This window comes from Colius striatus, chromosome 11 (assembly GCF_028858725.1).
Source record: "Colius striatus isolate bColStr4 chromosome 11, bColStr4.1.hap1, whole genome shotgun sequence".
Classification (NCBI taxonomy): Eukaryota; Metazoa; Chordata; class Aves; order Coliiformes; family Coliidae; genus Colius; species Colius striatus.
Window position 1 is genome coordinate 9,001,628 of NC_084769.1, and position 576,716 is coordinate 9,578,343.

The window sequence follows — 576,716 nt, forward strand, 5'->3', positions numbered from 1 at the left end:
ACTATTTAACAAAAATATTTGGAACAACTAGTAATACAGAGTAAGGAAATTAGATCAAAACTAAAAGTCTTTTATCAGTAATTTCCATGATCAGCCTTTATGTAATGTTTCTCCTTTCTTCTACAAGGTAAGAAAAAACAAACCAAAACACAGGTAAATCCTTTAGAAGTTATTGGGACATCCGTAGCAATACGTCTTTCCTGGTCCTTTTTCTTAACTTTGGCTTTTCTGTAGAGCTGTTGACTGAGGAAAAAGATATACTTCTATCAGACTTAATTCCAACAGAGTGTTCATTACAGGATTGAAATAATTTGAGTTCAGTTTTACATGACCTGATGATTTTGCATCCACAGGAAATGCCTTCTGTGAGCGCTCGTGATGTGCACATGGAGAGACACTGTATTGGCCCTATGCACAATCATCTATCAATTAGTTTGGAATCGGCATATTTTTAAATGCATTACATTGGAGCTGATAGTGAAGTTGTCTGCTACAGGAAATCTCACCTTCTGTAGTATCATGGGTTCTTTGCAGACCTTTTGTTAGAGGTGAAGGTCACCTAACAGAAGAACAGCTGTGAAATATAGCAGCTGAATTGTTGGTGTTAACACTCACATAGTGACTAAAACGAGTAGCAGTTTGTCCACTTTTTGTCTGCTACAGAATTAAAAAATAGCTATTTAATATCCCCATTCTGCTTTTGTTGACATGACACTGACTTTCTGTGCTTTGAGTTCACTCTGGTCTGGGATAACTCTTGACATTTTTCTTGAAAACCCAAAACCAAACCAAACCAACCCCAAAACACCCACTCTCAAATTAGATTGAAAGTGATTTCACAAAATCCAATCAATTCAGTGGTATATGACTGAAATATGATTTTCTCTGTTATAAGCTAGCTGAGGACAACAGGTGTGAATTAAGACTCAATGCAGAGCACAAGTGAAACAGGTTCAGCCGGTGGCAGCCAGAAATCATTTTGTATTGTGCATTTTGGGGCCACCTCCTGCTCCCAGGAGCTCTCAGCACAGCTGCCACTGCAGCAAGGGTAAGGAGGCAGGGCTGCAGCTTGGGGTACAAGGAAAGGAAAAAACCAGTAGGGTTTTAAGAAAGATTAAATTAAGAAGATTAAGTCTGTTTTAGTCCAGTTATACTTGTTCAGCGTCAATTCTGGATGCTGGGGGGATGGTGGGAAAAAGCAAGAGAGGGAAACATGCTCAAGTAATAAAATTTGAGGTGAAGTAATAATGATTTTTGGTAGACTTTGTTGAACACCCTGGGACAGGGATACAAGGATGGCAGAGTCTGTTACCTAGCAACTGCTGGAAGGTGATTAACTCTTTGGTACCCATCCTTTCTGCCTTTCCAATAAACTGAGTGTAGAACCTAAATTTCTACAGAGGAAAGATACTATTTGCAGTGTAATATTTTATAGAAGGCATAATTAAAGTGTTAATAAACAAAAATAAAATAGTACTGAAATGTAGATTCTGTTTAAACTGCTATAACTATTTTGGGGTTTATTAGTAGGTTGTTTATAACCATGATTGATAGGTCTGTTACTAGTTATAACAGTCCTACATTTCTGTAACATGCATATCATGTCGGTTATTTACTGACCTGCAAATATTAATATCTTGAAGATCAGAGATTTTTTTTATTTGCTACAAATAAATAGTATATAATACAACATCTCTGTATTGTAGATCAGACTCCCAGCAAGATTCAAGATTCTTTGGTCAAGAACTACTTTGTTCCAGTTAAGTCTAGGTACCTAAACCAGTTGAGGATGTAACTCATAGTATGTTTTTTTTTCTGGAGAAGAGAGCTGATGTTGAAATGAAAACTCCTTTTAAATGCTATGATTTTAGACAGGTTGCTAAGTAAAATTCTGTAAAATGTGTGGAAAAAAGAAGGGTATTTAGAAGGCAGTAGAGAATAATAGATGACTTAATTATGAGTATTGTAAACAAACAAACAAAAAGTTGATTTTAAATTACCACTAGTCTAGTTTTTTGTTACCTAGTCTGCATAGCAATAAATATCAGAGTGCTTATGGCCATAGGGTATTTTTTAGATATTCCAATTGCCAATATCAATATTCCAATTCTAATATTTGCAAAGAGATACCAGACAGGACAGTCCAATGATTTGCCTGTCAATAACAGGGGAAGGAGTTCCACTCTCTAATGGGTAAATTGGTATATATTTTTAAACATTGATGTATAAAGGTGAAATAAGAGTGTGTTGTTCAAAAAGGAACACAAAAATATTTCCTAGTAGCATTCCAACATTACTTTATCAGCTGCAAATGTACAGCATAGAGTTGCAGGCAGCATGTTTTGGTAGTCTGCTACTAGTGGACAGTCATTAGTGCTCTTGGGTTTTGAGCCTACATCCTTTTAAAAGTTGTCGTGAAAACTGAGATGTAGGAAGTGAAATGATTTCTCTTGGGGTTGTTTTTTAACTTGCTTTTTAAAAAAATTGTTTAATCTCCTATAGTTTTCTTACATCATTTAGGCAGCAGAGACTTAATAATAGCAGATTTTATTATGCAAAAGTTGAAACAAAGATGAGAACTCCAGAGAGTAACAGGAATACAATGAGCTAATACCTACACAGACTACTTTAAATTACAACAGATCATAGTGTTGTTGCTGTCTGTGTAGCTGAATATTGAATTTGCTTTGGATTGTCTGAGCTCATATTTTAACTGAAATTGTAACTTCTAATACGTCAAGCATTATTCACATGTTAGGTGTTGGTTTAGGAACCTCATATAAGAATACTTTTCCTACTTTTCTTTGTTAATATTTATGATTCTGTCTGACCTGACTGGATCTGCAGTGAAGCAGAGTAAAAGCATTCACCTGAAACCTCAATTACAGTTTACTGTGTCTATAATGGAGATAGTCTAGTCTTTCATCTTGGCACAGGTTCTTTCAATTGATCTGAAAAAGTTCTGAGAGAGAATAAGAGCAAAAAGAACCTTATGTTCATCTTGTGCTTGTAGTAGCTGATGATGACAAGGAAACTATGGGGTGGTCATTCAGATAATTGCTCCTGTTTTTCACTTTAATTTAGAACATAAATATAAAGCTTTGAAATGTGTAATTTTCCTTTCATGGTAGTGTTAACAGGGAGCTGTTTTCAAGGAATATAAGCCTGTGAAGGGATGGTCCTAGCAGTTCTATGAGTGTTTCAGAAACTGAAAGCTAGAGCACTGGAGACACCAAAGAAATCTATTTCGCGTCCAGTTACATTATGTGAGCCATAGAGAAACATAAACCTAGTAGTTGGCCATGATTTTTATCTGAAGCATAACATAATAAGATGTATGGCCACCTGGGAAAGGGTGGAGCAGTTGCAGTGCTGGCCATAACATGTCCACTTTCAAACCATATTTCTTCAAATATGTTAATTTGTCTAAGCAATTTGACTGTGGAAGAAGAGAACCACAATGCAAAACATTGTAATCCATTCCTTTGCCATCTTATGAGACTGACATCTTCTCTTCATGACTCTTTTTTACTCATATGAGCATCTTGGAAGCCTTTTCACTGTTAGTCCCCACTCCATAGAGTGACCAGAGACCTACTTCACCAAGCAGTTGTGCAAACACTGCCATTCTTTGTTTTGAATGGGTTTCATTACAGCGTGACTGCTTTCAGTAGCAAAATCGTTGCAGAAATAATTTCAACACAAGAAAGCGAAAGCAAGTTTCCATCTTCACATCCACCAGTACAGCCTTTGTGTCGCTGTGAATATATAGTATTTCTAGTTGCTTTCTCTCATGTTTGACAACTCACTCTCTCTTTTACCACAAGTAGAAAGCTGCAGATGAATTTTAAGTGGAATATGTATCTATAGATGAATTTTTGAAATGACTCACATTCAGAGATTGTCTAAATGTCTGTGTATGCCATCCTTTCTGTTTTCAAGAGCATTTCTTGGAAACAACTGCTAGAACTAGAGATGGTATACCAAAAACTGACATTCTAGGAGAGTCTCACAAATGATTTTACTGAATATTTTATAATTTTAAATTAGAAAGTATGGGGTTTTGTGATGAGTTATTTCATAAAGATCTACTTACTGTCACAATATGGATTTCTAAAAATAAGTAAGACTAAGTCTCAAAGTTTGAAAGGCATTGGGGTTACTGAAGACACAGAGACAGATTTCAGTTTTTAGATGATGTAAAGAAACTTGTCTCAAATTGAATCATTTTTTGTTTAAATACACTAAAAATTTAGTTTTTAAAAATTTACCAATAAAGTGGAATCACTGTTGTTCATGTTTTTCCTTCTTTCTCCTGTTTCAGAGATTCATAAACAAGATTCATAGTGACAAAGCTGATATTAATTGCTCCTGTTTAGGAGTCATTTTGGATGGCTGCAAACAAATGCAACTATCCAGAGAACATCATTCATTCCCTAAGTTGAAAATAGTCAGGAAAGATGTGTCCACTAACCTGATCTTAAGCTGTTTCATCTTCCAGTACAGGCAATAGGACTTTAAAGACAAATTATAAATTTCAGATCCTTCTATAAAGCAGCATTCTTCCAGGGGAGCAAACCCTGCATTTATATGATTTCTTTGAATCAGTCATCTCGGTGGAAGACTGGAGGCTGAGGTAAAAAAAAGTGTTTTATTTCTCCCTTTATTTGCTCTGCATTGGCTGTGTTTAGACAGGATAGGAATTGCCAATGAAAGTGATCAGTGGTTAGTTTTAAAGTTGTGACTTGTTGGCTTTTGGGATACTATGATGCATCCTTATGCTCCTGAAGGCAAACAGTAGGAATTTCACACTTGACCTGTGCCTGGCAGCTGAGTGCTCTGAGTGGACAGCATATATCCTTGCTGTTGGCTTTGCTCCAGATTCCTGGAGGGTTCACCCTTTTAATCCTACACTGACTGCTACAATAAGACCAAGGCAGTGGCCCTCAAACAGAGCAATCAATCAGATAAATACTCCTAATAATTTGCTAAAAGGCATTTGACAATAAAAGTCTTGCTTCTCAATTCAGTCCTGTGGAGTTCATACCTTTGTGTCTATGGCCATACCTATGATCTCAAATCTCACACTGGAAATGTACTAAATGACATTTTTTTCAAGAGATAATCTAGATAACTGGTGTATAGGTAATGACCAAAAGGGAAATACGTGTTTTTCCCTGTACAATAAGGTTTGGTTGCATGGTTAGTTTGAGATAACTGTAAATTTTCATAAATTTTAATAGTAATTTGCTCACCTCTAGACTAAATTGTTTGCTTTGTGTTTCATATAATTCACATTTAGAGACATGCTTTGGAGTTGACCAGGAACAATATGGACAGATGTGACAAAGCTATCTTTGTACATGCACCTCTGTGCTATATGCTGCTCTTCTACAGACACAGATCTCCCTTTTATTTTCCTGTGTCTTTTCAGTATTTGTTCCAGGTATAGTGCTCTTGTTAATGTAAAATGTTCAAAATAAGATATAATTTTCACAAGTGTAATGTCCATTAACTACCGTGTGAGATCAGACTAAAGACTGCGTTTTCCATTTATATCCTTACAGTGTCAGTTAAATGATAATTACTGATGTTTCTGTCAACATCCTACCAATTAACTATTGCATTTCACAAGACACATCGCAATGCAGAATGTTAAATTGTAATAGGACCACAGCAAATGTTTTTCTCTGACTATTTGAAATGCTAAGCTACACAGATTTATTTCCTTTCTGATTTTTCTCATTGTCCTTTCACAGACATTAAGACAACTCAGCCTTAGAATATAACATGACATGAGGCAACAGCAATATAAAAGAGGTCTTTGAAGCTGTTTCTTTTTATCATGCTTTACCCTTAACAGGGGTTTCTCTGGTCTAATTCCTTTGCAGTTCCTTTGCAGGGAATTGCATTTCAAGTTCTATAATTGCACCAGGGAATTGAAACCTTGTTTGGGAGAAAAAAACCCCAAACTTCTGTCCAAGATTGATTTCATTATCAACATGCTGATGCTGATGTATCAAAAGAAAATGTTTTGAGTGTTATAAAAAATCCTGCTTATTATGAATGTCCATGAAAAGTACAAGAGACATTAATTTAACTACTTTTGATACACGCTTTTTGACCTTTTTGCAATGTATTTGAAGTTGTTGGGTAGTACAACCACCAAAAACTTATAATCCTATTTTTTTTTACTGAAACTGTACTGACATTCATTGCTTGTAATCTAAAATGTAATATCTGTGACATGTCTATTTTAATAGTATTTATGCACATATTGGTTTGCATTTACTACTAAGTTAGCTTTTTAAGTATAGATGGATGGTGTATTCACATGTTTTGTGAACCTCGTGCTGGGTTGAGCACGACTCTACAGTAATACATATTTCAATAAAATTACCTGTTTTTTTTTTCCTAAACAACTGATCAACATGATTGCATCTCTATGTGCCTTTTGGAGTATTTAGGAGAAAATACTGAAATGGGCTTGCCTTATTTAGATTCCCAGAGAGGGTACGGGGTGTGCAATTCCTCACAGTCCTTAGCTGATGCAGCCTCCTTCTTTTGATTGTCCTCAAAAGGAGACTTGGTTTGGCAGTGCTCTACTTAGTCAATATGCATATGTAGCTGATTTACAGATATTGGAGGTTGTCTTTATCTCTCTTGAAAGTATGCAAATAATGTTGGAGATGTTTTTATAATAACTGGAAAAACTTTTATGTAGGTCAATCCAAATATAAGTTTTTGAGAAAATGAAAAACATTTCCTGCAGCTGAAGGATATGGCATAATGGAGCTACATTTGAAGGTGTTTTTGAAGAGGAGAGGTTTTTTTGTAATCTCCTGAGTAACAAGTGTGCAACTGAAATTTATCTATAGTGATAAAAATGTATGTGTTCATTTTTTGCTTATTTTATCATATAATAGGCATCAAATCTTTATTTTTGTTAAGGAATGAAATAGAAATGATATTACAGTCTGTAATATCAGTTTTCAAAACTAATTGAAAACTGGCCAAAGAGAAACTTGACAAATTATTGTGCTCTGCCAGCAAACAGGTGCACAAGGAGCTGTGAGAGAACATGTCTGGGAGAGCTGACAAGACTAGCCAAAGAGCTATTCCATACCACAGGATTTCATTCCTAGTATATAAACTGGGATGAGTTGGAAGTTGAGATGCACGGGGATCAGTCAGTGAGTGGTGAGCAATTGCATTGTGCATCTCTCACCTTGTCTCAGTTTTTATTTGTCTTTCCTTTTTCTTCATCTTCATTATTACTATTATGGTTTAATTTTATTTCAGTTACCAAACCATTCTTATCTCAATCCGTGTTAAGGTGTTTTTTCTGATTCTCCTCCCTATCCCACCAAGAGTGGGGAGTGAGTGAGTGGTGGCATGGTGCTGACTGAGGTTAAAGCATGACGGGATATTTATGTGTGAAGGAGTAATGTGGGCTTGGAGTTTGTGAAGAAACAGGCAGCCTGGGTTTTGAGACCCTACTCGAAAACTCATTCATTGTAGCAAGCTTTGCATCAACAGATCAGATGCGTTTGTATGTTTGTTTCTTTGGTTCTGAAAAGATCAAATGCATGTATGTTGCACATTTGACTAACGTGTCCAGGAGAAGTCAGACATGGGCATGCTTGTCTCCTTGTGAATGTGCAGTAATCTGTTCAAATCATATGCACAATAAATCTAATATTGAGCAGGGAACTTGCTAACTATTGGCTCAATAACTTTATTCTTGGTTGTCAAACATTGAAATCGAATTGAATTCCTGTCATGTAAATGTCATTTAAAGAGAAAGCAAATCTGTTAAGAGGAAATATCACCGAAAGAGGAATATGTCTGTCATTATTACTAATCCTTTATTTCTGAGAATAGTAATCTCCACAGACAGAAAAAAAACTATATGCAAAAGTTGTACTTAATTTTAAAATTATGAAATTGTTTTTACAGCATTTCTACAATTTACCAAATATCTGAGCCCTTGGGAATCATAGAGATGCTTGGTAGATAACAAACATGCAGTGCTGTAAGCATTTTATCCTTCTTGAGAAAGAAGATGCTGCTTGTAGTTTTTAACAGTGGTGGCAAGAGTCCATTTTAAATTACAAGAAACTTGGTTGACTAATTCACCACAAAAATAAACCCAATGGCTGGAAAGAAAAGTACTCTTGTGAATAATACCAAGTAATCGGGTTCAGCCTGGTGTAAATAACTGTAGCATTTCTTGTAGAGAGTGCAAGTGAGAATATGAAGTTATACTTCAAAGTGTTTTTAATAGATGTGTTTGTTAAACAACATAAGATCAGATTCAATATTAATGAATTAGAAATTAAATCTTTTCATAATTTTGTCAAAGAGAAAGACCTAGTGGATTAATGAGGTAAACTTTCCTAAATTGGCTGTTTCAGTGAAGTGTGTGTATGCATAATGCAGTTTTGCTCTTCAGTTCACAACTCGCTGTCCACCATGTTATTGACAATACATAGGGACTCAATGAATGCAAATAGAAATGCAGACTTAATAGATAAATCCCACAACGTGACAGATGGTGACTGTGTAGTACTCTGCTGTCAGCACATTGCATATAGGTGTAAGAGTCGTTGCTCTTTATCTGTTGCTTCATGTTGACTAGAGGTAGGAAACTTAAAATGTGACGAGTAAGAGATTGGCACTGTATGTTACTTTGTTCTGTTCTTATGAACAGTTCTTATCATGATAGTATTTCTTTCTGTAATTAGATCTAGGTAGTTCCACAATAGTGATGGAAAGACTGACTTGGCTAGTTACAGGCAAGCAGCATTTTGATCACGGGTATCGGTGTTAACTGTCAGCTCCTTGATAAGAGACTCCATTCTATATGCACACACTTCTAAAAAAAGCTATACAAGTGCTGAAACCATTTGTACAAGTTGATAAATTTGTATTTTAAAAGGAATTAGATACTCATAATTGGACTAAAGGCTTTTTTTTTAAAGTACTGGTGCATTATCTGTGTTTGTGTTCTCTTTTGAGATTGGAAGTGGTTTGAGGGGCTTGTCCTAAATTAACACCTTTTAACACTGAATTAGTACATGATATTCATTCCATAGATATTTAATCTGCATCCTGTAAAAATCACGAAAGACAGTTTTTATTTACCTAAAAACATTCATTGTCTGATAAAATACTGCATTTAGGAGATGGTAATGAAATTACACCGCTCTCAGTGTTAATTTTCTATGTCTGAATTCCCTACAACATCTCTATTATTTGTGCCAGCTCCAAAAATATCCCACACATCCTGACTGCTTCTGGAGCATCTTTTTAATACACTATGGGGTGACAAGGGGTGCTTATGCTTCACCTGCTAAGGAAACAGTTCCACTTCAGTGTATTCGGGCCATGAAATGATCAGTTCAGCCTACTTTGAATCTTTTTCATGAATCTTTATTGTCTGTATAAGACTAAAAATTATTGATCTATTTTAACAAATAAAACCTTTACATTTTCCAGACTGGATACAAGGGAAACAGACTTTGTCTACACCAGCATAATTCAAGATTAAGTTCTAGGGAGCATTGTAGCAGCCAAAGAAATCTTACACTGATGTTTTTCTGCATGGTTAACTATAAGTAAATACCCATCTCAGGAGAAAAAAAACCTCTGTTTTGACTTTCAATGTTGTGTAGGAACTTTGGCTAATAAGTTACCTTTAGGTTTTCCTTTTTCTTTGTTTTCCTACTACACAAAATGAAGGTGGTTTCTGACTCACAAACTAAGGACTCATTATCAGTGACATGCTTTAGATTAGAATCCTTTGAGGTGATGAATATGGTTGCCAATTAAAAGACTATGGCAGGAAATGAAACAATTTAGTCATGGAGGAGGATAAGGAAAAAGTGTAGTGGTGCAGTTCAAAGAAAGGAGGAAAAAAAAAAGATAATGATGAAATAGCTAGCTTGAAACTAGCTTCAGATTTTAAGAATGCCGAGCAAATCCCTTTTTCTGCTCAAATTCCCGGGGAGGAAATTGAAGGCAGCCCTCTGAAATAGGGGAAATAGGCTGTGCTAATAGAAAAAATTCAACATGGATATCAGCCAGCAATAAAGTGGAAAAATGGTTTTGTGCCAAAAATTCGGGCTAGAGATATTGACTAAAAAATGCAACTTCAGTGGTGCATGTGTCCAGCTTGTGTGTCCTGATACAATCTGCTTCTAAATATGTTTTTTACAAATACGTTATGATTTGATGTTGCTTGTTATTTACTTTGTTAAAAGCATAATAGCTTCAGGAATAGCTATGATGAAGGTAGAAAACCTAAAAAAAGAGATTGATTAGACACTACTTATTGCTTCCAGTTTATTAAATAGGTATTATTACATACTACATATGTAGTTGGGATTGGACTAGATGATCTCTAAAGGTCTCTTCCAACCCCTACCATTCTACGATTCTATGATTGTGTAATATGATCTATCTGGGTACATGAAATATTTCCATTACATGAGTGAAATCTTACTCCAAAGAAAGAGTCTGTTCAAAAGCATTGCTGCTGCACCAAGCCAGTACTCTGTTAATATTCTGGATACCACTTTTAAGTTAAATCCGCAAAGTCCTCACTTCAGAATTGATACAGCTAAATAGGACTTTCTGGGAGCTGATATGCACAACAGGATAAGTGGTCAAGTATTGGTTCCGGAGCTGAAACTGTTGCTTGCTTTCTGCATGCTTATGTTGAAGTGTTTAATTTTCTAAAGATAGCAGCATTTTGAGGAAGAATTAAAAAAAATAGTTAAGATAAAAGTAGCAAAACTTGAAAAAAAAATCAGCAAGTAAATGGTAAGTATACCCTACTGGTAATATGATGAGCTAAATGTTATAGTAGTTTTTCAAGTCTAATTTCTGATTGCATATGAGTAATCACTCTGCAGATTTTACCAGATTTAGGATATCATAGAATAGTAGGGCTTGGAAGGGATCTTTAGAGATCATCCAGTCCAATGTCATGTAAAATTGTTATAAGCAAAACAAACTTTTATGGTTTGTTTGTTAGAACCATGATTGGTTTGGGTCTTTCTGAACTGTAGGTTGTGATTACCTAGTACATAGTGCTCCATAGAGATGTGATCCTGAAGATAACTGTGGAATATAATCTGATCTGATAAACAATTATAGTCAGGTGAGAACTAGATGAGTTGTGCTGAAGGCTACAGGACTAGTTATGTCAGTAAATCTTTGGAACATGATGATGAGATGTGTGCGAATCAACACAGATAAATACAATTGCCTTCAACTGAGGTCAATAATGCTTAATGTTGATGGCCTTTTTGCTTCGTTAGATTTTTTTTTTCCCGTTTCCTCTACTCTTTTCAAAACTGCTTTAAGAGCCCTGTAATAAAGCCTTGTCCACTACTGTATTGGTTCCTAAACAGGAAAGTGTGGTTCAGTGGTGTGATTTTTGTCCTGAACTTAACAAAATACTTTCATAGCCCAGTATTAATTTTTACTTTTTCCCTGTTTGGACATATGTGTTTGAGAACTGATTGGAAAATTTATAATTAGATGCTTCTTGGAATACATCAGTTTGTTACAATAAATGTTATATTGGAAGGGCCAAGCATGATTTTGTCAAAAAAGGTTTTTTGTGTCTTGGCTGGCCTTCCTGGTTAAAATGTGAGATCCACCTGTATTAGCCAACAATCTGACAGGTCAGATGGATAAGAGATATAGACCCTAATAAATCTCTCCTACAGTAGCTGTCTTGTTTAGTGAAACCATTTTTTTTTTAATTGAAACAGTGACTTGAAATCTGGTTATGTACGTTTGCCACATTGCTAATCACTGAAGAGTCTCTCTTCTTTTTTTTTTCATTCTCTCTGCTTTCATGTGTATATAATTTACCTGAAAAACTGGAGGAGAAATTGCAGAACAGACACAGCAATTTCTGACTGTCACTTGGAGAGTTCTGGTGACCTTTAAGATCCCATCTCTATACAGCATGTTGCTGCTTCTGGATAATCCAAATTTTTCAAAACAAAAAGGGAAAGTTTTATGCTTGTTACATTGCAAAATGGAAAACTTTAATGCTTTGAAAGCTAAGGAATACTGTTTATGTCTAGATGAGAAATGCTAGTGGTAGCTTTTAGGAGCAAATGTGTTATGCTTCAAATTGACCCCAGCAGAAGGAGTGGTCTATGTGGTAAAGTGACTTCATGTGAAGATATAACTTATTGTGTAGTTTAGATGATATCAATGTCGATGAAACAAGGTGTAGAGAATGGGAAGAAATTACACCATAAAGAAAGAAAACGTTTTAGAATGGCAGAAATAAAGTCAACATACTAGAAAAACAGATTTCAAAAAGCTAACAGCAAATGGCTGAGTCATTGACCATTAAGTTCTAGAAAGCTTTAACATCACTTAGACGAAATGTAACGATGTATTTTGTTATATGCAGCTGAAGATCAGGAGATGGCAGTAGTGCTTGCTGAATTGCAAAAGAAGAATAATGGGGAGAAACCCCATGAAATTAAAATAAGCCATTTGGTAAGTTTGCCAAAGCAGATCACAGTATTCTAATTTATTAGAAATGTATACAGTTACCCTATTTTAATTGCAAGTTTTATTGATGGTTTGATATGTTTTTAGTATTTAATTTATTGTTTATTAATTTTCAATGTAAAAGCATTGAAAACTCTCATGTATGTTTATTGATAATATTTTAATATCAGGATTTTGAAAGAATTTCTAGAACAAATGTCTTATTTTGTCCTTGAACAAGTTTATCATTTATGTCTCTGGAAAGGTTAAAACATCAGTCTTATTCAGGATAGCAACTTTGAACAGGTACTATATAAAATAGTAATTGCTTCTTCCTAGGCAGAAAACTATACTGTTTTACATGCAGTCATTTAATTTTACTGAGTATGTAGGTGACTCAGAAATATGTACTAGAACTCATTCTATAAAATAATGAAAAGGAAAGCTCTTTTTTTGTGTATGTATGCAAGGTTTCTGCATGTGATCTTTGCATTGTAAAATACCTTTGGTTTCCTTCAGCATATATCTGATACTTAAAATTTATTTTGGAGGCTAATCACAGTTTAAATGGTTTGAAATGCCCCAAAGGGGGAAAAAAACCCTTTTAATGAAGTTAAAGGGAGCAAATTTCAGAGGAAGTGGAGTTATGTTTCATTAGTGAAATATAATTCAACAATAAATGTTGAACAGTAGCATATAATGTGTAGCTAATGAATAAATGAGGCTATGTGGGCTTTTTTGCATTTATGGAAGAGAAAAATAGTTAAATGCAGGGTAATGTGAATCTATATGGAGGAAGTATTTTTGTAATTGCTTGTTAATCTAAGAATATTATCTTTTTCCCTAAGAACATGAACAGCCTTGGATTTTTAAAGAAAAACATCCACTCAGTAAAAAGTTAGCATTATTAAATATCAGTCCCCATAAAATCTACCTTGCTATTACTGAGCAGGGGGATTGCACACCAAAAGTCCTTTAGTAGACCATGTGTACCAGTCTACTGCAGAGCCACCAGCAGAAGTTGTTCAAGCTGCCACGCTGTCAGGTCAAACCTGTCTATGCTTGATCCTGCAGCTGCACAGCAATCCAGACCAGGCATATGGATTATTTAAAAGTGAGTGAAAAGTAATTGGGATTATTCATTTTCCCTCCTCCTTGGGTAGGATGTGTAGACAAGGGTTGGATCTTCTCTTTTGAATGCAGACTGGCTAAAGTCCATCAACAAGGTTCACACATCTATAGCAGATCTTAAAACTTATGGACCGAGCCCTTTGCGCTGTTGCTGCATTCCAGAACTGAAGCTGGTTGCTCTTCCAGTAGTGAAGATTCAGCTATTGAGAGACCATACCTGAAACTGTATTGTGTTCAAAGTTCACCAGTTAGAAAGGAATATGAGAAAAAAATAGCAGTCAAAATGCAAAGTATGAGATGGCCTTTTGCAGGTGGCAGTGCAAGGACATCCTAAATGGAGGAAGTTTACATTAATCACTTATAAATTTCTGTAATCAACTTTTACATCCATCTTCATCGTTGGCTGCAGAAATCAATTTATTTATTTTACATTTGTGTGAAAAAGATTTTCCCTTTGTTCTAAACCTACTGCTTGAAAAATTCATTTGACGTCCATTAGTTCCTATTTTATGAGAAGTAGTGACTAATCCTTCCCTATTCATCCTTCCTCACTTGGCATTTTTCCTCAGCCAAGAAGTCTGACTCTATTTCAACTCTCCTCATATCTCTGATGATACTTGTTTCTCTTTCCTTTTGTCTTTTTCTTCCTGAGATGGAACAATCTCAGGAACAATCACAACATGTGTTGCTCAGGATGCAGTAACAACATCAATTTATGTTGTGGAATAATGGTGGTTTTTTTGTCCTTTTCTCTATTCCTTTGCTAAGAATTCATGGAATTCTGGTTGTCATGTTGCTGGCTTCTGAACCATGGGCTGTTGTTTCATGGAACTATGTATGAGATACCCTTCCTGAGTAATATGACCCAAATACCATGTGGGTGTAGTATGGTTACTTTTTTCTCCATTTACAATGTTTTGTGTTTGTCAACACTAGATTTTGTTTGGTATTTTGTCATCCAGTCTCTCAATATAATGAAATCCTCTTGCAATTCTTTGTGCTCTAGTTTAGATTTTACTACCCTGAATAATTTTGTGTCATCATCAGATATTATCACCTCTCTATTCATCCTCTTTCCAGAGCACTTATGTGTGTCTCAAATAGCACTGGTTCCTCTACAAAACTGTGGATGTGACCTCCTGCTATTTCTCTACAGCTCCCTTGTTTATCTCTTTCAGCTTTTGGGGTGGATAATGAAGTAGGAAAAAGGCTTTTAAAGTCACAGCTGTTAAAGTAGCTTGTTTCTCTGTTGTGATTCAGTTGACAATATGTTAGTCTTTTGACTATTTGTGATTTTGTTTGGTGAGTTTTGACACTGTCATGCACTTTCTGTTTTGGAATGAAACATTTTAGTAGTTGGATTAGATTCTTTTTTCCTCTTTTAATTCCAAGGATGTTGAATTTGAATATCATGAAAAAGTATAGTATGGGTGGTTACACTGTGAGACGGGTCTTGCACAAGATTTATCAAGAGCTCTTGGGATTTTTCTGACTAATTGCTTCAAAATAATGTGGATTTGTGGTTTTATATGTTTTCTTTTTTTAAGAATATATTTAAAGATGTTTAAAGATTTGTGATCTCACTTAACATTTCATACTCAGTGTATTAGTTGGTTGGATTTCACTTGCACATTCCTTCTTTTTCTTTATGCAGGTAACAAAAATCCATGGAGATCTGCAGTGTTACAATGAGTTTATTGTACTTTGCTGTAGGCTTTTTTCACAATAAGACATTTCTCTGGCAAAAACAATTTTGTCATTCCTACCAAGTCAGTTTTGAAATATTAGTGTTCCAGTTCTTTTCAGAGAAAAAAAATCTTGGAGTATTTTTTGTCATCAGATTAGTAACAGTTTCAGCAACTATGTTATAATTTTGTAGAGCGATGACCTGACATCGTGTCAATAATGTCTCTCTATAACTGGACATTTGAGAAGATAGATGGTGTGACTGAAAGCTGTTATAGCTTTCCACTCTAGGCTTCTCTGTCAGAGGTGTTTTTTTTCCCTAGACTTAGCTCTTTCTAATGTAGATGTAGCTGTAAGAGCTTGAAGAATGTCTGGTAAAATGATTTGGGCTGTGTTTGACAGTGCAGCTAATGAAGGCAGTCAACAGGTGTGGCAATTTGATCTATACATAGTGAGTGGGGGGAGGAAAATCTTCGACAAGGACACTGTACACGTACACATGCTCAGCACTGCTGACATGTCAGAAGTCTTGACTCAATGAGCTACTGATCTGTCCTATCGAGGATGCCGATTCTTAGACTGAGTAGCAGAGAGCACCTGGGGCCTGTCACTGAGCTGGGGCAGCTGGTCTTCTCATCTGCTTCCAATGTTGGGAAATGGAAAAGTCCTGTGACAGTGAAGGCTGGAAGCTGGTGTTTTCTTGAAGCAGGAGGAAGTCTGAGCCTCTGCCAGTAGATAGGCAGTTACAGAATGGGTTCAGTGCCAAAACAGCAGGTGGGGGCCATCAAAGTGTCTATGCTGGCTTAGCCTGAGTCATGCAGGAGGATGTCTGTGAGGAAGAGATGAGTTATTCTGGGAGACTTTCTTCTGTATGGGTCAGAGGAACCCCATCTGTTGTCCTGATCAACTGTCTTGGGACGTTTGTGGCTTGCCCCAGGGATTTGGATCTGGGATGTTGTGGAAAGACTGTGGAGAATTTTCTGGCCTTTACACTGTTATCCCATGCCATTCTTCCATGTGGGCACCAACAGCACTTTCAGAGGAGATGTGAAGCATATCACCTGTGACTGAATGGTTCCAGAGATGGTGGTCACACATAGGGGCCCAGCTGGGTTTTTCCTCAGTCCTTCTGAGGAGGAGGAAAGGTTTGAGCAGGAATGGATGGATTCTGCATACCAACAAATAGTTGCACAGCTGATGTCAACAATAGAGATTAGTTTTTTATTAACAAAAGACACTCTTTGAGGATCAAGGTCAGCTAGGCAGTGGAACAGGATCCATCTGACAAAGTGGATCCACTCTGCTAAGGAGTAAAATAAAATCTTTTCATGCCTCAGGTATCTATAAAATCATATCTTGGTATGAGAAGCATGATCAGAGCTTATGAATTTTTTTTACCTACTTAATGGAATGGCCTGCTCAGGTTTGGGAGTGTTTGCTCACTAGAAGCAAACTTGACAAGTTTAGTACATAAGTGGATCTCCGGTAGTGCAAAGCTTTCACCTTTGTAGATTACTAGAGTATATGACAATGTTACCAATCAATGAGTCAATGAGTCACTGTTTTTTTTAATGCCTTTTGTAGAAATTTAGAGTAAAATTCCTTGGAATGAGTGCTCGTTTTCTTTCAAGGAACATGGAGAATAGAATAGAATCATTTAAGCTGGAAGAGACCTTTAAGATCGAGTCCAGCCTTTGTTCCAGCCCTATCAATGAGTAGCCCATTTCCCTAAGTGCAACATCCACCCATCTCTTAAACCCTCCAGGGACAGTAACTCCAGCACCTCCCTGGGCAGCCTGTTCCAATGCCTGACAACCCTTTCAGGAAACAAATTCCTCCTCAGATCCAACCTGAACCTCCCCTGGCACAACTTGAGGCCGTTTCCTATTGTTGTATTCCTTGTTACTAATGGAGAGTAGACTCACCCGCCGCCTAGCTCCAACTTCCTTTCAGGTAGTTATAGAGAGTGATAAGGTCTTCCCTGAGCCTTCTTTTTTCCAGGCTAAACAGCCCCAGATCCCTCGGCCATTCCTTGTAGGAGACATGCTCCAAATCCTTTGCTAGCTTGGCAGCCCATCTCTGGATCTTCTCCAGCACCTCAATGTCCTTTTTGTAGAGAGGGGCCTGAAACTAGATGTAATATTTCATAGAATCATAGAATGGTTTGAGGTATGGTCTCACCAAAGCCAAGTGTAGAGGAATGATCACCTCTCTGCTGCTGCTGACATCACTGTTCCTGATCCAGGTCAGGATGCTCTTGACCTTCTTGGCCACCTGGGCATACTGCTGGCTCATGTTCAGCCACTGTCAATCCACACTCCCAGGTCCCTCTGTGCCTGGAAGCTTTCCAGCCACTCCTCCCCAAGCCTGTAGTGCTGCTGGGGGTTGTTATGGTCCGAATGCAGCACCCAGCACTTGGCCTTATTGAGACTAGGCCCAGTGATCCATGACTTGAAGCAATCATGGCCAAATGTTATATAGAAGCCTGATTTCCTGGAGTCCCTTAACTTTTAGTCTAATTTTTGATTGTGACAAGATTTGGATCTGTTTAAGCATTGCATTGCTCAATGATCTTCTCAAGGCAATGATGTATAATGTTAGATATTCCTGCTGAGTTGTATTATTGGACATGTTCCCCTACCAGTAAACATATTGCTCAGCTAAACTAATTAAAATGCTGCCTTAATGTGGAGGGCTTCTAACACAACAGTCATTAACTAATGGTTCTGCAACTAAGTTACAATCCAGTAACCTGAATATTGAAAAAGTGTTTTCATTAATGTATTTGGGCTCTCTTAAAACCTAGATAAAAATTGTTTGTCCAAGTAGAAAATATATCTTTAGCAGGCTTTTGTTTCTTCTTTTCTGATTTCATTGCACAATTGCTTATCAGTCTGACGCTTACGTATGTTTCTCTTGTTCTCCCAGTCCACAGTATTGTGTATCTGATGTAAATTTTGGTACAGAAAGTGAAGTGAGTTGGGTACGTGCTCTCCTTGCTGAGATTCGAAACCTCTCAACAGAGATCATTAACATTGCAGTTTTCCTTTCTTTTCTGTATTACCACAAGAGATGACATGCTGAAAGTCCTTTTTAAGTCTGCTGCTTTTAACCCTGTGGTCTGTAGCTGCCATGTCCTGCCATAGGAGTGTCTGATGGCGTGCTGTCATCTACCCTGTTCAGTCTGTTACCTTCTCTTTTTGCACTTTGAGCCATAATGAAGAAATGGCAAATGATCTATAGATTAATGCTTTTGGAATGTGGTAGCAGTAGTATGCTGTTGCTCCAATACTTGCTTACATCAGCATTAATTCCCTGAAAAAGTGATACATATAGTTATGGCAACACATTTTCTTAATAGATGTCACAGAAAGTAGTGAGAATTTCATTTATATAGCTAGACAAATCAGAGTCTACATAATCTCCATTAGTGCCAGGAGCCTTTGGAGTGGTCATTTTGTTTCTCTGACCTGACTGGGAGACTTTCTCTTGGTAGAGATGAATCCTTTAGTCGTATACTCCATAATAGAGCTTACATTGATGCATAAAGGAACACTTTCTGGGCAGTGACAGAAGTGTTTAATTATACAATATGTCACTATAGGCAGGTAAGAAAAATTACACCACTAGTAATAGTTTAATAAAGATTGCTCAATGCTTTCTTATGTATCCTTTTCTGTACAGTTCAGCTTTGATTGAGTGAAATCTTTAAAGCTCTAATACCTTTCTCATGAATATGAAAATGTGGAATGCATTTCAAATGAGGAATAAGAGCGAAACTACTAAGAACAATAGTGTGACTGCATTGAATGTGCAGGGATGTTGTCAAGGTGAGTAAAATCTATTTTAGTATATTCACTTGATTGGCAACTAACCGTGGTTTGTACCTTGCTCCTGCTCTCCACACTCTTTCATTTGCTGGATAAATACCTCGGACTAGAGGAAAGATATTTTTTTTACACTATGAGGAAAGAGAATCAAAGCAAATTTTTCCCAGAGACTGAAAGAATGTGTGAATCATGAAAGAGTTGCAAAAAATACTGTATAATTATTTTAAGGAGTTATTGTCATAGCTGATTGGAGTGACATTACAAACAGCAAGACTGGTAAGCACATAGTCTTCTGTCATTAAAATAATGCCAGAAAGCTAAAGCTTTAAATTTCAAAGTTGAGCTTTAGGCCAACTATCAAGGGCTACATGTATGCCCCAGAGGCAGCTATCACTGAAAACTCTTTTCTGATTTTTTGTTGAAATGTGGTTAGTGAAAAGAGAAGTTTTGCTTTTTTATTTCTGAATAAAACAACAATGATCTGAGTAGTAAATCTCTAAGTCATATGTTAAACAACAAAGCTTTGTGTTACTAGGTGCTGATTTTTCATTTCTACCTACTCTATTTCATGGCATAATACATATTGATCGGTTATTTTTTTTATGTAATGTCTACTAGTTTTCCCCTTTTTTTAACTGTAGTAGACAAAGTCATTATTGGTTTCATCTGAGTCCTTCATCATAACAATTATTAATATTAGAAAATTGTAATAGCTGTCTCAATAGCAAAGCTGGACTTTTCAATCAGTAATTAAAATTGATCTGATTAACATTCATTTTAAGTTCTGATTTTCACAATAGAAATAATGGGCTGCATTTACTATTCTTTTTTAGATAGTAGCCTTTGAGATGTCAGTTGAAGTAATCTAAACATTCAGAACTTTAAAGTTGGTTCTTTCAACAAGATAAAGAAAAGATCTGGCATCTAGAAAGAATCATTTCTTTGGGGTATAGTGTCTCAAACCTCTTGAAAATGTTAATTAGCAGCAAATAAAGAACAATGAAAAATGTCTGCAATCTTCCTTGGAGACAAAGATTTGGGACAAGTAATTTTGCACGTGAGTTGAATATGCAAGTGTAAAGAGATTTAAATATCTGATTTTAATAGGTTTCATCCCACTGGGAAAGACACTTTTGATTATCTATGACCTATACCAATTATTGTGGTTCTCCCTGTAGGCTAGCCATAATTTTAATAACTAATCAAACTAAGCCTGAAGGTTCTGTAAAATGCCAAATATGTACTTGCACTCTTGCTCGTTACAGAGCTCACACTTGCTACCTGACCTTGTTTCAGCTTTTTAAATTACTCCTTCTCAATTCATTAAAAAATTTACTTTTCAAGCAAGATCTCTTGGAAAGCAAAATACTGTTGCTAACAAATAGTCACTACTCTGGTTTTGGTTTTAGATCGAGCATCATCATAAAATGATATTACATTCTCAGTTTAGGTTACAGTTGACTTGATGGATGCAGAGGCATAAAGTGTGTCAGAAGTACAAAGGTATAAACTGAGTAAAATTCTAAAGCAATAATCCTGGTAAAATTGGTATACAGTACTGTACTGACCTCACCTTGCTTTTTAGTTTGATAGCAAGTTCTCATCCATTTGTATATTCACTAAGAGTAGTTTCTTCTGGAAAGCAGGGTTTGGTAAGGTCTCTAGAATCAGAACTGAAAATAGTGCTCTGCTGTGGTTTGCTGAGGGCTGCTCTTCTAAAAATACATTGAGATGAAAGAAGAAATTTTACATTAATTCCTCACAGTGCTAAATTCAGGAAGAATTATTGGGAAGCTTTAGACAGCCTGTTTCTGTTCATTTCCTATGGCCCTGTATCTTGGTAGTATGAATTGGAAGACATTCTAACACTGCCCTGTAAGAGGTAGTGTGTTGAGCTTATGCTGGTGTAGGTCAGGGTAAATGTATAAAAGCTACGTATAGTATACAATTTTGGCTGTGTATACAGTGTTGCATATGAATCCTGGAGTCAAACCCATTTCTTGAGGTGAAATCTTTTCAGAAAGTCCCTGTTGATGCTGTTCCCAGCTGTAAATAAGGCAAATGCTTGTCAAAGCTCTTTGCAGAAGTTAGTAGAGATTTATGTAGCAAAAAATAGCATTAAAATGAAAAGAAATATTGTCCTTATTCTGCTAAGCATTGTGCCTACAAAAGAGTACCTAAAATATATGTATTTATAAGCATGTGTAAATGTAGAGATGAAATGTAGAGAGGAAAATTCTAGGCTAACAGAAATAACAGGAAAAAAAGACCATTGAAGGAAAAGAAATAATTTCCTTGATTTTGATGTCATCTGTGTCCTGTATGGCCAAAAATACCAATTCTGTACATTTCATATATCTGAGCTCCAGATTCACCTGATGGATGAACTCAATGTGAAGATTACACATTACACATAGTAAAAATGGAACTAAACTGTACCTGACACTATGTCTGACACCCTAATAGTGCTGTTGCAACTATGGAGCAGGAAAATCGGGAAGACCTGTTACTTACTGTCATTTGCTCAAGGTACTCCTCATACTTTTCTATTTCCTGTATCCATTTTTACTTTTGTATCCCCTATATAGAGGGTTCACAGCTCAGATATGTTTACTAGTGCTCTTTTCTCCAGCCTGGCTGTACAACACTGTGTTGCCAAGTGTTTTGCCAAATGACTAGGGGGCAGCTGAAAAAGACACACACCAATTAGTTTCACTTTACTGTCTACTTCTAAATGTTACAGGAAAAAATAGAATAAGCCAAAATATAGGATAAACCATTCAATTCCAAATATAAACTAATTCTAATTTCTAATTAGAATTAAAACATTCCAATTTCTAAACATCAAAAAGCATAAGCAAGGTAATGCACCTAATCATTGCTACAGGAGAACAGAGATAGTGATTAAGAAAGATACATCACCAATTGCCCTATTGATATTTTACCATCATCCAGATCTGCAGTGGCTGAGGAGCCCAGGTTGCAGTGAGGATTTGGAGAGCCTGTCCTGGCAATTGGGAGCTCCTACACAGTACAGCCACTTGTAGGTGAGGTTGAAGTCCCTGAAAGAGAGTCCAGCTTTTGATATTATTGAATAAACAATACATAATTGGTGGAATATCTGACATCATTCTCCATTGTGATACCAACTGAAACTTGGCCAAGTCTTCAGGAGGAATCAAAGGAGTTTCCTTATCTTCTGGGCTTTTTCATTCATGTAACTTTCAGCTGAGGCTGACCATCTGCTTTCCCAGCCTTGAACAGTGGCCCCCTACACACACAAGAATAAATATATTGGAAAAACCACCATGAATACATTCTTATATACATTTTAGCTGCATCCTTCACTAATACTTAGAGACTTTCTCATCAACAATTATAGTTTGTCTAAGCTACCTCTTTTTCTAATACTTATGAATATTTCCTTAATGCAACTATTGTCCATAAATAAACTATTGTCTGTATAGATGTAGCAAGTACAATTATGCAGGGTCCATCTAGAGGCCAACTATTACCTGAGGCCTTTTTCCCAGGCCTTGACATATCAAACACAAATTGTAGAGACCTTCTGATTTTAAATTATCTTCAAGTCCTGGTATTTGACCATGGCAGTGGCCATTACTTTCGTATTCTTTATCCAGAAATGAAAAAGGAATTGGTTTGGGTTTCCCCTGACTGTTAGAATTTCTGCAACAGCCCCACAGAGAGGAATTTCTAAACCTAGAAGCTTGCTTGTGTGTGCACTTCTCTTCATCTCTTTCTTGTGCAGGCTGTATGGTGATTGGATGTGACGGAAGAAGAAAGGAGCCATTTCTGGACAGTTGTATATTCTGTGTCATTTCTGGACAGTTGTATATTCAGTTTGATTGGAAAATGCACTAAATTGAGTGCTGGAGGGCTAATGATATACCCCTCATCTTTTACACCCAGTGCCTCTTGCTGTAGAAGACTACACCATCCGTAGTAATTAATGTCTTTGTAGGAATTACATAATCACAGGGTGGTTTTTTTTCCCCCAATGAAACTTCCTCCATGTTCGTAGTTTTTTTTTCCTGTGTCATTAATCTTCTTTCCTTGATTAGGCTACAGGATTTTTTATATAAATTAGATCATTCTTTTTTCTATCCCTCTGTTGCTGTCTCTTCACAGGTTTGTGTTCCTTTCATTTCTTCTCTACTCACGTCACAAGAGCCTGTTGTCTCATCACTGTGTTGCTACAGACCATACTTATGGCTGTAATCACTAATGAGTCATGATTACCTTTTGGCCTCTTTTAATTGGTCTTTTCTAGATAGACATTTTCATGACACATTCTCCATGCTATTCTATTGTGCTATGCATGGCTACAGCAGCACCAGACTGTGTCCTGTTGTGATACACTTCATACCAAAATTCATAGTTACTGCACTCAAGGAATGCAAACCTTGAGAGAAGGTTTAGCTCCATAAAAATAAAAATCAAGCTCATAAAATTTTACAGGTTTCAAATTCCCTTTCATTCATGCTCCCATCCATAAAAAAGTAACACTTCTATCTCAAAACAATTAGAGGTGTTTAGGAGTGTAGCATTTTGAAGTGTTATTATTTCAAGCTGTAAAGTGACACTAGCTACTTTCTGTTAGTCTGTGGTAGATTTCAACACATTCTATCCTGACTGTCAAGGCTAATATGAACATTTTCAAGGGATCTCTGAGACTTTTTGGTTTTTTCCCTTTATATAGGGATGCTCAACATTTCAAAATGCAATCCATGTCCTTTTCTATCCAATGCATGTCTTCTGCTTGATCTGGGGCTCATGAATAACTATTAGTTTTTAAGACTTGCTTCTGAGGAAGAGTAAGGACTATCAGTGCTGGAGTGAATAATATAACTTAACTTTGTTTTTAAGTTTCCAGGACTTAGGATGAGTGCTTTAGGTTTGGATTTAGTGTTCTTTGGGGGTGTTGTTTTCTGGCAGATAAAGTGGCTTGAAACTCATTCCTTTTTTATTTTCCTGTTGAAATAATGTTGTTGGTTACTCATATTCTGTGCATATCTATGTATAGTTACTCATCTGAACAGCAACTTTGATAAAATCCAGCACATCTTGCAGTAAAACCAGTGAAAGCCAACTTAATAGATGCATTTTCAGAACACTAACCTAAAAAGTGCTCCAATGCTGTTAAAGCATTTCTGTATTCCTGCTGATGAGCTTGGACTACAGGCAGAGGAGCTCCAACCTTTCTGCCTGTCCTTGTATATGTACTACTGAAAAGTCCATATTAATTACTACATTCTACAGTTCAAAACATTTGCATATGATGCCTTATAAAATACTATCCTAAAATCAAGGGAGGTTATATCCACGGTATACTTTTTATCAAGTAAATCAATTATCCTTCAAAGAAGATATCAATTTTATCTGTCAAATCTACATTTGTGAAATCTGCCTTGGCTTTTATCTCATTTTCTGTTGTTTTTCTTGTCTTCCATTGCACATCCCTTTAAGATGTTCTCTAAATTCCATATGTTAATGAAGTTTGACTAATGGATGTGCAGCTGGATGATCATCCCATCCTCTTTTGTAAATTGAGGTACTTATTCCCTGTACAACGTTTACCTGCTTTAGTTGCAGCTACTTGGTCAACTCCCTTTAGTGTCAGACTGCTTCAAGGTCATAAATGAGAGTTTCTCAGCTTTTTTGCTGTTATGCCTCAAGCCTCAGTATCCAGTCTCAGAGACAGAATTGTGTATCAGTAAAGCAAAATGTTTAAGTTGTTGAATAATGGTATTTCATCCTTCCAAGAGAAGCTTAAAAATGTTTATTCCTGAATGCCATACAGAAAATAGTGGGTTTTGGGTTCTCGTCCCATCCTGGAGGTGTTCCCGATTAATAGAAAATGCAAAGAATCACTGACTGAGAAGCTGTGATTTTTCTCAAACTGTTGCAGACAATAGAATGGTTATCATAAGTTAATTTCATCCAGAATTTGAATTGTTGTGGCCCAATGATGCTTGTGCACAAGTTCACTTTGAACAAAGTAAGTATATAGCCTATTAGTGGGGAAGCAATCTCACTCTTAATGGAAATAAACATCTGCTAATTAGAAAACTTTGGCTATACTATCACATGCTTTTGGGCTGCTGCTATTTGATTTGCTTTGCTGTGTGTCAGCCAAGGCAGCACCTATAAAAATTACTTCATGTCTCCACTGTTAATTTATAAATGTAAATGCACATAAAGATTTTACTAAACAGGATTGGTGGGTTATTAAATCACTTATCCAAAGCTTGAAGTCTTCATTGCTTCCTGAATCATGATTTCTGAATTCAGCCCATTGATTGGCAGATTTAATCAACATTTGAAGAATAGGAACAATGATACAGTAGAGGTTTAAGTTTTCATCATCTTTTCTTACGTTAGTGCACATCAGTTTTTCTTTTAAGAATAATTTAAGATGCTCTTTCTAATTATGATTTTGTTTCAATTAATAATGCCAGTTTTGCATACATTTTGTGTAGCATTTCATATTAACTTAGTTTTGTTTGAACTTAGGGCATTCGTGTTTACATGATAGTTCTCCAAATGTCTTAGATAAGCTTTTTTCTAAAAAACAATCAATATGCCATATTTTGGTAAAATGGAATGAAAAGAAAAATATTTTAGGCTATGTGGAAGGGACAGAATAGATTTTACTAGACTAGCTAGGGTAATTGGAAAAGACTTGATGCCATTGAGAGTCAAGCCGACATTTTGAGAACAATTCACAATGAATTTATTGCTTAGTTACTCATTATCGTGATGTTCTTCACTCTTTTTTTTTTTTACAGTTAGATATAGTTTTGACTATCAAGAATAACTTACATTGTTTCAATGCTATGAACATGACTCCTAACCCATTGATCCAAGGGAAGGTCTCTGCTCCTATCCTGATTTACCTGGTTTACTTTCTTCAGAAATGTAGGACAGGCTTTCCCAAAAGATCTCAACAATCCGTAATATTTACATTTAAACATAAGAGAATTAATTTAAAATAGTAGAGTGAACAGGGAAAAGAGTAAAAGGAATTCCCAAAAGCAAAGCTGAATGTCCAGCTGAGCATCTCACTTCTGAAGTGGTTTGAGAGAAGTATATAGCTAAGACCAATACTAGTATCACTTAATCTGGAAGGAAAACAAAATTTTTAATGCCTATAAACCAATTTGGTTTGAAAATCCAAGAAAGCATAAGTTACTTGTTTTAAAACTGTTATTAACTTCTGACTGTTATTGGAATTACTCCAAATATTTGATCACAGGCTGAGCATTACATTGCTGTTACCTGTATAATCAGCTTCAAAGTCAGCATGAAGTAGAATTCTCTGGTATCTATAAATTCATTAAGTAGATTTTCAATATATTTCGCTGCTTATGTCTTTTAATCCTGCTCATAAGCAAGAGTTTTAGCTCTATAACTAACCTAACAGAACCCATAACAATGTCATGATTACAGTAAATGGGGGGTGCTGATGGTTATAAATTGAATACTACTTAACAGAAATTTTATAGGGGTTTTGGAATGATTTGGCTACACATCATTCATAATGATACTAATTTTTCACTAAGCCTTGTAGCTACAATGCAGTGGGATGCTGAAATGCTGTTCCTTAGTGAGAATGTATTGAGCAGGATATTTCTGAATCTAAGTCACCAAAACTGAACAGGAGCCAGTATCAGAGCCATCACTCCATGAAGCCAATCAATAGCCTCACTGCTTATCTTCATTTTACCAGACAGTCAGAAACAAAAATGTATCAGTTCAGTTCTTCATTGCTCCTGAGCAGACCTGTTTCAGTAATGTAGAATAAAATGATATGTAGAGCTGTAGCAGGGGGTTGATTTGATATCATGTTGTCAGTGTCATGTTATCTGGGATTCAGGCATAATATTGGCTTTTTCTGTGTAAGGCTCCATTCCCTTTAACAAGTCTCTTCTGCTCTCTTTTGCTACATTTGTACTGGAAGACAACAGGGGATTGAAGTGGCATAACCTTTAGTTTAGGTCTACACCCCTTTGGAGCAGATTTGTGTTGAAAAGAGAGAACTGGAGCTGCTAAAATGTAATTAGTGAGTAAACTAAGAATTAAACAGAGTGGATGATCAGAGATCCAGTGTTTAAAGTTTGTTGACAGAAATCTTTTTTGTTTATCAGTGTAGATGTAGCTTATGGGGTCACCTGACTATTAAGTAAACAGTAAATCTATTTAATCCAGTAATCATAGTCATGTTTTCATAATCTTGATTTGGAGACTAATTAGTAATGAGCTGGTCATGCTCTGGAGTTGTCAGCTGCTTAATATTTTTGGCAAGGGCTTGCTTTGTGTCTTAGTTGTGTCTGATAATGACCCTTTCTCTTTGTGTGTGTGTGTAAATATAACAGGAGACAGGGCTGTAGGTGCAGCCTACCATGCTGCTGTCACATATGCTGCTCTCCAAGCCCTTTTTAGAGCTCTTCGGTCAATAATTCCATCCTATCAAGGACACCTGATCAGATGCCTTAAGTTGTTCAATACACTGAATTACAGACCTGCCAGAAATCTATAAATTGTGCTGTTCAGAGCTTATGAAATCCAGTTATTTTCACAAAAACATGTCTCAAGGTGAAACATAGGTCAATACTGGTATGACCAGGTTTCAAACTGCCCCAAATATCCCATTTTTTGCCACAGAACGCACCATTGATTTTAGATGGTAGCTCAGGAAAATAAACAACGGTCTTCTCAGGAACCAAGAGCAAAGTATCACTGTTTAAGTTGCTGTACTTGACATTATCAGCCAGGGATTCTTGGGACTGATGATAGTTTACCAGATGGTCTTCCTACTCAAGAATATACCTGTATACCAACAGAGATAATCCTACAGTAAATAAAGATAGTATATCTCAAGCAAATCATAGCCTCACATAGGAATAGTTGACTCCCTGTGTAATTAGCTCAGTGCAGTTATGACTGTTAAATGTGTGATCTGACATTGAAATAGACAATGCTGAGTTAGGGCTACACCTGACAACAAAAGGTAGATTCCAGAGTTTTTGTATTGTCATGACCATTATCATTGGGTGCAAACAGGACACCTGGAACAGAAATCAGTAAATCTTTTAGTATCAGCAAGGAACAGTGAAATTCTTTCATAACTAATTTTTACCTAAAATATGATAATTAATAATTTTAAAAGGCTATCTGTTGACTGTTCCTTTTAAGTGAGGATTTGAGTTTTTCCCTAGAGAAAAGAAGAGAAGTTCTAATTCTTGTGATGCTAATTGTAACGTTAACTTGGAGGGGGGAGGGTGTGTATGTGTAAATTAGGTATTTTCCAAAACAAAACAGTGTTTGCAATAATCACTGTAATACCAATAGACTTGAATTTATGCTCAAAAACTGACCCTGCAAAACAAACCTTGCTGCATAATTGGAGGAAAAAAAATGTTTTTCCTGGTTACTAAGGCTGTTCATGATGCTTTATGTGAGAGGCAAAGGTCTGCTCTTTATGCAGACTGTTTTCTTGAATGCTATTAGAAATTATTTTCTCTGAGATGTCTCCTTAAGTCTTTTGCAGTAAAAACATAAATTGAGAATGTACTTCATTTACATTAAAAAGATTTCCACATAATTGTCACTATAGTTCTTGAAATGTCTGACCGTTGTTGGTTTTGGTTTTAATTTCCTTCCAAGCTCTTAAAAATGTATGTCCCTGGAATGTGTTTTCAAATTTTAAGATAACTGCTAGTGCTGTTCTGGCCTTTTAATCCTTGTCACTGTGAGTCTTTCCATTGAATAATACAGATTTTTATTTTCATTGCTTAAAGGAGGAGAGAGAATCTCTCAACTCATTTGCAACCTTGTAATTGGTAACAGATTGAATATCTCTGTGTACCATAGGTGTGGCTCTATGGTGAGGTCAATGCTGCCCAAGAGGATATAAAGCAAAATCTCAATCTAGTAATTGAGAATTGAAGAACCATGTTCACAGTCTCACAGTTAAATATTTATTTTGCTTTTAATTACTTGGGATTGAAATAAATGCCCAAAAAGTTGCCTTTTGCTGCCCCAAATTCAGTAATTAATCATAGTAGGAAATAAATAGTGAATTACACAGTGGTTGGTATTTCTACATTAGAAATAAAAACAGTAATTTGTCCAATATATGGGCCGAAGAAGCAATTTAGTTATTCTGACCCCAAATTAGCCAATTTCCATCATTTCAGCATCAGTATGAATTGAGAAATCTTGTTGCTCTGAGGACATGGGACACTTCCCATGGGACAGCTCGTGTAAGACATGTCACCAGAGGATGAGTGAGATGAATTTCTGAGCTGTCTCTCAGAGGTCTGTGTGTCTGTATCTCATGTATAAGGAAGCTCCTAACTTGGGTACCAGAACCAAAAGCCTAAAGTGGGCATCTGTTTTAAGCTTAAATCATTATCCATATTCTATTTTGTTCTGTGTCTATTTACTATGTATGATAAATAGAAATAATAAGCTCATACATATTCTACAGCTGTTTATTTTCAGTACAGAAAGAGAATGTCAAGCAACTTTTTTCTTTTCTTACGTGGCCTTGTTGTTGATGAGTTGCATTTGTTCACAATGTCAAGCTAACTCACTGTATGCTAGCAATCTTGGAGCAGAATGGTAAATGTGCCTTAAATTGTATGAAATGATAGATACCTGCCACTGTATGGTAAATTCAATTTGAAATTACATTGTGGATAGTGTATGCACACTATTTTGAACTTAGTAATGCACAAAGCCTCTGTGTCTCCTGTGTCACCTGTTGTAATAAATGTAACTAGATTCTGCTGTAGTAGAATGGCATAAATTTAAAGTAATTGTCCTCACTTTGGTGGAGTTGCTCCACAGTATAACTGCATTGCAGTTTTGGTGTAAAGTTATTGTTCCCCTCTGCTGCTTAAATTAGAATGACCATTCTTTTTTAAGTTACTCTATTCACATAATGTCATCTAGAAAACTCCACTTCCTGATTAGGAATTTATTAGTGCTGTTGAATATAATGGAAAGTGTTTGTCTCTGTGCTAATGGGCAGTGGTATAGAATTATATGTTCAATTAAAAAACCCCAACCCTCTTCTTGGGCTATTCAGGTCTAATTAATTCTTTTTTTTTTCTTCTCTGATGACTTACCATGTAATTCATCTCTTAGCAAAACCCAAAAGTTTCTTAGTGAATTCTAATTAAAAAAGCTGCATGGTTGCATTAAATGCGGATGTTCTAACTTTGATTTCTCAGCAATTCTGCTATCTGAGTCAAGATCCAGCTACTTCATGGCTGTCTTGGGCAATCAGATAATAAATCCCTAACTCGCCATGTTTCCCCCAAAACACATGATGAGAAACAGAGTGAGGCACTTAGTATTCCACGATGTGCAAGGCAATTTAGGTTGAATGGGACAAAATCCATTTGTGCATTTTGGAACAGATTGGAGTGGACAGTCCCAAAGGAGTTTCTACTTAAGAAACTTGTTTACTTTGTTGGCAGTTAAAACTGATGCTATGTCCTTGAATTTGTGGTTTGTTTTTTTATATGTAGGCTTAATAGCCGCAAACCCTTAGCCCTCTGCGGTGAATGACAGTATTTCACAGTGACAAGTTTGTTCTATAAAACTTGGTATACCTGGTGAATATGTAGGACCACCTGAAGCAAGATAGAACTTGTGAATTAGCACATGCTATTATATTGAGTACATATAAGTAGACTTGCTACAGATCAAGTAAGCCTGTCATTTAAGTACAGATCAGTAACATATCTGAGTAACGTACAGGTATCATATCAAAATGAAAATGTGTTAAAGTTAGCTTCAGTGATTAAACACCTGTGGCTCCAGTCTTCTCCTGCAGTTCAGAAAGGAGGATATTTATGAAGACATGCATTTAGCTGATGCTTCAATGAAAACTGTGAGCAGAAAAGACAAGGGCATGGGAACTTTCAGAGATTACCATGCTTTGAAGCAAAATGTGGATTTTGAATGCACACAGGAGACATACCTGCCTAGCTGGAATCCTTTATTTTAGTGGAAAATAGTAGGGCTTTGTCCTTCTGTGTTCAATATGAACTATAGAGAGTGAGGATGATATCTCAGTATTGCCACAAATGTCTCAGAATGTAGACACGTAGTCAAAGATTTCAATAGTATCTGTGTATGTTTCTATAGTGAACTTGTGTTGGTACTGGTTAAAAAATGTACATTTTCTACAGTCTACAGATCTCACATATTTATACTGCAGAAGGCTATATCATGTATGCATTTTTAGGAATAGTTCCTCAAAAAAAGTTCCTTCAGTTCTCTCTAGGATTGTATAGAGACTCTGTGCAAACTCCCCGTGGTAAAATTTACTTCTCAACTTCTCTCTTGTACTTAGGGGAATTATCCTCAACATACCAATTAGAATTTTGTTGCTCTACTACTACTACTGCACTACTGTACTGCTGCATGAAAAAATACAAAACTTTGCATATTCCTCAGCCCCACATCATGACTGTGTTCAGCACTAAAGTATAAAATGAAAATACATGACTGCAGAGGAAAACTTTTATAGCATTTCAGATATACCAAATTGTCCAGATAAGTAAAACATGGACTTTTTGCCCAAATGCTTGCTAAATGTACTATAATTGTAGTTAGGAAATGTCACTTGCCAGCTCCTTTTGCTTAGAAAAATTCAAAAAAAGAATTAGAAAGGCAATGAGGATTCCTAACTGCTGAACTTTATAAAAAGATGAACTGTATGTGCAATGAATGTAAACAACTGATCACTGGAAATTTGGAATAAGCTTGTTATGTCAGTTAAGATGATAATAACATATGAAATAAATATGAACACTTATGATAGCCTGTTTGATTTATGCTATATTCAGGTGGTGCTCATCAGTCACTTCTGGCATGTAGATGAAGGCTTGTTTCTGGGGATTTCTGTGGCAGAGAAAGATGTCTGACTATAGCTCATTGTTTTGCTCATCAGGTTTCTGTCACTGCTTTTGAATTCACTTACAGGAATCCTCTCAGGATGGCCCATCCCCGTAATAACAACTGACTTGATAAAGATGACTGATTGTTTGTAGCATCATTCTCTATTGCAAGACAAGATTTAAAATTTAAAAGCTGTTTCAGTAAGTGAAATAGCATTACATTACACTGTATGTGATGTCATCTATACCTCAGTGCAGATATGAGCAACTGACATAAATTTTAAAAATCTAAACTTGATACAGTGTGATCACACAAAGGTGAAAAAAAATATAAAAATCTCAGTTTCTTTGGCAAACGTTATAGCAACACGAATACTGAATGTTGTCTTTTGACTGTGGTCTTTTCAGTGTTATATATGAGAGAGAAGTATCATGAAGGAGTTGAACCTCTCTCTTTCCTTGGTCTCATGAGCTACTTAAAACTCCTAAAATAAATTATTCAACAGATTCAAGTATTTTTGGATTTCAGTATAGAATATTTATTTACTACTTCAGTAGGCATTGGGTATCAAGGCTAGTAGATCCCCAATGGGACTTACTCAAAGTTGCAGCACTGAGCTCTCGGGTGTCTTTGATCTAAGTTTCCTCATTTTCAGTAAAATACTCAAGAAGAGTTAGCCTAAGAATGAGACTTGCAAAGGATTGAATGTTTTGTAGGGAATCAGCAAACGAAGGGGGAAGAACAAACTCAACTTGGGGAGAAAAAGTTTGATTTGTTAATGGACAATCAAAACAAGGAGATGACAAATAAAACCAAATCTTAAATCATCTCCCCCCACCCCTCCTTGCCAGGACTCTCCTACTCAGTGGTGCAGGTCAGTTCATTACAGATGGACTTTGCTGCTGCTTCTTCTCAGGGGGAGGCCTCCTCACATTTCCCACTGCTACACTGTGGGGTCCCTCCCACAAGAGACAGTCCCTCACAAGCTTCTCCAGCATGGGTCCTTCCCATGGGCTACAGTTCCTCATGAGCTGCTCCAGCATGGAGCCTGCCACGGGGGCAGCTCTTCAGACCCTGCCCCAACGTGGATCATCTGGGAGAACAGATGGGAGTCCCAACACATGGGTCTGGGAGAACTGTCCTTCCAGTACCGACTGCTCCAGCCTTAGGCCCTCACGGGATCACAACTCCTGACAGCAAAGCTGCTCTGGCATGGGCTCCTCTCTCCACAGGCTCCTAGGTCCTGCCAGGAACTTGCTCCAAGGCAAGCTTCCCGAGGAGCCACAGCCTCCTTCAGGCATCCACCTGCTCTGGCGTGGGGGCCTCCATGGGCTGCAAGTGGATCTCTGCTCCCTGCTGGCCTCCATGTCTGCAGGGGCAGGCCCTCACCATGAGCTTCATCACAGGTCACAGGGGAATCTTTCTTCCACTGCATAAGCACTCTCCTCCCCCTCATTCTCCACTGACATTTTCACTCCCTAGTCCTGCTGCAGTTTAGCAACTGTGCAGCAACTTCTTCCCCTTTTCAAATAAGTTAATCACAGAGGTGTTATCTCAATCAGTAATTGGCTTGGCCTTGGTCAGCTGCAGAGTCTGTCTTAGAATTGACTGACAGTGGCTGTGTCAGCTGCAGGAAAAGCTTCTGGCAACTCTTTGTTTAAAGAATCCACCCCTGTAGCTGCCCCCTCCCCGCCCAACCTGGCCCAGGCAAAACCACCAGATTGGGTAATTTCATAGCTGTGAATAAAATCCAGTGTTTTAAAACGTAGTTTCATTGTGTTAGGCTTTGTGGTAGTAATAAACAGGAAGCCAAGAAGAGTAAATATTTGACTTGTCTATATCAAATGAATATGGAGATTTTGCTGTGTGGTATAATATTTCCAGAGATGTTATTGAGTTTTCTTTTTAGTGAGAAGTTTTTATGTTAAATTTCTGAGAAGTTTCAATACTGGATTTTTAATATCCACTTAAGCAAAATGTTCCTTTCAGTGAAAAACACAGTAAATCAAGAAAGCTTGGTTCAAATGCTTAAGTATGCTATAAGCACAGTAATCAAAGAAATAAGGAGGTAATATTTCTTGTCCTAACTGTAATATTTTTTTGGAAACAGATAGGATTACAATACAGGGCAGTATTTCTGCTTTTCCATATTTCAAATATACTGGTAGCCCTCATTAGTGAGCTTCTTCCAAGAAGGAGTTTTCAGAGCTGTTGAATGTTATGGGGAAGAAAACATTTCTTTTAGCATCGGTTTTGTTTCTGAATATGGTTGGCTTGGCCAAAATGTCTTCCTACAACCTGCAGTTTGATATGCTGTGTAATGCTGTAGTTTGATTATAGCATCAAAGAGATGAAACTCCTATACTTTCCTAGAACTGTAAAGACTTTTTTTTGTATTGAGACTTCGTCAACCTGAAATGGCATATATTTATACAGTAATGATTGATATTACTAAAGATGGGGTACTGAGATAAATCACTGTTACTTATGTCTGTATTAAACCTACCTGTGTTATGTTTTATTTCTTTAAAAATTAGAATTAAAAGTTTCCAGAACTTAACATCTATAAAAATAATTCATTAAAACCTAGTGGATTTTGTTGTCTGGCGAGCCATGACTAGTCCAGTACCAATTTCCAGAGGAAGCATGAGTAATGAAAGCTTAACAAAGGGAAAATCGTATTTGTGAAGGGACTAATGAAAGAATTCTGCGTGTAGCTCAGATATCTGACTGTATTATGCAATCATGGTTGGAATCACTGACCATCCCTTTAATAACCTCTGATGCCAAGGCAAACAAATGGGGCTTATTATTAGAAAAATCCAAAAGGATTTAACCTGATTCAGATCTCTGACTTGTAGAAAAAAAGATTTCTGTAATTAACTTTAAATTTGTGTGATGGGGAACTAATATCTATTCTTTTGAAGGAAAAAAGATTATGTTATGAAACATCAGTTTGTTGAAGATGTGGGGGTAAAATCCTATGAGTCTTCTCTGGGAGACTTGTTAATTTTCCTAACCTCATCCTTTAAGAGTTGGATGTTTTGTAATATAAGATACCTTTGAAGAATGTAAGCTAAAACAAAACACTACTTGATCACTAATGCAAAAAAGAATCTAAACTAACTTTACAATGGAAATATTCTGTCTTCATCCTCATTTACGTAGTGAAAATAAAGGCCGGCTTTGAATTTAGCTTTTGAATACTTGAGACTCACTTCTGAAACAGTGTACATGAGAAATTAGAAAAATTTAGCTTAAGAGGTGTTACCGCCTTGCTCTTCCACTAAGAAGCTTGAAGGTTAGTTTAATTGCTTAAATTATGGTAACCTTAAAAATTCCAAAAGTTAAATGAATTTTTCCTACATCCCCTGGAGATCTGAAGACAATTCTTAGGTAGGTTTAACAAAAAGGAATGGTATTTGATTACCATTACATGTCATGCTTGTAATGGTGCACTAATATATGAAATATTCTGCTACATAACACTCCTGAGGAGATAATGGGGTAAGACTCATTAACTCTACTTAGTGATACACAATGCCTGATAAAGGCACTGAACAATAAAATGTACTAGGTGCATGCAAACTGTGAACCTTAGATGCTGGAGTAAAATAAGGTTGCTACATGCAAAAATTCAGATATTAAAAGCATGAAGATACTAAATATTGCCTGTATCTTTTGTAGCTGTTTGGCACGTTAATAGCTAGAACATAGATCTCTTTTTTGCATTAGTTATCAAATTAGAACCAGTAGTGTTCTCCGAATCAGAAGAGACTAAATACTCTGTTTTAGATTTAGGAAGATCACAGTTCATACACAGTCAACTTGCTGTATAGTCTTAGTCACTTTGTTCCAAACTCTCGACCGATCAGTTCCCTTCCAACAGTTGCTAGGTGTTGGCTAGCTTCATGTTATTAAAAAAATGGCACTTATGGTATTTTATTTTCTTGAATTACTGTTCATATTATGATCTATAAAGCAAAACAAAAATGTGGAAAACAACAAATACAAATAAAACCACATTAGCATAGAATTTATGAGAATCCTAAGTAGAAGCCTCATGGGAATTGATGTTGAGTTAATTAGGAACTCCAAATGAATCTTTTGTTGTTGTTCCCTATAAGACACTTAATATTTGTTTTCATGTCACCTTAGGCACTTACCTCAGATATTGAAGTTAAGAGGTTGTTCAGTTTTGATAAGAAAGACAGGAGGAGGATCTCCTTACTTATCTGTCATTCTTCACAGACTAGAAGTGGGGTCAAAGATGTCTAAGACAGTGTTTGGACTATTAGATTACACAGGACTTCCTGCACTTTCAGAGCCCATTGTGTACTTGCAGTCATTATATTATGCTCTGTGTATTTAACTCTACGCTTGTTCAGGTTTTTTTGTTTGTTTTTCCCCTGTAGAACTGTGATGAACATGTGGTTCATGGAAGGAAACAGCATTTACACAGATCTCTTGATTCAGAGCTGGCCTGTGAGGTGCAAACTTGGGAAGCATTTCCAATTTCCAGTTTACAATTGTCTATTTTTTTTTTTTCACCTAAAGTTCTTTGCTTGCTTTGTTTTTTTAGATTGTTGTGGTAAAATTAGAGGTGACCAAATATTTTTCATGGACAGCTTCAAATTTATGTGTAATGAAGTAGAAGGAAGCTTAATTAAAAAATGATTAATTGCTAAAGATGAAAGGAAAAAACCTAAAAATATATGAACACTAAATACGTGGATTGCTTCAGATGTACGTGAAATTCCCTTTTACAGGCTTCTCATTCTGTATTCCTAATTTAAAAAGAGAAATGTATCTTGGAACCTGTGTTAGTTGTACTTGAAAAACGTGCGTTGACTAAAATTTGATCATATAAAAACCTGCTGCATTACAGCAAATTCCTAAAAGAAGTTGGAAATATTTTTCATGATGGAAGTGTATCTTTATTTTCTGTAGCCCAATTCACATGAGTTTACAACGGGTGAGATTAACAGAGAATGCCATCCCTGGTGAACACCTCTGTGTATTCTTAGTAGCAGAATCACGTGTTGAACTATATAAATGTATAGGATCTCAGGAGCTGTCAATATAGTTATACTACTCTCATGTTTGATTTCAGTGCATTTTCAAAAAGTTTAAACACTTTGTTATGTAAAATCCCATTCCATCCCTCAAATTACCTTAATTCATTACCTTCTTGCTGTGATAATTTAATTGAGGGAAGGGGTGTAAAGCTAATTTACTTTTCTTTTGCCATCCTAATAGTTCTCACTTTCTTTATTGAAAAAGTAATTACTGACTTTTGATACAATAACTGAGAAATTACTTTTTCTAATAACTCAGGTTATTGTATCATCATCACAGTAAAAATCATTGATGCACCAAAAAAAGATAGTTTTGCGACTTCAAATTAGTTTTAAATAGCTGATATTCCTATAAAAAGTTGTATTTCTATGATTACCATTTAACCTTCTGCAACAGATTTCACTCCTCTGTACAGAAGGTCATAATCTGGGAAAACGTTTACAAGTTTACTTTTCTGATATTTCACCTACTGCTTTTATGTGTTAAGGAGTGTCTTTAACTCTTTTAGACTAAATTTGTTGGTTTAAAAGAATTTATCTCTCCATTAAACATCTCTGAATGAAAAAAAAAAATAAAGAAACAAAGATTTAATGATCTAAAAGCAGATCTCTTCTGCAATTACATAGATATATGCCATAAAACAAGGTTTAAGTGTTAAAAAAAGAACAATGCGGTGTTGATAACAGCTTAAGATGATTACGAGAGGTCTATGTTAACTACTTTAAAAAATGAGAAAACTGGCACTTTAAAATGAGCATCAGAAGAATTACTATATAAGCACTAGCACACTGAATAGGGGAGCAATTAAAGCTGATGCAAGGAGTTTTGGATTGCTCATATTACAGGCTGAAGGCACAATAAGAGGTACAGAAAATTGTGACTTCTGGTGTATATAGAATAAACAATTGAATTTCCCTCTTGTGTTTGCCTAATTAAGTAATTCAGTGTAAATGCATTTTTATTGACATGGTCATCAAGCAAAATAAGCTATAAATTGAAATGTTTTTCCTCCCTTTGATTCTATTGTCAATAATTTATTTTGCATGTAATAATTAAATGTCCTCTTTAGAGGCCTGTATGTCTCAGGGTAAGTTAGAAGGAGTCATTGCACAGCCAAATGAGGAATGGATGTGTGGTAGTATGACAGGCTCCAAGTGTCAGATCCGGGGAACTTTGAAGCAAGGTATATTCAATGTAGGAAAGCAGGTGATGATGGAAAAAGAGAAAATTCCATCATCTATTTTTAGGACTCACTGCCTGATCTAGTGTTGTGTCTTTCCATGACTTCAGTGGGCCAGAGTCCAAAGCACTTGGCGTTTTAGTTGTGTGTGGCACAATATACAAGAACACATTCCTGCACCTGACGTTGTGTCAAAAGTCTTCTCCAAAATGACAGACAGGATTTTTGAAGGGAAAACTGTGTAATACGGTATCATTCCATCTGATAATTATAGAACATTACCAAGCTTGCTTTATTAATGATTATGACTGTAATTTGGCAAGATGAGAGCACCTTAGTAGTATTTAGGTAGTATTTTATTAATCTATGTATTAATAATAGCAAGAGTACTGCTTCATCAGGGAGCTTGAATACGTTTAGGATTTCATTATTGAAATGAGTCATTATCTGAAGTTAACAACAAAATAACTAAACCTGAAACCTTCTGGATGGTAAAACGTGGTCATCGGTATTTTTTCTATTCAGAAAGATAACTGATCAGATTTTCTTTCATTCTAAATTAGCTTCAGTCATGAAACTTGTTCCTCTTAGGGATAGTTTCTAGTACTAGTTTTAGGTGTACTGTGCTATTGTTGAGCCTCTGTAAATCTTAAGCTTAACGTTTGTATCTTAAGGTTCTGTTATCCAAGTAGTTTTTCCAATGTGTGTGTAGTCTAATGGTCCCACTGAACGTGTTGAGGAGGAAGTTTCCAAATAACATGTAGCATGTGTGTTGCCTTAGTCATTGCAGTTCACATAAATGACATCATCCTTCAGTGTGCATTGGACTTGGATTTCCATGACAGTATTAGCCACTCTTTCAATCATGCTCTCTCAACACAGTCCAGAAACATGGTTCTTGGTGCTTTTTATCAAGGATCTCTCCACATCTTTTCCACAAGTCTTGACTTGATCTTGTGTCCTTTATTGCCATTTATACTTTGATACCCAGTGTGAGATGCATCTATGTTAAAACCTGTGACTCAGTACTGAGTGCGCTCTGTGTCTCTCGTGGATGTATATGTTGACTTCCTATGAAATCCATTTCATAGTAAAACTCAGGCCAGATGCAGTGTGAACACAGACCATGTTTCCTGCTGGTCTGAGCTCTGAAACCTGTAGTCTCTGTCACCCTTGATTGGCCTCAACATAAAGGATCCTCTATGGCAGGAATGGAGGAGTCGGAAGAGAGGTCTTTGGCTTGAGGTTGCCCCATGCTGGTTCCCAGGATCCAGCTGTGGCTGCTAATGCTCAGTCAAAACCATGTGTCTGTTAATGTGTTAGGAGACACAGTTTGAGATACAACAGTGCTGGGACAGTAGTTTTAAGGCTGCGTTATGGCATTGATATAGCCTCATGCAATTGGTATTTTGTACCAGAAATGAGTGGACTTCTGCAGGAAGGAACTGATCTATTTAAAGCATGTTAGGTTGGGATGTAAATAGGAACCTTCAGGAGCTTTTGTAAAACATGATGTACCTTGGATGTTGCTTTGTATCAAGATCTCTAAATTATACTGTCTTTGGCAAGATTACTAGAATTGAGAAAAAGATTGCAGAGGAGTTTTATTGTCTTATGTCCACCTAAGACCAAAATTTTCTCTGTATTGTATCTCTTACAAAATACCAAAAGAAAATAGAGTCACAATATGTATCTCTTCTTTCTGGTAGAATTTAATCTCTTTGGAGATGTAAACTGAGTGATGTGTTCTTTACTTGCAGTATGGCTTCTCGAGACTTAAATTCATCATAATCAATGACTTGCACAGAACAGTGTACAATAATCCATTAATGTTTTTTTTATACAATTTAAAATAATATGGTGCACGTGTAATTGCTTATCCTCATCTTTTTTATCTTTGTTCTTAAATCCTAGCCTTTCTTTTTTTTTTCTACCCTTCTCTACAGTGGTGCACACATCAATACTAGGGGTGGAAAAGAAATTATGATGCACCACGTGCTTCCCAGGAGCTTTGGCTTAGTTAATGCTTGAAGTGTTATTTCTCTTCTATTGTGCAAGGTCATTCTCTCTTCTTTATGTGGTAAAAGACACCAAATGCTATATGTTGCTTTTTGCCTCACATATTGTTTAAGAAATATGACATGTCTCAGCTCATGGATTTCCCAGTAATAAACTATATGTTTTCAGTGCTTCCTAAGTGGACAAGATGGTAATATCTTTGAATCAAAGGTATCGCAAATAGAGAGGTCTATCCCTGAAGACATATGTATCAAATGTTTAAAATGGAATAGGAAAAGACAGTAAAGAGACTCCCATCTGAAACATTTTACAATGAACACAGTTCACTTCTCTAAAGAACATTGCACTGTGTTTCACTGAGACAAGCTAAAGCTTGTGCTGTAATGATTTCAAATTGTAAAATATCACCAGGGTAGTTTATCCATGGCATAACTCTTTTGACTTCAATAGCCTTATGTATTTTGCACCAAAGCTCTGATTTGGCAGAAAGAAAGTAGTATATATTGTGACAGTTATGTTATCCCAGTGTAGTGCTGGCTTCAAAATGTGAAGAATAATGGCAGGGATGAAGGAGAGAAGCTTTGATGCCATTCGTTACATGTGACAGCAAGAGAAAACAGTTGACTTGCTTGAGCAATGTAGTCCTTATGGTGAAATTTAGCCAGTAAGAACATTTATAACTTTATTAGGCACCTTTAATAACAAGCATACAAAGGTGTGTGGTCTCTGCACGTTTGTTTCAGTAGTGCTTCAGCACCAAGGAGAGTTTGTGTATCAACAACCTCCATGCAGAGCTCTGAGTGAGCAGTTTTCAGATCTCTTGACAGCATTGCTTTATCAGTATTCTTAATAATGTGCAATGTAGTTGCTCTAGATACACTAATCAAGCTTCAGCTTCTGGTACGCAAAATGGGAAACAGATTTGTGACCAGCATTTTTAACCAGCTAAGGTAGCTTTGGAGGTTGACTTACCATCTGAAAAAAACATGAAAGATCCATCAGGCCAGAGAGAACATAACAGGGATCTGAAGACCGTAGCCTAATATGTAGCTGAAAATTTGAAGTCCTGGGTAGTACCTATGTATATTTCATTCAAGTCCTCAGCAACTGCACTTACCTCTGAAATTCACCTTGATTTGAGTAGGAGGTTGGACTAGATGACCTCTCGAGGTCCCTTCTAATCTAAATGTTTTTTCCATGATTTTATGATTTTATATTTAAATGATTGTTAAATTAGATTATTCTCTGATCCATTTCTTTGGTGCTCTGACCTGAGTTAGTGGAGTATGCTGTGCAGCTAATACTGTTAATGACTGGGGATGCAAGCTGGAGGAGTAGAACAAATTACTTTGATGTATTTCTAACAAAGGTTCCCAGTCTCTCTTGCATGTTCTACATAAGCAAGAAGGCTTTAAATGTTTTAAAATTGTAAAAATCTGAAAACCTCTTTAAATATTGAACCTGAAACGATAATTATGTGATACTACAGTAATACATCCTTTTAAAGGCCAAGTCACAGTTCAGTATTTAGCAGAGTGTATCTTTGAAGCTGCGAGCCCAAACATTTGAGCTATGGTGCAGGTTCATTTGGCTCTGAAGTACAAAAGAGGATGACAAAAAATAAGGGAAAATAAGTCTCTGGGCTAAGTGGAAAGTCTGGAACAAGAAATCCTGCCTCTGAGATTTGGCTGCAAAACACACAGATAGCTATTTCGTCTGCTGTGTCTCTATAGACAAGAAAAAAAGTGATAAAGCTGTCATGTTACATCATCAAATGCAGCATTCTTTATGGTTACATATGTGACTTTTTTCCCCTATAGGAAAGTTTTCATGACGTAAGGACATGAACTCAAACCACCTGGAAAGTGTATATCCTATATGTACACACTGACCTTTAATCACCAAAGATAATAGAATATAAAATCTACATTTGTATTAGGATTGTCATTCTGACAGGAAAGAGGAGTTCCTTTGTAGCTTATGGCCTTTCTGACTTAAAATTTCATAACCAACTTTAATGCTACTGCTGTGCCAAAAGTGAAAGTACATGGTTTAACATTAATGAAACTTAGACTTTAGGTATTCTCCAGAAAACTATTCTGAGAATTTTAACAGTGTTAAAAAATAGTCATTTCAGTAAATTCATTAATGATTCTCACTATTTCCTTCAGTTCTAAATTTTAAAGAATTTACCTTATGTAAAATATTTTCCATATTTGCCTCAAAGTGGACTTACAATATGTGTTGCTCCTGCAAATGTCTTTTCCACAGTGTACTGCAACCATTCATCTTTTTTCTCTAATGGTTTTGCAAGACATTCTTCTGTTGTGACATACAAGCAATGTGCTGAATGGCCATGACTGGGGTGAGCCATGGTTTGGTGTCATTGCTGTTCTTCATTTAGTGAACTACAAAAATAAAAACTATAAATGATGTGAAAATAATTGGAGTGATCAAAGGCTTGATATGATGCCCATTCAAGCAGTGGGAATCTTCCTGCTGATTTCTGTCTGTTTTTGACCTCTCACTAGCTGATGGAACCTTGAATATATGCTGTATTTACAGTTGTTGTGGCCATCTGTTCCACTTGATTCCCATGACATTTTTAACATTAGATCTTGTAAGCCCTTAGGTTGAAGTTGACCATGTCTCGCTTTGCTTTTCCTATAGGAAATATGATGGTTCTTTAATCTTGACTAACAAATTTAGACCCTACAAATAATAATAAATTAATTAACATGACTTTATATATTCAAATTGGCTTGTTCACATATGCTAAATGTACTTTACACTTATATTTCTATGTTAGGTCTTGTACAGGGCACATGCAATTGCCTGTTGAAACAGGATGCTCTGATACAATGAAATTGTGCATATCCTTGGAAATATAACTCATGTCATTCAACTTCATCACCTCACCTAGTTCCATTAAAAATAAGCAGAACTTGTTGACAGAGATTCAATATGTAGTATCTGAAGTTAAGCCATGCAACTAGTCTTAACAAAGACTTAAATAGTCTGCAGTTGTACATTTTCCAGTTGGGTACAAATGTTGTCATGGGAATGGATTAATGACCTGCCATTTTCTGTCCTGGTTATAATTTTTTTTTCTTCCCAAAGAATGTCATATCAGAATTTTAATGTCTTGTATAATCTGTGAATTATATCATTGTGCTCTACTGCTTTGACCTTTTCTACATGCTGTAATTTGATTGAGTAGCCATTCCACTGCTCTCTTTTAAACTGCTTTATTAGCCCGTAGGGAACATGCGGACTGGGCAGACATTCAGAATGCACTCCACCCTCATTTTAACATCAACTGTCAGGCTTTTCATTACTTTACAGGGCTGTTACTCAGGTTTCATATTCATTAATTGGTATCTAAAAAGGAAGTAGCTTTATCAAGGAACATTATAATAAGAGGAGCTTTGAAGGAATGAAGTGAATCAGAATAGCAAAAAGTCAAAGTAGTGTTGCATAGGTAACATTTCTTAAAGTAGTGTAACTATATGTTCCCAAATGACAGAGAATTAATCTCTGCTATGACAAAGGTGATATCAAAGTGGAAAAAGAAATAATTTTTCACCAGTTCTTGTAACGTTCTGGAGAATAGTACACTTGTGGTCTTAATGCTGTAATAATAGCAAAAGGTATGATGAATGTGAGATAGCACCAGACACTACATTTTGAAAGGATATGGAAATAATGTTACAATGTTATCAATGCCACATCTGCGGCTGAATGACATCTGAGCATTAAAACTGTAAGAACAATGATTCGATTTCATAGTGCTCCTCATGAGACTAAATTAATTCACTTCCTCTCATGCCTTTAGAGAGTGATGTCAGGAATCCGTGCAAGCACTTGTTCTTCTGGCATGTGCCAAGAGTGCTTTAGGTGCATTTTGTCCATCTATTTTAATCAACTTTAGCTTTTTTACTGTACAAATGAGCTCCATGAGCTCTTGTACTTACTGTGCACTTTGAAACTGAAAAAAATCATAGAATGCACTGTGTCACTATGTCTGTGAAAGGTGGTTTGAAAAGAAGAATCAGTCGTGGCCAAGGAGAATCTAGTTTTGAAAAACAGCACTAGATTACGAGCACAAATTATTTGCAATGTAAACATAAATGTTTAGTTCTGGAGTTGACTCAGAGTCCTAATTCATAACTATTACAGCAACTGTCCTTTTATCACTTAAAATTGGAAACAATTTTTAAGTCATAAGTGAAAGTGTGTGTATATCACTGAAATCAAGAAAAAATATTTTAAAATGTTGGAGCATATTTCTGACTCTTGACCCTGCTTGTGAACAGAAAATACTTTTAATTGCCAGCAACAAAAATATTCATCATGCAGAGAAACATCTGCCTTTTAAAGTCCATTAGTGAGAGACTTTAGAAAACTCTCAGCCTTTAGGCTTTTTCTTCCATTTGTGCTTTGTACCATTCCTTTCTTACCTTGGTAGTCCTTGAGTGCAATGTTGTCTTGTCTGAAAGGGAGAGTATAAAGAGATTCTGTTTTAGGTGTGCATTTAGGCTGTACCATAACACATATAATTAATCTTTAAAGGAGGAGTTTTGTTTGGTTGATGAGGACTGGGTTAAAGATCAGTTGAGCAGTCTGGATGTACATAAATCCACGGGCCCTGATGGGATCCACTCACAGATGCTGACAGAGCTGATGGAATTCATTGCTAAACACTCTCCATCATCTTCAGTAAGTTGTGGAGAACAGGAGAGGTGCCTGAGGACTAGAGGAAAGCAAATGTCACTCCAGTCTTCAAAAAGGGCAAGGAGGAGGAGCCAGGTAACTACAGACCTGTCAGCCTCACGTCATTAATGTTTACAAATACATAAAGGGCAGGTGTCAGGAGAATGGAGACAGGCTGTTCACAGTCCTGTGAAAAAACAGAGTGGGCCGAGTGTAGGGTGGGCAAGGTGTCACAGAATCACAGAACATAAGAAGTTCCAAAGAAACACAAGGAAGAATTTCTTCACTGTAAGGATGAGGGAGCACTGGAAGGGGCTGCCCAGATGGGTTGTGGAGTCTTCTTCTCTGCAGCTGTTCAAAACCCACCTGGACGAGTTCCTGTGTGACGTACTCTAGGTTGTCCTGCTCTTTTGAGACCCCTTCCAACCCTTAAAATTCTGTGATTCTCTGTGAAAAGAACTTTGATTTGGAAGTTTTTTGTGTTTTTTTTTTTTAAAGAATTGTTATATCACAATATGTTCAGATGCAATAATGTTCAAATACATTGAGGCTATGGTCATACAGCCTATCATGTACATCCCATAAACTAGTTACTTTTCTGTAACTAGCCATACAAAAGTTACAAAAGTTTGCTGTGTTACATAATACTTCATGATTAAACATATTTGATAACATTATATTCTGCTGAAGTTTGCCAGGTGCTGCTATCCTTATTGTTCTAATTAATATCCAATTTTTTGTGAAAACACAATTGCTACTCTGAAAATTTTGCAAATTAAATAAATATACAAGGAAAAAAAAAGAGCAAACCTGATCAGGTTACTGAGGTTTATTTTTAGGTAATCAGTTAAAAAAAAGCAAGCAGGACAATTGGAAAATAAAGCTTCTGTTTCGAAATTCAGTCTGTTTTAAGAGATTATGTCCTTCTGATCATACTGTTCTTGCTGTAATGAAACTTGCATGGGCTCTGTGTGAGCCAGAAGCCAGTTAAGTTCAGATTAAGTTGATTAAAATTAATCTCTTGTTAAATTCCCGTTAGAATCCTATGATGGAAAGACCATGACAAAGCTATACATTAGTAAATCAAAATGTGATCTGTGATGATGCAAAGAGGGATTTGAAAAGAGATGAAGACAGTAAAAATGAATGGGAGGTTCAATAAAGGAATATAAATGATAGAGAATGCTTACAATTAAGGAACCATCCATCTTACCTCCTCCCATCAAACCTGAAAGATTTTCAGCTACTTTTCGACAAATATATTGGTAGCAGTCCTTTTGCAAATAAGAAACGGTCATAAGGGTTACAGAGCTGCTGTTATCTGTATATACTGGCACTGTAAAAGAATTGATTTCTGCCTCCTAGGCAGCCATGGCATTAAGCTGGAGCATCTACAGACCCCATTCTGTCTTGCTGTTTAGTCATATGCAAAGGAAGCTGAAAGCCTGTGTAGAAACCAGGCCTAAGGCTGAGCTGCCTACACATTGTGTCAAAGTGTGCTGCACCATAGAGATGCTGTGACCTGGCTTTGTGAGAATTAATCAGCCTTCAATTACTCTGTAGTACGTCTGCACTCTGGACACAGACTATAATTCCCATGTTTACATGTTTCCATGGGATTGATGGTTACAGACACAGAAAGTTTGAAAAAGAGACAACCTACTTTGATAGATGCACAAGTATGTTCCCTGCAGTCCCTGGGACTCTTTGCATTCATTTGACTGGAAGTTCTGTTCAGCTCTAGTGTTTGCAGAGACTAAATCAGGGGAGAACGAAAGATTGGGTTTTTACTTATAACTACAAAACAAAAATATCTGTTCTAAGAAGAAAATCTTGCAGTTTCTTTCACTTCTTAGGATTTACATTAAAAGAAACCTTAGTAGCTTCTTTGTCTGATTTTAGTTTATTCTTTTTTTAGTATATTCCCTCTCTTTATTGCTATTCATTTTCTGTCTTTTCTTCATCTTGTGTACACTTACTAACCAATCAATGTCTCTCCAAAACTTCCCTAGAAGATTGTCTTTTACAATAATTTGCTATAATCACCTGCCTTAGTGATACACTGCAGAAGGCACAATAGCTCCAAAACCAGACAGACAATTGGTACTTATTTTCAGACCATTTTCATTTATATGATTTTTCTTGTTTTCCCCCCCTTCTTTCAAATGCCCATAAGTAGCTACTTGGCTCTTCCAAGGTCTCTTCTGTGTGACTCTGCCTTAGGAAGATGAATCACTGTTCTGACCTTCAGTTCTTTCTCCTCATTGTGATGAGGTAACTTTCCATTTTCTAAAACAGAAAGCTGTTTTCACTTGCAAAATCATTTTATTGTGTCAGTCAAATTGCACGAGTCATAGCAGACTGAATCTCTCTGATTTTCCATGAAGCCTAAGGGAACATTTAAAGAATCTTGCTTTGTGTGTGTGTGTATCAGGCTTTTCTTGTTTGCTTTTTGAGAGCTAACTCAAAGTATTTGCAACATAAATGCCTTTTTTGATTTGGTTTGGTTTTGTATGTTTCCATTAACTAGTTGAGTAATTTTGCAGCAGGTAGTTCATAGGGAGCTATTTAAAGTCATGAATATGCACAGTCATTTGCCTTTGGTAAGAATTAGGTATTCTGACAGTTAGACATGTAAGAATTTCTTATTTAAGAGCAAGGGAAAACATAGTTAATGTTTAAAAAAATGATCCTCTTTTTGGAGCCTACTAGAAAGCACATTTGACAGAGAGAGTTCTGTAACATTGCTAATGTTAACTGTATGTGTTTATTGCACTGAACTTCTAAAGGTAAAAAGGAAGGAAAATACTTATTAGAGTAAACTTCAGATCAAATTGGAGGAAAGAAATTTCTTTCCTCCCTTGTAGTTCAAGCAGTATTTCAAGAACAGTTTCTTATAGATGTCTGCTGCCTAATGCCTTTATGTATTCATATATTAATCTGTGCGTTGTAAGATTTTTAGTTACGTATTTAAGCCTCCATTGCTATTTTAAACTTTACATAAACAAAGAAGTTTGGTTACTTGGATCCTTTTAACCTTTCCATAATTACAGTCTTAGAGCTGTCTCACAGAAAAAGTCTGAAATATCAAATTTTAAACAGTGATTGTTATTGCCAGTACCACTGTGTTTTGCTTGTTATAGTGCTAACAAGTTTCATGCTTATCAGAGAGATGTCTCTGTCAGTTTACAAATGCATATAGGTAAATGAACTTGACTTGATTTTTTTGGCCATCTTTAGCTGAGAAACACATGAATTATGCTGAATTGTTTGAGCAGTTATTTTTCGATCTGGGAGAAAGACGGAAAAGAGTAAGAATATGTAACATATGGCCACTGATGTGACTCGAAGCCAGAATAACAGTATTGCAAATCAATTTTATTTGAGGATTTTTATAAGACTTTTTCCACTTTGGTGCAGTTTCCATGTAAAGCAGTATCAGTTGCATTTTTTTCTTTGTGACAAGAGCAAAGCAAAGTATTGATCTGGCAATGTTACATGACAGAAACCTAGAATGGTTTCAAGGTGAGTTATAATGAGGAATTAAGTTTTTTCCATATAGAGAATATTACATTAAGTGTGTGTGTTGAGTCTCATCATCTATGTGTGCACACTCTAGTTCCTGGGGGTTGTCTCAGCCTGACAGATTGGGTGTACAGGGCCCAGCAGGAACATGTGTGCTGTGGGTTGCTGCAGTATCAGAAATACAGGGATATTTCTGTATGCATGTCCTAATGGTGATGACACAAGAACAACATGGGGAGACAAGAGATTGCCGTTGAGACTGTCTTCTCAGATGACATTCTCAGTGACCACTTGTAGGACATTGTCATGACTTCTGTGATAATTTGTGCTTTTCGTGAAGTCCTTTTTGACTGTACAGAGTTCCAAATATGAATCTGGGGTTTACTCACTTGAAATCCAAAATGAATGAATCACAAGTTAGCATTAAACGTGAACAATTTTAACTCATTTTCATGTTCTTTTGAAGTCTGCTTCTTGATATTTTGAATTATCATTACAGTAAATTGTGTTATAAGTTTTGTTTCTGCTGAACCTCCTGTTCCTCTGCAGATTATTTCTCACCTTCAGAAGTGAGAAACTACTCATCTTTTCTTTGCACTGGTTTTCTCACTTCTTCCTTCTCTCCTCTCTTCTTTTGAAGAGGAATGTTAATTTCTTTAATTAGGGTATAATACTGAGGAGAGACAGACATTATTAGCAAATTGTATTTTATTAAATCATCATTACTGGTCTTTTCATTGCAGTGGGCCCAAGTCATTTGCTGTTGAAAACTACCACCCTCATTTATTACAAAGATCTCCAATAGTGACTTCTTTCCCATGTTATTTTTTTTTCTTCATTTTCCTCATAAGGAGTTGTTTAGAGTATGTTTCATTAGCTGTATTATAAGTAATAAACACAATTGCAGGTACTATTCTTTGTCATATGCAGAGTATTCCAGTATTTCAAATTTTTGAAACTGATTTTAAACTGACTGCTCTAATTTGTAGTTCAAGACATACGTAATAGGCACATAGTGTGAAGAAACTGTACTCCTCAGAACCCTGTAGAGCAACTCACATTTTCAGAGAATTCTTCTCATATGCTTAGTTTTAATTGTTGGCCCCATGTTCTGGGTATGAACAACACTGCTGTTATTTGAGTACCTTTTATAATTTTTCAAATTGGGTAAAAAACTCTGGAAAATTATAAGGAACAGGAAATGTGTTAGTTACTCTGTGTGTATGCAGTCTCCAACAACATTTATTCTAGAGGAGATGAGACTGAGGGGGGAATCTCATTAATATTTAAAAATATATAAATGGTGGGTGTCAGGAGGTTGGGGCATCCCTTTTTTATATTGTAGCTACCAACAGGACAAGGGGTAATGGGATGAAGCTGGAACACAACAAGTTCCATTTAAAGATAAGAAAAAATTATTTTACTGCGAGACTGAGGGAGCCCTGGCACAGGCTGCCCAGAGGAGTTGTGGAATCTCCCTCCTTGGAGGTCTTCAAGACCTGCCTGGACGTGTTCCTGTGTGACCTGATATAGGTGAACCTGTTTCTGCAGGGGGGATGGACTAGATGATCTCTAAAGGTCCCTTCCAATCCCTACCATTCTGTGATTCTATGAAGGTAGAGGATTTCATCAAAGAACAAAATCAGATTGCTACTTAATGAAGGAGGAAATTAAGTTAGAGAGAAATACAAAGTCACTAAAATACTAAATAACACTTCAAATAATTTAATAGAGAAAACTCTGAAATTGGGCTAATGATGTATCTTGATAGATTAGAATAATGCATCATTCATATCTTATAGAAAACTTGAATAACAAAGTTTATGTGTCCTTTATGGCTTTCCTGTGCTTATTGCTTCTCATTGTCTATTGTCTATTTGTTTTGAAAGAACAGCTGTATGAGAAACTAATTTTAGATGCCTTTCTAGTTTAAAAATATTTCTGTGCTATTCTTTAATAATTATTGATTGTAATTTATTTGCTATTTGCACATAGACCCTCTGGGTTTGGTAGTTTAGGAATGTTTTAAAAGTTAAATGGATCATTTGTGTATTTTTTCATTATTTTAATTAGATTACATGAACTCCTTTCCTCTATGTACCATAATCTCCACACATGCTGGGTTTTTTCTGCTTTTTTTTAGTTTGGGAGTATAAATCCAGATGCTACCATACACCACATCATTAAAAACTGACTTAATGATCATTGCCTTTCAGACCCAGATGACAGGCCATTAAGAGAAGATGAAGCATGTTACTACTTAAAGCCCTTCCTTCCCCTTCAAACACTTCAGCTGATGGAATAACAGTCACCACATCCTGGAAAGAGATTGTGGCTCCCTTGTTTTATCTGCCAGTAACATCACTATACCTGATGCCAATCTAATATCAAGGAAAGAATCAGACCTGTTGCATTGTCTATCCTGACTGTAGCTACTTCTTTGGGCAGATGCTGAATATGCTAGGCTCTTGAACTGATATTAGGAATCCCAGTACCTTTGAAATGTAGATTAGAAGTGAACATGCACAATACTTTAATTGCCTAAACAATATATTGTAACACCTTGCAAGGCAGTTATCTGTGTTTGAAGCTTACACTGAGGAGTTGTTAGAGCTCGGTGTGAAAGGAGCTACATCACTAGGTTTGAGAGAGAAACAGCCTTTCTCCACTCCCTCATGTGTTTTGGGGGGGAAGGCTTTTCTTACATGTTGGAGTGTCAGCTGTGCAGCCACTCTCTTTCCTTCTCTGGTGTATATATGAATGCTTACTAAATGGGAAAGTAATAATGTGGAATGTTAAATTGTTAAACTGGTTTGTCCTGGTACAACATACCATATTTAGTGTACCATCTCTTACTAGCTCGGAAACAGGGCATTTTTCTATTCTTGCAGTGGATTTTATTGGTTATCAATTTCCACAGTATCCTTAGCATGGTTTTCTAAGGACCAAAGACATGTATGGTTGCTCTCTGTGTCCTATACCCCCAAAGCTTTTAAACCTGTTGACTAATTCCATCTGAATTTGGCAGAAGTTTTGATGATACTCAGTCCCCTTATGTTCTGTGAAAAAATCAGTGGTTGGTCAGAGACTGAATAAGTGCTGTGGTGGGAAAGACAGGCAGAGCTCAGCTGGTGTAGGGGCTGGAAGTGTGGGATGGCAGCCAACATGTCCACAGCCCTTTCTGCCATGTAGGGTGCCTGCTGTGTCTTCAACTTGTAGCTATATCTGTGGAAATGTTAATTAATTAAGAGCCTTCACAAATCAGGTGATAACTTCAAGTTTTTAGAAGAATGTGTTTTTTTGAGTGTTCAAGTCTGTATTTTAATTGTGGACCTGTCTCAAGTGTGTGTAATGAAAGGGGATTTTTTTTCAGTTACCTAGATTGCTAATTTTCTTCCAGATTCATCAGCTAATCCACTCATTTTATTTACTTGGAGGCATAGATGCACAGATAGTTAGATGTATCTCAACCTGTGCCATTACAGGGCAGTAAGCTAACAGTATCCCCTCTTGGAGACGATGTGATCCTTGCAGTAAGTTTAGACTTTTCCTGTTAGAGTTTCTGCCTGAGATAATAGTTATCGTGAGCTGAATTCTTACCTCCTTCTAAAATACACCCTGAAAAACTGTAAGGACAAAATCTGTAGGAGTATGTCTTTTCTTTCTTTAGCCCACATTATGTCAGGGAAGGGGATTTCCTCAGGATTTAGATGTAGTCAAACCAACAGTCTTGCGAGGAACTCTTGATACTTGGCTATCTCATTAGGTGATCCTTACCTGCCACATGAGATTTGCTTCCAATTTCTCTTTTCTTCTGGAATTCATGAATGTCTTTGATTGCCATTGGTTTTGGGCAGGAGCAGGGTTCCAACATTTTCTTTTTAAAAAATTAACATAACAAAAGTATAGAAAGTTGTGCAAAGCTAAAGAAAGACTGTTGGAAAATGTTGGGATGTTCTTACATCTGTTGCCATGACTGCCTTCGTGAAAACTACTTATGTACAGTCAAAACCTCAAAATCTGTGCACGTGGATCTGTGCTAGTGTCCTGTCATAGTGATGTTCCTGTGCTAAACTTTTCACCCAGAACCCTGAAAAATCCCATGAGAAGTTAGGTATAGAACACTCAATGTTTGTGGGTTTTTTTTCCTGGTAAATTGCTGTCTGTCTACTATCTTATTTTTTATTAATCTACATTTTTCATTCTCCCCACTGTGAAACTTACCCTTTTATAATCTGGAGGGAAGGAGAGGAACTGTAGCAGATGGTAGCTAATGTTGAAGAGAATAAAACCTCTTTCATTTCTCCTGAATTACTTAACCATCCATCATTAGATGTGTTCTGTTTGGATTTAGGAAATAGAGATTTTTATTAAATAATTACTTGATTATAGCCCAGGGACCTAACTTTTATGTTCCATTTGGTGCAATTCCAGTTGAAAAGGGGGTAACTTGTTTCAAGTGGAAGATGAGAGGTTAGAGATAATAATTACTGAATGACAGTAATTACTGGAAACTGCTCTTTTCCTGCAACAACATTGAAAGTTAGTCTGAGTATACAAAACAAGTTTTCAAAAATGTGGTGCATCTAATACATTGCAATGTTCCTGTTCTGGGTACTGATCCAAAAGAGACCTGTCAGCTAGGTTGCGTAGATACTTACAGGATGTACATTGCTGCGTGAGCTATGACTAATTTGCATCTAGGAATCTTTGTGAAAAAATGACAGATTTTTATTTGGCACTGGATGACTCATCATTTCTAGGATTCTCACCACTAGCACAGGTTGCTAATCTTACACTCATTTTCTATCAAAAGCAATGTAAAAGTAGCTAAAAAAGGGTAATTCACAGGATCCTAGAATGGTAGAGATTGGAAGGGACCTTTAGAGATCGTCCAGTCCAAACCCTTGCTAAAGCAGGTCCATCTAGATCAGGTCACACAGGAACGTGTCCAGATGGGTTTTGAAAATCTCCAGACAAGGAGCCTCCACACCCTCCCTGGGAAGCCTGTGCCAGGGCCCCCTCAACCTTTACAGTACAGTAGTTTTTCCTTACATTTAAGAGGAACTTTTTGCGTTCCAGCTTTTGTCCATTATCTGTTGCCCTATTACCTCTTGGACACTACAGGAAAAAAAGGCTGCCCTATCATCTTAACATCCACCTTTTAAATACTTGTATTAATAAGATTCGCCCTCAGTCTCCTCTTGTCCAGGCTGAACAGCCCCAGTTCCTGCAATTCCTCATAAGGAAGACGCTCCATTCCCCTGATCATCTTTGTAGCCCTGCACTGGCCTCACTCCAGAAGTTCCCTGTCCCTGTTAAGATAGGGAGCCCAGAACTGGACCCAGGACTCCAGATGAGGCCTCACCAGGGCAGAGTAGAGGGGGAGAAGAACTTCCCTCAACCTGCTGGCCACACTCTTCTTGCACCCCAGAATGCCATTGGCCTTCTTGGCCACAAGGGCACATTGCAGGCTCACGAGTAGTTTGCTGCCCACTAGGACTCCAAGGTCCCTCTCCTGGAGCTGCTCTCCAGCAGGTCACCTGCAGCCTATACTGGTGCATGGGGTTTTTCCTCCCGAGGTGCAGGACTCTGCACTTGCCCTTGTTTAACCTTATGAGATTCCTCTTTACCCTACTCTCAAGCCAGTTGAGATCCTGCTGAATGGCAGCACAGCCTTCTGGTAAATCAGCCAGTCCTCCCAGTTCTAGTTCAAATCACATTTGCTTAGGTAAGAGAGAGTACCATTTGCATTGACAGAAAGTCCAACTTCTAGTGAAGTTGGGTTGTTGGGCTACTTGTAGCCTTTTAGAAAAGATATTCTAAAAAGAAGTATGACTTATTGGGGAGCATCCTTATCTTCTTAAGGCATTGACCTGCTGATAGGACATCTGGATACAGTGTCTAACCTTGGAGAGTTTTGGAGATGATGTAACATGCTTAAGATCACTGTCTGACCTTCTCTATCAAACTTTTTACCTTCTTCAGGAAGGTCTCCAAAATAGTGCTATTTATAGAATGCCTAATTTATTTGAAGAATACCTTACCTGATGGGCTAATATATGTATTAACATTTGCAGCTTAATAAAAGTAGCAATATAAGTCAAATAGCAAACCATAAGAAGATTTGAGCTATATGGATGGAACAGTTTCCTCCTGTGTAATTGAAATTCAGAGTCTATAAAGTCAGTAGCAATGGACCTTATTTGCAGAACTGTGATTTCACCTAACTGTATTGCCATACTTATAATTTGAATTAATCATATGCTTCCTTACTTGCAGTTTATTTCTATCTCAGTCTGTTAAAAAGCCTTGATTTTTTTCTTCTCTGAGCAGAGAACTGAAAACAGTTTAGAAAGTAAAACCAAAATTCTATAGGTGTGGTATGGAATTGAGTATCTTGTACAGTTCCTTTTCACAATTCTTTTATGTGTTAAAGACTGTTGCATGTCTGCTGTGAGTCTGATGTCTCATCTGGAGTCCTGTGTCCAGTTCTGGGTTCCTCAGCTCAAGAGGGACAGAGAACTTCTGGAGAGAGTCCAGTGCAGGGACACCAAGATCATCAGGAGACTGGAGCATCTTCCTTATGAGGAAAGGATGCAGGAACTGAGGCTGCTTAGTCTGGAGGAGACTGAGGGAGGATGTCATTAATAAGTATATAAAGAGTGGGTGGCAGGAGGTTGGGACATCCTTTTTCTTTTTACGGGGTGATGGGATGAAGCTGGAACACAAAAAGTTCCATTTAAAGATAAGAAAAAACTATTTTACTGCGAGGGTGAGGGAGCCCTGGCACAGGCTGCCCAGGGAGGGTGTAGAGGCTCCTTCCTTGGAGATGTTCAAGACCCGCCTGGACACATTCCTGTGTGACCTGATCTAGGTGACCCTGCTTCTGCAGGGAGGTTGGACTAGATGATCTCGAAAGATCCCTTCCAACCCCGACCATTCTATGATTCTATGATGTAAGGAAAAAGATTCATTACTACTTTGTGGAGCCTCACCAAACAAATTCTGCCTTTTCTTCTCATGGTGTGTGTCTAAAAAAGAAAGTGTAAAATGGTTGTAGTTTGAGGTAGTGAAGACCATCTTTTGCTCAGGTACCATGCTGATGGGGCTGTGGAAGTATCTCATGGATATTTAGATAGCTTTGAGTGTTACAATGTGTTGGGAAAAAATGTATCAGAACACATCTCAGACTTAATGTTGCTTTTATTTAAAGTCTTACAGAAGAACTGAATGTAACTAATGAAATTCTAATGAGGATAAACTCCTCCCTCTGTATAACAGACACAGCACCATTGAGCTCATGTCTGGTAGCAGTGTCTTTTAGAAGAAGCATACTTCGTAGCCTGTGCTGGGACCTTCACTCTTGGCTATGTGGAAATAAATTACTAACTTACTTTGAATCTGTTAGCTTCTTGAAAGTTGTTTTGCAAAGTGCTTAATATGGAGAACTACATTTTCTGTAGTACACTCCAAGAGCCAGTCAAACCGAGGTGGGTGCTGTCGTGATTCTGTTGAGGCACACGACTGTGTTCCTAGGTGACTTACTAGCTAAGAAGGGAAGTGAACACCCATGAGGTGTTTATGTAATGAACACTTCAAGTTAAACATGTTCTTTCATTCTGACTTTTCATGTACTTTAGTTTATTAGGAAAAGTACTGGAAAAGCTGTGCGATGCCATGCATAAAATGTGGATGTGTATTTGCCATGATGATGTGCTGGACCTTCCTGGGGTATGCATGAATTTGGTGCACAACTGAGCATGAATTTTTGATGTTCCTCTAAGCAGTGGTTTTAATTTTTACTCTTTTAAACTGCTGCTTACATTAGCAACATTTGGTGGAAATGTCTTAACAATAGGTTGAAGATTAAATCAGCCCTCTTGAGCATTCTGTCTAGTTTGGATACTGGCTTACTGTGTGAACTTTCAAACTGCTTAATGTTATATATTCATTTTTTCTAATTCTAAAGTGAGAGATCCAATAATCTCCTCTTTGGAGGAGCTGTACTTCTCTAATGATAACAGTTATTATAGGCTTTTGGTATACTCTGAATGTTTTTGTGCCTACTTAAATGCCCAAGTGTTGACTGATTTCTCTCATTATTTTTACAAATTAAAAATTCTCACTCAAAAATACCATGTGTTCTCCTCCACACAAAATATTAGCTATGTGAAGAAGTGGTACAGAACAAAACTGTAAAAGGTACATAATAGTTTTGCAACACATTTCTTAATGACATCAGGCTGCAGCTTATGTAGGACACTGTACTAATCCTGAGTTTCACTTGCTTCTCTCTTTGTGAACTTGGTCTTTCAGATATTGTGGTAACACTTAAAGAATGTACTAAAGCAAATTGTTAAAGCAAACTGATGGCAGAGCCTTATCTTTTTTTCATATGTTCCTGAAATTTGTTGGCTCAGGTTAAAAAGGAGAATCTGGAAGAACATTAGAGGCTTGGGAAGAAATATGTTGGCTAATTTAAGCCTATTTTTTCCCCCTGCTTTAAATGTAGGAAGTTTTTTGTTGGTTTGGGTTTTGGGCTGTTTGTTTTGTTTTGTTTTTGGGGGTTCATGATCTTTTTTTTTTCCCTTTAGTATTAAAAATCCATAGCAGAAGAAAAACCAGAAACTAATTTGTCACTTTTGGGGCCAGATGTTCACGTGAATTTGAAGCACTTCATACATTGCCTGCAAATGTTAGTTAAGACAGATGATTACTTTGATTAAACGTGTTTTCAGACTGCTTGTGTTGGTAGCCCTGGTGATGATAAATGATGGGAACAGTGTCTGATAGAAATACCAAAGTGCTAATTTATGGATTTCTGCTATATTCAGATAAGGTATGGAGATGTGCAGACTTGGTGGGAATAATACAATCAGGCCTTCATTTGTTCACAAACAGTGACTAGAAGATCAGACCTTGAGGACTTAGGGATACTATTCCTTGAGCAACAGCTGTAGTGAAAATAATGTGTATGCTTGTAATAATACAGAAGAATTTTACTATTTCAGAAACCTTCCTTTGGTTAAGATGCATGAAAGTCCATATTATCATAAGTAAACCCAGCTCTTGAAAATCCTAGGAACCTGAGTCTACTTTAGAGAGGAAAGAAGAATTAATTTTTCTCTTGTAGGTCCAAGTACTTATGGTCTCATCAGATACACTGCATGTTTCTCAAAGGACTGCTGTGTAGTTGCATAACATTGCAAAACATTTAAGTCACCTTTACAGCAGAAAGGAATAGAAGAGCATGCCAGAGAAGTGCCAAAGCCTCTTTTGTGGTACATTTGCCCGTATCTAGGAGGGTTGCTGCATCAGGGCTGGGCAATATCATCCTATTCCACTTCCTAAGAGCCAATGCTGTTACTTTGTGCAGAATTAAGGCCAGGAAAGAATAAAAGTAAATTAGAATAGGAAGGAATGCATGTTCATTTAAATCCAAAATATCCCTTTTCTATATCCTTGTTAAACATTTTTAATTACCCAATGCAGGTTTATGAGCAGTCCAATGACTAGCAGAGGCAATCTAGATCAGGATTTTTAAGGCAACTGCTCCATGAATGTTTACTTTGTTCCTTTCCTTCCATGGAACTCCAGCTACTTCATTTACTGACTCTTGCCAGGTATTCTCCAAGAAATTATCTTTATTTCATAGAATCATAGAATGGTAGGGGTTGGAAGGGACCTTTAGAGATCATCTAGTCCAACCTCCCTGCAGAAGCAGGCCTACCTAGATCAGATCACACAGGAACGTGTCCAGGCAGGTCTTGAACCTCCAAGGAAGGAGACTACACTGTCCCCAGGCAGCCTGTGCCAGGGCTCCCTCACCCTCACGGTAAAATAGTTTTTCTTATCTTTAAATGGAACTTTTTGTGTTCCAGCTTCATCCCATTACCCCTTGTCCTGTTGGTAGATACCGTAAAAAGAAAAGGATGTCCCGACCTCCTGACACCCACTCTTTATATACTTATTAATGAGATCCTCCCTCAGTCTCCTCCAGACTAAACAGCCCCAATTCCTGCAGCCTTTCCTCATAAGGAAAATGCTCCAGTCTCCTGATCATCTTGGTGTCCCTGCACTGGACTCTCTCCAGAAGTTCTCTGTACCTCTTGACCTGGGAAGCCCAAAACTGGACCCAGGACTCCAGATGAGACCTCATTAGGGCAGAGTAGAGGGGGAGCAGAACCTCCCTTGTCCTGCTGGCCTCATTCTTCTTGATGCATCCTGGGATGCTGTTGGCTTTCTTGGCCGAGAGGACACATTGCTGGTTTATGTTTAGTTTATTGTCAACCAGGACTCCCTCTGCAGAGCTGCTCTCTAGTAAGTCAATCCCCAACCTGTCCTGGTGCATGGGGTTTCAAGTGGTTGATACTTGCATTTGTAGATGATGATTTACATTCCATCTTTGATATTTTAGTGAAATTCAAAGTGGCCGTAATGTAACAACTGTAAAAATCTTGTGTGTCCATGGCTGTCACAGTCCTGAAAATATCACACACCCTGAAAACTTACAGTGTACTGAGCAGTTGTGGAGTGTGCAGGTGTTTGCAAAAATACAGCAATTGCACCAAAGTCAATTCAAGATAGTTAATTTTAAATAAGCTTTACATGGTGGCATTGATTGGTTACATTCATCTAATTCAGATAGTTACAAGATAGCTACAGTTGACATTTTATGCTCAACTAAAATAAATATTAATTTTATTTAGAGTGTCTAATGTTCTTCAGTGTAAAGAAAAATTGTCTCCCAAGAGATCAATCAAATGAAGACAGGACTCCAGTGTAAGAACATAAAATTATCAGGCCAGTATGAGTTTTATCCTGGATACCTTTTGCTTTTCCTGACTCTCTAGGTTTACAGTTAATCTATGGAAGTATAACTTTTTGCATTAATTAGGTTACTGTCTAGAGCTGTGTCCTGAAATTTGCAGAGCAATTGAAGTTAATGAGTTTTCTCACAAACGCAGCTGTGTCCTCTTCACTACCATGGACATGTAAAGTCTAGCCACAAGCAGGCACTGGAAGCAGAAGCCAAGGGAATTGCTTCCTTTGTAGTAAGAAAAGGCAGGTGCTTATGTAGAAAACATATGGTATGTATGTGTGTATATATACATGGATATATGTATGCAATGTGTCTGTGTACACATGCATTTATATATACACTGAAACTACTATTTTTATACATATAAAGAAATATATCTATATTTTGAGCATTTGCCAGTACTGATTTTTATATAAATATGTATACCTGCACAGTGAATCAGAGAGAAGGACATGTTATTCATTCAGTAGCTGCAATCAAGTAATAACACAATTTTGTAGGTCAAGAGCATTATTATGTAGAAACCGATTTTGCCTTCTAGCCCCATCACTATTGTCATCAGTTAAAACTACAGAACTGGTAATTTTGGCAAAAACCGGCTTAGCAAATTGTTTCTGAAGATTCCACATTAGAATTGCAACTTTTCTAGCCACTTCTAACAATAGTGTGTAAAATTAAACATATAAATTTTTAAGTACTAGGCTCTACATTTTCAAGGAAAAGTATGTCACATGAGATTGTATTAAAAATACTAGCTATTTCTATAAGAAGAGAGGTAAAAGATATTTTAAACATTGCAGGCATTCTAATAATCATGTGAAATCACTGCATTTCTGTTATTACCTTAACCTATTGATTGGAAAACTAATAACATTGAAACAATAAAAAAAAGGAAATAAGAGTATAAAACAAAGGACAGGAAACTTATTTTAAAAGCTCAGATCCACATAAAGCAACTAAAATTCAAGAACATGCAACTGAAAGGTAAGAACACAGGTTTAATTATGGAATTAGCTGTCTCTGGAAGTAGTTCACTTTGGAATATATCAGCATATTACAAAAATATCTTGTAGTACTTGAAAAATGGCAAGAGTGGTAATTACCCTGATCCCAGGTTTTAAAAAGGAAAAAGGAGGTGTGTGTTATGGAGGCTAGAAAATGTAGTCAGTTTAGGAAAGCTCAGTAAAATTATATGACATCTTAAACATTATAGGTAATGTCTTTTCAAGTTATTGTTTCCAGCCTAATGCAGATAATAGGATAATGGGGCATTTATGGAAATTATATTCTAAAAGTTACAAGTGTGCTACTTTCTAGTCAGCAGGATTGCACGCAAAAACAGTGGGATCATTGAGGAAATAGAGTTGTTCACAGTGTAGAAGAGGATAAATTGAACTTTGCTGGGCTTGGTGGCTTTCCTGTGTGCCCTAAGGGCTTCTTATTTATTTTGTAAAAATAGTTCTCCCTTCTGTAATGCAGTTACACTGTGGTTTTCAAATGTGTTCTTCATCTCTTCTACAAGAAAGACATTGAGGTGGTGGAGTGTGTCCAGATGGGCAGTGAAGCTGCTGAAGGGTCTGGAGAGCAAGCCTGATGAGAAGCATCTGAGGCATTTAGTCTGGAGGAGTCTGAGGGGAGATATGACCACTCTGTACAACTACCTGAAAAGAGATTGTAGTGAGGTGGGAATTTCTTCACAGGAGTTAGAGTGATAGGACAAGAGGAAATGGCCTCAAGCTGTGCCAGGGGAGGTTTAGATTGGATATTTTTCACTGAGAGGGTTGTTAGACACTGTCACAGGCTACCTAGGGAGATGGTGGAGTCCTCATCCCTGGAGATATTTAAAAGATGAAGTCATTAGGGACATGGTTTACTGATGGGCTTGGCAGTTTGAGGCTAATGGTTGGACTTGATGATCTTAAAGGTCTTTTCCAACCAAAATGATTCTGTGATTCTATCTTCTTGGTCACAGGGACCAAAAATTCACATGTTTTCAAATCTTCCTTAGTCAGAGAATCACAGAATGGTAGGGGTTGGAAGGGACCTTTAGAAAACATCTAGTCCAACCCCCCCTGTAGGTCCTTTTGAAAGATGTAGTTATTTGATAACAAAGAAGCAAAGGTTGCCAGGTAAGATGGCCATCAGCTAGTACCTCAAATGGTGTAATCTGGCATGAAGCTCTTGATGTGTGGGAGCCCCACCTTGTTAAACTCATCTGTTCCTCTGACTTGTTTACATAGCTCTTCAAATACGGGATGCAGTTTTCCCTTCAGAAAGTTATTGCATGACTTAAAAAACTGAATTTCTTTCAGATAAAACAAAGAGGTCAGAGTTAGAAAACCTCGTTAGGAGACTGTTACTACTACAACTATTACATTTCACTCTGTTTTAACTGAATTTCTCCAAATTTCTCCCCTGCTCTTCCATCATTATGTTACACGTGTTTGTGGTTGAATATATAGCCAGGTGAATTTTTACCTAGGTCCTGAAATGTATAACATCCTGACCTATTTGAAAACAAATTTCCTCTTTATCTTTTATGGTTTATGTCACAAAAAGACACTCAATTTAGGCTCACAATATCCTAGAGGCTTTCTTGCTCACTTGCTGTTTGACTTTTAAAAATGTGTGTTCATTTTCCAAGATGCTTTTAGCTGTATATATCTTGCTATCACAGTTTCTCTAATACATTCTATCATTTGGAAATAAGGACATATTCCCTGACACCATGTACCAGGGGAAGTTTAGACAGATATTAGGAAAAATTTCTTCTCTGAAAGGGTTGTCAAGTATTGGCCAAGGGTAGTGGTGGACTCACCATCCCTGGCAGTATTTAAAAGATGTGTAGCTGTGGTGCTGAGGGACAAAGATTAGAGGTGTACCATGCAGTGTTAGGTTTACAATTGGACTCAATGATCTTAAAGATTTTTTTCCAACCTAAATAATTATGTGATTCTGTTCTAAGCTCTGTGAAAAACTCCTACACGAACTTCAGAAGTGGAATAGTACAGTAATGACTGTATGATCAGATACTTAAACCATGCACTTGAAAAAACAAAACTGGCAAAAAAAATATGTTCTTCTAGCAAATCCATACTGATACTAAGAAACAGTCTCTAATTGTTAAAGCAACGGAATTGTGCATTCCTGGCAGTCTACAGCAAGATATAGGAATTAAATGCTGAATTTATCTTGTATGTTTTCTCTCTGAAGAACAAATATTAAGACATTTAAGAAGATAGCTGCAGCTTTAAAATTGTTTTCTGTGATGACTTCATTTCAAATGTGTTATTTTACATTTTAAAACTCACTACTGATGGTGCACTGACATTAATGTTCAGAATATCATTAGGATTGTGTTGTTAGAATAATATATTAAGTGTAATATGTTACCAACAGAGCGTTCTTATGATTGTACATAAATGAATTAATCATTACTCTGAATTATTTGATGTATCAACAAAATGCATCATTACCTTGAACCATCTGAATTTTTTGCAGTGTAATATGGGACCATAATGATGAACTAGCATGCAACCAGGCTTCATTATGTTAAATTATCTAAACCGAGATTCTTTAGCTTGATAAATATATCATGTAAGCCCTCTCATCAGCTAGGAGGCTGAGAGATAGAAAAGACTGGTGAATTAGCATATGTCTGAGTGTAACAGGAGAGCAAACAGCACAATTTGATGTGTTTTGGAAACAGAATATAAGCCTAACATGGCTGTGGAAATAATTGGATAAACCCACACTTCAGTCATGAAACTTGTCACTCTGTAATTACCTCTTGAGTTTAGCATTATCAGGTTGGTCTGTCAAGTAAGAAATGTGGAATAGAAACTGAAAATGCATATCTGAAAAAGTGTTTCTGTATGTAGACATGATCATTAAGAAAGGCGAAGGCTTCTTCTGTGCTTGCAAGGAAACAGATGACATTTTAGAGAAAAGAGAAATTCATTTCTTTACATCAAACCATAATATAATATATTTACTTCCCTCCCAGATAATCTCCAGTAGCTGAAAGTGGCCAAGTTCCATACAGATTCAAATATTACCTGATTGATATGGAAAATAAACCATGTCCATGTGCCTGTAACTTTGATATATTTTAAAATGATACCATGAATTATGACATTTCTAACATCAAAACTGTAACTCCATTTTTCAATGAGTTTAGAAAATCTCAGATGGTGCTAAGAAGTAGCCAATTGAAATAGTTGCAGATAGAAGACTCTTTAGAGAGGGACAATTAAGTATTTTAATCATGTATTTAAAGAAAAGGGATTGCTTATCCAAATAGAGCAAAAATTTTCCCATTAAAACATGTTTTAATAGAAAATGTAGTTTTTCACACAAAAGATGATTTAAAATGTTTTTGTGGGAAATGACATTCGTATTTTTCACATCAATTTTTGATTAAAGAGACCAGAAGACAGAAGATTTCAATCAGAACAAAATGCTAACTGGTCATTAGTTTTTATTTCAAAATTCCATTGTGAAGAATTTAAATTTTTAATTTAAATAAAATATTTTCCTTTCCATTTTTTTTAGAATAAGGAAGTATTTTTTGAGTTGTCCCTAAACAAAAATAGTTAAGAAATTTTGTTTTCATAAATCTGTTAGAATATGATAAGGTCAGGACCACTCAGGTTACAGAATCATAAAATCATAAAATCACAGAATGATGGGAGATGGAAGGGAGCTTTAGAGTTCATCCAGTCCAACCCTCTGCTAAAGCAGGTTTCCCTTGATCAGGAGGCACAGGAATTCGTTCAGGTGAGTTTGGAAACCTCCAGAGAAGGAGGCTCCTGTGCCAGGGCTCCCTCATCTCAACACCAAACAAGTTTTTCTTTGTGTTCAAGTGGAACTTCTTGTGAACCATTGCCTTGTCACTGGCCTCCTCCTCTCAACAACCCACCCTTTGGGTATTTCTAAGCATTGATAAGGCCTCTCCTCAGTCTTCCCCAGGCTAAATAGCCCCAGGTCCTGCAGTGATTCCTCATAAGAAGTATGCTCCAGTCCCCTGATCACCTTGGTGACCTTGTGCTGGACTCTCTCCAGCAGTTCTCTGTCCCTCTTGAGCTGGGGAGCCCAGAACTGGACACAGGACGCCAGGTGAGGCCTCACTAGGGCAGAGTAGAAGGGGAGGAGAACCTCCTTTGATCTACTGGCCACACTCTTCTTGATGCAACCCAGGATGCCATTGGCCTTCTTGGCCATAAAGGCACATTGCTGGCCCACGTTTTCTGTACTGTCCACCAGAACTCCCAGGACTCTCTCCTGGAACTACTCTTCAGCCAGTTGACTCCCAGCCTGTACTGGTGCATGGGATTTTTCATCCCCAGGTACAGGACTCTGCACTTGTCCTTGTTGAACCTCATGAGGTTCCTCTCTGCCCAACTCTGCTCAAGCCAGTCAAGATCCTGCTGAATGATGGTACAGCCTCTGGTGAATCAGCCAGTCCTCCAGTTTGGTGTCATCAGTGAACTTGCTGAGGGTACACTGTCCTAATTGCTGTTTGGGATTGACCGATTCCTGATGAAATGTATTCTCTCCCAAAACTGGAAACATCTTCTTTATGTCTGTTTAATTGTTTTCAGATAAGCATTTTTCAGATTACATGAAATAGCATTGTGATCTTGGAGAGGTAAGCACAGTTAAGTTCAGTGGGACTTATCTACAAGGCAGTGGATCTATTTGCAAAGGGAAAACTTCATTCTAAAGATTGAGTTCATGCTTGCTTGCAAACATTCTCTGAGACTTCAAAATGTTTCTTGAAACAGATAAAGCATGCAAGTAATCATATGGAAGATCAGTAATCAATACACTGCTCATTATGTGAGAAGGTGAAAAATCTGGCCTTTTAGCAAGAAGGATTTCCTGAACTTTAAGTTAAAAACTTTGCAAAAAAACATACATTCAGTGGTGTGCTGTATGGACCTACCATACAGAGTTTTCCTTTCTAAGTTCACTTTTGTTAGGTGGATTGGAAAAACATCTCTCATTTGCTTATGTAAGAATATCTCAAATAGCCTTTTGTGATATTTATGGATTTAAAAATCAATATGTGTCCTTTAGAAAGGGCTGAATGGCAAAGTAGCATCAAACAAAATGCATCATTTTGAGTTAGTATCTTTATTCACTTCCTGAATTTCAATTTGAATATTAATAAAGTTTTCTGAAAGTAGTTAACTAAAAAAATAAGCTCTGATTTAAAAATTCATGGGCTACATAAGTGAAACGTTTTGTGGAATATAGTTAAAGATTCAAACCTAATTAAAAATACTATACTACATTAAAAATGAGGGAAATGTTTCCGTGATAACTATATTCCTGCAAATAAATTAGCTTTCTCATTAATAGTATTTGTTTAATGTTCCCCATTAAGCTAATGAAATGCTGAGAGATAATTTGGGATTCATAGTTTTGTGAATTTTTATTTTTAGCCTAATCCTATGTGTGTTTTAAAGTCCCACATTGATTATTTTTCAGTATGCTCTGAGGCTTATATCCAGTAAAAAACCCCACAAAAGATCATTTAAATCAGCTATGTAAATGTAGTTGAAATTTAGCTCTGTTAAAAAAATGGGTCTCAACAATGACTTTTGGTAGTAATTTCTGCAATATTTCTACAGATACAAGCAAACAAAACAAGTTATCATCCAGAACTGATAAGCAAAGCCTGTGTGTGTGTGTGCTTGTGTTGTGTCTCTACATGTTGCTGGGTCCCGATGTTTCTCTTAGACTTCAGGTTACTGCCAATGAGAACAAAAAGATAGTTGATGGAAAGGATCACACTTGAAACCTGGTTCCACAAATACCCAGACAATTAAATATACAAACCTCATTCTTTTCTATATTTTCAATTACTATTTATTTACAATAGGATTCAGAAACTTCAAGCACAGATCAGTATTTGTTTTAGACTGGCATAGGCAGGATTTGTTATGAAAGTGACCTGTGCCTCATGCCACATCCATCTCCTACCTTTGCCATCTTCTAAAGAAAAAAACCAAACAATCAGTTCAGTGGCTCAGGCCTGAAGAGACGAATCCAGGACTTTGACCAGTCATAATGATATACCTTTTCTTCTTAAGAGGATGATTGTCTTAAACATCAAAATCCCAGTACAAAGAAGCCACACATTTTTTTAGCTATATATCTCACATTAAATTAGGGTTGTTAGGCATCAATTTAATTACAAATATGTAAACTATGATTTGAACTATCAAGCAAATAAGCATTAGAAACATTAGACAAATTCAGTGATCACAAGCTATGTAAGCTGTTGGTTGGGTGGTTAACATTAAGCTGAAAGAGGCAGCCAGATAATTGTTTTGACACTTTTTTTTACCCCCTTTCTATCTCTGATTTATAAAGTTTCCGAATAAAAGGGGTTGACACTCTCCAAAAAAGATCCAAGACTCTGTTTTAAAAACCTACAAATCCTATAAAAAGCCCACATTTCTGGGGTCACAGAACATCTCTAGCAAGTGAGAAATGTCCTCTTTTAGTGCAATAGATTAGTAGTACTAAATAACTCTTTTAAACATCAACAGTCTAAAAATCTACATATTAAAAAAAAATCAATAGAGCAGAAAGTTATAGCACCTGATGTCTGTGGCATCATTCCTCTTTGGTTGTTTTGCCAGTATTTGAAAATGTGAAAGAATGAAAGGTGGAGACCGAATGAAGTGGTACAAAGGTTTTGTCTCTATAAATGATACATGGCTATGTATGGCTGTATACACACAGTCAGTACGCACTGTGGAGAAGAGCATTTGTGCTTAAATTGCATCATTGTGTTTTTCTTTTCAATGCCATTTTGCCCTTTAATTTCTTTCTTTTCTCTCTGGAATTTCATCAAGAAAGCAATCAACAGAGTAAAAGAGCATTGGCTTAGAGTACCTTTCATACAGCTATTTTAATCAATCTTCAGTAGTGTATATGGATTCATATAAGACCTTCAATTAACTTGCACACTGACACTGGTAAAACAATTTTAGATCCTTAACTTATCAGGAATGCTGTATGCAAGGGATTTGAATATCTGAGCAGAATTTGTCATTAGACGTATTTCTTCACTGAGCTCACGTGACGGTGGCCATCAAACAAAAAAAAGGAAACAAATTAATTGAGGCTGTTGCTTTTCTGAGATTTTGTGTACTTTAAACATAAGTGCTATCTGCATATTACCGTCACACAAGTTTGAGCAGGTTTTCTGCAGGGAGAAGTACTTGCCGTTCCTGTTGACCTCATTCAGAATTGAGGATATTCTCCATGTAAAGAAGCTCATCTCATTTGATTTTGTAGTGATTTGTAACGTTTGAATTCCTCTTCGTATTTCACATTATCATATCTCTTACTAGTAGTTATCAGGAAACTTCAGTTCTTCTAGAACTGTTTTACAGTGCTTAACTTTCCCCATTTGAACAGTGTTAAAGTCAATGGAACGACTCAAACAGAAAACCTCTACCCACTTTGAGCCACTTGCTCACTTGGGAGTAGAAGTTGTTACATAGACATGCACATAAAGTGCTAATGCATCTCATCTAGGTTTTTGCAACAGCTGATTAGATTAGATGTGTTGATTGCTATTCAGCATTTAGGCATTTATTTGAAAATTGTATAAATATTAGAAAAATCTACTAGGAAAAATGAGCTATTTTTGTGCTTTCCTACTTAATGATTGGATGAAAGATATTTATATGTTATATGCTCGTTTCTGGGGCCTGCTAAGAAACAGGAACCTACTATATTATAGATAGTAAAAATGCAAAATACCCACTCAGGAAGGACCTGGATTATTTTACAATCAAATTCAGCCTTTTGAACTCAGATACTGCTCTCAACAACTACAAGGTAAATCAAAATCCCATGAATGAAAAGTATTTCACTGCACTGAATATGAGCTAATGCTTCTAATTATTCAAAGGTGCCTATGGTATTTTAACCTGTAGTGAGCTAATTTCTCCAAATCATTTTATATCTGGTATAAAATGATATAGTAGTCATCCTCTTAGTCAGACAACAATAAGATTCAAATCTAATTATTCTGTCATCTGCTCAAAATTTCTAGTGACTCTATGACATTATTATGTAAGTTTGCTAGGATATCTATTAGGAATGCTGTTGTTGCAATGAAAGATAACTGTCTGTTATTAAAGATCTTCATTTAATACTTGTTGGTGACACTATTGATTTTGAAACTAATTTACCTCTAAGCAGATGTGATGAGGTCCACTCAAGTCAAGTGTGTTAGACAAGGGTTTGCATCCTGAGGTTGGAGCAAATATTTTATTCATTTAACTTACTGGAGTTATTCTGTGATAAAAAAGCCAAACACTTGTACAATAAAGACCAATGAACAGTAAGTTTATAAACTTATGCGAGAACTGCACAGCACTAGGAAACACCTCTGTCTGAAACTGTGTGTGAGATCTATTTCTTGATTATACTCTTTATAGAACTCAGGAAATATGAGCTTGATAACAATATTTTTGCACTGGTTTGCTGGTGTTTTTCAGTCAGGTATGAAGAACTACATATCAAACTGAATCCCTGTCATATGTGTGACTCTAGGAGGCTTGGAAACTCTATGCAATTACCAGATACAAAAAGAAGGCAATTAAGGTAGTGCATTCTCAACACAGAAATGCGTAATGTGCTAGAGACTAATTAAAGATGTGAGCACACACATCACTAGGAATTGCCCAAGAATAGAAGTTCACTTGAAAATAAGGTAATTAAGTTAATCTTCTGATAGTGGAATTTTGCAGTAAATGCATATATCAAATATGAAAGTAAGGAAGATAAGAGGTAATTAAAAGTAATTCAGGCATTAAATTAAGCTTCTAGCTATATGAAGTGGTAGTAATTACAGACATCAAAATTAGAACCATATTGTAATCAGTGTAACTACAGAGTAATTAATGTACCTACATCACAAATATCTACAAAAGTAAAATACAGGGTGTTGATTTTACAGCAAATGTTACTGTTTTAACTGGAGAGCAAAACAGTCAAAACTTGGAGCAGACATCAGTACCCAAAATGTAAACAAAGCTGTTTGCACTGAGGATATGTACCATTTTCTAAGTGCTGAACCAAAACTCTGACCTTTTATTTCCAGGAAGTCTATGAAAGATTGCCATCCTAACTGGATTTTACTGTTTGGAAGTGTTCTTATATGCAAACTTTGCAGTGTATTTGGCAACTGAGGAGTTACAACTCAGTCTCAGGCAGGCAAAGCCTCCACAGTTGCTTTCTGCAATTAGGCTTGTCAACATCTCTCTCAGGAAAGTACTACTGTCTCATTAAGGCTAATTGCTGGCAGACACCTGGTTCCCTTAGAGGACAAAGAGAGGAGCCAGGCTGCAGGGAGGGCTGTGATGGGTGAGGTTAGGAGCTCCTACTAGGCAGGTGGATGTACCTTTAATCATTCCTACAATTGACTTAGAGCTACAGGAAACTTGACCTTTTCTTTGATTAGAATCTGAGCTGATGAAATTCCCCATCTTCTCTGCAATCAGTTGCCATATGAGTTAGGCCATTAGATAATGTGTATCTACCTATCTGCTCTAGGCATGTTGTTAGAGCTGCTGTGATTAAAGTAATTTATTACAAGTCATTGGGTGTGAAAAGGGATCTGGTACTATCAAGTAACATTTTAAGACGACAATCTAAAAGGTACAGTCAGTCTCATGCTTTGTTCTCTAATACTTACGTGGCAATGTTGATGTTTTTGTCTCTAGTGCAAACAGATTATCTGCTACAGGTTTTATGTTATAGGACAACTGGTACATAATGAGTAAAGCAAATGTGACAAAAAGAGAAAGTATGAGATTTCATCTTAGTCTTATCAGAATCCTGTGCTGTAAAAGCAGTTTAAGCACTATGAAGTTTGATTTCTACATATTCATTTACTCTGGAGTTAAGTATAAACCATTTTGCATTTCAGGAAAGGTTTCTTGGATCTTATTCCTTTCTTTTCCTCTCTTTCTTCCATGTCTTAATTTATTTAGTATATTATTTTGTATGTCTGCCTGGAAAATAGTCAAGTTTTGTTTTAACATTGTATGCTTAGCCATGTCTATTTACATGTCAGGCAAGAAGTCCACTGCTTGTCTCACCATATTCATTTCAGGGATTTTAACTGTACTGTTGGCAAATTTTTGGCTTGAGGCTGTTATCATGCAACTAGACACACTGAAAGCACTAGGATGGTGCAGGTATCTGGGTCTTCATAGCATCAGTCAAACATGTGAAGGTTAATGTTTTGAATGGTTTGGATATTTCTATGGATGTGTTGAGGTGTACCCTTGTTCAGTTCTGCATAGAGGGTCAAAGATACTGCAGCCCACATTAATGCCTTTGTGTGTCTAGGACTTTACTCCACATTTTGTTATTGACTGTAGCTGAAAAGATGTGAATTGCTTTGTGTAATTACCCAGTTGAACTACTGGAATTGCCTGAAGGATGATAGATTGTATATCACACGGTATTTATTTCTTCTTCATCTGAGTGAAAAAAGCAGCAGATTTCTGTATAAATCTGATCAAAACAAGCATCAAATATATCAGCATTCAGGAGTTAGCACATAACATCAAAAAGGTTAACTGAAAAGTTTGTATTTCACCTTAAAACTTGTTTACTGCATTGTGATCTGTCAATGAAATAGTACTATCTTTTTTATAATTGGGGATTAAATTTCATTATAATTAAGGATAATGAACATAAGAACAAAGAATCAAAGAAGAAAGAAAATATATCTTTGATTTAAAGCTGCAGTAAAATGTGTCTCTTAAGTGTTTTCCAAAAGAAAGCTAGTTTTGTACTTGGACTCTAAGTAGCCTTTATGAGTTGGACACTTGTCCAACAGAACTGGAAAGAACCTATTAACTCTTCTCCTAATTCCTGAAAATTCTTAAAAACACCTTAAAAATTCTTGAATACATCTTAAAAACCAATTTATTGTGTTCTTTCTTGATGATTTAGAGTGCCGTTTTTGGTGCAAATGAAAATAAGAAATAATATAGGCTTATAATTATTAGTTTTTATGCTTTGATCATAGGGACTGATAATATTTTCTGTTTCTCATATTAAAATATATATTTCTCATAGAGGGATGCTATATTTTAATTTCACCTCTCTGTACAATTTTGTTGGTCCAGAGAATGTAGAAAAGCAGGTTGAAGACTATGGAAAATGTGTTACTAGCTACAGGTGTCACATGGAAAAGGAACTAAGATTTGTGGATGGTCATATTGTCTCTGTGGTGGACTAGTGCTGTTTAGGGTTTTGGAAATGCCACTATATGTTTCACTCTTAGGTTTTATTATGTATATCTGGGAAACTGCAAGAGGTTAGGGATAATTTGCTGCTTGTCCTATTCTCATTGCTTTGTTTTTTTCAGGGAGTTTGTTCCAAAAAATATTGGAAGCGTAGTTCTGTTTGTTGGTGTTCTAGAGTTTACTAAGCAAGCACTTAAAGCTTTAGGAAAACTAGTCCTTTTCATCTGATTCTAGAGAGTCTAATATGCTGTACAGAAGTCTTCAACATCTTAAATGGGAGCAGATAATGTAACTTGTTTCCAAATGAGCATAAGCAGTGGCTTAGTCTTATTACAATCGTAAAGGAAACCTTAGTGCGTCTGTGTGCTGTTATCTGGAGTGACAAATACTAGATTTTTGAGAAACTTCATTTTTGCATGGGAGGTAACACAATTAGACACTCCAGCCCATGCTTTTCTGAGGAATGTTTTCTGATCTAGGTGGACCTGCTTAAGCAGGACTAGATGATCTTTAGACGTTCCTTCCAACCCCTACCATTCTATGATTCTTTGAACAACTGCTCCCATTAGGAATTTGGTTATTTCCTGGATGTTCATGGAAACACTGGTGGGTGGCTGGAAAAGCTGTGGAGGCAGGAGGTGAATTGTCTGACAAGGGCATCTGAGTGTGCCTGTTGTTATACACTGTACAGAAGACAGTTCTGGTAAAGAATTTATAGTTGACTTCTTGGAGTTGATTTATGAACAACAGGAAAACAAGATTTGTGTTTTCTCATTTTTAGGGACTTTAAGGCCCTCGTTTTAAACTTTTTTTTAATCAACTATTTCAGTTGATACCATGAACCAGGTTTACATTTTCAGAATGAGAAATACTGCATAAGGCTTTTCATTTCTATCTTATATTTACCTGATGCAGTAGGACTCCAGCTGTAGGACCACACACTGCATCCAATGTGTGGTGCAGGAATGGCTGTGAAGTCAGACTCAGAGCCAAATTTGCTAATTGTCTACTCAAGGTCCTTTAATATTTTTCTACTCTGGGTCCTTAATAGTATCTTTAAACCAGTACTTCAGAGCTTGTCCTGGAGCATATTCATCTTCAGTATGGGCAGCCTCTCATGTAACCCATCTCAGTCTTGTGGTGATGGCCTGTGAAGGGTATTGGGCAGAAGATACTACAAAGCCCCCGTGGGTCCACAAAGAACCCCCAAATCACCTGCCATGAGGAACAATGACATTTATGAACAGTCTGACTGATGCTCTGAGTTTAGACTGCTGAGATGGACAATGTGGATACAGAGGAACAAATTTTAAGACTGCTCTGGGCTAGTGGCCAGATCAGGGCCAATCCAGTTCAATCTTGATTCTCTCTCTCTTGTGCCTGACTCGGATGCCTCAGCCTTAGCTGGAACACAGTGCAGTAGGGTAGCTGGAGATACTTTTTGCCTGATAGGTGAAATTGAGTTGAATACCTTCTCTTAATACAGTAATGAATAGTATTTTCCTTCCTAAATATTTTTACATGTATGTTTGATCGGTGAGCTCTGCTGATACAAATAAGATAGCAATCACGTATCAACCCCCAATCTCTTTCATTTTGATGTTATACCATATGATTTAAAGTGTCTCTTGAGGAAGAGCTTTGGATGCCACGCTAGACTACTGTCAAGTTTCTTTTCTGCTTCCCATTCCAGCCTGAAAAGCTGGCTCTTGTACAGCATGACCTCGTCACCAGGACAGGTCAGCCAGGATAGAACTTCAAATTGGGTTGGATGTATCTTGAATTTAATTAACTCCTGCTGTTTAGGCCACTTAGACCTCACTTTCTGAGCTGAATGGTTTACTCTTGCACTTTCATCTCTTTAGGATGAGAAGCTGGATCCAAAGACCTAGTGAACTGAAAGAACTTCAGGAAACTTTGTAGCCTATTAGAATAATAAGCAGGGGAGGGACAGAAGAAACTACCTTTTGAGCAGCTATGTACCAGGTGAGAGCAAAGTCTCTAAAGCAGAGGTCAAGGCTACTGGCGTGTGCCATTCCTTACCTCTGTTCCTGGAGCTGGAGGTGAATAAGGCCAGCTTCTGCTCTATGTGCAGCTGAGACTTTCGAGTAGGGACTGAAGTGAATGACAGGCTTCCAGATTGGTTAAGATCCTCTTGATTCATCTTTGTTTTGTTCCTTACTAGAGTCATGACTTAACAAATCTGTGTAACCAGTGGTGCTTTTAAGGTCTCAAACAGTAGAAGGCTGTTCTCCTGACCCCAAATAAAAGGCTGTGTTGGATTGTTTGAACGAGTATTCTTATATATCTGGAGGATGATGCTTGCAGTTCATGCTTTCATTGACCTGGCATTTGTAATGCTATCAGCTACATTTTGAGGGTGACCATGACATTGCACTTGCAAGACATTAGGGGCCACACTGTTGTGGAGAGAAGAGAGGACCATGTGTAGGATGTATGGAGCTATTTTGTTTCCCACACTGAGCTGTTACCTTTAGGTAATGTGTTATCTTTGTTAATAAGCACAGTTAAACTCACAGCATTGTCTCCCTGGGTTCTAAGGAGCTACTCTGTGCTTGAGGTGATGATTCAGTGGCTCTGCAGCAGATGAGGCTTCTGATTCCTGTACAACTATGCACGTTCATAAAATGAATCAGACCAGGAACAGCCTATTTCCCTTCATAATTCAAGGTTGCTTTGAAGGGTTCATTCAATATTTTCCTCTTCCAAACCTAATTTTCAGTATCCATATTTCCCAACAGGAAGAGGTTTAGGCTTGGATAAGGCCTGAATCCTCTCAGCTGCCCAGAGGGGCGGTCCCATGATTGACTGAGCTGTGTAAAGCTGATAATTCATTGTAAAGGATGGTGTTTCTTCCCAGTCAATGTCTATACCTTCACAGTTATGTGAGGTGTCTTGCTTTCTCATACATCTTTTAGTATATTTTGTGTGATTTTTTTTCTGTGCCATGTCTGTAATGAGGAATAATATCATTTTATCATTACTTCAGACTGTTTCAATAGTCACATGAAAGTACACAAAGTTAGTGTCTGCAGCTGAGCTTTCAAGGACAGTAATCTCATAACAAATGTGGGCATGAAAGGGAAAAAGAGACTTGATTATGCGTTTATAAACCATTAAGACAGACAACAAGAGTGAGGGAATGTTTTTAACCTATGAAAATTAATTAAATTTTATCTCCAACTATTAAATACTCTGGCCATGATCCAAGAAGAACTTGAGCACAAATGCCTCCTTCCTGATTCCCTGGCTTCTCAGATGGGTTGCATAACCCTGTGTTAAGCAGTTTGGTTCCCTAAGCACAGCATGTCAAGGGCTTAGAAGAATCAGGCTATAAATTGAATGCTGCTTTCAAATGTTGTGCTGGTTTAAGCAGCCCTGTTGATGCTGTTTGCTCCTTCCTCTCTCCCTATCATCTTTAATCTGCATCAGGTCCATGATATGGCTATATGCAGTGTTGTACACTTGCATTTCAGTGAGATGACATGGGCATGAACACAGAAGGGACAGAGAGCAAAGGGCTATTGAAACCAGTTATGCCTTTTGAAGACAACCTTAAGCAGGGCTTTCTCCTTGCTTTTATATGGAACTGGAGAAGAAGACAAGATGCTCTTCCTCATGAAAAGGGCCTTCTAGCCATTTAAAAAATATTTTACATAAAGTACATAATTCACTTTGAACCATCATTAAATAAAACATGCAAGTGTTCTTGAAGGGGGCCTAGACTGCCCTTCCCAGCTGTCAGGGAGAGCTCCCTCTGTGCTGCTGTGGCATTTAGTATCTTTTTCACTACATAGGACAGCTTAAGGATGACTCATAAGGATATTGAAGCTAAAAAATAAAGTATCATAGAATTTGAGTAAAGTAGAAGCTGACATTGTAGCTTTACAGTTTTAGTGTTAGGTCCCCATGTTCTACCAAACTCTGGCTGTAGATATGCACTTTATTTGTTAAATGATTGCCTGTTGGGGTTGTTTTTTGCTGTTAAAACACAATTCTAAGCTTCTTTTGTCAGGAGTATTTTTCTAGTCAGTGGTGGTCTTTGCAGAGAAATCATGAATTTTTAGAACTAAAAGCCTTTGATTCAAACTTCGATCTGAGTGTCCTTTTGGTGAAACATTGCATATGATGATGGACTATTTATATGATTTGGGGGCCAAATGTCCTCCTCTTTGTATTTGTTGCTTTGAAATTCTCTATTAGTAAAAAGCAATTTATTAAAATCTTCCATGTATGAGTGTGTAATGTATATGTAGTTCCCACACCTTTCACATGTTTTGCATTTGACCGATGGGGTCTGTTTCTAATGATTTCATAGCAACACAGATATGAGTAGTATCAGGAAAAAAAATAATGATAACATTATTCTGTTGAAATTCCCATGGCACAGCAGGTGTGGGTAGGGAACCAAAAGGATGGATGAGGAGTATTTCAGACTTAATGGAAGGAGATTGTTAAGTTATCCTCCTGATAGCCAACGTTACATTGGAGCACTGAATAGAGGGAAAAGAAGCCTTTGGAAATGCTTTATTTTATAATGCAGCATTATAAACCATTTAAATTGTTTTTCTAGTTGTTATATGATCATTGAAGCTTTTTAATGACAATATGCTTATGGAGGCATAGTATCTCAAAGGATTAGGCATAGTAAATTTTATCTGTCAGTTCTATTATTTAGGCAGTGAGTGAGAAACCTGTTAAACATTCTTGCAGGATGCTCAGAGAAAAATGTTTGATACTTGCTGTATGTTACCTCATACTATAGTAGAAGAACCTGAATGGTGTCCATCATTGAAAAGATGTGTAGGAAATCTACTCACAACATACTAACCCTGCATTTTCTTGACTTTTGGGATGATAAGCTTTTTAAAAGTGTCTTCCTATACAAAATTCCATTTTCCACAAAATACTACGTGTTCATTTTTTCCTCCTGTGGGAGATGAGATATGAGACAAGACAGTGAAAATGTAAATAAAATAATAATGTATCAATTGTATTGTGATTTTTAAAGTACATTTAAAGGATTACCTCTTTCATTTGAATTTAGTATCACTGCAAAATCCCAGCCAAGTACATTGCCAGCCACAATTTTTAATATGTTCTCTGATTTGTGGGTAAGTACTGGTATCCTCAGTTTATATCCATGCCCTAAAGAGGAGCTGAATTTAATATTATACAGTGAGTCAGTAGTAGAACCAGATCCAGAATATAGGTTTTGTGCATTTAAGTTCCTCACTTGACACATCAGCTAAAGCTTTTCCAAAGCTCTGAGAGTTCTACCATTAGTGCTGTTGCAAACATGCTGCTAAGACGATCTCTGCGATACAGAGTATTGTGCTTTACAGGTAATTTAACTGCTGAGTGACAGCAGTGTTTTTGTAGAGAAGCAAGAATTTGAAGAAATTAATAATTGCTAAATGTGGAACTTTCTGAGCCCTGCTGAAGTACTGAGCCCCAGTGAAACACTGCCATGTATGTGCAGGGCACCTAGCAGTTAAAGGAATTTTATGTCTGACAAAAGTAGGTTCTGAAGTACATTCCCAAAGCAAGTTCAGGGAAAGGGAGAATGACATGAAAACTGGATTATAAAAATTTGAGGCAAATTCTGTCATCATTAGAATGAAATATCTAATGCATGTTTGTAATGTTAGCGTGTAAGTGGAAGTCTAAACTGCAGCAGAAGTTTTGACAGGTCAAACATGGAGAAGCCCAGCTTTTGCCATTAGGAGAAACTTTTTCTGCAAAGCCAGGATTTAATAAACAACTTGCAAGAGTTGTTGCTACAGCAATTGGAAATCACATCATAGAAGGCCTAGCAGAGCAAGTGAACACGTGTGTGTCTCTGATTTGCAGGATAAAATACATGTAAGTATAATGTTGTTTCTCATATAGGGGACGAAATAGAGAAGGCTGTCTGATGCTAAACATGTTTATTTAATGCCAAATACTTGCCCATACATCTTTCATACAAGGAAAGGCTATGGGAACTGAGGCTGTTTAGTCTAGAGAAGAGAAGACTGAGGGGAGATCATATTAACATTTATAAATATCTAAAGGGTGGGTGTCAGGAGATTGGGACAGCCCTTTTTTCTATAGTAGCTAGCAACAGGACAAGGGGTAATGGGATGAAGCTGGAACACAGAAAGTTCCACTTAAATATAAGAAAAAACTGTTTCACTGTTGAGGTGAGGGAGCCCTGGCACAGGCTGCCCAGAGGGGTGTGGAGTCTCCTTTCTTGGAAGTCTTCAAGACCCGCCTGGACATGTTCCTGTGTGACCTGATCTAGGTGAACCTGCTTCTTCAGGGGAGTTGGACTAGATGATCTCTAAAAGTCCCTTCCAACCCCTACCATTCTATGATTCTATGATGCTAGGAGCCCCAAAATTAATTGTCAGAACTCTTAGAAGAAAAAGCATTGCTGGTTTGTGCATTTGTATTCCTTTGGGAAACTTGTGCAGAGTATTACTTTGGTTGCATATAACATAAGTAGTATCAACAAAATGAAATGTGATTTTAGTGATTCAAAGAGTTACTGAGGTTTCTATGTACAATCATTCCATCTGAGATAGAAAAGTGTAGGTGTGTAATGAAATTTTCCATGCAGTTTTAGAAAGAGTGTATAGTGGGTAGAGCAAACCGAAACTGTTTGGTTCAAAGGCTTAGATGTCACAACCACTAACAATATACTGGTCTGTGAATTCAAATGGAGATGAGGACTTGGATAAAGGATAATTGGGCTCAACATGAAGTGTGAAATTTTTCCTTTTTGCTGTTTCTCTTTCCTAAGCTAAGTGTATTGCTTATCTTGGCTATGCTCTTCTGGAAATGATCTCCCAAGAATGCTAGGAACATTTTTCTTTTCAGGTTAGGGAGATGTAGATTGTAACTCTGTAACAAACTCAGAAGCAATTTGATAGCAGTAGGTACATTTTAAAGCATACTTTAACTTCCAACAAGTTTTGTTTAGCGTTAGGTAGTCAGCTAAAGGTGGAACAAGAATATATTAGATTTAATTTAATAGCTCAGTTGCTGAATTGAAAGATTCAGAAAAGGTTTTAGATGAAATAGAGTTGTCTGTTCTTTAGGGTTTGCTTTTGACTCTCATCAAACAGTACCAAATTTTATTGTTGCTTATTTTAGAGACAGGATAGCTACACATATTTTTGTCTTCAAGGAAAAGCTTGTGTTTTGCACAAACTGATTGAACTTCATAAAACCTGCAAATAATCTATTTTTATAGGTCTGCTGTTGATGCACTGAAGTTCAGTCTCAGTGAGCTAAGTTGTGCTGCATAAGGCATGGCAAGAGCACAGAAAATAAATGCAACAAGCAGTGGAGGAACAGCTGTTGCAGAAGATGGATGTTTTGCTGTAATGATGTTGCTAAGATTATTAATTTATTTAATAGAATTCAGAAAGGATTCATCTGTTAGCTGTCAGGATTTTATCACTGGGAGTCTGCGGGTTGCCATAGGCAATGGGCATGCTGCTTGCCTGTTAACAACATCCAAGGGGGGTCAACTGACAAATAGCTTTGTTTATTACTGTTTGGTTTATAGTTCAGGATTCATTTGGAATGTCCCAGCTAACATTTGGTCCCTCAGTTTCCTAATATTCTTGATACCAGCTGTAACAGCAGCCTTTCTCTCCTGGAAAATCTTTCTTCCTTTGATGAGCTTGTTCTCATAAACGGTTTGGTTGCTTTTTTCCCCCCCCCTAGATTTTAGTAATGCTGGTGTTGCAGGGGTACCTACAGGCCATGACCTTGGTGTTCTAACCACATCTGTACACATCAGAAAAGCACATGCTGTTTTTCAAATGTCTTGCAGTCTATGTTTAAGGTGAGACAATAGGTGGATAAAAACAGCAGATGCAAGAGGCACAGGTAACAGTGAGAAGAGAGCAATTAACCTAATAAGCTCTTTGCCTTTAGTGACTATGAAGCAGTTTAATAAGAAATTCTTATCAAACATTTTGAGGAAAAAATGTAAGATTTTTTTCTTAGTTATTAGGTGAAATTTATAGAATACCATAGTTTTGTTCATTGCTCCTTTGCTTTTATTTTGGTGTTTGGTCTTTTTTGTCGACCTTTCAATGTCATGTAGTAATCTGAACTTTTTCCACCACCTTAGTGACAACTGCCTTAAAGTATATCAGAGGCAGAGAGGTCAAGGTCATGGTGGTTAATCCTGATATGTGTACTCATGGCATCCAGATAACCTCAGTCACCAGCAGTTATTGATTGTAATCCGGGGCTGTGGTATGATTGAATTCAAGGAGTGACACTTGTTCTTGTTTTTACTATGAAGAAAAAAATGCCAGCAAGTATTCTGGTTCTCTCCTCATCTGAAGATTGTGTGAACCAACACTCTCTGATTTGATTTCTGAGAAGCTAATGAAAGAAATGGTGATAATTTTGTGTTCTTTATTTCTTGATTCCCTCTTTATCCCTTGTTCTATTTCTTTTTTAATCTAGGAGCCTTAAATGTCCATTCTTTACCTATTGTATAAAAAAATCTGACCTAGCTTTAGAAAATACTTTTAATTTCAAGTGTTTTCTTTGTAAACTAAGGAGGAATTTAAATAACATACCAATTTGAACCTTATCATAAGCATCGATTTATTGCACTCAGACAGAAAACCCAGTTAAAGTCTCTCTATGTTTGTTGAAACAAATTACAGGAATAACACACAAATAAGGAAGAGAATAAGAACCAAAGTTCATGGAAAAAAAAAAAATGATGTGGGAGTGCCAGAAAACACCCCAAATGAACAGTTTCATATTTTGAAAAGGAAACATTTTAGGTAATGTTTTTAAATCTCATATCCATGGTCTTACACGATTCAAACACAGAGGCAGCAGCCCCAGGACCAGGCTGAATAATGCAAGCTAATGCTCCTCTGCTAACGTCCTGTCCTTCTCATTGCTCACCTTGTCTTCCATCTTCCCACATTTCCTGCCAAGCAAATAGCACAAAACTATGACAAAGGAATTTATGACTTCTGTGCCTTACATATTGCAAACAAGTGGAAGGAATGTAGCAGAATTTTAAAAGTACTGTGAAGTGACAAGTACTGTGTCAACCTGAAAAATAGCTGTACCCACAAAGACTAATCAGAACTCAAATGACCTCTTATCACTGTGCCTTGAACAGTGGAGCAGGAACTGTCAGTCTTTCTTTGAAACTCATCTAAGGTGGCTGGCAAATCAGATGGTCCAGTGATTAAAATGGTACTCACCAGATTATCCAGATAATTATTATCTGGATAGTTATTAATTCAAAGTACAGTTTGTTATTGATTCATGCTGCTCTTCTGAGATATGAGTCAAGAACTTCAAGTTTTTGGTCTTTCCTCACCAAGAGCTGTGTGCTTAATGCCAAGAAATGAATGCATACAAGCAATGATTCCATATATTACAATGTATTTTGATTCTTGCCAATTTATTAAGTGGATTTTCCTTATAAGAATTGCAGAGCTAAAATACAACTTGCTGTGGTGGGTTAACCCTGCCTGGATGCCAAGTGCCCATCAAAGCCTCCGTCTCAGTCCCCTCTTCTGGACAGGGTAGAGAAAATATAATAGAAGGTTGATGAGTTGAGGTAAGGACAGGGAAGGGTCACTCACAAGTTACCATCTTGGGCAAAACAGACTTGGAGAAATTAGTTTAATTTCTTACCAATCAGAGTACAGTAATGAGAAACAAAAACAAATCTTAAAAACATTTTCCTTCTGCCCTTCCTTTCTCCCCAGGCTCAACTTCATTCCCTATTTCTCTGTCTCCTCTCCTTTTCTCCTCCACTGGTGCAGGGAGACAGATAAAGGGGATTGTGGTCGGTTCATCACACATTGTTTCTGCTGTTCCTTCCTCCTCAGGAGGAGCACTCCTCACACTCTTCCCCTGCTCCAGCCTGGAGTCCCTCCTACAGGAGATACTCTTCCACAATATTCTTCAAGGTGGGTCCTTCCCATGAGCAGCAGTTTTTTTATGAACTACTCCAGTGTGGGTCCTTTCCACAGAATGAAGTACTGAAGGAAGTGGCTGCTCTAGCATGGGCTTCTCTCTCCCTTGGTCTCGGAGCCAGTTGGCATTGGCTCTGTTGGACATGAGACAGCCCCTGACAGCTTCTCACAGAAGCCACCTCTGTACCCTCTCCCTCCTCCCCCCTCAAACCTTGCCATGACAACCCAAGACACCTGTATATTCAGACTCATATACTTTTATTCTGGTGATGCAGTGGCCCTTCCAGAGCAGATGTGAGGAAATGTGACTGACTAGGCTGATACTTTTTTTTCATCTCCTTCATCTCTTCTAAGGCATTTCTTAAGTAACTTAGTACACTCTTTTTTCTCTTCTTAAAAAATGAAAATTGAAACAAAATATTAAAATGAATTACTTGAAATGATTGGAGAAAAATCCACACATTGATGGAGTAAGAAACAGGGCACGTGTTTGGACATAAATTGTATTTTATAGGACTTTAATAAGATGTTTCCTTTAAGTGAATAGTCTTATCTTTATATATGTATGCATAAACACCTGAAAATGTGGACACATATTTCACTATTATGTCTTTTTTTGGTGAAGTAGCAGTATTCTGTACAAGTGATGGAGAATACTCTACAGTTATGATATTAATAGATATTGTATTTCTAAGAATTTCTAGTGGATATATGAAACTTAGAAGAGCTGAAACGTAAAGGTTTGAGAGGCAATATATTCTGCTTTCTGTGTATTTTTAAAAGGGAGATTTAGAGACACCTTTGAAAATACTGAGTATCATGGTATATTTCAGAAGAACAGTGGGAGAAAATGTAGCTCTTATGATGCTGACATAGGATTGTACTTAAGCCTGGCGTGGTGGAGATAGACACAATTGACTCCACACATGGATTTCTAGTGGTGCCCCTCAGGCCTGACCTGTGAAATCTCAGTCTTTTTGAATAGGAGAAATGTCTCCTATTTTTAAATGTATTCAATACAGTAGCTTAAATATTTTAAGTAATTAAATCCTGCTCTGAATTTGTCAGAACATCATGGATGCTCAGGTTACGTGTTTAAGTTTGGGCTTGTTTCTACTTGTGATGTACAAGAATATCTGGCTAACTTTCTGGAGAGAGGACAGGGAAAAAAAACATGAGGGAATGCTTAATGAAAAATTGGGGATGGAGAGAGGAAAAATCTATGTTGTCAATCCAGGGCATCATTAGTATAATCTATTTTTTACTTGTTTTGTCTTCAAGATCTGTACCTTGATTAACAAAATGATAGTATCTGAAGAAGGTTTTTGTGAAGGATGAGGGAAAAGAACACATCTGCACAAATTTCATCTTTCATGTAATACAGCACAGCCTAATTTAAGTGTTAATCATGTTTTCATATTATTTGTAAAATTTTATCCGAGTCAAAATAAAGAATATTGTCTCATTAAGAAATCTGGCACTATTACTGTGACAGTAATCACATTTTCATTCTATTTTCATAACCAAAGCTTCAAGGCAGCTTGAGAAATATTCATTACTGATTCAGGCTTGAACATGCAAGTGAATAGCTTTATCAGCATCGTCATATATAATTTCAGTAACGCTATCAACCACAAGAGAAGTTCAGCTAACTGCAGGATAAAAACAATGGACTATTGGATACGATTAATGCAAATGCTCCTTTGAAGAAAATAAACATCTTAAAAACAACAAAACAAAGCAAATTGTATTTTTTTTATTGAAGTAGCAAATGCTGCCATTTCATTGTTTGCTGTTGATAAATTATTTCCTCAAGCAATGTGGGCTCTTAGATTTTAAAGATATATGTTTATATATTTTTTTTCTCTGAGAGGAAACGATGCAAAGAAAGCAAAAATTCAATAATCTGGTTACACCTTCTACATTTAAAATAAAATATGGATTTTATATTTATTTGTCATGCTTGTAGTGTTTTTTATCATTATCAGGTGAAAAACTTGAACTCTTCTAAAACCTTTGTTCACAGTAGAATGTCCTTAGTGAGAGTCTTTTTTTGTGGAGCTTCCACCCCTTGCTCTTTATACTTTAAATTTCATACTCTGCAACATCTTTGTTTCCTGGCTTTGTGCCCTCAGCTTGAGAAATAAACAAGAATTTTTTATCTTGTCTGAGTTTACTTTTTTCCCCCTCCATATATTCTGTATATACTTATTTTTTTTCATTCTGACTCATTAATTACATAAAAACAACCTGATTACAAAATGTTTCCTTTAAAGTTCCCTATCTGAAAAGTCTTTGATGTGAAATGAAAACTGAGTGTGCAGTAGGTTGATATCACTCTATTTGTAAGGCATAGTTGGTTGCTCACATCCTTTTATATTGTTTCTACTAACTATGGTAAGCTTTAAGAGATAGGACCAGAGAATAATTTTCTTCAGTTTAGAAATGGAAATTGATGAATAGTTTCTTTGTATGTATATTTATAATTACTATGTCATCTTGGTTCCGGGCTGTGTTTGAAAATAATCCTGACTACTTATAAATGGAAAAGGCCATTACACGGGAGCTCTGGAAAGTCAGCCTTGTTTTGTTTCTGCTGAGTCAAGATTTTCAGCTTTGAGACATACATCTATGTGTGTATATATATGTTTTTTTCTTGAGTGCAACAGAGCATGATCCTTACAAAATTTTGTTGGCTTTGGCTACACAATCAGTGCTTTTGAAGTAACTTATGTTTCTTTTTGATCCGCTTTCATTGATTTAAGTTCCTTTGTTCACCTTCCCCTCATCATCCCTGTTGTTTAGACAGGATTGACAAGTAGGTTATGAGCAGTTGGTTAAACATGTGACAAAGTCTGCCTTTTCCTTGTGTTAATTAGGGAAAAGAAGGCAGAAACTACAGCCCCATCTGTAAAAATCCATTTTTATCCACTAGTGAAGGGCAAACTTCAAAAGGGTTAGAGGTTTTGCCAATTCAAGAAAAGCAGCGTGATGCTCCACAATACTAAACCTCTGTCGTGCAATCTATGGCAAAGAGACAGAATGACACAACAATTCAAACTAAGCAGCATAATGCAGGGCTTACCCAGGTCCCCTTTGAGAGACTGGGGAAGCACACAGCTGCCCTGGGAGTACTTGGACATTCTGAGACATGCTAATAGAAGTTGGTGAGATGTGATGGTGGTGAATGGCAATGGGAAAGGTCAAGGAAGAGTTTGTCTTTCCTCTACCCATTCAGGGCTGAATAGCTGTAGTTAGACAAATCTATTACTAAAACTGATGGTGGTGTAAAACTATGATTTAAATCACATTTGCCTCTGTGCTTGCCTATCGACTTAAGTTAAAACAAATTTAACTGCTGCTGTAACCAACATTTAACTCTATGCAGCTAACAAAGGATTTTAAGAAAAGAATAGTATCTGAAAACCAGCAACATTTTGACTGTGGCTCTAGTAGTCTTCCTCTTCTTGAATCTATGATGGGGAAGGTGGGAAGTAATGTGGAAATGGTGCAGCTACAGGAGCTCATTTGCACGTGATGCATCCTAAAGTGTCCTGTCACTGTGACATGTTATTCCACCTTTTCAGGGATATTTTTTCACAAGGTAGAATTTGACCTTAAATTACAGGGTTGAAATCCTCTAAACTACTTGAAAGGGGGAAAACCAGTACATTTGTTCTTTTTTTTTTTCTGCTGGAATAACTAAAGAAAGGAGTTGGAATTCATAGTCCTATATTTTTAAAACCTGAGACTAAATATACCTTCCTAAAAAGTAATTCAGAAAATTTTTAACTAAGTCCTTTTTCCTGGTATTGTTCCAAGTAAAGCTTTGCTGTCACTTCAAACATCTGCAGCAATGCAAAGCAACGTACAGCACTGGGAACGGGAATGAGAGGAGTCATGTTTCCTAAGTTGTGAAACATGATCATGAGTAGTGTAGCTATCCCCATTTCTGTAAATGTGCTATACAAGCTAAAACTGCAGCTCTGATTTACTAACTTTGGGGTCAATGTGTTTTCCTTTGGAATGCAGTCAATTTTAGTGATTTTTTTAAAACACATCACTACAGTATGTCCTGATCGCAACCTTGTCTGCAAAAAGCAGTTACTACACATTCTTGCTTTTTGTTCTGCATTTGTCACCACAATCTGATGTAATGTTGTGTCATTAGCAGCCGATTGTGCAGCCTGAAGACCTGGTGGTTTTCCAGCAGAGCATGCATAAATTTCTTAGGACACTCCATTTCTTTGCTGTTTTCCCTCTGGGATCTTAGCCTTCTGTGGTCTGTGGTTTCAAGTTTTCTGTCCTCTTAATATTTAAGGATAGTTCTAGCAAATGGGGAAACAAATTCATGGCACTCATACTTGTCACTGAAGGGACAGTTACAGATTTACAACAGTGTATGTTTAAGGGTATCTAGTGAGATGGTGTTTAGAGCTGCTTATAAGGATTTATCTGCTTTTGTCCTTTAAATCAATTTTACATGGTGACTGCAGTTCTGCTTCTATTACAAATATTTAAAGAAGTCAAATTAAACAGGTGGAGTGGGAAGCAGAGACGTGGTCTTAACAAAACCCAGCCTTGACATACTGGAGATTTCATAAATCATATCATATGCTTTCCACTCAGCTGTTCACAGTAGCAGAGTTGTCCTGGGCTAAAATAGATACTGCAGGGCTCTGTAAAACAATGAAATGTAAGAAACTGTTAGAAGCAGTTTTCTCAGAGTGACCCTGAATAAATTGGGTTCCTATATACAGATTGTATTGAGAAAGGTATGAAGAAAAAGGGAGGAAGCATTACAAGTGAAAAATTAATTGGAGTGTTTTTTGCATGAAAGCTTCCCTTCTTTGAGTTAGATTATTTTACTTTTAGCACCAGCTTATTTGTCAGACATATCATCGTAGCAAGTACCAGACTCTGTGAAGCAGCAGTTTTTATCTACTGTTCATGAATCAGAGATTGCTGGTGGTCACACAAACTGCCATCTCACATTTTTCATTGCTTCCCAGCTCATTGCTAACAGATACCACAAATGCTTTTCCAATTCTTTAATCTTGTGGAAGTTCTTGTATCTATTGCACAGGAATGTGCAAACAGGATTCAAATGCTGTACATGATCATGACTTGGAGGTATGAAATAATTAAGAGCCTAAATTCACTTGCAGATGTACTGCAGCTCTCGGGATGGGTTGCTGTGTAGGAAAAGACTTTCCACTAGTGTAGGAGATAATGAAAATCCTTTCTTTTGGAACAAGGCTGGAAACTGCATGTTGTGTGACTTCTGCTAAAAGAAGTAATTGAAACCTCATTTATTCTACAGCAGCTGTGCTGAGTGTTGCTGAATGTTTTTCTTTGGATCTTCAGATATTTTTACTTCTTTTTAAGTTCTTCCTTCAACATTTGTCAGAATCCCCCTGAGCAGGGTCTCTTGCTGAGCACCCGTGGCCTGTGCTGTGCTCGGGTGAGTGAGGAGGACAGAGCTGCACGTGCTCATCTGTGCTGCTGTGAAGGGCTTTGTGTCCTGACCTGCCAAAAATGAGCACAGTACAAACTACTTTAATAAATGCCATACTTTGGGCATTAGCATGCATAGTTTCCTGAATAAATAATCAGATGTTTTATTTTCCTGTTGTATTAGTGTTGCCTTCCCTGGAGCTGGAAACAGTTATTTCTGTGCTTGAAAACTCTTTTCTTTTTTTTCTTTCTAAATTTAATTCACTCGTCTCAGTTCTCTGAGAGCCTGTGTTGTACTATTTCTGTACCTTGACTGTAGCAATGTTTCTCTGTGTCTATCAGTTACTGAGATACTTTTGTTTTGAAGCTGACCTGGAGCAATGAATGAGTCCTGCTACATCCCTTAGGGAAGAGTGAGCATTGTTTTTCATCCTTCTGAGTCTCCTGCCACGTTTTACTACTGCCAGTCACACCCAGGTTTTCTTGCTTGTAATTTCTTTCCTTTCCTCAAAACTGGGCTTTTCAAAACACTGAAGAATTCATGGTGTTTCCCAGAACTATTTTTTAAGGAAGTGTCTAAGGTATGATGACTGTTTAGGGTTGACTTGAACTTCCAGGGTTTACTGGAAAACATTTGTAGAGAAAGGCTGCCCAGAGGGGGTGTGGAGGCTCCTTCCTTGGAGGTCTTCAAGACCTGCCTGGACATGTTCCTATGTGACCTGATCTAGGTGAAGCTGCTTCTGCAGGGAGGTTGGACTGGATGATCTCTAAAGGTCCTTTCCAACCCCTACCATTCTATGATTCTATGAAAAGGTGTTCTGACTGTTAGCTGTTTCCAAAGAAAGCCCCGTTTGACTTGTGTTTTAACCTGCCATCTTGTGTTTAACATGCAGGACATTTAAGACTTTATCTGCAAAATATTATATAATCTTGTCATAAGAGAAAAAGAAAGGGTTAAACAAAATTAAGTAGGATCTTAGTTAAGATTAGAACAGCAAAATATCAAAACAAGTGAATTCTAATCTAGCTGAGTTTTAACTGCACAGGAGAACAGATGCATGGTTGGTGTGCGTGTGTACATATAGATGTTTCTAATACATTTGTCACTGGTACTGAAAATCAAACGTTGCTCAAAAGGAAGCAGACTCATTTAGTAAAGAAAGAAAGATAGATGAGACTAACGTGGTTTTCAAGCAGCTGTATGAATAAATTGCAACAAAAATATAGGAAAGAGACACTGGTGATTCTAGAGTAATGCTGGAAAAACTGAGAAACCAAAATGTGTGTGTTTGCAGGTAAACGTAATGGCAGTAAAGCTAAGAGGATAGGGACTAATTGCAAATTATCTAGCTGTGGTGTTGATTTGGTTTTTTATTTTGGTAATTCTGTTTCTAATATTGGGAGGTATTTAAATGCCCATACATTTGGTTAAATGGAGGAAAAAAAGAAGGTGAAGCTAGCTAGAAAGGAATCATAATAAGATCCTATGTTAAGTATTAAGAATGTGAAATGCCTATCAGAAAATAAGATCTGAAATAATGTTGGAAAAAATACACACATGAGGAACAGTTTGAGTCTAGTGATTTGTGCTCCCATGTCCTATTAAGCATAACATAATACTAGGCATACTCAACAACTGTCTTGGCTAGTATAGCTGTTGCTGACTACACCGACAATATTTAATATGAGCCAGAGAAATGAATCTTTTTATCACTTTCTTGTGTATTCCCAGCCTCCTCCTGTCTTTTTAAACTAATCTAGACACTTGTCACGGGGTGTAGCTCAGTTCCAAAAGCAATGGAAGAAGGCCTAGGTGGCTTAAATATGCCTATTGTATCTCAAACTTTTATAATTCCATTAAAAGTGCTTTTCTCTCCATGACTGAGCAATATAGAGATGCCTCTAATCTGCGTCCCTCCATCTTGTCCTGAATGAAGTCTAGATCCTATCTGGGAAGTAACTACCCAGGCAGTTTTGCTCCCTCACTGTAGTTCTATTTCTGGGACCCCCAGTTAGTTTTTCCCAATATCATTTGTTGAAACACGACATTTGTGTGCTATCTCCAGAGCCCAGCTTTCACATTTACAGAGAGTTTAGCACTAAGGACTAAGCCAAGGCTCCTATCATTCTGATTTTGTGCTTATCAACACAGTCCATCCCTTTTCCATGAATGTAAACTATTGCAGACGTCGGGCACAAACTTGAAATATTACCAGGGAAAGGTAGTTTTATCTGCTTGCTTTATACATTTTCAGATAGACAGGATTTGTTACTTTATTATTTTATCTAATTATACTGTATTTTTATTAGGAAGTACAGTTATGCATTGGAGAGTGAATACTGTATATCATTACAAATAATTTATGCTACATATTCAACATATGGAATGCTACATTTCCTCAGATTTACCGGTGAACTTATTCACCTTCTGATTTTATCTGATTATTCTGACTAATGCTTTTATCAGAACTTCACTATTAGTCAACTTTCTGGCATCCTGTTCTCTGGATTTTCTTTTTAAATTCAGTAACCCTGCAGTTCTAGTTACAGCAATAAATGCAGCACACAATTTAAACTTGATAAATGTGCGGGTAGGCAGGGCAGAATTTTGTCCAAACTGACCAGTTTTCATTTCAAGTGTCACGCTTCTTCACACTTTGTCATAACAAAAGTCCAAAATTTTCTCAGTTGCTGTGGCCACAATGACCTTAATGTTCATTATTGATGCAATAATTATTGACTTCTCCGAGGTGCAGGTTAAATGCTATAAACAGTAGAAATATGAGTCAATATTAGCATTAACACATGTTTATTTTAGCATTGATTTTGCCTTTCCTCAGCTGGGCTTGCAATATATTTGCAGAGTAGTTAACTTGGCAAGGCATAAGTATTTCTTTTTAGCCATGACATTGAAATAAAATGTTAGTGAGAAATTCACTGAAAAGCTTCTCTTTTTGTCTGACTTCCCTACCTCATTTTCCTCCTTTCCTTTCTAATCTGCAGTCTGTTTCTTTCACTGCCTACTTCTTCCCTGCGGACTCTGAGTACAGGCACACTGGAACAGACTAATGGGCCATCAAGTCTATTATCTGTCTCTGGTGCTGACCTGTACCTTGGATCTTGTGTACTTTGGGATATTTTTGTTTTGTTTTTGGCCTTGATGTATAACAGAGAATCATCTTGTTACAAAAATGCTCTAAGAAATCTTAGCTTTCAATTAAACAAAAGGAGTTTGGACCTTTGAATTATGTAGAAATCATTTTGAATACCAACTGAAGGTGAATTACAGCAGCTCTGCATGCATGAGTCTTGCTGGTATTGTAAAGCAACAAAAACCTCTTTACACTTCAGGGTGATTTGACTTCAAAATTTAATGGTTATATTATAAATATCCCCATCACCACAGCATCCAACTTTTTCCTTTGAGTTTAATACCTAATTTCTCCTGTTCAAGAATCTCAAACCTAATCTAGCAATGGTGGTCAGGAGACAGGAATTCCTTGACATATTTGTCTCACCTGCAAATAATATGTGTGCAGGTACCTTGCAAGCTCTTGCTGACAAGCCTTTCTGCTTCCCTATTGTATGTGCCTGTTGTATTGCATCCCACAGATTAAAAGGGAGCTAAACTTGGAGAACTTTGTAAGTTTTATTGAGGTTTCTCATGTTATGATCTTGTGTCTGTTGAGGGCAGATGTCTTTGTCACCACAAGGACTTTCTAAAGAACATCATCTATGGGTATGAAATTAATAAATACAAATTGACTCCTTCATTCCTTTACAATGTAATGATTATAAAGAACAATGTCTCTTGTTCTTCTGTGAGGAACTTCATGTAGATACTGAGATCTTGAGAAGCACTTCAATACAGCTCTTTAGTTCTATATGACATTTCTGTCTTGCTTGAAAGCCTATTCTCCCTGAAAGACACGTTCCATTAAATGAGATCTGGTTGTTAGCCAGGAGTGTACCAGGAGATCTGTCCTACAGGTTGCATAATTTTACCCAAAGGTGCAGAGAATGAAACCTGCTAATGGGAGCAGTTGGGAGTGTTGATGTGGACTGTGAAGGTGATTTCTTTTCTAGAGGTATGAAAAAGTAGTAGTTTTTGCTGTTCTCCAAAGAGAATAAGTTGAGTGTGCTTGTTTGAGAGTTATGTATATCAAGGGGCAAAAAAATAATGCTTTTTATGCTTTTCCACAACATACTTTTGTGTCAAAGCAAAGGGCAGTCTGCTTACAGCACACAGAGTCAATCACTTCACTGCCATTTACTGCAAGGTATTTCTTTCTGCTTAGGATGATGTATGCTGAGTCCTGAATGGATTGTCCCTTTTCTTGATGAAACAAATAGAGATTGTCAATAAGTGAATCAGAGATAAGATAGATAGTAGCTTGTTAGTGATTTGGGAGTGAGGTGATATGGCATAGTAGATTAATGCTTTGCCTTCATTTGTTGACATTTAATCTCTAGGCTTTGGTTTGTATTCAGTACACAAAGTAACTGAAAATCTATCCCATTTGATGCTTGTGAAGTTGACTTGCAGCCAGGTTGCCTGCTCTTCAGTATTTCCTTTTTTAAATAAGTGGTTTTATCTGTGTTTCTAAAAACTGACATAATGTCACCATTTTCTCCTCAGGGGATTCAGTAATTATGATTCCATAATATACCTTCTCTTTTTTGACCTTCTTCCTCCTTTCTCCCCCTAGCCTGGTCAGAGGCTTGTAGTGTTGCTGATTACTCAGTGCACTGCCTGCATTTCCCTTGTATCCACTCATCTTTCCTTGCAGCATTCCTGCATTAGTGAGCCAAGGACCCTAGGGCAGAGGAGGCTGCTCCATTTCTGGACAAAGAATGGATGACAGTGCCAGTCTACTGCCTTTCCATCTGGGTGGTGCAAAACTTCAAGGCATTGTTTGCTGTCTTGTATCATCCTGAAGCCTTCCTTCAGAGAAATAGTCTTATTATTTATCGATATCTTGCTATGTGTGTCGAGTCTGGGGACTTTGTTGTTTCCAGGTGCCCACATGAAGGACTGAGGAAAGGTCCTTTGAAAAGAACAGACCCTTTCTGTACAAAGGTCTCTGCCTGCTCCCAGCTCTGAAAGACACAGGAACATGCATAAAAGTAAAATAATTGTGTCTGTTTATACGAATCTCATGATGATACAGGATTGTACTGTTTTTTTCTGAAATGTTATTAGTAGCAGTGTTAGCTGTTCATGAAATCAAACTGGGAGACACAGGACCTCTACTTAGAATTGCTGGAAGCATGTGTGGCACCCTTTTTGTAAAAGATGGCTATTACAGGTGCATTTGAGAGAGAAACCATCCTAACATCTGTGGTGATCAAAGTTGTGTTTTACTCAAAGACTCTGCACAATCTGGGCAGCAATAACCATAGGAGTGTGGTCTCTTCATTCTCATACCAACAAGCTTCATCAAGCTCTGGAGAGTTTACATCAAATACTGAACTAGAGAGAGCAATTAATTCCGCAGGTCTGGTGAAGGCTGCCAGCCCTGTTGATGCATTTGATGATGACTCTCCTCTTATGGGAACTGCCCCTGCTGTGAAGAGATTTACTACTTGGCAGTAGCTGGGTGACCTGTTCCACCACAGGAGAGACTGGAGAGCAGAGAGCAAGGCTGAGAAGGGGCTCTGTGACAGTATGCAAAGAGGAAGGGCCAGCCGTGTAGTGCTGCTTCTTCCCGTAATCTTTTCCTCGCACAAATTCTGATGATAGTCACAACTGTCCCTATCCAGCACACAACTGTCTGTACCATTTTACAGATCCCTAAGAAAAGAAATGGAGTGGCAAAATCAGGAAAAGTGTTTTCTGTGCTGGCACAGAAGAGCCTTGTGCAGCATGCTGCTTCAATGTGTCTTGCTTAGACCTAATGTTCTTACTCATTCAGAAAATACCAGCTGAGGCAAAAAGTGAGTTTATTCATATATTTGCTAAGGAAGAAACAAACCCTCAGATTTAATCTTGTTTTAGTACAAGATAAATGAATAAAGATCACATGTGCTGTATCAAAATAAAAATAACATTTTGCAAGGATGACCCCTTTCCCTTGAAAACAACTAGTCCTTGACACTCTATTTTAACCACACTTTCTCAACTCTGTCTGAACTTTCTATGGCAGATTTTTCTGTAGTTAATATGCATTACCATATTTGATTGTTAATTCATCTAGCTTCTCCTAAATAACCTTTTGTGTGCAGAAGAATGCTAATAAATGTTGCTTCTAAATCTTCTAATGTATCATTAAAAAAGCCTGCTATATGGTTGACTTTTGCCTCTTAAATATTTATATTAGTGTACTTTTGTCTGTACAACTGATTTGCATGACCGCTGTGTGAATATGTAGCTACATGGCTATCATAAATACTGCAAAGTCCCATAATCACCAGAAAGAGCCTGTAAAATCCCTGAAGAGACTAGTTAGAATAAAACTTCATGAGTTTTCCACTCAGTTCTGTTTGACCTGTTTTTAAAAAGCATAGGTCACATTCTTTTTTTGTTCATATGAGAATGTATCTACCATATCCTTAGTGGCCTCAGGTTTATCTTGACTTCCCTGAGAACAAAATCTATTCCAGTTCTCCAAGACAGACTTCTAGTTTCTAGGAAGATCAGTTAGGATACTTATTTCCATATATCAGCCTACAGGACTTTGTTAGGATTTAAGTTCAGCACCATTTCTTCCATTCCTAGCCTTAATTGTAATGATGATTTCCACAGAGTATATTGAAAAATTATGCAGGGAGCAGTTTTCTCTTTCCTAAGCTGCTTGCTTTTATATGCTGTACTCTTTCTTTTCCAGCCTCTTGTAGATTCCCACCAAGCCTTAGGTGCTTTTCTGTGGAGAGATTGCGTAAGAGTGGCTCTGACATCTTCCTGCCACCTTCTTGATAGTTTCTTCAAGTTAATGAATATGATTGCCACATTGGTAGTGATAGTATTCCCTAGTACCTGCTATTATGAGGAAAGTGAAGAGCACCACTTCCTTACTAAGTCCTCCTCTTTTCCTCTGCACTACCCTGACCCAGCATCAAGATTTGATCTGAGTTGATGGAATCAGTTACCTTTTTGTAGTCCCCAAACATTTTTGCCTTTGACATGTTCCTATGTAACCTGATCTGGGTGAACCTCCTTCTGCAGTGGATTGGACTAGATCTCTAAAGGTCCCTTCCAACCCCTACCATTCTGTGATTCTGGTTTACTTATAGTGGTCAATAAACAATATGTTAAGTAATGACATTACAGGGATTGTGTCTAGCTGCTCAAACTCTCCAGTAACAAAATCACCAGCTCATCATTAGACGTGGGCACTTTGAGGTGTTATGTGCTTTGGTCCTATTCCAAAAGTATTTATGAAACCTTAAGCAATATGATTTAACAGTATGTGTTTAACATCCTGACAAGGATCCTGCTTTCAGACTTCCTTTCTCTGTTAGCCACAGTACAATCTGGAAAGCTGGATAAGAAGAGCTGTAGTGCTCTTCATGTATTCTACATCATCATTTTCATTTCTATTCTATCTTTTTTAAACAGCACTATCTGCAAAAATTCCACATGAAATACTTTTATGTAGAAGTTCTGTAATTTGGTTTTAGCTTCTGTGTTCTATTGGGTATTGCTCTCAGTATATTTTCATTCCATTCCATAAATCAGGGGTTTTGGTTTTTACTTTTCTTTTTTCCTCCGTTCCCTGCCCCAGTCTGATTAGATGCACTAACTTGGGTCAGGTGACCATATACAGTTTGAATCAGAGCACACAGCTATTGCAATCTAGACACCTACAACACTATTGCATTTCCTGTAGAAGAGCCAAAATAGGAAGAAAACAGCAATCTGAAATAGATTGTGCTCCAGTGCAGATTTGATAAACTCTGCCAAAATATTTGTGATGCTGGTTACAGGAAGGCTTGCAAAACTGAACAAAAAAGGTCACTTGCTGCCTTCTTGTGACATCCATGACTCATTAATCAGGATGCAGAGTTTGCATTTATAATTTCTCTAACTAGACAGTGAAGTCTTGAAGGAGCAGGGGGCACTGGAGTGTGTAACAGATTTAATACTGAAATGGCTAAACACATGTCAATTCAGTGTAAATCAGAGATTTGTGGAGGTCACGCTTTCCTCTAGCTGGGTAGAAAGGCAGTACTCCCATACACTTCCTAGCAGTTGATTTTGAAGTTGAATTACTGCTTTAGCAAAAACCGTTAGTCCTTTGACCTTTGAGGTCAGTGCTGAGAAGCAGCGGAATATAGATAAGGAAGAGAGGAAATACTTAAAGGAACATTGGGTGTTCTTCTAAAGTCTCAAATTGTCCTTTCTGCAAAAAAAAGGTAATTTCCATGCAGATGATGTTTTTTATTTAAAGACTTAGTTCAATAATTGAGTCTGTGGAAATCCCTTAGGTGATGTTTTTCAGGAGTAGTGAAGAAGTAGTTGGCTATGGTGTGCTTTTGGACATGCAGAGACTAGATATGTAAACCTAAGTATATATTAAGGTTTGGTTTGTGGTTTTAGTTTCTCCCATGTCTACGTTGATTGTGTTGACTTCTTAGCCTATCAAGTCCCTGAACAACCTTCAGAGCTTCATGTAAATCAAACGATTCTGTGATAATATTTTTATTTCACCTTAAAAGTGGGGCAAGAGTTTTAGGAAAAGAAAGAGGGAGTTATGAACTGTGAATTGGTTAAGGATTCATGTTTGAACAAAAGACATTTTTAGAGACTGAACACTTGACCTTTTAACATAAGCCTTCTGTTCCCTACAGTGGGTTCACAGTGTACTTTTTGTAGGCTATATGTCTCTAATGTGGTTCAGTAATCATACAGCTGCATGGACAAAACAGCACTGATAATGAGAATCTTTGTGATGACCAACTTAATATGTTTGCTGCCAATTTAAATTTATATCATACATTCTGTTGTATATACTGGTACAAATATAGATTTACTTTTTATTGCTCCTGGTTATTTTGAATAGAATATCCTCCTGGTTTTCATAATGAGGAAAGTCCATGAGGACCTGCTGGACTTGATGAGAAGATGGTCTGAGTAGCTGTTAATGAAGATGCCATTGTGTATTGACGTTTGTGCATGATTTCTCATCTTGGTTTGCCTGTTCCTTTGATTTTGCTGCTTGCTGTCTGAAAGATTTTTCTTGACTGTTTGCACCATCCTTTAAAAAAATATTTAAATCCAACTAGATTAGAGCCAATGATGGCAAAAGCCAGCAGCTATTCCAGTAGATTTGCTTCAGCATGATAGGAATAAGGTAAATAATGCAGTGAGTATGTTAAACTGATTTTTACATCATGAACATCTACGTACACGCTCTGAATAAAGAAATCACAGAACCATAGAATGTTAAAGATTGGAAGGGACATTGGAAGATCATCCAGTCCAACTCCCCTGACAGAGCAGGATCACCTAGATTAGGTCACATAGAACTCGTCCAGGTGGGTTTGGAATGTCGCCAGAGAAGGAGACTCCACAACCAATCTGGGCAGCATATTCCAGTGTTCCCTCACCTGAACAGTGAAGAAGTTTTTCCTTATGTTTCTTTGGAACCTCTTATGTTCCAGCTTATACCTGTTGCCCCTTGTCTTAGCATTGGACATCACTGAGAACAGCCTGGCTTCATCCTCCTAACACCTACCCTTTATGTGTTTGTAAACAGTAATGAGAAAATCTAGGTAGAAAGAAAGGTGTCACTATGTTTCTCTTCTTTTACCTTGCCTACCACTGTAGATTTCATGAGTAGTATACAGTGAACTTTGCTGACCATGGAGGGGAGGCTGATAATTCCCTAGGGAGAAGCTCATTGCTTGCCCACTTCCCAGCTCCTTTTTGAACAGCAGATAATGTGTGAATGTGCACAGCTGCTGTTGTCCTCCCTTTCTGACACTGGAGTGAGTGAGGACAAATTTTCTGATGAAACCCAGATAACTGGGAACTTTGCAGCTGTGAAGTCTGTGAATGGAGGTAGAGCTCCCAGTATCAGGCCACCTCGAAGTCCAGAGCCTGGTGTTCATATTTCCCTCACTGAGTGCAGGGAGTATGGTTTGCTCACAGATCCCATCTTGCAACTGGCAGTATCAGATGCAATTTTTAGGATTTGTTTAAAACAGAGGGGAAGACCTAACAAATCTTTGAAGCTTCTGATAACTTCAAAGCTTCTGATGGCATGCAACCTTTCCACCAACAATTGACAAGCTACTGTAGCCATTACATGTGTAATTGTAACCCAGTATTGTTTGTACCTAGTAGATAAATCCAGCATTTCATGATAATAACTATTTAGAGTATCTGCTCTATGTGGTTTATGAGAGATTTTTTTTAAAAAGTTTATACTACTTCCTGGGAATGGATAATATTTTCAAGAGCAATTACTAAACCTAGCACTTTGTGTCAAAGAATTTATGGAAATCAATTTAATAAGACATTTGGAACTAATTTTAAAAATCAACTTTTGCTCTATCGTACTGATTCTGATCTCAGATTCCATCATAGCTGTCTCTTCACTTGTAGAAATAATTATGCACAATCCTATAGAGTACATAACTGATTACATAAAGTACATCTGAAGCATTAGGCAAAAACAAATTGCCAGTCTGAAATCTAAGTCGTTTTCTCAGGATCAAGTAGTAATAGTTCTTTTCTGGTATAGGTATATCTAGCTATTCAGATAGTCCAAGCAGTATTTTAAGTACTTTTGAAATGTGTGGAGTTTTTTTCCAAGTTCACCAGGAATGCCCAACCCAGTGCACTGTGTTGGTGGCTATTCTGAGCAATAACTTTCTGAGAAGGATCCCTGGCATGAGCATGGCAGGATGTTGTGCTGTACGGCCATGATCTTGGAAGAAATCTGTGTGATGAAGAGCCACTCATGTGCAGGTTGACTTAGTGCCCTTTATATAGTTGTTGCAAAGACTTTTTTGTTTTTTTAATATTGTAAGTATAGTACTTTTACATTTCTTTGTATGTTTAAGAACCAATTCTTTGTTGAGGTAACAGAAATAATTTAGACAAGCTCAGATGGTGAACTTTTGACATAGATAAAGCATAAGAATTTCATAGACAGAGATTCATATCCGGACCACTTACAGCAATTATGCAAACCTCAAGGCATTAACAACCTCCTCCAGCTCCATCTTTCTGCAGTTTTTGAGGCTTTAACAAATCAAATTCATTTCACAAAGCTGCTTAATGTTCGCTTTGATGTGCAAACCTTTGGAAACAGTGAATATCTTGTTACGTTCTCATTGATGCACTAATCAGCCAAAGGACAGACACATGTTTTATTATAAGAACAAACAAAGTGCATCTGCTTGAGGGATCAGAGAGAAAGATACAAGGCTTGACAGCTGTACACTAGTAAAACAGGCTGGACTAAAGGGGAATTTCATGGAAAAGGAGCTGTCACTGTTTTCATGTAAATAACATTTGCATTAAAGACATCTCTGAAACAGTGACGTTTTAATAAGATATCTGCATGTTGACATTTGTGCAGTAACATAGCTACAAATGCTCTATCAAGATGTTGTATGTCAGGAGACTATAAATGAGAGAAAAAGAAATTAAAATGGCAAGGTTAAATATTAAAAAATAATCAGAGGAAGTGTGGTGAAAAAGTGGTGAGAAAGCCTTCTTAGTATCATAGTTACCTTACATTGACCTGAGTTAAGCTCCGCAAGGTTTAAATGTTAATCTTGTCCAGATGTTCCAGTAAATTTATTAAACCTCTTTTTTCAGGAAACATGATTTTTACAGTAAATATGATCTTCAAAGTAATTAACTTTTTCTTATTCAGTAAGATTCTTATTCCTGAGGTAGTTAACTCTACCTTTAATGCAAGTTTGGCAGTGGTTCACAGAGATGTTGAGTTTTAGCAAATACCGAGTCCAGCATTTGGACAGAAATGCTATATGGCAACTGTGTTTTTTGAGAAAAAGAACAAAACATTTATTCTTTTGTTGTGTCAAAAACTCTTTATAGTGTGTGAGAATTGGGATTTCTGATGGAATCTGTCAGAACTGTGAATAAACTCTTGCATTTCTATAGAGTGTACTCATTCAACTGAAGTAGAATATGGCATTTTGGTTTTTTTTTCTGCCCAAAAGAATGAGATAGAATATATTGTGCTTCAGTATGAAATTTTAAAAAACATCCTATGTATTTCTGATGTGTGCCATCAATCACCTCATGCACATCCAGAAAAAGAGAGACCTAATAAAAAGTGACAGTTGAAAACTCATATTCTAAACTGTCACCAACTAATTAATTTTCTCATTCGTATTCTAACTACGCTCCCAGCTCACATGGACTGCTGCCAGGGAACTTAACAATAAAATGTTCATTTAAATTTCCTAACAATAAAATAATATTGAAAGACTGGGAATAAACAGACTAACCTTGAGGGAAACAGTCTTAATGAAACAGTATTTGCAAGTATACGAGAGACTGGCCAACACTTTGAGATAATTATACCAAAAAAGTTAAAGTATACCAACTGAGATTGCCTTATGTTGGAGGACAAATGGAGTTGCCCTTTGCACCATATTAGCATAATTTTAGACTTTCAGAATTTGCTGGAGGTTTTTTCCCATGTCTTTAAAAATATCAGAAAAAAACAGTCATTTACTGTGCTCTTAAAATTGAATGTTGCTTATGTTAAATGATTTATACAGAGACTGATCTAGAAACTTGGTATCTATCTACAAGTCATTATTTTTTTCTGCAGATACTGAGTTCAGTAACAAGGAGGAGTTTTATATACTCATGTACTTAAAGGTGCAACTAATGAGATGTATCCGAAAACATCTAAGGACCTAATTCCCTAAATACTGAAGTACTTTAGAAACTCCTTGAGACATTGCCTGCATCACTAAATATCTGTAAAATTCCAGTGCTGCAACCCATATAACTGTAGACTGCTGGAGCCTGACTGTGTTCTTACTTTCTCCTGTGAAATCCCTTTCACTTAATTATGCAGTGTATAAAATTTATACTCATTTATATACATAATACCTGGAATTATGCACTGATGTTCATCAGGAAACCTGTCTGTAGAATTTCTGCATTGGTAACTTCTGCATAGTGGTTGGCTCATGTTGTTTTGCTGTCTGGTTAAACAGTGTATTTGTGGGAGCAGCATTGTGCTGGAGTCTCTTGTGACACCATAAAAATATACCAACAAACAATATATTTTCTGACACAGCAAGGAAAAAAAATCACCTAACTTTTTCTAAGATGCTACTTGGTTTGGAAAGTGAAAAATTGCTTGAAACTGTGCTAAGAATTGAAAGTAAATGAAATGGAAATACAATATATTATAATGAGACAGATGTGAGCTCATTTTCCCTGGTGCAGGTTCACGGACTGTGCATTCACTTGGTCCGCCTGACATTTAAATTTGAGTAAATTCAGTGGTTTATAAGAAAAGCATCTGTTGTTGGAATGACAATAGCAAGATACAATACCAAGGAAAAAGAATCTAATTGTTATTAGATATAACACCAGAATGTCAATGAAGGGACTTTCATTGTGTTGAGATTCTGGCATCAGCCTGGATATTAAATTGGCCAGCTCATCAGGGAACATAGCACATTAGTGAGTGATTCAGCTGTGACTGAGTGCGTGCATTAAAACGCGAGACTTAGAAAGTTTCTAATGCCATAAATCAAGAAAAGTCGTAATACACCACACTTTCATGAAGGGAATATAATATAAATTAGTGTGCTTTACTTCTCCTAAGTTTACCCTTTAATCACATTGGGCTCAACATTAAATTTTTTATAACGATCTTCATTTTATTGTCATGTTTGCTGTCCATTCTACAGCACAGATTAGAAATAAAACATTGAATTTTGCCATATATTCAAGCCGATCGAGCTGTAAAACCCTCAGCTTATAGCCTCTGGTTTAAGATCTCTGTTTGGGCATGTTCAGCAACTGAATAGTGGGGGTTGCTGTTAATGACTTTTAATTAAATCAAAAAGCGCTGAGATCGTAAACCTGCTGACTTCATTTCCTTTTTCCAGTGCACTTCAAAAAAGTAATTACTGTACTGCACTTACAGGCAAATCTTGTAAAATGCCCTGAAGATGCAACTCAAAATTAAGACTTCTGGTAATGAACAAAGTCAGTAATGTTTTTCAGTAAAGAAGTGAACCAAAAGTTAGTATATTCCTCATAGCACATTTGGGAATGATTTTATTTCTCTTCTATTTTTAAGCAAAAATTCACAAGAGCCTGCATTTTCAGGCTTAGAAGAAGGTTAGATGTAAATCTAATTTTTTTTTTTCATTACTTTCTTATCACTGCAGTAAATGTAGGGTCTGAAGTGCTCTTCGAATCTTTACATTTGATATTCTCTTCTTCGTCATTAAAATGAGAATGAAGTGAATATAAACAGAGCTTTGGTTATGAGGTGTTACAAGAGTGAAAGTTGTCCTTCTTTCAGCTGGAACAGGGTTAATTTTATTCCTAGTAGGTGTTATAGTGCTGTGTTTCGAGTTTAGGATGAGGAATGTTGGTAACATACTGATGTTTTAGTTGTTGCTGAGCAAAGAGTGAAGGACTTTTCAGCTTCTCACCTCACCCCACCAGTGAGGAGGCTGGAAGGAGGCACAAGAATCTGAGAAGGGACATAGCTGGGACAGGCAACCCCAATTGGGATAATCTAGACCATATGACATCATGATCAGTATGTAAACTGGGGGAAAAGCTGTCTGGGCATGGGTTGGTTGCTGGGGAACAACTGTTGTGCATCACTTGTTTTGTTAAGTGATATTTCATAGAATCATAGAATGTAAGGAGTTGGAAGGGACCTTTAGAGATCATCTAGTCCAACTCCCCTGCAGAAGCACGTTTACCTATATCAGGTGCATAGGAACATGTCCAGGTGGGTCTTGAAGACTTCCAAGGAAGGAGACTCCACAATCCCTCTGGGCAGCCTGTGCCAGGGCTCCCTCACCCTCACGGTGAAAGAGTTTTTTCTTATATTTAAGTGGAACTTTTTGTGTTACAGCTTCATCCCATCACCCTTTGTCCTGTTACTATCTACTGTAGAAAAAAGGGATGTCCCAACCTCCTGACACCCACCCTTTAGATATTTGTAAATGTTAATAAGATCACTCCTCAATCTCCGTTTCTCCAGACTAAACAGCCCCAGTTCCCACAATCTTTCCTCGTATGAAAGATGTTCTATACCCTTGATCATCTTGGTGGCCCTGCACTGGACTCTCTCCAGCACTTCCCTGTCCCTCTTGAGCTGAGGAGCCCAGAACTGGACACAGTACTCCAGATGAGGCCTCACCAGGGCAGAGAAAAGGGGAGAAGAACCTCCCTCGACCTGCTGGCCACATTCTTCTTGATGCATCCCAGGATGCCATTGGCCTTCTTGGTCATGAGGGTACGTTGCTGGCTCATATTTAGTTTATTATCAATCAGGACTCCCAGGTCTCTCTCTGCAGAGCTGCTTGATTTTTAATTATTTTTTTTTCCTTTTATGTTCTATTTAACTATCTTTATCTATACCCATAAATTAGGTCTTTTCCATCCCTAATTCTCTCTGCCCATCCCACTGGGTAGGGCTAGTAAGCAAGCAGCTGCATAGTGTTTAGCTGCCTGATATGTTAAACCATGTCAAAGACCATAAAGGCAAAGAACAAACAAACAACAAATAAAAAATACTGTATTTTCCCCCAAATATTTAAAACTAGTTTTTGTGAAACTTAATATCATCTTTATAATCTTGTGTATCTCTTCCTCCTCAACATTTATTTTAAAGAAAACTTTTTGGGCCAAAAGGTCATTTTGAAGTAAAACATATGAAACTTTAAAATACCAAACCAATTTTCTTTTCTGAGTAAAATCTTGTGCTGATGATGCTATTTTCCAAATTTGGGAAGTAGATGCATCCATTGAAAGCCTGCTTTTTTGATCAGGGAAATATTCATTGCAAAAAAAATCCCAGATTTGTGTTTTCTTGTTGAATAATTCTTAGTACAAATTGCTGCCTGTGCCCTACACTTTCTGGCATGCCTCCATTTTTCTTTCATATTGAAGTGAGGGGTCAGGGCATAAGGCAGTGCCCTGTCAGTCTGGTTCAGCTTATGCACTTTTCTGTCTCATGCACAGAATTCTTATTTTTAGGAAGATCTATATTTTTATTTTAAAAAAATCCTTTTTTTTTCATTACTTCATCTGCTTTTCAGCATCATTTCTTGTGGTCTTTATTCCTCTGGTATAAGCAACAAGCACATGCCCATATTTTTTCGATAACCTTCTTAAGAACAGACAAGCTGATACCTTATACTTTCCTGTTCTCTTGCACCGATGTTTTGTGCCAAATCTCATACAGAATGTAGAAACTGGATGTTTTCTTTTGAATTGTAAGAACACAACAAAGTGTTTAATCCATGAAGTTAAGGTACAAGTAAATCTGATAACTGAATATCCACTCAAAATATATATTAGTCATCTAAAAGATAAAATTATCTTTGTGGTTGAAAAATGTGTCTCAATTGTTTTAATCCACATCTATGAAAATTCAGAAAGTACTATATAACTAGCACATCTTTTAACATTAATTTGAATTGGAGGAAGAGGCTTGTGTGTGGTTACTTTTGAAGTAAGACTACACAATTTTGGAGGCAGAAGTGTGAAACACTTTTTTAGTACATAGCAGCTAAAAAAATGATGTCTGTACAAGGTCAGGAAGCAGGGCAGTTGTTGTTGGAAAGACTATTTTTTTACTCCTATGCTTTTTAAAATCATTTGTATTTTTACAAGTAGCCCAGTGCAAGTGTGTTAAAAACCATAAAAACTGCAATACTGACTGCTGCTCCCCAGATCTCTCAGCCTCTAACTTTGGTGCCTTCCTGAGGCAGGGGTTGCATTTATGTCTTTAGAAACTTCAGAAGATTTCTCTTCCCTGACCTGACGACCTTTTCTATGAACCACTATAAAACATCACCACCTACAGTATCCTGTGGCAAGGACTTCCACAGCCAAACTGTGTCTGCTTGAAGGACAGAACTTCCTTTTATTTGTTTCTGGCCTTCCCCTCACCTGTGTATTGGAAGAAGCAGTGAACAGGAGCCATTTGACCTCTCCCTCCTGCTCATGAAGGGCTCCATGCAATATTTCTAGGCTGCATCTACATCTGAGATACAGACACTTAAGAGCAAGACATGTCTGGTAGACAAATATATGAGGGCAAGACTGACAGGATGTGCTCTGATGAGCACAGCCCACTCATGAGAAATCTGGTCAGGAGTCTTACAACAGCCAGAGGCTGTCCTTTGGAAACATTACCCAAAGCCCCAGCTTCACTATGTATACCCTCCCTGAATGGGGTGGTTTTTTTTGTGGGAATCAGGATAGCAAGTCTTGAAAGAAAACCAGTTCTTTGCAGATAGTTTCAAGGTCAGCATTATGGATCCCTTCAAGTTGATAATTTCATGCATAGGAAGTAGCACTGAGGAATGCTCAAAGGCTGTTTTTTTTTCACAGTGCAGACAGTTTTCCTAACCCCTAGACTATGCTATCTGCTCACACCAGTAAGATGCAGTATCTTTAGCTGTAAGAAATTCTGCACCGTGTAGAAGAAATTCTGTTTGCTTCATTGCAATTCCAAAATACAATTATCTGGAAAGAACAGCCACAGTGTCCCAGCATTATACCTTCCATTTGCACAGATGAATATAAATGTGAACGTCTGGTACTTGCAGTACCCTGCTAAGTTTGGCAACCGCTTGAGGTTTGATTTTGTTTTGGTTTTTTTCAGTGTTTTTTCTTGAGAGTTGCATTAGTTATTCATCTGAAATGCAAGTGAGGAGGTAAAACATACATCTATGCAGTTGATATTCATTTTATAATATCAGACAGTTTGTGAGGAGATTAATAATTTGATTGGTATTTGAAAGACACTGTAACATCCAGAAGTGCAAACAAAGTTTAGAAAAGCAACAACATAGATAGATTGTAGTGATATTATTTATGTTCTTGTTACTTCAATTCTTACTCTTTAAATCAACTGAAAATGTGTATCCTCACATGAAGCAGTCACCTGTGAGCTCGTCCTGTTGCAGTGCATCGCAGTGTAACCTACTACCATGGAGGAACTGGGAAATGTATTTTACTTCTAAGAAAGTAAAATGCCTTCATTTTATTCTAATAACTGACACTGTCAGTTGCACATGTCAGTGATGAAGCCCATGGAGATAACCCACAGGATCTCTCTGCTGTGGGATTGCATGCTACTGGATGTCAGGGGTGCTGATCCATAGTTGGGGATGAGGGAAATGAATATCACTTATTGCAATTGCTACTTGAGTAGTCCAGCTAACTTCTAAGGCTACCTTTTGTCTTTTCCTCAGCAGTAGTGCTGATAGCTACACTTCATTTGCCATCCCAGTCTTGATTTATTGAAAATATTCAGATGGTATTGGACTTCTGTTAGGCAGTAATTACTGGAAGAATACCGATCCCATTTAAGAGACACTTAAATACAAGAATTTTGTATTAGGTTACTAATCATTACCTTTTGAACTGAACAGTAAGCAAACCTGAAGACCTCTACTTTACTAGACCAGACCAGGAAGGATTATCTGAAAAGTTAAATGTGCTGATTAACAAAACTATATATTGTATGTTTTTAAATTCTGGTGATGTTTCAATTTGTTGCTCAGACTCAGACTCTTGCTTGCTCATGCTCTATGGAAATTATTTCTTTCCTGGGATTTTCCAATTTTTTAGTAAAAAAATTATTTTAATATATGGTTTTGGTGCTGTTGCCAAGGTGTACTTTTTCCTTTTGCAGCCTTTCCTTTCTGTGTCAGCCCCATCCCAAGAAATCGCAGAGAGCCTGGAGAGGCTACAAAAATGACATTTGCTTTCTGTATAGTTTGTGGGAATTTTTGCCTAATAAAAATAGTTCAGTGGAAATATTTTAGTGAAGATATTCAGATCCTCTTATCTCCCTGTGCTTAGAACATTTTGCTCATCTGGACTTTATACTTATATGTAGCAATCATATATAGATTATGCATGCTACTCTAGTAATACTTAAGGAATAAATACATCATCATCAACTATTTGAAAGCAGTAGTAATAGTAAAGTTATATAAACATCTTTGAAGGAACACTGGAGTAGCTAGGACCAGTGTTAGAAAGTGGAGTCTTACCTTTCCAATAGTGTCATAGACCAAAAGTCATCTATGTAAATGTCACACCTTAGCAGGCATTTAAATTGACTTCTATAATATAAACCACCGGATTAGTCTGCTCAGTTGTGCCATCAGCCTGAAACAAGTGTGACCAACAGATAACAAAGAATGGGGTTTATACATGAATAGCTATTTATGCATTTGGCCCATAACCTTTGCATATTGAGGTTTTCTATGAATTATTCCCAAACATATGTAATTCACTATTTCCAAGTAAACTGTGTGGCTCTTAATCTCATTAACTACTCACTTGCTCCCTGCTTTGCTTCCATGGAAAGCAAACTCTGTTAGACACTTAATGGTGTTCACAGGAAGCAGAGGTAAAAACAGGCTGATAGAAGGTGTTCTTTTCTTAACTGCCCAAACCAGGTTAGGTTCAATGCATGTAATAAAGTTGGTTAGGTTCAGATTAAAAAAAAATAAATCTATTTGCTCTCTCTGTGTTTTAAGCAATGACTTTATGGTGCTATTCAGTAAGAAACAAATATCTATAATATGCCACTTATTTATCTGCATGTAGCTGTGAGATAAGGGTGTAATTACTAGAGAAGTTGGATCACATGTCTTATAGCATCATTTTCTAGTTTTATATGCAGTGAGAGAGACGCAATATTTATATCTATCCTGTCTTTAAGAAAATGAAACAGTCGCAAGTGAGTAGTCAGGTACAGCATTAATTGGGATGTTAAGGTACCACATAATGTTATATTCTTTCAACTGTGTTTTAAAGGGATTTATAAATGGGTCAAAGACTATAACTCTAAATTTCAAAATACTTTGCTGAAATGAAAAGGCATGGTTTAGCAGTGATATAATAGCCAAACTGTATTACTGATATGTTCCAAGAGCAAGCTGGGAGAGGAGATACTTAGGAAAGTGTGCTAGGTTTGAAACAGTGAACTATTCTGATTTTGAAGTAATTAGAAAAGACAATAATGATTGCAATAATAATTGCAAACAAAATTCTACTGGGTATGGGGTTGTTTTGAGGAGGGTTTTTTTTGAAAAGGTAACAACTTGGATAGATAATTGGCCAAATAAGAACATTTGCAGCTTGAAGTGTAAAATGTGAATTTCAGATCAATAAAGGGAAAAACCCACCCCAAGCCATAGACATCACAACATTTTACTGGCATGGTTATTCCACACAGCAGCAAGCTCTTAAATCTAGTGTCTTCAGCCAAGCAATAGACTGGACCTAAGAGAAGATCTCATTGTCCTTTGCTGGAAGTATAACTGAGTACAACTGAAAATCACTGAATCAGAGAAACTTGACTTGATAGCTATTAACTAGCCTGACAAGGAATGTGGCCTTTCATACTCTGTGATCCTTGAAACACTCATAAAATGGGACAGTATTTGTCACTAGTGAAAGCTGAGAACAAAACAATAATACAAGCAGGGCATTTTCAGGTGGTGAAGACAGAGAACAAAGGGAAGTGCCTGCTTGGACTCTCTCTGGTTGCTGAATGTCTGAGGATCAGGTGAAAATAGCTGAATCTTTCCCTCCATTGCTCATTTGGGTGAAATGGACACCTCTACACTCTGCCTAGGCAGCATGAAGGTGTGCAGCGATGCATGCTTGGCTACAACCAGAGCTCAGGGGGGAAAGTATATAGGGAAGAAGGTAAGAGAATAGGACATCAGAAAAAAACCCCTGAGTTTACAAATTTAAACAGCAGGGAAAATAGCATAATGGAGGACAGAGAGAAGCTGGAGATGGCTGATGGTGAGACTGGAGAATATCTGGGTTCAGATAAAGAGAAAAGCACATGAGTAGAGAGTTGGATTTGTGAGACTGTTACATTAAGCTAGTTCTGTAAATAAAAGCCTGTGTGTGAATAAAGTTACCAAGTGAATGGGGAGGGATGAAGTACGAAAAAAATGAGCACTGAAGAACATTAGAACAGACTTGACTCTAGGAAAGGTGGGAGACATTAATAAACATAAAAGGACTGTTAAGATAGGAGAGAAGAGGAACAGATAATGAGATGTTAGCCAGACCAAGGGAAGTTTGAATAGTGAGGACTCTCCAGAAAAAGGTCAATTCTTGAGACACACAGAAGAGTGAACCCAGAAAAAAGCTTGATTGCACCAAACTCTAATTATGGCTAGGAGATTGTGTTCAAGTGATACTTCATGTGCTATTTCTAGTGAATGAGGCATGATTGCACAGCCTGCAGTAAGTTACCAGTATTTGCATTATACCATGTTCTTTAGTTATCTACCTGAGGGTGTCTGGGCACCTAAAAGAAATAGAAAAGCAGCTGACCTTATGTCTCTCCCTCTCCCTGCTCTGTGCTCCACTTACACAAACTTGTACAGAAGATGAATTCACTGCATTATACTTGTTGTTTGTTATAGGATCCAATTGTTCATTTCACCAAAGGAATGTTTAAATTCCCATCAGTTACTAATACAGAAAGTATTTCATAGTCCTGATTATACAAACATGTAGCTTAATTTGCATCTGGATTACCTTGTCCACAGAGTGATTAATCTCACAAGTGCTTTCTTATTATTTTGTAAAATTAATAAAATAAAAAATGAAATAAAATTACACCATTCCTCCCTTTAGTTTCAGCAGCATAATCAAAGGTCAGTAAAGACTATAAAAACTATTTCACTGTGAGAGTGAGGGAGCCCTGGCACAGGCTGCCCAGAGGGGTTGTGGAGTCTCCTTCCTTGGACATGTTCCTATGCGACCTGATCTAGGTGAACCTGCTTCTGCAGGGGGGTTGGACTAGATAATCTCTAAAAGTCCCTTACAATCCCAACCATTCTATGATCTCTGACACAGTTTTTATATGTTTGATAGTAAAGATTAGATGTTGCATCATGAAGGATCTTCTGTTGTAGACCTCGTCTGCTATAATGAGATTTCAAAATTAATTTACAGAAACTAATGCTAACCAGGCTGTTGAATACTCTTAACATTCCAAAATATAAACAATTCTCATGAGAACACTTGTGTTGTCATAATATTAATTAATTTTTCAGCAATATACAACGTGTTGTTATAAAGAACATAAAGAGAGGCTTGAAACACATTTTATCTTCTATATTTTAAGTAACTTGGCTCTTTTTCAAATGGCACGTTTGGGTTGTGGTGTTTGTCATTGAAACAAACTCTGATTCAGCAGGTGGCCACAATGCAATTAAAATGGGGAAACAGATTTTTAAGTAAATGGTAGCATTTGGAGGTGATTGGGAAGTTGACACTTAATCTGGAAGCCCTGATCCTTATTGTCAGATCAGTTGAAGAGATACTGTATGAAGTGGCTGTCAAATTACATGCTTTAGCAGTCTTTGTAATTGAAATGGTTGCACATAATAACTGTGTCATGTCTGGATACTCTGTATCTAATTCAGTACTGGAATGAATTTTGATTTTTTCCAGTATATTTCTTGTTCTTTGCTTGAACTCCAGAGAAATAGCAAAGTGGAACATTACACCTCCAGTAAGTGTCAGAAACTTTTGTTGTTACTGTTTGCTTGGCTTTGGGGTTTTTTTTAGATATTCATTTTCAAGTCTTGAGAAATTTATTCCAAAATACCAAATGAAAGACTATTGAGGTAGATCTGAGGCAGCTGTGATAAACAGCTCAAAGAAATAGTTTCTTCTGGGTAGTCCTTGATCTGTACTGGGAAATGAAATAGTGTAGTACAATGTAAATTTTAAAATGACTTAAGCAGTCCCTGTAGCTTCAGTAGGGTCTCCAGTGCTGGGCTGTTTCAGATTTTGTGGACAGAGGGAACCCTCTGACCTGCCACATGGGAAAAGATTTGAGGCAGAACAAGAAGAGGAAGAGATGGGCTTCATTCATCTGTGTGATGTAGGTTTTCTGTGCATATTTTAACCTGTTCATCCATATCTCTGATTCTATCCTAGTGCCTTGGTTTTGTACAACATATTAGTAAGATGTTAATCATGAGCATCAGCAACAAGGTAAAGTCTCCCTTTTCAGCTTGGTAGAGCTACAGGCTGATGCAGCAGCTTATCAGGCTATATGGTGCTCAGATTTCCATAAACCCAGTTTATATTATGAAAAAGAGTCAGCCTATTCCATAGATGCTGCAGTCTGAGTTTCATTCTCAGCTTGAATCTTATCTTTTTATATTCTCCCTTTATTCTTATTTCTACTGATTGTACCTTGCTGTTTTACACTTTACTTGCTTCTTGTTTCTTTCCCATGTCTACTTTTTTTTTTCAATCGACATTAGTGATCTTGAAACTAACTCTTCCCATCCTTCTGTATCACTGCAAAACAGAAAAATGAAGCAAAACAGAGAACACGTGCAGGGCTTTATTTTCACTTAATTTGAGTGCTACAGCACTAAATAGTTGGTACGTACGTCTTGGAATATAGTAGTTCCTGGAGGCTGATTTGCCCTTCCAGCTGTCAGAGAGTAAAGTAATGGCACACAACTACGAAAACTTTCCTGTGAAATTGTGTCCTGGAGACTGTGAAACCTCCCATGTTCTACATTATTTGTTGACCTCATAATCCCAGCATTAGTTATTATATTTGTATGAACAGCAAAGGCAGAGATCAGCATCACTATACTGAAACTCTGCTTGTCATGGGTTTGTGTGGAGCTTTTTCTGGTAAGGGGGGAGGGGCTGTAAAGATGGCTCCTGTAAGAAATTGTTCAAAATTTTCCCTGGCTCCGAGTCAGACTCACTTCTGGGGCTGAGCAAATTGGGTGCCTCCATGATCACTTTTTAAGAAGCAGCTAGAAAATGAGGGTTCTTCCTGTTCCTTTTTGCGGTTATTCCTTCTCTTCCGGCTGGTGGTGGTGCAAAGAGTTGGAGGAGAGAGAAGTGACGATGTGGACTCCAAGGTCAGTGAGGGAAGAGAGGAGGAAGTGTGCTGGAGCATCCTGTGTAGAGGACTGGTGAAGCAGAGATTTGTTGGCAGTTCACAGAGGACCTCAACACCAGGGGTGGTGACTGTGCCTAGAGGAGACATGAATTTGTGGGAAGGTGGTGTTGCAGCAGAAAGTGCCTGGAATGCTGCTGGCCTCAGAGGAGTCCCATGCTGGAGGAGTTTTTGAGAAGAAGCTGTAGCTGCTGGGAAGAACCCACACCAAAGAAGTTCGTTAAGGACTGTGTCCCAGGGGAAGAATGCAAGGAGTCATCCTCATCTGACAAGAGAAGCAGCAGAGACCATCTGTGAGAGACTGACCACATGCCCTATTCCCTACCCCTCCAAGTGATTGAGGGAGGAGGAGTTAGAGATATCAGGAGCAGTGAACCCGGGCCTGGGAAGAAAGGAAGGATGGGGGAGGGAAATCTTAAAGTGCTGGCTACTCCCTTTTTGCTTTTTGTTCTCTTCTGTTTCTTGTAGGTAGTAGAATAAACTTTCCTACTTTCCTCTCTGAGTTGAGTAGTTGAGTCTGTCTTGCCCAGAACCATAATTGGCAGTGAGCCCTCCCTGTCCTTGTCTCGATTCACAACGTCCTTGGTTAGCCTTTTTTCCTCCCATCTTGCTGGGGCCTCCACCATCCTTAAGGAGGGTGGGGGTGGATGGGGGACAGTGAGCAAGAGATGGTTGTGGTGCTTTGTTGCCAGCTGGGCAACATTGACATTGGTATAGCCATGCATCAACCTTTTGAGAGTCTTTCTAGTATTGCATTTCTGTCCCTAAATTATTTTTGCAATTTTCTAGGACATTTTTCCCTGCTAAAATAATTTCTAACCTACTACTGTGGATATGTATTCCATGTTAGTCCATCTGACTGTAGTGGATTATTTACCAGTGCTTGGGGAGAATGAATGTTAACATGAGAGTGACAAAGGAGAAACTATGTCTAGGCACATGCCATTCACCATGTCATATTGACTCATAGATTAGAGGGTGAAGCAAATAGAAGATGAAGGATCATGCTTTTTATTTTCCCTACACTCTGAAGTTGTAATTGTTGGGTGTTGTAATCTGATCAAGTCATGAGAGCTCTTTAATAATGAAGACCTGTAAGATGTCAGTAGTGGCATCACCTGTCTCACCAGCATAGTTAGAATGGGAGATATGAATGAACTATTATAACCTCCTATACGTATCTGTGATAATAACATGATCTCTGCTATGTTTTTACAAATATCTTAAGTATTTTTTCTGCATATAGAGAAACCCTGAAGAAAACAATGTTGTTCTGAAATTTCTTTGCAAGTAGCTATAATTTTATGTGTTAATTCCTTTCATCTGTAGTTGTTCTGTTTATATGTATATATAAATATGAATGGAATGTAAATTAAATTACTCAAAATATAAGCTGAAAGGGCACTTTTCTGCCTTCTTCAGTGGAAAAGATCCAAATTTTTCATTTTCTACATTTCCACTGCAAGGTGGATTTGATTTGATCGGGCTGCATTCTTTTATGGAAGTTTATGGAAGTTTTGTTTTGAATGGTTGAGAAAGAATATGATAGAAAATACGACAGGCAAGAATGTGACAGGTAAAGCTCTTCCAAATCAGAACGTAATACACAATTCAGCTGAATACCATGAAGTTAAGGTTAATTTAGATTTATTGTCATGTAATGTAGTTAGGGTTATTGTGCAATGTGTGTGTTTCTTTGGTATGTTCATTTCATGAATACACATTTCCTCAGGTCACCCATTGAGAATGAATTCAGAAATTCAGGACAGAGGCATATATTTTATTTCTTGAACAAAAAGAGCAACTTCATAAGCCAATAACACTAGTTAATTGTTATCTTCTTAGTCTAGGGTATAGACACTTATTTTCATATATTTTGGAATGTTTTGTTTTACTAGACCATTGGGGTTTTTTATAAGTAGTTCTGTGCTCAGCTTTGGGGAAATATGTACATAACACGATCTTTGACTTGATTAATGCTGGTTAGGAACTTCTGGAATAAGCTCTTTCCACTGGAAAATAAAGATTTACTGAGTAATTTCCAAGTTCCAGAGAATAATTTGTGGTCAAGGAGAAAAAAGCCTCTCAGAATGACAGATAATTCAATAGTTACAGACAGAGAACCGGTCATCCTCCGTTTGCTCAACTGGATAATCTTTCACTTTTAAAACATACATGCCATTTCATTTTGCCTGGTTTAGTTTCCAAGCATGGGTTATTACTCTGTCTTTAGAATTGGATTAAGCAGCTTTTTAGTACCAACAGTTTTTCTTCTGGAGCAGTACACATGCTATCTAATCAAGTGTCCTACCAGTCATCTTTCTGACAAACTTAATAAGCTCTGCTTTCAACTGTAAGGCATTCTTTCTTGCCTATGCTGTAATCTACAGTTTCTAATATTTTTAATGAAAAATTATAGGTAATAGATCTATACTCAGTTTCACCAGAGTCAAACACACATCCCTATTAATGTAGATTTAGTAATTATAATTTTTCACTACATTAGCATGGTGGTAGCTCACTCATTAACACCCTGTAAGCCCTCCCCCTTTCATGGACATTGTCCTTCATTTTGTGAGGATGTTCAGGTACCATGACACAATTTTGCTCTTGGCTCTGTTAATATACATCTGACTTGGATACTGCAGCTTATCAAGCACTCTGTACTTACTCCTATGGCTGTTGTGCCCATGATGTTTATCACTTGGTCGTTCTTTACATTATTTGTGGATTTTTTCAGCATTGACTTTATATTTTGTTTCTAAATCATTTAAGAATACCTTGATTAGGACCATTTACTGCCTTTTATTACAGAACCTCTTCACGGTTCCCTCCAGATCTGCTTCTGGTAGGTAACTTCTTTTTGAGTTTTATCAGATAGCCAGCTAGTTCTTTGGGTTATTTTCTAGTAAGAATATTTTGGTTGAATACTTTAGAAGATGCTATTACAATTACACGATTTTCCAGCCTTCTGGAGCATATTTGAAGCTCCAAGATTTATTAAACTACAAATCTTGGGTACAGGTGGCTTGCAAGTCATCCCGAATAGACGTCTGCCATGGAATTTGATTACTAATGAAAAGGAAGGTATGCACATCTTCTTTCCAAATATAGACAGGAAACAATTACTGAACCCTTCTGTGTCTTTGATACTACTGTTACCATCCTGCCTCATCATGGACCTTTAATGAGTTCAGAAAATAAACAAAAGCAAGTCCCAGACTCTCTCACTGCATTGCCCTACTGTGGTATGATGTCTGTCTCTTCTCTCGTCTATCCCCACCCCTCGCTGGTGTCTTTACTTTCTTTTCTCTTACTAGTCTTTCTGCATTTACTAATTTCCATTTCCTATTGATTGTTACTTCTTTTTGTCTTAAAAAGCTCCTCTTTCAAAAATACGTTACTTGCTTTGCATCAATCCAGTGGTAATGGAAGATTTTGATCCTGCCTTTGTGCATTGTGACTGAACAAATAACGTCAAAGGCAACTCAGCCCAGAACAAAATCTGATTCTCAGGCAGACCTTTTTTTTCAACCATGCACAAGGGTGAAGATGGAAGGGAAAATTGCTTTGTTTACTTCCTTACTTTCACACTCCTTCCTTCAAAGTTTGTCTGCGGGTTCATTTAAAGGGAAGTATAAAAAAGCCCCAACAAAAAACCCTTGTGTGGAAAGAATCTGTTGCATTTTCAAATTACTGCTGGGCAACAGTACTGCCCTTTTTGTACACACAAGAGTAGATCCATCTAGCATGTAATTCCCAGGATATAAAAGTTTTTGTATAATGGCTAAGACAAAAGTATTGCTTATGATATTCCTGTCTTCTGTAAAAAACCACAAAGTGTTCCCTAAGATAAAAGTGTATTTTTTCTCTTCATACTATGTTAAAGTAATTTCTGCTTCTGGTGTGTGTGTAGAAATCAATCAATCAATAAATAACCGTCCAAACAAATTTTAAAGGCCCAAATCCACAGAAACCATCATTTCGATTTATGAGGTTTCTTGCAGTTCTAATATCTTCCATTCATTTTTTTCTTTTCCCAATGATAATGATGTAGAAATGTTGTGGGAAAAGTATTTACAAAGGCTGTTTTCTCAAATGACAAAAGTATGCTATCAGTAATACGTATGAACACATTTCTTAAACTTTACTGCTTACGGATTACTTCCGTCCTGCTTTACACATACAGTCTGTGGAGTCTGATAGAAGTGACCTGCTGCAAACTGGTGTTGGCATGTGGCCCTGTCTGAGGGTCTGGGGAGGTGCTACCTTTGTGGTAAAGTTATAATCATGGCTGGAGGGATCTTTTCCTTTTTCTGTTTGTGAGTATGAATATCAGTGGCTTGGTAAGAGAATTGATGTTCACAACAGGTTTGTGTCAACTGTTGCACTTCAGGCAACATATTATGTAGTTGGAAGCAAAACTTTCCAAAAGTTCAGATGAAAGGCCAAATTACCAAAGGAATTGACTTAGGCATGTGGCTTTTGGTCCTACCTTGGGATTGTGACCTGCAATATCAGGTCTTGAACCATCATATCTTGTTTATGTTCCCATCACACACAACACTTGGAGGCTATCTTATGAGATGTGGGGTTATCTACTCTGTACCTTTTTTCAACATTCCCATCTCGGCAGGCCCTGAAAGCTGGTGGCTTGTTTCATTGGCTTGCTCTCTTATGAGATCTCACTCACATTTTGATCCATCTAGTTAATAAAGAAATGACTTGGGGTTACCTCTGGAGCCTGTTCCTCACCATATCTTGATCACCTCTTTTAGACAATGGTGTCTCACAAAACAGGTTTCTGCAGAAAGAGGTTTTCTCATTGGTAGGGATGATTGTAAAGGAGCATTTTCCATCATCTATATCAACCATTCTAGGGGGGAAAAAAGACATTTTCAAGATGAGTAGTAGTAGTAGTTCAAGACTTTGGTGGTGGTCCAACTGACAGGACAAGGATGATTCAGAAGGGTTTCCTTTCTGGGAATGTTGGTCAAATTTCTTTTGCTGTGTGTCCACAGTCTTGCTAAGCCAGTGTTTACAGAGTGTGGCCTTTAATATTGGCATACCAGTCCTGCTCACACAGGGCAGCTCTCAGACCTAAGATGTCATAGAACCAAAATAAGCAGCCCAGGCTGTAACAAAGAGGTCTTCTTGCTGTCATCATGCTTCTCTCTGGACCATACAGACTCTGTGCTTGGGCAATGGTTGGCACAAAATCCACAAATAATCAACCATTCTAAGTGATTATTTGACTGGGGCGTAGGCTGTACTTGGAAATGCTTTCACACATTAATGCTGACAGGCTGAATTATGCTATAGATAGCACTAAATGCCTTTTTTTTCTTTGTCTTTTTGGAGAGAAAATGGTAGGAGAAGGCAATATATGATTGTAATGTTTTCAGCCTCTGAGAAAACTGTGTGGGAGGACCCCAGCATGTGCCAGCAGCTGGAGGGGGCAGAAAGACCCCATGCATATAAGACTGTGGGTTTCCATGTCTCACACATGGAAGAGCAGGATCTTTTATTCATCTCTGGTTATTTTACTCCTGATGAAAGAGAAAGAGAGCGAGCCCTGATGTACTTGCTGCCCTCCCTGTGGGTGAGTTGTTTCATATGCTCTCCTTTCCTAAACTTTTGTTAATCACGTCAGATGTCCTCATGACCTCTAACAGATGGCTATGCACAAACTGTGCCTCCTGGGCTCTAATGCACTTTCTTCAATATCTGAAATGCATTTCTTAAGATGCTGTGTCATAATTTTGGAGTTGCTTTTTTCTTTCCCTTCTAAAACTAGAAAACAAGTGCATTTAACCATGAAAGCAAGTACAAATGTATTCCTGTTAGTGGATAATAATGAAAAGTCAGAGAGATTAATGTGCTGTTACTGTTTATTCAGTACTGCATTGCTTGTGACTAACTACGATGGATGAAACCTTCTTTCTGCCTCATTAAATAAGTTAATCATGTAAATCAGGAGAAAAAACATTTTGGATAGTGTGAGTACAGGTTGAGCATCAGATAAGCATTTTTTTACCACCATGTATTAAAGGCGATTTGACAACGTACAGGTGTCCCAGCTACAAAACATTAACATCAGTCTTCTGTTATCTCTAAAGTAAATGAAAACAAAATTAGAAGGTCAAACTGTTGCATGTTTCAATCAGGACTGCATGGCCAGTGACTGGAATTTCTTTCAGCGAAACAGAGGAACTGTAAAAGGAATGGAAATTCTTGAAAAAGACAAATTATAAGGGACATTCCAATACATTCAGAAAAAACCCCTCCCCTTTTATAGCTTTTAAACTGTAAATCAAAAGTCTATTTTGTTTTCTATAAAGTGAGATTTACTAAAACATCTAGGTATTGCTTTCTTGGTTTACCAAAAAGCATGCACAGATATCTACTGTAAGTTTGAAGGCAAAAGAATTAAACTAGGATGTAATATTGACAACCTGGGAAGGAATAGGAGTAAAAGTTTTTAGAGGAAACTAGCAGCATAGTGATAAAGAAATGTAATTCTCAGGATTACAAGACAGAATTAGGAAAAAAAGCACCTTATCTGAACATTTGTCCAAAACACTGTTTAAGCCAAAGCTGTGCTGATGAGACTCAAGAAACTTTGGGTTCTGATATAGGATTTTTTAATACGACTCAGCGCTTGCATTTTGTGATTGCAGATGGAATGAAAGAAAAGATTCCAAACATTACTTTTTTTCAACTCAAGAACTGCTAAAATTCGGGATTTTGTCATCATAGGACTTTTAATGCAGAGACTTCAGAAAAATAAATCCTAATGAACCGGAGATTTCAACACAAGAGTGAAATGGCCATGTAGATAATTGTCAGAAGTTGGAGTAAAGGATACAGAAGTATCGCTTTCTTTCCTTTGTTTTCAATTAAAAAATAAAGTAAAATCCATTATCTTTAGAGATGGTTGCAATCACAGGGGAAGAAAAGAAGGAAGCTTGCAAAAGGATATTGAGAAAATGCCGACACTTTATTGGTTGGAAGGAAATGAGTATGGATCTAATGCAAAACTTACTGAAATCGATGGAAGATATTCATTAGTTTCAGTGATATTTGGATATGTCTCCATGTGAGCTTGAAGTAATATTATATAATTAGGCTCCTGGCTGGTTTTTAACTCAACAAGTTGTATTTAGGCTTAATTATTGCAACAAACCAAAGATTTAAAACAAAGTATTAAGTTAAAAACTAGATTATGCCTTTGTAATAGACTAAATCTACATTTCAAACCAGAAATACCAATTTTTAGGATAAAAACCCATTCTTCTGCTTCTTAGTGATACTGTGGCAGCTAGTGTTTGGCATTTTTTTTCCCATTTAAATCAAATTCTTGTACAAGTTTGATATTAAAACCTTACATATATTAATTGTAATTTATTTTTATATCCCATTTTTATGCATTTCCATTTCTTAATTATTATACATCTAAATGATTTGTACCAGTGAGTAATAATAAGAAAATTATAATTGTTTTAAAGCTGCTTCTTAGATTCAATTTGGTAAAGCCCTGGAGGCTTTGTTTTAACTGTCACAGTCTGGCCTGGATGCTTTGGGTTTGGGGAGGTTTTTGTTTTGTAGCATTCACCTACAATGTGGGAAAAGTCAGAAGTAGCATTTGGACAACCGAGAATCAGCTCACTTTCTGGTTTAGCTGTGATCAGATATATCTTCTTAATCTAACTTTTATGGGGTTTGAATTTGTCCTAGAAGAGGACCTAGAACCAAAATAAATATGAGATGAATGACAGAACCCAGAGGGTGGTGATCAGTAGTGCTGTGGCCAGTGTAGTTTTACAGGGGTCAGTTCTGGGGCCAGTCCTGTTCAACATCTTCATCAATGACCCAGATGAGAGGACAGAGTGTACCCTCACCAAGATCCCTGATGACACCAAACTGGGAGCACTGGCTGATTCCCCAGAGGCTGTGCTGCCATTCAGTGGGATCTCAACTGGCTTGAGAGTTGGGCAGAGAGGAACCTCATGAGATTCAACAAGGGCAAGTGCAGAGTCCTGCATCAGGGAAGGAACAATCCCATGCACCAGGACAGGCTGGGGATTGACCTGCTGGAGAGCAGCTGTGGGGAGAGAAACCTGGGAGTTCTGCTTGACAGCAAATTAAAATTAGCCAGCAATGTGCCCTCATGGCCAAGAAGGCCAATGGCATCCTGAATCGTATTAGAAAAGTGTGGCCAGCAGGTCAAAGGAGGTTCTTCTCCCCCTCTACTCTACCCTAGTGAGGTCTCCTGTGGAGTCCTGTGTCCAGTTCTGGGCTCCCCAGCTCAAGAGTAATAGAGAACTTCTGGAGAGAGTCCGATGAAGGTCTAAAAATTCATCAGGAGATTGGAACATATCATCTGGAAAGACTGTGACATCAGGGACTGTTTAGCCTGGAGAAGACTGAGGGGGAAACTTATCAACGCTTATAAACATCTTAAGCGTGGATGTTGAGAGGATGGGGATAGTCTTTTTCTTTTCTGTAGCACACAGTGACAGGCAAGGGGTAATGGGAAGAAGCTGGAACACAGGAAATTCCACTTGAGGAGAAATTTTGCTATTGAGGTGAGGGAGCCCTGGCACAGGCTGCCCAGGGAGGGTGTGGAGTCCCCTTCTCTGGAGGTTTCCAAACCTGTCTGGACACGTTCCTGTGTGACCTGATCAAGGGGAAGCTGCTTTAGCAGGATTGGACGGAATGATCTCTAGAGGCCCCTTCCAACCCCCACCATTCTATGATTCTGTGAGACTGAGTGAGAACTGCTGTCCTGATGAAATTTCTATTCAAGGTGACAGAAAACTGTTGAGAATGCCTGAACTTATGACATTTATACTGTTGTATGCAGAAATATTTTCAGAACAGTTACTGACATTTTGACATCCCTGAAACTAATCCTTAGCTTTATTTCATCCCTAGTGACATTCATTTTAGCAATAATTGCAATAACATGCAACTTTATTTTTTACAGTAAAAATAGGTACAGATTTGATTTTTTTTTCTATTGCTATCCTGTAGCAGTGCAAGCTGTAATACATTATATAGCTTACAGTGACAAAAAATTATGTTTTCAATTTGGTAAGTCGTTTTCAATTGAAAATATAATGCATTCCTGCATAAGACATATTGCAGTGTGGCAGACTGTAAGTATTAGGGAAGACCTACTATATTTGAAATAACATAATTAACACTCTTTGTTCATGATAGACAAATAAACAACCAAGGCAGGTCTTTTTCAGTGATGGATAGGATCTTTATTAAAGAATTAATCTAGATCTCAAACCAGGATCTATCTAGTTCATAAATCAGGGTCTTGTGGTTCCATTTATGGTTTCTTTTACAACCTAAGTGTTAAGTTTATTGCCATATAGCCCAATAATTCATTGTTGAGGGATGCCAAGCCCTGTTCTTCCTTCTCTCCATTCTCATTGCAAATGAAGACATGTTTAGTTCACAATACCATTGCTGATTTGTTCTATTCCGAGCAACTATCTGAAGTTCTGACAGTCTTATGTTAATGACAGGCTTTTAAGAATGTTCAAGTTATGCTGATAAAATGATTTATATATGCTAAGTGTTTAGTTTATTGAACTCATGCAAAGTCTAAGTTGCACTGCCAGAGAGCTGCTATTCCAGGGATCTCAGCACTTACTCTCCTCAGATGGTCAAGTTTGGAATAAGAGAGGGACTGCATAAAAGCCTTAGTGATTTATTAGCTCATGTTTGGATATGATGGGCCTAAATAACCTATTACTGCTATTTGGTCAGTGTCATGATCTGTGAAAACTTCCCTGGGCACCTGTGGCCACAATCTTTTTGTTTTTTTCCTAGTCAGTAGTTCCCTGTGTGAGAACTGCAAAGGCCTTTTCCTTACCCAACTCAATTGCTAGATGAACAGTTAACACAGGGTATGTATATTCAAGGTTATACTTCACCTTCGTTGATTAATAGCAGACCAGACTAGGGGACTGTGCCAGACTATTGTGTACATGCATGTATGGTGAAGGATAATCAGTAGGTAGCTTGCAAAATCCTTTAAGGCACTCATAAAAGCTATCAGATGCCTCACTTTCTATTTTAGAATGTTGCCTGGGATAGGGTTTGTAAGTTGTTGGGATTTTATTTATTATATTTGTCTGTGAGCAGGTTATTGGATTAATTACTTAAGAATGCAATGATTTTTTTTTAAATGCTTTGATGTGCAATGGATTAGCTGATGATGATCAGGTGACTGGAACTTATGCTTTCCTTTCTTATGCTTTCCTTTCCTTTCTTATGCTGAAAGGCTATGGGAACTGGGGCTGTTTAGTCTGGAGAAGAAAGGACTGAAGGGGGAGCTCATCAATATTTACAAATATCTAAGTGGTGGGTGTCAGGAGGTTGGGGCAGCACTTTTTTCAGTGGTATCTAGCAGCAGGACAAGGGGTAATGGGATGAAACTGGAACAGAAAAAGTTCCATTTAAACATAAGAAAAAACTACTTCACTGTTCAGGTGAGGGAGCCCTGGCACAGGCTGCCCAGGGAGCGTGTGGAGGCTCCTTCTCTGGAGGTCTTCAAGACCCTTCTGCAGGGGATTGGACTGGATGATCTCTAAAGGTCCCTTCCAATCCCTCCCATTCTATGATTCTATTATGTTCTTTAAAGAATCATAAGAGATATGGAGATAGCTGCTAATGAAAGGTCACATCAGCTGTCATTTCAGATTTTCAGCCACTGCACGTAGATACATCTGCAGGGATTCCACTCCTCAGGTTGGAAAATGTCCAGGACCAACATTTAGTAGTAGTAGTATATTAGTGAAAACTGAGATTTTAGAAAACGTTTGAGAAGCTTGATTACAAGATATAGAAGTTCTTTGACTTACTGGTCTATAAAGATTGCAGATATATTAAGGAGAAGGAAATGGATGATGTAAGTATTAACAGCAGAGAAAGATTTGAAGTCTGCATAATCTCTTCAAAATACAAACCTTCTTCCTCTTCTCATTCTCTCTGAGACCTTAAAAGTAGTAAGGTCTAAGAAAAATATTAAATCCTTCTTATGAAGAAATATTTTGTTTATATTTCTTTTCAGGAAGGCTGTGAACTACTGAATAGTGTAACTGATCTGGCAACTTTGAAGTCAATTGTAAAATGAGGTGTTTTTCAGCAGCGATAAGGGAACAAGAATTTGATTCTATATAGCCAAACTATGTTACTTTTGAAGAACACAGACATAAACTACTGTTAACATTTTTAATTTGAAAAGGCTTGTGGTTCTCAAAGATCAATGTTTTTATGCTCTTATATAGTGACATCAAGCAAAATGAGGCACAGATTTCTGAAATGATGAAGTTGAAGATTGTTTTTTCTCCAAGTAAAGATGTGCAGCAATATGTTATTTTAAACTAGACCTTTCTAGTATTTACACAGCTTTCAAGGATAAAGCTTGGCCAAATTTCTTGCACCTCAGAGACATTTCTGTGGTCCTTTTCTCATCTTGTGAATCATCTTACAACTTCTTCAGGAGTTATAAAACTACAGTGACCCAAGTTGTCTGGCAGACAAGGCAACTCCTGTTGCCCTGATACTGGATTTGACTTTCAACAGGGCATATCATAGTCTTGATACATCTCAGGTCTTAAGTAACACAAGTTTCTGTGGGCTAATTTTGTAGCTCAGCATGGTAAAACAAACTCACAATCATGCATTTTTCCTTATGCACTGCCATTTTTTCCCATTGCTATGTATAAAGTAGCTTGTATGTGTCCCTTGTAATTATTGTAATAATATGTTGGTTCTGTGATTATGGGGCTGTTCATGACATCATGTAGCACTGTATAAAGCTGTGATGGTGTAGATGTAGGGATAAATCCTCTAATGACGATGATGGTGAAGCACTGGAAGAGATTGCCTGAAGAAATCTAGAGGATTCCTTTCTGGAGATAAGATTAGGCAGGAATTATGTGCATATAGTTGATTATGCTGCATCTCTGAGGTGTGTCCTGGATCAGTGTTTTCTGCTTTTAATCTGTGGTTTTATTTTTTCTACAGATTTTTTTATTTGTCTATAAAAAATTTATTATGTTTTAATAATTTTCTCTAATCAGCTTATCTATTTAAAGAAATATTATTAAAAATGACGATTTTAGTATATGTTTTTAAGCTTTGAGAGCTCAGCTATAATAATTCATTTGAGAATGGATGTTGATGGAGTTTTAAGGGGAATGTCACCACTGCTAATGTTCCCAGCAGCTGCTTGCAGATTCAGTCATCAAAGCACCTTCTTGAGTGGAAAAATTCTGCCCTGGAAAGGAGGAATGCAACTAGAAAACAAAGTATAAAAACAAAGAGAAAAAAAGAAAAAAACCCTACTGATAAGACCTCAAACTTGATGTCTTGAGGGTGGGAAGACTCTAAAGAGGGACCTGGACAGGCTGGATCAATGGGTCAAGGCCAACCATATGAGGTCCAACAGGGCCAAGTGCCAAGACCTGCACTTGGGCCAAAACAGCCCCCAGCAGTGCTACAGGCTTGGGAACGGGTGGCTGGAAAACTGTGAAGTGGAAAAAGACCTGGGGGCTTGTTTGTCAAAGGCCACTTGAACATGAGCCAGCAGTGTGCCCAAGTGGCCAAAAAGGCCAATGGCATCTTGGCTTATATCAGAAATAGTGTGGCCAGAAGGACCAGGGGAGGAATTGTCTCTCTGTACTCAGCACTGGTGAGGCTATACCTCAAATACTGTGTCCAGTTTTGGACACTCACTACAAGAAGGACATTGAAGTGCTGGAGCATGTCCAGAGACAGGCAACAAAACTGATGAAGGGTCTGAAGCACAAGTCTGATAGGAGCAGCTGAGGGAGCTTGGGGTGTTTAATCTGGAGAAGAGGAGACCTTCTTGCTCTCTATAACTACTTGAAAACAGGTTGTAGCGAGGTGGATGTCAGTCTCTTCTCCCAAGTAACAAATGATAAGACAAGAGGAATTGGAAATTTCTTTGCCTAAAGAGTTGTCAGACATTGGAACAGGCTGCCCAGGGAGGTGGTGGAGTCACCACCCCTGGAAGTATTTAAAAGCTGTGTAGATGTTGTGCTGAGGGACACGATTTTAATGGTGGACGTGGCAGTGTTGAGTTAACGGTTGGACTCGATGTTAAAGGTGTTTTCCAACATTAACAATTCTGTGATTCTGAATTAGGGCAGCATTGTGGCAGAACTGGAAAAATTAAAGTGCTATAATAACCGCATCTTCTGTAGAGATCATCTCTGGAAGAGAATAGCTTTCTCCTTTTCCTTAATCAGAGACTTTATAAATCTAGAGGGAAAGTGAGTGAGAGATTGAACACATGGACCGGCTTGCTGGAATACAGGAGCAGTGGCTAAATATTACACATCTCTGGCTGATGAAAGAAAACCAAAGAGCTGTGGGAGGCAGCTATTGAAATGATACACTGCACCTCTACTATGCAAGTCTTGGTTTACAAGATTCTTCTGATGTAAGATCTCTCTGCAGTGACAGCTAGTTTCACTGAAGTTAATTACAGAGTAAATAGATGCTACTTTTATAACTAATCTCTTGATAGAATATGCAAATTTCATAATTTCTGGGAACATGCTGTGAGAGTGTTCTGAACTCCAGAGTATCCGACTTTCCTGATAGATAACCTAGAAAATCCAGAAGTTTTTAAAAAGCATGATACTTCTGTGCATATTTTTTCCCTCCAAATTAGTTGTCACAGGACCCTTCTTGCAGCATGATGATGAAAAGCAATAGGGAGAAGAACAAAGGAAAAGAACACCAGGTATAGCATAACACGACATTAATATTTGAATGGCTGTATTTTCCTCTGCTGCTCCATCCATCTTAATGCAAAGGAAGGAGACTTGGTTATTTGGGGAGCTGCCATGTTTCCCTGGCTGCCATCAGTGAGCTGAGTGTGCTCATCAAGGCTAATTGGCATGGTGAGAAGCACACTTTATCATTAGTTCTTCCTTGAACTCAATCTGGAGTAAGTGCCTCTGTGGCAGTGGGGCTGGATACCTGAGAACAGCTAAAAAAGGCAGAAGAAACTCCTATAAAACAAAACGTTAGAGAAGCTATCCAGTCCTACAGAGCACCTAAACTCTGGACACAGACTTTCATTGTGCTTTGTGGTCAGGGAGCTGCCAGATTTGAGCATCTGTCGTGCTGCTCCTCAGTCACAGCACTGTCTGCAGAATTAGTCGCAGTTTTTGGTGTGGTGTCACTCCTAGGGCCATCACCTGCAGGAAAAAGAATTATGTGCAGTGTAAGTGATTACACTTACTTTGGGAAGTAAATGGGATATTGTCTGTTGTGAGCTAATTTGTTTCCTTTGGCTGTTGTTTCCTGAAACCATTAAATCTTTTCCCATCGTGCTTCTATACCACTGGGTGCACAAAATTACCTTGTTGATTTACTTTGGAGATTATTCCTCAAAACGAGGTCCTGTTTGGGACCTCTTTGGGTCTTTGTGTCATTTATTTTTTTTAAATCCTTTTTCTCCCTGAGAGCACATGTAGGTAACTTTTAAATTCACATCTAGGATGTCATAGTTCTTCTGAGCTTGCATCTGCTGAGTGAGCATCAGGAGATTTTGTACTTCACTGTGATTTTGTAATAGCACTGACCAAATTCAGTGGACTTCTGTTTCAAATGCCTTACCTGGATGAGGTATTGCCTTTACTCAGTGAGTACTTGTATGGTAACTCCTGTACTTCCTGGTGATAAATGACTTCAGCCTATTGAAATATGGGTTAATTTGAAAAATAATGAATCTCCTTTTTTCTGAGAACTTGGAATTTTAATGAAAGACTGTATGGTACAATAGTGATATGCTGTAAAACCTTGCTGTACTGAAACTAGAGAGCACTGAAGCTGGAATAAGATTACCCACATGGGTATTTTTAATAAGTTTAATAGTGTGTTTCCTTGCCTGCTTGAGAAAATAAATCTCTTGCTTTCAGTGCACCTTGCTTATATTGCTTGGAAAAAGGTACGTCATAGCTCAAGCAACATTATCTTCAATCGAGGAAGCAATAGCCTTTTTTTCCTCTAAATTTGAAAAAATTACTAATGTAAAAGCATTCCTGATGAAAACTGGTGCAGCTAAACCAAAATCAGCAAATCACACCTGTCTGAAGTGGTGGTTAAAATGTTATATGCCCAAATTTTGGCTCACCCAGATCATCATTCTGCAACAGGTTTTTTTTCTGATTCAACCTGGCGTGCAAGCAATGTCCCTTCTCTGTTGCAACAGGGTTTTACAGAAGCACAGGATCCATCTGCTTGAGACTTGCTGTAGCAGCAAGGCCATACTTAATGTTAGAGCAAAATGTAAATAATACATTAGCATGCAACATAACAGGCATTAATGGTGGAACTGGACAAGCCAGGTGGCGTAAAGTCCAAAGGAGAAAGGATACTTTAGTAGTGATGAAGGTTAGCAAATTATAGTTTCCTCCAGATTAGCATTTTAAAAAGCACATTACGTTCTTTGGATTAAATAAAATCACTATATTCTTTTGTAGAAAGCTGCTTTAATCTCTACTTGATTTCTATAAGTCACTGCATAAATTACATCTTCTCTATAAATTGTCTTTGTTTTTTGGCTTTGCCTCCTGGGGATTTAATTTATCAGACTTGTCATCTCTTGAATATTATCACAGATTGAAATGTACAGTAGACACCTGGAGGCTTTTACTTTTTTCCATCCTTGGGCTTTGTAGAAATAGGACCATCTGGCCTGTAGGTCTGGAAGCATCAACATTCACTCATTAAATGAGTCTGAAGCCCTCACTTTCAATCTGCCTCATTTAGCTACCTTAGGACGGTAGTTAGATGCTCTGTTGTTTTCACCTGTTGTTTACAAGCAGTTTAAATGTGTGCTCCAAACTAGAGATAAACATCTCCTACATCCACCTCCATCTTTGTGTTTTGCTACTGCTTGGCTATTCCTGGAATAAGAACCTGGGGGTAAAAAATGCTGATATTTTCAAACTTTATGTAACCACTTCTGAATTGGTTATCAAACATGAAGCTGAAAGAAGACCTTGCTGCATTATCTCATAATGGATGGTGCTTCTCATAATGCAAACAGCAGTGAACTGTCTGCTTCTAGTAACAATTGCTGCTAAAAATCCCTGAGCAATGAGTAGTGCAAACCGTTGCCATGTCAAACAGGGCTGAGGTGCCCCTGCGTCACCTGTCAGACTTGGAAAGTGGAGTTCAAAGGAGAGAGCTCAGCTCTCTGATTGTTTCTGATTTGACATTAGAAAGGAAAACGTGCTGTAATTGTGTACTAACTGAAGACTGTCATCTTGCAGACTATGCCTGTGAGAAGTTAGACTGCAGAAAGGAGCCTTGCTTTGATTATTAGCAGCAACTTACATGCTTGTCAGGAGATGATGACAGGCAATAAAACTCTCCTCTGTTTTGCACATGCTGGAAGAGTTGATAGCAGCTTATTGTGAACTCAGCAATGATGTAATTGCACTATCTTGATAACCTAGTTTTTATTCTCTCTATAGTTAAAAAATACTTTTAAAAACTTCTAAGAACAATGGAGAGGATAAAATTCCAAACAGATTACCAAAATAAGTAGTTTTGTCGTGTGAATGTATCTCCTCATGTGAATGACTTTATGTTCATTGAGGCTAGTTACAAGAGTAATCACTACAGACATTTGGAGTGAACTTGCTTCTAATGAAGATAGTAAAAAAAGCCTCCTATAGAAAAAAGAAGCTTGAAAATGTGCTGCTGTGATTTAAGTTTGAATAGGGGTTTAGCTTAATCTGGATACCCTCAAGTTCAGTGAGAAGTTTCAGTAGGAGCTTCTCTAGAACACAGATCAGAGCTCATTTGATGAGGTAAGGTTCATATCTTCAAGGCAGTTAGACTGCTGAAGATCCCAAGTGCTGCATCTTGAGTCCAACCTGTATGCTAGATGCTGGGGTGTGAGGAGACACGCAGAACTGCATGCAGATGAAGTCAGATGTGTGGATGTGCCTATGAAGGACTGAGCTGCTCATTTCCAATTAGCATTTGCGACTTTTTTTAACCTTCATTTTTACTACCAATGATTAAAAGTCATGCTCAGCCTGCACAGATTGCTTTCCACAGTGACTGCAGCAGCTCATTGGCTCCTTTCTGTATCAATCCACCTTATTGGTGCCTTTGAGGTTTAGTTTATCATAGCTAGGGTGGATTTATAAATTTAAATTTACACAAATAAGATTTGAATGCTGTGATTCACAGACACAGAAGGAACTTTAATAACCAAGAATACTTAGAGAGTCAAAATAAATATTGATGTTCTCTTCCTTCCCTCATTTTGCCTGAAATATATGCAGATCTATCATTTACTCAGAATGAAAGTAGATCTGCCAGAGCTTTAGAATGTACAAACCATTCCTGTCTGTTTGCATATTTCAGGTCTGTTTTGATATAATTTCTCATTGATTATCTCGTTTTCCCCACAGGGAGATAGCTCTCAAAATTAGCATTCCATGAGGTGGTTCCAGCAGAAGAAGAAAAGCACCATGACTGTATATAATAAGTATTATTGGTTTTATTTTTTTAAGTTGTTAGCAAGTATGGACTCAATTCCATACTTTTGCTATAAAACTCAGGGGAAGTGGGGGAGAACATAAAGCTGTGGAGTTTTATCTCCATCTCCAGATACCCCCACAGCAATAGCATGAAGTGCCCTTTGGGTTAGCTCATAGGCTCTGCCCAGACAGGTCCTCAAGAGAATGTACTGCACCAGCCATTCTCAAGATGGTGTGGAGTGCACATTAACCCCTGTGAAAATGACTGTGCCCTCTACAGAGAGATCTGACTTCTCCATCCTCTGAAGAAGGCCACAAACAGAGAAGATGCCATGCTCTCCAGCCTCACACAATCAGACTGTCAATCTTGCCAGTTTTTATGTGAGCAGAGAAAGTAAGACTGTGTGATGGGCAAGTTTATCAGTTTACCTAGAAATATTACTCAGAAGTAAATTGTGCAGCCTGAACCAACAGTCTCTTCCTCATCCTTCTGCCTTTTGCTGTTGCTATACACCTACTGTTTTTCTCTGCTGTAACCTGTTTCCATTGCAAGGATGTGTAGGACACCTCACATGCATTTGCTTGATGGAGAGGTCACTGGAGGATGTCTAGGGGAGGGTGGTGGTGAAAAGATGTCTTTCCTCTTGGTGCACCAGATGTCAAAAGCCTCTGTCCTTTACTTTCAGCTTCAGTGAAATCTTTCTTTAAGCTGCCTTGAACTCCAGCAGGCATCTTTGTACAAGAAATATCCGTACTGACTGCCAAATTCCATTTTTTTAATCCTCCTTCTCTAGTGAGCCATACTAAAACTTGCTCTGGGGTGGGAAGACACAAGTGCTTCTGCAGACGGAGGATTCCTTCTGGTGTAGCAGTCACAGCAGCTCACAAAACTTGACTCTGCTCTGACTCCCTAATTTGGGATTAGCAATTATAAAGGCTCAGCTGGTAGAGTGTGGGGTTATTTCTTTTCCTCTTCTCCTATCATTAGTATTTTCTTTCTGTCATCCCCAGCAGGATGAAACGCTGGTGCTTTCTTCCAGTCAGTAGGTCAGCCACTCCATGAGATGTGCATCACCAACTGCCAGAGTCCATGGGAAGGTCCCCAGCAGATCAAAGCAATGAGCTGAACAAAAACAATCATTTAACCCCTGCACTGTCCTTGAGGGCTTCCTGGCTTCATAACATGGATTTTGATCTCTGTTATGATTATTTGGTACCTGAATGGTTTATGTGCCTCAGGCAGCAACAGTGAGGTAAAATGACTGAAACAAAAACCAGGGGCAAAAACCTTTATTGGCTTAAAAGTGTCAAACAAATCTCTCCAACTGTTTGACTGGAGTTTTAAAATGAAGGGATAAAAATAGTTTACTGAATTCTGAATTTCTGATAGTTATAAGTTTCTGTGAAGTAATGAATGAATGGATATTTATATGGTTCCATCTAAAAGAAAGGTTTGTAGTTGGTTAGAGATAAAGCATTATCATTAGTCTCAAAACAGGAGTTTGCACTGAATCTGCCTTATGAATGATAAAACTGAGACATAGAATGATGCACATGTCTGGAAACTTCCACCAGCCATAACCCTTGTGACTGAGAAATACAGAGCTTGTTGTGCTCTCACCGTGCAGCTGAACTGCACAAGTGCTATGTCTGAAGTGTTCAGGATGTGATAGACTGGGGTAAACTCAGTGCTGAGTCAATTTGCACATGAGCAGTCACATTTGCAAATACCCCAAATCTGCCAGATCAACACTAAAATAACAAGCTTGCTTTGTAGGGCCTGTGAGGTTGGAGATTCAGATGGAAATCCTTAAAAAAAATATTAACCACTTGAATTTTACACTCTCTTTTTCTGTATCAGACTTGAATGTATTGTCTCATAGTTATTGCAGGAAAGACTGTACCAAAGTCATTTTAATTACCCAGTGTGCAACTGGTGTGAAAACAGAAATGGTATTCTTTGAAAGAAAACACTGTTTTAGCTTTAAATCAATTCAAAATCAACAGTAATTCACAATCCATCTTTTATTGTAGCTTGTTACTGTAAATGTGCATGAGTTTAGTGTGTGCTTTTAGCAGCTGCTTAGACTATTATCTATAAGTAAACAAGGTTAAATCAGTACAAACACTATCTGAACTTCTGTACTTACTCTAGAAAATATCTGAAACACAGTAAACAACTGTAGTGGGCTCATCTAGTCTTCCGGGCAGTAATGAAGGCTGATTGCTGAACCCATTCATTATATTGCAGACTGGTTTGTGTATACTTCACCCAGCTTCAGCTGAGAAAAATCCCACAACTTGGTACCCTACTTCCAGTACAAAAGGGTAAGTTAGAAGTTACTGTACTAGTGCCAAGTTACACCAGCCTGAACCTGTTGAGGGGGGACAGAATAGAGCCCTCTCTGTTCACTTGTGCTGAATGTGAGCAAGCATCTTCCTTTGTTTTCAAACAGATCAAGAGAAATGCACTGTTCACTGTTAGTCTGCAAAACAGTATGAAATGAAAACTGCCAGTTTCTATTTGCAGTATCAGATGAGATAAAACTCCAATGAATGTAAGCATCAGAATTCAAGTAATAATAGCATGACTACTCATTGTTATAGAGGAAAAACTAAGCCAAAGTATAACATTAATTAGCATTAATCACAGATGAATTATTCTGTCTGATACAAATGTGAGTAGCAACTAGCAAATATCAAAAGCTCTCATTAAAATGAAGTCTTCTCACAGTGGTTTTGGACTATACTTTGCAGTGTAAAGGTAAAGATACTGCAGGGTTAGACACCTGTTAGCCTTCCTGACTATGAGCAGGTGTAGACTTAATAGCACCTACTCATGCTAGCATTTCAAATTTCAGATCAACCTTTTTCATACTATACAAAGTTTATGCCATACACTCTTCAAAATGGTACATGCCTTATTGTACTGACAGCACTGATTTATATCCTATGCCATCTGAAATGAGATTAACATTTTAAGCTAATATCCAAGTCGTTATTTTTATAACCTATCAAATGAAAATTATGAGACTCTTAAAAGCCCCTCAACAACAGATTTCGAAGGGGGATAATGAGAGAGACATTAGCTGTTTATAAAAGAGATGATCTTATGCAAATTTGACATTACATGTCTTACTACATGTTCATTGGCTCTGCAAATATTAACTTCTTGTAAATGTCTGCTCTTCAGTCAACATAAGGAAACGTGCTTTTTCAATGACAATATGAAACAGCCAGACTCTTGTCTTTGATCAATTATTAGAATAAAAGGACAATATTAATCCTTATTTCCAGTGTACTTCTTTAAGGTGGCAGTTGTTGACACCCACTAGACTATAGAAAATGCTTTAAGTGATAATAAGAATGTATGACAAGGTTGGTTCAAAATTGATAAAATTGTTATCTACTCATAGTAATAGCACAAATTTAGCTGAAACTTGAAGTACCTGTAGATCGTCCTGAGGAAGACCTAGAGTTGACATCTCTCCTTTAGTGAGATTTAACAAGACAATGCATTTAAGGGTAGCTTTCAATAGTATTTTTCAGCTGTAATAACTATAGTGTCGCATTCTTTTTACATGAAAATTGACATGGCTAGACAGTGTGGTCTGGGAGAGAATCAAACATGAACTTTCTTATAGACCTTGCTTAAGTTTAAGTCCTGATTTAAAATATAGTATAGGAGAGGCAGGACTCCCTGAGCTTCTGGCTCATTAAAAGCAGTCTTCTGCTGTAGTGTGCGAATATATCATATAATCCTTTTATTAACTAAATAAATCTCATCAGAAAACTGTTCTGTTTTTTTTTTTCCTCATCTATTCCCGTAGGAGGCTCTTCTAGGACCTCTCTCTTATTATCAAAATCATCCTCTAATGTCCTGCCTAAATATGTTCAAGGCAATTTATGCCCATTTGTTCCTGTGCCAGTATTATTCTTTAGCTTTAAAAGTGTCTTTTTCCTTCCTGTGTGTCCCTGAAGTGTTTTCTAAGATCACTCATACTTCTTCCCAACCCTTGTTTAGTTTGGCTAAACAAGTCAGGCTGTTGCCTTTTCTCTTAGGATTTAAGACTTTCCCCTGGTTGTAATGTTTCTCTACTCTCTTCAGATATTAATTCCTCTTTATGTTTTAATACAGGTAATCAAAATTGTTCAGAGGCTTTAGAACAAGGACTAGCACCTTATACAATTCTGGTTAGTACTTGCGTATAACTCGCGTATCTTCTTGGCAATCTCTCTCTGCCCACACAAGAAATTGCTTTTTTGTCTCCTTTTCCCTACTTCCTCCACACCTGACAAGTGCTTGATCCCTTCCCTCCTATGCAGTTTCTAACTTTAGGATCCTCAGTTTAACTGAAGGTCTTGCTAGTCACTAAACGTGTGGCCTTGTACTCAGTAGTATAAAATTACCTCGAGTACCAGTCATACTGTTCTTTGAAGTGTGATCACAGAATCACAGAATGGTAGGGGTTGATCCAGAGATCATCCAGTCCAACCTTCTGCTAAAGCAGGTCCACCTAGGTGGGTTTTGAAAACCTCCAGAGCAGGAGACTCCACACCCTCCCTTGGGAAGCCTGTGCCAGGGCTCCCTCACACACACAGTAAAGTTCTTTTGTGTTTAAGTGCAATTTTTTGTGTTCCAACTTATGCCCATTAGCCCTTGACCTGTCACTTGAAACAACAGAAAAAACTGCAGCCCCATCCTCTTGACAGACACCTTTTAAATACTTGTAAGTATTAATAAGACCCCTCTCAGTCTCCTCCAGACTAAACAGCCCCAGTTCCCTCAGCCTTTCCTCATAAGGAAGATGCTCCAGTCCCCTGATCATCTTGGTGGCCCTGCACTGGATTCTCTCCAGCAGTTCTCTGTCCCTCTTGAGCTGGGGAGCCCAGAACTGGACACAGGACTCCAGATGAGGCCTCACCAGAGCAGAGGGGGAAGAGAACCTCCCTCAACCTGCTGGACACACTCTTGATGCATCCAAGGATGTCTTTGGCATTCACATATCAACAGCATTGCAAAGTTAGTGTTACCAGCAGACAACATGAAGACTTTTCTGCCTATGCACACACCTGTGCTATTGCTGTGGGCTCTGCCATCCATAGCCACACTCCAGTAGCTCCACTGCCCCTTTGAAAGCTGATTTTAAATGAGTCCATTGTTTTGTGTTTGTCTCCGAGCACAAAGAAACTGATAATCAGAATGCTCTCAAGCTGTTCCTCCAGAAATAAAAGAATGATGCAAACACTGAAGCGTTACTCTTGGGGTAAATTAGTGTGGTGGTGTAACACAGGACAATGTCGATGGTCTTGGTGAAGTTGGAGAGCACTGGAAATCTGCGTGCGAGTTTGGGCTGGGGCCTGTCACCCACGCATGTATCTTGCCAGCCTGCTTCCAGGAGGGGGGCTGTGGCTAGAGCCAGGCTTTTGTAAATCCAGTGATCCTGTGGTTCCAGTGACACCTCACCCAGGCAGTACACTTTAAATGCCCTTAATCTGCACAGTAGCTACACTGAGCAAGACACAATTAACTGAAAGAAAAGCAAATGTGTTAAATAGCACAGAATTTAGGCTGTGCCCAATCACCAGCCATTTCAGCCCAGAGCACTAGACAGTTCCCTTTCTTTAAGAAACAGCCTTGTATTATATTTTACTCATAGAGATATTCCCTACACCATCTCCTTGCATGATTCCTGCTGCGTACAGATGTAAATATAGTGGCTTTAAATTCACCTGACTGCTGCATATGTCCTTGAATCAGCAGTCTGCAGTGCACTTAGCAGCGTTACGTTAGCTATTATTTTCCTGCTTCCCAGTGGGCTACCATTCATTCCAATCCTGTCAAAGCCTCCAAGTGCCAAATCCAGAAATTTAACATTCAATTAACACTCTGTTTTATTCAGGAAGCATTCTACAATATGCTGCTTGTGTATCATTATAAGATAGTAGTCCTTTGCTAACACCTTGCTGTAATCTGTGTCACAAAGGACAGCTAAAATGGAGCTGTAATTACATATATCTTAATAAAGCCCAACCCTCTTGGTAGTTTATCTTAAATGTCAGCATTTCACAATTTAAAGCAATCTATCTCTTGAAACATTGTTTTTCTTAGCCAGTATTTATATACGAGATCATTTCTTCTTTGCGTTGTTGTTGTTGTGGGTAAGAGAGTTGCTATTCCGAACTGCTCATGAGTTTGCATGATTTGTATTGGCCTTTGCAACCACTATTTTTTGTGGCAAACTCCTTCTTCCAGTAGGAGGATTTAGGATACCTACTATATATGTCTAAAATATAAGGGATGTTGATGTCTTTGAGCTAAAAAGAGTTTCAGGAAGTCTCAGAGAAAAACTTCAGCAGCTGTCTGAATTGCAGCTGTCTGAATTACAGCCTATATGAGGCTCATAGATATTAAAAACAAGCATAAGTTTCAAGGTAAAGGATTAATTTGGTCTTATTCAGAGTGAATAACTCTGAGCAGAACAGTTCAAGACAAAAATCTCTTTCAACTAGATGGAGTTGCATTGTTTATTTTCCAGCACTTGATTTGCATTTCCTCAACCTGATTCAGTTGCAAAGTCTAGAAGATGCCAGATAAGTTATTTGAGGAAGATGCAGTTCTCAGCTGGGAAGAGCAAATGAGGAGAGAAAGCAGGTAATTAACAGGTCTGTGAAAGTGTGGGACTACCAAATTGTTTTCCTGTCTAGTCTTGCACGAAAGAGTGGATATGCAAAACTGCTGCAGTGCCACAGGGGCTGGTGTAGACTGAGGGAATTTATTATCTCTTCAACACAGCTGATTGGGCTGTGGGTGTAGGAGAAAAAGGGCTTCAGAAAACAATCCCAGCACCTCACCTGAGATTTTATATTTGCTAGAAACTTAAATTCAACTCTGTTAAAAACATTACCATTTTTTCACCTATTCAGTCAGAATCTGTCAGTGCCTGTGCAGGCTTTTACTGTTTTCTGTCCCCTAGCTAGGTAGTCAGACAAGAAGATGACTGAAGTATATTACCTGGCACTGGCAAAATAAATAGGAAGAGCATGTAGTAAAGAACGTGGTAAGTATTGTGAGCTGTACAAGAGTAGTTGGTAGGAAAATGCCCTGAAAGTCCATCAATTTTTATTTCCTCACCACTTCTCATCTGTCACTGGATCCTACAAGCAGATAAATGGACCCAGAATGCCCAAATATCTTTCTGAAGTCTTTGCAAAGGAGTAGGATTTACTTTACTTCTTAGGATAGCAGTGACTCACCAAAAATGTTCTCATTTGAAAAGTCTCTCTTTCTCCTACACCTTGTCTCATACTTGAAAAGGGAAAACGTTCCTTCCCCATTGAAATACTGCAGCTCAAATGGTGTGTTTGAAGATATTTTGCTCAGTATTCTTGTGTCTTTCAAATGCTATCTCATATTTCTCTCTAAAATTGAGTAACTGAGCATTTTTATTATTCAATGTTCCTTATATCAGATAGTGGATATAACATAAAAATCGTTTTTCTGCCATTTTTCAGTACATTTGTGTGCAACTGTTAGACTTTGGGAAGTTGAGAGATATGTGTGCTTCCTGGCAGATGACAGGAGTTTGGGAAAGAGATATTAGGGGATTTCAGTAAAGGAGAAGAGCAGGAATGGCTACTCTGCTTCTAAATTTGGAAGGAGGCTTTCCCTCCCTCTGCCTTAGGTTTCTGTTGATTTTCTCTCTTTTTCACTGATTGTCCTGTTGTGGATAAAAAAAGATATAGGTATGACAAATGTTAAAAGATACTAATAGTCTTCCTAAATCTGAATGCTATAGGCTAAGTAAGATAACATTGAACTGAATTGTTTAGCGTCCAAAGTACTTTGGGATCAGCTGATGGCAATTCCTCATTTGTTACATGCTGACATTTGACTTTCAAATGAGTTACCAATTTTCAGGAGCCGAGCACATTAGCCAGTGAAAGTTTGTGGTCAAAACCCATCTCTAGTGAGAAAGTGAGCAGTAAGATTTCTTGGTGGCCAGGAACATAGGGAAAGAGAATAATTATAATAAACATGCAAACCAAACCCCTACAGAATGAGAAACTGGATTGAATATGTACTCACTCTGGGCTTAATGATTCTTCCAGATAGGACCAATATGTTTCCCCATGGAAGACACTGCCAGCACAAGTGTGCAAACATTAAAGCTATAGAGGCCCAATGAGATACATCTTTATCTTTGTTTTAAAACAATATTAAAAAAGCCTCACTTCTGTAGTACCCTGGAATATTGTGAAACTTCTGTGGGTGCCCATGAGGGTGCTGTTCTACAAAGCATGTGCACACCTAATAGATTTTCCAAATGCACATCTCTGTACAATGGCAAACATTTCACTAAATGAAAGATGTGTATATAAATACATATAATTAGGAAAAACCTTTTATTACTGCAAAGATCTGCATTGTGTTACCTGCATACTGGACCTCTGAAAACACAAGTCCATATTGTAATCAAATAAGGCTGTTAATATAATGAAACTGAGAGGAATTAACAGTAATGGAGATCTTGAATAATGAAATCACACATGAAGTAGATTTTTTTTTTCCTTTTGAGTTTTATTTCCAATAACAAGCTTTATTGTAATTTTCAGTTAACCCTGTCTATTAGCAAATGCAACAAAGCAAGTAGTTATTGACTGGATTCCAGTTATAGCTCGAACATGTCATGGAAATATATCTTCACTACATAATTTAACTGATGTATGACGAACTATTTTGGATTAATGACAAAGAGTGATTCCAGTTACGATTGAATTTGTCCAAATTCTAATATTTCATTAGTCTTTGAGAGAAAATCAACTTGCAGCTGTAAATCATTTTAACAGGTAAATATATTAAGGTACTGTCTATGAAATTTGCTGAATTGTAAAATGGAACAAAGAAACTAGGAAAAGTTCAAAGTACTAGAACAACGAAGAGAAACTTAAAGCTGTTTTTACTAGAAACAGATGTAATTCTAATGTAAGTTTTTAAACATTTTAAAAAATTAAGCATGAAGGACAGAAAGTTCAAGGTAAGAAAATAGAAGAATGGTCCTCAGGGACTCTGAAAAATATTCTCATCCAGTGGGGAGGACTGAATATTGCTTTATTCTCAACAAGAAGGCTGAGATTCTTTATCTCCTGCGTGCATGTCCCATGAGAAGCAGTCCAAGAACATGCTCACTCACCCAAATGAGCATTGATAGGCTGTAGCAGTGAAAAGGCATGCAAGTGCTGGGGGATTTAGCCCATTTAGGAGGATATCAGTAACGAAGATCTGCTGGTGCAGATTTCATCTCTGTCTCTATAGGTGGCTGGAGCTTCTAGAATTCAGCAATCAGTGCCAGAAGGTTGTTGAGGTGTCTTGATACAGGAGCTACCAGTGAACCTGCATTTCTGTGGGTGGATACATGGTGGATGTTTAGTATCCACCTGGGTTTTATTATAGTCATTTACAGTCAGGTTAATCTATTACTATGGGTTGTTTAAAATAAGGAGAATAGATGAGGGAAGGATGTGGAGTAGTTCTAGAAAGGAATATTAAAGCAGAGCATAACTACAGAGGTGCCGAATGTGAGCGCAGAATTGTGATCAGAATGTATTCACAAACACAGGAGCCATGCTTTCAAATAACATTAAGATTTCTCAGCAAATTAAATCATTACCATTTTCTTTAAACTATTACCTCTGTGTGCCAAAAGGCTGGGCCGTCAGAAAGAATCCAACACACATTATTCTTCTTTTAAAGTCTCGTTTTGAAAAGAGGAGGAATCAAGGGCATAAGCATAACTTCAGTATTTCTTTTTACTTTAATAAGGCAATGAGCAAAGTGCATACAACACAGTATTTTCCAGTGCCTAACACATCACGTTGAAACTCAAGGACAAGGAAAGATGTTTTTAAATAGCCAAATTATTAGTTATATTATATAGTGGATGTGTTCCTAAGTCAAGGCAAAAAGATCATCCGAAGACTCAAAATCACCGTAAACAACGTTGTGAGAAAAAGACTGGCAATCTTTGAGATTTTATCTTGTCATAGTCTCCAGAATCCTTATTCAGATGAGCCTGATGTTTTTTAATTTTTAAAAACAAAGAAATAAGCAAACAGGTGGATCATTAACCTGTCCCTTTTACCAGCTATTTATTCTCCCCAAGTACTGAAAGAGAATTGTACCCAGAGGAATGAGATTCAAATTTTATCCACACCTTCATCATTTATGTACTAGAATGGATTAAATGTTAATCTCTTAATAATCCTTAATGAAGCAAGAAAGATCTTCAGAAATTAGCACTGTTTAATTGTCAGATGCCACCTCAAAGGAAATGCTATTTATTAGTCAGGGAAGGTCCCAGTCATTGCTGGGTTTGAAAACAGATTGTTTATTTTCTCCAGAACACAGCACTGCTGCACCAGCTGGAAACTATATGGTTTAATGCCTGCAGATAAATGATACGAGTGGTATAAGGCTGTCTATCAGAGATGGGTAAATCAGCACTTTGGAAGCTGTTAATAAGCAGTCTTCCTCATTTGAAAAGTGAGGTCAAGGAAAAAACAACACATGGGATTCATAAAGGCAGTGAAATGAGAATACAGGAGAAGGACTGGGTGCATAAATCACAGCCTTTGTGCTGTGGAGTCCACAGATACAGGATGTAAGTGAATCAAGGAAAGGCAGTGATGAGCTTATCCAGGGTGATAAGATCTTCAAGAGCAATAGAGATTTAGCAATTAAAAACAAACCAGCAAAGATTTTTTGTGCTTTTCAGCCAACCATTTATTCTTTCTGTTAAAAAGCAGTGAGCTTGAGCTGTCTGAGCTCTGCAGTTAAAAAAAGAAATAAATCTGAAAGTAGCAGACTTGCAAAATACACATGAAATTGCCTGAAATCTTTTTGGTAAGTAATAGGAAAAATCCTTAGAGGTACTCCTAGCAGGAGGAAAAAACTTGAGACTGCGATGTCATGGTCTCCTTCATTTTCCTTATCAGCTATGGAAACTTTTTCACACAGAACGAATAATAATCTGTCACCAAAATAATCTTGAAGGAATACACCAAAAAGACTCTGTTATGTTTATATATTTTTTTTTTAATCAAACCCCAAACAATTATTTAAAGTTGTTATCCAAAAGAAGTGTCTCTCTCTTCAGATTAATTAATGGTGAAACAGATATGTTAGCTCTGTGTTTCCCTGCCTTGAAAAAGCTGTTTTCCCAACTATGTTTTGGTAAAAAATGTGCAAAAGCTTTTTGTATTTGTAGATGAAAAGGCAATGGAGTCCCTTGGAGATGGCTACACAACTTCATTGTTAAAAAAAATTGAAGCCACTGCTGGAGGAATATTTAGGGAAGAATGTTTTTATTATTCCAAAGTTTTTCATCTTCTCAGCCTACCTGCAGTAGGAATACTGAAAATACTGCTAGAACTTGGTAGGAATAAGGAAAAAAATCTCCAAAGTGCAAATGTAAATACAATGTCCATATTTAAACCTTATATCAATTTGTACCACTTAAACAGGCCAACGAAAACCAAGCACACGCAGCAGGTCCTACCCTAATACCAAGCATTCCTTATTACTGTTATGTTAATACATCATCCAGTGATATATTATTTTCCTTCCTTGGGGATGCATAATGTAAATACTTAAGTTTTTAACTGAAGCCCCGTGTCATAAAATAGAAAACAGAAATAACTAAGTATCAGATAGGACAGTTCACATTACTTATGATGGAAAAGAGAGAGGTAAGGAAGAAAAAGACAGCGAAGCAGGAAAGTTCCTTATGAGTGATACTGGATGAAAAAAAACCCAACTCTATGGCAAATGTTGTTTGCAAAGAAAAAAATCGTTTGTTTGTTCCTCACATTACTGAGTTGAAGCAAAATACTGTTTGTTATCTTAGAAACATTCCCACATTGTGGTTTAAAAACTCCATTGCAGAATGAGTTATATATTCATAACAGAGAGTTCATGAGCTTGTTCTGACGTTCAGTCAGACCAGTCAGTTTTTCATCCTTCCAAGACCTAATAACGTCAGGATCATTTTTCTTCAGTCTCAGTGTGTCTGTTGAAGGCACAACAGATGTAATTTAAGCCAGAAGAGAAGTGTGTTTATTTCAATGTAGGAGATGTAGAATGCCAGTGTTTTACCATTAGATAATGGGCCATATAAATCTTCACATAAGACAAAGCTGGAAAGGAGAAGTTGTCTCGCTGAACTGGAGGTGTGGGAAGCGTTTAGTGCCAGGTAATACTGACTCAGATGAGCCCTCAGGTTTGAAGATGTTTGCTTCAGACTACTTACTGTTTGATTTCTGTAGTGGGCAAAGAGAGGAACTCCTCTCCTTTAAATTCAGGGGCTTTAATTTTGTAGTAGATATTTATAAATAAAAAGTCTCCCTGTCTTAGCTTATATTAGAAAATGTACCAATAATAAATCTTAAAGACTGTTTCCATGGCACTGCAAATTTCATCAGCAAAGCTGACTTTTTCATTCCTGTATTATGATATGGTAGATAAATAGAATTTTGTTCTGATTGAGCTGTAGGTTTCATTTAAAAGGCCCATCAATACACAGGGACCCATCTTTGCACTAAGATAAAATTTATTGGGCAACGAACTCTATTTCAAACTTAAATGAGAAAATTAAGATTTAAAAAGTTATATCTATCTGCAGATGTAATTAATGATCAAAGATGCAATTAAACATTAAAGAAGCTTTAGCTTTGTTGAACAGTTTCCTTAATGAGTTCCTAATAATAACAGATATTAAATAACTTTGAGAAATAGTTTAAGTAGGCAGTTGCTTTTGGCAAACGTAGTGCTTTAACACATTTTATTTTAAATCAGCCTATAAAAAGTATATACTAATGGAAGATGTCCAAGACTGATCAATGGCATATCTTCAATATCTATTAGCTATTGCTAAGCTGCTGGAATTAGAAATATAGAGGTGATATTGGCATGAATACCAACACTTTGTCACTATAATAGGCATGATAAATTAATGCTCCATTTTGTTGCTTTGGAACATTCCCAACATAAACTATGCTCAATAAAATAGTGCTTTAACTCAATCAGTAGACTCAACATTTACAAGATAGTGAAGTAGAGGCCACTCTTTTTGAAGTAGAGATGGTTGATTGTAATGTTTCCAGGTGATAGTTTTTAATCAGAAAATGTAGTTTTGTTGGAACTGAATCCTTTCAATAGGAATATGTCCATTCTAGAGGAAATGGTAGTTTTTCTCTACAAAATTATTTATTTATTTTAGCTAAGTAAAACGAAATTGCCAACCTTAATGGTTTTTATTCTGACTTCTTAGCTCCTTCTCTTTTGATTTTACATTTACAGAATCCAGTTGAATTTTTCACTTTAAAGATCAATAGCAAGATTGTAGTCTTTCTTTTACATTATTTTTGAGAGAAGTCTCTCCGTTTTGTACATTTTCCTGTTTGTCTAACAGAAACATAGTGACACACAACATGTTTGTCGGAAGAAATGTGTATGGTAAATTTGGTTCAAAAACCAAAAGAGTTTTTAGTGATTTTTTGGATGAATTTTGAAACCCATTACAGCAACTATGACTGAAAGACTATCACCATGTAAAATGCAGATAGGACTGTGAGTTTTAAACTCATCTCTATTACCTCATATTATAATTTCCTTAAAATATTAGTTCTGAATTTTCATGGTGGAATAGTTATTAAAACCTTGTTTCTGAAAATCCTCCCTCACCTGAGAAAAGTGGTCAGATTGAAGACTTGTGTTGCATCATTTGAGAGAGAAAAAAGAAGAGAAGTAACAGGGATGAAACAGAAAAGAATCAGGATCTGGTTTCTGAAGGCTATCTGTGTGAGTTCAGGGCTGTGACATTTGTTTTTATGTCATAACTAGTTATGAAAAACTAATTTTTGGCTAGTTGAAATCTGTTTTACTCACTTTGCTCTAAACTTTTTCCTTGAGATAGTTCTTTGTTTTTATAGTGTCACCTCTTATAAACATTTCTGTTCTTAACTGAGAAACCAGCTAATTGAGATTATTACCCTTTAAAAGGGAAAAAATATTTTACAACATTAATGGCTTTGTGTATACAGTGTTTCAGGCTTCTTTTTCGGTCTTTGTGCTCGCCATATGACAATGGAACCCTATTTGATGTAAATGTTATTTTATTTGTGATGTGGCTTTCATGGGGATGTTCTGTTTAACCTCTTACTACATGACCTCTGATGTCTTCTTTCTTTTGACATTGGGATGATATAAATTGCTGTGGTTTATTTATAGGCTTACCTAATCCATCTGGAGATAAAGACTGAATATTATTTAATGAAACAGGGCAAAAAACATTACACACAATTAGACATTGCCTGAAAGTTTAAAAAATACATTAAATTATACTGAAGAAGGATTGCAGTGTGTTTATGACCAACTTAAGTAGTGATAATCTGGGGGAAAACAGTTGCTTTCCTTTTCTCTTTTAAAAAATGGAGCCTAGATGTCATAGTAGCCAAGGGCATAATTCCTAGAGAGGCTTATCTGGAGTAAAAGAGAAAGCAGAGGTTTCATGCACAGAAGTCCACAGCACTTAGTTCAGGCTTTTTCATAGCTCCCATCATTCACAGATCTGCAGTGTTCAAGGCGTGGGCTTTTTCTGTTCAATTTTGGTATGCTTAGCTGAGATTTATTCTGAGGGGAATGAGGTTTGCCATCTGGGATCTGTCTTAGATACGAACATGCAAACAAATATTTTCTTCATGTCTGAAGAAACACAATGTGTTGTGATTTTTTTTTTCTCCCTTAGACTAAAAAATGCTCAGAAATGATTCCTGGTATCAGTAATTCTATTAATGGTGATTTTTGCCCCTTGGTGTAAAACTTTGGAATGTATCTGTTTGTTTAGCCATATGAAACGGTTTTTTCTTTCATAAAAGGAAAATCTACTTGCCTGACTCTATCATCTACATCCAATGTGATGTGCCATATCTTCAGGGTTAACAGCAAGAAAACCAAAAGCAACTTTTAATTTCTTTTTCCTATGATTTGAGCATTCTGTAACTAAAGAGTCACTACTGATAAATGCAGAATTCTTTTATTTTGACTGTAGACAAGCTCTGTTAGCCTTTTGTGCCAACAGTGGTAGTTACAGCCTGATTCCCTGCCGTAGCTTCATTGATCCAGAAGTCCACGATTGTCAGTGTTTTGAAATGAAATAATGACTCATCAGATACATTGTTTTATCTAGTGTTCTAGCTTTCAATTTCTGTTTACTGTTTTTTCCACCAGTCTGTTGAGACTTGGCATTAAAATGTGAGAATATTAACCTTTTTTTTCAGAACTGAAAGAAAGGTTAGAGCCCACACTGTTTCATGGCCTGATGTGTAACACATCTTTGTCCATAATGATGTCCACAGAGAGTATAGTTTCCATTAAAATAGAGGAAAAAATATTACTCGCCCTATACACCCCTAAAGGCATTTCCTCATACAATAACACTAGAGCCTTGTGATTGTTTGGCAAGTTTATTTTAAGGCTGTGGTACCTAGTACTCATTTCACCTTATTGTCAAATGCCCATTTATTAGATTTTCTCCAGAAGTTGGAATTGCTTTCAAATTAAATACTTTGGTGCTGTCGTTCTTTTTAAGGATTTAATGGTATTGTAATGTTCTGTTTTAATGAGTGACTCATATTGACTCATTGTTTCATTGTTTCTACACACTACCTCTGCTGATGCTTTGCAAATTTTCAGTCTTTACAGATTTATTTTAGAAATTGAATCAATTTTGTTGTACCCGGACTTAGAGAGATCAGTTCCTCTGCTGTTATGATTTTAGGGACTAATTATTGCTCAAATTAGTTGGTAAAGACAAAAGCCAGGAGCAGAAACCTTTAGAAAATACAGGGTGTGCCAGAAAGGATAAAGCATGAGCAGAGAGCAGTGGCAGCACAAGTAATGCATTGCTGCTTCAGAGCTGTGCACCATTTTACTCAGTATTTAATGCTCTGTGTAAGTGGTCATAACAGACACTCGTTGTAAACCCTGTGTTGGAGGGAGGAATGACCTAGATGCAGCACCACAGCTCCATCACAGCATGGCTCTAACCCTGTGAAGAGGCTCACACAGACTTTTTGGCAGTTTTGTGGAGCTTCTTGTGTTTCAGCATCCCATGTGCTGGGATGCAGGCAGTAGGCACCTGCATCACTCCTATGGCTAGAAAAAAGCCTTGAGTTGTGCTGGCTGTGAGCACTGGAGTGAGGTAACACAGCTGGGAAACAGATATGTAAGACTCGCCCATTAAAAGTGAGGCTTGCCATTATCAAAATAGTTAAGCAGGCAAATACAACACTGCCAGCTTACACCAGCTCTCCTGGTTTAACTAGGATAGCATGCGAGTGTGGATGCTGCTCCTTGCTGCAAACACACCTACGAAGCCCCAGGTGAAGTCAGAGGTGCACAAATTCTAGCAGGCTTTAGAGCAGTGAAAAAGCATCTGAAATAAATGAAAAGGATAGGGAAAAATGTGGGCTAGGTTATTAATGTTAATTATGAAAAATGAAGCAAGTAACTGAATTAAAAATGATAAAATGAGAAAGTTGTTGCAGTATAATAAAATTTTTTAAGTCTTTTTTGCTGCTACTAAAAAGTACCATCTTTTTCTTCAGAGGAGGAGCTTTGCTAGTAACATGATAAGCACTGAAATGTTAGAGAGATAAAAGCTTGCTCTTATGTCAGACCTTCAGAATAGCTTCTGTACCCATGGCTGGATCCACAGTATCTTCAGTTTTTATAATAATGCAATGCAATTGTTTAGTATTTTGTAGAACACAGGTTTGGGTCCAGGAGTAAAGGCACATATGACCGTTTTCTCTTTTCTGTTTTGAAAATCAGTGTATCTAACATCCAAAGCTACTCGTCATTTAAAAGTATGGTGGTCAATGTATGTACAAAACATTCATGATTTTTAAGACTCAGCAACTTTAGGGTTTTTCTAAACAGAAAGACATGAATTTTTCATCTGACAGTCCACTTAGTTTCACCTGGCTTATGAACAGTTACTGAGTGATGGTTATTGCAAGATGTTATTAGTGCTCTGTGAAATTCACAGATTTTCTTTTTAGAAGGTGGACATTATTTCCAATATTACAGTTGCAGCTTGGGAAAGGTTTCTTTTAGCAAAGAATATGTAGGAAAATTAATTAGAGGTATTCCCAGAACAGAAAAGGTATCTCATTTACTGTATTTGTGTATTTTGGAGTCTCTCAGACTAGGGAGACAGAACTATGTATTTTTTTTTAAGGGAACTCAGATGAGTCTGAAGGATGTTTGGCACATTGCTTTTCCAGTAGCTAAAAATATATAGCATGCACCTGACATGGGTGACCCTTCTAAGTTTACCTAGAGCATGTCATTATTGCTATATGGTCATCTGTTGGGACTGCAGGCAATCAGCAGATAAAAGATATTTCTACAATAATGTGGAATGGCTTAATCCACTTGATGCTTCTTTTTTGTTGCCTATTGTCTTAGAAAATAAATGTTCCTTTTGTACACCATACAATATGTTCTGTATTCAAGTTATTAGCTGCACTCAATGTTAGGTTTTGCTACTCTTCTTGCAGTAGGTACTAGTGTCTCCAAGGTGGGCATGCTTTTGTAAAGCTTGAGCTATGTTAACCAGTTCTACACATGAAAATATAAAATGATTGACTTTTTTGACATGCTACCAAAAAAATGGCTTGCTTCCCTTTTGTTCTCCTTTTTCAACCTGAAAATTACATTCTCTAAAAAGTCAGGAGTTAACAGAGCAATTTAGAAAGAATACACATCATAGGCCATGGTTTGATTATCCATTGTTTTCACTTTTTGTAATTCACAGAAACTTTACAGAGATATAAAGCATTGTGAAAAATATCAGAATGGCAAAGTTGGCTCAATATTTGGCATTTATAATATGACAGAATGAACAGAAGTATTCATTCACTGGAAAGAGAGCTTGAAGAGTTAAATTGTTTAATTACTCTCTGGAAATGAAAAATAATTGAGTCTTAGCAGAAATGCGCTACCTTCTGCTGACACAGAGGCAAACCCAGCAGACAACTTCCATTTGAGAACAGAAAAGTTGCTCCTGAAATCTGTGGCCCCATTTTCTAATCTGATCATTGTTTTAGTTGACAAGGTCTTAGGAAGGGTTTACAGTGTTAGTGCTCTTTCAGGACCATTAACAGCAGGAAGAAATGGAAATTCAGAATGTTTTTGCCCTTCTTTTTTTCTCCTCTGGTTAGGAAGGATGGATAGTCTATGTTAACATTAAGCAGGCAAAAGAAATTCACATCTATTCTGTTCTTAGACACATAAGTCAAAAGATGAGGTGCAAAGTGGCAGTTGGTATGCTGTAGTTTTTTAACTACTTTAAGGCTGTGAAATGCTGTCAGTGTCCCAGAGATGACAACACTGCAAAAGGCCAGAAAGCAATTTCTCTCTCCCATAGTTCATGACTGCTGGGCTTCACTTGAAGGTTGAGCCTAAGTTATATTTTCTATTTTAAACAGTCCACATATTGCACATTTGCCATGTACTTCTTGTCAAATTGTTTCAGATTAAGCACTGTAAGTGAATGCTTCAGCCATGTGCTTTGAAATACAGAACTGTTTAACCAAATCTGTGGAGAGCTGGAGGCCCCTTTAGTCTGCATAGTTTCAGACTGGAATGAGGTACCCACTTCTGCATTCAGAAGGTGCAAAACAGTCACTGCTGGCAGGATTTGGAGGTTCTCTTTGGGTGTCTGAATGCTGTTGCTTCCAGAGTCATGCTGGCTGAGGCTGGGGGTAACGAAGTTACTCTGAAGAAATTCAAGAGTCTTGGAAAGGCTTTAACATTGGTGAATGTTGTCCAGAGCAGATACTAGGAACACAATTATTCCTGGATGTCAAAGTATTCACAGTTTTCTTTATCTTTTAAGGGATAAATGTCATAGAACAATGTGATTACTGGACAAGATAGTGTAAACCCTAATGAAACTGTTTTATTAACCACCTCCAAGATGTGCATTCAAGCTGTCATATCTTTAATGAAGCAGTGAATAGTTCTGTTTTCTTAAGTTATGGCTGCCATTGTTTTTTTAATTAAAGGGCAAGAAATGACAAACAAGGACAAGTCCTCTGTGGGGAAGAAGTCATTTTGGATGTGTAATCAAGCACTTAGTTTTGATTGCTAAATGTCATTAATGTATTAAAAAAGATGTCAAATTATGACCTGACCCCAACGGTTAAGTGCCATTTTAGAGTGTCTAATACACAAGCATACATAGAATTTCTATCACTTAAAGTTATCTTGGCATCATTGTGATGGCCTATTGTACTTTTGCAAATTACTTTGTCGTCTTTGTGGCTTTGCAATTCTTCTTCTTGATGACATATCAGTGATAATGCCACTTTCAACAGCGACTGTATGAATACTAAGAATTGCTAATAATTTTCTAATGGTCTGCTTTTCAGAGAAAGAATTTCCTGTCTTCTTTTTTTTTATTTCCAAACTTTTTTTTTCCCATGAAAGTCCAATGGTGACAGATTTTCTGAGAAATACTGTTTACATCCTTGTGTTTAAATATGATTTTCTTTACACGGAAGGCTATGCTTCAAGATTAGGAAGATACTATGACATCTCATTCTCTAAATAAAGTCAAGTTGAAAAATGCAATATGGAATACCCTTGTAAAGATTTCATTCTGCAGGAGGTAATTAAGTAGAGTTTAAGCATACCATAAAATATGCAATTAAAAAAATATATTGTGACCCTGGCAGGTAATATAGTAAATTGCAGTGCTGAAGTTTCTTTTGCTTGCTACCGTATGAGAAAACACAGATATTGACTTCTGTTGAAGGTCTTTTGATCAGATGGCTATATATTCACTAAACTGCAGTAACTGTCAATGTTCAAACACAAGGGTCAAACTAAGTATATGTCTAATAGGAGTGAAAAAGGGAGCTAGAAAAAAAGAAAGAGAAAAGATGACAAGCATATGGATTGTAATAGATTATTTTTCTCCCTAGAAAAGCTGTATGAGACCAGTTGTGTTTGGTAGCATAAAGGCAGCCATCAGATATTCAAAGAGTTCCCCCTTTCCTTCTGCTTTAAAATGATATTTGAGTTTATTGCATAAAGCTGCTTTGATCAGTTGTACACAGTTTGGTATAGCAGTCAGCTATATGTTAGACAAATGTTAATAAACCTAAAATGTACATGGCAACTCATATCAGAATATACTTTTCCAAGACCAGGACTATGCAGAACACTATAATTTTCTCTATCATTTTCATCAGTTTGGTCTGATAAGATTAGCAAGTCCATTGCATTCTTCTTCCCTTTTGTAGGTCTCTTTCTTATAGCAGGCAATTATGTTCCTGTGTAGCAATAATTTAGGCCCATGTCACCGTTGCAATGACTTTGGAAAGCTATAAAGACACAGTTTGCAGAGTTTTAAAGTATGTGCTTAAAGTATATTGCTGTTGAGTAAAGCACTTAAACATGTGCTTAATTTCAGGTATGTGGTAAGGTGTCATTGGATTTATTTATACAGCGATCTAAGGATGTGTGAAAAGTTAATTCAGGACCACATTCAGCTACCATGTAGAGAGGATTGAGGGAGGGAAGGGGATGCCAGGAATCAGGGAAGCTGAGGATTTAAGGAACTCAGATTCTTCTTGTCTATTCTTGAAGGGCCATTAAACCACTCCTGACAGTACCTGGTTAATGAAGGTCTGATTGGCAATGAGGGAAATTCCTCATCATTAGAAACATGCTCCTGAACCATTGCTGTGGTTCCTGTACTGAAAATGGTTCTCTTTCCCCATAGCAGAATTTTTGAAAAAACAGATGTCTATTGCCTTTTAACACTTTTTCACACATTGGGAGATTTATCAAATCTGGGCAAATCAAATTGAATCATGTTTGCTCTAGATTAAGCAAATCTAGTTCCTTTAACCTCAGAATCAGGCTTCCTTAACTACTTGTCTTGTTGCTGCCCACCTTGTTTTTTGTAGTGCAGTGACCAAAATGAACCACAGACCCACAAGATTGATATTCAGCAAATGAATTTTTGCTACTACAAGTATAAGCCCCACTCTTCATCTGTCCCAGGACCGACTGAGTGTTTTGAGGAACAGCAGCAGAGGAGTTGTGTTTAGCTCATGGCTCACTGCAACATGGAGCATGGAACAATGTTTCTCAGCTACTCCTGGACTGCAGTTCATCCTCTTGTTGCTTTTGTGCATCTAAATTCAGCTCTGCATGGGTAGCACTTTCCACACTCTTTGGTTTTGATTTCACATCGTTGATTTTCGGATCATTTCTCTAGTCTGCTTTCAATGCTGATCCTGTTCTTGACATTGTTTGTAATCCACCTTTCTGCACATTCCCAAGCCTGACTTTTTACTTGTATCTGTAAGAATACTCTATAATAGTGATGAATAGTGACTTTTTCGCACAAAAGTTCCTGAAAGTTCCTAACTGAAAATACTTCCCCTTTTAGCAATTAAATATTAAGAACTGACACTTCACATAGTTTGTCAACCAGCTGTGCAATACCTAACTCTCACCATCTTATGAGAAAATCAAGTGGTATTGTTCTTGGAGTTTACAGCACTTTTCCTTGGTTATCTGCAGGTTCTTTGTTAAAGCGTGAAACCAGATTGGTTGGATATTACTTGGTCTGAATAAATTAATGCTAGATGCTCTTTTTACCATCTTCTATAAACTTCAGTTCTGTACTTATACTCTTTCCTGGGAACTAAACACTAAGCTGTTTGAGTGTACTTTATTCTCTTCTTCCTTATTGAAGGCAAGCAGAGTTTTTGCCATTCTCCAATCCTCCAGTCATCCCGTCTTTCAGAACTTCTCAGAGATTTCTTTTAAATGGTTCAGAGATGACTGAAGCTTCAAATATTTCTGAGTGAGATCGATATGTTGATGTGAATGTTGATTTTGCTAAGTATCTGTTTACCTTATTTACTTATTATCCTGTTCTGGCCTTCATAATCAATGAGCACATAGTTAACTAAGTATCTAGTCTCAATTTTTTCTGTGATAAAAGTATCAGAAACATCAGCCTTATTCCTTTTACCCTTTCTTCTTTTGAAGTCTGTCTTGCTTAAGACTTCTACCATCCTTTAGCCTTTTCTCATTTTTCCTAATCATATAATTGGAATAACTTTACAATTTTAGATTCTTTTTATGTTCCATTTCCCTGGGGGTTTCTCCCTTCTTTTAGAAAATAAAACACCGTCCCCAGTGTATTCAGAAAGTTGCATATCATCTTTGTCAGCCTGTATTGCTTTTCCATCAGACATTTGAATAACAAAAATCCTCCTTGTAGCCCTCTCCTTCTCTAGAAGGTTTCTGGGTGCTACTCCCTTCAGTACAGACACACAAATCTCAGGATATTTGTGAAGACTAAGACTCATGCTTCATTTTCACGGTTAAATAAGGAAGGAATGACTCCCTACAGTATAGCACCCTTATTGCTGGTCCCTTTCATCTTTAGACAGTCATTCAAGACAGTAATTTCTTTTGACTTGTTGAACTGCAGACTGCAGCACCGGTGGACGTGTTATTGACACAGAGGCAAGGTTGCTTTTTTTTTCCTCTCTTCCTGCTCTTCTTGAACAATTTAATACCCTTTTACAGCAAAATCCCAATTCCACAGCACATCCCATTAGCGTTGTAGAGTGCTGCTTATGTTGTTGACTGTGTCCTAGAACTTCAGCTTCTTGCAGCTGTTTTTCATTTTCATTATGTTTACATATAACTGCCTTAGATACTTAATTGGGGGCTCTATTATTTCTTTTCCTATAATTCTGTTTCAATTTCCCAGCCAAATAGCTGGCCTGAGATTTTCAGACTTTCATAATATCCACTTTTTTGCTCATCTGTGTGAGGTTTTTTTTTCACTGTATCAGCCTAGCTTAGAGAAGTGATGTGAAGGATGGCTCTTCTTCTTAATAGCATTTTTTTTTCCTTCAAACTTACTGGATTCTCCAGAGTTAGAAGCATCAGCAATTCTTTATCTGCCTCTCCTGCCCGATAGACTGTCGAAATCCTCAAGAGAGTTTCTGAATGTAGCTCCCAGATAAGTAATGATGCTGAGGCTGGATTTTAGATAGCTATTTAGAATCAAAGTACCGGTGTGCCAACATGTGGTCCTCTCTAAGTCTCCTGAGAGGACACTGTCAACACAGTTGGGAAGTCTGAGGTTTGTGTCCAATTCTCAAGGCTAAAAATATTCCCAAAGTTTCTGTAATATTTCTTCTTAATATGTCCCCTTAAGTCTCCATTTATTAACTTTCCTACTGCCTGTATTTTTGTAACACATTTTGCTTCTAATTAGAGATTCTTTATTAAAAGGGAAAGTGCTCTCTTCTGCCTCAAATCCCACTCTATGGCTTCTGCAAGTATCCTTAAGTACATCTGCCACCATCTTCACTGAGCAGAAGTGCTAAAATGACTGCTAAGCTGAAAATGCTTTAAAAAAATCACAGAATATCATCCAAGTCAGATGTCTGGTCACCAACACCAGAACTAGGACTGAAATGAGAGTTCAGTCATATGCAGTCCAAATGGCAGCAGTTGAATTGGGGTGATATTTTTTATTTTGCAAACACTTTGTTGCATAAGTTAGTGGTTGGACTCGATGATGTTAACGGTCTTTTCCAACCATAATGGTTCTATGACTCCATAAAGTTCTGCTGATAGAGATTGAATAGACTATTGCTGAGTAAAGTGCTGTATTCATTTAATTATTCCTTTCTAACTTTTCTAGGTACTTCTGTTTCTAGGATTAACTGCATCAATAGAACTTTTATAAAGCCATTTTGAAATGTGACACCAGTATTCCAAAACACGAATAGCGACATACAGTAAACTAGTCTCAGAACTGCAAAAAAATACGTATTAGAAAGCTTTCCAGGGAAACCATGTGAAATGGTGCTTGGAGAAGCCCTCTAATATGTGTAGCTAATCCATGACATTCGTTGGTTTTTCACTTCTCAGTCATCCGGTTGTCTTTACTTGCTTTCGATCCCAAAATATGGTCTGTTTCCTACTGTGTAAGCAGGCACTGTCATGCTTCTTTCTAAAGCCAGTCCCATATTATGAGGCTGAATATATTGTATGGTTGTGGATTAATATAATTCTTATTAATATTAAATGCTACATACACTTAAGTGATGCCTATCATTCTTTTTACTATGCTTAATATTCTTAAGCATCAACTTTTTTTAGTTCATGGTGTGACTGCCAATGTTCAAGAGACACCCAACAGTATACTATTCAAGAACTGGGATTATAAAAGTGAGGTTCTTCCTGAATCCTGTGTCTTTATAGACTGTATACTTAACATCTTCCTCATGGTCTTGACTGGAGAATACTTCTTTCATTTACTCAGATTTTTTTTCTGTGTATTTATAGAGTTGTTCTTCTTTGCCTTGGGCTGTAGTTGTGTTTCCTCAATGGATGAATAGCTTTCTGCACAGATAATTTGTATATCACTTTGTAAAACATTTTCAGATCCTTTGGGAAAGAAAAGGTGTTATACAAATCTGGAATAATATGTGTGTGTGTTGTTATACTAATGTTTGATACCTTTCATTATATAACTTCTGCTATGGATGATTAGGCTCCTATATCATATAGTTCTGTGACAGCTCCGTTTCATATTGTAATAACAGCATGGGAAAAAGCTTAGTGGTATAATTTCATACAAAATCTTCTCTCCTTGCATTTGATGTAGGAATAAGTCTTCTGGGATGCTAAGATCTACTGAGATCCAGGGACTGCTAATCAGAATTAAGGGTATTGAATAGAGAATGGGCACCACTACTCTCCACTTTTCCCCTCCAATGTTTAAGGCATCATTGCATTATGGTTGCCAACAGTTGCTGCTTTTAAAACCAAACTGTGCAGCATTTGACGATTTTTTATCGTTTTCAGCATAAACTAAGTACACATAGTAGTACCTCTTTTCCAAAAGAAAATCTGATTCTCAATATAACCAGGATTATATATTGATCAGAATTATATATATAGTCAGGATTCTATCCTGATTTTAACTTCCCTCATTCTCTCTTTTTTCTTTTTCATCCTACTCTTCCTCCTCCCCATCTCCCGAATTATCAAATGAAATTTGGCCTCCCTAATCCATCGCATTGATTTAGATAATGTATAAGGGCAATGTTTCCAAAGTCAATTAAATTAAGCACTCAATCCAAGTAGTTTTTAGTAATAAATAAATGCCTAATCTGTTGAGGCTCTTCTTAATAGCCCACTTACTTCCTAGTTGCATCTTTCATGGTTAAATATTTGTGAATCCAACAGGTCTTGTAGGAGTAGCAAGTGGATTTCAGATTCCTGAATATCCCAATTTCATGTTTGTAAACTGTGTTCTAAATCATAAAATATGTTTGAATATTAGTCTGATTTTTTTATCAATTATTTACCATTGATAGGAGATCCTCAATGAACCATTAATCTTACCATACATGCATGCCATGTGAAGTTCTTCATAGAATAGCTGTATGGCAACCACCTAGGAGAAAGCAAGTTAGTCTTGCTACTTGTGGTTTTAACCCTAAGATTACACTAGTAATAGTTTTGCTTTTTCAAGACACATTTCTGATTTATACCTATCTCAATATGAGTCTTCTGGGCCAGTCATCTGTTGACCCAATGTAAGCTGATTTAATCTGTAAAAAGTTGTCAGATCTATGATTATATTTCTGTTGCTGGATTCATATATTTTACTACAAATATGCATCAAGATACATTTGAAGATTTGAACCTTAAACTTCTTTTTTGCTTTGCTGGTTGATCCTCAATGCAAATTGTACTATTTCCCCCCTTAATTTCAAGTGTGTCTTCTTAAGAATTAAAAAGTAGGTCAAAAGTTATCATATGCAAACTCTGCTATAACCAATCATGGGTGAGGGGTTCTTGGAGTAACTTTTGTCAGATGAGAGATGTGGTGCAATGGCCAGGGAAGGGGAAATAGAGATTTCAAAATCTGCGATCTCCTCTTCCCAGCTTAATCTATAACTTTTATAACTGCTTTCTTGAGCAAAAATGGTTTTAGTGATGAGCAAGAATAGTGCTGTGAACTGTAGTGAACTGCTTGTGAAATATGAATCAGATATTTTGGTGTGACCTACCGTTAGAATTTCATATCCACTTATACATGTTTATAGAGTTACTTCATAGTGACTTCTGGAGTAGGACATGCCTTCCCTTTGAACAAACACTATTGTGAGAATATAGTTATTACTTGGCTTTTCACTTCATAGTTATGTTTTGCAAATATGTCCCTTGCAATATTGGTAAGAAGAAAAAATGAATAAATATAATCAGGCTGGTCAGAATTGCAGCAACTGAAAAGCTGTCTTCTGAATGTGTGCAGTTCCTCCTTGTAGCCATAAAGACATTGTATACAGCCATGCCTGGCTTCTGGCTACTGCTCACAAAGTGGTGGTGGTGAAGAGGAAGGTCCTGTAGGACCCTCTGCCAGGTCAGTGTTTGGGTACCTCAGGACACCTACAGTGGCACCTGGAGGCTGTAGTGGCCACCTGAGTTGCAGATTTAGGCTGTGGTACCAGACTCACAAATTTGTGTATCTGTATTTCTCCTGGAAACTGTTGTGATTTAGGACTCCAAACATTGTTAAGTAATTAGGAGGGCATGCTTTAGATCTGAAATCACAGCTCCTGTGTTCCTCTGGTACGAACTATTCCTTCAAACACTCTTGAATGCTGGCTGTGTCATTTTATCAGATTATGAGAGGTATTTTTGGAAACGCAGTCCTATTCTTTATACTTTTGCTGAAATATTTGCACACGTGTTTTAATAAGTCCTGTAACTTTGCTGCTGGAATATATTTGCATTTATTTGTATTAACTCAGTGTTTGCATCGATTGTTTTTCTAAAAGAGACAAAAACTTGAATACAATTAATTCACAAAGAAAATAGCCTTTCACTGAAGCAGGTATTAGAGTATAATGTGTTTCCAAATGCAGAAGGTGCCTGGAATTTTCTTTCTATCAAACAATTTCTTAAGAAGTTCAAATATTCTTTTATTTAAAACCATAATTTAAAAAGCACTCTGTAAAAAAACACACCATAATTTAAAAAGTACTCTGCAAAAACCACATGCTGTCTGTTTTTTAGGTTTATGTGACTCAGAGTGGTTCTCCTCTGGAGAAGTATTTTTAGGTTTTGCAAGCCCACATAGAACACCAGTGAAGAACAATCATCTTAACTTTTCTTAGTCACGTTACCTTGATTTTTTAAATTCACCTTTGCAGTTTCAAGGATTTTTTTAGCCCTGTTGCCACAGCTTTATGAAGAATTAGAAATCCATTATTAGAGTGTATTCATAAGATCTGATTTTAAAAAGCCACCAACAGGCTTTCAAGCCACGACCTTATAGCTTTCAAACTCATCAGCCCCGAGCTGCGTAGAGGTTTTGAGTGATATGATGGGAGATGTTTTTCCTCAGGTTATAAGGGTCTGAGTGCTAAGGTTGCTAGCAAGAGAAATACAAACTTGTTCTGGGCTAGAGCTGATTGAGAATCTTTTGACTTCATGGCAAAAAAACAGATACTGTTTGTAGGAATGGGTCAACTGGATGGAAAAGATGTAATGGGCTTCTTATTTTTATGAGAATGCTTATAATTAACAATCAAGTAATATTTACAGTTTCACTGGGTGAAATATAGCCCATGGTGATAAGGGCTATATAAAACACACAGAAAACTAAACTACCTGTTCCAGCTTTGTTCTTTGAAACTCCACCACTGAGAAGCAGCAGACTTATCAAATATAACACTCACTCACAAAGGAAGGGACAAGGTCTTCACTGTGCTAGTAATGACTGTCGGCACCTGTGCAGCAGCAGCATCTGCGTGACACAAGGCACTTCAATCACTTGATAAGCAAGACTGTGTCTAAAAGTAGGCTTTATATCCTTCCTTCTCCTTTTATCCTTACCTCAGCTCAGACACTGCACCTCCCAGCCCACCTCCCAAGGATGCTGGAGTGATGAATACGTGGCACATCTGCAGCGTCTGGCATAACTGCTCTTGCCTGAAGTGGTAGCTGGCAGGAGAATAGTAAACCACCAGAGAGAAAAGGGAGAATTCCTCTCACTTGTGGCATCCTCTGCTGTATTCCTTTTGCATGTATGTCCAGCCCTTTTATTCCCCTGACAGTTTCCTGGCTTTCTGGCTGCTTCTCCAAAGTTGGCACTACATAGTAGTCTGCTATGTCAACAAAACATACACCTTGTGAAGTCATCATGTGATACAAGCTGTAATGGCTGAATAACACTCTGACGGAGTTGATATCCAGCTCATGTGGAAGATAAAATAGTCTTGACTCAGGCACCTAGATCTTTTGTGTGATGAGGAAGATGGAGGAAAATAAAGGGCATCTGTAATGTAACATTTCAGTTGAAAGGTGAATTAATTTAATGGCTTTGTAAAGAACTGATCAAGAGCATAATTCCGTCTCTTTCTGCAGCTGTTTCACCCAAGACTTCAGTGCTTTCCCTGCTGATACTATGAGGTATTTTGGTAAAAGTGGTACAAGAAACTGCCATAAAATCTGTACCTCTTAATTGCTTTTACCCATGTGGCATCAGTTTGAGCACCAGGTGCCAGTTTCAAAGATGTCTCCTATTAATGGCTGTAAAACAACTGTTCTTTTTAACAACCCGGTCAAATGACTTTTTGAACAGTAATTTACTAAAAAAGACTTAAATAAAAAGACCTAAATGAAAGTTGCTGTGGGCAGCAGTAAAAGCAAAGCACTGATACTATGAACTAAAGAAACAGCATTCAATAAGAATGATAAAAGGGATGATCAAGTGCTATTAGTAAGTGCTTTGGTATTAATTTTAAAGAAGCTTTAGATAAGACTCAGTATGTATAGAACCAATCTCGAAACTCCCACACCCAAAATACATTTCAAATAATTCTAATTGATTTATGAATACCCAACAACCAGCATGCATGACCTTTATGAAACTTTTGCTCCATATCTTAGTCCATTATAGTGATAAAAACTCCCGGTGAATATATCATGAATGAATAACCAAGCTTCAGCTAAAGTGACTGCTAATGTCTTTTTTCCTTCTTGATTAATAGTAGAACTCCATCACAATGGATCTCATCAAAAACAGATGAAAGTAATCTCTATTGAAACATGCCCATTCAAACCCTAAATCATTAGAATTCTTCAGCTCTGATGGGAGCTCGATAATTAGTCGAGTTGCAATAGGCCTGTGCCATAAACAGCGTGAATCAGAACACGTCTGCTTCTAAGACTTATTATTTTTATTACTGTAGCACCTAGAGGCCACAGGCAAAATATGAGTCTCCCCACGTTATGCATTGCTCAGAAAAAAGACAGAAGATCCCAAGTCCTCCAGAACACAGCGGACACAAAGGAAGGATTGGCAGTAAAGGCTGTGCTGCGGGAGTAAAGCAGAGCAATAGGTACTGGTGTATAAAAGATGCCATGGTTGCTCTTTTTGCTTTTTCTTTCTATAGTGCAATTATTATAAGAAAACAAAGTGGCAGAGGGCAAGAAGGTAAAGGGATAGGGCTGACAACAGCAAGGGTACAGAAGTTAGAGAAATAATGAATTATAAGAGAGAAAGTAGGGATATGAAATGAAGAGGTAAGAGCAGAGAGGGAAGAGATGATTCCTGAGCTCAGAGAAAGATTGACACCTGGAGTGAGCAATGCAAGTCCTCACTGCAGGCTCCTGCGGCTGCATCCATCCACAGGGCTGCAGGTGGTCCTTGGTGTCATGCTGGAATCAAAAAGTCAGCAAGAAGAGACTGAATCAGTTAATTTAGGCAATTCTCTTAACCCTAGGCAGCACCAACTATACTCGTATCACTCCAGACAGACATTTATCTGGCTACCAGGGCTGGAGGCCCCCAGCTCTCCCAAGGCAACACAGTCCATGGTTACTACATTTTTTTCCCTAATGTTTAACCCAAGTCTTTCTTTCTGCTTTTTGAACCTATATTGCTGTTTATCCAATCCACCGTATATACAAGAGATGATCTTCATTCTTTTGTAGCACCTTTTAAGCATTTGAGCATTGTTTCCATATCAGTCCCCAGCTTTCTCTCCTTTTGACTAACTGATCCCAATGATTCTGTTTTCCTCCAGAGCACCTGCTTGCCAGAGCACTGGTGCTCCTTGTTACATCTGTGTCGCACCTCATTCCCTGACCTTGGCCCCTGTAGACAACAGATGCCTTGCCAGTACTGACAAGGGCATTGAGAGCTGCTTGTCTATCACAGTGCACTGTTTCTCCTTGCTCACCACACATCACAGCAGGACAGTGCCGTAGGTGCAGTTTTCAGGTCCTCTGTTATGTCCTGTTCCTTTAACCTGCTGTTCTCCACCTCTCACACAGTCTCTCACACGTGTCCTTACTGATCTGCACACAAATCTTTAAGTCTGGCAAGGTCACTAACTCTGATGGTGTCCTACAACTCTCTTGGCATCCGCCCCAGCTTTGCACTGCTTGTGAATCTGATGAGCATAGTGTGCCCAGGCAGCCTGGTGCTGAGGAAACCATGGGCTGACCCCACCAGGATGGAGCTTTGAAGGCCCCCATTGTTGCAGCCTAACACCGTGGCAGCCCCTAGAAATGACACAGTGGAGACAGTTTTGTAGATACTTGTTTCATTTGGCTTATGTTTCCCTCTACCTCATGGAACTGCTCTGAAAGACTGTGCTGGAAGCCCTTCTGAATCAAGATTGATGGCATTTATTGCTCTCCTCTCCACAGGCTTGTTGTCCTATTAAAGGAAGAAATCAGATTTGTTTGACATGATCTGCTCTTGACAAATTAATGGTAGCTATTAGTTGTCATCTAGTTTTCATCTAGGTGCTTGCAAAGTTCATTTGATTATTTTTTTCCTGGAACTTTTATTGAGACTTCAAGAGAAATTGTGCCTATTGATTGGTGGAGTCAACACCGTGATGGGTGATACGGGAAGATGGAAATACTCAGTACCCTGTATTCTGTGGCTGGCTGGTCTGTAATTCCTCTGTCCCTTGTCCTCTTCTAACCTGTTCTCACTGTAGGGTGAAATCTTAGATCTTTGTCACTGCTATTAATTCCACTTCCCATCTGGCAGCACTGACCTTTTTTTTGTGAGATTTGATTTTGTGAGATATTTAAAAGGATCAAACCCTTCTTGTTGTGTGCTGACAGCTTCCCCTCTTACCTTGCAGTCTCCTGAGACCCAGACAGGCTGCTCCCCTCAGCCGTGCATCCCCATCCCAGCACACCATCTCCTCCTTGCTGACAGCCCTGCCTTCTGCGAGCCTTCTGTGAGCTGTGTCAATGAAACAGATCCAAATTAACAAATAGCCCAAACCAAGGCTAAGGACTTCACTTGCTTGTGTTTGAGGTTCTTCCTTACAAAGCCTATTCCTTGAGTTTTCTGTTCCCTTAGCATCTACCTTCACATTTTCAACTGTTTCCTTCTTGCTGGTTAGAAACAAAGTCCAGATGCTCTCTTTTGTTGCCCTTTATTAAAAACCAAGTGATGATATAGCTTTGGGACACACTGTGTGTCTCCAAGGTCTCTCCTGGACTTCTCTCCTTTTTCTAGCTCCCTATAAAGGCCTTCTGTGCAGAGTTCAGTAGAAATGTGTACTCGAGACCCTTTTTACAGGGCTTTGTAAGATGAGTGCCTTTATGAAAACAAGAGTTCTGAGCCCCTATGCCGAGCTCTCCTGGCTAGGAGCCATCCCCCCGCAGCTCGGGCGACCTGCCTTTGGCTGGTGGGTCACTCGCTGCTGAAAAGCCGTGGCAGGGCAGCGCGTCCCTGCGGGCATGTGGAGCTGCAGGGGGCACGAAACGTTACATAAGGCGAACAGCACAGCTGTGCTTTCGTCCCCCTTGTTTCTTCCTTTACCCACCCCCTCGTAGCTTTCTCTCTGCCGGCGACAGGGCAGCCCCGCCGAGCCGGGGCCGGAGCCGGTAGCCGCGGGGCGGTAGCGGGGATGGGCAGCGCGGCCCCGCCGCAGGCGGCAGCGACGCCCCCGTGGCGGGGGCGCGGATGGTCTCTCCCGGGCCGGTGGGAAGCGCTGTGACACCTGCTGGCGGCGGCGGGACGAGGCGGGCCGGCCATCGGCGGGCGGAGCGGAGGGGAGCGGAGCGGCGCGGGGCGGGCGGGCAGTGCGTGCCCGCCGCGGGGCGCTCCGCGGCCGGCGCCCGGCGGTGATGCGCGGGCGGCCCCCGGCTCGGGGCAGGGCGGCGGCGGGCACCGCGCGGCCGGGCGCCCCCTGAGCACCGGCGCGGCGGGGCACTGCGGTACCGGCGCTGCCGCGGCGGCGGCTCCGCGCCCCCCGCCCGTCCTCCCCTTTCTCCTCCTCCTCCTCCTCCTCCGCCGCGCCACTTCCAGGGGAGGCTGGTGTCATGCGGCTGGCGCCGAGGGAGCGGTGCCCGGGGCCGCAGCGGCAGTGAGAGGCGGCCAGCTGAGCCGAGCCGAGCCCCCCTGCGATGACAGCCATGAAGGAGCAGCCGGCGCACCCGGGCGGCAGGGGGAACCCGCCGCCGCCGCAGCCCGACCAGGTGGGACCCGCGGCGGGAGGCGCCGAGGGGCCGGGGGATGGTCGGAGGTGTGGGGCGGCCGCCGTCCCGGAGAAGTTGTGCGAAGCTGGATAAAAGCCCAGGGGCGGCGGGCGCCCTCGGGGCAGCTCGGCCGGGGGAAGCGGGAGCCCAGCGGAGCAGGAGCATGCAGGAGGAGCCGCTGCGAGTGGGACCCAGCCTTGTCCGGCTCCGCCTTGGGGCTGAGGTGTCGGTCAGCCCTGGCCCCCGGAGGCAGCGGGTCCCGCAGGAGTTTGCGCTCCGCTTCCCCGCGAGTTGCGCCCGGGAGAGACACGGGCGGGGGGATCCCGCCCTGACGGCCGCAGGGACCACGGGAGCAGCGCGAGCACCGGGGGAGCGGACGGGGCTGGGGGCGGTGCGCCCGGGAGCGGGGCTCCGGGGGCGGGGGGGGTATGTGCCCGCGCCGCGGGGCCGCGCTCCGCATCGCCGCCCGGTCCGCGGCGGGGAGAGGCGCGAGCGGCCCCGCGGGACCGGGGAGGTTTCCCAGAGGGTTTTTGGCAGCGTTCGAGCGGCAGTCACGTCCCTCGGCCCGTCCTCCTCCCCGCCGGCTGGCGGGGTGAGACTGGCCCGCATACTGGTGTCTCACGGTACAGGCGTCTCTGAGCACCAGCTCGCTGCCAAAAGGAGCGAGACTCGGGCGGCTTCCCCGTGTGAAGGATGGGTACCAGGGGAGCAGCTGAACTTGGCTGTCGATATCACAAAATCGAAGTTTCCATTACCTGACCGACGGATCTGTTGCTCCGGGGCGGTTATCTCTAACGCATCAGGAGGGACGAGGCTGTGCGCCTTCCCACCGAAACCCCTGATGCGGGGCCGGTGCGGGGCCGCGCACCTGCCCTCACCGCCCGGCGGGTGAGGCCCCCACGGCGCAGCCCTCCCTCTCCCGCAGACACCTAAAAATGTGCGAACTCCGACGATACGCCGAGAGTGAGGGGTTTTGTTGTACATTATCAGGAGTCTCCGCTCCTATTTGGAACTCCAGCGTGCTGAACGGGGGCTTGCGGGACCTGGGGAGCCGCATTTCATGTTTTCATTTTTCATTATGTGCGTCCACAGAGATTAATTTTCTTTGATGTGCTAAAATCGTGTGAAAAAAAAAAACCCGTCAGCAGCGAAAACTGCCGTGCACAGTTGTGTTTTAGAAGCCCGTATCTGAGTATCTAGTCCTGCACGAACATCCAGGCTGCACGTTAAGCTGCTGGGTAGTCATTCCAGCATCAGTGAGCCCATTCGTTTAAATAAATCTGAAGATACGTGCTTTTTTTTTTTGCTGAAAAGTGTGTGTGTTATGGCACATTTCCATATAATACCGATAAAATAATACATCTGAGTTTGAGGAGCCCTCTCGAATAAATTAATTGCATAAGTTACATTATGTGAAAAAGATGGGTAACTTCCATCAGTACTTAAATTTCATGCAAGCAGTAGAATTTATGGGAAAGTCAAGATCGCTTTAAATGGTCTCAGAGGTTCACATAGCTCGTAAATTTCAGGGACATTGTTTTGCTTTAGAGGGATACTGCTTTTAGATGTAATAAAAAGTACTTGAACTTAACCAGTCCTTATTTCTTTATGTTCAGTTCACTCGTGTTGAATTGCCAGACTGGCTGCTTCTTGTTGGAGGTGGCAAACCTTTTCAAAGCAGGCTTAATATTGTATAGCAGAAATGACCCGTTTCTCTCCTCTCCTAGGGTGTAATGAGGAATAGCGGTGAGTTCTCAATTTAAAACACACTCAATATTAGGAATTTACCCTAATTATAGAAATATTATTAGCTGAGTCCTCTGAGGTTCTCATCCTTTGTGGTGGGTGGGGGGGGGTCCCCTGGTCTATCTGTTGTGCCTGCCTGCAGGAAGTGTCAATGTGAACAGATTTGCCTCAGGTTTCTCCAGACTGAGTTTGGTTTTCTTGGTTAAAGTTGAAAGTGAATCAACTTTGTTTGCATATTGTCTTAGGTGCTAGGCATGTCATGTTATACACAACAATGTCACAGAGAAAATGTTGCTTTTAATGGGTGGCAAGTCTTTCTATGGCTTTAAATGGTGGTAATAATAAGGGTTCAGACCTGAATCCTGCCACTAGGTCTGTAGAGGTTGAGGCTGTGGTTGGTGGACCTCCATGAACACCAAGGCCACTCACATGCCTTTGCAGCAGCCAAGATCACACGATTGTAGCTCAGCCCTGACCTGGGCTTGGCCACAGCCTCTGTCTGGCTCTAGGTGTGCACTGGAAACCATTCTTACAACAGCACTGTGATGTGGCTGTGATCTTAACAGAGGGATACTGTGGGCTGGAAGCTTTTTTGTTGGCTGTGGTTGCAGTTACAGAGCTGAAACTGTGGTGGGCGCTGTGGTTAGCATGGAGAGAAGAACAGTGACTTGTAAGTCCACCCTGGTTTTCCATATCCCATCACACTGTGATGGGCTGGCCCTTGTGGAAAATGCAGTCTTCTTAGTGCCTTCAAGAAATCCATCTCTGTCTGGATACTTTGTTTGGTGAAGTTTTGTAAGCCTGTAGTGTTCCTACAGGTGATACCTGTAGTTTATTTATTCACTTCAAGCAAGAAGCCACATCTGCACTGAGAGGATTTCCTGAAGTAGTGGGAGCAGCAAACCTTTTCTGGTAGAGAAGTGGTTGGACTGGTGGGAAGTCCAAGAAGGAACAAAGACTTAAAACAAGATCTTCTAAGTGTAAATTTCTTTCTAGATTTCAAAGTCTGGTTTTACAGATACCTCAGAGAACAGTCATACTGAAATTGATGCATCTGTGGTAAATTTATAGGCTTGGGACCTGAGCTGTAATTTCAAATTACAGCAGGTTAATGCTGGGACTCGCCACTTAAATGAAAGCTTGAATCGACTGTCTGAAGCATCCATAGCCATCAGCTTTTATAAATAAATTGGATACAACTTCATATCCAACACTTCCCCTGATGGTCTTTTTAAACCAAGCCTCCCCTGGGCCGAGGCATCTAATAACAACTTCCATTAACAGTGCTACTGATGTTTCGGTGATCAGTTTGATAGCCAGATTTATTCTCAGCTCTTTGCTAAATGATGACTCATATTTATTGCCAAAATTACAGTTTTATGTTCAGATGATATATCTATAGAAAGGAAAATAGCTGTAAATTACTTGTATTTCCGCTCACTTCTGAAAAGCTCCATCAAACACCTCAGACTTCTGTCACTTGAGCACTTGTGTCAGGAGTGAATGTGGCTCCCTCAGTTTTATAGAGTACAAAACCCAGTGTTTTTCATCTCATAGCTTTTAAAAACCATTCTTGGATGTTGGACAATGATGTTTAGTGATCGTTTTTAGAAAGCACAACCACTTGGTAGTCAGTGGACACAGCATATTTGAAAAATATTATGTACCTGTATGACTTGCTGGTTGATGAATGTTGCTGTCTTTGCAGATGAAAAACTAAGATAATTCCTCTAGGTATTACCTTTGTGAGGCTTCAGTCTGTTTACAAAAATCCAGATGATCTACACCACCTGGTGCTACTTGCTGTTCTTTGTGTGTATAGAAGACAGACCTTTGAAATTTATAATCGTTCTCTCCTGAGCCCCTCTCACTCTTCTAACTTAAAGTCTTTTAAAAATTGATTCTAAAATAGAAAAAAAACCCACCAAACAAAACCCCACAGATCTTTTTCTTTTTTGCTTTACTGGCTGTCATTTAAGAATCTACTATGTTATTCTCCTTAAAAACAGGTAAGGAAAAATGAAATCAGACTTTATTGTGTTGCACTAAATAGGGTAAGCATTTAAATGACATGTTTAGTATGCATACAGGGACAACTGACTACTCCTTGCTTCACCACCTTCATTTAAGGAGTTGAATTTTCTGTCATTCAGGAGTGGTTTCTGTGGTCACCAAACAAGAGGCATATTCTAAAAGTACATCTGAACAAAAGACAGCAACCTGTGTTTTATTTTTCAGTGACTACAGCTAAAATGACTTGTATTCTTATGTCTTCCTTTATTGCCTTACTTCTTTTTCCCATACCTAGACTTATCTTAAAGTGGGAGAAAATGTTGATGGATAGCTGTGCCTGTCCAGAGCCGTAGTCATCTTAATGCGACTTTATCAAGGTAGAAGGGCTCTCCCTTCCCCCACACAGGTCAGTTTGAGCATGATGGGGTCAGGGAGATACTTGAACTCTATTCATGCATGTACCACAGTTCCAGTAGCTTAAAGGATTTACTTAAGTAGTCAAGTCCCCATCCCCTGCTCGTGGTTGTATTCAGAGTTGGCTTCAGGCTGAAATAAGAAATTGTATTCTAGTACATAATCCAAAGTGACTTTGCATTTTCCCCTCTTACCCACCTACTGGAGTCTTTTACTTGTTTTACTGTGGCAATATATATAAAACCACTGGTTTTCAAGGTTCAACAGAATGTCAGAAACATCAGGTAAAAAAAGCCAATAAAAGTGGAGAAATGAGGTAATTTTATTATGCCCAGAATGTTTCATAAAGAGTTAACATCTAAATCTCAGCTGTAAATTGAAATTCCATTTCATATACTATATATATGCCATACATATCGGTTGAATATATCACCAGTGGCACAAGAAGCTTATGTATTAGCTGTGGTGGTTTGAAATACCATTCAGGAATCAAGTTCTAGGGGAAGGCACAGGACGTGCCATTTTTCAAACACTACACGTGGGTGTGATTGACTTTCTGTTTGCCATGTGCCTTTTTAGATGTAGTTCAGTCATGTACCTGATCGTGGTGCTGAGCATGAAGTGCCTGAAGCTCATCTTCTATCCTCATTGTACCTCTAGTCTTCTGATCTGAGCTTTGTGGAGCAGAGGCAAGTAGGGTCTTGGTTTCGGTTATTTTGTATGATATATTGGGAATAGTCTGTGTATGAGTAGGATCTTGGGTAGCTTGAGAGGGCAGTTGTATGAGGGGTTTTTTCTTAATGGCTGTACAGTACATAAATGTCACAGGTTCTCCGTGTCTTGCTTTGAAACTAACATGTGGGGATCTGTGTGGTATAACACCACCTGATTTTTCAGCATTCAGAGCCCTTCACTGTGCAGGTGGATTAAAAGGATTACTTAATGCAGTAAATCAAAAACTGTGAAACAGGGCAATCTTTTTCCTCCTCTATGTTAAAGTGAATGGCAGGCATGCTGTAGGTTACACAGTAGCCTCAGATACTTGAACATACATATTGTATTAGTTTTCTTAAAACATACTTTCTATATTTCTTTCCAGTATCTTCCAACTGAAGATACTGCCTCAGGCAAGCTGTTTTGATAATTAACAAGAGAGAGGAACTCTTTGAGCAGAGAGACCTTGTTTGATGTTATTCTAGATTTTGAAAGCCTTCATTTTAGCATTTTTTAATATCTTGAGGATATTCAGAGATTGCATGCACGTGTTACTGACTCGCCAATGTGAATACAGACTTTCTTCCCATAGTGTTAAAAAGGATGGATCTTCCCATAGTGTTAAGAAGGATGGATGTAACATGTGATCCCTAGAGAAGTATCTCAGATTCTGTTGTTGTTGTGTTGTTTTGTCTTATTTATTTGTTTTAAGTTAATAGAACTTTGAAATGTGCCTGACCTATGGAAGACCGTACTTGTTATACTCCAACATTGGCCTAGAAGCTGTAGGCAGACTCATCCTCTGCTACCAATGCCCATGTCCTGCCAGCAGGTAGCTGTAATTTGTCGACACCGTCTTTGTAACTCTTATAAGACCCGTGTCATATTTCAAATCCATGCATTAGCCACAAAATCTCAACTGTCTCAAACTCTGTCCCTTTCCACTTTAATCATACACTTCTTTTACGCTCCACTCAGCTGCATCGAATAATGTTCATGAATATGTGATAATAAAAAAGAACAATGCTGATGGTGACTGATGATGATAAATTACTGTATTTATCCATTAGGAAGGACATTGGATGACCTACAGATCTGAGGCTGAAGCTAAAAGACCTTTTCTAATCGTTCTTAGCACTGCTGGCAACAGCCACATAACTTATTATGTGTTATTTATGTAAAGAATCTGTAAACGGTTGTGGACGATTCTAAACCAAGATAAAAGCCATGTGAAGTTTGGAGAATGTTGTCTAAGAAAATGAATTACAATTTTTTAAGCAATATGGTAATTTAAGGAAAATAAATAGTCTTGGAAGGCTTTTTGGGGTTATTTTAGACTACAATTCCTTCAGGGGGAGAAGAAAAAAGGCATTTTGTAGCTTTCCAGAAAATAAATTGGGCAAATCTTAGAGTTTTCTTTTCAGAAATATGAACAGAATTTCAACTGCTAGTGGGAAAACCATTAAGCTTGTTTCAAATGCTGGGCAAGTGCAAGAAACTAAATCAAACACTGCCAGTGCGACTGATCCTTCCTCCTCCGTGTTTGTTCTTTCTGCTTCCGACAGCGCTGAGGCTGCTGACTTCCTTTCCCCCTTTCCCATTCTAAGGCTTCAGAGGCTTTTTAAATCAAAGCATTTAATATATATTAGGGAAGTCTTTCAGAGTAAGGTTTCAAGCTTAAGTACACTTAATTAGGAGTAATAATGCGTTGTGGTTTTGAATCTTACGGAAGAACTGTTTAAAGCGGGTGGTCTAGTGACAGTTCGAAATAAAATCAAAATGGCTATAAAAATTGGGTGACTTCAGTAAGAAAAGTGCAATTCAAGGAGATCTTGAAAAAATCCTTGCTAGAAATCTTGGGTTAGGGATTTCTGCCTTATTTGGGAAGATTTCTGTAATATCTTTGTGCAAATAGCAACATAGCAAAGATCCTACTGAGAAGTTTAGTCAAGGGCCTTCTTGTTCTAGGAGAGAGATGATTGTATTGGGTAATTAGATGCCATCAAGCATCAATATAATTTTAAATCTTCTTGAGATAATAAGCCCACAAAGTCAGAAGGCTTTGAAACGAGTGGGTAGCTGCAGTGCAAGGAGGGAGTTGAAAAAGTTCCTTTTTATTTTTAGTTTGAATGTGCATTGTATTGTGGTGCATTGAATATGTTACCTTTTAATCCCTGAGATGACTGAAGATATTTCTATATCCTGTCCCATTCCTAAAATGCTTATTTACATGGATTTCCTCACTGAAGTCAATGAGACAACTTTAATAAATAATTACTGCAGGACTAATCAAATAATTTGCACTGTAGTAATTTTCATTATATCTTGGGGGAAAAAAAAGATCCTTTAGTGTACAGTAAGTTGGATTGAGCTTCAGTACTCAAGCTATATGAAAGGTAGTTATCAAAATATTGTCACTGGTATTCTCTGAGGTTTTTGGTAGTAATGTTCAGTGTTGTGGCATGTTTTCAAATTCAAAAGGACAGAACTACATTTCTAGTATTGTGTGCCAGGCTCTGAAAAGGTTCCTAAAGGCAGCTGTCACTTCATGCAAGTTTTTTGCTCACCCAATTTGAGAAAGACATAGTTTATACCTATGTATAGTATATACATTTTCTTGTATGCTTTGCAGGGTGTCTACATGCAATTCCTGATTTCAGTAAAGCATTTGACACCGTCTCCCATCCTTGCAGCAAAACTGAGGAAGTGTGGGCTGAATGATCAGGTAGTGAAATGGATTGTTAACTGATTGAAGGAAAGGTGGCAAAGAGTTGTGATCAATGGGGCAGGGTCTAATTGGAGGCCTGTATCTAGTGGGGTCCTTCAGTGGTTGGTACTGGGACTGGTGTTGTTCAATATACTCATTCATGACCTTGATGAGGGAACATAGGGCACTGTCAGCAAGTTTGGTGATGAACTTAAGCTGGAGGGAGTGGCTGACACACCAGAAGGCTGTGCTGCCGTTCAACGAGACCTGGACAGGCTGGAGAGTTGGGCGGGGAGAAATCTAATGATGTGGAACAAGGACAAGTGTAGAGTCTTGCATCTGGGAAAGAGTAACTCCATGTACCAGTAAAGGTTGGGGAATGAACTCTCAGAGAGTAGTGTGGGGAAGGGACCTGGGGGTCATGGTAGACAGCAGGATGAACATGAGCCAGCAATGTGCCCTCGTGGCCAAGAAGGCCAATGGCATCCTGGGCTGTATGAAAAGGGCTGTGGGCTGTAGGTCAAGAGAGGTTCTCCTCCCCCTCTACTCTGCCCTCATGAGACCACATCTGGAATATTGTGTCCAGTTCTGGGCCCCTCAGTTCAAGAAGGACAGGGAGCTGCTGGACAGAGTTCAGCACAGGGCCACAAACATGATGGAGTGGAGCATCTCCCTTCTGATGAAAGGCTGAGGGAGCTGGGAAGAGGAGACTGAGGGGTGATTTAATGAATGTTTACAAATACGTAAAGGGCGGGTGTCAAGAGGATGGAGCCAGGCTGTTCTCAGTGGTATCCAATGATAGGAAAAGGGACAATGGGTACAAGCTGGAACATAAGAGGTTCCAAAGAAATATAACAAATAACTTCCCTGTTCAGGTGAGGGAGCACTGGAAGGGGCTGCCCAGATGGGTTGTGGAGTCTTCTTCTCTGGAGACATTCAAACCCCACCTGGACAAGCTCCTGTGTGACCTACTCTAGGTGGTCCTGCTCTGGCAGGGTTGGACTAGATGATCTTTCGAGGTCCCTTCCAGCCCTTGAGATTCTGTGATTCTATACTGAAGAAGAGATTTGGCCCTTTTTAGGTCCTTTTACTGCAGGTAGAATTGAGCTCCATGTTACAGTTCTAAGGCAGCAGTGCCAAGATTGTGATTTCATCATGGCGTAAGTAGCAACAACTGAGGGAAGGAGGGTGAAGGCTCATCTGGATGGGTTTGTGAAGACTCTAGTGAAGTCTTCATTTTGTTGGTGGTTATTTGGATTGTGTCCTTAGCTATTTTCTTTTGCCTCTCTAGATATTCTGTTTTGGACACATTTGTGCTGCATTCTATGTGAGTGGCTCTCAGTGCTCTCACTTCTTTTTCCCAGTTATGTCTCCATGTGATTCTCTCCTGTGTCATACTTTTCCCCCATTTTTAATCTCCTATACACAACCTTCCAACAGCCCTTCTGCCTTTACCATTGATATTTCTCTTTGTAAGATAAGCAACGTCATTGCCATCCTTTTTCCATACTTCTACTTCCCCATCGCTTAGCATTTGAAGAACATTGTCTCACTTAAGAGTACTGCTTACTTTCACTGACAGCATGAGTCTGAGAACAGAGGACAGTAATGCATATATAATGAATTTATGTGTTAGGTGCTTTGATGGTGATCCAGTGATTTTTATTAGGTAGTGGGAAACTATTAGCTTTCATGACATGGAAGAGAATGGACTCAGTGGTAAACAAGAGTGTTACTGGGGTAACCTATCTCAGCTGCCTGGATGGTGTCTTTAGTGGAAGCCATGGAAGACAAACTGACATCTGATAGAATTTTATTCTCTTAGAATGACTCCACACTCTTAATTTTTTATACTATAACATTGATGAGTTAATATACAGGGAGCTTGTAGTTTAAAGAATGCACTGGTCAGCAAATGAAAGTGAAGTAATCCTTGTGGAATACACATCGATGTGTCAGAGGAAATCTGAATTCTTATTTCTGGTCTCTGCTGTATTTATATAATAAACATAAACAGGCACTAGCAGAATGTTTTGGTTTTTTGTGGTAGGTTATTGATATCGTATTTGTACAATAATTTAAGAAAAGGAGGTTTCTTACTTTCTTCCTCCTGGTGTGACTAGCTGTAGCATAGAAACCCCCTGCTTATTTGAGAAAATGAAAAGCTTGAGGAGAACAGGCTTTGGTGTACTAGTTCTATTTTACTGTGTTTTACATCCTATACACTAAATCTGCTAGAACAGTCTCACACCATACAACCTATATGGAGAGATGATGGGTAGTTTCTGAAAGAAGCACATGCAGGGCTATGTATCATGTCAGCAAGGGAATATATTCAATGGGTAAAGAAAAAGTAAGGTACTTCACTGAAAATATCCTTTTCTTGAGGTCTGTTTACCTCCATCATTCTGACCATCTCCCTGCATTATTTTCACTCAGGGTTATGGCACTCAGCCTAGCTGGGGATCCAAATAAGGCTAGATATTTTTTATTCTGAAAGCCAACCGACCAACCAAAACAGCAGCGATAACAACAGAAAACACCAAACCCAGAACAACTACTTCCTTCAAACCAGCTTTGAGAATTTTCTTGTTTATCCTTTGCTTCATTCAGGTTATACTTCATTAAACATATCATTCATATCTAGCAAACTAGCAATTACATTCTTCATGAATCTTGGCTCATTTCTGAGTGGGTAAAGATTCCTAAGGTGGCCAAGTGCAGTGCAATGCACGGCAATGCCTGCTTTTGCTTTAGTTATCTTGCTGTTGCCAGCCTAAGCAGACTTAATAGCACTGCTTTCCTGGGATGAAATGGTGCTTCAGTAAAGGACTTTTTATTTTCCTTCTGAAAAAGAAGGACAGTTTCTGCCAAAGTAATGCATTGAATGTGTAAAGTAAATAAATGTCCTCACCTGCTGCTGTTAATATCTTTTAAACTACTATTACTTACAAAGGTGTAATTCTCTTTACTCTTAATTACCTATTCCATTTCTTTTTGTCAGGCATCCTTCTTCCATCTCCCCTGCAGTGGGTTGGGAGAGATGCTGAATGTGTTTGCTCATCTCTAGGCAAGGAAATGCTTCCACTGACATAATATTCTCTGAGTGTTTGCATGCAAACTTGCCCTTCAGCATTCCTTTGGTCTGCAGTAAATTTTGGTGTTGCAGTGCAGTAGCTCTTGGGTAAGCCCATGGTGGTGTTTTAGTTTGGATCAAAAATGTACCAGTGAACAAATCCTGATCATACTTGTTGAAAGCTTTTGGCTTGCACTCTGGAGCAGTTTCAGAGTGTGAACTGACTTCCTTTAAGATGAAATTAAACTGTTGATATGCTCCAGAAACACACTTGAAGGGCTGCAGCTGGTCCATGTAAACCCCAGAAGCACATGTGGACATCAGGTCCTTAACATGAATGATTTCTCTCTCCAGTGCTGCTCTTCTTGCTAATACATGCATTGCTTTAATAGACATGGATAAGTGCATCAATTTAAAAGTAATGGTATGCTTTGTTTTTCACTTGATTGTAGGCCTGATGCAAGTGCCATGTAAGATTCTTGGCTTTATTGCAACACTGGATTTTTATTTACATATTTGAAGGTATTTGCAATTTTTCAAACGTACCAGTGTTTGTTGTCTCCCCAGTTAAGATGGAGATACAGTGGCATAAATGAATAGGTTGCAGGGGGTGAAGAAGTCTCAGTTTCACGAGAGAGATGCCTATGAGGACCACTCAGAATCTGAGGATGGGAGAGAGAATAGATACAAGGAAGGAAAAAGAATATGAGTCTTGCTGGAGGTTTATTGATCATGTGATCTTTCGTAATAGATTTTTTTCCATAGGGCTATGTGGATGGATGTATCTGAAAGAGTTCCACTAACGTGGAAGAGGATGGAGATTAGGGAATCGGAGATTAAAAGCTGTTGTTCTGTTCTTGGGTGGTTGCAGAATTTCTGTGTAACTTGGGTATAGGCTTGGGTGAAGGCTGCAATTTCAGAAGTGTCAGCAAAGTTTGAGATATGTTGTTATTCTGGGAATTTGAAAGACCAGATTTTCCTGTGTTGGACAGAATCACTTCCAGTGCATCCAAGGGTAGGTAATGTTTGGGAAAACTTGTTTGCCTTTTTAAAGTGTCACTGAGCAATAAACCAGAGAAGTTAAGTCACATAAGGGGAATGGTCTATTGGTAAGACATTGGTTAGTAGTTAATGTGAATCTAAACTCACTGATGCTTGTGCACTTATTTGAGACTATTACATATATTTAGATTTAGGAGTATGCTCACAATCCAGATAAGTTGCAGGAAGGTGGTATTATTGGTAGACTAGCTAAAGGTTTTCTGGCTTGAAAGCAGGAACTTGAGATGCTACTAAATGTGGTGATCACAGTGGTTGGCATTTAAGGCACAGTTGCACCTACCAAAGTGTCACACTTCCAGAAGGCTGTGTTTGCTGTGGCAGTGCAGCAGCTCTGTGGGTGGCTGAGATAAAAAATTCCTTCTCTTGAGGAATTATGGCAGAGTTTCTTAATAGCCACCCCCAAAACCTATGCAGGCTGATTCTAGAAATGCCATGTGCAAGATTTTCTATTGATTTCAGTACAGATTGCTTCCATGCATGGAGTTTCACATGAGAAAATTTGTGAAGTCCTGCAAAAAGACTGTGTTAAAAATACACTGATGTTCAACTTAATCTGATTTTCTTGTACTATCCATTCTCTATCCATTATTCTAGGAAAATACTCCAAAACTTTAAATAATGAGGATACCTTTGAACTTCAGATATGATCTAATATATCTTTCAGTGATTGACTACAAAGTGGTTAGTAGAGCAGACTTTAAGGCAGCATTTTACATGAATGCTTCTTTGATTTTGGGTAGAGTTAGTATTCTTTCTTTGTCTAACCCTAGCAGATAAGGGCTGTAAGTTCTTGATCTGTTCTGGCTGTCAGCACAGCCCTGTGTCACTCAGCTGAGCAGGACAGAGTCTTAACCACTCACTTTGTTTTTTGGAAGTAATCTGTAGCCACTGAGGACCCAATAGCAAGTGTTGCTTTCCCATCACTTTGAGTCTTTCCATCATTTGTAGGAACTTGCACTGATCAAAAGGACAAGAGGAGCAGCAACAAAATGATTAGCAAATTGCAAAATACCTGAGAATACCAGCTTTTTTATGTCTCTATCTGGATTGCTCTTGTACAGTGGACTCATATACAGTATAGAGTAATGAGGCATATACATATTTACATGGAAACCATTTCCCTTAATGAGGGGAATGCCATTGTCTATTTTACTGTAGTGGATTTCCATTAAAAGCAGGGAGTCTGGCACATCCACCATCTAAAATGTGCACTGGGCTGAGCTTAGTGGAAACCTGGAATGGATGGGACTGAAATCTTTCCCTTTGACTAGTTATAGAAGGAAACAGATACATGGTAAGAAGTGCCTCCCAAGTGTTGATCTGTGTTACATTCAGATGCCCCATCTTACAGAAATGATAGCAAGAACCAATAGGTAGATAAAAGGAAAAAAAAGGAAGATAAAATAAGGAGCATGTTTTTAAAGTAAGACTATTTAACTCTTGGAATAGAAATGCTGAGGTAAGCTTTGAACTCTCCACCTTTTTATGTATTTGGCCTAAAAATGGTTTCCAGAAAGATACTTAAGCAAAAATACTTGGCCCTAGGACAGAGGTGTCCAAATGAAATGTAATGGGTTGCAGTCTACAGGAGGTGAAGTGATGGGAGTCTAGAGAACAAGTCTTACAAGGAGTGGCTGAGAGAGCTGGGGATGTTTAGCCTAGAGAAGAGGAGGCTGAGAGGAGGTGTGATCCCTCTCTACAGTTACCTGAAGGGGAGCTGGAGTGAGGTGGGTATTGATCTCTATAGTAATGAATGACAGGACATGAGGAAATGGGCTTAAGTTGTGCCAGGGGAGGTTTCGATTAGATGTTAGGGAGAACTTTTCCACTGAGAGGGTTGTTAAGCACTGGCACAGGCTGCCCAGGGAAGTGGTGGAGTCACCATCCCTGGAGATATTCAGAAGACACATAGATGAGGTGCTGAGGGATGTGGTTTAGTTTAGTTTAGTTAAGGGCCTGGCAGTGTTAGGCTAGTGGTTGAACTTAATGATCTTAACGTTTTTTTCCAACCGTAATGACTCTGTGATTTTCAGTCCCTTTTGATGTCTTGGTGAATCAATGAATTGTTAGTGGTTTTAACCTTGTTGATAGTCGACATAAATGAACTACTACAAGAAAAAAATTACCTTTTTTAGCAGTCATGTCTCTTTTTTCCCCTCTTCTGCTGCTTGACAGTGATAGAAAGTTCCTCCTTCCCTTTTCATATGCTATTATAAATCTTTGTCGTAATAGCAAAGGATTATTCTATATGAGCTGAAGAGAACTCTTCCTGAAGAGCAGCAGTCTGGAGTAAGAAATGCTACTGTTAAGATAGTTTCCATGCAGCACTTGACAAAACTTCATAGGTATTTAATCTTGGGTCTGAAAGCTGCAGCAGTGACTATGAATTTTGAAGTCTGCACTTTTGCTGCATGTGGTCAACGTTCATTCATGGCCTGTTGCTAACTCTGGCTCTAGGACCTCAGTCTGGCTGTCAGCACTATGCAAACTTCTTAGTTTTTTGGTTTTTTCTTTTTTCTCTTTCACAGCTCAGTAATTTTAATGATACTGCCTCTCACTTGCTATATACATTTTGAAGAAAATACTTCTTTCTTTTCTGCTTTTTTTTCCCCGTGGGCTGTTGCAGTGAAAAGAGAGCTAATGTGTCTCTTCCTTGTGAATATGCACAGTAGTAGGTCAGTTAAACCAGGTCCAAAAATAGGCTGACATTGTTTGGTGGCTTTAGCAGGTACATGTTTGGCAGTGCAAGTGAGTATTGCCCACCTAGCCTTAGTGGAGTGACTCCATGTGACCGGTGTTATCAGTTATTCTGTACCTCAGGGAGATATGTTCCTCCCAACAAGAAAAGTCATTTCTTACATCTCGTATATTGGGACTTGTGTTTGAGATTGGGTCAAATCTACAATGTTGTTTTGCCATATTGTATCTCACTTCCTGACATTGCACATGATAGATAGAAAAATCCTGTATTTAAAGTATTTGTAGAAGTCGTGTTAAGTATTGAAAATGAGTTAACTGTTTCTATGGAGGTTCTCAGATCTAGCTGAGATTACTGAGAGGATTTTGCCCTTAAGGATTTTAGTGAGGTTCCTCATATGGAAAAAAATGCTTTGAGATTGAATTATTCAACAAGTGTTTTTCAAAGTAATTAAAGCTTCTAGCATTTAATGTTTTATGTATGCAGATTAAAAATGTAGGTTGATTAAATCACGACAAAGGGAAGTTTATTCACGAACGGCAGACAGTAATGTCTCTTTTGTGACTGGTGGAACACTGTTGAGCTTACTTTGTTATATTGAATATTGAACAGTTATATTAGTGCAATTTTTTCTAAGTGATGGCATAGTTAAAAACTAGGCAGCAGAATTTGATGCAGTAAAGCCCTGGCATTGCTAACTAGTGCAGAATACTTCTTTTTCTGTCAAGTATCTGATTTATAGACAATTTTTCAGCTTCTGTTTTTGCAATGGCCAGGTGAGCTATACAAATCTCAACAAGATCAAGAGGCAGGCCAAAGTAATGATTTTCTTGTTGGAAAGTAATAGACATGCCAGTATAGCATGTAATAACAGCAGGTTTTACAGCGTGGTGCAGAACAGTAGGAATGTGAAACACATACGTTACATAAATTATCTGTGCATAAGTTTTGGCCAATATCTGGGCTACAGTAACTCATTTGGGATTGCTTGCTTTCCCCCCTCCTCCCCTTTTTTTTTTTCCAGTCACTTAAGAGTTTCAGTGCATGAACTCCTTCATCCCTTTAAAATTTTTACTAGGCTATCTCTTCTGCGAACAGTCATCTTTGAAATCCCTCAGCAAATCAAACCTCACTGTTGCAGGTGCCTGTGTGGATGATATGCACACTCATGTGCACATTGAGAGATATATTGACTCACTGAGGACTGGCATGTTTTCATGTTGGGTGGAAATTATTCTCTATGTTGCTGCACAAAACCATTTTCTTTCATCATCCTAAGGAAACAGAGTGTGTATGGTCACGCGAAAATGAGGGAAGGCACTAAAACCATCACATCGAGTTAAAATGCTTATACAAACATAAAATGCTTGTACAATAGGTTTTGTGACTGTGGATAGCCAGTGCAGGAGCTTTCCTCTATACAGCGTGTGCACTTTCTGGTATAACAGAGTGAGAGACCAAAGAGTGAGAGACCCTGCTGCCCTATGGGATTGGGCAGGCTGCTGATGACTCTTCGTGCCGTGTCTCCTGGAGATAAGAAATGCCTTCATTTGATAGAGAGTGTAACTTGTGTCAGGCAAATGTGTTCCCGTCATTGTGGCAGAAATAATCACCAACTGAATTACACAGAATCATAGAATGGTGGGGCTTGGAAGCGACCTGTAGAGATCATCCAGTCCAACCCCTCTGCTAAAGCAGATTCCTCTTGATCAGATCACACAGCAACGTGTCCAGGTGGGTTTGGAAACCTTCAGAGAAGGAGCCTCCACACCCTCTCTGGGCAGCCTGTGCCAGGGCTAACTCACAGGAAAGAAGCTTTTCCATATGTTGAAGTGGAACTTTTTGTGTTCCAGCTTAAGTGTCCATTACCCCTTATGTCCATTATCTGCATACTGTTGTGCTATGCTCAGCAGGTGTTGTTTAGCCTCATGCTGAATGTATCCATAGCTATGGCTTGAGTAGCATGTGATATTTCTAACATATCTGCAGGATTTTTTTCTTTCCTACAGTCTCATTAAGGACATAATGTTTCAGTTCAGTAAATGGAACTTTCTGTTGATGGTAATTAAATTTTCCAATAATACTTGCTCACAGCACTGTTAGTTCATCAAAACAAAAAATGGAAGTTCTTTTTCAAAAGAGATAATTTAGTTCTAGGTGGCTGATCAAGTTAAATCCAGGATTGAATGACTAGCCTTTAAATGACAGCCTCTGAATAGCTTGTTCCACATACACTGTTGTTCAAAATAATCTGAATTCTTAGTTTTAGCACCAAAGTTGGTTGCACTCCAGGCTGTACCATGCAGAGAACTTTTTTTTTTGGTAAGTTGTTAAGTTCTTGTGTTTTAGGAACTACAATTGCAGCTCCAAATGATAAAATTGTAACCAAGTGGTGACTGCTTGAGCTTTATCTGTTGTTCATTTGGAGTTCCTCCAACACTAACAACTTCTTTCCTTCTCTCTGGTTATGATAGCTGTAATTTTGCTAAATGCCTGAGGTTTCTAGTGAGTTGCATGTATCTGTGCACACACACAGAGATTATGGCTGGATTCATCAGTGCTGCTGTGGAAACTTCTCAAGTTCAAACTTCCTCTCCTTATCCTTTCCTACCAGGAAAAAAGAAAACTACAAACACTCTGTGCACAAATTCAGAATATCCACCACATGCTCTCTAAGTGTGAGATAAACTGTTCATCCAAGTAGTTCTTAATTATCCTGAGTCTGCTTTCTGGGGTGCTTTTGTAAGGGCTACTGTTTTATACTCCTCTGATAGTGTTCCTTGGCCATGGTGAAGATATGAAGGTGTATTTTGAAGTACATCAACAGAGATGGTGAGTTGCCTTCAGTTTCACTGTAGAGCTCTGCAAAACTGTTTTCTTCTGAGACAAATCAGACTTGTTTCAATTCCTCTGATAATTCATAATTCTGATTTATAGTTCTCTATTTTTTGTATTTTATATAAATACACACACACACTTACATTGTTCTGCATGTGTTGTGTTTTCATTTCTGTACTCATCAGACTGTATAATGCATTATAACAACTCACCCCTCAGTCTATGATTCTTCCACAGCTTCTCTCTTTCACAGCATCCAGGGAAGTGCAGTGTATCTTCTAACCATTTCTGCAAAAAGCAAAGTCACCAGAGAGCATTACTCATGAATGCCTGTGCAAAGCTTAAAATATGTGATGTTTCACTTCAGGCTAGAAGTAAGAGCCCTAATTGTTTGAGACAGTTGTGTGAAGACTGTAAATCCTTAAAATTGCATGGGCATTTGAGACATTTGTAAACCCCGTCAAATAAACTAGTGATCTTGGTGAAATAGCTTGAGGGATCCTTCATCAGTTTCCACCAGTAATAGCTATTTCTTAACCAGCAAAGCTTTCACATTTCTGTTCCACTGGGTGGAAACTTCTGGATGATATTAACAGAATTTTCTGGATGGGGAAAAAAAAATCTGCCTTCTGAATGGTTTTGTCCTACTTGGCAGAGAGGTGTTTTTTTTCTAATGAGGTTACATCAGAGAAAAGAAAGATCATTATGCAGGTAATCTTTTCATGTTATGAAGGTATTTTCAATGTTAAATCTCTTGCAAATCCACTTTGAGTCAGTGACACCACAAAGTGTTTCCTGGATTGCTCTTTTTTCCCCCTTTTTGTTGTGTGCCATATTTTATGGCTGTCCCTGTGACTTTCTGCTACCAAGAAATTCCCTATCCGTTATCATCCTAGTCCTTCATGCATTTACAGATTGAGTTTTTAAGTAGTACTGAAGAAAGATACATCTTCTTTCTGATCATGTTACAGTCCTCTTCTGAGACTTAGAGGTGTCTATAGTTCACCTTGAAGTGTTTGAAAACAACTCTCTGTTATCAAGATTTAACATCATTTGGGAAAAAATCAGGAGTTAGTTGGCTTTTAAGGCATTGCCCAAAGGCAATACATTCAGGATGCAGTCTTCTCTGATGTTGGTGAAGCATGAAATTCAAGACTCTCCAGAAGTTCACCTTGAGTATAAAACTTCTAAGTAAAAACAGGATTTGGAAGCTGCCAGGAGGTTAATCTGGGTGAGGGTGAGTTGTTTTCACCAAGAAAAGCCTGTTCTGTTAGGGAACTCTGAACCAAGGCTTTTGGTACAGAGGCACACAGCTCTGAATCTGTCAAAGCTGCTGAAATGTCCCATCTTTTTTAGTGAGCAACGAATGGTTTTTGTACAAAGTTGTAGGACCTTTTATTATTTTTCTTCAAAGCAGACACCGTTTTTTTGAGCACTCTGTTCTCCAGCTACGTGGCACCAAAGACTTTATTTCTGTGGTTTTGTACTTCAGCAATTCCAGTGTAATTCTGAGAGAGCAGATGGTTGATCAACGTTTCTGAAAGTTTTATTTATATTGTGACAAGGCTTCAGTCCTCATCCAAGATTGGATTGCTATTTGAACATCAAGGGAAACAAAAGCACTTTTCTGAAATCCAAATAGATAGGATAAGTATGGAGTGGATGAAAGATAACAGTGTTATCCCCATTTTCCATTTTTCTGTTTCAGTTTTTTCTAAAATGGAAGTGAATTGCTTTGGTCTGTCAAACCTACCAGCAGCTTGAGTTGGCCATCTCTGAAATGGCAACAGTGTCTTCCCATAAAGAGGGGAAGCATGGAGGGAAGAGTATTTCATTCTCTTGAAGTGATTAGATTTAAAAAAATCACTTCATAAACAGAATATTGCCAAACAATCTCATTAAACTGGGAAAAGAGGCAGTAAGTAGGTTTGTATACTGGGAAGAGAAGTAGCTGCAGGGTATCGGAGTGGATTGGTTGGAAACAAACCTCTAGAACTTCAGGACTGTGTTCATGGAGACCTTTCTTACTCAAGGGCTTTTGGTGAATATTAATAATTTTATGCATGTAAGGAGTGAATTTAAATGAATATATTTAGCATACTATATAGTGATGACTTACATCTACTGGAGTCTGTGTTACAATTATTTGTATATACTGGCTTGGAGAGTTCACTCTCTGCCCATTGTATCTTAAACCCCGGGATAAGTTTCTGCTGTTTGGGCCATGGCAGATATTGAACTGTTGTGGTCCTGCTTTGCTGTAGTGCCTCAAAACCGTGTGCATTGGCTGCCTGAGCATGAGCCACTGAAGCTGGAGGCTGCAAAAAGCCTCTGGAAGCAGTCATTGGAAGGTAAACCAACTGCCAGTTCTGAAAAGGAGTGTGTGTGCCTTCATCCCATTTCAGAGCTGTAACATTGACTTTCTCTCCTAATTTTGGGGTGTGTGCCACTCATCAGTCTGTTCAAAGAGATTTAATAACATTTCTGGAAGACAGTATGGTTTGTTCTGAGTTGCATAGTTTTGCCACTGAACAGGACTAACCTTTTTTGTGCCTGGATTTCTGATAGCCAACATGTATAAAAACTACTGTGTGCCCTTCTCCTCCTGATTATTCTTCCTTTTTTTCTTTTGTTCGAAATACACTCTCATCCCTGGAAGATGTCCTAAGGCACCAAATCATTTGTGATACTAAACCAAGCTGTAATGATACCTGCTTCCCAGGACAGTATACATTTTGGGCAGTTAACATTTGTGGAGCAGCTTGAAATACTACAGTGATAGGTGCTTTGAAAATGCAAAATGTTGTTCTTATTCCCCAAAATACAGGGCTTCTCACTAGAAGTGTTCATAAACATGTAGCTGTTGCTGTTGAGATTTACTTAAGTCTTCATCTTGGGATACGTGCTGTGTAAATTCAGTTGGAGATTTTATTGATATTTTTCTTAGAAATTAATGAAGCTACAAGTAGCCCTGCTGCTCAGAGAATAGCTGTATTCTAATTCACTGTGCTATGGCTTTGAAGAAACCAACCTTGCAGAAGTTTCTCTATTTTTTAAAAAGACACTGAACTGGTAAAGCTGGACGAGATCCATATTAACTCTTGACTCTAAGCAATATAGCTTAAGAGCAAATAACCCCTTCCTCTAAGAGGCACTCCTCCTCTGCAGTATAAACTGATTTTGAGAAGAGTAAGAGGACAGTGAGAAAAAAGCTTTAATCCAGTCATCCAATCCCTGAACATTAAGCTAAAGCTCCAAATCCCATTTTCCTGTTCAGAAATCTTACATAATAAAAACATCAGTTATCCGGATGTAAACTTCCTCCTGCTCCTCTGCAGCTGGCCAGCGTGAAGGGCTTCTGCAGTAGCATACAGGAGTGGGGCATGATACAGCTATGGCAACAAAAAAGAGATATTCTAAAAGTTTGTGTTGGTTTTATATTATTATTATTATCAGAAATTTCAGTCAAGGTGTAGTTATGTGACCTGATCTAGGTGGACGTGATTCTGCAGGGAGGTTGGACTAGATGATCTCTAAAGGTCCCTTCCAACCCTACCATTCTGTGATTCTATGATAGCTCAAAGGCTGGAAGAGGGGTGTGATGTGGGCAGGCTGCCTGCTGTTTGTGCACACAGAGAGTGTCTCAGGTCCCATGGAACTGAGGTCATACCAGCACCCAGCAGTGCTGCTGTCCTTTGGACACTTTTGGTGTACCTTCTGAGCCTGGCTGATGTGTGGCAGCAGTGTGAGCAGCAGAGGCAGTGCAGCAGAAGAGCAGTGCCACATAAGCTGCAGCCTCAGCACCTGCTAATTTCAGTATCACCTGGTATTGCATGCAGTCAGGATGCTGTGGTGGTTTAGCCCTGGCTGAGTGCCAGGTGCCCACCAAGTCGTTCTGGCACTCCCCCTCCTAAACTGGACAAGGGAGAGAGAAATAAAATGAGGGATTTGTGAGTCAAGATAAGGACAAGGAGATCACCCAGTAATTAGCATCACAGGAAAACAGACTCAGCTTGGAGAGAAATTGTTTGATTTATTAATCGGAAAAGAGCAGGGAAAATGAGGACTAAAATCAAATCTTAAAACATCTTCCTTCCCCCCACCCTTTTCCTGGGACTCCCCTTTCTCCCCACTCAGCAGCGCAGGGGATGGGGAATGGGGGTTGCGGTCAGTTCATTACAGATGGACTTTGCCACTGCTTCTTCTCAGGGACAGGCCTCCTCACACCTCCCACTGCTTCACTGTGGGGTCCCTCCCACGGGAGACAGTCCCTCATGAACTTCTTCAGCGTGCATCCTTCACATGGACTGAAGTTCTTCATGAACTGCTCCAGCATGGGACCTGCCACGGGGGCAGCTCCTCACACCCTGCACCAACGTGGGTCATCCACTGGGAGAACAGTCCTTCTGGTACCATCTGCTCCAGCCTGAGTCCCTCACAGGATCACAACTCCTGACAGCAAACCTGCTCTGGCATAGGCTTCTCTCTCCCAATGGGCTCCCAGGTTCGACCAGGAACTTGTTCCAACATGGGCTTCCCACAGAGTCACGGGCACCTTCAGGCATCGCTCCTCCACGGGCTGCCAGTGGATCTCTGCTCCCTGCTGGCCTCCATGGCTGCAGGGGCACAGCTGCCGCACCACAGGCTGCACCACAGGTCACAGAGGAATCCTTCTTCCAGTCCCTGGGGACCTTCTCACCCTCCTTCTCCACTGACCTTGATGTCTGCGGAAATGTTCTCATGTTCTTCCTCCCTGTTGCTTCTGCAGTTTAACAACTGCACAGCAACTTCTTCCCTTTGTCAAATACATTATTCACAGAGGTGTTACCTCAGTCACTAATTTGCCAGGCCTGAGTCAGCTGTGGGTCCATCTTAGAATGGAGTGGCAATAGCCATGTCAGATAAAGGGGAAGCTTCTGGCAGATCTTTGTTTAAAGAAGACACCTCTGTAGCCCTCTGCTACAAAAACCTGTCCTAGACAAAACCATTATGTTGCTTTTAACCAGCACATTGCTGGCACAGCAGTTTCTCACTGCCTGTTTCTCGGTATGAATGGGATGATTTGCAATCGTTTTGGAGCTGCAGATGCTGAAGTGTGGTTTCACCTCTCCTAGCCATTGGCAGACCTGAGAAGAAAGTCAGAGACTGATTTTGCAAACTTTTGTCTCTGTAGTGAAACATGACTGATAAATATTCAGAAATGCCAAATGCTCACAACATCCATCCTGGAGTACTTGGGCTCCTGAAAACCACTGTAAGGCAGAAGTGATTGCAAACCAATGGACAGTAACCAATTTTCACGCCACCGTGACAAAGCCATTTCAAATAACTGCTTGAAAGTACAGCTTCGAAATGTGTATTTACTGTATTTCTGGTGCTATTTATCAGATAAGCATCAAGTTGTTATAATTAATCTTCATTTATGAATTTCTTTGAAGCAAAATGCTACCACTCTGACTGTGTTATTACTAATCCCTTGAGTTTACCAACATGTGGACATCAGAAAGGATGTTGTTTTGCTTTGATTGGACTCTTACGCATAGAAAACAGCAAATGCTCTGCCCATCTGCTTCATTAAACTGTAAAACCAATTCAATTTTTAAACATTTTAATGCTTAGGCATTAAATATTTTGTGGACCTTAGTAGCCATCTGGCTTTTACGTTTTTAAAGGAGATTTAATCTCCTGTTCCAAGTTTCTGGGTCGCTTTTTGCTCTTTGGTGTTTATATTAATTTCTTTTCAATTTGAAAGTCTTTTTACCTGACTTTAAGCTGTTAGACGAAGTTCTTAAATCAGCAGGGAGGATAAGGCAAATTTTAGGTATTTCAACAGAACAATTCAGGTCATCAGTCTTTTGCTGTTAATTATAGAGGGAAGCCTGGGTGACTTTGCTCTTAAATTAGATGTCTAAAGTGATTGTGAGATGAGTCTGGATCTTCTCATGGTAAAATGATTTCAGATCCCAGTATAGATGGGTTAAATCTGAAATGATTATTTTTTGTTGTTGATTGCATTAAAAATGCATTCACAGAGTCAATTTTTATGAACATTTCCTATGCATAAAACATAGTGATGTCTGAGCTGCATTTTTCTTCAGATGTTTCCCTGCATTTCCTTTTGAAGTGGAGAGCCAGCAGAAGAAATGTCAGTGCAAGGAGGAACTAGGCAATACAGTCACAGGCAGTGAAGAAAGGAGGCTTGGTCTCCAGTACCATTGAACCACTGTTGTGATGGTTTAAAACAGCTGAGTAAAAATTAGAGGATCTATTTTATACCCAACCAGTGCTGGCTTAATTCTAGGGGTTTAGAAGAGTTATGTCATGATTTGAGAGTTGGCTTAATCTGCAGGTTCCCAAGAGAGAAAGTGGCATTGTGTCATGGTGTTCTGGTGTCACAAAACATAAACCTTAAACAAAGGTGACTGACAAAGATTAATGTTTTATAATTATGAACAAGAAGAGGAAGCTAGAGACCTTTGTGCTGTGTATTTTTGAAAAACAACCAGCAAGCTGTTCTGAAAAGTGTATGTGTGGATCAGCATAAAAATTCATTTTTCTGTGTAACGAGAGCCTTAGTGTTGTGTAAAAATGCCACTTTGCATTGAGTTGTTTACTGGCCTTGTTCATGAGAGTGTTTTACTGTTGTGAATGCAGGGAACATACCGCACACTGACGTCTCTGAGGCTTATGCCAAGTCCTTGAGTATGCTTTGAGATCCATAGTTACATTTTGTAGTATAAATACTACGTTTTTCACTACTAAGATGTTTTCCGCCTTAAAATTTAAAGGAGTACTTTGTTTCTTATGCAACATTGCCCAAGCTGTTAACAATGTTGTGTTATGTTTTTACTGTCATGTGAACAGAGTGGAAATCATCATCATAGCCATTTTGTGGCTTTAGAAGGGAAAGACAAAAGTGTTACTGTTCTCCTTGAAGTATTAGCTACATTATAGCTGGGTTTTTTTCCAAGTGTTTTCATCAGCTTGCAGTAGAATGCTCTTCTCTGTGTGCTCTGTTAAGGTTCAAAGCCAAGCCCACCCTTAAGTGGCTGAAGTCAGGAAAACTGCTTCTGCAGGGGGGTTGGACTAGATGATCTCTAAAGGTCCCTTCCAACCCCTACTATTCTATGATTCTGTGATATAGAACATTGCAAAGCGTAACTCCACCAAGGAAAAAAAGAGGATTAAAATGCTGTTTGTCAATGAAGATAGCCAACTCCATTGCCCAGAGCTCTTACACTGCCTCACTTGTTGGCATCAGGGTGCTCTGTGCTTGACTGAAGCTGGTCAGATCTTTACAGGCTGTGTTTTGCTCAGCTGCCTCTGGTTCTGCATTGCACTGCAGCACAGGAAATTCTCTGAAGCCTGTAATGAGGTGACAGAGGAGAATTATTTTTGACCTGTGATCAATAGACAGTATTTTCAATGGAAAAGAAGTGCAAAGAGAACTGGCTGTATTGCAGAGTCCTACCGATTTCCCCTTTCCTTGCACACTGTGTCTCCCTGTGTTTTCCCATGCTGGAAAGCATGTGCCTTGCTTCCCTGGTGCTGCAGCACAGCCAGACTGGGGGCTGCCCCACAGCCACACAAAAGCACATGACAAAGAATCTATTTGATGAAATTTGGGCAGTGTAAGGATGAGAATTTCTGCTGCATGAAGGTCCATGGGCTGAGCCATTATGAGACAAAACCTGGCAGAGAACATGGCGCAGATACTGTTGACAACAGCAGGAAGAAGTTAGAGTCGTGTTTTTTCCTTCTTCCCAGCAATATGGCTTTTTATGGTTGTTCAGTTGTGTGAGTACATCTTCCAGATGCAATCTCTATATTTTTCCAACAAAAGAAGAACAAGGAGAAGGTTCACATTAAATAAATGCTTCGTTACTTTTCAAGATTTACAGTCTTGTCTCCCTTTTCATAGTAAAAGATTCTCTAATAGAGAGCAGCAATAATCAAGCACAGTCTGATTTTTATTATCCTCTTGTTGGGACTTTTTTTGAACAGTGTCTCACAGAGAACTTTAGATGTCAGCTAGTCAAACTAAAAGTCATTTCGCCACGACGGCACTTTTATCGTTATGTGAGATAAAGAAGATTCTGATGGAAGATATTTTAAAAGATACATTTCTAAAACCTTTCTCAACAGCGGAGCCTGCGGGATGCTCTCAGCTGGTACAGCATGTTGTTGAGCTTCAGACCAAAGCTGTGTTCAAGTTGATCTTGTTTCACCAACTACTCTTTCTAAGGTCCTAATTATGTATTACTCCCCACCTATCTCTCTTCTGGAGTAATGTGTTAAGAAGATTAAAGGCTTCAGGTATTATGGTTTGGAAATAAAAAGTTCTCAAGTGTCTTATGTTTTATCTATTTTTGGTTTGCCTCCGGAAAATTTTCCATCTTCTCCATGTACCAGTTTTGCTTTCCCCAGAATCTTTTTTGTCTTTTTTTTCTTAGACACAGCTACTATCCCGTTGAAAATCAGGACATCTTGGGAATAATTGACAGCGCGTGGCTGGGTTAGTCTTTGCTCTCACCACTGGACTGTTTTCATGCATGGTCTCTGGCTTTTTTCCCTTTGTTTCTGCAGGCTGCTCTTTGCTGTCACAGCCCAGCCGTGTCATGTTGAATGCTGATGTGGGTGTCTCTTTCCACATGTTTTAGGGAGTTGAGGTGTCTTGTTAAGCAGAAGAGAACATCTGGACTCTTGGATGTGTTTTGGGTGTGGTGCAGATGACATGCTCCTCCGTGCTCTGCCCACCAGCCTCTGTTCAGGATGCTGTGTGGCAAGTGTAGCACCCTGTGTGTGGCTGAGAGCCTGGGAGCTCCTGTAAACTGCAGCATTTTCCTGCAGTGTCTCAAAATTTACATGAACATCTGGCGGCAGACAGGGATCTTATGTGTGCCCATTTGTATGTGTATATATGATTCTTTGTCAAGGAGTAAATGAGAAGGAGAGTAGCAGGACATTCTATTTGAAAATGCTTTTGTGCACTGCTGGTAAGAAAGTGCCTGGGAGTGACTTTGCTGGACCTGTGTGCAGAGAGTTTTCTCTGAATCATAGAATCGTTTCAGCTGGAAGAGACCTTTGAGTCCAGCCTTTGTCCCAGCCCTGTCAACCACTAGACCATTTACCTAAGTGCAACATCCACCTGTCTCTTAAACACCTTCAGGGACAGTGACTCTAGCATGTCCCTGGGCAGCCCCTTCCAATGCCTGACAACCCTTTCAGGAAGCCCTCAGATCCAGCCTGAAATCAAACCTGTGCCCACGTCAAGGCCTGTGCAGAGCTGTGACCTCCAGCAAGGAGCCCTGTGGTGCCTATCATACCCATGGGATTTTCCAAGGGATGAAGATCTGAATTCTCCCCAGTAATAGCATCTTTTGGTCTTGATTTGAGGCTTGAAGTGAGAAGCAAGCCTCTGGCCTTGGATGTCTGTTTGGAGGTATCTGCTTCAAAGCCATAGGCTGGATCCGTTCCTCTGCTTCTTTACCACACTGACTCCTGGTTAGGGGAGGAGTGAGAGGCTCTTCTTGGGCTGTGCCCTCGTCTTGTTAACATTTTTAAGAGAGAGATGCTCCTGTGCTCTGCCAGCAGTAGCAGGCTCTTCTCCCCAAAGACTTGTCAAAGCATCCTCAGTTATTTCTGCAGTACTTTTATCTATTTATATATAGGCAGCATTTAAAGGGATCAAATGGCTTGTGTGATCATTCCCATGTTCATTTTTTAATGCATTTAAGTCCTGATGCTGACATGTTGTTTTTCTAAGTGGGATTAGACTTACTGAGGATAAACAGTGCCAGCATTACATATGGCAGTAGTGGTGACCTGTGTAGAGCTCAGCCAGGGTTTCTTATTGACAAAGCCTAATTAAAAATGGATGAATTTAAAGATTTTTTTTGTTGTTGTTGTTAGTCAAATGTCCTGACATGAACTGTCTTGTGCAGCTATTCTTTTAGTGATAACACAAGGGGATTTAAATGATGAGTTGGTTGAAGACTTTGATGCCAATGTCTGTGGTCTCTGGGGACTCTGAAAAGTCATGGGCTGGAACACGCCATTTCCACAGGCAACACCTCTAAACCCTTTCAGCACAGCTGTCTTCTCTGTATGTATTCTATTTAAAAGTCTTAAATTCATTTCCCAGAGCAGTTCATCAATGCAGCCAGACTAAGCATCAAAGGGTTGCCCAAAGCCCTGGGGTAGACCTATTTGTTAAGTCTGATTAATGCGATGAACGTGCTGCAGATGAATTAATGGCCCCCTATAAATATTGGACCTCCAAGAGTTTGTGGCAGGTCTCTGGAGAAGCTGGTTAGGAAGCAATGCTACAGCCTTCTTTTTGCGATCCAGATTACCTGTAAGTTCCATTAAATTTTACGTTTTATTCAGTGGTTATATGAAGATCGTGTTTATAATAGTAAGGGGCATAGAGGATGTGTTTCAGAACTAAAAGCAATTTTTTATTTGTTTGATTTTGGGTGAGATGAGTTATGAGTTACAAACAGCTTTGTGGTATACTGTGTTTTGTTTTAGATTTACTGATGAATGGTGTTTTCTTCAACCAGCAAGCTGGCAGGGAATTGCAAACAGTGACCTCATTTATCCTACTAGAGCTCAGTCTTCTTGATGGTTTCATCAGGCAGTGGGAAGACGTTTACTGTTCAACTGCTCCCAGCAAAGCTTTCACTTATTTTTGTCTCCGCAAACTCAGTGAATATTCTGAACATTGTGTCAGCTTAAACAATGTAACACTCATCCTACTGGGTACCAAATTTTGTTGTTGAGCGAGGAGCAGAAGCAGCCCCACAGTGACTGAAGCAAGGTTAGTTCAGTGATGTATTTTATTATAGCTTTAAGCAGCATGTGCTGGAAGGCTGTTTGTAAGGCTGTGTATAATTTGAACCTCACTCCCTAGGAACCATTTGCAAAAATAATGTAACATACTGGTCTAATGAACCTGATGCTTTTCCTCTTTCATAAAAGATGAAGGAAAATCTACACATCTAAAACCTACACGTGCCTTGATTTTTGTGAAAGACGTTACTGAACCTATTGCAGCTTCAACATTTTCGTTACTATTTTAACTTATAGCATGGAACTCACATGAATGTTTTGCAAAGTTGAGGGTCAATTGGTGAACTAACAGTGAAATTAAATGTATAAAAGAAAACAAAATATTCCTTCCTTTTTAGAAACTGTGGAAACTCTGAACAGTTACCTGAAGGGTCTCTTACTCCAGATTATTTGTTTTCATTTTGTAAAATCATACTTCTTAGACTTCTTGTACAATGAATGAGTTGTGTGAAGTGCAAAGTACAATGCAGTCTAACTTAATGTTATGCTGGATAGCGTATCTTCAAGCACTTCTTTCCACATTGTTACCTGATATTAGCAATGCATAGATGACCTCTACAGTGTTTATTGTGATAATGAAAGGCAAAAGTGTCCTTGCTGCAATCTGGCCAACGCAGACTTGTTGATTGACAGTTTTCTTTTGTACACGTCCTGGCGGTGATTTTGATGTGGATCTTACTTAATGGAACTTCTCAGGACATTTTGAAGAGTTAAGTAGTGCTGTAAGAGTTTACTTAATACTGTATGGAATCATAGAATGGTTTGGGTTGGAAAGAACCATAACTAATGGTTGTTATCAATAATTTCAGCAAGTTTTCAGACTTTGAAAAATTATAATTAATATACATAGTGTCTTTTCTGCCTCATTTTGCACTGAGTTTTAGCAGGATGTATATAGACTGATGTGATGGTTCAGAACTAATTGGGGTATCAGAAGCTTGTTTTTGGTTATTGGAATAGTCTGAGTTGGCAAACTGAAGATGCTTTGTAGACAACTCCTCTATAAGAAGTGGTTAGTTTAAGTCTTTTTTCTAGAAAGATTCTGAGTATAATATTCAGCAAGTATTCATTTATATTTGAACATTTTGGACATATACTTATGAAAAAAATTTTCTAGTGGCTTTTAAAAGATGAAATGGCTTCATTTGGCTTTTCTTCTGTGATTCTGGAGAAGGAAGCATGTTTCCAGAACAAGAAGCCAGGCAGCCCACTTGTGTGTGCAAATGCTTAGAGGGAGCTTTGATCTTGAGAGTGGAGGAAAGAAAAGAAATATTAGTTCAGTTGTGTGATGGCAAAGCTGGTTAATAAATAGGCAAAACAACTTTGGAGATGTTTCACTGGCAGATGATTTAAGAAAGAATGGTAAACTGAATGTCGGGACCAAGAACTGATAGATCACGAGGTGCTGTGCCTTCTGCTAGAGCCTGTGCTGGGAGGCTGAACTGTTGCTCAGTGTCTTGCTGGGGTGTGCAGCCAAGATGAAAGCAGTAACATGCTGGTGAGTTCACTCTGTGTTGCCCTGATCAAGGTGGAGAGGAATCAGAGCACCAGAAGAGACCTTCCCAGGGAAACTCTTGACATAGCAGTGCATGGGAAGAATACAGCCCCAAAAATACAGCCTTTGGCCAGTGTCTTAAGCACATCCCTTACTATACCACATAGAAGACATTTATTTTCTACTACCGGGTTCTGTCTTTGAAAGCTGTTTAGGTATCTGCCAGGAACATCTCTAATTTAGCTGGGAAACGGTGCAGTGGATGTACTGCGCAAAGTAAATAATTTAAAATGTAGAGTGCAGATGAATTACTAGGTTTGTGTCACATCTTTGGCAAATTTGAGCTTTTTGAGTAACTGAAATCTCATTGAATTTACTAGCAAGACTTTTCTTAGTTATGTAATTAATGAATAGCAAATACTTTTGGAAACTGCTGCTGTTCAGATTGTCTCTCCTAACTTCAGATTCTTGTGGAATAGGTTGACCTATGATATTTGCTCTGCAGCATGCAACTAAGAGCAAATACATCCATCCTAAAGACAAGACTAACAGGTTTTCTGTGGAAGGATAATGAAGTCATATTGAATACTCATTTACTCAATATCTGCTGTCCATATCACTGTATCAGTTATTAATCCTTAACAAAGCCATTTGTTCCTGTTCTTATTTCCTGATTCTAAAACAAGAATCAAATAAAACAAGATGCAAACAGCATAAAGTTCTCATGCTCTCATTGTGCTGGGCTTACAAAAATCATTTGCTTCACTGTCCTGAATTTAAAACCCCAACAGTTCTTGCACATAATTGAAGCTATTTTGATCAGCTTTTTTGTCATCTGCCTCAGGAAATGGTAGTTGCATCTTTGACATATGAATTATATCCTATGTTATATTCCTATGAAAAACCTATCATTACTTTCTAATTTTAGCTGTGGCATGTCCATAGTCACCATAACATCATTTTTATAAACAATGTCCTAAGTAGTCATAGTTATATATTCATATTCTGGGTTTTTTTTTCCAAGATACTAAATATGACTGCAAAGGTAGGTAAGTGGTGGTATTTAAAATACATGTAAATATTTTTTATGGATAAATATAGATGTTTAACGACAAAGTGTAAGGCTTGCAAAAATATATATGATGTGATGAGTAAGTGTCCTTTCACCATGAACACTCTGGGCATGGAGCACACTGCAAAAATACTTTACTGCGTGCTTCACCTGGAAGTCCTGTTCCTGGTCACTTAAACTGCCTTCATGTTTGCTCATTCCTGCCTTCTCTTTGGTGAGGCCCAGCTCTTTCTTTCAAAGGAATAACTGAGGTAAGTTTCTGGTTTTAATTTGGTGCAAGGGCTGTTCATTGTAGGTGCTATAGTTAAAACTGCATTGAATTTCCTTCCTTCCTTCCTTCCTTCCTTCCTTCCTTCCTTCCTTCCTTCCTTCCTTCCTTCCTTCCTTCCTTCCTTCCTTCCTTCCTTCCTTCCTTCCTTCCTTCCTTCCTCCCTCATCCTCCATCTCTTTCTCCAAGGCTACTCATACATCTCCTCACAGCTGTGTGTTGTTAAAACAGACTTTTAATAAAGCAACACAGGCCTTGTTTTATTTTGGCCATTTTGAACCAGAAGAGTCCCCCACAAATAAATAACTATGTTGTCAGGCAACAAAGAGGCCTCGTGGGGCCCACAGACCTATATCAAGTGCTGTGTAGCATGGATGCAGCTAGCATAGCTCTGGGAGGTGTAGCCAAAGCTCTCCTCTGTAAGATTTTTTTATGAACTGGAGAGATTGGTACAGTCAATAATTTAATATACATTTTAAAGACTTAGAATCATTCAGTGGATTACATAAGCAGGAGGGGAAAAGGCTGTATCTGGTTTTTTCCAGTTTGTTGTTCATGATGATAAGAGGAGTTTTATTAACTTCACAGTTGGTACTACTATGTTGGTGCTCTTAATTTTTCCTGTGTTTTGGTTAAATCTATTTTAAAAGAACAAGATGATACTGTTGGGTTTTTTGAGGTTTTTTTTGTGGTTTTAATTTTTTTTCTATTGGCTGTTTTGGTTGATTTGTTGGGTTTTTTTTCCCCTTTTTGGTCTTGCATTTTTTGTTAGGAAGCTGCAATCTTTTATAAAACTGACAGGTAAAATTTTGGCTGAGTATTCAAACCTGAACAGAGCATTCTGTAACAAGCATGCCTGATAAAGACACTGATGCACTGAGGCAGGAGAGACAAAGGCTCTTCATCTGGGGTAGAAAAACATGTATTCTCTGATAGTTTGAAGGCTGAGAATGCTGTATAAAACACATTTTCCAGTAAGCAATACATTGCTAAGATATTAGAGAAAGGAGAGCTAAACATTAATTACAGAAATTATGGACAAATAATTCAGCTAATCAAGAGTTCAACAGACATGCTATCTTTGCCTATGAAATGTTGTACGTCTCTAGTGGAGTAAGGCCAAGTTTTTTGTTTCCAATGCTCAGCATACTGTGCAGGCTATACTGGAACAGGCACAGGTTGGTTGTGCACATTTACTTGGTCTGCAAAGAGAGTACATTAACAATTTTTATTTGTATTTTACTTCTGTGGTACTTGTTTGGCTCTTCAAGGTCTTTATCAGATGACCAGAAATTTGTGAAGATCTGGAGATGAGATTTGTAAATGGTGATGGGCATGAGCAGTAGAAAATCGTGCAGCAAAGGCGGAACCTAAATAGAATAGAATAGTATATAATATATATAATATAATATATAATAGACTATTTCAAGTGTTTGGACAAATATGACATGTTCATAGGAAAAATAAAATGATTAGGAAGTTCTTTAAGACAAGTTTAGTGATTTGGTGGACAAGGGTAGCAAGAATTCTCCACAAAGCAAACCTCACAAAGTTGGTAAAGTAAATGATACAGAGCAGAGAGAGGTTAGAATAAGAAAATGTGTAAGGAGTGCAGGCTGCTGTTGGATGGCTTTCTCTGCATGATGTCTGCAGATGGTTATTTTTGGAAATGAGAGTTCTTTGTTCAATAGCTATAGAAACCATTAGAGGTGATTACCAGGCAGCTTTGTAGGGTGCTGTGTAACAGATAGATTATCACTTAAAATTACTGAAATGTGGCAAGTGTAAAGCTGTAAGTAATAGATCAGCTTTGTGGTACCTGCATGGAAATCAGCATTGAGTGAGCAACTAACAGGAAGCTTTGGAGCTGCATTCATATCCTAAGGAAAGTTTGAATGCAGAAGGATTCAGATGAAGAACTGAAGCTTAACCAAACTTTATAAGAAAAAAACCCTTCATCTTGAAAATAGATAATTATTACTAAGTAATGCTTGGTTAATTGTTGTGATGGGCACCTAAAAATAACTGTTCAAATAAGGATGCGTCAATTCTCAGAAGGATCAAAGAAATTGTAAAGCATTTTCTATTGTCTGAATTCCAGAAGTTCATTTATCTTGAGAGATCTGCAAAATTTAAGAGAGCATTTCAAGATGTGGAGAAGTCGATAAAAAATTGTCTGCTTCAAAAACTTTCTTTATCCAAGTACTATATGAAAAGAGCTTAAAGTAAAGGTCTTCAGTCCTAGGTTTTAGGGTTTACTCAACCAAAGCAATAACAGCTTTAAGGGATCATCAAGGGCATAGCTTCAAACAATGATTTATATAGAATCCTGCCTTCAGATTCAACCCCCATCTTCTCTGCCTGAGGTAGTTAGCGTGCCTCACCATCAGCAAAGCCTTCCTTGAAGAGGGGAGCCGTTTGTAATGATACCTTCAGTAGGGCCTGTTCTACCTTTTCTTTACAGTGTGCTGATTTCAGTCTGCAAATCCTTGATAGGGTTTGTGACATGTGCTGCCCAAGGGGAACTTGTCATCATCTTGGAAATTTGTGTTTGGGTCACTCCCATACTTTGACTGGGTGAGACACATAGTGCACCACGCACTCTGTTTAAGAAGAATTCTAGAAAAAAGGAGACTGAGGGGAAATCTTATTAACACTTACAAATATCTAAATGGTGGGGGTCAGGAGATTGGGACATCCCTTTTTTCTATAGTAGCTAGTAACAGGACAAGGGGTAATGAGATGAAGCTGGAACATTAAAAGTTCCATTTAAACATAAGAAAAAACTTTTACTGTGAGGTGAGGGAGCCCTGGCACAGGCTGCCCAGAGGGGTTGTGGAGTCTCCTTCCTTGGAGGTCTTCAAGACCTGCCTGGACACGTTCCTATGCAACCTGATCTAGGTGACCCTGCTTCTGCAGGGGGGTTGGACTAGATGATCTCTAAAGGTCTCTTCCAACCCCTACCATTCTATGATTCTATGAAGACAGTGGGTTTCATCTACACTGGAATAATCTCCTGGGATTTTGGGACTGCTGCTCTGGAGTTGTAGTTGAAGTCAGAATCTGGCCTACTCTGGTATTTAAGAGGCTTTTAAAAAATAACCTGAACCTGGTTAATATTCTTGTGAAGAAGCACACTGTAACATACAGCTTTCTGAAGCGAGATAAACCCTCATCTTCAGCTCTGTCTTTTTGTCTTTATTTTCTGTCAAGAGGTGACTGTTAACTTTGAAAGAGGGGACTGATTTATGGTAACCTGCAAAAAGACAATTATTTCCAGAAAATTACAAGAACATTTGCAGATGCTGAAATGGGATGGAAAAAGAAAAAAAAAAAAGCCAAAAAAAAAGCCTTGCATATCTCATTTTTCTTAAGTCAGAAAATGAAGGAGACCGCTGTGAAAACTCATACTGTTCATTTTCTTTCTCAGAAGTCATCTTCTTCTTAATGTTTGGCAATATATAACATCTTAGGCATGTGTATGGAATACTAATTGAGCCAGTTTTAAAATTAATGTTACCTCAAACATTTTTTGAATCAACATTCTGTATCTTTAATTAATCATTACTTTGCTGGCAGTTCAAATTTACATACTTTTAAGGCTGGCTCTGATCCACATCGGCATCTGAAGTACACAGATCAGAACTCTTCTGAGTAATAGAGTGAGGCACCAAACAAATACCGAAACTTGAAATGCTGTGTGAATCGTTACAATCTGCCTGAAAATAAACCCCATGGATTTGGCAGGCTGAAGAGTGTGCAGCCACTGAAAAGTATTTAATTTTAAAACACGCCAAGCACTCTATCAAAGGCAGAAATCTTGGGCACCTGCTTGTCCTGGAAACCGTGGTCATGGAGAGTACCCGGAAAGTTTTCTTGAAGCTTGCCAATTGGAAATGTTTGGAAAGCAATACATGATGGTTCTCCTAATATTATCTTACCTCTGTCACCAACAGTCCAAGAAAAATGTATCTTTTAGATAAGAGCTAATGGAGAAAAACATTAATAAAAATATCTGTTCAGGATGTGTCATGATGGATGTGTTGCTGTTGAGTAACAGTATCACTTGTTAAACTGAAGTTAAAGAATTATTTATAAGAAGAACTTTCCTAGTGGGAGAAAGGTTTGAGAGGGATGAGTTTTATTACACTGTCTTCAGTGATGTGCACATGTACGTGATGTGAGGTAGATAATTTTAGTGGCTTAGCTCTAGAAGAGAATTCGTAGTTATGAATTGTTTCTGCCACTGCTGCCATTAAGAGCAGAACTTTGCTTCAGTAGAAACCTCTGGGAAAGATGATTATTCTTCCTGGTACATACATAAGTTTAGGATTGGAAGTGGCCTCACTGTGTAGAGACAATGGAAATTGCCCCATTTCTGGGTGAACATCAAAGAAGAGTGAGCTGGTGGTATGTAGTTTTATGACAAACTACTTGAGAGTACAGTGTGTGTGCACCTCACCCTCTGCTAGAAAAAGCAGAGTTTTATACTCTTTCCCATCCAGTGTGGGAGTCCCCATCCACGTGGTGGGAGTTCAGTGACTACAAGGGAGCAGAACTTATCTCACGTTTCTGTAGTTGGTGCTGTTTTGTTTGGTCTTGCTAGGTAATGCTTTCTGTCAGGGAGAGTGCAGACGTTTCCAGGAGGAAACTATTATTTTCAAAGAATCCAGCACTGGTGAGGAAGCACATGCTCTTGTTTTGTCCAAGTCCTCACAGTTTCTGGGCAGGAGCCAGACAGCTCTGTGGACGAGGGATGAGCCTTTGAGCTTCAACTCCTCTGTGCTTGCAAACCTCTCTTCATTTGCTTTCCCCAGCAACAAATTTTGATAGTAAACTCATTGAGTCTTCTTTGAAGCCAGACTGTGACCTGTTATGTACCCATTTTTTTTCCCCACTTGTTCTTTCTATCATATGGATAGTTTATTCAAAACTTTTTCTTTCCAATTCTGATACCATCTTTTGCTCACTAACTAACGTCTCTTCATGGAACCTCAAACAGATCTGTCTTTTGAGAAAGGTTGCTTTGACAGTTTCTGAGTCAAAGTGTAGAGCCTTAGCAGATTTGTCTCCTGGCTGATCTGTGTTAGATAAGTTCTGTACAACTTGATCTTCAAGCAGCTTTGATTCCTCACCTAAATATTTTCTAAGCAGTGTTTCCTTATCTCTGGCACAAAGAATGCTCCGTGGTCCTACTTTTAGGGTGATGCTCCAGTTGTAACAGTGAAAATACCACCCCTATGTTTTCCAACTGCAGTCCTTTCAAAACTTGTTAAAAGCTGTTTCATGTGAATGCAACCTAGACATGTGTGGTCTTGTGCTAGTGGAAACCGAAGGATTTGCTGTCTACCACTTCCACACATAAGTACAGCATAAAACAAATCAATGCAATTGCTATACACCGTGTCCTCCGCTCACTTTGCAAATAGTTTCCTCTTGAGAATGACAATGTCTTTAACTTTCACCAGTACTTCTCTCTTTTCTTTGGAGTTTTGAGCAAATTGTATTTTCACAGTTCTCAACTGTCGAAATACTTTTTTTTAAATGATCTGTTGTATTTTAATTAAAAGGTCATGTTTGAAGACTGAAATCTATTTTTACCTGTAATGGATCTGCTTCTGGAGTGCCTTTGTTCATTAAAATTAGAAAATTAAAGGAGAAAAAATAGACAAGGGAAGTGAGGCATATTGTATTATTACTTTCATGTTTGATTTTGAAGGTGAAACTATGTCAAAATGATAATTAGGTTTGTCCTCAAAATGGCCTTGCTAGAGGATCTGCGTTGGTGGAAGCACCTCTGTTACTTCTTCCTTTCTGGAGGTAGAGAATTCCTGGCTGAGCAGACTCACAGTGCCTCCAACCACTCCACTAAAATAAAATTATCATACCTAAAACCAAGATGCCTGTAAGCTGGAAATTCACTTTCTGGGAGTAGGTGCATCATTCTGGAGACAGAGATCCTAGAATTGATTTTTGCCTTGGAAAAATGTTTACAAAGTAAAACTTTTATAAACATTAAAAATGTAGACTCAAGCCTCTTGACAAAATGGCATCCTTGCTAAACTCATTTTGCTCCAATGCTTTTTACACCCTGCTTTAAGATTGTTGGCTTTTTAGGGGAGGGGGAGGAACTTACAATATATATTTCTATTTGATATGCGAAAAGCATTTAAGTGTCCATTAAAACAGATTCACTAAATAAAAAAATACACTTCCTTTGGTGGAAGAAATTGTATTTGGATAACTTTCCACTGTAGGAAGGCACTTTTAATCCCTGAGGTAGGTTCCTGTTCTATGTATGAGCCCATTTTCAGGACAAATTAACTTTTCTTCATTACTTGGGCACATGGTTCTTGCTGGATGCTTTGAAGCTCTGTGGGCTTTGCAGTTAAGAGGTTGTTTCCCGTGGCTGCATCCATCCCTGCACCAGTTAAGTTTTCTGCACTGTGATTTAATTACCGACTCCCAGATATGCTGATCCTCTTTAATGTCTCAGCTAAGCTTTATAAATAAGGAATGATTCTAGACAGATTTCCTCTGATTATACACTGGGATAATAAAACCAGAAATTAATGTGTTATCTCAAAACCAATTTTCAGATGATACTTGTGTTTGCTTTTGTACTTTTTTTTGTTTGTTTTTGAAGGGAGAATGTCCAGATGGTATAGGGTAGGTTTGTATGCTGCTATGTGTAAATACTGAAGTACGGGGAGATTAAAATGCAATGCCTCTCCTAGTACTGTAATTTGATTAGGACTTTAGGGGAACTGTTTGTACTGAGGTAAAGTAAGTCATCTCCATTGAAATAAAGAGATTTAATTTAGGCACTATAAAAAGCCTGATCCCGAGAGACTGCTGAAGACTTTGTATCACGTCTGAGGTCCATCCATGCATCTGTGTGGTCCATTAATAATGAATGAACTGTTGCAAAGTACATACAGCCCACATACAATTACAGAGTATACAATCCAAATTAGTAATTCACATTAAAAAAAAGCTCATTGTCTTTAACATGAATTGTTTTACTTCCTCTCCCTATGATTAGTAAAGGAAGTACCTCTAAAGTTTCTGTGAAGCTCTTATATTTTGGGGACAATTTTTTTACAGTTCTTAAACTTCAAATTTAAAATCTTAATTTAGAAAAAAAGCATAACTTTTCTCACTCTCAGAACTAGCATAATACAATTCTTCTATCTACTGCTCAAAAACAAACCACAAATTTATAAAATCCTAGGTTGCATTAGTGGATTAGAGCAGAGTCCACAGTCCACACCCAAAACTAAAAATTAACATCATTTAAAAAATTGATGACATGTATTTGAGTGTAATTTATACCTGTGATCTATACCTATGGCATCTGGTCAAGGCTGACCCACTGTCTCTTTAAATTGTTTGAACTTCCTCATTTTCATTTCTTTGTTGCTATGGGAAGGCATAGGAGTATCATTGTCCTTCAAGGGTTCTTGTGCTGCATTTTAGTTCCTCAAATGTTCATTGTGTATGCATAAAGTTTTAGTATACTGTATTATTTCCTTGTGAGTACTGAAAAGACATGTAATGGGCTACCTTCACTCAAAAAATATAATGTTAGCTCAAAAGAAAGAATTGACAGGAAAGGTTTTGGTCTACAACAGTAAAGAATAGTGTGGATTTTATTTGATTGGCAGTGCTACTTATTTCTGACAAATCCGTTTTGATGTGAGCTAATAAATATTGCAGCATTAAATCCTGAAGATTACCAGGTGTTTGGAGAGAATGAAAATTGTCTGCATTGTGCATTGTATGCTCCAAGCACTGCAGAAATACAGGAGCAACCGAAGGCTGTCTAAGAACGTGAATTAATTCACATAATGAAGACTGCAGATGTATCATAGAATCATAGAATGGTAGGGGTTCATGAGCGAGCTAACTGCAGGGTTTCCTTGCACATGTGTGAACGTTCACAGGGGCTGCAGAAGTAAAAGTCAGCCTTGCCTCTCTGCTGGAGTAGTTAAAACAATCCAGATTTGTAGGCATTATAATTTTCAAGATCATTAAAATGATGCCTAGATAATACTTTTAAAGATTATTTTTTGATAGTTACTTGACCATGAATCAGCTTTACAAGGCTACATTGTTTATAAATAGTGTTTTTAATGAAATCTCATTCAGTGTTGTCCTTTTCAAAGAAACTCACGTGTGCCTATATGCATTATAAAATGTTAGACATTATTTTTATGAGTATGGACATTTGATGAAGCAGAGTGATTTGACTTTACCTTTCGTGTTCGTAATGGTCACTGTAGATTACAGAACTACTTATACTTCTAGATAGTAAACCTGTAATGTAGAGAAAATGAGAATTGTGGAAGGAAAAAGACTAATATGGTGTCTGTAAGATGGGGAGAGGTAAAGATGAGAGAGAATGGAGAGCTTTTGAGGAAACAGAGATAAACTCTCTTCTATCAATGTCAAGGATAACAAAATCAAGAGTAACTATAGAATGATGGGTTAAATTGGAAGGTGAATGAAATTTCAGTCACTTTCTACAGCAACTGTTACCTGCTTATACTTCCAGTTCTACCAAACACAATAAAGAAAATGATTTTCCAAATGAATGGAATGTTAATGAAGATTTTAGTTAGTCTAGTCCTAAAACAGTAGTGGCAAAGTTGAAAAGGTTTGAGTATATAGACCCGAAGACTTGAGTCTGGTTAATATATTGTAAAGCATCAAGCCAGATGATATCAATCCAAGAATTATTAAAGCCTACTGGAAGTAATTGCACCTCAGGTGCTCATTTTTAACATCTCATTTGTGAATGACTGAGTAGACCAAGGTTGTGATTTTCCCCACTCTTTCAGTGGATGATTTCTTCTGTGGCTGACAACTGAGATAGAAGACTTGTCAATAAAGAGTAAAAAAAAAAGGTCGAAATGCACTCTGTGATCACATTTTAGGCAGCTCTTCATGTTTGGATAATCAAGATGTTTCTCTAATGGAAAAGTTCCATACTAATTCAGAGTAATTTTATTTTCCCTTGACCTTTTGTTGTCTAAGTTACCTGGTACATTAGAACACAGTCAGGCTTAGAACCCATTGGAACTGGTAAAATACTTCAGTTTAGGGAAATTTTGTGGAGTGGTCTTTTGGTAGAAGGCAAAGTAATCTGAGTGAGAAAAGAGCATAGCTGATGTTTTGACTATTGCTGGTGCCTGTATTTCTATTCGAGTTACCATAAGGAAAACATTTTTTAGTGTCTTATAGAATGTGCTACCATTTACAGAACTACATAAGTTTTACCTGTCCTGTGATTATCAATCTAAACTAGGTATAAAAATTACTGTTGTAATCTCCAGAAGACAATGACCCATAGTAGATGTATGACTGAAAATCAGGTATATAATTGAAAATGTGATCATTGTTTCTTTAAATACACATTTATGTGCTATCTGGCAATATCGAGATCTGCCTTTAATTTAGCTGCCAGGTACAGGTGTCAGGATAGATGTGGGTCATGAAGATCCTCTGATATGAGAGTGGCCTTATTTTATAATTTAGTTTTCTTGTAAGAATGAGTCTTTTGGAAATGCAGTCACAGAGAGAGGAATTGCTGGGAAGGTAGAGCTGTATGCTGTTGCTTGTGCTCTTTGAGCTGAGTGAATTTCCACTTGCCTTTTTTATGCCTATCAGTTCCTATCTGACAAGGATTTTCAGAAGCTGTCTTCTACGTTTGAGCCACAATTATTTGTACCAATCATTTCTTCCATTCATGTGCCTAATTACCTGATGGAGCCTGTAAATCAACTCGTTTGCAGTCAGAGCACAAGTAATTGCTGCTTCAATTTAGAGCACAAGTGGAGGACTGGCAAAGATTTGCAGTCGTAATGCGTGGTCATGGTGGAAACCATTGAATATTGTTTGTGGGCACTTCCTGATAAAGCAGCTGTAGTTAAAGCATTGATTTGATTCTTCTCCTTTGTCCTTTAACAATAGCTTGACTTGTAATCTGAATCATGTGTTTTTCTTTCCTTTGTAACCTTTGCGTTAATGCAGTGATTATTGGCTGGCTGGCATATTACAGACAAGAATGGGTCTCGTTTTTTAATGCAGTTTTATGCCCTTTTCTTGCTTGGTATGCTTAAATCTTTGAAGTTGCAGCCTTAAAATAAATTACATGACAAAAGCACCAAGGGTTTCTTTCATTGCTCACTTCCAGGGCTCCCTAATTACGCAACTAATAACCTCAGGGAATCCACAGAAAACAGAAAACAAAATATTCTTATAGTGGTGTCTTGCAGTGCTTTGACTACTAACAAAGATGTATTCAGAGAGAAGAGGTTAAGGGGAGAGGAGGTACATTTCTTGGTAGATGCTGAGATGCATATTGGCAGCTTTTGGGTAAACTGCAATTTTTGATTTCCTCTTTGGTAAAGGCACCCAGAAGAATTAATGTATGTATATTTAGTAACTTCCTATTTCAGAAGTGGACATACACAATTACTGTTGGTGCAGTTGTACTTTGCAAAACTTTTCCCTTGGGTATTTTCAGATGTTGCATTTTTCAATTCAATTTTTCCATTCTTTCTTAAAGAACGATCTAGCCTCCTGCTTGTTGTAAAATGTAAACACTCTGTGCAGTATTAAAATGCTCAGGTAGAAAGATTACCAAGTCAAAATATCCTAGTCCAATTTTGTTGCAAAATGCTGTTTGTAGTGTGCTTTCAGATTGTATTATAATCATATCAATTTTAAATAATTGATTTATATATATATACACACTCATTTTCTAGGGGAAATAATGGAATAATTATCACCAACGTCAGTTTTGATAGGTCAGAAAAATGACTCTCATAGAATTGCCTCAGCTTACTATGTTCCAACTGTGTTCCATAAGCAGCCCTTTGATGTATTTTAATTAAAAATAACATCAGCAGTACAGTTATGCAGTTGCTATTGTACTGGATTAGAAACTTCATATGCTTTTCCCATAAGATGTATTGCTTCAGTTTCTTTTGCTGCATCATGTTGAAACATCATGCGATTAAAATATCTTGTTGTTTTGCAACTGATTCTGTTGTAGACAGGTAGTCTTGATGAACTGATGAGATTAATGCGTGTATTTCAATTTCAGATATGTGATAAACCACACTTTTTTACCTCAAAAACTTCTGTAGAAGACAGTGAAGGGAATAGGACTACAGATTACTGGCTTATTTGATTTTACAGCTGAGTTTTTTTGCTGATGCTGGTTTTCATTTAAAAAAAGTCCCTATATATTGTCCCCTTTATATATTGGCCCCAAGAAAGTCTAAGTGAGAAGATGATGCACAAAAAAGTGCCTTGAGGTGTTCTGCCACTTAGCAATATGATGCATTTGTTTGTGAGGCTTGTGATGAACAATACAACTGTGGGCAGAGAATACAAATTTCAAGTTTTGAACTAGCTGGTCCATCTGACCAACTCGTTTCAAAGTCAGTTTTATCAGAACCACTGTCAGAAAGGATGGAGTTCAGTCTCTGGGCTTTGTTTTCCCATTCAATGTGCTACACAACAGCTACTTTCATTAAATCATAGAATCATAGCATGGTAGGGTCTGGAAGGGACCTTTAGAGATCGTCTAGTCCAACCCCCCTACAGAAGCAGATTCACCTAGATCAAGTTGCATAGGAACATGTCCAGGCAGGTCCTGAAGACCTCCAAGGAAGGAGCCTCCACACCCTCCCTGGGCAGCCTGTGCCAGGGCTCCCTCACCTGAACAGTGAAATAGTTTTTTCTTATGTTTAAATAGAACTTTTTGTGTTTCAGCTTCATCCCATTACCTCTTGTCCTGTTGCTAGATACAATAGAAAAAAGGGATGTCCCAACCTCCTGACATCCACCATTTAGGTACTTGTAAATATAAATGGCATCTCCCCTCAGTCTTCTCTTCTCTAGACTAAACAGCCCCAGTTCCCACAGCCTTTAGTAATTGGTTTGTGTTTTCAATGTAGTGTTTCCAGCAGAGAGGGGTGAGGATTTGGCTGCATGTCTCCCCAGTCTTTGACTTGAGGAGTTACTTTCTCCAAGGGCCACTGTAACCAACTGATCACTTCGTCACTTGGTGTGTGGGAGGTCAGTGCCAAGGGTCTTTGGACTAGTTTTTATATTATTCATTTTTTTTTTTCCCTGTGGAAGCCTCAAGTTGTAACCTCATGAGTTATAATATAGCTGCTCCCCAAAAATGTAATAAAGTATTTACACAAAGGAGACAAGGATGTAAAGGATTATTCAGTTAATTCACCAAGGAATAAGATTCATATGGTACCGTGAGCTGTAGAAAACAGGAAGAAACCCCACAGGTATAGAGTCAACGGTAAATGTGCAAAAGTCAATTTTCCTGCTGAAGTCAGATATTAACTATTGATATTATTAACTTTTGATATCATTCCGTTCTTGTGAATTAGCTGAAAAATAATTATTGGCGTGTTTCCGCAAATTTGAAAAGACATTTGTTACCGTTGGCACTTCTCTGTGAAGAAATCCACACATATTCTGTAGGTGGTTTGTCTTAGTTACTTTTTTTTCTTATCTTTGCCCTGAAAGTGATTTGCATGTTATGAACATTCAGGATATTCCTATGAACCTAATTTTGCACAGCATGAGTCTGGAAAACCTTTCCTTTTGTAGCTTGTTAAGTAAGTTATTCAGTTTAGTTGTTCATATAGGTCTGGATTCTAATTTCTATTTGAGGACAGACTGAATATGTTCATTCAGTTTCACTGAAAAGTAAACAACTCCTGACAAGTATTTAGAAAAAGGAAATAAAGGTTGATATTTCTTTAGTTATTAATATGGGCAATAATGGGAGTATCCCAAGAATCCATCTCTTTTAAAATCTACATCTTTGTAAGTATATATAAAAATGTCACAGTATTTTAGCCTGTCTTCTAGCCCAAAACCTTTGAGTCAAATATTGTCTCTTGCATCAGATGACTCAGTAGGAGTTATTAAAGTGAATCTGAAGCAATTACTTGGCACTTATAACAAAGTTCAGAGCCAAGGAAAGATTTTGAACTGAGTATCTGTTGTGAGTACTGGATCTGCAAATCACCTTCAATGCATTAATGGAAAATTCAATGACAAGTCATTTTCGAATTTTTCATCAGATTCAGTATAACAAACAGCTCTGCCAATGGCCAGGTAGCCATCTCTACATTAGCAAGATCTTTATCCTCATTCTCTGTCCCTGTTTAACTAACCTTGGTTACAAAATAACTGTACACAAGTATATTATTAATTTCTGTTTTTATGCTGTGCAGACATATATCCTTCTTTTAGAAAAAAGTAAATTAGCAAGAATAACTATTGCTACTTCATGCTTCTTGAAATAATAGTACCTAACCACCAGCCAGCAAAGGCTTTGGGCTTTTGGCACTCTTCTATAAGTTGCAGTAATACAGTTTATTGCTCTCCTGTATTCCTTATGCTGCCAAGTCAAACAAAGAACTATATATATAGTAGAACTATAGAAGAGAGAACTATATATAAAGTAGAAACTCCATATAGAGTAACAAAGTGGTCTGTTTCTCCATCATCCTCTGGTTTTGTTCTCCATCCTACTTCATCTGTATTAACTCCACCAATACCACATCCAGGCACCTTTTGTGGTTAATTCCTTATGTCCCTTATAGGACTGGAACTTCCCCAGCAAGTGCAGCAATAGGAGCTTTAACTGAGAGTGAAAGTCACAAGGGATTATTTATTACTATGATCAAAGGTTCATTTGAGTTATTTCTCAGAATGTCCAAGCTTTGCTAGACTAGACTGTAGCGTGTCTACTAATTTCTTTGGCTTTCAATGAAAACATCATCTGGAAAAACTTGCCAGTAGGAGTATCTTGACTGTCTTTCAGGCTTTCCTGCTACACCTCTGAGGGCAGTTGTGATGTGACTTCATTGGAAGGAAATAAAAGATAATATGTTCTGCAATTATTAAATGTAGATGCAAGAGAGCACAGTTCAGCAGTACCCAAAATGTTAGTTTGTTATCAGCCTTGATTTAGCCACAAATCCAAACCACCACCAGCACCATTTGGGCTGCTATGGGGAAAGTTAAGTAAGTCCACTGCAGCCAGAGCCAGTACAGTATGACAGTCTGAAAATCCTCCTCCATGCTTTAAAAAGCTGGCAGCAGAGGTGAACCTGGCAGGATCACTGTTCAGCACTTCAAAATCTTTCGACTGAAGCAAATGAGATCTGAAGCAATACTGAGAGAAATCACATGGTTAGTTGGAAAATGTGTTGATGGAACATCTCAAAGTCTTAAGTGATAGACTATTTTAGCTTAACTCCAGTTGAGTAAAAACCAGTATTTTAAAGATATTAATGAGTTGTTTTTTTTTTTTCCATTTCCTTTGATTAAATTTGTCTGAAGCTAGATGCAAATGAGCAATGCAAAATGAGCGTGGCAAAACTGTCTTAACACCTGGAGAGTGTTCTGTCCCACCAAGAGGCATTCTCATTTTCTGTAGATGATTACTACTGTATTACTGTGTGACTCATATTTCCCTGGGAAACATAATAGATAACAAGCTTTTGAAGTGTTTTAGGTTGATAGGGTTGGCCATTAAGGTAAGAAAAATTTGCAGGGAAAAAAACCCCTGGATTTTTACATTATCTTGATGCATACTGTTGAAATCAATGAGTCTTGTAAAACAGCCAAGAAATTCCTGAATTTTTTTCCTCCTAGTAGTGCATTTACTTTTTAATTGAGTGGATTGTATGTAAGGAGATAATTTCTTGATGCATAGTCCTCTATAAATGCTGTTTTATAAGCTCTGTGTGTGTGAAAAATGTCGTTGCTTTTGTGAGGACTTACATTATTTTTAAGTGAATTGTGACCATGAGTTCTCTGGTTTATTTTGTATATTATCTCTGTATAACACAGTATATAGTATCCAATCTACACATTTCCTGATCACCTCTCTGGTCTTTTCCTCCATATGTTTATTTCTGGTGAATCATAGTATTACTCTTTCAATAAAATTCTGTTTTCTAGCAAAGCAGATAAGTAGATCATGAACAGGACTGTAAAAAACTGATAAATTCTTAATCAGAGCCCAGGGATACTGACCACGTAATTTTGTTTGCTACAGTTTTGTTCACATATATTTATGTAAAGAGATGTTGGCTTTGTATTCTCACGTGACCTTGGGAAACTGATCTGACTTTGTACTACCTTAGATCCTCCTAAACACAGAGATTACAGTGGTCTCTTTCCTGGTACTGACACATCTTGGATTATTTGCATTTTCATTTATTTATGAGAATATTGCCTTGAGTAATATTTATCTGTATATATATATATATAGAGTCAGTGATAAGTCTATGTGTGTACATATATATGTGCACACAAACGCATATTACGGCTCATTTGGATTTAAATTACTTGTTTTATTTGCAAATAACTTCTGTGTAAATCTGAAAACAAGTAGAGAAATATTGATGTGAATTCACAAATAGCCTTTGAAAACTCTTGATTCAATATCACTCATCTAAAAAAATTGCTTTTGTCAAATCTATTCTCCAGGACTCTTAAAATGCACAAAATTAAGCATGTGTACAAGTATCTGAACAATGAGAAACTCAAAAAGGTGATTTTGGTGTTTCTAATCCAGCAGTGGTCTTACTTTAAAGGTATGGCCCAGTGCAGAGCTCATTATATGCCTAAATATAGGAGCACTATATTAAATTTAAATTGTAAAAGTGTGTGGCATAAACCTGAATTTCACTTAAGTGACATTACTGTGGTATAGTAAACTTTTCTGTTTTTCTGACCTTCAGTGAAGTGTAATGTTGTGTTGTCAAACAGATCTGCTCATTAATGCCAAAATCGACTGTCAGTTTTAGAAGTCATCTATTATGGGACTTCACAAATATATTGAGAAATAAAAATACATTTAAAATACTTTAAAAAAAATCCCTAAATTAGGTAAAATATTGCTTAGCTTCTCAGTAATGAAAAGGACAAACTCTAGGAAGCAATGTCAATGTATCTTTAGAAAGATTTGTAGGTATGTGACATATAGCCTATATTCATCTGTTTTATTCATATCTTTTTTTGAAATATATTATTTTACTTGATTAGGGGATTTTTCTGCAACATAATAAGAATGGAAAAAATATGTTACTGTCTTCTGACATTTCATTAAAGTTTGAATCAATAGAAATATGTGAAAATACCTTTTTGGCCATAAATGACCGTGCCAGCATTCATATAGAGATCTTCCTTTACATCATAATAGCCTGAATAAAATGATGATTTTGGCTGCTGTTTTCCCTATTCTTGGCATTCCTTTCTTTAGTAAAACACATTAAGATTTTTCTTTAATTATGGCAAATGAATTGTGGATTTCCTCTAGATACTAATGAGGCATGGGCTCACTGGAAATGAGATGTTCGCTTTGTTTCCATGTAATCTTGTAGGCCGTCTTCAAGATACAGAGGTGGCTTTTCATAATCAGACAAAAATCTCATTAGCTTGAAGATGAGACTTGTATGAGGAAGAGAAGACACAACACAGTATGAATGTTGGATTGTTGGTCTGATGAGGACATGTGGAACATAACCTGGAGTCACACCAGGGATAGCAGTGAGGGTATGTGACTCCTCTTGATATTCAACTGTCTGGAGGTGAGATCTACCAGAAAGATTGGATGAGTGTTGTAAATAACTGTATTTAATAAAGCAGTCATTCAGTAGGTGTTCTACTTAGGAACTTGCAAAAATGCTTATAGGTGGCTGGCTGTGGCTTTCACGTGCATAACTATTTTTGAGTCTCAAGATATTTACTCACATCTTGCCAGAACATCATTATTCTCCCTAATGCTACAAGTATTTCTACTATGCTGGAAAAAAAAAATACAGTATTTTTCCTTCTGAAACTTTGTTAGAAACAAGCTGTAAAAGATTGTGAACACAGCATGAAAAGGGATAACAACTTTGAAATACTGAGTCTCAATGAAGTTGCCTCTAATACTGCAATAACTCTACATGGCATTACACCTCTTCATAGAAGTGTGTTACATTCCAGTCAGCTCCCATAAGCCAAAGGAATTCCCTTGCCTACTGTAGCCTGTCTCTACATTGTGACTGGTTTTTATTTCAAATGTGAACCAGTTTTGTCATCCATTGTTATTTTATCCAAGTCTCCCTCTGCCCAGCTACTCAGCAGTCCTTATGGTAGTGTTTTCCATGACCTGCATTTTACATATTTCTAATGTTGTGCCTCATGGTAGTTTGCTTTTTTCCCCCTTGCTTTTCTACGCTGCAAATGTGAATGCTGATGTGTTCATGAACAAATTTTCACATGTGTATGTGCCATGGATTTGATGGGTTGTGCTGACCCCATTTGCTCTCTGCTTTTGCACTCATTGCATATGTAAGTAATGACTAAAATTTTGAACTCATCTGCTGTGATTAGACCTTGAACAGCGATTTTAGTAGAATGCTTTAAAAGTTAGGCTTTTACTTGTTTGTTTAGCGTAATAGCTAGCTCATTGTGTTTGAGTAAATGTTACAAGGTACACTGCAAAATGAGTTGGAAAATGTGAAATGCATTTGTAATGCTCGCCATAAAACATTGAATAGATTCCATAAATGTTTTTAATATTTTTTTTGTGGGTAGCTGGAAGGAAGGGCATTGATAAATCTGTGCCAAAGTACCAAAAATTACCAAAAGTCAGTTTGTGAATGGGCACTTGCACATCCAGGGGAAAAAAATCTCTCTGCTTAGAACAAAGTGATCAAGGCTGAAAGAAAGCACAAAATGTTTTGCAAGGTTAAGAAAATACATAAACAGTGTGGGTGGTTAACACTACTCAGAATGATTTATATGTGCACATTTATTCTTTCGTTTTGCCTTTTTTTACTGAGAGGAGGGTGGGTTTTGATTTGGTTTATTTGTTTTGGATTGGTCTGTTTTTGTCTTTCTTTTCCAGTTTGAATCTGCTAAAGGAGGGGTTTCTGCTACCAGTACAGGCCAGAGAAATAAAAATATGAAGACAGATTGTTCCCATATCCAAATCTCGCACCTGTTCTAAGCAGGGTAATTGCTAACAAGCTGCTCTGTTTTTAAAATGCCCGTTATCCACAGAGCTGATGGCGAGTCATGTATTCCCGTGAAAGTGGCATTTTACAATGACTCTGGAAAGAAGTGCCAGCGTTTTGATGAATAAAGATATTGACCGGGGAAAGTAATTGTATGCCCATAATCATTCAGACAAGAACTGGAGCAATAGGATCTTATAACACAGCAAATTGTAAAGAGAGCATGAGGGATGAAAATGATAGGTACTTACGCAAATGGATTATAACTGTCCTGTGCCACTTTGTTGATCTGTCTTTTAGTCTCTCTTGGTATCTAGGCCATGAGATTAGTCAAAAACAGCTGGGAAGGAATGCACCCCATCATTTCATTGTGAATTCTAAATGCTTGCTCTGGTAATTTTCCTGCAAATAGTACACTGCAAAATCAAGGCAGGTAGTATTTAATATTAGTTGCAGGACCAGCTATATAAAGAATTCTCGATAGACTGCAGTCTTTTAATAAATATCCTGGGTCTGTCCTTTAAAATACCTGAGATACAACATGAAACTGATTGTCTTTTTATGTTTATCACCTTTTCTTCATGTTTGAAGAATGCAAATGGTAGAGTATAACGAAGTAGGTGCTGGAGGAGTCATTAAGTGATATTGTCTTGATTACATCTAAGCTACAGAGTGAGACTCATTCTCATTCCCACTGCAAAGGAAATTACATTTGTTTTTCCTACTTTAATGCACTTTGTCCCTGAAACTCTTGCCAGAATAAGGTATGGTTGTGATTCTTCTTGGAGCTTTTCTCTTGGAGGTAGGGTTTGTCCTGGTGACAATACAAGAACAGTTAAAAGAAAAATCTGAGAAGAAGATGAAAGAAGACAAATCATTCAGAGCTTCAGATGAAATTTTGCTGGCAGAAGCCCATGGCTTCTCTAAGATCCATCTACCCTTAGTTCCTTAACACAAAACCAGACAACTACCAGACACTGTTGGAGCTCGGTGATGATCAGTTTTCTGTTTTATTCCACAGTCTAGGAATAAACACTAACATGCATCTCGGAATTCTACGACTGAGCACATCATCCTGGAGAAGTTTGCTCCAGACTGCAGAAATACTGGCAGAATCACCACTTGTACTTTGAGCTGTACACAGCGGAAATAGTTATAACTGGTGGAATTATTGTTCTTAAAATTTATAGATAAATGCATCTTTTCTATACTGAGCTCATCATGCCATTGATCAGCAGCATGGACAGGTAGTTCTATGAGAAAAAGCAGCTTAGTTAAACACCAGCTCTCAGGGTTAGCTTGTCTCTCAAAGTCTGTTTTTCATTTCTTCTCCCAAATGGGGTGCTGCATTTTAACTAACCTGTTTCATCTGGAAAAGCCTGTCAGAGGCAATTTTTAGTCCCCAGGCATTAGCCAATACCCTTCAGTGGGCCTGCTTGTACTAGGTAGTCTCCTACTGGTTCTGTCATTTCTTCCATGGTAGAAATTGTATTGTGGTTTACATAAAGAGTTTTCCAAGAAATCAGGAAAATGCTATTAAGATAATTCCAAAACCCGACTTATTAATGCAGCATGTTACAGCAATATTTTATGGCCTTTTGTTGTCTCCTTAGTTGTACAGGCTTGCCAGAAAAATTATGTCTTAAAGGCTTTTTATCCTCATTGATTAACAATAAAACTGTGCAACTCAATAAGCTTTAGGAAGGAAGCTATGATTTTTTTTTTGGTTATGCTACTTACAAGAAAAATTGTAAGTTTATTCAGGTAAAAAAAGGGAAATATTTTAGTTTTGTTTAAGGGGTTTTTTTGTTTGCTTTTTTTTTAAGTACTGTATCAATTTTAAGTGCTTATTTTTCCTGAATCAATATCCCCAATACTACTTAGAAGGAAACAACACTCCTAAATTATAAGTGCTTGCATTTACATGTCAAGGGATAAAAAATATTTCTATATGAAATAAATTTAATGGAAATTAGTTTCATCTTATTATTTCTGTTCTAACAGGAACTTGGGTTATATCTTCTTATTATACTCAGATGTAACCCAGCCATAATGAAGATAATTTTGTAGTTTTTTTTATTTTCAAGATGAAACATCCATTTCTGGGCTTGATGATCTTAAAGGTCTCTTCCAACCAAAGCAATTCTATGTCAGACTGTATTTCATTCAAAAATAGAGAAAACCTCCTCAGAACTGCTGGATGTGGGTATATGCCATAGATGGTGATATTCAAAACCATGTCCTGCTAGTACTTGAAAGAATTTCGTGCTTGTAGTGAATCAGTTCATCATCAGTCAGTAAATTGTGTTTGGAGAGGGACTATATATTTAGAAATGAACCTAGAAAGGAGAGAGAAGAATGCTTAAGCATATTTGATTTATATTTGATTTGTGTATTTGCTGGATGTAGTGTTTCAACATTTCCCTCTGAAACATCTTGTTTTACAGTTGCAAGTGGGATTTAGAACAGAGGGGTACTGAAGGGTTGAAATGACTCATGGTCTCCTGTGACAGCCTCAACCTGTCATCCTTCTCACATCATCTCTGCAGATTTCTGTTTTAGCCTTTCCTTTGGTTATTGTTGCAGTATTTTTGTGTAATCACTTAATTATACCATTTGCAGCCTCTGTAATGCCATATAATGCTTGTTTTTGTAAAACGAGACTGACAGAAAAGTTACATCTTTTCTTTTAGGGGTCTTGTCAACAGAGGTTAAATGGAGACAATCACAGAGCAGAAAGTTAGCTCTAAGGCTAGAACCTCCCTTCAGTTGCCTATTTTGAGTGTGCTGACAGTAGTGATTGAAAGCTTGTGGAAAAATGCAGTCTTTAGCATTTGGCAGGAACGAGTGAAAACTATTAGGTTCTGTAACATTGGTGTACAGTTTTTTGTGTATTCAGTATAATACATTTTTCTCTTTGTAGCTGTGTTATGGTAAGGTTTTGCTCAATCACAAATTACATTCAGAAATATATATTATTTAAGGATGGTTTTTGGCAACAGTGCAATTAAAGTTTGTGGAAAAGGTACTTCAAATAATGAGAAAACCTGCAATTGTATTATGTTTTGAGCAGCCATTTTCTGATTCATTAGAGTTAGATTGTAAAATCTATAATAACATTACAGATAGTATTATATATAAAACACCATGTTCAAAAGTTTATATTTTTTTCAAACCACACGAATAGAAGAGCCTATTTAGAAGATTAGATCCTTAAATCTCTATCTGCGTGTTCATTGTTATGTGCCAGTTAGCAGTTAGTTATGGGGAAACTATATGATGTCAAAAGCTTCTCATTGTATGGCTCTCTATGATGTTTCCTTTTGAATGCCTCTATCTTCTTGTCATACTCAAAAATGACAGCTTCTGTCTCACCGATGATACACAGTCTAAAAATCTATTTAACTGCCTTTTGCTTATGACCATATTGAAAAGCAGTGCAAGGCTAAAAATATTTTATTGTTGAAGAACAGCAGCTTACTCTATTATAAAACTTTGTAGGTTATAGTCCAAGAGTTGCATTGGTTAACATCAAGAACATTGATTGGAGATGTCCTTGATACTGGATGTACTATGAATTCACCTTATAGTATTTTTTCTACTGTTTCATGAAATCTTTTTTTGTTAGTGTGCATTAACATCACAAAAGTCTTACCAAAATGTTGTCACTCAATATCAAAACCTCATCACAACCTTTTAATAATTTCTAATCTTAGAATTTGGAACAACTCATAAATTTTATCAAAATATTAAAGCTGAGTATTCTTAGTCAGAGATAAGTTCTTTTTATGCCTTTCTCCAAGATTTTCAGGTAGCTGAAAGCCCCCTTTTTTTCCTCACTGTTAGTACCATTGAGCTTTGTATGCTTAATACTAGATTCATCTGTTTGATATTCGCCTTGCAAAAATTTGCGGAAGTGTTTGAAATGGAACTTTATTTTTAGAAATGGAGCAATATTCTTGTCTACAGAGAAGAACCTTCTGAATAATGAGGACTTGTTACATATTTTTTTTAGAGGCTTTGGTATATTCATCAAATCGTCCAGCTTCTGTCATTTTAAGTCAGTCCTCTGGAATAGAGTTTCATGATTCTCTGAGGGTAATTACTGTTTTCTTACCTTCATTTGCTTGTGTGAGCTTAAATACAGCTTAAATGTAAGCTTAAATCAGATAAATTAAGCTTATACTGTTATATTTAGAATGTTTATAATTTCTAGACTGTGCTATTAACATCAAAATAATTCTAATGTAAGGGAAAATAGTAGCAAGGATCTGGTTAGCTAGGATTACATGCAGGACATAAAATTTTGTCCATCAGCATGGCCAGGGCTGATGTTTCTAGACAGAAAGTACTGAAACATACAATCCTCATTTCCTAGGAGTCACCAAAGAGTCTTGTGAAGGCACCATGCAGGCCTTGGAAGACCAATCGTTTTTAAGGCTGGTCAGCAAGTTGCCGTGGTAATTAGTATTTAAGGAGTTGAGAGTGCTCAGAGAGGTTCTTGATGCCCCATCCCTGGAAGTGTTCAAGCTCAGATTGGATAGGGCTTTGAGCAACTCCATCTACTAGAAGATGTCCCTGCCCATAGCAAGGGCATTGGAACGAGATGATGTTTAAGATCTCTTCCAATCCAAACCATTCTATGATTCTGTAAACAAAAAGGAGCTGAAGAAAATGAGGGGAGCAGTCAGGTTGGAAAGGGATTGGGAAACAGGGTCAATGGGTTGGGGAAAGGGGGCAGATGCTAGGAGTCCTTACTTAACACCATTTTCCCTCATTGCCTATGAAAGACAAGAGTTCTGAACTTCAGTAAAAAAACATACGGGCATCAAAGATGGGTTGTTGATTATAGTAATCAGACTTCTCCTGCATGGCAGTCCCTAGGAAAGCTGCACAGAGATCAGTGAGAGGGACTGCCCACTAATGCTATACTGAAACTGTCCTCAATAATTTCCCTTGGTATGCTATAATTGAACATCATCCATTATCTGCCATTCAGTTAGTATCAACACCAAATATGAGATATGTGTGATAACAAAAAAGTACCATTGCTCCTACAGCCGGGGTGGGGGGAAAGGACTGAGATCAACCTGAGATCAATAGCCAGCAGCCATTTACCACTAGGCCAGAGCTAGCCTCAGCTGTGGGAAGGGGAAGGCTAACACCTGTTAGGTGAGGGAGTTGGTCCTGTGAAGACCATCTGTGGCCTAGGGTTTAAATTTGAGTAGATTGATTACTTTTCCCTTTTTGGGAGGCTAATAGTCTTTAGAACGAGCAAGCTTAGATGAGTGTAGGCCACACAGGGAGATGTGGCCTGGCAGGTAGCAGCCATGTTGGGATGGATGGCAGGAGGCTCCTTACTAGGGCTGCTGAGAGACTTCCCCTGTGGGATTGCTTAGAGACTGTCTAAGGGAATTCCCACATGTTTCCTGGAAAGAGAAACTGTCTTTCACTGGTAGAAATAATCAGATAAAGAGTTTAAAAAAATTATACTGCTAGAGATGCTGTTCTGGGTGATATATGATGGTGTACATCAGCCAAGAAAGCACAAGAACATCGTCAATTTCCATCCCCACCTGGTATTTACTTATAGCTTCTGTAGATTTTGTACATTGTCTAGAAGCTTTTGTAGGTTTTGAAGTATGTGTGTAAAACAACTCAACTTTGTAAATAGGCTGAAGCAGGGTCTTCTGAGAAGTCCCTCATAGGTTTCTCTTCACAAAGGGCCTTATTGCAGCAGTTTAAGATAGTAATAGCATGGGTAATTGTGTCAGAGAAACATTTATACTTGCCATCCATAGATAGAAAAAATATATTGTTTTCTATGAGAGAAAGGTAGAGAAAATATGAAACAATTGTACAGTTTTTGTAATTCTCTTGTTAGATGTATATGTGTTGTTTTTTGTCACAAACTACCATGAACACAGGCAATGCATTGCCACTGGCAAGCCTGAATGGGGGCTGGCTGGAGATCATAGGAGTTTAACATGTAATCACAGAGGATTTGGGTTTAAGTGTATTGGTAGTTACAGAAATATTCATTTAACATTTGTTAAAAGCTACAGTTGTTTTTTTATGAGTAATAGGGGAGCAGTTTACAGTTGAACTACTGTATAGTTAAGAAGAGCTGTGTAGCTTCAGATGGAATACTTGGGGCCTCAGGCAGTTTTGTAAATGTTTTCTATCACAAATAAGTTTAATAGTGTACATTAAAAAGGATGTGTATTTAAACCTTTATGGTGCATACCACGTTAGGTGGAATTACACTAAATTGCCACATTTCATTTCTTTAATTATCTTATAAACTGCTAGTTGATATTGTCCTGAAGTTTATGTTCAGCACATTTTAACACCAGTTGTATTTTGGACAGCTTGTGTAAGCTCATTTGACTGCCTCTTACTATTTTAAATATATATATATATGTAATTTTATAAGATGTATCTATTAAAAAAGCATCTGACTTGCACACCTTGGCTGACCCTGTGTACTACTGAGAAGGGAGGGATCATGATCACCTCCCATACTGCATATGCACAGAGCAATTTTCCTATCGCTAATAATTCTAGAAATATATGATAATGAAACATGGTCTTTTCCTTTTATTTTATTTTTTTCCCTTCCTGTAGGAACTTGGAAGTAACAGCCCTCCGCAGAGGAACTGGAAGGGAATTGCTATTGCGCTGCTGGTGATTCTAGTTGTTTGTTCACTCATCACTATGTCTGTCATTCTTTTAACCCCAGGTAACCTACTTTATTTTTTTCTTACTGAAGATCTTTGATTCATAATGCAGTCATTAAACTGACATATAAATGTTAAAGTATCTCTTGCCCTTAAGAATTATTAACTTCTGGCTTCTAGAAATTTGGTGCATGTAGGGACTAAAGAGTTACCAGAGGCTTTGTGGAGCAGAAGCATTTGACTTTGGCAATAGGTCCTTAGGATAGTGTCAGCCTTGAGATGGCTGCAAGCAATTCTTATTAGCCTCAGCTGGTGTCAGTTGACTTCAAAGTTTAGTCACTTGTGTCTTGGTGTTACTTCAGATACACAGATGAGCTCAGAGAAGGCTGTATATCACAGAAAACTAATGCTGAGAATGAAACTTCGCACTGAATCAGAAGCATGCATCTTTCATATATATGTGGACAAGCTTCTTGCCTTTTCTTTCTCTCAAAACCAACAAGAAGTGAAATTACTGAACAGTTCACCTGCAGGAAAAAATGAGGAGGGAAGGCAAATAGACAAAAAAGCAGTTTGAACATATAAAATAATCATGCTTTTTTTTTTTTGTTTTGGTTTTATCTAGATTATTTTTAGAAATATTTTCTTTTTACTCTGGGACAGTAACTATTTCAGTATGCCTAGGACCTAAAAGAAGGAAACATTGCACAAGTCTTTGAGAAAAAAAATCTTTGCATTATTTTAGTCAGATACTGAAGTTACAATGAAAAGTACTTGATTTAAATGGCGTGCCTAGATGGTAAATATTGGTCTGCAGATGTTATGCCATGCAAGCAAGTGTCCAGTTTGTGTAAACTAAAAGTTTAATGAAGTGTGTTTTTTTTAGTTAAATAGTGTTTCTGGTCAATTTGGCCAGTGGATGAAATCATCAAGAGACGTTGAGTGAGGTCTGTGCATGAGCACTTACAGCAGCATGTGCTGCTGCTTGAAAGGAGGGTGGTGAGACTGAGTGGAAAAGGATCAAAAAGCTTTACTTATCAGAAGGAATGAGATAGTTGGAGACAGTATGTAGTAGTACTACAGATTATTTCGCTTCCCTGGTTGTGTATAAATATCTACTGTATATGCATTGTGCTATCCAAGGAATAATAAAGAAATGACTGCTTATTTCCACTTAGAACATTTTGAGAAAAATGAAAGCAAAGTTGTGCTACTGTAGTCTCAGTGTATAGGAGTTTCTTCAGGGAATAACAAAAAGCAGATGTTGAGGGCAAATGGTGGTGTATCTTGGTACACCTTAAGACAGACAATTTTGTTTTTCTTTTCAAGGACAAGTAACTTTTTTGAGGCTTTTAAAATTTCAAAACTGTGATGTTGGAATCCACAGTAATAAAAATCAGTTCTGGTTATTATATAGAATTTTTAATGATGTGAAAATGTAAATTGAAGTCTTTGAAGGCATTTGTGAAAAATAATAAACAACCTAGGGAAATGTTAATTTTTTCTAATATGTTAAAAAAGCTCAGTGAATTACAACATCTCTGAGGCTGTTTCAAAATCTAGAGAGCTTGCTTGAAACTTTGGTGTAAGCTGGGACCTACATTTCAGTTCAAATCATGCGAGTGAAAATAAGTTCTGTCAGCTCAGCTGCTCTAAGATATCCCATAGAGACTGTAGAACTTCATATAAATAAAAAACTTTCTCCCCAAATGATCTAGGATTGTAAAACTGAAGTTTCTTGTAAGTTCAAAATGCTTACCAAAGAAAACCTTGGAGGTACATTGGAGGATAGCTACTTTCTCTATTTGGATCCTAATCAGTGCTGCTCCCTCTTCACTTTCATGATTAATTAATATGGTTTTTTGGAAGAAAGTGTTCTGATACTCTGCTTGTTTGCTCGAAGATACTAAACATGATAGCTGAAGTTATCTAGTTTTGAATATATTTAAGATCATTTTGGAATGTCTAGTGTTTGAGGGAAGGGAAAACTTGGGAAACTCTCACAGCTCTGGCTGTTGCAAGGTGCTCAGTTCTAAGGTAGTTTTGCAAATTAATCTCATAAAATTTGATGGATCTGAATTAAGATGTTCAGTGCAATAGTGAGAATTTTGTCCTCTATTACCTTGGGATAGTTCAGAGTGCATTGTTTTTCATTTCTAATACTATTTGGAGCATCAGAGTCTTCTACCTGTACCAGTGGGTGATTTTTAGATTTCATGTCATTTCCCCTAAACACTATGCATCATGCTACTTCTTTTTATGGAAATGCTAATAATTTTGGATGATAGTTGCTCAGAAGCCTGATTGTTTAGTTGAAAGTGTTGTGGAGACAAAAGTGCATTTACTGATATGCCAAATCCACCAGAAATTAATCTCTTTTGCCTGCAACTATTTATAGATTTGTCCACAGTATAAGAAACTCTCTTGACAGTTGTCATTTGACTCAAACCTTGAGCATCAGTTTTCGTGCTTCTTTTAATAGAGGGATCAATGTTTCCATATGAGATAACAAGCTTTTAAAAGAAAGTCTTCTATGTGAGTTATATTCCAAAGGCTTCAAAAAGGCTTCAACTTCTGCCAAAGACACAAGCATTATTAAAACTGAATGGAAATTTTGGATTTTTTAAAAACTATTTTTTTATTACATGCAATACAACTTGAATATACAGCACTAAGCAGGAACTGTGTTGAAATTAGAGATGTATTTTGACCTACTAGTATCTTAACTGCTGTTAAAATGTGAAATATCTGTGTTGCAATAACAGTTGTAGGTTTAACAAAGTGTACCAACAGTATTAGGAGTATCTTATATTCTTTTATGTAGCTTTTAATCTGTGCTCTAATACTCAGCAACTTTATAGATGTATTAGTGTTCTCAACAAAGATATGGGAAACCAGTCCATGTAAGGAATCAGTGGTAGTTTGAATGGACTCCCAGTCCAGTAAGCTCTTGTTGGGATTCAGCAGCTCTCTGAACTTGCATGAACCGAGGAGTACCTCAACAAAACCCCGTTTCACCCACTGAGTACACATTGCTCCACTGCAGGCAAATATCCCTGCTAGTTTTCTTCACAGTTAAGTAAGTGCAAGGATAAAGGAAGTGCATGAAGATATTCAGAAACTGAAGTTACTCTTGTTAAAGTAGGGCACTGAAGTGTGGAAGAACTTAAGACAGAATAGGAGCCTGTGAGTCCTACGTAGCAATTTAATCTAGTGATTTTTGGGTATTATGTGGAGATCATTACTGAAGAAGTATTAAAGAGAGAAAAAAGAACAAAACATCTCAGGAATAGTCTTATAACTTTCTTTGTATGGGAAATTAATGGCCAGGGTAGAAACAGAAATAGCAGTTTATGAGATTGCCATCATGTGGTTTGTATGTCAGTATAAACAAAACACAAGTATGTTTCTGGTTCTGCTTTTATTCTATTTCATGTTTTGAAGTTTTGTCACATACTGAAATATCTATAGGTAGATTTTTCTGGGATCAATGCCTCACTCCTGACTCCAAATCATCATGTTTTTGTGCTTTCCAACATGACAGTATGTTCCACATAATAGGAATTGCCTGAAGACCTATTCAATTGACCGCTGTTCATCTGTATTTCAAAACTGAGAAATGCTCAATTGGAAGTACTAGCAGCAGGAAGCTTTTATATGAAAAATCACCTAAGAACAGCCTCAGAGTTGTACAAACGTTGCCACCCTTGTATGGGTGTTTTGCCATGACACTTAAGGCTGGTTATCATTTTGGGAATGACAGTAGTTCTACCTTAATGTTAAGTGACAGTTTCTGAAGGTGTGGCAGACTCAAATGCTTTAGTGGCAGATATGGACTCCTTTACTGAGATATTGTTGTCAGCATTTAAACCGTGCATGCTGATAAATGGTAATTACTATTGAGCAGAGTGACATGTAACTAATCATAGAGTCAAAGCAAACTCAGAGGTTGCTTTCCTATCTCTTGACGAAAAAAGAAAAAGAAGAAAAATTCCTTTAGGGAACATCTAGGTCAGGCAATCTGAGAGAAAATGCTCTTTTCTTTGAAACTGCTTTGAGTAAAATCAAGCTCTAGGAAGAGAATCTATTTGGATTATGTCCAATAGATACATATTCCGTGCAGAACAGGATTGGGACCGAACCTTGCATGCCATCCATCAATGCTACTCTGAAATGAATAGAAAACACACTACAGATTATTTTTACTAAAGTGGAGATTCATATTTCTGTTCAATGTTCTATAAGCTTTCAGTGACTACTGGAAATTGCCAAATAAGTTTTAACATCTGACTACTTTCTGGCAAGTTGTTTTTGTTTTTTTATGCAAACCTAAATCAAACTATGCTCATTCCTGATTCTTGATACACCTGTTAGGTTGCATAAAATTTTATTAGTGGTGTTTTTCCACTTTTCAGGTGATATTTAACATCAAGCTTTTATCCTAATTTCTAGCATTAAAATATTGTTTTTCACATAAGACTCAATAAGGACTTTGAGCTAATAATATACTATGCTGCATCATTATTAGCTTTATTTTTTGAATTTGTAAGTTAAATTTTGAGATGTTTAGTCAACTTTTAATCTGCAAAAAGAATATCCTAATAAACCCATGAAAAGTAATGAGGCTATTAATTTCTACTTTTGCAGTCTTCTAGTTTAGTAAGCACAAACAGGTTTGTCGTTTTGAATAAATACAAATTGGTTGTTAGACTGTTGTTAGTTTGATGTATAGTTAAACAATAGCTATTTAGTTTTAAACCTTTGACTTTATATCTTCTGTAATCTGTGTTCACTTTCTCTACATAATATGTATAACTTCAGACTGAACTATAGAAATCGGTGGGAAATAGCATTAGGACATTGACAGTATAATTCCTTTAAGGAATAATTCAATAAAATGTAATATGGAAATGGAAATAGAGAGATAGTAGGCTATTTGGTAATGTGGTAATAAACATAAACTGGAAAAATGCCATCTTTAAATTAAAACAAGTACTTTGTAAAATACATACTAATTCATTCTTGTCCTCAAGAGAGATTAACCCATTATATAGTGTTTTGAGATTTCACAGGATGTATTATTCATCTTGCTATATAAAACCTAAGCATTTTTGGAACTTAAATTACTATTTCAGAGTATTTTGATGTTAAATCAACATTTTTGTTAAAAAATTTACAATGTGAGATATTGACAAAGTGAAGAAGCTAGTGTCAAGAAAAATCTGTATTTTGATAATGACTTTACATTAGGAAAAAATGCTTTTCAAATGTGTAGTAAAGTTGCTAGAAGACAACAGTTTTCTCAATTTAGAAATGGTAACAGCAATTTGAAAAGTTAAAATCCAGTTTATACCAAGATTAATTGGCAAGCATGTGAATTAGCTAAGCTGGTGTAGCTTCCTTTGATAGCCTTTCTGGACACAGTCAATAACTTCTTTTAGTGATTTTTATTAAACCAGTTAACTAATAAAAAGAAATCTGTGAAAACAAAACTTCCTTGGGTACAACAATTTTTGGCAAGATAACAGCTTGTGTGAGCTTGATTAATAGTTGACAAACTGGCAGAATATAAGGGGTCACATAAATAGAAACATGCTTAAGAAAGGTTAGAAGGGATAGAAGATTAGAAGGGATCCTTTTCAGGATCACAAACCGAGGTTTGTTGACTCAAAATAGGCAATGAGAAGCAGCTTGTTGAGGGTAGGTAGTCAGCAAGGTTGTGGATAAAGTGGAAAAGGGGAATATGAAGAGCCCAATATTTGATGCTGTTAAGTTAAAAGTAGTGTTTTGAAGACAGTGAATGTATTTGTGGAGCTGAGTAGAGTATACATAACAATATTTACTTACTTTGAAGATAAAAGCTTGGTGTGTGGTAGGAGCAAAAGGTAACAGGGTCCCATGATGTGTAACCAGAAGGATTAGGTATAAATCGAGATAATATTCCTTGCTGTAAAGCCCTACTAAGACTACAACCGGAATGTTGTGTCCCATGCGCGACTTGGAGACTTAAAGAAAACAACCCCAAACAGGCTATTTTGATCCTGGAAGATAGGAGGAGGGGAAAAAGGATTATTTAAGGATTGGAACATTTGTGTTATGAGACAGGATTTGAACAACTCTACATGCTTAGCCTTACAGGACATCAAGTGCAAAAATTGTTGATTATGTGATTAAGTGCTGACTGGGGCCCTGGGAGTGAGGCACATGCAGAATGCAGCAGTGCCATGGAGTGAGCAGCTCTGATGGCCTTGTGTCTATACTAAATTTATCATGGGCCTTAAAAAAGGAGCTTCCCTTCAATACAGCAAGGATGCACCTTATTAGTACTAACTGAAGTGACTGCAGCAGACAGTGCTGACATTTAAAGGCAGAAAAATCATATTGTTGTCGATTCCAGTAATCTTTCAGCTGGCTCTCTAATTGAGAAATTTGGCTGAATAAAGACCAATAGCAAAACTATGATTGACTTTATTCACTGTAAAGGGGCCACATTTTCAATCTGAAATGTATTTGAGCATACGACCTTTACAAAGTGTATTTCTTTGTTAAAAATGTGCTGGTAACATATTGGGTCAACATCAAGATGACAAAATTGCTTCTTAACTGCTACGATTCTAAATATTCTTTTTTTCTATGAGTCTGTCATCAACAGCAAAATATCAGGACAAAGTCTTACTAAGAGAAGGATCCTCTCATAGAGAAGGTGGATGCCTGACACATTGAATGGAAAAGCTTATGGAGCTTAGATAGTGCAGTAATCTATGGCAAACGTGCCCAGTAATGATAAAATGATTAAAAGTCTTGACTGGGCATCTGTGTGGTTGATTGTGTAGGAAGTGCATAGGTGGATACTTTTGCTAGCGCACAGGCAATGTCTAATGCAGCTTTTGGCAGCTGGTGTTCTCCTAAATAGCCTAAAGCAGTTAGGTGAAGTGCACAGCTGCTGTCACTGAATATTCAATGAAAACTTTGTGTTTGGGCAGGAGGACTTTTGCTTTCATAGTACTTCACATTTCACTTCTTATTATGATAGTTCACTACCGAATGTCCACTACTAATTTATTTATTTAACCTACAGCACAAGAAAAGTAGACTCTTGCAGAGCTTTTTTTTTTTTTCCTTTCTGAAGCATGGAAGTGATTTTAAGAGCTGGCAGCTTACTTCTTTGTTTTGAAAATCAATGTTGACTAATACTCAGCAACACAATATTCCTGGGTTCTATCATGTTTGGGAAAAACACAAGGCTGTTACCCTCATGTTTTGCTGTGCTTATTGCTAGAGAGCAAGCACAGACTAGAAATTGTTCATATAGAATTATTTATTTTTTCTACATTTTAATCTATAGAATAGATAAAATTGGTTCCACATTTACTTACAGAAGTATTTTGGCTACTTTCTCTCTGTATAAGGTAATCAATATGGCCTACATCCTTTGCTAGTCAGGAATTTTTTGATTAGTAATCAGATTTTTCGTGTGGTGTAGGGCTGTGGGAAGAAGAAGCTTTGTCACTGCAGTCCCAGTGTAATAAATAGTCAAGCACCACATCCTTCATTTATCCTGACCATAAGGTAGCAATGTTTTGTTTTCTGAAGCTTTACTGAAAAAAAATCATAGAGTGGTAGGGATTGGAAGGGACCTTTAGAGATCATCTATTCCAACTCCCCTGCAGAAGCAAATTCACCTAGATCAGGTCACATAGGAACATGTCCAGGCAGGTCTTGAAGACTTCCAAGGAAGGAGACTCATTTCATGTAATTAAAAAAAAAAAAGAGCAAGGTATGACTATTGATTTTGACAGGGCCTTTGAACCACATATTCTGTTTTTGTAGTTCTGATGTTTTGCAAACTAGACTGAATGCATTTGTTTTCATAACTAAAATGCTCTTGTTATGTTTATTTCAGATGAACTCGCAAATTCATCAGAAACCAGATTGTCTTTGGAAGATCTCTTCAGAAAAGAGTTGATAGTTCACAATCCAGAAGCTAAATGGATTAATGGTGAGTGTGTAACCTCTCACATAATTTGAAACTAGGAAATAATTTTGAGTTTTGAAAGGTATCACTAGCTGGGCACTGAGCACGAATCAGTTAAAATTCCAAACTCTTTTGAAATTGGCCAGCATCCTGATTTTCCTTGTAGTTCTTAATCATATCTATTTCATTAATTTTTGAAGTGGTTTTCTAATTTTAAATCTCTCTGTGGTAGAAGCCCACTAAAAATTTCTGGTTATGCTGGAGTTGGAGGCAGCAATGAAGAATTGTTTTTAAGAACTAGATCTTGTTTATGGATTCACATAAAGATGGATTCAGAAAACTAAATTGTTCCATTAATATCTAAACTTTGGATTTTGAGAACTGGTCCTAACTCATCTCATCTGGCATGGATTCTACTCTTAGTCATTTTTTGATCTCTGATCATTTTCTCTCTCAAATTGTATTTAATATTCTAGTTTAGGAAGTGATATATAAATGATGTGCAGATTTTAATGTAAAAAACCCAACAAATGCAACCTCTTTTTTTCAGCTCCTTGAACTCCTTTTCTCTTGCTCACAAGTTGTTTACATTCTCTCATTCTCTGTTTGTAAGAGATGTACAAGAAAAAAAACAGTGACCATCTGTTTTGTGGCATAATAGTTGAATCTTTATATTATTCCAGGTGTTACAGTCAAAAGAGTAACAGTAGCCTTTTTGCAAAATAGAATATTGTTAAGGAATGCTCAATAGAAGGTAGAGGTTTGGAAACCTGGAGATGTAAATTCAGAATAACTTTGCATGGGAAATTATGATTCAGTTATATCAATAAATTTTGTCATTCAGTGACAAATAGAACTGGTTTTCATTTGTTGGAAGTTATCCAATTAAATTGAAATCTTGCTTTATGATACACTGTAAAGCATTAAATGAGCATAACAAGAGTAAGTACATTTCAAGAAAAAAAGGATATGGTTTCTTCTCTTCAGTAGAAGACCTTTTTCTGCTTAAGTCTTTTTAGCTAATGCAAACAAAAGCAGTTTCTGATGAATTTGGTGTTCTCTATTAAATTTACAAAGCTTTTGATACTACTCCTATTGTCAAATACAGTTATTACAGACCCAGTATTGTCAAAGTGACCACTAAAAACAGTGTACTAGTTCCATACATTACTCTTGTTACTCAAAAACTCCTAGAGGTTACTCATCTGAGACCACTAGTAGTAATTCCTAACATGTGCATAATATTCTATGCATGAAAATATTACTAATTTCAAAACTCAGGACAGTAAAGGGTTATGTACTGAGTTACAGAAATATTGTTGATACGCTAAAACATGTAGTTTGTTGCATTTTTTAACTCTCTTACAGCATGAAGTAAGATAAAAGGTTCTTTTAAGAGTATTCCAGATGTGGTAAAAATAAAAATGGAATTTAGTGCTAAACACTTGCTTGGGTACAAGTATCTTTTGTGGTGTTCAGAATCCATCTTAAACTCACACAGTGGAAGGTAATTTTACTAGTGTCATGCAAAAAACAGATATCATAAGCAATGTGGTCTAAAAGCTATGTTATTGTACAATTGTGAACTTCTCATCTGTTGAAGATAGGATTAGAAATAGTACTTAATAAAGAAAGGCCTTTTGTTTTATTAACACTACAGTTGTACTAATATCCAGTGTTTCTGCAGTGATTGCTCTTACCCAATATGAAAATTCTTGCAGTTCAGTGTTTTCATGTGTTTATTTGCCAAAGAAGCAACAAAGTCCAGTGGTACAAAGAAAGGGAAAGAATGGACTTTTTCCTGATTACAATATCTGTGTGTATGGGAACTGAAGGAAAAGTGGGGTAATCAATGATTTTATTAATTGTTTAGTATTTGTGATAAACACAGAAATGTTATGCATGTATTCTTTTGTTTGAAAAGTCTCAGTATGGTCACTGAAATCAACACCTTGGATAACAAAAAAAATGAGGAGGAGTCTTTCCAAGCAGCATTACTGTCTCCTGTTTCTATTTTTAAGACATAGGATAAGATTCTGTGGTAACATTGTATTATATGAATGGAGAATGAAATATATAACTTAATATTCAGCATTGATTACTGTGGAGTTGGAGGGGAGCATTTGGCTCTTTGCATGTTGTCAGGTTAAGTGCTCCTGGGCTCTGTACAGGAAGATTTTAGCAGAAAATAAGTAGCTACTTACTACTACTTTTTGCTCCTCTTGGGATGGAGTAATTTGTATCCATCTGCAAGTTTTATTATCTTGACCTCCTGGGAAGGGATGGAAATAGAGATTGAAAGAGAGATTCCTGCTGTAGGCGTTTTCTGCAGGGTCTAAAGCATATTTTTTAGAAAAAATGTCTGATTTGAGGTTTTCAAGTGCTAGATGAATCAGTGTTCTTAGGCAAGCTCTAGTATTTAACACGTATCTATACTGTTGCCTGATTCTTCTCTAGCATTATTGTTCAAATACGATGTTATTTCTTCTTTCTCTGCAAGTTCCTCCACTACAAAAATCATCCCTATGTAGTTATTTCTAGTCTACTCTTTAACCAGGATAGGAAGCTGCTGGAGAGAGTCAAGCACAGAGCCACCAGGATGATCAGGGGTCTGGAGCATCTTCCTTATGAGGAAAGGCTGCGGGAACTGGGGCTGTTCAGCCTGGAGAAGAGGAGACTGAGGGGGGATCTCATTAATAATTACAAGTGTATAAATTTTGGATGTCAGGAGGTTGGGGCAGCACTTTTTTTCTGTTTTACTTAGTGACAGGGCAAGGGGTAATGGGATGAAGCTGGAACACAAAACGTTCCAGCTTAGCATAAAAAAACCCTATTTCACTGTTGAGATGAGGGAGCCCTGGCACAGGCTGCCCAGGGAGGGTGTGGAGGCTCCTTCCTTGGATGTCTTCAAAACCCTCCTGGACACGTTCCTGTGTGATCGAATGCAGGTGGACCTGCAGGGGTGTTGGACTGGATGATATCTAATGGTCCCTTCCAACCCTACCGTTCTGTGATTCTATGATTCTTTACATGCTGAAGTTTTTACAGTCCATTTCCTTTTCAGCTTGAAACAGAGTCCACAATTTTATGTGCTTGCCACTGAAGTTAATCATTTTATGTATGCTTAAAGCTGCAGAACAAGTATTTTTAATCTGAGATAATCACCTATTGCCAAAGAAAAGTAAAACTTTGAGAGAGTTTTAAAAGTGACAAAATATATTCACGTTTAATCTAACTTGAAGATGTACCTATGCAGATATATTTGAGATTTCTTCCTTTCTTCCTTTTTTTCCTTTTTCCCTAATTTCTTACTTCCATTTTTCCCTTTTACTTCAAAGGCAATTAAAAAAAAATGGCTTGGAGATTTGTCTTCTCGTTTTTGTAAGAATTTACAACAGAAGAGGAAAAATTCTGTGTGTGACAGCTAGTGTTTTCCTGAAGAATAACAACTTAGTAGTTTTCTGAGCTTTTTCAATTGTAAAACTGATCACTTCCACTGTATTTAAAAGGACATGGTAGAGAGCATATACAACCATCAATCAGTTCAATCTGTTATCTGGAAGACAATTTGATTTCAGAAAGCCTTCCAGTTGCTTGGCATAGTTTTGAAGATGTTCAGTGAGAGTACATCTTCCCTTAGCAATATTGATCTTCAGGTTTTCTAATAGGAAGTAGGGATTTCAAATGCTGCCAGTGAATAGTAAAGATACTTAAATCTGACATCACACTGATACTCATAAGGACTTCACATTAGATGGCAAAAGTACAAAACTGCAGCATAGTTTAAAATACACAGAATGCTTTCACTTGCAAAAAAACCTTAAAAAGACTTAATGTATCTCATATTGCTTCTGGCTCAGAGTGCAACCATTTAGCAGTGTGGACCAGTGTCTGCTTCAGGTTGGGCATAGCAACTCATTTCATGCCCACATTTTGCTTAAGGACCATGTGGTCCTGGGTGCCTGGACAGGACAGTTAACAGAGGGTGACAATACACATTATATTAGGCTGTATCAATGGCAACAACTTTATCATCATAAACTAATCTATGAATCATTGCTTATCTGCCAGTATCAGCAGTCTGCATACACCTGGCTCTCTGAATCGTGCTGAAGCATTTTTTATTGTTTACAAATATGTAAAGGGCAAGTGTCAGGAGGATGGAGCCAGGCTCTTCTCAATGATGGCCAATGATAGGACAAGGGGCAATGGGTATAAATTGGAACACAAGAGGTTCCAAATAAGTACAAGGTTGAATTTCTTTACTGTTCAGGTGAGGGAGCACTGGAAGGGGCTGCCCAGATGGGTTGTTGAATCTCCTTCTCTGGAGACATTCAAAACCCACCTGGACGAGTTCCTGTGTGACCTACTCTAGGTGGTCCTACTCTGGCAAGGAGGTTGGGCTAGATGATCTTTTGAGGTCCCTTTCAGCCCTTAACCTTCTGTGATTTTTTTTTTCAGAATATTTTCTTAATTTCTATTAAGTTACTTAGAAATATGTATGATGGCCTGTGAGAAATGCTGAGGGTTCAAAAGGTTTGCAGTCTAATCCCTATATCTTTACTGGTGTACTTATGTCTCTCATTATCAAGGACTCTAGCTGTTAATGACAATAGAAGTCAGAATCTTTGCTTTCATTCCTTCTGTGAACATACGAGTTGCTTGCATTTTTTGTTGTACTGTTAATCTTTGCCAGTCTTTCCTGTGTGTGTGATGACTCCTTGCTCCACTGACTTCTTGCTTGTATTCTGTCAGATGAGTATATAGTCAGCACGATTGTGATATTTTCATGTGTCTGAAAAATGTTGGAGAAGGACTTGAAATCTGAATGATGGCCTTCAGCACATTGCTAAAGCTCAGCAAATCACCTGAGTACATACATATGGTCTTCACAGAGCCAGGAGGGAAGTAGGCATCTGCTTAGTGTAAAACTTCTGTAAAGTGCTTTCTTGAAATGGTGAGATGATAAATATTTCACTCTTCCTGTCTTGCTTGCTTCCAGGGAAGCTGTCCCTGTATTCAGTAATCCCTGCAACACCATGTCACTGGAAGAATTCAGGGTAATGTTTACAGCTTGGCAGCATCATAATTCTGCAGACAAACACAGTCCTGCTGAAGCAAGAGCAGAAATTTTGGAGTAGTGAGGGAGAGGACTGGGAAAGTGACACTTCAAGGAGGGGAATGATCTTTAAGAGAGCAAGAGATGATAGGAGAGATTCTCATCTCCTGTAGGAGATCTCATGCTTCATTCAAAGCAGGCTCCTCACAAGCAGCAACCTTCTTTGTCTTTGGGAGGAAGATTGAAAATAAGTAAGTCCCAGGGAGCCAGAATCAATAGGGGAGGGGAAGACTTTGACTCTTATGGCAAGGGAGAGGACCTGGAGTGGATGAGGTGCAACCTGTATTTCAAGAAGGGTTTGTTGCCTCACACAGAAGCTGCATTTCTTCCACATATCAACCCTCTCCCTGACTTTACCCCTCATAAAGTGCTGTGCTGTGTCAGACAGGAGATGCTGATGTGTACTCTGTGCCTTGATCAGGTGGCTGCTGCCAGGCAGGGGTGGCTGCTGCAGTGCCCCTTGTGTGTTGTAGAGGGAGACACAGGGAGCACAGTTGGTGCTCACATTCTCTGCTGGAGCTGATACGGAGAACCTTAAAATAATTGGAGGTAGATTGTCCTTTGTTATCATCCTGACAAACACAGTTCTTTTAGTTGACTAATCAGGGAGAGCATGAATGTGTCTTTTTGATGAGAGATTTCTGGAGAAAACATGTATTTATACGGTTTTATTTTGGTATAAAACCCTGGTTTTGAAATGAGGTTTATCATTTTGTCCAGAATAAAATCCTAGATTGTGCCAGCAATCCCAACAGGTATAACCCATTTAGAATTAATTGCCAAAGCAAATAATTTTTGATGCACATATATTTTCAAGGCAAAAAAGTTAATGGGATTCTGTGGACGTTATAATAAACCACACTTTCCTAAATCAGAAATATATTCACTCTACCTTGAGAACAGTATCATGGCAATAGATGTCTGGTTCTGTTTCACACAAGCTCTTATATTTACTTGTTTTGGTTTTGGTTTTTTATGTTGCTTGCAGATTTCCAGTATTAGCTTCAGACATTAATTTTCGGAGTAATGTTTGCCAGTGGGCATTGTTTTTTAGTTTTACACATCAATTTTATCAGTGTAGAGAAAAAAAAAATGAATGAGTAATGCCTACCCTTTTGAATGTCAGTCAAACCCAAGGACTGTTTTATGGAGGAAATCTCTTTCCCCTCTTCACATTTTGTTTTGCAAACATATATTGTGTTTACAAAAAGAAACTAAACCACCTTTGCTTTATTGTTGAACAGTCACTACACTGCAATATTTTGTAGATTGTGTATTAAACTTAGCATGGAAAGATATTAACTAGCTGAAGAAGTGTTATTGCTTCTTGTAACATATTTAGTTTCCTTAAAGAGAAAATGATACTGTGGCTTCCCACAGATTTATTTGTGGTTGTCACTGTCCTCATGCTGTATGCTCCCTGGGGAGTGAAATGTGTAGACAGAGGCCTTTGTTTGAGCTGGTGTTTTCCTTGAGTCTGTTGGCTCTTGTCTATCCTGCAAAATTAAATCAAAAGTCAGTCTGGGAGACTTGGTAGGAATGTGGTTGAAATTGCTTTAAAAACTGTGGATGGTAAAAATGGATGTGGTTTGGGAAGCACAGGACACAGATTTTACAGTATCACTGGTGCCAACATTGTGCAGGAAATTATGGTTTAAAACATTTGGCACTTTTTAAAGGAAGCATTCCTGTGCACATAAGGATGCATGGATATCAGTCAAGTGCAAGAAATCAGTCCATCATTGAACAATAAAAGAAGCCAGTTTCTGTTCCAGAAACCTGTTGCTGTATTGAAATCAATAAACAAACAAATATCTCTATTAGATTTACATAGCTATAGATGTTGGTATTACTCTTGTAATTTATGATGGATATTAAGAGTGAAGTCCTAAATTATTTTCTTCATCCTTTAAAAGAGATGAGAGTCTGCAGTGGCCAGGCTGGAATGCAGCCATTGTATACAAGCATGTTTTTGGTGTAGCAGGAGTTCTTTTATATTTAGGCTGTGAAATGATGTATGAATACTCTGACAGGGACTTGGGCAGAGTGGAGAAGAAATACATACAGTGGTGCTTTTTCTTCCTCTGCATATAACTTTCATTATTTATCTGAGTCTGTGCAGAGCCTGAAATGAGAAGCCAGACCAGGCAGGAGTTTTGTTGCCTGAGGTTCACTGTGAAGAGTTTATTTTTGAAAAGCATCAGAGGGCGGTTGGACTTTTGATTCCCCATGCAGGAAAAAACTCCTAGGTAGGAGTTTCCTAGATAGGGAAGAAATCCCAGGTAGTGCTCCAATCTTTGGAGGCTTTTAGCTAAACTTCTTCTATCAAAAAATACTGCTAGTGCTGTGAGTTACACGCACAGTTTTGGCCAAGTTAAAAGGCTAAGTTTTGGAAGGTCCCCAGAAAATTTGAAATGATACAGTGTCTCCAGGCTGGCTGAAGTTTCTCTTTTAGCAACTCTTCTTTTAGCAACTGCTGAAAGGGGGAATAAAATTTTTAATTGATACTGTTCCACTGATTTGTTAAAGTAACTTGTTAAACAAAGGGATGTAAACAATATTGTTGTGAAATGGATTAAATGATTCAATTCTGTCTTTAGGGAATTGAAGAAGTTAGAGGCTGTACTTGTGCTGATGCTGACGATGTTCCCTCCAAGCCAGCTGTAGATAGGTAGTTGATATGCACAATGTGCCTTGTTGTGTCCCTTGATGCAGGAATTGTGACTTATCAAACAATGGCCAAACTTGCTTTTGGAAGAATTTTGATTTTCTTGGTTGTTTGCTTTTGTGGTTGTTTGCTTTTGTGGTTTAAGTATGATAGCTCTTTGGTTTTCTCAGCATTTGTCTTGTTAGAAAATGAAACGATTGTTAAATATTGCATGTGCTGAATACATGTAAAGCAGAAGACAAATAACATAAAGTGCATGAAGCTACAAAAGTGTTAATGTGAACAGGAACTAGAATAAAATCATTTTATGCAGCATTGTAAGCAGGATTGCAACTAAGAAAGCACAAAATAATTTAGGTTGCAGCTGTGTGTGAATGGAACACACACCCTAAAAACCAAGATGGGAAAAATCCTGTACTTTTTCTGCATGTAAGTGGAGATTAATCTCATTTCTGTAGGAATGTATCAGAAAAAAAAGATGATCAATAATCATTATCACAAAACAAACATTAATTTTCTTCCATGAAGAAGAGATGCTTTTCTCCTTCAGTTTCAGAGACTCGGGTTCTTGCCTGTTTAAATGCTGCAGTGTTGCATCTATGGGACTCTCACCAGGGTGGCAGCAGAGCTCTCTCTTGGGGGAAGCCAAAGGCCAGAGGATTACTGTTCCTTTCATCCTCTGATTCTTCACCCAGAGGACGAGCAGTTGTATAGCCTGTTGCTCAGGAAGGTGTTTTGTCTTTCTCATTAAAATTCTTTGTCTTACTGGTTTTAACACAATAAGAATTTTTCCCTTGGTTATTTCCCTCAGACTATATGCAAGGTAGTCCTTAAATAATATTACCTAGTGGTTATTTTAACCGATCTTCCTTTCCTGGCCACGCTTTTAGGATCAGCTACATACACTATACTTCTTTCTGCTCTAGCATTATTGATATCTCTAAGATGCTGCATGACTTGCTTGCTTTGAAGTAGATCTTGGGTAATTTCTGCTCACATCAGCTATGTTAAGCCCCATTGCTATGTCGATACTGGTGCCAGTGTTAATGATTGTTAACAAGCGTTAAATAGTGCTATGTATTCAGGGCCATTAACTTGTGTCACCATTGTGTTTTGTAAATGACTTCTTGGTGCACCTTTTTAGAAATCTCCCTTCCTTCACCAATATTGTCTGTGAACTAACACAACATTGTATTAGTCATGACCTCTACACTGTCTTGTAGCATTCCTCTTCACTTGAGCATTACCATTATTGATTGCAAAGCGTTTTGTCCTGGGCATTCTGATGGTTTGGTTTTGCTTTCTTTTTTTTTGTTTGTTTCTTTATTTTCTAACTAGATAAGTTAAACCTTCTCCAGGGAGTATCTGAAATTTATTTTCCTGAAGAATCTTTAGTTCTTTTAACAATTTCTTTCCAAATGTTTTCATTGAGATGTAGACTGATCCCATGATTGTTGTGATCTATGGATATGGGACAAAATCCACAGATTGGGATATAAGTTAGGGAAAATTAAATCAAGTATTTCAACTAGTGGAAGATCAAACTACTTTTTGCCCCTGTCAGGAAAAAATACAGCTAATCATTGTAATCCTTCTTAAAATTTATGTCCTGATTGATTTTTTACTTATTCCACAACCCAAAGCATTAAGAATTTAACAGAGATCAATACACTTAGAAAATATTTAAACAAACAGAGTGTATCTGTTGTATAAGATACTGTATTTTGAAAAAGGATAGCTGAATGGTTTATGTTTTCCAAACAATATTTATAGTTAGCAACCTAATGTGAAGGGTTAAGTACAGTAATTCTGTATCTGAACCCCTAGGGAAGTAGACCAGACACTTAAATCTTAGTTCTCCTCATTGAGGCAAAAGTCTCCTGAGTGTAGTGCAAATATTAAGGTTATTATTCTGGTTACCATAGCAATGTCTGTGAAAGAGGATGACCTCTTCTCATTAATACTTTTTTGACTAAAAAAGGAATCCTTGATACAATGAACAAGTGTAATCTGGATGTGCTATATCATTCCTCTTAGGATGCTACCCTCTAACATAAATATTTTTACTATGTGAACAAACCAGAGCAGTGGATTGAGTTTTGGAGTGGTAATGGGTGGTGAGTTCTGTACAGCAGATTTGTGGGTTCCCTTCCGAATGCCACACTTTTTTTTTCTGGTATACACAAAGACTTCTGTCATGGTTTTACATGGAACCCCTTCCCCATCACCAGAAATGGCTCCATGTCAAACCATGACAACTTCAGAGATGTATGTGTTCATACATCAGCAGGTTTATATATGTGTGAACAGTATTCTTTTCATCCTGTGTCTTCTTATTCTGTTTTCCCCATTTACCATCACTTCTCCTGAGCAGAAGGGTACCTGTTGCCCAATTGGAGCTGCAGTCCTTTCCTCATGAGTTGGATTTGTAATGACTTTTTAACTTTTCCTTTGGAAGCTGCTGTTTATACCTGCAGCTGGCTTTATGGTCCTTCGTACAGGCTCATTTAATCAGCTCTAATTTGCTCATCAGCAATTTCATTCTCTTTCAAAGGAGTGCTATGCATGAGGGGGATATACCTCCAGTCATAACTGCATGCGGAAGCACTGCTGGCTGATTCTGCCTTGTTTTCATTTGCCTGAAACAAATCCGTTTAATTTTCTTCAGTTTTCTTGCTTACTTGTTTAAATAGGCAGTCCTTTAACAAATGCTCAGTTGTGTTTTGTGGCAGATTATTAAGCTGTGCAGAGTTTAAAATGGTTATCTTTAGAAATCAAAGCTTTACATTTCTAATCCTTATGTTTTGTTGTGGGTTTTTTGTTTGGTTTTTTTTGTTTTCTTTAAGAGGTGGAAAAACAGTGGTTTGTATTCCATTCTGTATTGCCCAAATGCTTACGTGATGGATCCATGGAGGCTGCACTTTTGAAAAACATGTACATCTGTAGAGACACGTATCTAAGTTTATTTGACCTTTAGTGCTTTTTTCCATTGCTCTATTCAGTTGATTCCACTGTGTATTCTCTGATTTTCTTTTTTTTTTAGCAAATGTAAGCGACACTGAGTCATATTTGTCATTCATTTATTCATTTCCCTAGTCTATTTTGTTTTCTGTGCCATGTGTTCTTAAGTGCATGAACTGATCCTTTACCTACTAGTGTGGCAAGGCAGGTCAGATACACAGAAATGGTTACCAGGCCAAGATTGTTATTCTTCCTGAAAATGTTGACTTTTGGTTTTAGTATGTTTTGAAAAGTGGATCCATCTGTCTGTCTGTCTATCTATCAATCAATCTATACTTAGGTCCTGTATTTAGGATTCTTTCAAGGGTCTGTTCAGTGCATCAGTTCTGTTAAAATTCTCCCATGAAGTGTTTGTGTTGAGCTGGAGAAAAGGGCACAAGTGTTACACGGTTTTGATCCAGACTGCATCCTGTTGCAGTTTGGAGCTGTTCCTTTTAGGTGCAGCAGGATTAGAGGGGAAAGGCATTGAAGGGAGAAATCTGCAGAGTAAAAGCATAACCCAACTAACATCAAGAAACGTAATGAGAAAAAAGGAAAACAACTGGGTACAGAGAAAGCAGAGAGCACAAAGGTCTCTATTAGTACTTCATCAATGCCAAAGGACATGTGTATTTCCCACTAAGGTCATCTCTTTATTCTGCAACTTCAGGCAGCTTCTGGGAGGATGTGTAGGCGGTGGGAATTTTCACTTAATTATAGTGATTTCAGTCTTTAAGAGATAAGACTTGGCCCTGATTATGACCAGGAGACATGAGACAGGTGCTGAAGGTACTTAAGTGATGTGTTAGTCATTCAGCCAGCCCCAAAATTGACCTGAATCCTTCCGACACAATGCCTGAGGTGCATCTGGTGGCACAACCTTGCTGCCATTTTGTCTGGCCAAAAATTGTGTGGCTATATCTTTATTTGAGGATAGATGAAGTGCAGTGAGAACTAAGATCCTATAAAGTTTATTACATTTTTCACAATATTAATTACATTTTTGTTTACTCTTGCAGAAATCAAATGTGGTGCCCATACTATCAGTATGAGACCACAGAGTTGAGATGAACCAGAGATAACTTGATATTTGCTTGTTTATTTAATCTGACAAATGTTTCTAGACAATTTGCGTGAGGGATTTGCCAACTAGCAATCATTGTGGCAACCATGTATCCTTTTGCCAAATCCATAAACATAGATTGACTTTGATCCATTAATAGGACTCCCATGGTTTAACCCCAGCTGGCAGCTAAGCCCTGCACAGCCACTCCTTCCCTCCTGATGGGATGGGGGAGAGAATTGGAAGAGTAAATTGGATTGAGATAAAGGGAGTTTAATAAGTAAAGAAAAAGTATGTATTCAAGCAAAGCAAGACAGGAATTCATTTGCTGCATCCCATAGGCAGACATATCCGCAGCCACCTCCGGGAAAGCAGGGCTCCATCACACGTAACAGTTACTTGGGAAGACAAATGCCATGGCTTCAAATGTCCCCCCTTTTTCCTTGCCCCAGCTTTATATGCCGAAAATGATGCCCTGTGGTCTGGGATATCCCTGGGGTTCGTTGTGGTCAGCTGTGAGTCTTGGCTGTATCCCCTCCTAGCTCCTTATTTCCCCCCCAGCCCATTCACAGATTGAGTGGAGTGAGAGGCAGAAAAGGCCACAATGCTGTGTGAGCACTGGTCAGCAGTCACGACAACATCTCTGTATTACCAACACTGTTTTCAGGACAAATCCAAAACAGAGCCCTATTCCAGCTACTGTGAAGAAAATTAGCTTTATCCCAGCCAAAATCAGCCCAAGGGCTATACAAACCCATAGCCTTTCTAGTCAGATAATGAAATTGTGGCCACTTTGTTAAAATAAAATTACTAAAACACATGACCTGGAGAAACAATCAGGTTTTGGATTAAATATACATATTGGCCTTCCATGCTGACAATAATTTGATTTTTGCCCAGTTTTTGCTAAGGTTTCCTCAGGCAAAAAGCACTTCTTTAGTTTTGAGAGTTTTTGTAATCCGTAGTTGAGAACTTTGTAAACGAAGACCATCTTGTCAAATAGACAAGTGTTTCAAAGGGAAACGTAGAGTGTGCTTTCTGTATTTGCAGCCTGCTTTAGCCATGTGGCTGACAACATTTCTTCTGCATCTGGAATATTGATTTTCAGTTCAGCCAAAGCTACTTGGAAGTTTGAAGTTTACTTCAGATCTGCGAAGTAAAAATTTAAAGTACTTGGAAACTTTAAGCATGTGGCCATGAAAACCCAGGAGCTGAGAGTTCTCATTGTAAGGAATAGCCAAATAAACATCAAACAAGTAAACTAATCTATTTCATTGCAGATCAGGTTCTACATGAGAACTAGTTGTAGTAGCTTCAAAACTCATATTAACTGATCCTGTCCTAGAGCAGCCATCTGTAGAATAAGACAATCACTTCTCTTTTTCTTCTTAGGCCTGGAATTAAGTCTTGTCTGGCAAAATGAGTCTGTTATTTCTGTAATGATGGTACAGAATATGTATATATTTATTAGTGGGATCTTGACTGAGACAGCTCATCTGTAAAGGTCACTAAGCAGCTGTCAAGTGATGATAACTTTTCAGGTACTACTGGCGTGAGTTGGACTCAAAGTGACAGTTATGGTAGGCTGAAGATAATTTTGTCAGAAAAGCTTTCTGACAGTTTCTTTTCTTTTTTTTAGGCTTCAGTTGCAAGTTTAATGTGAAGGAGTGTTTCTGTAGAAGCTTTTTAAGAAAGGTTTGAGTAGTTCACTTTAGCTTTCTCACATTTTAGATAATATGATTTTTTTATTGTTAAAATATTGAAAGCTTCTCTTTAGTATAATCATTTCATTTTGACATTTCTCAGGTTTTTTTAATGCATTTTATATTACTTGTGCACACTATTTTATGCATGCAAAATAGCTCTATTTTGGTATTATCAGTTGGGGAACAGTTCAACATTTCAAAAAAAGAGTTTTTTAATGTTGTATCTGAAATTATGAGGATACTTTTCTTAAAAAAACGTATGACATTTTCAATTTATTCTAATTTGGCACTTACCAATAGTTTGTTTGCTAGTCATCTCTGTGGGCAACTTGGAGAAAGGAACTCTAAGCCATATCAGTAACAACTCCAAACAACATTATATGTTACTCAAACTATGGTCATAGAATCATTGAATCGTTTCAGCTGGAAGAGACCTTTAAGAGATTATTGAGTCCAGCCTTTGTCTCAGCCCTATTAACCACTAGACCATTTCCCTAAGTGCAACATCCACCCATCTCTTAAACCTCTCCAGGGATGGTTGACTTCAGCACCTCCCCTGGGCAGCCCGTTCCAATGCCTGACAACCCTTTCAGGAAACAAATTCCTCCTCAGATCCAGCGTGAACCTCTCCTGGAGCAACTTGAGACCGTTTCCTTGTGTTCCATTGCTTGTTATAGGGAGAACAGACTAACCCCCACCTCACTACAACTACCTGAACAGAAGTTGTAGGGCACGATATGGTCTCCCCTGAGCTTTCTTTTCTCCAGGCTAAATGGCCTCAGATCTCTCAGCTGTTCATCAAAAGCGATGTACTACAAATCCTTTACTAGCTTGGCAGCTAGACTCTGGATCCTCTTCAGCACCTCTTGTAGAGAGGGGCCCAAAACTGTACACAGTATTCGAGGTGTGGCCTCACCAAAGCCAAGTACAGGGGAATGGTCACCTCCCTGCTCCTGCTGACAACACTGTTCCTGATCCACGCCGGGATGCCCTTGGCCTTCTTGGCCACCTGGGCACACTGCTGGCTCATGTTCAGCCATTGTCAATCCACACTCCCAGGTCCTTCTCTGCCTGGCAGCTTTCCAGCCACTCCTCCCCAAGCCTGTAGCGCTGCTGGGGGGTTGTGGCCCAAATGCAGGACCCAGCACTTGGACTTATTGAAATGTCATATTCCATCCATGGAAATAATTTTCACAGTTACTGTTATGACCTGTAGCATTTCTGTTGATTTCAGATGGATTCCAGGTGTATAGAGATATGGAAATGGGCTCCTGTTATGAGCAGTTTGAAAAGTGGTTGCTAGTTTTTTGCTTTGTGGGTAACTGCACATGTAATTTATGTAAGTTATGATTTTTTTACCTTTTTTCCATTTACATACCCAGCATTGTAGCTTGTCCTCCTAGAGGCAAGGACTCGCTGTTCTAGCAAGTTCGTCCTTTCTTTTTTTAGCAATTTAAAGTGATCATATGAAGTGTTACATAAATGTTCCTCTCAGTTTTAATACTCTGTCCTCTTTTCTAGCTATTTCTTGAGCTCCTATTGTGGCAAATTGTTAGTTGAAGACAATTTGTCCTCAGAGCTCTATTCCTTGATTAGCCCATATGTATTACTGTAAGAAAAATAAAAGCTGTATTATTCCAGTAGAAGTTGTACAGTTAAATTATATTTTTAACTACTTAGCCAATGTCTGAGGGCAAAGACTATTGAAAAAACTGAATGTTAAAATGCTCATTTTTTTTACTTCAGATCCTGTCATCACCCCTCTCCCCTCTACTTGGTACACAGGATATGAAAGTAGAGGCTGACAGTATGTCTTTCAGGACTAAATACTTTCTGTCTCATTATCATCTTCAGAGCAATCTTTTACCCAAATTTTAACCAAACATTGTTTTAGTAGAAGAGATATCTATCCTGAGTACTACAACACACTGCCACTGATTGTCTCATCCCTAGATTGAAATATACTCTGAATTAACAGTGTCTTCTGTTCCTTGTTATGAAAAAGAAACAAGTCTGAGTGTTAATATACTGCCTTCAGTTGTATATCTGCATGGTGCTTTTTTAGATGGAGTAAGACTAAACTCTGAAGAAATAAAATTACATTTGAATTACTCAAGTTTCTTTATGTGAGAGTAAGACTTTCCAGAAATGAGAGCAAGACAACAGTATTATGAGTTAGTCTGACTCCTGGCTGATTTGTGGGAGTTTCTGAACACCATGTTTAAGACAATCCCGTTGTTGAAAATCATGAGATATCTTAATTCCTGATGGTGGTAATACGTTGGCTGAAAGTTATTTTTGTTCTTAGTAAGGGTATGTGTGGTGATTGGCTTAGTGTTCATCTTGTTCTTGCTTCCTGTTTTTGTTTAATAAACATAGAAAGCTTTGGAAGAAAACTTCTCAAGCAGTTGTATTCAGTAAGTTGAACTGGGTACATGGATATAGCTGTAGCTACTCAGTGAATTTCTCTTCTTTTAGTTCCTATCACTGAGCCTGAGTACATTATCATAATGAAATAGATTTTAAAATTATTGCAGTGATTCAAAACAGAATATTTCAGTTTAAATGAAGTCAGAATATATGGATATTAATTTTGAATTAGAATTTCAAAAAGGCTTGGGAGTTTTTAATATTTCTAGTAAATGTAATGCCTCTGGAGAGTAACAGTTGATAATGTTGCATTTGTGGAATACGAGAAAGAAATATTTGCATAATAACATAAAACTTTATTTTTTGGGACTGCTGAGCATCCACAACTCACTATGATGCTCTTATGGATACTAATTTAAACATAAGACTTTGCAAACCAATGTTTCTTCTTTCTTAGATGTAAAAGAATTTAGGGAGTTCTTTGTTTGGAAGTGTTGTAACTGTGTGTTAGTCAATGTTTAGACACGTGTGAAGAGCTTGGGGCTCAGGGAAAACATTTGGTCTGATGATCTGATATTGAGAAACTGTTAACAACCCCCAACTTGGACAGTGCTACCAAGTACACAGTGCTGAGCATACAGAAACTCTGGTTTGGTACGTCAGGCAAAGGTGGGTTGTTGCATGCCTTTTCAGGAAAGTTTTTTGTCATGTTTTGTTGTGGTGTTCTTTTTTAAACAGTATTGAAGCTTGTGCCAGAATAGGAACTGGAATGTGGCCTTATCTAGGAGTGGTTAGTCTTGATGAACAAATGGCATCAGAGTAGAGAAGTAGGCATGTGTAAGACTTCTTTTACTTTCTCTGAGAGTCTATCATGGCTTCCCTCTGCTCCTCAGTAAGGGATAAAGCTTACCGCTTTGTCAGAGTATTTAGGGAATAAATGAAAAGTAAATAGGAACTTTGTTTTAACTTTGGATATGCCATCAGTTCACCATTTTTAGTAAGACATGAATAACTGCATATTCATAGAACCATAGAATAGTTCAGGTTGGAAGGAGCCCTGAAAGATCATCTACTCCAAACCCCTGCAGCGAGCAGGGACATCTTCAACTAGATCAGGTTCCTCCCAGACTCATCCAACCTGAGCTTGAATGTTTCCAGGGATAGGTCATGTACCACTGCTCTGGGCAACCTGTGCCAGTATTTCATCACCCTACCTGTAAAAAATTTCTTCCTTATTTCTTGTTTAAATACCTTTCTTTTTAGTTTAAAACCATTACTCTTTGTCCTGTTGCAACAGGACTTTCTAAGAAGCCTGTGCACAAGTAAATAATCTGAATATACCAAAACAGTTTGCTGGTGGACAAAATTGCAATGATTCTTGGCAGAGGATTAAATAAAGGACAGGAATCATCTGATTACATATTTCCCAGAATAGAAGTGAAAAGTTCTTTTCAATAATGGGATTTTTAAAAGCATTTTACAATGACAACCTTTAATTATAGGGGTAATTATTTTTATTGCATTTTGCAATGTATTTTTTTAACATAATAGCAAACTGATTTCTTGCATTCAGTCCTTCCAGTGAAGAAAGTCTAAGTGCATAATTTGAATTTAAATGAATGCAAACCTTTGTACTCAGCTTCCATAGCATGCAAGTGATAGCTTAAGAAAAATACAGCTTTGTGACACACTGATTACTTTTGTAAAGATAGCAGTATATTCTCCCTTTGATGAGTGTGTCTAACTTCCATTAGTGCTAATGGGAGTTATGCATTTACGCTTTGAAGAGTTTACACTCCAATTAATTATAACACTTTAAAGAAAATGTGAGATGTTATTGAAGGAAGAGATTCTTTGGTGTTGAAATGTTTCTCCTGAATTTCTATCCTGTTCCTTCTCCTTTTGTGAGTGCTTTGACAGTGACTGACATATTGTCATAGAATCTTGTAAATACTAGTATCGTGTTTAGCGGAAATTGCATTGTGACATATCGATAGTTAAAGCAATTGCACATCTGGTTCTTGGATATCTAGCCTGCTTCCTGTTTACCTGTAGCTGTCAGCTGAATAACTGTTCCATTAAGTTATCAATTCCTAAGTTAACCTCACATCAAGTTTTATCTGACTGAAGTTGAGATAGACGAGTGAGCAGTGCTCCTTGTGCCTCTCCTTAATTTTCCTGTTGTGAGCAGAAACCAATAAGCATCAGAAAACAGATAAATTGTCCCTGGATCCTCTGCTTCAAATCTCATTGCAGACAGGAAACAACACTCAAGAAAGGGATGAATGGCTTTGAGGAAAACAAGCATGAGTTATTGCTAGTAGTCATTCATATTGAAAGTGATGGAGAGGCAACAGGGTCATCTGGAAACAAAAAGCAGTTAAGCAACTTACTCTTCAAACAGATAGGTAAATGTAGAAGCGAAATAAGAGGAATCAGTTTGACCAAAGAGACCTAATTATTTCTTTTTCCCAAAAGTAGCTTATTAATATTAGTCTCTATGGTTTCTCCTTGATGTATGACTTTAAGAGCCGGCCAGGCATCTCGCAAATCCTCTGTAAGACTGAAGTCTCTCGAGAATTCATTTGGGGATCAAATGAAAGCATTTGGGGGTAGAAGGATAAAAGGACATTCAAACTGATCCATGGATCTCAGACCTGAGCAAGATTGATAAGAATCATATGTAACAGTACTTTTTGTATTTACTCTTGTGCATGGACAATGTAAAATTTGCAGTTCCACTTTGCCACAAGCTGGAGTTTAGTCACACAGAATCACCTCAGAAGTCTTTTTTTTTTGATTCTTGGCTTCAGGGACTGTATTGGTGGTAATGCATTTGCATTACCTGAAATGCCAGAAGGAGGGAGCACGGTTATGGTATCTGCAAAGCAGAAGACTAAATGTTGAGTCCACCATATAGAAATAGACAAATGATGTGTGAAGAGATGTAGATGAGAAAGTAGATTTTCTGATAGGGTTAGAGAAAGAGAGAAAAGGCTTTGCTGTATAAACCATAGAAACTTTAAATCAAACCATAGCAAACCCACAAGTCTAAAATGTACAAGAGAGTGTAAAAGGGCAAAAAGAAAAAACACCCCATGTTTCTCCTCAGACTGTCATTTGGTTGAGAGTACATGTTACCACTTACCGTCTAGTTGTCATAGCTATTTGGTTGCAGCTTAAATTGAGCACGACAGGATTTATGCATGCAGACTATCTAGAGGTGGTTAGAATTCAGCTTAACTGGCAGCTAGAAGAGAAGGTGAGTCACTGCCTCCAACACTGTGAAACGAGCAGAAGGAATGGCTGTTATGCACTCCAGAAGCCTCTAATACCAGCCTTGGTGGAAGTGCTCAGCTAAGGTTTGAGAAGACAGATAGTTCACACTCTCCTGAAGTGGAGTATGTGCAGCAAGAGAGTTGATAGTTGCACAGGAGGGAATGACTTGATGCATAGTTTCCTATCAGCTCTTCATGACCTTTGAATACAACAGCTACAGGCAAGTGAATGTGAAGTTACCAAAGACAGACTTGGGAATGAGGATTATGAAGCTGCCAGACTCCAAAGTCAATTTTTGCTGCAGGGGCAAAATCTTCAGATTGTTGAAATGTGATTGTAAGGAGCCACCAGAGTTATCTCTAGGACTGACCAAACCTCTGGCCAAAACAGCAGAACTGAGGTTTTTCTTTGTTGTGTGATGTTCCTAGAAGCACAATATTTTGTGTGTCTTACTGTGGCTGTTATTTATTCTTACTTTAATGCTAAATTCTTCTATGATTCCGGAGTTTTATAAATAAAGTTTAGGCTGAAATTATGATGCATCGTTCTTAAATTAATATCCACTTGTTTATTCTCGCATTAAAATGGGGACTACATTTTAGTACTGGATGTTTTGTCTTTTCCTAATAGGTTGAACTCCCATTTATGTATACTGTATTATCCAGTACAATTATTTTCTGTATTTAGAGAGATGTCTTTTATTTTCATATTTGTGTACAGAGTTTCATAAGAGAAATATTTCTCTTAGTGACTCAAGTCAGGCTATTACTTGACTACAGAATTGGTGATGAAAATTCTGACATCCTTCATCACAGTAGTGTGAATGTGCTGATCTGATAGTTTGGTTTGAAAACATGTAATTATGATAATAGCAAAAGAGCAAGTTTCTATGGGGACTTAGATTTCCTTCCATAATGCAAACAAAAGACACTCTCAAAATGTAAGTTCTGTTGTTTCATCTATTATAATGGGCAATTAATCAAGACACAGTGAGAAAACTCTGCTGATAACGGTAAAAGCTGGCATGGATCTTTCTAATTTGTATTGCAACAAATTGAGAGATGTAATCTCAACAGAGGAGGATGTTTAAATAAAATTAGAGCTCTGTTATGAAATGACAAAGGGAAGAAACCGAGAATTAAGGATGACATTTTGTCTTATTGTAAAGCAGCTGTGAAGCAGAAAAAAAGATCTCAGTGGCGTGAGTTCCACTGCAACAGATGAGCTGTCAGCCCTTACTACAAATTTCTGGCTTGGTATTTGGTGATAATATATCAATTGCCCTAACGGTATAGTTTGGTCTGTGATTTTCTTGCTTTTATTGTGCTTCATCACAACTGGAGAATGGATTAAAATGCTTTTATTTCAAATGAGCTTATTTTCTAACCTACATAAAGATGGATTTATTAATATATATAATGTATGGATTACTTTCATATATATGCCTTTGTGTACAAATACTAGGTTTGATTAAACTTTAACCATTGTTACTTTATGTATTGGAAACCAAGATTGTTACCTATTGTGGGTATATCAGGACTGCAACATAAACAGAAATAACTTTTTCTTCTACAGAAACAACTCATACCTGCATTTGGAGATAAGCCAGCCTTTTTTCCTGTGCATGTAAACTAAAAGCTCCTCCTGAATGAAGAATGGAGTGTGATGAAAACCTCTGACTCTTTATTGAGTGCCATATGCTAGTGTAATTCCTAGTCTTTACAGAACACTTGAGTGTTACAATACATATTTCTTCCATTAAAAGAAAATTTCTTCTGAGAAAGAAAGCTTATGTGAACTTAGTAAGTCATTGCCTAGCAGTACTTTGTCCCTTTGTATCAGTGCAAAAAGTGCAGCTTCCCTTGAGCAGGACTCTCTTGTTTCTGGAACCACGGAAATAATGACCTCAACAAAAATACACAGTATATTTTCCTCCATAAGTACTCAGGTACTTTACCAATGAGAAACCCAGTGACTATCATTGGTCTAACATGAGGAAATTAAAGCAAAGCACTGAAGAAATGAAAATGGTAGTTGAAGAGAAGAAAATTATAAACTCTTTACTTCCAGGGTTAAGATAGCAAGAAATGATTGATTTAGGCTGTGTAAGTGTTAACAAGTAGTGTGAGCCTGTAGGAAAGAGTTTTCAAAGTGAGTCAGATGGTGGTGAGATCAGCTTCCACCCTATATGCTAACAGGGGTGTTATATTTTAGACTAGCTGCAGTCTGATCCCATAGATTGAAGGATAACTGCTGCATCAGGTACCTGCCTGGAGAAGTGCGGTTTCGGAGGGCAGGACTTCAGGTTGTGTGCTCCAAGATTTCTCTGTGATGTGAAACAAAGCATGGTTAATAGGAGAGAAATCATATGATGAGACAAGCCTCTGTCAGGGATAGTTTAGTTAAAGCTTGTTCTGAGCAGGGCAGTGGATGTTGCAGGAGGAGGAGACTGAGTGAAGAAGGAATTTGAGGGACGAGAATAAATGCTTTCTTGGCATCTCTCTGGTCTGTTTCCTCTGATCTTTAGGTTCTGAGGCTTTTCCTAGCATCACAGGGGAAGGGAGTGTTCCTGGGAAGTCAACTCAGCTTTCTTCACTCCCTTTTCTGTCTTTTCATTATCACAGGACATTCCTCCCCATCAGGAATGTCAACTAGCTTATGAAATCCTTCATGAACCTTGTTACGGTGATTCATCTCTTTACCTCTTGCATGTTATAGTGATGACTGCCTTGCAAAAAGCAAACCCTGAGAGAAATGCATTCTAGGGCTGAAAAACTTTTTTGCAAAAACAATAAAATGACTTTACCCAAAGCCCTTGGGTAGCAATTAAGGGTAAAGTTTAATTAAAAAAAAAAAAATCTGTGGATGTAATTTACATAATATGTATATTAAGTCCTAAAGGATATGCCTACACTGCTGGTCTGTTTTAATTGGATTTAATTGATTACCAAGAGTAATCCACAAATGTTTGTAGTATGTCTAGACTAACATTTACAGTTGTGTGCTTAACTCAGTGTAACTGCTATTTAATTAATTTGAATTAAAAGGGGAGCTTGTGCTGAATGATCTTTTCCTATTTCATCTCACGATGACTCAGAGATGCCAAGGTGTTTAATCTGAAGCTGTGCAGTTAATCACAGTCACTCGAGGTGGATGACTTTCATGAAGTAGGATAAAAAAACCTGTGCTGCAAAACTTCTCTAATGAAGCCCAAATATTCTGAATTACAGTATGTACCACAAATCATAGTCTTTTCTGTGCTGTTTTTTCCAGGATTGGATACAAAGAAGGAGGATGTTCAATGTCCTAGTGGTAACTACATGTTGTTAGGTTTTAGTTTTTGGGTACAGAACATTGCATATACTTGTTTTCTGCATGTGTTCAACACTGTGCCTGAAACTGATTTTTATTTAATAAGGTTACTTTAGTCCAACTTTTAATTAGAAAGTTGGGCTTTTTTAAAGTGTATAGTAGTTGACGGACATTTTTAACTGGAATTTCTTGAAACGTGCTGATTATTGTGATGCTTTTACAAAGAATGCGCTCCTGCACTCATGTTTCTATTGAATGAATCTCCATAAAGATTAAATACATGTTGCTGAAAAGGAGCCATCTCTTAACCCTAGCCTCAGTGCATAGTAATTTCTTTGTTGTGATGCTTTTTAAAATAAGCTGTTCCCCAAAAAACTAAAAGCAAAAAATATTCACGGCAATATGAAAAAAAACAAAAGAAAAATCTTGGCATCATTAAATAATAACAGCTTACAAGGCTATCTAGACATGTAATTCTTTTTTGGTAACAATATATCTTTTCTCTGACCAATAACCTTTTTTTTTTTCCACATACATCTATGTGTCAGTGTCTAAATGCCAATATTTAGCACTTAATGCAAAAAATGTGATTGTTCCGTAACCAATGGCAAAAATATTGAGGGAATTGAAATTGAGGTGCTTCAAGGGATTTGCTGTAACAAATGAATTTCAGTAGCTTTATTGAGCCTCCATATTTTCCCCTGCCCCAGTGCACTGCCTTGTAAGTGAATAATGAAGTTTAGATCAAAGAAAGAAACGTGCCAAAGCTGGAGAAATCAATAAAAGCCACAGGAGTTTGGAATCCTTGTGTGTTAGTCATTTCTCTCTGAAAATGTAGATGTTTCCATGCACATCAGCACCCAATTGAGCCAGTGCTGCTAAACCAAACCAAAGAATAAAGAGAATAGTGTCAGAATGCTCAGTGCCTGTGCCCTGCTGTCCCTGCCAAGGGAAGCACTATTTCCAGGAAATGTGTTAAATCCTAAAATGGTTCTGGGAAATAATTCTAAGAGAATTACTCTGCAGAAAATGCCATTTGCTCACAAGGAGGTAGCATGAGGTAAACCCCTTACTCTGTAGTTGTTGTGGAATCACAAATGTAGAACAATCTACTTTCAAATAATGTATCCACACAGGGCAAATTTGAAACCTAAGGATGAAGTATTTGAAACCGGGGTTTCCTTTGTGTTGCAACTCCGTTAATAGATTTGGGGTATATGTGTATTTCCTCCCTCACGTTGTTTTCATGTTAATATGTCTCAAGGGATTTTAAATCTTAATTTATTGTTTTCTGTAGGTATTAACTTTGACTGAAGTTTTCTTCATCTACAGGCTTGCTCTTGCCTGCTGGTTATATAACAGTGAGCCTAGCCAAGTCAGACTGGCATGTTTTTGATTATAAAGCTATGTGAAGAAGTAAAAAATTCAAGAAAGAGTCCTGTATTCTACCATACAATAGAAACACTAGGTATGCAGGAATTACCATTCTGCAACAGCATAAGAGTTAATAATTTAGGTTCTTTGTTTAGAAACTATGATGTCACCTTATGAATTGGGAAGAAAAGCAGAATTTCATGAATGTGGAAGTATTCAAGCAGGCTGTGTTTATAGAGATGACTGAAATCCTATGTTTCTGCAAAGAGTCAAATTTATTTTCTTCCTGAAAGCTTGTGGCACATCTAACTGAAACCTCAGTAAAAATCTGCTTTCCTAGCTTTGGCTTTTGTAAGGTTTTCATTTCAGAAAAGCCTGTTCCAGTTTGTTGAGGTGTACCCAAACTATGGCAGATGGAGATCCTTGTTGGTTGTGTAGAGCTGCAGGGTAAGAATTGTGTTAGTGCAAGAAGGACAAGGAGATGAGGGAGTTCAGCTCTTAGAGCTCTTAGGACTCATTACAAGAAGCTTGAATCTGTTCCTCAAAGCATAATAAGTCATGCTACATGCCTGCCTATTGAAAACTGCTGTGTTGACAGCCTCACTCTGTCATATTTAATGTGGCAGGGCTAAGTGCAGAAAACCCTTAGGTGAGTATCCTGTTCAGAAACGGAATTAGTAATATGTTTCATGGTAGATGATTCTCCCAGAGGTTATTTGTTTTTTAGGCTAACTCTTTACAGTGGGAATCTTTAAATATTATTTTGCTGGGGAGATAATAGTATTTTCTGTCAGAAAGAAACAAGTTGATTAAGTGGCTAAAGTAAAGCTGTTAGTGCTGCAGTAAATTTTTAATTCGGACATCCTTGTGTGCTACGCATGGCTTTGCATTGTAGAGGTTTTGGATTCTGTACACTCAGATCAGCCATCTCATTTATGTGTTGGTTATAGCTGGAGAAGAAATTACTGTAAATCAGAATGTAAAAATTTATTTGTACTGATTATCTGACTTTTCTCCATCACACAAAGCAGGAGGAGGTGGATGTAATCTTTGCTTCCTAACAATCCGAGATCAAAGGAATGCCCCCTTACTAAACTGGAATCAGATGTATTGAATGCACTGTTAGCACCAATTGCTGGCTGAATCCAATCCAGTAGTCACTTGAACAATTGGGGGTTACCAAAAAGAGACAATCTATTGTTTTCTTTTTTTTTTCCCCTAAAGGATGACTTTGGGGAATGACAGAATCTCAAGGGCTGGAAAGAACTTCAGGAGATCATCTAGTCCAGTGCCCCTGCCAGAGCAGGACCTACCTAGAGTAGGTAACACAGGAACTCATCCAGGTGCATTTTGAATGTCTCCAGAGAAGGAGACTCAACAGTCCATCTGGGCAGCCTTTTCCAGTGCTCTCTCACCCTGAAGTTTTTTCTTATGTTTTTTTGGAAACTTATGTTCCAGTTTGTACCTTTTACCCCTTGTCCTATCACTGGACATCATTGAGAACAGCCTGTTCTCCTGACACCCACCCTTTATGTATTTGTAAACATTAATAAGATCCACCCCTCAGTCTCCTCTTCTCCAGTTATTAACTAAAACACTTTTACGGGACCTGTAGTGGATAGTGTCTTGTAGGGACACCTGCAAGACACAGACCTTTCCTAAAAGACTTGCAGCCTAAACTTAGGGGAAGATCAGGAGTGATTGATCTCAGGAGCACTAATGAGTAAGATACAAGGTTACTTAGGCAGTTGGGATTAGAAGGGGAAACACCAGGATGTGTGAAGAAAAATACCAGTAAACAATTTTACATTTGTGAATTGCATCAGTCTGACAGTAGTTAGAAATGTCACAGACTCTACAGCTTGTTTTTTTCTGAATGTACTACTCAGTTTTCTGAAGAAGTGCAGCTTTTCTTATTAAGGAAAGGTCCTTTGTGAAGTGAGGTGTAACACGCTCCTGATAGTGTTGTTTTGCAAATTTTTTAATTAGTATTTCAGCTCTCAGTGGACAGATGGTTGAAGGACTTCTGGGCAAACATTTTTCTATTTCCTCTGAAAGTCTGATGAATGTCTAATTGAAACCACTTATAAGTCAGAGTCCTGCAAAAGTAATTCTAGCTTTTGTCAGGATACTTCAGACTTGAACGTTGCGGTTTTTAATTCAGGCTGAAGCCTTCAGTGAAACCTAAGCAGAGCTTAGTTCTAGACACTCAAAAGCACGATGATGGTCTTGCATGAACAGTTAGTACTTTAAAAGCTATTATTAAGAAAATACATATTATTTGAATAAAAAATGGATATATGCATGACATGATAATATAAGAGATACATATGCAATGTGTATTATAAAATACTATGTAATATATCATAGCTGTGGGGTCAATGAATGGGGTCAATTTAAAATCACATCACCAGTGTTCCAATACAAATGACTGACAATTGTAAGAAGGGAAAGCATTGAGCTCTATACTTTTTCCCTCTAGGTACAGATTTGCTGTATTTATTCTAAACAGGGTGGAGGACAGTGACAATGAAGCTAGTGGGTGTCCTGCCTCACTTCACAGTACAGATATGACAGAAGGATGAGCTCTTCCAGAGATGGATAATGTCATCTTTGGAACTATGGCCTTTCCACAAGATGAATAGTTGAAGTGTGTGCAAAGTGCATGCCAGCTTAAAGTAAAAAAAATAATTAAAGTCAAATACAGAAAACGTGAAGGTAGTGGTATGATCTACTAGAAATCCAAAACTAGGTAAGCTCCTCTGCTACTGGGAAATTCTGCTTTATTCTCTTGCTGAGGCTGAGGATATTAAACTGTTACGATTAAAATCAGTAGGACTTCTGCCATCTCACTTGAGGTTATGCTTTCACCATAAATCTAACTTTGGGCTGTCAGAGCTTTGCTCAGTCTAATTACCGCTTGCCTCAAGATCTCCTATGACAGCAAGATCAAAAAGTTCATTATATGTTCTGAGAAAATCTTTATCCATATTATGTCTCCATTTTAATGAAATCAGGGAAACGCTTCTCTTGCAGAGAAGGGAAACAATATAAATGTCGTTTGTTACTGTACTTGAGGCATTGTTCTGTCATAGTGGTGTTTGGTTTTGGTTGTTTTTTTAATTGAATAGGTTGTCTATAATTTTTATTAGAATTGGAAATCTGTGTTTCTAACTGTATTCTTTTGATTTCCATCTTATTTTGTGTCACAAGCATTAATTGAACATACACTTTTGTGAAATGACTATATTTTTAAATATGTCTTTTCCAACATTTCTTATTTTCTTGTGCAGTTTGATTGCTCAGTCAGATTCTGTACTGCATTGAAAACACAATATAGCAGGTTTCTTTACCTAAGTAATTACAGTTAATTCAGAATTAACTCTTGTGAACAAATTCTTCAAAACATTCTTCACAGTGTACGCTCGCTTGGGCTTGACTCTGCTGCCAGTGTTTTGTTCCTGGTTCTGTGGTCTACTACACTTCACTGGAAAATAGAAGAAATACACTGTGAATGTTGTAATATAATCTGTTGTCTGGACAGAACTCTTAAGTGGTGCAATGTGAAGTTGATCTTCACAGCATAATACTTTAGATTGCGGTTCTGCCTGAAGCCCAGTCCCAAGCCCAGTTTACATATGCAGATATAGGCTGGGTTGGCTACCTGACACCAATGCAAAGCTTCTAGAATGGTCCCTATTCAAAATAGAAAAGAGTGTGTTTTTTCCATAGTCTCTACCTGAGTAGCGAGCAGCAGCAGTTGTGAATTGGAATTGTCTCTTTCCTTACTGTCCCATACCTACTTCTTTTGGCACACATTCCCTTCAGTGACAGGCAAGTTCTCAAAATCTTCTTGAAACACTGATAGTTCTTCATTTCTCTTTATTCGCTTTGTTGTCTGAACTGTTTAACTGTTCCTCCAGTCATCTTTGGGGAAGAGACTTGCTCTAGTGTAAGTCAATGGGATGATGAACTATTTTCATGCTTAATACTCTTCTGATTTTCATGATGGTTCCCTGGTGAGCCTCTTACTGCTTTTAGGGGGGAATAAATAAACTAACACTGCCTCTTTGCTGCTGCTTATGCATCTGGCAAAAACACATTTGTTATTGAGAAATGGGAACTTTAGTGGCAGCATTACAGAGGATTATCATTACCAAAGCATATGCTTTGAATTGCCTGAGAAGGAAATATTCACATAATGGAGTTTTGGGAGTGGCAAACTCACTGTCTTCTGTGTATACAGTACAGCAGAAGAAGTGGTTGAGATAAGAATAGTAAACAGAGGAAAGTGAGGCAAGTCTTAATATGATCATCTATAGGCAACTACCTCCCCTGTGTGCAACACTTACATACTCTAGCATGAAGAAGGAAAACCTTTAACAGCGTAAATCTTTTCCTTAAATCTTTAAAAAGCCCAAACTAAATCCAGTCTGCAGTGTGGGAACTGCAGAATATCTAACTCCCAGGTGAACAAAAACAAGGCAAGTTTGAAAACCTGCTAGAGTTTCCTCCATGTCAAAGTAGTTCAGATTGGTATTTCATATTGCAGTAATGTGCAGAGATACAAAACTGATGAAACAATGAAGTATTTAGGGGGGAAAAAAAATCACAAATTATATCACTGAGTTAAAAAAATGAGGTTCAGGAAGTCTTAGCTCTGGTTTTGTACTTTATGTTGATTTTATTTTTTAAATTACTAAAATAATAAGTATTACAGAAGTCCAAGTGCTTCTAAATTACTGGTGATGGATTGTCACATTGGTTAGTCCATCGTTAGGCCTTGGAAGTTGACTTCTAAAAATTAAAAGTTTTCAGTGGTTAAGTCTGCATAAATACAGTTTGCTAATTGTTGTAGTCCTAAAAGATCTGAATTGACAAATGTAGAAGGATCATTTCAGTAGGGTTGTCAAGATCAGATTCATCTTTTTAATATATTGACTTTGATATCTTTCCATCTGCTACTTGCCTTATTGTTTTATTTTTGCAATGCAAGATCTATAACTTCTCTCATATACTTCAGCTAAATAATTATTGTGTTGCAGAATTCAAGAGAAGATCAGACAATCCTGAATCTTTTAGCATCCTTTGTCCAAGATAATGCAAATATTTTTCATTGTCATTAACGTTAAACTTCTGAATTTATTCCAAAGTTTCTCAGTCCTTACTCCAATAATTTGTCAGGAATAAATAACAAGAACTTTTGATTAACATTCAGGTGACTTCTCTTTTGTTTTACTAGTAGTTTGTATGATCATTCACCCTCATCACCTTTGCATAGGCTCAGTATCTTGCCCTTCTTTGGAAACTGCAAAATCAATTTGATTCAAAGTTGCATCTAGTGCTGTGCTGTCCAGAGGTGGAACACTTGCTCAGCATGTAATATGCAATGAACATTTCATCCTCTACACTTTCATATAGTTTCTTTTTTTTTTCTTTTCTTTTTTCAGACTCCAATGTGGCTGTGCTAGCATGAAGGTTGTAGGGCATGTACTTGAATCATCAGATAGCCAAGGATCCTCTGTCTGTTGGGATTTGAAACTGACTTCTTTTTTCCTCAGATAAATGAAGAAAGTACCACCCTCTGGTGTGTTCTGGCACGGGGATTTTTCAGTGCTTTGTGCTGCAGTGGTTTCATTTTGGATAGAACGATTAAATGTTCATTCATCTCGAGTGCTGCACAGATTATAATAGGCAAACTACTTGTCTAGGAGTAGGGTATTTTACTCCCAAACTGGATGTCGTCTGCGATATATTTTTATGTGACCTGCTGCTGCATAGCTCAAAATTATGCAATTATGCAATTTCAGCAGGGATCCTAACACCAGTTATTTCATCATCTGAAGTATCAGTTCAGTAAGCATGGATAAGAAAGGATCTTTGAGAGTTTTTAAACAGATTGAGAATGATACTGAAAGTGAGACTAAGAGCTTATTTGTTTCCACATTTTAGATAAGTGACATAACAAAATGCTGTTGACCTGAAAGAGAAACATGAGGAAAGTGATTCATTCAAAAGTATTGAGAAAAGAAAAATCTTTGTGACTGTAGCTCTGAAAAATGTTCTTTTCTCTTTTCTGTTTCCCCTAAATTCTGGTTATCGAAGTGCCTATGTGCTGGAACAGAAAATGGTTAGTAAGAAGCTTTCTGTAATTAAAAAAAATTACAACAGTATAATGATTAAATAGAGAAAACTACCAAGATTTCTCTTTGCCAGAATGCTTGATTGCATCACTATTGTACAGTATTATCATACTGTAATTACAGATACATGAAATACCCTGTATGTGGTAACATAGTCCTTCCAAACAATTTCTGTTCTAAAGTGGTTTCTGTGTTGTAAAGTGGTTAAATACCCGCTTCCTTTTCAGATTAAAAGTTTCAAAGATGAGCTGTTTGACTTACAGCCTGTTTCCCACTAATTTAGTTGTTTGCAAGACGAATGGTGACATCTTGTCATAAGGACTTAAAATTTATTTGTAATGTTGCTGATAGATGAATGCTGTGTAGCTGTGGTTGTTAGCTCCTTTCAGTTAAATGCTTCTATAAATTTGTGGGATGACTGTTCTGTAAATTGATGACAAATGTGTCATCACAAGGTTTCTTCACCTAGGTAAGGTTTTGCCAGATGCCTCCATAATCTTGAGGGGCTTTTTTTTCACTTTCAATGTTAACATGTCTCAGCATGGGATATCAGAGAGTTGTGAAAGGGAGAAGAAAAGAATCGTCTTAGGGGCTAATATTGAAAGTGTTCAGATTAATTGCTTTAGCCTTGTATTTTCTGCTCAAATGAAAGAAGGGTGGCTGAGGTGGCTGCTGAAAGAGTCTCATTGCTTTGGATTTCACTTCAGATGAGGTCTTAGGATATAAAACCTCAAATAGTAAAAATGTGGTTTTAGATAGCCTCCTAAATCCTTTGGCATGTCTGGGGTTCATTATCACAAATTTGAAGCTTTTAGCTTTTCCAATTTGATGCTAGGAAAAGGAGACACCACAAATCTGCATTAGGTTGCTTTGAAGGGAGACTTTGTGCCTCATTTGTGTGGAGCATGACCAGAACTTCAAGAGATAAGGTAAAGAGAAAAATCTGCTTTCTGCTCTTCCACAGAAGACTTACAACAACGTTAGTGTGCCAGGATCCCATGACTGAAGTGTGTGAGGAAATTGCAAAACTGAAGAATAATGTCTGATAGCCTTTGGCAGATACCACAGCTGCATGCCAAAAAAAGCTGTTCACCCCAATCATCCTAGTCCCAAACTATTCTTCCTGGGGTATCTACTTACTGAAAAGTGCTGAGAATCTGTATGCTTTTTTTTTTCCTATCTAATTTTTACTTTAATCCTTTATCTGCAAGGTTCATATAATGATTGGGTGTAAGCAGCACTAAAATCCATAAAATTATCAGTGGGGGAAATATTCTGCAGGTTGAAGCACGTCTAAAACTTGGCTTAGGGAATATGTGCCTCGGTGTCTGCTGTAATGTTTGTGTTTGAGTCCTGACGGATCTAACATAGTCAAATGGGAACTAACTGGACGTTTTGATGTACAGAAATTTTATGCCTTGAGTTCATCAGAATTTTTCTTTAAGACTGCGTGGAAGTTTCTTAATTGCTGGAAGAAGAAATGACTGTGATATGTGAAATCTGTTGGGGAAAAATAAGTGATGGTCCTAAGGAGATTTGGTGTTAAAATATTTCTTTATTATTTCTTTATTATTCATTTGGTTCTACAGTAAAGACTTGATTACATTGTGTTGTAAGCTTTTAGTTGGAGCTTATATTTCCACTGACAAAAGTCTTCTTAGATCTTTCTTAAGATTTGAAAGGATTTATTATCTTTGACTCAATCTAACAATTTAAGTAATTTGATTATTTCATTCAAAGACAATATTGGAGCCACCTTGCTGCTTTAACCTTGATTTGACCGATATGCTGCTTTATTTCTGATTTAATTTACAGTTCTTGCTAGTAGTTCTTGGGGTTTGGTTTTGTTTTTATTCCACTTTATCTACTGATTAAAAAAAAACCCTAAAAAATATGGTGGTTTTTTTTTTTTCAAGATAAATGGAATTTCTGATTACCTGGTCAAAACTCCCAAGTATATTTCTAGCCTGAATTTATCCTCAATATACATTATCATGGCTAAAAAGAAAAACTCACTTCCCCCCTCTAATTCTGATAATCTCTAAAAATTTATTAATTCAACAAACACTAGGGAGTTCTTTATCAGGCTGTTTTTGTATATGTCTCATGGGATTCAGGTGATTTCCTTACTCAGTGTTGCATTGTATCTTTGGCATTTGGACTAAGAAGGACATTTGGACAATGAGGGAATTGAGAAGGAGATTTAGCTGTACCCAAGGGATCTGAGCCACAGAATGGCCTAGGGACTCACGAATTGCTGCAGAAATGAAGGTAATGTTTGTTTTATGCTGTCTTTGCTAATAATTTACTGACTTGTTCAGGTATACTTGGAAGTAAAAACAGCTTTTCATTGATAAGTGAAACTTCAGCTTTTCCCACTGTTTTACTCAGTTACTGAAAGAAGTTGCTGAAGGAATGACAGAAGAAGGATAAAACAAAGCTGTAAAGAAATTGTGCTTGTGCACGAATGTCTACAAAGTAACTCCTAGATGGCTTTGTTTATGAAGACTAAACCTAGAATATTGAGGAATATACTAAGCAGCCTCAATATAACAGCCTCAATAAGCAAGACAGATTAGAGGAGGTGGGGAATTCCAAATAGTCCTACTGGCTTTGGTCATCTTTGGGACGCTGTTGCTGCACTGTGTCTGTTCATTCCATGAGGGGAGGATTTAGATTTAGCTCAAGAAATGTGATTGTGATGCAGTCCTGCTCATAAAGGCGAAAGGAATCAAATAGCCCCATTTCTTACATCATGATGTTAGCTTCTCTGAGTCTTTTAGTGTTCACTCTAACATTGAAAATGGATGAAGAACGTTCAGGTTCAGAGGAGAAATTTTACAGCCAACTCTGTTCATAAATCTGGATGAATCTGGCAAAAGAAATAATTTACTGAAGGTTTTTCTGCATTGAGTATTCTGTAATATAAACTTTCCTCCCTTTTCCCTTCAGAGAGAGGTTTAGAGGAGTGTGATCCTAACTCAAGTGTCATTGTGTCAACGTGACTTCCATTCTGTTCCTTGTTCAGTGTCTCTTAGAAGAAGTTACTCACTGCCTTTGCCAGAATGGTCCAGAACAAGTAACCACTGAAAAAAAGAATGTTCTACAGAGTTGAATATTTTAGTGTAGGATGCTTACATCTTGCCCATGTTTCTTCTTTCAAGGAAATACTTTGTTACTGCTGCTAATTACAATGAGTTATAAATTGTGAATGCTCAATAAATATTGTCAACTCCATGCTTAGCTGGGGCACTGGATTTTTTTTAATGCATTGAGAGCTTCATGGCTGTTGGTTTAAAGGTCCCATGTCCTAAGGACAGTGAGAAAACAGACTGTAAAGGCATATGAATTGAGTGAATTTCAGAAGGCTTGGGTGAAATAGTTTGTTCTCAGACTCTTCTTCAGCCCAGTAGTAATTATTTTCTGAGTGAAACGAGCATTTATGATTTAGTAGAGTTTTATACCAGTCTGTTCTATGATGAGACTTCATTACAAGCAAGGCATTTGAGAATAGAACTTAAATAAATGCAGAAACATCTGAAAGGTAATGAAGATTTTGTTCTCTTAAAGCTTCTATGTTTTTTTCCCCTAGCCATAACAGAGGTCAGATGTAGAATACTCTTTCTTGATGTAGAAGTTGTTTCTTTTATACTCTTTCACTACTGTGTCTACAGCTATAGAACATTTACTTCAACACAAGAGTTAAAATTTTCAAAGAAAGCATAGCAGATCTTGTTTTGCCTGGTTAGAATGCTTTAAGGTAGTAGTCAATGAAATGCTCGTAAATGCATAATGCAAAAAATGGAAAAGGTGTATCTCAAGACATAGAAAAATGTTTATCTATACTTTCTGTATAAATTTCTAAAACATTAACTCTTGTTTTACAGAGAAAATAGGATACTAGTAGTTGAAAGCCAAACCTACACTATGAATGAATAAAGAGAGACAAGTACTGTTGATCTATAAAACTTTGTAATTCAGAATCAAAGCTTTGCTGAGATTGGAACATGCCTCTGAAGAGGGTCTAGTCCAACCATGAATCTCAAAACAGTTTTATGTACAGTAGGTTGTTCAGAGTTGTCACCAGTCAAGTTTTGAATATCTCTGGACATGGAGACTCCACAGCCTGTCTGGGCAAATTGTTTAAAGTGTTTGACCATCACCACGGTAAAAAGTTGCTGATCCTTCCAGGTGCCTTCCACCTCGACTTATTCTGACTCTGTGATACCCTTTGTAAATCCATGTCAACTGCTCCCAGTCATCCTTACCTCTATCATTCTTTTGGAAATGGTTACCAGGAATAGTTGTTCCATCACCTGATCAGGAATCCAATGTCGAGTTGACTAGCCTATGTCTTCCTTCTTGAAGATGGGAATGACATTTGCTTTTTTCCAGTTTTCAGGAAGATTCCATAATTGCCATGACCTTTGTGAAAATGTTTTCAAATATGTTAAAATAAGAAAAGACATCCAGTTTCTACATTTTATAACATCTTTCCTTAAATAAGTTGTTTCTCTCCAAAGTACAGTAGCAAATGCACTATGATTCTAAGAGGTAACTACAGCAAGGACCATTAAAAAGTGAATACTATGGTGACTAGCTTAAAATGGATTGTGCGTGATATCTGTGGTGTTTGAAGAAGAGTTTACAAAAATAATGTTATAAAGAAAAATAATTGTATTTACTTGTTGTGATACTTCTGTGAGTGGCTGTTTTAAAATTGATTATACTGTCTTTTTTAGCAGAAAAGCTATTCTTTGCCTGTGAAGTCCCCTGGCAGAGTTTACTTTAGACAAAGAATCTTTCAGTATGGCAGGGGACAGTATGCTGTTTTTCATTATTGGAGCCACTTGAAGGAATTCACCTGCATGCTTGCTACCAGAACATTCTTGATTGCACAGCTAGTTGGTTTAGCAAATAGCATACACTGTGATTGAATTTTAGTACTTTTCGAGCTGTGGGCAATCTAGGCAGTCAGGGCTGACTAAAAGGCATAAGAGCCACCTGTAGGCAGTAACTGCATTGAATATCATGGGTTTTCATCCAGCAGTGAGAGGCCAAACTTGCTGTTCTGTTTTTTCGCTCTGGCCTATGGACAGGTAGATCCATAGCAGAAATCATGTGTTTTGGCCCTACCTGGAAAGAAGGTGTTTTTTCTCAGCTGCTCTGTCACATTTTGCCTCTCTGGAATGGTAGTGGTTGGGGTTAGTTCAGAGGCTGGGAGATTCACCTTGGGAAGTGACGTTTTTGGTTTAGTTTATGTGACAGGTTGCCACTTACACTGACTTTCCTTCATCTCTGCTGATTCAGGGAAGTACAACACCACAAATGTCTATTATTGTCTTTTAGTTTTCTTTCTCAGCCTTTGTCCAGAGAAACAGAGATGTAAACTGTAAATTAAAAACCAACTCCATGATAAATAAACTATTATAAAATGTGCTGTGAGCCCACCACTAAAAAGGAGAAATACAAAAGCCATGGAAAACAGACACCTAGTTTATATTTCAGAACATTTTAACTTCCTGTAGTTTAAATATTAGAATGCAAGGCTCAGGGGGAGAGAGAAGCTTTTGAACAACTGGGTGAATGAGTCCCATATTACATTACTGCATTTTACATTTAGTGAAATGCTGTGATAAACCCATATTACTAAATATTATCCTACATAAATGCAATGAGAAACTATTTATGTGATTAGTATTTTCTTGTTGGATGGTGAATACTACTTTATTTTATTGAAAAATCTCTACTACTATAGAACAGTTTTTATTTCATAAGAATACATCTATCAGAAGAAAAATGCTATAAAGGTTAGATATGACTAAATGGCTTGAAATTTAGAAGCTGGTTATGTACAGAAGAAATGACAATGGGGGATAAAAAGGCAGGAGAGGGCAAAATGATTTGTGTAACCAAAGGCCCAAAGAAAATGCTTCTGGAGCACCCATCAGAATGTGGAATACTTTAAAGTCATCACACTTGGATTTTTCCTCCTAGACATTTTAAATTTGATGAATTAAGTAGGTTTGTTGAAATGATTCCATTAATAAAAGGCTTCCCTTATTTTTTTCAATTAATTTTGTGGAATCGTGGTTATTAAAATACTTTATATGAGATGGTTTTATTGCTTTTAGGTGCATCATCAGACTATTAATGTTGTGTTACATCAGCAGCTAATGCCATATTGAAAGCACAAACATTAAAGGCTCCTGGGAGGGAGGAAAGAAAGACCATAACCAAGTGCCCTTTTTGAAATTGATGAATCAATGTACAGGTCAGCTTCTGATAATTTCACATCAGGGAACCCTGCAGAAATATGCACATCAGCAACTTGGGATGTGCTTGGAGAGCTAACTAGTGTCTTCTAGAAATTCTAGACTCAATCAGAAAGTAAGGAAAATACTAGAATCAGTGTAATTGCAGTTGTTCTTGTTTTCTTTCCCCAAGAAGATGAAGAATGGGAATGGATTTTCCTTTTGCATGAATCCTGCATCTGCTAAGGTAATGTACCAAATAGTCAGGGTAGTAATTTCTCATACACACAGCGAAATTATGGTATTGGTCATGGGAACAAAAGGCTACCTGAACTTTTCAGCTGTATCTCAGTGGTTAGGTATTGTCAGAGACTAAGTATGGTTCCTCATCTCTTCCTCTCCTACTTCCCATACTACCAGGGCTTGAAAATATCACTATATTTGGAGGAAGGTTGTGTTCCATCACAAAAGTGCTTGTAACTGCTGACAGTGGCAGCAGTGGCATCTTTGGACTGCCTCAGTTTTGTTTCATGCTTTTCACTGGCCATGTCCTCTGGCACATCAGTGAGTGTTGTTTCTTTTGTTAGTGGAGCCAGTGGCATAACAGTACTGACAAGATCAACTAGCTCAAGTAATGCTCTATGTTTGTAATTATAGGTATATGTATTTATCTTTTCCTCTGAGTAAAAGTAGATCAGGATGGAGAATCTGTAAATGTGGAAAACCAAATTAAACCAAAGTAGATTAAGAGGAGTCATTAAATGAGAATACTGCTCTTTATTTTTTAATGGGACTTGCTCTTGTTTCTAATTCAGTTTCCTGAAAGCAGTGGTGGAACAGCTGCTGGACTGAATGGTGCTCACATTAACCCTGGAAAATTATAGATCCAGTGCTGTGGTCCTCGTTGTATGGGGGCGAGAGCCTGGGGGAGTGTTCATTATTAGGTTATTGGCGTAATCTCCTGTAGGAAGGAATTTGGAATGACTGCAGTCTGTCTGTTTTAATTTAAAAAAACATTTTTTGTGTAAGCTGCATGAAATCATAGTATGCATGGTAAGCTGCTTACTTAAAAAAATCCTTATAAAAATAGATACTGTGAATTTGCAACAGGCATGCAAAAATTTCCACATATTTTACTAATTTAAACTCAAAAGAATTATTTGTTTACCAACTGAGAGACTGTAGCAGGTGAGCTTTGGTGACACCAAGGACTTTTAAACACTTAAAACCAGTTTAAATTATAAAAGTAGCATTCTTGGCTATTTATGGTTGACCTAGCCCTTGTGGCCCAGTCTCACCAAACAGCAGTTCCTTTGTCTTGTCTGTGCAATCAAGGGACTGGCTGAAAAGCAACTTTACCATGGAAATAACTTTTTGTTTTCGTGTAAACTCCATTGTCATATGTCTGTATTGCCTTACAACTGTGAGTGTATTTACCTATGAAAGAACAAAAATGCATTTTTTTCTCCCTTTCAATAACTGAGGAAGAAAATCAGAATGAGTATTTGCCATCAGGCAAGACCTTGACGTTAATACAAGAAACTTAACCATGTTTTTTACAACCCATACTCTTATGTTTACTCAGAGGTAATGTACTCCTTGAATTGACTCACTCTACTAAACCAGGGACGGCAAAAATGTGTTAAATGCTTTAATAAAATCTGCTCTCCCTCCCACCCTTGCTAAGGAACAGATGTCAAAAGAAATGTCAAGTAGACTGTGTTGCTTTTCTGTCCCATGTCTCTATAGGAAAAAAAAAATCCAAACAGTATAACATTCATTATTTGCATGCATTGACAGCGTGGCTTTACTGTTTTTCTTTCTGATCTTGTCTCAGTGACACGTTGCAGCAGTGTTAAGGATGTAGAGAACTGTGGCTTGAGAAATATTGCTTCACTCTTTATGAGGATTGCATTTACTGCAAAGCAGCTTCTGAAAAAAAAGTGTATGGTACTAGTGATACAAAAATTGATACAGAGAATTGTTTGTTATAGATTTCAGAGGGCTTAATTAAAAAGGAATGGGGAGGGGGAGATAGTTAAATATCAGTTCCTAGGACTGTTACCATTGTCTGTGAGCACAGAGGTCAACTGCACTATTAGTTTTCTTTCTCTGCTCTCTCTCAATCAGGTCCTGTGTTCACCTTTACAAGACAAGTGAGTTGTGTAAACCATATTGTAAGCTAAATCTGAAATCTGAATGCCTTTTAATTTCATGTCAACATCATCTTTCATGTAGGTGACAAGGTTAAAGGGCAGTCTAAAAACTCCAGTGATTTACGTTCCCGTGCTTTCCTTCCTGTTAACTGAGGAATAAACTCAAGAATTAAGTGATCAACCCACATTACAAAGCTTATTAATAACCTCTTTGTGAACAGGACTGTATAATACAGTAACAGTTAAACATTTTTGCTAGGTATCAGAAATTAATTTTATATCCATACTGTGATTCCAAAGTCATAATAAAGTCTTTTGTTTGTATATAATTAGTATTTTTGTCTACCACTAGGGATAAGAAAAAAGACACAGCAAAGCAAGACTTCTACAGCTTGATTTGTATTACCTCCTACCAGCTTTTGCCCTGTTTGTCTTTGATTTTAGTGGAGTTACTCTTGATAACTGATAAGTGTATAATAATCATTGCAAAGCACCTGTGAACAAATCTATGGCCATTCTAATCCGGCACTTTGCAAACTTCTGGACTAGAGGTTCAGACTTGCAAACTCCTAAGCAGAAGCGTAACTTCATGTGAATCACCATACTAATATTTGTGAGCCAATCTAGATGAAACATTACAGCTCTTCCAAAACATTCAAGATCATAATACGAGTGCTGCTGGAAAGCACCTTTCTCTTATGCCAGAGGTTTCCAGATATTTCCCCAATGAGGATCACTTGTTGAATATTCTTGAGGGAGGTGGGACACTATGATCTAAGTTAGCCTCGCTTTGTGAAGGTACAGGGATAGTCTTGGGCTTCCCATTTACGCGGATCTATGGGAGTTTTTTTCAGCATGATGATATCTTTTGAGTACTCCTACATCCAGCTTTATGCATGGATTAGTTTTGCATTTTCAAAGTGAGTTACCCCATTGCCATCACTTATTATACCCCATTTAGCATTGTGAGAGTATGTTGTGTGGCATCATGCAAAGCACATGAAGTAGATTCCCTTTGGATGAAGCTTTCTTACTCAGTGAGGTCCCTCAGGAGTACTCACTTGTACTTCAGTCTTTGAGGAAAATTCTATCCACAGAGACACTCCAGAGTAGATCTCTTAAGTACAGTTGATATGGATAGATGTCAGATCTTCATTACTCTTTCTATGTAAAGAGCAGTACCTGCTGAGCAGCAGCACTTCCTAATATACATATAGCTTACATTTGTTTTCTGCAGAGGAGTAATTAACTGATAAGAGAGATTTGCATTTTTTTTTCCTTTAGAGGAGCATAGTAGGAGACCTCATGCCAAGATCAGGCATAGGTTGAATGCCCTTACACCACTGGTGTCTTTTAGACTGAGTTTCCTGAACTGATTTTGCAATATAAGTTGGGACATTAACAGTGTGCAAAGGATTACACCTTAATTTTGGTTAACCATTATGTGAATAATCCTTCCAAGAAACATTGAACTCTGATGTTTCTTGTAGGAGAGATTCTTAAAATCAAAATATTACTGGCTGATTATTTTGCATTCTCAATTTGACATTCTTGGGATACTTAGGGAGTGGTCCAGAGAGTTACTTTGAATATAATATTGTTGACCTCATTTGCCATTAGTTTCAAGGCTCTTGTCAGGATTAACAGCAATAGCTTGTTTAAAAAGCAAGCAGACAAAACAAGAAATAGAAGTTTCTAGAAAGGTAAGGTGTTCTGGAGGTTTAACTGAAAGATCTCCTTTTCTTCCTTATTCTCTTTTCTGTTTTGTGATCATGAGAACATTTTATTTATTCCGTGCTTTTGTAAAAATCGTAAAGATGCTGGGCCATGTGAGATGGTCCATTCCATGTTTGCTTGCTGCGTGAATGTGGCTTCTGCAACTCACCAGTTATTTTCTTAACAATTCACTTGACTCAGCATATGTTGCTTCTGCCCTTACCCAACATTTAAAACTTGAATTTAGAGAAAAATTTTAATATAAGCCACTGTACTACATCTGGTCATACTATATATTCTGGAGGGGAATATGTATTGCAAAGATTGTCCAAGGAAGTAATTGAAACAGCTGACTGCTCTGTGCTTATCATTGTCATCTAATATTTGCAAGTAGTGTTGGATTAGAAACAATACAGCAAACAATCTCCTCTGTCACCTAAAAAGCCCCACAACCTCAAATTACATTTGTTATTTGATGAAAGACCATTATCAGCCAAAATGGATGCATTTATCTCGGAGAAGCAGTAGTTTTATCCCTGTTTGGTGAAAAATGTATTAAAGTTTTTGAAAAGCAGAGCATTTTTTTTCTTCCCTGGATTTGTGTTTGTCAGTGTGTCATCTACAGCAGAGTGGAACATGGTGAATCCTGGTTGAGATTGGCTCTTACAAGTTTTATTGTGGTATGTTTGTTATGCCAGTAAAGCTATTACAGAATAGAGCATATAAACCAGATGTTAGTACTGAATTCAAAGGGGACCATTCAATTAAAGTAAAATCCATAACTCCTAAAATACATAATGCATTTTAATTATTTTTTTATTTTGGAAGTTTACTAGTTTGGCAAGAAGACTCTAGACATAATTTGGAAGAACAAATTGTGCAGACAGGTGTGCACTTGATTCATGGAAATGTAAATGAGGTATGAATTATTAGGAATGAAATCATCTCTTTCTGTCAGGAATGTATCATGGAATTTCGTACAGAAATGCTGTTGCAAATGCCTGTGGTTATGTTGAGTGTATCTTTTGTGTTGTGAAAGAACTGGAGTAAAATCTTAACACAGTCGGGAGGTTTGCTATAATGTATATTCACATCGTGGAGGCAAGTTTTCTTTTAATGTATTTGGAGACATTTTTATGGTTAATTTATTTCTAAGCATACAGAAGTTCCAAATGTTGCCTTCCCAGTCCCTACATAAAGTCCTTGATGAGATGGCGTACAGGTAGTTCCCTAGAGGTCAGAGGAAGTCCGTCTGCCTTGACTATGGGTAGAGTTCTTGAGTGGTCAATATTTCATGTTCAGGAATATTGAATCCTCTAGGAGCAGTTTCTGACTTTTTTCTCCCTCTAAATCTGGGCAATCATTTGATCACATATTATTATTTTTCTTTTCAAAGAGCTTTTCCAACCATCCTGTGTTGCTGTGTTTCACACACTTCTGTAACCTGTGCTTGAGATGGAGGATTTTGGATGGATAGTTCTTAGTCTTGAGTTCTGAGAGAGTAAGACACAAACTTCCATTAACTTTAAAGACTTGTATTCTGTTTCAAAAAATGTTAGTTCCACCTAGTTTCTAGATGCTGATCTGTTGTCTAGTAGAAAAGGAGGATGAAAATGGAGACCATGACTACTTTTCAGCAAAATATTGTAATTTAGAATTGTACATATTATTTCACCTGCCACATTAAACAGAGTGGCAGTAGAGAACAGCTGTTGAATGTGTTTTCAACGATTTAAGAACTGGCTGATTGACGGATCTTAAAATGTAGTTAGTGGGAAGTTACAGTGTCATGAGGATGGTTCAAACGAGGTTCCCCATGGGTGAGCTATGGATCCCATGCTATTTGGTATGTTCATTAGTGAACTCACAGTAAATAACTATTGCTAAAATTTGCTGTAAAAAGATCCTCGAGAGCCTGACATGAGCAAAACCAATCTGTACATCTGTGTATGTAATAAACAGCAACAAAATGAACCTACATGCACTCAAGGTTCATTTATATATGAAAGCAAAATAAAAAAAAAACGCCAAAAACTCAAATATATACTCCTAGGAAAGAAATAATTATGGTACAGGCATGCTGCTGTTGTGATACAATTGCTTTTTAGAAAGTGGTAGCCCTGAGAAAGATTTCACTGTCATGATAAGCAAGGAGATGTGAGTTCCCAGTGTGATGTGCTGAAAAAAAAAAAAATAAAAAAAATATAGGGAAATTGGTACCATCACACAACTCCTGCAACTGTTGAAACAAGAGTAGAAGCTGAGAGGAGCAGAGGCTCAGGGGAGACCTTATCGCGCCCTACAGCTACCTGAAAGGAAGTTCTAGTGAGATGGAGGTCAGACTGTTCTCCCTAGTTAAAAACAACAGAACAAGAGGAAACAGCCTCAAGTTGCACCAGGGGAGGTTCAGGCAGGATCTGAGAAGGAATTTCTTTCCTGAACGGGTTGCCAGGCATTGGAACGGGCTGCCCAGGGAGGTACTGGAGTCAGTGTCCCTGAAGGGGTTTAAGAGACGGGTGGACATTGGACTTAGGGAAATGGTCTAGTGGTTGATAGGGTTGGGACAAAGGCTGGCTCAATGATCTTAAAGGTCTCTTCCTCCTTAAAGGACTCTATGATTCTATGAAATTCTGGACCCCTAAGCTGCAGAATTGTTAGTCCTGCTTGCTTAACTAATAACTCGTAATCTATTTTACGTAATCTTATCTAACTTTTGTAAAGAAACGGGAAGGTGCTTCCTAAATAAAAGTGATCTAAAAGCTGATGTGTTGGCAACATTTCTGAGGGGAAATGAGTGATGGAATGTAACACCTTTTACAAGAAGATGGCCTAAAAACTTGTTTACCATATCCTGACTGAGTATTACTCAGTAATTACTAGATAAAATGTATTTCTACCAAACTGACTGTGAACAGAAGCTCCTGCTACTCAATTTAAAGTGATCTCTGTCTGGTTTCTGTCTATTTTCAAATGCCTGGATTGACAGACACAGAGGACTTTGGCTTTGTGATAGCTAATTTACTGATCAGGACTGGGGCTTGAATGCAGGTAGGCATCAGGGTGCTCAGGCCTGGTTGTGTAATGAATGCATAGAAGCAAAAGTTAAAGCACTTGGATCGAGTTGACATTAAAAATTAAAGTTCTTTGCCATTTAGGTGCCCCTGTCTTTAGGCAGTAATGAAGCACTTTGAGGATCACACATTTGGCTTCAGGCCCTCAGAAATTGAGCACATTTATTTGGAAGACTGAAAGCTCCGTGTTTCATTGAGATGTTGATTGTACTCTCCTGATTAGTCATTCATAGCTGCCACCAAGTGAAGCCTTTTTTATTGCACTATTGTGTCCATTTTGACAACTGAATAATTCTAAACACTATTGTCCTAAAGAAGGAGAAAGGAAAGTGTCTTAGCATGATTGGCACCTCTCTATCTACTAATTACAGAGCACATTTAAAATGATAGACTTTTCCACAAGCTACAGAAAGGGGAAGGTTCATTCAGGGAATGTGGCCGATAGCTCAGTATGATGAAAGGCCAGAGCCTTAGATGTGCTTCACAGCTGGTCTGGCTGATCAGAACCTCAGCCTAGCCTATGTGATCTGCCATGGACTTTGTGGAAAAACAAAAAGGCGAGCACATGTGCATTGCGTTGTTCTTGTTATCATTTCCATGCAGACGGTTTCTTCAAATTCACTGTAGAAATCACAGGTTAATATAGGATGTGTCGGTATCAAGGTGCATTTTGTGGTTGTCAGAGTACATCCTGTTGATTTGACATGTTTACTGTATCCACAGTTACGCAAGGCTCATGCATTAAATGTGTCTTCTTTGAAGACTCCACCTGAATGAATGAATGAATGAGAATAAGGTGGGAAAACGTGTAACTTGACTTTCTGTTCAACTTCTTCATATTCATGAACTTCTTTTTTAGGAAAAAGAACAATTGAATTATTTTTACTTCCTCTGCAACTTGGCTACTCTTAGCAGTGCTCACAGAGAATTGTGGTTTGTTTGTTGCTGAAAGATCTGGAGTGTTGAATAGCTGTCAGACTTGCTTTTATCCTGTTACATGTTCTCAGGGACTTGAAGGTGCAGTTTGACATTTAAGGGGAAAACACTAAAACTTCAGTCTCAAATGTTTCTTTTTCTTTCGTGTTCCCAGAATGACTTTTTTCTCCTTTTTTATTAAATTGTAACAGCCATGTGGAGTGTATTTCTGATAGCCCAAACTCTGTATATTCATGTCATAAAGTACTGCAGTGATAATAAGCAGCCACTCTAAAGCTGGCTGTGGACACCAGTCAAACAACAAAAATAAAGTATTCTCACTTACCAATGAACACACAGAAACTCTTAAGGCTGCTTAGCTGAAAGATGCTCCTAAAGCTGCTGGGGAAAGCACCTTTTCATCTTGCACAGTTGCAGACTTTATGTTGTTTGTCATACATCTGTTGATTTTATCAATTAACCTTGAGACCTACTGCACTGAGAACTGGAAACACAGCATGGATTAGTGACACTCTCTTGAAGGCCTGTGGATTTCTAAAGAAAGTGGGGAAAAAACCCCTCAGACTCTTCTGTCTACTAGAGTAGATTCTGCTGTTCTGGCATGTGAAAATCTTTTTTCAGTTTGGCCTTAGTACTGGACTTCAAAGATGAGAGTAGACAACTTAGCAGAGATCAAGAATTCACTCAGTTGGTATAAGTTACTTAAAATTGGAATTCCGTTTTAATATCAGCCTTCAATATAGAGACCAAGCTGAAATCTGATTATTGGAAACTTCCTGGGTGCAAAATTCTCTCTCTCTGATGTTGCCCACTGAAGAGATAGGGTCATATAGACTTGCATTTTGGAAAGAAGTAGTACTTGTCAAAGAAAAGAAGTAATTATGACTAAGCTGAGACATAAACATGGCAATTTAGTATCACTGCTTAGAAAATGTTCTACTCTGAAGTTCACTTTTAGAGAAATTAGGCAGCCAACACAAACATTGCTTAAACTATGTTGAAAAGGTGATTATAAATCCTATGTTGCATTTCTGTTAACACCTAGCACACAGGTGAACATCACCTGTATTCCAAAGAAAAGTACTGGCAATTTTTCACCAAGTTCCTTTTTGGAAGTGCATCTTGTAGTTTTAACTGAGTGATGAAACCCACTCGGACATTTATTCTGATGTGATTACTGCTTGTCTCTTTAATATAAAAAGCCTGTAAATAAAAGACATATCCAGAGCTAATGTAAATTTGCATAGTATAGAATTATATCACTGATCCAATTCTGTAACTTACATTTTTCTTTACAGCTTTGTTTTTAAGTTGGCAGAGGGAGGGATTTTTTTAACTGTGATTGGAAAAGTTGTTAAATGTCAGTGAAACTAATAACATCACATTGTCATTTCAGACTACTACAGATCATATAATCATAGAATGATGTCATTTAGAAAAGACCATTAAGATGATCTAGTCCAACCAGTCACCTCACACTGCCAAGCCCATCACGAAACCACGTCCCTCAGCTCCTGATCTCTGCATCTTTTAAATGTCTCCAGAGATGGTGACTCTACCACCTCCCTGAGCAGCCTGTGCCAGTGTTAACAACCCCTCAGTGAAAAAGTTCTTCCCAATGCCCAGTCTAACATACTTAAATATGGCAAAATGTAGAGCACTGATCATGCCAGTGACAGAAATGTCTGGAAACAAAGATGTTTACACTTCTTTTAAAATCCAAAGTCAAATCAATAACTATATTGAGCTTCAACTTGAATCAGTCTTTGTTGATTAACTGAAATTACCGTGGCATTGAAAGCAATTCCAAGTGCTGAAAACTGTTTCGTTCTTCTGTTGGTTGCATTTACAAGTCTGTCTCAATGGCTTGTGTCAGAATCAACAAATATCACTTCTAGTGATGATAAAGTAGGTTTCACTGCCAGTAAGAGACTAAGTGATTAATATTTAGTGGTGAAGCGTGCTCTGATAACTCATGCCTTTTCCCTTTTCAAGCTTGGAATACTTAATTTGGAAGAGGGGAACTAAACTAGAATGAGGCATAACATCGTAGGAGAGATACATATTGGGAAGAAAGGAATTTGCTGTGCTTTTTTTGACTCTCTGGAGCTGATACTGTAAATTATTTATTATTCATGACATTTCTGCAAACACAGCTGACAGCAGTAAAATATGTGATTAATAGACTGTTCTTGAAGATTACCAGTGCGAATAAATAGATAATGCCCATCTGCACATATCTATTAAATGTTATTGAAAATTACTTTTTTCTTTGTCTCTGCTTTGATTGCATCTCAAGTAATAACACTTTGCCCTCAGCATGAGCTCCAACCTCAAGTTTTCCTGTTTCTGTGTGTGCACTTGATCACTGCAATACTAATATTACTGCTTGATACTGAGCTGTGTGCAATTGATTTCAGCCCACTTATTCCTATTGATCAGAGTGAACAGGATTTCAATTGTGTTCAGAATACTTATATTCCCTCCCAGTTTGGGGTTTCATGTGTGTTTGAGTGACACAATAGCTGCGTTATGCTAGCAGAGTATAGTTTTGGAAGCATTATCATGAATGGATCATAATAGGTTTGCATCTTGGTTTTGTGGCATAAAACTAGTAGGGAGAAACATAACAAGAGTAGTCATTGTGAACAACTGCTGTGCTCTTCTGGAAATAAATAGCAAGAAACACTATGGTTCCTTGCTTTTCCATGTTAGTGCACTGGTATAAATCACTGCAGTGATTGGGATAATGGCTGGTATGCATGATAGCCCAAACCTACTCCCATTATAAGACCCTGAGATTTCAAGTCTCCCACAGTTTTTTTGGAAGATAATTCTGCAGATAACTCAGTAAAGGTACTCTTCCCTGCCTATTCTGGGAGCTGAAGCTGTGCATGATAATTATACTTAAGAATCCACGCATAAAATTCTGTTACCTTCTTAATGTCCTAAAATTGTCTATTTTAATAGCTATAAGCTTGTAACTGCTTTTTACAGCTGTATCACAGGTAGTATGCTGTAGAATGCAACAATACTATATTATCTTATTTAGGAAGATCTTTTTTTGGGTTGAAAGTAAAAACCTGATAAATAATAATCTGTAAAATAATCACTTTCCCCATAGCAAGTCAGAAAATGGAATATTTAAAGACATTTTTTGAGGAGGAGAGCATGACTGCTTGCAAACACTGTCATTGCAAAATGTAGGAGGTGAGTGTGTATATAGGAGACCATTCTTAACAGTCATTTCAAATCTGTGTTCTTCCTCATTATAATGAGATTGTCCCTGGAAATACTGAGTGTTCCATTCTCACTGTCTGCTTGAAGAAATATTCCATCACTTTTGGTGGTTGTATATCTAATATAGAAATACCAACTTTACTTCTCTGTTCATGGCCATTTTCATATATTATAGCTGAAGAAATGTCTGAAAACCTCGGTGGTTATTCATTCTTCTTTGTTCATACTCAAAAAAAGATGATGATCACTTCTGGTAGTGGAATTAAGTGATGTACTTTCAGACAGCATAGCCTGAAAGTCTGGGGAAGGAGCCCAGCATACTCCGCAGCCAGCATTTCTGAGAATGCATTATTGCTAGAAACAAAAGTAACATGAATTATTTACCTAGAAATATTAAAATGGCTTGAGAACACTGCTGGATATAGAGGGAATTTTAAGCCTTGTGAATCATTCATGAAGACTTCTTTTTGTCTTCACAGACCAGTGAATTGTATTTTATAACTTTTAGACTGTTTCTGTGTGTTTCATTCTGCTCATAAATAGGTGGATTCTTTCAGTGCCTTCTAAGGAAGCACTGATGAGTAAAATGATAATTTTCTGTTGACTCCTGAGGACCTGTTTGCTTTTTTTCATGACTAAGGAGGTATCAAAAGAGGCAAAGTGGTGTGGTGAAGGAAGAGGAGATGTGTTGCAATTTCTTTTAGATCACAGACTTTTTCCCATTTCTTGTGGATACTGGACACTGTGGCACTCCAATAACGTAACCCATGGATGATATCATAGAATCATAGAATGGTAGGGGTTTAAAGGGATCTTTAGAGATCATCTAGTTCAACCTCCATGCTAAAGCACGTCCACCTAGGTCAGGTCACACAGTATAGTCTTTAGCTACTTCAGAGATTTGTCAGCTGCTCCCACAAGTACACCATTGTCTTCTCTGCTTCCTTTTCATGAACAGCTCACACTAAGAAACATACACAATCCAACAGCTATGATTATACAATGTTTCTTTATGTTGCATTTTGTTATAAAATGATGATGATTTCTCAGGTATATTGCCCTTTTCAAATATACATTTAATAAAAAGCATGCAACAACCAACATGTGTTGGTGGTTGTCAGATGATATACGTGTTAGTAGCACAGATCTGTTAGTATTTGTAATTAATCTGACTTCTTGGTGCTGGAAAGTGCACATTTGTGAAGAAAGTTTTAACTAATGGATAAGGTGGATTTTCCTTCTGAGCAGGTTTACTCTACTTTGCCGCCAAGACTTTTCCACCCCATGTCAGAACAAGTCAATCAATTTGATTTGTGTTTATGAAAGAGAGGAGTAGGAATAACCTGATCCCAGGGAGAGAATGAAAGAAATGTAAATAGTAATTAATTTCTAGTGATAGCTTTAATTTTTTCTACTCCTGTGAGGACCCTCAACAGTAGTGAGGAAAGAGTTGCTTTTCATTCTCTGCTGATTGCACAGTTCTTATTCCTTAGGCTTCTCAAGGCAACTGGCACTGAATGAAGAGGCTTTTAATCATCCAAATTAGCAAGAGAATATAGTCACCTATATAACTCTTTCTAACAGAAATTTGTTAGTGTAAGTTTATGTACAATACCGTATATATTTTTGAGAGCTATGGAAATATACTGATTTTATCCTAAAACTAATACTAGACTTCATCATACATTCTGTTTTAGTGAATCTCCAGAGAAGCATATACATTGTGGTTTTGCATTCACTGTATGATTGGTGTTGCTGTCTCTATGAAGTAATTGTTCATCTTGAATAAAACTGAGTAAATCAGGGTGAAAAATATGATTGCTTCAGCACTTGTGTGACTGAAGCCTACCTGGAAGTCCTTTCTGCTTCTCTTTTCACAGAACTTATTGATTCAAGGCATAATAGCAGTTCTCAGTTCTTTTCAAGAGATGTATGCATTTAAAGCAAGGTTTGGCTGTTGTGGGGGCTGAAATATCTGTTTTGTCCATTCTGATATTAGTACAGAGGTTGTTCATTTTCAGCTAAAAACTAACTGCAGTGAATTAATGTTTTGCTATTGCAAACTGAAAAGTGTTATTGCAGCTGAGCTGAAAAACAACAGTGATATGTGTGTGTGTATGTAAAATATTGATTGTGGATCAACTCAAAGATCAGGATGCTTAAGAATTTTCATCAAAGGGGAAACTTTGAATTAAATGAGACTTTTAGCTGTTTTGAAGAAATGTGAAGGACTGAGTTACAAAGGATTTTAGGAACAACTGTTGAGGCAGGAAAGGAGACATAGTTCCTTTGTATCTTGTAGTGTTTGAGACATTTGCTAGAGATGTGGTAAACATCTGTTAAATCTTTTTAGATCAGTCAGTCTGTAAAGTTAGGGCCAATTCACTCAAAGATTAAGAGAGGGATGGATTATTTCTAAGGTCAGTCATATCCTACTTCTTACAACTTGACTTAGATCTATGGCAGTTGACAGTGATCTTACTTGAACCTGAATTTTATGGTTACTTTGTGACTGTTCTACCTGTTACCTCAGAAGGCAAAGGACTGAAACATTTCCCACTGAAGCAAACAGCTTGAACTCTTTTATTTTCAAAAAGCTAATATAAGTGTATTTTTCTTCTTTCCTGTCTGCAAAATACTTACTCTCATAATGATCAAACTCTACATATGGTTCTCCCAGTTCCAAGGTGACTTTAACTTCTGCATTTGAGATAACTTCTCTTTTCAATGTAGAAAATAATCTTTTGTGGAGATTTATGAAGACTACTAGCTCTGTAAATTTTTGATGTACTACATTCTTTTGTGATCTTTTTTTTCTTCCACCTTGTTTTCAGTCACCATTGTGCCATTTGCGTGGCTTTTCCGGGCTTCTATGTTCAACTTCTCAGTCAATACTGATAGAAGTTGAAGGTGCAGGAATCTTCCGTCGCCATTACATGTGTAGGGGAAAGTCAGATGCTTCCTCTGTCTCTGTAAAAACATCATTAAAAACAGAGCATTGTTAAAATGAAGACAGGAGTTAAAAGTACATTATAATGGCACTGGTTCTGTTATATTCACTGCTAAGATGGCTGTTTTTCGGACCTGGTGGAGAAGTAATAACAGTATATCTACTATGTATGTCATAAAAGATATTCCTTGCCATTAAAAGAGGTATTACTGGCTAGCATATGAATGATATGCAAATTAGAGTATACAATCTGCAGAGAGTAAAACTCAATTCTGTGGGTCACCAAAGGGTTTCAGATAATGTCCTCAGCATTTCAGAATGCCAAAGCTGAATTGGAAGGTATAAGCACTCATTTTGTCTTTCTTGGACTACCACTGTAAACCTGCAGGTGTGGTTGACATGAATACCTAGTTAATCTGGATGTAGTATTTTATCTCTAAGCAAATTTAATCTCAATACCTTGTGCCTTTTACTTAAGTAATTGTAGTCTGTGCTGCTACTTTATCAATGCTGGGGTAATCTGTGCAAAGAAATACTATGTGCAGTTAAGAACTAGACACCAAGTGATAAAGACATGTATTAAAACCCTCCAAATGGCCTTATTTAATGGGAAATGTGCCTGGTGATATCATACACCATATTAAGTTGATTAGTATGTAGCTTTAAAAGACAAAAATACAACAGACATATTACATGTAGCACTATATAAAGTGCTCCTCATAGAAAATAATGAGGTTAAAGTCATTAAAAGATTACAAAAAGCCAGTGAGGAAAGTCACACAATTGATGTGTTATTTCTTCTACAGGGAGAAGGGCACATTTTCATTTTCTAGCCAGAGCAGCACAGAAGTTGCCATACTTCCTTCCCTCTTGTTTACCACCTTAATTCTGTCAAAGCGCCTGTGACACGATTCAAGAGAGAATGTCGCTTCCCCACCATTTATTTATACTCCACATACAAATGCTGTCCTTCTGCAGCCGCCCACTGTAATGTGTTTATGACTAAGTCCCTGATTTTGCATGCAGACTCCAGCACCTTCATCTTTGCTGAAGGTTTGCTGGGATCTGTTCCAAGATGACTCCTGACGAATGTCTAGGGGAGCTACCCAGATATCTTTTCCATCTGTTGAAAAGTAGCATTATGAGGAGGGAAAGATTTGTCAGCTCATTTTGTCTGCTTTAGATTTGAAGAGACAGTGAAATGTTTGCCTGTAAGTATGTATTTGCTTTTGAAATTGTGCAAACTGATTTTTTTACTTTAGTGCCTTCTGTTTGCTGCCTGTGAATTTCCTGTAACACTCAAATACTGCCTGCATGGACCATCCATGAATGGCAATAACTCTTAATATTGACCGGACGCAAAATTTAACCGTTCTACGTTATGGAAATAGTTTGGATTTCTATGTCTCTCTGTGTTACTGGAATCACCTTATGGTGCATTGACACAGTCTCTGTTACTGCCATTTTAGAAGAATTTCTAGCTTTTTGATAGTATGTTTTATTAATAAGATGTGTAAGAGGTCAGGCTCGGTAACTTTAACAGTGTCTTTTGGCATCAGTGTTAGTACCTGTAGTCTCTGTACAAGTTGCTCTGCAGTTAGGTAACTGACTCAATGAAGTGTTTCTACCTATGTAGCTTTCAGCCTTCAGTTTAGCTGGAAGGAAGTTGATGTAAATAGAACCAAACCTGGCAAAAAAGGAACAAAAGAGTTAAAAAAAAAAAGTGATTCAAAGATTAGACTAACAGTAGATGCTTTAACTTTCTTCTTGGTGAAACCTAAGGCTATTGAAAAGAGCATCTCATAGCAAAAATGCCTACAAAAAGAAAGCTGGAAAAATGTTTTCTTATGCCTGCTTCTAGACTTGACAGCAATTTCCCTCATGAAATGCAATGCAGAATACCTCTTCTCACGCTCTTTTCCTAGGAAGGCATGACTCCTTTGGTTGACTATCTGAGATATGGAGTATTTGGCATGTATCAGTTCAATCTTTATTACAGTATATTATCCAAGTAAGGATGTGGGAAATAAATAAACCTATCATAATAACAGAATTAGAAACATTGCTCATCTTATTTGCTGTCCAAATGAAAAATATTACTTGTTTTAATCCTTCTGGCCACCAGAATTTTTACTGCCGGCTAATGAAGACATCAGAGTGCACTTCTATCACTGCCAATGGGCACTACAAGTGATTGTAGAATCAAGTACTGTGTAGAGACCTCTCTCTCTTTCTGTACCTAAACTGTTGAGGCAAATTCTTTTAATTCAAAGGATGAAAAGCTCAACAGGCTGAGTGTACGTTCAGGGTCTGGTCTAAGAGATAAGCACTTCCCAGACATGCATGCCTGGGCTAGGGTGACTACCGTCCTCCCTTCATGAGAGTCTGGGCTCATGCCTCTGCACTCCAGCTGTCTCAGTGTCTGCTCAGTCTCTTAATAGTTAATACCACCGTGGTTCCATTTGCATAAGGCTGATGATTTTAGTAGGAACTGCATTTGAAAATTGCTACTAAGAGAGAATAAGTTACTTCATGTTATATGAACTGTATTTTTTAAAGATAACCCATAAATGAAATTGTGGAAAACATACTATTTTCTTGATTTGTGATTTATGTTCACATTATTATGTGCTATGGTTGATGCTAATTGGGCATACTGAATAGTTAAGTGCATGGGTGCTAGCTTATCAGGCAGAGAGTACAAGAACTTGACAAGGGGATGAGTATCCTCATAGAGAGGGTGAATATTGCATTACCTCTTCTACAAGGATATAGAAAATCTTGATGTGGTCTACACAATGTAGCTAAACTTTGCATTTTGGTAACTACCCATGGAACTTTTAAATTGAATTTATAATGATGTATTTAAATTGTCTGATGAAATATTAAAAAAACTCATATTGTATCGTGTTAGGTGCCACCTCACTGTAACATTTAACACATGTTAGAATGTACTAACCAAAATGCAAGTTATTTATTGCATTGATTTTTTTCCATTGCCTTATAGTATTTCAGAAGAAGAATGTTGAATTAGCTGTAAGACTGCAGAAACATGAATGATAGCTTTTTGCCTGTTTTTTTCATAGCTAAATGAGAAGTTCTGTTTAAAAGTACTCCTATTATTGCTTTGTTACTTTTACTGAAAATAATTAGTATACTTTCTTTGCTATATTTGAGGTATACCTCCAATCTCCTTAATCTTTACAAATACATAAAGGGCAGGTATCAGGAGGGTGGAGCCAGGCTCTTCTCAGTGATGTCTCACAATAGGACAAGGGGCAACGAGTACAAGCTGGAATAGAAGAGGTTCCAAAGAAACATAAGGAAATCTTCTTCACTGTGGGTGTGAGGGAGCACTGGTAGAGGCTGCCCAGATGGGCTGTGGAGTCTCCTTCTCTGGAGACATTCAAAATCCACCTGGATGAGTTCCTGTGTGACCTACTCTAGGTGGTCCCACTCTGGCCGGGGTGTTGGACTGGATGATCTATAAAAGTCCCTTCCAGCCCTTGAGTTTCTGTGATTCCTAGAGGTGGGAAGAACAGTGATTAAATCCTGCAGTAAGAGCCAGAGTCAAGCTGTGCCGATCTCCGTCAGTGATGAGTTTCAAATATTTTGAAAGTTAGAGTTTTCTCCCAGCTGCATTCTTTGCTGTAGGGAATAAGTAACCTGCTCTTGCCAAGAGCTACCTACATTTTTTTCCTTTCTTTCTTTTCCTTTTTTTTTTTTCCTTTCTTTTCCCTTTTTTATTTTTCTTCTTTTCTTTTTTTTTTTTTTGAAGTGAAGATTCAGACACTTCTCTGTCATCTCTTCTCATCTCCCCAAGTATGCCAGTCACAGCAGGCTCATAACACTGATACTTCACTCCAGGGAGCTTGGAAACTCTTACTCTGACCTTCTGCTGAGTAAGAAATGTCAAAAGCATTTCTTAAAGTCATTGGTATTAGGCCAAGTGTTCTTGGCCCAAACTAGGCATCTACTTAGAATAAGGCATGGTGGTAGCCATTTTCTTCCCAGGGAGTAATTAATTTCCTGGGGAAGTCCATTTGTGGCTTCTTTTCCTGGGGGGAAAAAAAAGAAAAAGTGGAATACCTCTGTTGCCAGGGCAAGTCTGTGCCTTTAAAGCTGATCCAATGCTGAAAACAAGTGTTACAGTAATTTTGGCACTGTTTGTAGGGTTTCATATTTAGTGAAAATGCCACTGCAGAAAAAGGAAGGTTTGCACTCTGTGCAGATGAAGTTTGTGTGAGTTTGTATGGGATGCAGAAATTTAATTAAGTTAAAGAATAGAAATTGAGTAATTGGTCTTTAGATACATCCTTGCATCACATTATCTGTGACTCGCAGTGACCCAAGTACAAAAATACATTTTCAGAGTAAAAGTGAAACATCTCTAAGTGTTCATTTAAGTTTAGCACTGAAGACTTATATCACTGAATGGAACCTTGCTAAAAGATGCTGCTCCTGTAAATATGAAGGGTAGAAAAGAATGGTGAGAAGATGGGTATGAGTTTACAAATTATGCTGTCCTTTTATTTCTCTAAATGGAGAATATTTTCCAGTTCATTGTGGAAACCTTTTGCTTGGTATTTTACATCCCCATGCCTATGGCACAAGTCCATTAAAAAAACTATGGTATGATCGTTTTCGTAGCAAATACAAAAGATTCTTGAAGTCTGACTTACAGTGGTGGAGAGCTCTGCATTGTTCTTGTGGGCTGTTTTGATGGGAGACAAGAGGCAATAAGGAAGTGATGGACTATTTCACTGTGAGGGTGCCCAGAGGGGTTTTGGAGTCTCCTTCTTTAGAGGTCTTCAAGACCTGCCTGGACACGTTCCTATGTGACCTGATCTAGGTGAACCTGCTTCTTCAGGGGGATTGGACTAGATGACCTCTAAAGGTCCCTTCCAACCCCTACCATTCTATGATTCTATGTAATGTTTAACACAGGTATGCTGCTTTTGTGCAGAGCTCTGAGAATCAAAAGTCAGTGTTTGAGGATGTTTCCCATAATGAGTGAGGGGAAGATAGTTGAAGCAGTTGTGCTATGACCTTGAATGACAAAGTGCTGAAGCAACAATGTAGGGCCAGTTCCTACAGGTATGCTTTCAGTGTGATGGATACGTTTAGATATAATTTTGTACTTTTGCTCTAAGGGTGAATTGTTTCAGTGACACAAACTGAATTCAGATATCGGAAGTGGTGTGCTCCGCAGAGCAGAACAGACTCTAAATTCTGGCATTTGCTTAGTGTGTTTCACATTACATTGTAAAATTCAATGGATTTCTTTTATTGATAGTTCCCCCAGGCATTGTTATAGTGAAAGGTCTTTCTTTAGGTAAGGTGTTAATGGCATCATGGTAGGATTTGGTTTTCTGCCCTTATCAGCTCATAATATCAAGAGATACAGTAGATTCTGCATTAAAGCATTTAAAGCAAGACTTTATGGTTTTTATAAAAGAAAACCTGACAGGAAATTATAGGCCTGGTTCCAGAATTGCAAGTCAGAATCCTGTAGTCTGTGCTCTGAAAGAATTCAGGATAGAGAGGCATAATGGGCCCTTTTGGCCTTTAAATCTTTATATTTATTGTGTATAATGAGTGAAGTTTATTTATATCGGTTCTGACTGTCCAATATGGAATTGGAATATAAAATTTGAAAGACAAAATCCACTTCATGTACTGCAGAGCAGTATGTGAAACTGTTAAGTAGCATCCCTGCAGTGACTTCAATTTTAACCCTGTAAGCTAGAATAAAGTTCTTGTTTTGAACTACTAAAATTGATTTACATTTCTAAAAAAAATAGAACATTTATGTCTATGTTTCAGTCTGGTGCATGAAGGGATTTTTTTTTTAATGGCAAGGAACATGAAAAAGATAGAACAAAAATATATTTAAAAAATTTAGCATGACAAAAATATTTAATAAAGATGATAAAACTGAATAAATGTAAGCAAAAATTAAGATCTCTCATTTAGCAATGTATTTTATGGTCTTCCAAAGCAAAATGAAAATATGATTGTATGTAAGGTTACAAACTGGTGAAGTGCCTAAAGAATTAGTTTTCTGAGGAGCAGCTGAGGGAACTGGGAATGTTTAGCATAGAGAAGAGGAGGCTCAGAGGAGACCTCATTCTCTACAACCACCTGAAAGGAGATTGTAGGGAGATGGGAGTCGGTGTCTTCTTCCAAGTAACAGGTGATAGAACAAGAGGAAATGGCCTCAGGTTGCACCAGTGGAGATTTAGGTTGGATATTAGGAAAACCTTCTTCAAGTAGATGGTTTTCTGGCACAGGCTACCCAGGGGGTTAGGTGATGGAGTCCCCATCCCTGGAGATTAGTGCTGAGTGACATGATTTAGTGGTGGACTTGACAGTGTTAGGTTAGTGGTTGGTCTCAATGTTCTTAAAAGTCTCTTCCGGCTGAAACAATTCTATGATTCTGTGTTATGCCAAAGGTACCGTTATACCTCCCACAAAACCAATTCCTGTTTATAGTTGTGGGTCAGCCCTTCTTACATGCCCTGTAATACATGCTTGGAAATGGCATAGGGGAGGAAAAGCAAGGCTGCTTCTGTCAGAGTTTACTCATGACATAATGGTGCTCGTTCTGGACTGTTTGTTTTAGTAAGTGTAGATTATGGACGCTGAGTATGACTTTTCACCTTTTGTACTCTAGCTTATTTAGTCCTACCACCTACTTTCCTGGGATTTTAAGTGCAAAACAAAAAAATCTCCAAAAAAAGCATGTTAAACTTTTAATAATTTCCAGTTGTCTAAAGCAGTTACTGATCAAATATAGATTTAATAATTAAGTTAGCATTTGATTGAAATATGACACTTAAGGCAACTCAGAAACTAATAAAAACAGTAACAATGTTAACCTGAAAGGAGAGCATAATTCAAATGGAAAATAAAAGGTGAATTGCTTGAATTATCTGATGAGAAGCAGGTAAGCCTTGTAGTTCCTTGGGATAACCAGTAGGATAAATTTGGAACCATAATTTAAATATTTATTATTTGAAACTAATTGTGGCTACAATATGGAAAAAAAATATATTGTTTCACTTGCATATTGAACCTGGAGTAGATCTGTGCTTGTCCTTTAATGAGTAACATGCAGTCAAATTACCACTAGATGTTCAAACTGTTGAAGAGCAGTTGTTGGCTTGCCAAGAGTCCCATTGTTCAACCTTACCTTGATTTTTCATCTTGTTATAATATTTCCATTCAGCTATATTTTATTTTAAATTAATTGCATAGATGAGCTGCACAAAATGTCCCTAACTAACATGTCACCTTTGTAATTTTGACTAAAGTAAAGCACGTGAAGGTAATGTTAAGATACTTAATTGCTTGTCTCTTTCCCATTGGAACTATGACTTTGACCCAAATAAAATCTGTTGCTGAGTGCTCCAAAATAGAGTCAGATTCCTTTCCAGGACAGTATGAAGGACTTTAGTTGATCTGTTTAGCCAAGAAGGCCAAAAGCACTCTGAGGTGCATCAAGAAGAGTGTGGCCAGCAGGTCAAGGGAAGTTCTTCTCCCCCTCTACTCTGCCCTGGTGAGGCAGGGCAGTGTGTCCAGTTCTGGGCTCCCCAGCTCAAGAGGGACAGGGAAGTGCTGGAGGGAGTCCAGTGCAGGGCCATTGAGATGATCAGAGAACTGGAGCATCTTCCTTATGAAGAAAGGCTGTGGGAACTGGGACTGTTAAGCCTGGAGGAAACTGAGGAGGAATCTCATTAATATTTACAAGTATTAAATGGTGGATGTCAGGAAATTGGGACATCATTTTTTTCTGTTGTATCCAGTGACAAGACAAGGGGTAATGGAAAGAAGCTGGAACACAAAAAGTTCCATTTAAACATAAGGCAAAACTATTTTACTGTTGAGCTGAGGGAGCCCTGGCACAGGCTGCCCAGGGAGGGTGTGCAGTCTCCTTCTCTGGAGCTTTTCAAGAGCTGCCTGGCCATGTTCCTGTACGACCTGATCTAGATGGAGCTGCTTTTGCAAGGCTGTTGAACTGGACGATCTCTAACAGTTGCTTCCAACTCCCACTATTCTGTGAAAGTTTACTCTATGAGTTTGACCTTACATCCAAATTTTCTGATGCATACTGAAGCTAAGACTATTTCCTAGGTCTTTTTTATCTTCCAGACCTACTTCCAACTGTTATGGACCTTGTACTTAGTGATTCATGTGGGACAGAACCCTCTGGATCAAGGTGATCAATGTCCTGGTGTTCCTACATAGTTCCTGATACTGCTTGTCTAATTCCCCATGCTTTTGCAGACCAGTGGCATTACATGTACAGACTGGACAATGATGTCTAACCCACACAAATACCAAAGGAAATTCTGCTAATGTTTTCAAATATTAGTGCCAAATCTGTGTTTCTGTCTCTAAGCTGATGAGATATCTACACACTCACCATTTAATTTTCAAATTTGCTAGCATGATAATTTCCCAAGAACTCCAGTATTATCATAGGTAACAAACACACATGAAAACAAAGCCTCTTAAATGCTATCATTTCGTAGTTTAAATTTACATGCACAGGATTTAATACTGGGCAAAAAATTCAATGATGTGTGTGATTTTTGAAACTCTAATTTCTATTCAATGTCCAGATGAATGATCAGTAGAAATAATTTCATATAAACTGGTATTTCAGGTTCATAAAAAAGTACAAATAAACTCCCAAAACAGCACCTTGATGTGATTTATATATTGCTGGTGGCATGATGATTCTCTAGAGCTAATGATCTTCATTCAATCAACATGTTTTACTCGTAAATCAGAATGAGACACCTGCTATTTTGGAAAGAGCAGGATAAATAATAAAGTGTGCAAAGAAAAATTCCTACATTTATTTGTTTTGGTAATAACTTAGACTATTTTGTTTATCTGTTCCAATAGAAAATAAAAAAAACAACCCAAGTCCTGTCAGTTGTGTAGTTCTGTGATATTTAGCTGCACCTGCTAAATTGTGGGTCCACTGCACTGTGAAGTAAAGCTCATTAACTTCAGTACAGTCAGGATTTTAACAAAGATGTCTGAATTCTAGCAAAGCTGTTGCATTCAGTGGATTCAGTGAAAGGAAATGGAAGCACATGGTATATATCTCACTGAAAAGGCCTGAGAAGAAATGCACTAGTGGCTTACTGAATTTTTTTGTACTTAATGGCATAATGATGAATATGAAACTGAGCCTATCTCTTGCCCACAGATACTTTAAGGTATTTTTCAGAATAATATTTTAAAATGTAATGTCATTTTCAATGGCAGCAAATTGATAGCTACTAAGTATGTCTTATTGTTATTTATGTCAGAATTTCAGAGTAGATATAAACTATGTATACAAGATCACAAACCTTCACCTTCTGCTACTTGATAGCAGATACTCTCAGACCTACACACAAAGTAGTAAAAAATAGAGGGAATTACTTTTCCCAGATAATTAACAGTGTTCCACATTTCAGATGGTGTACTTTCCCACCATCTGTGGAGACGGATACCTTGCTCACTCCTGGGCTGTGTTGACCAATGTTTACACCAAATAGCAGTGTATTTGCAGTACAGGAGGCTTGCAGCCACACATACAGAGCCTGAAGGAGGAGACTTTGTGTACATAAAGGAACCATTATTGATAGATTTTTATTGTTATTGGGGTTTTTTTGTTTTTTTTTTACATTAGTAAATAATTCCAAGGCATATTTTCTATTTTTAATCATAGAATCATAGAATGGTAGGGTTGGAAGGGACCTTTAGAGTGCAACTCCCCTGCAGAAGCAGGTTCACCTAGATCAGGTCACGTAGCAACATGTCCAGGCAGGTCTTGAAGACCTCCAAGGAAGGAGACTCCACAACAATGTCTTAGTTTTGATGATTGAAAACACTGTACCATTTTTGAATGGTACTCTATAACTCTATGTTGCACTAGTCATGGAGAAGGCAGGACAGAGCAATTCAAACCAGGCTGGATAGAATTAAATATTCTCTGATTGTTGAATGTTATGACACACTCCAAATAATCCCCATGATTATTCTTTCCTTTTACTGACTATGGGCCATGGTTCAAGGCAATCAAAGCATTTATTACAGGGAGAATTTGCTTTTTTAATGGCTAATGATGTAGTTTTTTGTGTGTGTGTGATGTAAACTTGTAATAGCAATGCCAGGTGTGGTAAATTCGGTGGTTGTTGTTTTCATTATAGTAGAAGGCTTCTTCTGAAGAAGAGATTAGTCATTAAAAATTGAGGGAAATGAAGAACTGAATAGGAAAATAGTTTGCCACTATCATACTCTGAAAACTGGTATTTAATGGGATTGATATGCATATTTTCTTTTGGGATATAATTTTATCAATTTAAGTTGGAGAGTTGTGATACTTTGCTAGAAGGTAGTACCATTCTGAATGAAACATATGACAAGATCTAGATAAAACTAATTTGAGAGTATATATACATTTATTTCACCTTTCAAGTGCCTGTGAATAATTATTTTCCATAAAACCATCTACAGGTATTTTCTTTTTCACGAGCAAATAATCTGTCTCTAGACTATTCTTGCTCTCAGGGTTTAGATATTACAGAACTAGATAATGTGCTCTATATCCTCTGTGTTGATTATAATTTCCTCAAATTGAAGTTTACTAGAGGCTGTACTGGGTTTAGCACAATTTCCACATCCTACAGAAATTACCTAGAGAAAAGTAAATAATACGTATCAGCATTGTTAGTGTAAACTCAGAAGTTTTACACAGTGACCTTGTTTACCTTTGACTTGCTCTACTGGGACTGCTAGATTCTCAAGAGCTATGTTATGCAGCTTGTTAAGGACAGCCTTGAGGCTCCCTTGGTATTATACTTGCAATCTCTCCTCTGCAAGCCTGCAGCCTGAGCGTGATCATAGGCATTGGTGTCTGGATGAACCAGCTTGCTGAGATGTCATTGTGTGGAGAAAAGGGAGTCAGGGAACTGTAGCTCTATGGCTGTTCCAGAAACTTGTCTTTTACTGTGAAGTACATAGCCATTGAATTTTCTGACTTGCTGGGCTTGTCTATGAAATGCCAGTTGCATTTACAGTACCACAGAAGTAGAAATGATGGTGAGCTCTCAGGAGTGTTTGAAAGTGTTCTATTGCAAGTTGAAATACCCTGTTTTGTTTGAGAATTGTAATTATATGAGTGGAGAATCATATAAGTCTTCCTTCTTTGAGTTCACTGTATCTAATCTGAAGTGCATCCTTGTGAATTCAGTAACCTGTTTGAAATCCAACTTGGACCACACTGCCCCCTCCAAAGCAGAGCTGTCCACATCTTGTCTGGCTTGTCCTCTTGACAGTCTCAGCAGAAGGGTCATATCCCAAGTGCTGCTGTATTGAGACACCTTATTATCTCTCTGGAGAAGAAGCTGGGATAGGATGTGTGACTGAGACTGATAATTTGTTCCCTAATTTTCAAAAGAGTCGAGGGACAGCTGACTGAGTCCATTGCCAAACTGCTCCTTGGTGCCATGCAGGAGAGCAACCAGAGATTATTGCTTTTATTCCTGATTGAAAATGTTTCCATTTGGTTTGGAAAGCTGAGCTATTTTGTGGGAAATTTAGGAAAAAGTGGAACATTCTGAGCTGACAAAATTACATCTACAACCATATCTGATGTTTTGTCAGCACTACACAATGTGGATGGGAAAACCAAAGTGCTGGTATAATTTTCTCTCCTCTTCCTCTTTCAAGTTTTAGAACCTTAAGTACAGTACATTTTCTGTTTCCCTATATATTTATTTTTAATTTTTTTTAAGGAGAGAACAACTAAATGGAAGTGTAGGTACCAGAAGATATCCAGGAGTAATACTGTGGTGGACCTTAAAAGAGGTGTGTGACGAGAGCTGTGATGTAGCCTGTTAGGAAGGCTCTCTACCATGAATGCTAACCCTTCCCCTCCCCTTTGTCTTGGTGCTGATTTACTGTTAATTGCATTTCAAACAAATTGGAATGGACTAATAGACTCAAGTCTATTATCCTAGCTTTTAACACCATCAAATCACGTTTAGTGCTTTTCTGTAGGGGGAAGGAAATGGATATCCCTAACATTTTCCTCCCAGTACTGGCAGAAATACAGATGGAGGTTTCTGCATTAAAGAAAGTGGAATGGGGATTATATGATGAGGAATGGCAGGAACAGTCAAATCTTGTGATTTAGTCCACAAACTGATTGCACTTCGGGTTAGATAACTGCATTCCGTTTATCCCGTGACACACTTAAATCTCTGCATTTTTATTTCTTTTTATTGATTTGCTTTCTAGTGCTTTATCCAGTTCTGTTCTAAAAGGGAAGGAAACTTGTGTTACTTCTGATAGGAGATTAGTTATGATGTAACTCCTATTTTCTTTCATCTTCCTGTAATTGTTAGACAGCTCTTTAATTGATGTTCATCTTCCTGACACCTGGGGTATTGACCATTTCAGAAAGCTGGAGCTTAGCTGGAGCTGTGTTATTATGAATGTCCTCTTGAAATGGATAAAACGAGACAGACTTTTCTGGAGTAGCCTGCATTTGGGAAGTCTGAGGGAGCAGATCTATATAGAGGTGCTGTGCTGACTCTCAAGCAGAGTCCCAGGGGAGCAGAAGAGAACTGCAGGATAATTTCTCCATCCAGTAAGACTAGAGAAGAAATAGCTCTAGCAAGGTATTTCTGCTATTTGCGATGGATGACAGGACCAATTTGATTTACCATATAATAATTTAGTAAACTTGTAGGAAAAATTAATAGATCTTTCAAAAACATGGTTGTGATGGCTTAGTTCAGCTGTGAAAACTAAGCTGACAGCACACCTGGATTTCACAGTGTGCCCCAGTACCGTCACTGGAACTTTGGTCAGCTACATTTCCTGCGGGTACATGCATTTCTGTCTATCTGGCTATATCTTTGTTGTCTAAGTGAAGTAATTCAGCTCCTTCCATTGTGTTTACATCTTTCCAACATATACTGAAGTGATTTGCTTAGGTAGCAGGCAGTCATGTTCTTCCAACTAAGCTTGACACAGACATTACTACCTGTGGCTGATGGTTGCTGTCTGCCTTATTGCCTCCCACAGCTCTGCAGTGAATATTTCCTCACCTGCCTGAGTTCAAGCTCAAAAATTCTTGGTTTAAGCACACTATGTATTTCACTATTGTATTTTTTTTTCTTGTAAATCAGTCCCCCAATGAATTTGTTAATATTCAAGAACTGTCTCCTTCCTCTGTCCTGTCTGAAGTGCTGGCATGGGGCTATCAACAGTTGTAGTAATGAAGCATAATCCTGGGCAGTCGCATGATAGGGAAGAAATCTGTGGTTTTATAAATGAATAGTGACTGTTAAGAAGAGTTGAAGATTTTGTACCTTGAAGGAATCAGGGCCACTGAAAATCATTGTGAGTTGAGTATGACTTGGTATGGTATGCAATGACAAGGTTAGGAAAAGAGGAAAATACATTAATTATGGATGGAGATTTAAATTTTCCAGGCCAATCCAGTGTGTCTGGTTGCTTTATTCTGGAGTCGAGGATAGGTTTTATGCAAATGCTTGCACTGCCAGTTGGCATTACTTACCCCTTTCTGCACAAATATGCCACGTGTAATAAAGGTGATTTTAAAAAAATCCAGATTGTTTTTGATTGGGCATTAATCCATCAGTATCAGCATAACAGTCAAGATCTACTGTCTCAGACTCTATCTTCATGTTAATATAGCTCTGTAATAACTGAAAAGTCCACCTTCTCAGCAGAGCTGATGTGTGTGTGTCCACTGTGATGCTACTGCTCCTTCTGTTTCTCTAGCTACCATGTCACAAGATCTCTACCTGGATTTTGATTAGTTGGTGTTTGGCATAGAAGGTAAAGGGAAGTAGAAGACCTTTAGAAGTCAGAAAGTACAGGAATTACCTGTGTCTTCAACTGTGCAAGCAATTTTGAATCAGGAATCTTCTGTATAATGAAAAATTGTCTATAAGAGTCACAGTTTACATTACAGAACTGCAGAATAAGTGTTTTCTTCAAAGCACTATTAGCAAGACCCTAAACTTTTAGAAAAGCAGTGGAGATCTTGCTTAGCTGCCATGTGACTTATCTGGCATATTGAAATTTGGTCTGTATCTGTAATATCTTTGTAAATGACTGTTTTATTTAATTAACAAACACTTAATTAGACAAAGATTTGTCTAGCACCTCCTGTTCATTAAATCAGAAAGCATTCTCTATTTTAATTAGCATGACATTTTCTATAATCAATTTAATGAAATGCCATCTGCAGTTCTAATAATACTGTGTACAGCAAAGGCTGATTGACATGTGTTGACAGGAAGGTAACAACCTTCTCTTATATTTGAAAAAAAAGAAGTCAAATGTAAGAGGAAGGACGACTCTGACTTGCTAATGCTGCCTTTTGTTCTGCAAAGCAGAATTTTGTTTAAACAACCCACAATTTAGTACATATTTTCCATGAGAAAACAAGCATTTATAAACTTTAAGTTAACACTGTCAGTAATTTCAGAAGGGTGCCCTGAGGCCTACTTATACTAGATATTGTGGAGAAGATTCTCAGCATTGCTTGGATGCATCTCCTTCACTTTCCTTTACTTTTTAGAGACTACTTACGTTCTCCATACTGATAGATCATCTTGAGTTCCAATGGTTTCTGTGAACAAAACTGCCTGAGTACTGATTCTACTCTGGCAAACTCCTTGGACCTTGACCTCGAGCAGAGACCTCAAGGCCCATCGTCTAGACCTCTTCCATCTGAGCGAAAGGGATAGGAAGAAACATCTGATCCTCTTGCTGTGGTACTCGCTAGATAGGGAAGAGACATAGATTTGGGTCCCTGTTTTGTGTTGACATATGAGAAAACAAAGTGGACCAAAGCCCACCAGATTTTTGCAGCACTCATCATCTGTAAGTACAGGGAGGTTAGGAATGTTAGTGCCCAGTACTTACAGGCTCGTTTAGGCTAAGATTTACAGTACAAATTAGCAAGCAACTAGCTGTGTATGCTTTGTGTACTGTATTTATAAGCCAGTTTTTAATTTGAACTACTCAATATCAGTATTAGTAAATTCTGAAACACTACTGAGCCAGATCCTACCAAGCTGAACTTGTAAAGTCTCCATTGAAACTGATTGATCGCACAAATTCATCTCAGGAGTTACCATGACATAAATGTCACAATCATCAAATAACCCAAATGTAACAATTAGTATTTCTAGAACTTCTATTTGACAAATAAAATTTACATTAATAGCAGTGTGACTTCAATAGGAGTAGTTGTTTGGGTTTTTTTTTCCCAAAGGAGTACTATTGATTCTATTAAAAGTCACAGTTTGAAAACTCTGAATAGAATAATATTAAAATAAGCCCTCTGACAGCAACACAACTCTTGCATGGCTAAAATGAAGCATGCACAGAATATTAGGGGCTCAGATTTATAAATCTCCGAATTCCTGTGGCTTTAGTGAGCCTAAGATGCCTCTTCAAGTTTTCCTAAGTTCTCAGAGTCCATGCAGGGTAATGTTCCTGCTTTTATGCTTTATCAGAGAAATCTCAGTTTTTTTCCTGAAGCCGTTGGATCATTTCAGGTTCAGCACTGGTGACTCATAGTACTTAGTTGACTGATGGTGCCTCATATCTCTATTGATTTGTGATCTCTTGTGATATATTCCAAATTTAGAGACCTACAGACTGACAAAACATTTCACGTCACCTCTGTTCATTCACACGCAGGACATGACTAGCTTTATCTGTACTCTTATAGCTGAAATACGCAGTTAAGAGGCCTGTCAACAATTTTAGACATACAGAGAGTCTCTTGGAGTGACTCAGTGTGAGGAAAAAAAAAAAGTAGGGAAAAAAAATCAAGAAACTTAAGAAGTTACTCAGCGTGCTATGGATGGGCTGAGTGACTTGTGGCAAATCACTTCAGCTCTTTGTGTATCTTCTTTATTTGTTACCTTTGGTATTGTGTTTGATGTTTTTTATCTAATTCTTTGAGGCAGGAAATAGAGGCTCTGCAACAAAGTTTCTCACACAAAAGACTTGTGCATTTGTAAACAAGGAAAAAGTTGATTCCTGAAGAAATAGTTGCATTTCCTATTAGTAATTGTATCTTTGTGAAGTAAGGTACTGTGGCTCTCTACCAAAATTTTGTCTTTCAAGTGGATGAATGAACAAATAAGCACTCAACAATTAAGTGACAGAGAATAAAGAAACAACTCAGTGGACTAAAGTTACACAAATTATATGATTTACTTGGCAAAGCAGTCGTAGTCCAGATACCACTTCTGATACCATTGCTTACAGATACAGTAATTTTGGGTAAAGATAATAGAGTTTTTAAATGTTTGGAACATAGAGGTTTAGTCACAATTTATGTTTACATTAAAGTATATGGCAACTTGCCCTTTCAGCCCACTCTGTATAGTTTACAGGACAAGTTGCTTAATGTCAGTGATGTGTTAAATCAGAGTCAAATAAACCACCACCATTCAGCATCCTGCTTCAGAAAGCTGAGGCATCAAAGGCCATATAGGCCCTTGGCCAAATTCTTACACTAGCACAATTCAGGGCTTGATTTTCAGTGATGATGCTGTAATGAAGGATAGAAGTTAAACCAATTTTGTCCCCAAATAATATATAATTTTTCATTACAATTTAAAAGGGCCTGAGTTTTTTCAGATGTGATATTTTTTCATATGACGTCATGTGAAGCTAGTTGGAACAGTGAGGGCTACAAATGAATTCCAGAGCATTTAGGACATAGCAGAGTGTTGTCAATTCAACACATGGACGTAAAGAAGTTATTGCAGAATTGATGAGGGTCAAGCTGCTTGTTCAATACAAAAAGTTTTACATTGATTCCTTTGCGCTTCATGATATTTGCATTTCAATATATATCAGGCCAGGCATAGTATAGAGCTTCATCTCCTGTCAACATATATCCTGGACTTGATCAGAACTGAACCTAAACTGTGCTGAACCTAAAGCAGGAACAATAGCTGTAATAAAACTATTTCTAGGAAATACTGCTTTCATTTCAAAAGCACCTTAGATTATGGTGGCATCATGTTTACATAATAGTTGCATCACTGACGGCTATAGTTATGTTGATACATACATCCAAACTGTGATTTCAATTGGATTAATCATTTCAGCTGAACACATGTTCCACATCCTTTGTCTAGAGCTGGAGCACATGATGGAAATATTTACTTTCAAAAATATGCAATACCATAAAAAATTTGGACGTTAGCCTAACAGTGATAAATGATTGTTGATTCTGCAGCTAATGTTACTCTATAAGGGGCTGTAATATTTATGTTGCTAGCAGGTGAAATTATTATGTTGTGTTAACCACTGAAGAATTTTGAGTTTAGAGTTTGTTTTCATGCTATATTTTATTCGATGTAGCATTTCTTGTGGAAGTAAGCTGTAGAGAACCCGTTCAGCAGCAGGTTTGGTCTACAGAGCTGTATGTCTGTTGAGCAGCCTCCCTCAGTGTCAGTTTTAGAAACAAGCTTGGAATCAAGGTGGAATAAATTCTTCCCAAAGGTAGTTATCTCTAATAACAGCTGAGCCTACCATAGCTTTTTTTTCCTATCATAAAACTGACTACTGAATCACCAAGTTTGTTATCTTATTCAGAAAGACTTTGTCTTCTAACAAACATAGCAAGTTTAATTAAACTACATACTGCAGTTCTGAGGAAAAACCTTAAATACACAAGACAGAAAACAAGAAAGATCTTTATGGCACTCTTTGTTGAAACTCCTGCAATCAGTCAAATCAGTTTGGTAAGCTGAACCAGAACAATGTCAGTAGGTAAACTAAACCACCTGCTGCAGGGTAAGGCAGGGGAGAGGAGAAAGACCAGTAGTCCATTTTTGTCTGTTTGGGAAAAAGAAAATTATCTTCTGAGCTTTGTGGCATTTACATGCTGGGCCTTTGAGCACTATACTGGCCATACATCTGTGTGGATTCTCTGAATGAGGCTGCAGTACTAATCAACTCCAGTATCCCCTCTACAGCTGAGATCAGTATTTGATAGTTTGTAGGAAAGCAGTGTAAGAAGCACATAGAGGAGACGAATTATGCATCAGCAGGAAAAATAAATACCCCTTTATCCCACAGGCTGTCGACTATAAAAACCCAATGTTTGAGATTTTTATTAAAATTGACTTAGCACAGAACTACAAGCACGAGTTATATTGTGCAGGCAATCCTGTCTTCCTAAAGATTCATCGCAGAACGGGATGAGAAAATCAATAGAGGGAGTTAAATCCACAGATTCCAGGCCAGAAGAGATCACGACAGCCATCTAAACTCAACTTCTACCTGCATTCAGACTAAACTAATTCTTGATATAAAGGTGTAAAGTATATCTTTAGGAAAAACATCCCAAGGCTGCCAAATCTGTGATCTTGTTTGCTGAGTTCTTCCACACAACCCAACCTCCATACCTGCTTTCATTTTCCCTTAGCTATATATATATATATATGTGTGTGTGTGTATATAAGCTAGGTGTCTTTGAGCTTTCGCTTTCTTGACCTGAATAATTTTACCCATTCCAAACTTGCATTTTTATATTTTCTTTCTTATCCAGAGTTATGTAGACAATTTCTTAGCATTCCTCTTTCCTCATTTCCCATTCTCTCAGTGTGCGTTCAGGAACTGGACATTTTACAATAGTGTTGATCTTACCAGTGGTGTGAACAGAGGCAATATCACCTTAGGACTTTACTCCTGATTCACATATACTGAAGAATTTTATTAACTCTTTTTTTCCCATGATATTGCACTGAGAACATATAGGTCAGTATTTATCTATATAATCCCATAAGTATTTTTTCCTGTCAGTGCTTTTCAATTCCAGTCTCCCATCTACAATAACAACCAATTAACGAGGTGAGACAGGTCACCTGGTAGGAGTACTCTATTATTCTTAGTGATACTATTTTTAATCCTCCAAATGTGTTTCCCATTACTTCTGTATAGTGTAAGCTTTGGAATCACAATGTCATAAAATAAATCAAAAGCCCTGAAGAAAATGCAATATACAGTTTCAGCATAGTTGCTTCTATCAAACGTAAACCTGTCAACCTTTATTTTAAAAGATTTATGTTTAATAAAATGCTATGAGGTATTAATTACATTACTAGCTAATATTTTGTGGAAAGAATCCTGGATTTATTGAGCCACTATTTTATTTGGGAGTGATGTCGGGATAATTTATGTACAGACCCTTGGTTGTCTTTCTTCACCTTTTAGTAGCAGAGAATAAACTTACCAAGTCACTCAGTGCTCTGGAGTTTCCCAAGTTTACAGAAATTTGAGATCTGTTATAAGTAGGAAAATGTCAATGAGTTGTTTTAAAGCTTATTTTGTGTCCATCATCCAGGGCTGGTGACTTAATAACACATGTTCTTTATAGAGGCTTCCTCACACTCTCCATTAGTCAAGACAGAATATGTTCTATTTTAGGGATGTCCTTAGATGGATAAAGTAGCTCTTCAGTACTGCAATTTATGCACAGACAGGAAGTCTTTACCTAGTACTACTCTCTGTTTTAATTTAAATGAGAATTCCTTTGATATAGGAACTCTACTCTGAATGGATTTGTGAAGTGTCAGAAATTCCTGAACTTCTTTATGGTGAAGAGACCGAGATAATAAACAAAATAAATCTATCTGTTGTGTAAATGGACAATGTCAAGGATTAGGTATTATTTTCTTCTGTAGACTTTTTGACTCTAAGAAAAAATTCAAAACAAATGTGTATTTATGAGTCTTTTCTATGTTTGAGCTCTCAAAAAAGAAATCATTATATTGTATGGCTATCAATTATCAAAGGTATTGATTGGAATGAGTTCTACATGTGAATTAATACGTCTATATGCTCAAAACTTGCATGGTATTTTGATATAATCTTTTATCTGAGAATCTCCATTCATTGTGCAAGCTCTGGTTTCATTCCTGCACCTCAGGAATTAACTGCTGAATCCAATAGAGCTGAAAGCCCAAGTTCAGTGAGAGGTGTAATTACTGTCCAGTAAAGTTTGCCCTTTGAAGAGGCTTGACTCTTTTCTGTTCTCATCTTTTGAAAAAAATTTAGTTCTAACTTGAGAATAAAGGCTTTAATTTATGTTTTTCACCATGTTTGGTATTCCACATGCTTTTTCACACTATGAGTATGACATGCAAGAAAAGCCCTAGGACTGTGTATTTTACTCATGATCCTGATAGCAATTTTAAGGGAAAGTTCTTTATTTGGGGTGAAATATTCTCAGTAGGGTTAGTTAATGGGGTATGATGCTGTAAATACTGTTGGCCAAATGTACATGGCATGTAGAAAAGCAGGTAACTCCTGAGAAGGAGTTACATTCTTATACTGTTGATTGGTTTTGGTTAGCATATTAGTCTCAAAGCAAAAATGCATTGTTCAGAGCACTCTTCAAGCAGGGGGAATGATTGTGGCTACCTGACAGTAGTTGACAACAGTCAGGTTTTTTGTTGACAGCAGTTCAGTGTCTCTGGCTTATATTTTGGTGTTTACTTATAACTAGGGACAGTTTTTTGGCAAGAGAACTGTATTTTTTTCTGTATTATTGATCTGCACTACAGTGTGCCATCATTGGGGATTTTCAGTGGTTGGGTACCTAAAAGAATACAAGGAAAAAAACTCTAAAAGGAGCTTCAAAAGCTTTAACGTTCTGTAACCTGAAACCAAAATAACTTTCTACAATGTGTTACTTCTTTTTGTGCAAAAGTAATATTTGATTTTTTTCTTTACAAGTAGTTATTCTTAATTCCACACTTCACAATCTAATTTTCCTTCCTAAATTACAGCTGTGATAATACTGTCCTTAACTCCATCAATCCCACCGCACTTCCCAGCCATGATCTTAAAATACCTTTGTAAGCTCTTCAAATCAGGCTTCATTCATTTTACAGAACATACCAGAGGACGTTCACTAGTGCTGTGTATCTCGAGTTTCTATGGAGTCAATTAAAACGTAGCTCCATTTTTCTGAATAAGCCAGCCATAGTTTTATGATAGCATAACCTTTTTCTCCACTCTTGTTTACTTCCCACTTCATAAAATTCAGGGATCTGTAATGAGTTTCTGAAATGTTACTGAGGTTAGAAAAGTACTTTTGTCTTTCCTTTAGTCTTAATTTAGAACTTTCTTTATGCTTTCTACATTTTAATGATAGAATAGTTTAATTTTACTTAAATATAGATCTCTTACATAGTTCTTATATAACACAAAAGCATCAGCACTCAATCTAGTCCATCTCTTATTAGAAATAGTAAGCAATTTGGCACCATTTTCTACGTGAATCAAGGTTTATGTAGTTATTATATATTTCTTGGTAATCGTGCAGGCATTAGCACAAACAGACACAAAGAAGTGTCATAGAAGACACATTTTGTAATATTATTTTTTCCTTTGAATTCAGGCTAATTTGTTAATTTTTCTTGTGGAAGCTTACAAATCAAGTGGTAGATAAAATAACGACAGTGCATCCCATGGTGTTTTAAGGGTTCTACAAATACACCTCTTTAGCTTTAACCCTCATTTGCTAACATTCAGTTTATGTGGCAATCTGTGGCCCAATGCTGATCACAAGGACAAGGACTGTTTTAAGATACAGTGCTTGGTCAATCCAGTTGCTAGAGAGACAGAATATTACAGAAGTTTTTCTGTAATCACTTCTAAAGAGATGTGGGAATATGGTGTCCAGCAAAAGCTTCTTTTCTTTGCAAAACTTTACTTTGTACATGGCCATTTGCATAGTGAATATGGTTACACCTTCAAGTATCAGAGTGATGGTGATATCTAGGTGAGAGTGGATACAGATGTCACTTCATTCACATCAGTTTCATTGGATATGGTTTTGCCACAGAAAATGTTTGCATTTAAATGAAATAATATTTTTGAGTGAAGTAAACATGCCAAAGGGCATAAACTGGTATTTTTCAAGCTCATGAGGCTAATCAACAAAATTTTATGAGTGTGATTCTCTCAATCATGTTTGCATATTGTAATAAAGATTTTCTAATGACTTTAATACGCTGAATTTCTCTACAGATATTGTATTAAGAACTCATTCTGTTTGCTAACCGTTAATGCCTTTGTTGTTGCAGATACAGCAGTGGTGTATAAAAATAGGAATGGACATGTTGTTGAACTGAATGTAGAAACAAATACAACTACATTATTATTGGAAAATTCAACTTTTGTAAGTAGTATATAGTATTTACTTATTTCTTAGTGGAAGTATGCTAACATTTTTTTCCTGCAACAGGAGTCAGCGAATATAATATTTAAAGGTTACAGAAAATTTGTTTATAACTTAGACTAGATTGTGTATGAACAGAAAGTATAATACATTCCTCTGTCACTGCATGATTTCTGGCTGAAGTTATTTGTTATTTTATTCAATCTACGTATAGATAACCAAGATATTGGAGTATATGTTGTTGGCTGTAGTCCATGATTTGTTCAGGCTGTTTGAAGGATCATTCTTGGCATATGTGCTGGTGAATCTACCTGATGTCTATTCTAATAAGAGATTTCATTAAATAGGGGAATGCTATTCAAAATGTTGAGAGCTTTTCACTATTAGAAAAGGGGAAAATGTTCAAAAATTGTAGTAAGATTTTCCTTTAAACAATTAAATATGCAAATAAAATTGTATTTCCTTGTCCTGTTAATCTCTGGTTTGATTTTTCTCTGTGCATTAATGGCAAACTAGATGACAGGGGATTATTCCTCTTGACCAGTGAATAGTGTATACATGAGTGGTTTGCATGTTTCTCCCTAGCAGTAATTGCTAAGAAATTTTTTAATGTCTTAGTCTACATTTTTTTTTGCTTTGCTTGTTGCTGTATTTTCAGTGATACCCCTTATCTCCTACCCTGTAATTCTTGTTAATCAGGGTTTTGCAAGATAAACCTGTGGCTTGTCAATCTTTCCTCAGAAATACTCTGTACAGACCACTAGCTGTTATTGTTAATTCCTGGTTTTTTTTTTTAATTTGGTAAAATCTTTTGCACCTGCAGACCTAATAGGATGACTCACTTTCATCAGCAGTCTTTGACAAAGGCTAATTTTATTCCTGGGCTGTTTCTGGCCTTTGCTGATACAGATTCCTCCTTTCAAAGCATAGAGCCCCTCGTGACCTTTTCTACTAACTCCTCGAACTAGAAAGAGGAGAGTAGAAGTTCAGGAGAAAGAACTTTATGCTGACTTGCTAGGTCAATGTGAAGATGAAGGAGAAGGGAGGAGAGAATTGTATTTTTAATGGCATGTGTGTGAAGTTCTCTTTCTGTAAGCTGCACACTTCCATATTCTGGGATGTACCTCAGGGTCAGGATACCTCTTAGCCCAAAAGTGTCGGGCAGACACAATTAAAAGTGGGTGAAAAGGTGAATTTCTGTGAAGTACAAACCACAAAGTGTTACAGAAGCATATTCCCTCTTATTCATATATGTGTGTGTTAGCAGCTGGGCTAAGCACGGGATTAATTGTGTCAGGCATGTGTACCGCCTTCAGTATAACTTGAATGCAAGTAGCTGCTTGGTCATTTCTGGCTATAAAACTTGACTTTAATGACAAGACTTGAGTTCCCTCACAGATAAATTCATATACTTTTGGCTGCAAGTATTTGGCTTATGTGATGTCAAGTGTAATGCCAGCATGACAAGCTATTCAGGCCATTACGCTAACCCAGTCTTGCCAAGTAATGATGGATCAGTAAGGACAGGCTGCCTCACACTGTGAGCATTGCCTCTTTCTACAAAATTGGTCTTTGGGCTTTTTGTGGAACTGATTTGTCCTAAAGTCATGAAGATTGAAAGAACTCTAGACACTAAGTATCTAGTCTTCATTAGAAATGTGAGACTCTGGTCCAAAATGAATACTATTCAAGCAACCATTTAACAATTATGTATGGAACAGAGACAAAAATGTGATATTTTTTTTTCCTTCAAAATCCCTCTCTGCATTGTCCAATGCAAAGAGTGTTAGAGCTAAATTAAGTGAATTCAAGCAATGACTATTTATAGAGAAGTGGAATAAAAAGCTGAAAATAGAGCAGGAGACTCAATAAGTTTGTTGCTGTATGTTTGGAAGAGAGCAATGGGAAATGTTGCTGTGCCCAGTTGTCTGTTGACGAGGTGGCCAGCAATTAGAACAGGAGATCATAACATTACAGAGACAGGCTGTACAGGTGAAATCAAAAGATCTCCTGTTCTCTAAGCACCACTGTCCTCAAATTCACACTGTTAAATGTACTCTTCCAAAGTTAGACACCTGGATCGTTAATCAGACATTTTCCTCACTCGGTGTCACATCTGCTTAATCACTGGTGCATAATTAGAATAGTGCTGGTTTAATGACTCTGCAAAGATATCATGTGTTAATAAAAAATACAGCACAGATTCAACATAGGCAGTGGCAATGCAAGTTCTTTCGTTCTTCTCTATCAAGGGGTTTTAGTCATGGAAGAGTCACCTTTTGATGGGAGCTATTAGTCTACTTTGAGACTGTGTTCCCTCTCCTGTTTGCCTCTCTACTCAAGCAGCCTGCAGTAGTGGCAGGTTTTTGTTAGTAATGTTGGTAATTGTCCATTGAAAATTGAACAGCCATGATAAACTCATTGTGCAGAGGCAAGGGGCTAGTAATGGCTCTTTGCCACTACTGAATGGGCTGTATTTGAAGCAGCAGCTCAGAAGAGATTTTCTTTTTCCCTCATTACTAATCCCTTGAACCAGTCTTCCACTGCGTGCAGATCACTGGCTCTTCTTTTGCATCATAGGGATTGCCATTTTTTGTTCAAAGTACATTTCTCCTTTGTGTTGTTTATTGTCTAAGAGTCAGACAGCCCTGCTGAAGAGCTGCTATGCTCACTATGCATGGGTGTCACAAAAAATGGAGACTGTGGGTTTAAAAAAACCCCAAAGGGTGTTACATGTATAAAGATCTTTGTTTTAAAAACTACCTCTTCAAAAATATTCAAGCACCTGGAAAGAAGAAAGGCTAGTGTTTGGTTGTTCTAATATACTCATTTCTCTTCCATAGGGAAGTATCTGTCCAAATTTCCCGAAGGAAAATAAGTATTTTCACAGTTTTGTTTGGTTTTATTAGGTGGAAGAGATTATGGCCCTTCATTTGTCCTTTTCAAATGGAATTCTTTTCTGTAATCAATCTATTAGTAAAACAATCTGGCCTTTATGTAATTAAACTGTCAGCAAAGCAATACTATGGACAACAAATACAATGATGTAAGTGATAAGAGTAGCTTGTAGAGCAGAAAGAATATCTATTAGCATCTCCAGATATCATAACTTATAGACACTTTCTAATACATCTTTGCCCTCTGATTGTGTTGATGTGGTACAACCTGTTTAAGCTGTGTAATAAGCAGTCAATATTCTGAGCCAGTGGCATATAAATGTTAACAGCTGGAGGCTGGGCAAGTCTTCTGTTAAACAGAGCCAAAAGAAGCCCTAGACATTAATCACTGTGTGGCATCCTGACGTTTGTGATGCTGCCTCGATATGTGATTACAATATGTTCTCTATCATCTGTCTGAGGTGCCTATCACCATGATCCTAAGTGACATACCCACCAGTTTTTTCAGCATTTAGTAATACTTTAGTACACATTACAGTTCCAAAATAAGTAACATTATGCTACATTTATCCAAGTAATTTCAGCATTTAGTAAGCATTTTGTTTATTCCTTTTGCTGTGAACTATTACACAAAGTAAGAGCAGGTTACCAGTTCACACACAACCCGTCTGCAAGATCTGTCTGAGACGAAGAGGAGAGTGTGCAGGACAACATGGATTCTTTTGCTCGGGAGAGCTTGTTCGTCTGCTCCTTTATCATGCTTTTAGCTCAGCCTGTCTTGTCTGTTTTACAATCCTTAAACTCCAACCAAAATGAAAAAAGCAAACACAGAGATGAGAGAAATCATGTGTAAGGACAGTGTGTTCTGCTGTGGTACTTTCCAAATGTCTCGAAGCTGCAGAAAAAAAGCTTTTGAAATTTTCCCTTCATTTCTCCCTCTTAAAAAAAAAGCTGCAATAATTATGAAAGTGATAGGATTGTTATTTGTTAGTCCACAGTTACACTGCTTTTGTGATAGATATATGCAAAATTATTCAGATACTATGCATACACCCTAACAATCGGGAATCCTGGATCAGAAATTAATCTAGTGTGATTCCTTAAGCCTTTTGAGTGTAAATGATGGTACATATTTTGAGTCATCAAATAAGAGGCTGTTGATTTGTTTGCAATGCCTGATGATACAAGTAAAATTGTTTTCAGTTTAGAAACTCTAGGATAGAGTCCTGTGTTTACAACAGCTTTTCCCCAGCTCTGTGCTTTGGACTCTTCTACAACTCAGCTGTTCCTGACTTTCCCCCTTGATTTCAGTTCCTTTCCAGCACTTTTTCCAAGCTCAAGGAGGAAGTGCATCCTAAATGTTAAATAAATGTTACTGAGTTGCAAACCTGTTTCCAGGGGCTTGCCAGGAGTGTAGCCTAGAGTATGTTGTATTGTGATATTACTGTGGACCATCTTTTACGCAAGGATGGAGAGAGAAGAATTGATTCTTGCTGGCTGCTAATGAGGGGATGGTGTCAGAAGGATGAGCAGAGCAGGAATAGCCTTGGCTCATGAATCATGATTAGGCTGTGGCAGCCCAACTGTGAAAACCCTGTGGAGGCCTTGCAGCCAAAGGCAGAGAATGAGAGTTTAGTGAGAACAGGGCTTTTGGCAGGGATTGTTTTGTGGTGCTTTACAGAGTGGTGTTCATAAACAGTCCCTCTTGATGATAGTTCTTGATTTTTTTTGTTTTCTTGGTGTTCCACACCACCACACCCCCTTCCTCTTTTGATGGGAAACTTGGTGCAGCATCTTGATGCGATTATAGTTCCTTTGTTGATTAATGTAGATTTAATTGCCAAAGTAGTTTACATGCTTGTATTTTAAGAGCCTCACATATGAGATTAATGAAAGGATGAATAATGGTAAATACATTAAACAACATTATATAACCACATAAATATTAGTAATTGTTGCAACACTGGACATTTTAATGACCCACACATGTTGTAAATAGGTGGTTATGAACACTGTAACATTATCTCTGCTCTCCCATGCTCTTCTAAATGTTAAATAACCCCCTCAGCAAAAGCTTTTCAGTAGAGGGGTTTTTATGAGTTAGGGTTTATTGCTGCAGTGCACCTCTGTGCATAGAGATGGGAAAGCCTGACAGATGGAAGGGTTTGCAGTCACTGTGGTTTGATGGTGGCCATTGGGTTTTGTCCAAGTGAAAGAGGTTTCAACATACAAAATGAGGGGAACAGTACTTCAAACTGCTAGGTTAGGGTAGCTCTGTGTGGAATCTCTCACTAAATAATAAATCTGATGAGTTCATTCCTTGACATAGAAAATAGTTAAAGGTTAGATTTATCAAAGATGGGAAATGAGAGAGAGAAAATTCTGTGATTTACTGATTAGAAGTTATTTTTTACTAGGGAGTCAATGATGCGAGGCACTCGGGAGCTGTTCCTGTCTTTTTTTTAATGTCCTACAAGCACCTCCTCATGTGTCTGAAAGTATGTTGGGACTACATGAGGAGTTTCAGGTGGGTTTGGAGAATTTGGTTTGTGTTTTGGAGAACCTCCCCCATCCAGGATGGCCTCCATCCATAAGCTGCAGTTCAGTTTAGATAATGTTTAAAGACACATCCATCTACACTGGATAAAAAACCTGAGTGATAACACAGAACACTACAACCTTTTTTTTTGTCTAGATTAAATGTTCAGGTGACACAAGAAATAAAGCATTAGGAACTGTGACCAGGGAAACCCAAGTTCTTAAATGTTCTAATTAATGTGCATTTTCCTGATTATAACCTGGCTCTCTTCTCAGAGGTCCCCTGTTTTTATTGCTACTAGTCTTGCTCTTCTACTGGACTCCACTCTCAGCTGCTCCCTCATCTAACCTCCTTTCAGTCAGCACAGAAGGAAAATCTTGTTGTTCCCTTGATTGCTGATACCACCTGAGGAAATTGCTACATGCCAAATGCCTTCTCATTTTTCAGCTAATGTAATTCCATCCCATCTGATTCCTGTTATGCATTGCCCTTTGGTCAATGCCTGTCTGATAAGTTGAGCTCGATACCTATGAGAATGCTAATGAACTCCCATACATCAATGTTCAGTTATGCTGTTAAGTTAAAATTCTGATACAGGTGCAGGTAGGTAATAGAGAAATAATTTCCTAAATAGTGGTATTGCCACCAAGCTCTAAAGTAACATTCTGGAGATCTTGAAATATTTTATCTTGGGTGAATAACAACAATTTTTAAAGCTTAAGAATGCGTAAAGTAAGTGTGAAGCAATAATTGGAGAACAACAATAGGGATGTGGAAGATGTAAGTTTATGTGAAATGTATAAGTACAGGAAAGTAAACCAGAAGGAGGGGTAAAACATAAGGAAAAAAAACCCCAACTACAATAAATAAGTAAAATCTTAAGAAGCAGAAATTTCCTTTAATTGTTAACTATGATGTAGTATTTGACTTAAAAATATCCAACTGAAACTATGACAAAAGTACTATGATGTGTTTGACAGGTGTTAAGGATACATTCCTACAGCTCTGTACTACACTATCATATAGGTAATGTCCATCTGTCAATTCTATAGCATATTTTTGAAAGGCTATGAATAAGACACTGATTTCAATGTTACAGAAGTTAAAATCCACAAAAATAGTACAGTCAGCATTTTATAGTAGGTAAAAGAATACAGCAAAGATGAGTGGAGTAGCCATTAAGTCAATAACTCAGAAGCAGACTTTAAGAAAACAGAAGAAATAAAAGGGAGCTGATACTGAAGGACTCCTGCTGAGGATGCAAGACCTAAGCCAAGCCTAAAACTTGTCTTAAACACAATCATAAGTGGCATTTCTATTAACAGCAAAGCACATGTAACATGCAGTATGAAAAAAACAATGCAAAGTATTGACATGGGAAATCAAATATATTGTTCATTAGAATTTTACTTCCATGTTAATAATCCATGGGGAAAAGCAGAAGAAAAGCCAATTGTGTGTGTGTGTGTATGACAGTGAGACTAGCAGTCGTTGCTTGTCTGTGGGACCATTGCATCACGCATCACTCTAGGAGAAGAATTAAAACTCTTATCATGTGAGGCATTTCAAAAGGAACCTAGAAATGCAGTGTTTAGTATGATTAGATCTACTTAGATAGTCACTTGGGGTTTTGGTTGGGTGAGGTTTGCAAGATCAGATATAAGATCACTCATATCTGGAAAAATAATACCAAATTCAACAGCACAGGAAAAAAAAGGATGTCAGATTTGGGAATTAAAAAGGGAAGGCAATGTATAGGAGTTTAAAACCCTTTTTCTTTTCCTTTTCTTAGAGTTATGCAGCCATGTGAAATGTAACTTGTTTAGGGATTCTAGCAATTTATCCAGTCAAAGCATTTTCTGTTTGCGTACAGCTGATGGTTTTCAGAGTGATTTTAAGTCTTGCTATGGCTAGGTAAAACTGGCAAAGGTTAGGGACATAAGGAGATTACCCTCCCTTTTTCCTCCTCTTCTGTGTTTCCTCTGTTGTGGTTTGGAAAGGGTATAAGGGTATATATGGAATGCTTAGTGCAGCACTGTGTTGAATTATCCCTAGTTTCTTAACTAGCTGATACTATTCAGTGATGTAGAGGGGAACCAGCCCTGTCTCTGCATCCAGGGACCATGCCTAATTAGCCATCTATTTTTCTCCTTATTTCAGAGCTCATTTGTCCAGAGCTTATTTGTTACATGTCTTAGAGATCAAGCACAGCTAAACCATAGAGGTATAGTCATAAGGGGCAGCATTTAGATCTGTTTTCCTGAACAAAGGCTAAATAACTCCTGACAAAGCAAGAAGCTGGAAAAGTTGCAGGTATGCAGACATGACAATGAAACAAGCATCCTTCACATTTTTGATAACAAGGCACCCAAGGTTTTTTAATTCCCAATATTTTTCCAACACGAGTTTTTTGCAAACTCACGAATATATTCTCCCGAGAAGAGAACAAACCCTTGTGGTCAGAGTCTTCACAGACTTCTTTTTAATGAATAAACGTATCTAATCCCCATACTGAATGTCCTGTCTCCCAAGGGCTTGAGGGCCTATGTCTCACCTCCTACAGCAGCACTGAAACTTTCCTTTAAGCCCATCACTAGCTGATCTTATCTTCTCAGCCATGGAGGCAGACATCTGTCAGCTGACGAAATACCTTTGACGTGTTTATTGGGAAAAAAATGAATCTGTCCTTTGTTTTAGGGACCTTACAGATTGTGAATTTACTTGCTATGTTAGGCAGGAGGAGTCAGTGCATACAAGTAGATAGTTTCTGAATTCGTGAAATAGCTTTATGCTCCTTTTAAAAAGAAAAATGCCATTAAACCAACAAAAAGAATATTATTTTGCCAAAGCAATTACTTCCAATAAAGAGATTGTAGCTTGCTGGCATTGCATGTACACCATGTGTTTGAGGCATTTCTGGAGGCAAACAGAATTTTGTGGGTGAGTGCAAGCTGAATGAACAAACTCATCTTCAGTAGGATTCAAATGATTTCAAATCCCAAATCAACAAGATTCTACACTTGGATATAGAAGATGTGAGTAGCTTTTGCTTGGAGTGCACTGGAACTGCTGATAGTTGGCAGCTGAGCTACTCAGGTGTTTGCATTAAGTCCATCATTACTTTTGTAGTGGCATAATCAGGGTCTGAGATTCTTACTGCATTAAATGGTCAGAAGCAGGTTCCCTGAGAATCAATTTGGAAAGGTGCCTGGCTTATATATTACTGAAGACTGAAGGAGTGGGGCAATAATTAATAAACTGCTAGAAAGCACAGAAATTTCACATCTAAGAGTGTTTTTAGTGATGTGCCAAGAAAAGGTAGTGTTACTCGTAGATTAGCATTAACATAATCTCTACTTAAAGATGGTTAACTCATAAAAGATGAATTTGATCACAATAGAAATCTTCTCTGAATGCTTTGAAGGTAAAAAAAAGGATGCTTTTAGTGTTTTTTTCCTTTTCTTTCCTCAAGATTGCAGATTCATCTTCTAACTTCTGATACTGTCATGCTCTTGCATCAAACTGATACACAGTTTATCTTAAAAAACCTTTCATTTGCTTTGATTTCTTTGGTTAGCATTATTCTAATTGTATTACCTAGGAACCTGTGTTTGATCTGTATCAGTATCCAATCATATTCTTTTTTTAGGAATATGTCTTTAGCTATCCTGAATGTATTAGTTTGTGACTTCTGGTCTGTGTACCTCAAAAACCCCATTGAATTCATTAGTTTATCAGTGAGATTAGGCTAAAAATAACAGAATGCTTAAAAAGTAACACAAGACAAAGCATTCTTTGGAGTAATGGATAGATCTTGTTCTGCATAGCTGTTGGTTTATTTTTTTTCTTCTTGTACCCTTGTGATTCTGTCATTTTCTATTCTACTTTTTCTGTTCTTACCTGCATTTTTCACTTCTCCATTTTCCCTTCATTCTGCAAATAAATGTCTTGAGATTCATTTAAAATTATCTCCTTCTGTGCCCTTTAAAGTACATTCTTATCTTCCTCATATATTAGATACATTAAATTCTTTCTGACATTAACATTACCCCTTGATTAAATTACAGCCCTGAATTCAATTGGATGTCATGTAGTCTTGGGTAGATGTAAAACAATATTAGTTTTATAATGCTACCTTATGTTTTACTTTGCTCTCCACTAAGCATTTTCTTTCTTTTAAGAAAGTTTTTCTTTAGTGCAAGTTGTCTTGCAAAATGTTTATGTGTATGGAGTTAAAAGAAAGAGGCATAGTACACATCTTTTTATTTCTTGTCTATTATCTTTAAGCTTAACCTAATGATGAATCTCCCTTGTAATGATTTCTGAAGTACACACCAACCAAAGTGTCTTCCTTCATCCTCTGTAAATGAATTGGTTATGGTTGTTATCCTTGGACCTAGAGCTTTCAGTCATGATAAAAAAACCTTCATCGGCTTCTTAATTGGTACTTAGTGTTAAAGCCAACTTCAACTATTGTCTTTGTACTGATACCAGCAAATTAAAATGATAATTATTTGAATCCTTCTTTTATGAAAATTACATAGGTGGTATAAACTAGATCTGCCATATGAATGGGAAGTTCTTAAATTAACTCTATGAACGTTTGCAGAAAATGATCCTTCTTATGCAAACTCACTTTTATTGTTACTTCATTTTAGGTAACATTCAAAGCATCAAGATACTCTGTTTCGCCAGACTTAAGATTTGTTCTTCTTGCGTATGACGTTAAACAGGTAAGCCAACTATTCATAACCAAAGAGCCTCTAATCTAAAACTCTGAAACCCTTGTTGGTTTGTATGTTTCATCTACGATTCTGCATAGTACAATATGATATTTGATTTCTCTTCCCAAAACCTTCTGGTTCAGTGATGGTGATATATTCTAGTGTGTACGGTGTAAGGTTCTCAGTTGAGGTAAATTGCCATGGCTCCTCTCAAGTGTCATGCTGGTTTTTGTAGTAGAGATTTCGTAACTCTTTAAACTGTTCTGTTACTGGTTGATTATGTGAAAACTTATATTTTGATATTTCTTCTGTTTAAACAGCTGCTTATGTCATTTATGGGCTATGGAAAAAAAATAATCAAGGCTCATTTATATCATAGACGTTTTCAGTAGTCTGAAACCTGATGGTCTGAAAGTCATTGGACAACATAATGTGTATTCTCTGTTTCTCATAGTGTTTAGAGATTTCTAGGCTATAATGTTGTAAAAAATAGTTTTGATCAATAATGCCATATATAGTTTTCTAAAACAAGTCTTTGAACACCGTAAAAAATGAAAATGATTCTATGAATTTCATCTCTGCATATTGGTACTTTTGTAAAAAGTGTTATTAAAATATTAACTGTTTTTATTATAGAATAGTTCTGGATTGATAGACTCAGTGCTTATTCGAGCAAGCTTGGATTTGTTTGGTTTGTTTTTATCAAGTTTTGGAGTAGTAAAATCTACAAATACCTGTTAATAGCTGTGGCCTTAATATCAGAAATCAATGTTCACAAATAAGATAGAGTGCTATTGTTTATCACATTATACTGCAGTATAGTTGTTTATTTACTGTTTTGTGTTTGTAACTGGTAAAAGTAGATGTGTTGTGGGTTTAAATTTTTAGAAATATAAAATATTCATTTCCAGGTTAGCTTTGAAACCTTTCTGGCATCCTGGTAATATTGCTGTATTAATCTGTGCATCTGTGGCTTCAATAGTTACATCTTCAAGCAGGAAAATGTGTTGAGAGCTGATTTGAAATATTCTAAAGGTATTAATGTAAAATTACGTGTTGGTAAATAGATAAAAGTAGGATTTTCTTCTAAGAATTCTAGTGGATTCTACATCAGGCTCTTTTAATGATAGGCATATATCAATAAACTAGCAAAGGGCTACTATTGTTCAGTTCACTGTTTTTGTTGTGAAGAGTTCCAGTTTGATTCCTGTCTCAAAAATAATTGCATCTTGCCATTTCCTTACTTCTCACCATGTGAAAAAGTTTAATAATCACTCATACTAACTTAATTTTTTTATTTGGTCTATTGGAATTTTCATTTTGGATGGATTTTGTTTGGGATTTTCTTAGTAGCATATATAGCTGATAATAAAGAAAACATAAGAGTATCCATCACAATTTATTACATCCAATGTAGTAACATCAGGGATGAATCTCTGCCCCAAAATAAAGATGGTCCATTGACATACAACTTGCTCTCAGTGCATTGTGAATAGATTACTTTGCAGTAGAACTCCTTTTCTATATTTCATTCCTGAGTTTGTTGCAAAAAGAAACTTTATCTTTCTTTTGCACTCAGTTGCTGGTAGTTACTTAAAGGGATGATGTTTGGATCATTTATGTTTTGAATGTAGCCATTTGTTCAGGTACATTGACAGGAAGTCAATGACTCTTGAGTAAGCTCCAACTGGGCTCATGGCTTTAAAACCAGAAACATACTGTGATTGTTGCATCCTCTAGAAGTGGTGATGGTGTTAAAATTGGTTAATAGCTGAATGTTGTCAGTCAGATATAAATAATAATAACGCAATTCCAGTCTGTTACCTCCTGAGCAGAATCTGTTGCTGAGAGTGGAAGGGAAAATAACCAAAAAGAGTGTAAACCAATTCTTTCAGAAGTTACAAAAAATATTATCGTGAATATGCTGTAAAAAGCTCTTTATTCCTCCAAGTTTTATGATTCTTGGAATATTTGTTAGGCTGGGATATTATGAGACACTTCTGTTTTATCAAAATCTATTGGGGAAAAGTTATGCAATGTCTTGCAAAGCATCTTTATTTCTGCATAACTAATGCTTCCAAATAATATGAAGGTTTAAGTTGGTGTTCATTCTTCTTGGGCCTTCTCTTTTTCTCTTGGGCCATCTCAGGATGAGAGGAAATCCACCTGTCTACCTTCCTCCTTCCTCTGGCTGTTAAATTATTAAATGTACTGCATGTGAAGTTAAAATTAGTATGAAATGTCAGAACTTAATTGGAGATTGTCAGTAGAATCAGGCCAGTTTCTTTCTTCATATCTCATTTCTGTGTAACTTGTCACAAAACTGAGGTTTTGCTTATTGTCATGTGTTACAACACATGATTGAGTCTTTAATGATACTCAGTTCAAGGAAGTGCAAGTAACTTAGAATAAGCATTTATCTGCTATAAATTGCCACAGACCCGTAGTCCTTACTACCTATGCATACCCTTTTATTTTTCCTTCTTCATAAAGATTTAGGGTATAATTGCACTGTAATGTACTTGATGGGATTTCTGCTTTTGCAGACTATCAAGACTTTGGGTTGTAAAAATTATAATCATTGTTTATATACATTCATCAGTGTTCTTTGTGACATACAGTAATACAGCTGGAACAGATTTATTAATCAACAGTTTTATAAATAAGCTAGTGTGTTTCAGCTGAACAGATTGGAGAAAAATAGAGACAAATGTTTCTTGAAGACATTTTGTCATGAAATTGTAATTAGAAACAAGGTTATTTTGATGTTTGGATTAAAAATAAATGTTCAGTTAAATTAAATAGTTGAATATTTATTTTACTGTTGTCAGCATTTTCCTTAATCTATTTTATGCTTGGAATGGCAAACTTTAATTAAATTTGCAGTTGTTTCAGCACAATTAAGAATACTCTCTATGCATAACGGGACATAAATCTGCATGAAAATAAGCCATCTTTGAATACAAAAGTAATAATTGAATGAATCATTTAAATCATGCTTAATAGAAGGAATAAAACCATTTCATGTGGAATAACAGCTGTTTTGGTATAGCTCTATAAAATTCATATGAAAGAAAATCCCTTTGCTAAGGAATTCAGAGTGTTGTAAATTGATTTCTGGACATCAGATTCCCTCCGTCTATATCATAGCAGTTCACAGAACGTAAGTCAGGATTACTGGCATATAGGCACTGTGGCTGTCTGTCTTTTTCTTAACAGAAGCTGTGGCAATTTTAGAGGTGCTTTCTGTGTCTACTTTGCTACAGTACTCCGTAGTTCACCACACTTCTGAAATGCTTTCATTAGTTCTCCAAGTTTTTGACTTTGCCAAAACTTGCATGGATTGACTGTGTGTAGTTCAGCCTGCCTTTCTGTCACTCACCATAATTTGGTTGGTATCAGTGAAAAAGACTCATTTTGCAAGGCAACAGATCAGTAAGTAGGAAGTAATTTAAGAAATGAACACATATATTCTTGCTGAATGTCCTGCTATCCTGATTCTTCGGGAACAGTGTGAACACAGCAGCAGGGAAACCATTATACAGGTTGTGTGCAGAGAGGGGACACTTTTGTAGCACTTTATCTTTTTGATTTTCCTTTGAAGATTGTCAATGTATAAGCAAAGAATGTGACACTGAGAGACAGAGCATCTAAGACAGTTTTGATTTCCAGAGGAAAGGTTATTTCACTATTGCTGTTAATAAGGTCTGTGTTAAAGTGCCATAGAAAATTTTTCACTCTGGTGTTGGTGTTGCCCAACTATCAAATCCTGATTTATAATTTTGACTAGAAAATGAAAATCAGACACCCTGCTCTTGCATTAATTGTAAAGCATGGGACAATAAATTTGCAATTTGCAGTTCCATAAGCACTTAGATCCTAAGAAATTCTTTTAGCATTGAGGAACTTCAGTATCCCTCAGCAGAAGGTTATATCTTACAAGTTTTCCCTGGAGTTCATGTAAAATGAAAAGCAGCTTTATTCTGGATATTAGTGGGTTTATGTTCTCAGACTTCATAGGCATATTCTCCTCATGCTCTTACCAGAGTATAATATGCCACAGAAGAGAAAGTGAAGAAATAAATGAGATCAGTTCCTCTTTGTAAGTCCCCTTCTTTCCCTCATTTGATTTAATAATCTCTTCCTTGTGATTTGTTGCCTACAAACTGTCATTTCCTTCTCCCTGATTTCAAATCCCTTTTAAATACCAACTTTCTGGATTTTTTTTCCTACTCCATTCTCTTTTATATTACTAATGCATCATTTTCTACTTTCAATGCAAGATGAATTATGTGTAGGGTTTTCTGCTCTTGGTTCATAAATGTGGTTAAAACACAGATTAAAGTTCAGCTCTAGTTTAGAAGCATAATCATTTATAGACTCTCTAAAAAGAGGGAAACGTCTGATTTAAGGGTACAAACTGAAATGTTTTTTAGCTACAGGATTTTAATAAAACAATATATTTAACTTAAAGCACCCTGAAAATAGCTTTTAATAGTTCTTATGGTAAAATCAGGTTAATCTAATCCCTTTCAGAAAGGGAGGAGAAAAATCATTTTAGATCTAAACAGCACTCTAGTCAAAATGAAAATTATTTCAAGTGGTTTTGACTTTTTGTACCTCAATGTATTGAAGCAAAGATGAAAGTCCAACAGTGTCTGAAGCAAAGAAACACTAAGAAAAATAAATTACCTGTCTGATATGTGCTGATGCCTGTCATCACCTCTCTGCTATAATATCTATTTTTAGAGGATAATGAGAGGGAGTAGTGACCACAGTCTACAGCAAATGGGGGGTGAATGGCAACAAGTGCCACGCTCATCAAGCATCACCTCTGATACTGGCTTACTCGAGTGCACTGAAAGAATCTTCAGGAGTTTGTCTGTAGATTAGAAGAATCCATGAGGGGAAAAATACAATGAAGTCTTAAATTATGATTATCTCTTTTGCATTAAGAGATTATCTTTCTACCACTTAGATGGAAACTAAATCTTCAGTCACCTCTCTTCTTGGTCAGTGAAATTAATTATTGGGGTTTTTTTCTGAAAAAATTAAAGAATAAATCACCTTGCAATGTGTCTTATTTTTATCAAGACACTGTTTGGTGTTAATGTGTGCAGATGTTTTCAACAAGATAGTTTAGACAGTGCTTATGAAAATCTGACTGAAGAACATTATCTGGAGTACCAGCTAATGATTGGAAGCATGCACAACAAGGATTAAGTGAAATCTGTGTTCTAATGCATTGAAATAATATTTTCTCAATAGGATTATTCCATACAAAAGAATAACAAAAGGCTGCTTAACCAGCAGTGATCTGGACAAAAGTGTTTTGTGTAGTGCTGTCTATGAAGTAAAGATCTGATATAAAATTCAAACTATCAACTTTTTCCTCCAGCAATGCATGATTCTTTAGATAAACCTGTTGTTTCTCTCTTTAGGCCCACAGGGTGATCTTTCATCTTTAATTTGTTCACTTTGAGATGAGTCCAGGAGCAAATCATGCATGTGCATACTCTTGAACTTATGAGATCATAAATAAAAGTCTGATCCCGACATGGCTTTCTCATTCATCTTTATCTCCTGTCAAGAACACAAAAGACCAATTTTTATCAGCTTTAGAGTGGTAAGGGGAAAAAAAAGGGGATTTTAAGTGGGATCCAACTTGAAAATTTGAAGTTATTTCTTGCAAATATTTTGGTGATTATATTTTATTCCTCCCTTAAGTACACCAAGATTAAGTGTTTAAAAGGTGAGGTATTAAGCAGCTAATGGAATTGAACTGCTCAAGTTTTCCCCTTTTAAAGGCTATTGTTTCACTTTGAGTTGAAGTTTTAACTGGATAGATTAGAATTTATTAACATAATAGCTAGGCTGTAGGTGATCTTGGCATTCTGCTCATCTTTTGCACATATTGGACTTTATTTTATATAGCTCCACAAATAGGCAAGTCATTGGAAAGATATAAAAAGACAAAGTCTTTGCCTGAGGAGATGATGTGCTTTGTAGTATAATCTGGCAAAATTAATCTGGTGGCACTGTATGTTATCATGATTTATCCCATAGGAGTGAGTATTCACATGAATACATTGTGTCCCACTTACATGTAAAGTTTCATAAAAATTATATGTCAAAACATAGTAACCATCAGTCCCTATAAGTAGAAGATGGGGAAAATAATGTGTTTTATGCTGAGAATCATAAGTGTTGATGTTTATTTAGTATTTGAAGATAAATAACCTTTACCCATGTTGTAGTCCTGTAAGTGCTTGCATTTAATTCAGCAGACAGTTTACTACTTACTAGAAGTAGCAGAGTTATACCTGGAGTGTCTGCATATCTTTTGCCTTATTTATCTTTATTTATGCATTGTTACATTTACATTATTGGCATAATTGTGATGGGAGCTCCTCTCTGCCAGGGTATTACAGTGATCACCTGCATAACAGGGGGTGAACAGTCACAATTTCTTCCTTCTAAAAAATTCTAAACTAAAAGGTAGGGAAACCAGTGTACAGTTTGGATGCTTCCACTGTCGTTTTGAATCTAAAATGAAAGTGATTTTGTCACGTGTCTATCTGCATCCAGGTACCTATTTTTCAGAAAGGGGTTTTTTTTTCAAATCTTCTAGAAAATGCTTGTTTTCATCAGCTGGTGTGACAACTCATATACACAGGTTCAGCCTTTTGTAAGTTACCTGAAATAGAAAATGCTCCACATTTCACTGGAAACCCTATGAGACAATGTGCTTACTTTTCAGAACACTTACTGCTTCTCTCTGTTCCATTTATACTTACAGGATTGCTATTCAACCTCAAGTTTTCTAACAAAATAAATAGTCCTAGTTTAGATAGAAGACATCTTTTGTCATTCAGAATTGCCAGAGTTGAAAAATCAGAATTCGTGAACTTCTTGTTCAGAGATAGTATTGGAAAAGAAGCATTGTGTTTTGCTATTGTTCAGTAAAAATGGGTTCCAGGTTATTTAGTTCTTCAAACAAAATGTTTATTGACAGAAAAAGTACTTTCAGTAATGCCATCAATCTTACCAAGTATGAATACTGTTATTTCAGGAAGACTTAAGTAGTGTCCAGCCAAGTTTCCAAATTTAGAAACTCAGTCTTAGCATAACTGCTTTTTACGTGGCTGTGTTCCTACATCACATGATAGTCCACAGGGACTGAAATCCCTGTATGTTCATCCTATGTAAACAGATAATGCAACACAATTTAAGTCAGCAGCTCCCTCAGTCTATGAACAATTTATTTTTATGCCATGTAAGTTCTAGCTTCTACTGTGAAACCACCAACTCTATTGCATCCTCCCTGTTTCTTTTCTGTGCATTAATAATATGCAGAAATGTCCATTGTAAGTGAAGGGTTTGTCCATCACAGACCAGAGACAAAAAAACCACTGCGTTCAAAAGGTGTGGATTTTTTTAAATGACTGTTCTCACTTACTGCAATCTGTTGTGTGTACTAATGGTGTTAGCAGAAATCGCAACTGAAAGCTAGTTTTATAATGGTATTGTAACATATGATTTATTTTTTTTAGGTGAGGTACTAGTAACATTTTTACGAAATATATGTGAGAATAAGTCTTCCTCAGCAATGCTGAATGGAAAAACAAGGTCTTTCTTTATAAAATTAAAAAATAACAATCTGAAAAATACAAGGATATCCTGAATAAATAACAGAGCAAGGACTGGTAGGAGTGCTAATTGGAGACTCCATTAGTAGCTGTTAGAGGCTAGAGAAGTTGAACAGAGCTTTAATTTGGATTAAGATCTGACAGAGTTCACCACAAGCAACTAGAGGCAACTGATACACCCATCTGTTTTTATAATTTCTTTGTTCCACGCTTCCAAGAAATAGTAATTCCCTTCCTTAATACCAAAAGAAGCTGGACTAAAAGAATTTTATGCATCTCCCGCTTTTGACGGGTTTTACGCTGAACATGAATCATTGTTAGTTCAACTGCTACACTTATTGATTTCTCAGATACAAGAGCTTGCTTACATCTCCAAATACAGTGAATAAATGACTTCTGAGGATGAAAATCACTTTATAGGTCTGATTTATCCATTATGCGAATGTCTTACTAAAAATGCCATATATGGTTTTTTCATGATGTAGATACCAGTGTGTTCCATAATGACTCATTTCAGGTTTAAGTTAGACATATGCTTTCTATATATACTGAGAATAAGCAAGATTTAATTACTTAAAGACTATCCCTCTTAACAAATGCCTACAGTCCAGTTCATGCGTTCAATGCACTTAAAAAATCCATTTTAAACAATGGGGATTTTTGCTTTTATTTCATATTTCATGATATACTCTATCTGAAATTCAATAATAATGTTTCTTACTGAGAAATGCAGTATGCATTGTAGCGTTCTCATTAAACTTTTAAATAAGATACCATTAGTATTGATGACTGTAATCCCAAATGGTCACTTAATCATGAAATAATCATTGATCACACATTCAGGATTTTAATCTTGCAGCCAAACTAGCATATATTGATAGTGGTCATGAATTTTACCAAAAGGAATTAAGATCTTTCTTTGGTTGCAGTATTATGGATTAGGTTTACAAACTAGAGCTGACTTAGTAAGTTTTCTTTTTTTTTTTATCTAAATACAACGTTTGCCAAAATATCTTTTCAGTTTAATTTGATATATGAAATAAGAAGCTTGAGCACAGTCTAGAAGCCCAAAGTGTTTGAATTATTTTGTCTTTGACTGTTACTTTCCAGTTCAAGAGTTTATTTTAAGAGGCGGTTACTCCACAGTATTGATCGATGTACTAGCATGTGGATGAAGTCGCGTTACTAGCAGAGACACTGGGACAGGTTTTTAGTATCTTTAGAAAAGCTAAACCAAATTGTGTAGAGAAGCCCTGCTTGTCTTTTACTTTTTAGATCAATACAAAGATTTATTTAAATATTCATAGATGCATAATTTAAATGAATTATAGATTGAAGGATTTATTTTAAAATAAGCTAGAATTTAAATAGCAGAAATAAGAACTAACAGACTGCCCAGATGGGTCGTGGAGTCTCCTTCTCTGGAGACGTTCAAACCCCGCCTGGAAAAGTTCCTATGTGACCTGTTCTAGGTAGTCCTGCTCTGTCAGGAGGGTTGGACTAGATGATGTTTCAGGGTCCCTTTCAGCCTTAATATTCTGGGATTCTGTCACTATCATCATACATGTTTTGACTGAAGTCTGTCAGTGATGAAATCTTGAAGTCAGGACCCACAAACCCACATCTTATTTCATTTGTATGATGCAATCAAGCATAATTAAACTTTTTCCAGGGAGATTGTGCACTTTCAGAACTCAGCTGGAGCAAGCGCTGGGCCACCTGATCTGGATTTAGTGTTGATGCTGCTTTGTGTAGTAAACTGGACTAATAACGTCTTAAGATCCTTTCAACCTGCGTGAGTTGCTGTGTCAGTATTATCATGCCAGCAATATTCCTTCTTGAGATAAAAATCTTCATTTTTTGGAACAGTTCCCAAGAAGAGAAACAAGTCTCTTTCCTAAATGTTCAATTTTACTCAAATGTCCAGTTTCACAAAGTGTTTAAGTAATACATAAGTATTCCTTAAATCCTTCTTGGTACTTTTAATCATCTTTTTCATTTATGTTCTCTTAAATTCCTAATCTCAAAATATTTCTATGCTTTTGTGTTTGTAAGAAATCTTATCCTCTCACTCTCCAGATCCATGAATGAATACAATTCTCACTGTTCCAATAAGATTTTGTTGGAAGAAATTCTAAAATGTTCGTGATCTGCAAAATGAGGAAAATCAGATGAAGAAAAAAAACCCAAGCTCTGAGTAAACGTTCACAATTACTTCTTATGTTGATTAAATAGTCAAACAGGCTGGCCAGATCTGGAAACCAATTATTCTAAAACGTGAGGGTAGTGGGAGAATAAATCCCTTTTTTCAGTTACTGTGCATAATTCTGGCTCTATCAGTAGCGCACATTGAATAACAATTAAATTTTGTCTAAAATAGCCGAGTGGAAAAAAAAATTAGTGGCTTAACAACAACAAAAAAATCACAGCAGCAGATAAGACTTGAAACTGCTTTTAAATTCCAAATTGCAAATTCATAGTCAAGAGAATCTAATGCATAATCTAAAAACATAACTATAACATTACTTTTTTTCCCTCCTAGACTTAAAGGAAAGACTTTTTGTTCTGTGCATTCACTCCAGTTGCTTGAGTGGAAGGCTGTTGGATCTTTTTTTTGTTGTCTTATTTTCATACACAGAAAAAACCCAAATAGCTGGAAGTCTTAAACCCTAGCACCTTTTTTTGAAAAAAAATGAGCCATTCCAAAGACAAGTTCAAGTGTCAGTATCCCTGGTAAGGACAACATGTAGCAATGGCAGAACATGAGCAAACATCTCTAAAACTGTTCCATAGAGAGTATTTCCTCTTTTAAAATGCCTATATAAAATTAGTCTTGAAGCTGAAGGATGTTCTACGCCACAGGAGCTCCAAAGCTGCTTGTTATGTTTCTGAGATCTAGTGCAAACACATCAGAATTTAATTTTCTTACACAATCTTTCAATGTTCAGGCAATATAATTAACTTTATATTTAAGTAGCAACCTTTATCTAGCAGGCACGTAATGCTCTTATCACTTCTGAACCTTATGAAAATACCATTAAAGTCAGTAGAACTTTTGGATCAGCTCTTTTCTACCTATCAAGTGAACGTAATCAAGTCATCTCCATAGTATGACAGCCTCAGCCAGGTGGACAATAAATATGGGACAGTGTGCCACTGCGATATTCAGCATCAACTTGTAGAGGATAGAAATATCAATGTTTTTAGAGACTTACCTCTGCTCTAAGTCAGCCTTTAGGTCTGTAGGTTGTTCGAACCTTTGTGAACATTGCTCTTCCTTGTTTCCCCTAGTGTTTCCTGTCTTTAGGGATAGCCATGACAGTGACTTTGGACAGCTCTCTATCATTCATCATTGTTATTTTTTGTAGTACTTTGGGTGTAATTGACTTTTCCTTGATGCACTGGAAAGCTTCCTAAATTTGACCATCAGATACTTGTTGTTGATGCTGACAAGAATTTATTCACATTCTTATCACAGTCAATTTTGTCTGTCCATGGTGTCTTTTAACACTCTTTCATTTCTTGTGCTGACACATATGTGAATGTGCTGTGGTGTTGGATGAAGGAAAGGCTGTACATGTTATCTACCTTGACTTTAATAAGGCATTTGCTACTGTTTCCCACAATGTTCTCTTAGAGAAATTGGCTGTTCTTGACTTGAATGGGCAGACACCTTCCTGGGTGAAAAATTGGGTAGATAGTCAAGTCCAGAGAATCGGTGTCAATGGAGTTAAATCCAATTGGTGGCTTGGGGAGGAGTAGCTGGAAAGCTGCCAGGCAGAGAAGGACCTGGGAGTGTGGACTGATAGCGACTGAACATGAGCCAATACTGTGCCCAGGTGGCCAAGGCCAATGGCCTCCTGGCCTGGTTCAGGAACAGTGTTGTCAGCAGGAGCAGGGTGGTGATCATTCCCTTGTGCTCAGCTTTGGTGAGGCCACACCTCAAATACTGTGTACAGTTTTGGGCCCCTCTCTAAAATAAGGACATTGAGGTGCTGGAGAGGACCCAGAGGTGGGCTGCCAAGCTAATAAAGGATTTGGAGCACACCTGCTCTGAGGAATGGCTGAGGAGTCTGGGGCTGTTTAGCCTAGAGAAAAGAAGGCTCAGGGGAGAACTTATTATTCTCTACAACTACCTGAAAGGTAGTTGTAGTGAGGTGGGGGTTGGACTGTTCTCCCTATAACAAGCAATGGAAGAAGAAGAATTTGTTTCCTGAAAGGGTTGTCAGGCATTGGAATGGGCTGCCCAGGGAGGTGCTGGTGTCACCATCCCTGGAGGGGTTTAAGAGACGGATGGATGTTGCACTTAAGGAGACGGTTTAATGATTGATAGGGCTGGGACAAAGCCTGGCTCAGTGATCTTAAAGGTCATTTCCAGCTCAAATGGTTCTATGATTCTAAAACATATTTGAGACTAAGGGACTGCAGAAGGGAGTGAGAGAAGGTATATTGTTCTCCTGGGTTGGTGATTGTGATTGAATTGGTACCACTCCTGCTCACATCAGCTGTTCTCTTTTTGGAACTTTTGATCAAGGAGTAATTGGAAAATGAACTGGGTTGTTGCATCCCTCCCTGGTCTTTGCTGGCTGTCCTGGCCAGGCTCACAGAGAGAAAATAAGTAATCAATACTCTGTGCTAAGCACATCTGAATTGCAATGTTTCCTTGTCTCTGTACTGTCCCCTGGGGATGGCTGTGTCTGAAGCTGTGATCTAACAAATTCTGTTCATGAGCTTGAACTTTCATTCAAATTTTGATGGAGGATTTATGACTTTATATAGTTTGTTCCTGCAAATATTCACCTTTTTCTAAACTTAGATTGTAGGAGAGTTAGTAGGGAGAGACTACTACCTATTACGAGGTCAGCTGAGGTAAGGCTTGAATGTGGAAAAAACTGTTCTTGTTTTCACGCTTGTATGGGTTAGTAACTTAAACTGTTATATACCTTGATTGATAATTTATTTAAACATTTGGATAATTTGCAGCTAAAATACAATTTCCAAAGAAATACAAGGAAGAAATTTTCACTGTGAGGGTGAGGGAGCACTGGAACAGGCTGCCCAGATGGCTTGTGGAGTCCCCTTCTCTGGGGACATTCAAAACCCATCTGGATGAGTTCCTGTGTGACCTACTCTAGGTGACCCTGCTCTGACAAGGGAGTTGGACTGGAGGATCTTTTGAGGTCCCTTCCAACCTTTAAGATTTTGTGATTTTGTGGACCCTACTAGCTTTAGTCCTAATTAAGCTAATATATGCATAAAATACAAATACAACGATTAAATTTGAAGTTTGGTTTGCAACACTTTGAGACACGTAAAAAAGAGTCCTCCCCAAAAGGGCAGGCTATCAAGTTCAGAAAGGGAAGAACTTTCATCTTAATGGTATTTCTTCTCATCAGTGGAATTTCTGTGCAACTCTTTGCTGTGGTATTCATTAGACTATCCATCTGCTTTGGCAGTGCCATAACTTCTTTTTTCAGTATCCTAGATGAAATTAAAACCATCATAGATTGAACAGTGCTAGGAAAGTAAACCAAAATCTAAATATGAGCTTGGTATTTAAGTTACTGTAGCTCATTGCAATTTATGTTCTATTTGTACAATATTCCAAAAATAGAACAACATTAACAGTTTTTCAGGAAAAAGCTATTTTGGGGCTGTTTGCTTGTATTAACGTTCCAGTCATTATTACAACCTTACAGTGAAATAGGATTTCAGAACTTGTTGAAAATATGGCAAGTGAACATAGAATCAGCCAGAGTCATAGTGAGGAACAGACTACCCTTCTCTCCCACTCTCAGCCCTATTACTGATAATCCAATGATATATCTTTCTTAACTCTTTTTCTTTTAACTTTATATCTTGATAGTCTTAAGCTTCCAGGCATTTGCATTTATCCTAGTAATTTGTTGTTATGTTCTGCCAGGGAGCATTCCCAAATTCTTACTATGTTTTTCTGTGTATGCTTTTAATACCAAACTATCTTGGAAATCTCACTTCTTCTTTACCCTTCCCTAACTTGTCTGGCTTTCTTGCCTCTCTTTCATCTACCTTGTTCATTGTTCATGAGACTTTAACTTTCTGTTTCGTAATCCCACCCCCTCCCAGATATAATTATGCACTACTGTACTACCTTCATTTTCATTTTCTTTCTGCCCTCCCATAAGAGATAAAGTTTTTTTTTAAATATATGTTTTGATCTCAAAACATCCTCACTTATTCAGTCTACTTCATTCTTTTACCTCTTTTCACAATTAGCAACATCTACTTTCTTATTACATGTCTTATATTTGATTGTTACAACTTAGTTACGCATAAAACTGTCTTGAGAAATGTGAGTTAAGTATGTTCCAGCAAAAAGAAAAAAAAGGAATTCAGAGCACACGGGTCTCTACAATTTTGCATGATTTGGCTTTACTATGACACTGAAGCATTCTTAAGTGCTTAAATGTGAGAAGATGATTTGCTCATTTTGCTGGTTGTATCTTGGGCTCAGAGGTGTTAAGTGAACGAGATTGGCTATATCTTCCGATGAACTGGACAGATGGTCTCATTCATGCCAAGTAGAGCTAGATGGCATGAACCGCAAGGGTTTGATCAAACTCCTTTACAGAGCTTCCCATTCTGATGGTTTATCAAAAAAGTCTGAGACTACAAAAAGTTATCATGTATAGAATTGAGTTTAAATAGTATGCAGAGCGGAAAATGACTACACTAGATGATAAATGCTGACAGCTATATTTGGTCCTCATTTGTACTCTTCTATATCTGATCAAGTACTCCAAATGGATAATTACTACCAATAGTGGCTAGCATATCTATCAATCTATATATTTACTTATCTTAAATAATGGAAATGAAAGTCAATTAATGAGCTATATATCTTTCAGAAATGTTGGAGACCTTTTTTTTTTTTCTTTTTAACCTTGAGATGATATGTATTGTAGTATATTAAATTAGCAAAAAATGTTATGATCGTTGAGAGTGATATATGTTGATGTCTTCTCTTACAATGCATCAAGAACAATGAGTTCAGGACATTGATTAAAGAGCTATTGAGTAAATTGGAGATGTAGTTTACTTCACAATTGGCATATCAAGTTCCATCTCTGTTGTATTTGCTACTGTATTGCTCTAACTGGAAAATATTTCATGAAGGTATGGCTGAACATACAACAGTTTTATACAGTTACTCAGTAAAACTGAAAAGAATAATTTCTTTCAGGGAAATTCTTTAAAGTGATTACTATAATATCTGCAAAAGAGATTGCTCTGGAAGATTTTAGTGAAATTAGACCTTTGACTTTAATTGTGGGGGATCATGGAGAGCATCTACTAGCCACAGAAGCCTACTTGTACAATGCTTAACAGAATACAGCCCATTTTGGGTTAGGCATTGCCACGAAATGAGGCTAAACTACAGCAAACCTCTTGGAAGTTACACACTAATCTTTCATATGTTTTAAAATAGTTTGCAAATTATTTTATTGTTGTTAGATGAGAAAATTGTCTAGAAAACTCTGTACAGGAATAGATTCACTGAGAAGCCTTTATTTTGGAAGTGTTATCACATGTTAGAAAATGGTATTCTCAACTTAATTTCCTCAAAAAATGTAAATGATTCTTTTTCAGCCAGCTTTCTACATATGTGAGAACACAGTGTCTTGAATAACATTTCCCTTGTATTTGTTTTTGAGCAGCACATTAAATGACAGCACTCTGTTAAAGGGAGTTTCCTCTCATAACAATCATGGGAAAAAGAGAAATCACTCCTCATCGATACTTACTAGAAAATTACATGAGAGTATCTAAAGAAAGGTGGAAAAAGATGGATTACACTAAATCCTATACAAGTCTGCACTAAATCAATATGGCACAGTGATCTGCAAGTCAGTTGATGTGGCCCTGCACAGCAAGGTGCAGAAGTAGTAAAGATCCCAAAAAAAAGGATAGTCGATTCACTTTCTTCTGACAGTTATTTTCCTGTGGCTATTTTATATTTTTCATGACTATTTTAAAAATTTTCGTAACAATATTGCTCACATTTGCTCGAGATCATAGAATTATAGAATGAGAGGAGTTGGAAGAGAGTTTTAGAAATGATCCAGTCCAACCCCCCTACAGAAGCAGGTGCACCTAATTCAGGTCACATAGAAACATGTCCAGGTGGGTCTTGAAGACCTCCAGAGAAGGAGCCTCCGCACCCTCCCTGGGCAGCCTGTGCCAAGATTCCCTCACCTGAACAGTGAAATAGTTTTTTCTTGTGTTTAAATGGAACTTTTTGTGTTCCAGCTTCATCCCATTACCCCTTGTCCTGTTGCTAGATACCATCAAAAAAAGGGATGTCCCAACCTCTTGACATAAGATCCATAAAAGGAAAACTCTGAAAAGATCCAGGTAGATTGTTGTGCTATCTCTTAAGGACTACAAAAACTGCTTGGTTTGTTTTATGAAAGGATAAATTAAGAAAATGCTTTTTATGCTAAAGGACAGTGTTACCATGTTGCCAACAAATAAACCTATGCAAAGTACAAAATAAACGAATAAGTAAAAAGTCTTAAAGGCAGTGAAGTCTTGGTCCAGTCCTGCACTAGTGGAGGGGAAGCAACAACCTACTCAGTTTGAGGAAGAAGTTTGATCAGTCTGCGTGAGATTCTGGGAGAATGTTGCATACGATAGCAGTTGGACACCTTTTGATAGAAGAAGTGTCTTTTTAAGTCTTATTATTCAGTAGCTATGGTGCAGTTTACAACCAGTGGTTACAGTGATTTTAAAACAAATTGTATAATTTTAAAAAACAGAAGCTGATTGTTAAATACCAAAGTTAAAATAATTCAAAGAAATAAACTGCAATTGAAGTGGAACAATTCTATACTATGAAGTAGGTGGACTGGGTGATATATAAGATTTCTGGGTCTAATTGCATTTGATCTCTTTGATCTCTAAACCTGGTATATTTCTCCCTGATGATTTCCTGCTTTCAACTGGCTTGCATTCATTTATTTCCAGTCCTCCACCAAACAGTCTTGCCCACCTCTGCACCATTCATCAATAATCTATTACCTTTGCTCTTTTTTTTTTTTTACCTTAAAACATTCAGTGTAAAATATTTATCACCTAGAACCATTCACTGTCAAAGTGAGTTTACAAAGAAATGTGAGCAAACTTTACTCATAGTGGAATAAATTTTATGGAGCTCCGATGTAGTGAATTCCTGCACCATCCCACTGTTAACAGTGACCTAGAAGAGAACTTCTCACTTCCAGGGAATTTCAGACAAAAATATTTCCTTTTCAAGTTGACTCTGTTAGTCAAAGGAAAAGATTCAGTAGCTTAAATTAGACAAAAGTAAAAAATAGTAATGTGAATTCTGTACTTAGGATTTTTTTCCTTCATCTCAGATTTTGGCAGTGGATGAAAGAGACTATATAAGAATGAGTTGAATCCAGTCAATAGATTAAAATGCACAACGACACTTAAGTCGATTAAATAAGTTTGGTATCAAAGCTGATGCAGTAACAAATTTTAGCATAGACAGTGAAATGCCATATCCATAAGAAGACACTGAAAACTGCCATCTAGATCATATTTTAGGTAAGAAACTTTTGTCATGAGTAGAATTAGGAGGAATCTTCTCTCCTACGTATTTAATCACTTATAAAGATTGTGTTTACTATAGTATCTTCCAGTCATGAATTTAAAAATGTTTTAAGAATATACAGAAGTATATTTATGTCATGGTTTTGATGTACTGGTTTTTTTCTGTCTGAGAGCTGTTTTGTTTCTCTGGTACCCTACTTTCTTATGTTAGTTTGTCTGCTTTGGAATACAGTGAAAAAAAATCAGTTGCTAGCAGATGTAGTAATGAGTGAGGGATAGTGCATGTCATAGTCCTTACATTTAGTGTGAATGTGGCTAGTGAAAACTCGACGGGCAGTGAGTCTTGTTGTGACCTGTTTGTCCTGCTACTGGATTTTAGCTCTCTTTGGTTAAGGACGAGCTGTGAAAATTCTGCTTCTCTAGCAGTTAACCTTATTCTGTTGAGGCATGTGATTACTGGGACTTCAACAACATGGGCTGTGACTTAACGTGCAAAGGTGTGCGGGGCAGAGACCCTTCCCTAGGCACTGGCAGCAGCAAGGAGGTTCAATGTCATGGCCGACTATTTCACACTATGACGAGGCAGGAATGAACCTCTTGGGTCAGTGTACATCTTGCACAGGTGAGCTGGCTTCATGGCTGCCTCTACAAAGGACTGCACTGCAGTTTGCTCCTGCCTAGTTCCCCTGCCTCCTCTCATATATTGTTTGGTATGACAATAGACTCCATTAGTGTTATTGCAAAGTGCTGTAGGTCTTTGGATTGATCGGGATATTATTTTTTATTCTTCATTTCTTGCTTATTGCTTAAATGTGGTATCTCTAGGTCCATAAACGACAGCTAAAGCTTGTAGTGGCACAGTAATTTTGACAATGAAAGAGTTTCTGAATGCACTGATGCACAGTATCTGTTTTGCCTTTTGTGCACATGCTTTGAGAAGCAAATATAATGTTCTAGAGGACAATATTTTGCATTGATTTTACTTAGAAAATCAATAAATAAAAATAACGTGACACGAGAGGGAATTCTATTACAATCTTCATGGAAATTGTTGGAAGACCTAATAAAACCTTAAAATGAAGTAATATGTGTAAGTAATCAAACAGTGTTGACTACATCATTATGAATGACAAACTTATGATATACAGTACTTTCTTAGTACTGAAGGTCTGTTTTTATTTGTGACTCTCTTCCTGTTCTCATGGGCATAGCACATAAAAATGATCTATATTGTTTAGAGAAGCATCAGAAAGGCAGACTCCTACAGGGAAGTCCTAAAATATGTTCCTCATTTCTCTTCTGCTTGTCTTCAGCTTAGTCTTCTACTCATTATACTTCCCAGCTCTTACTGATTCAGTGGATGTAGTAAAAAGTATTGTACTGAACTAATTGGCCTTGGGTTTTGCCAGAGTTGCTCTGTAGTATTTGATTCAAGTGAAGTCAGTATTAAATAAGATAAAACAGCTTATAATGCATAGTAGTCTGGCAAAAATTAAGATCTACAGATCTAGAATAGCATAAGTGAAGGCAGGATTAGGTTAAAAAGACTAGTTTGTCAGCTGCCTCGCTATTGAAGCCATTTTGAGTCTCTCTTGGCCAATGCACTAGACAAGAAATCAGGAAATCACCTGTCCATTGTTTTTCCTTACTCAATTATTACTCGTTACATGTTTATTATAGCTGCTTACATAAAGAGGAATTTATCATTTCCATATCACAAATGAGGCTAAAATAACTTTTAACTTTTGAATATTCTTCTGTCTCTGGAAGTGTGAAGGATCAATAAACATATGTAAAGTTTTAAAGAATTTAAGGACAACAGAATAAAAAGACTTGGGATTTTCTTTGCATAGCTGTGGAACATACTCTTTTAAGTTTTTTCTGTAAAATTAAAACTGCATGTCTCTTGTTTAGCATTGCTTTAAAAAGTCAGTTAGTACAGTACACAAACCAGGGATTTGCATTTGATTGAAGCTTATATGGTGTACTGAAGTTTGCAGCTTAAGATCTTTATGATTTTGCAATCAGGCTTCCTGAGACTCCTTTATACTGGAAGAGGAATATTATGATGGAGTTAAAACCAAAGGAGTTCATGTAGGTAGTACTAGTTTATTGTTGACCTGATTTATTATCACTCATGGTGCTAAAAAAAACCCTTTCAAAACTTGAATTTGATTGAGGGTTAAGCAGAGAATCAGGGAGGAGACCCACCAGTAGCCAGCAGTTCTCAGGAGGGGATGGTCCTGCCGGGATGTGGAGTGGAGGCGACTGTGTGGGATTTAAACAGCCCCCAGGGAGTGTGAATGAGCAGGAATGTAGTGAACAAGGTGGGCAGCCAGGACATGACATGGCAGTTTGCATGGGCAGGGAGAGCAAGCAGAACCACTACCAACTGGAGGAGAAAACAGTTGTAGCCACCCAGCTCAGAGCCAGAGCTTTAGCCTCAGTGCTCAGCTGGAAGCCAGACTGAACCACAGAACGGAGCATGGGGCCACCCAGCCGACTGGATGTGAGAGGTGCCTTTATGTCAAGGGTGGAAGTGGGGAGCACTGTTGTGTGAGGTATGCCCAGGTAGAGGATTTGCTACAAGAGGGACACTCAGGTACTGGAGCATGTCCAGAAACAGGCAGCAAAGCTGGTGAAGGACCTAGAGAACAGGTCTTATGAGGAACACCTGAGGGAGCTGGGGTTGTTTAGCCTAGAGAAGAGGAGGCTGAGAAAAGATATGATCACTCTCTACAACTACCTGAAGGGGAGCTGTAGTGAGGTGGTTGATCTCTCTCCAGTAATGAGTGATAGACTATGAGGAAATGGGTTAAAGTTGTGCCAGGGGAGATTTAAATTGCACATTAGGAAGAACTTTTTCACCGAGAGGATTATTAAGCACTGGAATGGGCTGCCCAGGGCAGTGATGAAGTCACCATTCCTGGAGATATTCAGAAGATGCATAGAGGAGGTGCTAAGGGATATGGTTTAGTTTACTGATGGGCTTGGCAGTGTGAGGTTAGTGGCTGGACTTGTTGATCTTAAAGGTCTTTTCCAACTGTAATGATTCTATGATTCTATGATTTTGAGTAAGTTTGAAGGTGAAAGACTTTACCTGCTTCTGAATGGCTCTTCCTGATACTCCAAAGAGTCAGTTTAGAGTGAATCATGGATTGAAGAGAAACCTATAAGCATTTTTTGGGCTTATTTCTGGATTTTTACTGCAAAGCAGGAGAATATATGAACACTGATATTAGAAATGTTCTTCTCTGTTACATGAGTGTGTTCTTTCCCTTCCTTATGTAAGTTATTAGACTGATGCACACTTAAAGAAAACATTTTATGTATGCTCTGATTTTATTCCTGATTGAGGAATAATTTATTCTCTCCCATGCACATAATAATCCCACCTTTGGGAATCCAGCCATTTTGACAGGGAGGAAGGAAGGAGGAAAAGATATCTCAAGAGTGGGAATATTGCAGCTTCTATCACTGGTCCAGATGTCCAGTTTTACAAAGCCTGTTAGTATCAGGATCTAAAGAGCAGAGGACAGCGTGTAGAAATAGGTAAATAGGGGATGAAGACATAAAGAACAATTAAATGATTCAGCATTATAGTTTTTGCAGTGTTAAGCACTATACTACATACCAAACGCAGTAATTAGACCCACAGAGATCTTAACCACAACTGTACTGAACATGTAAAGCAGTCTGAGAGCAGTCATTCAGTCACACCCTGATAATGCTTATTCAGTCAGAAAACAAAGTGTGAAAAACAATGCCTGGAGTCATGAATTAAAAACCAAGACAAAGGAGTCTGAAGTTCTCTTATGTTACAGTCTTTCTCTTAACAGTTCAAATGTATATTTCATGAGAAGCACATTTTTAAACTGAACCTGTAAAAAAAATCTAAGTTAGATTTGACACAATAAATTTAATTTCTCCTTTTCTCTAAATGAAAAAGCAAAGAACCTAAAACCTTAAATCTGAGTCTTATCTGGAATATCAACAGATAACAGTATCTTCTGAAATTTGATTTGTGATCTGCAGACAGATCTTAACAGACTTAAGCTGAGCATATGGATTGAAAACACCTTTTTCCTTTTTTTGGAAATTGCAATATACTTAAATTAGCTGTTGATTAAAGACTATGGTTATGAAAGAAAGCGTAGAATTCCCAAATGTACCTGTAACTTTAAAGCTTCTAACTGTTCCTCAGTAAGAATATATGGAAGCATTTGTAATAAACCCCTGTTTGCATATTATTTCTCACGTGTTAGAGCTGCTCACATATGTCATTACCCTTACATTCTATTACAGTGATCCTCTATCAATTTTGACTTAAATAATATGGTTTTTAGGTTCTTAATATCTTACCTTTTGGTCAAAAAGAGAAAGATATTTTAAGAATTGTACCCATTTGTTACCAACTCTTTTGAGAGTGAAATGCACATAGAAGAATTGTAGGGACTTCTTTCTCACTTGCGCTCCACAAACCGAAGGACTTAGACTGAACAATTAAACCACTAACTATGCCTACAGAATCCAAGTCGGGTAATTAAGTGAAGCACCAACTTTTTCTTAATTTTATTGTTTTTTAACTAAGAAGTGAATAGTTTAAATCTGCCTCTGGTGGATTGACACAAATTACCATTGTGGTAACACGAGAAAAAAGTTCCAGTGCTAGTTCAAACAGAAGGCGGTTTTGAGGACAGATAAACATTTCGGTGATTGTTTTCCTATAAGCAAATTAGAGAATCTTTAGAAACATTCGAATTCTGGAAAGCAGTTGTGGTAGAGATACATATTTTCTTAGGCACTTACATAAAATTTTAATAAAGAAAAAACATGCTAATGCTTGCATGACTTGCACTCAAATATCTGGACAGCCTTTTGAGGGGAAAAAAAAGTGCTGAAATTCTCAAGTTCTTGCCCAATGAAGAATCTGTATTTCTGATCTATTTTTTCTGGCATGGTAGATAACTTTAAAAAATACTTTTGTTGACTTTTATTACAACTGAAATCATGCTTTCTCTTCTGGTCGTAGAGCTTTCAGGAACTGTCACTCTCATTTCCAATTAATAGATGTGTTATGAAAGTGTCTCCATTTCCCTCCTCTCTCTAAATTCAGAGGATTATCAGACTTTCATGATAAGAGTACTTTGCTTTTGAACATGGCTTTTCTCCATAGTCAAATGTTTGTTTTCAGATTCTACTTCATAGAATTATAGTCATAGAATGGTAGGTGTTGGAAGGGACCTTTAGAGATCATCTGGTCCAACCCCCATGCCAAAGCACATCCACCTAGATCAATATAACTCTGCAAGAAAACTATGCTGATTAGAAGTAAACCTCGGGAAGATGAAGAGTTTAGTTCCAAGGTACTCTTGAGCCTTCTTTTGTGTATGGTAGGAGCTTTCAGACAACCAACGTTTGTGTGGTTGATTTCAAAGTATTTTTTACCATTTTTACCATTTTACCATTGCTTGCAAAGTAAGAAGAATTTTTAGGCATCACCGGATGCTTTTCTGTTTTCAATGGTGAGAAGATGGTGCTTTTATTCTATGTGGTTTTTATTCATCCAAATCATGCATTTAGAAACAATCTTTGTGTCTCTTGTACTTACCACAAAAAGAACTGTAATGCTGACAATCAGAGGAGAATTAGTGGTGGTGAAAAATGAAAGAATTAAGCTGCACAAAAGTGTCCAGAAGGGCCATTAGAGCTCTGACATTTTTGTAATTTTGAGACCTGCAGTTCACAGGTTTATTTTCCCTTAATTGAAAATGAAAAAAAGACCCAAACCACAACCACAGATTTCTTACCAAGTTAGTCAAATTCCAAAGCCTTCCAGTTTTAATGTAGTCCCAGCCAGATAAGACATCTATAAAGGCATGCAATTGAGTTTTTTTGGGGATTACTGTCCTGGTAATAGATATGAGTATGTTTTCAAGGTGTGGATAGGACATATCTAAGGGCTAATGTGGGCAACTAGGAGCCCTGAGCAGTCAGCTCTTGGAGTCAGCACTTGCAGCTCTGTAGCCTTTCTGTTGTACTGGTAGACCCTGCATGAAAATCTATGTTGAAGAAATAGTCACCATGGGCATTTGGTGGCTTTCATGTTTGCTTTGACTACTAAACCAAAGCAGATTGGTTAAGAAGGGTCCCATTCCACCATGTGCATGTACCACGTAAGGATGCTGTTGGTTCATATAAGCAGAGCAAATAATTGTCTCAGTCCTCCTCCTCCCACCTACATCTCTAGAGAAACGTGTACTGCAGAGAAAGGAGTTCATGGTGAAGAAGTAGGGCTAGAAAGTGTTTGATAAACACCAAAATGAGAAGAAAATAAGTATGCAATAAAATGTATTGATTTGCTTTTAAAGCAATGTAAACCAGCACAGGCTAATTACACCCTTATGTCTGTGGTACTTACACAGATATTTGTTCAACAGAATGCACATGTTGCTATGGCAATCATTTTGTTTGTCAAATGTTAAGTAAACTTTCAAAAAAAGAAAAGGAAGCCTTGAAATGTGTTTTTCTGTTGTGACTAGTATCTCCAACCCACGCACAGCTGTTCTAAACTATCTAATAGTCTCCCAGTATATAGGATGCATAGTCTAAACTGGCAGCAGCAGCACTGCTGTCAAAGGTGATCTCTGCATTGCTGGGTATCTGTATGCTTGTCTGCAAGCATGAAGCAAACTAAACACCTTCCTCCACCCACGCTCAGCACTGCTCACTCGCACTGTGTTGCATTTGCCTGCCTGGTTTCTGAAGGGCAGAGCTCGTTTTCCCGTCCTATCTGAGAGCCAAGAGCCCTGTGGGATAATTCACTTTTCCCTATGGCCCCAATGAAAAGGATATTCTAGCCCAGCATCATACACAGCTAAAGAAAAAGAGCAATTTTGCCAACTTATGGTTCAGGGATAAAGGTGTAGTTTCTTTGGAGAAGCTCCTGTTGCCTGGCTCAGCTGTTTACACAGTAGGGCAGGTGTTCAGGTTGATGTATTGCCTATGTTTCCCCCCAGGAGTGGAGAAACCTTGATAAGATCCACAAGTGCTGTTCACCTGTACCCATTACTGACATCATTTCTCCTCAGAGAGCTACCGCAGTGGGAAAGGATGAAAAGTAATGCTTTGCACTTTGTCTGATATTTTCTCAGAAGCCACGAATACCAGTGGTATGGATTTTTTTTTCCCCTCAGGGCACCAGTTTGTAAGGCCATAGCTGACAAATGCTGTCCAGAGAAAGGACCTGTTTTTTTTTCCCCAAGAAAATGTTACAGCTCCATTTTTATGAGTGTTATCTTCCAATTTTCATCCATGAACAACATGCTTCTGTAACCTGTGACAACATACTGAGAGAAAGGCACACTTTGACTGTGTATCAGAACTTCTGGTGGATGTATAACAATAACAGCACAGTTAACTATTTGCCTTTTGATATATGAGTATGATGGTATTTTAAGAAGGAAGAACTAGGAGGCTGCAGCATAAATGATATATGTGAATCCTACTCTTAATGGATTTAATATGATGGTTACCTGGAAATCACTTCAGTGCTTTTGCTCACTTTAAAATAACAACTATGTCAGCACTCAGGCAGTTGCTGCATCATTTTTGACACTTCTATCTCTCCATGACTGCACCCATAATTTTACAATTTGATTCTGAATTCTTTGGGAGGTGAAAGCTTTGTCTCACACAGAGGAAAGATCTTGCTGAAAAGTGGATCAACTGCAAAAAAGAAGAGTTCATACATCTTTCTTATATATAGCTTTGACACCTGCTTCTCTCTTCTGAAGATTGCAGTCCTTGCTCCAGACTGTCTGAACTGTGCAAGGAGCAGCTGTTGCCTGGATCTTGCACCTCTGGGAAATACCACCTTTGTCAGGGTCAACAAGCCCTGGGAGTGCAGCCTGAAGCCAAAAGGGATGATGCTCACAGCTGGGAATAGCTACTGAGGAAAATGAAGGTTAAGTGCAAAGATGGATATTGCTCTTGAACTACAGGAAGACTAAAGAAAGCAGAGGCAGAAAAAAGAAGTAGAAAATTGTCTACGTTTGACTTCTGCAACTCTAATTTACGTTGTAACCTTGCTGCATGGAGATGAATAGTGATTGAGATGGGCACAAACCCAGAACAGGAACAGACCTGCCAACTTTGACAAAAATGATGTGTTTCATGTGTAGGTGATAAGGTTGTATGGGGAAGAATTCATATTCAGATATCTTTCATCTTAGATATGTTATAAAGATTGCTTTAAGCTGTAATTTTTAGAGAAAGATACCTTGAGATGAGAAACTGGCGAGACGTTCGGGTCCAATGAGTTGTGGTCAATGGAGGTAAATTCAGTTGGTGGCCGGTCACAAGTGGTGTCCCCCAGGGCTTGATAGGGAAAAGGAAACTTTGTAGAATGTATGTATGGTGTGAATTAGCAAACTTTTGGCTTTATAATCTCCATTAATGTCAGTATTGTCTGCAAGTTAAAGAGAAAATGGAAGAGATGAGAACTTTCCTTCAGCTAGGCTTAGGTAGCCTTTGGCCTATATCTACTGGAATCTTGACCCTTCTGAAGCAAAATGCCTTACATTTCAGGGAGGTAATCCTTTCCCTTTTAAAGCTTTGAATATGAGAGGTGATCTAATGTGTGCCTAGAATTTGTAGAGAGGGAAAAACCCACAAACCACCCTGAGTATTAGACCCTGTAATTCATTTTGCCAAGGAGATTATACTGGGTGCAATTTCAGATGAGGTTCTTCCCTAGGTTTCATGGTCACATGTGGGTATAGCCTATTTCTGTTGTCAGCCTTTACCTGACATGTTTGCATTTGAGAGGCAAGCCATTGTTGGCTGGTTGCTGCTCAGAACAGTGGAAGAGCTTTTACAGTGGTTGACTTTTAAGGGTTCTGATTCAGGCTTCAGTAAAAGATTCCTTTAGCACCAAAGCAAGGACGATTCAGATAACATTTGGTAGGTCATTGAAGACATTTTTTGGTTTTTTTTAACAGAATGGAAGTTTTAATTTTCTAAGCTAATAATAGTAGTTTTCTCTGTACTGTTTTCCATTTTTAGATGTTTCAGATATTTGGAGTTTTTTTTTTCTCCTAACTGCTGTAATTTTGTTACTGTTCAGACAGTGTGGTTCTGAGACACTCTAGGTAGTTGTGTCACTTGTAAATCTAATGGAAAGCAAGAATAGTCAGTAGCAGATCACCCGCAGCTTCTGGGCTTTGCAGAGATGAAATTAGTACAGAGAAACTTTGCTATTACTCATTCAGCAATGTTGCCAAGGGGAACTGTGAACATCTCCAGCTTGCAGGTCAAATCTCTGTGCTGCAGTCTGAATGCTGTTGCATTTTATCTTCCCTTCTCTCCTCTCCCTGCTCATTCCAAGAAATTCTTGTAGGAAAGCTATACAATACATTGCCAATGAAAATTTGAATTAAATGTGATATTTCTATAATCATAGAGTCATAAAATAGTTTGGGTTGGAAGGGACAGTTCCATGATCTAGTTCCATGGGCAGAGATAACCTTCCACTAGACCAGGTTGCTCAAAGCCCCATCCAACCTGTCATTGAATGTGTCCAGGGATGAGACATCTACAACCTCTCTAAACAACCTGTTCCAGTGCCTCATCCCCCTTAGAGGGAAGTAATGAGAAGTCATTTGTCGTTCTGTCTACTTTGTGAGTATTTTCATTTGAGAGCCTGAAGCCTTTGTAAACAACACCTGAAATTTTCCTTTTATGCAACAGAGGAAATGAACACGAGAAAAAGTTTTTATAGATTTAATGTTAGTAAGATAGTGTGTGTTTTACTGAAATTTAATTACTTTAATGGTAGCTCTGATTTTGGTGCATGTTTAGTGAAACACACTGTTCCTAGGTTTTATATTTTTCAAAAATAATTTAAAAATCTGAAGCACTCTGTCCCTTTCTCCCTTCAAAGGTCTACTCTGCCTCTAAACTCTGAGTGAAGATAGGAGCTGAACTTTAAAGAGAAATACTGTCTTCCTCCATCCAGGCCAACTTCTGCCTTCAGCCACTCTGGAAAGTATTGGAGTGACTTTGAAATTTCATTAGTTAAAATGCTGGACTGGAGTTGGTTCCTATTAACTCATGATTTAAAAGCAGGGGGGTTTTTTTCTTCTTTTTTTCCCTTCTCTTTTGAACCAAGACTTCAGAATGATTTCTAAGGCACAATTATATGCATGCAAGACAGACCTGTTCAGATAAGAAAAAATACTCATTGGGAAATGTGACTTAACGTCTTTACTAAAAACCTCTAATATTTATGATAAGCATGTTTTCAGTACTGGAAAATAGATGTTACACTTTTTTAATTATTTTATTTTATGTCTTGTCTATGCCATCATAAATACATAAGGAGATTGATGGCACACGACCTGCATTCAATCTCAGCGTCCAATAGCAGTATGACTGCGACAGCATGTGTTTACCCTGAATCGTACAGCAGACAGCAGATAAAACAGAATGACAGAAACTGCATATGGAGTTTTCTTCTCCCTGTTACATTTAAACCAACAGCGTTATTGCATTCATTTGGGGGGCTGTTATTCTCAGATCTTCTTGTTTTGTTGTTGTTTCACAGTAACACTGCAGGTTTTTTTGGTACTTAATGTAACTGGCAGATTTTCAAATGTCATACAGGAGGCTTTATCAGACAAGCCATTAGCTGTGAAGTTGAAGACTTTGAATGCACATACGTGCACAAATAAATGGAGGCTAAAAGAAGGATGTCTGCATAAAAGGATGACTGCAGTGTGTTTCAGCTGTTCATTTGTGAATACAGCTTGCATTTGGTAAATATTTCAAGTTGGCAAAGCTTTTATTTCTTTCACTGCAATGTAGCAGCGAAGGAAAGCTTTTTACATTGCTCTGGCAGGGGAGTTGCACTAGATGGTATTTCGAGGTCCCTCATGGCCAATGGCAGCCTGGGATGCAGCAAGAAGAGTGTGGCCAGCAGGTCAAGGGAGATTCTGCTCCCCCTGTGCTCTGCCCTGATGAGGCCTCATCTGGAGTCCTCTGTCCAGTTCTGAGCTCTCTGGCTCAAGAGGGACAGGGAACTGCTGGAGAGAGTCCAGCACAGGGCCACCAAGATGATCAGGGGACTGGAGCATCTTCCTTACGAGGAAAGGCTGCTTGAACTGGGACTGTTCAGCCTGTGATGGTGAGGGAGTCCTGGCACAGGCTACCCAGGGAGGGTGTGGAGTCTGCTTCTCTGGAGGTCTTCAAAACCCACCTGGATGCGTTCCTGTGTGACCTGATCTAAGTGGACCTGCTTTAGCAAGGGGAGTTGGACTAGATGATCTCTAAAAGTCCCTTTCAACTCCTACCATTCTATGATTCCAACCCTTAAGATTCTGTGATTCTGTGAACTAACTTATAGACACTTACAGCCTGTTTGTATGTAGTATCAATTTTTATGCATGATACCTGTAGGTGAGGTGGGTGCATTACGACATCAAACACTATTCCGCTTTCCTCAATTCTTCCCTTTTGAATACTTTTGAGAATGGTAGACTACTAGACTGGGAAAAGTTTATGCAGAACATGTTATGCACAACATGTTTAATGCAAAATTAGCAGAGTAATATTTCAAAGTTTCTAACTTATTTCACAGTTCTGTTTATGGTGGGAAATGAACATGACAATGACACAAACAGAATCACTTCTGTGTTTCAGTGAGCTAGTTTTCTGTTATCTGTGTTTCTTTAATGATCGTCTAGTCAAGTTTTCTTTTTTGGCATCAAAAATTGCCATTCATCGGATAATTCTTTTTTGCACTGATGCTTGCATAATCTGCTCTGGATAGTGGACTCTGGCTTTCAGGCTGAAATATGATGTAACTATGCTTGACTTGAGCAGAGATTATTCTTCTCAATACTTCATCCAGTTCCACACTGTGATGATGTCCTTGAAATCTGGGATTGTTTCAGTGCTTGACTTCTTAGCTTCTAAGCTCTTAAGAAATAATGTGATTAAGAGCTGACTTCTGATTCTATTAACTTCATTGATTTGATTCAGTGGTGATGGATCAAGCTTTTCACATACAACATAAGAGAGTGAAATAAAGACTTTAAAACTGTTATTTCTACTTGGTCAATGGGGTTCATTCTGAGCTGAAATTTTCTTGAGGAGAAACTTGATGGACAAGTGAGAATTTGAAGAAAGTCAACTAGGAATAGCTAACAAACCTGCTGATATAGCAGGTTTGAATATGTCTGTAATATTCCAATCTGCCTTGAAAATATTTTGGAGCCAACTTGCTGGTTATAAAGTGCTGTATGAGATTAAATTACCTGATTTAAATGGCACTGGCACTGTTTATAATTTGTTTCTTCCCAGTGCAATAGCAAATTTTAGACAGCTATTGAATTCTTGAAATTCAGAGAGCCAACACCATTGGCTGTGTGGAAGTCCTGGTGAGAGCAGAAGCTGCGAATGTTGCCATCTAGAGCATCCACATTTGCCATGTACACTTGTGTCATACGAGTTGTTACATGGGCTGAACATAGAAGAGCTTCTATAGTAAAATACCACACGTATTTGTTGGGGAAAATTTCTACTAAGTGTTTTTCATCATAAGTTTCTTCACAGGGCAGTTGTTGCTTTCGTTCCCAAGGTACTGGAATCTTTTTACAGAACAAAGAATCTTAAAAGAAATCTTAATTTGAAGACCCTAAGCTAATCAACCACTAATAAGTGCAGGCTGTCAGAGGTACAATTTGAGAGGCATTTTTGCCAGAACTGGAAACTAAAAAAGGGTGCTACATACGATTCTTTTAAGTTAACTATGCAACAGAAACTGTATATAGTGTTAAATATGTAAGGACTGTAAAACCTGATAAAGTTTTAGAATTAAAAGCTTGCGTTAATGTGATTCATCAGGTTCTTTGAGGGATCTGTCCTGACTCACAAAAGCAGGTGTCAGCAAAATGGAATAAATATGATTAATCAAGATGTCTAGGCATTACCCTTCATTTTGATTAACAGTGGTGTGTGGCATAAATAAACTTGGGTAATGATTTATGTCAAAATTAGGTAGTTTGTTACTGAACAAAAGCAAAATACCTAAGGTGGGTAAAGTGTAAATTACTTTAAGTCTTACTGGGCTGAACATCATCTGTGATTTTGCCAAATAAGCAGTTCAGATAAATTCTCCTTGGTGAAGGCTTACTGCTTCTAAGCATACTGAATCCTACTTTGAAACCTGCATTGGTAAGGTCCTTGCTCCAGGGCTGCTCTGGAGAAAAAGGTGGAGGTGCCTTATGTCTTGCATATTTCTCCTTTCTGAGAAGTCTGAAAGTCCAATCTTCCCTTCTTTTACTGAAGTTATCCAGACTATCAGTTCCATGGGGTCTGAGGTTTTTCATGAAGCAAAATGTTTTGTAGATTATAAAGCAGAGCTAAAAAAGACAAAACAAGAAGCTATTCCTTTTTGTCCCTAAATTTGCAAGGAGACAGATCATACTTATAAATGCAAATGAACAGGACAAGAGCAAGACATTTCAATAGAGTTATGGAAAGGATCCTAATCCACAGTTTTTAGATATAGAAATTGAGATGGGCCTCTCTGGTGTCTCACTATTTTCCATGAAGAAAGAAAAACTTCTCCAGGGGTGATTGAGATCCAAAGCCTAATTTAGGGCAGTAGCATAGGAATGTTAGACTTTGTGACACTTCCTGCTACTGATATGAAAAAAAAATATTTCTAATTATAAATGCTTAAAGAGATCATTCAGGTTTTGTTAAACTTTTCTGGAGAAAATTAAGAATATTAATTATTAACTGGTTATTGTGAGATTAGCAGAATGCAAATGTCAGGTGTGGGATTTTTTACTTGGAAACTGCTTGGGTTTTGAGGTTTTTTTGTTTATCTTAATGTCATTTTGAACAGCATGACATAATCCCTAAAGGACTGTAGAACATTTAAAGGTTTCATTCAGTTTGAAAATGTGAGCAGATTTCAAAGGCTTGAAGGTCTTCATAGAGCAGGAAGTGTCTGCTTTTTAAGATTTTACCTGGGTGCATATCTCACCTTGCATTATATAGTTGCAACATTGCAACTGGAGATGTCTCTGTAGTAATAAAAGCTGAATATGAGTTTGACTGCCTGGGCTATTCTGTAAATTTCTCAAGGAATGCTGGTTATCTTTTTCATGCAATTACTTATTTATTCTGTCCCAGTCCATCTAAACTTGAAGCAGTACACCTGAGAAATATTTATAGCTCCTATTTTCTTGCTAATGAACTGCAATCATATGCCAATATTTTTTGCCCTGCCTTTATTTTTTTAATATTTCTGTACTACTGTGCTGTAATTGTTTCTTTCTTTCCTTCCCTCCTTTTTCCCTTTCTTAATGTAGTGTTTTATGTAGTTTTTTTCTTTTTATTTCTTCTTTTAATAGTCGTTTCACCTCTTTTCGGTTTTCCCAGGGAAATTCTAAAGCTTGTCAAAGTGGTTAACATTTCTGGTTTTTAGACTAGTTCCTTAAAATAGCTGTTTATGTGAGTTGAGAAAGGAGAAGGAAGAATAATTGACCTTCATCCCTCATGAAAACTATAGTGTTTTTTCTCCAATTTCTATGAAATACAATTAGTGGAATTGTCAAAGTTACAGTCTTCAAGTTTTCCTCTACTTATAGTCTCTTTTTTACAAAGGGATCCAAATTAATCTGTCATGGAAAATATTTCCATAAAGAAATTAGGGGGACAAAAACATGTATAAAAGACTAAATCAAAATTTTAAAATGCTTAGTCTCTCTTAGTTCTAGGGCATTTTTGTATTTGACTTTCTCTACACTTCTAATCCTCAAGAGTCCTTAGGATTCACGTAATTCCCATTTCTGTGCTTGGACATTTAAGGGATGTGATTTAGTGGTGGCATTGGCTGTGTTAGGTTAGTGACTGGACTTGATAATATTAAAGGTCTTTTTCCAACCAAAATGATTCTATGATTCTATGACATCCTCTGCAATCTCTTGTCTTCTCCCACTGTTTTCAGGATGCACATCAGTTTTTGCATGGCATTAGCAAGCTACCATTTCTAAGTGTAATGTGTTCATGAGTACTATCATCAGTGTTGATGAGAGGCCATTAGATAGTTACAAGTTATACATTCAGTACACTTGCGAAGTCAAACTTTTGTGATTTTACCTCTAGGGTCTCTTTTCAAGCATTGTTTTGTATCAGTTGTTCTTACCTTTCTCACTAGCAGTTGCAAAATCAATTCTTCTGTTTCTCTGTATGTAATATCTGCTTTTTTCTTACTTGTGCCATCTTACCTGTGATTTGTTTGCTTTCTCTTTTGATCAACATATTTGAATTGTACTTATGTGTTTCTGAGGAACCCATCTGCACTGAAGGCAGGTGTTAGTGATGCAGAATCGATTCAGTATAAGACAATGGAGGTGAGATTTATGTAGCCAGCTTATTTAATATTACAATCTCTGATGTGAATTGCAGCATTGACAAACACAGAACATCATGTTATCCCACAGTGAGCAGAAAGGATTTATTTTTTCATTGCTTCTCTACTTAACTGAAATTTTATCTGACTTAGCAAGAGTTGGTCTTAGAAACCTGCAGACCTGCCTTGCCTTTCCTGTCCAGAATATAAAAAAGACAAAATCTCCTTGATTTAATCACTGTTAAGAAAAGTAATTTATTTGACCTCACAACCTTGTCTGTATGCTGTTAATCCAGGGAACAGCTTGATTTATTTTTCCTACATTAAGGGAAGTTATAACTGGCTGTTTGCAGTTTCCTACATGCCTGCATTTTTTTTTAAGCATATATTTTATAATTCGTTGAACTACCCCTACAAGTTCATCATATTCAGTGCCACCGTAGTATTTTCTACAGATTATTGTGTATATTAAGCAGTGTGGGCTTTGATGGGAGTTAGAAATTATGTCCCGTGTTAGAGACTGTGACCTGTTTGATTGTTGCAAATAGTTCGTGTTATTAACGATAAATGCATCCCCAAATTAAAGATAAAGTTCCATTAATTTGTAAGGGGCAGTGGGTACAAGGTAGAACATAAGAGGTTCCAAAGAAACATAAGGAAAAACTTACTTACTGTGATGGTGAGGGAGCACTGGAAGGGGCTGCCCAGATGTATTGTGGAGTCTCCTTCTCTGGGGACATTCCAAACCCACCTGGATGAGTTCCTGTGTGACCTGCTCTAGGTGGTCCTGCTCTGGCAGGGGGTTTGGACTGGATGATCTTTCAAGATCCCTTCCAACCCTTAAGATTCTGTGATTCTATTCTATTAAGATACCTAATACTTGAGAAAGTACATACTAAGTCTGAAGAGCTTTGAGGCATTGAGGACATATCATAAAACAAATTATGTTCTACTACAGTACTAATTCTACCTTGATGTGGTTTGATATAATAAAACCACGTACCTTAGTTTTCTTGAATGCAGGTTAGAATGTACCTGAATGAATTAACTTCCAGAGATATTCAAACTGAATTAAAGATAAAACTCCATGTGAATTTTAATAGCAATTTTGTACAATTTCTGTTCTCATTATTCTTTATGAGATGTATATACTTGGGCATTTCTACCTGACTTTTTTCAGTGTTTCTATATGTTTATGTATTTTTAATGTGATCTCATTTAAATGTTTCAAATAATCTGTTTCATCATCACCTGTTATGTGAAAGAATATGTGCTTGATTGAATTTAAAATAGAGTTCAGCCAATTTTAAATTGTTTTAAGAGTCTACAACCTATAACCATCTTGTACAAAGACAGAATTTCTAATTTGTAGAGGATATTAACTTTGAAGTTGACATTTCTTTTCTCTAGCAACGATTGCAGCTGCAGATTCTGCATAAATGGCATATTACATAAAGTGAAAGCTTAATTATAAGGAGGAACTTAATTGAATATTTCTGTTTGATTAATAATAAAGGAGAAATATCACATTTTATTTTAGACAAGCTGTGTACAGGATGTTGAAATACTGCTGTCAGTGAAGTAAATGTGGCACAATGCTAAGATGTGAATTCGTTCACTCTGTTTCTCGTGACTGAGCATGGGCTGTGACCTTGTTGCTTTGATTTCTGTAGGATGTGGTATTAAGAGCATAGTACAAGTCAGACAAGGTATAGGTCACAAGGCTTTTGCTACAGACTCTCTCAGATGGCTCTCAATATACTATCTTCAGGTTAGTGAAAGTAGCACTGTTGCCTAATGGAGCAATGCAACAGCTTTATTTAAGTGAAAACACACTGAAATGGTGAAAAGATTGAATATATTCCTTTCCTTAAACTACCTGAAAAATAAAAGACCCATCAATTTCAAAATCAGTGGGCTCAGTGCACATTTTACATAAAATAATGTGAATCCAAAATAACTACAGAGAGCTCAGTAAAATTACCCCATGAGGAGGCACCAACAAGATGAACAAAATTGTGACTTTTTTTTCTTTAATATATCAGATTTTTGTCTTTATTTTTTTAAAAACAATTGCTCCTGAACACACTTGTTTAGTTTATGTACAGGATTTTTGTTACTGTCAAAGATACTTTACCTAATATTTTATGCACATGAGTTAAAATACAAAACACTACTGAAAATTCAAATGGATGTTAGTGTCCAGTAGTTAATTCACTGAGCGGGGGACTTAAACCTCTTCTTTCCAGCATAGTAACTTTACTGTCTACAACTTCTATTAATCATTGTCAGGTTTTACAAGTTGTAGAAGGTGTAGATTTCCAAAAAGTGTTTTCTATTATAATTGAATATTGTTTCAATAATTAAGATAAAATCTACTTGAGTAAACAAAACCAATTTTAAGTGCTTTAATTTATCTTACTTGGGAATAGAATCTATTGCAGGTACAGATGTAGATGTGATGTGATGGGATCATATCTTCTAACCAACAAAGTCCTACGTGATCCTTTTTGGGGTTTTTTTGACTCATTAGGTGAAAAAAAGAAACTGAGTCCAGTTTCTATCACTAAAAAGATATGAAGCACAGAAGAAAATTGGTTTTGTTTTTTCAGAATGTTATTTGACTTCCCAGGCTGATGCTTGTAAATGGATTCTAGCTTTCCCACAAAGTTTTAAGTATTTCTGGAAATAACCATATTTACTAGAACATTAGCACTGCTGGATATTTTGATAAATAAAACTGCCCTCATGATGATGCTTTTGAATCTGCACCTTAGGACACTTGTACTTTCTAGCATATCTGCACTTCTCTAACCCATGTATCTAACCCATACCTTTCTGCTGTAAAAAAAGAAATATAAGCCTCGTAATTCACATAAAATGTATGCCAGGACTCCCAGTGCATAAGAAAAGCCTGATGGCACTGCATGTGAAGAAGACGAAGCTTCTGAACTTTTCAGTAGGAGATTGAATGTATATTATGGCAAATAGATCATCTTAAATTAGTGTTCTGTACATTTAGGATAGAGTGTATTTTTTATTCATGCATAAATTGCCTCTGAACACAATTCAAAAAACCCATCTTAGGCTTAGCAATGAACATTTCAAAAAAGTAAATTAATATCTTCACAGGGAAGAAATATAGTTTATTATAGAATCATCTACTATTGCCACTGTAATTATGACTTTGTCAGGATTTCTGTGAAAACTCCTTTTTTTTTTTTTTTTGAGGGGATTGGGAAAAAAAGCCTTTCAAAGTAAAATGTAGCACAGCCTGGAGCTTGGCAGACAATATTTGTGCCAGAAGTCTGTCTTATGCTTAGTTCTCTGAATAGACCAGCTTGACTTTTCTCCTGTGAAAGGTCACACACAGGTTACTGGGAGATTCCCAGAGATGCTGGCTTTTCATTTGAACTTACCTTTCTTTATTTTCTTAGGCAGGGAATCATTATGCCTAGGAAGCCTTTAACAGAGATCTTGTCTTGCTGACAGTATTGGTCACTGGAATCTGGGTCATGCCCTTTCCTGCAGGGCTGGTGGTGTTAGAGCAGAAGGAGAGCCAACCTCACATCATGGCCTCCAGCAACACTGCCAGAGGCTTCAAGGGCCTCAGCAAGTTGTGTGAGTGTGACATTAAACCAGGATCTGCTCACTACAGGGGATGGCTGCTGTCCATCAGGCTCTATTACACGTATCTGTTTCCAGCAGACACCTGGTCTTCTGTTTATAGCTTCTTAAATGCCAGCATCTTCTAACAGAAAGCACCTCCTACATATGGACCTCTCTAGCTGGACTTTGCATCCTGCGTGTGTTAAGGCACATTCTCAAATGTTTCCATATACAAGAGCCTAACTTTGAGAGTGATGTTGGTATCTGTATGAAACAATACAGGAAAAGAACCGTAGAAAATATTGGCTGTGTAATAGAAATCTACTTCATGAATGAAGAAAAAGCAGAAAGATTTTTCAGTGAAAACCATTTTATGAGCTGAATATGAACTGTCAGTGTTCCCAGGTGGCCAAGAAGGCCTATATCAAAAATAGTGGTACCAGCAGGACCAAGGAGGTGATTGTCCCCTTGTACTTGGTGCTGGTGAATGTGCTGTGAGCACACAACTTGAGTGCTATGTTCACTTTGGGCACTTCATTACAAGAAGGACATTGAGGTGCTGGAGCATGTCTAGAGTTGAGCACTGAAGCTGGTGAAGGGTCTGGGAGCACAAGTCTCATAAGGGACTAAAGAAACTGGGATTGTTTAGTCTGGAGAAAAGGACACTAAGGGGAAACCCTCTTGCTCTCCACAGCTACCTAACAGGAGGTTGTAGCAAAGTGGGAATCAGTCTCTTCTCCCAAGTAACAAGTGATAGGACAAGAGAAAGTGGGCTCAAGTTGCACCAGAGAAAAAAGTTTTCACCAAAAGCATTATCTAGCATTGACACAGGCTGCCCAAGGAGGTGGTCGAGTCGCCATCCCTGGAGATATTTAAGAGCCATGTAGATGTGGTTCTGAGGGACATGATTTAGGGAGGGACATGGCAGTGCTTGCATTAACAGTTGGACTCGATGCTCTTAAAGGTCTTTTCCAACCTAAATGATTCTATGATTGCTTCCCTTACAATAAAATAAAGATGCTATATCTGCAATTAGCTATTTAAACTACTGGCTTAGCTTCAAAAAATACAAACTATTGCTGTATCCAGTGGCACAGCAAAGATACATAACTTGATGTAAATTTTTTTCTCAACAATATATATATATTAAGAGGGTAATAGTTGATACTGTGAATTAAAAAAATAAATTAACTTCAGATTTCAAAGTTAGTTATTAGCCCAGGAGACCTGTGTAAGTTTGTGAGAAAATTTGAATCTGTTCAGTGGATGCTCCTTGGCCATACTGAATTTCGGCTTTAAAATATGACATTAATTTTCATCTCTTCTTCAGCCAGCAATCTTGATTTTTGTAGTCTTTGACTGCCTGTGGTTCCTAAGGAACTCTTCTGAATGAGAGCTGGAGTAAAAATGAGATTAAATAAATGAGATGGAAAACTAGACCTACTCAAAGCAAGATTACTGGAAGTATTAGGAAACTCATAGTGTGAGTGCCTTCATGTCTCACAATGTTCTTGCAACATGAGCAGAATTACAAGCAGGGAAATAATAATTAGAGATTTAAGAGAAAAACATTGTTCCTCACTTCTTTAGTCTGCAATCAGAAAATCAAATTTTTAGTGGGCCAGAAGTGTTTGTCAGGGTAAAAATAGGTACAGATTAAAAATCTCATTGACTGTAGTATTTGTCAAAAGAGAAAACCAATCAGAGAATTCTGAATAATCAACTAATCCAAATAGTCTTTTCGTAATTTTATAGTTTCTAAACCCGCTCCCGTTGCTGCGATTTGGTCTCATGGAAGGGTCTAAACTGATTGAGCAATTGTGTAGAGCTATCTTCATCTTTCATGGAGTGTTTTCATTTATGTGGCCTTATAAGCAGGGAGATTTGTGTGTTTTTCATGCCACGAAATCCCTATTGGATTGAAGGTCTGGGGAATTCTAATGCCAAGTGTAAATTTTCATCCTCGTCTACACTGCTGTATTCTGGTTAATTTGATATTACCAAGATGATTCCACATAATTTTGGGCCAATGCAGAAAATCAATGAGAAACTTAAAGATATCAGGGTGTTTCCTTTACTGTCCTGTAAAACTCCGTCCTGGTTACTGGGAGCAAAACAGAATAGCTGAGACTAAAATGCATTAACCAGTGGCTTGTTGAAAAGGGAGACTCGGATTCCTAGAAACTGTTTTTTACTCTCAGCAGACTTGTGGTGCAGAAGCAACTTAGCTCTCTAGAAACTGCTCAAGATGGGAAAAGGGAAGGAAGGAGTTAGGAGTGAGGGAAAAATAAAAAAGGGAAAAAGTGTGAGAAGGATCATCTTCTGTGGGCAACGACTAAGAAAGGAGTAAAACAAATCAAAAAAAGAAGAAAACCTAAACATGAGAAACTAAGATAAGTACCAAAAAAAGAGATGATGAAAGAGTAGGGCAGGAAAGTTAAAACTCTTTGATGCAGAAAAAAATTCAGAGACTCTAAAAAATATAGTCAATGAACCTAATTTCTAAGGCCTATAATTTAGTATAACAATGCAATCAAACTGCAGAACCTTGGAGTGATCATCATGATACATATTTTGTTCAAACCGTGATGCTAACATGTATGGATATGGTGACAGAGAAAACCGCCTTCGGTGTCTGTTCTCATGGTGTCCAAAAGGTTTTGAAGTAGGGATCTCATGAAAATAGAATGGTTGTAACTACATTATTGTTTCATGAATCTAATCTGCAATGATAGGCATTTCAGGCAAGATACGTGTCCCACTCAGTCCTTCCACATCTGACTGCATTCTGTGTGGTGCTGCAGGGATGCAGATAGACTGTCGGTCCTGTCCAGGAGGCATCATCCACAAAGCCTAAGTTGACCAGTTGGTGGATTGATGGAGAACACTGCAGTGTCTGGAAGGGTGTCTAAGGAAAAGAAAGCTTAAATAATTGTTTTTAAGTGGTTTTAATTAAATTTTCTTTTTATTAGTACAATTGTTTTAATTAAATTCAGGAAAGACTCCATGTGAGAGTAAAACGAGACAGCAGGGAGGCAAAGGAAAATGCAGAGTTGCTTTGAGAGCAAACATACTCCATCCTGTACTGGGGTCAGAGGGTCAGGGCAGGAAGAAATGTCTCTGCTCCTTGGTTTTGTGAGCTTTGGCTCAGAGGGTAAAGAAAGAGGAATTAAAATTCTTCCACCCTCCATCAGAGAACGTTACATGTCAGACATCTCAAAAAGCAAAATCTGAAGTTATAAAGACATTCACAAGTACAGTTTTCTACCTCAACTGATAATGACATTTGAATGTTACCACAAGGAGTGTTAATGAGTGATTAAAAATAGGCATAATTTAGTTTTTACAAGTCCTATTTGCTCTTCACAACTTGCAGAATGCATTTAGATATTAGTAGAGCTTAATCATGTGGCAAGGAAAGGATTTTAACTGGGAGGAAAGGAAATCCTGGGGAGGATTTTTCAAAACAGAGATGTAAAGGAATCTACTCAGTTTTAGTGACTGCATAAATGAGACAGGATTTGTTGATGCTGTATCCCTGGCTATAGAAAGAAGATAGACTGATTCTAGATTATGACAGTGGCTTGATGGTTTCCTTAAATGGATGTTCAAAATCATACAGAAGTTATGAGTAGTGTGTAAGTCATGGAGTGATGTCTGTCATTAGCACAAAATTGGCAAGAGCTTGAAATACATGATTATAATGGTCACTTTTGGCCCTAAAAATAGAAGAGTATAGTATTGTTCTCTCTAGTCTTATCTGACACAGAAACTGTAGTTTCTTAGCTCTATTTACTCCTCTAAAGTTCCTCTGGATATCTTTTCCTGTTCTAACAATCGCCTGTTAAGAAGTGTATTTTTCTAACCCCTTAGGAGTAAGTCTTGAAATCACAAATAATCGGTTTGTATCTTTACCTCTAATCCTAAAGTTACATTCACACTAAAATTAAAATCATTGACAGTGGCTTTCATCGATACAGGAGAGTACAGCACTCTAAAATGACATTGCAGTTTATGAAGAAAGCACTTGGGAGAGAAAATATGTACTGTAACTGGCCAATGCTAGTTCCCTATTCTGTATATCTTGCAGTATTTTTGTTCTCTGGTAATGGCAGCTAAATAAGTAGAAGTAGTAGTTAATTAAGATGATACTATTAAATATGAACAAGGCTGCTGTAATCTGAACTTGTAACAGAACAAATGGAAGACAGAAAATGTTGATGAAACGTGTAACATTAAAACTTCTAGAGCTAAAACTTCAGTGTTTGATAGCTTGTGCTCTCTTTTGCCATAGATTAAATGAAGAATGCTACTACATCTAAATAGTAGCATTTTGTATAAATTTTTGAGGGAAAGTGTCTTTAGTAATCCAGCCCTAATTTCCAGTGTAATCAGAGTATTTTATCAATATAACTTTAACTTCTACATGCTTCAGTCATCTTCAGATTTATTTCAATTAACAGAGCAATGCGAGAATCCCATACTGTCTGTCATAGTTCCCACAAATCAATATAAGAGATGTATTGAGTATTTAAAAATGAGATAAAGAATAATTAACAATAAATCAATTATTTTAAAAATGTTTTAACTATATGAAAATTATTTGTTTCTACAAAATGAGTGAGTGAAAAATTTTTGTTTTCTTAACATGTTCTAGTAGATCTTAAGAATAAAAGTGAGTGATGCAGGGCTTCGGTAAAAAAAATGGTGTAGTACTATTAACATGAGAAAAAACAAGTATTTTAAAGTAGCATTTCCCAACATTTTCCTAATTTTGAAGTTAGCTCAGAGCACTGAAATCATTACCATAAACTTGTTGGTATTAGCAATTATGTATGGACTGTGACTAAACATTTGAACAAAAAAAGAGATGTTGGGGCAATTTTCAGAAGATGCAGTAGGGAGAGATTTCACAAAACAGCCTTAATATAGGTTATATTTTAATCCCAGGTATGCCATTGTAGAGACTTTGTGTGGCTGTGGCTACGCGCAAAGGAGTGTATCTGGTTAAAACATAGGGTGTGTCAGGTATTTGCTGCTGCTTTTCCCCATTCCTGATGCAGAAGAGAGTCAGGCAATGCCTGAGACTAGATTTGTAATAAAATTATGTCATTCTCTTCTTCCAGGAATTAAATTACATTTAAGATATTTCATTTCACAACAAAAGCAAAAAGGTATCTTAGGCATGGTTATCACAACAATGCTTTAAAACACAGAGTGGCATTTGCATTTTTTTTGTGTGTTCCTTTCATCTTCTGCAAAATGGGGTACATCCTCTAGTACTTCGAGTACCTTCGGCAATTCCCCATCTCTCTTTGATTTCCTAAGATCACAAGAATATGCAGAACCTGGTTTATGTAATAATTGGCTCAGTGAGTATGGTGTCATCAAAGATGAAGATTCAATTCCTTTGCAGCTAATAATTTTTCATTCTTAGAAGACAGAACATTATATATATATAAACATATTCTGTTTTCTCATTTTTTAAATTAATGTTCATATCATTATTTTCAGATATGCCCAAAATAAAATGGAAGCTTTTAAAAAGAAATGAAATCATTTCAGTAAAAGTAGTCTGACCAGTTTGTAGCAGATCGTGTCCGATGAAGGACTGCAGGACATGAGGAAATGAGTAGATGGACACATGTACGTGGTGAGTCCTCCTCTCTCCACATTATGCTTTCCTTGAGAAGAGGATTCATAGATACATTTCCTCTTTTTTCTGTGGAAAAAAAAGGATAAGTCTCTTACTACAGCCCAAAGACATCTGGAATCTCATTTTGTTATGCACAGAGCCACAGCCTTGCAGATATGTGGAGGGTTTTAACAGGGGTTCAAGCAAACCCTGCGGAACCAGTGCTGCAGCTGGTGCTTTGAGAAGTCTTTTGTTGCTGTGCCACCTGCTATCAGGTGTCCTCCTCCTCCTTGTCCTCCATTTCATCCAAATACTAATGTTCACAGTCTGTCAGTCCTAAATGTGTGAAAAAATGTTTTAAAGGGTACTAGCAAACTGTAGCTACAGGCAAATATCCTATAAAGTAACTTCTACACCTTTCTGAAATATTTAAGTATGTTTAAAATGAAGTTGTTCTACGCAATGAAGAATAGTCAATATACTTTCTTTTTCTAAGTTTGAAGAGTTTTGATTTGAAATCAGTTGCAGATTTTCTTGTCTCAGTGTTAATGTAAAAAACTCAACCCAATATGGACAAACCCACAGACCTTATCCCATTTTCAGAATGTTTTCTGTTCCCTTTTCAGCTCTTTGTGCAAAACTTCAAACCTTGAGTGAATTCAATTCTGGAAAGTTATCAACTTCCTTGCATAACTGTGGGAGATGTTTCTCTAAATGTCAGGTATTATCAGAACATAGCACATTTAGAACAACTCAGGCTGTATAACCCTAAGGTTATATGTGTTTAAATCTGACTTCATTATGTTTTATACAAGACAGAATTTCTCCATCTAAAAAGGTATGGATTTGGTTTTTTCTTCTGTTAGATGCCATACCTTAAAATCAGTAGGAAAAAAACCCTTAAAAGTAGAGTCAGGAGGAACAGAGCTGCACAAAACATTGACTTATAGAGGCTGTATGTGTTTACTTAACAGTGAGATTCAGTACTGTGTTACTCATTATGCAAAAAAATGACTAATTTCTTCTCTGCTAAGGACTGACAAATTTAGTTATTTCTATAAAGTCTTACCATTTAGTATTAAAAGTTGCCTGACTTGAAAGTAAATTTACATAGAAAGATGTGCATGTTTATGGGTTCAGTTAAGAATTACCTGGATCTTTAAACTGTACTTAAAGTATTTCAGGAAGGTCTCCTGAGGTTGACTTTGAAAGCAAGGAGACTTAAATTCAAAACAGACTGGAGGAGGCATATCTTAACCACATCCCTGATGTGCAGACTAATCATTGCATTGCTACTTCTGCCAGCAGTGTCGGACTGAGGACCTTGTCCCGCTGTACATGGTCTCGTGCTGCAGCAAGTTGTGAACCTTTGTCCCATTGAGTGTCTGAGTTGTGGACTCTGGGATGGGCAAGTCTCTGGTACAGCACATCTTCAGAGGACAGGGAGGGAATGTCTGCTGAAGAGAGGGAGAAAACATTCCTTCTTGGTCACCTCGGTGCTCATGGTGATCAGCAGGTATGACAGTGTCATTGCTGCCACCTTCAGCAGATTTGAAAGGACATCAGTGATTGCCAGGGCATGGCATGTGAAGGTGCAGTGGTCTGAGAAAGTTCTATAAAGAGGAGTAAAGAGTTCAGCTGTTGGGAGCATCAGCTGCAGTTTTTATGTGATAGCATAGCAACTTAACACTTGTTTCAAAACTGTGATTATTTTTTTCTAATTAGTATTTTTTCCTGTGTGTGAAGGATTTTAATGTAAAAAGGGCATCTCTACTAGTAATCAGTAACTGAGTTTCTTCCAGTGATTCTTTTATCTCAGGGCTGCAATATTTGGTTGCAGCCTAAATTTTGCCTGTGACTCACTTTACAAATGCGAGCCCTGTTTTATATCTGACTCTGAAAATACCTGATTCTGAAAAAGGCAACCTTTGTTTCCTATGTGAAATTTATAGAAAAGCTTGACTACATGGTGCAGTTAAATATGTAACTTCCATCTGAATCTTGATGCATGGATGCTTAGCTGTGCTACAGCATGTGCCATGTAGTTGCTGTAAGCTGCCTGACTGGCCTGGAGTGTTAGAGCAGTAGCTGATTCTTTTTCTCTCCTTATTCTTTTCTTTATGGTTTATTAGACGAATACCTAGAAATCAGACTGTTTCCTTCTTTGTTCTTGTGTGAGCCTTACTGGAGAAAATGTATGTCTCAAAGAAAGAAACAAATGCCCTTTGCTAAACTTCGTACAAAAAAAGGATAATGGGAGCAACTAGAGAAAATCAGCCAAATACCATAGCCAGGGATATGAAAGCTGTGTATGAATTGCTCTGCAGACTGTGATCCTCTAAGCAGTGGAGAGGATACTTAGGAGAGCAGCCTACCTCCCTGCCTGACACCATGGATGACCCTCCTGCAGTACACCTTGTAAGTTCAAGAGAGGAAGAGGAATAAGGGAATTGTCCTTTACTACAATTTTGTGTCAGTGCGTAGTTATGGCATGACCAGGACTTGCAGAACCTAGCATCTAGGAAGTCTCCCTGGGCACTCTGAGTGAAGGTAAAGCATCATTACAAAGTAGTTCAACAATAATGAAAGAAAAACCAGGAAAAAGTCAATTTGTATCTCAGAGAGAGAAGGAACTGCTTATAACAGTGAAGGCTGAAGTGTCAATTGTCTCTCTTGCTCCAGTGTTCAAAGCAAGGTTAGCTGTGACCTGATGGTTAACACATTTAACATCAGCAACAAGGGGGTAAGAACTTAGCTTGCAATAGTGAAAGACAAGGTTAGAATTGTTCTCTTGGCCCTGATAAAAATAGCTGTAGGGAAGTAGCTGAGGGAATGTAATTCTGATTATTTGTTATCTGTGAAGACATACAGAAGATAAACAAGATCTGTAAAACTCAAAAGGACAAACAGTGTTCTTGCCCCAGAAGAGACCAGCAAGAGGTTCTGTGGAATTCTGATGGAGAAACAGAGAAAGATTGATTTTGGGGGAGGAGTTCAACTGCTTGAAAGTGCCTGGAAGATAACAAGACGGTAGGTAATTGCCAACATCCATCTGTTCAAATCATAACAAATCAGTCTAATTTCTCTCTGTAATTGTATAAAAAGCCTGGTGAGTAAATAAGGAGCAGCCATGATGTTGCCATCAGGGAGATGAGGAAACGTGGTCTAAATGGGACCACCATAAGTAAAAGCAGATTGCAGTTCTGTGCTTGGAGTGAATGCCAGCAAATAAGTGGTTCCCTGTCAAAAAAGGTGGATTTATGGTTTATAGAGCTCTGGCCAGAGACCAGTGATATTCACCATTTTCCTTAACAGTTTGGATAACAGAACAGGGAGTAAATTTATTTAAATTCACAGATTATATCAAACTTGGTTGCAAGCAGCCTTGAGGGCAAGGTTAGAATTTAAAGTTATATGGACGAATTGGGGAAATGAATATGCAGGTTATAATTCCATAGATATAAAGGCAACCTCTTACACTGAGTAAGCAATAAATTAGTAAACGAATACACAATAGGCAGTGTATTATGGACAGTAGTATTATAGAAAGATATGGTGATATGGCGCAGGTCACAAATCGAACACACAAAAATCATGTCCTACTTGTTCGAGAAGAAAAGAAATATAACACTTAAATGTTCAAGTATCTGGATTGTGTAGGATGTGAAGTCTTGAAAATGTTATTTTGACTAAGAAAGAATTGTGTTCCCTTAGCCTCCACAAGAAGAGAATGCTAGGAATATGTCTTAAATATGTAAAAGGTTCCTGTGAATAGTGAGATAATGAACTCTTTTTCTTTTATATGTGTTTATGATAGAAATAATAGGATTGTAGCCAAGGAGATTTAAGTTACAATGAAGAGAAACCTTTCTAACTCTGAAGACAGTTAAATGCCAAAATACATTTTTTGGAAAGCTTGTAGAATTTCCACCTTTGGATACATCTTGTAACCTGGTTAAACCAGTATCTTCTGTTTGCTTTAGAGGCAGCTCATTCTATCTTGAAGTGAGACTGTGTCTGGTTCTCATTCAGATTTTTCTATCTCATATTGCTTAGTACTACAGTCTCCTGCTCATTCCGTTTCAGTGCAGAGATTAATCCAATAACAGAAAGTCTATTTATGCACATCTTAGAGACTTAACAAATTTGTATTTCCTCTTGATTGCAAAACCTGTTTAAGTTGTGTGAAGTATGATTGGAATGTTGATCAGCTTTTTTGCACTAGAAGACGTGGTAAGATTCCAGTTTCTTTACTACACCAAACTCTCTTCTTTTAGCAGCATGTTAAAGAAATGCATATTAAGGCAAATCTGATATAGCATGGAGAGAAAACACATTGTGATTGGGGCTGTTTAGCCTGGAGAAAAGAAGGCTCTGGGAAGACCTTATCACTGTCTACAACTACCTGAGAGAAAGGTGTAGCAAGGTGGGAGTTGGTCTGTTCTCCCTAGTAACAAGCAATAGAACAAGAGAAATGGCCTTAAGTTGTGCAAGGGGAGGTTCAGGCTGGATATGAGGAAGAATTTCTTTCCTAAAAGGGTTGTCAGGCGTTGGAAGGGGCTGCCCAGGGAGGTGCTGGAGTGACCATCCCTGGAGAGTTTTAAGAGACAGGTGGATGTTGCACTCAGGGAAATGGTCTAGTGGTTGATAGGGCTGGGACAAAGGCTGGACTCAATGATCCTAAAGGTCTCTTCCAGCTGAAACAATTCTATGATTTTATGAAAATTAAGTTAATAGGAAGAATTAAAAAATTGCCAAAAGAAGTAATTCTGAAGAACACAAAGTAAGCATTATTTGCCTTAAAATATAAATAGAAAGCTGAATTTGAAGATAATATTCTGTAATGACAGTGCTTATTTTTTGGCCTCTGTTTTCCTGAAAATTAACAAAATTTTCTATATTGATGGAACATTCATATTTGTGAATTATGATAAGTTGGTTTTAGTTGGCTCTTATTTTTCTTACTAGCAAATAAGTAAAGGTAAAATGAAACTGCACGTGAAAAGTGCACCAAAGAATGTCAAGTTCCAGGCATTTTTTTAAATTATTTTGTTCAAAGAAGGGTGCTTTTGTCAGTTTACACCCATTAATTTAGTACTTAGAATTCATTCTAATTGCATGCTAACTTAATTAGACAAGGAATCATCTGTCAGTGTTAGAAAGTTAATGATAACTTGTAACTTAGTGCTAAAATTCTGTGGACAGATAACGATACGTTCAAACAACTTTATTTCTTCAAATGTATTTATGGAATATAATGCAACACTTTGCTGTGAGATCAAAACCTTTGTGCAGATGTTAAAGTACTAATGTGTTTTTATTAGTATGGAGTAAAATGTATAGCCTTCCAAGATATAATTATGCTCTACAAAATATTGCAATGTCTTTATCTTATCTTTGTATTTCAGAGTTACAGTTGTCAGAAGAGTAATTGTTTGAGCAGCTCTGTGGTCAGATTAGCTGCAGTGGTCACAATGGGAAGATAAAGAATTTGAGTGTTACATTTTACAGTTAATGGTGGTCTAATAGAGATTCATTCAGGTAGGAACTGTGCCAGAAATGCAAATGAAAATTTAGAAGGATCTGCTTGGGAATACTGGAAAATGCAGGTTCTCCTAGGTTAAAATAGTAATAGGCTCCTGGGTGTGAGTCCTGTTAGAACAGCTCTAACAGAATAATACATATGTAAAGAAAGCAGTCTTCTGTAGGAAGCCTCATCAGTTAATAACTGGAATGGATGTTGAGAGAGTTAATTTTTTTTCTATCAAAGCAGATCATTAGCTGCCTGACTAACTTTACCTGCTTCCTACATACTGATAGAGAAGTGTCTGCCAACAGGAAGAACTCAGTGGTCCCATAGATCAGTTTGGTCCCATAGATCTTAGCTGTCAGGTAACACTGACCTAATTTGAACAAAAAGGAAACAAAATGTTGAGAAAAAAGAAGATAAATCTAATAAAGAACAGAGCTATCAACAGACCCTTATAAACTCCAAAGCCACTAAATGATTATACAATTAATCATGTAGCTTGCATTTGTGTATCCGTGGTGCCGTGCCTATAGGACTCACTGTTTTTAGTGACTCTCATTCTTTAATATTGGAAGAGAGAAGAAGAAATTATCACATTTTTAACAAGTACTAATTCTCAGCCTCATTCCCAATGCATTCCAAAGCAATTCATATATGTCTATGCTCCTTTAATCTTAGCTGCAATGGGAATGGTGGATTTTAAGGTAACTCCACAGATTTTACAAAACATTTATTTATCTACATGTGAAAAAGATGTTTGAAGTTATTCTATGTTGGTGAGGATAGTTGTGCTGTGTACCACTGAAAAACGTGGATTTTGTTGTTGAATTCAATCAGAGAAGATCCAGATTTTGAGAGGGTTATGAACAAGTTCCAGAGAACTTGGTCAAGATATAGATCAAACAGAAATGGTTGTTCTCTCTTTTCAGTATGTGGCCTATTGTGTGTCTTTTATGATATGTAAACCACATTTTAAAAACCAAAAAGACAAAATCAAATCTTTTAAAAGAGAACATAGTTGTTCAAAATGGACATAGCTGAAGAGAGTTAGAAAATAGTACAGCAACTGAGAGTCCGTCCGGTGGGTTATGATAAAATAGACACTGCTTACTTGGAAATCTAAAAAGCTTAATTTCATTAAAGTCCCATTATTATTTTTAAAAGGACACAAATGTGAGTTTTACTAGGTAGTTCTTCATACTAAAGCTGCTTAAACATTTTTATAACCCCCACTACTGAAATTAAAAAAAGGATTGATCTGTTTTTACTCATTATGTACATAATCACTTTAGGTTTAATCATTTAATTCTGGCCATTGAATTTCAAGGAAGATGAATTAAACGTCAAATAAGTGGTTATATTATGGAATTTGCTCCACTCTAGTATGTGACAGGAATATAAGCACTTTGCATCAGATATTTAATGTAAAATCACTTGGATTTCTTTGTTTCAATTATGATGGCTTTAGTGTGGGTGAAAAGGGTAAGGATAACAATGTCCAAGGGCTTACGTGGCAGATTTACTGAGGTATTTGAATGCCTAAAGGTGCAGATAAGCTCCAGAAATGATCTTTGAGTCATGGTAGAGATATGCATCTCACTGACTTATTGACATCTCTTTGGCTTCCATTGATACCTAAATCCATCCCTCTTTAGAAAGTTTAGAATTCTATTTCTGACGTATGCAGATCAAGCATTGAAAATGTTTTCAGATATAGTCGGGAGAGAATCATGGTATAGTTGTTTGTGCAAGAAAACTCTGAGATAATCTTTTGAAATTATAACCTGTACCCATGGGTTGTTGACTACTTAGTTCATCTCAATGAGCAAATAACTCTTTAGGGTTTCATTCTGCAAATAACTGAAAATCTCCAGTTTTTGCTTCCTTTATATATATGTATGTGTGAACTTCTGTGAGCATATGTCATCTTAGTAATAATACCTATTTAAATTGCTACTTCTTTCTGGACACAAATCACACATTAATGACCTTACTAAAGTTTACAGAGGTCAATAAAAGATTCCCATTGAAGAGAAAAGCTTCCTGCAGCCATCTCCTTCCGGATACATTCATATTCCAGATGGGAGTGGTTAACAGGATCAGGCAGGAAACTTATTTTTATCAACAGCTAGATTTGAAAGGCCTAAACTGAGGACAAGCTTCCCTAACAGAGTATTTCTTCTGTCAAGATATCTTTGTCAGGTGATCTGCTCAACTCTGAATCTAGATTATAGAATTCAAAAGATAATCAGAGATGTTTCTGTAGGATTTCACGAGCATGTTTGAATTCAGTTCTCTCTGAGCAGCTATTGAGCTTGTTAATCTTTGCTAATAACAAACCCCACCAGAACCTTTACTTGTTTCTTGAACTGTATTAATGTTCTAATTATTATGAGGTTGACAAAAAAAGTGTTCCATGTAATAAATCACATAAATATCTGATTTATTTTAGCTGAAACCACTAGCTTTTTCACAAACATTTGGGCATCAGAACAGAAGCTCAAAAAGTCTGCAAGTGACCTCTTAGTTTGGAAGATTGACTTGCAGCTTATTCGATGGTGTGAAAACAGTAACGCCAGCTGAATCCTTAACTTGGTGTCATGAAACTGGATCATGGAAACATTTAATCTACATACATGAAAATATGTAGGTTTATTGACACCTGCTTAGCTCATGATTGACGTGAAAGATTTTGAGCACACTTACTGCAGCTTTTACTCAGAGATTTGGGTTTTTTTCTAAGTGTAATCACTGCTGTAGTTCTGTACTTGAGATAGCAACTTGAGATGCCATGCCATAGTAAAAGATGTCCTACAACAGCTTGAAACCAGTAACTGTTCGAGTGCCTAGCAACCACCATGAAATGCAGTCAGTTTGTAAGCATCATACTGCCTTGTAAATGTTGTTTACACAGATTATCAGAACAGGGCTTTAATGAAATACTCAAAACTGGTGTCTCTGGATAGAAGTAGGGAGCCTAGTGAGTTGACAGATGGGGAAATCTATAAATACAATGAACAAAATTATGAAATGTTGAAAGACGAGGAGGAAAAGTCTATAATCACAACAAAATTAATTCCATGGGGAGTCATATTAATACAAGCAGTACCATCTGTACTATCAGTTGTGCAGAATTGTCTGTGACCTGCTTTTGATATGCTCTATACCAGCCAACATTGATTAATAAAATATAGACAGGTTTTCTGTTCTGCTGAATTCATTCTTGAAGTTGCCTTTCTCTGCTTTGACAAGGCAGTAGGTGAAGATGATGAATGGCATAGTTGCCACTGCCCTTTTAAATGTCTTAGCAAAAGCAGTGTCAAAGAGGAAGCAAACTGTACTGCATTTTATCAGATATATTAACACAAGCGGAACCAAAGCTCTATAATGTGGAGGTAACGAAAGGAAAATGTGTGTCAGTAATGAAAAAAGTTTGCCAGTAGCTATTGCTGTGTATGCTCTTGATGGTGATCTCATGTGAGAGTACTAAAAAAATAGCAAAAAAAGAAGCTATTTTGCTGTTCCTTAACAAGAACTAATATGCAGTTTAACAAATGGGCTGATATGTTCTGTGCCTGTACAATCAGAGTGGAAGGTAGTTCTCTGGGAAATATTTAACATCAAGAAGAAAAGAAGTAGTTAATTATTTTTAAAATAGAAGAAAAGACGTTGCAAGAACATTCTACAAAGGAAAAGGATGAAAATAGACTTTAAAAAATCCCAGCAAACAAAACCACCACTGCTGTACCAGTCACTTCCCCAAAGAACAAACAAAATAGTGAAATAAAGCAGTGAAGTATCAAGCTAGCACATTTATCATTAGAATCTGGAATTCTCTACTTCTCATAACCTTCATGGAAACCTGAGGTGTTTCTAGTAATACAGAATTACGTAGCCTCAAGGAAAAGGATCAGCCTCACTCAGGTTTTTGCTTAAAAAAATGCTAAGGCAGAGCTTCCTTTCACTAGAAGCACCGTTGCAGTGACTCAATTGAATTCACTGTGCAAGTGGATAGAAATGAGGATGGTTGACACTGCCTTGGCTTTTAAAAAGTAATACATAATCCTATAATTGAAAATTTTGGTCCAGGAAATGCCCAAAGACAAAGCAGGTTTTCAAACATTTTAACCCATTTCACAATTCTCTTCTTGTAGCTCATTGTATAGCAGGAGTATCACTGTCTATATTATGCATGAGGAACCCACCGCATCTTTCTCAGAAGAGGCATTGGTTGTTTCCTGTCTCCTTAATAAGAGAAAAACTGTCTGACAGTCTCTTCTTTGACTAGGCCAACAGGTCAGTCAGGAAAGCAGATAAATCTTACAGGTATTTGCATCTCTCAACAGCTTTGAAAGGAGGAGCATTGAATAAGGGAATTCCTACAAAATGAGACTAGTTACCTTGGTACAGATGGAATGAAAGATCTCATAAAATACATACGTAGACAGAGCTGAAATACCTTGAAGTATATGGCAAAGACTAGACCTTTATGTAACTGTCCCAGAGAAATGTTTCAAGCATATCTTTGCAAAGCTGTCTTTGTTGCACATCATGCTTTAAACCAAGCTTCGTTCTCATGCTCTGAGGGACACAGGTAGTGTGACAGACCTTACAGATCAAATGGTTGAGTCCACTTTTTAAAGAAATATTAAGATATGCCTCTTTATTATCCAATTTTTGTGTTCTTTTCAAGTAAGGACAAGTCTTTTGGGGTGTTTGATCATGAATGGATTGTTAGCCTGGGGTCTTAGGCAATAAATTAATGTTCCAGTGAAGGCAGTCAACCACCTGCACAAATGTAACCTTTTCAATTCTATTTATTGTCTGCAAATATAGCACCAGATTAGATGTTTCCTGGAGAGTTGAGTTTGGTGTGAGGTATTCATCACTTTGTTACGGCTTCTTTGAGATCACCGTGAAGTAGTCCCTTGTACTAAATGAATAGCTCTCTTATCATGACCTTTTAATCGCTTCATCATGAAGAGGTCTTTTATTTGCTACACAAGTCTACTACATTTACCCCAGTCAAAGGAACTATAATATCGTAAAACGGCCACAACAGAGAATAACAGAGAAATACGGTACAATAAGAGAAAATTAGTGAAGGTAGGCCTAGTTGACTACAAGCAGCATCTTGGCTTACTAATGGGAAGTGCTGGAGTGGATAACTAACTGTGAGCTCAATTGTTGGAAACTACATATAAAGGTGATATTTTGCTCAGCTTTATAACAAGGTAGTGGAACAGAAGGGGAACAATATAAGCCAGCTAGCAGGACCAGCAGCACCAAAGAAATCGTAGAGATAAGAGAGATGAATAGGGCATGACCAAAAACTAAAGATGAAATTTAGCCATAGTGATACTTTTGAAACTTACACCTATGGACAAGATTTTCTTTTCATGCTGTCTTGACATAGATCTAGTTTATTGAAAATACTGGAGTTCACACTCCACTGCAGAACTGATACAAGAAAAGGAGAAATCTAAATTGTAGTGTATAAATCATGTGAAGAGTTTAAAGAGGGTTTCTAGAGAATGGCTTGGAGGGATGGAGTCCTGGCCACGTTGGCTGCCTGAGTCATAAAGGTTTGATGGCAGTAGAAGAGTGTTTAACCACATGGATTTCAAAAGGAGTAGGGAAACCTGTTTGTAGCTCAGTCTACAGGCAGAGAAGCATTCAACGGTCATTTTCTCACAGAAACTCTATAAAACATTAAGGATTAATATTTTTTAAAAAATACCCCAATAGCGTATTAAAAATTCCCTCTACAGTCCAGCACTCCATTGAAAGTGTTTTGCTATCACTAGGATACTCCCAGAGAAAGAAGATGGCTTATTACATGAGAAACAACCACTGCATTCTGGCTTTTCAGTGTTGCATATCCACATTAAACAATTATTGATGATGGTAAGCAAGGCAGTGAAAGGCAGGAAGTTCATATACTCAAGTACTGAACTGTCAAATTCCTTCGAAAACCGTTTGCTTTTTTCACTCACGTCCTTCATACTCCAGGAGAAAGCTCTAAATGCCAGTCTGCTCTGCATAAATTTCCTTCATCTGTCCCGAGAGTCTGTGTTTTGCAGCTATGCCCTCACAGTGCAGATCTGCTTACCAATTTCCATCCCTGCCGCCTCTTCTCTTTTGATCTGTTTCTCTTCATTTTTCATCCCTTTAAGGGACTCAGTTATGTTTTGTTCTAAACTGTTTTGAATTTTTATTCTCTTTTTTCCTATCCTGATATTTTTAGCCCTACCTTTTTGTCTTCCATCTAGCATGCTTGCTGGTTTACCCATCTGCTTCTCCCAGACCAGTTTTCTTTTCCATTTTCCATTGGTCTTTCTTTAGACCCACAGGCCGTTTATCTTATTGCTTGTCCTTTCTCCATCTCCACAGGATCTTTTCATCTCCTCACGTAATTTGTAAGCAAACAGCAGAGGAGCATCCGGTATCTGTTGCTTACTGCTGCCTGCCTGAGTCAGATTGTCTGGAGAAGAAAAAGAGATACTGCGGCTAGTCTTTGCTTCGAAATTGTCTCATTGTATGCCTTGTTTTTCTTTTGTATTCTTGTCATTTCAGGGCATCTTCAGTTCAGTTTTGTGCTCAGGACCTGGACATTTCAGTTTTTATGAAATGAGATTTTAGAAAATACTTCCTCAACAACTTTTTTTACTAATTTCTTTGCAAATGATCTTTCACTTCAATCAGGCTGTGCACATTTTTGTGAATATCACCACATGCAGAAATGTGTCTATTCAGAACAAGGTGGTATTTTTCCTGTATTTGCCAAATTTCTCTTTAGCAATCTGTATGAATAAATACAATATGCAAGGAACATATGTGGGGAAAACTGAGAAAAAAAACAAGTCTTGTCTCAGTTCTTTCTTACACAGTGTCCCAAAGAGCATCTAATTTAAATTACAGACCACTCTAAGGGCTCTTGATGTAGCTCTGTCTTCAAAAATCATTGATTTAAACCTGCAACTGCAGGGGAGTTGAACTACATGATCTCTAAGGGTCCCTTCCAACCCTACCATTCTGTGGTTCTATGATTCTATTAACAGTTGTCAGTATGCATGGAGGTACTCAAATGTTGAGATACAAGATGCCTCATGCTGGATTTGGGTTATGCTGAAAGGAAGCTATAAAGAAATCATACCGTTTAAAATATCAGACAGTATTAAAGTATTTCATACATGTTTTTGAAGACAGATTTAGTATCCTCAGCTGCAATGACCAGAAGCAAGCACCCTCGCCAGGCTCATCTTTCTATAGAGATAAAGTTCTGGTTTTGTTGTCAGAATTAATACCTTAATTAATTTCCCCTTACACTAGTCCAGCTCAAAATACTCGTGCACATTATGAAACTGCATGCAAATCAATTCAGGAAAACAGAAGTTTCTTTAAATCCCAAAATATTTTTGATGTACAAATTCTTATCATGGAGAGTATGACTGTGAGCAAACATTTGAGAACTATATCCCTTTTTATCAATATAAAATAATGCTCACATTGTGCTTGAGGCTTGAGACTTACCAGCTTCACATCATGTAACAATGATTTCCTACCTGTTTTTTAATGCTGAAGGTGAATAAGCTAGAAGAAATTCATATAAATTTTTGTTGTTAAGTCATCTCATACAAGACTCAAGAAACACATTTTACATGAAAGTGTAACTAATAGAATTTCAAATGACAGTGATAGATGAGACTTTCAGAAGTAGCAAGGCAGAACATTCTTTTTTTGAATAATTCACTCATCTGGAGTTATTATATATTCAAAAATGATTGAGTTGCATATCCAAATATAGGGTGGTCTATCTCAGCTCTTGATGTAGAAGAAGAAAAAGAATCTTCTGCAGTTATTCTGAATGCAGTTTGTATGACGTTACTGTTGGTTAGATGAACTGTTTACTTGATTGTGAATTAATTAACATTCTGCAGTGGATGTCTTTTTCTTGAGATAATTAATCTTATTGAAAAATTATATGTGGAACGGTTGAAGCTTTAGCAGATTTTTTAGAGGTGCTTTTTGCTTAGGCTTACTTGACAGCCTTTTTTCTTAAGGAAAAATTATGTGTCTAGATATGTCTCGCCTTTATATTTATTTTGGTTTGGCAGCGTATAGTGGATATGGCTGGCAATATTTCATACCCAAAAGTATTGATGCTAACCATAAATTACTTCTAATGATATGCAGTGGTTCTTATCAATCATGACAAGTAATTGATGTTGATTGAAACAAATAAATACGATGCTGTGAAAAGTTATAAACTTGTCGTTTAACTTCGGTGCTCAAATGCATCAAGTTATCCTAGATTAACTCTTTGCAGTTAGATACAGAGCTTTCAGAAACAAGATATTCTATAAAGACTAAAAAATTATGAAAAAAAAAATATTTAGAGATTTAGATACCAAAATTGGCAAAATTTACCTCTAGTTTTTGAGTTCAAGAGTTGAATAGAAATAATAGGATTCAAAGATGTGTGGAAAGTCATCATCTCATTATCACAGACCCTTTGGTTGTTTCTCAGGGTTTAGTCTGAAACCCATTGAAGAACATATTGGGAATCTGGTTTTGTACCATTCTATTTAAAATGTCCCATAAGCTTCCCAGTCTCAGAATCAGAGAATGGCAGAGGCTGGAAGGGACCTCTAGAGACCATCCAGTCCAACCCCTTGCTAAAGCAGGTTCATCTCAATCAGGTAGCATGGGAACAAGTCCAGGTGAGTTGTTTCTGTTGGTTTTGTTTTAAGTGTAGGAAGTTAGACACAGCCTTTCCTAGCTGTATGAAATACGAATTAATGTATCATTAACTTCAGCTTAAAATTAAGGTAAGCTGAAAAAAATTACTGGATTGTGGTTCAAATCCCCAGTTCATGAAGGAGTTAAATTCTGTGCCTCTCTCCTGGATGTAATCCATATTGTATCAGTTATTAATTTGTAATTAAGTTCCTGCTGAATCTTGGACTGGGAAAATAACAGCCAAACAGAACACTTCCCAGGAAGAAAAGGAATCACTTTACTGAAGCACAATGTGAACCATTTCTGGTGTAATTCCCCTAAGTGACTTGAGCTTTGGTACCAGTATAGAGTCTGAGGTTTCACTTTATTTGTTGCCAGGACATAAAATCAACCAAATTCCAGCCTGTAATTGTTATTATTTTCTTATTGCACAGAGTCAGAGCCTTATTGATGAAGTGTGTGTTTTATTCAAACCCTCCATTTGTAGTATATTTGTTATACAGTCGCTTCATATGTCTGTGGCTGGGAAGTTAATACTGCAGAGCCTGCTCTTCACTTTACATATTCAAACAGATATTTACATAAAACCCAAACATGACCATGTTTAGTTATTTATTCCCCTTTAGAAGCACTTCCCATGCTGGAGAACACATGGGAGTCAGATTGGACAGGCAAATGGGGAACATTTGATGTGAATGATAATGGAGTTTTAACGAAAGGTGGATTTAATCTAATAATGTTATTGATACCATTAAGACTATTCATTTATTTATCACACAAGTTGCAAAATTCATGGAAGATTCATCCAGCACCTGCACTTTGCCCTTGGCAGTAGTCACGCTTCTACCAATTTCATCTTATTAACTCTGTCACAGGTTATACTAAAAGGGATGTCACATGTCTTGTAATACAAAGGGAGGAAAATAATGTATCATTTTTATTGTTTTGTGAAAGTTCTGACTCAGCACATCAGTGACTGATTCCCTTCTATTTGTCCTGCAGTCCTAGCCAAGTCTTAAAACTCATAAAGTGGAAATGAGGAATGGAAAATTATGTGAATGTTGATGCTTTTTTGTTTTGGAGAGCAACAAGTTGCTACTTGCAATACTGATGCCCTCCCACTGTAACTCATTTCTCATTTGCTTTCAACTGACTACCACAAAGAATGAAATCTGGCCACGAATAATTTGGTGTTTTCCAAATGTGTGGCAGAAGAAAGAATTTGTACATGACATTAATGGCCCGCATAAAGTCCTTTCTCATTTTAATTGCTGGAAATCTGAATTACACCAATGTACACTGAGAAAAACAGACTAAAATATCACTAGCTGGAGGGGAAATAATTTAGGTACTATTTTGCATAATTTTTTATAGCTAATATGTGGAGGCTCTGTATAATTTTTTAGAATTTGTATAGGCTGTGATTTTGTGTAGAGATTAAATTTCAATCTATAGTGCCTCGACCTAATGAAATTATGTAATATGACTACTTGTTTTATCTGACTTGTTTCATGCTAGCTGAAAATTAAGTAACAAAAGTCAGATTTCTACCATACAACAGAATATGCTATAAAGCCATGCAGCCTCCTTTTAGTCTTCATTTGTATGTTGTCAAGCTATGTGTAGATACTAATTGTGGTCTGAAAATGCTGCTGCTGGATCAATGTGGCGTCATGCTTGAGAGGCCGTGCTAAAGGCCTGTGTCATGAGCTCATGCACAACTAGCTCAGTGTTGCACTTCAGTGCACTTCCAGTTAACTGGGGTTAAATCATGTGGAGTTAGATGAGTTGTGTGAATCTCTGGGATAGACTTACCCAGAGTCTTCAGCACGGTCTCACATTATCTTCTGTGTCACTTGCTTTTGATGTGACTGTGCCACAAGCACAGTGCATTAGTTTCAGTAATCCCTTCAAAAGGTCTCAGTAACCATCCTGTATATCTGTATTTCATTATGTTCCACTCATATCCTCTCAATTCTGCAACTGGTACTTGCTTATTATTTGTAGTTCATGGCGTGTTCTGCAGGCTCCATTTTTCTTCCAAGATACTTTTATCCCAAAGGCAAGAGAGGAAGCATAATATGTTTGCATCGCTTTTTCTAAATTGAATTTTTGAGTCTTTAGTGAAGGTTCGATCTTGGAGCTATGAATGTGGTTCTGTGTGTCATTGTATGGATGTGCTTCTTTGCATGAGTGATTGGTTACCTTTTATCTTGGCCTTGTAATCACTTTACCATGGCAAAGTCTTATGGCTGGGTTTTGAGCATAAGTAGATTTTTCAGTAATTTTTCAAATGCTTAATTCAGTTGTAGAAAAGAGGATGAAGGCAAAATCCTGCTCGTGTTGCCATTCTTCAGACTGTGTTCAATGGCCAGCAGTTCCTGTGTCTGGCTCCCACTGAGGCAGTTTGAAAACATGCCCAATCATTTCACTAATGTGTTATGAAAGATCTTAAAAAGTGAGAAGGGCCATAGATGAATGAAGAAGTGAGTGTACTTGGCAGGATGTATTCCTATTTATTTCCCTGCTTCAGTATGTCCTGTCCCTTGATTCCTCAGTTCACGTGCATTTTTTGATATATACTGTAACACAGTTTATTGACTAGGAAGGATCATTTTTAGTTTTGAGTAATCCTTTTTCTCAGCTGGGCTCAGGAATGTTTTTCTCAGTAATATTATTGTTAGAGATACAATGGCCTGAAGAGATAAATGAGACAAAATTTGTGGGTAGTATCTTTTATTAGACCAACTCATGTAGCTGGAAAAAAACAGAAAAGCTTTCAGGCACACAAAATCTTTTCCAGGTCGAGTTCTCTTAGCTTTGAGCTGCCTAATAACTGACTGAAGCAATAAAAGCAGTTTTTTGATCTTTCTCTTCTTATAAATAATAACATTTGGGAGGCATCCATATATTGCAGCAGTTAAAACTTTCCACAGCTAAGGCTGCTTATTCTTTTAATTCTAATTAAATCCATTAACTTGTAGAATAATAGTATAATCTGGGGTTTTTTTGTTCAGATTAGTAGTCTTTTAAAAGATCAGATTTTGGTTTTCATGTGAGGAGAAGTGTAAAGTAATTTATGACAGATCTGATCCCTCGCTGGTGAATCACAAAGATCGCAATGGTGTTGAATGATATCTGAGAAACTGTCTGTCTCTCTGAGTCAGTGGCTGTATTTTGAGATGAGATGGGCATGATAGCATATTCTGCAACTTAAATTATTTCATGCTGCCTTGTTTTTTAATTAATGGTAAGGGCATGTTTTTTAAATAAATAGCTACCTACTGTAGGAATATTTTGTCTGAGATGTATGTACTCAATCACATTGATAAATTTTGGAATAGCAGGGAGGTTGGACTAGATGTTCTCTAAAGGTCTCTTCCAACCCCTGTGGTTCTATTCCAACCCCATTCTATGATTCTATTCCTGCAGATGCTGAAATTTTCAGTATATTTCATATACTGTCGCTTTTTATCATCCTTGTTGAGACTGAGCGCTGTTATACCCCGTGAGAAGTCTTATTGGAACCTGAAATGAGAATTTAGAGTCTAGCAGCACTGAGAACCACAGAGATGAGTTCAGAGTATGGGTGTCTGCATGGGTAAAAATGAAAAATACAGCACAATCAGTTTACTACCTTACAGAAAGCCATGCTAGCAAGGAGGTATCACCATTTGTCTAAATAAATAACATCTGCAGTGGTTTATAATACAGGAAATGGATAAAGTGTGTGTCAAAGTGCTTGATATGCCTTCTCATTCTGATGTCACCAGCTCTCCTCCATTTCCCTGGAGCTGAGAGCCCTCATCATCCTGTAGAAATACTGCCAGTGGGGTTTTCTTGGTAGCTTTTTAGCACAAACATTATTCTCCTGACAGATGTTTTCCAAATTATCCAAAGACAGCAAACTGAATACTTCCTGCAGTATATTAAAGAATGAGTGGAGTGTATTTGGCCAAGTGTATAGGGCACATTTTTTTTCCTGTATCTTGCAGTGCTATGTACTAGGTTCCATGACAGTATTTCATTTTTAGAAACCTTAGAAAGGCAAAGGCTTTTCTTGAAAGGTAGCAAATAAAGGACATATAAACCCCAAAACAGTATGTCATCTAAAAGTTCATATTTTGATTGATAAGTGTGGCTTTTTTATTGTTGACTGTTAGCTGAATAATAGATTGTTATTTCAGTAAGTTTTGACTTGAGCAATTTATCTTGAAATACTTTTTTTACCTTTTTATTTTAGGTCCTTTTTCATATAATTCTGTAAGTTTGTGTTTTTTTGGTACACAAATGCAGCTGACTTTTGCAGTGTTGAGCAGAATCTCATGAAAGCCTGTCTTCAGTTTATAAACTGATGAAAAACTGAGTTCAGAAGAAGTGCATGATATGCAACAGTTCTTACCTATTCCATTCTGTGGCAAAAGCAAAAGTAAACGATATTGAGGGGGGTATATGCTGTCAGTTTGATCTAAAAAGCCATTTTCACAGTTTTTAACATTGTGGGGAATGTTTTCCAGCTTATGATAATAGTAACAGGCAACTTATTTACTTGTCAAAAAACACATCATTTGTGGAGGTAAAGCACCTTGCAGTGTCCCACCTTAACATGTATACTTACATTAATAAATTATGCCAGGCCATTTTCCTCTCTTCATTTTCCTTCTCTGGTATATCAGTGCACAATTTACCATGACGCTTTCAGTATTTTAAAAGGCTTTGCTCTCCTACATTGCTTCACTTCTTAAGAGATGTTCCATGTGTTCATTAATTGGTCCTCCTCTTTGTAGTCTTTTTTCACTACAAGCTTTCACCTTTTACCTCAGTTTCACACTACTTATATTTAGAAATAGTTTTTGTCAGCTGAAGCACTGTCCATATTTAAATTGTAAACTTATTCCTGTCTTTTGATACTACCCCAGTTAGAAGGTATGGAGTACAAGGTATATTTGAAAACATCTTGGAATAGGAATGATAGAACTTAGAATCTGAATCGTAGAGACAATAAAGGATGCAATATACCATGAAAGTGTTCAGTGCAGCCTGAGCATTACCTGTGTGGGCTCTCAGTCTGTTTATTTGCAAATTTCACCATAAATTACCAGATTTTTTCTGGTCACTGTGTATCCCACAAAACAAGTCTTGCAGGGCAGAAACACCAAGCTTCTTTCAAGGTTTGATCCTGATATTTTGAGGATTGCTGATACTCCCCGTGGTTGTGATTTCAGCTGGGATCCGCTTGTGTCATGCCACATGTGTTAGAGATCAAGAGATGTGTGGTCTCAGCCCCTACATGGCTCTGTGCCAAAGGAAGCCAAACAACTAAGCCTTGATACAAAATTATGAGTGCTTCCTAGGCACTTAGTATAGAAGCCAGACTTGGAAAAGAAAGATTTACTACTTCTTTTTATTTGTTTTGTTTAGATGATGATTACATTTCAGTGTGTGGCTGCTGCAAGCGGGCTGAATTAAGAAACTTCCTACTTGTAATTTATACATGGTGTTCTTATTAAGAAATAAAACTGACATGAGTTAAGGAAAATGTCATCATCTTGTCTGAAAGTGACTTCATTGTCATGTTGATGTTCCCTGGTTTTGTAGCTCTTTCAAAGATATTAGTACTTGTAACACAAAGATATTGATACTTTTACATAAACATTTAGATAGAAATTTTACCATGAGGCAAGAGGAAGGTTTTAAGATGAAATATGAAGTAATGTTCTTGTTGTTACAGTGTGTTTTCTATTAAAACTGTCAAAATGATGTATTAGTTTAGCATTTCTTGTTGAAATATGTCCTGTCTAATAATTTACTTTTAAAATATTTCTATTCTAAATATCTATCAGCCCTTCACACATTATCTGTGATATATTTTTCCCTTTTCCTACAAGGGCAAAAGACCCATTCCTCTTCTCTGGAGCTGGCTGTATGAAACTGTCCCCTTTAACAGCTGCTGGAAAGTGCCCCTCCAGGTAGCCTCTGGCAATGTATGCCCTGTGCAGAAATCACCATGATTTAACCGTTTATGTCTCTTTGATCTCCCGTCTCTTACCTCGAGCAATATAAGATTTATAAAACAAAGCAGGAGCTTTGAAGACAATGGTTTGTCTCATTGTCTTACCAGCAGTACTTGAGTAACTCTGTCTTTATTATTATTACCAAGTTAATAATGTTATTACCAAGTTAATTTGTCACAGAAACCCCACTGAACTCTAAACATTATGATATGTAAGCAAGTAGTCTACTTCTGCTATGTATATAATTAGATGTGTATGTATATATAGTATAGAGACATGGTGATAGATATGTTTATGATAACCTATTTAAAGAAAATTAATCCAATTAGAATCTTCTTCTTGATGTCTTTGTACCTCCTACAGCAATCATAATATTCTTGTAATTTGTCTCTATTTCTGTCACACTTAGCACCTCTCAGAGGAGGCTGGTACCTTTCATGACCAGATACTTTATCATAAGCTGTAATATAAAAAACTCAACTAACAGTTTGATGGGTACTTATTAATACATGTGATTCTTGTCACTGAAGCAACACTTTGAGTGTTACTCATCGTAGACTTGGAAAATGGAAGTGGAAAGGAGAGGGAAATTGTATAGAAGGAAAATTCAGCTGTTGCACAAAGTACAGTTACTAATCTTACAGACCTTTGTGAGCTTCTTGCAGCATCAGCCAGCAGGGATTTAGATGTTGCAAAAATCTTGAGGTCTATTGACAGGCAACTAATAATAGAAATGGAGTCAGTGGATGGATGTTTCAGATGGCTTTGTTACTGAATGATCCCCAGACAAAATAGCTATCTCTGAAACCCCTCTCGTGTGACAGCAGCAAATTGCAATGACTGTATTTATGTTTGATCCTCTACTGTCTCTCCTCTTTGAAGGAGATTGTGAAAAATTCCTGGTGCTGATAATATTACCAAGAGTTCCCAACACATCTATCTATACCAAGGTTTTGTCTTTACAGCTGTATCTGCTTCCATCTGACTGGAACTGTGGAATTACACTATTTCTATAACATAACACACAGTGGTAAAGAAATGAGCTGGACTAAAACCAATCACCCAAGCTTGGAAGACAGCAAAATGTCTATTGTTCACTGTATGGATGTGTATATAGACTAATGCTTGACTTGAGAGAAAAAGTGTAATAGTTTGCTTTGACATTAGCCCTTTGGTGTGGTGGTATATCACATTGTACATTGTACCATCCTATTCCCCGCCATGGATCTTCTATGTCTGCACACATCAGGCATTGACATTTTGCACTTAAAATTATGGTGGTTTCATTTGACTTCAACAATATTTTCAACAAATTCAAAAGACAGCAGAGTAGAACTATACATTAAATTTGCTTCTCTCTTCCATCTAGAGAATCTTGAGACCAGGAGCTAGTAACTTTCTGATGAGTTAGGAAAGTTTACTGACAAATAGCACTTTGTTTTGCTCAAAATATTGCATAGGAAAAATCTCAGGTAAAACATGGTTTCCCCAGATTTCAGAAAAAGTCAAGACTGAAACTCATTTAAGGAAAGCCACACCAAACAGAGCCCCAGTAAGCACTTAGTTTTCTATTCTATTCTGTGAATAGGTTATCATAGCCCAGAAGGTTGTTTAGGCTGTACATAGCAGGTCCTCAGAAAAATAACATATGACCCTATATCAGTCTGTATTTCAAGTAAAATAACTGTTCTGCCTGGACAATCATTTTGACCATAACTTGATGAAGAAATGCAGGAGAAAGTGCTTTATTTTCCTAACGAATGTTCTTGGGAGTTTTTTATTTGGTTTTGGTTTTTTAAATCCTTTTGTTAAACAGAAATGCAGATTTTTCTGATTGTGGCCTTTTCTGTGCAGTCATTCTGCACATTAAGCTTCTGCTTAAAATTAATAGATATGTGTGTCCTGCACACAAGATTCAAACCCTGGTTTGAGTCTATTGTTTATAATTAATTCAGTAAAATCTTTGTTTCAGTGTTTTGGTGTTTACAGGGATTGAAAGACTGTGAATTTCATAATGATAGTCTCTATGTAATCCAGTATGTGGCTTTTGTAATTCTGACACTTTTCTCTTTTTGTCACAGGTTTTTCATTATTCCTACACAGCTTCATACGTGATTTATAACATACACACAAGGTAGGTCAAATTGTTTTTTTCAATATAATGTCATTGTCAGTGCTTCCATAGATAAGATGATGCCAATGTGTTCAAGTAAAAATGTTTACATTTTTTCAAGGGAAGTTTGGGAGTTAAACCCTCCAGAAGTAGAGGATTCAGTTTTACAGTATGCAGCCTGGGGCATCCAAGGACAGCAACTGGTAAGCCTAGTCATTAAAAATGATATGATTTAATAAGATATTTACTCAAGACAGACTGAAGTAAAAAACACCCAAAACGAGTCTATTTGTTTATTTTTATTAAAAACATCTAAATATGTTTTTCCAGTCTAATCTTAATCATTAAATTGACTATTTGTTGAAAGAATCACGTATTTAATTGTGCAAATATTGGAGGAATCATAACTTCATCTAAATATGCACTCAAGTAATTTTCAGAATAATTGTCTTTATGGCTACTACTGTGAAAGAAGGAAAGTTGAAGGTGAAGATAAATTTTCAAGTGCAAGATCAATGAAAACTGTGGGCAAAAGCAAAGGTTAACATCCAAAAGTGGACATGATTGGTTCAGTAAAAAGTGGTGTTTTCATTTCAGTATGAAAATTGCTGCCAACGTCAGTTGTGCTACATGGAATTCATAGTAATAAAACTGAAAAAGGCCATGTTTCATATACTGTTATCTACCAAGTTTTGCCACTTTTTGTGAACATAATTCATACTTGATCATCGTGACCACTTCCAATCTGAAAGAAAAAAAATCAAGTTGGTGGGAATGTAAAAATTGTTTCTGATGAGAATGTATTAAACAAGTGGAAGTAGAAAGGAAAAAGTAATTGGAGCATGCTTGGTAGATATTAATAATTAACCATATTAATTCAATAATAATGGGAGCATGATGACAGGACTGGTGGTAACGTAGATGTAGGTTATTTCCCAGGCAGTATTATAGAATGTGGCAGCCTATGTAGCAGAAAGGTGATGTATTTGCAAAATTGGACAAAATTGTAAAATATTATGGATTAAATTGTAGTTCATAAGATTTTTCTGTACCTGTGATTAATAATCTGAAGTACAACTAAAAGTACATGCAGTGATTACTGAGACATGAACTTTTGTTTTCTTGAGATGTATCTGAAGATCAGGGCAAACTTACCAATCATACACTTCAGAAAAATAAGAAATCAGAGTACTGCTATGTTAATCAGCTTTCCTTCAGTTGACATTCTGGAATGAATGAAGATTTTCAGATATGGGCACAGGTGATCTCCAGTTGAGTCTCAGAACTGCAAAAAAATAGGTAGTCATTTTAAGATACAACCTTAATAATCCAAATTTGAAAATGCTGGCATTAATTCATACTTCATTGAGGATAACATTACCCAGCTTTGTAATGTCCCTACTAAAGTTAATGTCATGGTTTAGAAATATCTGCTCTACTCTGGGCTTTATGGTATCATATAGTCTGCAGAGTTAGGAAATAATAACTTTGATTAAAACACAAAATCTTCTGTGCACTCTGAATGATACCAAGTGTCATATAGATGTACTCTGCAGTGACAGTATACTGAAGTTCATTTACATGAGAATTGCCAGTAAGAAAGATGACCTCTTGAAGCTGTTTATGTGGTAAAAGATGGTTTCCAAAGTATCAGAAGTTCCTTACCATGTTACCGTCCCACTTAAGCAAGCTAAAATTGTAGGAAGAGCATGAACGAAGACTGTTGTGAATAATGGTGGTTTCTACTGTCCAAAGGAAGAGCTGCCTCTAGCAGAAATAGCAGAAATCATTCCAGCAGAAAAACTCAGGCAGAAAAATGTATGTCTCAGGACACATTGTCAGAATTGTTCTTAGTTATAAAATTTGTCATGAGAACAAAGATTTTATCAATGAATTTTAAAGAAAGATAGTAAAAAAAAGGCATCAGCAATGCAAGTGGGTAAAGAGGAACTTGTAAAGGGAGAGATCTAAGTCATGGTAGTCCGTTAGCAGCAGCTATTGGTAACATGTCTGAGTTCAAAGAGAGATGTGTCTCAGGGATACGTACTGACAAACATACCATGTTTGGTTTTCCAAAGCCCCTTCATAAACAATATGTCTTTTCCTTATAACAAGAAAATAGTAGTCATCTGTAATAAGTCAAACAAGGAGTGGAGTGCATACTCTAAACAAAATAATTGTATGTATTAACTTTGGTAATCTCCAAAAGCCATTCATTACAACTGAAAAACAAGTGAAGCACAAATTAACTTTATAGACAAAAGTTTCATCTACAAAGACTCGTGACACATACGTTGAAACCATCACATACACAAGGTATTTATGTAGGTGTCTCAGATTAAGAGCAGCACCCATCCAGGTGCAGTGCAGAAGAGCACAGCAATATTTTAGTCATGAGTGGTCAGCAAAATCAGCACAAGATGTGAAGCAAGGCACAGGTATGTCTGACTGAGCCAATGCTCCTAACTTTGTGCTATAATTATTTGGAAGTTCCTGGATTAAGTCCAGGTAATGGGGGATAACACATGGACTTGGATCAACTGTTAAAGTAACAAGCTATAGTGTAAAACAGGATGTTTCCAATCCTCAGTTTTGCAGAAGACTTAAGTGCCTGTGTAGCCTACATGGGAATCTGAACTGGAGTTCTGTGAATGAGAGAGGATTGTCAAGAGTTTCAAACAGCTAATATAAGATGATAAAGGGAGGGGGGAAAGAAATCAAATGTTTGAGAAGGAGAATTTGTACGAAGCCAGGAACTGCTTAATGCATATGGGAGAGAATATGACTGTGGTGAAATTAAGTGTACTGTAATACATCACATCCTTGTGAAAAGTCATGTATCAGTCTAAGTTGTCTACTGTTATAATTTCCAGAGTTGTCTAGTGGGACAGTAGGCCCACAGAGTTATTTTTATATCAGATACCAGGTGATCGGGCCATAGTACTGTTGTTTAGAATCCATCTTGGTGGTTGCAAGTTCTGTCAGTTTCTTGCTATTTACCTAGAGTAGAGGATTGTGTTAAAGATTAAGGGAAAAACTCAGAGAAACATCTGCTGTTTGAGTCATGATATTTTGGTGGTGAGGTTGAAAATACTTGCTGTTCGGGAGAAGAAACTTTTATCTAATGAATTAAAGCATTTTAAGGTCACAGAGCTGTTCTTTCTGAGAACAGTTTTTGAGGTAATATTCTTTAAATTACCATCTTTTAACTGTGTTAGAACTGTGCCAGATCTAAAATGCTGTTTCTATGTATCTTAGTATGTTAGGGAACTGTTTAATGTATTTGCTAAATATTTCTCATATTTGCTTATATCTAATTAAAACTTTGAGAGAGATAAATTGATTATCTCTTTACCTTGCATCTATAGAATCTGTTACTGCATCATTATGTATTTCTAGGGAAAACAAACAAGCACAACTACGTACTTAATTGGCTTTAACATTTTTCTGCCTCCATTTTACTTGATTAAAGACTTTGTTGTATGTATTTGAGAGAGGGATATCACATACTGGGTAGAAGGACTTTACTGAGGAAGAGAATGCTTTGAGGTTTTTAAAGGATTTTATCCAACGTTCTCTCATCTGTGGCCTTATTGTCTCCAGTAGTTTGTAGAAAAGATTTTCATATTTCTGTGCTGGTCCTGGCTTGTATCTGACACAGGGGAGACAGTCCTTTCTGTCTGGATCTATCTATGGAGATGTATCACAGTAGAAGCCTGAATATAAAACTTGACCTCCGATCCCCTGCAGACTTTTCAATGAAAGATGTGGTGTTTCTCTGCAGTGCTTCTTAAGATATGTATAGTTATTCTGGTTAGTTATCCTAGGGATTACTTGAAGAAGCTCCCAGTGAAGTGTGGTTAAAAGTTCTTCAACATTGCATTTTCTGACAAGTTTTTCATGAAGTTTCTTCTTCCTGGTAACATGTTGGGGTTTTTGTATGAAATACTGTCTTTTCACTGTATTTTATGAACATATATCCGTGTGAGTCGCTTTCTCGTTGTATTTATAGTATATATTTTGTATTACTTATTATGTTGAGCTCGTATTTCCTGTGATGTATTAAGTGGTTTTGAAAGGAGCTTGAGTTATGTATTTGGGTGGATTGGCATAAATAACAATTGACTTAAATATAAATGTCTATGTATAAATAAATGCATGTTTTAAAAAGCAGAAAGAGAGAAAATAGTAAAGCTATTCAGATTACTAAAAAGATTGGTTTTTTGGAAGTTTGATGTCTGTCTTTGTCAAAATGTGCTGACATTAGCAAAACATATCATTATCAAATAGTTGGACTGAAGATGAGCTTTTCACAGAATTACAGAGTCTTAAGGACTAGAAGAGACCTCAAAAGATCATCTAGTCCAATCCTTTTACTATGCTTCAATGTAATCTAGGTCATCATTGTGTAGAATCACCTATTTTCTTGTATACAGAAGGAACTAACTTGTTGACTAGCTGAACTGTGGGTTCAGAATGTTCTCATCAATATTTTAAATACTAGAAAACAAGAAATTGCCCTTTTGGTCAAAAAAGGGGGGAACAGGATACTCACAGATAACAGGGCTTAGAAGATGAAGCTCTTATTAAAAGAATGGTAGGAGGGAAATCCAGGAAGAAAGGAGCTCACATTTTATTAAAACTATTAAAAAATGAGCATATAAACAGAATACCAGAAACAAAACAGAGCAGAATGTGCTTTAATTGTTGTTAATGAATATACCAGTTCAAGAACTCTCTGCCCCTCTGCTTTGTGATCGGTCACCTTTATTCTGATTGCCTTGTTTGGGGTTGTTTTTGCCTCCCATCAACATCTATTGCCCCACAAAAAATGCAAATATCCATCAGACAGAATAATTGCTCTGTTAACATGAAGTTTCCTTACAATTACCTTTTCTTCCAAATTTTAGCTTTTTTCTATGGCTTTCAAATACTGTTTTAGAAAATGGAAATACTGCAACAGAAAAGTTCTTTGATGTTATATTCTTTGCTAGGTACCCATAGAAGCACTAGACTAATTTTGGTAAATGAGAAATTAACAGGACATATATGCTAAACACACACCTCTCTCAACAGATGCTTTAACAACCATTAGTTGCTGAAAGCTTCATTTAATATTTACTCCATCAAGGTTCAAAGTACAACTACTATAAAAATTGGTAACTTATCTTTCTGTAAAGTATTTGCCATGTGTTTTCTTTTTGCATAATTAATGCTGTGGGTACTTGGCACCCCCTCCTGGCAAAAACACTTCCATCTACAAGTGAGGACTAAAAGATCTCTCAGGGTTCATGAGCCAAGTAGAAGCTTAATTAGTGCTAATGAAGTAAGTCCTAAATAAATATATGTAATCTGCTGTTTTTATTTTTCAAAGTCTTTTGCTTGTTTGACTTGCTGTATTTTTAGATGAGTAACTTAAAATCACATATGGAAATGTCAAGGCTTTATTTCATCTTTCCTCATCTTTCCTTTTAATCATGATGCTAATGATGTAAATGACAGTAAAACTGAAAGGGAAACATCTCTTTGAATTTATTCTGAAAACTAGAAATTAAAAAGAAATTAAGGTGACATTAACCTCAGGTATGATTTCTTATTTAAAATATATGAGGGATTCCTTACAGAACTCCTGAACTTCAAAGAATATTTAAAGATCCTTTGTCTTACTGAGGATGAAGAAAGGGAATGTGCACGGTTAAGTATTGCCCAACTAGTAGAGTCTTCAAGGGATTTGATCATAATTGTATGAAATGCTGAAGACATGTCTTTCTGAAGGCAATGAGAAGTTAAATAGGCGACTAAAGCTTTTATATTTTTCTTTTCCAAAAGCTTTCATGGAATTTCTAGATTCCAGCAGGGAAACTTAATGATGTTAGAGGCCCAAGATTTGAATCAAAAGTGTTTACAGAAAAAAAAAAGCACACAAAAGAACAGTTTTAATAGCAACTTTTGACCAGCAGCTGAAGTTGGAATGTGTATTAATTTGCAAGACTGAGCACTCTTGTTGTTTGGAGTTTTTTATACGTTAGTTGAAATGTGGTAAAAGGTCGAATCCTGTTATGAAATGGTATGAAAACCACTTACCAGCCTACTTGCAAAAGCTTCCCGCTGATTTATTTTGATGCAAGAACTGCTTTTTATCAGGATCATGGTGAGCATGAGCAATATAATATTTTTCTTCACATAAGAATTAGGTACCTAAAAATCTTAGATAAAACTGTATTCCTCCTAAGCTGCTGCTACACTTTGGCTTTCCTCTTAGATTTATCAGACTAGCATTGTAAGATAAAAATGGTTTTTTGCCTTTCCATTAAAGTAATTCAAGTCAAGCTATTCTTCAAAGAAAAAAAAAATTATTAGTTTCTCTGAGGGTATTCTACTGAACTAATTTCCATTTTCAATTATTAATTTCTAGATGCCCACTCCACTCAATATAGATGAAGTTGGAGGAGGAGATGAGCAGTAAATGCATGTTCTCAAAAGTGATCAGGCAACAGCAACTTTCTCCATCTCAGAAAAGGAGAATGCAGACAGAAAACACAGGTAGTTTTCAGGGAAAAATACAATTTTACATATCAAGATTTGGTAAAAGTTCTGTGAACTTAGAGAGCAGGAACAATTACAAATGGAAGAAAGGCTAAGTTGAGCATAGAAGTTGCTTCATCATTTTGCCTAGTGAAATGCAATGAACGTATCCTGGTATCAAAGGTAACTTGAAAATATTAAGGTTTAGCTATTGCTAGCCCTTCATGAGAATAACTATTTGACTGTATCTGGAAGATGTGAAAAAATAATGTGAAAATCATATGTTTTATAGGAGCATTATTCTTCTACTACCGTTTTTCATGTGGAACAATAAAAGGCCCAGCAGCTTTATAGTGAATAAATTGAGAGGGGAGATAAAAGATGTTCCCTTTCCCCTTTCCCTGATTCTTATTCTATTATCACTACTGTAGCATGCAGCTAATTCTTGAATCAGTTTGCAAGCTGCACACAGGTAATGTACTTTTCTATCTGGTCTCATATCAATAACTCTTGTAAGCAAATTTGATGTATCACTGACATATCATTTGCCATTGGAAATTTGACATATCATTGTGCTAGAAAGCAACTTTTTTCTTTTTTTACTATAGATATTTGTGTTTAAATATATATATTTACATACAGTCCCACAAAGACATATGCAAAGCATAGACATATGTGATAGGAGCAATTACCTGGACTTTTCTGTGCAGCAACCTACAAGGGCGTGTTAAAAATAGCAATACGTGCCTCTCATCTAGACTATCATGTTTTTCAACATGTGTACGTGTAACAAAGCATATCTGAATAGTCACACTTGTGCCTGTTAGGTAATATTAATGGCTCATGAAATAGGATTGCTGTGCTTACTGTGTGAAAATTGTGTAGATTTATGTAATGCACCAACAAGAAAATGATACTTTAGAAGTCTAAAACTCTACAAATAATCACCCATAAAAACTAAATACACAATCAATGAGAAGAGAGGTTGAAATCTGATATTTTGTTAAATAAGAGTAGGGAAGGATTATGTTACATGTTTTGTTATGGATTGATATTTTCTCATAACTCCAAAATCCCACCCAAAAACATTGCAGGTGTACCTATGTCCGTGGATCATATAATCACTGAGTCACTTCATATTTGATACTAAAAAAAAGACATTATATAGCACAGAAAGGGATGGAAAATCTGCCTATATTCATCTTTTGGTAATGAAAATATCAGTCTTATCTGTAAGATAAGAAAACCAGATAAATTCTATTCTCTATTTCTTCCTTAAAAGCTAAGGCAAAGGGTGGGGAAAACTCACTATGATAAGGCACCAAACTGTCAAAACGGAAGAGTTTGAGGAACTGACATTTCTGATTGTAGGTTCTAAGCCAGAATTTGTTTTAGCCAAGAGTAAACAGAAATTTTATTTACCTTTTGTAAATTTTTTGTGGAAGACTTGCAAAAGGCTTCTGAGTCACTGTGATGGTATACAGAGTTCAGCTAGAAACAAGACAAAGGGATAAAACCAACTTAGAAACTCCCTGAAATGTAAATACAGTTTTATAACACAGCATTTTCACTTCTTTTTTTTAGTTTGGTCCTTGCTGTTAGAATGCTTTCTTATATTTTGTCAAAGAAAACAAAAAATTTCTCCACCAGCATGCAGTCCAGACACTTATCTTAGATTCCTGTCTCCCAATATTGGCTTGTTTTTTTTCTGAAGTAACTTGGTTCAACGTCTTTTTTATTTTGGTTTCTATTACAGATTGACCAATCTGGGCATAATTCATGGAATCATAGAATCACAGAATGGTAGGAGTTGGAAGGGAACTTTAGAAATCATCCAGTCCAACACCCCTGCGGAAGCAGGTCCACCTAGATCAGTTTACACAGGAACACATCCAGGCATGTTGTGAAGACCTCCAGAGAAGGAGACTCCACACCCTTCTTGGGCAGCCTGTGCCAGGGCTCCCTCAGCTAAACAGTGAAATAGTTTTTTCCTTATGTTTAAATGGAACTTTCTGTGTTCCAGCCTCTTTCCACTACCCCTTATCCTGTCACTGGATACAATAGAATGCTTGGTATCAGTGTGAGATGAGCCTTTGAAATATCAGAGATCGTTTTAAAAGATTTCATGGTAAGGGCAGATCTGTTGGAGGTCTGTAGGAGCAGCACAGGCATATAAGGGTGACATTTCTATCGATGCTCTTCCGTGCCAGTTCATTAGTCAGAATCTATTGGTAAATGCGTGGAACAAGAAGCATCAGTTTCTGTGCATCCACTACTTATACAGAAGTCTATTATAGATATCACTCACATGGATGAAAACCAAAGGGCTTAGCAGTCCAATTGCTCAAAGACATTTTGCACAGTGGTGTAGCCAACATAGTTCTTTAGGCAATTCCATGGGGAGGAAGCAGTAGATCCACATTATCAGCTTGAGGGTAAGACAGTTTTACTGTAATCTGTGCAGTCACAAAAAATTATAGTGTAGCCTTTTGCATAGGTCATAGCTCAGATATTGTATGTGATTTTGTTTATGTAACACCTAACACAGTGTTCGCACTCATGAGTCAGTTATGGGATTAGGCACGATGTGAATTTAGTGAACGTCGTGATCCAATATCATTGGAAAAGCAACATAATTAATGTGTGTCTAAACAAAAGAGGGCAATGCTTCCTCACTTTTATTGGAAATCCAGTACATAAACATCAGAGTGGTCATGTAGTTGCTGATACTGTGTGAGTTCATGACCTAGTTTATTGCATGACATTAGTAACTAATCTTATAGCCGCATTATGAGTGTATCCTTGCTGTTGTTTACTGTAGATTTATAAACTATCTAAATAGCAATTAAATATAACAACCTTGTAGATTGTTTTCAGTTGTTCAGAAATGATTGTGCTAACACATTACTGTGATGCAGTGGCAGTAATCTAGACAGCAGAAAATTGGTGCTTCTCTGTTCTGTTGTTCATGCCATGTCTGGCAGCTTGATGAGTGCCAAAATAAAATTAACATATTGTAACTGACAAAAGAAAAAAGCTGTATATGTCATTGGGATGTATATGTTTTGAGGCCTCCATGTTTCACAGTGATCACCAGATACTTCCTCTCCTTCCTTAATTGCAACGTAATCAATAGGTTTGAAAGGTTTCTCTCAGAAAATTCCTGTCTAGGTCAATCACAGTCTTTAGAAAATTGGTACCTTTAAGAATGAATGTAGTTATTACTGCTTACAATTATAATCATTTTGTTATTATCTGTTATTTGTTTTCTGCATCATTTGCAATGTGTCTGATGATTTTGAAACAGATCAAATAAGGGCAGATTTTTATTTACTGCCATGCTTTGCTTAGGTAGCTGATGGTACCTGCTGTGCCCAGTGTCTGCATAATTTAGTGGCCTGTGATGCACATGAAGCTATGGAGTAAGACAGAGCTGAACAGCTCTGGAAATTTTATACCAGTATAGATTGACATGGAAAAGGAAAAAAAATCTTCAGAGAGATCAGAGCCATTCTGCCCTACTGAAGAGTTGCAAAGCATCTGTATTGCTAACTGTGTTGGACATCTTAGTCTGCAATCCATGTCCATTGGAGCTCAGAGTCTAAATAGACTACAGATATGATGTAGATGAAAGGGATATAACATAAAGCTGCTTAGCAATACAATTCCATTAAACTCTTTATTGAAATTATTGTCCTGTAATGTAAGGGATGTGGATAGAAAATGTGGTATAAGTAGGGGGGGAAAAATATTTGGGAAAAGGTCTATGTAATTCTAACTGACAAAGTCACTGATGAAAACTGTAACCCTCCCAAATTCACACTTACGAAAGCTTTATAAGCCACTTGCCTGTGATTTATATTATCCAAAATATAGTAATTCTCTTTAGTCCTGGAGATTGCTATAGGACCTGTAAGAATGACAGCAGAGTAATCAGTCCCACCAGTGAAATGCATAATAACTGATGTGGGTAATAGTTTGCCACCTTACATTTTACTTGCCTCTCATTGTCTTAGTGTCCCGTTTCATTACCATGAAGCTTCCTTCACAGTTGATTACCGTGGGCAAGAATGGAAGATATTGAGCCTCTATCATGCTTCTTTTCCAGCATACACAAGTACCCTCTGGAAATCTGATTTGTCCATGTGATGTTGTATACAAAAGATATCACCTGCACATGCACCTAACAGTAAATGGACACCTGACTTGGAGACACTCAAATATAGCGTGTTGTCACAGAAAAGTTGTTGATGTACCCATCATCCTTACCATGCATCCAGCCTGTGAGCAGTTGGAGTGACCTCTTTTATTCAGCAAAGTTGTGAGTCAAAAGCTCTAGCTAGAAACAAGCCAAATGACACCACCCCACTGGTTCATCACAGGACACAGGAAAGCCACCTCTTTCCTGAAACCTAATGGAGACCTGAAAGATTTCTGTGGTTCACTGTAGCGTGTGTCCTATATTCTTGGCCATAGAAGAGCTCTGATACAGACCAGGAGATTTGAATTGCCATCAAGGAATTTCTAACTGGATATTGTAAAGAACTGTTCCTATGTAACACTGTATGTCCAGTTCTCCTAGGTAGTATTAGAAAGTGTTTTCTTCCCAAAATATGCATTTTTTTTTTCTCCTGTGAGAGAAAGTGGGAAAATATCAGTTACACTGTTATTGCATTGGCACTCTAAACACGTAATTTTAAGTTCACCTTGTTCTTCAGTGGGAATGTGCTTCAAATAAATGAGATTTTGGCAAGGGAAAAGGGCAGAAAGGGGTACTCATCTCCTGTAGCAGTGGGTATAATAATGGTCTGGCAATCTCAGTTTAGGTCTGTAAGTCCCAGGGATATACTAAGTGAAATCACAGGTGACAAGAAAATGTTTGTTGCCTTTGGACTTGAAGAAGAGAGCAGGCGTTACGCTGAGACTACAAATAATGTAATCAGTGGCTCTATTAGGAAAAAAGCAAAAGGTGTCTGTTGGCGCTTTGGAAGGTGCTGAACAGTGGCAGAGAAGATGCCAAGCCAGGTGTTCCTGTGTAATGATAATGCATTGACAAATACTGTGGCTGGTTTGCAGTATCTTTTAAATTGGTGAAAACTAATTCTAAGTTTCGGAAGTGATTTGTATATTTGTCAGATCTGTGAACCAGGAAGTAGTAGCAAATATGTTACATACTTAAATGAAAACCAGACTTGTTATCTTGACAGCAAGCGTTGAAAAGCCTCAGCCAAATATTTCTGTGTGGATGCAGGGGTTTGGTTTTAATTTCTTCCTGTAATCCAAACTTAGTTCCAATAGTACTTACAAATCAAAGGAAGTGCATAGATAGCTGCGGTTTCCAGAATTGTGGCCAAAACAACAACAGGAATGGAAACGCTTTTTTTTCCTTGAAATCACTCACATTATTTTAAAAAAAAATTATTTCAATTAAGATATCATTTATTTGTTTATTTAAGATCCTTTGTGCTGAACTTTGCTTATGGAGCAACATGTTGTTATAGAAACAAAGAACAAAGAGGTGATTAAACTGGCTATATGAGAGCTATTTAAACTGTACTTGCCTACTGCACTCCTTTAGCTGTGGTCTAGGTAGCGTAACAAGTTATTCTCCTTCTTAGGGACATGGTTCAGGAGTGGGCTTAGCAGTGTTAGGTTAACAGTTGGACTCGATCTTAAGGGTCTTTTCTAGCCTAAGTGATTCTGTGATTCTATCGTATGATTTCCCCATTGCTGTGTGTTTTGTTACAGCACAAACTCTGACATGAACTCAGCATTAGAAGAAATACAGCTGCTGTATGTGTCATGGGATCTTCTTTTCCTTCCCAGCATAAGGTTAAACTGCAAAATAGTGCTTTGCCAATTTAGTATTGTATGTGAAACTGGGGAAGTCATAATCATCTTTGAAAAGCAAAGTATAAAATCTGTTGAGTGACTAAGAGAGTGTTCTCTGTTCGACTTTCTGCTGTGTAACAAATAAGTGATATTATTTGTATGAACAGTTGTTAGCAAGAGAACATACTTCATCTGGAAATTTTAGTGATGATCTAACTAAGGGCAGTTGGATTCGGCCACGGTTAATGTATGGTAAGACAGGAGACAGAACAAATGGTAAGAGGCCAGATGGAAAACCATCTTGAAGCTTTTGAAGAATTAATTATCCAACTAATTAGCTGGCAGTCTCACAAGGAGGGATGGAATTTTGCCCTATGCTTAGGAAATGGAGAAGTCTGATAGATGCTGAGATGCCGCTCTCGACCGTGATGATATTGGAGTTATCTGGTAAGCCCCACTATTTGTATGGGTGCAGAGCACCACACTTTTTTCTCCATCAGTAAAACTACTTACCCCTCTATAGCAAAATGTGCAGTCAAATGATCTTTTATGTAGAACACTGAGCTCTGAAGATGCTAGTCCAAAGAGGGGTGAACTTTGTGTCCTTGCCAAGGTCCCATAGGAATACAGCCAGGGATGAGCTGCCTGCAGATGGTTTAAGTTGACATCTTTAGTGCTGTCATTAGCAGCTGCCAGAGTTCTGCAGCAGAAGCATCTTCCGTATGTCTGAAGATCCCCTTTGGGGAATAATCAGAAATTGCTTAGTCACCTTGTAGTTTATGTTCCCTACCTGAAAGGTAAGGAAGTTTGCCCAGTTCTCTGGAGGGCCTAGTGGGGATGCTGAAGCCGTTCCAAGTTAGAACTTGCTGGTCAAGGAGTCTGTGGAAAAATCTGATGATTTCCTTGATTCACAGATAGAAAACTCACCTGAACACGAACAGACTAGTGCTTGTTGTGCAGATTATTTTTTTTAACTCAAGGTGAATTGATGCAGGTGCCTTCTTTGTTTCCTTTCCAGCTTTAGAGTTTGGTTGGCAGCTTCCTTGAAGTGATCATTTGTCCTGATGAATCCATGTAATGACAAACCATGCGATTTGTCACACACTGCCATCTCTTTCCTTCAAGACAATATGCAAGACAGGAAAGGACAGTGTTATTATCTTTCTGTCTTGAAAAGTTAATTTCAGGAACGTTAAAACTTATGTATTAGTTATATAAATCACTTATTTACCCTTATGTAAGGGTAAATCGTGGCTGCAAAGCCCACTGATACTTGTAGTTTGCATTACATAGGTATTTTGTGCTAGTGGTGTCAATCAACAAGTCAAATCTGCCATCCTCAAACTCTGGAGGATTAATTAGAAAGATTCACTCATTAAGGTAGGAAAATAAGTCCCTGATATATTAACCATTAAGGAACAGATGTCCAAGTTTTCCCTATGATAAATATCAAGACAATTTTGAAGGCTATGCTGACTAATTTTTCTTTCTTTCTTTTCTTTTTGTCACCATTGTTGGTGATTTCTATCACTTCACATCACATAATGTGGAAATACTTGACTGTGGATGTGCAAACACAGGGCAAAAAATATCTGTTTGTGGTACAGAGTGGGAAGACCAATTTGGGCAAAGCATGGCATGAGTAATGTTGCTTCTAAATGCAAGATGATTCCGTTTTGTGTCCGAGTACAGTAGTGGCGGTACATTATACCTGTATGGTTTATGTTTCTATAACCTTGTTTAAGCACTTGTTGCATGGTAAGCTGTCTTATCATGTTCATATAAAAGTTTTTATCCATGAGGCTAAGAGGAGAAGTGATCATTCTCCACAACTACCTGAAAGGAGGTCGTGGTGAAGTGGGAGTCCGTCTCCCATGAATGATAAGGCAAGAGGAAATGGCCTCAATTTGCATCACAGGAGGTTTACATTGGATAGTAGGAAGAAGCTTTTTTTCACTGAATGAGTTGTTAAATACTGGCACAGGCTGCCCAGGGAGGTGGTGGAGTCCCCATCCCCAGCATTCCTGAAAAGCTGTTTAGATGAGGTGCTGAGGGATGTGGTTTAGTGATGGGCTTGGCAGTGTGAGGTTAGTGGTTGGACTTTATGATCTTAAAAGTCTTTTTCAACCAAAATGATTCAATGATTCTATGTGTAAGTTAGAGAAGGAACTAATGTTAGATTGTTGAGTCCACTTCGTCAAAATTAGGTTTCAGATAAATTTGCCTCTAAATTTGATGAGACCAGTGACTGGAAGTGCAAGTCTAAATTTTGGGGTTTGGATGAAGTTCTAGGACACGTGCAAATGTCTGGTAGTGGCTCTGTCTCAACTGCCAGAGCTAACCAGCTACTGGCAGCCTCTGGCAGAGAAGCTGCCCTGGCTTTGGTAGAGAGCTCAAAGCCCAGATTTGCACACACTCATTGCTTCTGTGCAGGGTAAGTGATTGCATGGTGACCTCCATGCAGCTCCAGGCAAACTGCTACTGCTGCTGCCTAACCAGTGAGTAAAAAGCTGGAGCTGTCGCTGATATGCTACCCTGCAATCAGAGGAGAGATTGAGTGTGGGTATGCCCATGCAGAAGGCTTCAGTGAAGCACCTAAAGGGGAAAAGTGGAGTACTTTTCTGTAATTTAGCTGCTTTTCTCTGCCTGTACTGTTTGAAATGATTAAAGACACACAGGAGGCCTCTCCAGCTACTGGCACTGGGTTTGCCTTTCAGCTGTGGGATTAGATGTGTCTCTGTTTTCACAGCTGTCTGCCATCTGGAACTAACTGTTCAGACTGGGTGCTCTGCTTAAGACCTCAGCCGTAAATAAAATCATGTAATTGTGAAACATGTTGCAAACAATAAGTAAGTGTTTTGGAGGAAATTGTTTTAGAAGAGACTTTATGAAAAAATAGTTTCAAGGCTGATAGATGTGGAAGGAGAAGGATTAGTGATGTAGGTAGAACAGTAAAGCAAGCGGACCCTCAAATTCTTCACAGTTAGTTGAAATAAATGTGATCATTATCAAGAATTAATCTCTTGCTAATCCAAAACATTCTTGCAAATGTTTTTTCATAAAGTGAAAAATACTTAAAATAATTAAAAGCTGTGAGTTTTTTCTTCATTTGGTTTAAGGCTGGATGTTATTAGCTGTGCAAAATTTCTAAGAAAACAAAAAGTCCAAGAATTTTGAAAGCCATAGATTTTTATTTATGTATCTCCATTTACAGCATTATTAGCTAATAGTCTTTGCTAAAAAATAATTTCATTCATTTAAAAATACATGAGATATAGATTGTGAAGAGGTCAAAAAAAAGGTAACAATAATTTTCGTAGAAGATAGCATGGCCTGGTTCCACTTTGTGCCTTTTTCAATTTATTTTCTTATCATCATGCCTGAAAGCTGTGAAAGCATTTTGAGCACAAAGCCACTGAGGTATTCATGACAATATGTGTCTGACACACGGTTAGCAACTACTCTTTTAGTAGCTTTGGAAGATTCACTAGTTAGAGTCAACATTTTAGTACTCATCATGTAGTAATTAGACCCAAGTCCTTTTACTTGCTTCCAAATACTTGAGTGGAGAGAGACTAGCAAGAGAAATTTTTGGTTTATGCAACACTGCCCAAAACACAATATAGAAACTGATGAAGTGTGTAAATTTCCTACCCTGGAAACCTTTGGACACATGTTTAGTTTTACTTACCAGAGTCGGGATTTTATGCATGTGTTTTGTGACATATCTGATGGATAATTCTTATCCCAGTATCATGATTTGCAATCTGCCTTGCAGTATTTGAGAGCTTGTCTTTGTTGGAGGAAAAGTAATAGTCCAAGTTATCTTGCAGCCATGTGCTCTCTCTTTCTGGTCAGTGTTGTATGTGCAGACACTAGAGAAAAGCAAGCAAGATCTATTCACAATCTTATGAATAATATTAATTTCAAGCAGTGATCTATTAACATTCCAGTACTTTTATATCTGTGGTACATTTGTATCATATAAATGTTGCACTTGGAAGAAGAATTCACAGTATGCCTTTTAGAAAAATCTTTCTTGGCTGCATTGCTCTGGCAGTAATGTCAGATGGGACTCTGGGGTTTGTGGCTATAGAAAGTACTTGTGCTTAATTGAATCCACAGCCTGGATTTACAGAGAGCAAAGCAAAGAGCCTCTCGGGCCACTGCTAGTAGCCTTCATGATAATGTTGTCAGCCCTATTGCAACTCTGATGCCTGTTTTGCTGCAGAATCAACATTTTAACTCCCAAGTCCTCATTTCCAAGAGGTAAATGAGTTCAATAATGGCAGATGAGCACTTGGGCATGGTCAGGACTGGAGGGGAGCGTAGACCTGACTTCAGAAATTAGGCAACATCATTGTAGGAAGCGTGCACAAAGGTGTTTCTATTGTTACAAAGAGCAGTTTGTGTGCTTTTTGTGGAAATTGGCACCTTTGGAAGTGTTAAAAATAGTCAAAATCACAGATGAGATTACATGACTAATTGTGACGGTGAATCTTTTTAAGATATTTTTATGGACTCAGGCATGGGGATATTGATCTTTCAAAATGCTGCAGGCAGTGCAGAGCAATACTTGCTGGTGCACCAACCTTAAATCATCCAAGTGTATTTACATACTGTTTAGAGGAACAAGAATGGTTGTATTTCCTACATCTTTTGCAAAGGAACATAAATTTAGCATTTTTAATGTTAAATTCAAGTTAGCAATGAGCTCAGGGCTTGCTAAGGGTAGAGATGTTGGGTGACTTTGAAGTTTTTCAAGAACTTTAAAATGTTCCAATCCCTATCTTCAAGAAAAAAAGTGTTGTTTGCAGTGTCTTTGAAAGTTGAAAGAACACGAGTGATGAGGAGGGAAGGGAAAGTTCGGATAAGAGGATTCTTCAGACAGTGACTGAGAAGTGGTTGAGAATGGAAACAAAGTCACTTTATGAAGTGAATGGGAGATAAAGCCAAGGAAGCTGGCAATCAGTGGCACAACAGTGAGTATTCCTTCTGTGATATTTACTTATCTGGAATGTGTCAAATGGAATTAGCAATGGCTGCTAACTAGCAATAACAGGATTAAAGACCTTTTCAAGGTTCAGTCACAATACAAGTAGTTCTTAATCCTTTACTTTGAATGCCAATGATGGCTTTAAATAAAGGCTTTCATTACAAGAACTAGACAGTATGGGTACCTTCACCATTGTAAATTTGGCTTCAGAGTTGGGCGGAGAGGGACCTCACAAGGTTCAACGAGGACAAGTGCAGAGTCCTTCACCTGGAGAGGAACAACCTCATGCACCAGTACAGGCTGGGGATGACCTGCTGGAGAGCAGCTCTGCAGAAAGAGACCTGGGAGTGCTGGTGGATAATAAACTAACCATGAGCCAGCAATGTGCCCTTGTGGCCAAGAAGGCCAATGGCATCCTTGGGTGCATCAAGAACAGTGTGTCCAGCAGGTCAAGGGAGGTTCTGCTCCCCCTCTACTCTGCCCTGGTGAGGCCTCATCTGGAGTCCTGTGTCCAGTTCTGGGCTCCCCAGCTCAAGAGGGACAGGGAACAGCTGGAGAGAATCCAGTGCAGGGACACCAAGATGATAGGGGACTGGAGCATCTTCCTTATGATGAAAAGGCTGCGGGAACTGGGACTGTTCAGCCTGGAGAAAAGACTTAGGGGGAACCTCATTAATACTTAAAAGTATTTAAAAGTTGTTTGTCAAGGGGATGGGGTGACATTTTTTTTTCTGCAGTGTTCAGTGACAGGACAAGGGGTAATGGAAAGAAGCTGGAACACAAAAAGTTCCACTTAAACATAAGAAAAAACTATTTTACTCTTGAGGTGAGGGAGCCCTGGCACAGGCTGCCCAGAGGGGTGTGGAGGCTCCTTCTCTGAAAGTTTTCAAAACCCGCCTGGACATGTTCCTATGTGACCTGATCTAGGTGGACTTGCTTTGGCAGGGCAGTTGGACTGGATGATCTATAAAGTTCCTTGCAACCCTGACCATTCTGTGGTTCTGTAAAAAATACAAATGGCCTGAAAAGGGGATGGAGAAGTAAAAATGATACTTCTGATCTTCAAAAATGAATTAGATTAAGCTCATTTAATTAAAGAAGCTTCAGTTAAATAGAATCATTTAATCAAGTAGGATTTTTTTTTGTAATCTCTTGAAAGCAGTTGTTTATATAAGAAGAGATTATCAACTGTACAAAATCACTTCTTACTGAGCAGTAGTCAATAGAGCAGTTCTTACTGCTTACGTTGCCTGTAATTTAGTGTGATAGGAATATTTTTAGCTCACTTATTGTACTAGTACTTGGCTGAATTATTTTATTTTGGTTAAGCAATTAACCATGCTTTCTTATTACTTGTATTTCTTTTGCCTTAGGAAAAAGATTGCATTTATATTGTGAAAATATGCATTGACACAAAGCTTTTGTCAGTATTTTTTTCAAAAGCTTGACATGTCTAGCATTTTTTAACCCTTGTTTTTCTTCTGGTGGTGATACTGGATTGTATGTCAGCTTCCCGTAAATTCTCAGCTGTATCAAATGTTAATTATAAAACTGTAAATGTTATTACTGGTCAGTATCTTTTGGATTGTTCAAACTGGATCAAACATTTTTAGTTCAGTTTTAAACTCGCTGCCAAGTTTTGAATTTCTGACCATAAAGAACTTTGTTCCAAGTAACCCTTGATTCCCAATAATGCTTAAAATCATTGAGTTGCTCGTAGTATGAAAAACAAGTCAGCTTTATTGCCTTCTACTTCAGAAATCATGAAATGGCTACTGTTAAAAATAAAGAAATGCCATTAGCTTAAGGACTCATAGGGAAATCTATTTCGGATGGTAATTTAGAAGCAAAGGGATCATCAGTAATAGTGATAATAAAACTTTGCTCTCTGGTAAGTATTTTCCCATAAGTCATTTGTCATAGAAATATGAGAGAATGATAAATGACTAGGCTTTTTAAATGATCTTTGGTGGAAATATATTTACTTCATGTTACCAGTCCCTGAGATTCCATATATTGGTGAACACTGAAAAAATCATATAACAAAAACATCTATTATGTGTTTCTTCTCTGGTGCTATTATCTGCATTTTCTTAGTGTGAATCAAGATGATGCGTAATATTGATACCAGTTTGATTACATTGTTAAGCTGTTGCAAGCACTTATGTAGCCATTGTAATTCAACAGAAAAGGTAAAGAAAAAGAGTCCAGCTCTGAGATGATTATAACTGAAATATGAGTCTAGTCACAGGTATGGGCAACTCAGGAAAATGAGGAATGCAGGAGTACAGACAAAAGAGCATTGTTACAGGGTGGTAGCTGTGGTTCTGCTTTTTATGCTTGTCTGTAGCTTTAAGCTTGTTACTACCCTGGATGTTCATATCTTACTAACCTGTGCTGGGGAAGATAGGGCCAATGAAGAAGTTTGGGACAACATGTTGCAGTGAAGTGCTTGAAGTTCTCCCGGCTGTTGTGACATCTAAGTAATTATTTCCATGTCATAAACTTTCCTCACCTCATCACTGTATTTATCTCCTGTCCTTTTTGCCATCCCCATGCTCATCCATTATTTTTCTTTTATTGCTCTTTTTCATGGAGCCTGGAGCTCAGTGTCAACATGAGTGAACTTGAAACTCTTTGCAACCAGCTGAGCAGGGAAAGAAAAGCTGACAAGACTGAGAGTAGTAGTGAAGGAGGTGAGGTCTGTTTGTCTAGTCTGATACAGGAAAAGGAGGAGGAGCCTAGGCTTGAAAATAAAGCACAGAAGGTAGAATGTTATGTGTCCAAGTCACAAATGGTGTCAGCAAGTGGAGAAATTTAAGGGCAGTCTGCTATTTATTTTTACTTTTCCTGTACTTTCTCATACAGTGATAGAAAGATGTAGCTTACATTTATGATGTTTGTACTGTGCTGTATGTGCTTGCAGAAGTGTCTAATTTCACAGCTAGAAAAAGAGAGGATTTTATTGGATAGAATAGATTTAATAGGAAATTTTGTTATCTATTTGCTGTTACAAAATATGTCCCCTGTATGCATCTGAGGAGTGTAATGATATTTCTTGAAGTGAATAGAAACATTTCAACTGAAAAGACAATTTCAAAGGAGGAATTTGGCTCAGTATAAGTATTAAAAGTTTGCTTAGTTTCTCCATATTGATAATAAAAGATAATGTGAAAACATTATTGAGAACTGATGGTTGAGAACTGATGCTGAATTATTCTGAAGGCAATTCTGAGCCTGAGGAAATTATGTATTCACTGTTGAACATGTATTTATATCTACCAAAATCTTCTTTTTTTTCTCTCCATCCCTCTTACCTCATCCAGATTTATATTTTTGAAAATAACATCTACTATCAGCCTGATGTAAAGAGTAGTTCATTGCGCCTGACATCTTCAGGAAAAGAAGGAATTATTTTTAATGGAATTGCAGACTGGTTATATGAAGGTAAGCCAGACAAGTATATGTGTTTATTAAAACAGATGAGAGGTTCTTGTACAGACCCAACAGCACAAATCTATTCATTTCAGCAAATGCTATCTAAGGTTGTTTGTGCTTCTTTGCCTTCTCATTTTCTTGCAAGATTGCCTTGTATCTATTCATACTTTGTATTGACTGTTATTTTGCATATAATAATATTTTCAGAGAAAGAGGAATTTATTTTCAACCAGAATGTATCAAATGTATTAGGAACACCAGGTAGTATGTAAAAAACGCTGTCATAATGAAATCTTGATATGGGATTTTACTACCAACTTCAGTGGGGCTGACATTTCTAGAGCTATTAAAAAAAAAAAAAACCCTAACAGTCTGTATGTTTTGCTTATCTAGAATGACTCCATTCATACCTTTGGAGCTATTCTGGGTTTACAAGGCAAGTAAGGAGGGAAAATAATCACTTTGTTGCTTCTGTGAAGAAAAATGCCAGTGCATTTACAGTTAAAATATCCTAATAGAAGGTGACACAGAAAAATCATAGAAGAGGGACACATTTGGCTACATTTTCTCTTTTACTGCTGGATACAATGAAAGGGAATCAAAGGTGATACTTCCCAATCCCTCACTTTTTTTTAAATCAGTGTCTTTCCCTCAGCCTCAGTGGTGGTTGATGTGCTGTATGTTAGCATGACTCACAAGTGACTCTGGACCTTCAGACCAGACAGTAACATTGTACTTGACTTCAGGAGCGTACTTGAATCCAATTTGAGTGTTCTGACAAGATCTGAAAGTGTCATACTGTTACCTCAACAGCAGCTGCTACTTTTGCTTAAATCAACCTGGGCTAGACTCCTGGAAAACTTGTTGCTGGCAAGCAGTGCCAAAATGGAGTGGAGAACAGCTCAGTCTGTGATACCCTCTGACTTCAAAGCTGTCTTCTGTATAGTACCATTAAATGTTTCTGTCTGCACCCGAAATGATTTTAACATAATAATAGTGCAATCATGACAATGATGCTTGTCTGAGATTATACTCCTGCTTCTCTGTGTGTGCCCATCATTTTTACAGACATGTTTTATTAATTAATATTTGAGGGCTGAAAGGCTTTAAAACTTCACAGATCTTCTTTAGCTGACAACAAAACAGAGACCTCTTCATATGTGTTGTGGGTAAGTTTTGCCTGATTTATAAGTCTCCTACCTGGCTGATTACCAAAAAGGCTATGAGCCTTTTTTTAAAAGGCAACCAGGCATAGTCATCCAAATGTCTTATACTTCCGAATTAGTTATTGCCCCAGCTTGTTTGTCTTATTCTCTGCCTCTACAGCTATACACACACCTTTGTCGAGAGAAGATAAAAAAAGATGTCCAGTCTGGGATTATAATGTTCCTGAAAGGGTGTGGGAGGTGCTACACATCCCAAAGCTTTCCTCCAATCCATGAAAACCTTCCTTAAGTGATTTGGCCCATCCTTTTCCAAATTTTTTAATCTCTGTTCCAAATAGCTGTTACATTTCTTGACTTACACGTAACTCTTTGGGTTCCCAGGGATACAGGCAGACAGTGGGCTCTTCTCCACACTATACATAAGGAAAATCAAGGTGAAAGGGAATTCTGTCTGTATGCTTTAGAGGACCACAGTCAGTAACTGCTGGCTTGAATGAATATACTGCTTCTTTCCCAGTAGCCATTATTTAACTTAGAGCAGTCCTCTGCTTTCAGTAGTGTTTTTAATATCATGAGGAGCCGAACAGACTGAATATTGTCCAGACGAAGTGAAGAGTTTTCGGTTGAATTGAGAACTATTCCTCCATTTGACCTCACTTGTTTTCTTTTATCATTTGCATGTGTTTGTTATTAGCATTTTACTTTACAAAACATTTGGGAATAGCTTTTCTTTGTATGAATAACCTTGTTTGAATGCAAACAGTAATATTGTAAAACAAACACAATTGTGTTTGAGGGGTTTTTTTTGCTATCTGATAGTCACCATTCATTCTCTGTTATTCTCCTGTGTTAAAGGGTTTAGTTATCAGAAAGGGAGAAAAGCATGACCCAGAAAAATATGACTTTGAATATAGCTCCCACGTTCATTACACCTAACCTTAGATAGTTCAACCCATTGAACTGCTTCAAAACTTAAGAGAATCTGATTATCATCTTGGAAAGTCTCCATTGACAATTTAAGTCGTTTTGTAAGTATACTCATAAATTAGATATGCCTTTGTTCTACACTGCTCTCAATTATTTTTACAGCCAAATTCATCAGATTTCAATACAAAATACTCACCAAACAAGTAAACATATCAAGTACATAACAAAAATAAACCTATGTCTTTTCACAAGTGTAATACAGAAGGACCTGTACAGGGTGAATTTAGAATTGGGCAGGAGCTGCTTTACTGGGATTTCAGAACTTTGAGTGCTTCTCCTGTGTTTGGTTTTTTTTATGTGTTTCTTTTGAATAAGACATACAATGCATGCAATAAATGTAAGGAAACATTGCAGGACATTTTGGACAATTGCTTTTATTTGGAAATGAAATAAAATGTGGGTAAAAATATAAAGTTTTGTTTGGATTTTCAAAATGTTACATTGCAGGGGAACTGAACTTTGTGAGAGTTAAAGCTGACCATTAGACTGAGACAAGAAAGTCAAAATATTGCACTCCAGAAATGATGGTGTGAAGATCTGCATATTGCTAGGTGCCACAACTCAGAGAAATTCAGCAAACTAAAGTTTTATATTAAAAGAAAACAAAAAAAAAAGTGATGATCCTGTCTATTAAAATAGTCCAAATCAATTAAACATTAATTAAACACATCTAACAGAACGTAATGGGACTAAACATACAGCAGTTGCAATCATCTTTCACATTCAGATGATTTATTGCTGTCAATTAAAAGTATTCATTTGAGGAAAATAGTTAAAGTTTGGTCTTTCAATATACCTTGTTATCCAAACATTCAACCCAGAGTAATGTGAAATTACTGAAATTGCAACAGATGCATTTCAAGTAGGCACAGAAAAAACAAATCGGTGCCAACTGAATGAGCTGGAACAACGTGATAGATTTTTTTATGGACCTTAAGGAAATCTGGTTTTGCAGAGGAAATTCTTCATTCTCATGTTGCCCACTGGTGGTCTCCAGACGGTGAAAGACTGGCGTTTCTGACCATAAATGACTCTCTGGTACCAAACATGGTTATTCCTCGGTTTACTGGAGGTCTGTATCCTAAAGGAAAGCAGTATCCATATCCTAAGGTAAGACGGGTGTGAGTGCAACCTCCACCTTCTCTTCTTTGTTCAATGATTGTATACAACCATATGGAAGGAGTTTTTCTAGACAGTAACAGAGGCTGAGTTGGTTCATGTTGCTTTTCAGGCAATCTTAGCTACGTTTATTTTTCAGTAGACTATAAGTCCTTTTACTGGAAAGAGGTGTGAGGGAGCAGCAGACAAAGTAGCTCATGGTAATTTCATCATTGATATATGACTAGGTAAAATCAATCCACCACTTCTGAGAGAAGGGTAATATGTTTGAAGGACTGCACAGAGAAAAAGATCCTGTCACAACTGCGCTGGGGCCATACATGCTATGTTCAAAGTGCAGGGCATGTTCCACTGCAGTTATATACATCTCAGGAAATTATGCCATTATTAGCAATTGTGACAGACTGGCTTTGCATAAGATAAGCCACAGTAAAATCTTTTGCCAGCTGTCAAAATGAGGAGAAAAAATCACTGAGTAATCACTGAGTTTCAGAAGATTTAGAGAAGGGTTTTTAGATTCATGTTGGAGAGTGAAAGAACAACCCAGACAGGGATAATGTCTGAAATTGCTCATCTTTTTCTGGGGATTTCCTGATTAAATACCTCCTTAGGTGTCATTTTTGTGCTGAGCTCCAGCTCTGGTATTATCTGCCAACTTACTAACTTATCCATCCCTTGCATGCAATTTCAAAGTGTCTGAGTTCCTTTCTTATGAGATATGTAGGTCCATGTAGCTGGTGCTCCATTTTAAGGGAAGTTCATTGAGGGCTTTAGAAAAACCTTACCCTATTCCTACTGTCTTTTTTGATGATGAGCCTTTATTCTTGATCAGTGGAATATTAGACTGTACCTGGTACTATTAAATGATAATATGCTTGATATAATGTATTTGTGCTATGAAATGATACTATAAGATAATGAAGTAACTGTATTTTCATGGGTAGTTTGCATACTTCTATTGTCAAAAGACCTTGAGTGACAGAGCAGAGAAAAAATCAGGAACATTTTTATAAGCCAGCTTTGTAAACAAGAAATGATTAAATCTATTTCATTAGCAATTCAGCATGAAATACTGAATACTACTACCATACTACTACAAAAATCTCATTAATAAAAAAGTGATATTTTAATTAATGTCTCCATTTTTTGCAAATTTAGCTACCTGTCAAACATCATTAATTGGTAATGAAGCTTGTGGTATAGCAACAGAGAGGGCGAAAGAAAGTTTGGTCTTTATTATAGAATGAAACAATGAGAGAAAATTACATCTATGATTAAAAAATGGAGTCAAACCCACATGTGCTTTTGAATACTGGAGCATGTGCATCTGTGTACATGTCATAGAGACTGTATTCTTAAAATAATGACAAAGGAAGTTTAAATTGTGTGAAATATATTGAGAGTGAAGTAGGATTTCAATGTAAAGAGTTCTTGCACTACTGAACAAACCTTTTGAGTATTATCTTAGCACAGATCTGGCCGTGCCTGCTGTGAAGTTGTGCTTTAGAATGTCTCTCTACCACTCACACTGGATAGTAATTACTCATGGCAGCCCTCCCAGTGAAAGTACTTGCATACCACTTTGCAGTTAGCATACGGTTCAATGGGAAATGAGAACACTACAGACTTGATTTCTTAGTGATTTTCTTCTAGTTTTGAATTTTTGTAAGCTATGTTCATGCAAAGGATGCCTTTGAAAGTCCAGATTTTTTTTTGAGGCAAAGGTGCAAGTTTATATGGGGAAAAAAAGTAATTCCAGGAGTTTAATTAAATCTTTTAAAAACTTTAGCACTAGCAAAAATGCATAAATACCATTTTCTTGTCCCACATACCGCTCAGAAGTGAGTGGATACAGCATTCAGACTATATTTTTGAGAGAAGTCCAGTTGCTAAAAAGAATTTGTTGCTGTATTTTAGCCAAGCTGTTTTGCATTTCTAAGTACCTCTGTGAAGAGCCAGATATACAGCTTTGCAATATATTATGATAAATCTGTAGAATCAGTGATTTTACCTTCTTCCAATACTATACAGGAATCAGCCCCATTGAGAGACACTCCTTTCATCTCCTATATCCCACAGATGCTATGGAGTGTCATGTGACTTACATGAAAAAGAAGCTTGGTTATAGCTGGGACAGGGATGTGGGACTGGTAACCAGCCCTGCAGAGTTTTACATTCTATCTCCAGTCTTTTCATCTCAGGAACATCCCTTAGTAAGGAACCTTGTTATCGAGAGAAAGAAAATCCCATTTTCCTATCAATCCTTGGGATTTATCAGAGTATTTCCAGTGAATATATATCAAACTGCCATTTTATTCCCCTTTAGCAACCAGAAGCACTTTGTTTCTCTTAGAGCTGGCCTGGCACAGCAACTGGGGCCCAAACAGGGCCAGAAATAGAGGTTTCCGTCTCAGCAAGCCAAAGAAGGAAGACTGGGGAAAAACAGTAAAGAAAGAGGAGGAAGAGAAGGAGTGTCCGAGACATAACACAGCTTTTTGGAAGAAGGAACAATAGTATCTGGAAAAGAATTTGCTTGAGGCTGGTTTTAATTGCTGGTTTAGGAACTAGATGTGTTTTTTGAATCTGACTTTACTGAACTAGGCCAAACCACTTCTGGCATTGGACCCTTGCCCTGCACAGGGAGGTCTGCCATTGGTAAAGAGCAGTAAGAGAATTACCCAATTAAGATGTAATTTTTTAAACTATTCTTTCTAAAGCAATTCTTATGGCTGTGATTTTTTTAGGGGGTTTTTTATAATTTATGATTTGTGATAATTTTAATTTCTAAGAATTTCTCATTATATAAAGATACTGAATAACCTTAACAAGTGATTTGATTTAGCTGTCACTGATTCGGTGCTTCTAAAGCTCTCATTTTCTTCTTTTCAAAGGCAGGTCAAACAAACCCAACAGTAAAGCTGTTTGTAGTTAATCTGTATGGACCGGCACATACACTGGAACTGATGCCACCTGACAGCTTTAAATCAAGGTATGTCATTTTACTGTTTTGAAACTTGTGCTTAATTTTACTTGACTGTCTTTCAAGCTAATAGTTGCCTTTTTACATCAGCACAACCTTTATCTTTGGCTGGAATGCACTTGATCTTCATCCCGATGGCTGAATGTAATGATGATAAAATGAAGAACAGCCATACTGAATTGATGCTTTTTCTTAAAAATCTCAGATAACCTGGTATTTGCTCAAGTCTGATGTCCTGGGAAGCTCCAATTTACTTGAAATACATATAATTAAGAATCTTAAACTATGGTTAAATGAGTTGATCATGGTCTTGTTTCTGTGGTTATTACTGTATTCACTCCTAGCCTTTCCTTGCTGTGTGTGCCAACTTGTTGCTTTCAGTTTCTGAAATGAGATGCAGAATATAGAAGTGTATTAAAAATGCACAGAACATATAATAAGGGTGTTCCCTCATTCATAGTGAAGTATTCTGAACTTTTCAATAGGTTATAGAAAGTTTCATGAGAGAGGCTGAGGTACAATGCCACCAGATCACATAGGCTAAGAATGGCTGTGCTGTGTTTTACAGGAGAAACTGCTTCAGAGCTGCTGAGCTAATTTAACAGTCCCTTTCACTTTGGGGCTGAATAAATGAGGTCTAGCTGCAACTGGTGAATCTTCTGCTAAAGTTACTACCTTAAGCTGAGCTCCTGATTACCTGTCAACATTTGGAGAGGCCTTGAAACTTTTAAGAGCAAGAAAAATTTCATGCCTTCCCATTTACATATTCCAGTTTGTAGAATTGTAGTTCTTTTGATTACACTCCCATTATGGTTTCAGTGCACGAGATAAGAATCTTCTCACCCTGCATTATTGTATAATGCAGGTAATAATAACGACAGAAGATTTACCATAGCCCAGATATGATAGTCTAAGGGCCAGGCAAATGCAACTTCTTTTCACTCTGGGCATTTTTCAGGCAGGGGAAGATGTGGAAAAGATTGACAATCATAAAGCTACCTCTAGCTCAAAAACATCCTCTGAGCAGAGTTGCTATTTTTTACATTTCCTACGAAACCCAAAAGATCTTTTTTTGGTAGTTGCTCGCAAAACAATCAGGAGTTTAACAGTGGGCACTGACTCACAACCGTTGCAGCCAATTTGAAGCTGGCATAGCTCTCTTCTACATAAATTGAAGTACCCTAATTTAGTGCAGGAATAATTTAATAGTGATTCATGCCTTGCAATTATTTATGTCAGCTGGAATGCTCACTGATTGTGTTAGTGAAAGAAATGATTTGGTGCTTTTTGAAATATTTTCTTTCTGTTGATGGACCACTAGTGAAGAACATAATAAAGTCTCCTGCTGCTTGCTAACCCTTCGTTAAGTGATAGTGGAAAATCTGAGCTTCCTTTCCATCAAGATTAGCATCTTAACTCTTTTAAACAGCCTTAAAATTGTCCTTGAAATGTCAGAAGGTGCGAAGTGAAATGAGAAAGCAATGTGTAAATCACTCTCAAATCTTGAAAATGTTCATCTTGAACAGTAGAATCAAATGAGTGAATATTGTTATCTTAAAACCCTTTTTGTATCTTGAGCTGAAGACTATCAGTAGCTCAATTTGTGGAATTTCTTTTCTGAACTTTAATGGGCATCTTTGACAGATTTTTTGAGTCCTTGATAAAGGTACTGTTGCTGTTCAATTGAAATAATATTCATGTTTAAAATTCTGGTTTGTTACTGTATCAGAAGACAGAGTAAAACTATTTAAACATCTAAAAAAGTTTCATTTTTATTTTAGCTCTTGAAGTATAGTATCCATGCTTTAAAGTTTAGAAAATGTATGTATTTGTCAGCAAAGCAGAGTATATTGTAAATCCTGCATTCTGATTCTGGATTTGAGTAGCAGTCAGATTTCACACTGGTCATCAATCCATATATTTCCATATATCCATACAAGTATGAAGAATGAGCTTTGAACGGGTCTTTCTAGAATGGAAATCTTTGGAGTTTAGTGTTGGGAGGTTTCTTTTAATAAAAGTAGTAGTTACTTTTAGTGATCAAGTTTTTCCAGTGCTTTTCTAATGAATTTGTTATGGAGTCAGCAGTGAACAGGTGATGGGAGTCTTTCAGATTTAAAGGGAATGGCATCCTATCATATATAGTTTTATGGACCTTTTAAAGCAGAGCATTTTGGAAATGTGTATTGTACAAGTCACAACCAACTGCTATTATGGGAGAGATTTGCTGCTACACAGGAAACCACACAGATGGGTAAGGAATGAGATTTCTGTTATTTATAACTGTAAAAAAGTAACATTCAGATCTTTAACCCTCCCAAAATTGTTCACGGTGCAACACCTCTGAAGGCAGAAAACTATCTCTGATTTTTAGAACATTTAGGAACTTGATTCAAGATTGAGTAAATTGACTGATTCCACCTTCATTTACTGCTTGCAGTGATTCTATAAAGGTGTCGAGTTTTGTTCAGGTTATTCTGATATAAAGATAGCAACAACAACTCTTGAAAGTTTTATTCTGTGGAAAAATTTACTCTCTGCTGTGCATTGTTAATGCCAGAAAAAGACTGACAGTCTTCCTTTAAACACGTTGTATTCTTTGCAATTTCCATTTCCCCCTTGGTGTTTCTGTTGCACGTGTGCAATTACATCATGTTTCCTTCAGTAGAAAATATGATTTTGTACTGCAGGGAGTTTTTCTCATTAGTCCTAGAAAACCAATATACACATAAGATGAAATATGTGTGCATTCATACACTGCTAGGTCTTGAGGTTCCAGTTGGAAAGCTTATACTCCCCTGCTTCTGCAAACCTTGAGAAGGCAATATGGTGTGCAAGTAGTCCATTCAAACCACTGTATCTTAGGACACCTGAAGAATCGTTGTGTCTGGTGATATTTAGATGCAAGATATTATTATGATGTTAAGATATTATGTAGGCTGATTTTTCAAAACCCATTCAATGTTTTAATTTTGACCTGTCAGGCAGAAAAAAAATCATTCCTTTTCCAAAGTGGAAGTTGCTAAGATAAAAAGTGAAATAATACATGAAGGAAGTTGCAGTAGAGCTAGCTGTGTTTCCATACATGATGAAAGATGTATGAAAGTGCTGGAGAGTCCAGCGCAGGGCCACCAAGGTGATCAAGGGTATGGAACATCTTTCGTATGAGGAAAGACTGTGGAAACTGGGGCTGTTTAGTCTGGAGAGGAGGAGACTGAGAGGTGATCTTATTAACATTTATAAATATCTAAAGGGTGGATATCAGGAGGTTGGGACATCCCTTTCTTCTATTGTAGATAGTAACAGGACAAGGGGTAATGGGATGAAGCTGGAACACAAAAAGTTCTACTTAAACATAAGAAAAAACTATTTCACCATGAGGATGAGGGAGCCCTGGCACAGGCTGCCCAGAGGGGTTGTGGAGGCTCCTTCTGTGGAGGTCTTCAAGACCCACCTGGACATGTTCCTATGTGACCTGATGTAGGTGAACTTGCTTCTGCAGGGAGTTTGGACTAGATGATCTCTAAAGGTCCCTTCCAACCCCTACCATTCCATGATTCTATGAAAGATTTTTCTGCCAGAACCATGTATTGACTCTTGAAATGCTCAACATGGAGATCATCCACGGCTTGCTTTCCCCATTCTTAGCCTTAATGAGCAAGCTGCATTGGCTCTGCACTGTTCCCAGACACTGCTGACCAGGTATCTTTAAGATGCACTGTAAGAAATAAAGTCAGTCATTTTTCTTACTTTTTTCCAATAGAATTTAAATGCCTGAAAAAAAATACTATGTGTCTACATTCTCATTTCATATGTACCTGCTTTTAAAGATCTTGGAATATGCAGTCAGACTTTTTCGTACAAAGTTTTTAATTTAATATTTTGTAATAGAGCTGAAAACAAGAAACTGAGGTTTCATAAATTCAAATAATGCTCTTAAAAGCCTCACCAATGTTTTTATTATCTACTCATTTCCAAATCAACAAGATCATTTCAATATTTATATATCTGTAGTTGGAAATACCTTTTGAATTTAGAAAGGTTGGTTTTGTACTTCTGACAGCCAGTTTTCTGAGCCTTGCTTTGGAATAGAAAGCTTACTTGATTCTAATTAGAAATGGGAAAGATGGGAAGGTGTGCAATTTGGTATGAAGAAAACTTTCAGCTTTTTTTTTAGATATGCTATGTCTAGGCTATTCTTTCATGCTTCTGCCCCTCACCTCTTTTGTAACTTGGCAATAAAAATGTTTGTCTCACAGGGTTAATGTAAAGGATTAATTCACTATCATACCTTAGAGCAAATGACTGTAATCTATTCAGCCAAAGCCTACAGGATAAAAATAGATTCACAGACTATTTTATTGAAGCATTCCCACACAATGCCAAGGTATTTATTGATTATTTCCTTTCCTCTTTGGTGGGAAGAAATGCAAGTTCTGCACGTGGGCCAGGACAGGGCCCTGGATCAGCAGAGACTGGGACCGAGCTGCCTGCCCAGCTGTCCTGCCAAGGCATTTGTGGTTGGGGCTGAATGGGAGACAACGGCACATGATTATTGCCACTAAGGCTGGATCCCTCTAGAAGGAGGGTGGCTAGTAGGCTGAAGGATGTTGCTCTGTCCACCTCCAGTAAAGGCAGAGCATCACCTGCACCAGTTTGCGGATTCAAGGGGGATGGTGAGAGTCTATCGGTGGGCTACAAAGATTGTAGTGACCAGAGCCCATGGCTACAAGAAAAGGGACAGCAGAGCTAGTTAGCTTGACTAGGATGGTGGCCACCAGCACCCATGGGAAGGGGAGCTAGAACCAAAGTACCTGTAGGTTAGTCTTAGAAGAAAACAGTACATTCATGAATGCATGTGTAGATAAAGTCATGTATAGTGTACCAAAATACTAACAGACTATAGTTGTCTTACCTACTTTGAAGGTCGTGTCTCAATTTGTGGTGTTTTCCATGTGTCTTTCCAAGAATGACACTTTCTATTAATAGCTGTAAATTCTCACATGCTTTTCAATACACAACAATATAAATAATTTAGGAATATATTATTCTAGAACATTGTGCATGGAGCAAGTTTCTGTTGTTTACCTTCTCAGGTTTTCTGAAGATAACCCCTGTTGTATTTATTATCAAAATCCAAATCTATTAAAACCATCAACAAAAGTAATGTTCTTTTTTCCATTTCCATAAATGTTAAATTTCTTTGAGCTCTCCTATTCTATTGCAACTGTTTCATTGGTTATCCACACATTGGCCTAAAGTTAGAGCAGATTTCTTTATTATAGTGAATGCTATGAGGTTGCAAAGTTTGACTCTTTTGTTTTTTAGAACAGTTTCTTAAGTTTAATATGATGAGTTATGTTCCCATGATGTCAGACTATTTCAAAGCTAAGTAATGTTCAAATTTAATTACAATTGTAACTGTGTAATGCAGTGCAAATCCCTTTCCCTTATTCAGCTTATTGTCTCTGTTGACTTTGCTAAGCACTTACAATAACAGTCAGCAAGATACATATGTGTATCTTTCTACTCACGTGCATCCCAAAACTTAGAAGTGAAACAAGACGTGATGGACATTCTTGAGTGATGATAAATGTATTAGCAAACTGTCAAACAAACCTCCTTAGAACCATGTATCAGCTGAGATAATCAAAATAAAGAAAAGAATTCTGCTAAGAAAGATTAAAAAATAAATACGCTTTTCAAGTTTGGCAAAGAATGATAAACACCTTTGATATTTAACGTGTCTTTTATCAGATTTCATCAAGTTACAAGTCTGGAAAAAAGTTAATTACCATATGCTCAGGAAAGTTGTTTTTTTAACACCACCAGTTGGAAATTTTTTTCTCACTGGGTGTCCTCCGTCCGTCTCAGACCCCAAGATCTGACCTTTCTTGGTGTGCAGCACCTCCTCAGCATATGTGAGATATTCCAGCTCCAGCCATGTTCCTGGTTCACAGGAATCTTTATACTGATTACCTTATAGAATTGCCTCAAGCCAGTTTGAAACCCAGCAACAGATTTAACTACCGAATGTGGAAGCTAAAGTAGCTCCGTCTGGCCAAGGAGCTCGAAGCTCTTGGTTTTATGCATTGCATGGTTTAATACAATTCAGAATAAAATGGGTCATGGACAAGCTCCTTCACTATTGACTGGTCATGGAATGCTATGGAAGGTGACTACCTTTTCTGTGTTTTCAGTGTTTTCTGTCTACTTTTATATAGGGTTACGAGAAAAGCCATCTTTTTAGAATTCAGAGAGGAAAACGTCCTAGGGCAGATCAGAGGGAAGAGGCTGTTTTGACCATGAAATGAGGACTGGATGAAAACAAAAAGGCAGGGTTATGAGGCAGGAACCCTGAGGGATTTCAGTTGGAACCTTAAGAGCTGATGAGATGGTGAGGATAGAGGAGAGAGGTATTAGCAAACAGATTTTATGATTCCCGTGATCATTTTACATTCTCTCTGCTGTGAGAAAGGGATTGCTAAGGATAACCCTGGAACTGACTACGCAGAGTTTAGGGAAAGGAAAGTTAGGAGTGGGGTGAGGAGAAACAGCTTGAATAAAACAAGCCATAGCAAGAGAAAAAGTCTACTCTTATTAGGCCAATTGAATGCTAAAACTGGATTCTATCTCTGCCATGCAGCCTCTGTGTGATGCAGTGAGTTTAAATTAACATTACACATGAAATCAGTATTGCATTTCTTACTCTTTGGAAAAATCACAAAATCACAATCTGATTTTATAAGTGTTCCCAAACAAGGATGAAAGTTGTGCTCTAAGCATGCAAAGTGCCGTAGGGCACCTAATTAAATGGGTATGAAACTGAGAATCTAAAATGAGTGTAAATTTTTCATTTAATATCTTGCTGCAGTCTTTTGTCCAGGAAGCAGTCATCATCTTTCCTCTTTAAAGTGATGTTGTGAGGAAACTTGATGTGTGTACAAATGCAGAGGGTCTAGTAATCCCAGTACATTTCTATATTTGGGTCTGGAGGGAAAGAGAGAGAGTGCATATTTTCATTAGTAGTACAATGGATTGGTTACCAGAAAAAAAAAAGACTGATAAGTTTGGAGACAGAAACTGATAGCAGCTTCCTCAGAATTAAAACAATTTCGCCCTGTGGGCTTCTTTGGTTTTATTCAGTTGTGTCAGCCAATTTAATGAAATGTATGATTTTCTTTTACAACCTTTGTTTTGGTTGTTTTGTATCTGTTGACCTGCGACAACACTACTACTCTGTATGCACACATACATCTGTATGGGGAAAAGTAGATTAACTGCAAAACTGTAAATTACAAAGGAACATCACCTGGAGAATGTAATTTCACAAGGGTATGTGTTTCTACATAGATATATATGTGTGAGTGTGTGTATGTATATATATTAATGGTAAACAATAATGTAGTGAAATTTGAACATGTTTTTATGCATAGTTGGTGGAAGGGTTAAAAATAAATGAATTTCTAAATGGTCTTTTTCTTTCACTTCATGGATCAAGGAGTTTGTCAATAATGAAAGATGATGTTATGGTTTGATTTGGACTATTAATTACTATATCAGCTAAATTCTGAATGATTAAATCTCCTGTTTCCATTCCTTACTAAAGACTTTTATCAGATGGAACAGCTCAGGTTCTGTTTTGTAGAATTTCGTTTGGGGATAATTTGGGCATTGTTGTCAGTGGATGCTGTCTTACCTTGATGTCTAAGCACTGCAGAGGGAGACAGTCCTTACATGTTTTGAACATTTCCTTTTGGCTGTCTTTGGGCTTCTGTATGCACAGCTGCAATGATGTTGGGCAGCTTTATGAAGGCATGACTTCAGAGGGAGAAGTTTTCAACGCTTGTTTCTTGAGTTCTGCTACAGAGAACCAGATAACTGAGATTTTGTGTTACACTCTTCAGTTTGATTGACCACTGCTTTGTTCACTGTGTCATCTGGTCTTGTGTCAGATCTTGTGTTATTTTTTACATAGATTTTTGCTCCTCAGTAAGTTAAAAAACTTTTAACTCAGAAATATACCCAAAATCACCATTTCTAGTCACCATTCTGATATCCATGTGTGAAAATATCTTTCTTACTCTAAGTTTAACACCAAAGCCAAAAGTAAGTTGTATCTATTGGATCAGTCAGCTGCATTCTTCAGATATAGACTGAGGCTGGGTGAAGCTGCATTGAATTGCTGTCTCCTGCATCTTCTGTGTAAAGCATCAAGAGTTGTACACAACTTTGCTCTTGGCCCTACTTAGCATCTTTGGTCTATCAAGAAGTCTTTTGAATGTATAATTAAATCAGTGTAATGAGATCTCCATCAGTATTAAATTAAAAGCCTAATGCTTGCCTATGCATGCTAAGCCCCTTATTTTAAAGGGAAGCCGAGTATCCAGACAAGTTCACTTTACTGTTGCACGTAGCTCAGCTGGATTATGAAAGCTGCCATCAATGGAGAAGTGAAGCAAATGGTCTTGTCTGGCATAACAAGCTTATACAGGTCTTCCTCCATAACATCCTCAATCTGATGGCCTAGGTGGATTTTTGGAGGAGGGAGGCAGATACTCCATACGTAAGTCCATGCCTCGGAAGCCTCCTCTGCTCAGACAGGGTGGATGAGGAACAATTTGATATTATGGGCTATTTGTTGAAACAAAAGCTGACCCGTGTTGATACTGAGTGGGAGTTCCCTATTATGAACAAGTACCACTATAAAATACTTCTTATTTAATGACAAGTGACATTTTAAAGTGGTCTTGCCTGCATTCTAACATTTCAGACTTACCTTTTTGTTTGTTTGGAAGCAGGGCTGGATTCTTTTGTAAAAGTAAGTGTTTTCTGAAGGCGTTCAGTATAGGAAAATACTGGCTTCTGGTGGAAATTAGTGTTTGTTTTTAAACTGGCCAGCAAGTACATGGTCCATGAGTATTTGTAAACCTGTGTTTCACAAGCATATGTTTTACAGTCATTGAAGTTTATATATTATAAATTACTGAGATGCTCACAGAGTGCAAATTTCCCAGGAGAACAACACAGCAGGACTGAGCTTCCAACTGATACTGGGCATTTGGGATTATTTTCTCCACCCTCTCAGTATTGATGATGTCATGCAGTACAAATCCAGCATTTAATTAACTGTTGGGTTGGTTTTTTTTAAATAGTGTGATCTGAAATAGGAATTATGTGAACACAATGCTTTCAAATGTTTTCTTAGGGAATATTACATCACCATGGTGAAATGGATAAGCAACACCAAGGCTGTGGTGAGGTGGTTAAACAGACCTCAGAATATTTCCATCCTCACGGTTTGTGAAACTACAACTGGGGCTTGCAGCAGGGTAAGCTGAATTTGTTTCCTAAGCTTTCTTTTCAAAGTTTCTTCCTGCATTTTGTTTTCATATTCAGAAAAAGATTTTTTGGAAATCAGTTTGCAGATGCAGTCATTGCAAGCTGAGTATAATTAGTCAATGGGGAGGAAATGAATGTGAGAAGATTCCAAATCTGGTGAAATGATTTCATGCAATTAACAACTTTGAGTGACATTTTCAGAATTACTAAGCTTTATTCGTTCATTAACTTTAGTGGAAACTCCAATTGCTGAGTGTGGTGTACTTTGGATATAGCTAGCACAGTGACAGTCTTCTCTTCTGTCAGATATTTTCAGCTGCCCGGTTTCTCCTCTCTTCAGATCATTTTGCTTCTCACAGCTTACATATGTTTAAGGGAAACGTATAAAATTCCCATCATTCTACCAATTTGATAGCAGAATTAAATCACTTCAGAAAAAAGAATTTGAAAGGCAACACAACACACATATTTCATTTTGAATGCAAGACAAGCTGAAATCCTTTTTTTTTTCTGTTTGAGCCCAGCTATATCACATCCCTTGACTCAGGCCTTGACTTCTAACACTCCTACATTACATCTCTCCATTTTCACAGTCAGTCTTGCATCTTGAATGCAGCTGGCCACTTTCCCATTCTGAGTCACAATCTCTTCCCAGAACCAGATGAAAGTATAAATATTTTCTGTGCATGCTAATATCAGTACCAACAGATGCTCCAAAGTAAAGGGTATAATTTGGTAGTGTAAACGGTTATGAGTGATTAATGCAAGTCTAGGTTTGGCCTCTGAGTCAAAAGGCTCCCATCAGTTTCTGTTGCTGAAGTCAGTCATGTTAAAGTGTTAGGGATTATTTCTGAGCTTGTCTGCTTCTTTTGCTACGTAGTGCAGGTTGCTTTTCCTGACTCAGAAACTTCAAATAAATCCCCAGACTGTGGATTAATATTGTGAACCTGGAGATTTGTTGATTGGTATGTTTTTTGCTTGGTTCCTGTAAGCCTTGTGCCCTTTCATTAAAGACGTCGTGAACCACTGTGAGCAGTCGCTTGTGAAAGGATACCCTTGTGTGCTCCAAGGTCAATTGGACTTGTCTGAAGTAGGTATCCAGGGAGCCGTAATCCAGGGCATAATATAAATGAGAGAGACTGAAAAATCTCATTCCAGAAGAACTGAAGTGCAGGGACAGACTTTGTTAGATGGAGGAGGAAGGAGTGTCACAGTAGTGAGCTCAGCTCAGACTGGGCTCATGCTTGTGACCCTGGACAGTTCCTACCACCCATCTGCTGGGATAAGATGATGCACCTGAATTAGTAATGGCAGAGGAAAGACCTTATGTGAAAACTTCACGTTGTGTCTCACCATTTGATTTCCATTTCTTTTTTTGTCTTTTAGCATTTTACATGTGTTCTAAATTTTTAAAAGCACTGTATAAAAACAGCTGCTGTAATAGCTACAGATTTTCCAATTTTCAGACCACATACATACAGATGCTTCTATAGCTAATAAATACTTACGACTTGAATGTGCCTATGACAACTTAAAACAGTTGACTTGCATTCTGTATTTTTTTTTCCAATAATATATGCATACTATTAAGGTGGGTTTTTTTAAATGGCACGATGTGAAATATGAATGGGACCAATAAAAGCCAATCATTTGCATTTATATTTTCTCTCTTCGCTGATGCCACAGTACAACCCATTAAAGCAAGGGATTGTGATTTGAAAAGGTCTCTCAATTTGAGCTTGATGCTGGCTGTTTGCCCGGTGTTGATGAAGGACCTAAAATATCCAGTTGTCAGATGATGCCTAGAGGTAAAAAACAAATAGAACTGCCTGTGTAAAGCTTCTTGATGGCTAATCAGAAAGGACTGGAAAAGGCATTCTTAAGTTCCCTGTGGTGTTCTACCAAAATCTCTGAATAAAACAGCTGACTTTGTAATTAAATTATCATTAGTTTCAATGTAAGTGCCAATGGAGAGATGTGAAAATTCTAACACAGTAGGAAAAAAAGCACTAAATAGTTAGAGACCTTTTGCTGAATGTGGGAAATATTTTTGATCTATAGCCATTCCCTGAAAGCATTTTTTTCTTTTTTTAGAAATATGAAATGCAATCAGACTTGTGGCTTCCTAAACAGGTACAGTTTAAATGCTCTTTCTCCTTGTATAATGTGTAATTGTTTCATTATTATTTTTATTTTATTATGTGTTATTTTAGATGCTGTTAAAATCCATCTCTTTTTATTGAAGACATTTTAACTTTCTAAATTCAACATTGAGGATTATAGCAATGTCTCTTTAAATATTGGAATGGCAGCTGGTTTCTTTGGTAATGGGAATCTTGTCATTTATATAGAGGACATTTAGCTATCTAGCTGACCATGTCAGTGTCAGTGGTGGAAAGAGATACACACTTCCAGTGAAAAATTCAGCCCCATAAACTGAGACACCTGTCAGGGTTTCAGAAGCAATTTTCCCTTCACTTACCAACCTCTCTGCATTCAGTTAAATAAGAACTTAGCTGACCAGCTGATTAACTACCTAACTCTTGAATGGTTAAAGACAGATCAGACAAATCCTATTCCAAGCATGCCCTATATATACTGTGCTGATTTTTGTCTGATTAAAAAAAAACTAACCTCACCAAATTAAACCTGAAAGAGTTCAAAGATTAGAGATCATATTGGACTATAATTGGAATGCAGAAGAATAGTATTTCAAAATTCATAAGCAGAACAATGTATTGGATTACTGTGTCAGCAAATGATTCTATTTTCATAGCTTCAAAAGAGCTGTACAGTAAATGAATGAAACACATTCTATTTAAAATACATTTCAGGCTTCATTTTGCAATGTACAAATGAAAATTTATTTTTTTTTAAATATGCTCTTACAGTGAGTCGTTTTCCTTTGATATTTCTGTGTAAAGTTAGACATGGAAAGATGTTATCACATCAGGCTACAGTTTGTGGTCATGATTCAGAATATCACTTCAATAGACATATTTTTTCCATACAACTTTATCAAAATCAGTGACTGTTAAGCATGTGCTTAGTAATAGTTTACTGAGTCCAGGCCATGGAAACATTTGTTCTCTAGGACTTATCTCTGTCACTAATTGTATGTCTGTAAAGGAATGTATCATGGAAAGCCCCACTGCATTAGGGATGAGCCTATGAGACCTTTCATTGGAGGGAAGCTTTTACAAGTGCCAAGTTGCACAATGATAACTTGTGACATGAACTACATGTAGCTCTTTGGCCACTGTGTTTTTATTAATCTTATCAGAATATATTTAAATCCAGATATTTTTCTCCAGTTGTCATATGCACAGAGCAACTAGCAAAACCAAGGAGATGACAAAACCAAGCTGATGTTTTGTTAAGAAGCTTAATGGAAAGTGTGACAAGCTAACACAATCTTACATTTATAGAATGAGGAACCAGTTTTCTCCAAGGATGGCAGTAAGTTCTTCATGACTGTTCCAGTGAAGCAGGGAGGCCGGGGTGAATTTCACCACATAGCCATGTTTATTGTTCAGGTAAGGTTTTGGTTCAGGCTGTTTTTAATATCCTAATAGTCATCTAAGGTTTTACACAACTCAAACAAAGGCTTGAACTTCAGTAGAGTCTGAACATTGGTGTTGTGGTCATCTGTCCTGTCCAGGTTGTCACTCGAGGGAGACGTATTTATAACTACTTCCAGAAGAAGTGGATATTTCTCTCTTTTCGTAGACCTCTGCTGTGGTGGCACATAAGGCCAGTAAAGGAAGGGTGCTTCCAAAGCACTCTCTCTAGAGGATTTCATGTTTTCTTTGTACTGCTATAGACAAGCAGTTTTCTTGTTAAACACTTCTGTCAATAATAATGTTTTACAGGCTCAGAAATTCAAGAGACCTGAAGAAAAGCTCATTTTACCCTCTTTATGCACACTATGTATGTATAAGTATAATCTTAAGTGTCAGTTCAGAATATTCAGTCTGGTCTTACACACAACAGTAAAGGAAGGCAATATCCAAACGTTAATATTTAGTAAAAATTAGGATTCTTTTATCACCCTTTGCAACATTTTCCAGTGGCTTCCATTTCTCAGGGCCATTGCTTTTTCCAAAGAAGAATTTGAAAGAAGATAAAGTTACGCTGTGACTTTGAAGGTCACCGGTATGAAGTTGTGATGAACTAATAAAGGAAAGTATGCCCTGGAACAGAACACTCCAAGGCATCTATTTAAATCAGCAGAGCATTAATCCAGGTATTTTAGCAGAGCCATATGACATAGGAGGGATTATCAAGGTACCTGAAACATTAAAATAGGAGACTTGGCACCAAGGCGACTCTATTATCTCCCTTTATGGCAGTGTTCTGGTATGAACATTATTGAGTCTGAAGTATGTTCACAGTGTACTGAAGACAGAGCAAAGCAAAAGAACTTCAATGAAAATTTAACCCGAAAATGCGAGAACAAGCTGCTCATTCACTGGAGTAAATATATCGAGAAGGAATTGGAGAAGAAAGATCAAAGTCTCTTCAAATGTCTTCTAAAGAAAACAGTAACTCAGACAAAAAACAGAAAGATGTTTTAATATAGTAACCACACAAACAATCCCACTGGAGGAAAATCACTTACTCAAGTTTTATTTTGCTTCTTTTCCCAATATGCATAAGTATCATTACAATGCATGATGACGTAGATCTGAAAATTCAGTTGCAACATTCCAAAGAATAGTGGAGACACAATCAAATTTTCATTAAAATGAAACGTTATCTGACATTTTTCACTACTAAAGAGCCCAAGAAACTTGCTACTAATTCAGGAAAATATTTAAGCAAAAGATTAAGCCAATTTCTATTCAATCAGATAATTAAATATATACTTGCTTTTAGGTACGTGGTTTAATCTCACCAGAATAATGTTTAAAGTCATGTTTATGAGTAAAAGTTTAGCATTCCATTCTTTTTAGGCTGAATTAGAGCCCTGGGTACTGCACAGCCCCTAAAGTCAAAAATACTTCTATCTTGACTGCAGTCACCACGAATAAACAAGTCTGAATGGTATCACCAATGACAAATTTGACTTTTAGCTGCTCCTGAGAAGAAGAGGAAATGTGATATCCCATGTATCAACCATTACTCATCAATAAGCAACATTCTGTGTGGTAATGGTGCTGATACAGAGCAATAAAGGACAGGAAATGTGTTTATATGATGTGTTTTACACACTGCATTAATCTGATTGTCCATTATTTCTAAAACAAACATGGAGGCATAAAAATTATATTAGCCATTGCACATAAAGTCGTTTGTCACATCCGATGTTTGTCACACCTTGTGAGAGCCACAGCGGCGTAACAGGTGCCCTGCAGAATTTAAAGCAGTCGGTGGGTCGACATTACTCAGATGATCACAGCTTTTCCATGATGGAGCTTGCATGACATTGGAATGTGGCATTCAGATTCTCATTACTCCTCTGCTCTACTCAGTGCAGATATCAGTTCATTAACAGAAATAGTCCTCCAAGTGCAGGGAAGTTAAAACACAGAACCAATGTGACCATGCAGTGACAAAGAAGTACATTTTAATGGCTCACTTTAGATTAATGTAATTGCTGAGGCTTATTTATCAGTCTTAAACAGGTGCCAAACAGTGATGGTTTTTCTTGGACTGCTTTTCTTTGACTGTACTTTAGATGTCAATGATATAATCAGAGCTGGTTAGCAAAAGCATCTAATTGCGTCCTCTTGCAAGGGGAGGTTACTGTTACTGTCTGAATGTAGAGAGCTGAATGTTTGGTTTATTGTTTTCAAGTGCTTTTAGTAACTTATGAAATATTTGAAAGTAATCTCAAAATGGGATTCAATTGTGTTATATATCTAGAAATTTCATACATGGGGTTTTGCAACTCTAAAAAGTCTTCTTTTTTTTTCCAACCACAAAATAAGAATTATAAAGTAACTGTAATGGATCGAGGCAAGAATTTCCTGCAAGCTTCATAAATTATGTATTATAGCTGTAACCTTGAAAAATAACCATGTTTATTAATGCTTGGTTGAGTTTTTCATTGCTGTTTCTTGTTAGATGTTGTGATCTCAATATTTAAGTATCTCTTTAAGTAGTTACAGCTTCTCTTGCTCTGGAAAAGAAATAGTCAATTACAATAAATCACTAATTTGTGTTTGAATTGTTCCTGGAGACAGCACTGAATATGAGAACCTTTCAGAGCAAAGGAACCATCACCATAAACATATGTAGAGCACCTGGTACAACATGCTGATTTCAGTTGGCACTTGCAAACTTTTTGGATCTGTTTGAAGACATCAGGTCTAAGGGACTTGCTTCCCCCTTGTCATTTCCTGATGTGTCTCATAGGTGTCCTTGCGCGCTTTCTGCTTTCTAGTTATTGCTGCTGTTAATGTAGAACTCAGGAGTTTACAAGGTATGGTTCTGAAATTCAGGGATTAAAAAGCATCCCTTTGTTTTTATGACTTTTTGTTGGCCACATAAGCACTGAAGTTGCTGTGGTTTGGGTATAGTCTGGTGCTCTGGATGCACAGGGTGCCAGAAAGCACCACTAAATCCTCCCCCTGACCTCCTTTGTAACTCAGCTGCTCAGTTTTGCTGACTGTAGCTGAAATACAAGTGAAAGTATCACTTCTTTTGTTTACAACATTTGTCTTCAATTAGAAATCTAGGAATTTTTCCATCCAGGCCAAGCATCACAGACCCAGTACAGGGAAAGAAACGCTCTTTGAGTATGTTCGTGGTGGAAGTGTTGATCTTCAGAAGCCTAAGCAAGATTTTTACCTTTTGCACTAGGCAGCAGTCTCAAATAAGCTTCTCACTCTTCAGGCTTCATTTTTTTTTAACCTGTGTCTGCTGCAGCTTGGTTTTACCTCAAGGTAGATACTCATTGCATCCTGATGTTTCCTAATTCAGTCCCTGATGCATTGGCTGAGAAAACTGCCATCACTTTCTTTGAGAGATGTTTCGAATTTCCTCTTGTAGAAGTTATTTTTCTGGAATAAAAACAATTTATGAGTGGGAGCAAGGGATGCTCTCCAACTTGTAAGCATTTGGTTCAGTTGCCAAAATTTGGAGCTATGCTTAGACTCTTCTTATAGACCCTGGACATAGAGAGGCTTCTCCAGCATGCATTATGGTCAGAGGCTTTACCTAGGTGCCTGAGTTTGGCAGTTCATTTCTTTTAGAGGTTCACTTCCCTCTCCAGATGAGGAATGGTGTGATGTCCTGTCTTGGCACAGTGTCTTTGCAATGTTCTTGGTTCAGTATAAGCATGTGATAAACATGCAAGCTTAGTGAGCAGACTCTGGTGCAGAGTTTTCATTACAGGGGTGTGAGTCAGGTTGCCTTGCTATGCCACTATAAAGGAAAGTAACACTGAAACAAAATGTGTGTAATGACAAGATCCTCAGCTTGAAGTATAGGACTTCACTTGTTTGTTGGCATATGGGCAACCAAAAGAAAAATTGTGTTGAAAACTGAGACCTACAAAAAAATCTGCCTTTTAATAGTTATGTAAAGGAGGGAAAGATGTGAAGTCCAGGCTTGTCAAAATGAGAAGTTTGTGATTTAAAGATTTTATGTTGTATACTAAAGTTTAAAAAGCTGTAATCAGTAATAGCATGTGCAGTCAATCCTGCTAGGCAAAGAAAAATTTAACAAGGCTGGTGAAAGTTAATGCTTTCCATCTCTTTCCAGGCTAAAAGTGAACAAATCAGTGTGAGACACCTGACATCAGGAAACTGGGAAGTTATCAAAATCCTGGCATATGATGAAAATACTCAGAAGATGTAAGCACTGTTCTCTTTGTCTGTTTATGAAAATATCTGAGTTATTGAAGTGGAATCCATTTAACTGGAAATTAAGCAACAATATTTCTTTCATTTTTGAGCATTACCACAAATTTTCCACTCCTGAGTATCTAAAGTGCAGCTGTAAGACAATTTATCTGCCACTGTATTACTGCATGAGGAAAGGGAAAAGAAGCATACCATTACATCAGTTGACTCACTGTATTTTTTTTAAATAAAAGAAATCAACACACAATGCAGCAGTAATAACATTTTAGTGACTTCTTTCCTGGATTCCGAGTAAGTAGTCGTAGTAGTACTTGATAAACCCTCAAATCTTCAGTTTTCCTGTTTTCTTAGTTACTGAATGAGATCTCTGGACTTTGGAGATCTGATTCAACCTCATAAATTCAAATGATATATAGACATTATCAAAACCCCTCATCCTCACACAGCTCACTCAAGAGAAATCTTTCCAAAGCCTGTCCTAGTGCTATAGTGGGAAGGAAATGCAGAATGTGATTTCTGGGAGCAGTACAGAACTGACACAAAACATCTGAAGGCTCCACATAAGTTCAGTGGGTCATGATTAGTCTTGATGTGTATCTGCACTTGTCAAGAAATAAACAAATTCTGGTTTTCTTGACAGTAAATGCTATATCAGTAGGGATCTTTTTGAGCCTCTCATCCCCAATGGTACTGGATAAAAACCCTTTCTGACCAGTCTTTCCATGGGTTTTGAAAATACATCCATAGAGAATTTCTTGATGCTCCGAAGTTCTTGATTCTTTATCCAAGATTTCTTGATTCTCCAAAGTTGAGATGAAAAAATGAGGCCTGGGTGCACTCAGCCTGCAGAGAGGTAGCGGATGGCTTGTGGATTGTCTCAGCCTCTTGAGAGGACTACCTTACTGTCCATCCACCTCTCAAGCAGTAACTCTGGGGATCTCACGTGGGACAAACCAAGGACTTGTTTGATACCCTTCTGTCTCTAGATAGAAGAAAAAGTCGTTTGACATCTCAAAAAGGTTTTTGGGTATCATAAAGCCTGTTGTAATTGATTATATAATTTCATAGTGATCTTCTTCTGCTCCTTGGATTTATATTACAAACTCTTGGAGTGAAGGAGAAACTTTCTCTTCTGTATGTGTAATATCCAAAAAGGGGTGCTGGTTGCTACTTGAGCTCCTGAGCATTACAGGAACTCGGGGAAAAGAGAAGCCATGGAACAAACACCAAGTTCATCACCCTTTTAATGTGAAATCATATAGCATCTGAAATAACTACCCTGTGTACTGGGGCTAAGCTCAATCTTGGAGCATAGGTTTATATGTAAAGTATTGAATCTTTAGGTAAAGTTGGGAATTCTTAATTCTTAAAAATGTTATTTGTGATGTATCTCACTTCTCTAAACACCACCCAAATCTGACAGTTTACTAATCTGAATTTAACTTTGTTCATCTTTTCGCCACAGTTATTTCTTAAGCACTGAAGAGTCCCCAAGAGGAAGACAGCTACATAGGTAAGAGGTACATCATGGTGTGTTAACATCTCAGTCATCCCAAGCCATAAAGTGCTGTGATGATGTTCTGTAAGCTAAGCTGCTGCTTTGGGGCTTGGATAATTGTTTATATTGTGTGAAAATTAGTACACCTGAGCTGTAACAAGGCAAGAACCATAGGTTTTCAAAATTAAAAATGATGGAGATATTCTGTGTTTCTTTTTAAAAAACAGGAAAGATTTTTCTCACTTGTGTCTTCACTGGTCTTTTATAAACACCTAAAAAGCTAAACCTAAATGCAAGCATGTAATACGACTCTGTTTTTAAAAGCAGTGAAAATCTTTTAAATAAAAACAATATTTATGGGGTTTAACTGTGCAGTTTAAGGTGTGTGGGCTAGGCACTTCCTCCTTACACAAACCTCAGTGCTTAAGTATGAAGTTAATGAGGCTTTTCATGGTGTCCTACTAACACTGTTGCCCCACAGTGCTGTGAGTTAGTGGAACCTCAGTCCTGCTTCAGGCAGGTTTGGATCCCATCATGTTGCCCAGTTTACAGAACGGAGTCGTCTGAAAGAGTTTGTATCAGGCATGATGCTTTGGCAAGTTTAGGGACTGGAACAAATTTTATCACTGATGGGTGGTTTATTGCTTTATTGTATTTTATTCCAGTGGAAGATGTTTCTGATCAATTTTTTTCCCCAGCGTATCAACAGTGGGATCATTGAATCGTCATTGCCTCTCGTGTAACTTCATGAAAGACCAGTGCACATACTTTAGTGCAAAGTTTAGCCCCATGAATAGGCACTTTTTACTGCACTGTAAAGGTAAGTCAAGTCCACATAATGTAATAGTACAATGTTCTCTTCTGAGTGAACATATTCCCTTGAGAAGTGCATTAAGCTGGAATCTAACATTTCACTCTGAGTGACGGATTACTCAGAGTTCTCTACAGAGCTTGTTGCAAAACTGTAAGTAAAGATCTTCTGTATAAAAGCTGAATAACAAGTGTTAAACTGCTACAATCTTAACCCTTCAGTTTTAGTAAAGGACATTTGACTTTTGAGTTTAGCCCAAATAAAAATCATTCCCCCAAAAATATGGAATTTATAGTGATGGTACTGTGGTTCATAACAGCTTCACTGTATTATGTGTTGAGATTGATCTTGTGCTACTAAAACTAGTTAAAAAATGAGGTCCTGCTTTTTATAACACTGTGTTTCCATATGTGTATACGTGTATGTGTACAGTATATCTATACACACAGATGTGTGTGTGTATGTGCTCAAAACCAGATATGGCTTAATGAACACAGGCAGATCTCCTTTATCAATAATACAATTGCAACAGATAACCTTTAGGTTTTTGTTGTTAGCTGCATTCCAGTGGCACTGAATATCATCAGTTGGGTTCAATGTTTCTTTATAAATAGAAAAGTAAAACCATCCCACGCTGAGAATTTTGAAACCTATACCCAGGAAATAAACACTGATAAATAAGTAAAACTATAAAAACAGATTCAGAAAAGCATGGGACAATCAATAATAAAGTGTTGTACGGCTAGAGCTGTTGACCTTGAGACTTGCAGTGTTTTACAGTGTTCTCCCAGGGTTTTTTGCTGAAGTAGCATCAGATTGAAAAAAGCAGAACGCAATTCATCTGAAATACATGTGAATAGCCCATTCCATTTGCATACATTTATTTCTGTTTCTTTTGCATCAGTACTTTTTTTTTTGTCTTACAAAAATCTACCAACTCGAGAATTGAATCTAAGCAAACAGTCTGTGAATAGATATTGTCTAAAATAAGGTTTGATTGGTTTGGGGTGTTTTTTTGTGGAAGTGCACCTGTAATACATAACTGATTAGAACAAAACAAACCAAAACCAACTGTGTGGTTTATATATGGTTAAAGCTGTGTCAGAAGTTATGAAGCTAATCCTGAGGCACTTACTGAGTAAAGATTGCACTAGTAATGAGCTCCTCGTGTTTTAAGCAGAGTTTTCCCTTGTGCTTGACATAATCCCTATAGGGAAAGTCTCAGATTCCCGCAGAAGAGTGAGTTGGTTAATTGGGAAAAGTTTTTAGTCCTGAATCAGCAATGTGCTAGGGCCCAAAACTGCAGGTTCTTGTTATTTTAGCAAAGTATATTCAGCCTGTAATTTTTAACGTGTTCCTTTGACATAAAAATGTGGATGCCAGTCGGGGTTTGCACATGAAATTGCTCACAAGCTCCTGACTTTCATTGAATTTGGTGATGACAATTCTCTGAGCTGGTAAGACTGTAGATCATCCTCCCAGGATTAAACCTGCATTCCACTGAGTTGCAACCAGTAGACTGCCCTAAGCCGCAGGTGTTGGGCAAGGATGATAAAACACTGTCATTAAGTTATTTCTACCTCTAATGTTAATGTGTGATTGTCAACTTGGGGTCGTTTGGATGTCTCCTCTCGTGTCTAATCAGAGCTTGACAATACAGCAGCAGCAGCATGGGCTCCGTGTAGTACCACAGCTCTGAAAAATACCTGTAGTGGGTTGGATGTTTGACAGTGTCAAAAATGATGACTACATCACCACAGAGTAGGTATTAAAACTCTTGTATGGACAGCTACTTGCAAGAGTATGAAGTAAACTGCTCCAAGGAGACAGATAACACCACATCTACATGCGTACACTCTCATTTTCCCACCACAGAAAGCCTGACTGCATTGTTACAAAAGCAATTTGCCCAGAAAAATCCTTGGGGGACTCTGAACTGGATTGATCTATATAAGTTTAAATTCTTCCACCTCCTGTTTACCCATGAGCACTTTTATTAGTATAATTTTTCCTTCTTAGTTACCCTCATCCAGGAGATCAGTTTCAGTATACCATCTGTATCCATCTCCAGAGACTCTCCTGAGCGGGAGTTATTTCTAGCCTGGTAAATGGAGGACTGGCTCTACAGCCTCTCCATTTTGGCAAGCATGTCCACACTTATTTTCCACGCTGCTTGTGATTTTTTTTCCTGTAGCACTTCATAAATACCAACAGATGTTAATCTCTCCACTCAAATAAGATGCTGCACAAAGGGAGTAATCGCTTTTCCCATTTTATACATCAGGTAATAAGTTGTGGATTTGGTGTTAGCTATAGGAGGTCAGTGGGAAATCCGAGTGCTGTTTGTTTAGTTATGATGAGCTGTAACACAGTGCTTGTAACAAGTCCATCTTTCTCTTTTCTGATCCGCTTTTTAATCTGCTGTAATCTGCCTTTTTCAAAATCTGTCATCATTGTTCCATCTTTTAGTTTGACAAACAGACCTGGCCTGGAAAATGCCACTGCTTTTCCCTCCCTCAAAAAATAGTCTTCAATTGGAATTCAAAGCAACATGACATATTAAAAAGTAAAAAGAACTGGAAGAAAAACCAAAACAAAACAAAAACTGACCGCTAAAGAAATTATCTTCTGCTAAGGCAGAAATCTCTGACGTGTCAGCAGTCTACCTGTAAGGTTTTTTTCAATAGTCTCCCTTGAGGCAGACAATGAAATTGATAGCAATCTTCAGTGGAGGCTGTCAGAGGCTGTAAATGGCATCATGCTATTTATTTCAGGTATTTAAGTTTCCCTAGGCTCATGCCATAATTAATTGAGAAAGACAACCTCTTGGGATGACTCAAAATATAAATTAAGCTCTGCCTCTGAACTGCTTTCAAAGGTAATCTTTTTTTCTCAAAAAAAAAAAAAAAAAAGAAGTCTTAACTCTTAATTTCAGAGGGTCCACACCTTCATCTGCTGTGGGATCCTCAGGGACTTCGGTTTTTCTGCACTGAGGGAAAACAGATTCCTGTGCACAAATCTTATGTTGGGGATGGGGATGCGACATTTTCTGCTGCAAGTATTTACCAGGGTGGCCCCCAGAGCAAGCTCAGCTGTGCTTCTGAGCATACTGAATGTTTGGTCATCCCAGTTTCACTTTCCATCTCATGCATTTGCACACTGCCTATTCACATGGGGCTTTTAGTTTCTTAGTGGTACAGTAAAAATGTAAGATCTGACATTACTGTGAAGTAAGACTAGGTTACATTGGACCTAATTTAACCTTGATGGTGTTGGTCTTGCAGAGCTGAGATACCACAGGAGCTTCTTAAACAGATGATTAAGTGGAATATGTGATAATTTTTCCAGTCCTCTGTAGCTTTTTCCATAGAAAATATAAGTGGATGTTATAATGAATTCACTTCCCAGTCAAATAAAAGTTACTGTTTCTGAATGTCAAGCTGCTGTATTTTAGACAGTGCCGTTAAGTGCCTCTGTAATTTTTTTAACTCTTTGCTTGTAGCTAAAACATGGAGATTATTAAAAAAATAATCCTTCTTGCTTGCTGAAAAGGCAGAAGGCAGTCTGTATTTCACATGTTGCTGGTACTGTATCCTGTCCTGTGTCTACCCAAGAGATACCAGTGGAGTTACTGCTATGTTTGAGGGGAAGCATGTTTATGGGGCTTCGGGGATCCAGGCTTATGTGATAACTGGTGCTCTCATTCCTTGTTACTGAAATACTGAGTACTAACTGCCCTGTACTTCTGTTCTTCTGTCCTCAAAACAGGGCCAGGTGTCCCAGTTGTCAGCGTGCACAGTACAAGTAATACTGCAAGTGAGTATTTCTTGTGGAACAGGTATATTTTGTTATCTTCCTTGATTATTTTGAGAGGTGTGAAGAAGGAGAAAGGCAGTTACAAGTAAATTAAAACTGATAGATGGCTTTCATATAAAGTTCTATTACTTATCTTTTAGTAACATCAACATCTGCAAATGATAAGGACAGAAATTAATTAAATGACTAAAACTTTTCCAGGCTTTTTTGGATAGGCTTAATGCTAAGTGCATATTATTCAGAATTTATTTACACTGGAGTTTATTAGATGGCAATTTGGTCTTTATCCATTTGTCTTTCTATGTAAATTATGCTGCCAATATGATACACCTTCTGTATTTTTAGAGATGTTTTTAAAGTTAAAATCCAATTACCTTGAGGTAAGGTACAGTCCTTGGAGAACTGATCATAAAATCTGATCTACATACTAGTCATTCTCTTGTATTTCTCAAATCAGAGCAACTCACTGACATTTTCAATGATTTCAAATCCAAGAATAAGGGCTTTGTAGGAGAGTATTCCATACATCTAATTTTCAAGTTGTACTTGTTGCTTTCTGTGTATTGACACAAATCTCTTCCTGTTCCTTCGCTGCTTGAAGTGCTTTGTAATGGAAGACTGTCCTTCAGCAGCAGAACTTTCCTCACTTAGATCTTTCTCTGATGCAGTGGAATTAACAATTCTGCCACCTCCAACTCCACTGTGGCTCCACATAGCATGATGAAATAGGTTAGAGAAAAGAAGACATCTTTCTACTCCAAAACACTGAACTAATCCTTACAAATCCTCATTTAATTCATTAGATTATCCCTAGAATTTTTCCCAGAATCTCCTGAACCATACCTGTCTGCATATTCTTTGTCATGGGACAGCCTCTATTCAACCATAACCCAGTCTGCCATACTGGAGTAGCATACTATGTTTGCACTTTGGCTTCCTTTTTTACCCAACTCAACAAGGGGCAGCTACTACTCAAAGTAAATTCTTTGACTTCTGTAGTGTTATGAAGGTAAACTTTCTCTCTTTATTATTTAACATCTAAAATACTGTTGAGGGAGCATTGTTGTAAAAGAGATGTGCATAGAGCATCTCAGAGGAAAACAAAGCAATTCAGGATACAGGAATATCATTTGTTGTAACAACAAGAAACCCAATGATAAGAGAGATAATTTACTACTAACATTTCAGGGCAAGATTAGATTATCCTCTTTAATTCATAAAAGAATGATTAAGGATTACTTCAATTATTTCATCCTCAGACTATAATTATACCATTTTGGTTGACTGCCCAGAACAAACATTCTCCTTAGATTATCAGTTTTGGCCCTAAGTGGAGGGTTTATTGTTTAATGAAAAAAAAAATCTACATTTTGGAAGCAAGATCAGTAATTTGAGTAAAAAATGAAAAGGGAAAAAAACCCACCACCCAAACAACAAATCACTAAGTAATGATTCTTTCATGGGCAAAAGGATTGCTTCAAATCTCTCTGCATCTTTAAACTGAACTGAAGTCTTACTCTTGGTTGAAGTGCAGAAGATCATAGAATGGTAGGGTTGGAAGGGACCTTTAGAGATCATCTAGTCCAACCCCCCTGCATAAGCAGGTTCACCCAGATCAGGTCACAAAGATGGAGAAGGATGTGCAGTAATCAAGCAGAGCTGTGCTGACTAAATATTGACTTGTCACTTGAAAAGGATGCCTACTTGAGGCTTAGGATATTGCCCAGCAAACCTGCCTTTCCCTGTAACAGCTGCTCTATTTCTCAGGGATACTGACATTCATGTTGTTCATCAGCAGTTTTATTGTTAGTGCTTCAGGAAAACAAAGCCTAGTGAATCCAGAAAATGGAATAGATGTATATATTTTGAATTAAGCTGATTGCTCAGTTCGTGAATTGCAAAGCAGTTGCATTATAAAAAAAGAGTATTTACAGAAGGAATTCATTTACAAGACTTATCATTGCACATTTGTCTCTTTTTCCTTAATTGTTTTGAATCTTGATTTATCTCTGATGTGATGTACCTTTCAACTTGCTTTTTCTTCTTGTTTCCAACAGAGTTTTATATTTTGGAGAATAATGCTGTGTTGAAAGAAGCTGTTTTTAAGAAAAAGAGTTCCAGGACTGAAATTAAAATGGTTCACATTGAGGATTACGGTAAATTTGGCAAAGTGTTATTTTACCAAACCAAAAGCTTTCCTACGATGTTACTGTTTTTCATCTGTGTAACTACCAGCCTTTAATGTTTTGCTCTCTTCTTAAAAGAACTCCCTTTACAGTTGTCACTGCCAAAAGATTTCACGGATCGAAACCAGTATGCGCTTCTATTAATAATGTAAGTATTTGTGTGGAATCACTCAAACTGATAAAAAAGTACTTCATAGAAAACATTTAGGTCTGTACTTAGAAGTGTTTTGGGTTTCTTTGTTTATTTTTTACTTTGTGTAGGAAAATTATCTCATGGATTTGAGCTGATAAATCAAAAGGCTTGTTCTCAGGAAGATTTTATGATGGGTGCTGTCTGGTAGAGATGCCTGAGGTTTCTTGAGCTTCTCAAACCTAGCTCTGCTTCATTGTATTTTTATGTAAGTGAGGCACTGGGCCTCTAATGGTGTAGCTGTGAGCAAGTTCTGCAGTCTTTCCTGGACCCATACTGATCCCTACCTACAGAGGATCTCATTGAAAGCGTATGCTCCTTTTTATCCCTGATAGAAGTGGGCAGAGCTGCTAAGAGGGACTCAGTTAAGATGCATAAAGCAAGACTGCTTTTTTTAGGAGAAAAAAGAAAGAAGTGCTTTTGAGCAGTAGTGACTGAAGGCATTGTAGGAATGATCTGTTGTTGTTTGTAGAAAACGTCTATGGGAAGAAGGTACTCCCTGGCAACCTGTGCTGTTCTTTTAAAAAGAAATAGTGTGTGTATTTCTTTCAGAGGCATTCAGTCTTTAACTTACACATCTACAGAATGCTGTATAGCAGAGGAAGAGAGCAGAGTCATGAGCATACCTGCACTTAGCTAGGAAAACTGGTGATGGCCAGCTCAGGGCATCATTCATTGCTCTCCACGTCCATGGGTCTCCATGCTCTCAATTGCTCTCCACCTCCGTGGATCTGCCATAGACATAGAGGGCTTTTATGTACCTACATATCTACTTAGGTCCCATTTGAAAGGAACAAATGTGAATTTCACTAACACAAGTGTAGCAGTGTGCTGCTAAATTGATGAAAATACCCCATTAACTGAGCTGTATCACATTGAGTAGACCTTCCCCTAGTGACAGCAGAAATCCTTATTGTTGTACATGAGATCAAATTTACAAGCTTCATCTACTGTGTTATCCCAAATTTCTCTACTCAGCAGGACAGAGAGGTGTAACACTGCTCATTTCTGACTTCAGTTTGTGTTGAAAACCTGTGGTTTTCAGTTGTATTTATCTGCAATTGTGGGGACTCTCTGCTTTAAGTGGCTCCTGAATGTATTTTCCTTTTCTTCTGGAGAAACGGGATGCATAGATTGTTTCACCATTGCAGTATTTGCTGGCATGATCTTGAAGCATGATTATATTTTAAACAGCTCTTTAAAGTGTGCCAAAGGCAACCCAACTGTGAATTAACACCAGCAACATTACAAGGAGTTTCAAATGATTGTGCTTATTCTTTTTTTCTGAGACTAAGGAAACACTAAGGTATTAGCAGTGTAACACTTTCCTTTTTAAGTATTTTAGTAAATATAAAGTCTACAATGTACAATTATGGTAGAACATGAGGTTATATACTCATGTAGAACCTAGAGGAGATAGGAGGGAAGGATCAGAAACCTGGAGAAGGTCAAGGTCAAAAATGACAGGAAAAGGAAAAAAGCCTAAGAATATAGTGTTATGAAATGTTTTTATACATCAAGAATTTAAATAACTGACAACAGTGTTGAGGCAAAGCTGAAGTTGTTATATACTGAAGTTGTTAGTAGCCAGTGAGAAAATAATGTGGCCATGTCATAATATATGGGTGTGTTTTATAATTGATTTATTTTATTTTCTTATGATGTGCATTTGGGATAAAAAAGAAATTGGTCAATTTATGAATATAGATTGTGATATCTACATTTGTAGTGTGGAGACTTGACTTCTCTTTAGTCAGTTCCTTGCCTTTGCAATACTGAGTTTTCAATGTTAGCTTTAAGAGGAGTTGTGTTCAGAAAACTCTATATACTAATTAAAGTACAAAACTTAACATTTGAAATGTGTCCTGGCTCATGTAATGTTGCATCTTTTGTGTTCCCCTTTTCCCTAGAAGAGAAAAAAGTTAGATTTATTCAGCAGCTTTTTACACACTTTAAACTAAGATTGCCAGCAGCCCTTTTTTGAGTTAAAGATGTCCCCTAACGAGATACAAAACTGAAAACTGTCACTGAAGTTACAGAAGACTCCCTTGTGGGATGATTATTTGAGCCTAATAAATTCTGCCTAGGTCTTGAGAAAGAACAATTGGAAATCTCTGTGCATGTGGAGGGTGATTTGTTGCCCCACACAACTCCAAATTGACATCTTAAGGTTTATTTCATTATCAGAAGTACTACTTTAAAAAAGAAAAAAAAGTATTCAGGTAGGTGTAGCTTTCACAGGAAACACTGATTAATTGGATATATGGTATCATTTCCCAGCTATTTGGCTTTCCTGAGTCCCAGAGTGATGCTGTTGGGACTGATTGATAAACACTCTGTTCCTGCCGCTAGAAGTATTAAACAAGAATTGTATTAGTGGCTGACAAGCAGCACTGCCTTTGTTCAGCTGCACCTACTCTTTTGCTTACATTCTCAACCATAATACAATTACCATGATAATCCAGCTATTGAAAAAGAATGCTTACCAATGCCCTTGGTAAAAATATTTGTTTAATTGTATATCCAGTTTTGTGAAAGGAAATTCTATGTAACATCTTCATCCAGGCAACATACATTTAAATTTATATAAAGAAAAGATATCTATCTGGGAAAGTGGAATAATAGCAGATATGAAGTGGCTTTTGCTTTCCATCTCAGTAGCACTGCAATTTGACAAGGGCTTCAGTAAAAAGAGGGAAGGAAGGTAAAGAAAATGTGCGTTTAAACCTGAAATTTACCTAATATATTTCTGTAGTGCAAATTAAATGCCTAGTTAAGGGCATGTGAGTTTATAAGTGCATATAGGCTTTGCTACCAAAGTTGAAGGGTAAATGCAGCATCTACCAGGCTCTGACGGGCTGTTGGGCAGCTGCCATTGCTTCAGAGTCACCTCAAGCCTCTGATAAAGGTTCATCTTCCCTGTATCTTACATTTTGCCATGACCTGGTTTACCTGTGTCATCTCCTCTCTTCAAAGTTTCTGTGCTGGGGCTGGTTTTGCTGGCTCAGAATAAAGTAGGTTTTGGATGGCTGAGGTTCATAATTTTACTGTTACTTTTTGTAAGCAGGAATGACAACTGTGTGATGTTGATGTGCTCTCAAAGATAATAGGCTACAGTAATGATAACAGCATTTGGAAACAAATAAAGGGAAGAAAGTCTGATATTATTTGGTAGGGTTTTTTTTTCCAAATCACTGAAAGGTAGCAGCCATTTCAAAGGTGCATGATTATAATAAAGCTTCTGTATCCATGCAGGGATGCCTACAGATAAATTTGAACTTCCAACACTTGGCACCCAGGTGACTGAGTGTTAAGACTGGTTCCTGGAAGGGAGCCTGTACCAATGGATTCTGGTCCTGGTGTGAAACAGACCGAAGTAGACCCAAAATCAGCTTAAAAACCAGGCCCTAAATATCCTGTAACCTTCATCATAAGGATTTTGTAAAGATTCATCCATTAGAGGATGCAAAACTTGCTGCAGTGCTCAAATAGAAGTTCATTGTTTTGCTGTGGTAAAATCTATGTCCACCTGTGTAGCTGGACTATCTAACAGATAGATCTCATTTAGAAACCAATTATGTAGGTTAGCACTGTTTTTCTTTCCAGAATTGTGATGCATAGGCCATAAAATGCTAAATAGATGATAACACTTTGTTCCATTTGTTCTCCTAAACCACTAATACATTTCACATTCAGTTTCCTTCTGGTATAATACATACAGTGTAGCTATAGATTAGAGAGGTGTACAGTAATTGCCTGAAAGAGTGATTATCATCTCTTTTCTACATAATTAAGATCAAAGTTTAAATTTCAGATCCTTAGTTTTCTCATTATGATTCACCTTACTCGTTACAAAAGTTGGAAGATACACTCTGTGGTAATGCACAGGAAATGATTAAGTAAAGACTGGCATTTAATTTGGGTAATAAAATGAGAGGTGATAATCATTCTTTATTTTTTTCTTGAACATAATTAACCTCATTCCTTCAAAATCTGTAGATAATGTATCTTAAATGTCAGCATCTATTATGTAATACCATTTTAAATTGTCCAATATGTAAGTGAGTGTTGTAAAACTGAATCACTAGGGAGATAATTCTCGTCTTTGAGGAGGAAAACAAAAAACAATGGGTATTCTCCAAAGTAACAGTGAATTGTTTCCAAGAGCATTCTGTTTGTTCTTTGATTGTTTATTTGTTTTCTTAAATTTTGGTGATAGGTGGGAATGGCTTCTCCTATTATTGAAATGATGAAAGTTTTAGACCTTATACAGGCAATCAAACCTGTTTATGCATCCAGTTAATGCACTCTCTGGACTGGTATCAAGATCATACAATAGGGTTGTAAGAGGAGATTTTTTTACAGCTTCAGGAATAACTCATTAAAAGACCAGAAGAAATTTAGAGAGGCATAGTGCAAGTATTGGGGAATATTTGAGATGTGAGGTATAGGAACACTTTGCCTATTAATAGCTGTCTTGTGTACCTTGCATTTGTTGTAAAGTATATTACTCATTTTAACTGGCAGCTGTTACAAGTGAAGGAACAGTGCTTGGCTATGTGCTGAAGTGTAAAACTGTGGGGTGGACTCCACAGCTTTGATTGTAATATGCTTGCAATGGGGAAATCCATGAAGGCCTTTTTGTTTGGATAGTTCTTCTGTAAAATAGCTGCAAAGTCTATTTTTTGGAGATCCCGAAGTAGCGTGAATGATTCGTTTTAAGTGCTTTGCATTGAGTGCACTTGCCATTTCATGCCCTTATTCATCCTGCTACTTCTTAAACTGTCAGTGTTTCGCTGCTCTGTTGTGATTCTGTAACATCTCAATATCACAGAATCACAGAATGGTTAGGATTGGAAGGGATCTGAAAGGTCATCTAGTTCTAACTCCCCTGCCATGGGCAGAGACACCTTCCCCTCCAGCAGGCTGCTCAATGCCCCACCCAGCCCAGCCTTGAACACTTCCAGGGATAGGATGGAGAGTCTTTTCTACTCTTTAGATTTCCTCCCCTATTCTTTAAACTTTGTGATTTGGCTCAAGGCTTAGAGGGAGAATTTGTTTACCTTAGGCTAGAAGAGGAGTAGACTGGAGGCTCACTCCAGCTTTTTAATTTGTGCTAGTGCTACAGACACTGATGGTTCTACTCACTCTCTTCTTCTTTACCCTTGTCTCCACAGAAGACTTGGGCAATTGAGCAGCTATAATCCATCCTCTTTCAACCTCCTCTACTCCCACATCACCTGCAGCAGTATATACCCTACTATGTGAATAAAATACTCATTTAATCTTCCATAGAATAAGAAAATGAATGATTCGAAACTTCACCACCTTTTCTTATGACATGTGTCCTGGCTTTGGTTGGGATAGGCTTGGCCAGGCTATTCCATACCATGCTGATGTCGTGCTCAGTATATAGCATGACATCCTGCTCAGGCTATAGCAGCAGAGAAGGCCTGGCTGGGATGAGGGATCTGTGGCTGTTCCATCAGGACTGAGGATTGTGTTCAGGGTGGTGAGCAGTGACATAGGACATCACTCGCTTTGTACATCCGTTTATTGTTATTATGGCCTCCTCCCCTTGTGTTGTTCTATTCAACTGTCCTTAACTTGACCCATTTACATTTTTCTTCCCATTTTCCTCTCCGTCCCACCTGTCAGGGGGAGGAATGAGCAGGCAGCTGTGTGGTTCTTTGTTGCCTTCTGGGCTTAAACCATGAGACATAGGACACACTTGTGTCTCTTGTTCTCAAAATTGCATTTTTAAAGTCTTCAGCCTCAAGGGTTTTAGAAAGACATTTTAATAACAATTTTATATTTTGTACTATGGTGTCTGCTTCAGTTTTGTAAGTCATGTGATCCTGCTCTTCTAATGGAATCACTTCTGGTGATTTGTTTTAATTTGTTTGGCCGTATCTGCAGGCAGGAATTGTAAATACACTATCTGTTTTTGGTTGCAATCTGCTATATCTAAACAGAGTATATCAAGAGAGTGAAAGCATTTGGATCTCTCATCATCAATGTTTGAGGCTATTCAAGTTCCCTCATTTTGACCAGTAATGATGGGTGTGCTCAAAAGCTGATGCTTGTGAAAGAAATGCTTATGAAATCTGAAAATGAAGTGGAGTTTTCTATTACACCAGTTTTGCAAAATGGTCTTCTTTTCCCACTCACTTTCACCATAAGCAAAAGATGACTTTTATCAGTGATATTTCTTTTGCATAGATTTTATCCTATGAGCTGTCATCCTCCTCACATATTTGCTATCAAGCTACCTTTTCCAGGTGCTGCATCAAATCCACTGTCTTGCAGAAATAGAAAGAGATGTACTTGAAATGAAGCAGTGATGATAGCAGTTATTTGCCATGCATCTTTTAAAATTGTCTCCCCCTCTGCTTGGTCAGCCCTATAACTTCTAAAATTCCTGTTTAAAATCTTGCCACTTAGTTTTTAAATGGTGCAAAACCTGGAACAAATTTTGCTGCAGTCAAGACAGCAGAGTGGCAGAGTAGTATTGCTCTGAGTACAGCAGCAACAGCCTCTCTGGTAACACTGTATTATTCCCTGTAGCCTCTAACTCAAGTCATGAACAGAGACTTTAAGCTTTTGGTTATAGAATCTGAAAGAACAGATTCTTCTCTTTTCAGCAATATATGAACTTATGATGAGCTTCCTCTTTTTCGAGACAGTCTGAGATGTATGTGACTGCCATGCAAGAAGCATACAAATTACCCACTAAGGTCAGTGATACTGGTGTATTATTGATGGCTTCTGTCTATTGAAATGGTACCTCAATTGTGAACTTCAGCAGAATGCCCGAGTCATCAGCAGCTGCACTGCCACAGTAGGCTTGTAATCCAAGTACAGTCACTGTCAAAGGCACACAGTAGGCAGCTCTGAACCCTGAAAGTCAGGAGCAAATATAAAAATAGGAAGATGCAAGTGCTGTCACTTTGAAGGGGAAAAAAATGAATTGGGAAGAATTAGACGTAGTATTCATTTGACTCATTCTGCTCTTGCTGTTTGACTCTGCAGATGACACTTCTTAAGGAACCCCTGAGGGATGTTGAGGAGCCTGTAGCTTCATGTAACCCTTTCAGTGCTAGCTTCAGTTTTTTGCTATTCCGTGGTTCCCTTATGGCCATCCAGATCTAGGTAGACCTGCTTGAGCAGGTGGGATGGACTAGATGATCTTTAGAGGTCCCTTCCAACCCCTACCATTCAGTGATTTAGTGATTCTGTGATTTTTATTGCACCCAAACGTAAATAGCACAGAGTTTCTTCCAGACTTGCTAGTAGGGTCAAGAAATAATTCCATGAAAAGACAGAACAGTAGTTAATTGTACTTAGGCTGTAAGTAGTGATGAGCATAAAACAAAAACTGACCTTTGAGGTAGATGCACAGCCTGATTTGTGAAGTTTGTCCTGGGATTACAGCTATTATTGTGCTTTAGTAACAAGCTTGCTTTATTACAGAGCCTTCAGGGTGATGTTCCAACTTGCATAAAGGATTAAGTACCTTTCAGGAGTCCCATTTCAAAGGTTAAAAATGGAGCCTAAATGGTGCATAGAATATATGCTGCCTCTCTGTGGAGGACAGACGCCCACCTCAGATAATCAGTATCATTTTACAGTAGCAGCTGAAGAGTAAAGAGACCTTTTGATGCTAATGGGAATTTTGACATGTACCTCAGTGGAAATGGCTTTAAATGCCTGTCACAGACTACTTGTATGGACATTCTTTAAATAAATTAACCACTGGAAAATTACTTGCAAAAACAATACATCAAACAACCCATCATGAAGGAATGGAAGATGTATAGTGTTTAAAGTCTGAGTCTAAAAGTAGCCCAGCTATGCCCTCCAGAGAAGGAGCTTGGGAAAACATCACTTTCAGTTCTCACCCACTGAGAGTCTCACTGAGGTTCTGTCTGTTCTTTCTGAATAAAAGAAACTATCTGAGGGTATCTTTCATTTAAAACCCTTTCTGGTTCTAAATACTTTCTAGTATAGAGAAAGGCTTACAAATGAAATGGTCCTTCCCCTATTCTGAGGTGTCTAGATATATGAATTTATGTAAAAACACACACATATAACCTAGGTATTTAACATGCACAAAACAAATATGAACACTGTACTTTCACTCTTACATTAGGTGGGAGGGAAGCAAGCTGACTTACAATGTTTTCACTGGTGCAGGATGCATTAAACAGTTGGGTTGATACCTAGCCAACAAGGATATTTCTGACGTCTGATTGGGGAGAGTTGGAAGAACTTAAAAAAAGAGAAATTGTAACTAGTCTGAGGCTGCTGCAATTGGAAGTCGTGGTAAAAGGTCTGTGAAAACATCTATATCGAGTACAGTAAGCAGAAATTGGAAGAATTCATTGTTCTGCTCCTGCTCTTATTGTAAATAATAATGGTAACATGCTTCCAAATTGTGTGCTTTCTGCAGAGCTCACTCAACACTTAGCATTTCCAGATTCACTGTCCTGCAGCAATAGCAGTTAGCATAATCACAACTAAATTGCTTAAGCAAACAAAAAAAGACCCTTGCTTTCTTTTTAGAAAGCTACGTATAAACTTAATGTACAATATAATTATGTTTTGGTTGAATCTATAACCAAATAATCCCGATTTCAGTGTACAATACAGCAACTGGATAGGTACACCTGAACTGAAGTCAAGAACAATGTATTCCTCATATGCTTAGTTAAGAGAGTGATTACCTTGAAGATGGTTTATGTTGTTTACAGCCAAACCCAGATATTGAATCAGCACATTATTGTACATGCAAGACAGTAGCTATTGCAGGAGATTTTTATCTCTCTTTCCTCCCCCTGGGTTTATATAAGTCTCCCTGGCAAAATAGTAGTTTCTGTCTTCATCTTTCTTTCACCTTAGACAGGATATTCCCACAGATACTGTCCAATCTAATTTCCATACAGCCAGCACAGACACTTTTACATTTTAATTTGCATTCAACTGGCACATTCAGCCTGCACAGAAGTATTTTGCATTTTGTACAACTTCATGGTAGCCTGCTCTCTTATTCTGTATTTATCTTGGGGGGAAAATAATGACAAGCTTCCCTTTTAATACTGACATTTTGTTTTCTTTGGAGGAAAATAGTATATTTGAGTTCAATGGAAAATGCTTATTGTTCCTCTAGAAACTCCATTCTCCCATTCTGTCCCACCTTTTCTACTGTAAACCACCTTTTTTTTTTGTCATAAAATAAACTTATCACTCCTGCCTGCATCCATTTCTTGCTATGAATTCAGATGGAGAGAATATAATTTTCTCCAGTGTGTACTTTAGTCTTTGTACCCTATTTCAAAAAATCCATTCAAGGATACAATAATGCAATTATTTTTGTTTTCTAAGATGACATCCTTCTTAATAGCATTATATAACCCACAAAATCATAATCAGGGTACTGAATGAATTCTCCTTTTTTGTCTGTTTAGTGTGGCTTAACAAATTGTACATGAGCTTTCTCAGAAGTGAGCTAGCTGTTAGTGATTATATTTTCTTTTCACTTCATTAACTCATAAACAGCACTACGTGCTTTAGATTTCTTCTTTCTGAGACATGCATTCAGGTATTGGCAACACCACAATGTGGTGGTTGTAAAGTTAAATGATTTTGCTTACTGGTGCTGCAGGGATACTAGCACTGGGCTAACGTGATGGTATCGATGGAAGTGACAAAAATTCAACAGGATTGCATAACCAGCTGAACTCTACCATGTAGGTTAAGTAAAATATCGGAGAACGGCAAAGCGCATCACATTGTCAATAGTCTTCGTTTGTGTCTGGTGTGTTGGTATTTGCAGTGATGAAGCTCCAGGCAGCCAGTTGGTTACAGATAAGTTTCACATTGACTGGGACTCAGTGCTTGTCAACTCTGATAATGTCATCGTAGCTCGATTTGATGGCAGAGGGAGTGGATTTCAAGGCCTTAAGATTCTACAGGAGGTCCACCGATGCTTAGGATCAGTGGAAGTGAAGGACCAAATAGCAGCCGTAGAGTACGTATGTGCAAACTTTTCTTCTCTTTTACCCTGCTTCCACCTTGACAAATATTTTTAATTGAAGCTGCCCAGAGTGTTTTCTTTGCATAGTGAATACCATGAATGTTTGTTTTTAATGCAGTTACAAACTTTGAAATAACAATCTTTGCATTACAAACAGCAAATAAAAGATCAAAGAGGTGTTTGCTTTTTGTGGTGTTACTTCTCTTTGACAAAGCTGTCTTTCCATGTGCAATCTAAATAAGCCATATAAGATAGTTTGTATTTGTCAGTATTGTGTAGGAAAATTTCTTTCACATGTTAACTTTTAACTGCATTTAGGTTACAATATTTTAGGCCTATACAACAGGATACTGCTCTTTTTTCCATAACAGAGTTCTGGAGTAATCACACAAAGCAAATGGAGTTACAGTGGTGTTAATGAGAGCATCAATTGGTCAAATGCCTGTTATTTCTCATTTACATTATCAGTCTTAGACTGATACAAATCCACCAACTGAAGAAAAGAGTAATTTCCATCTGCGGAGTTGCCACGTGTGGTTTTGGCAGCACTCTTTACTCAGAGTGCACTTGTCAAAATGGCTAATACCAGGGACTGGATGGACTGGTTTTAGAGAGTCTCAAGGAAAGACAGATTTTAAGCCAAGTGGGGTTTGGTTGGCTGGGGTGGGTTTTTTTTTTCTTCCTTTGAAAGGCATTGATGCTTCAAACGTTGAATGCATAGGCAACTCTCTCTGACATGACCTACGTGGGCAACAGGCTCCTAGTGTGGTCAGGAGTGGGCTGCATTGAGCAGAGCAATTCAAGGTGACCCTTGTGAAAGGCCCATCAGAAGAAAGTTATACGCTGTGCTGTGAGAACTGAGCTCTTGGTTTAAAGACTAAGATATTTTATGCTAAATTGGATCTGACCTCTCTGGATGCCCTGTGTGGGAAAAAAGGAGGGTGCCCTTGGCTGAGAGAAAGTACTGCAGCTGGTTTTCTCTCCTCAAAAGTGGTTGGATTTTGCCCTCAGGTTGTTCTGTCTTTTGTAGAAAACTCACCATTGCTGATTAATGGCCTTGATGAGAGAATTAATTATTTGGATAATTATCTAGATTCAAGAAGTTGCATTCATCTTACCTTCCTTTAGCTGTCAAAAAAAAAATAGGCATCTGGTCAAAGCCAATCATTTAAACTCTAGTCAGTGGAAAAGCTTGGCATTTCTGGAGGGTGATTCTCCCCTGACTGGAAGAGATTTTCAATATGGGTGGGAAAGAGCAGCGATTTGAGGATATCTCTCTTTTCTCCTGAAGAGCAGATGTAAATGTTAGTTTAGAAAAGATTCTTGAATTCAGAGATCTTAAGTTAGGTGAGATGAATCCAACTCCAACTGTTTGCCATATAGAGAAGAAAACAGAAATAATGTTTTTCAGTGCGGTAATACTTTTATTGGTATAAGTTGTTTTTCTACCTGATTTGCATATATGACATTTCTTGCTGTACAATTAATTGACTTTGCATGCTAGGTTTAACAAGTACAATTCACTACTTTACTAAAGTAAAAATACTTTTCCTTTTCTTTCAGATCACTATTGAAACAGCCCTTCATTGATCCTAAGAGACTGAGTATATTTGGAAAGGTAAAGTGCAAAAAATAACAGGATGTATCATCCTGACTCTTTAGCAAGATACTATCACTTCCTAAACAAATATATTTCTTTTTCTGAGACAATTTCAGTTACTAAAAGAGGCAAAGAAACCTTCCATCATTTCCCAATGTTCTGTATATTAGTTTTTCTCAGAACAGTTATTTGAGATCAATCAGATCAGTTTTATGGTGCTGCAGCATTTGTGTTTCAGAATCTGAAGGAGAAAGTATTTGTTAAATATTTGTTAAAGACTTTAATTTCTTTAGAAATTTTTAAAGTGAGCTTAGGTTTTGTGAAAGCTTGTTTCTCACACTTTGGTATTTGGGCTGCAGTTAAGTTGACAATGTGCTTCTAATACAACTTCAATAACTGAATGTTTCAGTGACCCTTGAAGTCAGCTGAGTAACAACCCCATAGTACTGTCCACAACTAGCAATTTGCACCACAGAAATCTGGCCTTTGCTGTTTTGTCAGCTGTCTTCACTGTCTGGCATATCGTTGCCTCTAGCATGAGATAGAACAAGGCAAAAGACTTAATGTTTAATAACTAATTAAATAGCATTTTACTGTTGTCTGTTGAAAACCAGCGGTTAGGAACACCACACAACTGCTGCTGCTTCTATGACTAGCACACACACATATTTTTTTAAAGGAATTTTCTTAAAAATGAAGATGTTTTGTGCCTTTGACCTCAAAGCAAGAACAAACCACAATCAATTACCTAGACGACCTCCCTCAGTCATGAGTTCTAAGAGCAGCATGAGTTCTGTTATGAAACCGCTTAGTTTCCATCCTCACGCTGCTACTGACTTACTGCATGGCCTCAAGCAAGGCATTTCACCTGCCTGTCTGAGTCTCTCTGAATGTGAGATGAGGATATTGGTATTTACCTCCTGCATGGTAGCATTTTGAGGACTAGTTAATGTTTGTGATTACTACTAGTGTTCCATATGAATGTGACCTTCCTCAAAGATCTGAGCTCGTGCCACATTACTTGAGCTAAAGAAACTGTCATTGCATAAATTTCAGTAGTATCAAAACCAGTATTTGGTTTGTAGGGCAGTAGCCAGAGATTTTTCAGACGAGGATATATAAACAAGGCTGATTCTATCCACCAAATGGTCATGGCACACATTTCTATTTAGGTTTTAGTGCCTGTTTTCAAAGTATGTGAAACTAGACATGCACAGAAGCATCTACATTTCTCCATATCCTCTTCCCACAAATGATTGAAAATGTTATTTCTGAAAGGAAATCACTAAGCACCCAGAACGTCTCACTTGTTTCTGACATCAGAAATTCTTTTCATTATTACTTAAAAAGTCCCACTGATTTTTCTGTAATAGATTCAGCAGCATCTTGTTTCCTAACAGTGCTGTGATGAGACAGTTACCATAGACCATACCTGTAGGGATATATATAGCCATGGTATTACATGTCTTCCAAAGGCTACTCCAAAATTTTCTTCCCCAGAGTATTACTGATGATGATTTTGAATTCAGGGAAATTTACCCCTGTCCAAGTTGTCCTCTCAGAGATGTTCTCTACTGACAAACAAAAACTCACAGAGTTTAAAAGTCAGGTTTAGAATTAGAGGGAAGAAAAATCTATTTAGTGGGTTTCTAGGGTTAATTGTATTTTCCTCCCCTCTGCTTATTTTAGAGTCAATTAAAAATCTTCTTTAAAACTCATTTCCTTTTTACTACGTACAACAGTGTGATAGGAGAATGTGGTGTTTGGCTTTTTCTTTGTATGGATTATATTGAGCTTACTGATGGAAATAGAAAATGCACTTTGCTTGAAAATAGGATGATTTTGGAATTGCTTAGCGCCTATCTCATAAAGCTGGACTCACACATGCTATCAGGGAGCTCTTTATGAGGTCTTAGAACTGCACAGAAATAAAATTCTTGTTGCAATCAGTAATGTAAACTAGACACTAGAGTAACAAGGCTGCCCAGAAGGGTACAGTGTGGAAGATACCTACTTCTGACTGCCAGGCAATCTGCCCATGCCACTTTGTTTATCCCTGTGAAAGGTATGAGCCCAAGTGATGCAGCATCCAAGGGCCTTTCTGGGCTGTTAGGTAGCAAATTGTGTTGCCATATAGTCTGTGTTTTTATTCATGGAAGTAAAAAGAGAGCTAAAAAATAAGTTATAACTTCAGGGCCAACCAGCTTCTTGAAAATGCATCAATTAGGTTGTAAGCACAGAAATCCAGCCGAGAGGGGAGGCACCGGATCTATCAGAACCTATGAACTATTTTCTGCCTTGTCATTGTGAAATGCTTCTAAAGAATGTGATCTCACTCTGTGTAGTGTTTTTTTGTCCTGGAACGCCTGACTGGAAGCAAGGGCACAAGCACAAAGGAAAAAAAATTCCCAGGAGAACTAAACCGAGCTCTTAATGAATACATGGTATAAATAATAAATACTCTGGCAATAGCTATCCCTAGGATTAAAATTGTGCCGTGGAGCTACTGGGAAAGGCACAGAGTATTAAGCAAGAGCAAAACTAGAGAACCCAGAGGCAGAAGAAAGTTGCTGTTCTCTTAAATTCTTTGAATTATACAGTTTAACAATGACCACTTAGAAATTCTCTCTTAGGTGAAATCTGCTCCTGCACATGGAGAATTCTGGGTAGCTCTTGGTTTCCTGTGCTGGAATAGGAAAAGGATAATTCAGTTCCTCATACTTCCTAGAAAATCCATCTCTTACTCTGTGTTTCCTTTAGAGAGTCTGTTTGCCTTTGCTCTAGGTTGATTCCTAAAAACATTCCTCTTTGCTTATTTTTCTTAACTAAGGTTAAGGGATTTTCAAATATTCCTGTTCTTCCACATAAATCATCTGTTCATTAAATATTTAGACAGAAACAACAGGAGCAGATAGGATTCAAAAAAAGTCCATGAGAAAACTCTGTGAGCATTTGATGCACAATCTTCTGGTTTTTTTATGTTGACTGGTCAGTGTTTTACATTTTTCTTTTCCCTCTCATGGAGTAATTTCTTCATCCTGAAGAAAACACAAAACAACAACAACAAAAAATACCTGAAAAAATCAATTTTCCAGCACTGATGTGGGGAAAATGAAGATGGCAAATAGAGAAATACAAAGAACTCATAATGTCTGAGAAAATCAGTGAACCCAGACTCTGCAATTCAGAATTTCATTTTCTGTGGGTCTAGAATGATTATATGTGTACAGATATGGATTACTACTGTCATCCTTAGGAAATCTGTGGTCTCAAGCTAAAGCTTTCATGTTTTCATGCAAAGCAAAGCTTTCATGACTCTTGTTTGTATCACAACTCTTCCCAGAGAGGTGTGTTATAGATCCTATGGGGGAGACAATGAAGAGATGTGCCATAAGGACAGGTAAATGTGGAGAGGCAAGGAGAGAGCTTCCCCCACATCTGCCTCATCTCTCCCAGCTGCTTCATGCTCTCTGTGTTCCCTTGCTTTGTAACAAAGCAGCCTGATAGATCCTCATGTGGCAAGAAAGTGCCTCCAGAGACTAGCATAATACTGAGCAATGTGGCTACATACAGCTTCTATTTCTGCAGTGCAGGATCTCATTCTCTGTGGGATGTTTGACAATGCTGTAGCAGAAGCTCCTTTAATAGTGACAGGATTCAGTCTGTGAAGGTTCAGGTGTCAGGGAGTGATCATACTTCAATCAGCACAGTTTTCCCCCATTCCCATGTTCTCTGTCCTCTCAACAAAATGCTCACTGTATCTTGGTAATTGGCAATAACCTACATTAACTATATTAAAAAAGGACCACAAATCTTCCTTTGTAGTCTGCGTTCCCAAAAGCCTTACTTTTGCTTTTTGTTTGGGATTTTTTTCTCTGTAATTTCAAATCTTTTACAAACTAGTCTGCCATGATGAAATTATGGAGCTTAAACTGAAATATACTTGTTATTAATTACTTACTTTAAAGATCCTGACCAGGTCAAATGAGACCTTTATTCACTCTTAACTGTAGGTTAAACAATTTGCACAAATGCATACCGTAAACTGATACCATCAGATTAATGCATTGGCCTTTAACTTTACTGTTGCTAAACAAAAAACATTCAACAAAACTTTCCCTGTGGTTTCTGTTGTGTAGGGATACGGGGGCTACCTTACATCAATGATCCTCAAATCCAGTGAACGGCTCTTCAAGTGTGGAGCTGTGGTGGCACCAATTACAGATATGAAGTTGTATGGTGAGTACCCCCTGCCCTACACCTATGCAATAGACTATTCAAAGTATCTTTTCTTCAAAGAGCTACTATTCATTTTAATTAAGGGCAGAAAATGTAACAATATCAACTAGATTTCACCTCACTTTCTTGTTCCTTCCTTTAAATGAATGGGCAGATAACACTGGGTCAGTTTACCAGAACACACAGCAGGTCTAATATTAAGACCACTGATTTTTGCAAAAGAGTTGTGTTCCCCACTGAAGTTCAGTCAGGTACCTCATTGCTTGAGAATCCTTCAGCCATATCACTCTGAATCAAGACTTAGGACAGGAATGGATCTTTTAAGATTAGTGGTGAATTCCTTACAATATCAACCATGTCATCATTCAGTCGCAGGACGTTAAGTGCTATATGGGAAGTTTTGGACACAGACTATGGACTGTGGGCTGTGATGCACAGGAAATCAGACCAGATTACTTTAGTGGTCTGTTAGACTTTTTTAGTTTTTGGGAGTTTGGGAGGTTTTGATGTTGGGTTTGGGTATTTTTTTAGCTGTTTTAAAATGGTTTTAAATGATACATTCTGGTTTTAAATTAACAGCTCTTTGTTGACTTTATGGCTTAAACAACTTCTCCAGGCTCTAGGTCAAAACTCTTGACTTTTAAAATAAAAGTAATTTTGATGAATTCATGAGTTTCTGGTTTTACTTTCACAGCATCAGCTTTTTCAGAAAGATACCTTGGTATTCCATCAAGAGACGAAAATACCTATCAGGTAAGTTAGCAAGTAACTTAAAATGACCCTGTTACTCTTAAAATGCAATTCAGTTACCCTGTTGCGTGTGTTTGTTTACTAGGCATCCAGCGTATTGCACAATCTTCATGGTTTAAAAGAAGCGAATTTGCTAATAGTTCATGGAACAGCTGATGGTAAGTGTTTACAGATGCAATTACATTAGGAATCTGGTTCTAATCAAAGGATTATGTCAGGAGGTTGGGACATGCCTTTTTTCTATAGTATCTAGCAACAGGACAAGGGGTAATGGGATGAAGCTGGAACACAAAAAGTTCCATTTAAACATAATGAAAAAACTATTTCACTGTTGAGGTGAGGGAGCCCTGGCACAGGCTGCCCAGGGAGGGTGTGGAGGCTCCTTCCTTGGAGGTCTTCAAGACCCGCCTGGACATGTTCCTGTGCAACCTGATCTAGGTGAACTTGCTTCTACAGGGGGTTTGGACTAGATGATCTCTAAAGGTCTCTTCCAACCCCTACCATTCTACGGTTCTGTCATTCTAATAGGCAGACATTCAAAGACTGATGAGGCACACACCCAATAAGTAGGTTTTTAGTTTCATTGTCCCTCCAGTGGGATTTTTTTATTCCATTTGTCACCTCTAATTCTAAGCCAATGACACTTTGCTGAATATTTGTACTTTTTAGGTGCTGTGTGTTCTAATTTGTTTCAATCCTGCGGACCACTGTCTTGCTAGTGAAAGGTGTTATATGGATTATTAATAGGACAACATACATTTTTAATGGTATTTTAAATTCATAGAGATCCTGCATTTGAAGAAAGAGTTATCATTACAGTTGGTGAAATACAGCACCAAATGGGAAGTTAAACTTTTCAGCTAATTAGTTTCAAGGTAATGCCAAAGCATCTGAAGTTATTTGGAACTTTTTAATAGCACCAATACTTTTAGCAGTAGTTTAAGACAGAGAGTGAGTAAAACAGTAACTTCTAGCACTTTAAATGGAATCATAGTAGGTGTCAATCAAGAGATAATTTGTAATTACAGATTTAAATTTAACATCAGTATATTTTTCTGAACTTTTTTAACTGATGTAGGTCTAAAGTACCAGCTTTGATACAGTCACAAATTACAGTGCTGCAACAAGCTCCTCCGCACAGATTCCCATGCATATTCTTTTTCTTGGCATTTTCCTGCTTAGTGTGGGATAGTACAAAGCTTCCTACTCCTACCTGGAGGGATAAGTACCTCATGTTGACAAGGGCTGAATTGAGGGTGCCACCATGCACAGTTGGCATGATGAGGATGGCACCCGCCAGCCTGTCACCCCAACATGACTAGTCAAACCCACATTATAGATCCCAAGTGGGGTGCAAACACTGCTCAGTGTTTCTTCCCAGAGCAGGGAAAAGAGGGAGAGATATATAGGGTGATTGAGGAAGCATGAACATCTAAGACTTGGATGATTGTAAAAGGCAGCAGCAATTTCAGCCCCTCTGAACTTGGCAGTAGAGGGAATTGGGACTCTGATAGATGTCTGAGCAATGCAACGTGTTCAAGACTGGGACTCTGATTGCCTGTTGCCCTTGCTTAGTGTCACATGGAGTGACACTACCCAGCCCACTTGCAGCCTAAGCTCTGCAGGATTAGGACATGGTAATAAAAGTGCCTGATTTTACTACACACAGATTAAGTTACTGATATGCTGCAGAAAGTCCATTACCTGAAGAAGTGTGGGCTTTATTAACTCTGTGCAAGCAATAGAAAATCCAATGTGCTTTCATTTAACATGCTTATAAACTGTCACGATGTTCAAACAGAATGGTTTTACACCCCTCTAAACTATCACTGTGTGTGTAAATCAAGGGTAGAGAGGTGAGTCCTCACGGAATGCCTGGAAAGCGTGATTTCCCTTTGTGCTTTCAACTCCTTCTCAAGAACCTCCTCTGTTAACACCCTGCCTCACTCTTTCTGGTGGGACTGTATACTGCTCACCAGAAAGACAGTCAGCTTCAGATCTGGTAATTAAAGAGACTGGAAGTATTTTCAGTCAAACCTGTTTAACAGTATTGCATATTAGCATAACTTTTTCTAATAATGTGCAAATGTTGTTGTCTTGCAGCTAAAGTCCATTTCCAGCATTCAGCAGAACTAATTAAACATCTAATAAAAGCTGGAGTTAATTACACTATGCAGGTATGTGGAGCTGTGACATTTCCTATTTCAACATTTGACCTCATATTGCTCTTCCTTCCCCAAGATGGACTCTCCCTACCACAATGCACCAGTATTGCCTCAATGTGCAGTTAGAACTCCATTTATGCCCATTTTCCTTTCTGTTAGAATAGATGTCAAGAACCATATCTTCTTGTCAGTCTACTGGGCTCTTCTACCATCTTTTTTTGCATGTGTTTGACCTACAACTCTATACAGAGGGATGTAGAGTCCGTGTGCATTCTCTGGAATATTAAGATAGCACTACTTTGGTCCCTTTTTACCAAAAAAAAAAGAGTATTGGGTCGCAATTCCCCTTATTTTCAACATTTAAGTGTATTAAAAGGTGAGAGCACTGTTCCCTCTCTCCATAGCCACGTGGAGGATGAGGGTGCTGTGAGGGACAGGCTGGGGAGTGCAATACGTGACTCTGTGGATGCTGCTGGCTGAGGGTTCTGATTGCACTGAACCTTCTTGAAGCTTAGATGTTGTGGTTTCGCTTCCTCTTCCATGTATCTCTGATGTTACACTTTGCAAAGCTCATCCTTACTGGACCGTAGGTGAAGCTGTATTTTCCACTGCAGCGTGTGGGCTCACATCAAGGAGGAGGTGGTAACGGGGGGATTAGCATCACTTACAAAGTGAAGAGGGCTTTTTTGCATGAAATCAAAGTGGGGCAGGATCTGTTCCAGCCATCCCTGTGATTTCAGCTGAGGTGATGTAAAGGCCTGTGGAGAGAAGCAGGAGTGACAAGAGGTCTCTCAGAAGAGCCCTATTGAACCTTTTTCATACAACCTTGTGACACCTTGAGTTTGAGGAAGCAGCTGAAGGTTTCTGCCGTGGGCCACTGCAAGTTTCTTGTCTGAAACCCTGTGGCCCAGTTTTCCCTTTTTTTCTGTTGTACCTGCAAACAGCTCAAGGGGTAATGGGAACAAGCTGGAACACAAAAAGTTCCGTTTAAACAGAAGAAAAAACTATTTCACTGTTGAGGTGAGGGAGCCCTGGCACAGGCTGCCCAGGGAGGGTGTGAAGACTCCTTCTTGGAGGTCTTCAAGACCCACCTGGACATGTTCCTGTGCAACCTGATCTAGGTGAACCTGCTTCTGCAGGGGGATTGGACTGGATGATCTCTAAAGGTCCCTTCCAACCCCTACCATTCTGTGATTTTATGATTCTTTATTCAGCCTGAACATTTTTATTCAGCCTCACTTGGAAGAAATTTCCAGTGAAATTTGAATTAAGAGATAAGAATGCTCACACACACCCTAGGAGAGAGAAATGATGGGCTTTAGATAAGATAGTTAAAAATATTAATAAAAAGGGAGTTTTTTTGCCAAACACTTAGAAGCTGGAATATCAAGAGGTCCCTTGTAGGCACAGACGTAGCTTGGACCAGCCAGCTTGAATAAAGATGGTAGGGATAAGTTAATGCAGCTGGCATGCTACTTCAGAAACAGGTGCTGCAAGTTAATCAATTGGGCCCTGGGTGATCTCATGGGCAGAAGCAGCATATAAGGAGGTAGCTAGCAAAGGAAGGGTGGCTTCGAGTCAGCTCTGGTGGTTGTACTACGTTGCCCCTGTACGTCTCTGCACGTGCATTACTTAGACCCTCTACGTCTTTGAGTGATTATTGCCTTCACAACAACAACATTTGGTGACCCCGACGTGATTCGCTGAATCGGTTGGATCAAGAACCCTCGGCAGAAAAGCACTTGGATTTCTGCTGGAAAAGGCAAGTAATCTGAGCAAACTGATATAATGGGAAAAATGCTAAGCAAAGAGGAAAGTCCTATTGACACCCTCCAGCATATCCTTGCGGAAAAAGGATTCAATTATGAAAGAGAGCCTTTGCTAAGGCTTGTAAGATGGGGACAGGAAGTGGGTCTCTTTGCTTCCCCCCAAGAAGTGTATGAAAAAGGACACTGGGAACAGCTAGGAGACATGTTGAATAATGCTATCGGTTTGTGTAAATTGGTATCATCCATTATACACCAGCTAGAAGCTGAGCGTGCTGCCGCTGCTGCCATGAAAGCAGAAGCTGCTGCACCATCTGCGTTCCCGGTGGATGCTAAAAGATTCTTTGGAGGTGGTGACTTTATAGTGCCATCGGCTCCACCTCTAGAAGAAAATACTCAGAGATTCTTTGGAGGGGATAATGTCGTAATACCCTCGGCTCCACCTCTGGAAGAGGAGAGCATGGATGTGAGCCCACCTCCCCCAGAACCCCCTAGAGCACCGTTCCAGGAGCCGAATACACACATTGCTTCTCCTCCCCTCCCACCCACCCTTCACCATCCTGCCCCATCCCACCCTTCTGCTATACCTGAAGGAGTACCTAACAGAGAACGGAAGGTACGTTTTACAAATGATATGCCGTTGCCCCTGAGCTCATCAATCCCTGAGTGTATTCCTCTGCCATCATCACCCCCAACTTCTAGTGAAGATCAACAAAGACAATTATTAAAGGAAGAGTTAATACAACATGGAGAAGATATGAAACACACTTTGGCCCAGCTGGAGGAACTGATAGAAAAACCAAAAGCAACAGCTAATCAGCTGTTGGAACGAATTAATGAATTAACCAAAACAAAGATTAAAGTTTCATCCCCACAGGTACTCAGAGATCCTCGTCCAGATGATTATGATCCGGCTAAGAAATGGAGAGGCCTCATACGTGATGCGGTAATCGAAGGCGAATTTATTCCGCAAGCCTTTCCAGTAATAACAGCACAAAGAAAACGACAATGGGCACCTTTAGATTGGAAATTGGTAAGAGAAGGCCAGAAAGCAGTAATGCAATATGGCTTGTCCAACCCATACGTTCAGACATTACTAGATCATATTTTTGCCAGTGGGTTAATGACTCCATTTGACTGCCGGAAGCTTGCAGAAACTTTCCTGAAGCCCACTCAGGTATTATTATGGGAGTCTGAATGGGAAAAAAGAGTTGATCTGACGGTGGTGGAAAACATGGACTTACAACAGGGAGATCCGCGGCGAGTTGTCACAGCAGACATGATGCTGGGTAAAGGAGCATTCGCTGATCCTCAGGTACAAGCCCGGCTGCATGAAGCTATCTTGCAGCAAACACAGACACTGGCACGTCAGGCATTTAAGATCGTTCCTGATATGGGGGTGCCAGTTCCCTCATATACAACTATTATTCAAAAACCTAATGAGCCTTTCATGACCTTCTTAGACCGCCTAAGAGCAGCTCTGGATCATATACCAAACATGTCGGCTGAAGTAAAGGCGGAAATAGGGTTACACTTAGCAGTTGCTAACGCTAACCATGATTGCAAAAAGATCCTGCAGGCTCTCCCGCGGACAGCAACTTTGGTCGACATGATAGAAGCCTGCTCTAGGGTAGGATCGTCAGCACATTTAGCTGAGGCAATGGCAACAGCATTGAAACCTTTAGTTCAAGCCCACAAAGGAGATCGGAGGCCAAAGTGCTTTAACTGTGGAAAAATAGGACACGTGAAAAATCAATGTCGGTCCAGACCATTGGTATGGACAAACAGCTCCGCCAGGCCATCTGGGTCCAATGGCAGATTTCACGGTAATTGTTACAGATGTGGCAAGTTTGGCCATAGAGCCACTGAGTGCCGCTCTCGAGTGGCCAGACAAACAATGCATAAGGGAAACGGGTTGACGAGCGCAAAAAGGGCGAGCGCGATGACACAAAAACGCCCTTCAACACCAAGAGCTGCCTGGATGGCCTCAGATCAGCCACTGCAGGAAGCGCAGGAGTGGATGTGGAAACAGCAGTAGATGTAACCATCCACAACACAGAGGTAACAATTATCTCCTCTAACGTTAATGGACCCCTTGGCTATGGATTAAGCGCTTTGCTTTTAGGACGGTCATCGGCCTCTCGACAGGGTATTTTTGTGCTCCCCGGTGTAATTGATGCAGACTATGAAGGAAATATTGGAATAATGGTTAAAGTTTGGCAGCCACCAGTTCATATACCTAAAGGAACTAAAATAGCGCAATTAGTTCCTTTCAGAGCTAAAGTTCCTTTCGCAGGAAGTCGTAAGCGTCGAGACGGTGGTTTTGGATCCACTGGAGTACCTGAGGTAAGACTGGCGGTGCCGCTTTCACAGGGAAAGCCCACTCAGACGGTTGTATTCCAACATCCAAATGGTGAACACATGGTTGGGTACAACACATTACTAGATACGGGAGCAGATGTTACTATTGTCCCATTATCCTATTGGCCAAAAAGCTGGCCTTTAGAGAATTTAGACACCCCTGTCGTTGGAGTAGGAGGAATACAGATGACAAAAATTAGCACAGACCTGATTTCGGTATGTATACAGGGCGAAGAGAATAGATGTGTGCAAATTAGGCCCTATGTAATGAATACTTCAGTTTGGCTTTTGGGTAGAGACGCCTTAAGCCAAATGGGCTTTCGTTTGTCAAATGAAAATTTTTAATGGCGGCCATTGATGGGCGACCAATCCTGAAGTTAACCTGGCTAACAGATAAACCAGTTTGGATTGATCAATGGCCGCTAAGCAAAGAAAAGCTCGCCCACATTCATGAATTAGTAAATGAACAACTACAGAAGGGTCATATTAAACCATCCACCAGTCCATGGAATACACCAATTTTTACTATCCCTAAAAAATCAGGGAGGTGGAGGCTGTTACATGATTTAAGAGCTGTTAATGCAGTGATGCAGGACATGGGTGCTTTACAGCCAGGATTACCCTCTCCTGCAATGCTTCCAAAAGAGTGGCCCCTGTTGGTGATTGACTTAAAGGACTGTTTTTTCACAATTCCCTTACATGAGGATGACAGTGAGAAGTTTGCCTTTACAGTACCATCGATTAACAAACAAGAGCCAGCAAAACGATATCAATGGACTGTTTTACCTCAGGGAATGAAGAACTCACCAACTATTTGTCAAACTTATGTTGCCTGGGCGCTGGCACCTCTGCGCAAAAAATACCCTCGTGTCTTATTTTACCATTATATGGATGATATCTTGATTGCAGGAAAAGACCTGGACCAGCATCGCATTCTACAAGAAGTGAACCGACAGTTAAGCAACTCCGGGTTGGTGATCGCGCCAGAGAAGGTACAAATGCACGCCTCTTGGAAATATTTAGGTAATATTATCACTGATGCGCGCATTTATCCTCAGAAGGTGGCAATTAAAACAGATATTGCTAACTTAACAGACGTTCAAAAGCTGATAGGTGATATCCAATGGGTACGAACCATATGTGGTATTACAAATGAGGATCTTGCGCCACTAATGCCTTTGTTAAAGGGCTCAGTAGAGGCTGATAGTGCGCGAAGACTGTCTCGGCAGCAAATCCAAGCAATAGAAAAAATAGGAAGCAAGATAGTCAATAACTACAGTCACCGATATGATCCTGACTTGTCAATTAACATTGCTGTGATAAGTCAAAACCAGCATGTAATGGCAATCTTGATGCAATGGGATTCAGTAGCGAAAGACCCATTGAGGATCTTGGAGTGGATATTTTTGCCATATAATTTACAAAAAACAATTACCACAAGGCTTGAGGCAATTGCAAAAATAATAGTTAAGGCCAGGAAACGTCTGCTGGAAATAGCAGGGATTGAGGCAGACATCATTTTCGTTCCTCTCACAGATGAGTTCTTGAACTGGGCACTGCAACAATCTGATGAATTACAGTGGGCCTTATTGTCATATCCAGGAACTATAAATAATCATTATCCGGCCCATAAATTGTTCTCTGTTAAATTTCAAATGGAAGACCGGCCGTTGAGATCAGCAGTACCCGTTAAAGGCCTGACTGTTTTTACCGACGCCAGTAAGATCCAAGCCAAAGCAGGAGTGGTTTGGTGGGAAAATGGAAAATGGCAAAATCTAACTGTCCACTCCCCAGGCAGTTCAGTTCAACTGCTGGAACTGATGGCTGTAGTTAAAACTTTTGAGAAATGGTCAGACGTCCCATTAAACATCATCTCCGATTCCCTCTATGTGGTCGATGCTGTCACTCGATTAGAGAGAGCGCTGTTGAAAGAAATCTCTAATCAGAATCTGTATAACTTATTTCTGAGACTCTGGCATCAGATAAATGAACGGCAAACTGCTTATTATATTGGACATATTCGAAGCCATTCGGGCTTAAAAGATGGCCTATCAGTTGGCAATGAAATTGTTGACAGGATAGTGGCAGCTCCTTTATTGATACCTACGGGGCCAATAATTGACAAATTTTCTCAAGCCCGAAGATCGCACGATTTTTTTCATCAAAGTGCGAAAATGCTGGCGAAGCAGTTTGACCTGACCATATCGGACGCTCAGGGTATTGTTTCCACGTGCCCTGCATGCCAGAATCAGATCGGCCTAGGTGTAGGAGTCAATCCCAGGGGTCTGGCACCATTAGGTATATGGCAATCAGATATCACTGTCTATGCTCCTTTTGGGCGATTTAAACGTATACATGTTACTATTGATACTTATTCAGCCATGGTCTGGGCCACAGCCTTAACCAGTGACAGTTCTCGAGACGTCATAAGACATTGGAGGAGTTGCTTTGCTGTCCTTGGTGTTCCAAGAGAGATAAAAACTGATAATGGCTCGGGATACATAGCCAGTAAAACACGTAAGTTTCTAAACTTATGGGGTGTTAAACATACTACTGGTATCCCAGGAAATTCCACCGGTCAAGCCATTATTGAACGGACACATCAAACCTTAAAAGGCCTTCTAGAAAAACAAAAAACGGGGGAAGAGGGGGTGAGTCCTCAAGACAGACTAATGAAAGCCCTTTATACAATGAATCATCTCAGAATTGTGGCAAACCGGAATGAACCACCGGCATTAACACACTTTGCCCAAATGAGTCGGGATTTGGATTTTACTGACAAACCTAAAGTTTGGTATAAGAATCCCACTACTGGAGAGTGGCAAGGACCTGCAGATCTGTTAACGTGGGGAAGAGGCTATGCTTGTGTCATTACAGATCAAGGTCCCCGATGGATTCCGGCAAAATGGATCAAGCCACATCAACAGAAAGGACTTAACTGTAAGACCAATGGAAAAAACAATCTTGAGGAAAGAACCAAGTGATCCACCCTCAATCCATCACTCTATTAAAATGTAAACCCTCGCAACTGTGGCACCACTTAGGCTGCTGTAAATTCCTTCAGCTATAAAAGAATTAAAGAACTTAAGATGACCAACAGATGAAGAGATACTTCCATCTTATTGATAATGCTCACAGATCAGCATGCTAAAGGATCTGAAGAAAAGTCCGGAACTACATCAGGAAAAAGAAATATCAGTGGAGCTACCAAGACCTCATCCCTTCCTGCCAGTGTGCGTCCCTCCTACCAACACATATCAGATTGTTTATTTTGACTTTATGGATTTCTGTATTGTATTGTTCAGCGATGTAGCTGTTATTGACCTTTTGTTGTAAACTCATGGCCATGGGTAAAAATATTTATGTTTTCTTCATGTACCTTTAATTCTGAAATGTGTTGCTAAAGGCTGGCTGGTTCAAAAAAGAAAAAGGGGGGAATTGTAGGCACAGACGTAGCTTGGACCAGCCAGCTTGAATAAAGATGGTAGGGATAAGTTAATGCAGCTGGCATGCTACTTCAGAAACAGGTGCTGCAAGTTAATCAATTGGGCCCTGGGTGATCTCATGGGCAGAAGCAGCATATAAGGAGGTAGCTAGCAAAGGAAGGGTGGCTTCGAGTCAGCTCTGGTGGTTGTACTACGTTGCCCCTGTACGTCTCTGCACGTGCATTACTTAGACCCTCTACGTCTTTGAGTGATTATTGCCTTCACAACAACAACAGTCCCTAAAAGCATGAGGTAATTAATCCTCACTGACGTTAATGGGATTTGGATGCCTCGACACTGGTGAAAATGCCAGCTAAGTAAACTGTTCTAAGCACAATGACTGAGAATATAAATTTTTGTTTTAGTTCTGCAGATCCCACTGCAGTGGTTGTTTTATATCAGTTCAAATTCCAAGAGAATGAGTTTTACTTTGAGTTTTATTAGCTTTTCTTGATGCCATAAAACTAATGTTATCATCCCATTGCCATAAAAAACATTTTGAAGATCAGAGAAAGAAAATTAGAGCCCTAAATATTTGAAAAACCTTTTAAAAACTATTTACTTTCTTCCTTTCTCCTCTGCCAGATCTACCCGGATGAAGGTCATAGCATTGCTTCTGAGAAAAGCAAATATCACCTTTACAGCACAATCCTTGGGTTTTTTAGTGCTTGTTTAAAGGAGGAGACACCAATTTTACCACAGGAACCTGAAGAGGATGAATAAGGAAGCCTGTTTGTGTTAGTACTGAAGGGGACTTACTTTGAGGCTCAATAAAACCTTAAATAAAAGTGACTGTAAGATTGCAGATTCTGCAGAAGCTCAAGGGCAGCTAAAGGATATCACAGTGGAACAGCACATTTACAGACAATGAGCTAATAAACTGGAATTCGACTACAAAGTCCAAACGTATTACCAAGGGACAAAACCTTTACCTTTGTGGAAGGTCAACAGTTGGTTACAGTTTCCTGGAAGAACTTAGTTTTGCATAAGTGTAGGGTTAGTGCATGTTTGTTATGTTCAAGCCTCACTGTTGGTTCTGTAAGTGGTTGCTCGTTTTTGGGTTATTTTTTTTCTTTCATTTAAATGCTCATCTTTATCCATCTTTGCATAATGCACAACCTATCCTAAGTATTATGGCCACTAATATTTTAAAAGGTGAGCTGCAATCTAACACTTTACTGTAATGTTACAATAAGTGCAATTCTTCCTCTGTCTATTACACATAAGAAACCACAGAGATAATAAAGGGCACGATATTTTCTCTAGTTTCTGCTCAAAGGGGATATATTGTCTAGTGCATCATATAACATTGATACTGAAAATGGTTTTGGTTTTCCCCAGTTTCAGCATTGACTATTATTACTGTATCTACTAGTAACCAATAAGAGACTTTTTGGGAGCATTCTCTTGCTCTTTATGTGTATACCCAGAACTCCCTAAGCAGAAAAATCTCTCTGAGCTTGAAGAATTTTTTTTCAAGACATAATCAACAGCTGTATTTAAAACAGTATCTGCAATTGAGATCTTTCCCCAGTCCAGAATGTATCTATTTGTTCCTTAAAATACGTTTGAGTTGTGTTTTGGTATTGTTTATAGCAGTCAATAGTTTGCTGGTTACACTCTTAATTTTAGAATATGCTACTTTGTCACATGTAAATTAGATACATAAATATTAAATTATAGTTTCAGATAAAGAAAATTTATTAACAGTGTATAATGAATGCCACTGAGTAATACTTTACTCCTCAAATGAAGACATATTTTGTGGAGTGCATCTTCCTTTTCTCCACCTGGTCTCAGATGTAGTTTGGATGTTCATCAAGGTGGAACACACCATTAGTTTTTATTCCAGGGCTGTTCATCACGTCTCTTGCAACAGGATTTAGCTTCAACAGCATCACAAAGAAATGAAATGTTTTTCATTCAAGGCAAAGGAAGCTCCTGACAAGTTAAATTTTGGTATTTATTCAGAGGATGAGCCCCTCATATGTCCATTTATTTGCTAAGGCGAATTACAGCAATAGAGATTGAAACTATGAAGTAAAAAAGGCAGCCAGTTTGGGTTTGCAGAATATTAACTCTGATCACTAAAATAAGTACAATGTTGACTTAATTCAAGATATCTTCCTGAAGGTATGTGAAAACTCTTGACAGATGCTGTGCCATTTACATGAAAATAGCTGCCTCTTTTTGCTTTCTGGATACATTCCAGATACTTTCCTACCCAATTAAGGTTTTGTTTCTTGCAAGAATAAAAAGAAAGTAGTTTTTTTGAAGGTAACTATGCTATTTAAGATGTGAAGGTCTGCATATTTTATGAAGAACGGGAACTGTTTTTAATGTAATCAAAAATCACCTGAAGCTTTTCACTCATTACTTTCATCCAGAGTATTTTCTTTCACAGTTAGCGGTTTTTTTATGATACAAACAATTAATTTGTCTGAAAGGTGTGGTTTTATGGAACACTGGAAAGTCTCTGTCTTTTAATGTTCAGTATTTATCTTGTTTTATTAGCAATGTTTAACTATTTTTCAATTAGTTTAATACAGTTTTAATGTTCAATGATATCTTGTTTGGGTCCCAGTGTCACCACAAAGTATTTATAGTAGATATGGAGTACCTATGTATAGCTATGGTATATATGTATGGAGGCTACTATGTGCACTACAATACGACCATAGAAAACATCAACAACAAAAAAAGGAAGAGAAGAGTTCAAACCAGGTTTTGCAAATCCTGTTTTCTATAGAGGAGAGCAACATTTTAAAGTCTTCTATTGGCTGGGACTTCTAGATTGTGATTTTATAAATTACACCCATTACTTAATAAAAGCTCACCTGACAATCCTGATGCTTTTCCTAATCAAACATGGTAAATCAGGTCCTAATCCAGTTGAATCCAATGAGACTATTTTCCCAATTTGAGCCAAATGCGCACAAAGAAAGGACGGTGTGCATAGGTTGAGCATGGACTCAGCACGCAGAGCCCACATGAGTAGGGTAATTCTTCTCAATGTGTGCTGTTTCTCTGTGAGACACTATGTGCTCACATTCACTGCATTTCACATATGTGTAACCTTTAGTTACCGCAAAAGAAAACAAACAAGGCTTGCGTCTCAGCAATAGGATTATGCCAGTGCTCAGGAAATGTGTTGTTCCAAGTCTGTGGAGCCCACACCCCGTCTTCTCCTTTTCCCATAGCCCTGTGTTTCAGGTCCCTGTTCCCTCCTCTCCCTACCCCAGCATCTCACTTCCAATTTTGATCAATTTACCTGAATATGAAGGTGGCATGAGGACATGGCTTCTGTAAGAGTGCTTTTGTCAGGGCTGGTATGTTTGAAAAGTGTGTTATCTGAACTGTGGGGTTTCTGTGGAAATGTGGTATGCTTTTAATGTTTTTAATATTTCTCACACTGTCCTACAAATACAAGTATTTTTATATAAATATGTATACAAGGCTAAGCATCAGACCCAAATTAACTGGTTTTACTGAAATTTGTGTGTGTGAGTTAAATTCAGATATTGTAAAAGTATTTGCAGATGCAGCCTCTGAGTCTAGTTAGACTAAAGAACCTGGTGCAAGGGGTATCTCTGCTCTTGCTAACCTATTCAAATATTTCTTCCACTTACAGCACGGTTGAATATTATTATCTATCAGCTTCTACATACATTGACAAGAACTCATTAATTAATCTATGTGATCTATAGTATTGATCAAGAAGAATTAGTACACATTGCATAGAAATGGCATGAAAACATAGCTTTGTCATAGTTTATCGTTAAGCACTATGATGACGTTTTAGGTCTGAAAAAATTACTGTTCAGTTCAGCTGTCCTTAAAATGTGACACTTACGAGACTAGACCCATTAATTTATGGAAAGCTAGGGAATCAGCACATCCATTTACAGCTTGCTAGAGCTTATCTCTACCTTCTTGATTTTCTTTCTCCTTTTTCTGCTATTAGGACTTGCAAAATCTATGAAACCTGTAGGTCATATTGAAATTTCAATTATATTACAACACTGGGAGTAACTGCATGTCAATTGGAATATTTTTTTCCAAACTGTTGAGTACAAAGAAAGGCTGATTGTTTTTAAATTCTTTTTTTTTTAATCCTTTTGCAGCAAGGACAGAATTATTTATGACTCTATGTGATCAACGGCTGCTATGATTTGCTATTTTGCTCATTGTTCCTATGTTTTTGGCATATGTAGATCTACCTGTGTCTGAAAATGAAGATGATTGCCTCTCTTCTCTCAGCTCTGGCACTTATTTTGAGTATGGAGTCAGACAGGTTCAATTAGGGGTGAATTTGTGCCTTTTAAGACAGAAAAGCTTGTATTTGATCTAAAGCCAAAGGTTCTCCATGGAAACTTGGGAATGTTGAGTGTTAGCTCCTTTAATAAAATGCAGAGGATACAAGGTGTAACCTGGGATCACTGCTTGCAGGTTTATTAGATGTTACTGAAGAAACTGAAGCAAGAGCAAGACTGTCCCAAAGAGACAGAATACCAGTTTCTTTTGCACAGCCTAAAAGCACACAGGCAAGGTGCAGTGGTGCCAGCATTTTATATGTACTTCAGGTAACTCCTGCTGTCAAGTCGGTTCCCTCTGGAGAAGGAAGAACCTCACTGGTACAGATTACTGGTGCATCTTCTGTGAAACATCTTTCAGTGCTATTAAGATCCCTTCTCTTTTCTCTTTGAATGATTTCAAGAGTGCTTCAGAGAATGGGGAGCTCGTGAGATGTTGCTAAGGAGAGTCACAACTTCCAAGGTACCCGGAGCTTTGAAAGGAAAAGAAAGGATTTAGTTAAAGTTCCCCCTCTTGCATTTCATACATGAAAGTCAAGAAGGAGCCTGGCTTCAAGGAGGTAGGTGAATGACAAATGTTGGTGATTCACTCCCTGAGGACATAACATTCTACCTTAGTACCAAACTGTGCAGTGGTAAGTAAAACAAATATCTCTTTTCAAATGTCTCAAAATTACAGTGCCATCAGATTAACTTAGTCAGGTATATGGATAGAATTAAGGAAATTAAACCACCCAAGTGTGTGCAGTCCAAAGTTCCTATGAAACTTGGGACTAGTCTTCTTGCCTGTATAATTAGTTTAGAAATCCAGTATCTTACCTTTACATAAGTCTAACTCGACAACAAAATTGATTTAATAATGGCTATACCCTACAAGAACACAGATTATATGTGTACAATCCTTTTTAATTACAATATCCCACAAAGTGCAAACAGCCTATTTTTAGATTTCACGACCAAAGGGGAAAACAAAACCAAACCAAAACCCTTCTGATTGATAAAAGCAGCGGAGGGAATATAATTGGGAGGAAGATACCCAGGAACTATTTCCCTAAGGAAAGTGATTAGAAAAAATATTTTCTGCTAAAACATATTTTGTGTCATAAGTGAGCTCAGAGTACAGCTGTTGGGGAGTTTCTAAGGGAATTTAGCTGTTGATATACAGCCAATGTCCAGAGGGCTCAGGCAGGGAGCAGGTCCATTGACAGCTCTCTAAGGGAGGATTATAGCCTGTGAGTTCAGTCTGCCAGAGTCGTCTCTGGATCCAGGAATGCAAATGATAGGCAAAGACTTAAACTGTTACATCAGGAATAAGGAAAATTAGGGTTTTTTACAAATGCCTAAGCAGTATGATGTTCTGGCTGTGCTCCAGTTTGTGAGAGGTGAGGGTGGGAAGCTCAGGCAGGGATCCACTCAAACGCTCTCCAGCTGAGAGACTAGCTGGCAGAAATTACAGCTCCGGCAGTGTCTGCAAATGCTCTGACATCACTGGGGAAAAAAAGGAAAAGAGAATATAGACATGGACAGAATATTTTGCCTCTGTTAATATTGCAGAAGGGTTGCTTGAATAAAATGGGCAGATACTTCCAAAATGCTAAGGAAGAGCAGAACAAGCCTGAAGCAGCGCGGTGGTTTGTTCCGGCAGCGGCACTTGTCAGCCTTTTCGCGGTATATACATTTGACAGATAAAATAATGTGTAAAGTCTGTTCTGAGAAGGTTTTCAGCAGCATTAGGACAGAGGTAAGAAAGAAGGGTGTTGTGAGGAAACAAACAGGGAGATATTGTATTGCAAAATGTTGCTCTGTTCAGAGCTTTTGCTCTAAAATAAAGTGGCGTAGCACGTACCACAAAAAGCAGTAACCTTAGAGACAAAGAGACAAATGTAGCCAAGGCTTGATTCAATAAACGTTCAACTAAAGCAACAGAGACAGAACATTGAGTTATTTTCACAAAAGAATGATGAATTACATGGTTTCGCATAGATTTTTACTCCTGTGTGTAATTTGTATCCTGCATTTCAGATGGCTGTTAGAAGAGGGGAATGGTTAAATATAATTCCACATTTGAAAGAGGCAGTTACAGTGAAATCTTTTGTTGTGTAAAACAGTGAAAATCATTACATTTAAAGCTATTTACATTGTTGACTGCTCTTCATTTTGGGTTGTAGCAGAGATTGCTTGTCAGGGGATGAGTTAGCTTTGTTTAAATCGGGATGGAAATCGTACTGAACTTGGACAAAGGGGCTTATGTGTTTTTCTAAGAACTGCTTGTGGAAATACAGTCAGTCTGATTGCCAGTGAAATTAGAAGGAGGTTTTATAGAACATCATATGAGAAACGCACATTGCCCTAGGAAGCTGAGGACCACAAATGAACAAGTGCTATCATTTGGCAAGGTAATTGGAATTAAGCAAGATTAAAGAAAAGGTAAATTGATTTAGGGAGAACTTTCAGGCTTAAAAGGAGGACTGTGAGAGAGTGTATGAAATTTTGTAGCTTTGCTTTATCCTACATTTTTGCATTCAGGAACTTGTTTTTGAGATGCTATTGCGAGCCAGGTTGCAGTCATATTTTTCCAGCAAGGACTTGAGTGACTACATGTCTTTTACTAAAAAAATCCATCCAAGCCCAGGGTGTAAGCTAAGAGTGTAGCAGTGACAAATTGGAAGAGCAAGAGTTTCAGCTAATTGCAGTGAGCAGCCCAGTGCTTCATGAAGAGGCCTCACCACAGTGGGAAAACATAGCAAGATGCTATTTGCCCAGTGAAGAAATGGAAATGTGGTTCACAAACAGCCTTAGGATGAGACTCTTCTCTGCCTTAATATGGTTTAATGAAAATGGGATGAGAAGGTTTATTTCCTTTGGTATGCTAATGAGCAGTAATTATAGCAGAGACCAAAGTTGTGAGGCTGAGTGCCAAACACATCAGGTGCTGTGTAGATACACGGCGCAACATCTGACGAGACCATGTCAAAGTCTTCTCTTCATGGTTGACTTGCTTTGCTGTGCCACTGGAAGGAGTTAAAGAGCACCCATGGGGAGATGGGGAGCAGCAGCCCAAAAGCCATCTTGGGAAAAGGGGAAGAGAAAGGAGAAAGGCAGCTTTGTGGTTCAGAGGAGAGTCTCCTCCTCTGCTTGTCCTCCTTGAGGGGAACAAGAAAGGGTTTGGGGTCATAGTTGAAGTTGGAGGGAGCTGGTCCTTAGATCTCAGGTCATGAGAGTGCCCAGGGCTACTGTGGGGGAGGTGGGTGATGAAATCTTGCACTTCAAAGGGTGAGAGAGCAGCATTGCATGGAGTGGGCTTGGAGTTGTGGTCACCCTGAAGTGTTCAGGTGCTGGTGCTTGTCTGTGGAAGAGGGCAACCTCTCCAGTTCCAGTCCTTCACTCTGTGCTTAGACCTGGGTGGAGAATACAGAGGACCAGCACTTCGCTGTCCTGCATTGTGAACCAGCTGGAGGCAGAGCACTGTTAGGAAGCTACTGTTTATCTAGACATGGATCAGTTATGTTTTTTTTAACAGAATCACAGAATGGGAAGAATTAGAAAGGACCTCTAAAGATTATCCAATCCAACCCCCAGGCTAAAGCAGATTCCCCTCAAATCAGGTCACACAGGAACACATCCAGGTGGGTTTGGAAACCTCCAGAGAAGAAGACTAATACTGTTATGATTTCTATAATTACTTCTTTTTTTTTTCTCTGAGTCTGAAGAAGTAGCATTTTTTAATACCAAAAAAAATGGAACTAAAATGAAAATACTTCTGAAAAAAGGGGAGGTTATGGGTTCTTTCTGCCCCTTCACCTCCTATACATTTGTTTTAAAACAGGAAGAGACAAGCAATCTATGATTAAGCTGGTCTATGAAAAGTCCAACCTACTGTTCTTTGGCAAAGTATCAAAGAAATGCTTTGGTGAGGAGAGGAGCACAGTCTTTAAATGCAAGCTATCATGGATGGACTGAGCAATAGTGGATTCTCAGTAATGGACCTTCATGTAGAGTATATGAGAAGCTGAAAACCACAAAACCCCTACTTAGAGAACATTGAAAGAGAACCGCAACTGAACTGAGCTGTCTCTGAACAGAAGGCTTCCCCGCTTCTCTTTTAATGAATAGAAATCTTCCTCTTCCTTTCTTTAGAAACAAAACAAAGCTTTGATTGGAGTATTTGACAACCAAATCCCTGTTGAAGCATAAGGACTTAAACTGTGAGTCAGGGTTGCTCATGAAAGGTATTTCCAGATCATTGCTATTCAACCGTTGACTTTTAATATGATTATGCCCACCAAAAGTGGGTAATGGGCAGAGGCAGCAGATATTTTGTCACTTTCTATCTCACAGGTAGCTGCATTGCAGCTTTGGTTGCCACCTGGTCTTACCCACAACCTGTGGCACATGCAGTGTTGGAGACCATACTTGAGATGTTTGACTCAGTTCTTGAATTTTCGCTCTATATAACCATTCTGGATCTGGTGGTGGGAGGGGGTACGGCAGGGAAGGTCCATGCCATGATCTTCTGTTAAGGTGAACTGATCACTTAAATGCTGACGGAAGCCCTTACTTTCTCCCCTACAAAAGCTGCTACCAGAGTGTGCAGTTCCATAACTTATGTTTGAAATGTGATGATGGCAAGGCAGAGAAATACGTGGTTCCTCCTCTACAGGTTCCTCCTGATCCTTAAGACAGCAGAGCTGTCTGAGCTAAACATGTGTCTTGGAGAAACAGCTTCCATGCCTAAGTGGTATATAGTGCTTTGGCTAGAGACATTGCCATGCTTAAATCCCATAAATGTAGTGTATTTCAGAAATGTTTCACCTTTATAAAGGATAGCTTTCCTGTTAAGGACTGGTTTCCTATCATATTCAAAGTCTCTGTACATACTGTTTTAGCTAGAGTCTCCATCTTCCCAAAGAAAGCCTGCTGCTGCTGAGCCCAAAATCTCATTTCTGTGTGAGGGAAACATCTCATAGACAAAAACAAGAACTTCTTACTCGTATACTAGTAATACATATTCCTGATCATGACACTTACTAAACATTTGAGACTGAGGCACCCTCACTGGAGTACAATCTGAGCCAGAGCAAATCTTGTCTGCAAGGACTACGTACTGGGGAGAAAGAGAGGGTGTGTGATTCTGATGGGGGCTGGTGCTGCCAGGAGCAGGAGCCAAGGGAAAGTTGGGCTGTCACCCCTCCTACTTCTCCCCCTTCCCTTCCTTGGGGTCCTGCAGTACTCCTCCTGTGCCCAGGTGCTGCAATTAAGAGCCTCTATCCATTCCCCACCTGCTCCAAATGCATCTTTTTAATCTCCTGAGACATGCCTGCCTCCTGTGCTGTGTCCTTGTATCTGCTCCTGGTGTAGAACCTTTGGTAGGAGTCTCAGAGGCTTGGCAGAGCCCCAGGCTGTGCACTGCCCATGATTAATGCCATATGTAGGCTGCCATGAGCTTGGGTGGTGCCTTCACTGTACACAGGATGAATCTCTGCTGTCTCTAGTTCTGTAGTCACAGACACTTGAGCTGTGCCTGTGGATTAATCACTATAAGTAATGCCTTTCTGCCTATATATCACTTACCTTCCCTGTCAAGGCTCATTGCATTTTTCCTTAATTGAATTTGTGAAGGTTCTGAGGTGGTTTCCACACCACCACCACGTGTTGCTGCGTCTCACTTTGAGAGGGGATGAATGTGCTGCTGAGGTACAAGTTAACAATGTGAATCTGCAGTAGCCCAGTGGGGTAGCAATGTGTGACGGGTCTGTGCAAAGGGTGGCAAATGCTCTGTGCATGTTATAGTTACCCACTACTGGACACTATACAAATATTGCAGCTCTTATTTATTTACTTTTAGTGCCTTCAGAGAATGCAAGTTGTAAATTTACTTTGGGAGAACTGTAATATTGCAAATCCCACATGGGACAGGCAGTTGACCTGCAAGCAGTGTTGCTGCATATGCCCTGAATGAGGCTGTTACAGCTGAAGCTGTACAATGTAGAGAGTCCTCTGATCCTGCCAATAAGGAGCTGTCTTTGTCAGCTGCTTGGCAGTGGAAAGGATGAACCACTCCTCATGTGCTTTGCCTCTGCTGAGGTGATCTATTAAGGGGATCTGCCATATCACAGAATCACAGACTCTCTGGCCCCTTCAGTCCATGAATGATAGAAAATAAAAAGCAAACCCAACCTCTTCCAGTAATTCAAAGTAGAATTATGGATTTGGTGAAAAAAAGTGATACAGTCAACCTGAGCATGTTCAAATTAATTCAGTGATAAGTATCCACTTTTTGGTAAAACCATTCTCTTCTGTAGTTTAGTCTATCTGCAGAGCCAACTTTGACTGTCAATTAGCATTTTTCAGCATATCAGTCTTGGTTCCTCTGTAATTGTCCTCGTGTGAGCATGGCACCCTGGGAAGGTAAGAAAAACATATCTCAGAAATACTGATATGCGAACTGCATTATAAAATATGGCTAGCAATCTGTTTGAAAGATTTAAGAGCACTTTTTCTAGAGTCCTAGCTGAAGCTTGTCATTTCTACAGATAAATATTGATTTTTTTGCCATAGAAGCCTTCAGTTCTTCACTATTATTAGGCATTGCAACATGCTGGTGGGGAGATTTCCAGCAGTCCTCATCCCTAGAGATATTTAACAGATGCATAGATGAGGTACTGAGGGATATGGTTTAGTTTACTGATGGACTTGGCAGTGTTAGGTTAGTGGCAGGACTCGATCTTAAAGGTCTTTTCCAACCATAATGATTATATGTCAACTCCTGTTTTGGGATTTGCTCTGTGGCAGACTTTGGGGTGAGAGGAAATATGTGAACACTGTGTAACATGCACTTAGGATGTGTCATGCTGTGGATTAACCCTCCAATACTAGTTCCAGCTTCTATTAGACTAATTTTTTCTTGAGCCAACTGTCGAATGCAAACAAGCTGCATCATTAACCTGCACTTCATCCAGCTACTGCCATAGGATTCTGGTGGTACAGACATTGTTTGAAGAGAAAGAAAAAGAACTTAGTGCCTGCTGTGATAGCTTAGTATATTTTCTAAGAAAAGTATCTTGGTACAGGCTACATTATGGATGCTGTACTGCATTTGTGTTTTGTCCCAATTAACCTGCCATCCTCTCTAAATGAAGCTTGTACAAATGTTGCCGTGCATGACCACCAAATGTCACTGCAGCTCAGCACACCCTGCAGAGGGTTGGTTGGTTTATGTTTTCTTTATTACAGCATTAAATTGATTATTTATACATTGATTATTAGAGCAGGTTCATCACTTTAATGCTGTAATAAACTTGGTATTGTGCATAGTTTAAGACACGCCAAAGTGGAAAAATATGCATATGGCTGGATATTTCTGAATTGCAGGAATGTGAACCAGACAGAGAGCAAAACCTGAAAGCTATTTGTGACATTTAATGACCATATTAACATCCCTAATACTAAATGACAAGGTAATTAAGGTGGAAAAAATATCCCAACAGGAGTCATTTGAGCAATTACACTGATGTCCTGAAAGTAAAATAACACATCCAATTTGAGGAGTGGGGATCTAGTATTGTCCAGGTAAATTGATTATCGATGTCTCATTTAAGTATCTCTAGCTGTGTAATTTAATATATGATCTGTCACACATGATGAACATTTTAAGAGGCAGAGAATTGTAAACTCCACTGGTTGAGGCTGAAGTGTTATTTACAGGTGATGCAGGTACCACAGATACACAACAGATGAACATGGATGAGGGGAAAAAAGGGGATGAGGTTTTATACAGTTGGTGCTCTGTGGGAAATCTATTCTGGGCCCAGGTTACTGGAGAATCTAAACATAAACTTAAGGAGTTTATTTATAGAGAGGAAGATTATACTTGATATAGAATCATCATAGAATCATAGAATGGTAGGGTTGGAAGGGACCTTTAGAGATCATGTAGTCCAACCCCCCTGCAGAAGCAGATTCACCTAGATCAGGTCACATAGGAACATGTCCAGGTGGGTCTTGAAGACCTCCAAGGAAGGAGACTCCACAACCCCTCTGGGCAGCCTGTGCCAGGGCTCCCTCACCTCAACAGTGAAATAGTTTTTTCTTATATTTAAATGGAACTTTTTGTTTTCCAGCTTCATCCCATTACCCCTTGTCCTGTTACTAGCTACTATAGAAAAAAGGGATGTCCCAACATCCTGACACCTACCATTTAGAAATTTGTAAATGTTAATAAGATCTCCCCTCAGTCTCCTCTTTTCCAGATTAAACAGCCCCAGTTCTGCAGCCTTTTCATCATAAGGAAGATGCTCCAGTGCCCTGATCATCTTGGTGGCCCTGTGCTGGACTCTCTCCAGCAGTTCCCTGTCCCTCTTGAGCTGAGGAGCCCAGAACTGGACACAGGACTCCAGATGAGGCCTCACCAGGGCAGAGTAGAGAGGGAGACGAACCTCTCTTGACCTGTTGCCCACACGCTTCTTGATGCATCCCAGGATGCCATTGGCCTTCTTGGCCACGAGGGCACATTGCTGGCTCATATTTAGCTTATTATCAATCAGGACTCCCAGGTCTCTCTCTGCAGAGCTGCTCTTCAGCAGTTCGACCCCCAGCCTGTTCTGGTGCATGGGGTTGTTCTTTCTATTTAGTTTACAGTACAAAAGGTTGGATGAATTTGTAGCAAAGTTGACTGATAAGAAGCCAGAGATAGAGAGATCTAGTTCTGCTATTGTGTTGTGATGTCTTTAGATAAAAATATAGAGAAGTTCTCATGTCACTGTATCTTCTATATCTGCCATGTGCTTTCTCTGTATCTTGATTTTCCAGTTAATTCTTACCATAATATGTCCCTGTGATGTAGGTGTATGGGATATAGCATGCTCAGGTACCAGGGGCAGGACCTTGGCAAGACAGACATAATGAAACTGGGAAGATCCGTTCCTTTTTGAAGTAATTTATCTCCTCCTGTGAAAAAGGACAGAAATTTGGAAAGTAGGGCTTCTGGAGAATGACTGACATCATCAGCACTTCTCCTTTGCTACTAAAAAACAGTTTGAGGGCTAAAGCTAAGTGATGCAACTAAATTTGGATGGACTATGATGCCTTGACTATCAGAAAGAAGAATTCCAAATCTGGAAAGATTCTGTGTTCATACCTGGCTAAAAAAGCCAAGTGGACAGACCTAATATACAAATAAGTCATCTGTGCCAGTAGTTTTCAGCTTCTGTTGCCCAGCTTTCAAATGACAAGCTTTTGAGATGCTGCAAGAAAACCAGCAAGTCAACTGAAGTCAGAGGTAGTTTTCGGTGCTGTAGGGGTTTAAAAGTGCAGTATGGATGTCCAAAACATCTTGATTTTTGCAGGCAGGGAAAACCTCAGCCAACTAGTTGAAGGTCAGGTCTGCAAGCCAAAGAGCCTTAACGTTTTGTGCTATTTACCTACACCCCCCAGCCCCCCCAAAGAAGTTCCCCAAGGAACCAGAGCATCTTGGCTCCTACATCACTTAAAATGTGCAGCTTAGAGGTTTATTTCTGTAGGAACATTTATACTACAGGACTCATTCAGACTTTAAATCCTGCCCTTGGCCTCATTAAATTCAGTGGTGGTACTTAGGCAGGTCCTGCCATTGTCTTCTCTGTACCAAGGTGAAAATGCTAAGTCAGCTTGTGGGAAACAGCCTTGTGGTAAGGATCCAAGATCCCATAATTTCCTACACTCTTCACAAAAGTCTTGTTTATCCAACTTGCCCTGATTCCTCAGGTCCTTGGATTCCTCTGTGAAAACATACATAATGCTCCTGTCTTGTCTTATCTTATCCTTTTTTATTCTTTTTTCATATATTTTTGTTTTTCAGCCTGGAGCAACATTCTCTCTTGCTAAATAGCTGAAAAAAATACTCAGGGAGGTGAGTGGGATGAAAAACTCCTGACACTCCCCCTTCTCAGTTTGCTTTCTGCATTTTATTATTCTATTGTTTGATGTTCATGTTTTTCCTTAGCATACATCCTAGTCCTTTTCAGACAGACAGAAGGCAAACTGTTATCTTTATGGGTGAAAGCATTTTCACTAAGTTTTTCAAAAAAACATGGCTAAACCAAACTTCTAACTCTCTCCAGCTGAATGCAGTAACACTTTTATTACACATCTCAAAATGCCTACAACATGACACTGAAATTCTGTTGGAGATCGTAAACAGTAAACTCCTTACTTTTATGACAAAGTACAATGCCCAAAGAAAAATATCCAGAGAGCTGGCCTATTCTGCTGCTCCTTCCTCCCAGCACATGTACAGTCTTTTTGTCCTTCAGGATCACAGAATGCTGTGACTTGAGCTTTTCAGCCTTTTACAATGAAAGAACTATATAGCGCAAATGCTTTTGATGGATAATTCAGGAAAGAGAGAATCTGGCAACTTAATTTGTTTCTGTAGCAATTAGTTAAAAAAATATGCACACAACATTAAGGCTAAATTTTTCTAGATGTAATTGCACTTGAAGCACATTAAAGCAAAAGATTATCCTGCCTAACTTGTCAAGGCATCTTTGCCATTGGATTTCTGCATGTTAATAATAGCTGGGTTTCCTTTCCAAGTCTCTCACTCAGCGTGACACTTAAATCTAGAGCAGGTAATAGCATGGAAATTGTCGTCTTGCTCCTTCTCTGTTAACCCTACTTAGCGCTGTGCTTGTACTTTCTGCCTTGAGATAGTCAATCTTGCTGCACCCCACCATCAGCTCTGCAGGCAAGAGCTCTGTGCTAGTGTTTGTGCAGGCATAAATACTGCTGTGCTTGAGGTATGTGACTTTATAGGAAGTCTTGTAACAGCGTCAGCAATTTTCAAACAGTTGCATTCAAAGCCCCGTGAAGCCAGCAGGCACCTTTCAGTTATCTTCAATGGGTTTGGATCAGACCTGTGTTGCTCTCTCATCCTAATGCCTCTACCCTAGACTGGTGCAGTTTTTACAGTGACAGCACAGAAGGAACCATGTTGGTCTTATTAAGAAATACTGAGCAAATACTACAGAGTTCTTTTATTTCCTCTGAGAGGAGAAAATCACCTGTTATACTTGCTAAGGTACTTTTCTCAGCATCCAGGTTTCCTAAAGGAGACTAGAGGTTCAAGATTTGTGAGCTGCACTTGAGTGAAGCCAGTGGAAACTAATGGTGGTTTTGGGCATCGATGGACATAGCATTGTTCTCTCCCTTCAGATACTTTGAGACAGTAACTTATGACTCATTCTGTCCTGGAACTGGGGAGATCTCTTTTGCTGTATGCTATGTGCATGCTCTTTCACCAGAATGAACATATTCATTCTGGGAATCTGTCTTGCTTATCCATTCGTTAACAGTCTCTCTAAAGAGGAATGAGAAGTGTTGCTAGGGTTTGACCCAATTTTGTCTGACTTGGGTTACCCAACAGTCTCCCTAATCCATTTCTGGCCATAATGAAGCACAGCTCTTCCAACCTGAAAGCTGCTGTATCCAGTGAAATGGCAAAGATAACTTAGCTTGGAAGAGCAGAGTTTGCATCATAGATTTCCAAATACACGACAGATTTACTTTTGACATTTTACATTATAACACAATAAGAAGAACACTAACTACTAGGGCTTCTGTTTCTCCATATGTGAAGCAGAGGAATAGGCACACAGTGCTGTGAAAAAGCACAGGGGGAAAAAAACTGAGTGATTTATTTACCTTAAATACTTAACTGTAACGTATAGGCATATTACATATTTATGCTGTACCAACAGAAGTTTAGAGAGGGCAAGAGATAAGGGATTAAACAAAATAAACTGTCTGCATTGCATGTATGGTTAAATAATTATTTGTATTGATTCTTAGAGCATTTGTGTTCAGCAGAAGTGCAGTGCGTTACCGCTGTCGATTTCACACTGTTTTATCAGAGGAGTGAATAAAAAGCAGGAGAAACTTGTGTCTGCCTTGCTACTCCAGCTGAGCATCTCCTCCTGAGTGTGTGGTGGGACTGGCATAGAGGATGGTAGCTAAACACACTGACATGGATTTCTCCTGATTGATGACAAGTGTGAGTGCTGGGTGGAATAGCAACTGTTTACTGGAGGAAGAGAAGCAAGAGTAAATAGCTATCAGGGTAATTAAGTGGCCTAGAAAAAGCTGACCAGACAAAAGATCTTTTCCTTCGGTGACTGTATCATCTCATCCTGTGTCTGTGGAAGTTTTTGCCTGTTTCATTCCCCTTTGTTTTAACAAATTATGGAAAAATTATTGTAAATTTACTCTAAGCTTGCTGGAAAAGAAAAATAACTGCTCAGCTCCCTCTTTCCTCCTGTTGTCCCTCTCCTGTTTACTAATGAGAAACCAGGTCCTTTTTATTTCCCTTTGCTATCCTGGTGGGGTAGGTAGGACATAGCTAACTCTCAGTAATAGCTTCTTTTCCAACTCCATCCTCTGCAATGCCTTTCAGTTGGGATTTTTTTTGGTGAGAGCCTGTACGTGCCAGCTCTCACACATGGGAAGTGACCAGGAAAAATAATCAGGAGTGCAACTGCCCAAATGCTGTGAGAAAACCTGCTCCTGCACTGTTCTGGTTACCCATGGACAGAAATAACTTACTTGGTATCTCTGATTCTGAGTTGCGTAGGCTGTGTGAATGAACCCATTTTGGAGCCTACCTGTGTCAGCACCTCTGCAATATAAATGGAGCATTTGGCCCCCTCTGCTATGTGTAATCAGTGATTATTTTTCAACAGCCTCAATGGAAACAAACTATCCTTCCCCCTTGGCAGTATTAGGGCTGTTGGCACCTACCTGGTACAGAAAGGCACGTGGGATCCAGAGGTGAAGCATCCATGAGTGGGATGTCTTTTTGTGTAATGCACTTGAAATGTGCCTGTCATTGTGCCTCAAACTTCCAACTTCAGAAATGAACTTTCAAATTTAGAAACTAATGTTGAATCTGGTCTCATGTTGGTCTAGGAAGAAAAATGCTGTTCCTGATCTGACAGAGAGATTACCAGTGTTAATCTGTTTCGTCTTGCATATGTGAAGTACCTTTCATGTTCTGTGCAGGTGGAGGCTATAGTTGGTGTTTCTGAGGACACTTCTCCAGAATGAATAGGAAAAATTTGTCTGGATTCATTACAATAAACTGATCTTTTGTCTCCAAACTCAAGAAAAGCCCTTTCCTTGGTATTTATGTAGACAATTCTGCCCGTGTAAGATTGAAACTCTTTCCCTGCAAGACATCACAAGTCTCTGACACCAGTCATCAGTGGTATAAAAAAATGAAGTATGGTTTTCAAGACCCATTCATCCTTAAGCTTCTCTCAGCCACATCCTTGCTTTCTCTTTAGGAAGTATCTCTTGATGAACACATTTTTTCCTCCTGCTGTTGACAGCTCTGTTTCCTGCCAAAAATTTGTTTCCAGGAAACATACTTGTATAATATCTTGAGCTCTTTATGCTGATGAAAACTAATGAGATACGCTGATGCTCCCTCATTTGTATTTGATGGGCATTCAAAACTTGTAGCCTCCTGCTGTATTCATTTATAGTCCCCCCAGCAATCGATACCGTGAGCCAAATTCCCTGTGAGTTATGGCCACTTTGTACTGTGCTTCTACCACAATCTTGTCCTAAATCCTGCTTAACTTCGGTGGATCGACGGTGTTGATTTGTCAGAGCTACAGGGGCTCAGGGTAAGCCACCTCTCTTCTCATGACACTGAGTCAGGAAAGCAAAATAGCCAGAATACTGGTGAGGCTGCATTGATTTTCAGCTATACTGGGAACCCCTCTGGGGCTCTGTGTCCTGCTGCTCTGGAGAGATGTCTTCAGAGAGACGGCAGAGGGAGGGCAGTATAGGATTTCTTGTCTGTAATGGTTTTGAGTAAATTGGCTTACAGTTTTAATGGCATGGCCTTGTACTCACAGCACCATAGATGCTCATCGGTCACTGAGGTCTTATGTATGACAGAGATGTGTAAATACAGCTTGAAAAAAGGTGTAGTGAAAAAAGAATATAAAGTGTCAGTCAGTATTTTTTAATATCAGAAGTGACAGAGACCCTTGGGGGAAAATTCACCCATTCTTATTTGAATGATCCTTTAATCAGTTTTTGCTATCTCATTCCTCCTGCCTCTGCTGTGCACAGTACAATCTTATATGCAGGTTTTTCTGCCTTGCTGATAAGGGCTTGATAGAAAAGGGGGATAACAGACTTGCTTCTATGAAAATTCATAACAGTCCTATGGATTTCCTTTGGATTCCTTCTTTTGCAGGTCTCATTCAGGTTTGGGGTTCTTTTTGCATGGACGTGAATTAGTACTAAAACCAGCAAAAGGAGGAAGTTGCATGCACAATACAGCTGCTTCTACATGTGTTGTCCTCTTTGAACAGTCCCTTCTCAACTGGTTTACAGGGTGCAATTGCTCAGCTTCTACCTGCAAGTCTCTTCATGCCGAGTTGTGAGGAGATAGCCTGTTATTTCAGGGTAAGTAAAAAGTTTAACCATGCGTTCTGCACAGCTATGCTGATTGATGAAGTCACACAGATCTTGTCACGTGCAGTCAGTAGCAGGGGTGCGATGGCTCTGAGTTGGATTCTCTGCTTTCTCCCATCTGCTGTAGGTATCTCAGGATGTGAAATCCTGAAAGCAAAAAAAACCTGCTTCACTCAAAATGTCTGAGATGCTTAAGTGGTGCAGGAATCTCAGTTGGCTTTCAGATGGAATATATAGGAAATCTTCCTCAAAAAGCCGAATTCTTTCCAATACCATGTGACAGTCACTGCTTTAGGGTGGATTTGTGAATTTAGGCTACTAAACACTAATGCTTACATGCAACATACTGATTCTGTTACTAGTTTACTGAGTGTAATTTTTCCATTTAGTTCCCATGTTACCCAATTTGCAAATCAAAATCCACATTCAGAGAAGCAGTGGAAATGCTGAGAAGAAGAGCTCACTTTGAACAAGCACACCAACTGTTTGTATGTGCAAAATGATTGTGTTTTGTGAATTAAGCCCTGGATTTCTTGAATATGACTTTCACCTTAGGGTATATAAGTCTGCAGATCATTCCAGCATCCAGAAACAACACAACTGATTGTACCGTGGCAATTTACTTTGCTGAACAAGTTTCAAGAGCACAGCAGCATGTATGACACTTCAGCAGACAATATAGATTCCCAAAGTTTAACACAGGAGGAACCATTAATCTAGCCTTCTTTTTGTTCCCATTCCTTATCTTTCATCCATTTACCAAATAAGTGGACTTTAATCCAAATAACCTGAGGTTATTTAAAAGATAAGATTGTCTGGAGAATATGCTTCTGGAAGGAAATCAGTCTTGATTTGCAGGGATCAGGAGGTAATTTCTGCTTCACTTTCCCTAAGCTAAAAAGAATAAATGCCATGTAGGATTTGGTGAAGAGATGACATTTTTAGAGATGTTAATGCTTTTTTCTTGGATCAAGTAATCAGGGGAGCCAAAGGAGAAAAATCAGCTGGTGATTTAGTTGTGAGCAGTTCATTGAACCTTGAATACAGTTTAACTGTAGAAGAGGCTATCAGTATCTGTGAACATACTACTTTTTTGTTCAGTGTCCTCAGAGGTGAAAAATACTCACAGTAAACCCCCAATATAGTCATTTCCACCTTTTGTGGGGGGAACAGTGTAAAATGAAGGAAACCAATTAAAGGAGCAGCTTGCAGGGGTATGGAGGCTGTTTAAAGATGCTCTATTAGATGCCTGAAGTAAGTGTAACTACCTTGTTAAAAAAAGCAATTAAAAGTTTATTTAGAAGGGGTAAAACATTGTCCAGGTAAAACAGCATTGTAAAAGATGATATTAGGAGTAAAAAAGATGCTCTTCAAAACATGAATAATATGTAAAAATGAGACAAGTAGACAGAAACACAAGTTATTTTAGCTGAAATGTATAATCACAGGAAAGATTTTGAGGCACAGCTTACTGGAGGCCTACAAGTTGACAGTGGAAACGCTCACAAAAGATGTTGAGACAGAGAGCCTGCAGGTCACCTGCAGGGATGAGATGTGGGGTGGAGGAGGGGGTGTAAGGGAGCATCACAGGCAAGTGCAATGAATCTCTGCATGAGAGTTCATGGCAGAGGTGGGACCTGCGCTGCGCTCAGGCTGAGGAACTGTCTCACACTGAGACCTCAGTAGAAATGTTTGTAAAGCACATCAATAAAATCTACAGTTACAAATTGCCAGGCCTAGGTGCTTTTGCCCTAAAGCTCTCTGAGGATCTTAAGTCTAAAACTGATGAACTATTACTGACAGTGTGTAATGTTTAAATATATCTCAGTAGCAGAGGGGAAGGTGGCAAACAACTGCAATCTTTAACAGCCTGTAAGGAACAGTTTCTGCATCAAATGTGGAAACAGGAGCTATGGAAAGAAAAGCATGGAAAGACTCATGGATGGGGATGATACAATGGGGAAGAGATCCCAAGAGTCTTTCAGAAATGCCTACTGCAGTAAGACAAGGTATGTGAACAGGAGCATTCAATTAGCATCACGTGCGTGGATTTTCTAGTCAGACTCCTCACTAAATTCTCTTACTGACTTGAAGTTTTATATTATAGAAGAGTAATAAAACTAGTTAAAAACTGTGAAACAAAAGTGAGGATGAATTATCATGTTTTAGTTATCTCAGGGAAAACTCTGTTTGGATCTGTTCTGCTGGAGCTATTCATAAATGATCAGAAAGAGGATAAAAAAACCCAGAAGCCAAGAAAACAACTAGACTGATGATACAAAATTGCTTGGGTCTGACAAATCCAAAACTGACTGCCAACCTGTACAGAAGGATCTTGAAATCCTGGATGACTGGGCAATAAAATTGCAGATGAAATTCAGTGACAATAATGCAAATTAATGCACAGAGGGAAAAAATGTTCTATTTCTGTGCGTGGTAGGCTCTGAACTGTGCTATTACTATGCAACGGGGAGATGGTGAAGCTGTTCTGGATTGTTCTCTGGATACTACATGAAGTATAACAGCAAGAAATGGGAGGAAAACACTAGGGATTATACAGGAGGCATAAAGAATAACAAAGAAAACATTATTGTGCAGTGGTAGAAACTAAGTTTTTAGAAAGCCATCCAGAAAACGTGAACACCATGTGTATTTTTACCTTGATCTACTGTGTGAGAGGTGATACAGGATAAATAAATGGAAAGAACTGGCGTTATTGGCATTACATGAAAAGTTAACCATTTGTTAAGACTGAAAGATTCAGTTTGAGAGATGTTAAGCTAGAGATTGTGGAATTTTTGCATCACTTTCTAACAGTCTGGCACTGTTTTTGTTGTTATTTATTTCCACAAATACTGACTTTTCAACTCCTGCTACATCAGGCACATGCCAAGTGACACGATACTGTTCCCCGGAGCATCAGTGCTGGAGGGTCTAATCCCTTGTGGAGCATCATAGGGAGTGTCACACTACTTCACTGACATCCAAGGATGTTCCTAGTGCTTTATGTTCTCATGTAATTTCCATACTTTTCAGTACTGAACTGTGCAAAAGTCTGACTTTTCTATCAAAATAAAAAAGAAATAGAAAACAAGCAGCAGAGCAGTCATTTTGCTATACAATAGCAGGCAAGCTAATTCAAATTAGTTAAACTTAACTTCAGTTAAAGTTTGTATAACCCAATAAAATCTAGGTTATGAAACATTGTTTAGTACTGTGATTTGTTATTGATTTTCATAGCGTGATTTATAAGGAATCCCCAGTTCTGACATGGAATCATATGATAAATCGCACCTAGATGAGGCAAATTGGAACTTAATACAACATTGAATAATTGGAAACGTTTTCCATTTCATAAAAATAGAATGGAGAAATGCTAAAGCATGTTCTAAACTGCCTCTTTCATCATGCAGTTGCACAGCATTAATAGGTTATTAGAGGAAAGTGGTAATTTTTCAAGGACTTGACTTAATAACACCTGTCTGTTATGGAGCAATAAACGAATTGAGGAAAACAAGATCTAGAAGCAAAGACTTTTCAGATGAACAATAAAAGGTCAGTTTGCAAGTGAAAGCAAAATAGACAGAGTCTGTGGCATTTGGACAAAATATATACACCTAGAAATGCGAAGTGTTATTAATTTCAGGCTTGGACTAGATGATCTCTAAAGGTCCCTTCCAACCCCTACCATTCTCTAGTTCTAATTTGCTAGCACTCTTGAACTGAGGCACTGATGATGCAGAAGTAAGAAAGGATTGCTATTCAACATCTTCTAAAGGAGACCAGGCTGCTTAAAATACCTGATGGAAATGTCTCAAACTATGTGACTTTATAGCTAGATAGCTTGGGTACAGCTTTTCTCCATTCTCAGTATAGGATTGGAATATCTTAAATGTATTTAAGGGCTTGGCAGTGTGAGGTTAGTGGCTGAACTCGATGATCTTAAAGGCCTTTTCCAGCTGAAATGATTCTATGACTATGACTTATTTACCTCTTAAAGTAACAAGGTACCTGAAGTTTTCTGGGCACCACAGGTATTTCCATCATTCTGGTTCAGTTGCTGCTTCTCTAGTGTGCAGGAATTTGATTGTTTTTTCTAGTAGTGTCTTTCTGAGACATGACTTGCAGAGTCATGGTGAGATGGGTTTGAGTTAGAGGGCTAATATGGGCGGAAATTCAGTTTCTTGTTAAGGTGGCTGGGCATTTCTGTCTAGTTGAAAATATACATAATTTTTTTAAAGACTTAGGGTAAAAAGCACTATATGAGACACTTTATTTCTTGTTGCTGACAAAACGAGAGAAAGGTTCCCACTACCCTTTACGTGGATCCTAAGAATGAAAATTGAAAAAGATATTGAAGATGAAAGACAAAAAGAAGGCAATTTAAGAGATTTATTGCTACATGTGCTTAAAAACAACTACTTTTTGAAAGGGTCTGCACTTGAAACTAGATGTCTATTTTTTCATAACCTATGTTTCTTCAGAGATAAAGAGTAATAGCACATTTTTAGCGTGGATCACTTAAAGACTGAACCAATTAGGAAAGAAGTTATTTAAGAGACTTTTTTTAGGAGAGCTTGGCTTTGGCCCAGGTAAAGGCAGTTCTGAAAGAAAACATTCCTAAAATCACTATAAATGAAAAAATGATGAGAGAAGGTGCTTGGGAATATGCATCACTATCCACAGATGCTTTAGATACAAGCAAAAATGTGGGTAGTGTACAGCAGAAATGGCTTCTGGTAGCACAACATCGTGGGGCTAGTTCTGGTCCTGGCAAAATGCATTTAGCCTTCTCTGGGAGCACTTTGGCCAACTCTGAAGCGAGTTTACAGCTCCCACTGTGAGATAAACAATATGCATGACGCTCTCTGAAGCAACAGCATGCCTAAACTATCATGTCTCAGCTGTCAAATGGGTTTGTTGGCACAGTTTAAGACATAGGAAATGTGCTTACAGTTACAGTATGCATAGTCTGTTGTCCTTTGCCTGAGCCTCACTAGAAAGAACCAGCTTCTTTTTTGCTGAAAACACTCCCATGGTTGCTTAATTAAAGAAAATTACAAGCTAAAGCCTTAGAGAAAATGCATCTTAGATATGTTATCCTTATGATTTGTGTCCAAGGGCAAAGCAAGACAGAAATTGGCATTGAAATAAAGAGACAGTCCTTTAGGTGAGTGAGTAACTTAAGCTGCCTACATGAAAGTCAAGAGATGTGATGAAATTAAACCTTTAGATAGGTATTTATGCATGTCAAGAAAGAGAGATATGCATTTCATGAGAAGTACTTTAAGGAAAACAGTAAAAGACAAACATGCTAGGTAATGTTATTAGTAGCAAAGAATGAGGAATTTTTATGAACGGATCAGAAGCAAAATTTCACCTTAGATTATGACATTAAAAAAAAACATTAAAATGTCTTATGTATTTTGTAACAATGAGAGAATGGTTCTAGATTCTTCATGTCTGTTCCATGAGAAAATTCTACAGCTTCTTGTAGAAATCCAAGGCATGATTATAACACTCTTGACTTTACCCTCTTCTCAGCTTTTCAGCAAAAGGCCTGGCTGTAAAAGCAGTGAAAATCATCATGGTTTTTTGTGATTACCCCACTCACAGAATAGAAGGCTTTGATTATGTAAGATGGTTCTTATGGTGCAGGGTTATATAGTGAAATGTTTGTGCTTTGAAAAATCCTCTCCTTCCTTACAAGGCAGCCAGGGAAGCACCATGAGGCTGCTTGCTCTGTGCTCTGCTGAGGATCATTTAGCTTAACTATGCTTTAGGTGCTCTCTAAAGTTCCCTTCCAGCCCCTGCTATTCTGTGATTCTGTGATAAGTGTTGCATTCCATAAGAGTAACTTGAAGATGTAGCCAAAGGATAAATCTGAAATTGCCTAGCAAATCTAGAAAGTGAGATCATTAGAAGCAATTGAACCTCAAAATGACAACATGGTACAAGAAACTGATCAAATCTCTGGTTTTCTGTGTAGAACCATCCTCAGAGATCTGTATGTCAACCTGCATCTGACACACTTAATAATAACAAACCCCAGTAAACAATATTTAATTTTAAGGGTGTTTTTAGGTTTTAGATACTCTTAGAAAGAGTATTCTTATCTTTGTAAGAATAAAGTTTGTGTGGAAAACCAAATTCTGTCTTCAGCAGCACATCTCTGGCCCCTCCTGCATCCAGTTCTTGCACATTGTTTCATATAAACCCTTAGGGAAACTTCCAGTGCAGAAACTGGAAACACTTGTAAATTAGGAATATTTTCTTTATTCTCCTTCTCATTTAAATTATTCTCTCAAGCAGTTAATAATGTTTATTTGTTTTTTGTTTTGATTATTAAAGTTTATAACATTTGAATACTTCAGAGAATGGGTAAAGCTGTTTTCTCAGTGCAGTGAAGAATGGAAACATAATAGCATAAATTAAATGAGACGTGGAAAGTTCATCTTTTGTTGTGTGGATCTGTTCATTTGCAATGGCTGAATTAGTTTATTTTGCATGTTGATAGAATGTCTTATTCAATCTTGGAAACCGCCTACTGTGCTATTTTTTTCCCTTTATTAGAGGTATCTCATGCTGTACACACCATTAGTTCGGGTGGAAGATGATATTGTCAGAGGGAAGGGTCCAGGGACAGATTCTGATGTGACTCTTCTCTGGAGTATATGTCTATATACATCTGCCTGTGGAATCGGTCTGGCTTTTTACTGTAATTCCTATAGTCGGATTGGAGTGAATCTATTTATTGGTTTCATGTGAGCTTGTGAACTGAATTGTTCTTGCACGTGTAGGTACTGCAAGTCACTATCTGGACCATCATACCTGACTCTTCTACTTTTATTTTGCATCATATTGGATTTTTATGACTGTAATTCTACCCAGCATCCTCTACAAATATACGTCTTTACGTTTCCCTGAAGTTTGGTCAAGTCAGTCATTACCAAGGTACATGATACTTCTAGTTCTGGACAGTTGAAGAGTCTCTGGGAATTGTGATGTGGGAAAAAACCAAAATGACTGCATTAGATAAGTGACATGTTTGACCTAGCTGTATTAATATCCTATCCTATTTTCATCTCTGTATATAGATCTAGCTATATGTATCTATATATAAATTAGTGTATATATATATCTGTACTGTAGTTATTTGATCTAACTGGTCTTATTATCTGTGTTCAGTGTGGACAATTGTAGTTGAGGACGTAGCAAAAAAACTATTTTGCAGTTTTCCTGGTGTCCTTTGCCTTTGTTGTTTTGCTTTATGTGTCCTTCGAAGCTGGAAACTGTTATCCCCGCTGACCTGCTAACATAAAATTTATCGACAGCCTACTTAAAGGAAAGGGCGATGGATAACAAGAACAGGAGGAGAAGTAAGTTTGATAAATGGCTTGGATCTCAACAGTCTGTGGTCAGTCCAGCAATCCTCCTTTGTCCATTATTTGCATTATTCAGAAATCACATAAGTGCTTTCCTGTTCTCACAACTAATAAGTCAGATGTATAGGACAAATGTGCATCCAGGTGGGTGTTCTGCACAGCTTCCCAGAATTGGGTCAGCAAACTTGGGGTTATGCCACAAAGAAAAGGTGTCCTTTTAAGGTTTTGGTCTCCAGCCTCATGCTTCCCATTATGTACTTTTATAGTTGTCATAGGCATTTTACACGGGCATTGAATATAAATCCAATGTGCCACAACTCTTTGTAGAGAATGTTTCTTATGGAGATTTGTGCCAGTTCTAGCTCATTAAATACTCATTAAATCTTTTCACATTTATTTATTTATAAATAGAATTTAATTCTAATTTCCTGGCTTAAATATCTAAAGCAACCACTCAATAATTTAAAGATACCAGCATGAGGGAGCAAAACCTCTGATTTCTGTCTCTCTGAAGGATCTCTTCTCACCAGGATGTATGGCCTCTTGCTCCTTATTCAACTTTTTTTGCCACTAACTCATGAATTACTTTTTGTCTGCTGGCACAAGTTCACAGCAATGCTTGGAGTTTTTTTAAATATGTATTGCCCCTGCAGCTGGACACACAGGGCACCAGGAGGGAGCTGAGGGAAGCATCACTGACTGCCCAGTGGACTTCAGAATTGACTGATGGAGCAATGGGGGTGAGATCGAATCCTGGGGTGCAGGCTCCCTGGCTCGCTCCAGTGTTAGATTTTACTAGGTAGTTTTCTGTCAGACCCACAAAATGCTGAAAACTTTCTTTTATCAGAATTCATGCAAATCTGCTGTTTTAGTTGCTGCACTGAGGCTTGTCTAAGAATCTTTAATTTCTCCTAACAGATCTTAGAGTTACATTAGTTGAAGACTGACATGCAGAGGGATATTTATTTTTTATATATTCCTAAATCATATTAACTCACAGACCAGAAAAAAAACCAGAAGATTCTCACATAAACAAGAAAAAAATTCATGAAATCCTTTCTTCTTGGTTCTTGCTGTAAGTTTTATAGTTATGGATATTTTGTAACATCGCCTATAATTTAACTGTTTGTGACTGCCAACTGTTGAGGACAGTGTGAGTGAATAAGAAATGGGAATAAGTGATCCAGAGGAACATAAAGTCCCTGTTTCTTAGGAAGATCCAAGTGTAGATCAGTCTTTTAAGTTGTCCTGCTCTGATAGGGTGGTTGGACTGGATGATCTTTTGAGGTCCCTTCAAACCCTTAAGATTCTGTGATTTTATTTTCCTTCCCTGAGTGGTCGGTCAATGGACATGAAAGAAAACCAAGGTATAGTGATCATCTGTGAACACTAGAATAAGCTCTCAATAAGCTCACAACCACTGACCAGAGGAATGTGCAAATGCACCCGGTGAAGGGATTTGGCCCAGTACATAAGTGTGAGATCTTGTTGTTTATAAGAGCACTCTGGCAACCTGTGAGGCACCTCAGGCTATAGCAGAGAAGCTGAGAACACTTCAGGATAGATAAATCCAGGCTTAGGACAACAATGGTAAAGAGTTGCAAGGATACCAACACTGTTTATGTGAAGACCAGGAGCCTGAGGGTCAGGACTGCCTATCTCTGTGGACTTGCTAACAGTATGCCCCTACCTTTCCTCTGTTCAGCCTATCTGAAAGGATCTGACCACTGAAGCATACCTGTCACAGCCTGAAAGCAAGCCACCAGTGCAGCATTCTCTCTGTGACCAAGGCCCTTCTCTTCCTGAAATGTCCCTACATACCCTGCTTACCTGAATGCAATCAGTCCCTCTGGGTCTGTTCAGCTCATTCCCTCTCCTGATACAAAAGCAATACTTCAACGTGAGACTACATGACACCCCGTTATCTTTGTCCCTTGAGACAGATACCACATCAACTGTGGTATCAGGAAACACAAGAAACTCATTTTTCCCCCCCCTCTTCAGCCTCTCTCCCTGTCTCTGGGGAAAAGGAGTCATTGAAAGATGGCTGTGTGAAAAGGGTAGGCTGGAACATGTGGTAGGGCCAGCATGACAGTCTCTGGTCATGAAAATGCCATCATGCTAGAGTGAAATAGGAGACAACCAGGCTCAAGAGTCGAAGAGAGATTTGACAATGCTTCTTCTTAAGGCTGTATGATAAAAGTGGGATAGGAAAAGCAAGAACATGCTGGACAGATGCAGCCTCTCTCCTAAGCCTGTGTGAAGCTGTTGCTAAATCTGGGAAGTGCTTAGAGAATTCAAAGCACCATCCATCACATGAGAGTGAAAACGCAGGGCTCTGTGCCAAGCAAAGTGCTCCAGGTGGTAGATGAGAACAGACTGAGGTTTCTGTGATGTAAGAAGGAATTCAGACTTTACTGGTATACAACTCTTCCCCCACCTCTAGTCATTATTCCCTCTGTGCTCTCTGTGTTCAGCCTAAAATTCTCTCTCTTAAACGTATCACAACAAAGTCATTGTTATTTCCAGTCCTCCAAAGGCAGACAATTTATGCAATGGTAAAAATATGTCTAAGTTAACAAGCTGACTTATCCTCTGCTGCTGTCTGCCTTACACCGTAGTTGGGAGTGGAGGAGTGTGAGTTGCTTGGCTTGCTGTGAGACCTCAAATCAAAACTAATGTCAGGAGTTGAACTTTGGCAATTATTTTTTTTTCTTAGTCTCTTATTTTTAGTGGTTCAAAATGAATCACCTTCTGCCACCGTGTCATTTATGACAATGGTACAAGATCCCAGAAAATCACTTTCTGCTATAAAACTGACTCAAGAAATTTATTAGAAGAAGTAGCCTACAGCTACTTTCTCTCTTTTCTTTTTCTGAACAAAAAAAAAAATTTCATGGTGTTTTTCTCTGTCTCATTTCAGTCTACTTTCTTGTACAAGTTTAAAGAAACAGCCACATTCAGAGTCTAGCTGAATTAGGCTAAATGAAGAAACCACACCTGTAAGCAGAAATGGTCCTTCTCACGAGTCAGTCAAGGATTATACTTCCAAAGATTCTGTTCTGTTTTTTGTTCCTTACAATCTAACATCCCCTTTTTTTAAGATAGAAATTTTAGAGGTCAGTAGCTGAAGCTTTTCTTAAACAGCCTCCCTAAATCCATGGTGGCTTATGTGACCCTTAAGCCCTAAGACGTGTCTGAAAATGAAGATGTTAAACACTAATATACCCTTTGAAGCAACACAATTGCTGCCAGTAAGCCAAGAGTTAACTCTAATGTAAATTTTGAAGGCTGTTACTTTGTTTGTATTTCTTTACTAATGGACAAAACAATTTAACTAGAAAGTGTGGAGGAGGTATTTCTTTTTATCTCAGTGGTGGCTGGACATGGCAACAGGATGCCAAAGAACTGATGGAGTCTCCATCCCTGGAGATGCTTAAGAGTTGTCTGGCGAAGACCCTGAGAAGACCCTATTCCACTGGTTCTGCTTCAGGCAGGAGAACTGCGGTGGTGCTACTTCCAGCCTGAGTTGTTCTGTGTTTCTATCGGATCTAAGAGGCATAAGATGCACAAACTGGTAACATTTTTTGTCTCCTTCATCCCCTTAGACAAGTCTCTGCATTTGTAGAGTCAACAGACAACAAGATCAAAGCAAGACAAATCCTGTGGCAGTTCCACTGTGATTTAATGAGCTACTTCCATCTGCTGATGATGACAGTATTTTTTGTTCCCTATGTTTGTGACTTGGAAAACAGTGTTTTAGCGACCAGTGGGCAACGAAGGAGGTTGTTTTTAGTCACCTCCCAAAGCTGTTCTCCAAGGACAGGTAAAAAGCTGCCACCTGAAAATTATTTTACTGATACAGCTGGGCCATGGATGTGGTTGGTTTAGAGATCTAAATAGGTGCACATACATGTCAACCACACGTCTCTTCTTCTGGAGCAAAGAAAGAAGGTGACACACAGCCAGTCAATACAGATGAAGCAATAAAATGTGTGGCCACAGCACCTTTGGGGATACTGGAAGAATCAGTGCAGTAGTTGTGTGTGTGTGTGTGTTCATGTTTTCAGGAGAAAAGAAGATGAAATAACAGTGTTATGACAATATGATTGTGAGTATTTGCCTATTATCTGGGATTTTAGAAGTGGGTTATATCTTTTATTGTGTTGTACTGTCAAATCTAAACATCTCAATCACTCTCCAGTATGCTATGGCTTCTGCTGGTAGCAAGGATGATTTGTTGAGGGCTGATAAACAATGATAAACATTCCAGGAAAGGTATAAATATTAAAATCTGTTGAGATGGCATAACTTAGCCTCTTAATAAGTCCACAAACTGAAAGCTTTCGCATGCTGGAACTTGTTTACTGCATTATGTATGACATAACTGGTAAGAATCACCTTTCTCATACAGTACTTTGTGGAAAAAATTTCTGTAGAATGAATGTCTGAGATAGTGCAAAGAGGAAGTCAGGGAGCTGTGCCTTGCATTCTAGGGAGTAGCTGGTGTGATGGATTTTGTCTCTTCCAAGCTCTGTCAGTGACCTTGCTGCACGGCTCCATTGACATTGACAGTGACCTGGATCACTTCTGCCACCCGAAGTTTAGATTTTTCTAGTGTGAAATGGGCTAGATAATAGTCTATGTCAATCTTTAAAGCATACTGATGTCAGGAAGACAAACAGAAAAAGAGTAGTCAAATGAAGAAAATGTATGTGATCAATATGAGGTCATCAGTTGCTCCACAGGCAAAGCAAACAATCTTTGTTCTTTGGGAAGAAATAGAGAAATTAGTTCAAACTCCACAGGTTTTGGGATGAGGCTTCTTGAGTGAGTGCTTTGTTTGACTGACAGGTGTAACTTAAGAAAGAAAAGGATGCTACAAATATTTTTAAAGCTAATGTAACTCCATCTGTGAGTGTCCAGGTTTTTCTGCCTTGCACACTACTTATAAAGATGTGTGTCATCAGGACACAGTAAATAAGGTAGCAGTGAAGCTTTTATCTCTCCAAACTATAAGATATGATGACAAAACCAAGAGTTATTCACATAATATCTTACAAATGGAAAATGGAGGACTGTGCAAAATGACGCTGTAAAACACATCCATCCTCCATGCTAAACCTATGACATTATATTTACCACTTTCAGGATTGCTAATTTAATCAATCAGGTGTAATCATTTCAGTTATCAAGAACAGCTGAAATGAGGTAGTTTTTGTTGATTGATGTGATAAATGATATTTTTCAAAGGTCGGCTCATTAACATGAAGGAAGTTCTCACCTAGCATCTTTGGTTGAACTACTTGTTTTGCACTTTATGATGGTGAGATGAGTCTGCCCCAGACAGTTTTATCATCCTAGAGTTTCTAAAGCAGGCAATAGATGCTCATGAGATATAAAACAGAGCTTGCCATGGAAAAGATGTGACTCACCGTGTCAACAGCCGAGTTCTTTCATTCTCACTGGGCACCTGCTTATAATTGGTACTTGCAGAAAACCCTTCAAACACTTTTAGACTGTTACATAACTTGTTTGAAAGGGTCGATCCAAGGAATGGGATCACACAAATGTAAGCTTGGCTTTTATAAACAGAACTGACAGCTGTTGGTCAGTATTAGGCTAGTTTGTTACATACACTTAAAATCCCACTGTGGCTAACTCCTTACTCATCACCAGATGGTCTGTGTACGACATAGTTCCCCCTGATAAAACTTTAAGGAAGACCAATAGATTTCACCAGCTGAAATTTAATGAAGAGTGAAAAGAATGAAGTACAGATTTGAATGATGCTTGCCTGATTTTTGCCATCTTCAAAATGACCTTGCACTTTTAATGGGTGTAGATTAACAGCAATTGTGAATCGAAGAGTGAAATGCATATGTAGACTGGTTTGAGAAACATTAAGAGATATGTGGGAAGTGCCATAGGTTTTACACAGTAACAATGGCAGACAAACAGTTGATTATTTAAGAAAAAAACAGAAATGTCCTCATTCCTGAGGTTAAGGAAAATAAATCATAACTGGTTGATTTCCCCAACTATCTGTTTTGATGTAAGAAACTTGAGGAAGTTTTAATGATAAAACATGGAAGGACTCAGGACCTGCATTAGCAGTCATGAAATTCAGTAACTACTGGCTTATGCCATAATGACTCACAAGGAGAGTGCTTTAGCTACATTTTATAGTCAGCTTCTCTTGGAGAGCTTATGTCCTCTTGGAGAGCTATGTCCTGGAGAGAATTAATTGGGAATATTGAATTCTTTTATTTTAAACCAGATATATTTCTGTTGTGATGCAAAACTTGCTCCATTGAAGAGAATATTTTCATATGAGAGGAGGAAGAGGTAAATGCTGCAGAGAAACCATCCGTTGGTACATGTGAGTATGATTGTTTTGGGAGTTTCTTACTAACAAGTGGGTGTTGCATCTCAGTCTTGGGCTGTCACTTACAAAGCTGTGATAGCTACAGAACATTTCTTACTTCTCATAACAAATGAGTGATGCCTCATAGATTCGTAAATTAAATGAGCTGATGCTTTGGAAGACTTATTTGCTTACAGCTACTTTTTTAGCAACTTCTCAGCCCTTTCTGATTTGAAGATTAACTCTGAAAATTTTCATACTTGGGAGCAGTCACAACTACTTCTGTGTCTCTGACCAAATCCTATAAAATGCTGAGTAACAGAGCCAGTGGAGGCTGGATGCCAACTGAAACAGACAGGAGTTAATGCATGGCTGCTCACAAAGAGCTCAATTTGAATGTGCTGATACCCAGCAAAATGAGATGGAAGGATGCTCATGAGAACTGGCAGCCTTAACAGGAAAGCCAGTCAAGAAAAATGAAGAAGAGACAGTAACTGAAAGGAAAATGGCCAAAAAGCACCTTTAGAAACACTGGAAAGTGTGACCCAAGGAAGATTTTTAAAAATTCTTTTAAAAAAAAGAGGAAAAATTATTTCAAAGCCCAACAAGATGATTTATTTGGAAAAACAGAGTTTAAAAAAATAGATCACATTGCTGTGAAAATTATAGACAGATCATAAGAAAGCTGGCAAGAGAGATAATAATGTAGTATGATTTGATCATATTTGAGCAGCAAATGTTTGAGATCCCACCTTGTGGGCTTTATTAAATTGTTAAACTTAAAATATTTCAGGAAATGCTACAATTTGTAATGAAAAATTGCAAAAATTGAAATTGTAACAAAAAGAAAATGTATGTTCTATCTATAATTGGAAGTAAAATGATATCCTTCTTTGGGACTTATTTGAAGAAAGTGAGTATCAATATCCACACCTGCTGAGGACTGAGTCTCCTGTCTCTAAACCAGTAAAAGTTGCATTCCTTAGCAAGTTTGTTATGCACATGCATCAAAACATTACAAGTTGTGTTGCACAAAGACTTGGAGCAGCTGCAAAATACTCCTTGAAGTACCACAAAACCAGGATGTTATTACAGGAGCCTGATGCTTTCTGAAACTTCAATTAGAGCTGCTAGTCGGGCTGGGAGCACTGTGAGGAGCAGTCAAGCTGGGGTGAAAGGTGACGGGAATGGGACTGTGCTACTAAAGGGGTTTCTTCTGCATGCCTCTGAGCCATAATAATCTGGAGGAGAGTGACTGAGAGAGTGGTGTGAAGCCAAGTCCTGCAGCATTGCAGGTAGGTCAGTGCATTGCCACCACCTGCAAACATCGTTTCTGTGAGCTGAAGAGACAAGAGCTGCTTTTCTACCAGGCTGTGAGTTTTTTGTTACAGTATGTTCAATGTTTACTTAAGCCCATTCATCTTCCCATCAAATGATACACCTTTTCCCACTCTCTGGGAAATGCTGTTATATTTTATTAAGTGTTGTGATGAGAGGTTGTCTCTCATCTAGTTTAAAGCACCACAGAGGCTCCTGTGGGGCATTGTTGCAGTTTCTGTGGGTCTGATAGTGAGACCAGATATATTCCCTGGGGAAAGCAAAAATGAGATTTTTCATTACAAATAACTTCTATCCTACTGGGTTCAATGATTGGGCAGAAAAAAAACCTCCCTACATTTGTTGCCACGTGCTGCAGAGATATAGCCCATATGACAATAAAGCAGTCAAATGTGCAGTTTAGGTTTTTGAAACGTGAAGGGCAAAGTTCAAATTGTGCAAAAATCAGAGTTGCTTTTATTTAGAAAATAAGCTGTTATGAACTGCACAAACTCAAAATGGGGAGAAACTTGCTACCCATTGAAGATGAGGCTCTGAGACAGCCAACACGAGCAAGGAGAAATTGGTTTAAAGCCAGGCTTTGATCAAAGTACAGAAAGGGGATTATAAGGTGTGCATTTATGTGATAACTACAAACCAGTCTTGGGGCCCAAAGATGACTTTCTAATCCAGTTCCTGCAGTAAACCTCATCTGGGCAGGGAAAAGATTCAGGAAGAATTGCAGATTTGTCAGAATTAAAGGGAGCATCAGAGTCCATTTTGTGATAGCAGTGTTTCACCAAGGGCTGGAAGAAAAGCGCTGTGAATTACACAGCATTAGCAGCTGTACTGTGTTACACATGCAAAATAAGTTTGCAACTTTTCTTCATCTTTACTAAATACATTGGAAAACTTTGATCCAACAGCGTACCATCCTGCTGTTTGCACATTGGTTTAACTTTAACAAGAAAAGTGGAAGACGCTGCTGCTCTGGCTGATCTCTCTCCTGCTTAGTAGGGAAGTTGTTCAGTAACTGAGATCTTCATACCAAACAGCTTATTGATTCTTGGCTTGCTATTACTATTCACCTAGTAGAAATCTTTCAGCATTCTCATTGCCTATCCACATGGCCTGTCCTGTTATTGACTGAGTTAGGAACCAATTTTCAGGTTAAGTGTACACCTCAAACAAACACCTTCATGCTGCAGAAAACCTGAAACTCATGCTCACCCTGGGGCTACTGCAGTCCCAGACCTGCCAGAGGCTGCAGCTAGCGAAGGACACTGACCCATATTCACCAGCTCTTTCAGGGTCTGTCTGCTGCTCCAAGGGCATTTTTCCATCCAGGTTCAGACTCTCAGCCAAAAAAATCTGGAGGCTCTTTTTTTTTAATACAGAGTTCTGTGTTAAATGGCCAATAGACTATTATGTGTGTATAATACATATGCATATGAAATATGGCAAGTGTTCAACTGATCCCTCAGCACAACGTGCCTGACTGTGGCTGCGTGCAAAGAATTCAAGCTAGAATTTAACTTCATGTAGGTTTAACTAGTTTCTTATGTATAGTTTCATATATGTTCCTAGTGGTTATCATCTTTTATCACTTTTCTTGGCTGGGTAATTCCTTTTTCCATCTGGCTCCAGTCATTAGCAGCACCATGTGTTCAGCCCATGCTATACACCCCTTAAGCTGTGTTTGCATACTTCCCAATCTGTGCATCCTCCTACATACAATGCCACCTCTGCATCTGTAGACCTTCATTAACATTATGGTGGACAATCATGTCTTGTTCTTTCGTATTTAAACTGTTTTTCTGTCCCAATTTCCTCATTACTGCAGTTACACGGCAATAATAGTTAGGTTTGGCATTTTTTGTAGCAATGCTTAATCACAAAGTGAATCTTGAGCAGCCTTAGATAGGTGTTAATTCTAATTTTTTGTACTTGTACTAACAGAATACATATTAAATAGCCATTCTCTGCAACAAGATACTGAAATATATGGCTTTCTGGTCTGGCCCAGGAGGACCGTTCTTATGTATCATTGGCACAAAAAGGGATGGAGATGCCCAGTCCTGAACTTGCATTCATGAAAATCCCATTTTAATTACCTAATCTGACCAAGATGGCATGAATTGTTTGAAATTGTTTGAATCATCCCTGTACATACTCTCATGTCACTCAAGAAAGACACCAAAGTCTGTATTTGTAGCTGGTGGAATATGTTGGATCAAAACCTTTTACTGTACCTTTTGGTATTTTTTTTGTCTGCTGCAGTTTACACTTGACTCAATGGTGTTATAACTTAGGAAATGTTAATTCAGATTGATACTGTCCTCATTCTTTTTTGTGGTCCCTTCCCTGAAGACCTGACATTATGTTTTTTTATGTGAGGCATTGAATGAATAATAAACCAAAATCCTTGGACAGGTACAATTAAATGATTAGGAAGCACTAGCATTTTACTCAGACACAAATAAATTACAGAGGCTGGTGGGCAATCATATTGGAAAAGACTCAGTTTTTGCCAATTTAATGTAAAAATAGCAGATAACAATACAGCTTAAGATAGAGTTCTCAAGTAGAGCAGGAAGGTTGCTTATGCTTTCATGGCAGGCTGTGTCATGCCTGAGCTTGGGTATATTGCATAAATGCACGTATCACAGAGAAGTAGCTACATGATGAATCAGCCAGTTGGAGAAGTCCCCAGCCACTGTTTATCTTGATTTATTTACTTTTTTTTTTTACAGACATTTGGTGCTTTTGCCTGTACAGAGAAAACTTTATGATGTGTAAACTGTCTTTCTTGTTTCTCATTTGTTTTTAACGTTTATTTAAATAATTTAAGAGGAAAATGACTTGACAGTGAAAAGGAAATCCAGGCCCAGGAAAATGGACATTTTCAAAGCAGAAATTCTGTTCTATAGTCAGAGTTTGAGAAATTGCCTATAAAAAGTAAAACAAAGGTAAATTGTAATATTTTTAAGCGTGAAGGATAATAATTTAGAATCTGTCCTTCTGGTTTGTGTTATTTCCTCATTCAGATCCCAACAGACTTTTGGAAAGTAATTGAATTTGATAACTCTAGGAAGCTTATTTAAATCTATACTAGAATTGCCTGGACAGCTTGCTGTAGGCATTGGGAAACACCTTGTGTGATAAGTTGCCTAATAGCCTGAAGCACCAAATTAATACAGTGGTAGACATGTTGTTCATAAATAAACCAAGCTGTAATCTCAAATACTTCATCACGGATTTATGAATGGCAACAGGAGGTGGTAGGTGTTGAGAAGATGCAGTTGCATTCACTACTGTGAATCAGGAAGAGGCTTGTGGTCCACAGGGGAGCACTTGTGAAGTGAGGTGCAATTCACTGTGAATAAAAGTACTGCCATGACTCCTACATCAGCCTGACTTCCAGAACTCAAAATGATATCCCAGAATAAAAGTGTTCAAAAGATCGATCATAAAATAACCCTTTCTGGGGCAAAAGCCTTCATTGGGCTGGTATTATCAAGAAATGGCTCTGAACTGTTAATGAAGAGAGCAAATGATAATTTAAGGTCTTGTTATAGTGTTTAATCCTAAACCTAAACAAACTAATTCATCCAAATGATGAAAACTTGAGATGTAACCAAGAGTATGATACTCTAGTCTACATTTCAGAAAGATGCAAGAAGGAAGAAAATCCATTTTTTAAGGGTTGTCTCTTTTTGTGGGAACAAAAGTGAGTTTTTGAGAAAATAACCAGCTGCTCTCTCCTTAATATTACTCCTATATTAGACTGTGATCTTGGAATATCTTGTATGTTATTTCTTTTCGGAAACAACTGAAAATATGAGTAGTGAAGGCATTTTCATCTGTTCAAGTACATAAAGTCAGAAGCAGAGTCCATTGTGTATCTGAGGACAAAATACCATCCCAGCAGACCTACTGGGTCTCTTGCTCCTAACAGTGTCTCCGCAATGAAAATATCACATTCCTACAGCTCGTGGACTAAGTCCTTCTTTTGGTACTACCACCATGAATGCAGAGCACCTCTTTGTACATCAAGTTAGTCATTATGAGGGCAGAATATATCCCTTTAGGAATAATTCTAATAAAATAGAAATATTTATTTCCCTTTTTTAGCTGACAGTGTTGCATTCCCTCAAGGCACAACTGAAGTCAAGAAAGCCTCTTGTTCTTAGCCTCAAACTTCAGAAGATTATCATTAAAATGCAGCACATCACCTTCAAATCTGTAATTGAAAGAAATGTTGATGCACAAAGAATGAAGTTCAGGCAGATGAAGGAATCTGCAGGGAGCTGGCAGTGCAATCCCTTCAAACTGCAGAAAGGCCAGTCTGTTTTCTGCCTTTTGCTTAAACCCAGAGTAAAGATGGTTGGTATTAGGTGAGTGCATTAATGATGATTGATTTAGATTAAGTCCTGATGTGTGACAGAGTTAAGTCCTTCATTCAGTATAGTGTGCAGAAACTCATCTCTGTCTTTAAATAGGTGTTTTGATGTGCTGAATGCTTCACAGACTGTGCTAGTGACAGTGAGAAGTTTATTCTGTGTCAGAAACAATCTAGAAAACAGGCTGTGCTTATTCCAGCACACTTTTAGTTTCAGATGATGTACTTTCTTCTGCTCTTTTACCATTTGGTGAGCCAATAAATGTTCATTGATTATGATGATTGATTCTACATGGAGAAAAATTTAATACATATCAAGAATTAAAGTTTGTTTTCTGCTTTTGCCAAATGACAAATAACTTTCATTGCATTCAGGTCTATGTTCCCAACAGATTTACTTGCTGATGCATTGACTGTTGCAGCATTCATTTTTTAGGTATTTATCTCTCAGAGTTGAACACTGAAACTGTAGCTGGTTTAAGTATCTCTGGACAGTGTATGAGAGGAAGTACACTCTTCAGTGTGGGATCCAGAGTCATGAAGGTGAACTAGCCATGATGAAACATGAGGGATGAGAGAAGGTCCTTGCCTTTCTTCTGGCCTTATGTATCTTATGAATGATGAAGTTCAGTCTCATGAGTGCTCAAAACATTGATTTTCTCCATAAGTATTGGCTTTTCTAAATACTATGGTCAGAGCTGAGTTTTATGTCAGGGTCATTCATAGTGGGCATGCAGAGATGTCTGACAGATCAACTTCTTAAGAAAAAAAGGGCTAGAAATTCCATGTTTTGGGATCTTTGGAATCTCAATCTTGAGCTAAATTGTACCAATTATAAAAAAAATAAGAGAAAATAAATAGCATTTCCAGGCTTGTGTCATGCTGTGCAAAAGTGTGTCTCCAAGCTGTCCTGTTCCTGCAGAGCCCAATTGGCTTTGCATGGGGGAAGTCAAGTACTCGCATTTTTCAAAGCAGCCTGGAGACTGCAGTGAATCACAGCATCTGACAGCTGGCCTGACCAAAGCTGTTCTGTTCAAAGCAGTTCAATTTTTAGTATGAACTGCACCCATTTCTGCATAGAGCAGGCATTCTTTAAATGCTGCTGAAAAAAGACACAGAAAAGCCTCAAAGACATTATATGCAATGCCTGTTAGTAACAGAAAAAAGAACCCAATGTGTTGCACTGACTACTCTTAACTTGGAAAAGAAAAGCAGAAAAAAGAATCTATATTTACCAGAGAAACGTAAACTAGATATTAGGCAAAAAATTGAAAACCCCAAATCAGACTTCAGGGTGGATTTTTGGAGTGTTTACAGAGATGGAGAGAGAGAAGAGGGAAAGAATTCTATTTGTGTGGAAGTAATTAATCAAGAGAACAAGCTGTTACAGGTGATAGTGGGTACTGGAGCCCTCTGTCTACAGATGACAATGGGATAACTCCCAGGAATAGTTTATAATTTGACCAAATGCAAGTTACTATGCTCAGTGCACAGCTGGTATTTAATGGTTTGTCTCATGGAGGAGGCCATCTTAGGTGATTTTATGAACCTCTCAGGCCTTATATTCCTTAGATATATTTATCTATGAAAAGTTTTGCTTCTCCCACTCACCATCACTCTCTTGGCAGAAGCAGCCCCTTACTTCTGCCAACACAGTCTCTCCTCATGGTGGAGTTTCTGCAAGGAAAGCCCTGTGCCAGAATTTCTTCCAGTGAAAGCAAACATAAAACAAAGCCAAATCTATCTGAGGCTGTGCAAAGGGCAAAAAAACCCCAGACTACCCATGTATAAAAGACTTATCGTTATGTACGAGTAATAGGTGTGGGAGTCTCTTGAGGACAGATCTTGAAATGAAAGGAGTACTATTTCCAAATATCCCTGAGGAATGTAGCCCTTGTTCTGCTTGTAGAAAGATGACAAGCCTTTGTGGCTGCAACTGGGCTGCAGTCAAATGTAAAGAGAGGAGAGAGGTAAGTTCAAGACAATGCAGAAATTTCCAACTCCCACCCTTATTTTCCTCTTATTTTTTGGATATACAAGGCATAATTACCCCCCATAGCTGCCTAAGAGCTTCAGGGTTTTTACCATGCCCATAGGGCAATCAGTAATTTTTCCTCTGCCTGGTACAGTTCTGTTGCAACACTAAATAGGAGAAACTCATGCCAACCATCCCAGCACTGTCAAATCTTAATCACAAAGAAAGTCTAGCGAGAGTCATCTTTTATTGTACTGCAACAATGAATCTGAGCCCAACCTATGGCCAGGGAGGTCAAAAGAAATAATCCTCTTGTGTCTTGGGGCTAGGAGACAATTTGATCTTCCAGTAAGGTCAGATTCTCTCTCACATCAGCAGGTATAACGCAAATGAAGTTCATATTAAAGATGTTGCACAAGCCTTAAGCAGCATAAATATTTCTCTTGTATGTAAGAGAGAAAATCAAATCTCTCATCTGATGTTTCTGTCGAAATTATTTTACACATTAGAATCTGTCAGCCTTTATTAAGTCTCTTTGAGTTGGTCTGTGCAAACCCTTAAGCTAAACATTGACTCTTTACATAAAGCATTTGGTGATATACAGAGAAGACAGGTCAACAGGCCAAGAAGGAATGCAGTCTGGGTACTATATCAATGGTGAGTTTCAGTTCTTCAGGCCAGAGGATCAAACCAGACATTTAGTTTGTGTAATTCTTTGCCTTGCAGCTTAAAGATGCATGGAAATTCACTGTCTCCAAATACAATTGTTCCATTTGAATGTTCTTGATTGAAATCCTTTAATGCCCACTATCCCTGGCTTCTGGAATCAATGCATTTTAATATCAAGGAAAGAAAGATTAAGCCTTTAGATGAAAAATATTCCCCCAACATTTTTTTTTTCCCTCCTCAGCAATGCATGTACTTTAAAAGCTGGTACATTTCTCAGATATATTTCTCATATGTTTTGGCCCTTCTAATGTTCCCTTCCAGTCTCTGCTTGCAAAATAATGGCATCTTAGCTTGCCTTGAAACAATCTGTATTCAGGTATGGGTATGTGTGTATGTATACATGTGCATATATATTAAAACTATTTATATTTGTACAGAAGAAAAACCTCTTAATCCTTTAAATAATATCTTTCACTAAAAATCCACTTGGGCTACTTGTCTAATGTGCCATAACAATAAAAAGAGATAAGGATAATGCATTTATAGACAATACTGCTAAAGGCCAATTACAGACCATTATCATGAGAATCGCAAGCTAAAGAAATTTTTTTGGCTATGTCCTTGATTTTGATAGAACTACCCAAAAATATACATTTCAAGTCTTTGAAAGTCAGAGCTCTTCGTTAGAACCTAGCCCAGATTCTTTAATTCATCATTACAGCTTTCTCTTTTACCAACTCCAAAAGCCATTCCACCTCTTGCTTTCAAGTAGTATGATATCTGAGCAGATTTGGTCTCCATTCTCCCTTTTCATTTTTGATGTCAAGGTGCAAAATCACCCTTAGACAGCATGCATTTTAGCTCACCCTACTTAAAAAATTCTAAGGTCATTGCAAAAGTCAATTCAATTTGTTTTCCCAAAGCACTAATGAAGAATATGAAATGAATGACTTTTTCACAAGATAAAATGTACCTTGAATAGTTTGAATTTTGTAACCTGATATAGATTAGTATCATGTACAGTATTTTCCAAAGCAGATTTAAACAGTTGCTCTCCCTGGAGCTCCTTTTGCCACAGTGGCCTGTGGGAAACAGAGGCACTAAAGGAGAAGGGGTAAGATTTAATCCTTTTGCAGGGTTTCAATGCTGCAGCAGCCATGGTGCACAACAATGTCTCCTATGCAGAGGCTGTGGTTGCAGTGAACAGCCAGAGGCAGGCTTCAGGGAGAAATAATTCCTCCTCACCCAGGGACAGTAGGAATGACAGAGATACCTGATTGCTAAACACAATGGCTCAATGTCTGTGCAGCTGCTACAGATTTCTTCATCCTTTCAAATAAATGACTAGATTTTGGTACTTCGGTCATAAACATGATGGATGAGCAACCACATGGATGAGAATCTGCACCTCACCACCAATCTCCCATAGAAAAACCTCATTTTGCAAGGAACTTCCCAGGCCATGGTGGTGCTGCTGATTTAGCAAAACATGGAGCTTTTCCTGATCCCTGGGCTGCTGAACCCTTCCCGAGCCTGTGATTGTCCTGGAAGTAGGTACTGGAGGTGCCAGGGCGCCTGAGTGAGTGGCTGCCTGGAGGAGTATATATGTCTTTGTGTATCTGGGAGTTGGTGCCAGTCCTGGATGTGCCAAGGAGGATGAAGGTACGGCCAAGGGAGTGTGTGGCCCGGGTCACTAGCCCCATAGCTGCAGAAAGAAGTCTGAGCCATTGTTGCTAGTTTGAAACTAAGCTGTCAATTGATGAGGCTAGTAAGTCATCCTGAAGCCAGGTGGTGAGTTAGAGGCAGGTATTTCATTGCCTTCCTATCCCTAAAGAACCTCAGTGCTCAGGTTTTATGAATCTATTACTGCTTTCCACTCTGAAATTGAGGAAAGTCATCTTCACAGACATGCACAGCCCAGGAAAGTGATTAAGTACCAGCCTAATTTTAATCAAAGCACTTAAGTGGCTTTTTTGCTCAAAATTGTAATAGCCATCTAAATATGCAAACTAAGCATTACTTCCATTTTCATGGAGTAGTTATAAATTCAGGAGTTGTTATTACAACCTTTTTTCTTCACCATGTTTATTTTATTTTGAATCAGTTGTTGCCTTGTATCCCACTAATTTTGAATCACCCAACTGTAAATACATAGGAATAATACCATAATTGCAAAGTAAATTCACTGTGATTATCCTTCTTGATAATTAATTAAGCCAAAGAAATTCCTAACATGGCTTCATATTTTATAAGTATCATTTTTAGGAGTGGGACTCATTATCTATATTTTATTTAAACTGTGATAATTTTCAGTCAGCAGTTAACCTTCCAATTACCTGATTTAGTTAAAATTATAACCGTCAAAAAGCATATGTGGTATAATTAGAGCTGTTCTAGAGTTATTGCAGAGAGGGTAATAAATTATTCTCCGTGTCCACTTAGAACACTATAAGCAATAGTGGGATTAATTTTCAGTAAGTGAGATTTAGGTTAGTTTTACAAGAACTATGTAATACTGAGCATAATCAGCAGTTAAAAAAAAAACCCTTCTGGACTCTTCATCACTGGAGATGCCAAATTAGGCAAACATCTGTCCTTAGTTTAGGAGTAACTCTTAAGGGTAAGATGCCAGCCTCTCTTAAGGGCTGGCATCTTACACCTCTAAAGATGCCCTTCACCCAATCTTCAGTGCTTTGCTTTTTGGGTTTTTTTGCTTTGAATTTTCAGTGTAGATTTGATGTTTTGTACAGCTGTTTTAGAAGACGTTTTAGGAAGGTTCATTGTGCTCTTACTTGATTAAGTGTTTTCTCAAACTATATATTTATGACTGGCAACAGATTCTTGAGAACAGGTTTCATTTATATGGAAATTTTGAGACAGTAAATTTTCAGTGGTGTTCCTGCTTAGTGAAAAATGTTTTCCTAGAAATGTTATTTTAATGGACAGTTTCATCTGATCTTTTAGTCACTTCACCTCAGTGATGTGCAAAGAATGTGGAGAGATTTTTGCCCTTACTATGGTTTACGTTGTGCTTACTCAGAAACTTCCTACTGACACCAAGAGCTTCAGAGTGAGAGCACTTAAAGAATAAGGCAAGGAGCAAAATACATACACATTGTTATTAAAGATACTTGTATGTTCAGAGCATCAGTTTCCAGGTTGCTTATTACTTATTTTCCCCATGCAGTATTCCTCACAAGTAGTGGATTGTCCTATCAGTTCTTTTGTGTTCTCTTAAATGGGTATTACAGTATTAAGAATGTAATTATAGAATAGAAGCAACAGGGGGAAAAAAAGTAAAACAAATTTCCACTTAGGTAAATTTTGGTTCTTTGGTAGTTCTCTGAAAGCTTTTCAGGTTTTGCCTCATGTAAATAATTCAGAAAAAAAACCCCAGAACTTGATACAACTCCCTTTTGTGCAGCACTGACAAAGCATCTGTTTGCTGCAGTTACCAACATGTGCCAAAACTCTTTGCAATAAATAATTGCCTTCTCATAAGACAAAATGTAGGAATTGGTTTGTATTAGTATGCAAAGTGCTTTCCGTGTATTCATTATACACTTTGTGAGATCTGTGCCTCTAGAGATTCTTTTGTGTTTAGACCAGAAGAAACTGATAGTTAAAAGATATGCAAATTCTTTATGAAGTGGACTCGAAACATCGAATGACTTCCAAAATATCTTGCAGTACATCAGAAGCCTGTAAGTATGGGATTATACTGCATCTATTGCAGGAAGTCAGGTACACTTCAGAAAACCATGTGCTCCTAAAAAAGAATGATAAATTAGGATTTCAAAATACCTTTCCTATAAATAAGCTATTTATGATTAAGTATAGAATCCTCCAGGGATTGTAGTGTGCCAACACATTAATCAAGACAGCTATAAACACACAGAAACATTCAAAGGCTGATAGTGATGGGTTTCCATATTGCCAAAACGAAACTGCTCAAAGTGATATAGATTGCATTAGAGGATATGAATCCCCCCATAGATTTTATTATGCTTTTTTTCACTGCGAGTATACAGGCAGGAAGGATCAAAACATGAGAGGTCAGAAAATGGTGCCATTTGTTTGATTTTCCATACAAACAGTGGAGATCTCCTCCCTTGGTTCCATGTCAGTCACTCGGAAAGCCATGGGGGGATATGAGCAGGTACATCAGTCAAGCAGTGTGTGATATCCTGTCATTCTCCTGCCAAAATCCTGCTTCTTTCAAGTCAAACAACACTTCCCTACAGCCATACCTGCCCCTGTTCCTTGATCATTTCACACTGGGAAATGGGGCTCAGAAGAAGAGCACAGCCCAGCATGTCCCAATGCTTACTCCTCCCACAGAGACATCATCTTGCTTGTTTCTTGCAGACTTTAAGCAACACTTCCCTCTTTGTCCCTTTCCAAAGGACAGATTTATCTTTTTTTCCTTTCCTCTTTGAGTTATCTAATTTTGTCTTTTTCTCTTTTCACATCCCTCTTGCTCAGCTCACAGCAGCACAGTTCTGTCTCTGGCTTCTTCCTTGGGGAAGCCCTGCAAGAGCAGTTTTTTTCCCTAAACAAAACTTCACTGAATCTGGTGAACTGCTGCAGAGTGTTTCTGTTTATGAACTGACATTTGCTGCTCAGAAAATACTTCACTATAAAATCTCCACTCAGCTGCAGATATGATAGTCCTTTAGATTTTGTTTTAAAGCTCTGATCCTGCTCCCAGTCCTTTGTCTGAGCAGGCTGAGGGGGTAGAAAGAAAAATTACAAAGTTATCTTTGTTATTTATTTTTTTGCTAGCAGAGAAAAATCTAACAAAGGCAAAAGAAACTCTGTTGAGACCATTTTCACAGCCATGTATCATTGCAGGGTAATACATCTCCAGCTGGTGTAAATAAAGGAGGAAAATGTGAACTGATCTGTATGACTTGGTTCCAATTTGCAACAAAGCAACTTCTGCAACACTAGTGAAAATTATTTCTAAGGACGTTTACTTGTTATGAAAATTCATCCCATGCAAGGTTAGTCTTTTATAAGACTAAGCCACACTAAACAAATGACCAGAAGGCTTATCACAGTTGCATGGGATGGGCTTTTAAAGATAGCATTTACTGTCTTACTTCTGAAGCTGCCTAGTGTGAAAAAGTAAAACTTTGACATCAGCTGCAGCAAACTGTGTTCCTTGAGATGAGCTGAATAACTTAAAAATCATGAGGATAATCTCAATTGACATGCAAATTATGCAGCCTAAACAGGGAAAAAACTACTCCTTCATTTACTCTCGGAAAATGCAATTTGGTCTGCTGTAAATGGCACTTTCCAGGAGATAAATTTCTCAAAATGATTAATATCTCTGGCAGAAAATTATATCAGTAATATGTTTAGAGCACAAAGGAGGCTTGAAGTAATGTAATTCTGCTAAATATTTTTTTTTCCATAAAAAAAAGAATGATAGAGTGTGCCATCTAGTTAAGCCTTTATATATTCTAATGTGAAGCAGTATATTCAAATTCTACACTCTGCTTAAGAAGGAATAAATTTGTATCTGCCTATCTGTAAACCCTCGAGGTAGTGCTTTAAATGAGAAAGTGACATTTTGGAATGGGGTGAAATTTTTAAAACACAGCAAAAAGAAGATTCTGAGTTCTTAAAGCTGTGTTTTGTCCTGAAAAACTTACCAATATTGCTGAAAGCCAAAGCAAAAGCATTGATGGTTCCCTTTATTTGATTTTTCTCAAAGGATGGGCTTTGCTAACTTTTAATATCAGGGTAAAGGATCAGAGGAAGTTGCAGTAATGATATCTCCTTGAATAACACGAATAGTTCAAAGCAAACTCTGCTGAAATGATGCATAGACCTATCTCAGCATTTGTTTGGAGTGGAGCTTTTCCTGAATCCAAATACATGACCTGAATCTTGGGATTTTTGTGTATGTTTGTAAAAGAACATAAGGATTATTGCATCCGACATATGAGTTTGAAGGCCAGATGTCTTTGGGATATTGTCTATTTTACCTGAGTTAATTAGTTGTAGTACATATATGCCAGAGTGGGTACATACCCTTTGCCAATAATATAACACCATTAATAAATTATGAGATAATGCTTCTATATCACTTTCTTCTAGATTATTGATTTTACTTTATTGCAGAAATGCAGATCCAAAGGAGAGTGCACACTGTACTCGTGTCTTCCATACATAAGAAACGTAAAAATAAAGAGTCTCATGTTCTCTGAAGAGACATTTCCATCTTGATTCATTTGCTGGGTGAAGGGGAAATTTCCCATTATCCATGAACCAAGTACCCAGGAATTTTGCCTGAGCCTGAAGGAGAGTACCCCTCAGCTCAGTTTCATTTACTGTCTGGAATTCAGAATTTGTGTTGCTGTGAGGTGCTCACTGCCCTGCTGAGATCTATAGCAATGCAAAGGGAGGTGGCTTACCTGTGTCCTTCTCCAGGAGAAGGATTTGCAGCCCTGGATTACCTCTGGCCTTGCCTGGGTTGGAATAACTACTCTCCATCCTTCTTTCTGAACAAAACTGGAAATGGAGATCACAGTCTATAGCTACCATTACAAGTTTTAGGCTTGTATTGCCTTCCACTTCATGACAAAATAACTGATTCGACTGGAGAAAGTACAGAAAAAGGTCATATAAGTTGATGGATAGACAGATAATGGAGATGAAAACTACTCTTCAAGTGTGTCATTTCAAAAGCTACTCCTTTAAATAAAATCATAACAGGTATTCACACACATGTGGAGACTCATCAAAACTTCAGCACAAATTTGAGCGGGCTCATAAGAAACTGAAGGTTTACCCAATTTCATTCCCGTGAAATTCTATTAGTGTTGGGTATTAGAAGCATCTTCTGAATGCAGTTTCTGTGCATTTTTCACAGGTACAGTGTCTGCTTTGCAAGAGGAGGAAAAGCATCAGACCATTTGATCCCAGAGCCGCTGCTGATCTGGTGCCCCTCCGGTGCAAATGACCCTGGGATCAACTCTTCCTGTCCAAGGAGCAACCACTGTTTATTTGCTACCCTTCAGCAAAGTTACTCCAGATAAAAGCTACTGAGTTTCTGTCTTCCTGCTGAGTGGAAGACCCAAAAGTTTGCAGCTACATGCCAAAGGGAGACTACAATGAGAAGCCTGGGCCTCAAAACTTGAAAATTCCCAAGCATGAAACCTTTCTTTGTTCTTAAGTGTCATTCATTCTTGAGTGGTGCAGTAAGAAACATTATTAGAGGGACACCAGAAAGGCTGTTGTTTTTAACTCACCGAAAAATAGAGAAGGAAAAAAACTATTGATCTTATCATCATCTTTTGCTGTCCCCATCTCCTCATTTCACACAATCCAGTGGTAGATGTGTAAGTTAATACTGAATCAAAACCTTAACAACTGTTTAATCTTTAAGTTTTCTCTGTTTTCCTTGTTTGTTTTTTTCTTTCCCCTCATTAATTATTCTAGATGAAGCAGCTGTTATTGGATGCTGTAGCAGTTATTTGGGGTATGTGGCTTGGAGGTGGATTTTGGAGACAATTACGTGTTTAAGTACTGAACTGCAGGAACATTTTGCTACTTGCTGATAGGGGAAGAAAGTGACTTTCATGGTTTTTCGTGCAGCACAGAGGATCACAGCCCGGTTGGAGCTGAGCAGTCATACTGCTGAGGTGTTTCTGAAGAACTGGAAAGGGATACTCACTCACCCTGGGCAACAGCAGAGAGTCAACACTGCTTTCCAGCTTCTCAGCCACAATACTGGAGCACATCAGCTGTGATCTGGATACAACAAACTGATGAAGACCTATGGGATCTGTCTCAACTGAAAAAATAATGGTGTCTGTGATTTCGTTACTCTCTACACCTTTAGCAACCACCTACTGTGATATCCTGCCCTTTCAAAAGCCAGCCTTCCAAGGTAAGAGCTGTATTTATTATGAACAGCACTTGGCACAACAGGGTCTAGCCTGACTTACCACTGGCAGCTACCACAATGTCATGGAGATAAATTCCTATTCTGTAAGATATAAACAACCAGTGAGTCCTTTTAATTCTACAACTGGTCCATACATCCCAGCAAAAGTGTATTGGAATTTGCAAACTCCTTTCCATTTACAATCCCGCTACGGCCAACAGGGTGACTCAGTATAGTTGAGATGAGGATCGTATTTATGAAGATATTAATGATGCTTGATATGCAGAGATTTGCAATGTGGATAAGCAGATATTATGGTAAATGGTCTCAAAGAGGAATCTTGGAAACTGCTGGGTTAACCCTAAAATGCACAGGATTAAATAAACAGGTGCTCTGTAACAACTTTATATATGACCAGAGAGGTGACATGCTTTAGGGGAAGTCTTATTTCTTTCAGGGCTGGTGAGGTTTCTATCTCTTCAAAGCTGAAATAAAACTAAGATAGGAAGATCTCTAAAAAATGGCATCCTTTTTACCTTGCATGCACAGTTTTTGCTACATGCACAAAATTGCAGCGTAAATCTTTCCCCAGAGTCACTCTAATTTATACTGGTGAGTGAAGAGAATTAGGCCTGACACTGGGTTGCTGAGTTGCACTGCCTTCACTCTTTTCATCCAGACCATGCTTCAAAGTGCTTGTAATAAAAAGTCAACTCCCTTTTCACAGATCAGTGCTCTGATTTACTGCCTCAAGCATCCTGGAGAAATTTGGGATGATGACTGTAATGCTTATGGTCCTTCTCTGGTCAATCTCCTCTTTCTTCTAATTTCCCCTCGAGAGGCTTTGGGAATTATTCTGCATTTTCCTACAAAATTACTTTTGGAAATGTTAACATTATCAGTGCCTTCAAACAATGCATAATTACTAAAAACTAAGTCTAGGGCAGATGCCAAGCAGGTATATCTCCACCTGACTGCTTAATGTCTGATCTAACAACTTAAGGAATGGAGAAATTACAGAAATCACTATATTTTCATTTCTGCCTGTCTGATTGCAACACAATGATTTCTACTTTCAGATATCTGCACAACAAGTTACAGCAGTTCTGTTTTTAGACAAGCACAGCCTAATGATCTGACTGTGAGATTGAGAAGCTGGTCAGTAAAGCTTATAAGCAATTGAGTACGTTTTTCTGCTGATACAATTTGTCCCAGTTCTATCAAATGTCTTCAGAGCAGCAAGTGAAGTACAGAGCTGTAATTCTCTTGAACCTTTAGTATAAAATTCTGTATGAACCATGAAAATTCTGTATTAAAAGATTTACCATTGGGAAAACGGTAGAGAGAAAAAATGGAGATATTGCAATAGGGTATTGTGGTTGTACCTTCAACCACAGGCAACCAGCTTAATAACAGAAATAATCTTTGTCTACATGGAGAGAGGGTATGTTCATATTTCCACCTGGCTCATGTGACCAGTCATTAGTCAATGTATTTCTTCTCCATCTGCAAATTTTACTCGCTGTGTGATAGGCTTTTCTGAACAGCAGAATATCCTTCAACCTCTCAGATTGAATTGCAAGGTATGCCAGTACAATCATGTTGACTGGAATGACCTCTGCTTTGAAAGGGAAAGAGGTAATTGGGTTTCCAAATTCAAAGCTGCATCTGACATCAATCAGTTGTCAAATTTTATTAACTCACACACCCTGGGTTCCAGGAAGATTGACTATACATGCCTTTATGGTTGGGAAAGCACTGAAACTCTGACAAGCCTTGATAACCAAAGTTGTTCAAGACAATGTCTTTAATAAATGCTGCCTCACTTCCCTGTGAGGGGAATATATGGCTCAGATTTCCTCAAGTAAAGTCTCTTATCCTAAGCTATAAATATGTATGCATATAGATATATATACACAACTCTATTTTTCTATGTGTGTGTGTGTATATACACACACATCTGTGTATATATACATGAAAAAAGATCCATAGATATTAACAATCCCCTCTGAAAGGGAAGTCTCCTGTAAATTGACAAAGGAATGGATGCACCACACTGATTTAAAAGCGTGAGTTGGTGGGTAGAGATTTAAACAATGAGTTGCCATCATTTTAATCATGAAATTCTTCCCCTTTTAACTTTTTAAGCAGTGCAGGGAGTCTAATTAGAGCATATGCACGAATTGCTTCAATGTGGTAGTGTTTCCTATTTGCTATATTGTTTTGTTACCAGCCACTGCTTGAATAAAAAACCCTCTAGAGATGTTTTACACTAGAGTGAATAAGTGGCCTTGAGTAGATTCGTCCATAAAGAAAAGTGCAGCAACCAGACTCTAACCTAACATTTGGTACTGTGTCTTTCTAAGCTTTGATGAGCACTGACAGGTATTTGTTAGAATTAAGTGAATTGCCAGGTTCTTCTCTTACGTACCAGACTTAAGGATTACCTCTGCTTATAATGTTAACATAGCAAGGTCCTTTATCAATAGGAAAGTCTTTATCAGGTTCCTTATTACTAATTGTTCTGATATAACTCCTATTCCCATGATAGATGCCAGGCTTTTTATGTAGTGTACACAATGAAATGTATTTCCCTGACAAACACTTTGTTTCCTGTGAAATTGTGGAACAAGATGCCTTGGGCCAGGAACGAAAATAATTTAGGATTTAGGAATGAGAACACGAATGCCAATTGCAGAATCTGGATTACCTAACACGTTTCTAGCAGTGTATGTAGTCATGAACCTGAAGATTTCCTTATTTTCTGAAGCCAGCAATTAGAGCAAAAATTTAATAAAAGGAAAACATTATCAGAGAAAACAAATGAGAGGATGTTTTGGAAGGGTGCTGGGCTCCAGCAAGAGTTATTCACCACTCATGCTGGACATCTATTGTCCTCGAAGAACGGTTTTCTGGGCATGGAAGTTAAGTGACCAGAAAATGTGTCTTTTCATTTCCTAAAACAACAATTACTCAAATATGAAAACTTAAACTCCTTTGACTATTGTTTCTTAACTAATTTGGAATCTAAAAATTATACTACACATTTGTACACTACAAAAAGTCACACTAGAAGGAAATGCAATGACTCCCAGCTTTGTCTGATGTGATAAATAAGACCTCTAGATCCTTGGTGAATATGTGACTTCCTCTATTTTTTATTAATATCTTTTCTTCATATTCTTATTGCAAGAATTCATTTAATTCACTATTATACCAACCAGAGCTATTGCTTTTTTCATGCTCTTTCACCTCCCTATAGCTCCCACAAGAAGCTAAAGTCAATCAGTCTGTTATGGGTCTACTTAACATAAGAAGCTGGTTGGAACAGTAGATCTATAATTTTTATATGCTCCATTTATATCACAAAAAAATGCCAGAAACTCAGTTGTATACATTATATACTCAGTTGTATACATGTCAGCATCCTAGAACTTAATTTAGATTATAGTTACTGATGCTTATTTATGGAAGTGATTGCCATTTTTTTTCCCTCCTCTCATCCATTCACCAAAAATTGTGATTCCATTTTTGACATCCTGGTTGTTACTTATAGAAACATGTTGAAGGTTTGTGTAAGCTGCAGTACATTTGAAACAATCAATCCAGTTAGAAACACGGCAAGTAGCATTTTTCTAGTAACTTCTGTATCTCGTTACTTGTCTCCTTTAGCCTTTTAAATCCTAAGATCTTACAAGAGAAAAAAAGTCATAACTTGAAACAAAGAAGCCTCATGATTAAGATATTCATTATAAATTCCACACACACTGTTTGTTTGCAATGCTATTTTTCCCCACTTGTTCCTCAGGCAGTAACAGTAAATTAATATATTTGTGACATTTCTGCAATTCTAACTTTGAATGAGAGTCATACCATATATTGCCTTATAAATACTGACTTACATTAAGTCCCATGTGTACCTCTCATGTAGAAATGAAATAGACAGTATAGTCATTATTCAACTTAATTTGCAATATTTATTACCCTTGGTGGATATGAATGTATTAATTACATTCACAATAAATGACCTCTGGGTTTCAGAGATATGTATTATGTTAGGAAAAAACTTGCAAAGAGTAAATAATGCTCTTCCCTTCCTCTCTGCGATGCTGCTGTTTCTACAGTGCTTCTGTGGTGTCCTGTATCTAAACTTAATCGTGCTAAGCTGAGGGAGATCTTGCTCATGTTATGATGTGAAATAAAGGCATTTGTGTAAATGCAGTAAAAAAAAAAAGCACAAGCACGTGACTTGCCTTGGTGACATTCAGAGAGAAATGCCCATAAGGTCTAGCTGTAGAGTAAATGTGCCATAATCTTGGGTAGTGTAAAAGCTGACTTAAGATAAGAAAGAAGCAACAGAGCTTGTTATCACTCACAGCTGGGGGGTTAGTCTGTGCTATTGACTGATACTTAGAACAAAAAGCTCTGCACAGGCATGACTGTAGCATCAGAATGTAAGGTCCTTTATCATCATGGATTGGGAAACACACAAAAAGCAGAAGAAGCACTAGAGCGACAGCTACACACCTGAAAAATTAGGCAACTTTCCTAGTGTTTTCTGGTTATTGAGAACTATGTACTTGTAGTGACCAGGGCTGAAATATCTTATCTAAAGGTTTAGACCAAAAATATCAGATGATTAGATTATGTGCAAAACTTTGCATCCAATGTTCATAATCTGTAGACTTACAGTGATCATTTTGTGAAACTTGTAGGTCCAGTTTGAGCTTCCCTGACCTAAATGGTTCTGTGGTCCTGGTCCAAAGGCCACCAATGCCAGCAAAAGGGCTTTGCAATGGTTTCTCTTGGAAGGGAAGAAGCTCCTCACATCCCCCCCACAGTGGATGTGCCTCTTCACTGAGGTGACCCAACTCTCATAGATTCCAGCAGGATTTGCAACCTTTACGTCTCTTCCAACTGATGGACTAGTATTAAGTCTACCAATAAATGTCAAGAGAAAGAAAATAATATTATTTTCCTTTTACAGACAAAAATAAAGTGACTCACCTAAGGTCCCATGGGAAGTGTATGGCAGACTGAGGAAGACCCAAGTCCTTCATGAGGCATTTCTGATGTCCCCATTACTAGAATAAGATTTCCTCTCAGACTAAATATTAGACTGAAGAAGATAAAATTTTACTTGCATTACCTGAATTTTACTGATGACAAAACTGATGTGAAGAGCAGAGCAGTTATTACAAGATCACCAGTGCCCTAGTTGCAAATCTGACACTCACACTCAAATCTGGAAAGTCCCCGTCAGTGCCCCAAACATCAGTGAAAAGTTTATCTCCAGTCCAGAGCCTCAGCTTAGCCAAAATTGCTTTAGGAAGTCACAGTTTATCACTACAGGAGTCTATCAATGGCAAAGCAAATTTTCCTGAGACATCACCTTACAGAATTGCTTTCAAACCCTTTGTGGAGTAGATTGGCCTTCTTGAGAGAGTGGGCTGTAATGAACTAAGTGCTGAATACTTGTCATCCTTACATAAATACTCTGGGACAAGACTATTGCTTGGTTAAAGCAATGTGAATTCTTCCAACAATATCATAGCATTTTGAATAGTACTCTGAGTCTGCAGCTTTTATGTTTATCAGCTGCTTCTTTTCTGTTACTAATAACTCCCACATAGAAATGTTTGTATTCTGCAAAGAGGTTGAGCTCTCTTGTGCTGCTGATCTACAAATCCAGAGCTGATACAAGTGGAGAGACCCTCCTCCTTTTCACCCCCTGATTCACCTCCTATGTGATTCATGCGGGAATTGCTTTAATCTTCTAAATCTCCTTTTTTTGTACCACTTCTGAGCACTCCAGTGCTGGATCTGTAACTGCATCTCATGGCAAATTATTGCATTCCTAACTAACCATTGGAAACCTTTAATCATGTGCACTGTAGTTGCAATCCACCTGCTCTTCACTTCTTGTCATTACTGTGTACTAAAGTACAATCAGGCTACTTTAAACAACCTTTCTCTGGTTTTGAAATGACTGCCCACATGCATGTTTTCTCTGAACTATCCATGCTACTTTTCTTCTCACATTTCTCTGTAGTAAGCTTGAGTTTGATACTTTTCCTTACCCTTTAAGACTCCTTTCTTTAAAAATCTCAATTGTCTTTGATGCACTTCACTTTGGTTTAACAGTGGATTATACAATGTATCTGGCTAAAAGAAAAATCCTAGTATCATTCAAAAAGCTCATGCTTGTGGCCAGGCTGTTAAACAAAACATAATGATTTCTCCAGATGCCAGCTGCTGGAAACTTGGGAAAACTCCCCTCTTCCTAAATGCTCTGCATCTCTACAGATCCTATCTTCCCCTTAGCTCCCTTACTGTTGTTACTGGCTGATAAGAAAAGTGTTGAATCCTCCTATGGAATACAGGAGTCTTCCTGGATAAGAATACATTGTACAAGAAAGGCACAAGAAGCCATCTCGATATCACATTGTTTTCTTGACCTCAAGCTCAAACTAGTTTTCTAGGTTTTTTAAATATATGTAGCAGGTTTTTATTCCTTTGTTCTGAAGATTATTTACAGCTTCAAGTAATTTAGATTTTTACAATGCAGAAATTTGTGTAATCTGGTGTGGAAATAGGACGTTTTCTTAAAAAGAGTTGGTTTTGCCTATAAAAGTTAAAAAGCTGAGATGTGCAGTTGGATTTTTATTATCTTTAGAGTGTTTAAACTGAATTTATTCATAACATTTTCCTCTTGTATCCAGTAAAGACAGCTCTCTTGGATGTAAAAAAAGACTTGATAATGCAAACTGAATAAATTATTTATTTATTTTGCCCCATGGAGCACTTCCTAGGTGATCAAATTTATATAATCAGTAATTTACAATTAAACTACTGCTTCCTTGCAATTTAGAAGACAATAGTGAAGTCATTAAAGATGTGTCTTTCGAATTCTAAGGACTGACTGTAGAAAAAATGCCACATTTCAGAATATTCTCACTCATCAGAAGCTGGCAGTTTTACCACTGGCTGATGGCAATTGCTGCCTGAGAAACTACAGCACAGGCCATGGGCAAAAGGGATTGGTACAATTAATATTGAATTCACTAAAAGCTATTTTCCATTTGAAAGAGGATTTCTTGCAGATTTTGGAGGAGAGGCTTCAAAGAGATGGTGATGGAGAGTATTCATTCTCCTCATGAGCTTTTACTGAAGTGAGTTCTGTCCAGGCAGCATATTAGTCTTTGTTTATTTCAACAAGGAGAAAGTTAAGATGGAAGGGTGCATTGGCTTTATAAGTGATATGTAAACATCCTATATAATCAGCACTGATGAAGCCTTTCCAAATATCAGACATTACTCGTAATCCCTTATTTTACTGTGAGGGTGAGGGAGCCCTGGCACAGGCTGCCCAGGGAGGATGTGGAGACTCCTTCCTTGGAGGTCTTCAAGACCTACCTGGACATGTTCCTATGCAACCTGATCTAGATTGACCTGCTTCTGCAGGGGGATTGGACTAGATGATCTCTAAAGGTCCCTTCCAACCCCGAACATTCTGTGATTCTATGATTATTTTGGTAGATAGGACAACAGGTCCATACACGTAACAGCTTATTGTCTTTTTCCTTTTTCCTGTTTTGATCAATGCCAGAAATGAAGCCAAAAGAGTTTTCAGTGAAATGTCTTGAAGCTGTAAACATGAACAAGTTTTATTTGGCAGGATTTTTAAAAAGCTTTTAGACCCAGTCTAAATGAGCATGTTTTACTTGAGCTGTACCCCCAGATGTAGCTGTTCTGGATTTAGCAAGATAATAATCCTGTACAAAGAATGAAAACTGGGGGATCCAAAGACAATAAAGGTAAGAAGAGTGATCTTTCAGTTTTGTTTGCAAGGAGCAAAAATCCAAAGTTACTTCCAGCCCAGACTATCTAGAGTTTTAGATAATAAAATAGAAGGGGTCAATATAAAATAAAAGCCCCAGTAAGCTAAGATAATGTTTTACTTTAAGTAAAACAAATGCCTCTTTTGTCAGTGGAAAGTTTCAATGTGATCTTTGCATCTTGCTGATTCTTTAGGAAGGGAGCAGTAGGCCTGGCTCAGATGCACTTTTTTTCAGAAGGAAACACAACAGACAAGGCAGTCTAAGGGTATGAAAGGGCAAGTATCAGTTAAGAGGACAGAGGTCAGAAGGTGCAGTCCCTTTTGAATATTTTTATGCTTACTAATATAGAGCAACTATTGTGGTAAACAGGGCTACTAATTAAATGAACTACAAAGGAGGCTGGTTTGAGAACTGTCAGAGAACTTCAATTAGGCATGTTAAGATTATTGGAAACTAAACAATAAGCTGGAATCAAGAGAGGATGGGAAGAGAAAGCTTCTATATTAAATATAAAATAGGGAAAAGCTGTAATTCTTGGAAGAAATATGTTAGGATACACTTCATAAGTCCTGATGATTTGCAGCAGAAACTCCTCATCTCACAGAAATTCATGTTGCAGGAGGTAATTTTATTCAATTCATAAATCCTTATACCAAAGATTTTTGCTTCCCCAATTATCCAGATATTCGTTTTACAGGAGATAATGAAGTACGTGGTAAATGTTTCAACTGATCTTATTTTAACATTTTACCATCCATGTGACAAAATACCACACATAAAATCTTATATCAGGCTTTTTATTGGTATAAAAAAATGATGCCTCAAAACATTATGCATGCTCATGGATGAGAATCTAAAATCAAAAACCATAAAATGTGTTATCGGAGGCTGTGTTTTTCATAAATGGCAACTGTGCTCTCCTCCCATAATGTCACTGTCAGAGCAAAGTAAGATAAGAAACTCATTTTTCTTTGGCTTATTTTCTTTATAAATTATAGAAGAAGAAAAAGCCATATATTTATTGCCTTATGGAAAGAGGTCTTTTTAATATTTGATACAAAGAACTACAAAATGTCTTTCCTAAGACTTTCAGTGGCTTACTGAAATGAACATATAGCTTTGTCTGCTTGTCTGGCTGTTAAACTGAATTCTTTCCTTTTCATTAAAATATGGATATTGTAATTATCAGTAATTATCCAAGGACACTGTAAAGATGTTTACTATATAATTGTCTAGTTCCTCCTGTGAAGCACAGCTTAAGAGGCAGCAGAGCAAAGACCTATCACTCTAAATAGTGTAGTCTTACTACACAGTTATATTTAGACATAAAAAGCCATTGTTTTATCAAAAAAAATCAATGTATAAAATGAAAAGAAAAATGAGTGAGAAGTGTCTGTTAAATCAGCTTGAGAGTTGTTAAATACAACTAGCTTCTCTGGCACTGAACTGATAGTAGGATGTTTCACAGAATATACACAAAAATCCCTCAAGCTCTGGTTAACCTGAGAGCATTTTGAAGCACATTCAGTGCTACCAGATAAAAATAGAAACTTTCCTTAAACTCTTGCAAATACTGCTTGTTCATGATTAAATTTCATTTAGTGAGAAATATCCTGCCTAGAAACAACTTCCCTAGCATTTTTGACTCTTGAAATTTGTGGGTTATCTCTCCATCTCCTGTGTCATCATGGTCAAGAGTGAAAACTCTTTGAGCTCATTGTGGAGCTCATCAGAGCTTGTTGTAGAGAGGGTCAAGTTTAGAGCAAGAAGGTCTACTATGTTTATATAGTAAGTATAGATACAGATATCATCTTATACTAGTGTGCTTTGCTGAAAGGTCTTGCTCCTGACAGCTCTTCACTTTCTTACCATTCTTCTTTTCAACTTTACTGACCTGTTTTTCACTCTTTTATGGTCCCATTCTTCTCATTCCTAGAGCTGAACACAGCTGTAGAAAGACTGAGAGTTGGACAGGAACTGCATTAACAGTAACAGTTATTGCATGTCTGCCTCTGAGAATGTCTTTTTTGACCTTTACTAACAAACAGACTCAGTTGAACTGAGTTTAAGTCCACATTTCTAGTGGGTTGAAGCAGCTGCATGTTGAGGAGGCCTCAGATATCATCTAAGTGATACTTGAGATGTGCAACTGTAAACAAGGATTCTTTTTGTTAGTTTAGAAATCCACCAAAAAGTCATCTCTGGACTTACACAGCTTTAAAGTAGCATTAAAGATGCTGTAAACTATGGCCATCTCGAGAAACTTGGCAAAGCTTCTTCAGTATCTCAGCAGAAAGTAGCATCAATCACTCTCACCACTGTGTTTTGTTATGAATTTGCTTTTGTCTTTTGCTAATTTTCTGAAGGTGGCATTTTTTAATGGTCCCCTTTCATTCCTAGGTTGTAAATATGCTGTCTTGCAAAAAAAAAGAAGTTTCACAACTTTCTCATGCATTTTAAACTTCAAAAGCAAAATTTTAGAAGTGGTAACCTTTTTCTTTCAATATGTCTAAGAAATTACTTGTGACAAAACAGACAGGGCAGGTGGTTGGTCTGAAATACCTGATTCTTCAGCTCTAGCTCCTGAAAGCAGAAAATATTGTGCCATCCCAAGATACACATTCTTACTTTTGCTGAGGTCTGGCTAAGATCAAATCTTTAAAGACTCCTCTGAGATATCAGTGAAAGATATGAACTAAGAGCCAGAGATTTAGAATGAACTATAAATGTAACAGATCACTCCTTGATCCTTGACTCTTACTGAGATTAGTCTGTTCATCCCTCCTCCCTTCCTATAGACATACAAAACTTTTATGTCGGAAAGGCAAGAGATCAGTGTGAAAGCAATATATGCAGAAGGACTGGATGTGCAGAACAGCATTTAACTTGAAAAGGTTTCAATAGTTTTTGCAGTTTGGGACAACACTTGATTTGGAAATCGTAATTCAAAGTCTGTAGATGCAGGGTTAATTAATGTAATTAAATCCTTAAAAATCCTTTACAAGAAAAAGTAGCTACTTTTTAGGCTGCATGATAGCTACCATATAACTTTTCCAGCTATTGAAGTTATTTTACATTGTCATTTGGGATATTTCTGTACAAACATGATCATTGGAGGTGAATCTTGTCATGACCTTTGGTATTTTCTTCTGTTTCAGGCAACTGGAAAGACAGTCCAACCATTCTACACCTCAAAAATTGTTAAAATTAAATTTTACCAGCTATGGAACAATCAAAACAAAGAACACATCAGTTTAGTTCTGTGAGTGAAATACTGAACCTTTCCTGATGTTGAAAAAAGTATTCTTACACTCTGAGGTTTTGATTTCATGCTATCTTGTTTCCATCAAAATTTTTGAAGGCTGAAAAAAGGAGAGATTCTTCAGTTTGCAAAATGTGTTAACTTCAGGTGCTTCTTATGGAGTCTGAGAATCCAGAATTTGAGGTCAAAAGCTTTACACAGGTTCTGAGGATTTTCCATCATACACTTTTACTAAAAATTCAAAATAAAATGTTTCTTATTTTTAAATGCTGCTTTTACAGTCTTTGGGCTTTTTTTTTCCATAATCATTGCATCAGGTTCCAGTAACATGATGATGCCTTGGAAGTTAAATGGACAAGATGTGGATTTTGAAGATGTTGCCCTGAGGTAGGAAAACTGTGAGAGTAAAATGCCTTTGTGTCCTACAGAGAAGTCTTAAGGGCACTAGAGTCAGAGAGCACTTGATGTGATGAGTTATTATGATACCAAGTGTACCTTTCAGAGCCCTGAGGCATGGACAAATCAATAACCTCAGTTAGCTTTACTTATATGTTGTGTAGGTGTGGGTGAAAGGGGGTCTATATATCTGACCCATCTTCTCCAGTAAACTCAAATAACCCCTGAGATAAATTAAAAGATCTATAGATTTAGTATTACAAAACCCCAAATTATTTTAGAGGCCAGATTCCTCTATTTTGAAAGCCTATTTTTGGTAGTATTTCATTCTTCTCCACTCAGTTTCCTGCCATGGATAACAAAACCAATAATGTACCAGTTCTTGGGCATCACAGGATTTAAATTTTTCAGCAGCCTCCAGGCCTGGGCCCCTAATGAGAGAGCTGAAATGGTGCTTCCCATGATTCATCCTGCATGACCAAACTGCTGGGCCATTATCTGTTCTTTAAGAAACTTAATTTCTTTCATTAAACCTTTTACCTGTAAAATGCATTGGATTTATAAAGCACTCATTACTTGTGATTCTGGGTTGAATATCTGGTGTTATATTGTTCTTTATATGGTATTGAAACAGCCTTGGGCAAGATTGTAAGACAGAACTCCTAGTGAGCCCCTCATAAAGATGAGATGTTCATCTTATCTTGCAATTGTTGAGAACAAAAAATGATAGATAAATTATTTTTAATGGTAGCTGGGAAAGCTACTTGCTAACAATAGAAGTGTGATCTCTCGCTCATGCCTCGCTTCTGTGCTTTCTCCATAACATCCTCAGCAATAACCTTGGGATGGAGCAGACTTTGCAGTGCAATTGTGATAATGCTGGCAGAAGCAATCCTTGCACTTGCCATTCCTTTCAGGAATGATTATGCTTTGTTTATTTGAGCTGCATGTTGGCACTATTTGTAGAATATCTTAAGATTTTCCAGAGAGACTTTTCTCACCTAAATCAACCATAATAGAGCAATGTTTAAATTTAATTTCTGCTGAAAAGTGAGCTACCTTTTACTTTGCTACACCAGTAAAATGGACAGTAAGCATGTATTAAAAGATCACAGCTGAATATGAAGGAAGTTTCAGTGTTTTTAATCACTTGAGTCTCAAAAATTGAAAGTCCTCTGCATTTGTAGACAAAGGCATTGACTTTTTTTCTTCTTTGTGCAAGGTCGTTAGGTGTGACATTTCTATAAACTTTGTCACTGTAGATTTATGTTATTATTGTACAAGAATATAGCTGTGAAAATTGGCTGGTCATGGTTTGGATGGATACACTCTTTGTTGGGTAGAAAACTGAGGGGATAGTGAGGCCCAGAGAGTGGTGATAAATGTAGTTAAATCCAGTTGGCTGTTGGTTACTGGTAGTGTTCCACAGCGCTCAGTGTTGGTGCCTGTTCTATTTAACATCTTTATCAATGATCTCGATGAGGGGATTGAGTGCACTCTCAGTAAGTTTGATGGTGACACCAAGCTGGATGATAGACCTGCTGGAGGGCAGGAAGGCTCTTCAGAGGGACCTGGACAGGCTGGAGTGATGGGTCAAGGCCAATTATGAGAAGTTTAATAATAAACTACTACAGGCCTGGGTATGTGTGGCTGGAGAGCTGCCTGGTGAAGAAGAACCTGAGGGTGTTTGCTGACAGCCAGCTGAACACAAGCCAGCAGTGTGTTCAGGTGGCCAAGAAGGCCAATGGCATCCTGGTTTGTATCAGAAATAGTATGACCAGTAGGACCAGGGAAATTATTATCTCACTGTATTTGGTGCTTGTGAGGCTGCACCTCAAACAGTGTGTTCAGTTCTGGGCCCCTCACTACAAAAAGGACATTGATGTCCTGGAGGATGTTCAGAGACATGAAGCAAAGCTGGTGAAGAGTCTGAAGCACAAGCCTGATAAGTAGTGGCTGAGGGAACTGAGGTTGTTTAGTCTGGAAAAGTGGAAGTTGAGGGAGACATGATCACTCTCTACCTGAAAGGACCTTGTAGTGAGGTGAGGGTTTGATGTAACTAAACTCCTTGTTGTCAGATAAGAAGAGAGTGACTAAGGTGATCACCTATGTGAAATGCCTCAGATGTAACAGATGGCTGCATGGGCCATGAAAATGAATTTGGAGTTGATTGATCTGAATAGTCAAGAGAGAGCAGTGAAGAGGAGATAAGAAGCAAAAAGATTTAAGACTTAATCAGCTCACTGAAGACACCTGGCTTCGTACCACTAAAAATGTAATAGTAATTCACTTTCACATCTGTACTGAGTTAATAACTAAGTTAATCTATAGCCTTTTCTTGGCTAGCAACAATGGAAAAATCAGCAACAAATACAAGGTAGAATTTAAAGAAGAAGGTAAAATTTAAAAGTGGACCTTGATATATAATAGTCAAGGCAGTTCTGACTGATGAGAGAAGAGTATTGGCAGATACTGACAGGAGAAAAAAATATTTAACCTGAAAGTATGATGGATTTGTTGAGTCACACTACAATAACAATAGTGTACAACAAAAATAGTTATGAAAAGAAACCTTCACAAAAGTTTTATTTTTCAACTTTGTTGAAGTTCTTGTGAAACAAAGAAAACAGAAGCAAAAAAAAAAAATCACCTTTTCAAGAAGGTTTGAGATGACATAGATGAAGCAAAACTGTGTCTTTTGGGAATGTTGGTCCTTAGCTGGAGAGAGCAAATGCTAATGCATTTTCCTAAAATATCCTTTGTAAAAGCTGAGGTTGGATTGGGAACTATGTTAATTGCTGCGGGAAGGAGATAGAAACTTAGTAAGTTTTCAGCTTCCTCAGCAAAGACTTAGTATTCAAAGGTCATTTGACTATATATCTTACAGTAATTAATGTGAAATGCAATTAGTGATCCTTCATTAATGGGTCTGTTACATTAGATTAGTCAGCTTCTATTTCTGTCGGATGCTATTTAGCATGTGTTAATAAAGATGAGAGGGTTTTTAGGCTTCAATCTTCAGAAAGAAAAACCAGCTGGGGAAGGTGTAGGAATAGAAATTACAGCTGATAAAGTTTTCACAGTCTTTTAAAGTGCTCCTTTCTAACTTTACTGAATCAGATGTCTACTAAATTATTTTGATTTTAGCTGGTTTCTAAGGTTCAACGGCAATTAGGTGGCTGCATATCAACAAATCAATGAGTATCCAGCTCCCACTTGTGCTTTCAGGATTTAACGTCCTTGGCTAAATATCTGCTGGGAAAAAAAATAGTTTAAAAACCACTCTAAGATATTTTTACTTCAGGATAATTTTTTTTTTAATGTTCACCTAGGACACTCTGTGAATCATCATTACACAGCATCTCTGCTCACTTGTGGCTAGGAAGGAAAGTGCAGGTGAGGATTCCCTGATCTGTGAACTTCACTAAGTCATTCACAATTCTCTGCTCACTGTTTTCTAGCTGCTTCCTATGTCCTACCTGCTACACTGGGTGTTGTGAAGCTTCTTATTGTTGTGTTTGAAAAGATGAATTGTGATGTTTGCAAAAGACTTTGAAAAATGAAATATGATGAAAAATGAAATACAAGTGCAAATTAGAATTATTGCTATTCCAAGCTATTTAGTATAAACATCTAGTTAAAACAAAATACTCATCAACTGAATATTTTCATGTTCTCTCTGAATTTAGAAAAGCAGCTCCTTTTTCCATTATTAGCAGCTAAATTGAAATAGGATCCCTGATGTGAAATTTGACACTTTTGTCTCAGGTGGTGGGAAAAGTCTTTTAAAAAAATCAGAAAAAAGATGTATTTGCATATCAATTTGTGGTAATAATTTACCAAACCAGACACTATTTTTTTTTTCTATTAACATATTATTCTTTGACATAGTCTGGATTTTGAAATTCTACTATGAGCTGCCTCTGTTTCTGAGTACAAAGCAGTTTCAGACTGTTTTTCACTGTACAGTGGGGAAAAAAAAAAGCTCAAACAAACCTCTAGAAAACTCCAATTTCATTCAAATGTTTCTGACAGTAAAGATACAGCTTGTATGTGAGATTAATGATTTTCTCAGTGTTTTTTTTTAATTCTGATCATTTGTAGCAAAAACTTGTCTGTGAAAATTTTGTCTCAAATAATGCTACTGTAGATGGCATTGCTGGGATGCACCAAGAGTGCAACCTAAGCTGTATGTTACATAAACATTGATTAATGTGTTTAAGCTTCACTATTCAATAAGATACATAAATGCCTTTTTTTTTCAGTCAAGTGAGCTTATGTACATTCTAATTTTTTTAACTCAGAGACCAAGTAGACTCAATTGTTATTGCAAACCGAGCAATTGCACCCCAACAAAAAAGATGTGTGTTAATGAAAAAAGAACCAATGATTCAGAGAAAACTATTCTTTTTATTGATCCAGCACTATTGACAACTATTAGAGAAATAAAAAACGAGTAAGGAACTAAAGATTTGGAATTGCAAGTGTGAAAGAAAATGTCCACTGTAATTCATTGTTGACAGGGACACTGCTCCAACTAAAGATGTAAGTACCTACAAACCCTCCAAAAAGTGTTCTAATTAAGTCTTTACATATTCTACAGTCAGATTCAGTCCAAAGAGGTGTTGAATGTCAGCAGGTAACTGGAGGAAGGAACAGTATTATTGAACAATATGAAAACAAGTGAGCTTAAGGCTGAACACATTAAGCCTACAATAATTGACCTTTCATGAAAATAATTCTATAGCCTAGAAGGCCTGTGAGTACAAACAAGTCTGATGTTGGAGCTTTATTTGAAGTCAAGACATGATTACTTTTTTCTAGACTACTGTCTGAAGATCTATTTATCGTCTACATGTAATAGGAATAGCATATATGTATTTAATTCTGTTTCTTCTAAAAAATAATGTAATAGTATCTGCCTATTTATTTTCTCTTTATTTTTAATTACCATGTTTTTAAACACATATATTGCAATATGGAAGTGTTTCTTTCTGGGCAGATACATTTCAACACATAAAATTCTAGACAGTATACTTTGCAATAGTAGACTTTAATGATGTGAAGATGACTAAAAAAATTATTTAAGATCTCTTTGTTGCCCCATTCCCTGGACAACACAACCAGAACCACATGATATTTAGAGAGAAACTGTTAGAAAGAAGAGTTTGTTAATATTTAGGGGGGAAAAAAAACCAACAACCCAACAAAACCACAAAACCCCGAATCAATACCTGAAATCATTTTGTCCAAATTAGCAATGTAGGTTATTGTATGTCATTCCTCACTGGGTCAGCTAAACAACAGTAAATAATACCTCCTTAATTTCCTCAACGGTTATATCATTATCACCAATTCTTGTTACATAAAGACCAAAATATTTAAGAGATTAGTCATCTCTTTGAATTCAGGGTACATCAACAGGCAAGAAATGAGAGCAATTCTGCTTTTTATCATTTAATAATTGAAGGTAATCACCTTCACTGGGCTCCCCATGCACTGGTGTCTGTCTTTGATCTATCCCTAAGTACAATCTAACTCCTCTGTAACTGCTATCTTCTACTTTTTATAAAACCTCTTTTACTGAAAGTTGTTAAAATGTTTGATTGGTAAGAATTATTCATGCAGTTTATTTGAACAAAGCTCATAGAAATCCATCCATGACATTTGCAAAGCACTACTCATCTAATCGGGGCCCAGACAGACATCTCTCAGCTGTAAATTGCTTGGCAACATCACGTTGTATGATAAACAGATGTCCTGCAAATTACGTTAACCTGCAATTATAGACATAAAAATGCAAAAATCAAGCCTACAAGCATTGCAGTTGCTGATCATGTCTACTTCTGCACAGTGTAGAGCAGGTACTTATGCCTACCTGGATCTTCAATTAATATTTATTATAATAATTCAAATATTATTATAACATAATTATTAATAAAGTGTAATACTGAATATTGTTTAATTCAAGTTGTGATGATATTGTTACTGAAGCAAAACTTTTTAAATGTTTCATTCTTATTCCTAAAATTTTATCAAATAGCTGTGGTTTGATTTACCTTTTAAATTTAGTTATACACAGTCAAAGACAAAAGTCCTAAAACACTCAAAAAACACTCAATGAGAGGAACTGTGATGGAAATTTTCCTTTCATTGCAATAACAAAACCCTCTAAAGAAAATTACTACAGGTTTGCAGCTGAGGACAACTAATTTGTAATTCATAGACAAAATGTCTATCTTTGCTTCATTCACTCTTGAATAATTAATCAAATAATTCTTGTCATTTTCCAGATACTAGTTTATTTTGCACTTTCCTGGAGTGTTCTACATGTGGTGATATCCTTATGAAAAACCACATGGTCATTAAATATTGGAATAAAATCAACGGTGTGATAAGCAGGTGGATTGTAGCACTTTTATTTCACAGTACTTTCTTGAGACACACAGTTTTAACACAGACTTCTTAAAACCCTAAATGCAGACAACCACATGATATAATCCATTTTGTAAACAGCTCAAGCAGTCTCTTCAAACTAGAACTTGTTTAGTTTCACTCCAATGACAATACTGTGACATAGTCTTGCTGATTTGATCTTTAGGTGTTCCTTTTTTGACCAATTTCTAGATTAGATATTGTAATAAAAATAGTAGCAATTTTTTTCATTTAACCGCATGATTTGTTTGGGGTTAATAGGGCTAGTTGTTTTCAGCTTTTTTGCTTGCTGTTTATGTTAATTTTTCTGTAGACAATAATCACATCCTATTTCAATCTGAATCTTTGTAAGCTAACCAATTGGAAGAAGGTACTTTTGCCTTCCATTTTCTAATGAATTCTTCATCTCTCAAATCATTAAAATATCTCTTCCTGTACATTTTTTTATGTGAAAACTCGCCTTTATTCTCAGCCTGTGTTGCAGAGGACATACTATCCATGTTTCTGTTCCTTCACCACCTGATAGGTGAAACTTCCATAGCTGATAGAGTTGAGACTCATAGTCGTCCTATAATCTGCTAATACTGTAGACCTTCCTGGAGGTAGTGTTCCAAGATCTTTATCACTTTTGTCATTTCCAACTGATAAGGTCAATTTTACAGCAGAAATGTGTACTGTTGAACACCAAATACTTGAACTTGCACTTTAATCCCCAAATCTATATCTCATTCCTGAAGGCTGTGCAGTCAATCTAGTACAGTGATTATTATCAGTATTGATGATGCCTCCCACCTTTGTATCATCAGCAAATCTCAGAGTCTTATTTTTGTGCTGATGAAGTAAATGCAGGTTAATGAAAGGCATAATATAACCACATCACTGTGGAACCCGTCCTTGGCAAATTCACTTTCAACCTTTACTCTCATCTAATACTTTCCCTTTGATGCTTCAACTTTTGCTATTCTTTGTATCCCTTTCATTTTTTACTCTCTCCCATTTATAAATTGTCACGTAGAACCACCTCAAATGCTGCATGAAATTCAAATTTAGGTGAGTTACTGTATTTTCCTCAGACAATTGACATAATGAATAAAGGTTTTGGTTCATCTGACTATGTCTACTTCTGTCCAGTACTGATGTTTTTTTCTGCTATTTGCCATTTACCTTCATGTTTTTAATTATTTTTTCCGAGTAATGGATCAAAGTCAGAATAATAGACCAAGGTCAGAATGAATTCCCAAACTGCTTTCCTTGTGCATTCATCATCTTAAAGGTAGGTACTTTATTTTCTGATTTTGACTTCTATAGGGTGATTCTCCTTTCTGTTATAGAAACCTAACAGTAGACTTGTGGGCCACTAAGTCCTCCAGTCCTTCAGAAAGGCAGGAATGGGAACATTATCCTCAGTCTACAGGTGTCAGGCTGTTCCAGTGTTCCCTTTTCCATGTTTACTGTTCATCTGTTTTGTCACTTGAATGATTAAAGTCTCAGACTAGGGAGTATTTCAGTACAACTCAGTACAAACTTTCAGCAGTTCCATACAAACCTGAAGGAAAATCCACTGATTTCAATAGCATTATTCATCTATCTACAGGTCAATGATGCTTAAGTGCTTTTCTGGACAGAGGCCCAAGGAAGTCACAAGTTATCCTTGTGTGTCCTCGCTATTGATGCTACTCCCTCAGCCCTATGAACTTGGATATTTCTTCTGTTCTCCAGCTTACTTGCACAGTTAACAGACATAGCAACTGCCTCACTCCATGCACTGACGCCAGAACAGACAAAGTCACGTCTTTAGCAGTTGTAAATTCTGCATAGGTTAGATCTTAAGAGAGTTCTTTTGTACAGCATCATGTGAGTACATGACTGACAGCCGTACTAGCAAGGTAAAAGAGAATCAATAAGTGGTGAAGACTGTAAGTCCTGTGGGTTGGCTTAAGAAGGAATTTACAAATAGGTACAACTGCCTATATTGAAGGTGTGCTCACTATATTATCTTGAATAGTTCATTACAGACATGGTTAGTATGACATGAAGACTTTTACATGTTAAAATAAGGACAGAACTATCCATTCATCTGAAGAGTTCCAATTTCCTTTATGCAATCATTGGAAGATATTTCACTGTTTTCTTTGTGATGTATTTCTTTGAATCTTCTCTGATTAAACACTGTAGTATTTACTTCTTCAATATTATATTCCTCATAGAATTTTAATTGTAGAACAGTGGGAAAAGAGCTGGAGCAGAATAAAAACATATTCATTTAATTCAATCTCTATACCTGTTTCAAGCTATGTTACCCTTGGGGGTAAGTGTATTTGGGGATGGTGAGGGGCATACAAGCTATAAATTCTACTTGATTGATCAGTAATAAAAATAAATTATCTCATTTAAAAATTTACAATTAAACAATGAAATATTGAATGACTACATTGGTTTGACTATAGGTGCCATGGGGCGTACATAAAAGGGAGTTGTGAAGGAGCAGCAAAAACCTAATTTTAGTCAAAGAACCTTCTCTACTATCTCTAGAAAATATGGGGTTTTTGTCATGCTTTTGGATTCATATTCTTGCAAATGGAGCTTTGAAATCAATACATATTACCAACAGAGGTCTTTTTTAATGGCACAGTTGTAACAGTCTAAAGAAATCACAGGGTTTTCTTGTCAGGATTTGCCCATCTTGAGGTATTTAGAGTAAAAAAAAAATGATTCAAAAATATGTCTTAATGGTTTGATTTGAAAGTGTGATGAAACGCTTTCACACTGGATAAGGTGCTATTCTAATGGGTAGTATATCATACAGAGTAAATCATTAAAACAAGACACTTTGGAATGAAGTGCAGAGATCTAGAAATCTCATGGCTCTTGCCTTCCACCTGTCCATTTCAACTTATTTATTTTTGACTGAGTGAAGTTTAATATAAATAATTCTTACTACTTTTGTTACTGAAGCTTTTGGAGTCTTTAGGCATGGCCTAGGTCCGTAGACTGCTTGGTGCTGTACAGAGAAGTTTAATAAGTTGGAGTACAATGGAAAAAACCCTACTGTATTATTGACCAGCTTGCCAGCTTTACTATCCCAGCAGCCCACAGGCTTTTTTTCATTGGCTTCTCAACAAAGGAGGGTTTCAGATAGGAACCTGATGGACGTTTGCTCCTGCTGAGGTGATGCTGAAGTCATCAAGAAGATGCACCATGGCAATTGCAGTGACTCTCTCATTTCAGACTTGTGCCAGGGAAAGCATCTTCCCCTAGGCAGGTATCATGAGTAAGAGGAAGAAAACTTTTGAAGTTTTTGAAAGTGAGAGTTATATTTGAAGTAATCTGGACTGGAGAGCTGGCAAGGTTACACCTGGTAAGAGGTGACATACCAAAACCAACACAGTAACTGTCCAGGAGGCTAATGGAGAAGCCAAAGTCAAGTGACATTTCAAAGTCAGACACAAAATTGCAAGTCTAGACAAGAATATTCATTTCTACCGAGAACTAAGCAATGTAAATGACAGAACAATTGAAATTTAAGTCTCATAAAAGAAAAAAAAAATGTTCCTTCTGTTGGAAAGGGGATATTTTTACATGTATATCCAGATAGTACTTAAAGCTAGCATAAGTGAGACAAAATTTGCCAGTGGTCATGTTGTATCTGAGCCATTCACCCTCTTGTTTTAATCTCAAATAATGTTCTAATATATGACACTTTTTTTCACACAAGTATATTTTAAAACAGAAGAGAATAATTATGTTTCACATTTTTCTTTTCACTGAAAAAAAAAATCCTCTCTAGTTCTGTTTTCCTTTGTATTTCAGCTCTTCCATGTGTAAAAGGATGAAGAAAATGCTTATGTGAAGACGCAACGGGTGAGTCAGTTAAAAAATTTGAAAATAAGGAATACCATGGATTTGACTTTCAGGCACACCAAATAGCTTTGATTCTAAATGACATCAATGTAACCTGTAGACATTCAACACTCATTATGGAGAACTTTCAAGTGTGTTTTCCTGGATTAATACTTCTGGAAGAAAAGCTGATAATTTTAATGTTTCAATTTCAAGTTTACTCCCACACCTTTTAACCATGTTACAATTTTCAGACTTATCCAAGTTACAGACCACATGGATCAAGATGTAACCTGTATCCCAAAGACTAACACTTTCTCCTGCACTTCTGTTTTGGGCTGTTGGAGTTTTATCAGTGACTTCACAGGTATCATGTTTCCATTCATAATTAATAAGCAAACATTTCATACAGTGTTGTCGGTACATAACATTATTATATTGTACATCCTGAGCTTAAATCAAAATAGATCAAGGCTAACCCTTACAAGTATTTTAGGAGATTTTGCAGACATGAATCAGGCTGGAAGATATCTGAACATTATTTCTAAGGAGAAGATGAAAGTATTTCACAGTATATTGATCTATACCTGAACATGAATGATTAATATACTTTTGGTCCAGCTTCAATTGGACTGTAGTTAACAGTCAAGAAGCAGCCTATGATCTCACATCTCATATCTATCAATAGATTGATAGCTATATATACATTTTTATATATAATTACCTTTATCATGTCAGGTCTTGCATTATAAATCAAGCGTTGGCAAAATGGAAGGTATCTAGTTGAAAGATTTATTATGTATGTGTTTTAGTATTCATTTTTATTTTCAGTATGACTCTCTTTCCATCCTTTCTCATTCCTGACTGACAAGCATTCAAAGGATACTATAATTTCCTGAGATTTCCTTTGTATTGAAAATCTGCCAATGGTACCTGAGATATAATGTGGAAAGAATACAATCTCCCCATTACTCTGCTTAAAAGAGGCTCTTGATAATGGTTTGATTTTTGTTAAATCTCTTTTTCCTTCTAGTGTAAGTCAAAACAAAAAAAAAAAGAGAAAAACTTGTAGCTGACTAGGAAGATAAAATAAGGAAAAAATGGAGACAAAGGTTGACGAATTATTGCAAAACAACAAGGACTTGTCTCGGTGCCTTAACTGAGCATTATAGACTTCATGTTTCTGAGGAGAAGGAAGAGTCAAATCAGTGCATCTCAAACAGCATCATTGAAAATCAATGTATTATGTAAGTTGCTACATTAATAATATTTTCTGGCAATTTGCATTGGAATTTTATTTATTCATAGTATATCTAGCAAAGAACCCTTTTCCCTATGCTATTATTTCTGACAAGTGAACGTCACACATCAACAGAGTAATTCTACTTTTATCACCATGCACAATAGGTTGCTTTTAATGCCTAGATTATGTTTCTAGTCTAATACCTAGGAAAAAAAGAACTGTTTTCAGAAGCTCTCAAAATAAGCTTGAATTCTTGTAACCAACTCAAATCACAAAGAATTTTTGAGGAGTGACACTAAGCAACTTATAGCTGCCCAGAAGACTTGCACATAATTATACACCCTGCTTCATATTGGTGCTGGGAAAACTTTAAGTCAAAATTATTATAAATATGTAAAGTGAGAAATTTGGTGTGTCAGTTTGAAATAACACTTGACTGTCATATCCTGGATGAAACTGCTGCCTTTGTGGAGTTTCTATTGCAATAATCCACTGTCAACCGACAACAAAAGACAAGTAAATATGGAAATTATACTGCCTAAGGAAAACTTGTCACAATCAGTATGGTGAAAACTAGCTCAGACAAGAAGAATTCAAGTCAGGAAAAAGTTAATTCTGTTTCTTCAGTTTTAAAAAAGGAGATAGAAGAAGATGACAACTATCTTGGTTTAGTGATATACAGTGCATATGAGAAAAAGTCTTATGGTGAAAAGTGATGAAGTCCCAAAAGCTCCCTTGTTACTGGGATCTGCAGTACCTTTAGAATGCTGTGGAATCTATTCAACCTACATCAGTAAAGTTATTGCAAGTTACCAGAGAGACCATGCTATAAAATTGTGGCTAGACTGTTTTTCTACTGCAAGCTATCTCTGTCTGTGCTCCAAGCTGGCCAGCCCCAAATTAGCTGTATTTCAGAAATCGTTATCCCTGACCTTGCTTAAGTGAATCTATTTCCTCTCCAGAGGTGTCTCAGAGAGGTGTCATGCAGAGGCCCCTCCATGCACACAGATCACGGGAATTTGAGACTGGGCTTTGTTATTCTCTCAGGTGCAGCTATTTGTTGTACTGCCAGTGTAAAGCTGTCCTGCTGCTGCACTGTTTTACTTCACCTGAGACCCTACTTCAACAAGTGACATTGCTTCCATTTCCTTACTCTGCTTCAGAAAAACTCAGTTTGGCCTCATGACAGAAGAAATTGTATTGCTTGAATAGACAGGTCCAGGACAATTGCATGGCTCATATTGTAAAGATGAAAGCAGTGTCTGCTCTTTCTGGTGCACCTTTGCTTTGATCTGCCCCTACCCAGCATAATACTTCAATGCTGCCAGCTTACTGCGGGCCTTTGGGACAGAGAGACAAAAAGTTAAGCTTGTTCACAATAATTTCATCCATGTTCACTACATCCACATTCTCAAATGAGTACGAATCACTTCTTTTTTTTCATGAGTGCGTGTCATGTAAGCCTGTTGGGAAGCGAGGCAGCTGACAGCTTGATGGCAGTGTCGCAAATAAGGCTGCATATGCATCCAGCTTAAAACACTGGGAGGTTTTAATCACAAGTATTTCAATTTAATTCTCAAGATAATGAAATCAAATTTATTCCCCCCTGCCACTGATCAGCTTAAGAACAAGAGAAAGCATGGATGTTTTCTTCCAGGGGTTTTTGTTGGGTCAAACAGTTAAACTCAGGCTCTGCATAGTTAGCTGTCTGTGTATCTCTCTGTCTGTCTGTCTGTCTATAACTCAATTCTTTGGCTTGTCTCATAAAGCAACAACATGACATGTCTTGGACAAATGCACACAATAATTGATGAGTGCTAGTTTTTCAACAAAGAAGTTGCTCCTAGAGACAATTACATGAAGAGAAACCTACCCACAAGCGATGTGTGCAGCAAACAGACATTTTACAGAACTGACTGTCTCGTCCTCCTGATGATGCTCAAGTTAGAAATTTAAATCCACTGGGATTATATCATTTCATAGCTCAGAAATTAATGTGCCACATTTCATTACAGCTCATGGCTGCTTCACAGCTGAATATTTTCCCTTCTTCATTACATCGGTGACTTGGAGGTGGAAATCCAAAATGGATCAGCCTGGGCTACTGCTACATTGCAATGCCACCTGACAAACTGCTTCATAAATGCCATGAAGAAGTGACGTACAGTCTGCTCCTAAACAGCCTTTTGCCAGATGCCAACAAAACTATCTGCATCTGACTAACAATAGGAAACCATAATGATTTTCTTGTCATGTAGCTGTTCCTTCACTGAGCTGAACAGAGCTGCTTGTATGTTGATGAATGGCTCTTATGTTATTAGCCAACACAGTTGACTTGTCTGGTCCCTGAACACCACTAACTGTAAACATTACCTGTTTTCAGTGGATTCCAGTAATTACATGGAAAGAGCCATCATTCTCATTGGCTATAAATCTATTAATAACCATCCTTAATGAACACAGGAGTGAACTAAGGTTTTGTTGATTTGAATGCATCTTGTCATTTTATTCTCATGTAAATGCACACAGCATATGGATGAGACAAAAACCTACTGAGTTGGAGGAAGAGTATGTGATGGAAGAAATTGAAGCAGCTCTGGAAGTCAATCTCAACTCTAATATTTTAGTAATCAGTTCAGAAGAACACTGCAAAGTGCTGACAGCTTATTGTAAAGATTTTTTTACAGGCTTTTCTCATCAACTATAAAGAAATGGTATTCAGAAAGGTTTTCTATTATTTTTTTAAATAAATTACTAAAGATTCTTCATGGTAATTTATTCAGATTTTCATAATGTTCTCTATTATAAAATATGCACATTAAGGACTTTGTAAGTGCTTTTGTTCAGTATGTCATTTCAGGAAAAGGCTTTCTGAGATTGCACCAACCAACTTCACTGCAGCCACACTGAAATAATTATTCAAATACCTTCCATGGAAATCACTGAAACCTTTCTTTTGGCATTTTATCATTGGTTCTATTTTGATGCATCAAAATGATGTATCTTATAGTGATATTTCAGTATGACATTTTAAGCACAATCCTCTACCGGAATGTACGCAGCTTTTCACTGAGAGATGAAACTGCAAGGGAGAAAGCTATTAAAAAAAGCTAGGTAAAAGTGTCTTATTTGGAGGAGAGATCACATTTTTTTAATCCATAAGGTTCCATATTTCATGATCTCTCTTTGGAAGAGTTACATGATATTTGCTTAGATTGTGCAACTGGTAGCATTTACACAATTTGAAGCAGGAGGCTCCACTCCTCAGATTGGTTTCACCTGTTGTTCTTTTCTGCAGGCCAGGTGCATGCTCTGCTGCTGCAGGATCAGTGGGTTTCAAGTCAGAAGGAAGAGCAAAGGAAGGCTGAAGGTTACATCCCTCAGGACCAGCTTGCAGGGAGCTGGTACATGCCAAATCATAAGTAAGTAGTGAATATGACTAAAATGACTTTACCTTTAATGAAGGCTGAATGTGCAAGCTGAAGACATTACTGAAAGTTTGCAGACAATGTTTGGATGTATCTTTTTGTGATATTTATACACAAAGATGATGAGAAAGTCCTGTAGGTATTAGGACCCATATATATTGTAATATTTTCAAAATACTTCATTTCCTCAATGCAAAAATAGAATGAGATATCTAAAAAATGTTTGAAATGTGTTATGAAGGCATTTATTGCAGTATCATGATCATGCTCATGAGTGAAATCACAAATTCCAAAATAGAAAGAGCAGAATGTAATCATGAAGGTTTCATTTGTATCTACTACAGCCTTGCACTCTGCATGCCATCCTTAAAAATCTTAGAAGTTATCTGCCTGCTGCTAAATCTATTAAACAGTTTGAATACTTGCAGGGACAGAAACATAAACTCTGCTTTTTTCTCCATGGAAGTGTTTTATATTTGTTCTTTGCTCTTTCCTTTACTGCAGTAAGCCATCTATACCAAAAGCACTATCCATCCCCTGTGTATAGATAGGAGACGCAACTAAGAGGTATATCTTGAAAGGTGCCATTCAGCTAAGCCAACCATGTGTTAATCAAGTTGTCTAGTTTTGGAAAGTTTTCAGTAGGCAGCAAGGCTTACATCATTCGTGACAGCATTTGTGACAAACATGGCTCTTCTACCATGCTTGAAGCCTTAATAATGTTGGCAATATACTTCAGACTTAGAATAGAACATACTTCTATACACAGAATAGAACATGAGCTACTTTTTTTTAAATAATACCTTATCATACACTCCAACCCTTTGAAAAATCACCTGGGAAGGTCTCCATCTGGCAAAAACTCACTTATTAAAGATTTAGATGTGTTGTCCACCTTTATTTAACATCAGAAAGATCTCTTTTTGCTGTTAATTGGGGAATTATATTATCTGGATAGTCTGTTATATGGATACAGCTTTTCCTGCAGAAACATGCCTTCCAAGGCATTACTTCCCCAAGACTAATACAATTCCTTGGTTTTTTTTTTCCTTCTTCCCCACTTTTTTTCTTCTTTTCCTGTATTAGAAAGTTATTTATTGAATTCAGAATTCTAAAAATGCAACTGTCATCTTTTTCCATGCCCTTGGTGCATTTATTGCTGTCACATGCAAAGGGATCTTTCCCAACCAATGTCTTCTCTAATTTCAGAGCAATACTCCTTTTTACTTTGTTGTCAGTCTTGAGTACCAAGACTGAAAAGTACCTGAGAATATAATGATGTTTTAGTAGCATGTTTGACTTTCCTGCCTATAGATCAAAACAATTGTCCTCCACTCCCCATCAAAGTAAGCAAGAACTGAACACAGGGTCCCAGCATCCACCTACTTATTGGAGGAAGTTAAAGAGGGCGTTTAAGTCTCCTTTCTTTTTTCCTTCCATTTTTTCTCTGAAGTACCTCCTTCTCTCTAAAGAAGTTATTTTTACTTGACATAGCCTTTATAAACATTCCCTAAGGATTCTGAGCTACAATTGTCTGGTAGCTTAGACAACTTTTTCCTGTTGTGATATTTAACCTTCTTATTTGCCTAAGTTGATAGCAAAGCTGTTATTTTCAGTTTATCAGACAAGATTTTGTCTTTTTTTTTGCTATAGAGCCATGTTGCAGCCTTTGTAGTTAATTATGGGCATTAATCCTTTCCAGTGAAGCCAAATCCCATTATAAACCTTATGTTTAGCTCCTAAAAACTTTGATTATTAAAATTGATCTGCCTTGAAAATTTCCCAGGTTTGTTTCTGAAGACAAAGAGCATTTCAAAGAGCATTCTGAGAAAACAATAACATGTTGAAATAGTTCTTGACTTTTAATAAGTATCTGAATTTGCCTTGTGCAACTGTAATTCTACTACTTTTAAAAAGGTTCTAGTTTTGCATACAAGGTGTGAATAATGAAAATAAAGAACTTTAAAATGAGAAATTATTAAGGCTGGGGGGATTGGACTAGATGATCTTTAAAGGTCCCTTCCAATCCTACCATTCTATGATTCTATGACAGGCAAGCAATTTATAAGTTTGAATTTCTTTAAAAGTTCTTGGTTTGGGATACTAATCTACCACCTTTGTTGTCCCTCTTCAAACCCCTCACCTTGAGACTTCACACCTGTAAGTGCTTGCTGGACTACTGAGTTTATGACTGCATGGTGGACTGGACTTACTGCACTGGAAAGTGTTAGGTTGGATAGGAATGGGAAGGGAAAACAATCCTTTAAGGAAGTAATTTCATTTATTTAAAAACAAAAATCCAGAAGAGTCTGGGGAATATGCCTGAACTGATACTTGTAGACCTAGTGATTTACTTTGCTTTTCATCCAAATAGGAGGTCCAAAAGAAATGTATGCTGGTTTGCAGATCATAAGTAAACAGTGCTGAAGATGCTGAACAAACATTGTATTTGTTTTTTCTAGAGTGAATGTAATGTTTTGTCTACATTAATGGATTCAAAAGCTTGATGATCTATGAGAATCTTGTCCCAGAAATTTGAAAGCTCTACTTCTTTAGAAATATAAATAACAAATTGTGAGCTTCCATGGTATACTTATTTTCAGCTTTGATGTTTCACTGTGCAGGTGGCAAAGTCATCTTTTAAAGGACATATACAGGTCATGTACCAACTCCTCTATCTTCCTCCAAAACACAGCCCTTTCCAGTTAGTGTACAATTTTCTGAAATGTGAGTGTGTTAAGCCAAGCATGGAGATATGCCCAAGAAGCAAACAGCTCTGTGCATGGATCAACACTGTTCACATTGGTTCAAACTAGTGGGAAAATAAGGGGCACAGGAGTGTATGAAAAACCATTTCTGTCCAGAACAAAGCTTCCAGCTGAGAGCAAGAGACAGTGTGTTGGCAAATTCTGACTGATTCTTGTAAAAGCAAAGGAAAAAGACCCCACTTTCTGTAGTGGTACCCAATGTTTAAAAAATAGATTTCCAAGCTATGGAAAATAAGTAATTTCATTGTGTTCTCTCTCTTGAGATAATGCAATATAATAGCTGTAGAACGAGTTTCATTTTGATATATGCTTTCTTAAAAATGTGCTCTACCACTTAAGTAGCAATATTTGCATTAAATGGTGCATACTTAAGACTGTAATGTTTAACAGGATCTCATGATGAAGGGTTGTAACAGAAGGCAAAATACAATGGAATAACATTGTTTCTTCCAGCAAGTAACTTCAAACATAAACCTGTCAACCATATTTTTACATAATATATTTATTTTAGCAAGCAATATGTAGGTACATATGACATGGACCAATAACATTTCTGAGGGAAAGCTGTTTGCCATCAGGTAAAAATAAACTGCTACTGCTATCGTTATTACTGCTCCTACTGTCCATCGTTACTATCTAACATTGGAGATGGACAGTAAAGTCCAGACAAAATCTCTGAGGACTGAGACTAGAAAACTCCTAATAATCATTAAAAAAATTAAAAAGAAAATGAAGTCTTTGAGTAGCAATAAGATTTTTTCATGGACAAACTCTTTTGCAGAAAACTCTTCACCTATTGAACAAAACAAAGAACACGAATGTCCGTATTTTGCCCATATCTATTAAATTGATTGGACTTTCAATTTCAAATTATGTAAAATAGAAAAAGAGGACAATTTTAGTTATTTGATCTTTTTTTCTCTCACCCCAGAGCTGGCAGCAGCTGCAGAGGCTGGCCATGCATGGAGGCTTGAGATTCAACCCAAGCAATCCCCATTCTTTCACCTCTTCTTCACATGCAGCCATATAAAGATTTTTGTTTGTGTCTTGTCATTACCCATACTTTAATAGATTGGTGGTAGGTAAGTAAGTTAGTTACTGTTTCTAAGCAGAGAAGATTCAGGGCTTCTTTGAGAGGAGAATTTTCATGCTGAAACCCAGCTATTTTAAAGAGTTAAAAACCACTGTCGTCTTCCCCCCACCAGTTCTTCACACTATTCTATGAAAGAATAACAAGCAAAATTAATAATATTTAAAAAGAACATGGTGTCAAATCCCAGAGTCTTTCACTGGTGATCGACCCTGCAGTAGGAGCAATCTGTGACAGATGATGTGTAGGGTGAGTCATGCAGAAGCTGTCAGTAAAGGACTGACTTCAATTTTCCTTGCCAGTCTTCAAAATTACTTATAAAAAGACAAGGAAGGGATAATAGATACAGTGCAAAGCATTTTGTGTATATATATATAGATAGATGATATATACAAATGTAATACATAGTAATTGAAGAGTTTGCAATTTGCCTTGCAACATTTCTGAACAATTTTTTCTGCACGTGAGTTGTAGTCTTGGGGGGTTTTCACCTCCTGACAGCCAGACTACTAAATGCAAATTGTCTTGGAGTTACTGAAGCCAGCTGCAACTAGGATATCTCAAATGACACAGCACAGCAGAGTCAATGAAATGCAGGCAGGCCTCTTTACAGTATTAAGTAAGTGGACTACTCTAATTACTATTGTCAAAGTTTGCTTATCTTATACTGTGAATAGTCACACTGAAATTAAACAGGAATATCTGCAGAACAATATGACAGAACAAGTGACAAGAAATTTAATAGAGGATCGTGAATACCGTTTAGTGAAACATAAAGCTGTAGACATGGAGATGTCTGTACACTGTCCAAGACGTGTAAAGGTACATTCAGAGATCTTTTACAGCAGCAACTTCAAGCTACATCACATAACACTCAAAATAGGGTAAGAAAAGGTGGTTTTGTGAGGATTTTACAGTCTGACTGCATAAAGGCAAAAATAGTGGGGAACTACTTTAGTTGCCAGAGGGTATGACAGATACCAGGGTGTCTGTGATACCTGGGAGTCCTCTCAGCAAGAGAGGGAATTACTTTTAGCACGTAGATCTGTCTTTTTTGACCCCAAAAAGAAAAGTCAGTCCAACACTTGTGGAAGAGTCTTTAATGCAGAAAGAAAACAAAATGTTTTTCAACTTCCAGCTCTACATTGTGGAGGTCGAAGTCAAAACAAAGACATCAACCTTACCCTACACTTCTGACTTTTAAACTAAGTGCATTTGACCTGCCACTGCTAAGAAGGAATAAATAAAGCAACCCATGAGATTAGCCTCAGAGCCATTTTTGTGACCTTAGTTGATCTTTACCTGTAAAGCAGCAAATCCTTCACCTCTTAACGAGTCTCTTTTCAGTAGCAGAACAAATGGAAATATCTGATCTATTTGTGCTGAGTAACATTTTTCTCTCTATTTCTATTATGACAGCAATGCTTCAACATCTTTTCTATTAAAGACATTGCTGAGGAAAAACATTTAACCATATTGAGAAGTATATTGTTTGAATTTGCCATGGTAACAGGAAACTTTCTCAAGCCATTTTATTCCTATATTTGTTTGTACCTATGAATCCAATGGAGGAATACTGAAGCTTTTCCAAGCCCAAATAACCTTCAGAATAACTGAAGCAAATGTACTTTTGGAAATTGGTAAAACCAATATAATCAGCATGCTAAGAGATGAACAAAACAGTATGACATGGAAAAACAGAACTTGTTCTTTGTGAATTTTTTGTTTTAACAGGTCTGTCTTGCTGGAGCGGTGGGAATGAACTATTCAGATGATGATGTGAGTTTTAAGAAGACAAAGTATCTTTATCAGTTTCCTGACTGAACTGAGTATTTTTTTCTTATATATAGAAAAGGTAACATAATTTATCCTTGACTTAGAATCACTGATACATTTTAACAACAGAATTAGCTATTCACTGCATTTCAATTACTTGCTTTCTGTAATTTGCCATTAATATTCTTCTACCTGAAGAGTGCAAAATGTGAATCAAATTGCCACAGGGAAAAATGATGAACCTATTCTTTGATTCCATCTAAAAGTGGACAGTTGTAGTCTTTTTGCCCATGATAATGTTCATCCCTTTCTTCCCAACAATTTCATTTTAATTTGAATAGGTTTTCTTTTCAATTGATGAAAAAGGGAAGCATGCAATGTGACCCTTTTTACTGCTTTCTAATTTATATTTTCTAAATATGCATACATACTATATACAATGTAAATACAAACATATATCATCATATATTAAATGTGTAATTATAAATAAATTATTATTTTATCATTCTGAAGTTATAAGGAAAATTACCACTGTTTTATAATCATGTCTTCCCGTGCCCTGTTCCCAAAATGAAAGACAACAGTAAGGATTCAGTTGAAGTTCACAAAAAAAGTAAACGAAATCAAAACAGAGATCATGTTGAAAAGCCATTTTGAACATATTGTCTATTCCAAAGCATAGCTCTGGTGTAGATCTAGTACTATATCTCTGTAAATTTCAGTGTTTCCAAGAATATACATCATCTTTTATGAGTAAGGTCTTCTATAGCACAGTGTCTTGATATGTTGGCATGATAGTATATACACACCTGTCTGAAAAGTCTGGGCTTGTTGGAGTGAGTGAAAACATTTGCATAACATTTAAAGATTAAGAAGTAATCTATATTGGCTTAACAATAACTTTGGACAATGCTTTGCTACAATCTGACAAAGCTTTGCTGCTTCTTATAGCTGGTCTCTGTCCTCCTGAAAGGCAATTGCTTAGCCCTTTTAAATGGGAAGACATTCTTACATTTGTGACTTCATCAACTATTTGCCTCTTCTCTGAAACCAAGGAAAGGCAGTATTTCATGGTAAACTGTAAAATTATAATGTTCAAAATGCAGAAATATGTTCTTTGAATAAGGCAACATATATTGACGATGTTTTATGCATGTTTTTTCCTCTCTCAACTGTTATTTGTTAGACATTTGTAAAGATCGAGGCATTAGACTCCTTTTTATGTGATATTTTAATGTACATTGCTAAGTGATTTGGCTGGAAAACAAGATTCTGTGGTCTGGACTGCATTTTTGGTACCAGTTTTACAGCCATAAATTCAGTTTATCTGTGACAGCAGCAAAGGTTTTGGTACCATATTTAAAGACACAAAATAGCTAAACTTTGATTGTCACTTGGTACCAAGCTATTCCCATATAACAGCCCTTTAGTTTTCATTGATAAGCATTGACGTAGGAAAGAATAGAGAGGGAACGTGGTACAGAGGAGAGCTGTGGACATATGTGTCATTTCTCCTGCTGTTAGTGGAGGGATGGTGGAGTTTCCTGTTGCTGGAAAAGTCACCTTCCTAATCCAAATTCCTGCAGCCTCTCCCTCAACAGCAGAGCAGTGCTTGACTTCTCAAGGCCATGAAGGGATGAGCAGGGACACAGGTCTGTTGTCCTAGACAGCTGCTTCATTTATCACTGATTACTACTGGTTCCAGGCGTAATATTTAATTTGAAGAAGAATTTTGTGATACCTCCTGTACATTTTAATAGCATATAAAATATGCATAATTTTTGTGATTAAATATACTAGTGCCAAAAAGCCAGAATAAATGATTGTCCTTGCTGAAAAACATAGGGTAGACTGGATTACAGGTCAGTCGTAACATGTTTCTTATGATATTCATGGATATTAATGCTCTCTTTAGAAATCATTTCTTCTTGCTCCAAGTTCAGCTGAATAGTGCATATACCTTTTCCATCTCTTCCTCCTAGTTTTCTGTCTTGCAGTGATGTAAGTATTTTTCTAGTGATGGACAACATCACATTTGAATAAATCCACCTATGCGTATTTTTATTATTGTTTCTTGGTTTTTATCTGCTCCTTTTGGAATGCAGCACACAGAGCGAGCATGGTAAATGAGTCACTTTTATCAGTGAACATTCCTCGGTATTAAATCTCTCATTCATTCTGAAATCTACAGGCAGCTTAAAATATGCTTCATGTCAGTGTCATCACAGCCTGGAGACACATTGCAAAGTCAGGAAGAGATTGGCTTTCTGATAGCTATCTGTTTGTGATAATAGTATAGAAGAAGCGTCAGTCATACTCCCCACACCTGCTCCAGCAAGGGAAGAAACACAGCTTAATCATTTTTATGGCTAGCGTGAGTATATTGGGCAGAACCCCAGCTGATAAACAAATGTGAATGATATTGCTCTGTTTCTCTCAATATATATTCATAATATATTATTTTAAATATCCTGTTGTCTAAAATCATTGCAGCATATACAGGCAATTCCCCCCTCCCCGAGTATCTTGGTAACTGAAAAGTTATTCTCTTTATATCATACATTGACTTACTTTATCCCATGAAGTATTAAATATCTGTGGTTTCACAGGTTCTGAACCTTAGCAGTGGAAAAACCTGTCAAGAAGAATATTTTGACTCTACTCTTGGTTCTGTAGTGGTTAATATTTACTCAGGCAAGCAGGGGAAAGGCCACTTCAGATTAATCAAACTATAATACTATGCAGTATTTAATCTCTCCTATTGTCCTATTTATACTTTGGCATGTTTTCTTAGCTAGAACTTTATACCCTTCAAAACATAGCTCCTTTGTCTGCCTGTCTACCCAGACATGTGTGTTAGTAGTCACTTTATCAAAGACGGGAGAGAGAGGAAGCAGACCGCTGAGTTCTACTTATTGCTCTGCGCACTTCTCCCCCACTCGCTTGCTTTAATTGTGTCCCTCAGAACCACAGCAAACTCCTGACTGTGTACATCCATTTCTCCAGAGCTCACTGACACAGACCTGGCTCCATGGAGTACAGTGGCATAAGCCACTTGCTGCAAATCACTTTTAAATCATCCTGTAGCAGCAGATTGCATAGACTATGTAATTATTTTTCCCTTCATCTACTGATAAAAGAAAAAATATCTGCTGTCAAATGCTTAACCACATTAAATCAACAGGATTCCACTGATCCAAAAGGAGTGTCAATCACATCTTATCTGAAGGCTGATTATCCTGGTGGTGGTCCATCACATAAAGCCTTAGTAATTACCTTATATAATAAATTTTCAACTTAATTTTCATTGCTAATGGAATATGGCAAACTTCTGCTTCTAGGAGGTTCTCACCTGACTCTGGGTTAAAAATCTACTTCTCTGGCTTCCAGTGTTTCAGATTTATGAGAAACCATTTGATGGTTTCATAAATGTAGAATCTGATTGATTTTTGAACCTCTAGAATCTTTCCATGGGAAATGATCACAGAAGATTCGTCCTTGCCAGCAGCAGGTTAGTTCTTCATGCTCTGTGTCATGCTTCAACCAGAATCAACTAGACAGGAGATTTCAAGACATATCTTTAAGGAAATCTGTTAGTCCTTCGCTAGCCCAAACTGATATAGTCTTTGAAAACATTACTTGTTGTGGTGATATTCAATGAGATGGCAAATAGGGGTCTTCCGAAGCAATCAAATAGTGATACATAGTTTTAAAAATAACGTTTTCTTCTAGACCATGTGGAAAGAAATACAACTGAGATGACGAAAAAAATGACACTATAATCAGTTAGTAAATATATACACTATTACATCTGAATAAATTCTATTAGTATTACTAAGCAGGAACTCTTTCTTCCAATATTTGAAATGACTTTACTGAAGTATTGGGCGAAATCATTAATCAGTCTTACCCTACACCTTCTGAATAGGAACTTCCATTAAGTCTTAGCAATCCAAGGCTTTATTTTAGCTTTTTAATGGAAAGTGAAGAAGAGAGGAGAAGAGTAAAAGGAATATATTTTTAAGATGTTTCTAAAAGGCTGATAGTCTCTTTTGTTTCCTTATTCCTACTTCAGTACTTTTAAAGTTTTCAAAATTAAAAACTAGAGGAAAAAAACCACAGCAGTGAAACTGAGGAAGATATATGTTATTAAGACTCTGAACTAGCAACAAACACCTCACAGTAACACTTACATCTGCTTATGTGATGAACATCTGTGACTTCTTGGCAGTGGAGGCAGATGCAGTATGGAAAGGCTCCAAGATGAAAGGTGGCCTTTTGTTTTCCCTTCTTATTTTTACTTATTCTTCTCATTTCTTCCTTCTCATTCATAATGTTTTCACGGACTTTTTCTGTGATTATACTGATGGTTTTAAGCAGCTGTTTTGCAGAGACAAAAAGCTGGATAAAAGGGAACATACAAGAAACAAGAACTCAAGAAGTGCATCATGGCACAAGACTTATGATCAAGTATCACAGACATTGGAACAGGGGTTGAGTGTGGTTCACAGCTATCTGGAAAAATAAGTATAAAAAAGCAAAAAGCTCCTGGGAAATTCCTGAGAGCCTCATGAAGATACTTCATTTCTATGAATGATGGTACAATAATTTTTTGTTGAGAAGTGCTATTTAGTACACTAATGGAGAAATGAATTGAATTATTTATTCAGTTTGCTGTATTTTTTAAATTAAAAAAGAATAGTCCAGGAAAGACAGAATTATTGTGCATAAAGGGCCATAGCTTAACTACCTTTAGAGGGCAACTCTTGTGCAACCTTCTTGTCCAAATGGAGTCAGCTATGAAATAAAACCAGGTTGTTCAGTGCTTTATCCAGACTGAGATTTCAGTTGAGGTCAGTAATTCTGTAATTTGAAGAACTTACTACGCAAGATCAACTTCAGAAAACACCTGCTTCAAAAAAGAAATAATAAATGTGATTGCAATATAAATAATCATGCTTTAGTTTTTCTTTAATATGAAGGATTTCTAAAAAATGCTATAATTTTATCTCATTAAACATAATTGATATCTGTCACATAGGAATACGTGGTAATTTACTGTACAATTTTTCAGTTGTAACTAGAGATAAGATCTGAAATTTCGTTTTAGCCTTTTCCAAGGCTTTTCAGAATACAACCCTAGATTGAAATAAAACAAAATAGTTCATGTGTCCAAATATAAAGTGAAAAATAGGCTGTGTTTGTGTAAGACAGAGTGACTGAAATAGAAATGGAAATTGAGATAAACTGTAGCTCATCAATGATGAGGTGAAAAGAGGTAGACGTGATTGCACAGTAGTTGGTATTGAGTTCAAAAACCAGGCAGTTAGGCACATGTCTTTTAATCAAACCTTCCCTTCCTGCTTTGAGAAGTTACACAGCACAATCAGCTCACATAGATTGAGATAAATAATGTAAGTGGGTACTCTAATACATTTTAAACAGCTAAGGGAAATATGTTTCTTTCTTTAGATACTTTCAAACAAAGATTCAAATGGAAAAATCTCCTTTTTCCTTTGCTTTAGGATGATGAGTTTCCTCATATCTTAAACCATGAGAAATATTTCTTTCTGAAGGACTTCACAGAGGCCTCACTGTTAATATCTAACAAAGTCTCACAGATTTAAAAATTGATGGTCAGAGTCTTCCAGCAGTGTGCATACTCACTGGCCTGCCTTGCCACTAGCCTGGCCTAGGCACTGCTGGAAGGAAAAGTGCCTATGCCTTTATGCCATTGCCAGAAACACTTTACTGTGTATGAAAGAAAGTATTCTGGGATGTCAGATCCAAAAGTGATGGAAAAAAGGTCACCTCTGTAAGTGTGGGGATTTCATCATTGGAGATATCCAGTGATCATGGCAGCTGTGCTTTCTCTGGCCCTGGGGCTAAGACAGGAGTGTTTGTTAAAATTCAACCAAGACAAGTGTGTCAGGAGTTTTAACTAGAACATATAAGACCTGTAACTTGTCAAGAACATTGATTGATAGACTTTGATCAGGAAGGAATAAGATAGACATAATGTAGTTTTTAGCAAGCATCTAACTCTCTACTCAAGAAACTACAGCATTTTCTGAGCTTTTGCACTGGCACATTCTCAGAATTCCTTATAGCATTTTCAAACCCAGAAAGAGAATTGCATTGTTTTCTGGGTTTTTTACTTACTTAGGATTTTTTTCCGCCCACAAATCAAAGAGTTATTTACCCTGCTTTGACTAGAATTTCAAGTTTCACATCTCACTATCTTTATGAAAATAAAGAGCAGTCATTGCTATGCCCATGGAAATGTGTGGTCTCCTGAATATAATTACGCTGTTGTAAAAGAAAATCCTGATTTAAACAAGCAAGTGCTTTATCAAGTACTGTTACAATTACAGAGTTAGTAGCACCTTTGACACTTATAAAAGTATTTTTTTAGGGCAGAAACTCTGTTCTCTAAATAGCCAATCATTAGCTGCATTTTTGGTTTAAAACTTTTCTTTGTTACAGATAGCTTTGGTACTTGTCAGGAGTGATGGTCATTATGGGAAATACAGTCATTAATAACACCTTCACTCAAAACAAGATGAGAAAGATACATTTATAGTAACATAGCTATCTGAAAAAAAAAAAAAAAACAAACAACAAGGAAAAACAAAGAAAAGCTCACGTGCATGTTGAGGTCTCTCATTCTGCCAAGAGCTTAGATGGGTTGGCCTCTCTGAGGAGGCTCCTGGAGTTGGGTTGCTCTCAGCTTCCTGCCCTTCGTGATCCTCACTCAGATCAGGGTTGAATATCTTCTCTATTCAGAGTTGCCCAGTTCAAGGGCTACTCTGCAATCCCAGGCTAAGTATTTTGAGGTCAGTTCAGTTACAAGCAAAGCTTCACAAATTTCTGTACTAACAGTAAGAAAAATCATTTTATAACACTGCTGACTCGATACGTATCTGTTGACAGCCTCTGTGAAATTAAACCTCTTGAGTCCATAAATTAGCCAGTGTTACCAAATACTTACAAAATCAATAAACATAATTAGCATTTTCAAACACTTCAGAATTTTGACTGGAGTTTGACCTTGTTGAATCTTCTTCACAAGTCAATACACAAGATTTAATGAGCCTGATAAAGGTAACAGGTAAGTTATAAATATACCCAGAGAGCACTTTACAATTGTGTGATGAAATCAGTCTGCTTAGAACAATTTACATCGGCTAAAGAATTGTCCTAGTTTGGTAGCTTCTTTGAAAAAGATTTCAGTATTCATCTACCACAATAAATAGACAGATAGGGAAATGAATAAACCTCAACAGTGCAGATAAGATTAATAGAAACTAAGGTTGTTCATGAAAGTGTTGTTGTAAGTAAAGAGAGTGAACTTAGACTAAGAAGTATCCACAACAAGTTTTGCTTTGGTGTGCTAATGCAATAAAAGGAAAAATGCAATACTAGATTTTCAAAGATAAGAAAGTAAAGAAACATTTAAAATGAATGTTAATTTAGTCTGTAAAGCCTTGAGGAATCTATGCCCTTCATGTAAAAATTCTTTGTTTTGAATTAGCAAGATGTTTCATCTGTCAGATAAGCATAATTGAAGAGTTTATATAGGCAGAATAGGAGCAACCTTTTCTTTATCTTGTGCATACCCCTTAGCTGTGGTGCCATGTCATTATTCAGCACGAACAGTCACAGCTGGCAACTATGAGGAGGTCGGTGTTTCTCAGGAGACAACAATTTTAATATGGCAAGTGGCTTAAGTGGAAAGAAACTACCTGGGGCTCAGTCAGCTTGAAAGGTGGGTGGTGAAATTCACAGCCTATATCCTCTGAGCATAGAGAATAGAAAAGTCCGCAGCAATGGAAAAGTCTAGTTAGACACTTGTGTAGCCATGACACCCAAATACACCTTTTTGTCAGCAAAAAGGCTCTTGAAAAAGTCTTTACTCTAGAATTTATTGAAACCATCAAGTTTCTCATCCAATATTAGAAATTCTTTTGATGCTTATTTGTATATCTGTGGCTTCAACAGCACACAAAATGGTAATAAAAATACTTACGTTGGATAATGGCACAACAGAATTTGGCATTATATTTGCTGTTACTTGTTAAACTTCAGATATCTTTAGGATATTTTTTCCCCTTGATGATCAAGAAAACAAAAAACCCAACCAAAAAACATCCCCATTAATTCATTGTAGTTTAGCTGATATTGATCAGTAAATAATAAAGCTAAATTAATTTAATCTTCGTGCATAATCAGACAAAATATCACACAGAAAGTAAACATTTAGCTTGTATTTCTCATACAGTAGAAAATATTTCTTCTTCTGAGATATTGGAATTCACCTGTAAAACTAGTAGTTCTGCAGTTCCTCAGGAGTATTGCTCCCACCAGTTACCACATCAAAATTAGCCCTGGAGAGACGAAATAGCAGCAGACGTGAAACACTTTCCATACAAATAAAAAGTGTTGAACTTTAAATTTATACATTTGTCTAAGAGTTAAATGGCTTTATGGGATAATTAATGATCTGTTTTATTTTTTGGTTCTTTCTGTAATGTGACTGCAGTGTCACTGAAGTGGCTAGGTAGAGGCAAATGAGAAAGATGTTGATATTAGAAATACTTCCTTTTATTCTCCCTAAAGAAGCCATGGTAAGAAATACTCTCCTAAGCTGTGTTCTTTGAATTAATATTCCAGAGCCATCTTCTCTCCATTACCTGTTAATTGAATAAGGATCCTAATTTAAAAGCAATGCATAAGCTAGTGGAGGCCTTCTGTTGGAGCGAGTAAACATCAATGAATTGGTGTATCTGAGATCTCACCTAATAATTAGGAAAATCTCGGTATTTTAACTTCCATTTAATAAAAATGAAATTTTACTGTCACTGCATGAAATTCATCTTTGGTACAAATAAATCAAACAAAAAATGGTAGACAAAACACAAAAATCAACTTCTTAGTATAAAGAAATATGTTTTTTCTTTCCAATGATTCGTGTCTGCGTTGGGCAATATATTTTGGCTACCGTAGATGTTTAAAAAATGTGAAAATTATTCTGCTTATTGATTTCCCGTCATACTTAGCAGATAAATCAATAGGATGTGAAGATGAGGCTCCATTAAAATGATTTCTGGTGACATCATTTTTGCCTGAAAGTTTCCACAATAACGACCCTTGAGTTTCTCTGTGAGAGGTCATTCAAACAAAGAAATACAGTAAAATCATATGTCTCTTGTGGGTTTAAGCTATAATTTCTTTTAGGATACTTTCATGTCTAAGCTACTGTTTCTGCCACTATGTAGGTACAATTTATTCAGACAAAACCAGAAAGCAGAAGAAAGGAAAAAAAATAGGTACATTATTTCATTGTGCAAGTTAAATAATCCCAACTATCTTTACCTCTGAAACATTGCTATGGTCTAATATGAGAGAGCCCATAATATAAATGTCTGCTAGATAGACTATATCTACACAGTGGTGTAGAGATGCCAAAGATGCACCAACTTTTGTGAAATTGTTGTAGAAGCTGCAATGACTAATATAGAAAAGTACCTAATGTCAAAACTTTTGCAAGTTTTTGTTCCCAGAAGGATTCTTAATCAGGAAAAAAATCCTGAAAAGGCTCTGGTCACCAGACTGCACACCATCCACAAATAAGTTTTTGTTGTTAACGCCATTTTTCAACTGTCTCGATTACCATAATAAGTAAGTACCTCTTGAGTGATGAAGATACCTTACTGCAAGGCACTGTAGAAAGAGCAAAAGGAACATCCACACACAAAGCTTTCTACGACTTGTGTGTGATACAAGAGGTGATGGGGCAGGGGGGAGGAGGTAGTTGGTGGTAAGATGAAGAGGTATGCTACTCAGCCAAGTAAAAAAACTATATTGTGACTTAAGTACTACTGAAATTATGTTATAAGCTCTATGTTTAAAAAAAAAGAATGGCATGAAAGTGTTATGGTGTGGGATGTCTGTTCATCATCTACTGACTCTCTTGGTCACTGGTGGACAATCTTGCCGAAGAATTATCAGGGGTTGGGATTGAAGAACTATATTTAATCAAATATAGGCTGACCACAGGCAACTACACATCCTTAGACCATGAGACTAACTGATAGAAATTTTATTTTTTAACAGAAGAGAGACAGATGGAATTGAGATGTAGAGCAGGAAAACAAAGATGGGTTTGTTTGTGGGATTAAAAGAGAATCCTGTGGAGAAAGGATAAGTGGATAAATAGTTTGGAGGAGAACTAGAGAAAATTGAATCATCAGGGAAGGGCAATATTTCAAGAAAAAGAGAATGGTGGCAGTATTGAAGGCAGCTGTCAGGTCACAGAGATGAAGACAGAGTACAGGTTCTGGGACTTGGCTAAGAATAGGCCATTAAAAATTTTGGCTTGAGTGCTTTGAATTGATTTCAAATGAGGGAAAAGGATGCAAGACGGAGCTAACAGATCTGAACATGGAACTGAAGGAATTGAAAACAGTGTGGCAAATAAGCATAAAGATAAATGAGGAGAGGAAGTTAAAGTGGTCTCTGCAGAAGCAAATGGGCTAAAGCGTGAGATTGATTGTTTTTAATAGGAAATAGTAGAGCAGGACTATAAAATTAATAAATAAAAACTGCAATATATCAGAAACTTAAGACAAAAGTAACATGACAACAGATGAAAGAACGGTCAGCAGATGTGATGAGATGCAATAAAGTGCAGAGGTTGGATGACTTTTCAATCACTGTCAAGAGGGATGAAAAGAGAAATGACAAATAAAGACAGGAATAAGGTCATATTACATGTTTCATAATTTTATCTTAAAAAAACCTATTAAGAATATGTGAAGACACAACAGGCAGAATGTAGAAGAGTGGCATAGAATTAATTATGTCTTGTGATGAAAACATGATAAAAATCAGCCATGAGAGGAATGGGAGAAATCAAGAGCTCATTGATGCTGGTAGACTACAGACAACAGAAAGCCCAAGTCACAGGGTCTGACAGACTATAGCATGTGCATTGGGATCATAGAGGAGAAGTTCAGAAACCAAATGGTCTGGGAGAGTACTTAGAGGTGGTAGAGATCAATTGATTAAATTATCCCTCTGAGAAGAGAAAAATAGCATTAACATCTAGAGTCAGTAGAAACCATCAACTAGAGAATTACCCCTACTTTCTTCCAGGATGACTATGACCACAGAGTGTAGAAGAGAGAGAGGTTTTAGGATTCAATGGCTTTTGCAAGCTCGAAGTTCTCAAGAGATTCCCTGGTGATCATCATCAGATGTCTAAATGTCTTTTTTGTGCCAATCATCTTCTTACACGTGAATTTTACCCAGACAGAAACAAGGCAACTGCTCTGGCTACTCTGACCTTTTTTTCCTCCTTTTAATGGGAGAAATCATCATCTGACATTTGTACAATACAGAGAAAAGGTAGGAATAAATGTAAACAACCACAAAGCATCTGGATCATCTGAAGACTAGAACCTCATTTGGCCTCTGGGTTGTTACAACACAGAAAAGTGCATTTTCAGTCAAATATGAGACTATCTTAAATGGCAAAATTGCTCTATTTTTCCAACTATGCAATTCACACTAAATATTCAAGTAAAATTACCATTTAAATCACTGCAAGTAGATTTGGGACGAGCAGAAGTAAAAATACAAATTATTAAATGCAGAGCTAAATGCAACAAAAAGATAGTGGGATATTTGGTTTTGCTTTTACTTGGTAGTATGTACCTTACAGAGAAACTTCTAAGAGGCAGCTTCATGAGAAAACATTTTCTCAAGAAACAAGGACCATCTCCTTCAGGGAGAAAGATATTACAAAACCGACCAGTGGAAGTCTTTTTAATATAACACACAGTCTACATTGCTTTCTCTGGAAGAAGGGCAATATTGCTTTGAAAAATGGGGATCATCATTCCTAGTTGGCACTTTGACGTGCTGTCAGTGCCCTCCTATGGTAGAGTATCGGGTTATAGCAATGCAGAACCTCCTATACAAGAATATCCCACCAGCTGTGTACAAGAGCAGCCATTCCTGTATTGCCTGTCACAATGGGCGGTAGTGTGATGCTTCTGGAAATGTTGCCCTGTCAATACAGGGGGGGAAATGATAGAAGATTGGCAAGGAGGATTGTAAACATGCTCAAGTAAGTTGCACCTAGGGTGTCAAAAACCACATCTATCATACTAAGTGTTGTTTGACCTTGTGTATAGGACAAGTAGAACATCTGTGTTCAGATAACATAGGCTTGTGATAGAAGACTCTACCGAACATGCTTGAGGTTTCTGCTGTGGAAAAGATCAAAGCACAGTGGTAAATTAAGCCTGAACGAATCCCTGAAGCACAGATGAAAACAGCAAGCTGGGTGATCCTCTAGCATGGACCAAGCTCTGTAGTGTCTACGTCCCTGCTTGTGTGCCTCTGCCTGTGTGTTGCTTTGGGATTCCTCTGGTTGGCAAGGTAACAAACATAGCATTACTCTTTGCATTTCATCCATGGTTTTTGTGGCTGTTCCTCCATCCTGCCTGTGCTGGCTCACACTCTAAGAAACTCAGATCCATCTGCTAATCAAGAAAACATTTGTAACGTAACCATCTTTCCCTGCAGGGACCTTCCTAGTGTTCATCACTCTGTGATTCACTGACTGAACCAGTAAAAAGATTTTCTCACTTGTTCTCTTTTATTTCCCTCCACCTCCCTCTGATGCAGCTGCTGTTTTCTAATCCGGCCTGGCAAATCCCATGGCCTCTATCTCATGAGAGATCTGGTCTTACATTGGCATCATACATTATGTGAAAAGCTTATCTGACACGTGACATTACCTCACACTCTTTGGCTGTCCTGTTGTACCAGGGCTGAAACAGTGCCTCAGAGGTTATACATTACTTTCATCTCTTCTGCGTAATATGTTAAAATAGGCACTAAATGCAGCAGACATCCACTGAAGAGATGCATATTTATTGAGAGGATCTTTATTATTAGTTAAAGCAGAAAAGTACAACTTGCAATAGAAACCTTTGTCTTATAAACTGGGCAAAGAACCCTTCCTCTGTGTGCCAAACTCCATGGCTACCATTGGGTTTCCAACATCTTATCCAATATTTTGCTGATGACAGCCTTCCTGTGAGATAACTGCTCAATGGGTTACATCTCTATCTATTCAGACCTTTGTGATACCAACTCTTCCTCTACCTCTGCAATGGCTACAGACACCTGGGATGCTCAGGAGCTCTCTTTACAAGCTAAATTCTACAGTAGAGGTGCATGAAGGTATTGTTGTCGGCTTCCTGTATTCTCAAGCTGCACAACAACCAGTGACCTTGATAAGTGTTTTCCTATTGCTATCATGTTTTTAGGATGCACACTGTTGAGCATAGCCTGCAAATCCTCTTTAGGATCATGCCTCCAGTTGTTAGATTACTGCCTGCCCATTTCTGGGTCCTTAAATAACCCTATGCAATGAAGTAAAGTTGGGTTAGCAAAGACTTGTGGTGGGATGAGGCCATTAATCTAGCATTTTGGCTTCCTCTGCTGTCAATCAGGCTGCAAATGGTGTTACCATCTGCTTTTCTCTGTGTTCTCATCCAGGCTATGAGATATGCCCTTGAGAGACTTGGAGGGAAAAAAAAAATGAAAGAATAAAAAAGACCAGCTTGATTTCAGCTTGAAGTTTGTGCCAGTCATTGGCAGAACGCTTTGTTTGTAGGTAGCCATGGGGTGCTAAGATGAATGGCTGTTCTGCTATGGAATATGTTTTCCAAGAAAAATGTTGGGATTAAGCCATGAGACTCTCATAGGCTTAATAGGAATCAATCTGGAGGTTTTGTATGGTCTCCTTGCTTTGAGGAAACACATTTGCTCCACTGACAGAAACACATTTGCACTCTTTCTATCTGATTGAGAGAACAGAGACTATTTTTGGCACTTTTTTTTTAGTGTTGAAACTTCCATTACAAGAGATATGATTGTGTAAAACAACTTTTTTTTTTTTTCTCTATTAACAATATTATGGCTTTTTATAATTTAATTGCACACTTATACAAGACAGAAACAGAAGAGTCTTGGGAAGAGCCTTTCTGGAAAAGAAATTCCCCATCTCTAAACCATCAAGTACATCAAGATTAAAGAGTTAAAAAACAACAACAAAAGACTACAAGACCTTTTTGAACAAATTTGAATTGAAGTATCTGAACCAAATAACCTGTTAGAAACTAAGATAACTGTCTGGTTCAACCAATCAGGCTAACTGAACTCCTAAGATCAGGCTAATCTTAGAGGTCTGTGGTGAGCTGATGATTTGAAAAGCATACACTAACTGAGAAAGTAGATATAAAGCAGAGATGAGGCAAAAAGAAGGAAAATATAAAATAATAAAGAAAAAAAAAGGAAAATAAAATCTGTGAGGACATGTACAAATTTCTCCTCTAGAGATTTTCATTATTATTTAATGTCATTGCATTTCATTTCTGACATGTTATTATGATCTGTCTCTAAAAGTATAAGATATTGTTTTCTTTTTTCTTTTGTTGTGGGAAAGGCAGCGATGAAGTGATATTTATTCAAACATCTAATTACAATATGAGCTTTATATAAAGCTGGGAAGGAGACTATTTTTTTTCCCCATTCTGCATTTTTGACATTTTACTGCCCTCTGCTATACATAGAGGTAAAAAAAGAATTGTTTTTTTGTATGTACAGAAATCAACCTTCATTTAGCCAGTTGAGCCCTGTTTAGCAGCCAATCTCCTGATAATTCCAGCTAGTGATTTACCAGAACCCCTTTTGTCTGAGCATTTTGAACCAGGAAGATTTCAGAGGAGAAAAAAAAAAGAGGAAAAAAAAAAAGAGGGCTTGTTACTTGACCATTTTCATTTTTAAAGGTAATATTATAAGCAAAATGCTCATCTGGTGCAAATTTGTCTAGACTCTGGATATATGAATGTTGCATATTCCTCAATTAACATAATTGGCTCAACACTACCAAGGAATAAACATAGGGAAGAAGGAGCTGGTTGCTATAACGTGTTCTAATCCTCACTTTTTCAACTAATTGAGCAATGGTCAATGCAAAATCCAACTGAGGAAGCAAAATTCTTCCATGTGTACACATTGAGGTACAACTGATATAAGCCCAGTTTAAGCACATAGCTGTTCTATACTGCCCCACCAAACGAAACTACTGCTAATTAATGAACTACAGGCAACCACAAAACACACAGTGATATGGACATAGAATCATAGAATGGTAGGGGTTGAAAGAGACCTTTAGAGATCATCTAGTCCAAATCCCCTGCAGAAGCAAGTTCACTTAAATCCCTGTGCCAGGGCTCCCTCACCTCAATGGTAAAAAAAGGATCATAAACGTTTTCTTACAGCTAAAAATATTTTCAAATTTCTTGAGCTCAAAGTTCTAAGAAGAAGGAGGTGGTGTTAAATGTTTGCAACCTTCAGGTAGGCTATGTAATGACATTTTAAGGTGTAGAGTGCAAACATACATCACTTTTCAGAAAAGAAAGACCTGAGAAAGGGAACAAAGGAAGAAGATATGGTTAAACTACTGGGGAAGGTAAGTCATTCAAGTTGAGTAGTAGGTTTCAGAAAATCCAAAGTATATAGAATACAGGTGTTGGCAAGCTGAATGTAAGCAAGACAAGATGCACTAAAAAATGCTCATGTTTGAAAAGTATTTACCGGTAGTTTTATACACTTAATACATTGTTCCTCAAACACATTAAGAATAAAAAGTGTTCCAGCTGTTCTCTAGAGTCAATTGATAATAAAGGCATGAAAGAAGCACTCATAGAAAAGAAAGCCAGCCAGAAAACTAAATTAATTTTCTGCCTTTGTATTCAATGAGGAAGAGCTTGGGGAGCTTTCCACAGTGGAGCCCTTCATTACTGAGTATTCACTGAAGATCTGGATCAAACTAAAATGTCAATAAATGTTGCAGGAAAAAAACTGTACAGAAACAAATTGCATCAATCAGCATGTACCTAAACATTCAAAAGGAGTTCAAGGACCAGAAAGGTGAATGATTATCAGCAATACATAAAGTATCACTTAAAGCCACTTTGAAACATAAGAACAAGAAAGCAGTAGATACAATAAATGTTCTAAGAGCGATCCAGGGAACTACAAGCTATGAAATGTAACATAAAACTATCATGAGTCAATCTGATTTTTTCAATAGAAAATCCTTAATATGTATGACAAATTTTGATGAAAATACAGTTGCAAACTTGTGAAAACAAATGGTTATGTCTACAAAGGTTGCCCTAAGGATAATACAAGACTGTATCTGGGCAACAAAATGGACAAAGGTAACTCAATCTAGGTAAATGTCACGTAATACACGAGTGGTCAAAAGATTATTTTGCATATAAAATGAGGGGATTTAGATTGAACAATATAAATATAGCCAAGGAGTAAGACCTTGAGGTTATTTTGTGTAGTTAAGTTACTTTCCATGGCTAAAGAAGAGTGAAAAAACAAAGTAGCATGCTAGAAGTTATTAGAGAAGGAATAGAGAACAAACACTAAACATTTAACTTCTTGCTTAAATCCAGTTCTCATCCTTCTCTACAAAAAGGCTCAAAGAAGGACAACAAAAGTGAAAAGGAAAGTAGACAAGAACTTAGCCTATCAGAGAAAAGACAGCTGAAAGAGAATTTGATAGAAGTCCATAAAATCGTGCCTCGCAAGGACAAAGAAGAGATCGATTACCCAGTGTCTCTTCCAGTACAAGAACTAGCAGGCATTAAATGCAATTAGATGTGAGCAGATAAAAAAAATATAGAAAAGCAACTTCCATCTCATGTGTTGAGCTGCAGAGCTCCTTGTACACTAGGGATGTTAAAAGTTATAGTAACCAAAGGACAAGTTCATGGGGGAGAAATATATCAAGGTGTGTTTAATAAATTTTATCACCTGTGGCTCAGGAGGTACCTGAAACAAACACTTTTGGAGACTACCTTGGGGAAAGAGCCTATTCTGAGTGAAAATTGTTCCTCAGATGTTGATTTCTTGTCATCTTAGGAAAAAAAAAAAAAGAGAAGTATTTTGACAGATCTTTGGTCTGAGATATCGCTTTCATCTTTATCTTACAATTTTCATCCTTACATTCAACCACTGAAGACAATAACAGATCAACATTTCTATTTATTTCAGAGGCGAGTTAAAGGAAATTTTGACTGCCCACTCCATAAGGAGAGCTATGCATATTGTTAAACCTGGAGGGAATGAGAGAAGAGTAGAAGCAGTACAAAAAGAAGGTTGAAAATATATTACTTTAGTTTCAAAAAGATCTCAAGACAAACAATTATGTCATTATTTAAAAGAAAATGTTAGTTAAAATAACAACTTAAACCAAAGCTATAGATAACAGGATGATCCAAGAAACAACATGAATAAAACTGGATTAAAGGAAAAATCTAATATGATGACGGACAGATGAAAAAGAAACATTGGAAATCTATCTTGCATCATTAATTCTGCAATATATTTCTCTACTTGGAACACATCATGTGCATAAGTACGCATACAGAGTAGTGAACAGCAGGTCATTAGCTGAAATTCACGATGTCAGATCTGCACACTCCTACATCCCTTAAAAGTGCTGGTTTCTTCTTGCTCACAATAACTGCTGCAGAGAAGTGGGCTCAGGTTGAAGTGAATACAGCAGTATCTGACTGGTAAGTGAAGCTGATGGGTGGAAACAGAAGTTACTGGAGTCAACACTTACTTCTATGACAAATGTCGGAAGATGGTAAGGATCACACTGTCAAATTCAATTTCCTACAGACTCCAGAAAAACAGGAGGATTTAAAAGCGAATTTGGATTTGTTTGGCTTAGCTTTTTGGGGTGCCAATCCTTTTCCAGTTATGCAACAGAATAACTTAAAAATTCACTATACCTTACATAGTACCAAATTGTTATAATATGTACTCCTTTAAACTCAGATTGTGTACTTGCCCAAGAGTAATTCATCTTTGTATCACATCTTGGCTCCAGTTGTCTTTGTGTAAGCTTGATATTACTGAAGCTTGTATTCTACCTGATGTGATTTCAGTGCTTAAAAAAACAGTATAAGCACCCAGTCTTTAGTGTGCCCAGTGCAAAGGAAAATTGTTTTTTAAATAAAGTGCTTTCCAAACTCTAGTTTCTGACTTTTACAACCTGAGGATTATTTTCTAAAAGTTTTCTAAAGGCAGCTCAACAACTTTTTCTACAAGTTCCCTGTTTCTATCTCACTTTCTGAAGTGTACGAAGTGGGATGAATTTTAGTTGATTGATTTCACCTCCCTTCTCTATTGACAACATTGAGTTTTAATCTCACTCTCCAAAATGACTGATCTCTTTCCCTGTTTGATATGCCGGGTAACAAGATCTAAAATACTATGGTGATTTCATCAAATCTGTATTTTCTTGTTTTGCTAATCAGAAATTGAATAGTAATTAAATCCTTTCTTGAATTAATATATGTATATATTATGCCTAGTGTCTCCTCATTATCTAGTAGGCAAGTTACATTGTCAAAGAAAAAAATTAGCTTGGTTTGACATAATTGGTCTTGGCAGATCTACTTTCATTGACTTTATTACCTTCTATTTACTCTGCCCACAAGTTGATTGTTTCATTATTTTGTTTTCAGTATCTTTTCTGGCATCAAAATGAAGTTAGCCTGGACATATTTTTTCAAGTCTTCTTAGACTATCTAGGCGTACAATCTTTTGTCATTTTCCAGCTCCTGTTCATCAAGAGTTCTCAAATTTGTGGAGGAATTACTTTGCCTCATAATTACTCCCAGGTAAATTTTCCCAGAGTCTGGTGCTATGAATATGCTTCTCTCTTAAAACAGAGAACAAGTTTACCCTGTGTTCTGGCCTTTATTCTTATTCTTTCATTATTTATTTATTTGTCACAATTAAATTTCTTCATATATTTATTTTCTCTCCTCCCTTCTAATATGAAACATCTAGCCTTCCTTTTAAGGCACTTGCAGAATATTGTCTCATTGTTATTTGTACCATTTCTAAATAACGACATCTGCCTCTGTTATTGCACTTTTTGTTTGTCTTGTCTTCCTTTTTCCTTCTATTTATAAAGTTCTATATTAATGTACGTTGTTATAAAACTAGCAATTCTTCATCTGTTAAGACTATCATTCAAGGGAACATCCTTATCTGATTTTTGAAGATTACAATTTTTTCAAACAAAAAGTTTGCTGTCTTTACTTTTTCATCCCAAATCCCTATTTCATTGACCACTTTCACATGAATTCCCTTTCAATGAGAATTCTATACTCCACAATTGGAATTTAACTAATTCTTTCTCATTGGTTAGAATAAAATACAAAAGTAGCCCATTCTAATAAGTTTTGCAAGCTTCTGAAAAGAAAACTGTCTTTGGGTATTTCAGGAACACACATGCTCTAGAGTCTGCTGTATTTCTCTCACAATTAAGTAATTGAAGTTAAGAAAATTAAATTAATAAAAAACTATTTCACTGTTGATGTGAGGGAGCCCTGGCACAGGCTGCCCAGAGGGGTTGTGGAGTCTCCTTCCTTGGAGGTCTTCAAGACCCACCTGGACATGTTCCTATGTGACCTGATCTAGGTGAACCTGCTTCTGCAGGCGTGTTGGACTAGATGATCTCTAAAGGTCTCTTCCAACCCCTACCATTCTATGATTCTAAGTTACCATCTCTTATTATCAGATTTTTTCCTTTGACTGACTTTATTAGGGGGCTGCAAAACTTTGATCAATCCATTGCCATTCAGTAAAAGCCTTTCACTGACATAATTTGGAATAAAGCATCAAGGTTCCTAAATACCATAGGAAGGTTATCCACATAAATAATTCAGGGAGTATGATCATTTACCATGAGGGTAGGAATTATTTCTAATCTGCCTGGAGCAAAACCCCAGGGCCAGAACGGTCTGTTTCTATGTACAAAATCAGAAATATAAAGGTAGGAAGAACATGTATGGCACACAATACACAAAAAGACTGAAAGTCCTCCAGTTTTAATGAACAAAGCAGTCTAAACAGTACATAGTCCAAATGCACAAATGTGCTATTAGGTTCTGGAAAAACTTCAATAGCATGAGAGGTAAGTAAATTATTTAATGGCTTCCTTTGCTATAAAGGAAACATAATCGCAGCCCCGCTGGGTAACACATTGAACAGCCATGATCAAAAGCTTTCTTTCTACTTTGTCTAATGTACCATCTGCTTACTCCTTCCAGTACTTCACTCTGGCAAGTGACTCAATCATTGCCATACAGTTTGGCAGATACATGACATTACAGTGTACTTTGTTCACGTGTATCTCTGTATGCTTCGGTTTATAAATATTCAGAAAGTTAGTTTTAATGAAATTAAATATATAGGAACACAGCATTTATCTGTGTTTGCTGTAGGGAATCTGCACTGAAATGGATTTCTTGCATTTACTACTAGGGTAAAAAAACAAACAAAAGATAAACAACATTTTTAACCTGGAATTTACAGATCAGATCTTGGTAGATTTTCTAAGACTTCAGGGTTGTGACTGGGAAATTTTGAATCCACGGGTCAAAAAAATTACAGATGAGGGAGCTACATATGCTATGAAGTTATAAACCAGATAAATTCAAAGGTAGAGATAAATTTGTTACTCAATACATTTGTCTTGGAGAGCAAGTGCCTATTTGGAGACTGGGCAACTGAGCATGAAGACCTGATGACCTTTGTCAATGGGCACCTGAACAGATAATGACATCCTAGTTTCCACAGTATTCTAAATTCTTGACTATCATTTATTATTATCATCCTTTTCAGACAATAATAAATGGGAAAGTACTACAATTACTTAACAAATTGCATTTTCTAAAGAAACTGCTTTAAAATGGCAACTTCTTCAACCACTGGAATCTTGTTCATATTTTTTTCATTATCAAGTACCAAGGAAGGTTTTAATAAATATATCAACCTGCTGTTGACATTTCTCTGAAATCCTTTCCTAACCACCCTGAATACCATGGGTCAGCACCTTTACAAGTATGTAGCACAAGGAGGGCTACCAGTTTCTTCATTCTTTCAGATGTGGCAAAATAGATGAGGTATTTGAATTCTGCAAAGCAATGCTTGCAAGGTATACTTGAATTTTGAGCAGCTGTTTAGTTTGACCATGACTATGCCCCTTTTTATTCTATATTCCTTAACATTCTTATGGGTGTTTGTGGTTTTGGGGAGGGGGTGTTGTTTACAGGAATGTTTGAATAGCTGTACAGTATGAATCTTTACATGCAAAAATTGTGGGTTTATGATATTTTTCATTCTAGTTCATTTATTCCTGTTAGCCTTTGTTCATCTACTTAAGTTTCAATCATATAATGTCCAAAGCAGAGCTTACGCTATGTTATAGGTGTCCGATTCGTAGAAGTAATATCTTGTGAACACAAGTGAAGAAAATTCAGACTTTTTACTAGAAATTGTTAGCATCTAATATGTATTCACAAAATGAGATGTGTTCCATGTACAACAAGAAGAGCCACATACCAGCTTCTTCCCTTATGAAAGCCATAAACCTTACTGAATGCTTTATATGTAGAATCTCTTTCCTGTGGCTAGGTTTCTGGGTACCCCTCTGAGCAAAATGGGCTCTGGCAGGGTAGTTTCTGTCCCTGGCTATGGTGAAACTGTAAGAAGAAATAGTGGGATTACCCTCATTCATTTAGGTAAATAATATATTCCTCTGGTTAATGAAGAAGGCACTTAATACTAAGTAATAATAGGATACACAGACTCAAATAATATATATTCACAGTGGAGTCATAACTTAAACAATATAACCCAAAATAACACTGGAAACCCTGACTTGGAAACAGAAGTCCTTATGATTCATCATTTATATGACAACAATCCATGTAAATTAATTCACTGAGTATAACAAAGGAAATAAATAGCATATTATTTCTTCATTAACAGCTTAATGGAGGCTCAGAATAGAAGTGAATATGGTCTGTTTGAGTAAAAAAAAACCAGAAAGAGGTGAGCTGCTGTGCATTAAATGCCAGAATTGCTTAGTTTTCTACTGATATTTCTTCTAATATGTCTAAAAATGTCATAGGATAATGTTGCATTGGATATTCACAATCATGCATAGGCATATGTTTAAGATTTCATGAAACAGGAACCCTACATTTTAGGTAGTTGTGAGTAGCTACCATGTTACTATAATTCATTCAAAGAATATCTGGCTTTGGCAGAAGGTAATATTTTTCCTCAATTTAGAGTAATCTTCAGATATAAATTGCCTCATGGGAAGTTAGTAAAACTTAAGTGTGAAGTTCTGAGAAGTGCACAGTCTATCCTATACGGGGTCATAATTTGAGAACCACTATATAATTCCTTTAATACCGTATTTAATTCCATATTTTATGGTATTTTATGGTATAATGGGTGTTCAAGTCCTGAAACATAGACCAAACAGAATGTCCCAGACCTTTTAGGCTGACTGATCAGAATGTGGGTCTCATTTATTCTTAACATGATCAGCTTCATACCTATAAAGACTAATCTCCATTTTTGTGTTTTTTTCTATATGATACAACGCCTTTTCTGTGAGATGATAAATCAGTGCAAAACTTTTGAGTGCTCATCAACTGAAAATGTGACATGATTAATAGTTACAGTTTTGTATCGTTCTTTTAAGAACATGTTTCACCTAGTTTTATTCCAAAATTAACCTGTCCAATCTCCCACTAAGTCATATAAACATTCAGCCTCTGTCATGTTCCACATCTTGCAGATCCAAGGGGTCACCTGATATGACTAATAGTATATTTGTGATGTTTCTATTTTAGTCATGAATCCATTAACTTTCTCAGACAGTTCTGTACAACATTGATTTTGATGATGCAATAGAGAAAGCGCTGACATATATTCCTAAGAAAATATGCTCCATTTCAAAGGTGAAGTCACGAGCACTTGAGAAATCATAAACCTCCCTCCTTTTGATGACATATTATGCTATTATGATTGGCTAAAACCAGTCTGCTAATTCTCCAGAATAAGTGTAACAGGACTGCCTAAAAGATGAGACTGTTTCTTTATTTATTTCCCAATTGAAATAGTAATTCTAAAACCAGTTTCCACTCATATTTTTCATGTATTCAAATACCATTTTTAACATGTCATAAGATTTTTTTTCTTTTTAATGGCCTACTTGTTAAAAAAGTCTCAAGCTTTACTTTTAAAAGTATCTGAACAAGTAATGAGGTGAATATTAATCAGTTTTATTGCAAAGAAAATTGCATTGCCAATCATTGTTACTGACTAATGGGTAATGACATGAAATTACAGTAAGATAAATGGTTATTCTTGCTAACTAGCAAATATTCCGTTCTGCAATGCATGATTTTCTAAAATAGACAAAGTGTAAATACAAAAAAAAAAAAAGCTACATCATCTGAAGAATTTCATTTCACAGGCTGTCAAGAAAGATGAAGATGAGAAATAATTAAAGTGAATGAATAATTGGAAATACTGCTTGGAGAACATGATATTGCTATTTCTTGCTGTTTCTGAGTTTTATTCAGTTTTCCCCTGCTCAATATCTTTTTCTTACTCTGGAGCACAGACACATGACTTCATATCTGACCTGAAGCTTATGAAGTCCTTTTAAACATAGGATAGGAAAGGCATTCAGACGTGGGCTACAGCTGCTTCTCGAAAAAAAAGTAGTCACGGGAGAGGATCAGATGTAAACAAGGCAATAAAACGCCTTAAGAATGTCAACTCTAATTATTGTCATTGGACATTTGAATAAGAACTTCAATGTGATCAATAAGCACCATTGTCTTCACATCGAGCAGAGCTTTCTGTATAAAAGTCCTTACAAGATGTCTTTGGAGTTGCAATACAAACTGAGAAAATGAATAAATATGTCACTTAATGATACATATCATGAAGATGTATAGCTGCCAATATTTGGGAGTACTCTGAGTTTATGAAATAAGGTCACTAGCCAAAGTAAATGGCAGATACATGAGAATAGAATGTGGTTACCAATAGATATTCATTATGTAAGATGTGAAGTAGTCTTTCAAGCTACATAATGGAAAACTGTTATTTGCCTTTAATGATTTAAGGTGCTGAACAGTCAATTCAGCAGCCTCTGTGTGAGTACTGTACTGTACATCTGCTATGGCAGGAATGACATGGGCTGCCCAGAGGGGTTGTGGAGTCTCCTTTCTTGAAGGTCTTCAAGACCCATCTGGACATGTTCCTATGTGACCTGATCTAGGTGAACCTGCTTCTGCAGGGGGTTGGACTAGTTGATCTCTAAAGGACCCTTCCAACTCCTACCATTCTATGATTCTATGTATAGGAGCTCTATATAATCCTCAAATGGCAAATGAAGGCCAGACAAGACACCCTGCAGAGCCATAAATGGCCTATTTTCAAACACTAAAACTTGCCCTTTGACTCCACTGCACAGTGTGTGAACCACTAAGCTTGATTCGACCCTAAATTCAGATTGCCCTGACAAAAAAAAGAAACTCTCCTGACAAATCCTGTGTCAAGTAAACCTATGTGGCAAGGCAAGGCCAAGTATGTCAGGTTGGTGAACAAGGCAAGATTTACAAACAGGCTCCATCACGAGAATTATAATCTCAGCCAATTTACAGGAATTTAATATATAATGTCTATTGTTAATGTTCCACTTGAATTTACAGTGCTGGAAGACCAATTCAGAAAAGGTTGTGTAGAAAAATGTTATTTTTTAAAAAAAGACAGTGTCTTTTTGTGTGGGAGCCAGAAAGGCTCACAATGGAAAGCTTCATAGGAGAACAAAATTTTTCTTGTCATGCTAATAGATTCAGCATTATATAAAAAGCTTCTACGGAGCAGTTTATGAAACAGCTACCCCAAAAGAAATATTTTGAGCCACTGAATAGAGTCTGTGTGAAAAGAGCTTGTATATGACAAGCAAAGCCACCCTCATTGTGAAGAGAAGAAATACTTTTAAATGCTCATCATTCCATCAAAATAAGAGACAGCTGCTTTCTAGAGACAGCAGGACACCTGCTTGGAAAGTGAGACAGCCCTTAAAGTGTATGACTTTTCTGGCAGAGGGAAAAAATATCTTAAGTGAAATGTTTCTCTGCTTGCCACCCATGTTCCTAAGAGGCAACATGGTTATTTGGCATCTTGCTTTTGCTCATTTTTTTCTGTGGCTATGGAAAGAATAGTGTCCTCCAAGGAAGCAGGGTTTTAGAAGGTGGCTACAAATGAAGCAGCATGCACTTAACTCATAGGATGATGATCTGTAGTGTAGCTGTTATCTACAGGATATTTCCCCATGATGAAGGAGAAAATAAAACCTAAACCCCCAGCTCTTCTTGGAGACCTATGAAGGTTATATTGTCTTTCTGTGGAAGTCTTCAAAGAGTAGGGGATTATGCAAGCAGGGAATAATTTAAGCAGCATATGACATTTTGTTAATGCTCTTCTCCACCTGAGACTACAATAGTCCTTGTGTTTCCAGTCCCAGTGTGTCAGCAGAGGCTGATCTAGGTAGCATATACAACACAATACACTTGCCATTTCGGTCCTTGTCACAGGACAGCCTTTTCCAGCCTCAGTTTCTATCAGTCCTTTTTAAGTTCACTCATACAATACATTCTCCTTGATCATTTTTATTTCTGCAGTCCTTCTTTCCTTCATTGTCACATTTTTGTTTCTAAGCTCCCACTGTGTTTCAGGACTGACCATTATTTTTGGCTGTCAGCAAAGGATAATAAAGGAAAAGGAAAAAAAAAAAACCAACCCTTTTCCTAACAACACAACATCAACAAGAGAGGAGCTGGAAGAAATGTGTCTCTCTTTCCATAGGGTTTCTCATCATGCTGTATATGACATCCCCTACTGAGACTTTAACTATCGTAGGATAAGCCAGATCATAGCTATGTTCAAATTGAGGAATGCAACCTACAGAATATTTTTTTCACATAAAAATCTTGCTTTCCTCTGTGACTGTTTGCTAGGAGCATCTCTGTCCCTCTAAAGACAAGGAAAAAGCACAACAGAAAAACAGTAATGGAGATGAACCAATTCCCTGTGGAAGAGTTGAGTCCTGCCTTGAACTTCTGGAGATTCACTTACACAAACCAACACAGTGCTGCAGAGTTTTTCAGGGAGGTCTGTTTTCCCTCTATTCAGTTATGTTCTCATTTTCTTTGCTTTTTATGTTGAAGTCATAGGTGTCTTTTACGGTGTTTTTGTTTTGACAGACCTTCTGAAACAACTGATTGTGACTGTAAAGGGTTAGATATCTTCTTCACTACATTAACAAATGTAAAATAGCATCTGTCTACACGAATGACTGAACCTCATCCCATTTCTGAAATAACTTTCTGAGATATAACAGAGGATCTAATTGTTTGCATTGGATTTTATAACACTGTGCTTACGATATTGCAGATGCATCATTATTAGGTATTATAGAGCAATTACACCACCATAAAACCATGGTAATTCTTTCTCAGAATAAACCATGGAAGATTTCATTGCATTTACAAATCCGAACTAAAGGGAGGAAGAGATGTATGAGTATATCAACATTTAGAGCAGGTGATTGGAACTTTTCAGCAAAGCCAGACTGCAGATCATTTACTCTGCCTAGCTTTAGCTCCACAGTCCTAAGGATCTGTTTAATCATAGAACGGTTGGGGTTGGAAAGGACCTATGTGTAAGAATATCTCATGTTTTGCAATACTCAGGTCATTTTGTATTACTGTGAGCGTAGAGTGGTCATCCTATACAAATGTGACAAGCAAGATGTGCTCTAATTAAACATGGTATTAGACTGCTGAGAAATTAATTTATAGTGTAAGTTTCTTGATGGGAACAAGACATTAAATCCTCATTCAGTTGAAATCAATGGTAGATGGCTCCTTAATTTCATTCAGGCTGTGATTCACTCAGTATCTCTTGTCATGTCTTACATGACTCAGAACCAAAATGCTGTTCTTCAGCTTCACTGTCACTGACAGAACTCACAAATACTTATCTATTTCATATTCTGTAAACTAAATAATACTACTTATTTATTCTTCTTTCAGAATGATAATGATTCAGAACTTTAATAGCTGTCAGTTCCTGGTTTTGTTTATTGGTTGTTTTCTTAATTTAAGTGACTGTATTGCTTCCACTGAAAAATGGATCCCTGCCTCTGCTCATGTATGCCTGTGGGTCCCCTCTCCTCTTTCCATAAATTCTTGTGACTTCAGCATCCCTGGACTAGACTATGATGGATAAACTCTGCAGTCACTTCTACTAAGAACTAATGCACTTTCCAGCCTCTTTCTGACAGGTTTCTGAACACAGCATAAATTTGTTTGCTTTGGATACTTTTCAGGGCAATTTCATTCTGACCTAAATTGGCAATGTTATTTCTATCATTACCACAGTTTTAGTATTTAGTAATCTAAGACATGGCACAATCCAGCTTAAGAAGAAAAGAAATATATTTCTAGGGAAATTCATTTCTGTTATTATATACTCCAGTACCAGTGTGCAAAAAAAAAAAAAAAAATCTAGTGACCTGATCCAATAGATAAAGTCTAATTAAAGAACTCCACCTCTTCCCCTGCCACATCTCACCCATTCCCCAGGTCCAGCATCACTTTTTGATTTTCTAGTTTCAGAAAGCCACTTGGTGCTGAGCGGTACTGAACAGTGCCATACTGAAATTTTGTCATTTAAACTCACAAAATGAGAAGAATATGTTTTTCCCATTCTCTTTGCTAATAATTAGCAAAGCATTACCTTTAGTAAAAATTCTGTCATGGAATGTTTCTATCCATATATGTTCCTGCATTTTGAAAACAGCTTTAAAAGACTACCGACTGCCTCTCCTATCTGTTTCATTCTACATTGCTTGGTGCTTGTAACTGCTAAGAATATGCTTTAAGCTCTGGGATTCATTTCCTTCCATTGAGATGCTATATCTCTATGTTTGCAGCTCCAATCTGATAGGTTTTAAATTAATAGTATCAGAAAGAACATTAATTTGTCTGTGGATGAGATGTTATTAGGAATAATGGTATAATATTATCACATGTTCTTTTTTAGTGCTTAGCTTAATGAGTAAAGCAATTATAAAGATATTTAAATAATGAATGTAATTGCTTATTAAAATTATTATTGTGAATAAATATTTATATTCTTAATCAATGCTTCCTCAAAGGTATCGCTGCAAACATAAAGAAAACAACATGTGTATGGTACAGGCAAAGCCAAGCATCCAGTTCCTCTCCTGGTAAAAATCATCATTTTATAATTCCTTTTGAGTGACGCCGTTCTGCACAAGCTAAGGATCTGTCTTTCTCAGTCTGCACTGGTTATTTCAGAGTCTTACTCTTTGACTGGCCAATGTTAGATACTGGAGAAGATAGTGGTTTTCAGGCAGCGAGAACCCAGTGCTGTCTTGTAATCAGGCACCTCTGGGAATGGCAGTCTGACCTCCTGCAAGTCAATTTTTCCTTCTTACTTCAGCCAGTCTGGATTCTCCATAAAGATGACACTCAGCATATAATCCTTACAACTATTTTCAAAAGACTAGTCATATATTATTTTTTTTTTTGTTTTGTACTGTGACCACTTTGGAGAAATATAAAGTATGAAAAAAGAGTAAAACTATATGGGGAAACAATTTATTTGCCCAATGTTTTCCTAAAGGAAACCATTAGTAGACTACATAGTACTAGAGGAGCAAATGTTGAGATTGATAGATGGCTTCACAACCAGTGACAAGCCTCCAGTGAAACCGATATGCCTTGGACTCTGCTAGGCAGCAGCTCTGTGGAGAGAGAGTTGGGAGTCCTGGTTGATAATGAACTGAACATGAGCCAGCAGTGTGCCAAACATGAGTCAAAAAGGCCAATGGCATCCTGGGATGCATCAAGAAGAGTGTGGACAGAAGGTCAAGGGAGGTTCTCCTTCCCCTCTACTCTGCCCTGGTGAGGCCTCATCTGGAGTCCTGTGTCCAGTTCTGGACTCCTCAGCTCAAGAGGGACAGGGAACTGCTGGAGAGAGCCAAGCACAGGGACACCAAGATGATCAGGGGACTGGAGTATCTTCCTTATGAGGAAAGGCTGCGGGAACTGGGGCTGTTGAGTCTGGAGAAGAGGAGACTGAGGGGGGATCTCATTAATATTTACAAATATCTAAAGGGTGGGTGTCAGGAGGCTGGGACAGCACTTCTTTTTATTGTATCTATTGACAGGACAAAGGGTAATAGAAATAAACTGGAGCATAAAAAGTTCCATTTAAACATAAAGAAAAACTATTTTACTGTGAGAGTGAGGAAGCCCTGGCACAGGCTGCCCAAGGAGGGTGTGGAGGCTCCTTCTCTGGAGGTCTTCAAAACCCACCTGAACACATTTCTGTGTGACATGATCTAGGTGGACCTGCTTTAGCACAGAGGTTGGACTAGGTGATCGCAAAAGTTCCCTTCCAACCCCCATCATTCTGTAAGATTTCCTAAACAAGCCAGGAAATTCAGAAAGAGAACTCTAAAGGACCAGTTTTTTTATGTCTACCATCTTCCAGTTGCTCCCATACAGCCTGATTGCACATTGTTCTCCAAAAAAAGGTGACATCGGAATTGTATAAAGAGTATACAGTTTAAAAGTTAAGTGTAGCACACTTCAATCGGAAAATCAGTGATAAGATAGTGTTTAATTGGTTTTTAGCTCTGAAATGCTGCAAACTGTTTTATTAATTCACTACTATGTACTGTATTACCATATGTAAATAATTGCATTAACCCCTCCACTCACCCACCTTGTCTCATATCACAGGGAAGAGCAGACTGACAGAAAAGTCACAGCAGGGCATAACAGAGCAAGGTGAAGAATAGCAGTATGATTTCTAATTAAGAGTCAGGAGCCTTAGATGACACATTATTACTGGAGCTGAACAAGGATAAAAGATGAATGCGTAATACAATAGCATGATAGCTAACAATGAGGTACAACAGCAATGCCCTTTTAAGATATCCTTTCCATTTCAAGGATTTTCATTAATTTAGGTAGGTTTGGAGGACACAGAATATGCATAAGTGTAGGCAGTTGTGCACACTGGAGAGATGACTGAGACATGTTTGAGGTTACCAAATCTTAGCAGCATTTGAGGGGAAGCCCTGCAATTGACGATAACCATCACAGTCTGCTTTCCATCTCAGAACCGTAATTTGATTATGGGAAAGGGGTACTTTGTCAAAACTTTTTGTTTTGTGCATGCTCTTGTGTAACTCGTTCTCATTCTGTCCCTGAAGAATTTATATATGTCTGTGTGTTTGCTGAACTAACCTATGGATATTGAATATATGGATATGAAATAGTTTGAGGCAAAAGGCATTCATAAGCTCTTTTTTTCCCGTGATGTTAAATCAAATGTTGGATTTGTACAACCCTTCCTGAATGTCCATATGACCTATCAGAAGATAAGGACATTATTGACAGAGAAGGATTTTTACATCTACTGTAATGTGTATAAAATCATATTTCAAAACAGAAAAGTTCAAGAAAGAAGAGTGTCCAAAGTGGGATGTCTCACTCCAAGTGCCTATGTTTAGGATGATCTATTATCTCTCCGACAGGAAGATCTTCCTTATAGAAAAGGTTGTGTTGCCTAAAAGACCCTTTCAACCTTCAGTGGCAGATTGGCACAATGGGAAGTAAACTTCTGGACTATTTTCTCTGCAGTCACTTCAAATCTGACTGCACATTGCTTGCTTGGCACAAAGGAAAGACTAGGAAGGATTCTTCAGTGGTGATGAAATATAACCTTCAGTTCTTTTTATTATCTTTCTGTAATTTATGTCCACTGTCTCTCTGTTTCTCCAAATCTAGTCTGATTTCACATTGTTTTACTGAAATATTTCTGTCTTTTCTGCAAACCAAGACAAACCATGACACTAAAGACACTTGTTTCATAAACAGCACAGGTCCTTCATGCCGCTCTATTGAATTAGGGGCCATGCAGTGAATGCATCTTTTAAATATAACAAATAAAACAAAGAACAGGCTGGAATAAGAGCTGTAAAAATTGATACCTCCATTGAGATAACTGTCAAGTTCACAGTTTGTGTCCCAGTCTGAGGCCTGAAAACTTCACATAGTGTTTTTGAGGCTCTTTCTCCTTGAGAATTAATGATGGAATCATCTGACAGTAAAAGTATTATATTCTGCACAGATACCTATGTTCCTCATCCAGCAGACAAGAAATTGTTCTGCTACACCTGGGATGACGAGGTAGGGTGGTCTGTTTGCTTGTAGGGGTGTCCTTATTAAACTAAGGTGCCCACCAGTGGAATTTCACCAGGTCCAATGTTGACCTCAGACATTTACAATAAGATGTAGCATATCTTGCTAAGGATCCCGAGTTGTTCTTTAGTTTGCAGCACAATCTCTCCCAGGGTACAGTATTTTGGGCTCCCCAGTTCAAGAGAGACTGGAGTATCTTACAAGGAAAAGCTGCAGGATCTGAGGCTATTTAGCCTGGAGAAGAAAGGGCTGAGGAGGAACCTTATCAACACCTATAAATACCTAAAGGTTAGATGTCAAGAGGATGGGGTGAGCCCTTTTTCTCTGGTGCCCAGAGACAGGACAAGGAGTAACAGGAACAAGCTGGAATACAGGAATTGCCACAGAAACACAAGGAGGAACTTCCCTCCTGTGAGAGAACCTTTGCACAGGCTGGCCAAGGAGGGTGTAGAATCTCCTTCTCTGGAGATTTCCAAACTCATCTGGATTCATTCCTGTGCCTCCTGATCAAGGGGAACCTGCTTTAGCAGGGGGTTGGACTGAATGATCTCTAGAGGTCCCTCCCAGTCTCTACCATTCTGTGATTTTGGTTCAGATTCCAGCTGTAGCTTGTGAGAAAGCCCATCTCCTGCTTCAGAAATATTTTTTTTCATTGATTCTTGGTTTTATTCTTAGCAAACACTGTTAGAAATCCATTTCTTTAAAAAAACCCCAAAAACTAAAGATGCTGGGGAAGACACCAAGTGAGGTATTTTTATTTTTCCCTGTCAATTCAAGATAAAAACTCCTATTGATTTAAATGCCAAATCCAAATATGAGAGAAGAAAGTTTTCTGCACATCCTGCACTTATTTGCTCTGCTACAGAATTTTTTCATAATCACTTAGGGAACATTTACATTTCATAACATACTTAACAAAATTTCCAACTGCAACTAAGGTAAAGCCTGAAATGAAAGGAAATAAAAAGGCATAGACTAAAATTCAGTTAGCCAGAGGAAGCAACTGACCCCATACTCTCTTTTCTAGTGGTCTACAGGCCATGTTTAAAAGGAAAAAGTCTTCAATATGATCTCATCTTCTTGAATTCTGACTTGAATCTGACTACAATACTTAAAAATACAAGACTCTAAATCCATGTTGTGCACATTTGTCCCTTCTGTTACATCTTGCAGGGTACCGTTGAACTGCCTGCCTGCTGTGGTATGTGTTTTGACCCAAATGTACCATGCTGTCTGTTGGGTATCTGGGTTCCTCTCAGAGCAAGAAAGAAAAGAAAAAAACATGCTGAGAGGTCAGGTACCCAAGAACTTGTCAGTAGGGACCTTAACTTACAAGCATTACAGATGTTTATTGGATGAGATCTCACAGCGCTTCTCTGTTACTGTATTGAAACACACCTCCAAACCAACGATGATCTCTCCATGTAGGAGAATTTACTAAACAGAATAAATACTGATTCTGACCTAAAGAAATCATACTTCAGTTATAAGATCAAAAGCAGGGACATACATGAAGAAATAAAGGGGTAATAGCAATTAGGAAGGCAGGATACAGCACCCCAACTCCTAATGCACTTGTGAAAGCTGCATCCTTACAACATTTTAGATTTTTTTTTTCCTTTATGAAATACAATTATCTTTGTAAAACATAGGAAAAGTACAATTGAGATAAAATTCTTAGCCACATTTTAGTGTCAGGTAAAAGCCTTTTGAAGAAGAGACAATGCAGCATGACAAAATTCCCAAAGAATAGACCATCCAACTGAGCTCCGCAGGAGAGATAAGGTCTGTTTTCACAGACATGGGAGTTTTTTTCAAATTACACATTAAAAGTAATCTACAAAACCAAACAAAACAAAAAAAACCCCACTTTTTCAGGTCAAAGGTTTTAAAGATTTTTAGTACTTTTCAGTTTTTGTTAAGCTATTCTGGAAATTAACACCATTCTAAAGTGATAAATAGAAACATTGTATCCATTTCAGATTTACTTGCCATATTAGTCTAAAAAACACATAGATTCCATAGTGAAGGACAGTGAATCAAATTTATTCTTTTCAAGTGAATAAATTGGTTTTATAAATTTAAAATTGTATCAGCCTACTGTGCCTCACTTTGAAAACAGCAGTAAATATTCTCACAAAACAAGTTTTATGAACATCTCCATTGCTGCTATTATTATAGTATCTAATTTGAATGTATACATGGATCGCCAAACTCATTTTTATGTGACATTTGTTTCTATTCCTGGTTAAAGCCATGCTTCTTAGTGCAAGGCACACTGTTATTATACCAGATGGCTTATTTCAATTCATAATGACTGGCAAAAATAATAATGAATCATGTAAGCAAGAACAAGCACTTCACTTTCTCCATCATTACTCAGTGCCTGCCAATTTGAAAGACAGCTGAGCGCTCTGGCGCCTCATCAGTAATGCAAGGATGGTCTCAAGTTAGACTGAAACAGTATGTCCAGTTTAACAAGAGCAGGACTAGCAATGCAGAAAGCCTAAACAATCATTCTGTTAGGGCATTCAGAGTTTTCTTTCTCAACAATTAAATGAAAGGAAAGGGAAAACCACACAGACCCCTGGTGTTGGGAGGTAAATGTAGGAAAAACAATACTTCATGTTATTTAGGATATAGGTATTTTCAGACACTGCATTCATTTAACTCAAAGAGAAGTGACTTTTGACTTCATGGAGAGAGTCTGAGTTACAGCCACACCATTACTGTTCACTTCTGAGACACATGATTTCTTTCCAGAGTGGCTAGGAGTGCAGAGCCCACATTTCTTTGAAAATGAAAAATCCATTTGAGAACTTAATATAGAAAAAGAGCAATTTAATCATTTTGTCTACGCTTTGTACTCTGCATGGCAAATTTATTAAATGGAAGATTAGCAGATATCTCAACAAAAGAAAATATACAAAAAAATCTTTACCTTGAACTGTCTCCAACCTGTTCAAAGACTCCAGAGTTATCTCCATTACTTGTTTTTCAAGTTTTTACATACTTCACGGTAATTCCTGCAAGGAAATGCATGTTCTAAACTGGAGAAACAGACTTTAACCAGACAACTGTTTCTAAATTATGGCATAAACACAATGTGCTCCACACAGAGTGCTCCTCTAAGAAGCACAAAGCTGATTTTTATTTATTTTTTTTAATGAGTTGAGGGAACAGTTGATGAACGAATAGAAATAAACCTTAAAACCCAGACTTTTATTTTTCAGTTCTCTTTGTACTGCTCAATGTTGGACATACTAATGGAATAACAGGCTTCCTCTTACGTAGACACATCTTTTCTTCACTTACTAATTTTCCTCTACTTTTGGTTTATTCCTAAGGCACAAATGTTGCTGTGTGGTTCCTACCCAAATTGTTCACAAATCTCTCCTAGAGCATAAGACACAATATCCAGCATTAAAGCAGATGCTGCCCTATCATTGGCTCTTCTAGTCCCTGAGTAGATAAGTTATAAGTAACTGAGAGTTTAGAGAAAGTTGGTCAGAGTCAGCAGGAAGCTTTTTATTTTTTTCAAATAAATAGCATTTCAAATAATAAAAAAACCACCCTGAGTCATCCTCAGATGACGTGAAAGTCTCTGTAAAGGATATTTATTTTGACAGAAGAAAAAAGCTGCTTAAATATAAGCTTTTAATGCAATTTTTTTTGTAAACTTGATACATATATGTAATATCTGGAGCTGTTTGGAAGACTTGTTTACATGCACAAAGCTCTGATGGCATTATCACACCTCTTTGGGCACCTGAACTGCTTCCACAGAAACTGAGAACTAACTCCTAAAAAAAGAAAAGAAAGGGTCCTCATGATGAATAACAACTTTGTTCCCAGATTGGCACTCTGGCTGAGAAAAATGAGGCAGAAGGAATAAGGATACAAAAAAAAACCAAAACCACCCCAGGACTGAAACATTTGCTATGAATTTTTTCCAAACTCAAGTCCGTTTCATTTCCACCTTTCTAAGTGAAACTGCATTTTTGTTTTGAAAAGATATTTTTCATTCAACAGTGACACAAACCAAAAGAAAAAAAAAAAAGTAAAAGGATTAAAGCTGGGAAGTAAGCTGCTGAAAAGAAAGCAGGCAGATTGGTTTGAAGAAGGAAACACACAGCAGCATTTTGAGGCGATTCAAATGATTATTTTTGTGGATGGTTCTCTGCTCTAACAATACCCTACAATCTTCCCTTTTCAGTTCAATGTACACTGCATGTGTTTTACATGTGAATTACTAAATTGAAAAATGTATCACTTTCCAGCTCTTCTGTCTTCCTCTTGCTGTTTTTTTGCTAGACGTTCTTTTTTCTTGTCAGTGGCTACTGTGAGCATGTCCAAGTGGGGTGTACGGAGGTGATGTACAAGTCTAAAGTACTTCCAAAATCCACTCATAGTTCATTCATCTCAGGAAAAATTATGAGTGATACCAGACCAGATTCTCAGCAACCATTACCCACACACTTGGAAAATACCTAGAGGAATGTACAGGCACAAGTGGTTCACTTTTATCAGTAAAAGATGAGTTGTGCTATAGATCCCATTGCATATTTATGAAGTGCATGGGTAATTGTGGATGGTAGCCTATTGTGAAGCAGTCTTGTTTATCTCCTTTTCTATGATCTGTTTTTGTTACCTTCATGTTTTATTTCTTTTACTGAATACAGCACTTCTTATTGCTTCACCAAGCACATTAGTATCAATTTTTTTCATAGAGAAGAGGCATGCCAGGCAGCAGCCTACTTTAAGAACACATCTTATATATTGGTAATTGAAGATGCTTTATAAATTGTGAGCCTCTCAGTCACAAATTTAATGTTTTAACACACAATCAGGAGGTATACCTATGCCCTATATCATTAGAAAGTGACAGCACATATATATCAATATAGTAGAAGAAAATGTACTTAAAAAAAACCAAGAAAATACATCTACTTACCAAGGCACTCAACACATTTACATGGTATTCTTCTACTTAAAGCACTTCCCAGTGTAACACATGCTTGTTCATGAAGACTGTAACACTATCGTTCTTTAAATTTGTTCTGTAAGCTAAATCAACTAAGAAGTCCTACTACTTTTCCTATAAAAGCTTTCCTAGATAACATTGGTTTCATACTTCTAACTAGGTCATTTGGAGAGCAAACAATACCTCTGCATACATCCCTATAGCTTTGCTCTGGACCTGACTGAGGCTGGAATATATTCAGATGCACAGCTGGAAAGCATTAATTGCACAGCTGAAACACATTTGGTGCACAGGTGTGTCTTTCAGTTTGGTTTGGTCTACAGAAAGTCCACTATCCGTGCTGAGACTCTGCTGCAACTTGAATCAAAGTGGAGTTCACAGAGCTCTCAGGAAATACAATAACCAGGGTACTCAAGTGGAGTTCAGATTTGAACTAACATGTCAATTCAAGTGGGCCCTGCCCTTACCACATGGACCTACTGAATACAACACCTGCTCCTCAGCAAGTGATAGTTGCTGTTACCTCATGTTAAATGTGCTTAAGAGATGTAGTTTATGAAATTGAATTTTGTGAGGAAAACAAGTTGTACCTGCAAATAGAATGTGTATTTTCTTCAGGTTATCTGTCCTTAGATTATTGCTGACCAAAATTTTCAAGTTAATAATTTTTTAATCCATATTTAACCTCTCTAATTGAGTGTTGATTTGCAATAGAAGCAATAGGTGTGTAAACTAACATAAGTCATCTATTTAGAAGTCCTAGTGACTTCCATGCCTTTGGCATACCGTGAGCCAAATGAAAACAAATTCGTGGCTCATTTACAAACACACACTGACATTGCTTCATTTGAACTAGTTAGTATGCCCAGCCGATACCACCATAGTCTCTTTAAAGCCAAAGAATGTAGGATATCTCTTTGAGGCACTCATCAGAGTGCTATGCCATGGGACTGGTGATATTTGTGATGAGTGCCTCAGACGTGGTCCTCAGGGGCTTGCTGCAGTGCTTCTATATGGGCAAATGTGCCAGGGAAACCTAATGAGTCATATGTGGCAGGAGGTGGGAGAGAAAAAACAGACAGAATTTTCTACTTTTTGTGCTGGCTTAAGGGACAAGAAGCTTGGCAAGTGAGAAGCAGACTTGGTTGCAGGGTACTTAGGACTGTTACACTGATTCTAGAGGAGTGATATTTCCTCTTTTGGTCAGATTGACAACACAGGAGGCCTGAGGAGGCTGACTGACCTTGTCAGCTAAGTAACAAAAACGGAGAGTTATGTCAAACCTCAATTTCTGATGTGCTTTTTTCTACCCTGCAGTAGGTAAAAATACAAGACAGGGGAAATACTCATTTGACATTATGCAAAATGAAATGCCACCAACTACATTGGCATATTCTATTTGCAAATGTGAAGGGGTTTGTATTCAGTTTAATTTAAAAAAAAAGAAAAAAAACCCATACATTTTGTGCAAATACCATAAAACACAGATGAATGATGTCTCCAGCATAGTAAGGGAATAATTGCTCACAGGGGGCTTTCACTTGAGAAGCTCAATTATTTTCTTTATAACAAAGAGTACATATGTGTATAGGAACACACAGTATGTTCTGAAACTCTGTTCAGGTTATAATATGCCCATATTGTTTATTTTATGTTCAAAATTTATTTAAGAGTTCTTTGATATACTTACTAATTCTTGATGTACTTTCAATATATTTTCCTCCTTATTCTGTATTCAGGATTCATATTCTCTTGGTTAGAGAAAGGTATTTATTGCATTTTTAATGTTAATTTTTATATGCTAAATTTAGGACATGAAAGGCAGCATGACAGCCTCATAATGTGGTATACATGAAGCTTTGTTTACTAAATGCCATGTGCATCTCAGACTCTGCCTTCAGTATATAAATTGTAACTTGTCAGGATTCTGAAAGAAAACAATAGAGTGATGCATAAGAATGAGAAGAAAATGACAAATCTGGCATTTCTTTTTTGATCTCGTGAAATCCTAACTTCTTTCTCATTTGTTGCAAAACCTTTCTGATTTTATTTCTCATGAATTTTGCTATATGAAATGCAATCAGTTATGTGATTTTTCACTGTATGCATATGATTACTCTTTTGTGTAGGTTGGCAAAAACCTTCAGCTGAGACCTTATATTTGTTTGTAAGGGTTTGTAAGCATTCTAATAACCTCCTTTCCCAAAGTGTGCAAATGGTATTTTTAGAGATCGATCGTAACGTGTAGAATTGAAATTTAAAAAGGGCTGAAATAGTGTCACTGGAAACATGTGGAAGTGGTACATTCTGTCACTGAATGTCTCAAACATTTACCAGGTTGAGAATGGGGTGAAAATTTCAAAGCAGTTATTTCAATACTGTTTAAAAACATCTACTGAATCCAGAATCTTGCTTTTTGTTTAGTCTGAATAAACCTTGACTGGTGGAATTCAGCTGGCATAGTAGTATGCAGAAAAAAGATGTGTTGGTGTCAGACGTGGAAACATATCAGAAACAGCTATTTATCAGCTCAGTGTTTATCAATTTAGAGAATGGATAATTAAACAATGTATATTAGAACATGATTCTTTACGGTCAGTTTGTGGTATAATTCAACAAATAAGCCAATTGTCAACTATATTAGGACAAATCACTCATAAGTACTCTGGGATTACAAAAAAAAAGGATAATATTCATCAATTAAGATCCCCACTGTTTGACAGGTGCTCACCTCCAGTTGTTATCTCTACCAGGCACGAGCTCCTAAATTTGCTGCTTGAGCCTAATTGTTTTACAGGAACAGTAATATAATTTAATGAGTACTGCCAAGGTTGCTCTGCTCCTGAAGAGAATACAGTTTACAGAGACCAGTATAAAGATATGGGAACCAAAGATAAAGCATGATCAGGCAAAGAGATCTAGCACAGGTATGCAATCTATAAACAAATCTGACTAATCAGTATTCGATGCTGATTTGCAGGACCAATAGTTTTGGTAAATCCACAATTGCAGTACACATATTGTTAAGCACTTTGCCAACATATATCAGGGAAAGAGATTGCTGTTTCACCAGCAGAAGTAATACACAACCCCAGAAATTCCCAGTTTCTTTGCCAAATGATTCTTTCTATTCAAGAAAATTTCAATGTCACAGATAAATATAAGTCTATAGACAAATGTTTCCCAGGGCAAGGCTGTGAAAGGAAAGAGAAAAATCAGAGAGCACTCGAAGTCTTATTTCCAGTCCTTGAATATACTTCACTTTTGCATGGAACATCTCTCATATATTCCAAAAAGGCAATGAAGACCTGGCTGCTATACCAATTGCTCCAGCACTTACCAAAGGGAAGTAACCTGTCAGTCAGACAGCTCCTCCATTTATACCTGGCAATATACGCTCGTCAAGGGTCCCCTAAGGTATCATTTCAGAGGGAAGAGAAGAAAACGTTCCTGTCATTGAGGGTGCACAGTTGAGCTTTAATCTCCTTCAAGTAAGTTATCCTTCAGGTTTCCTTCTCCAACACCTTTATCTCTTGGATGAATTAATTGTTTTCTGTCTTTGCAAAGACAAAGGTAATGAGGATGTACGTGTGGGAATTGGTGCTGCTGCAAGAGCCTATCTAGGATGGTGTGAAGGGCATTGCTATGACAGTCAGAGACTCTTGATTCCAGAACCATAAACTCTTGCCCTTTCTCAAATAAGTATTCTAGCAAGTGGAAAGTCTATGAGATGTCCTCAGATACTTACATGTGTGACTTGTCTAAACAGCCACCTCAAGTTCCCTTTAGTCCAAATATATCTTTCTACAGACTATTCTTTACTACTTAAACTGTGATATGAAGCTTTGCCCTTTAGGAAAATATAAAAAATAATCCTATCCATGACAAACCCAGCCTTAACTATCTGCTACGGAGGATGAAGTTTGATCATAAGGAGATTAAAAAGGCTTAACCTGACATATTGAAACAACTTCATGGGATCCCAAATCTTGTTATCAGTAGCAGACCAGAGTTACATCTAACTAGAATTTCATTTTCAGTCTGAAGGATCTGGCAAATACTATTATACAGGGTAGGTCTGAAGGTTACAACATAGTGGTCATGTGCATTCCCCGTTTCAAACTGTGTTTTTCAGAATGAGGATTAAGTGCCATCTCGTTTTATTGTCTATGCAGTTTACCCATCTTGATGAAATATTAGAAAAATAAATTAATAGCACATTATGGTTTCCAAGTTCCATCCCCAGTTATTCAAATTTCTATTCTGTTCATTTCTAAGAAATGGTGCAATAACATTCACAATAAAATGGTACAAATGGGAACAATGAGTTCAATACTCAGGTGTTTGACTAGTGCTCATTCATGGGAAGCAAGTACCTTGACAAGGGCTGCAGGTTGAATGTTAATGTTAATGGTTAACACTACAGCACATCTCCAGAGTATAATTTTAATGATACTGTACCAGCTAAAGTACACTCTAGTATTTTTAATAAGTTTTTATTCTTGTTTGGTAAACTGATTGAATAATCATACTGGTATCTATCATTGATAGATGTCAGAGTCACAGGAAACCTGGTTAATAGAAAGACAAATACTCACATGATGCTCCTTCCTTTTGTTAATCTATGGGCTGATGGTTTCACACCTTATGCACAGCTTAGTGTCAAATGAGACAAGGATCTACTTATAGTGAAATGCTGATGAATTTTAATGTGGATTATACTCTGAGATCTTTAACATATAGAAAATATATGTTTCAGGTTTTTTTTAATGATTGCATGAGACCTACACTATGGACATTTGTTTATACCTGTGTGAGACACAAGTTTCATGTTACGAGCTCAAACAGCTCCCATCATTAAGCATTTAAACAACCTTTTGATACAGTGAAGAAATAAAACAGTGAGACCCTAGGTAAAATTCTCTACATTTGGATATTTATTTAGAAACAAGCTCACTGACACTGAAACATTTATTTCAAACACCTTTTACACATTCAAACTCCTTTTAAATATCCATCTCTAAATCTCTTTGTAAGCTTTCAGTGGAGTCATTTTATTGATGACTTCACAGTGTAACACCATGAATCCATCAGCTGAAAGATTTAGGGAAATGTTTCATGGGAAAATATCCTCATCAATTATAAACTGAGATAAATACGCAATGGAAATCATCAAACTGTTATTACTCTATAAACAATTCTCTGTAGTTTGTCACCCCAAATAGACTGTGAAATATGTTTGCTTTTTCCAAATTTACTAGTTTATGCATGCCTATTTTTACCTAAAATGCATTTAACAACTGTGTCTTTTAAGTATTTGCTATTAATTACAAGTAATGTGAACTGTTCATCTAGACTATAACATCTTTTTGATTACTGCCACTAAGGAAACAAAAAAACTGTTAAAGCCAGTTACTGTCTTGAGGACCAACTATTATCGTGCACAAGTTGCATTACAGGTTTACATAACTGAAAATCTCCAAATGAGTTTTAACATAGTAAGAACAGTCTGGGGTTTTTACCACTCTATGCAAGGAAAAATCCAGTTATACAGATATTTGTGAACAGAGAAAAAAAAAGCTAAAAAAATATTACTGTTTCACAAAAAAAAAGGCTTGAAGAATAGGATTGGGTATAGTGAGTAAATCCTTTTTTTTTCTGGTTGGCTGGTATCTTTTCATATTCACACTGCCACCACTACAGTGAAAACTACTGAGCAACAAAGTTCAGGCTACATGAGATTATACCATTTGAAGACTCTCTGCAGAGTAGTATATATCGATATACAGAAACCAAATGCCTTCCTCACACAATTGCATGTGGAAATCAAAAGGTGCATACAAGAGATTTTCTGCTCATTGAAGGGAATGTTGGGAGCTGGAGTCTCTGTTCCAAAGGCAATGAGAAGCTTTGGGTATCTCCTCAGCTATTGTATGGAATTCACTCAACTTCATGAGAGGAAATTTAGAGGAAGACAGATTCACAATCTAATTCCTCTGTTTGGGGCAAGATATCAACTGGTTCTGGTTTGGAACCATGAGTAAAGCCTTGGTACCTTAGAAAAACGGAGGAGAAGAAGCTGCACAGGGAACCCATTCTTTACTCAGGGTAATTGGAGGTCCTCTTTGTCTTTTTGCCAAAGTGAATAAAGAATAACTGCTTCTGAAAACTGTCAGCTCTTTTAGACTTTTCTTTTTCATTTTTTTAAGATGATGTTGGGTTTAAGTTTATAAATTCAGAGTAGTTTCTTGAATGTGTATGGAAGTATCACAATGGTGTTTCAAATGCTGTATAAATCAGAACAAGATCTTAAGGCCCTATAAGCAGTAACCTGAGCACAATAAATATTACAGCAAATTATCAAGACTAAAGAGTGATGAATTGAATCTAAATGTTTAAAAATTTCTCTGTCCTTAATATTTTGACAATTAAATAATTATGTGCATATATATACACACAGGTACTTATTTTGCACGTTGCCAAACAACCAGGAAAATCACCAAATGTATTTCCTATTCTGAGAACTAAATCCTGCATCCTTTAAGTAAGAGAATTTTTTTTTTGTGATATCAATGGGATCAGGTTTTAAGATAAGCGTAGATTTCTGTGATTCAATGCATTCTCTTCCATGCCACCACAATGTTGTTTATCTCTTTATCCTTAAATCCCAGGGTGTCCGTGTTCATTTTTAAGATAAATGTGAATCATCTTTCTCTCTGTCTGCCTGTGTATACAGACAGTACTTTTCCTGAATTCTCTCTCATTCGTAATGTATTTATTCTTGTAACACTGACATGGGGTCAAGGAAATACTCTTATCCTCAAAAGCCCAGATTATGAGGTTCCCAAGGATGCTGAGACCTAACTCTTCTTCCAGACCTCTCTTTGTAGGTCTGTACCTATGAGACTGATACCATGTGAATAAGCATATGTGTGCAGAGATCTGACTGTGGACCTCCCAGACCCAGGACTTCATCAGGAGAGCATCCTGCCTTCCCTTTACTCTTTAGCCACAACCTCAATAACACCAAAGGATCCAAAGAATAGAAGGATTTTCTAGGAATGGAAAGGTATTTTCAGACTGCCAAGTCACCAATAACTCTTCTCAACAACAAAAGGAATCAATTTTTCCATTAGTCTTAAAAATACTCCATGACAAAAGTTACACAATGATACAGTATCTGGTATTCCCTGTCCCTTGGTGACTGCATCCTAGAAACTCCTTATGACAAACAATATATCAAAACATCCATGTGTCTCTATGGGAATCAATGCACAGTAAATTTCTTTTATCACTTTCAAGGGACATTGAGTCAATTTTTCTACAGGTCTAAAATCCATTTCCACAAGGAAAAAAAACCCACAAAAAAACCCCGGTCACATTCTGTAGAATTTTGTAGCCCTATTAAAAACCAATAAAAATTTACAATTCTTGAAAAAATCCTTCCCTAACATTTTTCTAAGCAGGGCAAAGAAATGATTCAACCAAAAAAAAAAAAAGAGTTTTTCTCAAAGTGGGAGTAATAAAACAAAAAAAAATTAAGACTCTTTGATTTTTTTTTTCTTAAGTCTACTGAAAAATATGAACATTCCAAGTCTTTTACACTCAAGGTTTTTTTCAGTGAAGCTATCATATAAAGCAGAAAAATAAGAGAATAGAAAAGGAAAGGAATAACTGTCACAGAAAAGCTCCCCAACTCTTGCAGTTTTAGGAACACTTCAATAAATTCTTGTGCTGGGTAAATGAATAGAAAATGTAGAAACTATTTCTGGATTAATCTTCCATTGAGAATAACCCAGACTAATCTCTCATTGAAGTATTTTGCTTCAGCTTTTCCCTCGAGTCTCCAGTAAGATTAATGTGTGAGTGTAGCACATTAGCTTATTTAGCTTCATAGTGGTCATACTTGGTGGCAAATTATTAATATTTATAATGAAACTGTCGTAACAGACGGCTCTGTGCTGGATTAGTTCTCTAGGAACCCATTTCTAATTCTGGGACAGGCGGAAACGTTTAAAATGAATACTCAGTTTTTCAATGTCCCAGCAGTCAAGGCTGGAAACCAGTGGTACTAGTTTTATAATTCCTGACTTGTGAACATCCACACCTTTAGAAACTCTTACCAATA

General features: G+C 37.6%; 1 protein-coding gene across 1 annotated transcript; it reads left to right on the forward strand.

Moving 5' to 3' along the window:
• The first annotated feature begins 12,504 nt into the window (after positions 1–12,504).
• DPP10 (dipeptidyl peptidase like 10) lies at positions 12,505–452,556 on the forward strand. Its single transcript, XM_062004641.1, has 26 exons — positions 12,505–12,534; positions 217,195–217,309; positions 225,151–225,246; positions 297,755–297,849; positions 307,944–308,018; positions 372,294–372,346; positions 372,447–372,528; positions 393,005–393,125; positions 396,225–396,379; positions 399,280–399,377; positions 408,577–408,700; positions 410,805–410,843; positions 412,139–412,246; positions 416,421–416,512; positions 417,987–418,034; positions 418,718–418,839; positions 422,599–422,646; positions 424,704–424,802; positions 424,911–424,980; positions 434,858–435,052; positions 436,622–436,676; positions 440,798–440,897; positions 441,592–441,650; positions 441,733–441,805; positions 443,751–443,824; positions 452,010–452,556. The coding sequence occupies exons 2-26, from the start codon at positions 217,285–217,287 to the stop codon at positions 452,145–452,147; spliced, it is 2,244 nt and encodes a 747-aa protein (XP_061860625.1). The 5' UTR covers positions 12,505–12,534; positions 217,195–217,284; the 3' UTR covers positions 452,148–452,556.
• Positions 452,557–576,716: the final 124,160 nt, after the last annotated feature.

What these genes read in the sequence shown, in the direction of transcription:
- DPP10 (XM_062004641.1), top strand. Translation starts at nt 217,285, where the DNA reads ATGTCTGTCATTCTTTTAACCCCAG. An exon ending in TTGCGTATGACGTTAAACAG is followed by an intron (nt 308,019 to 372,293) that starts GTAAGCCAACTA and finishes TTTTTGTCACAG; the next exon opens with GTTTTTCATTATTCCTACAC. An exon ending in TATGCGCTTCTATTAATAAT is followed by an intron (nt 424,981 to 434,857) that starts GTAAGTATTTGT and finishes TGGTATTTGCAG; the next exon opens with TGATGAAGCTCCAGGCAGCC.